The 549,538-nt window shown below is 44.3% G+C and overlaps 2 protein-coding genes, 3 long non-coding RNA genes and 1 pseudogene across 8 annotated transcripts; 3 read left to right on the top strand and 3 right to left on the bottom strand.

Moving 5' to 3' along the window:
• Nucleotides 1-16,010: 16,010 nt before the first annotated feature.
• On the bottom strand, nt 16,011-19,657 carry LOC125167490 (protoheme IX farnesyltransferase, mitochondrial-like; annotated as a pseudogene).
• A 53,938-nt stretch (nt 19,658-73,595) lies between these two features.
• Nucleotides 73,596-316,738, top strand: FAM174B (family with sequence similarity 174 member B). 3 transcript variants are annotated; one of them, XM_047863501.1, is made up of 4 exons: nt 73,596-73,960; nt 95,832-95,963; nt 133,429-133,498; nt 316,396-316,738. In XM_047863501.1, the coding sequence occupies exons 1-4, from the start codon at nt 73,596-73,598 to the stop codon at nt 316,435-316,437; spliced, it is 609 nt and encodes a 202-aa protein (XP_047719457.1). In that variant the 3' UTR covers nt 316,438-316,738. The 3 variants fall into 3 exon arrangements, with proteins under 3 accessions (XP_047719457.1, XP_047719456.1, XP_047719458.1); XM_047863500.1 differs by lacking the exon at nt 316,396-316,738 and adding an exon at nt 139,108-139,630; XM_047863502.1 differs by lacking the exons at nt 133,429-133,498; nt 316,396-316,738 and adding an exon at nt 107,111-107,652.
• On the bottom strand, nt 74,305-76,254 carry LOC125168397 (uncharacterized). The gene is made up of 3 exons (XR_007153122.1): nt 75,545-76,254; nt 75,087-75,191; nt 74,305-74,504 (listed from the first exon to the last, which is right to left on the bottom strand). It is a non-coding gene; the product is annotated as an uncharacterized LOC125168397 (long non-coding RNA).
• On the top strand, nt 145,891-148,979 carry LOC125168401 (uncharacterized). The gene is made up of 3 exons (XR_007153124.1): nt 145,891-147,164; nt 147,755-147,842; nt 148,788-148,979. It is a non-coding gene; the product is annotated as an uncharacterized LOC125168401 (long non-coding RNA).
• ST8SIA2 (ST8 alpha-N-acetyl-neuraminide alpha-2,8-sialyltransferase 2) lies at nt 256,564-319,689 on the bottom strand. Of its 2 annotated transcripts, none has more exons than XM_047863498.1 (6): nt 319,592-319,689; nt 286,820-286,882; nt 282,951-283,079; nt 278,794-279,051; nt 272,756-273,049; nt 256,564-256,973 (listed from the first exon to the last, which is right to left on the bottom strand). In XM_047863498.1, the coding sequence occupies exons 1-6, from the start codon at nt 319,687-319,689 to the stop codon at nt 256,688-256,690; spliced, it is 1,128 nt and encodes a 375-aa protein (XP_047719454.1). In that variant the 3' UTR covers nt 256,564-256,687. The 2 variants fall into 2 exon arrangements, with proteins under 2 accessions (XP_047719454.1, XP_047719455.1); XM_047863499.1 differs by lacking the exon at nt 319,592-319,689 and adding an exon at nt 287,002-287,084.
• On the top strand, nt 316,935-403,874 carry LOC125168402 (uncharacterized). Its single transcript, XR_007153125.1, has 4 exons — nt 316,935-317,046; nt 319,616-319,690; nt 376,473-376,599; nt 403,767-403,874. It is a non-coding gene; the product is annotated as an uncharacterized LOC125168402 (long non-coding RNA).
• Nucleotides 403,875-549,538: the final 145,664 nt, after the last annotated feature.

Raw genomic sequence — 549,538 nt, 5'->3', positions numbered from 1 at the left:
TCTCAGGGTTGATACGAGGGTTAAACGAGTTCATTAAGAGCACTCCATGCCTGGCACTAAGGAACTGCCTGATAAAGGTTATCGAGTGCCAGGTAATTAATGAAGATTTTAATGGGAGGGAACGTCTTGATCGGTGGGAACAACCGACGAAGTAGCAGCATGGGAAAATCAAAATTTGGCCATTGTTTTTAGCCGTGTTTACAACGGGACATCTAGCCCCGAGCAGATTTCAGGCACATTGGGGGTGCCTGGGTGGCTTAGTCGGTTGAGTGTCCGACTTCGGCTCAGGTCATGATCTCATGGTCCATGAGTTCGAGCACCATATCGGGCTGTGTGCTGACAGCTCAGAACCTGGAGCTTAATTCAGATTCTATGTCCCCTGCTCTCTCTGCCCCTCCCCCACTCATGCTCTGTCTTGCTGTGTCTCTCAAAAAGAAATAAATGTGAAAATTTTTTTTAGATTCGAGGCATGTTGAAGAATGGGGAAAGCAGGATTTTTGGAAGGCAAGCATGCTTTTTTTTTTTTTTGTAAATTATTTTATTGAGATATAGTTGACATATAACATTATGTAACTTTAAGATGTACAACATATCTATTTGGTACGTTTATATATTGCAGTAGGATTATCACCTTAATTAAGGTTAGTTAACACCTCTGACAGGTCACATAGTTACCATTTCTTTTTTGTAGTGGGAACAATTCAGATCCACTCCCTTAGCAACTTTGAAGTTTATAATGTGCTCTCTGTGATCACTGTGCTTGGAAGGCAAGCACTCTCCTTACAAAAAATGTTTGCTCCAATCCTTCCACCCAATTTTTAAACTTCACATTATGACATTTTCTAATATTCGCAAAACTTGAGAATGTTTTCACGAACCTCACGTGCTTATCATCTACATCCACTTACATTTTGTCATGCTTCGTCTTCTACCAACTTTTCTTTTTTTCTTTTCTAATCTAGTATTTTTTCTTTTTTTTAATTTTTTCCTTTTCTTTTTCTTTCTCTTTTTAATTTTTTAATTCACATCCCAAGTTAGTTAGCATATAGTGCAATAATGATTTCAGGAGTAGATTCCAGTGATTTTTTCCCTATGTATAACACCCAGTGCTCATCCCAACAAGTGTCCTCCTTAATGCCCCTTCCCCATTTAGCCCATCCCCCCACCCACAAGCCCTCCAGCAACCCTCAGTTTGTTCTCTGTATTTAAGAGTCTCTTATGTTTTGTCCCCCTCCCTGTTTTTATATTATTTTTGCTTCCCTTCCCTTACATTCACCTAGTACCAGATCTTGGTTTCTAACACCATCCTCCAAAAAAAGGAACAAGGTTGATTCTATGACAGGGGAAAGAAATACACAAGATGAGCATCTTGCAGTGCCTGAAAGTAAGAAGTGCTTCAAAAAAAAAAAAATGCAAACAAAACAAAACAGAACACAGAGAGCCTGGGCGGCTCAGTTGGTTGAGCATCCACAACTGATTTCAGCTCAGGTCGTGATCCCAGGGTCGTGGGATCAAGCCCTGAGTCGGACTCTGCACTTATGCACTTAGTGTGGAGCCTGCTTGAGATTCATTCTCTCTCTCTCTCTCTCTCTTTCCCCCTTCCTCAGGCCCTCTCCCTCACTCACACACACTCTCTCTCTAAAATAAAACAATAAAATAAAAAAAAGCCAACAATGATGGAGGCACGTCAAAGGAACCAACTGAAAGATTTCCCAGTGGCCAAAGCTGCACCAATTTGGGCAACGAATACTTTTATTTCTTCCTTTCCAATCTGCATGCTCTTTTATTTCCCTTTCTTGCCTTGCATTGGCCATCAACCCCAGCACGATGTTGAATAGCTGTGGTAAGAGCAAACATTCTTGTTTTGGTTCTGATCTTAGGGAGAAGGCACTTAATTTTCACTATTAAAAAAATTTGTTTTAAGTTTATTTACTTTGAGAGAGAGAGCGAGAGCACACGCGTGCTCAAACTGGGAAGGGGCAGAGAGAGAGGGAGAGAGAGAAAACCAAGCAGGCTCCTTGCCGTCAGTGCAAAGCCCAACCCGGGGCTTGAACCCATGAACCACGAGATCATGACCTGAGCTGAAATGAAGAGTCTGAAGCCCAACCGCCTGAGCCACCCAGGTGCCCCACTTAGTTTTCATTATTAAATATGATGTTAACTGTATCCTCGTGTTGAATGAAGATAATTGTTCACAACATTTGAGGGCCGTGAGCCCTCTTTTGGTCATTATAACCTTTTAGGATCTTGAGAGCTACTTAGGAAAAACCAGGGCATGCTCTGGCTGGTGGTCACTGTCTCAGGGCAGGTCCCCGAGAAGCAGACTCTCAGACAACAGTATACTTCAAAAAGTTTATGGTGAGTGCTCTTGGAATTAACGTGTGGGACTGGGCAGGGGGAAGAAATTGAACTGCAGTGCAGTCTTAATGAGGGTCAACAGATTTAATTAGAAGATGTGGAGCTGGGATGACCTTGTGTAATTGCCAAATTGAGGCCAAAGACAGCCACTTGATGCAAACACATATGCTTCTCCATTGAGCTCCCTTTGCTGTGCACCCTGGGTATCTTGTGACACATTGGAGCTGGGTTTGTCTGACGTCTTGGTACTTGGGTTCATGTTTTATGTCTTGTAGCAAAGATCAACTATTCAGTTGTAAGGAATCTAGATACCATTTAATGACAAAGTGAAAACCCTTTCAAGACTTTTTCATTGCATGGCTTTCTTTAATAGATGATGAGGGACAGATATCTATAATATTCTCAAGGCAGACTGGTGCAGGGCTGAACACTGCATTACACTGAAGCAGCTAAGACTTCAGATTCATAGGTCTGAGTACATTGCTCAGAACTCCCATCTGGTTCCCACTGAACTTATCCTGACATCTTTCTCAGGAGGCTGTTTTGAAGATTAAATGAATGAATTCTTAGAAAATGCTGTGTGCTGCCTAGCAGATAGGCATGCAATAAATGTTAACTATTATTATTTAAAAAAAATCTTTTTTTCAACGTTTTTACTTATTTTTGGGACAGAGAGAGACAGAGCATGAACGGGGGAGGGGCAGAGAGAGAGGGAGACACAGAATCGGAAACAGGCTCCAGGCTCTGAGCCATCAGCCCAGAGCCTGACGCGGGGCTCGAACTCCTGGACCGCGAGATTGTGACCTGGCTGAAGTCGGACGCTTAGCCGACTGTGCCACCCAGGCGCCCCAACTATTATTATTATTATTATTATTAATATTTATATCCTTAGACTATTTTTTGCAGTTTGTACACGATGAAAACATATTGATTACACTTATTTTTATTTTTATTTAATGTTTATTTTTGAGAGAGAGAGAGAGAGAGAGAGAGAGCAAGCAGGGGAGGGGCAGAGGGAAAGGGAGACAGGAGATAGAATCCCAAGCAGACTCCACACTGTCAGTGCAGTTGGTTGAACTCGTGGACCGCAAGATCGTGACCTGAGCCAAAATTAAGAGTCAGGTGCTTATCTGACTGAGCCACCCAGGTGCCCCCACGCGCTTATTTTTAAACAAAGTTAACATGGGGTGATAAGGTCTTAGCTGAAAGACAATACAGGCATTCAGGGTGCCATGAACTTCGCCCATTTAGAACGGCAAACTTAATTGGTAAATATTGAGTGTGTTCTGACTACTCTGCCAAGCAGTTCCCTTGCCACCTCTCTCTCTCTCTGGGCCTCCTTGTTATTCCCTGAGATACAGCCATATTGACAATATTGAAAGAAGGCCAGTTAACAACCCTACGATGGCCTCTAAGTGTCCAAGTGAAAGGACACTTAGGACTTCTCTCACTTTAAGTCAAAAGCTAGAAATGATTGAGCTTAGTGAGGAAGGCTTGTCAAAAGCTGAGATAAGCCAAAAGCTAGGCCTCTTGCCCCAAACAGTTAGCCAAGCTGTGATGCAAAGAAAAAGTTCTTGAAGGAAATGAAAAGTGCTTCTCCGCTGTACACACAAATGATAAAAAAGGGAAACAGGCTTATTGCTGATATGGAGGAAGTTTTAGTGGTTTGGATCAAAGATCAAACCAGCCGTAACATTCCCTTAAGCCTAAGCTTAGTCCAGAGCAAAGATCTCTTCAATTCTGTGAAGGCTGAGAGAGGCGAAGAAGCTGCAAAGACAAGTGGGAAGCTAGCCGAGGTTGGTTCAGGAGGTTTAAGGAAGGAAGCCAGCCCCACACATCCAAGTGCAAGGTGAAGCGGCAAGGGCTGACGTAGAAGCTGCAGCAAGTTCTCCGGGAGATCTGGCTGCGATCCTTAATGAAGGTGGCTCCCCGGATGACAGATTTTCAGTGTGGATGAAACAGCCTTATATCAGAAGAAGATGCCATCCAGGACTTTCATAGCTGGAGAGGAGAAGTCAGTGCCTGGCTTCAAGGCATCGAAGGACAGGCTGACATGACACTCTTGCTAGGGGCTAATGCAGCTGCTGACTTCAAGTTGAAGCCAGTGCTCAGTTACCATCCTGAAAGTCCTAGGGTCCTTGAGAATTGTGTTAACTCTACTCTGCCTGTGCTCTGTCAATGGAACAAAGTCTGGATGACAGCACATCTGTTCACAACTTGGTTTCCTAAATATTGTAAGCCCATTGTTGAGACCTACTGCTCAGAAACAAAGATTCCTTTCAAAATCATACTGTTCATTGACAATGCACTTGGTCACCCAAGAGCTCTGACACAGATGTACAATGAGATTAGTGTTTCATGTTTGCTAACACAGCATCCTTTCTACAGCCCGTGGATCGAGGAGTAATTTAGACTTTCAAGTTTTATTACTTTTAGAAAAATGTTTATTTATTTATTTTTGAGTGAGAGAGGGAGAGAGAGAGTGTGTGAGTCGGGGGGAGGGGTGGCAGAGAGAGAAGGAGACAGAGAATCCCAAGCAGGCTCTGCACTGTTAGCGCAGAGCCTGACCTGGGGCTACATCTCAAGACCCTGAGATCATGACCTGTGCTGAAATTAAGAGTCACTTAACCGACTGAGCCACCCAGGCGTCCCAATAAAGTATTTTTAAATTAAGGTATATATGTACCTAGGTGGCTCAGTTGGTTGAGCATCTGACTTTGGCTCAGGTCATGATCTCACAGTTCGTGAGTTAGAGCCCCTGCATCGGGCTCCTGCTGTCAGCCTGTAAGCACTGAGCCCACTTCAGATCCTCTCTCCCCCTCTCTCTGCCTCTCCCCTGCTTGTGCTCTCCCAATAAATAAATAAATATTTAAAAAAATTGAGGTATATATGTTAAAAAAAATAATGGTATTGCGCACTGGATAGACTGTAGTATAAACAGCTGTTCTATGCACTGGGCAACAAAGAAATTCATTTGACTTGCTTTGTTGCAGTACTGTTTTACTGTAGTGGTCTGGAACCGAACCTGCAGAATCTCTGGGGTATGCCTGTAAACAGTGACGCCTGATGACAGGTAATTTCTACCACTGGTGGATAATTGCTCCTCAGCAGCTACAAATACTTGCGATTAAGTCCCTTAAAAATAGTGTTTTCAATTTTATCTCACATTTTAAACTATGAAAATGTACAAACATATACAAAGATAAGGAGAATAATTCAGTGAACCCCATCACATTTTCCCACATAAACATCTATTTCTTTTTTCTCAAAACTATTTTTCTTAAAGTTTATTTTTTTAGTAATCTCTACACCCAACATGGGGCTTGACTCACGACCCCGAGATCAAGGGTCTCATGCTCTTCCAGTTGAGCCATCCCCTCTTTTTTCTTAAAAAATTTTTTTAAGTGTGTTTATTTTTGAGAGAGACAGAGACAGTTTGAGCGGCAGAGGGGCAGAGAGGGAGAGAATCCCAAGCAGGCTCTGCACTGTCAGCACAGAACCCAATGTGGAGCTCAAACTCACGAAACCATGAGATCATGACCTGAGCTGAAACGGAGAGAGTTGGACACTTAAATGACTGAGCCACCCAGGTGCCCCTCTTTTTTCTTTTAAAGAAAATTCCAGTAATCATATCATTTTGCACTCACATACTTTAGTATGCATCTCTAATAATATGGGCCTTATTTATATAGCCATAGTACATAATCATACATGAAAAAATTTGGTATCATCCAGTTCACAATAAAGTTTTCCTGATTATCTAAAAATTCTCATATTTTAGAGGAATTGTTTAAATCAGGAAAGAAACAAGGTCAATACATAATATTTTCTTGTTGTCCCTTAATTCTTTTAAAATCTTGACTAACCTGTACCCCTTTCCTCCAATTGTCATGTTGCAAAAACTAGATCAATTGTCCTAGAAAATATCCCATATTTTAGATTTGTTTGTATGCTTCCATGTGGCATTATTAAGTAGCTCCTATATCCCCTGTATTGCATTTTATTTTAAAATTATTTATTTTAAAGGCTTTTCTAATTAAAGTATATGATATGATAGTTGTAAAAACTTAGAAAAATGATAGAACTCCAGTTGGTAATGTGGAAAGTACAAATTTGTCATAATCCTACCCCTAGAGGTAATCACTGTTGATTGTCTGGCATATATTACATCAGAAATTTTTCTTCACCATTCAATAAGAAAGTAATTTCTTAAGTCATTTTACGATGAAGTTGGCCATCGTGTGATTCTCTATTACTACGAGGTTTTTGTGGCGATGGTTCACTGGTTCTTTGCACGGTGTCCCAGTCCCGTAAAAAATCTAGCCGTTGTTAGAAAGTATTGGGTCAGGACAGCACAGTTATTGTTTTAAGTTACTCAAACATGGGGTATTTTGTGTGTGTTGCAGGGTGAAGAATGTAGCCCTGGGGAAGGTGCAGATACAGAATGGGACCAGTTGAGTAGGGCCACAACTTACTCTAAGCTGCGAATACTATCAGATAGGACATGATCTAATGGGATCGGTGAGTTTGGTGCCCAGTGGTGGAAGGAAAGATCTTTTAGGCCAGTACCTAAATAACTAGGACAATTCCTTTAATTGTCTGTCTCAGTGGGGATTCTGAGCCTCCCATTCTGTCCTCTCATGCTAGGAATGGACTGTTAGTGGAATGCATACTATAATTTGTCCTAGTGCTTGCCAATTGCAAATGAAAAAGAAAAGAAGAATGTATCACTCTAATTTGCATGCCCTCCCTTGCCCAAATTGAAGAATTACACAAATCTTTTACTACAAATTCCCTGTTTTTGAGTTCTTAATTTTGATTTTTCTTTCAGTTGGTCTTAGTATGTCTTCAAATAATTGTTTCTAAAAGTAATGTGCAGGATGTTTTCTAATCTTTGGACATCTGAGAATAATTTTATGTAAGTTTTGCACATGAAAAATGTGTTGACTAGATTTTAAAATATGTGATTACAACAGTTCTCAAAATTTAATAGCTATTACTTTATTATCTTCTATTTTTTATTTATTTTATTAATGTTTATTTATTTTTGAGAGAGAGAGTGCAAGTGGGGAGGGTCAGAGAGACACGGAGACAGAATCTGCAGCAGGCTTCAGGCTCTGAGCAGTCAGCACAGAACCCGACGTGGGGCTTGAACCCATGAATTGCAAGATCATGACCAGAGCTGAAGTCGGACGCTCAACCCACTGAGCCACCCAGGTGCCCCACTTCATTATCTTTTAGAACTTGGTGCTGCAAGAACTTTGGGCCAGTATGGATTTTATTAATTTGTAAATGACCTAGGATTTAAGGTGGGGCTTTTTGCTTGTTTTTGTCTTTTTAATCACTTCCTAGGATAATATTTAGGGGTGTGATCTAGATACTCCCTTTTTGTCCCTCCATTCTTCATAATCTCCACCCTACTGTGGGCTGTGGGATTCTTACAGATTGAACCAATTAGCTCTGATGCCCGGTAGCTTCTGACTGATTGGGCCAATGGGAGTCACTAGAAGATTAGGAGCTGGAGGAGGTAAAATCAGGCCTTTTTTTTTTACAATTGTCTCACTCATTTCTGATACTTTACCTTCTTCTTGCTTTTTCAGGCCTAGTGCTGGTAATAATGTCTACTAAATTCTTGACTGATTCTGTGCAGACCTCCTATAATTGATTAGTCCAGGTACTTGGTGAACATGGTCAAACTTTAGTTGGTATGGTTTCTAATGAGCTGTCCTCAAGGTCACTGATTATTCCTTCTGTTACTCCACTCTACACTATGGTTTTTGTTTTGGTTTTTTCAATTTCAGATATTGTATTTTTCAGTTCTGGAATTTCTTTTTGGTCATTTTTTTGTATTTTTAAAAATTTTATTTTAATCCATTTATTCATTATGACTGTGTTGCCTTTAAGTCTCTGAACATACTTAAAATAGAGATTTTGAAGTTCTTGTCTGCTGATTCCAACTTCTGAGTCATCTTTTTTTCTCCTATGGGTCTCCTTTTCCTTTGTTTTTTTCATATCTAGTAACTTTTTAAATTATATACTGGACATTGTAGGAGATGGGTTTTAAAAGGATCTCAAATCTGTTTTCTGTCTTTGGAGAATACAGAGTTTTGTTCTAGAATGTAGTTAAATTACTTTATATCACCTGAATCATTGCTAAGGCAGATCTATTTTGGTTTTACTGTTACTTCGGAGGTGAGTACATTAGCCCTGGGGAGGTCTTTTCTCCTAAGTGTAGCTTTCACGGAGTTGTAACGGAAAGGCTGTAATGGAAAGCCCCTTTAACTTGGAAGGATTTGATCTCCTCCCTCCGTCTTCCCTGTGGTGGGCAGGTGCTCAAATCTCACTTCAGCTCTAGTCTTTCCAGCTCTTTTCCCCTTGGGCTTTCTGTAGTCTTGCCCTGCAGATGTGGACCATGGGGGTCAGCCAATGACACGCGGGAATTCTCGGTGGACATTTTGAGCTTACTTCCTCTGTGGCTTCCTCTGTTTTGTGGAATTCTGCCAATGCTCTTCTGGCATGCTTGAATTCTTTTTTCTGGGTCCACACCCCAATATGATTCCAGACTGTGCCCAGCTCTATCTGCCATATTCCTCTTTTTCATGTATCAAATCCTCTTCTGTTTCTGTCTGCCTTGGGTCGCTCTGCAGGGTCTTCATACAGCTGTCTTTTGTAAAGCTCCAGAGTTGGCAATCGTGATCGTCAGGAGGAATACTCTGATACAAGTTATTCTGCTATAACCAGGCCATTGTTATTTCTTGCCTGTGTTTTTGTGGTATGCCTCATGTACCTTGCTCTGTACGGTCTCTTCTCACCTCAGCAGCCACAGTAACGCTATCAGAACGTTGAGTCTGATGATGCTTTCTTTTCCTTACAGGCCACCACTGGCAGGTCCATCTCAGACCTGAGGCACCACTGGCAGGTGCCTCCGAATGAAAGCCCAAATCCTGGCAATCAGCAGCGTTTTCCTCCAGTGTACCCCCCACTCCTCACTGTGTCTTTTCTGTCTGCCTTGCTGTCTGATTATTTTCCATTTTAATCACTCTGTTCTTGTCCGAATTACTTTCTTTTCTTTAAAAAAATTTTTTTTAATGTTTATTTATTTTTGAGAGAGAGAGAGAGAGACAGAGCATGAGTGGAAGAGGGGCAGAGAGAGAGAGAGAGAAGGGGACAGAAAAGATCTGAAGGGGGCTCTGCGCTGACAGCAGTGAGCCCGATGCCGGGCTTGAAGTCATGAACCATGAGATCATGACCTGAGCTGAAGTCAGACGCTTAACCTCCTGAGCCACCCAGGCGCCCCCTTGCCCAAATTTCTTCTTACTCCTTGCTCTTGTCTCGGGGCCTTTCCCCTTTCTATTCTCTTTTCCTGGAATTGGCGGCTCCCACCCTGTTGAAAATTATAAATTCCTACATCCCTACCTACTCTTATAGCCTCTTTCCAGCTTCCCTGGTTTACTTTGTCTCCGTAAGGTTCACAACCACCTTGTTCACTGACAGCTTCTCCTTACAAGGATGTAAGTTCAGTGAAAGCAGGGACTTTTGTTTGTTTTGTTCCCTTGTATAGTCTCAGATCCCAGAATGGATAAACCCTGAATGAATCAGAGCCTCTTACTCTATAGAGACTCATACTGAGCCAGTTCCTTAATACCAAAAAATGTATGTCCAAGGCAGTTCCCAGCCATATTATGAAGCTAGCATATTTTATCTTGGGCCCATTTATCTTCACTCCTGCGTAGAATCTTTCCCACATAGCTCCTCCCCTGCAGTGCTCATCTTCTGGAATACAACACTGTGGTGTTTGACAAAATGTCACTGGATTAGGTGTCTGTGGAGTTTTAGAAATAACCTCAAGAAAACACAGTATCCTTTAAATTTGTTACCACTGCATAAAATATACCAGTGTTCTTGTGTTTATAGAGTTAATAGGATAGAGATAAGAAAAAGAAGGGGATGTTGGTTTAATTGTCATTTATATAATACATTTTATGAGCCTACATAAATTATGCATCATTGACCTTTAAATGAATTTAGGCTTAATGAGATTGTTTCATCATGTTTAAAGATGTAATATAATTATTTTATTATGTTTTTTTATTATTTCCTAAGCTTATTTATGCTCTTCCCCCCTCATCAGGGCCCAAATGCGTTGCCTTCTTATCTAATATTTTTAAGCTGTTTTCTGGTTTGAGGTTTGCAGAAATCTGATCTCAGTGAATTATGGCGTCGCTTAGTTGTTTAATTTTCCAGGGTGCTCTACAACAACCTTAGCTTTATCAGAGACCCGTGTTTCCAAAGAGTTAAACTTTGTGATCTGAAAATGGATTCTTTAAAAGTGTGGTTTGCAATAGGAATCTTTATCATCCTGCACACACATAGAATAATGAATCTAGAGCTTAGGCTCAGCATTTTGCCCTCTAGTGTTGGATCTTGAAAACGCAGATTAATATTGAACATGACTTTGTGTCCCATGGAGTCCTAGGGTCTCCAGAGGGTCCCGAGAAATCTGAAGGGAGGGAGGAGGAGGCTGTACAGGCTGGACTGTGGCCTCATTCCTTTCAGATGCACAAGCATCACTTGGGGCCACTGCTCTGCTCTTACTTGACAAAACAGTTGTTTTTGTGCTTCAACAATAAAAATTTAAAAACCATAGCTCTAGAGTGTAAGCATATGAAACCTAAGAAGTGATTGTAGTGCACATGTTCACTTATGTCATTAGATTTTGGAATTTGGGCTATATTTCTTCATATAAAACATCAATGCTTGAGCTAGCCCCAAATAACTATTTAACGTATGGTGCAATTTAACATCTATCTATCTATCTATCTATCTATCTATCTATCTATCTATATTTTTTAACATCTATATATTTTAATTAAAAAAAATACACAACAGAGGGGTGCCTGGTTGGCTCAGTTGGTTAAGCATCTGATTGTTGATCTCAGCCCAGGTCTTTGGGGTTGTGAGTTCGGGCCCCACATTGGGCTCCATGCTTAGCAGGGAGCCTACTTAAATAAGCAGACTTGATTATCACTGATAATCAAGGTGTCTTTGATCTTTTTGCAGGGAGGCCCTGGTGGAGGCATCCTGAAAGCAATTCTGATGTTTCTATGCTGTGGCTTGTGGTGAAATGTCCTCCTTAATCCACTGAAACAATATTTATGCTGTTTCTTTTTGTTTTCTGGGTGGGAGTCAAAGCATATGGGGATGGGAAGTGGATTTTCTTGGGCATTGGAAGGGGCCTGAAGTCCCTTTGGAAGGGAAGGGGAGATGGGACTTAGGGGATCAAGCCTTTTCCAACCTTCCCAGCTAAGGATTCAGGTATCTTTGGTAGTTTTCTCCTAAGGCTCTGCTGGTCCTCCTGGTTTCTGGGACTCTAGCCCAATTCTCATAGTTCAGAATTGGGGTTCTTGGTTGCTTCTCCATTTGGATGTGTGGAGTTTTGATAACCTCCAGTGACTCTGAGATCTTGTTTCCTGTCCCTGAACCTACTTTAACAGGAAAATAGAGACTTGGAGAGATCAGGGAAAAGAAGGCATGGTGCAGTGGAGCAGACTAGAAGGATGGGTAATTTCTGGGGGCCCCCTTTGGAGGAGGGCTGTGTGTGTCCTGGGCCTTCTGCAGGAAGGTACATATAGGAAATTGGTGTTGATTTGTTCAGTCTTGTCATACTGGCCAGGAATATGCTGGGGGTACTTCCAAGCTACTTGGGACTGGGTAAGCTGAGTTTTTAGAGGTGTCGGGGGCACCCAACAGGCTAAAACATCTTCCCAGCCCAACAGTGTAAAGGGGAGAAATTCATGAAAAATCTTATGGTATTCTTCAGTGCGCTGGAGAGACCAGAAAATGTGCCTGTGGTAGGCAGCATCCAAGATGGCTTCCAACGATTCTCTGCTTCTTAGTATTCATGCTCTTGTGTAATCCCTGTCTCTGTGGGCTCGACCTAGTGATTCTAATACATAGATTATGGCAGAAGTGAAGAGGTGCCACTTCTGAGACTGTGGCTTCCATTTTGCTTGCACTCACTCACTCTGGCTCTTCTTGCTTACTGATGAAGCCAGCTACCATTTTGTGAGCTGCTCTGTGGAGAAGCCTATATGGCAAGGAACTGAGGGTGCCTCTGGCCAATAGCCAGGGAGTGGGTTTGAAAGCAGATCCTTCTCCAGTCAGGTCTTCAGATAAGATCCCAGCCTTGGCTGATACCTTGATTACAGCCTTGTGAGAGACTCTAAGCTAGAGGAACACAGTTAAGCCATGCCCAGGTTCCTTATCCACAGGAACTGAGAGAATAAATATTTGTTGCTTTAAGCTAATAGATTTTGGGATAATTTGCTTTGCACCAATGGATAATAATATAGCACCGTTGGAGTAGGAGTGTCGGAGGCTCTTGTTTTATGTAGATGATTGTAATGAGTGGCTTCTTTCACTCCACCCTTTCTGGTGATTCCTGAGCCGAGGGTGGGAGTTGAGGGCGTGTGGAAGAGGTTAGCCAGAGTTAGGGTCATGTTGTTGAACTGTGCAGGACCCCTTCCCCCAACAAAGAGCTCCCACATCATTCCATAAGATAGTCATAATTAGCATTTGAAAACCTGTCATGCAGAGATCAGGAGAGCCTACTCAGCGCTGGTCAGAGAAGCCATGTCAACCAGTATAGGAACTGTGACCAAATCTAGTCAAGTAAGGAGACACTTGTTCTTTATCCCTTTTCCAAGTTCTCAACACTAAGTAGCCAGAGCCTAGAAGAGGGGATGGGTGAGAGTATGAAGGGGTAGGACTCTTGAGCACATCAAAATGATAGGTTTTCTGTGTACAAGGGCATAGCCCATCACCCTCCAAGAGTGACCTGGTGGTCAGCAGAGGCAGGGGAGACCTTGTGACATTCAGTAGGTGAAAAAAAGGTGGCCCCAAGGGTCATAGGTCAGCATACTTTAAAGGGGTTTTGTATAGAAGGTACCAATAACAAGCATTTGAAAGCAGTCTCTATTTTTGTCTAGTAAAGCATTACAGTTCTATCATTTTCTTGAAAATTTAACTTTCCTTCTCTAATCACAGGAAACACTATTTTATTATGGAGGAACTGCTTTCTCCATCAGAGGGTCCAAGAGATGTAAGAGTAGGATCCACAGGACCTGGGATCCTTGGAGATCCTGGGATCTTCACTGGATGCCTCAGGGGCCCATTAAGTGAAAGAGGGAAAGCATCCTTTGCCAAATTTTTTACTGTTTCCTTTGAAAAATCTTTTTGAATTATCCTCAGTACTCTCAAAAAAATATGTATTCACTGTAGGAGATTAGAAAGAAGAAAATAAAAACCATGATCCCAATGCTTAGCAGAATCATCTGTTTTGGTGTATATTTTCCCAGCCTCTTTTCTAAGGTGTTCATGTTGTGTTGTACACAGCATCTTTTGAAATTTACCATAATAATAACTTGAGCATCTTTTCATGTTTCCAAGTATATGACCATGACATTATTTTTGAGGGTTCCATATTATTCCATTTAAAAGATACAACATATTGAAGGTATCTAGTGTCCTCTTGGTGGGCATTTAGAAAGGTTCTAGTTTTGATATGCAGAGATGACTATTCTTCCTTGATGTAACCAAGTGAGGTCAAGTTGAGAAAGGGCATAGACTTAGTGTAATGAGACCAGGAGAGACATAGAATGTCCAGGGGTCTCGAGAACTCTTGATCCTTCCCCTGTGTACTTTCATGTCCACCACCAGTGAGAGTCAGACCACGTGCAGGCCATGGTTATCTTGTATGAAAGGTGAGGGTGTTGGTCCCGTGATTTCTTTGGTCATTCCATGTTTGCGAATTGTTGACCAGTTGACTATCTTCAGATTCTCATCTGGTGCACCTTAAACCCCTCCAGTGTGTTTCTTCCTCTGTGAAATGGGAATATAAATGTCCTTCTTAAGAGGTCTGGGGGATTAAATGAGATCATGTATGTTTGTCATAGACCCCAGCACTTAGTAAGCCCTCAACAAGTCTTCTGTTATTAGGTCGAACCATACGAAATTGCCAATTTCTTGTAGGTCAGACATGACTAATACTGGCAATTTCATTTTTCTTCCATAGTAAAATGTCATCTGTACTTTTCGCTTTCTTTGATATATACACATACACACACACACATTCATGCATACTGGTTTATTGAAGCAGGAAAAGAGAATGGAGGCATTTTACAAATTCGAGGGCTGCAACAAGTTGGAGATGTTCTTTGCAGACATTCCCATGCTATTCTCTCCACAGTGAAGAACATGGATGCAGCTGAGAGGTTATATTACAGGTAGCTAGAAACAGAGGTCACATGTTATCTGCAATCGCTTTGGAAAATTTTGAGAACAGGTGTATTGCCGTGACCATTTAAATGTTGCTGAAACACCCTGAAATGAATTCCTACAGGGCAGCAGTGCCCCTGGAGACTGAACAATTAAGACATCCTGTTACTCTTCAAGACCTTCAGGCAAGTGGGGTTCGACAGTGGACAAGAGGCACACGTGAAGGGTGGATGGAAGGACCCAGAGGTCACTGAGGCCATATGTGGCTACAGGGGAACTCGCACAAGTCCTGGGACCCGACACATCCCCACCAGGAATCCAACCTAAGCTTCTGGCTCTTAAAGCCATTGGACATAGGGGGAATAATTTCTAAATTGAGAGGATACCAGGAGAGAAATGGCATTTTTTCACTGAAGGGATGAGAAGATGAGCTACAGCTCACCTTTTCTCCCCTGACTTCCTTTCTCATTCAGTCTTGAGAAGCCACGCAGCAAAGGGGCCGCTGATCAGCAGCGGTGGCCAAAGGGGGACAGTAATGGGTCAGAGCCGGATGGACTGCTGGTATGAAGCCTTGCGCCACCCTTCCAGAAAGAGACACTTCAGATACCTCCAGTATTTTAAAGTGAACCATAGAGATCCTTTTGATTCCTTGGAGTTTTTGAAATGCTGATGTGTAATAGGGGGGCGGCCAGGGGCTGGCAGTCCTGTCTGAGATCCCCTAGGCAACTGTGTGGAATTCTCCCTTCGAATGTCAAGCAGCCGCACATCCTTGGTATTCTTTTATTGTCTGGGGGAATATGCGGTTGAGAATATACTGAGAAAGCTGGATAGGAGGCCCTGGCTCATTCGCAGGGAGGGCCCGCAGCGTGCATTTCCGCTGCCCTCCGGGGACCAGAGGACAAGACCTAGAGTGTCTGGCCACCAATGAGCATTCGGGCTGGCGGGTGGGGAGTGTGTGTGTGTGTGTGTGTGTGTGTGTGAGAGAGAGAGAGAGAGAGAGAGAGAGAGAGAGAGAGGGAGAGGGGGAGGGACACCATAAAGGAGGAGGTGCACTTGTACATCCATGCAAGGAAGAAGGAAAACAGTTTGGGGGAAGGGGAGTTGGGGAAAGAAATATATAAAAAACCCTTGGAGAGAAAAATATTCTGTACTAATCAACCTGAGCCAACCTGTTATTTGGGGAGCATTTTAGACGTTACCATAAAAAACAATCATCGGGTGATCACTGAGCACAAAATCATTTTGCAGTCACCCAGCAGTCTCTCTTCTAGAGCTCCAGAATTACCAAAATATTCTTGTCAACCAGCAGAGGGATAAAAAAAAAAATTGCACATCTCCCTGTATGTTTTTTTTTGTTCCCACACGCCCATGTGATTTCAACTCTGAGGCTGTCCCCTAGCACAGTTCCCACCTGGTGGCTGCTCACAGGTGAGCATGAGCAGCAGGAGCAAGGGGCAGGTGCCAGAGGCTGCAGAAGAACAGCTTCTGGGGGGCACCTGGGTGGCTCAATTGAGTGACCGACATCGGCTCAGGTCATGATCTCACAGCTCGTGAGTTCGAGCCCCGTGTCGGGCTCTGCTGACAGCTCGGAGCCTGGAGCCTGGCTCAGATTCTGTGTCTCCCTCTTTGTATGCCCCTAATCCACTCACATTCTGTCTCTGTCTCTCTCAAAGATATATAAACATTAAAAAAAAAATTTAAAAAAAAAAGGAGCTCTTGTCCACATCCATGTAGAACCAAAAGCCAAGGTAGGAAATATACAGGTTGATGGGGGGGATGGGGGTGGGCAGGGAGATGATGGGGAAGGTCCATGTGGTGACATCCAGGACGGGGGCTGCCGAGGACAGTGTGATCAAGGCCAGGCGGTGGCACAGGGCAATGCACCTTCGCAGGGCTGGGTGGGTGACTGACATCATATGGGAGCCTTGGGAGTCGTCTGTGCAGAGGCCCCAACTCAGTGTGTTGAAATGGGGAAGCAGGCAGGAGTAGAGGATTCCTCCCAGGAGAAACATTCCAACGTCAAGGCTTCAGGTGGCTGCTGGCCAGCCCATGACAGGTGGTGTGGCCCCAACAATGGCCCCGACCCACGTGTCGGCAATGCTGATCCTCTTTAATGGGGTACAGCAACAGGTACACAGGAAGATGTGGAGGACCCCCAGCACTCCCGTGAGTGGGTCCACCCCCTCAGGTAAAAAGGGCAACTTCTGGAACCGCACAGCTCGCCACGGGCTCATCCGTCCACGAACCAGAGGTCTGTTTTTTTGTCGTATTCATGTTTGAATCCAATGGCGCTCCAAAAAACTGGTCGATGGAGTTGGTGGCACTGAATACGAGGGCTGTTCCGGTAAAGTAAGTAGGAAACAGTGAAAAGGTCCTGGAGCCGGCTCAAGTCCGGCTGAGAGCTGTGAGTTTGGCATTGGGCAGTCGAGCCACAGTTCCTGGGAGATCTTCCAGATACAGCTTCGTTTCTCCCCACTGCTTTTCATCTTTGGTCTCTCCCCACATCTCCTGAGCCTGTAGTTCTGGAGGCCGGCCCTAGTCTCTAGCAGTTCTTTCTTACATTTGGCTTTCTGGGCAAAGAAAGGCTGGGACGCGGAAAAAGTCTCATTTCATAGATTTCTGCTTTGGCCTGACCCAAAGATGTTTTTTTCAAGGAATGGAGATTCCACTGATTCTGGCTTCCATTTTACTTGCTGGCTGAGGCTTCTGTCCAGTTCTGTGACATACATGGGCGTGAGGAAGGTCACCCACTGCTTACTGAGGCTCCTGAAAAGATGCAGACATGGAGGGGATTCCTGCACTGCCCTTTTTTCTAGAGACCAGACACATCCTCCGACCCAACCTGTCAGGAGGCGTGAGGAGAGAGCGTGTGGGGATGTGACTGTAGCGTGAGTCTGGCTGCTCCCTGGTGTACCCGTCTCCTCTCTTCTCTTGGCTGCTGGGCACTGAACTTTTTCTTTCAGAATTAATCTTCTGTACCCAGGAAAGGCACACGATGTAGGGGAAACAGCATGAGCCACTGTCCAAAGGCAGGCAGCATCCTGGCCTCTTTGGCAACATTTTCACAAACCATCTTTAGGGTCCGTTTTACCCGTAATCCCAGCCCCCTCTGTAGTGTTATTTTCATGTGTAGGTGGGGCTGACCCCGGTGCCTACTCATCCTCGAAGAAGCTGGCATGGTGCTTCGAAGGGGACAGTTAGAGGCGGTCACTGGGGCCACTGGCTTGTTCCTTCCTGGAACAAGCATCAGGGACCTCTAGGATCTGCGTAGCCACCCAGCTTTACCATGTACCCAAGGAGCCTCATTTCCTGGCAAAGTCAAGGGACAAGGTCACAGAGGTCATTGGGGCTTAGTGGTCAGCAGAGGGTGCATCATTAAACATTTTTTGTCTCGATGGTAGAAGTTACAAAGTTTGTGAGAAATTTTTATTGTGGGAAAAAAGATCAAATAGCACAAGGATAAAAATAAAAAGGTGGTATAAAGAGATTCTGGAGGCTTTTCTCCCCAGAAGTAATAGGGTCTTATTTTTTTGTTTTTGTTTTTAAGTAGGCTTCATACCCAGTGCAGAGCCCAATGTGTGGCTTGGACCCATGACCCTGAGATCAAGACCTGGCTGAGGTCAAGAGTCGGATGCTTAACTGACTGAGCCACCCAGGCACCCCAATAGGGTCTTAAATAAATTCCTCTTCCAGATATTACTGCTGTATAACAAACCACCCCCGAAACACACTGGCATCAATCAGCCATCTTCTTATGTTCACAGATTCTGTGGGCCAGGAGTTCCCAGACTGGGCAAGGCCATACGGACTGTCTCTGCTCCATGATGTCTGGGGCTTCAGCTAGGAAGACTCAAAAGCTGGCAATAACTTGACTGTTGGTTGGAATCATCTGGAAGGGACTTCACTCACACATCTGATTCTAGATGATGATTCTAGATGATGGATGGGACCTCTCCCTGGGGTCAGCTGGAACAAATACACATATCTCTTCTTATAGACTAGTTTGGGCTTCCTCACAACAGGGCAGCTGGATTCCAAGAATGGGTGTCCCAAGAGATACGAAGTAGAAACATGCCAGTGTCTTAAGAGCCTGGACATGGTCATAGTGTCAGTGTCATTTTTGCTGTATTCTGTTGGTCAAGAACTAACCAAACGCAGATTCGGCATTGACCCTACATCTTGATTTGATGAATGGGAAAGAATTTGGGAGCTCTGTTTTAAAACCTCCACAGTTCCCCAGATGACAGCTCAGTGATTAGGAGATGAGAACCTGGGTTCATAGTTCACTTCCATTCTTACTGGCTGTGTGATCTTAGGCAAGTTCATTGAGATAGAAACTAGTGCTCGCTAGAATCTATTTCTGTTTTCGTCTTCCTGGGAGCACCAGTAGGCTATGCCCCAGCCTCTTGAATTGAGCTGGGGCTGAGAGGCTCGTTTTAGCCACACTTTAGCCCAGTGCCGTGTGTCACACTGGGTTAAGGGGATAAAGAGCCCCTTGCTCTCTTCTTCTTACTTGCTATCTAGATGCAGGGAATCAAGTGGCAATTCATCGTAGGGGGGAGTCACAATACAGAAGGAGCCTGGGTCCCTGCATGACTGCTACAGTGAGTCCTTCGTTTCATGCCCTCTGCCAGCAGGGACGTGGGGAAGAGGTAGGCTTGGAGTGTGTTAAGTCACTGAGGTTTTGGGTTTTTTGTGATAGTGGTTGGCGTACTCTGACCGATGCATTACCCAACCTCTTTGAACCTGTTTCCTTGCCTATAAAGTGGGGTATTAACCATGGCTATCTTTGGGTGCCCTGAAAATTAAGTGAAATTATTGTACAGCGTCTGGCACATAGTAAGTGCTCAATGGATGTTAGCTACAGTTATTAAGTGAATGTGACTGCCAGTTAGAAGAGGGGCAGGTTTGTGTGTGGAAGGATTGTGGTCCAGGGGGAGTGAAACGGTAGGGTTGCCATCATCGTCATCTTCATCATCATCATCATCATCATCATCATCATCATCAAGATGGTGCCCACCATTACTGAACACCTGCTTGGGCCAGGCTCTGGCCTAGGGATGCTTCACCTGTCTTTATTTCAATTCACTGAGGCAAGATATTTTTAGTCTTGATGTTGGGATGAGGACCTGGGGGCCCAGAGCTTCTGCTAAAGCTGTCTGAAGTCACAGGCAGGCTTGAAACTCAGAGCTCTCTGACCTCAAAGCCTGACTTGTTTTACTGCAGGGATGCCACCTCATGCATTTTGGGGGAAATGTGACACGTATTTAAAGAAAAAAAAAATGAGGCCCTGCCTGGCTTCTCACTGGAGAAGTGCTGTGTTTTCCTTTTGAGATTTTTCCTCTGCTTCAAGTTGTAGGGATTTGCTTTTGGTAATTAATCTTTCAGCAGATAGCTGGACCAAAAATGTGGAAGGCCTCTGCTTCCTTCCCTTCCCCCAGGTCCTCTTGCTTTGCTGTTTTGTTTGAACTCTGTAGGCTCTATGTGTAGTGGGTCAGTGGAGACCGAGACTAGATCTCCAGAACAAAGCCCATGTCTGAGTCCTGAAAGTCTCTCTTCAGCTTGAGGCCTCCTGTGAGAAGAGTGGATGTTTTAAAGTCCTCTCAGTGACATTGATAACCCGAGGTGGGATTATAACACCAATGTGGCTGGCTGCTGGTTCTTTCTTCCTTTCCTTCCTTCTTTCCTTCTTTCTTTCTTTCTTTCTTTCTTTCTTTCTTTCTTTCTTTCTTTCTTTCTTTTTCTTTCTTTCTTTCTTTCTTTCTTTCTTTCTCTTTCTTTCTTTCTTTTTTTCCCTTCCCTTCCCTTCCCTCCCTTCCCCTCCCCTCCCCTCCCCTCCCCTCCCCTCCCCTTCCCTTCCCTTCCCAAAAGCAACTTGCAACTTGTGCAGGAGCTAGATTTACTACATTACCCAGTGATTAATGCCTCTAAATAATCGTGTGTAAATTGTTGCCTCTCTCTCCTCTTTATATCAGTTTTAGTTTTAGCAACATGACCTGCCCCAAAGACCAGTAGATCTATAGGTTTTGATTCAGTCATTGGCATTGTGGGATCTCCCTGGATGACATTTGTGCTTTCATTAAGAAGGCAGTTCTAGGTGGCTCAGTGGGTTACGCGTCTGACTCTTGATTTCAGCTCGGGTCATGATCTCATGGTTGGTGAGATAGAGCCCCACATTGGGCTCTGCGCTGTAAGCATGGAGCCTGCTTGGGATTCTCTGTGTCCTTTTTCACTCTGCCCCTCTCTTGCTCTCTCTCTCTCTCAAAATAAATAAATAAACTTAAAAAAAAAAAGAAGGCAGTTCCATTTGCCACTGTCAGGTTGTGCCCACTTTCAGTTGCTGAACTGAGACAGGCAAAGACGAGGGTTTATGACATATTTTACTTACACTGTTTCTGTTCTGGCTCAGATAAAACTTTAAACACAAGCCATACCTTTCTTCATTTTTATGTATGTACGTATGTATGTATTTATTTTTAATATACATCCAAGTTAGCATATAGTTGCAATAATGATTTCAGGAGTAGATTCCAGTGATTCATCCCCTATGTGTAACACCCAGTGCTCATCCCTACAAGTGTCTTCCTCAATGCCCCTTCCCCATTTAGCCCATCCCCCTACCCACAACCCCTCCAGCAACCCTCAGTTTGTTCTCTGTATTTAAGGGTCTCTTATGTTTTGTCCCCCTTCCTGTTTTTATATTATCTTTCTTCATTTTTATCTCACAGGTAGTTTTTCTATCAAAGGCAAAACTAAGGGCTAGATGGATAAAACCAACATCTACCCTTCAGAGTATCTTTGAAATATTTATAAATGTGTTGGTGGAAAAATTCTTGACCACTCAGTGCTAGAACAATTGGGTAAAGTTGATTTCCTTATAGAATATTATTAATATCATATTATTAGTATAGTATTATAGAATATTATAGAAATTCTTCTGCAATAAAACTTTGAAAACGGTTTTGTTCTTTAAAATGCTTTTAGAGGGGCGCCTGGGTGGCGCAGTCGGTTAAGCGTCCGACTTCAGCCAGGTCACGATCTCGCGGTCCGTGAGTTCGAGCCCCGCGTCAGGCTCTGGGCTGATGGCTCAGAGCCTGGAGCCTGTTTCCGATTCTGTGTCTCCCTCTCCCTCTGCCCCTCCCCCGTTCATGCTCTGTCTCGCTCTGTCCCAAAAATAAATAAAAAACGTTGAAAAAAAAAATGCTTTTAGAGATTAAAACAACAAAAAATCTTTGTGGCTATTTAAAAATAACACTAGATGGCGCCAGAGAGCCAGAGAGGACATGGATTTGCTTCCAGGAACAAGATAGACCTGAATGAAAGGGGCGGCCTGTGGGTGACAGAGGTTATTTCTGAGAGAAATGCTGCAAAGCAGGGGCTCTAGCAGTCACTTCTGCACATCCTTGCAGCGCGATCTGTCTTCACCAAGCCTGTGCACAACCTTTTCAGCCCAGGTACCATCTTCTGGCTGAAATGTATGCAAGAGGCAGGTTGGTCTTGAGCAGTGGAGGCAGAATAAAAGAAAAAGGCAGAAGGAGCAGAACCGTGCAGTGAGCATGTGCCCCAGCAGTGCCTCTCGAGGGTGCATGGTCACAGCCAAGGAGAGGGAGAGCTGGATCAGCCATGAGGGAAGGCGGAGACCAGAAGACCAACTACCGGCAGGTGGCTTCTGCTCTCTGGGCCCTGAGTTTTTCAAGGAAAGAATGGAGAACTTGGTGATTAAGAAATTGTGGCAAAATTTACGTAATGTAAAACTTAGCATTTTAACTTTTTTGAAAAACTTTTTCATTATGGTAAAATATGTAACATAAAATTTACCATCTTAGCTTTTTAAAAAAAATTTTTTTAAAGCTTATTCGTTTTGAGAGAGAGGCAGAGAGAGTAAGCAGGGGAGGCACAGAGAGGGAGGGAGAGAGAGAATTGCAGTATGAGCCAGGGGCTTCATCAAGAGGCAAAGTGTGTCATTCCTGAGGACAGGGAAGTATGTTTGGAGGAAATGCGATGTCTTGAACTTCATTCAATGTGCTTGCCCTTTCCAATTTGAACAGAGCAAGAAGGATTTTGCAAGAGAGTACACCAGATGCACCAAGAAGTCAGGAAGCTCGGGAGGAGAGAGAGAGGCTGGGGCAGGACACGGGTCCCCTTTCCTTCCAAGGGGCTGGTGGTGACTCTGCAGGATGACTGGGTTTTGGCTCCCCACCAGGAGTTTCTGTTTGGTATGCAGGAGTGAGGCTTGCAAATGGCAATGGTATCTGCACGGGGCAATTGCAGAGCTGCAGGAACAGGCCGGCTCACCGAGGAGGCTTCCGCTGCCGCTGGTGGAGGTGGACGCAGACTATGGGGCAGGAGTAGAGAGGTGAAGGGAAGGAAGGGCAGAGACCAGGCCTGAGCTGCTATTTCAGATGGTTCCAGAGCTGCCAGGGGTGGTGATACTGCAGAGAAATTCTTCCTGGGGGAAGAGTTGCAGACAGTAATTTCCTCAGTTACCTGCTGAGGAGTGGGGCCTGGAAGGCTCTTTCTGGCATGCAACAGAGCACGGTTTATTGAGCACTGTTTTGGTCCTAAAAGGCCCAGTAGTGAAGCACTCGGCCTAGACTCCAGTTGGGGTCATGGGGACTCAGGCAAGCCTGGTCAGGGAGTACAGCCTGGAGGAGGTGATGTGTGAGCTGGGCCTTGAGAGATGCATAGGAGTTTAGATGAACCATGGGGCAAGGGGCAGAGGTGGGGCAGAGAGCGGCTGGGGGTCTAGGTCTGGGCAGAGGAAATAGGCCTCCAGGCCAAGCTCTGATGGTGAGCAGTGGTATGGAAGGTTCTGACAACCTCACGTGGTGGGAATATTAGGTTGCCTGTGGTGGTTGTGTAGGTATAAGTTGCAGTTGAAGAAGGAAGCAGGGGCCAGATTGTGCTAGGCCTTTTATGTCTTCTAACCTGGTGAGGGAGTTTGAGTTTTATCTTGAAGACTGTGGCAGCCAGTGGAGGGTGTGAAGCAGAGGGGTGACATTGTAAGACACACCTTTTTGATAAAGGACTCTGTGGAGACTGCATGGGTGGGGGCAAGACCTGAATCGAGTGCCCATAGTGCCCTCCTCCAGACCAGGCTGACTCTATTCCAGGGTAGAAGTGTTGGTCAGAGCCTAGGTAATGGAAGCAGAAAGGAGAGAAAAGGAAAGTGCTTTTTTCCCGCTGTACAACTTTAGGGGTCACCAGTCTCACAGACCATGGTGTGAAAAATAGGCCTTAAGTTGGACAGTGTACATTCTATGTAACCCTATATGGCATCCCTGAATAAACAGATTGAAGACTAAAGAGGATCAAGAAGATAAACGATGGTGGTTCATTGAATGTGAGGGAAGGAGTAGAGAGGGTTCAGAGATGACTCCCAGGCTTCTGACTTTGCTATGGGATTAGGGGATATTGGTGTCATTCATTGAGTCAGAGGACACAGAAAGGGAGCAGATTTGGGAGACATGACTGGGAGAAACTGGGAAAGCCGTTGGAAGCAAGAGACTTTATGGGTATGGACACAAAACCCTGGAAAGCAGGGACTTTTTCCACCTTGCGGTTTCTGGCTCCTAGCTGGGCACGTGGTGACCTCTCCTGACTCCCCTGGGGGCTCATCCAGGCTCCTTATGGCAGTTAGCATTAGTGTTATGGTGGATGGCTTTGGGGTCAAGAACTAGTAGCAAAGAGAATAAATGCTGTACAAGAGCCCTCCAGGGACATCCTCCGTTGTCTCCATGGTGACCGCAAACAAACAGAGAACCCAAGAGGGTGCTGGGTCATTATGAGGTCACTCACACCACTTCCAAGACAGATGCCTAAAAGGAAAACCCCAAAAAACCTGGTGGTGGAACTGAACTGAACCACTTTCTTTTATTTATTTATTTTTAGCCGAATGCAGTCAATCTCATTTTGTGTGTAGCTAGGCATCGTGAGAAGACTCCAGGATGAGCCGCCCTTGTGAGCCTGGGGTTTGGTTTGTGCCTGGGCAGGGTCCCCTCATGAGAGACACAGTTCCCACCTCTTGTTTATTTGTTTTTATTTTATTTATTTTGAAAGAGGGAGAGAGAGAGGGAGACAGAGAATCCCAAGCAGGCTCCAAGCCGTCAGCGTAGAACCTGATGTGTGGTTTGATCTCATAAACCCTGAGATCATGGCCTGAGCCAAAATCAAGAATTGGATGCTTAACCAACTGAGCTACTCAGGTGCCCCCCCACCCCCCAACCTCTTGTTTTTATTCAGGGAATTTGCTCAACCCCACGCTTTCCCCAGGGTCACCTACTCACTGCTCTGCAGAGAACATTAAAAGCATCCATGAAAGAGACATGGCAGATTTTGTTGGCCATGAACCTCAAAGATGAATTTTCTTATCACATTTTATGAGTATGGGTTTTAAAGCCTCCATAATGCAGGGCTGCCCCTCTCCAGTACCCATGAACTTCCTCTTAAGGTGATGATTTGTGTTGTTAATTTGGCCAGAAGAAGACCTTGGACAATACTGGATCATGTAGCGTATGGAACTGATAGAGATGATTATCTTTTTTTCTTTTTTTTTCCCTATGGATAGCAAAGGGAAGATTTTGCTGTCTTCCTTGAACTTCTTAGCTCACAGATGGGATCCTTTGTGAGGAGCTTGGGTGGGGATCCCAGGCAGGCAGAAGATAATGTAGTCTCCAACAGTATCCAAAGACCCTGAGGGTTAGGAAGAACAGATTAAGGCATGGATTTGTTAATGATTATTTTTGAGAGAAGAGAGACAGAGTGTGAGCTGGGGCGGGGCAGAGAGAGAGGGAGACACAGAATCCGAAGCAGGCTCCAGGCTCTGTGTTGTCAGCACAGAGCCCGATGCAGAGCTTGAACCCACAAACCGGGAGATCATGACCTGAGCCAAAGTCAGACACTCAACTGACTAAGCCATCCAGGTGCCCCATAAGGTGTGGATTTTGAAGGGACCTCCAGGAGCAGTAGGTGGTGACATGAACAGAACCATAGATTGTTGGAGCTGGACAAAGCCTTTGGGATTGTTTGCCCCAGTTTGTTAAATTTGTGGATTGGGCACCAAAGCCTGAGGTTTTACTCAAGGTTATCTGGAGGCCTCTAACACTTAAAAATAATTCTTTAATTTACAAAGCGGAAGGTTTTTTTTTTTTTTTTGGTTAAGTGGGGCAGTTAAATGAAACACAAGCCTCCATTTGTGGTCTAATAATAACCCAAAAGTTTTCTCCTGCCCTAAATTAAGAATCCTCATTAACGAATTGGGCTTTTGTTTGCAAGAAGGCACAGAGCATGGCCTGTTTTCCCCCTGCCTAGGACAGCAGCAATTATAGCTCATAGCTTAGACAATGATTTTCTGGTGCCTTCTCTGTGCTTGTAAGAGATTAGAGTCACTAATGAGACATTAATGATCCAGCTCCCAAACTTAACTAGAGTTCACTCCTGCCTTTTCAGAAAGAGGTGACGAGATTTTCTTCCCCCTTTCCCCAACCTGTGGTGGTAAATTCAGGCAAAACCCTGGTGCAAGGAGCAGATTTGCAAAAGTGGGGCCCCCAAATGCCTGACCACTGTGGCAAAATGACTTCTCCAAGCAAGGGGCACAGGACCCTAGACAACGGGCGTGCATTTGATACATTGGAAACCTGGTTCTCCCGCCGTTGGCCTGGCCGTGTGTTTTTCTGTTGGAGAATGCATCACCTGAACACGATCTGCTCAGTCACATTTCTGTTCACCCGGCTTGGCCTCAGCCTAAGAGTACTCTTCTCCTTGTCACCATGGACATTTGTTTTGAAATGCCCTGGGACTTGCTGCCCTCCTCAAGCATGCCTTCAGGAGCTTGGTGGGCTTCTACTTGGAGAGTCGAGAAACACTGGTCCTGGGGAGGGGGTTGGTGGCTCCCAGAGGTCATCAGGGGCATGGTGCCCCAAGTGCCCACAGCAACAGCGGCTCGGGGGAGAGTGGGGTCTCACAGAGGCTCTCTCTGAGCATGTTCCACCTTAGGCCTGACAGAACATCTATGACCAACGTGTAAATGGATGCTGTTCTAAAACCTGAGAGCCACAAAATCTGGCCTGGGCGGTGGCTGTCTCACCTGCACGTCTCTGTGCTGATCGCTGCTCTCCCCTCATTTGTCCGCTTAGCCTCCCCTCAATGATAACTGTCTTAGATTGGGCTCCCTCAGAAGGAATTTGAGTCTAAATAGTTTACTTGATGGGGGGGCAGACTTGGGGGGTACGAGAGAGAAGGGGAGTGACTCCAGAGGGCAGGCTGACGAGCCGCTGTTGCTGTGGGCACTTGGGGCACCGTGCCCCTGATGACCTCTGGGAGCCACCAACCCCCTCCCCAGGGGCAGAGAAGCTGCCTTCTCTGTCACCAGCTCCTGTCCTGCATTGCTTGAGGGCTGTCCCACATTCAAGGATGGAGTGGGCCCCTCACCCTTGGCAGAGAGCCCAGATAGTCACAGGGGAGAGGCACTTGTGAGTTCCGGAATGGTGGGTGCTGGGCCCCTGTGGCTGCCCCGTGACCGTGACTGGGGTTTGAGCCTCTGCTGTGTGACAGGTGCTCCACGGGTGCACACCTGTCTGACTCTTCTCCTGGAGGAGGAAAGAAGAGAGTCAGCAGCTTGCTCAAGGTCATGCAACTCATACAGCGGCCTGTCTGGCTGCAGAGCCTGAGCTGCCTTGCCGGTGTCTCCTTTGAGGTGTCCTGTCTGGCCTCCGGCTCAGTGCAGGTGGCCTTGGGGACATCTCTCGTGAGCTGCTTCCCCGGGGGAGTCGCAGTGCTTCTCACCCTGGCTCCGAAGGGCTGTGTGTTAGACGCTCCAGCGGCACAGGGCAGGGTCCCTGCTAAGCCCACTCTTCTTGTGAGGTCCTCCAAGATGCGAGGTCGAGAAGTCTGCCCAAGCCCTCAGTGGAGCGAGCTCCAAACTCACTTGATTCTCCAGTGCTGTCGTCACTGTGTTGGGGTGTGGTGAGGTAACCACTCCATCCACTGCCAGGCGAGTGTGAATCAGGGACATCTCAGTGGTCTATTAACAATATGGTTAATATCTATCAAAATTACAGATCCACATGGCCACATCCCCAGTAATTCTACTTCTGGGAGGTTATCATGCAGCTACACCTGCAAGTGTGTGAAATGGTGTATACATTTGGTGGGTCCCAGCAGCATGGTCGGTGCTTGTAAAAGGTTGGAAATCGCCTGAATGACCATCAGTAGGGGCCTGGCTAAAGCAGGTGTGGGACATCCATGCAATGAACTCCCAGGCAGCCATGGAAAAATGAAGACTCGGGCTGTGTATTTGTTTGTTAGAGAAAAAAAACCCCAGGGGTCGAACTGTGTGTGCGCTGTGCTGTAACTTGTGTGAAGAAAGTGTGTGTATTTGATTGCTTTTGTGTGTCTCTGGCAGGAGACCCAGCATTGATTGTTTCTGGGAGGGGTCCTGGGAGGCTGGAGTCGGGTGGGAAGGAGACTCTTTCCGCCTACCCTTTAGTATCTTTCGAATGTCAAATCATGTGGATATTGGCTGCCTACTCAAAAGTAAATAGCATTTAAAAAATATTTAAAATCAGTGTGTTCTTTTTGTTATATCGCATTGAACTCTGAAATCCCCATCTCGCCATCTGTAAAATGAGAGAAGTCATATTTGTTTTAGAGAGTGCTGACTGCTCTCTATGTGTCTGTTCCCTTATAGTGCTTACCACCGCTCTTATACGTTTAGTTTTAGGAGCGTCGACTTGATCTGTCTCGCTGCTGGAGAAGAATCATAAAGGCAGAAATTGGGTATCACTTGTTTACCCTACTCTGTCTCTGGGACCTGCATTTGGTGGGGGCTAAACAAAAATATTTTTTGGAATAATAAATGAGTGAAGGCACTCTGTTCATCAGAACATGCTCTTTGTCTTTGTTACTATTATTTGTTGCATCAAGAGGCAGCTGGGCATACAGGCTCAGGTGGTCGAGGTTCAAATTCCAGCTCTACCGCTTTTTAGCTGTGTGACCATGGGCAAATCCCTTAATCTCTCTGTGCTCCAATTTCTTCATGAGCAAATTGGGAGCTGTGGAAGGACCTACCACACAGGATAGCTGTGAGGATACATGTATGCAAGCACTTCAAACAGCACCTGGCACTCTGTACATGTGAGGTATTTAAAAAAAAAATTTTTTTTAATGTTCATTTATTTTTGGGAGAGCGAGAAAGCAGAGGAGGGACAGAGAGAGAGGGAGACACAGAATCCAAAGTAGGCTCCAGGCTCTGAGCTGTCAGCATAAAGCCTGATGTGGAGCTTGAACTCACGGACCAGACAGCACAGAGCCCGACGCCGAGCTCGAACTCACGGACCGTGAGATCATGACCTGAGCTGAAATCAAGAGTCAGATACTCAACCAACCGACTGAGCCACCTGGAGGCCCTGAGGCAAAACTTCTTGTAGAATTTGGGAAGACCTTGAGATGAGTAGGAGTACTTGCTTGTTCCCCTTCTCAGTTCTTCCTTTCCAGTAAAGTGGCTCATTCTCTGAGTGGTCTCTCTTATTTTTCCAGAAAGGACCATCGGGGAACAAAGGCTCCCCAATTTAGGGGAGAGTCGGCCTCCAGGTTGTACAGGGATTATATATGTGTGTGTGTGGGGGGGCTCTTTTGTTCTTTTCTTTCCCAGCACCTGAGTCTGCACCCAGTCCTCATGAACCCCCTGGGCCCTGCACTAGCCTTCCGGGTGAGGCCACGCCCTCCGCCTGTCCCCCAGGTGCAGCTGGGTGGGGTTTGTGAAAGTCCCAGCTCTGGTTCAAGTGGTTCAGCCTCTCCCTCTGTGGGCCTGGGGGAGTTGAAGTAGGCCCAGGAGGCCTGGAGATCGGCAGGATGCCTTGGAAACTCTCTGCTTTCTGTTTGAGCCGGTGTGAAAAGTGACTCTTCTGCTGCTTACTGATTATCATTGGGAAAAACTGTGCCTTGAGGCCTTGACGGAGATGCACAAAGGATGTGGACCACTGGGGCCTGACCTGCTCGGGGCATCTCCCTGGGGAGTGGGTCTGGATCCACGGGGAGCTTGGCCAGGCCAATCCAAGTGGATTGGGAGAGTGGCTTTCAGGACACTTTTTCAGCATCTGTCTGCATCCTGATGGGCTCCTCCAGTGCTCTTACCCCTCTCATTCCTGAGTGATCACCCTCCTCTCTGAAAGGTGGGGGAAACGTAGGGGTGGCCTGTTGCGCTCGCCCTCCTGAGCACCTTTCGTTCCATGGCTTGCAGTATAGCCACTGTGCATCAGGGTGATGCTGGAAAGTTCTCTTGCCGCTGGGAGGCTGGGTGCTGGTGGGAGATGGCTCATTAGTGCCAGGCATTCTCCACGGAGTTGTCTGCCCATTTGAAGTGTCTCCCTGAGATGGTGCTGGCTACCTTGGGTTGGCTCATTGGAACTTGAACAGGTGGCCATGACAGCCAAACTTGAAAGACGGCAGGAGCAGTGCGCTCCAGTGCCTGGGCTCTGAAATTAATTTCCTTTCTTCTCAGGAATCTCTAGGCACATTTGTTTTTCATCTTGTTTCCTGACACAGGATAGCATCTTATCACAGTAAAATGAACCCTCAGTGTTCACACCCCCCTCATTGCTCGGCCATATGGAAGCAGCAGTAAACAAAATCACCACTGTGTTTCAAAAACTGAGGACAGGGACAGTAGGTTGACAATAGCCTGAAGAGGAGAGAAGAAGCCCAACCTCTCCTTATCTGCTGGGTCTTGGGGGGCAGGATGGAGGAGGAGCCAGAATGTCTAACCATGCTGTTTTCCTTTGTTTTGAAGTTCTGCATCCTGCAGGGGTCATAAAAAAGAAAGAAAAAATTTCCAGTACTTTATTTTCCAGCACTCTAAAATAGGAAACCAACCAACCAAACAAAAACCCCTCCCAGTCTCCCTTCTCTGCACCTTACCTCCGAAAAAGCAAACCGGACGTAAAGGCCACACACTGCCAGACTGTAGGCTGTCTCTGGCCTGCTGATGTGCTTTGTTTGGCCCACACAATATATATGTTATTATTATTTTTAATTCGGACCAGCATTTAAACATTGGGGGATTTCAAATAACTATGCAGAAAATCCAGAGTCCCTGACCACACTCAGTTGCAAAACCAGATGGAACCATGAAGTTGCAGGGGGCTCGTCAGGCCTCTGTTGTCTTGGCTGGTCTCTGACCCCTGTAGGCATCTAATTGTACCATTTCTGGTGTAAAACACCTGGCAACCAGCTGTTGTCAGAGTATTTTTCTGGATTAAGCTTTCTGGAGCAGTGGGAGCATGGTGCTAGTATTCTTAGTTTCTTCTCCAGATTTGTCTCACCCACTCAACTTTCTTGATTGGCTTTATTAACCCAATTTTTCTGTATTCATGTGAAGCCTGGCAGGTAAGCTTCCATTTGAGTCTCCCTGGCTTTAAGAACTTTGCTATTTGATTTTAAATTAGGAGGCTTTATAAATTTATGAATGTTCTGATTTGAATGATTTTGAGTTAGTGGGAAACTGTGAGTTTCATGTTGAGCCATGTTGACTTAGTAATTTTTTTCCAGGAATGTGTCTATTTCATCCAAATTGTATTTATTGACATAACTGTTGCCCTAACATTTCCTTGTTATCCTTTTACTGTCTGCAGGATCTGTAGTGATGTCCCCTCTCTCATTTCTGATATTAGAATTTGTGGGTTTATTTCCTTGCTTTCAGTGTTCAAACTAACCTAATGATTCTTTTTAAAAAATATTTTTAATGTTTTATTTTTGAGAGAGAGAGAGAGAGAGAGAGAGAGAGAGAGAGAGAGAGAGAGAACGAACAAGCAGGGGAGGGGCAGAGAGAGAGCGAGGCACAGAATCCAAAGCAGACTCCACACAGGGCTCGAACCCATGAATGGTGAGATCATGACCTGAGACAAAGTTGGACTCTTAACCTACTGAGCCACCCAGGTACCCCTTAATGATTCTTAATATAGCTATGCTTTGACTATGTCCATGTATTATTCTATGCCTGTCTATACTCTTAGATTCCCCAAGTTGCCTCCTTTTTTTCTGAAGGCACCAACCACCTCCTGGACCATACTGCAGCCACCACTGGGGCCAACCAGTCACCTGCCCTGAGAGAGCTGGGCCATCCTCTTCCCTGTGCTCTGCAGCTAGGCCAACCAGCCATGTGCCTGAAGTTTTCTGGTTCTTCCTGCCACTTTTGGACTTGGATAAGCAGAAGCTCCATGCAGTTATGGAGTCTGGCATCTGCAGGTTCAGGGGAGGGTCACCCTGTGGGGTAAACATTGACTAGTGGGAAACAGGAGATAGGAGTGAGCTTGCCAGGACCACAACTAGGTGGAGTTGAGTAAGACATTGAAGATGCAGAGTAAGGAATTGGCAGATATGCTTCCGTCCTTCTTTTCTCCCACGGACTGTTCTTGAGGGTCAGTTTCCCCTTGTAGCCCACCTGTGTCTTCATATGTGGAGTGAATCCACCTGCCTGGTGTCCTGTTGTGTCTCTTTGTGGCTTGTAGTGAACAGAGGCAGCACTCTGTAATGCTCCTCTTTCCTCTGACCCTTTCCCCTTTCCCTTGTTCTTAAAGTCTGTAGATAGTATCCCCCCAGTAGAGTGTAAATGTCCTAATCCTTGTCTCAGGCTCTGTTTCTTAGAGGATATGGGTTAAGATGGTATGAAAGTCTAAAGACAGGACACTAGATGAATTTGACTTTTATTTTGAATTTTCACCCTTTAATGAGTTATTGTAATAGGAAAAACATCACTTAATTCTGTTTTTTTTTTTGAGAAAAAAGAACAGACCATTCATTGATATTCATAGGCTGAATTTGTTTCTTTGATATATATGTCTCAAAAAGTTGAGCAACCATTTAAGAATCAGGAAATTTTTACATAGGAATACAGATTTTTTTTTTTTTTTTTTACTTCTTTTGGAGTAGGGGAAAATTTGCAATATAGGCCAATAATCAGCTGGTTTGGGCATAGGCACACTTTAATTTTTTTTTTTTTTTTACATTTATTTATTTTTGATAGAGTGAGACAGAGTGTGAGCAGGGGAGGGGCAGAGAGAGAGGGAGACACAGAATCCAAAGCAGGCTCCAGGCTCTGAGCTGTTAGCACAGAGCCCGACATGGGGCTCGAACCCACAGACCGTGAGATCATGACCTGAGCCGAAGTCGGACGCTTAACTGACTGAGCCACCCAGGCGCCCCTGGGCATAGGCACACTTTAGATGGCACACCAGCTGAATGTGGTCCCAGCACTCCACAGTGACAAATATACTCCTGCCCATGCTCCCCTCCCCCCATCTATGGAACGTGCCTGCCTCCTCATAGACATTTGAATTTAAAATCTCTAGGGTAAAGGGAAATTCAGCTAGAAGTCTTGTTGGGATAGGAATTCCTTCTCAGAAGACTTCTATAAACTGTGGCTAATGACTTCTAGATTGCTGAATCATCTGGCTCAGTTAGAAGTGCTCTTTGATCGACGGTGGGAGGCAGATCAAATAATAACGGAACACGTGCCAAGATGGCTCTTGCATATGCTGGGAGAGTTCTCTCTAACCAAATGACAGTGTTCTTGAGAGCTCCTGAATCATGAACGAGAGGGAACTGTCAGCTTAGCATCAGGAACACTGTGAGGAAATTTGGCAACAGAGCCTCTGAGAATTAGAGTGTGTGTGTGTGTGTGTGTGTGTGTGTGTGTGTGTGCGCGCGCGTACTATATACTAACATGTATATAATATTGTACTACATATTATATAGTATATACACACTGTATCTTACATCTAGAGTCACACATGTCTCTGTGTGTATATAAATTGCATGAATTTTGTATGCCTCTTGGAGGAACGCAGGGAGCCCCTGGTTCTCGGTGGCGGGTGCTGGTTGTAAATCGCTGGCCAACGCAGTGATGCTTGTTTTGGGATTTGTCAGTCTCCTTCGTTTCCTCCCTCTTCTTGGTTTCATCACTAGGTTCTGGCCCTCTTCCACCTCTGCCAGAGCTCTGAGGAACCGAGCTGAGTTGTAGAGAAACAGCTAGCCGGTTATTCTGACGCATCATCCTTCTCAGTGGCTGCCGCCCCCCCCTTGGAGTTGAATGGTTCTTTAATATTTTCAAAGTGTTTTCACATCTTTCATCTCGTTAGAGCCCTCTGATAGGCATGTGAGGATTTAAGATGGAAAGTGAGTCATAGTGAGGCTAAGTGGTTTGTCCTCTACTGTCAGCAAGGCAGGAGAAGAGCAGGGATTTGGCCCAGGTCTCCAGTGGTTCCCCACTTGACTCCCAGCCCGTCAACTGGCAACATTATCTGGCTTTAATGCTTCAGCCAGACTGATGGAAGCAGTGTTTTTACAAACTGTGGGATTCAACCCAGTTGTAAAATCAGTTTAATGGGTAAAACTAGTTTTTACGAATGAAATGGAATAGAATAGATATCAAAGAACATCACATATAAGGATGAGGGTTGTTTAGTAAAGCTTTAGGTGTAAGTCTGCTGCTGTTTGGATTACCTGGGCTCTGGCTGCTGTTTGGTCAAGAACAGATTCACATTCCTTTCCATGTGGATTTTTGGAGGCTGTGATGCCTGAGGTTTTTTGTTTTTTGCCTTTTTAAATTTTTTTAAATGTTTATTTTTAAGAGAGAGAGAGTGAGAGAGAGCGTGCGCAAGTGGGGGAGGGGCAGAGAGAGAGGGAGACACAGAATCCTAAGCAGGCTCCAGGTTCTGAGCTGTCAGCACAGAGCCGACATGGGGCTTGGACCTGTGAACCGTGAGATCATGATCTGAGTCAAAGTTGGATGCTTAACCAACTGAGCCACCCAAGCGCTCCTTGGGTTTTAAGGAGGTTAGAGTTTAGTGATATTGTTCGGACGTGTTTCCCTTGCACATCTGATAATTCAAGGTAGGAATGCCCCACACAGATGACAGAACTTCCAATGTACATGTGATATTGGACTAAAAAAAACCCCAAAACAACCCCAAACCCCCAACTGGAAGACTGTATATTCCTGCTTAGAAAGGCTACAACCAAAGGCACCTGGGTAGCTCAGTCAGTTAAGAATCCAACTTTGGCTTAGGTCATGATCATATGGTTTGTGAGTTGGAGCCCCATGTCGGGCTCTATGCTGACAGTTCAGAGCCTGGGGCCTGCTTTGTATTCTGTGTCATTCTCTCTCTCTCTGCCCCTCCCCTGTTCATGTTCTGTCTCTCTCAAAAATAAATAAATGTAAAAAAATAAATAAAAAATAAAAAAAAGAGAGACTAGAACTGAAAGTCATATACCACTAGCTACTGGCACTATGCTAACATACAGTTTCAAAAAAAGAGTAACTTTTTAATATTCTGCTCTGAGCATTTGACAAATAAATGCATGGACCTCAGAGCAAACAGGTGGAAGAAGAGGCTATGCCCAGCAGAAACTCGGGGGCAGGAAGTGGACGGAAGTAGATCTAATTAAGGAAGTAAATGTGACTTACAGCTGAGAAGGAGGCCAAGGTCAGTCCTGAGACGGTGTCTCATGACCAGGGGAGTCGGGAAGGAGCAGAGGAGTGTAGGACAGATCAGGACACAGTGACCACGAAGAAGAAGGGAGGTTATTGAGGAACTATTCCTAACAGGTGTTGCCCAGCGAGCTTACAGTCAGTTTCCATCGAATGTCTGGACCAATGATTACAAGTGTGAATGATTAAGTAGTCAATTTACACTGGGTCATTGAGAAAAACCAATAAAACGGAAGCCAATCAATCAAGAAAGGTGGTTAATAAATAATAAATAGACTTTTAACATGGAGTACTCTAATTGATTGCCTGTTTGCCTAACTTTTCTTGCAGATGTCCAGGGGGAGAATCACATACTCATAAATCATACTCAGTCAAAGGCAGAATGTTCTTTGAAGGCTATAGTAGCTTCCATCTGTGGTTTTTACTATGTATGCCAAGGTTTTTTCCTCTGTGGGATCATACTTCTGAAATAGCAATGGAAGTCAATGGGAAAATGTGATGATTTACAAACATTTGTTTTACATAAAAAAAAACCACTCAACTGGCAACCTAAAAAACCAGTGACAATGAAGTCAATAACAATGGAGGAATGATGATAGATTGCTTCTGTGTGTGAAGGAAAAAACAGTAGAGGAAGAGACAGAGTGACTTGGGAGCTCTAGTGAATTGGGGCTGGGGTGTGGAGACAGGAGCAGGCAGGGGAGAGACAGAGACAGACACCTGCAGGCCAGAGAAAGGGCATGACTTCCCAGCACTCTCAACCTTCTTCAGTCCTTCTGGTAACTTTTCCTCCCTCCAGCGTCGAACTCCCCTACTTGAAACTCCAGGGCTCCCCCTAAAACCTTGATTCCTCGGGGCGCCTGAGTGGCGCAGTCGGTTAAGCGTCCGACTTCAGCCAGGTCACGATCTCGCAGCCCGTGAGTTCGAGCCCCGCGTCGGGCTCTGGGCTGATGGCTCAGAGCCTGGAGCCTGTTTCCGATTCTGTGTCTCCCTCTCTCTCTGCCCCTCCCCATTCATGCTCTGTCTCTCTCTGTCCCAAAAATAAATAAACGTTGAAAAAAAAAATTAAAAAAAACAAACAAACCTTGATTCCTCTTTGTCCAACCTGACGTAATAAACCCAGATTCACATAAATAACACTAAGTATTTCTATAGACATGAAATATATTAAAACACATACATAAATATGTACATATAAGTATATAAAATACACAGATGCTCTACAGATCCCAAACCAACCCAGGTCTCTTACCGAAATGACAGTAGTGGTGTTGCTGGCCACATATTCACACGTGGCCCATGGTATCAACCTCTTCTGCTCTCAGTTGTATTTTCTTTCCCCTGTTGACCCTCTGGCTGGCTTCACTTCCTTCGGCTATGCTGAGCCCTCAAGATGATGCTGCTGGAGTTGACCAGGAGAAGGCCATGGTCATATTTGGACTGGGGAGAGGGTTGGGGGAAGGCGGGGATGGGAGTGTTGAGTTATCCTAACTGGTACAGTGATTATCCTAAGTAATGGACTTTTACTGGAGCGTCTGGGTGGCTCAGTCGGTTAAGCGTCTGACTTCGGCTCAGGTCATGATCTCACAGTTCATGGGTTCAAGCCCCGCGTCAGGCTCTGTGCTGACAGCTGGGGGCCTGGAGCCTGTTTCGGATTCTGTGTCTCCCTCTCTCTCTGCCCCTCCCCTGCTCATGCTCTGTCTCTGTCTCAAAAATAAATAAACATTAACAAAATTTAAGTATGAAATCTTTGTCCTTGAGCTGTGCTTCATCATGGCGTTCAAAGACAAGATAGCTGAGTATGGAGATGGCCAGATTCATGGTCTGTGTCATGTATCCATGCCAACTGTCCCAAATTCTCTCAGCATTCACTGTCTTCTAAAGACAGTGTCCTGACCAAGATTCCAAGCCTCTTTTAGTGAACAGTGAGCCCTTGATGCATAAAAAAATGTCCAAGTTAATTTTCTTAACATCTACCTTCAGCTTTCTCAGGTTGAAAAGCCATTCCCTGCTGTACAATTCCTTTGGCTAAATTCAAATCTTAGCTTTTATTTTGTTTGCTTCCACCCTTTTCTCATCAGTTTGGTTAGGTAACTCAATCACTTATGGCTGAAAGCCCTCATTTGCTTGCTCAGAAGGCTTGGAACGAGGAGAGAGAAGAATGAGTCCAGGAACAGTTTGTGACAGGTATTAGACCTCTGAGCTGCACGATTCCAACATTGTTCCCAACAATACAAATGTGGCTCAGTGGTCCAGATACAAGACAGTCTAATCCTAACCTGTCTATGGGGGGATTAATGACTTGGGATGTAGTCTGTGTCCAGTGGTAGAAGGCAAAGCTTCTTGCCCATGTTCCTGGATGATTCTGTCAGTTATGTGCTCTGGATAATGTGCACAGGGGCACCTGCTCAACATAGCACTGGATTCAAGAAGCAGGGAGCTGTCGAATGTAATTCATCCATTTCTCACCCCAATGTGGAGACACCTGCAGAAGACACCTTAACTCCTCTCTCATTTTCCTTTCTAATATATGAGGAATTGGCTGAGTGAGGGTAGGGCTGGCTCCTGCCCTGGAGCTCCAGAGGGCAGGAGGCCCAGTGAGTCTGGGGTTCCCAGGCTGCTACTGCAGAGGGCTGGTGCCAGAAAAGTGAGTGCCAAGGTAAGTCACTAGGGGAGGATTCTGTGTAGATAATGGCATTCGGGTATTTGCAGAATTCAGCCTTATCAATAAAGGTGGGAAGGGTAATCCAGACAGAGTTGGATGCTGAGTAGTTATATGGTTACTTGGTTGTACTATCTCACGTTCTGTATAATTTTCTATATTATATCTCTCACAAGATTATTACAGTTTTTTTTTTGAGAGAGAGAGCATGCATGAGTGGGGCGGATGGACAGAGGGAGAGAGAGAGAACCTTAAGCAGTCTCCACGCTTAATGTGGAGCCTGATATGGGGCTTGATCCCATAACCCTGGGATCATGACCTGAGCCGAAGTCAAGAGTCAGATGCTCAACTGACTGAGCCACCCGGGTACCCCTATTATAGTTTTGAAAGCAGAGGTCTCTTAGAGTGAGTGACTCTTACTGTTTTCTATGGAATATGCTAGATAAATACATGTACACTGATTGGCTAGGTTTTATTCAGAAGGCAACATGTCCTTCCCTCTGATTATAGTTGACCTTAATTTTGACCTGTTGGGGCCAACCTGCAGCCAGGAACACTGCTAATTGATTGTTTTTCACTCCAATAGCTCCTATGAGATGGACCGGGCACATTTATCTATTATAAACCAATGTAGAATTCTGCTTCTTTTCACCTTCAGCTGCTGAGCAGTTGTCAGGCGCCACTGACTCCCAAGTCAATTGCTGGGCCTCAAATTTATTGGCTGAGTCATTGGCAACCTCTGGATGATTCCCAGTGAGCCAGTCACCCAGAACATGATTTTGAATTAAAAGTTTATATATTGTTTGGAAGGAACATGGCAGTCATGGCCATAGAGGCCGGGAAGGAGAAATGGTAGAGGTTGGTTTCTGGTGGTGATTGGGGTGGGGCATGAAATAGAAATCTTTCCAGCTAGATGAAGAGCAAAGCTCAGCACATAAATATTTCACTTTGATGCTCATCTGAGATCAAGCTGCAACCTGGAGTTCTCTGGTTCCTGGGATGAGCTAGTAGGTGGTGTGCTTTTTAGTGTTGATATGTTCGATTTAGAAGATGGGGGACCCAGAACACCACTCTGAAGAGTTATGGGCCTATGGGCATATCTGAGCCCTCCTGGAATCATCCTTGCATTGAACACTATTGGCCTTCTTGTTTTAGAGTAGGGCACAAAGGGAATGGAAATTTTGGTGGTATGCAGGAATTTCACTTAGTGAAGATTAATTTCTTAAGTATTGGCCACTTTGGAAAGCCTCTCCTGAGGAGACACGAAGTTGTTAACAGAGCTTAGTATCTTAAAGTGAATTAACTTATCTGATCATTTTTATTCCTTGGCAGGGCAAGGAAATGGTGGGAGGTAGAGGGAATGAAGGGAAATTAATATTTATTATGATTTCTGATGTGCTAGGCCCTGTGCCAGCAATAATACCCATGTACCTCATTGAATCCTCACAAATATGTGAAGGACCTTTCTTTGACCTCAGAGGCAAAGGGTTGAGTTAACAACACCTCCCTGTTGGTCGGTTTAATTGTCTTTATTGTTTCAGTTATTTTTATACCCTTTAATCTTACCCTCTATGTCCATTCCCCAATCTTCCTAATGGCAACCATTCTAATATTCTTGACATACGTCATTTTATTTGTATTATTATTTTTTGGTGTGTATGTATGTATGTATGGTGTGAGGGGCAGAGAAAGAGAGGGAGAGAGAGAGAATTCCAAGCAGTCTCCATGCTGTCAGTGCAGTGTCTGATGCGGGGCTTCATTTGTGAGATCATAATCTGAGTTGAAATCAAGAGTCAGGCATTTGGCCAACTGAGCCATCCAGCTGCCTCTTGGTATTTATATTTTAATTTTACATTAATCATGCAGTATGTATCCTGTTTCATTCTTTTTCTTACCACTGTTTAAAAAACTTTTTATTATGCAAAAATTTCAAACAGTTTCAAAAATTGAAGTGTGATGAACTTCATTGTACCCATCACTCAAAGTGAAGTGTGCAATTTGTACAGAGTCAAGTTCAACTTGTAGCTACTATTGTTTCATCTGTAATTACCACCCATTCCCACTGTTCACAGATTACTTTGAAGTAAGTTCGAGTACCATACTACATACTCTTCCACCGATAAATACATTGTATGTACCTCTAAATTATAATCATTAAATTACATAATCAATATATCATATATATCATATTATCATACCTAAAAATTAGAAATAATCAACTCTTCAGTCATTGTTCAAATTTTCCCAAATGTCTCGTAAGCTTTAAAACTTGTTTGAATCAGAATTCAAAAAAGGTTTATACGTTGTGATTGGTTGATGGGTCTCTTGTCTCTTTTAACCTATGGTTCTCCCCTCTGTTCCTAAATAGTTGTTTGTTGAAGATCAGAATATTTATCTTCATGAAAGTTTCCAAAGTCTGGATTCTGCCAACTGTATCCCTGTAGTGTTGTTTCCTATGTTCCTCTGTCCTCTGTATTTCCTGTAAATTGGTAGTGAGATCTAGAAACTTGATCAGATTCAGGATATATATATATATATATATATATATATATATATACACACACATACATATCTATATCTCAAGAAATACTTCATAGGGGAAGTTATGGACTTCTATCAAGAGGCACCTAGTGTCTGGTTGTCTCTGTGATGTTAGTGGAGTTGATGATCAATGCCTAGGTCCATGATTTCATTAGGGGTTTCAAAATAATGATAATCTAATTCTATCATTCCTTCTTTATTTATTAGCTGGACTATTTCTATAAAGAGAAACTTAGTTGCCTTGAGATACAGTTTGTATAGGAAAAGCAAGACAGTGCTTGATTCTTTCTTTTTATTTATAAATTTTCAAAATAATGAGCCAGTTCCCCTAAAGATAAATCAATAAAGTTGAAAAATAGCTTTTTAATATTTATTTATTTTTGAGAGAGAGAGAACACAAGCAGGGGAGGGGCAGAGAGAGAGGGAGACACAGAATCCGAAGCAGGCTTCAGGCTCCGAGCTGTCAGCACAGAGTCCAACGTGGGGCTCGAACCCATGAACTGGGAGATTGTGACCTGAGCCAAAGTCAGTTGCTCAACCAACTGAGCCACCCAGCTGCCCCAATAAAGCTTTAAAAATAAGATTATAAACTCATATATTTAAACATATTTGAGGGGCACCTGGGTAGCTCAGTTGGTTCAATGTCCGACTCTTGATTTCGACTCAGGTTGTGATCCCAGGGTTATGGGATAGAGCCTCGCATCATGCTCTGCACTGAGTGTGGGGCCTGCTTACGATTCTCTCTCTCTGTCTCTCTCTGGCCCTCTCTCCCACTTGTGCGTGCTCTCTTTATTTCTCTCTCTCTCTTTCTCAAATAAATAAATAAACACATTTGATTATTTCAGTTGTTTGCAGTTATTTATACTGATATGTTTAAATTGCCCATCTTTGGCAAATGGGAGCCTTTGTAAGGTTTTATTTTGTTTTTTGGTTATTTTGGACACTACCTCATTAGTCTTTGATAGATAGCTTCCTTGCTTCCTGGTATGATAATATTTTCCTGGATCATAATATATTTATTGCCCCAGACTGGAGTCAGCCATTTCTTTAAGGAGCCCTGGTTCTGCTTAGTGGGAGATTGTATTCAGAGTCCAGAGCCTGGGTGCTAGGAGCACTATGTTTCTACACTTCATCCATATTGCTGTGCACATCCAGTCTGCCTTTTCTAAGTGCTGTGCCATATTCCACAGTTGCATTCTCTACATGGCACAAATCTACTTCTCCAATCTTGGATGGCTGTCCCCTTCCTGCTACCACAAAACACTGAACATCTTTGAACATGTCCCCTCATGGACCCATATGAGAATTTTTTTTTTAAGGCCAATGTTATTATGCCCATTTAATTGGAGAGATTGCCAAGCAACTGGGATTGAGAAAGAAAGTGGGGAAATAGGAAAGAGGGAGGGTGCAGAAAGGGGAGATGAGGCCTAAGGCAGAATGGAACAGCTTAGAGACCATTCACTTGTGTGTTCACTTGTGTGTCTCTTGAGTGGAGGCTTCTCATTTTCCTGTGGTCCTGGTATCGTGAGTTCTGGAGGAAGGACAGGGCAGGAGATGGTGGATCTGCATTCTCCTGGCTCCTCATGGCTGCTCTCCCACCCTTTATTCATGAGTGAAGAACTCTCAGTATTCTAAAGCTCGTGCCACTGGAATATCTCACAGCTCTATGACTTTGTTTATTGTCTACATTTTGGGGTTTCTTCTACACATCCAGTAAGGGCTTTGGTAGGTACCCCAAGTCTTCTCCATTCCACTTCTTGCCATAATCCTGGTCAGCTTCATTATCCATATGGATGATGCATTCTGCACCACAGGCTCTCAACAACTTGGTCTCCTGTGTACCAACTCCATTCCAAGGACAGAGAGAACAACAAGGTCTTGGTGACTAGAAAGAAGGCCATTATGACTACAGCATAGAATGCTGAGCCCGTAGTGCTAGATGAAGACCCGGTGCTAGGTAGGAACCCAGCATTCAACTTTGTAGGTTATATTACAGATTCTGGCCTCTGTCCCAAGAGAAATAAGCTACTGAAAGTTTTTTTTTTTAATTTTAATTTTTTAAATGTTTATGTATTTTGAGAGAGAAAATGTGAGCAGAGGGAGGAGCAGAGAGGGAGGAGAGAAAATCCCAAGCAGGTGCTGCACCATCAGCTCGGAGTCTGATGTGGGGCTCAAACCCATGAACCTGTGAGATCATGACCTGACCTGAAATCAAGATTCTGATGCTCAACCAACTGAGCCACTCAGGTGCCTCCTATAAGATTCTAATGCAGCATACAGGGTGTTCTGGGTTGGTGATGGTGATATGATCAAATTTGTACATTGAAAAGATCTCCACAGCTACTGACTACCTTACAAGTAAAACAGCCAGTTGTTTTACCCACAAATGAGTTTAGCAGAGCAATGTAGCTCAGGACAAGGAAGCTATAGCAAAAGCCGTAGGTAAGTCTGGAGATCAAAGGAAAGGAAGGTTACTTTATAGAGAAAAGGAGGAATTTGGATGGGCTATTTTGAATAAAGGTCCATTGAAGGAAGACAAGAGTTCAGGGTTGTGACTATTTCTCATTGGCTGAATTTGTTGCTAAGCACGAAGAAATTCTTCCTCCTGCTGGAGAGTGAATTTGACTTCCTTCTTGCTGGGTCTGCAGTTGAGTGGTGGGGGCATGAGAGCTCCCCCTTCTGGCCTCCTGACTCCATTTTATTTGTTTTTAAAAATTATTTTCTATTATTATTTAAAATATTTAAATTCCCGTACAGATAACATACAGTGTTATATTATTTTCAGGTGTATAATATAATGATTCAACAATTCTATACATTACTCAGGGTTCAACAAAGTAAGTGTAATCTTAATCCCCTCCACCTATTTCCCCCATCCCCCCACCCACTCCCCCTCTGGTAACCATCAGTGTGTTCTCTGTAGTTAAGAGTCTGTTTTTTTGGTTTGTCTCTTTTTTTCCCCTTGTTTGTATGGTTTCTTAAATTCCACGTATGAGTGAAATCATATGGTATTTGTATTTTTTTTTAAATTTATCTACCTATTTATTTATTTATGTTGGAAGAGAGAGAATGAGCAGGGGAGGGGCAGAGAGAGAGGGGGGACAGAGGATCTGAAGTGGGCTGTGCATTGACAGCAGAGAGCCTGATGTGGGGCTCAAACTCACAAACCTCAAGATTATGACCTGAATCAAAGTTGGGCGCTTAACCCACTGAGCTACCCAGGGCCCCTGGTATTTGTAATTCTCTGGCTTATTTTGCTTAGCATTGTGCTCACTAGATTCATTCATATTGTTTCAAATGACAAGATTTCATACCTTTTTAATGGCTGAATAATACTCCATTATGAAAATACCACATCGCCTTTATCCATTCATCTGTGGATGAACACTTAGGCTGCTTCCATAATTTGGCCATTGCAGATAATGCCGCGATAAGCATTGGGGTGCATGTTTCCTTTTGAATTAGAGTTTTTGTATTCTTTGGGTAAATACCCCCTACTGTGATTACTGGATCATATGGTATTTCTATTTTTAATTTTTTGAGGAACTCACATACTCTTTTCCACAGTGGCTGCATGGCTGCACCAGTTCGCGTTCCCACCAACAGTGCAAGAGTGTTCTTTTTTCTCCACATCTTTGCCAACACTTGTTGTTTCCTGTGTTTTTGATTTTAGCCATTCTGACAGGTATGAGGTGGTATGGTTTTGACTCGCCTTTTCTTGATGATGAGTGATGTTGAGTATCTTTTCATGTATCTGGATGTCTTCTTTGGAAAAATGTCTGTTCGTGTCTTCTGCCCATTTTTTAATTGGGTTGTTTGATTTTTTTTGGTGTTGAGCTTTATAAACCCTTGATATATTTTGGATACTTTATTGGATGTGCTCCTGACTTCATTTAAATGAAGTTTCCTTTATTTAGTTTCACACCACCATGTAGAGAATAAGACACCATGTCTGGAACAAGACAGACAGACACAGGCTGGTCAGTGAGGAGGCTATTGCCATATCCCAGTGAGAGATGAGGGTGGCTTGGGGCAGGATAGAGACAAGTTGGTGAATGTGGGGGATTTTTAGGAGATTAAGGCTCTGGGGCCTTTTACTGGTTTGAAAATGGAAAGAAAGAGTGAAGGAGCAGTCAAGGATGATACCCAGGTATTTAGTTTACCAGACTGGATAGTGGACGGGCCATTCCCTGGGCAAGACACCGTGTGGCGAGGGCCAGGCTTGAAGTCTGGTGGCATGGAGGGGAGTGCTTAGGGCCTAGGAGACCGTGGGCGCTCTCTGGGATATTTTGAGTGCAAGAAGCCTTTGGAACAAGCCATGAAAATTTGGGTGGTGACTCGATGCTCAGGTCTGGAGTCAGAGGAGAGTTCTGGGCTGCAGAGGGGAAGTTGGGCATCAGGAGGGTGCAGGTGGAAATTAAGCTGCGGGCATGGCTGAGGCCGCCTGACGAGAGAGATCGGGTGAGTCAGCAGAGGGTCTGAGCCCAGCCTGAGGACACCTGCACTTTGGGGTTGGGTTGAGGAGAAGGAATATGCTCAGGGGACAGAAGGAGCCACCAGAGACACAGGAAGAGAAGCAGAGAGCAGGGTGTCATGGACGCCACAGGAAGAACATATTTCAAGGAGGGGATCTCGCTCCACTGGGAGAGAGAGAGAGGTCAGGAAAGATGAGGAATGAAAAATGTCTGCTAAGTGTAGCCATGCGGAGTCATGAGTAAGCTGAGAAAGAACCATGTCAGTGAGGGGATGGGCCAGACCTATGTGGGAGGTGAGGAGCCCAGACACTGAGAAGATTCTGGAAAGTTGCACGGAGGGTGTGTGACTAGAGTGAGGCCACATCCTTTTGTCCTGCCTTCGCCCACCTTCCTACTCCCTGCCGTGAATCTGACCATGACTGCTGGACAGCAGCAGTGGCCCCTCAGGACCGCAGTCCCAGCACCCTCAAGCTGCCGAGCCAGTGCCAGAGGGCGCCCCCCTCTGGGTGTTTCTTTGCATGAGGAAAGTACAACCTTATGTGTTGTTCCCAGACGAAGACAATTTGTAACCCACAGAGAGTGTCACCTACATCATCTCACTTAATTTCCATGAGGCCTTTTGAGGTAGTGCTGTTATTCCTGTTTTACAGACAAGGAGATCAAAGCACAGAGAGGCTGAGGAACGAGGGTGACACGCTAAAGTGGCAGAGCTGGGATTTTGTAAAAAATTTATTTGAGAGAGAGAGGTAATCCCAAGCAGGCTGCACTGGCAGCACAGATCCTGATGTGGGGCTCGAACCCACAGACCGTGAGATCCTGACCTGAGCCAAAATCAAGAGTCAGATGCTTAACTCACGGAGCCACCCAGGAGCCCCAGAGCTGAGGTTTGAGGCAGGGTTTCTGACTCCAGACTATACTCTCAGCTACTGTGATGTGCTTTCTCAGTAGCCATTATCGGTGAGTTTGGCATTGTTATTGCTGTTAGCCATCTTCAGGGCCCCTAGGAGATGTCGTGGGGAAACCCTGTCCTCCATGTGTTTCTCCTGCACTCTCACAAAACACCGCACTCACAGCATTTCTGACACCAGATGTACGGGGTTCCCTCCACCAAGCAAGTCTCTGTGACCCCAGTGGGGTGTCTACGATGCAACTCAATCCTGACTCTGTACATCTAGAGACAGATCCCATGGGTCAAGGGCTCAGTCCTACAAGACTGCCCCCCACTTCAGATGCCAAGCGAAAGTAGTAAGTGCTGGGGTGCCCGGCTGGCTCAACTGGTTTAGCGTCTGACTCTTGGTTTTAGCTCAGGTCATGATCTCACAGTTGTGAGATTGAGCCCCAAATTGGGCTCTGCACTCAGTGTGGAGTCTGCTTAAGATTCTCTCTTTCCCTCTGCCTCTGCCCTTCTCCCTTGCTCACACTGTCACGCACACTCTCTCTCAAATAAAAAATAAATAAGAAAGTGGTATGTCCCAGGCTACCCACAACTTCTGCCTGACTTAGCTACCAGCCAGAGGCCTCCTCCCTCCTCGGATTTGATTGTTGGCGAGAGTGGCTCACAGAACTCAGGGATATGGGTACCAGTTTATTAAAGGACATGATAAAGGAAACAGATGAACAGCCAGATGAAGAGACACAAAGGGTAAGGTCTGGGAGGGTCCAGGGCACAGGAGCTCTGTCCCGGTGGATTTGGGGTGCACTGCCCACCCATGTGGATGTGTTCGCCAGTCTGGAAGCTCTCTGAACCTTGTGCTTTTGGGGTTTGACCGTGGCTTCATCACATAGGTATCATTTGACTCTCATTTTCCCTCCCTCCGCCTTCTCAAGAGAATGAAAATTGCAAGCTCTTCTAATCATGGCTGGGTCTTTCCAGTGACCAGCCTCCACCCAGGTGCCATCCAGGAGTTCACCCAAAGTTAACCTGGTTAGAACAAAAGACACTCCTCTTACCACCCAGGAAATTATAAGGGTTTTAAGACCCTGTGCCAGGAACCAGGGGCAGAGACCAGTATATGTTTTCTAGTATCTCACAGGAGAATTAATGATACAGTGATGTTAGGAACCAGGAACCAGGGGCAGAGACCAGTATATGTTTTCTAGTATCTCACAGGAGAATTAATGATACAGTGATGCTACGTCCCCTTTCAGTGAGGTAGGCATACAGTAGGTACTGAATACAAACTTTGAAATACCTACCAAGTCTTCCTCATCCGTGACATGTTTTGTGGAGATGGTGTATGGGGTGGGGATACAGATAGTTGATAGGACAGGCAATTTCTAAAACGTAAATTCTACAGTTCCACTTGAAATGCACTGTGGTAGCTCATATACAAACAATTTTCCAGCTTAGGATCACAGGGGAAAAGTGCTGAGATCAGAGAATCAGGACAGTCAATGTAGGGAAATCAAACTCCATTTCCACGGCGGTAACCACCCGTCAGCCACGGTGAGGTATGAGCACACTGGGAGGGAATTGTATTTCTTGCTGTTCAGTTCACCATGATGTCACTAAGGGGGATTGCAAAACCACCCAGTTCCAAGCAGAACAGAAAAGCTGTCCAAGTGGTGCAAATGTTGTTTAAAATCCTCGTCATCAGCCATGAGAAATTCCCTGCAGTCACATCAAAGAATAGAATAGTTTTCAGAGATGGTTTTTATTGCTAGGCTGTTACACAAACATGCTTTCACCCAAATAGAGCAAAGACTCGGCAATTTCCTGAAAATCAGAGCTTGGAAATCACGTTCCCCAGAATATTTATAATTACTTTTAGCAATCCACTTATCAGCATTTCAATATGCGTCTGAAGGGGGAAAGAGCAGCCAACCAGCACAAGCCCGTATCAACACTTAGTGGAGCTACTTATTTTTCTTAACTTAATTAAAAAATCTGACTTAATAAAGAAAGTTGCCTGATGGCTTGTACCTTTTTTAAAGATTGGATAAAACTTAGAATTTATTTATGCCTTTACATTATCGTATTTTAAGCCCTGACCTACTATATGGAAATAAAACCTGAGACGTGATAAGTAATAGGTGATCGTGTTTTCCTCACCAGAATATTTGGGTTGAATAAAAAAAATTGACACGCTGTTATTTTTTTTTCCTGTTTTAATCATCGCCCATCTGTTTAGAACGTATGAAATTCAGTTTATTCCAGAGTCTCTACCACCATCATGCTCATCATGAGAGCTTGTTTTAGAACATGTTGATAACAAGTTTGCTGACACATTAACTTTATGAAATCAGAGTGAAAAGTTGGGGTGATCTATGCATCTGGTGCTGATACTGCTAACTTGCTCTGGTTATACTTGGTTAATACTTCCAGTGGACAACTTTGCAGTTGGTAGGGGCCTGAAATCCTTTCCACCAGTCTTAAAAATAATTCATTTTATTAAAAAAAAAGTTTTAAAAGTTTATTTATTTTGAGAGAAAGAGAGAGGGAGTGAGCAGGGGAGGGGCAGAGAGAGAGAAAATCCCAAGCAGACTCCAGACTGTCAATGCAGAGCCTGACATGGGGCGGGAACCCATGAACCCCGAGATCATGATCTCAGCCGAAATCAAGAGTCGGATATTTAACCGACCGAGCCCTCCATTGTAGATTCAAATAAAAATTACCATCTCTCGGGGCGCCTCGGTGGCGCAGTCGGTTAAGCGTCCGACTTCAGCCAGGTCACGATCTCACGGTCCGTGAGTTCGAGCCCCGAGTCGGGCTCTGGGCTGATGGCTCAGAGCCTGGAGCCTGTTTCCGATTCTGTGTCTCCCTCTCTCTCTGCCCCTCCCCCATTCATGCTCTGTCTCTCTCTGTCCCAAAAATAAATAAACATTGAAAAAAAAATTAAAAAAAAATTACCATCTCTCTACTTTAGATATCCTATGTATTAAAATTTTTTAATGTTTATTTATTTTTGAGAGAGAGAGAGAGAGAAAGAGAGAGAGAGAGAGAGATGAGTGGGGGAGGGGGCTCCAGGCTCTCAGCTGTCAGCACAGAGCCCGATGCAGGGCTCAAACTCATCAACTGTGAGATCATGACCTGAGCCAAAGTCGGATGCTTAGCCAACTGAGCCACCCAGGTGCCCCTAGATATCCTATATATTTTAAATGGTACAACTCCCTATAACAGTGGGATACACAGCATACAAAGAAATGGACGATTCATATGTTTATTAGGGGCATTAGTAAAGCTACATTCTATGCTTTTAGCACCGACTGGGTGCCAGGAACTTTGGGTTTATTATCGTGATCCTCACAAGTCCATGGGGATGGTTTATTGGCTGGGGAAACGGAGGGTCAGGTAAGGAGAGGAAATTTGCCCAAGATTTCACCGCTAAAGTGGCCAGAGACATTATTGTAAGATACTCCTATGCTGCTGTTGTTTGACACAGAGAAGCTACCCATCAGGGTGAAAAGGAAATAAGAGAAGAAAGGATTGGAAAGGAAGAAATTAAACTGTTCACATATGATCTAAATATCTGCTTAAATAATCCAACAGGATCAACCAGTAGAAGTAATAAGTAGACTCAGCAAGATTTTGCTGGATATGAGATCACTTAAAAGAAATCAATGGTGGGGGGGGGGGCGGTGGCGCCTGGGTGGCTCATTTGGTTAAGCATCTGACTCTTGATTTTGGCTCAGGTCATGATCTCATGGTTTGTGAGTTCGAGCCCCGGATCAGGCTCTATGCTGACAGTGTAGAGCCTGCTTGGGATTCTCTATATCCCTTTCTCTCTCTGCCATGCTTGTATGCTCTCTCTCTCTCTCTCTCTCTCTCTCTCTCTCTCTCAAAAAGAATTCACATACGTAAAAAAACATTAGAGTGGTTAAGAGCGGCAGAGGTGTGTGTGCAAGTGTGTTTAAGTAGGAAAAGGGATCAAAAAGGAAAAAACAAAACAAGAAAGGGTTTTGCACTAATCCGTGATGATAGTACATCTTAACTGGGGAACCAGAGGGCATTTCTCTAGTTACAGGCTCAGATCTTTGAGACCAGATGGAGAAAGGCCTTGACCCAGACAAGTAGGGAACCAACTACTCTGGAAAGGAGAAGCTTAGCAATATAATATCTGAGATGAGGAAGGTCCGACAAAGCAATCAATTAATCCATTGAGGAATACTTAGAATTTAAAAGAGCCAGAGGGACTGGCCATAGGAAATGAAACCAAAGTTCCTTGACTGTTTTCTGTGTGTCAGGCACTACTAGGCATTATTTCATTTAATGCTGACACTAACCACAGAAGGTGCTAATGTTTGCTCCTATTTTATAGGTGAGAAAATTGAGTTTGGGAAAATGTCTTTTTCACTTAGGATTGGTTTTAGCGACAGGTACCAGTGGCTTGGACCCACAGGACATTTTAAATTTCATTAGCAAGATTTCTAGAAGTAGGTAGTCTCAAGATTGCTCAGAGGCCCAACAAGATCATCAAAGACACTGTCTCTGTCTTTCTGCTGCTGTCCTCAGTGTAAGGGCTCGTGTCCTAGGCTAGTCTCCCATTATACCTTCTGGTGTCCCAGTCTCACCTGAGAGCCTCTAAAGCAAGATGTCAGAGAAGGGGTCAAAAGCTTTTTTTTTTTCTCACAAGCCCCTCTGTTATCACGGAGGGAGAGAAACCTTTCTGGGAAATCCTCAATGGCCTTTCCAGAACTAGATCATGTGCTCACATTTAAACCAATTGCTGGAAAAAGAGAATACTGGCCATGATTATTTTAGGAATGGGCGTTTATCTAATGAGATACAATTTGGGGACTTGTGTTAGAGCTCTTGGGTACTAAAGAATTGCTCTTTCCATTAGGGTTGCTGAGAGGGTAGGATCTCCCAGTTTGACGCTGGGGCTTTGGCCCACCATCTTGCCACCATGATATGCAGAGAGAACCTGCCAGAGAATGCATCCAGTGTGCAGGAAAGCAGAGGTAGGAGACAGAGTGGGATCTCAATGGTGACACGTTCCCTCCCTGAGCGAGGGAACTGCTGTCACTTGCTACTGGACTTATAAAAGAAAACTGACTGTGGATATAATCCCATGCTAATGTAATCATAATTATTGCAATACAGGAGTATTGGAAATGAGTATCTGTATTAGTTAGGATTCTTCTGAGAAATTAAGATGAGACATATATCTTTCCTGTTGAATAGGGCAAGAGAGACAGATTTGTTGTAAGGAACTGGCTCATGACATTGTGGTGGCTGAAAAGTCTGACATTTGCAGGGCAAGCTGGAAGGCTGGATGTTGAGGCAAGAGTCGATGTTGCAGTCTTGAGTCCAAGGCTGGAAACTCAGGGGGAATTTTTGTGTTGCACTCTGGAGGCAGAATTCCTTTTCTTTGGGGGACCTCAGTCTGGACTTAAGGTCTTCAACTGGTTGGATGAGGCCCACACTATGAAGGTTAATGCGTCTTACTCAAAATCTACCGATTTAAATGTTGATCTCACCTAGGGGTGCCTGGGTGGCTCAGTCGGTTAAGTATCCGACTTCAGCTCAGGTCATGATCTCACAGTTCGTGGGTTTGAGCTCTATGTTGAGCTCCGTGCTGACAGCTCAGAGCCTGGAGCCTGCTTCGGATTCTGTGTCTCACTCTCTCTCTTCCCCTCCCCCACTCACACCGTCTCTCAAAAATAAACATTAAGAAAAATAATAAATGTTAATCGCATCTAATACCTTCACAGCAACATCTACACGGATGTATGGCCGAACAGCTGGACGCCATAGCCTAGTCAAGTTGATGCGTAAAAGTAACCATCATGGGCCACCTGGGTGGCTCAGTCAGTTCAGCGTCTGACTTTGGCTCAGGTCATGATCTCACGGTTAGTGAGTTCTAGCCCCGCATCAGGCTCTGTGCTGACAGCTCAGAGCCTGGAGCCTGCTTCGGATTCTGTCTCTCTCTCTCTCTCTCTCTCTCTCTCTCTGCCCCTCCCCTGCTCACGCTCTCTCTCTCTCTCAAAAATAAACGCTAACAAATCTTTTTAAAAAGTAATATAGGCTGTTATAGGCTGAGTTGTGTCCCTGCCCCTCCAGCCCCCAACTCATATGTTGAAGTCCTAACCTCCTGTACCTCATTATCTCCAACCGTACTTGGAAAGAATGTCTTTAAAGAGGTAATTTAGTTAAAATGAGGTCTTTAGGGTGGGTCCTAATTCATTATGACCGGTGTTGTTATGAGAGGATTTGGAAAAGACCTGTGCATGCACAGAGGAACAACTGAACCCCAAAGTGAATACAAAGTGAGGAGGCAGCCATCTGCCAGCGAAGGAGAGCAGCCTCAGAAGAAACCAGGCCTGCTGACACCTTGACCTTGGACTTCTGGCCTCCAGACTGTGAGACAGTACATTTCTGCTGTCGAAGCCTCCCACTCTGTGCTACTGTGATACAACAGTGAACTAATATAATATCAGACAGAACTGAGAAGAGCTGATCTTTTATGCAGGATTTCTTGGAGCAGCTAGGAGGAGGTGAGGAGAACAGAAAATGGGGTTTGATATTCCAGACCCACTGGGTCCCCTCAGGGGTCCAGGTGACAGGAACTCTCTGCCAGGGAGGAGGGCTCACATTCTGGGGGTTCTGTGAATCCTGGCTGAATGGGAAGCCCCCTCCCACACACCCACCAGGTACTGGGAACCTGGGCTTGGAAAAATCTGGCGTCTCTGGGCTTAAGGCTGGGGCAGCCTCTTGCTTTCCAGAGTGGGAACTGCCTCTCCTTGCCGGGAGCTTAGGAGCAAGGGGCTTCTTCCCAGTCCAGGGCTGACCTTACGTGGGGAGGGACCCAGTAAATATTGCTCTCCCTGCCCACATTTCCTGGGTGGGATTGGAGTCCACTAATTAGTTTCACATAGGTAAACAAGCATGGCAGACGTGTGTACGATTGATTAGTCATTTACACCTTACTGAAATAAAAATGCAAACCTAGTTTGCTTAGTTACAACTAGCTAAAAAGTGCACAGGAAAGGAGGGCCTCACCTCCAATGGCCTTGTGATGGGAGAAGTCCCTATTCCTGAGGGGAGCATGCTGTCTCTCTGTGCAGCAACAGAGCCAGCCCTGGGCCCCACCATTCCCCAGCCTCAGCCTGACCCCTCTTGCTCTGTTCCCCAAGGTTCCCCATCTCCCCTTGTGCATCCTGTGGTGAGCTATTCAGAAATCTAGAGAAGATTCAGGATGACCTTATATGGACGAAAAGAGGTTATGGGCTGAGGTTAAAAACCAAAGCCCAAAAAACATTCTCCTTCCCGGCTGGCCCAGAGCCCCCTGGGGGGATTTGTGGGAACTCTAATGGCGGCATGGAATGTTCCCTGAGCAGTCCTCGGGAAGGGGCATGTTCTGTGCCTCCTAGAGAGTTCTCATCTTGTTTAGTCTAAGAAACACCTCATGACAACAGCCTTCTTCTCTCTGTTCTGCATTAAGGAACCTGAAGCTCAGAGAGCTTGTGTTCAACGTCAGTGCCTGGATCAGAATTCTCGGTTGGGTCTGCCCCCAAACCCTTCTGGGCTTCATCCTCTACCTAGAGTTGTTGTGAGAGGATCACGGAACCACTGGAAGGTGGAGTCAGAGGATGGTAGACCTCAGGAAGGTGAGGTCTGGTGGGGATGGGTGGGGTGGGGCGGGGAGGAGAGAGGGCTCAGTAGTGATGAAGTGACTTGGCCAAGGACCCATAGCTGTTAAGTGACAAAGTAGTCTCTACCTGTGTTGACAAAGCAGACTTGGAGCCCAGGGAGTTTCCCCCACTCCAAACTGCTGTTGCTGACCTCTGTATGACCAGGGCAGGACCTGACAGTGCCCCCAGATGATTCCGATCTATCACCACAAGTTTCCAAACCAGGAAGGGAAAGATCATGGAGGACAGACAACAAAGACTGGAATGATTTTTGTCGTCTCTTAATTAGGTATAAAATAAAACTAGATAAAACTGTTCATGCTTACAGCTCTTATACACCTATAACCTCCCCCACCCCGCTCCAAAGTTATAAATTAAAAGCAAAAGAAAGTGCATAGGCACAACATCTAAATAAACGGTATTATTTTGATGGGATTTATGGTCAGGCTCTACTAAAAATAAATCACGATTGCTGGCTTAATAATGGAAAGATGTAGCCTCGGGTCTAGTTTCTGTATTTCCACTTCATATTCCCAATGCAGAGACTCTCTCTTCTCATAAGAATAAGTCACAAATGGTATCAGTCGCACCCAAGCTGTATTTGCTAGTGCTGGACAATCAGACACTGTATAACCACCAGTGAGCCAGTGAGCAATTCTCAATTGCTGATGGTAATGAGGTTTTAATGAAGTGAATCATTATTTTAATGATCTGTAGATCACTCACGTTCACTAAAAGATATGGTTAGCCTTACTAAAGTCTATTTTATTTTAGAGAGAGAGGGCATGAGCTGGGGAGAGGGGCAGAGAGAGAGCATCTTAAGCAGGCTCCCTGCTCAGCTCGGAGCCTGATGTGGGGCTCAATCCCACGACCCTGGGATCATGAACTGAGCCGAAATCAAGAGTCAGATGCTCAACCCACTGAGCCACCCAGAAGCCCTAAAATCTACTTTAATTTTTTTTTGATGTTTTTATTTATTTTTGAGACAGAGAGAGAGACAGAGCATGAGAGGGGGAGGGGCAGAGAGAGAGGGAGACACAGAATCGGAAACAGGCTCCAGGCTCCGAGCCGTCAGCCCAGAGCCCGACACGGGGCTCGAACTCACGGACCGTGAGATCGTGACCTGAGCCGAAGTCGGACGCTCAACAGACTGAGCCACCCAGGTGCCCCCCTAAAATCTACTTTAAATGGGAGGGGCGCCTGGGTGGCTCAGTCAGTTAAGCGTCTGACTTCGGCTCAGGTCACGATCTCATGGTTCATGGGGTCGAGCCCCATGTCAAGCTCTGGGCTGACAGCCCAGAGCCTGGAGCCTGCTTCAGATTCTGTTTTCTCCCTCTCTCTCTGCCCCGCCTCCACTTGTGCTCTGCCTGTCTCTCTCTTAAAAATAAACATTAATGAAAAAATTAAATGGGCTTTCTCTACCTAGGGTTTTGGAATGGGAAAAAAAGTATCCTAAATGTATCTTCAGTGCTAATTAGCCGCTGCGAACATTACGAAAAGCCACACACAAACTGGCTTTGTTTCTACAGCTGATTTGACACTAAGGCTACTTCCTGGTCACTTTGAGTCTGTTTTGCTTCTGCTGCCTGGTGCCATAGCAGGACTCAGTTTTGTGCCTTGCTCCCTCTGTTAAGACTATTCGGAATCTGTACGTGTGCACGGCCTTTATGTTACAAAGCACAAACCCGGGCACTCAGTTCCTGCAGTGGGTCTCTTCAGACAGACGGGCCGACCAGAGGATGTGCAGTGGTCACATTTTAGATTATCAGCAAGTCGAAAAAGCCAACAAAGCTTTTCTCACGCCAAACTGGTTGGTCCCTGAGAAGATGTCTGTGGAGCCCCTTTTGAGAAATGCTGGCTGGAAAAGAAAACCATCTGTACCCTTAGGGTAGACACAGATAAAGTGACCTCTTTTCATTTCTTTCTGTTCCTGAGAGATCATGAAGCTGTGAGGAGGCTGAGGGGAAGGGAGCAGCAGGGGCCAGGCCAAGGCTTTAGAACCAGGTAGGGTACCAGCCTGGGAAGGGTAACAGGAGAGGCCAACGCCTGCTCCCCTCAGGTCAGCTGGAAATTCTCCAGTTCTTGCCCTGAGGACAAGGGAGGGGGACAAAGGGAATTAAGCCCTTTTGGCTGCTGACAACAGCTACATTAGGGATAACTATTTGGAAAGACTCAGCCCAGCAATTAAGAGTTAAAGAGTGAGGAACCTGGTGCCCTAAGGCAGAACTTCTCAACCTGGCCGCCTATTAGAATCTCCAGGGGAGCCCTTTAAAGGGGCTGATGTGCAGATTCATCACTGGAGATTTGAATTAATTGGTAAGGGGTTGGGCATCAGTCTTTGTAAAAGTTCCCTAGGGGGTCCTAATGTGCAGCCAAGGTGGCTGACCACTGTTTTAAGGGCTGCTTTTTTTTTCTGTGGCATAATTACACTTAAGGCCACCTGCATTCATTTATTTAATGGCAGGAAGGGAGCAGCCTTTATTGAACGCACTGTGTTAACTCTTTAAATAATAATACATAGGACAATAGTAATAGCAGTTAGCATTTACTGAAAGCTTGTTATGTGCCGGGAGTTATTTGAACCACTTTACATCCATTTAATCTTTGCAACATCTGTATGAAATGGATATTATTATCTTCCATTGTACAAATGAGCAAACAGAGGCTCAGCGAGACCAAGAAATTTGCCTCGAATCATTTGGGGACAAACAAATAAATATATAAATGAAAGTAATAACTTGCCCAAGGTCATGCAGGAAGGGGGACAGGATTTGAGCCATGGCCAATAGCTCTTCTGCTGCCCCAATTAACTGTTATCTCAGTGAATACGTTTAGCAAATATTTATTGAATATGGACCATAAAATTATAAATGTGCCTGACACTAGTCTAGATGTTGGGGATATGAAGATAAGCAAGACAAAATTTGTGCTCTACAATCTTATCAGAAAGACAGCTAATTCCTAAACAATGTGATCGATGCTATTAGGGTGACCAAATGCCCCATTTGCGTAGGACTCTCTGGTTTTAGCACTAAAAGTCCTGCATTCTTCAAAACCCCTCAGTCCTGGGTGAGCTGGGAAGGTTGATCACCCTAGCTGCCATAGAGGGGTGTAACTGGGCTGTAGTAAGTTTGCATGGGATGGTGGGGGGTGTGTGTGTGTGTGAATGAGAGATGAGGAAAAACTTCACAGAGGAGTCTATGTCTTATTTGTAGAATGATTAGGAGGGGAGAAGGGTAGAGAACATTTCTCCTAGAACTAGAGAATAGCTCAGACAATAGCCTGGAGGGGAGGGACAGCAAGTGGTTTAGTAGAGTTTAGGGTCCATGGGGTTGAGGGTAGATGAAGCTGGGGATGGGAAAGCTGAGGCCAGGCTATGGGATTTGGTCTCTAGAGGCGGAGTTCACCTACAGGGTTTCAGCAAAGGAGTATTATGCTCGATTTTGCATTTGTGAAGATAACTCTGGTTCTGAGAGTAGGGTTGAGGACTCACGTGAGGGGAGGAGTCTGGACTCTGAGGGACCAGTTTGGGAGATGATATGACACAGGTGGGATCTGAAGACAGGAAAGAATGACAACAATCATATCTAACGCCTACTGATGCCTTCACGTGTACCTGGCACCGGGATGAGCTCTTTACATGTGTTTTCTCATTTCATCCTGACAATGAACTCTTGAGTCATCTGCTATTTTTATGCCCACATTAGAGATCAGGAAATTCAGACTCAAGGTAAGTCAATTCAGTTTAAAAAGTCACACAAAGAGTAAATGGCAGAACCAAGACTCAAACTCTTGCCTTCTGAATTTAAATAGATATGCTTAACCACGGTGTTACCTGACATAAACTCAGTCATTATGTATTTGTTCATTCAGTGGAGTGACATTTACTGAATATTCATTCTGTGCCAGGCATATTTCTGTCTGGTGGGGATATAGCTGTGAACAAAACAGTCAGTTCTGATTTGATGGCTATTGCATTTGTGTGTGTGTGTGTGTGTGTGTGTGTGGAAGAGAGATAAGCAGATAAATGTGGGTGGCTTTGGAACTTCATTTTGAGGGAGTAGAGACAGGGTTTGGCAATGTGGCAGTGAGCAGGGGGAAGAGTATGGGAGCCCCCCAGGTTGCCAGTAGAGCTAGGGCGTTCCGGAGGCAGGAGAGGTTGGGGGTGGGAAGATGAGAATCCAATTTTGCACATTTTTGAGGTTTCTGGAATCAGAAGATCTTTTATTTTTTTAAGTTTAGTTATTTTGAGAGAGAGGGAGAGAGGGAGCATGAGCGAGGGGGGAGGGGCAGAGAGAGAGGGAGAGAGAGAGAATCTCAAAAAGACTCCACGCCATCAGCTTGGAGCCCAACGTGGGACTTGAACTCATGAACTGACCTGAGATCAGGTCCTGAGATCTCACGTCTTGAGATCATGACCTGAGCCCAAATCAAGAGTCAGACCCTTAACAGACTGAGTCACCCAGGTGCCCCTGGAATCAGAAGATCTTAAGAATGGTCATGGGGCACACGGAGAGGGTGGTTTAAAGCCGGGGCCATGGTTGAGGACCCAGGGAGAGGGTGCGGAATGAGGGGAGGTCTCGGGTGGAAGCCCTGAGGACTGAGCTACAGGCAGAGGTGCCGGATGCAGAGAGGGAGACGGAAGGTCACAGAGAAGATGGGACACCCGGAGAGAAAGAGGGCCAGGCCCTCCAGGGAGCAGAGACTTCCAAGGCAGGAAGCCCCAGCATCATTAAAGGCCACCTAGAGGTTCGGGGGAGGAATAGCAAGAGATATTGAGGGACGAAGGAGACAAGCAAAGTTCAGGGATTTTTTTTTTTTTTCGAAAGCAGGGGTGTCTAGCAGAGGACTGAAGATCCTGGAGAAAGTAGAGGCGGTTGGTGGAACAAAAGTCTTCGAGGACACAGAGGAGACGGGATCCAGGGTCAAGGTGGAGGCGGGCCACAGCCCTGAGACCCCAGGGGAGCCCGGAAAGGTGGAGAAGGATGCGGAGTAGCCCTTCTTGGGAAGCAGGTGGCAAAGTCATTTTGGAGAAAGAAGGGTCCAGAGTGGAGCCAGGGAGGCATCCACAGAGGGCTGCAGGTTGGGAATTCGCAGTGTGGGGTTTGGGAGAGATGCCGCCTGGGACCGTCTCAAAACTTACCACTTCTCTGCCCCAGTCCTTCAAAGAGCTCTGTCTGGGAATCAAAACATGAACTTTTGCAAACGTGCAACTTAATTCGGGCCTCCGGCGGGAGGCTGATGATGCCAGTTGTGGGAATCACAGCAGGACAGGCCTAGAGGGGTGTCTCTGGACACAGGTGGGTGGGTTGGGGGTGGGGGGTGGCTCCCGCTTGGAAGCGCAGACCCTGAAACACAGAGACAATAGCTGATGTGTTCTCGTCAAGCAGGCTGGAGTTGGCCTCACGATGTTCGCTATTTATTTTATAAACAGCCCCCCAGAGGGTGAGCTGCCCCCCTCCTCACCCTCCACTTGGCTGGAGAAAGAAGTCTGTGGCTTGTTTAGTTCTGCCCAGCTGGTCTTCCCCTCTCAGAATCTTCATTTTGAGAAGAAAGCGAATGGATGTGACCTTGACGTGTATGAGACCAGCACGGCAGTGCAAGACGAGCCGTGGACAGACGGTGTAGCCCGGGCTCAGAGGTGGGGCCCCCCCACATCACGCCCCCAGGGCTTTGTGTCCTGTTGAAATCCCATAGAAAGTTCCTCACTGCGTGGTACCTTCTGCTGCAGCGTGATTGGCCGGGAGGGCGCCATCAGCCAATGTTATGTCATCACCGGTTGTTGGGGGGTCTCCTAGGGGACACTGGAGAAACTTTGATAGAAATATTTCTCTTTGGCAACGGCCCACCGTTTCCATGGTTTGACAATACTAACCAGATGGAGGCCAGCAAAGGAGAGGCCGGCCTCGGGCAGAGAAGGCCCGCAGACACTCGTGTCCAGCCCGGGGCAAGTTACATGACCTCATCAGGCCTCCGTTCTCTCTCTCTTTTTTTTACTGTTTATTTTTGAGAGAGAGAGAGAGACAGAGCACGAGTCGGGGAGGGGCAGAGAGAGAGGGAAACACAGAATCTGAAGCAGGCTCCAGGCTCTGAGCTGTCAGCATAGAACCTGACACAAGCCTTGAACTCACGATCTGTGACATCGTGAGCTGAGCCGAAGCCCAACGCTTAACCGACTGAACCACCCAGGCGCCCCTCTAATCTTTGAAATGGAACAATCACAAGAGCCCCACTTACCTTCCGGTGTTGTGAGAGTGAGTATTACAGAAGTTTGCACAGTTTTGAGTTCTTTGGGTGAATCATGGTAAAGTCCCTTGGAGTATATATTTTAGGAACTAACGGAATAATAAACGAAGCAGAACTTAAATGTAATAATGCTAATTTTGCACGGGTCTCATAAACTATCGTTGGCCGTTCGTAGAGGTCTAACTCATTTTAGTAAAGAGCCCTCTCACCTGATAGTAACAGCACATTTTTAAACATGCTATTAAAACATTTTTATCGCACGTCCTGGTAGCACAGACTGCTGTGTGGGGGAAAGTTGGATGTGAAATAACCTTTGCTTCATTCGTTTCCATAATACTTAATAGATCCAGGCCTATACTTTCATTTTCAAAATGTATCATTTTTATTGTTACAAGGCAATACATACCCATTTCAGAAAGATCAGAAAATGCAGACAAGAAACAAACATACTTTTTTAAAAAAATTATGTTTATTTATTTTTGAGAGAGAGAGAGAGAGAGAGAGAGAGAGAGAGAGAGAGAGAGTGTGAGTGGGGAAGGGCAGAGAGAGAGAGAGGGAGACACAGAATCCAAAGCAGGCTCTAGGCTCTGAGCTGTCAGCACAGAGCCCGACGTGGGGCGTGAACCCATGAACCGTGAGATCATGACTTGAGTCGAAGTCGGATGCTTAACTGAGCCACCCAGGCACCCCAGCACTTTAGTATTTTAGATTGTTTTCTGTTTCTTTTTAAATAAAAGATCAAAACATGCATAGTTTGTAACCTGCTTTTAATATATTTATTATTTAATGTATCCCTTAATATATCAGGAACATATTTCAGGATAAAAGATTCCTCTACGGCATCATTTCGGGCACCTGGCTGGCTTCTGTTGGCAGAGCATGTGAGTCGTGACCTTGGGGTTGTGAGTTCGAGTCCCATTGGGTATAGCAATTACTTAAAAAAATAAAATCTTTAAAATTGTTACATATTATTCTACTGTCTGGACATTATTATTTATGTTCGCAAGCTGCTATTGTTAGATATTTACGTCGTTTCTGTCTTTTTACAATCACTAACAATACTGCCGCAGATGTTTTGGTTGCTAAATACCCAAGCTCATTCTTATTTCCTTCCCACAAATTCCAAGAGGTGAAATCATGTAACATTTGAGATGTTTCACCTGTCGTCAGATTTAGAGACAATGGCTTCAGTGGGTATCCGTCAGCTCAGTTGCTTTTTTGTGGTGCTGCGTTTTAGTCCTACCTAGCTGTGTGGATTAAACTTGATCAATGGAGCATATACCATGGGATGGAGTTTAATGGTTTGTACTCCTTTGGGCAGGCTCGAGAGTATCACCTTGCTGTAAAACACAGGATGGTGATTAGTTCTTAACAAAACATTTTTAACTTATTTTTTGGAACAAGTAATAAACTCACATGGTTCAGTATTCCAAATGTGTGTAAGGGTATATCGTCACCATTTTCTCCCTCGCCCAGGGTCCCAGTGATCCAGAGTCCCTCAGCATAGGTGGGATGTCCAACTGGTTCTGCTTTGCCTGGGACTTTCTGGCTTAGCCCTGAGAGTCCCGAGTTCCAGGAAAACCCTCAGTCACCAACCAAGTTGTTGGTTACCCTGTGTCACAGGCAACCGACATTATGAGTCTTTGTGTGTTCCCCTGAAGATAATATGGCAAGAGTAATCTTAGTATATGAAAGATCATCACAGGTGGCAAAAATAAAGATCTTGTAAAAGACATGATGTCAAGGGGAAGGGAGGACCCATGGTCACACGGACGCCCAAATCTTATTGTCTGCCAGTTGTTTCTAAGCGTTTCCAACTCTGGAAATGCTGTCTCTGCAAAAGAACTCTCCCTGTCAGCCTTGGGAAAAAGGCTCACGTAAACATTAACAATCTGTGGCCCCATTTTCCATAGCTGTGGCTGACCCTGGACTCCATTATCCTTTTGTTTATGATTTATTTTTTTGTGGAGTTAAAAAAAGCATTTGTGTACCGGGGGCCTGGATTTTATAAATATGCTATTTGCCAAGTTGTCTTTTAGATTTCCCTCTGTGAATGTAACTGATTTGGGAAAGCCCGCATTCAGAGAAAGCATAACACTGCCCTTATCAAGTGTGAACTGAGAAAGACATCGGAAGGCCTTTTCCAGGCTAAAAATAGCCCCAGAACTCGGTGTATTTTAGCTTTGGGACTTTCACAAACTGTCTGGCAAACCAGCACATTATTATTTTATGAATAAGGCACCAACGTTCCTTTTAAATGTTCTGGCTTCAGGCTGTTTAACTTTTCGTGCAAAAAAAAAAGATGAATTATTTATAAAAATAGGCATGAATATCCTATGATAATATCCTCATTTCTAGCGGGGAGTAAAATGAGCTGCAGCTGGTGCTCTGTCAGCTCCCCCAGAGAGCTGAGTGGGGAGCAAGTCGAGGATGGGGACCGAGTGCCTACTTCGGAAGGGGTTGCCCAGATGCAGCATGTTCTCCGGGAGGACGATCAAGTCTCCCAACTCACTCCTGCTCTCTCTCTTACCCTCCTTCGTCTCTCCATCTTTCTTACATCTGTTCTCCCCCTTCCTTCCCTCGTCTCTTCCCTCCCTTCCTTCTGTCCAACTTCTTTCCTTTCCTTCCTCCCTCCCTCCCTCCCATCCTTCCTTCTCCCTTCCTTCCTTCCTTCCTTCCTTCCTTCCTTCCTTCCTTCCTTCCTTCCTTCCTAATTTCCTTCTTGAATCCTTCTTGACTTCCACCCTCCCTCCCTGTCACTCTGGCAAACTTCAGAAAGCAGAGTAAACTTGGTGGTGGGCAGAAACTGTTTTATGGAGCTATTTGTATATGCGTTGTTTACCTGTCTAAACCTCAGTTTCCTCATCTGTGAAAGGAGGTGATCATTGTAATTTCTCCCTGGTCCTGTGCCGAGGTTTAAATGACACAACTACATTAAGTGCCTGACCCCGAGGAAACGGTGATGACGGTGTTAGCTGTTAGCAAACCCTACCCTCCGGGGACCACACGGAATGGGGCATTCACGTGGCTGGGAAAGACAAGAGCAGGAGGTCACATTAGGAGAGGTTGGGTGAGGTGACCAACTTTTCTTGGTTTGTCCGGGACTAGCTTGACTTTAAAAGGCAAAATCCTGCCTGCTGAGTGCTCTCTGAGATGCCGGTGCCCTGGAGAGCTGGCCACCCTCCTGCGTTAGTTCGGATGCCCACTTTTATGTGCCCTCTCTTCTCAGCTGGAGAGTGCGGCAGTGCCAGAGCTGTGGCACGCATGAGGCCACCTGTCCTCCTGGTGACGAGGACACTGACTGCCCTGGCAAGTGGAGGGGAGGGGGAGAGCCACCTTGCATGTCCCTCCGTCCCTGCCGGCCACTTGGTTGTGGGGCACAGGGACAGAATGGCTGTGAAGCCAGCTCCCTGTCCCCCAGCAGGCCCTCCAGGCCTCCTAACCCACCCACGAGAAGCGGGAGGAAACCGCAAGAACTCAACGGTGATAGAAGTATGATCCCTTTTATCACATGGGTGACGAAACTGTGCATAAAAGAGCTTATTGTTGACTCTGATTTGAGCGTGACATTTACTGCTATTCCAGGCGTGTGTTTTATACCATTGGCTGAGGCCTGTGCAACAGGGTTCCAGAAGCTTCTCCCACCACACCAGCATTACTCTCCTAAATGCACTCTGATACTCACAGCACGTTGGAGGCTCACAGGACATTTCTAATTGAGTAACAGACATCTGGAGGGGGTCTCAGACTTGATTAGGAGTCGGACAGACCGGGGGTAGGGATCGGGCTCTGCCCCTTGGTACCAACTGGTGTGGCTTCAGACAGTCGTCGGGCCCCTCAGGGCTTCAGGTCCCCAGGGGGACCACAGGCCACAGAGGTTGCTGTGAGGATGGAAAGAGGGAGTGTGTGAAGTGGGTCTGGCACACAGCTAGCACTCTGTAAATGAGTTTCCTGTCCAAACTTCCCTAGCAGTGATTGTGTAGTACAGCCAAAACCTATTTATCGACTCTCCCTGACCCCTTTCTCTGAGGTCTGGAAACTTTGTTCACTAGTGATTAGATTAGTGGCCGATAGGTCTTGTCTGCGAATCGGAATGGCTTTCATTAAGGCCAAAGGCCACGTGTCACATGCTTCTTCGCTCCCTGCAGCGCCTAGCTCATAACAGGAGCACACGCAAAAAAAATCCATTGCCATGGAAAGAAGCTTCCAGATGACATGAGCTCTGCTGATGGAATAAGGAAAAGTGAAAGACTGGCCGAGACAGCGAGGACTGCTCCCCTGGGTTTCTGGCCGAGGAACGCCGGGCCTTCTTCAGTCCTTTGCTATGAGTGCCCTTCAGGAGGGTAGCTGGTTGCTGCTTCCCCAGCCTACAGGGGACCCCTCACCAGGCCAGACCTTTCTCCTACTGCCTGAGCACATGTGTCCCTCTCGAGTCCCTAAATTGAGAAGGCAGATGAGCCCCGGGTTCTTCATCTGTAAAACAGGCGTGCCGATGCTTATTTACCCCTGGGGTTGGATGGTTTGGTGCAGTCATGCATGTAAAGCTCAATGAACAGTGGCCATTATTATCTGGACCTTCTTTATCCTCATGAAGTCTTTTGTTAAAAATTATTTTCAGTGCGCCTGGGTGGCTCAGTCTGTTAAGCATCTGACGTCGGCTCAGGTTGTGATCTCGTGGTTTGTGAGTTCGAGCCCCACGTCAGGCTGTCTGCTGTCAGCATAGAGCCCGCTTCTGATCCTCCGTCCACCCCTTCCTTGTCCCTCCCCTGCTCTCGCTCTTTCTCTCTCTCAAACATAAACATAAAAAAAATTATTTTCACTAACAGGCACCTGGCTGGCTCAGTCGGTGGAGCATGTGACTCTTACTCTCAGGGTTGTAAATTCAAGGCCCGTGTTGGGTATAGAGATTACCTAAAAATAAAACCTTGAAAAAAGAGAGAGAAAAATTATTTTCACTAAAGAGTGTTGGGGGTTGAGCAGCCCTGAGGTTCCCAAGCCCACCTTTCACGTTTTCCTCATACACACACTCTGAAGTGTGATCTCAGGTCATCTGCATACACGTGTTCCCAAAGTCATATTAAAAAGAATGATTGAGGGGCGCCTGGGTGGCTCCATTGGTTAAGCCTCCGACTTCAGCTCAGGTCACGATCTCACGGTTTGTGAGTTCGAGCCCCGTGCCAGGCTCTGTGCTGACACCTGGGAGCCTGGAGCCTGCTTTGGATTCTGTGACTCTCTCTTTCTCTCTGCCCCTCCCCTGCTCATGCTCTGTCTCTCTCTGTCTCTCAAAAAATAAATAAACGTTAAAAAAAAAAAGAGTGATGTCTTGATCAGTTTTAGACAAAATCATTAAAATATATAGTGTATATTTTAAATGTAATAAATAATATATGAATACATAATTATATATTATTACACATAAAGATAACAAAATTAATATGTATTTATTTTAGAGACTAGAAAATTCTGGTAAGGAAAGGAAGAAAATACAAACGCCCATGACAACACCCTTAGGGATAGTTACTATTAATATGTTGGTTAAAAATTATATAGATATATATTTTCCTTCAAACTTTTCTCTCTGGTGGCCTGAGGACTGAGATCTGTCTTCTGAAGGTTTAGGGTACTTGCCTGAGACTCACTGCCTCTGGGCTGATAGGGAAATAGGTGAGAGCAAATAGGTGAGACACGTCCAGAAGTTGTCTTGCTCTGAGGTCAAAGGTGGCATCCATGCTGCTACCTAAGGTAACTAGTTTTGCTTCTCAGCCCCTGACCCTGGAGGTGTCCCCAGCAGGAAATCAGAAACTCCCCTCCTTGGCTATTGGTGAGCCTTGAAGGTTGAGAAAACAATGTTCAGTTACATATATTCTGCCATGTCAGCGTGCCTGGGTGGCTCAGTCAGTTAAGGGTCTGACTCTTGATTTTGTCTCAGGTGATGAATGATCTCGAGGTTCCTGAGTTTGAACCCCACGTCAGGCTCTATACTGACAGTGTGGAGCCTTGGGAGTCTCTCTCTCCCCCTCTCTCTGCCCCTTCCCTCTCTCTAAATAAAGAAATAAACTTAAAAATTTAAAAATATTTTCTGCCATGTCAATGTTCCTTCTTCACTGCTCTGGTATTAATAATGAACATTTCTAGACATTGTGCTAAGCATGTTACAAATACTTTAGTCTCTGCAGTATTCTCATGAGGTAGGCTTTCTTATTATCCCTGTATTACAGATAGCAAACAGAGACATAGCAGGTTTAAGCAAGGGCACACAGCTAGTAAACAGTATACTGGAATTAAATGACTTCTCTTGTGCTTGCTATGAATAAATAAGTAAGTAAATAAGCACAGCTTTGTATGTATATATAAAGTATGTGTATATAAATTTTTTTTAACATTTATTTTATTTATTTTTTAACATTTATTTTTTTGAGACAGAGACAGAGCATGAACAGGGGAGGGACAGAGAGAGAGGGAGACACAGAATCCGAAACAGGCTCCAGGCTCTGAGCTGTCAGCACAGAGCCCGACGCGGGGCTCGAACTCACGGACTGTGAGATCATGACCTGAGCCGAAGTCGGATGCTCAACCGACTGAGCCACCCAGGCGCCCCAAAGTATGTGTATATAAGAATCTCATCCGTGTCTGGCTGTCTGTCTGTCTGTCTCTCTATCCATCATCTGTCTACCTATCTATCCTCGTTTGATCTGAGTTATTTCTGAAGAATTTTCATCTGTTCAAAGGGAGTACTTGTCATTTTTGGCCACCTGCATCCAAATGTCCTTATTTGGGTGGCTTTCCTCCAGGGCTGTGAGTCTTGGTGGAAGGGCCACGCCTCTCCTGTGGGAGCTGAAGGAGGTGGGACGTGCCCTCTCCTGCTCCTGACAGTGACATGCGGCTTAGGTAAACCAGTCTGATGCTCCAGCCCAGGACTTTGCATTCAAGTGATGCAATTCAAGGTCACTTTTGCAGTGGCGGTAATGGCAGTGGCATCTATGGTCCAGTGACAAAGGAGACAGTAGTTGTGGTGGAACCAGCAGAACATCTGCTGGACAGAGCCATTGGTTACTAGCTTGCTAGCTGGATCCTTCCTGGGGTCTGATTTTGACCTTGGCACTAGCAGCCCAGCCAGACTCATGTCTCTGTTTTCCTGCCCGTTGGAATGAGAGTTGCAGCCTACGTGGCATCTACTTCTTCCCTTCCTCCTCTCTTAAGAACCTTCCCTCTCCTTTAGTTTTCCTCAAGGGGCTGCCCAGACCTCAGCTCCAAGGCAGGTCCAGTCAGATCAGTGCATGGCATTCCCCTGGTGGGTGCTAACTCATGACGGACTGGTCAGACCAACAGAAGGGTTTATATTCCGTGGGCAGCAGAAGGTTTTCTCTTTCTTGTTTCTTCTCTGCTGTATGTGGACAAGAAGACATGCCACTCTGATTGTCACTGTCATGATCTTGTGACCACCTTCCTAGGGTTGAAGCCAAAGCTGTGGGCAGCAGAGCAGAGGAGTGGAAGGGTCCAGGGTCCTTGATGTGATGTAGCTGCTGAGTCAACTAACCTTGGAGCAGCCCCATCTGGGACTTTCTCCATGTGAGGGAAGAGATTTCCTTTTCCTTTAAATCAGTTCAAATTGAGTTTCTTTTCTTTAATGCTTATTTATTTTTGAGAGAGAGAGAGAGAGAGAGAGAGAGAGAGAGAGAGACAGAAAGAGAGAGAGAGAGGGAGAGAGAAAGGGTATCTTTGGGGGAGGGGCAGAGAGAGGGAGACAATACGAAGCAGGCTTTAGGCTCTCTCACTCTGATGCGGGGCTCAAACTCATGAACCGGGAGATCATGACCTGAGCCAAAGTCAGACACTTAATCAACTGAGCCACCCAGGTGCCCCCAAATGGAGTTTTCGGTTTCCCATAGCAGAAAGTATCCTAACTGATTCGCTTCTTTTCTCCTCCAGACCTGATTCTCTAAGCTCAGCATTTCTCAAATAGAGTTTTAGTCTCTGAATGTTTTGGTTCCTTCTTGATTTCTAGTCTTAATAAAGATGAAGGACCTTAGAGAGTCTTTGTTCATGTAGGTTATACCTATTGATATTTACTGTATTAGAAGTTTATTGTTTAAACATTTTTAAGCACTTTGTTTTATGTTAAGTAATTTATACCCCCAGCCTGGGGCTCGAACTCATGACCCAGAGACCAAGAATTGTACGCTCCACTGAGTGAGCCAGTCACATACCACGTTAGAAATTTAAAATGGAGAAAACTTAAAAATACTTATTAATTCATTTACAAAATTTTAAAGTTTATTTATTTATTTTGAGAGAGACAGTGCAAGTGGGGGAGGGCCAGAGAGAGGGAGAGAGAAAGAATCCCATGCAGGCTCTGTCCTGTCAGCGCAGAGCCTGATCTGGGGCTTGAACCCATGAAGCCGTAAGATCATGACATGAGCCAAAACCAAGAGTTGGACAGTTAACTGACTGAGCCACCCAAGTGCCCCTATTAACTCATTTTAAAAACAAAATTACAAATACATCAATATGTTAACATTGATAACATTGTTATGGAAAAATAACTGTTTTCTCAAAAGTTTTTCTCAAAAAATAGAAGAGTGGCATTGTTTAACTTTTTGTTTTTTAATTTTTTTAATGTTTATTTTTATTATTTTTAAAAAATTTTTTTAACGTTTTATTTATTTTTGAGACAGAGAGACACAGAGCATGAATGGAGGAGGGGCAGAGGGAGAGGGAGACACAGAATCGGAAGCAGGCTCCAGGCTCTGAGCCATCAGCCCAGAGCCCGACGTGGGGCTCGAACTCACGGATCGCGAGATCGTGACCTGAGCTGAAGTCGGCTGCTTAACCAACTGAGCCACCCAGGCGCCCCTAATGTTTATTTTTAAAGGAGAGAGAGAGAGAGAGAGAGAGAGAGAGAGAGACAGAGCGTGAACAGAGGAGGGACAGAGAGAGGGAGAGAAAGAATCCAAAGCAGGCTCCAGGCTCTGAGCTGTAAGCACAGAGCCTGATGTGGGCCTTGAACTCACAAACTGTGAGATCATGACCTGAGCCGAAGTCGGACGCTTAACCCACTGAGCCACCTAGGTGCCCCAACCTTTTTATTTTTGTAGATATTTTTAATATCTGACTTAATAGAAGATAAATGGATCTTTATATTTGCTTTTGCTTTCAATCTGTTGCGAATCTGAAGAATATGAAGGAAATCCAGCCTTACCCAGATATGTGCTCAGACAAGGGAGGAGAATTTTAATAGTCTTCAAATAGTATAGACATTCTTCTTTGATAGTGCATCCGAACTTGCAACTAGTAGTTTTTTTTTTAATGTTTATTTATTTACTTAGAGAGAGAGAGAGAGAGAGAGAGAGAGAGAGAGAGAGTGTGCACATGAGTGGGGCAGGGGCAGAAAGAGGGAGAGAGAACCCAAGCAGGCTGCACGCTGTCAGCACAGAGCCTGATGCTGGGCTCGATCTCACCAACCTCGAGGTCATGACCTGAGCTAACACCAAGAGTTGGACTCTCCACCGACTGAGCCACCCAGGCTCCCCACAACTAGTCGTTCTTAAACATCAGTTACAACGTGAAATCTAAAACCATGACAGTGGACTGCTGCACTTTGTTTCCTCAAAATCTGTTTGTTTACCGTGCACTTTGAATGGATCTGTTACCCACACGTGATTCCCCCACCCCCACCCCCACCCCATGAATGATTTTGTAACATTGCACATTGGCCGTTTAGAAAAATTGGTTTGCTGATTTATGCAGAGCTTCTAAATGTTGACATATATCATTATATAACATCTAAATTCGAAAGCTAATCAGAAAAGTCTTGAAGGATTGGGAAGTGGTCTAGCTCACTGCAGAGAGCATCCTAATTGACAAGTTTTCTAAGAATTCAAATTTTCACTCGAAGGTTTGAATTTTATCATTGGCTACAATGCAGTCAGTTATTATTTGTGAAGTGACAGGCTCATCTCGTTCATTTTTGAGAAAATGCCTGCCAAAAACCAGGTTAAAAGCACTCTTTTGATTGGAAATGGTATTCCATGAAAAAAGTGGCTTGTTCAGTTTGCAACTCTAAGAATGGCACATGTGCTTTTTCTTAAGACAAACATCATGCTTCAGTGTGCAGCAGAAGTGACTTATTCATACTTTCCATTTCATCACATGTAATATTAAAATGTTCTGTTCCCAAGGGTCAAGATTGAATAATTTCATGGCTATAGCTTTTTTTCCCCCCTATCGCGCATGGTTGTGAAGAAGTCAATTACTATGGGTATAGTTTGTGTTGATACATGATAAGACACCATCAGTTGTCTTTTTTTTTAAGTTTTTTAATTTTAGTTACTTGATATGCAGTGTTCTATTAGTGTTATATGTACAATGTAGTGATTCAACAATTCCAAACATTACTCCACGCTCATCATAATCAAAGTACTCTTAATCTTCCTCACTTATTTAACTCACCCCCCCACCCACCTCCCTCTGGTAACCATCAGTTTGTTCCCTAGAGGTTTTTTTTGGTTTGTCTCTTTTTTTTCCCCTTTGTTCATTTGTTTTGTTCCTTAAATTCCACATATGAGTGAAATCATATGGTATTTGTCTTTGACTGACTTATCTCACTTAGCATTATACTCTCGAGCTCCATCCACGTCCTTGAAAATGGCAAGATTTCATTCCTTTTAATGGCTGAATAACATTTCACATCATATATATATAAAACATTCCATTATAATATTATATATATCACATCTTCTTTTATATGTATATCACATCATCTTATACATATCACATCTTCTTTGTGTGTGTGTGTATATATATATATATATATACATATACATAACATATATGTATGTAACATACACACACACACACAACTCACATCTTCTTTATCCATTCATCAATTGATGGACATTTGGGCTGCTTCCATATCTTGGCTGTTATAGATAATGCTGCTATAAACATACGGGTCCATGTATCCCTTTAGTTAGTGTTTTTGTATTCTTTGGGTTAAAAAAAATAGTGTGATTGCTGAATCGTAGGGTAATTATGTTTTTAACTTTTTGAGGAAACTCCAGACTGTTTTCCACAGTGGCTGAATTCCCACCAGCAGTGCTCAAGGGTTCCTCTCTCTCCACATCCTCACCAACGCTTGTCATTTCTTGTGTTGTTGACTGTAGCCATTCTGACCGGTGTGAAGTGATAGCTCATTGTAGTTTTGATTTGCATTTCCCTGATAAGTGAGGATGAGCATCTTTTTGTGTGTCTGTTGGCCATCTGGATGTCTTCTTTGGGGAAGTGAGACACCATCGGTTTTTATCACCATTTTTTTTGCAATATTAGTGCAAATGTTAACTCAGTGAAAAAGTCAAATAATATTTTAGTATTATTATGGCATTAATCTTCACTCCATCAGTGAAATTCCTTGAAAGGATCTCAGAGACTTGAGGGCTCCACAGACCACACTTTTGGAACTTCTGCTCTAGTTACCAGTTGATTCTAGAAGCAACCCAACATGCTTCCAATAAACTCCCCTTTTCTGAAATCAGCCAGAGTTTTCTGTTGCCGGTCATCTGTGTTCCATGTTAAAAATGTCACTGTCTATGGATGGTTTAATCTAAATGTTTAAGGAACTCTAATTTAGGGCAATTTATAAATAAGTCCTTTGTTATGATGATTTGTGCAGCAAATAGGAGGAATGAAAGATTCTAAAGTTTCACTTTACTAAAAATATCTAACATTTATACTTTTTACATCCTCGGTGGTAAGTCAATGTTAAATAATCAAAATAAGTCTACACAGGTCCAGGAATTATAGCAAAAGAAGGATAAGGTACTAATATTTTCTCCTTTCTTATGGATACTTCCAGTGACCTTACTGAGGTAAGTATTATTGTCTTTATTGTAGACATTAAAAATAACTTGGATTTGATGGTTAAACACCTTGACCGAGGCCACTCCGTGCTTAAACCTCTCATCCTGGCTGAGAGACTCCAGAGCTCAGGACCTCTCTGCTCCACTACACAGGAATTTCGGATAAGGACAAAAATATGAACCTGTGATGTCTAAGGTTTATGCCCTTGAACGCTGTGCTGTAAAGTCATGGGTGTCAGAGTAAGCTCTTCAAGGAACTTCTTTTTATAAATTCTGTCATGCTGATATGATAATGTTGGCTTTCTACCAAAGCAACATTTCTGACATGCCATAACGTGGCATTTTAGAGATGGAAGAGACCTGAATCATGTGATCTGTCCAAATTTATCACCACTGGGGCACGCCAAAATACTCAACATACATTTCAAATAGTATTTGCTGGGTGATAACCCGATTACTGTTCATCCCACTGAATCAAAATGTATCACATACAGTGGCAGGCATCTTCGTGGATGGCCTCGATAATCCCTGCTTCCTGATTTTCACACCCCTGTGTAATCTCTTCCTCCTGAGTGTGGACAAGATTGGTAACTTGCCTGTAACCAACAGAATACAGCAAAGGTGCTGGGATGTTGCTTCTATGATAAGGTTTCATAAGATAGTGACTTCTGCCTTGGTAGTAGACTCCCATTGGCTTCCAAGCTTGTACATTTTGATGAAGCAAGCTGCCATACTGGAAGGGCCCACATGGTAAGGAACTGAGGGCAGCCTCAGGCCATCGTCAGTAGGGAACTAAGGCTGTCAGTCCAACAGTCTGTGAAGAGTTGCTTCTGGCCAACAACCACTGATGGAGCTTGGAAGAAGGTCCCTCTCCACTTGAGCCTTCAGATAAGACCCCAGCACCTGCTAACCTGCATATACCCCTGAGAGATCCTAAAACAGAGGTCTCTGTTAAGCTATGCTCAGATTCCTAGCCTACACAGACTGTGAGATAATACATGTGTGCTGTTTTAAGCCTCAAAGTTTTGAGGTAATTTGTTAGGTAGCAACAGCTAACTGATACACTGTATTATCTTTCTCTGTCTCTTTCTCTAGCAGGACCAGGAGAGAGCTGTTTAAGGTCAGTGAATCCTTGTCGTGTGTCCTTACCTGTTCAACTGCCATTAGAGAGTTTACTGCCACGTTCGGTCCTCAAAGTGAAAGGTGGCAGGTCCTCAGTGTAGTTTCTAATGCTCCAGGAAAGCCCTCAGTTCCCACCTTTGGGCTTCACACTGGACCCTCCACAATGATCTTTCTCCACTTCCGCATCATGTAGCTTCCAAACCAGAGGCAGCCAATTACTTTTGGAGCCTAAAACTTTGGTCTCGGAGGAAGCCTGTCAATGCCCCCAACTACTGTTCCACAGCAAAGTTTTCAAGGCAGGAACACACTTCCCAATCCAGTGCATAAGCAGAGGTGCAAAATGTCTGAAAACTGGTAACATAAGAAACGAGACACAGAGGGAAATTGGGGAGATACTAAAATATACTGCAATGCATAGGGCATGGGGCAAACCCTTCACTCTGGAGGTCTGTTTCCTCATCGGTAAAATGGGGGTTTACCTCTACGTCCCATAGGCTTTGGTTCTTAGTCTGACAGAATCTGGGTTACTGTGAGCTGGCTCGCTGGGTCCTAAAGCAACAATTAAATGAGGATAAAGAATTACCTGCCTCCTAAAGGGGCTTTAGGATTAAATGAAATAAATAAAACGAAAACTCCGAAGCACAGAGCCGGCGCAATAGTGAGCCTGACCGTGATTGTTTCCACGCAGGGGTCCCAGGCTCCCTGGGGTGGGGTTGGCGGGGGTGATTGAAGCCGCCGGTGAGCGGGGCGCAGCCCGCACCGGGGCCCGGGTGGCCTGCTCCGCCCACGTGGGGCCGCGGCCCGTCGAATGACTCCGTGCAACGTGTTGGTGGCAGCGGCGGCGGCTGCGGCTCGGGCTCTTCCGGGCGCCGCAGCTTCCTGCCGAGCACCGCGCAGCCGCCTCCGCCGCGGAAGCCCCGGGTGCAGGCCTCGGCGCCGGTGCGGGACCGGGGCTCCGCCGCGCGCGCGCCCCGCGGGGCCCGGCGCCGCCCGACCGCACGATGCGCGCCGCGCCGCCGCCCGCGCCGCTCCTGCCGCTGCTGCTGCTGCTGCTCGCGCTCCTGGCCGCGCCCGCCGCCCGCGCCCGCAGAGCCGAGTCCGCCCCGGCGCCGCAGCCCCAAGCCGAGCGCCAGCCGCGGCCGTCGCCCGGCCCGGGGCCCGGCAACGCCACCCGGACGGGGTCTGGGGCCGCGGCGGCGGCAGCGGCGGCGGGCGGCGGCGGCGGCAGCTCCAACAGCAGCGGCGACGCCCTGGTGACCCGCATCTCCAGCCTGCTCCGCGACCTGCCCACCCTGAAGGCGGCCGTGATAGTGGCGTGCGCCTTCACCGCGCTGCTCATCGCCTGCCTGCTGCTGCGCGTCTTCAGGTGGGTCCGCACGCTCGCTGTCGTTCCCCCGCGGGCCAACCTGCCCCGCCAACCTGCTGTCACCGCGCGCCCGCCACCCCCGCGCGCACGGCTGCTCCGGGCGCGCGGCTCCGCTCGGGGCCTCGGTGCGCTCCAGCCAGCCCAGCCGAGCGTCTCCGGCCCTACCCGGCGGGCGTGTGCTCTGCCGACCGCCCCGCACCCCTCAAACGTTTTATAAATTTTCTCCCCCCTTTAACGATAGCTGTCGTGAATACTGGATTCCTTTGAACTCTCTGCTAGCTCTTAAGCTAACAGTAGCGCTACCAATTCTGGTAATTAATTCAGTATTTATTTTTACACGGAATTTATTTTTACACCCATTTCACAGATGGGGGAGAAACCTCCAGAAAAGCGGGGTGGTTTATCCAAGTAAACTCAGTGGTGGAGGTAGAATTTGAGCCCAAGTCCGTCTGCCTTCAACTTTACCCATCTTGCTGTTCTTTCCTTTTTTTGCTTCGGAGGTTCCCCAGTGCTCCACCTGCCCTTTTCCTTTTCCTTCCTTGTGCTACCAAAAAGAAAAACAACAACAACAAAAGCATCGAGGATGGAATGCGCCCAGGGCGTGTGTTGGACGTGACTTTGCACCAGGAATTGGAGCTGGGCACCAGGGTGGGTGCTTGGCGACCCTTGGTGGTCTGAGGGACTTTCTCTTGGGGGATTCAAATGGCTCTCCTGTGCTCCTGCCTGACGGGGCTGCCCCAGTGAAGACTTACTGGGGCATGAGGGTCTGGGGGAGGCTTTTGTAGGTTGCTCAAGTTCAGGGGGAAAGTGTATGGGAAATAAGGAAGGAGGACCCTGGGTCCTTGGAGCAGAGATGGAGAAGACCACAGGGAATGCAAGGGGGACATTTTCTCTGAATGCCTGGGAAATCCTGTTTTTGCAGGAAATGAAGCAAATGTGTCCTGTTGCTCAGGCGGGCCACCTGGAAATCTGGGTGTGTGTGTGTGAGTGAGTTATTCCGTGCCCACCCCACCCCCCTTCTAAGTGTACACAGTGTGCTTTGCTGTTTGATCAGCTGTTGGAGGGCTGGGGCCAGGGGCTGACTCTCCTCGGGGGAGCATTTTCAGCACAGGAGTGGAAACCAGACCTGGAAAGGCAGGGTTGGGCTGTCTGTTGAGGTTTGCTGTTGGTGCTGTGCAACTCTGCGTCCAAGTATTTCCTTGCGGGTCTGTAGGATTAAATGCCAGTGGTCCTGAGAAAATGGAGAAAGGGGAATAGTGTTCCCACATCCACCCCCACTCTGTCCCCTGCCCTGGTCCCGGCCATGTTGTGCCTCACTGTGCTGGTCCCCTTGATGTACTTTGGTCATTGAATTGCCCCTCTTCACCCCATCCTTTCCACTGCCTTCGCTCCTCTGCTCGCAAACTTCGGTGGCTCCCTGTACTGCTACCTGGGTGTGGCCTTCAGGGCTCTTACAGACTGGCCCCAGCCCACCCGGTGGCCATCAGCCAGCCCTTCTGAGCTTCTCTCCGTCCCTTGCTTATTTCCTTATGCTCCATGGTTGGCCTGTGCCTTCCCACTGCTGGGCCAGCTCCTGCGGCACACCTTCCAGGTCTGCATCAAGCTCCCATGCTCCTTCCTCTGAGTAGTTTTCTGGACATTCGAGTGAGGTCCACTTCCTTTTCTGGCTTCCCCCAGCGCTAGCCTTGCGCATCCTCCGTACAAGCCTTCTTGCGCAGGGCTGGGTGGCTGGGTTTGCTGTCAAGCTCCCATTCTGAGCAGACAGGCCTGGGAGACAGGGATGTCCAGTCCCCCCTCGTATCTCAGTGCCGGATGCTGGCCTGGCATCCAGCGGATACACCAGAGTCCTTCACTGACTCCCTGATCGTTCAGCTGGAGTGAGCTGTTGATGCCTAGACTGGCTCTGAGCACAGAGGTTTGAAACATTTTGCTCAAAATAGGCCTCTGAGCCTACAAGGCAGTGTGCTTTTTAAGAAGGCATTTGAACTATTTTGCTAGTCTGCTCCTTATTACCAAGGGGTGGGGGAGAAAGGCAGTCAGCATGTGGCCAGATGTGAGCTGCCTGTTGCTCAGGCCTCATCTGCTTGTTTGCTTCGTGTAGGAAGAAGGTTCTGATTTTATAGAAGCTGGTCATATATGACTTGCCTCTTCGTCCATGGAAGGTGTCTTTCTTGGGGTGAGTTTGCAGGTGGACCACTGGCATCCCGGTTTCTGATGCCGACAGGAGCTTAAAGCATTTTACAGCTGGGAAGGGCCTTAGTGGTACACAGTCCCCATGTGGTCCTTTGCAGATGAGAAAGTCACATTCCAGGGAGTAGAGTGAGTTGCCTAGATTCTAGATTGTGCTATAGATTCTAGATTGTTTACTAGATTCTAGAATGTTGCTATAAATCTGTGGCTGAGGCAGCACCAGCGCCCCATCTTGCTCGTGGTCTATACCGTGAGCTTTCCTCCTCTCCACAGCCCTTGGCAGGCTCGGTTCGTCGGGCCTCCCTGACCACCTGCTGTCCCGGCCGGGGGTCGTGCTTTATGTGCTCCCTCTCTCAGATCCTTAGCGTGTAGTCACTGAGTCCTGGCCATTCCACCCTTCGAGTGACCCTGAGGCTATCTCGCCTGTGCCCACATCCCTTCTTCCCCCATGGAGGCTTCTCCACCTGCCAGTACTACTCCTCCTCCTCCTCCTCCTCCTTCTTCTTCCTCTTCCTCTTCTTCTTTTTAATGTTTATTTTTGAGAGAGAGAATGAGAGAGAGAGAGACAGAGCAAGCGGGGTAAGGGCAGAGAGAGGGGGACAAAGGATCCAAAGCAGGTTCTGTGCTGACAGCAGACAGCCCGATGTGGGGATTGAACTCACCAACTGTGAGATTATGACCTGAGCTTCATGACCTGAAGTCTAACGCTTAACCGACTGAGCCACCCAGGCGCCCCTTCCTGCCAGCACTTCCGCTGGGCTTGCCTCCCTACCTTGTCTCTAAGTCACAGCAGTAACCTTCACACTGGTGCCCCTGCTGCCAGCCTTGTCCCCGCCCCGTCCATCCTCCCTCTCTGGTCTTGTCCTTCCTCTGCCCACCTGTTCCCCCGCTCCCCCCCAAACAAGCTCCTTAGGCTGCAGACTATGTTGGCTCTTCATGAACAGGGCTCTGCCTCTCTCTCGAGTCCCTGTGTCAGCTCTGCCCACCGCTCCAGCCCCGCGGGGCTCCCAGAGGTTCTCCAGAGGTGCCACGTGGCCTGGGACCTGCATGCCTTGTTCCGCTCTGACCCTCTGCCTGGAGTCCCCTCTGCCACCGAGACTACACAGCCAGCTCATGGCTCTTTGCCCTCCTCTGTTGCCTCCTCTGAGAAACCTCCTCCAAAAGGGCCCTCCAGGGCTCCCTGAGCACCTCTGGAGTTTGGAAATTCCTACATGGAGTTGAGACAGTCACTGAACGTGACCCTCTGCTTTCCAGCCTGGGGACTCCCAAGAGCAAGGCTGGCCCTTGATCGTCTGTGCCTCTCTGGCACCAGGTAGCCTCCAAGCACAAGCTGGAATCTAATGAAGATGTTGTTAGCAAATGAATGTTGAACTCCTCTAAGTATTTTATATTACTGCTGTTTCTCAAAAGGTCCTCTGTGCCCAGATGCCTGGCTCATGCCAGAAGCCTGCGAGGTAGGGATATATTTGGATGGAGACTCTCCATTTCCTTAACAACCCAGACAAGGGAGGAAGAGTATAGTCAGGGTATTGCTTACCAAGCAGCAATGCTAGCCCCTTTGTGTGTTTTCCCTGAAGGAGCCACCTGGCCAGACAGCAGGAAAAATGTGGAGCCAAGGAAACTGTTAAAATGGAAAGCACAGAGGGGCACCTGGGTGGCTCAGTCTATTAAGCATCTGACTTCGGCTCAGGTCACGATCTCGTGGTTCGTGAGTTCGAGCCCTGCCTCGGGCTCTGTGCTGACAGCTCAGAGCCCGGAGCCTGCTTTCGGTTCTGTGTCTCCCTCTCTCTCTGCCCCTCTCCTCCTTACTTATGCTGTCTCTCAAAAATGAGTAAACATTAAAAAAATTTAAAAAAAGAAAAGGAAAGCACAGAATGTATATTGTAGTGAAATATATAGATACCTTTAATGAAGCCATTCCATTCCCAGGGTACACACATTTTTCACTGTGATCCGTCTTTCTTCCAATTGTATTAATTAGAAGAAGCAGCAAAGGTCCATGGGCAGGAAGGTTCAGAGCAGTTCTGTTTGGTAGTAAAAGGATTTAAATAACCTCAGTATTTAACAACTGGGTCTTGGTTAAATAATTTATGGAACATGTGGAATACGGTACAGCTGTTAAAAATGATGGCATATTAAAAATTAAAAAAAATTTTAAAAAAAGGAAACAGGTAAAAAAAAAATGATGGCATTGATCTAATAGCTATTATCGAGTGGGACGGGTTACAAAATAGCATGGATAGTACGATGGCATTTAAATCATAAATTATATACATACAATGAGTGTGCAAAGAAATCTGTGTGTGTGCACATTTGTGGATGTGGGTGATTATTATTTTTCAGGTTATGTTTTTACATAACCTGAAAAATAAAAATTTTTACATGCTCTGAGTTTCCTTACAACAGACATATGTTCTTTTCAGCTGTCCCTTGTCTGTGCACTCAGCTCGTTGCTGTGGCTTGGGACATGTCTTCTCGAGGACCTGTGTGGGGGCATCTGGGGTGTGCACGTGGGGTTTCTGGGCCCCAGGGTGACTCATAGATGATTCTCTGGAGTATGTACCAGTTTGCCCTTCCGCCTGTAGTGCCTGAGGGTTCTGCCATCCTGTCGAGTATTAGCACCATTTGGCTTTCTCACTGTTCCAATTAGGTGGGTGTAATTGGAATCTCATTGGTTTGTTTTGCATTTTTCCATTTTCTACTGAGGTTGAACAGCTCCCTCTTCCCGGACTTATGAATCGAGCCGATCCTGCCATCTGCAGAATCATTGACACCTTGTTCATGTGTTTGAATCATTAAGCAACACTGTTTTAAGATGAGACAAAATTGGAAGGAGAGAAAGGCAGTGTGGATGCAGGGTGCCTTCACTCTGTGTGTGTGTGTGTGTGTGTGTGTGTGTGTGTGTGTGTGTGTGTCCACACGTGCAGTTCTGCCCAGCTGGTAGTGGGGCTGCCTCCCCAGGTCTCTTACTTGATCTGTTTCTGAGAGCTAGAAGAGAAGCAACAAGGAGGCTGTCTAGGAAGTAGAAAACGGCAGTTCCTCTAACTTGTGGATGTTTGGAAAGATCTGGTGGGTTGCATGGAGTCAGGGATAACACAACTTAAGCCAGCATTGTGCCCCACATGCTCTCTCAGGTCTGACATTTACCCTTTGCAATCTGGGAGGAATCCGGCTCTCCTCTCCGGTGTCTTATGACCGGGGTGGAGACGAGGCAGAGAAACTACCACCTCAGCCACGACTTTCCTGTCCTCATGGGGATCCTTTCCCCATCTTGGCGAGTCTCCGAGCTCCACTGCCCAGGCCACATTTCTCCCAGATCTCTGCTGGCTGCATTCCCAGCCATTTCTTATTTCAAAAGCTTTGCAAAATCCTCTTATGTTGGAAGGAGGGTTTTGGTGCTTCCTGGAGGACGGGGGAGGAAGATGAATCCTTGGTGGTCTGACACTGCCCGGCTGTCACATTTGCCACAGTGGCAGAGGTGCGTGCCGCCACGTCCTGAAGACGTTGGGACCCCAGAAGCTCCGTGAATTTACTAACCCAAGTAGGGGTGCCTGGGTGGCTTAGTCGGTTGAGGGTCCAGCTTCAGCTCACATCATGATCTCACAGTTCGTGGGTTCAAGCCTCGCATCAGGCTCTGTGCTGGCAGCTGGGAGCCTGGAGCCTGCTTCAGATTCTGTGTCCCGCCTACCCCCCCCACCCCTGCCGCAATCACACACTCTCTCTCTCAAAAATAAATAAACATTAAAAAATTAAAAAAAAAATCTAACCCAGGTCTTTGAAAAGGAATGAAGACTTTTCTGCTTACCCCAGATTCCCCAAATTTCCCATCGTCTGTGTATTTACATTTATAATAAGAACAAATGTTATTTAAGAGAAAACATAGCAGCTTCATACTTTTGGGATTTGGGGAAACTTAACCGTTCTGACATGTTTTTAGTTATTGCTCGTTAGCATAGGAATATTCTTTTAATAAACTGGGGCTGTAGGCAGAGCATGGTTAGAAAGTTAAGCCCCTTTTTATGACTTTGAGAGAGATCATGCAGTTTGTTTTGCATCAGGTAATTTTTGATTGTTTGACCAAAGTTTTTGAATTGGGGGGGAAAAGCTATAGAAGTGAAACATATTTATCCTAATTTAATCTTAATTTTTTACTGGATTTTCTGTTTCTGTTTCAGTTTCATTGTGATAAAATCGACATACGGCGCTGTAAGCTGAGGGTATACAGCCGAATGGTTTGGGTTACGTATATTGTGAAACAATTAGCACAATAAGTTTACTTACTCTCTATCACCTCACACAGATACCAAACAAAAAAAAAAAAGAAAAAAAAGGTTTTTGTTTTCTTCTTTATGACGAGAACTTTTGGGATCTACTCGCTTAGCCATTCTCAGAAGCACTGTACCACAGTGTGAGCCACGGTCATCATCAGGTTAACATTATACCTTCCAGAACTTGTCTTCTAACTGGAAGTTTGCATCCTTGGGCCATTTGCGTCCAATCCCCCGCTCCCCCCTTCTCCCGTTTAATTTTATATACCACAGTGAAGAAAGAGTGTTAATACAGCAAAAATTCAGATTAAATTTTTTTAAATGTTTATTTTTGAGAGAGAGAGAGAGACACACACACACACACAGATAGTGTGAGCGGGGGAGGAGCAGAGAGAGAGGGAGACACAGAATCTGAAGCAGGCTCCAGGCTCTGAGCTGTCAGCACAGAGCCTGATGCGGGGCTCGAACCCATGAACTGTGAGATCATGAGCTGAGCTGAAGTCTGGCACTTAACCATCTGAGCCACCCAGGTGCCCCTGGAGATATTTTTGATTGTCATGACTTGGGGAGAGGGATGCTAGTGTCATGTGGTATTTCGAGTCCAAGGATGTCCCAGAATCCTCCTATAGCACAGGACAGCCCCTTAACAAAGGATAGCCTGAGACTCCGGTAGTGCTGAGGTTCCCTGACAGTCTGGGCTGGGAGGCTGTTGGTCGCCTCACGTGAGCAGTTTACTGGGCCTTTCTGGGCATTCATTGGAGTACACGCCTCCAAGGCCTGTGGGGATATTTAGAGTGACATCAAGTCGACCAAGTCCGTGGCTCCCGTTTCAGTAGCGAAGTATCCTCTTGTATTTAAAAATCCGATTCTGAAAACAGATGTAATTTATATCCAACCTTTTGGTCCTGCTTCTGCCTGTAAATGAGGACACAGCCATATGGCCAAAGTAATCAGGCAGGTGCATCTGCCTCTGAGAGCCTCTTTCAGATGTAATTGGCGACTCTAACGTGCGTGAGCCTCCCTGGACACACAAGACCCTGAGTGGAGGAAGTGTCTCATGGCTGCTTATCCAATGTGTCTGTGAGGACTGGGCACCTGCCAATGATTTCTTCTCTCAAATCTGAAAGGGAGAAAAATCCCTCTTTAATTTAACCCTGAGCCCTTTGCCTTATATAACTTTACCTATAAACTTTCATGCGCACGTATGCATTGGTTGGGGGGGTGGGCTTTGCAAACTCAGGTCCCTCCTGACACATGAGGCAGGGGTGGGGTGGGTGGGGTCTCCAGTGTTAGTGTCTGTGTAGCACCCTCCTAGCTTTAAGCAGAGAACGCTTGAGGGGTTGAGCTGGTATTTTAGTTTTATGGCTGATGCTTTGGTGCTAACTATTTGCAGAGGTAATTTCCGCAACCATGCGTTTGGAATCATGTTGTCATGGTTTCACTTAAAATCCGTACTTAATCTAAGGGTGATCTGCCAGGAACCCAGACTTTATTTTCCTCAGGGTGCAGGGGACAGGAAATCCACGTTTATTGGCAGGTGTGGCGCAGGGGAGAGGCTGTGGCAACAGAGAGCTCCCTTGACCTCCCTCCCTTCATACGGATGAGAAAACTGAGGGCCACAAGAGGGGAGGGTTTACTGAGGTCATCCAGTGAGTCTGTAGGAAAAACAGAACTTAAGTGCAAGGAGTTCTGATGCCCAGCTTGCTCCTTTCTGGGCCTCCAATCTGTGGTGGGCTGGGTTTTGGTCTGGTCCCGCTGTGTCTCCCCAGCATATTCGGCCAAGGACCCAGGAGAAACCATGGTTGAATGGATGGAGCATTCTTCTTCCCAGTGTATTTACCAAGGCCCACTGTCAGCATAGGGGGGACTGTGCTGTCCAAGGAGCTTCTAGTGCAATCCAGGAGATAGGCTGATGCCCCTGGATGATTCTACTGGGTAGAGAAGAAAGAATCCAGTTCAACTGAGGAATGATATAACAAAAGCCACACTCACAAGCAAAAGCATACACTGCAGAAGGTTGGCCCCAGGGGCTTTGGCCCCAGACCGAATGGTCTGGGAAGGCAAGTGGGGAGGAAGAGGATTTTGCCATGGGGGGGGGGGTGTGTGAGAAAACAATCACTTGGAAATCATGAGGATGGCAATAATAGTAGCAACTAATATCCATGAAGCCCTCACTGTGTGCCAGGCTCTGTGCTAAACATTTTCTGTGTTTCCTCATTCCTCCGATTGGTGTGAGGCCAGAGCGCCCAGTTTCCAGATGAGTAAATCAAGGCACAGAGTGATGTAGTCTTGCTCACGGCCATGCTGCTGGTGAAGGGCTGGAATATGACTTCCGAGCCAGGGTTCTCTGCCCTTCCCTTCTGGCTGCCAGATTTTGGAAGACACCAATTCCAGCTGGAGGATTTGGGGAATTGTAGTGGATGGGAGAATCGTATGGAATGAAATAAAGTGCTGCTTTAATGCCGACCCATGCTAGGTGCTTAGTAAGTATTTGCTGAGTGACTGAGTGAATAGTGATGTGGCTACAGTGGGGACTCAGGATGGTTGTGGAGACCTGTGGAAGGGGCTGGAAGGACCAGTAGGGAGGGCTGGAGGTCTGAGCCTATGAAGAGGAAGAGGGGGAGGAGAGTGTCAGGAGGCCCTGAAGGACCTGGAGAAAGGGGTCACGGCGGGGTCAGGCAGGGGAGAAGGGGAGAAAGAAGATGATGCAGGGGCACCTGGGTGGCTCAGTCGGTTAAGCATTTGACTCTTGATTTCCGGCTCAGGTCATGGTCTCATGGTTTGTGGGTTTGAACCCTGTGTCGGGCTCTGCACTGTGTCAGTGTGGAGCCTGCTTGGAACTCTCTTTCCCTCTCTCTCTGCCCCTACCCTACTCGCACACACACACACACTTTCTCTCAAATAAATAAACTTAAAAAAAAAAAAAAAGAAGGTGCTGTATAGGTGACACTTGCTCACAGAAATTCCATCCCACACATCTGGACATCTGGGCTGAGCTTCTGTGAGAAGTGACTGCCCCTGAAGTGAGGTGAGGGTGGCAAGGAGTGACATTCCCACGCCTCCCCTACCACGTGGCAGGGACAAGTGGGTGCTGAAAGGATCACTCATGACATGTGTCCCAAAGCACAGTGACTTCACAGTTTCCAGGCTGTAGTTGGGTCCGCTGGGTCCATCAAAAGAGTCCCTCTCTGTCATCTCGCCACTGCCCTTGAAACCCATGGAGCCGCCCCTGGAGGCTGCCTGCGTCGCGTTTATGCCTCGCCTCCCTCACCTGGTACCTCGTATAAAAACAAGGTGGACCTAGGGGCACCTGGGTGGCTCAGTTGGCTAAGCAACTGACTTCAGCTCAGGTCATGATCTCACGGATCATGGGTTCGAGCCCCACGTCGGGCTCCGTACTGACAGCTCCGAGCCTGGAGCCTGCTTCATATTCCGTGTCTCCCTCTCTCTCTCTTCCTCCCCTGCTCATTCTCTGTCTCTCTCTGTCTCTCAAAAATAAATAAACATTAAAAAAAAATTAAAAAAAACAAGGCGGACCCAACCCTTTGCAAACACACCTGGCAGCTGGAGGAACAGGTCTTGCTTGGTGCGTTGGCTGTTGCCCTACCGCACGTGACTCCTCCAACTGGTTAAAGCCGGTGGTGTGCTTATTTTTTGTCTTGGAAGAATGAAAGTTGGAGACAGTCCCCAGGGAGCGACAGACAAACAAGTGTGGAGAGCAGACGGAGGCCAGAAGCTGTGGTGTTACGAAGAAAAGCCCTAAGGCTTGTGATCAAGCTCTTTGGGGTCCTGTGGCCCGTTTTGTATGATCCGTGTTTATATGAACTGTACGCACCCCCGGGGCACAACGCGCATTGTGTGCCGGATGTAGGCATTGGGCTCCGTCAGAAATGACACCACTTCCGTGAACCCCAAGGGGATGGTGCCCAAGAGGGAGGGAGGCAGCTAGGTTGTGTGAATAACAACTGAACTGCTGGGGAGCAGGTATGAGGGAGGCCTTGGTTGAACATGCTAGTCATTCCATCTTTCTGGGCTCATGACTTTTTCGTTGAGTTGTTGAATATCACTCCTGCTTGGCATCCGTGACCATGGCCAGGAGCTAGAGGTTGCAAACTGATGGTCCACAGATACGTTTTTTGTTTTGTTTTGTTTTGTTTTGTTTTGTTTTGATCTGCGCTGTGTTTTTGACAACTGAGATGGTTGAGGACACTTACAAATTGGAAGTCTTCATGTGAGAATCGAGGTCTGCTTTTCTCGACAGACGAGAATCCCTGGAAACATAGGGCCTCTGTTCCAGGTGACAGTCTCGGGTAGGCGCTGGGTCGCAGCCATCGCTCTCGGCCGGGGCTGTGAACACCTTGCGTCTCTGAGTCAAAGAGCGTTGGTCGGCGTTTGTCATCCCGTTCGTTCCGATGTTGGTGTCGCACCAGGCCTGCTTCGCTGGTTTCCTGTGCTTGCGGGGCTCTGTGGCATTTGGGTTTTTGACGCGGTGCTTTGAGTCACTGCACTTGACCGGGAGCCAGGTGCCGGAGCTGAGGAGCCCTGGCATGGTGGGGAGGGTGCAGTCCAAGGACAGAGAAAGGCATGGAGGTGCTTGCTTCTGGGTGCACCTGGAAGGCTCTCGAACACCAGTGTTCAGGAGGGCCTGACTGGAGCCATGGTAGAGCTGGGCCGCTGGAGACCTTGAAGCTCACACTGTGCTGGAGGAAAAGCTTTGTCTCATGGACCTGACCATCAGTCCCCAGGTGCCCACCCGGAGCTTAGCGCGATGAGGTTCCTGTTGGAGCTTAGCGTGTTTACCTCCTTCAGTGGCTTGTTTCAACTGCTTTAAAAGGAAGGTTTGGGGTGGCGCGCAGGGGCCGGGCCCCAGGAAGGAGGGTTGTACTTGGGAATTGTATCCTGGCCACCGGCCTTGGTGAGCAGTGGCGCTGGCCTTGCCTCCTGAGCTGGGGGCTAATCCTAGCCCTATTCTCCAGGGACAGCACTGTTGTTCCTTCCTGCAGGGAAGCTTGAAGGTGGGTTTTGGAACTGGGTTCTTTCTTCAGATTTACTTAGTTTTCTTTTTTTTTTTTAATTTTTTAAAAATGTTTTTATTTATTTTTGAGAGAGAGAGAGCACGTGAACGTGTGTGAGCAGGGGAGGGGCAGAGAGAGAGGGAGATGAAGAATCTGAAGCAGGTTCCAGGCTCTGAGCTGTCAGCACAGAACCCAACACAGGGCTTGAACCCATGAACCATGAGATCATGACCTGAGCCAAAGTTGGAGGCTTAATCACCTGAGCCACCCAGGCGCCTTACTTTTCTTTATTTTAATAAAAAAAAAATTTATTTATTTATTTATTTATTTAATTTGAGAGAGAGAGAAGGGGAGAGCGGCAGAGAGAATCTTCCTGATGCAGGACTTGATCCCATGACCCTGGAATCATGACCTGAACCGAAATCAAGAGTCAGACGCTCAACTGACTGAGCCACCCGGGCACCCCGAGGTTACTTAGTTTTCTAGGGAAGCCTCAGTAGTTATGTCTTATGCTCTGAGGTTGGAGGTGCAGGGTCAAGGTCAGAGGGAAAAATGGGAAAAGCCCCTGACCCTAGAGCAGAAGCCCCACCAGGCATTAAGGCTGTGTGGCATCTCAGCCAGCTCCCAGCACCTTCTTGGTTCTCTGTCCCCCACCCCATTTCGTTCTTATTTTCTTTATTAATTTTTTTTGTTTTTAAATATTTTATTTTTATTGAGGGAGAGAGGGCGCAGGTGGGCAAGGGTGGAGAGAGAGAGAGAGAATCCTACGATGGCGGGGGAGGGGGAGTAGAGAGAGAGGGAGAGAGAAGTGGAGTTCACCCAAAGTGGGGCTTGAGCTCACTCCATGTGGGACTTGAAACCATGAACCGTGAGATCATGACCTGAGCCAAAGTCGGATGCTCAACAGCTGAGCCACCCAGGGGCCCCTGTTAATTTTTCTAAATGTCAGAGGTGACATGCTCTTTGTGACAAGTAGTGTGGTTTCTGCAGCAAGCTGGTCCTCGAGCTACAGACCTACTTTAATGGGCTTAAAAATGAAATCAGCCAGGGTGCAGGAAAGGTTCGGTTGCTGGGTTTGGCTCCTAAAGTCCCCAGATGAGAGGAGGCAACATGAGGCCTCTGGGCGGAGCAGAGGGGCCCCTGGGCCAGCTCCAAGGGGAGAGCAGGCCTGATGCATTTAAAGTATTTTTTTAATTACTGACTTTGAATTTTACTTCCTCGTTTGTTCCTTTTAAAAATAGATCGTATGTTCACATGGTTCAAAATTCCTGAGGAGCCAAAGAATATATTGTGAATAATGTCCTTCTTACCTCTTGTCCCCTCAGCCACCACGCTTTCTTCTCTGCTTGCCATCAATTTCCTGTGTCTCTTTCCCGGGAGGTTTTAAAAGTAGAGACATGAGTGTAATGTATGTACAGACACATGTAAATAAATACATATCTTTCCCTGTTTTTTAAAAATGTTTATTTATTTTTTGAGAGAGAGAGGGTGTGTGTGTGTGGTGGGGGAGGGACAGAGAGAGAGAGAGGGAGAGAGAGAATCCCAAGCGGGCTCCGTGCTGTCAGCTCAGAGCCTGATGTGGGGCTCAAACCCACAATCTGTGAGATCAAGACCTGAGCTGAAATCAGCAGTCAGATGCTTAACTGACTCACCCACCCAGGCACCCCATGTTTACATTAAAAAAATTTTTTTTAATGTTTGTTTATTTTTGAGAGAGACAGAGAGTGTGCGAACCAGGGAGGGGCAGAGAGAGAGAGGGAGACACAGAATCTGAAGCAGGCTCCAGGCTCTTAGCTGTCAGCACAGAGCCAGACATGGGGCTTGAACTCATGAACCGCAAGATTATAACCTGAGCTGAAGTCAGACTCTTAACCAACTGAGCCATCCAGGCGCCCCTGTCTTTCCCTGTCGTTAGTAACAGCTTTATAAGATAATTCTCATATCCCACAATTCACCCATTTAAAGTGTCCAATTCATGGTTTTTAGTGCATGCACAGACTTACGCACCATTACCCCAATCAATTTAGAAGATTTTCATCACCCCAGAAAGAAACTCTGAGCCCATTAGCAGAACCCCCATCTCCCTCCCAACCCCCAGGCTTAGGTAAACCCTATTTAGGATCAGGTTCCCTTCAAACTCCTCTTTTCCAGAATTTTCCTAGCTATTCTTGTTATCCATTTTTTCTCCCTTCTCTGAGCTTTGGGACTAACTCGTCTAGATCCCCCAACAAAAATCTGTCCATATTTTATTGGATTTCGTTAAACTTGTAGATTAATATGAGAGGCATGACATTGGCGTGGACACTTTGTGGTCGGAAGCACGGCGCGCCCTCCCTTTGCTGGCACGGTCCTCCGTCCATTGTTTTTCGGTGGTGGAGGAGGCAGGGGGCGACCACAAGAATTTGCAATTGCATTCTTGCTGTCTGACAGTGTGGGGATCCCCGGTGTCCCCGGTGCGTCTCCTGCTCTCTGTTGGAGTGTGAAGAGCCTGGGTTCTGGAATGTGGTAGACGTAGCCTTGAGCCCCACTCGCGGGGCAGGTCGCCCAGTGCCTCCTGGCTTTTGTTTCCTTGACTCCACGATGGCCGGAGGCTCCACTAAGAGTACGCGGGTGATGCCTGGCACTGAGTGTTGCCCCGTTGTGGTGGCTGCTATTACTGTCACCCCAGCGGAACAGTGATGCAAGAGGGCCACATGTGGTTCGGAGTCACATGCGGATGGTGCCCCACAGCGGGGGCAGTGTCTGCGAGTGGAGATCACAGAAATCTGAGGCAGCAGGAAACCTGACCTCTGTGGGGTGTCCTGGGAAGGCCTCGTGGGGGAAACGGGCGTGCTGTGGCCCATGGAGTGGGTGAGGCGGGAGGCACCATGAGGCTCCATCACCAGAACCCCAACTGAGCCTGGCCAGCGGTACCAATGGACATGAGATTAAGATTCAGGGGCGCCTGCGTGGCTCAGTCAGTTAAGCATCTGACTTCGGCTCGGGTCATGATCTCTCCGTTCATGAGTTCGAGCCCCGCGTCGGGCTCTGTGCTGACGGCCCCGGAGCCTGGAGCCTGCTGCGGATTCTGTGTCTCCCTCTCTCTCTGCCCCTCTCCTGCTTGCACTCTGTTTCTCTCTGTCTCCCAAAAATAAACATTAAAGTTAAAATTTTTTTTTTTAAAGATTCAGGGGAGTGAGTCATCCGGAGGCACATAACAGAGGAATTGGGGAGCCGAGGTCCAAACCCCATCTCTGGATGTGCAGTCTATGGATCTGACTGCTGCACCCCCAGCTGGATTTCTCATAACAAACTAACCCTTAAGGGTTGGTTTAGTTTTGTTCCTCCTGGTGGGGAAAGGCAGGGACGGAAGGCCCCCCTCCACGTTGGCCCGCTGAGCCCCGATGCTCTGCTCCCCGGCCTCTGTGTTTGCATAAGCGGAACAGCCCCCCCTCACTGGGAAACCCGCTTCTGGGCAGCTGCTGACAGGGCCTCCGCGTAAACAAATCCTCTGGCTTTAGGATCACATTTCAGAGTAAAAGAATCTTGAACTTCTCCTCTGCCTTGTTAGAAATGTGTGTTTTGGCTCCTGTGGAAGGATCCTTTGTCTCTTAGAACTTCTCTGGTCTTGCCTCTTCCTGTGAAACACAATGTGAACATTTACTTAAAGCCACCGCTTGCCATCTCTTCGTTGAGGCCATCTGGTTCAAAGGGACCTTGTTCCACGGGCGCCTGGGTGGCTTAGTCAGTTAAGTGTCGAACCCCTGATTTCGGCTCAGGTCATGATCTCATGGTTCCAAGCCTCGGGTCGGGCTCTGCACTGACAGCACGGAGCCTGCTTGGGATTTTCTCTCCCCCCCTCTCTCTGCCCCTCCTCCAAGCACTCTGTCTCTCTCTCTCTTTGTCTCTCAAAAAATGGATAAATAAAAAAATAAAGGGACCTTATTCACTGAAGAGAAATGGTATCAACGGGGCCATGCTGTAGAGCACAGGCCAGCTATATCTTTTCCCTTCTTTGATTCTCGAATCTTCTTTAGCTGGAAGCTGTATGCCTGACAGTTTTGGCAGGCTCCTCCCCTGCCTGCCCCCCCCCCCCCCCCCCCCCCGCCCCTGTGTATGACTGTGGAAACAGGCCTGTGTATAGAATTGCTGGGTTATGAACTCAGATCTGACTCTGCACCTGGGCTCTAGAACCAGGTGTCTAGAACTTTCTTCCTCAGGTTGGTTACCGAGATGAGGGCTGTGCCCACAAGCTGACGCACTGTCCCCTGGAGAGACAGACTCAGGGGACTTCAGAGTCTTTGTGGCCATGTGGCCTTGGCTTTTTTCGCAGGCCAGTGTGCTTATAAAACATCCCTGTGGGAAGGAGTCACCAGGATGTTTGTGTTCTTGGAAAACCTGTTCCCTGGTGGCTCTAAGCAGAAATGTTTAGGATGTTGTCACTGGGGCACTTTGTATGTATGGGTTCTTTCTTTCTAGAGCAGGGATGAGTCCTGGGGTTTTGAAGGGTTAGAAGAAATGAAATTGTATGTACATGTGGAAGTTTTACCATTAGCAGGTAGGAAAATCCCAAGATGGTTTGTATTGTTACAGCGATGGTTTCATTTCATGCTGTGCCTGCCTTTGTTCCGTCAGGATCCTGTGACTGTTTGGATTCTCCATGTGGTGTGTGACAGAAACCTCATCCCAGGCTGGCTTTGGTAGCTGTCAAGGAGGGCTGGCTTTATTTTATTTATTTATTCATTTATTTTTAATTTTTTTAATGTTTATTTTTGAGAGAGAAATGGAGAGAGAGAGAGAGAGAGAGCACACGCATGCAAGTGGGGGAGGGCCAGAGAGAGAGGGAGACACAGAATCCGAAGCAGGCTCCAGGCTCTGAGCTGTCAGCACAGAGTCCGACGTGGGGCTCGAACTCATGAATGGTGAGATTGTTACTTGAGCTGAAGTTAGACGCTCAACCAACTGACCCACCCAGGCGCCCCAAGGAGGGCTGGCTTTATAGTAGATTTGGAACTTGATCTCTCTCCCTCCCAATCTGCCTTCTGCCATATGGGCTTTATTTTCCATTTCTTTTTTTTCTTTTTAAGTTTATTTGTTTATTTTGAGAGAGAGACAGAAAAAAAGCATGAATGGGGGAGGGGCAGAGAGAGAGAGAGAGAGAGAGAGAGAGAGAGAGAGAATCCCAAGCAGGCTGCACACTCTAAGTACAGATCCAGACGTGGGGCTTGACCCCTGAATTGTGAGATCATGACCTGAGCCAAACTCTGACGCTTAACCAACTGAGCTGCCCAGGCACCCCTTTACTTCCCATTTCCAGAAGGTGGCAAGATGGCTTGCTTCATTTGGGTCTCAAGACCAGTGGATGGAGCATTTACTGCCCCCGGTCCAGCCTTCCTAGCAAAAGGCCATTGGCTCTGATTGGTCCCCAGTCCCGCCCCTCTTGCCGTGGCCTGGGGATTGCAACACACTGATTGGCTCGGGCTTCAGTCCCACAGCTACTCCTGGAACTGGGGGTGTGGTAGGTGACCAGGTCCCCTCAACCGCGGGGACCAAGTGGGAAGGGGACTCACCCAGGCCCCTGAAGATAGACTCTGAAAGGAGAGAGGAAATGGAAACTGGCCTGCTTTGAACCGACTCACATCCTGAGGGTCCACGATTTAGAGCGAGTTCATTAGGAGTGTGTGCAGATCAATTTGGAGTAGGAATGTGCGAGCTCTGTTAAGTGGCAGGTCCTAGAAGGGCAGAGAGTTTCTTGGTGTTAACGTGGAGTGGGGGTGGAGTCTGGTGGGGGTGCGGAGTGGGCTTGCGTTTGAGAGTGAGCAGGAAGTATCTAGAGATAGCTGGCGCCTTGCCTCTTGGCAGGCACGGGTGGTTCAAGGTGACCGCCAGGGAGCTTTGTTCTGGGGCAGCCTTTGGCCTTGGCCGTGGGAACATCAACCTCTCTGAGCCCCCTTTTCCTCAGTTGTGAGGCAGGCGGCGGCACCTTGTAGAGTGCTTGATGAGCTGTGACACGTGATCGTATGTGTAAATGACTTAGCCCAGCAAGAGCTCACCTGTCGTGGACTGGTATTAATTAGAAAAGACACATTAGAGTGTCCACACTCAGAGAAGACAGAGCAGGACTGGGTGAAGTTATTCGGGCTGGAGAACTATCCGTTTTCTGTTTTCTCCCATTCTCCCTCCTTGAAGCAGGATGACACTGTTCTCCAGCCCCAGGACCCTTGGAGTCTGCGGGAAATGCTCACTGTTCACGTGTTTCCTTGCTTCTGACTTGGGCACTGCTAGGAAAGGAGGGGTTCGCCTCCTCTGGTGACAAATATGTGGGGAGCCTCCCATCCCACCCCACCTGAATGCGTGCATAGCTTGTGCATTGACCGTGACTGCCCCCCTCCACCAAAGGCACTTGTCCCTGGAGGCCGCTGTCCATGCGTCTGGGTCTCTTCAGCCTCTCACTGGGTCCCAGTTTCCCTGTTACCACATCCAGCCATGGAGCAGTGACATCGCTCCTTGTTTGTGATGTTTCTGTGTCTCAGAGAGCTGATCATTTGAAATGTAATTTCTTCAGCTCATTACGTCAGAACTGGCATTTAAAGCATGCATGAGGGCCCTTGTTAGTGGCCTCTTGTCCCTAGTCAGGGTCCTCCTAGTGAAACAGGACCAAGAGGGTCGATGGATGGATGGATGGATCGATCTATCTTTCTATCTTTCTAAGAGCCATGGAACATATATCAATATGTAACACATGAATTATATTATTAAAACATTAATCACTTGTATATAATCACTCAATAGATTTATATATATATATGTATATATACATGTATACATATACATATATATATATATATATATTTTTTTTAAGTAATTGGCTTACAAGATTGAGGAGGCTGACAAGTTCCAAGATTTGCAAGGAGAATGTGCAATCTAGAAACCCAAGAGCTTGCAATGGTGTAAGTTCCCATCCCAAGGATGGCAAGCCTGAAACCCAAGAAAAGCTAGCTTTTCAGCTTAATTGTCAACATAGGGAAGAAACAAACAAAAAACAATGTCCCAGCTCAAAGGCAGTCAGGCAGGGAGGTCAGTCTTTATGTTTTGGTCAGACCTTCAGCTGATTGGATGAGGAGAGCAGTCTGTTACTTAGTCTGTCAATTCAGATGTTAATCTTATCCAGAAATACCCTCACAGAAACACCCAGAAGTAATGTTTGATGAAATGCCTGAACGCCTTGTGGCAGTTGACATACAGAATTAATATATAGAATTAACCATTACACCTTTGGTGTAATCTTGGGGTTTAAAATTATTTGCTGAGGTCACATGGTTGGAATGGGTGGCATTAAACCAAGTAGGCCGTGACATTCTAGAAGCTGGTGGTGTTTTCCAGTTTCTCCCCTGGGTAACTGTTCAAGGGTCTTACTTTAAACTAGCTAAGTTAATTTTCTCATGGCGAGACTCTATAAACCATCAGGAAGAAGGGAGGTGATTTTAGGGGTGATAGGGATCCACTCCCATGAAGCAGAGCTAAAGTCAGAGCCTCCAGAACCTTCTTCCAGAGTCAGCAGTCAGTCCTGCTCCAGGGCCAATGACTAAATTAGGTTTCAAGTTCCGAGTGTACAACGAGGTTTTCAGATCAGATTTCGCATTTTCTAGGCTTCCTTGTACCCGAAAAAGAGCTGCAAACAGCACTGTGATTCCTCAGCCCGAAACCATCAGGCTGTCAGTCTCTTTGGGCAAAAACCTTTGCAAAGCCAGGCTTTGCAAAGAGCTCTGAACAGCTGTGAGTCATCTGGGTGGAGATGTGGGGCTATTTTCCTGACAAAGATGTGGTGTGAGGGTCTGCGTAGATGGGGATGTTGGCCCGTCTTCAGGGCTTGGGGATGGGTGGTTCCTTGTGCCTTTGTCCTGGGTGGCTTGTGGCATCTGGAGCTGTTTCTAATCTCCCCTGTCCAGTATCGGAGATGGAGTTGGTCAAGGATTATGAGTCAGCTAGGGCAGAAGGCAGAGACTTACTTTACTCCTTTGGGGGGAGGTGGATAGAAAAGAAGAGTCTGTTGAGGGTTGAGAATGTAGGACTAGTGGTGTTTACAAGGTTAGTGTTTATACTCTTGCATAAAGCCTCCTTCTAAAATGCCATTGTCCAGGACCACTGGGGAGGCGACTGGCTGTGCCCCTCTTACCCCCCCAAGCTTGGTACTGGTACCATGCCTCATCTCACGTTTGAAATACAAGCAATCACACCCATGCCTCTGTGTGTGTGTGTGTCTGTCCAGGTAGGGCAGATAGCTTTATGGTAGGGTGTGGTGATCACCAGACTTTTTATTTTTAATGTTTCATATCTTTTTGAGAGAAGGCAAATGGAGGGGCAGAGAGAGAGGGGGTGGGGACAGAGGATTCCAAGTGGGCTCTGTGCTGACAGGCTGACAGCAGTGAGCCCGATGTGGGACTCAAACTCATGAACCTCGAGATCATGACCTGAGCCAAAGTCGGATGCTTAACCGACTGAGCCACCCAGGTGCCCCAATCATCAGAATTTATAGCTGGTTTCTCCGTGTCTCTCGAAGTCTCTCCCTGAAAAACCACAAGGAGCAGGTACTAGAGGTTGTATAGGGTGCTTTATGCCGAAGATACAGGTACACATACAGATAAACATATACTTTTTCTACGTAAGTGACACTTTCATGTTTTTGGTAAATCATACCAGGTAAAACAAGAACAATTTGCTGTTGCTAAGAAATTATGAGAAACCTGACAGTTGGGGCGCCTGGGGGGTTCAGTCAGTTAAGCATCTGACTTCGGCTCAGGTCATGATCTCATGGTTCGTGGGTTCGAGCCTCGCATCGGGCTCTGTGCTGACCGCTGACAGCCTGGAGCCTGCTTCGGATTCTGTGTCTCCCTCTCTCTCTATTGCCCCTCCCCTGCTCGTGCTCTGTCTCTCTCAGTAATAAAGAAATAAACTTAAAAAATGATATACAGAAAAGAAACCTTAAAGTGAATTTCTTATTTCATCATTTTACAAACTGAGCAAAGAATTTCTGCATGTGGGGGACAAAGAGGTCTTGCGTGTATCCTGGATGTGGTCACCACCTGGGAAGAGCTGACAGTCTGCAGGAGGAATGTGCAGAGTGTACGATTCTTCAGTGCCCCATTTATGATTATTTGCAGGGAGGAGGTTGTCTGGCTTCTCATAGGCAGTATCAAATGTAGTCAAAACCGAGAGACACCGTAGAATACAAGGCATTTGGGAAAATAGTCAAGATAGTGGAGAAATAAATGCAAAGAGCATCAGTAGTCATGATAATAGTATTATTCCCAGTGGCATTATAAACTTTCAGCCCTGCCCTGATAAATGTAGCATCCTTCGTGCAGAGTGACTAACGCCAGAGACCGAAGGACGTGTCTTAGCACTTTCCCGGTGGCTCGCGGTGACCCTTTACCATCCCAGAGGTAAAAGCTTCGTGTTATAACTCACTGTCCCCATAAATCCTCATGCTGGAAATGATATTGACTTGTTTTTTTTTTACAAGCCCTTGTCATCTGAGAGAGGCTATAGCACTTCTGTTTGTTTATTATTTTTACTAACAGTAATTTTTGCCGAGAGCCTCCTGTGTGTAGGCTCCTTGAATTCACCATCTCATTTAATTCTCTCTTGGCTGTGAGGGGCAAATACTGTCTGTATCCTATTCTATTTAGGAGGAAACTGAGGCTTAGGGAGATTAACCGACTTGCCTGAGATCACACAGGTGGAGAGTGCCTGAGCCTTGACCCAGATCCCACCTGGTTGGCCTGTCGGTGCCACCTGTGACATCTATGCTTGGGGAGGTGGGGGGAGGGGGCAAGGGGACAGATGTGTCACACCCATGCAAACCCAGGGCTGGATCCTGTCTTCATTGAACATTTTCATCTTTGGCTCATCGCAGATTTTCTTTGCATTAATTTTGCCCTTTTAAAAATATTGCATTGGGGGGCGCCTGGGTGGCGCAGTCGGTTAAGCGTCCGACTTCAGCCAGGTCACGATCTCGTGGTCCGTGAGTTCGAGCCCCGCGTCAGGCTCTGGGCTAATGATGGCTCGGAGCCTGGAGCCTGTTTCCGATTCTGTGTCTCCCTCTCTCTGCCCCTCCCCCGTTCATGCTCTGTCTCTCTCTGTCCCAAAAATAAATAAACGTTGAAAAAAAAAATATTGCATTGGGGTACTATTTATTTGCTCACTGGGCTTTTCAGTGCTCAGGGCAGGCATGATCATCTCCACTTTGCAGGTGAGGACCAAGAGGATTGGCGAGGTCCAGAATCTGTAAGAGTTCCCATGGCCGAAAGGGAGGGAGCTGGGACGTCTGCCAGGGCTGCCCGGAGCAAGTGGGAGGGGGCAACGTCACTTACCTCTGGGCATCATAGAGTTCTCAGGAACGTGCCTCCCTTCCTCCAGGTCGGGAAAGAGGTTGAAGAAGACCCGCAAGTATGACATCATCACTACTCCAGCCGAGCGAGTGGAAATGGCCCCGCTGAACGAAGAAGATGATGAGGATGAGGACTCCACAGTATTTGACATCAAATACAGGTACGGGGGTTGGGGGGGGGCAGCAGCTTCCTCCTTGGGCCCTCGGGTGTTGGGGTGGTGGGACGGTTCACCTTGGAAAACAACGCAAGGCCAGGTGTGGCGTCCACGTGTCCTTGTTCTTTGGTTATGTGTTTGACCTTGGGGCGTTCTGCTTATGGGGGGAACCGCTTTGATCCCTTGCTAGAATGCACAGCACCCAGAAAGCTGGCAGAGAAATGGTTATTCCCACTTTCCCCAAATGCGAACGCTGGAGGAATCAGCTTTGCGTGAAGAAAAGGGGCACTGAATATCAGACGACGAGCTTGTCGCGCACTGCCTGCGGGGATCTGGTTCCGGCAGCTGCCTGTGCCACAGACTGCCCACAAATGGACACTTCTCTTTCAGCCACTCTAAAACTGATGGCTGAGAGCATGGAGTGGGGCGAGGGTTACTCCTTGGCTGGAATTTACCGATGAGAAAGGGAGCCTGTAGGAAAGTCAGAATGACTTTGTGACTTCAGGATTGTAGTTTGCGTTTTGGATTCTTTTGGAGTGTGCTCTTTGGATGTATGAGATTCTCAGTGTAAGGACGGGGGTGAGCGTAGATTAGAGATGAGGGCTCAAAGCCTCAGAGAAGAGGAAGTTGTTTGCTTAAGTTTTCAGTTATTGCCTACAAAGGGGAACTACAGGTCCAGGCTGGACCCAATCCTGAGTTTTCCCTGGACAGCTCTCCAGAGAAACAGAACTAATAGGATATGTATCTACATAAAGAAAGATTTATTATAAAGGTCCAAGTCTGAAGGTCTGAGAACCAGGAGAGCCAGGGATGTAAGTCCTATTCCAAGTGATGGAGGAGACCAGTGGCCCAGCTTGAAAACAGTCAGCAGGGAGAGTGAATTCCCTCTTACCCGCCTTTTGTTCTATTCCGGCCTCCAACTGATTGGACGAGGCCCACCCACATCAGACAAGGCAATCTACTTCATTTGGTCTACTGATAAAATTGTTAATCTCTAGAAACACCCTCACAGACACACTCAGAATGTTTGACCAAATGTCAGGGCACCTTGTGACTCTTGTCAAGTTGACATGTCAGATTAACCAGCACATGCAGCGTTTCCATTCCTGAGAAGGCCAGTCTTCCACAACCTCTCCTGACTTGTTCTTTGTCAGCACAGCTGTTCTTGGCCCTTCTTTATAAATCAGTTGTCAGGTTCAACAAAAGCATGTTTGGGATTTTGACTCCATGCATCAGTTTAGGGGGAAATCAGCCCCTTTGTGAGAATCCTTCCAATCCATGAATATGGGATGACTTTCCATTTACTTAGGTATTTAAAAAAAAATGTCTTTCAGTACTTTCAAAAATGTCTCCATAAATGTTTTATAAGTTTCTGTTACGTATATTGCCAGGTGTTTTACATATATAGGTATGTATTTTAACTTAAAAAAATGCTATTTTCTTGGGGGTGCCTGGGTGGCTCAGCCGGTTTCTTAACTTTGGCTCTGACTTTGGCTCAGGTCACGATATCATGGTTTGTGAGTTTGACCCCTGCATCGGGCTGTCTGCCGTCAGCATGGATCCTGCTTCAGATCCTGTCTCCCCCTTTCTTTCTGCCTCTCCCCCACTCATGCTCACATTTCCCACCCCCCCCCCAAATAAATAAACATTAAAAAAAATCACACCTACATTTTATTAAGAATACACAAACATTAAAGCATGGATTGATTATAGTAGATAGCAGAGCAAAACCATTAGCTATAATTTGCATGTTAGGTAAATAGTAGCCCTTTGACTAGAATGGGAACAATCAGTGATGTTCATCCATACTATCACATAATATACACGTAAGAAAGTTCGTGGTCGTACTGGTTTTATTGCTTAGCCATTTCATCTGTCTCATGTTCAATGCACAGAAATAAAACATAACATGAAGAAAACTCTGTCCTCGTTATTAGTCACAATGAAGAGGGTTTGCTGTGTCCTGCAGGCCTGGAAGCATTATACAGTAGGGAGCCCTTGTGGGCTTACGGGGCTCAATGTACTGTTTTGATGCTGAGACACTTAAATAGAATCTCATCCATACTTCATGACTGAACTAGCTGTGGAAGCCTTGCATCTCACTAAATAGGAAAAGACCCTAACAAAGAAATATATCAATCAGTCTGTCCAGATAGTCTATCTTTAGGCTTGTACTTTAGTGTAAGGTAGGAAAAGGGGCCCTTTCTTTCTTTTATTTTTTTTAACATTTTTAAAAAATGTTTATTTTGAGAGAGAGAGAAGGAGAGGGTGAGCGGGGGAGGGGCAGGGAGAGAAGGAGAGACAGAGAATCCCAAGCAGGCTCTGCATTCTTAAGCGCAGAGCCCAATGTGGGGCTCGAACCCATGAACTGTGACATCATGACCTGAGCTGAAACCAAGAGTAGGATGCTTAACCACTGAGCCACCCAGGCATCCCCAAAGGGGCCCTTTCCTGAGCACATGGACACAAGTATTATTGTGGCTTAAAGACTGCTGGATTGGTATTGTGTCTGGTATCATGAAAAGAAGTATTGAAACCACTGTCGGATTAAGAAAATTCCACGGCTCATCTTAGTACTTCAAACAATGCAGCAAGTGCCTCTTCTAGGCTGACCGTACGCGCTGAATTGACATTGGTACTTTGTTAGCAATTTCCAGGTACACCATAAGGCAGTGTTAGCCACAGCTATCCCCAGTACGTATTATCTCTTAACTGGATGCTTGCACCTTTTGACCATCTTCACCCGAGTCCCCCAACCCCAACCCTCCACCTCTGCTAACTACAAATCTGGTCTCTTTTTCTTATGAGTATGGTGTGTTTTTTTTGAAATTCTACATACGAGTAAGATCATGTTGTATTCGTCTTTCGCTGTCTGGCATATTGCACTTAGCATAATGCCCTCAAGGTCCATCCATGTTGTTGCAAATGGCAGGATTTCCTTCTTTTTTATGCTGAATAATATTCTATTACATATGTATATATACCCACTACATTTTCTTTATCTTTTCATCTGTCGACGGACACTTTGGTTGTTTCCATGTCTCAGCTGTCATAAATAATGCTGCGGTAAACATAGGAAGGCAGGTATGTCTTCGGCATAGTGATTTTGTTTCTAAAAGCAGATGATTAAATTGAACCCCCTGGTAGGTGTTAGGTAACAGATAATACATTTTTTTTTAATGTTTATTTTTGAGAGAAAGAGCACGTGTGAGCAGGGGAGAGGGGCAGAGAGAGAGACACACACAGAACTTGAAGCAGACTCCAGGCTCCAAGCTGTGTGCACAGAGCCCGACGCGAGGTTCGAACTCATGAACTATGAGATCATGACCTGAGCCGAAGTCGGATGCTCAACCGACTGAGCCACCCGGGAGCCTCACGTTTGCTTTTACGAAAGTCTGAGTATGCTCCCTGGTTTGTTTCAAGGGCAAGAACAGGTAAAAAACTGGGTCTGAGGGGTGCCTGGATGGCTCAGTCGGTTGAGCATCTGACTTCGGCTCAGGTCATGATCCCCTTGTTCCTGAGTTCAAGCCCCACGTTGGGCTCTGTGCTGACAGCTCGGAGCCTGGAGCCTGCTTCGGATTCTGGGTCTCCCTCTCTCTCTCTGCCCCTCCCCAGCTCGTGCTCTCTCTCTCTCAAAAATAAACAAACATAAATAAAATTAAAAAAAAAAAAAGAAACAGGGTCTCAGAGCATATGCTCTGGAGTAGGTCATTGGCCACTTTCATAGTGGGTGGCTCCAGCTCCACATGACACAGCAGTACTTGGGGCCCCTCAACACGTGGTGACTTTTTAAAAAGATATTTCTTTATTTATTTTGAGACAGAGAGCATGAGCAGGGGAGGGGCAGAGAGAGAGAGGGAGAGAGAGAATCCCAAGCACAGACCCCACTCGGGGCTTGGTCTCCTGAACTGTGAGATCACGACCTGAGCCAAAATCAAGAGTCAGACGCTTAATGGACTGAGCCACCCAGGCGCCTCTGCCTCTAAATCATTGTTAAATAGAAGCGATAGACATTCTGCCTTATTCTTGACCTTAAAGTGTGTGCTTTCCATGCTGGCCACTAAGAGTGGTGGTGGCCGTAGGGTTTCGTAGAATTTCTTTCCTGCAAAGGTTCCCTCTGTCCCTAGTTTGCTAATGTCAAATTTTATTTTAATGCCTTTTCTAGCTCTGTTGAGAGGGTCAGTCATACTGTTTATTAACCTTCCATCTGTTACGGTGGTGAAATTGTGTTAGGTTTTTCTGATATTAAACCAACTTTGTGTCTGTGCAACAAAAGGAGCGTGATTCTCATTGTGTTATCCTGTCATGCACGTCGCTGCCTCTACTTTGATGATAGTTATTTAGGGCTTTCTTTGGTTGTCTGAGTGACCAAGATTGCTTTGTCCTTTTCCTACTTTGTGATATCTTTGTCAGGCTTTGGTAAATGTTTTACCAGCAAGACACGTTTTCCTTATAAAGCAAGGTAGGGTAGGTTCCTTATTTGCCGTGTCTCTAGAACAGTTTGTATCAGATTAGAATTATTTGTTTCCTAAATGTTTAGTAGAACATGCTGAAACTCACCGGATCCTGATGTTTTCTGTGTGCAAAGAGTAAAAAAAAAAAAAAAAAAACAACAAAAAAAACTATTGATGTTCAGTCCTTTGAACAGTGATAGGACTACATAGTCTTTGTTTCCTCTTGGGTTAGTTTTGATATGGGTCGTATTTCTGGGATTTTTTCCACTTCATCCAAGTTTTCAAATTATTGTCCCAACGTTGCTCACAGCATTCTCTTACTATCTTTTTAATCTTTGAATCGTGTAGACATGGTCCCCTTTTCATTCTTTCTTTTTTTTGTGTTTTTCAGCCCAACATGGGGCTTGAACACATGACCCTGAGATCAAGATCTTAGCTGAGATCAAGAGTCAGACATGCAACCAACTGAGCCACCCCGGCGCCCCAGTGTTTATTCTGTAACAATCTACTTTAGCTGCCTCCCACAGGCTTTCCTCATCACCAGGCACCATCCTCCTGTCTGCTGAACTTCAAGCAGCTCCGGGTTGTGTTGTTTGTGGTTGAAATGATACCAGGACGTGAGCGAACTTGGAGCTGGGTCACCAGACACAAGACTGCTCTAGCCCTCAGGCCCAGAGATGACCGACCATTTAGGAAGACTGAGAGTGACAGCTTTCCTTATTACAGATGTCATGTATGCTATAGACATTACAGAGAAGAGAAAGGAAAAATCAAATTGCTGTAATCTCACTACTTAACGGTAACCACTAGAGTGTGTGTGAGTACATATCTGTGAATTTTCTTTTTTTGTAGAAGTAGGACCGTGTTACACGTGCTGCTTTGGAACAGTTTTCCACCTGGACGGAATGTTACAAACAACTTTATAGGTCAATAAGTTTGAAAGAACACGAATTTTAAGACCAGTTTTATGTTCGGGTTAGTGTTTTTTGAGAACTTCTCTGTCTGCCCCTGATAATCTCTTCACAGGTACTTGTCTTTCCTGTTTAGACCTAGCTCAGTGAAATATTGGGGTTCCCTCTGGGAAACAGACTGCATTTAAATCGATGCAGCTGAATTATGACCTTGGGTTATTTTATGAGTGACTGCAAAGAGGAAAATCGTGTTTTCGGTGCCCAGGGCAGTGAGGCAGTAACTTGGTCCGTACTATTACACGTGCTGTTCTTTGATGACATTTTGGGACGCAGAGCCTGGCCGCATCAGCCAGGCAGGAAATGGAGAGAAGGTGGCCAGGGCTTCCTGACTTCTGTGCGTAGCCCTCTTTTTAGGCTCCTGGGCAACTGGGATGTTCAAGTCCATGAGATAAGACCTCCAACGTTTAGGGCCAGATGGGGCGGGGGCGTGGAGGGAAACAAAGTCTGTGGAAATGTGTTCCCCGTTCTGTCCTTAAAAAGGCTAATTAGAAGAAATAAATGACAGCTAACCGGAGTACAGAGAACCCTGGGGTTTTGGAATGGTTCCATGTTTCCAAAGGCGTTTGAACCCCGGCTGTTTGTGCTTTGAGCTTGGTTGGCCTGGCGTGCGGCTGTGGCTGATGTTCTGGGTCTTCGTGCATCCCCACTTTCCTACAGGAGTCCCCTGTGACACCCGTTGGGCGTGTCCCCCGGTGGCGAGGCAGGTGCCACCCTTCCTCCCGGTTGTCTGTAGGTGGTAGTGGTGGCTGTGACACGTGGGGTGCAAAGGTGGGTGCTGGGAGCCGGGGAGACCCACTGCTCCTCCCGCCCAAGCTTGCGTGCTACGTCCCTCTGCTTCTTAGGTTTGGAAAAGATGTGGCCTGTGGGAATCCAGGCATGCATTCTACAAGTGCCCGCCTCCCACCCTCTTGTGAATAGAGCTTCCTGTGGGAATCTCATTAGAAAGCCATGAGCTTTCCTCTGGGATGCCAGGCACTGTGCCTGGCATCTTGTCTTTGGAACAAAGGGCATTAGGTGGCTGTTTGCAGCAAGAGGCCCCTGGAGGCAAGGCTGGGAGCAGGAGAAAGCAGAATGACTTACTTGTGCTAGACTGAGCCCGGGGCTCAGAGTCCTGGGCACCTTATGGAAGTTGCTAAGCACAGAGTAGTGACTTAAAAAAAATGTTTTTTTTAATGTTTACTTATTTTTGAGAGAGAGAGAGAGAGAGTTGGGGAAGGGCAGAGAGAGGGAGGGAGACAGAATCTGAAGCAGGCCCCAGGCTCCTAGCTGTCAGCACAGAGCCCGATGCGGGGCTTAAACTCATGGACCGTAAGATCATGGCCTGAGCTGAAGTCAGATGCTTAATGGACTGAACCACCCAGGTGCCCCAGAGCAGTGACTTCTTGAAGGTTGGGCTCAAATGGCCCTTCTGTTCCCTGCTTCCTCGTCTTCTGGAACGAAGGTTCTAGAGTGAGGAATGAAGCTGTTAGGAGCATCAACATGTGGGCAGCTGTGGGGGCAATGGGGTATGGTGAGCTTCTGAGGCCGGGAAGGAATCAGCGACCCACAGATTCCCCTGAGGATGCCAGAGTAACCTACCTGGACCTCAGACAACAGAAGGGGGTCACCCCCCTACCTGCTTGGACGATGCTCTGCCAGCCCTCTTCTGTACAGGCTGAGCTTCTGTCTGAAAGACGGGCATGTCAGGGGACGTTTCTGTTTCTTTGAAGAGCAGTATTGGCCATCTGGGGGCAGTCCTCCGCTAAGGTATCATGCACCGTAAAACTATTTGAATTTTAGGTCTCTGAGCAGAGAACCTATACCAACAGGAATTTGAGTGGCGATGAAAATTTACCACGAAGTGAATGTGACTTGTCTCCTGCCTACACACATGTGCACACACACACACACACACACACACACACACACACACACCAGAGCTTATAGGGCTACAGAAGAATCAAGTGAAAAGAACAAAGGAAAAAAAAAACCCACGAAACAACCCAAAACCTAGCACAAATAATCTTAGCAATGCTTTTGCAAAGCTGGCCACGTTGTTTGGTTGCTCCTTACTGTGGTTGGTGTCCTGGATGAAAGCGGGAGCACGGTTGACATGCAGTGGTGGTCCTCGCCTCACCTCCCTGAGGTGTCCCGGACTGCTGTGCGGAGAGGTCGGCTGCTAGGTGCTCACAGGTACAGAGATGCAACACCCTGTGTGTTGAGGGCTCTTCTTTTTTAAAATGTTATTTATTCTTGAGGGGGGGGGCAGTGAGAGAGGGAGACACAGAGTCCGAAGCAGGCTCCAGGCCCTGAGCTGTCAGCACGGAGCCCCATTCAGGACTCGAACCCACAAACCCTGAGATCATGACCTGAGCCGGAAATCGGATGCTTCACTGGTTGAGCCACCCAGGCGCCCCGAGGGCTTTTTTCTGCTGACAGACAAAGCACGGGACACAGACAGGTTGGGACACGCCCTTCTCCTTCTCCGGGATGGTTATAACCCAGTGTCGTTGCACAGGACGCTTGGAGGTTTGAAAGGAATAAGCATGGGGTATGGAGCCCAAATGTGTCTTCACTTCTCAGGGAGCTGCCAGGGAGGGCGGGGGGCTCAGCTCTGAGACCCTCTCGGGTTTCTCTTCTTGATGAAGCAGGAGTGTTGTTAGCAGTTTGGCTGTTCTGGGGGAGAGAAAGAGGCTGAGAGAGTCTTTCTAGAAATCTCTGCGCATCCCCCACCTCTGTGTGTCCGGCTCGCGAGCCTGCTAATTCCATTCACTGTGAGTGAGGTTGGGTGAACCTGGCCTGTGCCCCGGGAGCTTGTGCTGAGACCGGGGCAGGGGTTGGGGAGGGACAGCCAGAAACCTGGGAACCGCTGGGAGGAAAGAACGGGGTGCTGTGGACAGCCAGGAGGGTTACCTCGCCGGGGCAGGAAGCTCTTTCCAGAGGAGGTGAAGCTCATGGTGGGTTTGAAAGGAAGCACCCCAAGGCGGACTGAGGGGCGGGGAGGAGTGAGGGGGGGAGAGTCGACAGCATGTGTGATGTGTGTGGGTTTGAGCGAGTGGAGGGAGAGCCGGGGGAGCTGCAGCCGTGAGCCTGTCCCCCACCCCACGGGGCCCTCCGGGGGAGAAGCCCAAATCTGCATGGCCTTGGGGAGGCAGGGAGATAAAACAGAGAGCCCTAGTGTCCGTGTCCACGGTCCCCTGGAGCTTCCTGAGTCACAACGTCACCGGAGAGTCTGAAGCCTACCCCACGGCCCAGACTTGTGATGGGGCTCGCCTGCTTCTGGAGAGCTGGTGACCCCCCCGAGGGCGATCGCAGGCACCCAGGGTGACTGCTCCCCTCTGGAGGTGTGTGTAAACTCTTGTTTCCTTTCCCCCCGTCCCACTGTGCTGTGGAGGAGCTGAGTAGTTGTGCAGAGCGTGGTGATTCATGGGGGGCCCCCTGCGCCCGCCCCGTCCCACTCCGTCCTTCGAGCACATTTATTCTATAAGCACAGGGGTGTTCGTGGCTGCCTGGGGGCGTGGGCACAGACAGGGGCCTGGCGGACGACCCTGGGTGTGGTCTCACGTCATCCCTGAGATGTATGTCCCCGGATCAGAAGGTGAGTCTCCGGCCCGTGTGCCCTACGTGAAGTCCGTGCCTCTGTGACTCCTCATGCTCTGCTCCTCCCAGATTCAGCAGGCCAGGGCCCAAGTCTGCTCCCCTTCCTAGGCACGGCCGCTTCGGTGGAGCCATTGGGAATCCAGTCCCTTCACTCGGGTCCCTTTCTTGGTCTTTGGAAGCTTTGAAAGCTCGGTCCCCAGTCCCTTGGCCCCCCTACATTGAACCCGCAGTGGATGTAGCCTGACTCTTGTGGGAGGGGGGCAGCCCTGGTGGGAGTCTTTACATCTGAGGTCCTCAGGCTGCATCTGTAGAGTGGGGGTGAGCATCTGGGCTCCGTGGATCTCAGTTGGGGGAGATTAGCCCCCACTCCCCAGCCCAAGGGAGGAGGGCGCATGTGGATGCTGGAAAAAAGCCACCCTGCACAGATTGGACACGGCTGTGGCAACTTGTCTTTTCTGCCCACCAGTCTGCTGCGTAGGGTATCCTAGTGGCCAATATGAGTTATCTTTGTGTTTTTTCTTTTTTTAAAAGTATATTTTTTATTTGAGAGAGACAGTGGGGGTGAGGTAGAGAGAGAGAGGAGAGGGAGAATCCCAAGCAGGCTCTGTGCTGTCAGTACAGAGCCCAGTGTGGGGCTCAAAGTCGTGAACTGTGAGATCACAACCTGAGCTGAAATCAAGACTCAGATGCTTAACCGACTTAGCCACCCAGGAGCCCCTGCTTTTTTTTTTTTTTTCTTGAAAGTTTTTGTTAAATAATTTCAAGCCTAAAAGAAGTTGCAAAAACAAAAATAGCATACTCTTTTTTGAAACATTTTTTTGCTAATGTTTATTTTGGAGAGAGAGACAGAACTCAAGTGGGGGAGGGGCAGAGAGCAAGGGAGACAGAGAATCTGAAGCAGGCTCCAGGCTCTGAGCTGTCAGCACAGAGCCCAATGCAGGACTTGAAGTCTCTGTGAGATCATGACCGGAGCCGAAGTCGGATGCTCAACCGACTGAGCCACCCGGGTGCTCCCCAAAATAGTATACTCTTTACCCAAATTTTCCTGGTATAATGTTTCACCTCAGTCGCCTTATGATGGCTCTGTGTGTGTGTACATACAGATTTTTTTTTTTTTCCTGAACCATTTGAGGGCAAGTTACATATATCATGTTCCTTTCTGGCAAATACTTAAGTGTGTATTTCCTAAAAATAGGATGTTTGTTATCTTTTAGAAAATAGTTACCTGATGATGATGATAGTATTTATATTTGGGGTCATGGAACATTATGAAAAGAAATTATTTTGTAAATTCTCCTAAATCCCCACTATTTTTACATGTATGATTTTTTGATGCCCATGATCAAACATGAGCAGAGGACATTGGTGGCTCTGACCTCACAGATTTTCCCTCCTCTCTTGAGTCTCTTTGGATGATGTCTTGAGTGGATTTAGTTTCCAGGCTTTCTTTCACTCCTGGTATTGTGGTTGGTGCCGGGGGTTTAAAGATGAGTGAGCTCAGACATGGGTCTTGCCTACAAGGAGCCCCCAGCCTAAGCAAGAGCCAGACATGAATCAGATAATTGCATAAACCAGGGATTTGCAAACTATGGCCCATGGGCTAAATATGGCTGTCTGCCTGGTTTCGGTACAGCTCGTGAGCCAAGAATGATTTTTACTGGTTGAAAAAGAATTAAAAGAAGGCTACCGTTTCATGACCTGTAAAAATTTGCAAATAAAATCTCAGTGTCCACAAATAAAGTTTTATTGGAACACAGCCATGCTCAAGCATGTTCCTATTATCCACAGTGGCTTTTGTTCCACAGGGGTGGAGTTGAGTAGTTGCCACAGAGAATGTAGGGCCCACAAAGTTGAAAATGTTTACTGTCTGGATTTCGACAGAAAAATTTTGTGGAGCCCTGGAGTAAACACCAGTAGCACTGCTAGGAAGGAGAAGTACAAGGAGAAAAGCAGCTCTGTACTAGGGGGTCTGCATGGGGAGCTAGGATCCTGAGCGAGGAGCTGAAGGGACAGAAGGAGTTACCTTCCAGATAGCATGTTCAAAGGTCCTGTGGTTGGGTGAGTGTGGCCTATGGGATGGAGACTGTGAGGGTCAGAATGGATGCAGGGTTCTGCCGAGGGCATTGACTGGTTCTTCTTTTTCTTTTAGGTAAAATCTATATCCAGCATGTTAGCATCCTGTGGAACGTTGGTCAGCTGCAGCCTGGGATGTGAAGGATCTGGAAGCTGTCTTGTCTGAGATGTTGAAACCAAAACAAACACTATGAAACTCTGGCACAGTTGTGTGTGTCGCACATCAGCTCAGAATATCACTGCAGGAGAGTTGCCTCTACTACCCTCTGGATGCCCCTTTAAAATGTCACCCTGTCTTCCTCAAGAGGGTTTTTGCCTTGCTACGGGGCAAGGGATAGAAACATTTTGACTTAAAAAAAGTAACTTTAAGGCAACTGTTCACAAAAGTAAAGAGATCAGAAGTTAACAGGAACCTAAAAAAAAAAAAGCCTAGAGGATATTCAGCTTCTAATTTCTGATATTCTGCTCTCCTGGATCTACGACATTCTAGACGTCTGACCCTTCAGTGGTCTTTTGGGCTTGGCCAAGTTCTGGCCTTTGGTGACAGCTATGTGAAAGTTCAAAGTTGAAATGTTTAGAGCCAGCCAGCCCTAGCAGAAATATACTGGTGTTTGTGGCTTCTTTTCTCTCCTTTTTCAAAAAAAGGGTCCAGCAGAATTAGACATAGCTAGTTCACAAAGAATTTTGTGTATCAGGGAAAAACCTATATGTATGTGCGTGTATGTGTACATGTGTGTGCACACGCGTGTGCACATGTGAAATAACTTCTCCCTTTCTGGGAGGAAAAGACAGCACGAGGCAGCCTTTGGTTAGTAACATCCTCCGTGTGTTTCTCTGCCCTGTTCTATACTGTTGGGGCTTGGAAATGTAATTTTAGAAAATCACCGTGGTGATTCAGAGGGATGGGGATTTGGTTGCCTGAAAAAGGCACAGTGTCGGGGACCACGTTTGAAGTTGTTCTAGGCCAGGCTGGACCGGACACCCACCGGGACCCAGGAGGTGACAGCAGGAAGGCCCCTCCTGAAGGTGTGGATCAGGGGTTTTGGGGGGCTGGCTCGTTTCAGAGCTGTGTGCCCAGACATGTGCTGGCTTCCGGAAACAGGGCCTTGGGCTGACCTCTCCGGTGGATGGAGACCTTCCGTCTTGCTCTTTTCCCGAGGTTGAGATTAGCTGCTTGAGCAGTGCCTTTGGGGCTCTGGGATTCTGTTCTCTCTGGAGAGGGGTTTTGTGTTTTCTATCCCCTCTTTTCTGGCATTCTGCAGGGTTCGTGCACTTTGCCGGCTTATGGCCTGTACCACCGCTGTGGGTGAAAACTCTGTAGCCGTTTCTGACTCGCCTGTTCTCAGGTTATTCAGTTTCCGGAGAAGGGCCGTCAGTGCTGCGGTGTCCACGGGTTCCCCAGGCCCTGGCTGTCGGGACAGTGCGATGGCCTCTGCAGGAGAGAGGGGGGTGTCTGGGGAGACTGCTGGGGCAAGGGCGTGGTGCAGAGCCTGCCTGTACAACCAGCTGTGCCTCTATTCCCTCTTTCGCACATCCTTTGTTGACTTTCCTCCTGCTCTTCTCCGCCCTGTTTGTCCCTGGGGCGGGCCTGCTTTACCTCTCCCCCCACAGGGTACTCGGGGGCCAGAGCGGTGACTCAGTGGGACCGGCGCCTAGCAGCTGTGTGCCCTCTGAACCTTGGGACGGGAACCCTGTGCGGGGAAGCCGGATTCTTCCGCCTTACACAGAAACCCCGGTGCCGCCTTCCAGGTGCCTTCCACCGGGCCTGGCAGGCGTGGCCGCCAGGAATGACCTTCCAAATTCCAGAGCTTCAGCGCTGCGGGCTCTTAAATAAAAAAAAAAATTAAAAAAAAACAAACCAAAAAACGACCCTTTTGGCATGACCCATGCATGCGTCGGTTTGTTGCGTTGGATGTTTTCTAAGCCGGAGGCCAGCGAGGTGCCTTCTGGTGATCAGGGGCACGGGCACAAGGCCTGGAGGAGGGCAGAGGCGGGGGGCTAAGGGGGAGGCACCTGGTCCTGGTGGTTTAGGGAAAATCTGAGAACGGGAATGGTGCTGGGGGAGAGGTGGGCGTGTGGTGTTTGTGCATATACGTGTAGGCACATCTGGTCATTTCCTGGGAGCTGCCGCGGGGATTTTGGAGAATCTTGGGGGTGTCTCCAGGGAAGAGAGTGTCAGAACGTGCTGGCTTGTTATTGCCTCCTACCTACCTGGCTTGGAGGGGCAGGAACGGGCCAAGTCCAGGCTGGGTCCGCCCGGCCGAGTGAGCACCGGGAAGGAAAGCTGGCTATTTGCTTCCGTCCTCACGTGGTGTCCTTAGATGTTCTGGAGAAGCTGGCGGGGGGGGGCGGGGGGGGGGGGCGGGCGGTCTGCCCTGCTCTTCACGTCTCTTGCAGCTGCAGTCGTCCGGGGCGGTTCTTTCTCCCAGCAGGGCTGCAGGGAAGGTGCCGTGGCGGAGGGTCTCCTGTGGGGTAGGGTCCTGTGGGCACCCAGGGAGGGGCCGGGCTGGGCGTGCGGAGAGGAGGCGTGTTCCAGAGTCGGCAGGAGGCCCCCAGGGTTGGCCGACACCTCACCTAACCTTCTATTTTGGGGGATTCAGTTGGGGGTCAACCCCCGCAGTGCGCCCCCTTCTACACAAAGCAAACCCACCCTTCCCGGTGTGTCGTCGGTACCTACAGAAAGCATGAAGGGAAAGGAGACTCATAATTATCAACCCCTTCCCTCTACCGCCCATGTGTGCTGTCCTGAACGTAGTCATTATATGGCTGTTCTCACGTTGTGGCCGGGGCGGGGGGGGGGGTGTGTGCGAGAAAGTTTGGGGCGTTGTTGCAAAATGACGTGTTGTAAGGAATTGGCACATTGTCCCTGAAAGTCTTGTCTCCCCTCCCTGCCCTGTTCAGTGGGATTCCTGTGTTTGGATACCATTTAAGTGCGATCAGGGGGAGAGGATCCAGAAGAGCAAGGTCCGAGGGAATAGGGTGTGCCCATGCCCCAGACCTGCGGTGAGACTGTGGCAACCATGTCAGCAGAGTGGACATTGGTGGTGTCATTTCCTGAAGAGGGAAGGGGAGGGGAGGAGAGAAGGGGAGGGAAAGGAGTTGGAGAAAAGGGGAGGGCAGGGCAGGGGAGGGGACTCGGCACCGGGCAGTCCTCCCTGATAGAGCCGCCTGCAGCCACTTCCCCCCTGCACACCTCTTCCCAGGGCCCCGGAACCGTGAATTTGCAGGACCCAGTATTCCGTACATTTCTCCCCACTAACAGTTCCCTGGGTCTTCTGAGGGCTCGGGGTTAGGTCTTGTCTTAGGCAATTAGGTGGTTTCATCCTGTGAAACCACCAGGGCCAGGGGTGAGTGAGCTCTGGGGCCTGGGGAGGTGTCTGCTGCAGGCCCCCCCCCCCCACTGCAGACAAAGGGTCCCCCCCAGGAAGCCCCCCAGATGGCTCCTGCTGAGACAGGTGGGGGCCAGGGCTGACCTTGGGCCTGGTGGTAATGGCATCTTGAAACATTCTTGTGATTTTATGAGTGAATTCAAGAGCACTTGATGTGGACTCAAGGGCAGACACACACAGTAGTGAAAACAGGGTCTATTTTGCATGATTTTGGGGAACCAGACAGACTCAGGTGGTTGTGAGCCATACCCTATATTGTTACCCGAGTCTTTGGTCCACCAAGTAGCTGGCTGTGGGTCTCCTTGTAAAGTATACTCAAAATGTGCACCTGGTGAGGTGGAGGGCGCCTGGGTGGCTCGGTCGGTTAAACATCAGGCTCTTGGTTTTGGCTCAGGTCATGATCTCACAGGTTCACGGGTTCGAGCCCCATGTCTGGCTCTGCACTGACAGTGTGGAGCCTGCTTGGGACTCTCTCTCTCCTCTCTCTCTGCCCTCCCCCACTCGCGTGGTCTCCGTATCTCTCAAAATAAATAAACTTAAAAAAAAATGTGCTGAGGTGAGACACTGTTGGGTCTTTTCTGGGTGTGGTTGGTTGGCTTATCTGCAAGCTCCGTCCTCCTGGGGATGGGCTTTCCAGGAGCTTTGCACACAGGACAGGAGCACAGAGAGCTCTAGGGTGTTGGCAAAGCAGGGGGCCTGGAGTCTTGGCCGCGTTATTTAACCTCCAGCCTGTCCTGGGAGCTGGAGGCAGGTAGGCATGTGGGGGGTTCTCCTTAGAGTCTGCAGGAAGACCAGCTGAGGCGTTGAGTGTGGTGTGGCGGGGTTGGGGACTGGAAGGAGGATTGGGAGGCAGACGGACGCACCCGAGTGCGATTCCTGGCCTGGCTGCTGACCAGCTGGGGGATCCTGGCCTCACTCCTCTCAACGGCCATATGAGAGCAAAGCTCCTCTGATTGTTGTGATCAAAGGAATGATCTAGCAAAGCGCACGCTGCAGGTGCCTGGCACAGAGTCACTCAAGACAGTGTCGCTGCTGCCAGCCACGTCACCAGAGGCGTTCGAGTCCCTCCTGTGGGCCAGGTGCGTTTGCATCCACTCTCTTGTTCAGTTCTTTGGAGAGTCCTTTCTGCAGGTGTCCTTCCTGGAACCCACTTGGGGTTCTGCTGTCCTTCCCACGGACCCTGGGCTGTTCCCATCCAGAGCCACACCTCCTCCTCCCGGGATCCCCGTTGGAAAACAAGTCTCCTGTTGGCCTAGTGCCTTAAGAGCCTGGGAGTGCGGCCAACCACGTGGGGAGCCTGGGGATGGTCTTGGTCTTCTAGAGGACCAGGATCAGGAAGGTCTTGTCACTGCGGGGTCTGCTGGTTAAAGGGGACAGATCTTGGGCTGTGAGTCTCCTGGGCTCTCTAGCACTTTCCCCTGAGGGAAGGAGGCAGGGAGCTTCTCTTCAGAGGCCATTGCAGCTTACTCGCGGGATGGCCTAAGACGTCTGAGCTCTGGGTCAAGAACACTGAGAGGCACACGTCCCAGTAGGCACCCCACACTCTGGAAGGCCCCCTTCTGTCTGTGGCCTCTTCACGGGCCCATGACCTTCCCTTTTCAGATCTCACGGTTGAATTCTCTGCCTGAACGTCCCTGGCTTCCGGGCATCCTGCCTGGGCCCCTGGTGTGCCTACACCTTGGCTGAGCAGCTAGGGATGGGGGTGTGCAGGCTGCAGTGTCCACAGGTGTGCACAGGGCCCCTCACGATGCGGACCAGGCGGGGATGCAAGAGAAGGGGAACAGGCTGGGGGCCGGGACCCTCTGCTGAAATCCTGACCTGGACGCAGCAGACGCCGGCAGCGGGTGGGCCCAGTCTGGGGGACTGACACCGGCTGCGCATCGGGGAAAACCGTGTGTGTGGTCTCCATCCTTGTTGTGAGCGTTGTTGTGCAATGTGAGAACCAATGGCGGGGAGACCAGCGGACGCCCACGCGTGATGACGAGCCTGCTCTGGGTGCCCGTGCCGTTAGGATGGACCGTTTGCTAGATTGGAGTCGGGTTCACAAGGGATCTTCCCAGTCTCCTTTTTTTTTTTTTTTTTTTTTTTTGGAAATCAAAGATGTAGTAGGGTTGTGCTTTGACATTGCCACTGTTTTGAGATAGCGTTGTTTTTCTTTATAATGACTCTCTCACTATAAGATGTGAGACTGTTATTGATTCAGCGGGCCTTGACATCAGCCCTTGTTTTCTGATGCCCTCACTCTCCCTCCCAAGTCCCTCGAGGTCTTGGAGGGCAGCTGTGTACTTTTCTCTTATTTTACTTGGAATCACTATCCGTGGAAATAATTGCTGGGCACGTTATGGAATAGAAAGTGAAGAACAATGGAGTTGTATGCTATAGAAATGGGATCATCTCATTTTCATTTGAAAGCTACCCCAGGGGCACATTGCTCTGCCTCGAGAATCCCTCCACGTTCACCCCTCGATCGTGGAGAGGCTGCAAGGTCAGGCAGGCCAGCCTGGGCATGCCCAGCACCTAGCTTGGACCCTTTGGCTGAGGCAGTTCTCAGCTGCCCACACCGTGTGTGTGTGTGTGTGTGTGTGTGTGTGTGTGTGTGTGTGAGGGGTGGGGGAGGGAGGGAGGGAGAGATTTGAATGAGATAAGGTGCATGTGGTGGGTGCCTGATAAATGTGTCATTGTATCACCTGTGCAGCGGGTGTTCAGGGAGCCACAAGGCACGATGGGGGGTCTGCTGGGCCACGGAGGTGAACGGTCCAGACATGCTTCTGTCTTGGAAGGCTGGTAGAGTAGAAGGAAGCGGTTGGCACACAGAGCCCCACCTTGGCCACCCTCTGCTTTACTAAGACATCTGCAACACCAGAGCATCAGCTGCTGTTGGTCGTGCTTTAAACAGCTTCTAGACGCCGTCTTGCGAGCTCAGGCGCTGGAGCCAGACTCGAGTCCTGGTTCTAATATTTACCAGCCACGGGACCTGGGGGGCACTGCTCTGACCTCCCCACGAGCCCCTCTGCTCATCTGTAAAAGGGGCGCAGTGGCACCCGCCTCATCGGGGCGCTGCAAAGTGGGCGTGTCATCAGCACTAATGTGTTCATGTGTCTGGCACCGCTCAAGTAGCTTCTGGTATCCTTTCTGCTCTACAAGCCAGGAACCCGAAGGATGGTAGTGGACGTGCCCAGGTCCAAAGCCCCGAGTGCTGTGCACAGTGCTGCGTCGCTACCCGGTGCTGGGTCTCGGTCCCAGCCCGGGAGGCCACGTTCCAACCAGGGCCTGCTGCCTGGAGGTCCCGCTGCCGCCACACGGTTCCAGAGGCCCAGAGAGGGTGCGGGCCCCTAGGGCTCTCCTGAGGCCGCTTTCTTTCCCCCTGGGCAGGGCGTTCGTGGCCACAGGTGCTCGTGCTTGGGACAGTGGGGTCCACAGGTGTAGCGCCTGGGCAGAGGGGAGAAGGGAGGGTGGGGTGGGGACTGGAGGGTCTGCCTTTACTTGGAAAATCCAGCTCCTCCTCTGGGATGAGAGTGATTTCCTAAAAGCAGAATGAGTTCAGCCTTGGGGACGCAAAGTAGGTTGGAAGGAAGATGGGACCCGGGTAGGGTGTCTTCTTCCTTAACGTCTCCCTCTCTCCATCCTTGCCATGGGCCTTTCAGAGCAGCCGACCTCAGGGTGAGACTGGCCCATCGTCCCAAGGGATCCCACAGCCCCCAGGGGTACTACTTTCTTTCTCGAGGGGCATGCCTATTCCTCAGATGTGGGGGTCTTGCCCAGAATCCAGCTACTCCATTCCATATCTTTTCTGAGCATTTGGGAACTTGTGGATCATGTGTTCCAGTATTGGCTCTGGAACATGTGGGCACCATATAGACATCACCTAGCGCCAGTGTCTTCTCGGCTCACCTAAAATAGGACTTGGAATGTTATGAGAAAACATTTCAGAGCGACTTAAATAGAATTCTGATAAAAAGTGGATTTATTATAAAAGTGATTAAAAAAAAATTGGTGACATTTTGGAAGACAGGCAATTGAAAAGGAGGCAAAATAAGTTAGCCAGGGAATAGTAACCCTCGACATTTTGGTTGTGTTTTCCTCTGAATTTACCCGTCTCCTCCCCTCCCCCACTTCTTCCCTTCTCTCTTTCCCTTCCCTTCCTTCCCTTCCTCTACCCTCCTCTTCAGTCCTTTCTGGCTCCTCTTCTCCCCTCCCCGCCTCCTCACTCCCCTCTTCCCTTTCCCTTCCTTCCTTCCTTCCCTCCATCCATCATTTATCCACTCATCATTTGCAAACATTTATTGAATGCCCACTTATGCCAGGCTCTGTGTTAGTTGGGAGGTTCAAGAAGTTGAGTCTAGAGAAAGAACAGATGTAGGACTTCTGGGATGATGGAGAAGAAAGGGCTGTGACAGGCACTGGGGGCTGGGGTGGGGACTCAGAAGCCCTGACAAGGGAGGGACCAGCTCTGCTTGGATGATGAGTGACCTCTGGACTTGTGTGGGGGTGACCTTCACATTCTTCTTTACAACATTGTGGCATAGCACTGGGTTTTTGCACTCAGTATTATGAGCATTTTTGGTGCTGCTATTATGAGCATTTCTGGCATCCGTAAATATTTAAGACAATTATTTATTAAAAAAATGTTAATGTTTATTTTTGAGAGAGAGAGAGAGAGCATGTGCGCAAGAATGGGAGAGGGGCAGAGAGAGAGAGGGAGACATAGAATCTGAAGCAGCTCCAGGCTCCGAGCTGTCAGCACAGAGCCCGATGCAGGGCTTGAATTCACTTGACTGTGAGATCGTGACCTGAGCTGAAGTTGGACGCTCAACCGACTGAGCCACCCAGGCGCCCCTAGACTCAATACGATGAGTGTTTCCGGTGCGTCCGTAAATAGTTAAGACAATTCTTTAAATGGGAGCCTTAGAATTGGATTTTGTAGGATTGGCACCGAGTGACCCTGTCCCTAACCTCCATTGGCTGAGGAGGGGAGAGGCCCCAGCACCAGGTACAGGGAGCGAGGCCTCTGGGGTCTGCACTGGCCCCCAAGTGGAGCCCAGATAATGGCTAGTTTCCTTTCCTCCTCCTCTTTCCTCCCCTTTATGCCCCTTCCAACTATTTCAGCCTGGCCAAGAGGAGGCTGAAGCCTGTGTGAGTGTGAAACTTGGCCCACCGCTGTCCGTCCTTACCTCTGCGTGACCAGGGGGCTTCGGCTCGCTGCCGGGCCCACAGTCACCACTGGGTTGTGTGTGGTCCTGACCCTCTTCTGTCCTTCCCCTGGTGGACGGCCACTCAGTGGCCATCTGTGCCTCACTGACCGGAGCCCGTGGAGGGTCAGCTGCCGGCCAAGTGGAGCCTGCCCAGGGAGGGCTCTGTGGCGAAAGTGAGCTGAAGCCCCCCAACCCCTCAGAGCTCCGCCAGCCTGTCCCCCTATAGGTATTGCCCCATGAGGAGCGCCCGGTGGTTCTGATGTGCACGCTGGGTTCAGAACCACCAGTCTTCTTGGGCTCTGCCTGGCCCTGAAAACAGCTGTTGTGTGAGGTTGGGATTCCATCTTACCTGTTTTCCATCTAGTTGTCCCTCAGCCACTGACTTGAGACAGTCACCTCTGTGGTAGTATATACTAAGTTCTATGTCAAAGTTTTCTGTTGAAAGCTTTTGCTTAGCTTAGCTCCATGGTGTTGGTAATTGTCCTGGTACTAAGTCCTAGGTCCCACCTGAAGTCTGTGCTAGAGGGTCCCGCACTGCGGAACAGGAGGACATGGGGGGATTTGTCACTTGGGGTCATGGAGTCCAGTGTCCTCGTGCTACATACACTTGAGGAGACTTGGGGTCCTAGAGTTTATGGGAATTCCAACTCTTGCCTCCACAGGAGGGCAAGCTCCCTCTGAGGCCCGGCCACCTGCACCCAGAGCCCTAAGCAAGACTCAGCAGGAGGCCCCTCCTCTTCTTCCAGTTCTTTCTTCTACACCTGTGCCTCATTGTTTTCCCACCCTGTCCAGGCAAGGGTGCCAGGGTGTGTGTGTTGGGGGGGGGGCGGTGACAGTACACCTGACCCGTGTCCCAACTGGGAAGGGTGTGGCCACTGCACTCGGGGCAGAGAGTGGATATGGGCCCATCTATAAAGAACCTCAGATTCACAATGTGGGGCTACCAAAGGGAAGCACCATAAGGTGCTTCCTGAAAGCAGCTCGGTGACCCAAGGGACTCAGGAGTCTGAAAGCCTTGAACTTCGTCCTCAGGGGGACAGAGAAGGACTGGGGAGAGCGGTGGCCCCACCTCACTGGCTGTGCCAACCATGGCTGTGGCTGCTGGGGCTTGGCGGTATATCTCTCAGTCTGGGGGCTGTGCCGGAACGTGCCTGCCCTGGGAGGAGGCAGTGCTGGAGCTGGGTGCTCTGTGTGGGGGTGCCAGAGTCCCCAGAGCGGGGAGATGGCAGCCGGGCCCTGGACTGCCAACAGCCAGGCCAGAGGGCCCCACAGGAGGCCCACTTGGGGACCACTGTGAGGCCCACCAAGGCCAAGGCCACACAGCCTTGAAGACGCGTGAGAACTCGGAGGCCTGTGGCCTGACTCTGCATTTCCAATAAGCTCCCCGGGGAGGCCGGAGGTACCGGTCCAGGGAACCACATCCTGAAGAGCAAGGGTTTAGCTTGCTTTTTTCCTGTACCCTGCTTCATTGTCACTCCTCGACTTTCTGAGGTCACCTCTGACCTGCCCCCTCTTCCACAATGGTCCCCAGAGACAATGATGCCCTCTGTATTAGAATCTCACGGAGGTCCTAGCCAGACGGTCCCACGTGCCGACTCCAAAGACCATCCCTGATACCGAGGCCCGGCGCCCTGCAGGAGGGCCGGGAGCAGGGACTTGAATGGGGTGATGGCTTCCTTCCCATGCCCATGAGGGCCACCTTGTTTGGAGGAACGGGGTTTCCAGGATGGAAACCATCCTGGATGGCTGGTGCCAGGAAGATGGCCCTGATGTCTGAGAAGCAGCCCAGTAGGAGGGTTGGTTGCCAAAGCACATGAACATGTGGCTTTTTCTCCTGAGCAGAAAAGACTTAAGAAACAAAACAAAGCCACTATACTACAGTTTCCTTTCCTTCTCAGCAACCTACAAGTGAAAAAAAAAAAAAAAGCTCCCATTCAGAAGCGAGAAGGTCTAAGCCCTTGAGAGCCCATTGGACACTAAAGGCTGGGTTGTCACAGAGAAGATCTCACCTTGGCGTCCCAGCCGGGTCCCGGCACCCTCCCAAGTGTGACACAGGCAGGTGTCAGGCAAAACGGGCCACGGCTGGGACCTGCAGTCATCGGGTATGGCAGGGACAGATCAGTGCTTTTGGGGGGGCGGGGAATCTGTCAGCGCCGGGGGTGGGGGGAGGCTGGGCTGGGGGCAGGGGAGGATTCAAACGTAAAAAGACGTTGCCAGACGCTCGCTCGCCTGGGTGGCCGAAGAGCTCACTTTTGGGAGAGAAAGATGGCGAATGGGGCAGTTTCCCACTGTCCAGGGAAATGATGAGCATGGAGAGGAGGAATAGAGCAGAGTATTTGGAAACTAACCAGGCGGTGACACAAAGTGGCCCGGGGAAGAAATAGATGCAGAGGAAAGAGAAAGAGAAAGTGCCCGGAAAACTTCAGTCGCAGTAGATAAAAGGTTACAGGTTCGAACTTTGCAAGTGGAGGTAGAGGGTCAGGAGGCTCGTGCCAGAGGCTGGCAAACTTGTCTCTTTGGGAGATCTTCAACGTTTTCAGCGTTTTGGTGGGGGGGGGGGTGGTGGTGGTGAGAATTTCAGACGTTTGCCCCTGGGGTACTGCAGATATATATGTTCAGGGCTTCCTTTGCGCCTGAGTGTCAGAGAAAAGGCAAATGGGCAGACAGTGGGGTCAGGAGGACAGCAGGGTGGTGGGCCCCCGGCCTGACCCCCAGAAGAAGTGAGCGACGAGGAGGGGAGGGCTGCCTGTTTCACCTGCCGGTGCTGCAGGCTGGGTGTGTGAGTGTGCCCAGTGGGCATTTGGGGGCAGCGCATGTCTCTGTCCAGTGAGACGCAGATGCCTTTCCTAGGGCAGGAAGATGGCCTGAAGCCTCTGTGCACTTGAGAAGACAGAGAATGTGTTATGGAAGTCTGCATTTGAGAAAAGCAGTGTGAGTCAAGGTTTCCTTGCCTCCCTCCCTCCCTCCCTCCCTCCCGTGTGTGCTCACCTGGAGCATTTGCCAGCCGGTGCTCCCCAAGCCCCACCTGCATCTCGCCAGGGTCCCCCGGGGTTCCAGACCTCTCCCCAGCATCAAGGTCGTCCGCATCATCTTTGATTCAATGTCTGCCCTCCTCCCCTCCTCTTCCCTCCCTGCCTCCAGCCAGCTGCTCGCTGTGGGTTCTCGGGTTCTCATCACTTCCTCACCTCCCCCGCCATTGTTGGCCTTGGTGGCCCTCCTCCCCTCCAGGCCCTCCTTCCCACAGTCTGAGCTCCTGTGGAGTCTCCTAGCAGCTCTCTGAGAGACCCTGGGGCAGAGCCTGGGGGGCTGAAGCCCAAACACCACCCTTGGGGGGTGGTCTCAGGCACTCTCTGACCCAAGTGCTTCTGTGGTCAATAAAGCTTCACTGCCTCCCCATTGCCAACAGATTAAAAGTCCAAACTCTTTAACTTAGCTTAGGAGTCTCTCCGAAGGCTGCTCCGTCTTCTGCCGGGACCCCCCTTGCCCCCGCCCCCTGCCTGTCCCTGAACAGCCCTTTCGTCAGTGCCCTTGTGCAGCTGTGTCCTCAGAGGTTCCGCGCCATGTCACCTGCACGGCCCCGCCCCCCAGTCAAGGTCCAGTTCCAGCCCCACTTTTACGTGGTGCCGTGGCCTACCAACCCACGGCCCTGTCTCCCCAGAGCTTTATTCTCTGAGGTGTCCAGGCCCCGGTGAGATTTAAGGTCTAAGGAGCTCAGGCAGGCACAATCCCGCCGTCGTGGGCTTTCTTTGGAGGCCTGGGGGCCTGTGACCATGGGGTCGTCTTTGCCTCCTGATTTTTGCCTTCTGTACATCTACGCTCCCCTCGCCACATCACCCTGGGTGTCAGGTGCAATCAAAACTCTATCACATAAGAGACGTGGAGGCAGCGTTTGGGTTTTCTGGAGGACGTGGGCGTGTTCCTGAGAGGCCTTGCCTTGTGCACCGCAAACACATGCACACACTTTTACAAGGGTGCCTTGGACGTTCCTGCCTGTAAGCATTCTTTCTGTCCCCCATCCCTGCCACTGGAATGTTCCCTTGGCCCCAGGCCAGCGGCGTCCAGCCTCCTACTCTTGCCAAGGACACTCTTTTTACTTGCCCTCTTGCCTCGCCCTGCTTACTCCTCCCATCCCATCACCCCCCCACAACCCCCAACCAAAAAATCCCAAATCCCCCTGCTTGTCCCCGTGCAGTAGTGGGTTCACCCTGTTCCCTGTGCCCTCAGGCTCTGGGGCCCTCACCTTCTACCACAAGGACTGATCAAACCCTTTCCCACGTGCCCCTCCCCCCGCCCATATCATTACTTCTCTAGGGAGGTGTCACAGCTATTCCTGCCCTCCTCCCCCCTCTTCCCTCCCCAGGCACTTGTTGATGTATCTGTGACATCATCAGAGAACACTCACTGGCCCCGCCTTCCCCGTGAGGCTCCCTCCAGCTTCCAGGCGGACACAGACTGTTAATTCTCTTTGTGCTCAGTACGGGGTCTCCCACTGGGACCAGTGAGGCAGTGACCCCTTTTGATAGCGACAATGACGGTAGTATGAGGACGTTGCCGGTAAATGGATTTGGGAGTGTTTTTAAAATGGAAAAGAGTCGAGCGGCACTGTCCTAGAAGAGTCTACTCTAAAAGCGCCGGAGGACACAGGCGCCTGAAAAGTCTCGTACAAAAGGAGACAAAAGAAGAGGAAAATGAAGGGAGATAAGGAGAAGGGCTCCCAGTGTTCCTGGAGGAGGAGGAAGTCGTCACTGAAGCAAAGGCCGGGGGAAGGCCTGTAGCTGGCTGTTCAGAGTCTCCGGGCTTCACAGGAAATGCTGTGATTTCATTCATTTGCTTGGGGAAAAAATTAAAATAAAAAACCCCCCACCAAAACAACAACAACAAAAAACCAAACGGCTGAGCCCTCCTCTGTGCTAGGCAGTGTTCTGGGAACTGTGAACACCCTCGTGGACATAACAGTCTTGGCTTGGGTGTCTGTGGAATTCGTACTAAGCGAAGTCAGACGTCAAGCGGATGAAAGTCCCCCGTTGTTGGGAGAGTTCTAAGGGGTGGGAGCGGTGGTGGGCCCTCAACTGGATCCGAAGGGGCAGGAAGGGATGGGGATGGGACAAGGGAGGCCTGGGAGTGAGCCTCAGGAGAAATGGCCAAGGGGTGGGATGTGTCCTGGAGCCCATCGAAGAGGGGTACTTTCCTCTCAAAGAGGCTGAGCCCTTTTCCCAGTGTTAGACATCCTCCCCCGGCAGGGCCACCTGCTTCCCAAGAAACCCTCCTGGCTCCTTGCAAAGAACACTGGGGGAAAAGATGGTGATGGGTTTTAGTGGTTTCAGTTTTCTAAGTGTTTGCATTTCTCTTATGGAGAAGGGGCCTCCTTCATGCACACAGCTCTGAGGTCAAAGAGAACCTGCATCTGGGTCCAGCTTCATCCCAGAAAAGGGCACAGTGAGGGCTCGTGACAGCATGGGGAGCGGTCAGGTAGGTTTCTGCCCCGTGGGGCGGGCACTCCAGTGTCCTTGTGAGGTGACCTCCATGTCCTTCTCAGGGAGGTGGCCTGCCAGGAGTTCCCGCATTTCAAGGATGGCTCTTCCTGCGTATGAATGATTTGAGGCCTAGGGTGACGTTAACCTTCTTCCAGAGAAGACTTTCCCTGCTTTTCTGACAGACACTTGCTGGCAGTATGAGAGCCGGGGCCACCATCATGCAGGCTCGAGGCCTGAGTCAACCAGAGGGCACGGAGTGAAGCCACAGGCCCACGGAGGGCTGGCTCAGTTCTGGTTTTCCTTTGCTCTGGGGGTGTACGCCTTCAGGGTAGTGGTTGGCGAAGGGGAAGGGGTGCTCAGTAGGGCCCCAGACTGTGGTGGGCGCTGGGCGGTGACTTTTGCCCACGAGCCCATCGGAATCACAGCTTAGTTTCTAAGCAGATTCATCTGGATCCCAGTGCCCTCGAGGCAAGAGCAGATTTGAGAGCTGGGTTTTGCGTTCTGGGTTTTCTTCTCTGCGACTCTGCTCATCAATTCCTCACTAGCTTGTCATCTCTTTGATGCCTTTAAAAAGAGTCTTTCTCTTATAATATCCTATCTGTTTTTTAATTTAAAAAAGAATAACTTTTTTGGGGGGGGTATGTTTTCAGTGACCTGATGGGCCATTTCCAGAAACAGAAGTCTTAGTTACTTCTCTAGGCTCCTCTTTGCCGGTGGGAAGTTTCATCCAGCAGAGCTCTTTGTGGGGTGGGTGCGGGGTGGGGGGGGGGGTGTGGAGGTGGGAGGTGGGAGTCGGGCGGTGGGGAGTGGGGAAAGGCAGAGAAAGGCCGGCTGGGCTCTAGGGCAGGCAGACAAGGCAGGCGCATCCGGGCCTTTGGAGCAGGAAGAGCTCAGAGGCACAGCCTCGTCCGAAGCTCCCAGGAAGGCTTGGAGGGTCCGGCATCTGGGCCACCCGAAGGGAGCCTCCAGAACCGGCACCTTCGTTCACCAGCTGGCAAGTCTGTGTTTCTCTAAGGGGTTTGGGGCATGAGGACCACCCACAAGGAGAGAGGAGGCAGGAGTGCTGGATAAGCCTGCAGACCTTGGGAGGATCCAGAAGAGAGATCAAATTGCATGCAGATACAAAGAGCCCGCATACTTGTAGGGGACCCCTGCCGAGGCCGTTCGGTAGGATAGTCCACGTTTTTTCTGAACTTAGGCATTGGTATAGAAAAAGAGGCCTAAGTGGAAATCAAATGACATTTACATTTCTTCACATTCGCCTCGATTCTTTTTTCATCCGTGTATGTATTTTACATAGATAAAAGTACATACATACATATGTATATACAGCGCCTTCTGACAGTGGCCCGCTTCTGCCCTGCTCATGGGTGCCTGTGCCAGTGACCCCCTATTTGGCCTGGAGCCCATCGCATTTAGATCTCTCTTTTTATAAATATCTAATAAGGAAGAAGACAGAGGCCAATGGGGATGCTGGATCCAGAGGGTCTGGCTGACAGCTGGGTGCTCAGGGGCTGGACATACCCAGGGAGCCCCGGGGACAGGAGCTGAGTGTAGGTTTTTTTTTTCCTTCTGTTTGGAGTGAAATGCCATGCGCGCTGCAACAGTAAGCCATCTCTGCAAACCCCTACCCTTCGTGCAAATTTCTAAAATCCTTTGCAGGCATGGTTTAATTACATTTGGAGGCTCCTGTCATCTCTTGGTCCTGCGGCATGCTGGGGGCATAAGTGGGTTTCCTGAGGACCACACTCTCACTTAACCCTTCTCTCCAGGGCGTGTATGTAGCTTCCAAGTTCCCATCATTATTAATGCGTTCAAGAACATCCTTTTTCAGGTGTATTGCGACGCCTCCTGCCATCACTTCTAAGGGTTAATTCCTGGAAGTGGGTCACGGAGGGCAAAGATTCTTGGTATATTTGATAGTCGTTTTGCCTTTACCAGGAGTTGCTACCAGTCAGTACCTCAAGAAGCCACATACGATGATGTAAATCTTGCCCAAGTGGCCCCACCCCCCGCCCCTGTTAACGTACCTTGTCCTGATTCCACACTTCCCAGCCCTAAGGTAGACTCCAGATGCATCCTGGAGACAGCCCAGGAGGGGAGAGGAGAGGTCCAGGGTGATGGAGGAGACTCTAGACCTCAGAGGATCGGAGAGGAGGGGGCAGATACCAGGGAGGTGTGTCTGCAGGACCTGCTGGTGTCCCCTGGGACAGAAGTCTTCCTCTTTTTTTCTAATGATCACCCTTGGCCTTGGAGTTTATCAGTTTTGGATACCCAGGAAAACCAGGCTTCTGAGCTTGCAGGGGCTGGGTTGAGGGAGGTCCTCCACTTTCCTGCTGTCCTCCCGTGGTCTCTAGGGAGAAACGTGCACCTTGGTGGTGAGCCAGCTGGCCTTTCTGGCATCCAGCTTGGGCAGCCTAGCTGGCAGGGGCTCTCTTCAACTACATAATTCCACACGTCTACTTTCGGTCAGTAAGGAACCCATCTTGATTCATTCATTCATTCATTCATTCCACAAATATTTACTGAGCACCTACCATGTGCCAAGTCCAATTTTGGGCACTGGGGACACACTGATCTACAAAACACACCCAAAACCCTACACCTGTGTAGGCTTCACAATCTCAGGAATGTTTTAGAATCCCTCTCCTCCCAGTCACCCCCTGCACCCCCAGATTTATTTGTTCCTGAACCAGCACGGTCCCCGCTCTAGGACTTGTATTTGTCAGCCCAGGTGCATGGAGTTTCTTTAACTTCCATCACTAACCTTTTGGGGCTGGGTAGTTCCCTCCGTGGGGCAGAGCAGAGCTCCATGCTGGCACCAGCAGGCTTTTGCCAAAGGAGGAATTCAAGCTGGGGGGTGGGCTGCGAGGGGGCCAGATGCAGCCCGTGGCACATTGCCTGGGACTCAGAGGTCAGCTAAGGGAGTGACGGCAGAAGCTTTAAGCTTGAATGTCAGGACCCCAGGTCGTGGCATTGCTGGGGTTTTGAGGTCTATCTTCAGAAGACCGTAGCAATTGAAACAAGACTTGATCCAGTTACGGTATCTTCTGGATACTTTCATTTGCATTTTCTTTCCAGTACATGGATTAAGAAATGGGATGTATAACATATTTGCATGATTGCAATTTAGCACTTCTCAAAACACGTACGTGACCGAGCTCCCCTACGACGCGCAAGTCACCAGCAGGCTGCCACCATGAATACAGCGGTTAGTTGAGGGCCTTCCCCATTGCGAGCACATTTTGGGATATTTTACTTGGGAATTGGGGAGAGAGTATATATCAGGTTCTGCCGTGCAACATGTCAACAACGCGCTTTGCGTGTGCTTAAAAACATAAACTCTAAAAGCATCCTGGAGGGTTCAGGAAGACATCTTAGCCACTGACAGCCAGGCCTCCGTCCCCAGCCCAGGTACCGCTTTAGGTTCCTACTGGTCATGATTGGTGCTGTGCTGACAGCGGTAGTTTTCTTCCTAAGACACAATTCTCCTCTAAAGGACAATTCTAAGGGTGGAGGGAAAGCACCGTCCCTCCTTCCAGAACACCTTGGGTTTTCTCTTTTAGACACAACATTTGCATGATGTCAGTATCCTCCAGGCCTGCAGAAAGAGCTCGGTAGGTGAGAACCCGTTGGGTGGCTGTATTTGATTGCTTTTCTGGAGCCCAGTAAAGGGTACCGTTGTTTCTAGGAGGCCACTTCTTCCATTTTGTATCCAGCTCCCTTTCTAAGAGTTGGGTTTACCTGGCAGGGGGGACTCTCGGGGTATGTTTGTTGAATTGAAAAGCAATCCTCAATTAGACACCTCCTTGGAACTGGCTGCCAACTCTGTCTTCAAATTCAAATGGAGATATACAAAGCTAAAGTTGACATCTCCAAAATGTTTTAGGGCAAGTTTATGAATGTGTAACCCTTCATTTAAATTGCCACCTAATTTTCTCTTTCCCTAAGTTATCAATACCCAGAATTGTAAGTAATTGAGTTTCATTAACCATTCTTGAGTCACTTGTTTGACTGATAAAGGAAAACTCAGATCTTTGAGATTATGTTAGGGTAGGCCAAAGTGCTCTTAACAAATAGACCCAAGATACAATAGAGCTCAAGGGCAAGAGACGTTTCTTTCTTTCTCACCTAATAGTCCAGGCACATGTCCTGGATGGTTGGAGATGGGGCAGAAAGTATACTGCTCTGTGCATTCCTATAGGACCCACACGGAGAGTGGCTCTGCCATTTTCAACAAGTGGCTTCCAGGGTTGCTATTCTGGTCATCATCACTCCAGCTCATGGGATGTGGGAGCGTATAATGCTTTTCTGGGCTACCTGGAAGTCATCCACACCTTCTTTCCACACTGGAAAGAACGCAGCCCCATGGCTGTGCCTATCGACCGTGACAGGGAAATGGTGAGAGCTGGTCAACCAGACACCTGACAGTCTTGGAAATGGAGGATGGATTTGGGAGGGAGTAGAGAGATTCGCCAATCTGGGATCTGGAAGAGATCGTCGGGATCTCCTTGTCTGATGGCCAACCCAGCACAAGCATAAATCTCCCCGCTCACAGAGCTGTGCTGCCGTCATGTATCTAAGCTGACTTTCTGATCTAGGACGTTGAGGAACACTAGACATTGAGTCTACAGGAAGAAAACAGGAAGGGTCTCTCTCAGACACAGGCTTTTGTCACTTGACAAAAATATGACACGGAGGAGGGAGAAGCGACTTGCACGGGAAGCCCATCTTTTGTGGTCCTGGGGGACTGGGATGGTGCCATATAGTCTTTCCCTTTGGTGTGGCCACCCTCTCTTCCCCTCAAATTCCTTCTCCCCTCACACCACCCCCTGTCACAGCACCCCCAGTCATCCCGCCCAGCTCCCACCCCCTAGACGCCTAGCTTGGCCTCTTGCAGGCACTCATACATGGCTTGGATTGCTGTCTTCCCTGTGGCATTGTAAGCTCTGTGAGCATTTGGAATCTGTCTTGTTTCCTTGTTTCCTTGGGCTTGAGTGCAGTGTAGTGAGTATTCTGTAAACACTTGTAGACAGTGGCATTTATAAGAACTTGGGGGACGCTGCAGTGACTTGAGTCGGATGGAGATGAAAGTGACTCTTGGATGTCAGGGATGGACCACACCCCTCCTGCGGCCCAGACCCTGGTGGCTTGGAGCAGAAGAGGAGAGAACAAAAGGAAAGGCTTCTGACCTGGCTCAGCAGCAGTGAACCCAGCTCTGGCAGGGTCAGATCCTAGCGGGCAGCGCCCTGAGGCTCGGGGCCGTCTGGACCATGCCAGGGTGCTGGCGGTCTGAGGGATGCCACTGGAGACTCGACTACCATGTTCCTGGAAACACTAGGCTCAATGGTTAGGACAATAGCTTCCCAGAGCTGGGGATGCGAGGCAAGGCAAGGATACTGAGAATGGACCGCAGCCCAAAGCAGGGCTTTGTGTGGGAGGGCTTTGGGGCACTTCACCCACCTTCCCTGCTTCAGTCCCCCAGGGATCTTTCCGAAGATGCTTGTAGGGGTACAGGGAGAGGGAATCACTAATCTCTTGTATCCCTTGTGAAAAGATATCAGGTGAGCTCAATCTTGCCCTCTCCCAGCTGGAGTTTAAAGGAGTCCCAGCTGCTCCTAAACTCTGGTCATTTAGGGACGGGTGAATGGAGCCTGGGAGCCCAGGATTCCCCGAGGGATATCCCGTGGGGTAGTCTTTGTCTTTCCCCAGCAGGGAGGAGGAGGGGTGCCTGGCATCGAGAATGGGAAAAGCCTAGAAAATACAGGTGCCTATGCTTCTGCCGTGCAGATTGAGCCCTGACCTGGATATGAGACATACCTCGAAGCAGTTTCCCTCCGAGATTCCCTCTCCACTCCTACCCCTGGCATCTTTCCTACAGGCACCAGCCCATCACCCCCCCCCCCCCCCAGGGCCCCCCTTAACCTAAAAGTGCCAGGTGCTTACTATGACCTAGCACGGAGAAACAGAGAAGGAGGGGAGGCCCGTCACCAAAGCCTTCCAATTCGGATGGTTCCTCTCCAACACCTGATGGGAGGCTGTCAGGGTGCCCGGGGGCCTTAAACTGCCAGCTGCCAGCCAACAGTGAGTCATGAAATGGTTTAGTGGGTCTTGAACAACATCAAAACCGTAAGAGAAAATATCAGTGTGTACTACACGTACTGGGGTAAGTACTGTTTTGTGAAACTTACGCTTCCTCTTGGAGTGCACCCGTGGGTGTGATGGGTACCCACATCATAGGCGCTTCTTACTGTGGTCCGGGGTCACTCCTGGAGTGAATCTCAGCCGACCCCGACTAATCCTGGAGTCGTGCAGAGTGAGCCCAGAATGGCGTGTGGGGAAGGTCCCAGAGGAAGGGGGGAGCCTTTCCATCTGCTTCCTGGGCTAGCTGTGGAATGCCCCCCCGGTGCCCCCTTACCCCTCGAACATCTAAGGTCGCTGGACCCAGCCTTTCTGGGCCTGAGGGACCGCCCTGAGCCTCAGGCCCCATCACTTCTTGGAGCAAGTCTTGCCACGTGTACTTGGGCATTTGACTGAAAGGGATTCGGCAGTTAGCTGTGAAAGTATAAACGACATGTCCGGGCTTTTCTTCATCTCTAGAATCCTGTGCATTTCTGAGATGCCCAGACTGGAAGAAGAGGGGTTTGCCTGCTGCCGCTTGGAAGAAAGAGGAGGAGGGGGTTGGCCTGCCTGCCTCCTGCCCCTGCCCCCACCGCCCCAAGCCTCCCTCCTTTCTCCCTCCACAGGCAGGGGCAGATTGGAACAGGGCAGCCTTTGGGGAGCTGGAACCCTCCTCCGGGTAGGTGAGGCCCCCAGGGGCCCAGAAATATCCTACTGGGGCTGGGAACAGCGTTGGGGGTGGGAGGGGTCATCCAGGACCAGAGTTCATGGTTTCTGTCCGAGAGAGACAGCTGTGGCTAGCCGCAGATACAGGAGTAAAAAAGCAAAAAGGCGAAGTGACCAGAGACGGGTCCTCAAGGGAGGGGGATTCTAGGGGTTTCTCTAAGAGTCCAGACTGAGAGGCATGGATCTCCGCCCCCTCGCCCATGTGAGGGAGAGGCAGATGAAGCAAAAGAGAAGAAAAACAACTCCTGAGGAAGAGTCACTTCAAGGGAAGGCTGCCCTCCCTTAGGGGTGGGGACAGTTCCCCCCGGGGGCCCGTGGCTGCCTAGGCTGCATGCACTCAGGTAGATGAGCATATGACGACTAAACCTCAAACTCCTTCTAGCTGCTTCTCGCTGTGGGTGCTTTCTCTGGGTTTAATCTGGGGATTCAGAGGAATGGCAGGGAGAAGGGAATATCAGTCAGCTGGCAATGCCAAAGAAACTTCCAAGGCTTTCCACAGACTGGCTTAGCACTTGAAGACTCTTTCCTGTTCTGATTTGAGCTTCTCAATCTTTCCTATTGTTTTTCTCATTAAAAAAACCAACCCTGTTCCCACTTCCCACTGATGGTTCAGACCATGCAATTCCTGCCTGTGGCCATGGCCACTCCAGTCATCTGAATGTCTGTTGCGGCCTTTCCATCAGGCCTGGGGCCAGGGGCCCTCTTCCCCTTCCCAGCCCATCACAGTGGATCCTGTGCAATTACACTGGGCTCCTGTTCTATTGCCCCCTCTTGTTCTGGCCTGCATTTAAATCTTGTTGTTTAAAGCTCCTGACTATGAAATAATACCTACTTTCTGCAGAAAATACAAAGAACGCAGAAACGTATAAAGAGGAAAAAGTCATCCACAGCCCCTTCCTCTGACATAGCCACCCCGTACATCAGGGTGGGTTTGTTGCCCGTCTTTCTTCTATGTGTCCATCTATTTTATGTGATGGTTCTTTGAAACTCATGTCATGCTGTCAATGTAGTTTCTCACTTTAGCCCGTTAAGATTATAAAACAAATATTTTCCCATCAGGGTTCTTTCCAAACCTGATGGTTCACAACCACACAATATCCCATTCAATGAGGAAACACCGTTAATTCCATCGTTGGTAGTTTCCAAAAAGGTTGTGCTCATTGGCAGTCCCATTAGCAGAGTAGGACGGTGCCCACATCACTTCCTGTGTCACTATAGTGTCTTGAGAAGCAGGCACCCAGATGCATTTGGATGGGGGTGATGCCAGTGTGAAGGGGAAGGTGAGGAGGGGGGCAGGGCCAGCAGAAGAGCCTTCAGACGGAAATTTGGGAAGGCGAGAGAGGAAAGGGTAGTGTAGAAGTGGCTCAGACTGTGGCATGATTCTAAGAAAGCTTTGAGAGAGGTAGGGAACCCCCAAACCAAAGTTTCTTGCAAGAATGGGCTGGTCTGAGGACCCTTGTCACTCTCAAGCTGTGGTTGGGACCCTTAGGGGTCACCAGGGGGCAGGCAGCTAGAGCTGTCAGTCAATTCTGCTTCCCAGGCTTCCCAGGCATGCTCCCTGGAAGGGGACCTGAACAGCCCCACCCCCTGCCACCCCTCTTCACCTCATCAACTGTGAATATAATTAAAATACACAGTTATTAACTGCAAAAAAGATCTCATTTTGCTGATGTGCCTTTTTCTGATTAACCTTGAGATCAAACATTTATCATGAATTTAGTTACACACTTGTATTTCTTCTAAAAATTGTATGCTTGGGATTCTCTGTCTGCCCAGGATTGTCTTCCTTATTGATGTATAAAAGTATTTGCTGTATTAAACCTTTTAGCTCTTTGTTCATTTCCTTCAAATATTTTTAGCCGATTTATCATTTCCTTTTATGTTTTGTGCAGGTTGTTTTTGATATGTTTTTAGATAACTCCTTCTGTTCTGATCATCACTTTCATTTACTTCATGATCCAAAAGCTTTTGCTAGGGGCACCTGGGTGGCTCAGTCTGCTAAGCATCCCACTTCAGCTCAGGTCATGATCTCATGGTTCACGAGTTTGAGCCCCGCATCCGTCTCTGTGCTGGCAGCTCGGAGCCTAGAGCCTGCTTCACATTCTGTGTCTCCCTCTCTCTCTGCCCCTTCCATGCTTGTGCTCTGTCTCTCTCTCTCTCTCAAAAATAAATAAAACATTAAAAAAAATTTTTAAAAAGCCTTTCCTCACCTAGGCTTTAGTTAAATATACACCAATATTTCCTTTTAGATATTTTTGGATTCATTTTTTTTTACATTTAATACACTCAGATGTTTTTGAGTGTATGTTATGAGATAGGAATCAAATTTGATTCCTTCCCCTTCCCAAATGGCCATATTTTCCAATTTCCCTTTTAGATAATTCAAACATTAACCATTGCTTTCTGGTATTTCATTTCTCAGATTTAAGTTTAAAAAAAACCATATAATAGGTTTCAGGACTGTGTGGTTCCACTTCTTCAATTGATTTGAGTCTTGCAATCAGTAACACACTATTTTAATGACTGTATCAATAATAATATAGCTGGATATCTCTTAGGGAAAGTACTTCCTTGATATTCTTTAAACAACTCCTAACTATTCTCCTCTCATCATTTTTTCCCCTTCCAGATCAGCTTTAGAATCTTTCATCAAGGTAAAAAAAAAAAAAATCCCACTGGAATTCAGTTAGGCTTGCATTTCACCTAACAATTACTTTGGTGAGGATTAACAGCATTAATATATTGAATGTTTCAATCCAAGGTTACGTCTTTCCATTAACTTTTCTCTTTTATCAATCTCTGTAAAAGGTTTGTGTTTTTACTATAGGTCTTTGACATTTGTCATTAGTGTGGTTTCTGAGTTTTTTCAATACTCCCAATATACTCCTATATTTTCTGTTTGTTGTTGGAATAGAGGAAAGAAATCAATTTGGGAGATTTTGGTATATTTGGGTAGATTTAGGTATATTTTCCTTAATGTCTTATTAATATGAAGAATGTTCCAATTGATGCTCTTGTAATATCTTGATGAATAATCATATTATAGTCTACAGGACTATAGAAAGGAGTTTCCGCCTTTCTAACAGGTGTGTGGCTATTGTAGAGCATGAAGGCAAGTTGGAGTGTTGTCCTCTTGCCTTGATGTTTGAATTTCCAAGTTCTGGGGTTGAATTTAGTTTGGAATTTCAAGTAACTGTATAAAGGATGGCTGTGATTTGGGGTTGGGGGTTGTCAAAATGCCGAGTGGGTTTAAAAAACTTGAACAGTGCTGTTCTGGAGTGCCAGATGGACAGGATGGGCTCTATTTCAGGAGAGTCCCCTTACTGTGCCCAACTGATATCCCTGCTGAATGCTAGGAGTATGCTTACTCCAGGATGCTGGCTAGGTGCTTGGAGAGGCAGTGGGATTGAGATCTTCTAGGAAAGCTGAGAATCCTAACAAGGCCACGGGTTGGAAGAATGCGGGGTTGCGAACGCACACAGGAGCCAACAGGACCAAGGTTTCCCCTCAAACGAGCCAACCAGCAAAAACCAACCCCAAACAAGCCTTTTAGATGCTTTTCAAAGTTCTAATCCTTGTGCCTTTCCATCAGCTGTTCCAGAGGATGTTTCCCGACTGTTGGTTCATGAACTCTGAGAGGCGCATGAAGGAATTAAAGAAGATAAATATCCAATTTTCAAACCCTATAAGTTAAATATTTTTGAACAATTCCCCTTTAAAGCCAAGTGTGGGTGCTATGTATGTGTATTAGTCACATCTGTGGGGTAGCTTGGGGAGACTCTCTGAGCATCTTTAAAACTTACGCCATCCTTGGGCAGCCTGGCTCTCACTGCCAGCTGCCATGATGTTTTCTGACCACCAAACAGTCTCAGTTTTTTCCCTTAGTCCTTCGTTATTTGCTTTAGACCCGCTTTGGCCTCGTTAGTTAAAAATGGGGAGCAAAGGGAATCCTGGTGCTGAATTACAAGTTACTGCAGAGCACAAACATGGAAATAATTCTATAGACGTGCTGCAGGATAACCCTTTCCAGGTCCCCAAGTGGTAATCATCTCCTCAAAATCCTCAGTTTGAGCAGCATTTTGAAGGACTCTTGCACCGAGAGGCCTCCGATTCCTCAAACACCATTGTTCAAAAGGAAAATGAGTGTGCATTTCAGGGAGGCAGAAATAAAAGCCTTCGTTTGCTGCAGTGTGATGTATGTGGAAGTGTGGAATAGGTGTGATCGTTCTCTACCCTTCAGAAACAAAACATAAAAATCATGACAGCAAATTCACGTAATTAAAAAAAGTATATCTTTCTGCAGCTTTGATCTATTTTTCAGACTGCGATGGGTAGTTAAATTTCAATTTGTGTTCTATTTTTTGATTTCTCCAAACCAAACACAATAGAGGTTTAAACATACTTGTTGACTGTGCTTTTTCTTTTAGCCGGTATCATTCTGAGAACAGGTGTAACCAGATGCCCTCCTTAGCCTATAAACACATTTCTGAAATTACTCTAAAATGCTCAATTAACTTTGAGCAAAGTAGTTTCCTGTATCTGCAAGAAATGTATGTTTTCTAAAAAAAAATAAAATAAAATAAAAAAGAAATCCATGTTTTCAAAATGTCACCCCAGTAAATGATAGGGTCGACATGAGGCATGAGGATATTAGAGAGTGGGGGCAGAATTTGTAATAGCTGATTGAAAGTAGGGCCAGTTGTCTATCAAGGTATTTCTAATCTTGGCAATGAGGTCATGTTATTTGCATGAAGAAGAGCTCAGCTACAGTGGGGGACTTGTATCTGGTTCACCTAAAGTTGGGTCCAAGTTACTCACAAATACGAATGGAATTTCAGACTATATCCCATATTCTTGAACTGGAAATTCTTATCTGAGAACGACAGTTTCTATATGCCTTGTTTTGATGCTAGAATACAGACTTCCTACATGCATCAGTACAGGGATCTGAACTGGTCTCATTTAGTGTATTTCAAAGCCCCCCCCCCCTTTTTTTTTTAAATCAATGGAGCCAAAAATCCGCACGAGCTACAGCCTTATGTTGTTCCTACGAGATGTCTCCTTGGGGTGATAATCAGCAAGCTAATTTGTCTCTAGACCACTGTGCTTAAATCCTTGTTTCTTGGGTACAATAGTAGCCGAAGACAGCTATAGTTGGGTTTAATCAAGAAAGAACTGACATTGGAACTTAAAAAAAATTAAGAATTATAAAAGCATGAAAGCGACTGCTTACTGTAAAAATGTCAAATAATCTGACACTATATGTAATAAATGAGTGTTCTAATTTACCTGCTTTCTTCCTTCCTCTCCCCAGTACACCCCACCCCCCCAACCCCTCCCTGGATCTCATGGACAGATATGCTGGCCCTCCATCAAGGACGTATATTATCTGAGCTTTTTTTTTTTTTATGGCAAAGAGAAATTGATAATAATTCGTGAAGATTAGATGTGGTTTCTGACTAGGAAGATTTTTTATTTTTTTCCTGGCTGCAGGCTCGACAGTTCGTCCGAAGCCGACCCCAAAGAGTTCAGTTCGAGGAGCCATCACTTGATAGGCAGCGAGGTAAGAAACCCTCTCTTAGTTGTCTGCTGGACAGACTCGCACAGCTCTGCTACGAAGCAGCATGTGGCCAATACAGCCTTTCACATTTTGGTTTCTAATCATCCCAGTTAGATATCTTAAAAGTTTAAAGAAGGGTGATAAACGCAGCCCGATGTGATATAATCCATGGTGCTGGCCTCTGGTAGAAACGAAGTTAGATTTTATTTTTTCAGATGTATACTATAGACCACATTTAACACTACCCGTGCTATTTATGAGTCAGGGAGATTTTCTGCTTAGATTAATAATCTGTTTCTAGAGGAACAGCTCATGGGAAAATATTCTCTTTTCCATGTCTAAACAGGGAAGGCCCATTGCCTGGGCTAAAAAAGTCTTAGAATTTAGGTTTTGATAACTCTTTAGTGGAGTAAACAGAATCAAAGATCATTAGAGGAGACCATAGTCCCCAAGCAGACAGAAAGGACCACACATACAGAAAGAATGTAAATGTAGCTGCCTTAATTTTTTTTTAATTGAGAGAAGCTAATCTCTCCCCTTTGAAAAACCCACTTGAACGTCCCTCTTTGTTATGTAGAGAGAGCAGTGAGAGCAAGCAGTTGCTTTTTTATGGATTTAGACTGTTATAGAACCTTCCTTGACTTGCCCTCAGAAGTCTCCTGAATGCAGAGCTAATTAGGTGAGGAAGTAAATCTACTTGCATAGGAGCTAGGACCTTCTGGCAAAGACTCCAACCTCTAATTCCTGATATTCAAAGTCCTGAAGTCTTTTGGGATGGATAAAGGTGTGCCACACTCAGGCATAAAATACTACCTTGACTACTGGCCCAGGCTCAATGTAAGGCCACAAGGAAGAGGTCAGTTGGGGGAAGAGATGGGATTCTAGCACACTCTGTGGGGATGGAAGCAATCCTTGACCCAGTCACTCAGGCACGCTGGACATGCTTTGGAAATAGCCACCGAGTGTGTGTGTGTGTGTGTGTGTGTGTACACACCCATGCATACTCATAGGCATGCTCAAAGGTGGGGCCTAGGTTGAGTTTAACACCATGGAAGTGGGGTCACCTTCTCTTGAAGAAGTCTACAGCCTGCTCAGGGCATCGTCACTGCTGGACAAGCTCAAGTCCGGGGACCCTCCACAGGGTCAGTGTTCAATGGTGACACCATGTGGCAGTCACACCTGACAGCGAGAAGAACTGGCCAGACTCCACCTTTCTTTCCCTGAGACGTTTGAGAGTCACACAGCACTCACATAGGATCCCAAGGAGCCAGGGAAGGGCAAGCCAGAGTGGCATCTGTTGAATCCCAGAATTTCTGGACGCCAGACTTTCTGGCCTCCTCCTTTCCTGTCCAAGGAGGTGCTTTCCAAGGACTTTCTCTGGAGAAAGGGTGTTGAGCAAGAAGTGAAGACCAATATTAAGCTTTGCCCACTCTGAGAGGTAATAAACCAACCGGGGTCTAGGCAGGCTGCACACCAGATTTGGCTGAGGGTTATCTGGGGGCAAATGCCCATTTAGATCCGCCCCCGGGAGCATCGCCTTCCTGCTGTGAATTCACCTGTGATTACAAACAAAGAGATTGGTCTACTTCTCAGTGTTCAGCCACAGGTAAGTGGTACAGGCTGCAAACTGGACACTGCGATGCAACTTGAGTCTCTGGAAGGATTTCTGAGCACCCCCTACTTGGGAGGCAAAGGACCCAAGCTTCTTGGGGCAAATGACCCAAGGCAGCAGGGCCTCTCCATGGCGAAGGCACCAGGAGCAGGTACAAAGTGAGTTAAGTTTCCATGTTTAGAACCAGGCTCCAAATCAATCTGGCCTTTTTAAAACCAAAGGATAGAGATATGGAACAGAGAAGGACCAAAAATAAGCTAAAATCACAATCTAGCCACTCGGCCTTACTGCATGTGCAAGGTTGTCATGTGATTGCCATGTCTCTCCAGCCTGAGGCCTGTGGGAGCAGGTCTCTGGGAGCCCCAGTAACCATTGAGACCCTCAGGGCAGCTTCTGGCTGGCATCCACATGGGAGTTACCTGCAGGAGAGGAGCTCTTTTATCTCACCATTTGGAAGGAAGTTGGGAAAAAACCATCATCTGTTCGGAAGTCAGATTCAGCTGGGGCAAGAGGGAACTAGAAATTTCTAGAGGCCTGTTCTCTACTTTAACCTCCACTATGCTTACAGCACCCTGGGCATTTTCTCCCTGCTCTTAGAATTGTAAGTACAAACTTGGGTCATCATTTGATTAATATCTGTCTCATTGTTCTAGATCACTGTTTTCCTGGGGGAAGAGACCCTGTCTGTCTGCTAGACACTTTTTAATCTTTATGAAGTCAAGGAGGTTGAAGTGTCCACACACACTTTTGGGGACGTGACCACCTGTCAGTATCCAGGCACAGAGTAGGAGGCGGTATCTGGGGCTATCGGGGCCACTTTGTTTTGAGTTGGGATGCTGCTTAGAGTCAGGGGACATGTGCTCAATGGCAGCTTCAAAGCTACTGTAGAAAAGATCCCCCCGCCACCCCCCACTGACCCTGCTTTGGCCCCACTGACATACTTCTAAGCTAGTTTCAGGCTGTAATACTTCTAGGCCCTCCTTGTGATGATTGACTGGGGAAAAATGGACAGAAAGAAAGGTAGGGGTCTCCCAGGCCCCAGGAGAGTTTGGGCCAATGGCTTAAGTTGCCATGGCTTAAAAACGTCACCCAAACATATAAGTTGGTCATTTGTTTCAGAAGGAACCTGGCTGAAGAGAAGGGCAAAGAATAAAGGGGTAACGGGTGCTCCTTTGGGGGGGTCCTGGGATGAGGGCTGGTGACAGTTTCTGCCACCATCTCTGGTGTCCCTCATTTTCTGGTGAGAGCACCATCATCGATACTCCAAGATTTCCTGTCTCATCTGGAGTTGGGGCTCCCAGGTGACAGTGCCCATCAGGAAATGGGCGGAGACTCTAGGTTCCAGGAAGAAAGAATCAGTGTACATCAGCCAAATTTATAAAAGTTTCTTAATAGTCAAGATCCTAATCACCTGCAAACCAAAAACAAAGAAAGTGCCAAAGCATAAAGCAAAAGCTAAAAGGGTGTTGGGGCTACGGGGTTGAATTGGGAGTAACATTATTTCCCTCTCTCCCCACTGCCCGATTCGAAAGTCCATCATCCCATGCTAACCGGGGAGAAGGCAGGGCCTTGGGCTGGCTCGGACCCACCAGGAAAGGCTACATAGTTTAGATTTTCTTGCTTATTTGTTGGTCCATCTCCTCCTACTGAGCCATGGGCATCTGGAGGTGGGGTCTGCCACGTGTTCCTGGTGTCCTGTACCCACCAGATGCATTTGATCCATGCTTAGGGGTGAAAGCGCCTTCGGAGCGGGGGGTCCTTCCAGTGCTGTCACCTGGTTTCTATTCAGGCAAATGTTGAACAACAATCAGGATATAATCCCCAGGACATGGCACTGGGCCACATCGTGGGGGACTCCCGCCTGCGTCATTGACGTGCAGGAGGCAGGGAAAATTGAGTTGTGGGATGAAGAAGAGAAAGCTGATGGGTTTCAGACAATCATGGACCGCTAGTACTGGAGGGCCACTTCCAGGCCCCCAAGTTCAAAGACCTCATTTTACATCAGAAGCGACTGTGGCCTGGAGGGCCCTGTGTGTTTCCTTTGCTTAGGCCTTTCTGGGGCTGGGTCCAGGGAGCCTCCACACTGGACAAGGTGTAGCCTGCAGGGGTGGATCCCTGGGGCTGCTTGGTCACAGCCTATAGTGGCTTGCATGGCTTGGGCAGCTGCCCTGTCTTGCACAAGCCCCCTCCCCGGGTGGGGCCAAAGAGGGTTTCACAGCTGAGGGCCCAGGCACAAGGGACCTTTCGACGCAGAGTCAACAGGAGCTGCTCATTTTTGGCGGTGTGACCAAAGTACAGAGGGAAAGATACAGGAGGGCTTACTCCAGAGCACTTGACCCTCCAGAGAATGAGCCCTGGACTAGGGAACCCTGCCCCCACCCCCCAGAGGTCAGGTTGGCCTTCTCCTCTCTGATCATCTTCTGGAGCAACCCCTACCTGATCTCACCCTTGCTGCAAAGTCTGCCCCATCCCCACTCCTCCCACACGTAGGAAGTATCAGGGACCACAGACGCTATTCCAGAGGTAGAAGCTGAGGGCCTTAGGAAGCTTTGACAACATCAAAGAGGAGAGAGGAGCAGGGGCCTCCTGTACACATCGAGTGTGAATAGAAATGGCACTTCAGGGGAAATAGCCAGACGTGGGCACCAATAGAAAGTGGCCCTCACGTCTGGGCCCAGGTAGACTTGGCTGTGTGCCTTGTGAGGAGCACCAGTAGATAGATGGATCAGATGGTGGGGAAATAGGATTGGCCTCATTCTTGGTCTAACACACTTTTCTGCAGAGATCCTCATCACTCTCTGCAACCTACTCGTCAAGAAGAAAGGCCTGAATCACAAGAAGTGGGAACTGGTGGGCCACTGAGCCAACAGAAAGACAAGTGGCACCATTTGTTCCCTAAGCACAAGTCAGTTCAGGGGTCTGGGGGTCTCTAGGCAGCACACCAGCCGTCCTCTGTGAGCTGCCTTCTGCTTGAGTCACCTGGTTGGTGGAACAGCTGGTTGCAAATCTCTCTACTGAGATGCACCAGTATTGCTTAGGGCACGATGACCCAGGTCCAAGGAAAATATTCTCTGATGCCTGAAGAGATGTGGTCTAGGGGTGGGGGAAGAGTGGAGAGGGAGAAAAGACGTGTATAATCAGACTCATCCCTCTGGTGGGATTTCTATTCTGCATCCAGGATATAGTCCTTTCCTATAACCTGACTGCAAATGAACTCTTTGACTATGCTCTCAAATAATGGCCAGCCCCCCGCTGTGGAACGGCACCCAGTTCTTCCAAACCAGAAACCTCAATGTCCTCTTTGACCCCAGCAAAGTCAGTCACTACTCCCTGGTGCCTTCCCAATGTCATTTGCTGACTCGTGCGTCCCCTAAGTCTCCAGATGAGCTTCGATCCTGGCTGCCAGGCACCCGAGCCTGTGCAAACGTTCCCAACTGGTCTCCCAGACTCCGGACACAACCCTTCCAGTCCTTTCCATGCACCACTGACAAGCGATTCTCCCCTGCCACCATTTCCTCCCCGCTAGGCTCACAGAACCTTCAACAGCTTCCCATTGCCCACAGATTAAAGTCCAAACTCTCCAACTTGGTGTGAGTGACCGGACAGTCTGTGGCTCCCTGCCTCCCTCTCTTGCTTCGTCCTTCTTGTCTTCTGCAGATGCCCTCCATCCCTGTCCAAATGTTCCCTCAAATGTTCCTGAGCACTTGGTGTCCCCCCACCTGCTCCCCCTAAGTGTTAAATTTCACTCAGATTCCAGCTGAAACTGGCCTCTGCAGTCATGCAGACTTCTTTAGGAATCTTAAGAACCAATTAGTCCCCCGCCCCCCTGCCTTCAACGGTTCCCTGTATTTGTTCACCTCTTGCTAAAGACACTGTAAATTCCTTGAGGGCACGGATTGGCTTTTATGGTTCCGAGGCCTCGGCCTTGACCAACGGGCCTGAAGACTGTGCCTGCTGCCTCTCCTAGCCCGCGGGCTTACGATGTCCCCTGACCCCCCAGGACTGGGTTCCAGGAGATTGCAGCATGCCATTTGGAGAGGTGCATCTAACTGTCGACGCCGTACTGACGTCCAGGGTGGGCTGGAAGAAACTTGGACTGAGGTGAAAGAAGCAGGGAGAAAGGAAGAGAGGAAAGGAGAGTCTGGAGGTGCTCCTTGTGTTCTTGAGGGAAAAGGGGAACCTCTCTGGACCCATCAGCAAGGAATACCAACCCTGCCCCAGCCCCAGAGCGGAAATCACTGTCGCTGTGTGGAGCGTTCATCACATCCCTCCCGGACTTCCTGGGCACACACAGACGACATGGCTATAGGTCATTGGAGAAGCTGGTTGGTTGGACATAGTCTCATGGGCGCAACAGATCCATCGCTTTCAGGGGACTGGGTGTCTCAAATGGACACAGAGCGACCCTTGCCATCCAGAGAAGAATGGAGAAAAGAGTGTGGGTAAAGATGCGGGCAAGCGGCTGGGGCTCCTGCTGTGCCCACCCGGGGGGCGGGCAGTGGCAATGTGGGGAGGCCCAGAAGATGACAAATTTCTTCTGTCAAAATTAAAAGACTGTCAAGTGATTCCCAAGGTCTCACCCTCTTCAAGCTGGAACTGAACACCGTTCACAGATGTCCTCAGACCCCAGCCATTGGGGGTGTGGGTGGCAACCCACCCTTCTCTGGATTCTCAGGGTCAGGGAAGGCCTGTGACATGGAAGGGGTTTTCTGGGTGGAGAAAAGGGGTTGGGATCTGAAAGATGGGGGTCCTCTGCCCGGCGGGAGAAAGGGAGGGGGGCAAAGGCCGGTGCCCAGGATGTGGTGCCGACAGGCGTCATCCCGGCGATAGGGTGGTGCCTTTTCTTTCTCTGCCTCATGGCCACCTCTCCCTGCCCCTTCCCCTCCCACCGGGGCTCAGCAGCCATTCACCTCAACAACTCATAAACGTCATGGAGAGAGGGGTGCAGAGGTTCAGGGAAGACAGCCATGGAGAGGGATGCAGGCTGGGTCCTCCCACGCCCGGCCTGGCCTCCCTGAGACTTTGCTGGGCGTCCAGCTCCCTCCGCCTCCCTGGGGGCAGAGGGGTGGGGGATGGGGCGGCTCTCAGATCAGTTCAGATTTGGAACTTTCCTTGGTACCCCTTGAGAATAAAAAAGGCTGTCGGGGGCAAGCTGAATAAGGCACATCACCTATCTTACAATAGTGTTTTTCACACCGTGGGTCGCAAACCGTTAGTGGGTTGTGAAATCAGTTTAGTGGTTTACAGCCAGCACTTTAAAACAACAAGATTTAAAAAAAAAAGCCTCAGTGTATCGTTTACAGAAAAGGTAAGTGGGTTTTTTTGTTTTTGTTTTTTTCTGATTATAGTTACATCTTTCTGTGCCTATATCTCAATCTAGATTGTATAAAAATATCTGTACTGGGTGGGGGTGAAAAGTTAATTTTTTTCCATGGTTTTGGGGTAAAAAAAAATTGAAGAACATTGGCCTACCCTAGGATGTCACTGTTGGGCCCAGCTGACCCTGAAGTCGTGCAGGGAGGCCAAGTCTGAGGCTCAGGGCCTACTTTGGCCACATGGACTGGACACCCTGGGATTAGGTGACCACTTCATTGGGCCCCATCTCTCCGTGGAGTGAGGACATGTGGGGCAGCTGAACGAGGAAGATTGAAGACGAGAAGCCTCCTTTGGAGGCCTCTGAGTGGCTCTCTCCCCGGTATCTCACCGCTGTGTCAGTGCAGGCATCAGCAAATTAATGAGAGGAGAGAGGAGGCCCCTGCTCTTGGGCACCCGCAGGAACTTACTCCAGCTCCAGACACACCGTAAACACTTTCATCTAACGGAAGATAAGCTGTGAAATCGGATTTCTGGCCCACAAGACACTTGTGTAAAAACTGCATTCCATGCCAGGCCTGAAATGTTCCAAAGCTCAGTTCACTATCAGCATCCCAGGTGGTGCAATTAATAAAGAGCTAGCGTGGGGCCACTGGCCCAAACAAGGCAGCTCCTTAGAACCTGAACTTCCTATTTGTTCCATTCCTTGGGTAGATAACGCCTGTTAATTACTCTGGAGAAATTATTTTGGCAAGGAGAGAGGGAAGATGGCGGCATAGGAGGACGCTGGGCTCACCGCGCGTCCTGCTGATCACTTAGATTCCACCTACACCTGCCTAAATAACCCAGAAAACCGCCAGAGGATTAGCAGAACGGAGTCTCCCGAGCCAAGCGCAGACGAGAGGCCGACGGAAGAGGGTAGGAAGGGCGGCGAGGCGGTGCGCGCTCCACGGACTGGCGGGAGGGAGCCGGGGCGGAGGGGCGGCTCGCCGGCCAAGCAGAGCCCCCGAGTCTGGCTGGCAAAAGCGGAGGGGCCTGACGGACTGTGTTCCGACAGCAAGCGCGACTTAGCGTCTGGGAGGTCATAAATGAACAGCTCTGCTCGGAAAGCGGGAAGGCTGGAGGACAAAGGGAGGGAGAGCTGCTGAGCCCCCGGACGACAGAGCTCAGTTTGGTGGGGAACAAAGGCGCTCGCCAGCGCCATCTCCCCCGCCCATCCCCCAGCCGAAATCCCAAAGGGAACCAGTTCCTGCCAGGGAACTTGCTCGCTCCACGCAAACACCCAACTCTGTGCTTCTGCGGAGCCAAACCTCAGGCAGCGGATCTGACTCCCTCCCGCTGCCACAGGGCCCCTCCTGAAGTGGATCACCTAAGGAGAAGCGAGCTAAGCCTGCCCCTCCTGCCCCCGTGCACCTTGCCTACCCACCCCAGCTAATACGCCAGATCCCCAGCATCACAAGCCTGGCAGGGTGCAAGTAGCCCAGACGGGCCACACCACCCCACAGTGAATCCCGCCCCTAGGAGAGGGGAAGAGAAGGCACACACCAGGCTGACTGTGGCCCCAGCGGTGGGCTGGGGGCAGACATCAGGTCTGACTGCGGCCCCGCCCACCAACTCCAGTTATACACCACAGCACAGGGGAAGTGCCCTGCAGGTCCTCACCACGCCAGGGACTATCCAAAATGACCAAGCGGAAGAACTCCCCTCAGAAGAATCTCCAGGAAATAACAACAGCTAATGAACTGATCAAAAAAGATTTAAATAATATAACAGAAAGTGAATTTAGAATAATAGTCATAAAATTAATCGCTGGGCTTGAAAACAGTATAGAGGACAGCAGAGAATCTCTTGCTACAGAGATCAAGGGACTAAGGAACAGTCACGAGGAGCTGAAAAACGCTTTAAATGAAATGCAAAACAAAATGGAAACCACCACGGCTCGGATTGAAGAGGCAGAGAAGAGAATAGGTGAACTAGAAGATAAAGTTATGGAAAAAGAGAAAGCTGAGAAAAAGATAAAAAAATCCAGGAGTATGAGGGGAAAATTAGAGAACTAAGTGATACACTAAAAAGAAATAATATACGCATAATTGGTATCCCAGAGGAGGAAGAGAGAGGGAAAGGTGCTGAAGGGGTACTTGAAGAAATAATAGCTGAGAACTTCCCTGAACTGGGGAAGGAAAAAGGCATTGAAATCCAAGAGGCACAGAGAACTCCCTTCAGACGTAACTTGAATCGATCTTCTGCACGACATATCATAGTGAAACTGGCAAAATACAAGGATAAAGTGGAGGCCTCTGAGTGTGTCTCTAGCCGTAGCCAGATCCCTCAGCTCTCCCTTACTGTGGTTGTTCATGTTAGCTTCTGAGATGTACGGACTGGAAAAAGAGAGCCCGGAAGAACTGGGTGATGGTGAGGCAGAATGGGAAAACAGGAGTTTGTCAGCATGTGTCAGCAGCCTTCAGGGCCCTGGTGCTTATTTGAGCTTAGGGGCTGGGCAGGGACAGGCCCTTGCCTTAGCTAAAGGCATGACATCCAAGATATGGAAGAGTTGGGAGGCCCCAGGGCTGGAGACCTTTGTCCTGGCAGATCAGTCCCAAAGGGCCCCATGGGGAGACCATGAGTGAGAGCACAAGGGTCTGGGGAGGGAGCAGGTCCCACCAGACTCCTCAGTTAGAGCGCTCCCTCTGCTAGCTGTGAGCTGCATTGGAGAAAGACAAAAGTGTGTCAAACTTTGATCATTCACTACAGGAATGCTTTGCAAATTACTAAGAATTAGAGACTAGCATCCGGAACACTGAGAGGAGAAAATATTTGAATGTGTATGTGTGTGTGTGTGCATGCACACACACACACACATACACACACACACACACACACACACACACACACACACACACGTGATGCCCTGAGTGGTTGCTAGGGGTGATGGCACGGCTAGGAGGATGTCCTGTGTCGAGCATCCCTGAATCTGGGTGGTAAGAATGCTACAGAGAGAGGTGGCATGTTTTACTAAGGAAAAAATTATGTAGAATCTAGCACACTGCCCTGAATATAGATTACATGCTTAATTTCATTGGGAGGATTTTTTACCAAATTATTTGTGCTTGCTAATCACTGTGGAGATGCGGAAGAGGGTGGGTCAAAGTTGTCAGTGCCCAGGATGTGGGCAGCGTGCAAAAATAAAGGAAATTGGGATTCCGGTGTGAAATTAAAGCTTTGGCTTTCGAAGCTTAGAGTGTGCGCTGCTCTTTGCTTCCTTCAAAACCCCTTTTATTTCTCCGCTGAGAGAGAACCTTCTCTCATTTCCCCCCTCCTCCCTTGTTCCTTTGTGTGCCCCTCCTCCCTGCTGCCCAAGGCTACCCACGCCCCTGGCTCAGTGCACCACATAGAGGGTAGAAAAATGATCTGGGCTAAGAGGAGCTGTGGATTTGGGGGTTGGGTCTAGTCTATGCTACTTTCCAGGTCTGGGCTTCCAGAAGATTGCAGCTTCTGTTTGCTCCCATTTGGGAGTACCGATAAAGGATCCTACCTGCCTCGGATTCATTACTGAGCCCACGTGAGACAGCGGAGGCTGTCTGGAAGGCACTTAGCTTGTTATTGTCATCTCCACCATCCCCAGGGACACCCTGAGGTGGCAGTGGCTGTTCATTAGTGGCCATGTCCCACGACTATTTCCACAAGCACTTTGGAGAGCCCCTGTTGGCTAGCGTTGTGCCTGGGGCAGGGTGGGGAGGGGACCCACAGAGGCCGGAGGCCAGAACGTCCGCCCTCTAGAAGGTTCCTGAACTTGTCTGGGTACAAACAGAGGCACACAATGGATGTGAAGGCAATGCCAGCTTGGATGAGTTTGGGAATCCAACCGCCTGAAATGGGATTTCACTGCCATTGTTGCTTTCACATGGGATGCACGTTGCAGATTGAACTTCCGTGTGAGTGAAAACCCTTCCTGAGGCCCTTGGAAACATCTTCCAACTTCCACTGTGTGGACTTGAGTCAACGAAACTACCCTTTACAGGCAAAGGTTCCCAAGAAGACTTAGTATTAATTAGAAGGTGGTTGGAGAAAGGAAACTCACTCGGAAACCACACGGGCGACAGAGTGACCTTTTGCAAAATAAGATTTTACAACAATTTGAGACCACACACGCCTACCGTCTCTTACTCTGTTAGCAGGTAGTTAAGTACTGCAGGACTCTTAATCCAGGGTTTGTGTCAATTCTGCGCCCAGGTGTCCCAGGGCATGGCAGCGAACTCACAAGAGTGCCACAGAATATTTTTTAAATGTTCAAAGTGAACACGGGGACATTTGCCAGGTGCCGTGCTAGCAAGTAGTTTGGACCTAAGTACCTATTAATGGGGCCATCAGGTGTATCTTTTAGCCTGGGGGTACTGCAAAGCATCACTGAGACACCGAGGGCACCTTGAACCAGGAATGTTTGGCAGCCCTTTATGGGTTCAGGTGGCATCATCATGGACACCATCTGATGGACAGAGGGCAGTATGCCGGCTCACAGACATCTCTTCTGCGTATCCCCTGCTCAGGTTTGTCATTGGCCAGCAACTCTGAACGTGCCATTGCTGATTTGTGTCTGTCAAATGGTTGCATGTTCGGGACAAGCTTGATCGTGATTCATAGCACCCACCGATAGTTGGGCCCTACAGGCAGCTGGGATCCCTCTGCCTTTTGGGCTGAGAAACAGCCAGTTAGCACAGTGGCTGTGTCAAATGGACACAACAGAGGTTGGCAGAGTTTGCCTTTAAGCCATCTGATAACAGAGCCCGCTCCTCCTCCTCCCAGAGCTCGTCACATTTCTCCTTGCTGCAGGTGCCAGCTGGGATCTCTGCTCACTCCTTCCTCCCTCCCATCAGCCTTCTCCCGCAGGCCCTCAAGGGGCCTGTCCCCGCTTAGCACCCCTCCCGGGACTGTGCATTCTGCCTTTCTGGGGCTGCTCTTGACCGTTGCCTTCAACTGCCGTTGGAATCTTCTCTCGCTAAAATTCTCAGCAGTTGGTGTCCCGGTTCTGCAGCCAAGTGGGCTGGACTATCATGCCTCAAGGACGCGGTCCAGATCTTCGAGTGGGGACCCAGCAGCGAGCATGCTGGAAATGCCCAGTGAACTTGTGATAAATGATTCAATTATGAACTTAATTCCCAGCATGGGTTTTGGGCCAGTCAGGGCTGCATATGACACCCTCTTGTCACTGCCTGATGATGGTTTTCCAGGGGCTCTCTCTGCCTTAGCTGAAGAAAAACTTGATGTAGTGGACTTGCCAGGCCCAGCAGATGAGGTTTTTGGGGCCTGGGAGACTTTGGCCCCCTTGTATGGCCCCTCTCCTGTCCTCCCTGGGCTCTTGTGTGTATCTTTCCCAGCAGGCACCCGGCCAAGTGCATTCAGTTCAGCAATGGGGCAGGGCTGTATGGGGATTTATGTGCTGAATTTCATAACCTTTCTCCCTTCTCAGGGCGACAGAGGAAACCCGTATCCCCAAAGTGGAGGTGTCCCCTTCCCCTGGGAGCCCTGCCTCCTCACAGGCTGCCATGCTCTGTTGTCCCTGTGACTCACCAAGTGTGTGCAGAGGCTGGAGGGTGGGCAGGGGCTGGGAGGGGCTGGAGAAGAGGCCGGTCTTGCTTCTGACACTCGAACTCCTCAGAATTGCCACCTGCCCTGTGTGTCAGCACTGAGAGGGCATTTTAGAGATGGACAGAGGCCTGGCCTTTTCCATTTTTTGAGTACCTTGAATATTTGAAAAAAGAAGAAAAATGCCAGAATTGGTACAAAAAATTGTAGGTGGTATATTCTATTTAGATGCTTAATAAAAAAAGTGCTGCTAAACACTTATAAAAATACAATGGCTAGGAGGACCCTCATTTGGAGAGAATGATTCCATAGATCCATAGACCATAGATTCACATTCTATGATTTGAGGTCGTTTGTGGGTGAGATTCAGAACGCGTGGCTCTCCTGGTCCTCTGCTCCCCTTCACCTCCGTGTTAGATATGGGTGCCTTTGGCGGGGCGGGGTGGGGGGTCTCCTGCTGGAGGGCTCAGGGCCCCACTCTTCTATGGGACAAAAGCCTTCAGATCAACCTTGTGCCCCTGGGGAGAGGAGTGGTGCCCTCAGGGTGGCCTGGCCTGGGCAGGGAGGGTCTCCTTGCTGGGCTGGGGTGAACAGCAGGTGGAGGGACACAACCTGAGTCATCCGTGGGACACGATGCCCCCTTCTCCTGATGGCCTCCTCCTCCAGCCAGGGGCTCATCACTGGGGTATCTGGGTTACCTTGGTTACAACATAGGAAAAGGAAGTTTTGCGAATGGCTTCTCCTTGGGTGCTTTCAGACTTAAGAAATAGCTCCATCATTTGTGGCCAGCTTTCTGCTGGTTTCCTTCTGTGATGATAGCAGCCGCCAGTTCAACTCATGACATGCCTACATCAGCCAGGCATTGTGTTAAGAGCTGAAAATACAGCGGTTATTCACGCTGGCTGTCCTGGGGGCAGGGGAGCTGACCGTTGATTTGGGAGAAACGCACAAGTGTGTGAGTCACCTCCATATAATGAAGTGAGCACTCTTCTTGGATTATGACAGAACCATAGAGGAGAGCCACCCACCCAGGGCGGGGCGTTCCTGAGAAGGTTCTGGAACAGAGAGGGAGGCTGAGATGAATCCTGATGAAGAAAGGACTTAGCCAGGCTGGAGTGGGTTGTGAGAAGATCCAAGGGACGGGGGCACCCAGCTTGGGTCGAGGTATAGAGGTGTGACAGAGCAAGGGTTGAGAAAATGGGGGCCTGAGTATCCAGGAAACAAGTAGGGGTGGATGTGGAGTGGGAATGAGGGGGCAGGGGTCTTATCTCTCAGACTGGTGAGGAGCAAGAGAGCGAGGGGGTCCGGTGGGTGTTTTGGATGAAACTCTTTAGCTGCAGTATGAAGAGACAGATCTCAGTGGGGGAAGGGGGGGTAGGGCTTGACTGGAGGAGGTAGATGATTGTATGTGTAGGGGTGGCCCTGGGGAGAAGCCATCAAACTAAGAAAGGAACAGAGTTGGGTGACAAGGTGTCTTGTGGCCTCAGGGGCAATGGAAGGGAATGTAGCTGGGCCAGGCTGATGTTGGGCATCAGCACTCAAGACCCTTCCATAATAGGAGTGAGGCAGCTGGGAGGGTGAGAGGAGCAGTGGAGAGGAGAAATCCATGGGGACAGATGTGTAAGGGACAGGGGTAGGAGCCAGACAGGGGCAGGGGCTGGGAATGGGGGAGAAGAGAGCTTGCTGGAGAATCCAGAAGGCACGATTGGGTGGGCTGTCCCTCGTGTACCCACTTGGGCATTCTGTTCCACCAGCAAGTGCAGGAACTCTGGGGTCACTGACCTGAGGCTTCAGGGTTGATATCTCCCTCCAGTGCCTGCCTAACACTGTGCCTGACACACAGTAGGTACTAAATTAATGTTAAGTCCACTGAACACAAATACAGCATGGAGGCCAGTGAGAGGAGGGCTGGAAACATCCAGTGGATTTGGCAATGGAGGCGGGACATTTCTGGGGAGTATTTCTGGGGGACAGGTGGAAGCGGAAACCAGATTTCTGGGGAGTAAGGGAGGAGGCGGAGGAGGCAATTTTTGTGGGTGGAGTTGGGTGAGGGAAGGGGTGAGGAAATAGAAGACAGAGAGTCTGTCTATTCTTTCTAGAAGCTTGGCCAGGACAGGAAGGAGAGAAAGGGCAAGACTCATGGTTGAAGCACTTTTCAAACATTAACAGTAACTTTCATTGCTTCCCCCATCCCTACAAAGATTGCGCGTTCCTTACAGAAAAGCTGGGAAATGCATATAAGGAGGCAAAACAATCAAAATGAAAATCACCCGTTAATCCCATCCATTGGCAATATACGCTGTTAAACCTTGCAGTCCTTGCCTTCCAGACTTTGTTGCTGTAGTTTTTTTTTTGTTTTGTTTTGTTTTTAGTAGAAATGGGTGTCGTGCAGCACATTTCTTATTTTGCGACATACCTTTTTCACTATCTCTTGTATAACTTCCTCTGTCCGAGCTACTATTCCTCCAAAACATCCTTTAAAATTTTATCTATCTACCTAAATGGTCCAAATGGATCAAACCTCAACACTTACAAAAGAGGATTGATTCGGTGAGAGGTTGCCTGCCCCTGAGCTACCGAGTTGGCCTTGGAGGCAACTGGTATTTCCTTCTTTCGTCCAATATGGTGATTAGATACTATTCCAATGCATGTGTCTTTCAAAACTTATTTAAACAACTTCTCATCTTAGATATTTAGACGTGACTTAGTTTTATTTTGCTATTATACATCAGGCTATAGTAAGTCTTCTTCTAGCTAAATCGTTGTGCACATACCTTGTCTTCCTAGACTACATTTCCAACAGTGGGAGTTCAGGGTCAGAAGGTAGAATGACAACTACAGAAAACTTTCAATACCAGGTTTTCCCTCAAAGGAAATCAACGTCCATTGGCGTTCCCCTCCGCAGAGCATGAGAGTCTCTCTATCCCCACCTGCCCCTCCACCCGTGTTATTAAAACTCCCTTCCTCCACCTGTGCCAACTCAGTGTTTTGTTTTGTTTTGTTTTGTTTTTTTTAAAGGTGACCATGAGGGCCTCTAACCGTCACTGTGAGTTGCATTTTGGGAGAAACAAATGGCACCATGGGGGACGATAGGGGACCAGGTGTTGCAAAGGCAGTTCTGAGCCCGGAAAGGGCTGACCTGGCGGGAGGGCAGAGAAGATTGAGCTGAGGAGTGAGCTGGCTGGCTTGTCAGTGAGCACCAAGCCCGGGGACATGGCCCTTCTTCATTTCTAGAACCCCCGCCCTGGCCATGAGGAGCAGGAGGGCCTCCAGAGACCTGGAAGAATTTGTGGGTGAGGTCCAGGGACAACTGGTATATGGTCTGGGCTGGTTTTTGTTCTTCTTTCAAGAGGCAATCCTGTGGGTTCTTTGCTGACAGCATCCGGGGCGGGGTTCCAGGAACAGCACGGAGCGGGGTGCATGTTCTTGGGTGAGCAGAGTCCGCCTCTCCCTTGACTTTGCCTTGGGGTGACTGCATGTGGCCTTGTGCTCCCAGATGCAAGGCTGCATGATTCCCGATTGGGGAAGAGAGGCAAAGGGCTGTTAGAGACACGCATCCAGCTGGAGCGAGCACGGAGAAAATCTGCCTCACCCTCATTCATACATTCCCGGGCTTGCAAGGTCGGCACTGGGTGTCGGATGGGCTGTGTTCCTTTCGCATTCACCCTTCCTTAGGGACCCTCTGGAAAGTCCCTGCTTCTCCCATGCTGCCCCCAAGGGGAGCTGCTTCTCTCTGGTTGTTTTGCATACAGCAGACACCAGGCCTTTCTCCAGACTATTTAGTGTGTGTGTGTGTGTGTGTGTTTCCCCAAAAGAGAAAGAAAGAAAATCGTTTGGTTTACAGTCTGTAGTTACTTGTCTCTGGGTTAGGATCGCTGGAGGTTGCCCCCGCCTCGCGTCCAGCTTGACTTCCAAGTTTCTGAGGCCACATTTAGCCCCTACTCCCCACCCCTGAGCTCCTTCAAGGACTGTCAACTCCCTTGAAATTGACAGCCCAGAGAGTTGGAATGGGAATCCTCACTCCCTGTAAATTTGGAGTTGTATTTTGTTGCTGCAGCTTGCTCATTTCCTGGTTATTCTCATGGATAATTCCTGGATTATCCATGAATTGGATATATATGTATAGTTATATCTTCTTCTTCCCCCCCAAGGCCCTGTTTTTGTGTGTGTCAGGCATCATTTCCAGAGAGCCCACACTCCACCTAGATTCTGTATTGGTCTCTGCATGCGGGGTTTAGGGCCGCTGTTACCCAATTACCACAAACCAGGTGACTTAAAACAACAGAAATGTATTGTCTCACAGTTCTGTGAGTCAGAAGCCAGAAGTCAGGGCATCAGCAGAGTTGGCTCCTTCTGGAGGCTCTGAGGGAGAATCTGTTCCATGTCCCTCTCCTCGCTTCTGGTCGTTGCTGGCAACCCGTGGCTTTCCTTGTCTTGTAGATATATCACTCCAGCCTCTGCCTCTGTCTTCATATGGTGTTTTCCTCTCTGTATGTGTCTTTGTGTGTCCTCTCCTTATAAGGACAAAAGTCACTGGGTTTTAGGGCCCACCCCAATCCAGTAGGATCTCACCTTAACTAATTACATTTGCAAAGACCCTATTTCCAAATAAGGTCACATTCTGAGGTTCTGGGTAGACATGGATTTTCAAAGGTCACCGGTAAACCCACCACAGTCTCTCCACCTTCCGACCCTTCCTTCCACCGATCCGTCCCATGCACCTCGCCAGAGCCATTTTTCTCAAACCTCCTTAGCAGGAGCAACCAACTCTTATGCCAAAAATCTCCACTGACTTCCCGCTGCCAACAGAATAAAGTCCTATCTCTTTAGCTCAGCTTCAGAAGACTCACCATAGTGTTGCTCCAGTGATCTTTTTCACGTTCCTTTTCTCCACTCTCCTTCACACATTCTCCAGCTGCATCTGGAAGGTCTTCTGTGGTGTGGCACATGCTGTAAAGGGCTCTTGTCTTCTGCTCGGGCCTCTGTCCCTTGCCTAGATGCTGTCCTTTTCAAGCATCCATGTCATGTCATAGCATTTTTTCTCTGATGAGAACATCCCTGGCCAGTCGAGATCAAGGGCTCAGCGCTGACCACAGACCGACTTCGATGCCACCCCCTTCCTTCCCCCATCCTCAGTGATGACCGATGCTACTCTCTGCCAAGTGGAATTTTTATCCAAAGACAAGCCTGTGTCTAATACGTCTTTGGGTCTTTGGATTGGAAAATGATGCATTGAATCTTGCGACTTCTTGGCAAATGACTGTGGGTGCCGCTGCTGTGAGCATGGGAGGGGGATGATTTGAATCTGAAGCAACCAGGATGCTCATGGGTCAGTGCATGAACTCCATGCCTATAGCCCCACTAGGTCTGAAGCAGATGAAGATGCCCTGTGCAGAGATGAAATGAGGGGAAGGAGAGAATGGCTGCTGTATTGAGAGTCAAGGGCAGTGGTCTTTCAAAGGAAGACATAGGAGAAGCAGATCCCTAAGGTTGGGTACTGAGGGGCACTGGGCTCAGTGGGAAGGGTTGTAGTGATATCCAGCAGGCCCCCTCCCCATCCTCCCTGATGGACGGTTGGTGAGCAAGATGGCAGGTGGGGCAGGGCTAGGGAGGGAGGTAAAATGGAGACCTAGGGTACAATGAACAGAATGGGTTCCAACACCTTTCACTTCCAGCTTTCACAGATGCCCTGAACACTTGAAAGCAACAAGGAAGTTTTCATTCCAAAGAGTGATGCTGGTGTCTTTTTCTAGCCCCTCCCAAGTGGCACTGATTGACCATTGACAACTGGCTCTTCAAACTCTCTTCCAAAGCATTGCATCTCTGTGGAGACACATGAGGAATGTAGTTCATCTGCAAGTAGGTTTCCTCTAAACTGTCTTGCCTCCCTGTGTTCTGTCTTTTTCCTCTGCTCATACCTCAGTTGCATCAAAGCCCCATAGGCATTGTCCCTGGGGATCAAGAAGCAGTCCACCCCAAAAGGAATAGCAGAGACATAAAGAATTGGAGTGAGAGAGAGTTCTGGGCAGATGCTCAAGGTGTGGGTGGCAGGTTGAGCCCACTGATTTGTGACATTCTGCATTTCAGGTACTGGGACATTTCTAACATCAAAATCTTTGAAGCCACCAGGGCTCTTTCTTGCTGGGTCTTGGCAATACTCCTTCATGTCATAGGTTTAGAAACTCAGGCTAAAGAAAGTACCCAGGGAAAAGTGCTTGCCCCTGGAAATGTTTATGATAGCTCTGCTCCTTCCTCTATTGACTCATAACTCTGCATGCATGGTCTCACCTGGCTGGGTTCAGAAAATAGTTATCTTATTATAAAAACAGTAAACCCTTGACTCCATTAAATAATTATAGCTTCTTAGACATCCCATCTAAAAGGTTTCCCATTTTTCTTCCTGACAAATTGCCAATTTGTGCATTTCGAAGCAGATGGATCTAGTCAAATTTCCTTTGTCAGTAAGTATTCTGTGCAACAAATCTGTTTCCAGGTTCTAAAGACGACTTTGCTCAGGTTCAAGCCAACAACCTCCACCCCCCAACCAAACAAAAAGGAATGACCCCAGTTTGAGTTAGTCGTATCCCTATGCATGAAGAATATCCATGAGTTTGAAATGTTTTAAGAATCAGGAAGGGCGGGGGAGAGGAGACCAGAGGAAAAGGATGAATTGCTTATGATTCTGCTCTTAAGGAGTGATTTTATGTCACTGCTCCCTGCTACTGGAAGTTGCCATCCACCTCTGACCAAAGTACAAAGAACATTTGACACAACATAAAACATGAAAAGAACTTTCAGTGGCTTAGTGTCCTGGCTGTGACTCAAATGTGCATGCCCAGGCAGGCTCCACAGTGGATGTCCAGCTCCATTGCTCTACTCTAGGAGGCTGAAGCAGATGTGGTCCATTAATATCACTGTCTTGCCAATAGCAGTTTCCATCGATGGAAGCTGGACTGATCCAACTGTAGTCTTACTTCTGAAACATCCAAGGATTCTAGGTAGCTGCTTTTGTGTTTCTTTTTCCAACTAGATAGTGAATTCCTTGAGGGAAAGGATAATGTCCATTTGGTTTGCATCTGTAGACATCAGCTCAGTAATTGGCACATAAAGGCACTCTGATAAAAAAATTATTTTTTAATGAAATGGTTTAAAAACAGCAAGATCCTCTGTAAAAGTAGGACATTATACTCCGCTAGTTTTCTTCAGAGCATATAAATATTTGATAGGAGGTTGCACCAGGACTGGGATTCTGACTCCTAGTGGTGCCAGGATCTGGGGCTCCGGGACTCAGAGACAGAAGAGATGGAACTCTGGTTCCGTCAAGGACAAAGCTGATGGGAAACTGTGGCATGGGTGTTAGGAGGGAGGGTGAATTAGTTTCCTATAGCTGCTGTAACAAATTACACCAAAAGATGAGTGGGTTAAAACAACACCAACTTATTAGCTTAACCATTCTGGAAGTCAGAAGTTCAAAATGAGTCCCCCGGGCTAAAATCAAGGTGTTGACAAGGCTATGTTCCCTGGGGAGGCTCTAGGGGAGAATAGTTTTCTTGCATTTTCCCATTTCTAGAGGCCATCTGCATCCTTTGGCTCATGGCCTCTGCCTCCATCTTCAAAACCAGCATCTTCAAATCTCTCTCTGACTCTTACCCTGACCCTCCTGCTTCCCTCTTTGACTTATAAGGACCCTTGAGATTACATGGGGCTCAACTGGTTCCCCATCTCAAGGTTACCTGATTAGCAGCCTAAATTCCATCTGCAACTTTAATTCCCCCTTTCCATGTAACATAACCTATTCACAAATTCTGAGGAGTAGGGCATGGATGGCTTTTGAGGGGAGGCATTATTCTGTTTACCACAGAAGGGCACCTGAGTGGTCATGGAGTCCAGCATCCTCATGCTACACTTGAGGAAACTCACACTCCAAGAGTTTATTGGAATTCCAACTGTTTTCCTCCACAGGAGAGTTAAGCTCACTCTAAGGCCCGACCTTCTGCACCCAGAGCCCTAAGCAAGACTCAGCAGGAGGCCCCTGGCCTCCTCTTCCTCCAGTTCTTTCTTCTACACCTGTGCCTCACTGCTTTCCCACCCTGTCCAGGGGAGGGTGCCAGGGTGTGTGTGTGTGTGGGTCACAGTACACCTGACCCATGTCCAGACTGGATGGAGAGTGGCCATTTCATGGGGCCAGAGAATGGATTGGACCCATCCATAAGAGCCCTGTCATTTTGGCAGAAGTTGAGCTCTTAGAAGTACAGCTTCTGGAGGGAGGGGAGGATAGGTGATGGGTATTGAAGAGGGCATCTTTTGGGATGAGCACTGGGTGTTGTATGGAAACCAATTTGACAATAAATTTCATGTATTAAAAACAAAAGAAGTACAGCTTCTGGAGCCACTTGCGTGGCTCAGTGACTTAAGTGTCGGACTTCAGCTCAGGTCATGATCTCACAGCTCCTGAATTCAAGCTCCACATGGGACTCACTGCTCTCAGCTCAGAGCCCACTTCAGATCCTCTGTATCCCCTCCCCCTCGCCCCTCCCTCTCCTCTTTCTCATAAACAAATAAACATTAAGGAAAAAAAGAATGGGTGTCTGCATGGCTCAGTTGGTTAAGTGTCCGACTTTTGATTTCGGCTCAGGTCCTGATCTCACGGTTTGTGTGTTCGAACCCTGCGTTGGGCTTCTGTGCTGACAGCATGGAGCCTGCTTGTGATTCTGTCTCTCCTTCTCTCTGTCCCCCCCCCCTCTCTCTCTCAAAAATAAATAAAACGTTTTTTAAAAAAAAAGAAAAAGAGAAAAAAAAAGAAAAAAAAAGAAGTACATCTGTCAGTTGCCTAACTAGGACACTGAACTAAAGGGACTTGGGGCCTCAAGAATCTGAAAGCCTGTATTGTCCTTACTAGGAAGTCCATAAAAGGGGGAACTAGTGGGTGATCCCCAACTGGCTGGTTCACAACTGACACTGATATTGCTGCTGGGGCCGCTGCTGTGGATTTCTCAGCCTGGAGACCCTGTTGGACCATGGCCCATTCTTGGCAAAAGAAGGTTCCGGCTGCCAAGTGTCCTTTGAGTAGATGCTGGTGATTCTGGCCCCAGAGCTCAAGTTTAAGGCAGTAGGTGGTCCAGGAGGCACAAGAGCAGGTCCCCAGTCAAGGCCGGGGCCAGAGGAGAAGACACAGGAGGACTTACTGCATGAGACATTTACTAGGAAAGAGCAAACCACCATCTGGGGGAGCAGAGGACCAGGGGATGGGACAGGTCTTATTCCTAAAGTTCCCTCCTTTCATGTCACTCCATTCTGTGTAGCTGGCCAGCCCCTTTACCTTCACCACAGCCAACAAAAGCCTCTGGCCAAGGACACGAGGGCCCAGGACCTTGCTTGGAATTCCTCAGAACCCTGGGATGCAGCCAGTCTGGTAGGGGGAAGATGGGGTGTTAAGGGTGGATGGGACCACTGAGGAAGGCAGGCCAGGCCTCTGGAGGCGGTTGACATGGCTCTGTGAAGCACAAGGGGACCATGGCCCCCTCAGCGTAGGGCTATAGAGTTCCCCATCTGTCCCCTGGCAGCTGACAGGTGGAGACAAGAACCCTGACCCGAGAGGTGAGTGAAAAGAGAAGCAAGGTATCTTCACCCAGGGGAGAGCCCATGTCCTGTGGCTGAGTGCCTGGCGAGGTTGGGATCACCATGAGCAAGTTCTACTTTGATTGAGAGCCTCTAACCCAGGATTCTGGACCAAAAACTCAGCATCCTCTGAAGGAGACACAGCTGAGGATCCGAAAGGGCAGAGAGAGCTTGCGAGGAAACAGGTGCAGGTGAAACTGGGGAGAACAGGTGGAAATGGGTCAGGGATGTGGCTGAGGCTGAGGTTGGCGGTTCCAGTGATGATGGAGGTCAAGGAAGATGACGTGTCGGGGATCAGGATGTGCTTCTGAGACACAATATCGAGGCAGAATGAGGTGGGGGTATCGATCAGCCTGAGGGATATTCCTTCTGCAGATGGGCAGTGTTGATGGAGCCCTGCCTTTTCAGTGGTGCTGAAAACTGGGCAGCCCCAGGGAGGAGAGAGGCCTTATATACTTTGTCTATGCCTACAGCTGCAGACAAGAAGGCAGGGCACCCGCCTTTCCCCAGAAGAGTCAGTTGAGAAGGACATAGCCGCCGCCCCTAGGGAGGCCCCTGCTTCCTTCCCGTCAGGGCCCTCCAAAGGCTGCACAACCCAGGCCCCCAGAAGTGAGCCCCCCTAATGTGTAGTGGAAAATGAATCCTAAAGGAAGGCCAGACTGCCACCTGACGAGCACCCTAGACTGGATGTCACTTGAAGCCTCCTGGGGCTCCGGTGCCCTGTGAATCTCTTCCTCTTGGAACCTGGGCAACAGCTATCTAGTGCCTTGCTGGGCCCCGGGCTCTCCTGCCAGCAGTGCCTGAGATGGGAAGGCTGAGAGCTAAGATTCTCCTTTAGGAACTCAGTGTTCAGTTCAAAAATGTGCCATGACCCATGGTGGCCCTTTTTCTCTTGGGGCTCCAGAGAGCTTCTGAGCTGGACAGACTGGAATAAGATAACCCAGCAGAAATGGAGGGAGAAGCAAGAGGTAAGATCTCTGGCTGAAACGAGGCTGTTGGGGGGGGGGGGGCGGGCAGCCTCTAAGACACTCTTCCTGGTGGGTAAGAGCTGAAGTACTCCAGAAAGCCCACCCAAGGAAGTCCCTGACCCCTGTGCATGGGACGGCCCCTTTGGGACTGATGAGTTCATCAGGATTTGGCCAAGTTTGTGTTTCTCAGAGAGACCATGGCCAACCTCTGGTGCATAACTGTCTATGAGTGGAGACTGGATCTTGAGCAGAGAAAAACTACTGTGGGCTCTGGAGCAAGGAGAACCCCCAAAGATATGGGATGGAGTCTGGCATTTCTGGGAGCTGGAGCAGGCCTGGGTGGGAAATGCCGGTGGGTGGCATGGTGTTATGAAGTTACTTCTTCCCAGAACTTATGAGACATTGAATTCATTTCTAGAATTTCTGTCCTAAAACCATGAGTTAAATGTTCTGTGTTTTTTTGTTTTTGTCTTTTTGTTTTGTTTTGTTTTGTTTCTAACCCAGTTAAGCACAGGAGTTTGATAATGGCCATCAGGTAATGTGTTTGGAAATCTGGTCTGCAAAGACCAACATCATTATATTTTAAAGCGCTGACGTGTATCTAAATGGCTATATTTTCAGATGAACTTGAGTATGATTTGTCAAGATCTATAGTGTCGCCATGAGAACTGTAACCACATCAAACCTATGGATTCACTTGGGAAGTGAAGCCATTGTTGTTGGATCTAGCGTTTTCAATTCAGAGCAGCTTGCGTAGAAAGGCAGAAGGTAGTGGTTAAGAACACAACCTCTGAGCCTCTCTGCCTGGGTTGGGGTCTCTACTTTGCCTCTCTGGCCTTGGGCAAGAGCCTTAAGATTTCTGTCCCTCAGGTTCCTCATCTGTAAAATGGGGATTAATCCCAGGGTTATTGTGAAGATCAGTAAGTTAATAGATGTAAAATATATAGAACAGTGCTTGGCATGTACTAAGGACTCAAACGTTAGCTACTATTATTATTTCTAATTTTATTTTATTTCAGTTCTTTAAAAACTGCATTCCATTTTTGTGGATTCTGCAAAGCTTTATTTTATTTTATTTTATTTTATTTTATTAAGGAAAAATTACTCCTTCCTTTTTTTCTGACCTGACAGCATGCCCAGGAAACAAGGTGGTGTGTTTTGGGGCTGAGGATTCTGGAAAGATGTTAGGAACAATACACGGGAATGTAATTTTTCAGTATCCCTAATCTACGCTCAGCCTTAAGCCCTGTGCCCTTTACAATGGTGTGAGCTTGGTAAATGGTTGATAAATAATTTCAATACATTCACCAAAATCATTTTTGGTTGTTTCCAAGTCCAGAGTCGGGAAAATGTCATTGGAAAGTAGCTAGCACGGAAATGTGAGTTTCCCTCCCTCTACTATTCTGATATTCTCAGGAGCTGGGAAGCTGGCATAAAAAATAGTCAAGGTTTTAAAGCTGCAATGGACTATATTCAGTTTATTTCAAAATTCTTTTCACATCCTCCCTGGCAGAGAGGCCTGCCTGCTTTCCTATCAACACTGAAGAATGTATAGCAGCATCTATATATACAGCCTGAGGTGTGCTCCCAGAGCCTGATGGTTGGAGCTGCCTCCCTGGCTCTTTCTTCCAATTGATGGAGTGGTGTCTCTAAAAATGTTTTGAAAATATGAAAAGTGGCAAATTGGCCTTCATGACAAATAGAACTTAATGTAACATATTTTACACGTTAAATCTCCACGAACAAAAGTGATCTCTAATGTTTTCTTTCTCAGGGCAAATTTCTTGGCATTTACATACCTTCAGTGTTTTACTGTGATCCTGGCTGGTGGCGGGGGGAGTTATCATAATAAATAAAACAGCTTTCACCTGTATGGAGCTTATGATTTATCTGATAGCAACCCATTGTATCTCAGCCCCGAGAGAGGTGGGGTGCAGGTGATGGGGAAGAGGTCCTCATGTTGCAGCCCCCAGATGGAACCTGTTTGACTCCCTCCCCTAATCCCCCAACTCCCTGCTCCTCCAAACCCTGGGCTGTTAAGTGCTCCTTTGAAGGAGAGGGAGTCAGAGGTATAAGAAATACCAGCTTCTGAGACTTTGATAGCTGAGCCCAGTATGGTCTGGGGTGTCTCTCCCTGAGTTAATGGCATGGGGACTCCCCAACAGCAGTTGACCCAACTGATCCACTCCACTGTGGGAAAAGTAGGCTCTGCTTCTCCAGTGTCCCAAATGGGGTGTGGGGTGGCAGTGGGCACAGGGGACAACTGTTGAGGCAACTTCGACCCTTTGACACCCAGGGTTGCTTTGGACAGAAGCTGAAAGGAGGAGAATAGAAATGCACAGTGTTTGTGTTTTGCACTCCCCCCCCGCATTGAAACAGTGAAATTGGGAGGGGGAGCAAGAAGGGACAGGGGACAGGCTTGTTTATTTTAATTTAATTTTTTTAAGTTTATTTTGAGAGAGAGAGAGAGAGAGAGAGAACAATAGGGGGAGGGGCAGAGGGAGAGGGAGAGAGAGAGAATCCCAAGCAGGCTCCTCACTTTCAGCCCAAAGCCTGACTCGAGGCTTGATCTTATGAACCGTGAGATCACAACTTGAGCCAATATCAAGAGTTAGATGCGTAACCAACTGAGCCACCAAGGTGCCCCCAGGCTTGTTCATTTTAAGGAGAGTAGAGTGGAATCAGAAAAGATAGTCTCATCCAGATGGTAGTAAACACAATACTGTTTTTGAGTGCTTATTGTCTGCCTGGGACTGGCTCCCTGGTACTCATCCTGGGTGTAGATTTCTCAAGTTGCCAACCATGGCACACATGAAATACTTCCTACAACTTGATTTCTACCCAGAGTTGTCATTTCATCTGGCAGTAGAAATTTAATGATTAATTCGCCATAGTTCAGCCACTCTGGGTTTTCTGAGCATGTACCAGCTTAATTCTTTCAAAGCTCATCCATCACCCTTATGCCTCCCTCCCCTGGGATTTTCACCCAAGATCTGAGAGCCTTAATGGTCACTGGGGGTGGGGTGGTGGGGTAATGACCAAGGGGAGGGGAGTGGTGGTCTTGGGAGCCATTCCCTGTGGAGTACCTGTGGGCCTTCTCCCTGACACTTCTGGCTGTGACCCTCTTGGTCTGTCTGCCATCCCAAGCCAGCTCTAAAATGAATGCACTCGTGGTGGGGGCAGTTTTTGGTGCCTTGAGCTTTTTCTTATTCTTCAGTGCTCCTTTAAAGGTAATGTTATTTTTTTTTAATAACTAGAAGTTTGTACTTCTTAACCCTATTTTGCCCATCCCTCCCACCCCGGCAACCAGCAGTTTGTATTTAAGAGTCTATTGGTACTTTGTTTGTTTTTTATTTCATTTATTTATTTTTAAGTTTTTTAAGTTTATTTTTGAGAGAGAGAGAGAGAGAGCAAGCTGGGGAGGAACAGAGAGAGAGAGAGACTCTCAAGCAGGCTCCATGCTAACAGCCCAGAGCCCCATGCAGGGCTTGAAACTATGAACCGTGAGATCATGACCTGAAATGAAATCAGGTGTCGAAGGCTTAACCGACTGAGCCACTCAGGCTCCCTTTCCATATATAAGTGAAATCATATGGTATTTGTTTTTCTCTGACTTATTTCATTTAGCATAATACCCTCTAGCTTCATCCATGTTATTGCAAATGGCAAGATCTCATTCTTTTTTATGGCTGAGTAATATTCCATTGTATATACACCACATCTTTATCCATTCATCTGTTGGTAAACACTTGGGGTGTTTCTGTCTCTTGCTATTGTAAGTAACACTGGAATAAACATAGGGATGCACCTATCTTTTTGAATTCATGTTTTCATTTCTTTAAATAAAATTTTTTTAATGTTTATTTTTGAGAGAGAGAGCGAGACAGAGTGCAAGTGGGGGATGGCAGAGAGAGAGGAGACAGAATCTGAAGCAGGCTCCAAGCTCTGAGCTGTCAGCATAGAGCCCGATGTGGGGCTTGAACTCACAAACCATGAGATCATGACTTGAGCCAAAGTTGGATGCTTAACCAACTGAGCCACCCAGGTGCCCCTCATTTCCTTTAGATATATCCCCAAAATGGAATTGGTGGATCATATGGTAGTTTTATTTTTAATTTTTTGAAGAACCTCCATACTGTTTTCCATAATGGCTGTACCAATTTACATTCCCACAAACAGTGCATGAGCATTCCCTTTTCTTCACATCCTCATTGACACTTGTTATTTCTTGTATTTTCAATTGTAGCCATTCTGACAGGTGTGAGGTGATATTACACTGCAGTTTTGATTTGCATTTCCCTGATGATGAGTGATGTTGAGCATCTTTTCATGTGTCTGTTGGCCATCTATATGTCTTCTTTGGAAAAATGTCTACTCATGGTCCTCTGCCAATTTTTTAATCAAATTGTTGGTTTTGGTGTTGAATTTTAGAAATTCTTTATATATTGTGGATATTAACTCCTTATCAGCTGTATTGTTTGCAAATAGTTTCTCCATTCACTAGTTGTTTTTTGTTTGTTTGTTTGTTTTGTTGATGGTTTCCTTGGCTGTGCAAAAGCATTTTATTTTGGTGTATAAAAGTAAATTTAATGATTAAACTAAAAATCAATCCTCTGTAGACTTCACTAGGAATTTTAAAAACATGCCTCTAAGGATTCAGAAGTCCCACAATTTCTCTGTGTGCACCCTCTGGTTAGACCTGCCTTTCCTTAAGTAACTGTGTTCAAGTTAATAAACGATTTTCTACCCATTCTGTTGTGTTATGACTTAGTTACTAAGTTATTGTATTATTTCCCACTCTTCAAATGCATTGCTGGTGATATTATTAGTTTAGTAGGTTTCTATGGGCTGTACTTGGACACCTACCATCAACCAATTGCATTATTTCTTTGGGAAAATGTATTTTGAGTTTCTCACCCAAAGTATAGACATCTTTTTAGAACTCAAACCAGTTTTGGGGAAACTTCTTATGTACTATATTAAATTTTTGAAAAGTGTTTCTCTGGTGCACAATTTGAGAAAAATGTCATATTTTTATTATTTTGTCCTATGAGTTTAGCTTCTTCAACTATTCAAAATGGCAGGCAGGAAGTTGATACAATAGGATGGATTGTAAGAAAACAGGTTAAGAGACATGGATGTCTTTTCTCCTCCTCAGCCCAGGAAAGAGATGCTGGCATTGGGTTTCTTTATTTATCTCCTTTTCCTAAGTTTTTTCTTTAGCAGTGATGATTTGTATTGTGCGTTTTAGGAAGACCAAAGGGCTTAGGCGAAACTGAGCCCCTTAACGGTGAGTAAACGAAGTCCACTTTCAGCAAGTGAGCAAGTCAAGCTGCAGGCCTTTATGCCTCTAAGGCCCCTGGGGGGATTACTGCTGATGGCCGAGGGGTCTGGGATGGCAAGAAGGGCTCAAAGAAGGCTTGATGAAATCAGTGGAGCAACCCAATGACAGTGGGTATTTCCTTCCAAGGTGGGGAAAGAAGATGGTGTCACATTGTAAGACCAGTGCCCAACTGGTTGGGGTTTGGCCACATATTTGGAGAATTTCAGCTAGTGTGGAATTTCACTGTTTTCTCCCAACATTCCCAGATATACTGGATATACTTGATGGGTCTAAGTCACTAAGTTCTTCCTCCCTCCCCCTCATCCCAAGTTGGGGGTAGTAGACACTCTCAATGTATTGCCTGTGTGCCCTGGCATACCTTTGACTGTTTCTGTGCATCCTTCCCTTCTCTCTGGCTTTTGTGTGCTAGGAGTTTACATTCCCCTACCCAGCCCAGAGTCTGACTTGACCCCCCACATTTTTTCCCACACCAACCAAGGATTTAATAGAAATACAACCAGTATAGGAAAACAAACTACATAAACCCAAACCAGAATGCCAAGTGGTCAAAGCAAAGCAGAATTTCTGACCCTTTGACTTAGCCAGCACCCAAATAAAAACCAATAAAGATGATGAAGTTAAGAGTAAAGTACTTAATAGAGATCTTTGTCGGGAGCATTGGGAGCTGTTCTGTCTCCAAATGAGGAGACAAGGTCATGCTGTCTTAGTTACTATTGCTGTGCCCAAAATTTAGTGGCATAGAATAACAAGTTATTTATTTTGCTCATTAAGTCTGCAATTTGGGTGGGGCACAATGGGGACAACTTGTCCATTTGTCAGCTCTGATGACTCTACTGGGAGGAAGTTTCACTTCCAAGATGACTTATTCACATAGCTGGCAAGTCGGTGGTGGCTTTCAGTTCTTCTCCTCATGGATCTCTCCATGGAGCAGAGCATGCTTCCTCACAGCGTGGCATCTAGGTTCCAAAGCAAGTGCTCCAAGAGTCAAGAAGTGGAAACTGACATTTTCTTAAGATCTGAGCCTGGAAACCAGCACAGCATCACTTCTGCATTTTATTGGTCAAACAGAGAGTCCAGATTCAGGTGGAGTGGTCAGTATTAACACATTTTGCTGCCATGTTTTCAGACTTCAACAAGCATCTTCCACCAAGTCGTGATGGCTGACAACCTGAGAGTCATCTTTGTCCCTCCATTTCCCTCACCCCTTATGTTTAATGTACCACTAAGACCTGTTTTTTGCTTCTTTTTAAAAAAGTTTATTTATTTATTTGGAGAGAGAGAGCACAAGTTGGGGAGGAACACAGAGAAAGGGAGAAAGAGAATCCCAAGCAGGCTCCATGCTTTCAGCACAGAGCCTGATGTGGGGCTCAAACTCACAAACTGTGAGATCATGACCCGAGCCCAAATCAAGAGTCAGATGCTCAACTGACCGAGTCACCCAGGTGCCCTGAGACTTTTTTTTTTTTAGTTCTTTATTATGTTAAAATATACATACTATAAAAAGTATACAATCCAGTGGCATTTGCTACATTTACGATTTTTAATTGTAAGTCATTGCTGATTTCCCTCCCCTCTGCCCCCATCCCCTGGTAATGACTCATGTGCCCTCTTCTAAGGATTTGCCTATTCTGGATATTTCATATGAATGAGTTGTACAATATATGGCCTTTGTATCTGGCTTTTCCCACATAGTGTAATGTTTTTAAGGTTCATGCATGTTGTAATATGTATCAGTATTTCATTTCTTTTTATGGCCAAGTGATAGTCCATTGTATGAATACACCACATTTTGTTTATACACTTACCGGTTGATGGACATTTGAGTTGTTTCCATCTTTTGGCTATTGTAAATAATGCTGCTATAAATATTTGTATATAAGTTTTTGTCTGAACATGTGATTTTAATTCCTTTGGATATAAGTCTAGGAGTGGAATTACTGGGTCGTATGGTGATTCTATGTTTAACTTATTGAGGAAACTTCATACCGTTTTCCATATTGGCTTCACCATTTTAAATTACCACAAGCAATGTTTGAAGCTTCCAATTTCTCCACATCCTCACCAACACTTGTTATTTTCTATAGTTTGCATTTTCCTAATGACTAATGATGAGCATATTTTCATGCATTTGTTGGTCATTTGTATATCTTCTTAGAAGAAATGTCTATTCAAGTCCTTTGGCCATTTTTTAAATTGGGTTGTCTTTTTGTCATTGGCCTGTAATTGTTTGTTACGTATTCTGAACAGTAGATATTTACCAGATCTATGATTAAAAATATTTTTCTCCCAGTCTATGTGTTGTCTTTTTACTCTGTTTGTAGTGTTCTTTGGTACGTTGAAGTTTTTAATTTTGATAAAGCCTGATTGATTTTTTCTTTTGTTGCTGCTTTAGCTGTCATATCTAGAGTCAGTTGCCAAATTTAAGGTCATGAAGATTTATTACTATTTTCTTTTAAGAGTTTTGGCTCTTATATTTAGGTGTTTGGTCCTTTTTGAATTAATTTTTGTATATAGTGTGAGTTAAACATCCAGCTTCATTCTTTCATATGTGGCTATCCAGTTGTCTAGCTAGCACCATTTGTAGAAAAAATCATTTGCCCATAGATGTATGGCTTATATTCTGGGCTCTAAATTCTATTCCATTGATCTCTATGTCTACCACACTATTTTGACTATTCTTAGCATTGTACTAAATTTTGAAATTGGGATGTGTGTGTTCGCCAATTCTCTTCTTCTTTATCAAGGTTGTACTTGGGGTCCCTTGGAATTTCATATGGATTTTGGGATCAGTTTTTTCATTTCTATAAAAAGGGCCATTGAGATTTTAATAGAGATTGCATTGAATTTGTAGCTTGCTTCAGGGAGTATTGCCATGTTAACCATATTCTTTTAATCCATGAACATAGAATGTATTTCCATTTATCCAGCTCTTTAATTTCTTTGAGCAATATTTTGTAGCATTTAGTGTACAATTCTTGTACCTTCTTGGTTAAATTTAGTCCTAAGTATTTTATCCTTTTAGATGCTATAAAAATGAAATGAAAAAAAACTTTCTTATTTTCCTTTTCATATTGTTCATTGTGAGTGTATAGAAATACAATAGATTTTTGTGTGTTGATCTTGTATATTGTAACTTTGTTGAATTAATTTATTAACTCCAATAGTTTCTTTGGTGTGGATTCTTTAGGATTTTTTCTGTATGAGATTATGTCATCTGCAAATAGAGTTTACTTCTTCATTTCCAGTTTGAGTGACTTTTGATTTTGTCTCTTGCCTTATTTGCCTGCCTAGAACTTACAGTACAGTATTAAATAGAAGTGGTGAAAGTGGGCATCCTTATCTTCTTATTTCTTAAAAAATTTTTTAAATGTTTATTTATTTTTTAGAGAAAGAGAGAGACAGAGCATGAGCAGGGGAGGGGCAGAGAGAGAGAGAGAGGGAGACACAGAATCTGAAGCAGGCTCCAGGCTCCGAACTGTCAGCACAGAGCCCAATGTGGGGCTCAAACCTTTGAACCTCGAGATCATGACCTGAGCCGAAGTCGGATGCTCAACCGACTGAGCCACCAGGTGCCCCCTTATCTTCTTATTTCTAATTTAGAGAAAATCTTTTCTGTTTTTCACCATTGAGTCTATTAGCTATGGGTTTTTCATAAATACCCCTTATCATGTCGAGGAAGTGTCCTTTGTTCCTAGTTTGTTGAATGTTTTCATCATAAAAGGGTACTGAATTTTGTCAAAATTATTTTCTGTATTGGTTGATAATCATATTTTCCTTCATCATATTAATGTGGTGAATTATGTTGATTGATTTTTTATGTTGAACTGTCCTTGCATTTCTGGGGTAAACCCCACTTGGTCATTGTGGTTAACCATTGTAATGTGCTGCTAGATACAGTTTTCTAGTATTTTATTGAGGATTTTTGCATCTATATTCATAAGGGCTGTTTGTAGTTTTCTTTTGATGTCTTTATCTAGCTTTGGCCTCATGGAATAAGTTAGGAAGTATTCCTTCTTCTTAAGTTTTTGGGAAGGTTTTAAAAAAGATTAGTGTTAATTCTTTAAATGTTTGGTTGATGGGGCGCCTGGGTGGTGCAGTCGGTTAAGCGTCCAACTTCAGCCAGGTCACGATCTCGCGGTCCGTGAGTTCGAGCCCTGTGTCAGGCTCTGGGCTGATGGCTCAGAGCCTGGACCCTGTTTCCGATTCTGTGTCTCCCTCTCTCTCTGCCCCTCCCCCGTTCATGCTCTGTCTCTCTCTGTCCCAAAAATAAATAAACGTTGAAAAAAAAATCTATAAATGTTTGGTTGAATTTACCAGTGAAGCCATTTGGTCCTCAGCTTTTGTTGTTATTGGAAATTTTGATTACTGGTTCAATCTCTTTACTGGTTATAGGTCTGTTCAAATGCTCTATTAAGTCATTTTTGGTAGTTAGGTGTGTTTCTGGTAATTTGTTCAATCTCACCTAGGTCACTAATTTGTTGGCATACAATTTTTTCATGGTAATCTCTTATAATCCTGTTCCTTTGGTTTCTTTTATTTCCTTATAAATGGTCTCCTTTAGCTCTTTGAGCATATTTAAGACTTTATTTAAAGTCTTGGACTGGTAAATCCAATGTTTGGCTTTCCTTAGGGATGGTTTCTCTCAATTTATTTTTTTCTTGTGAATGAACCACATTCTCTTGGTTTTTGTTTGTTTTTGTTTTTTGTTTGTTTTCTTTACATCTCTTTGTCTCTATCTCTCTTTTATTGGAAACCGAATGTTTTGAATATTATAACGTGGTAATTCTGGAAATGAGATTCTCCCCCATCTTCAGGATCTGTTGTTGCTATTTAGTATGGGATGTTGTTGTTTGTTTAGTGACTTTTGTCTTTGATTTTTGTCAAGACCATATTTTTTGTCATGTGTGACCAGTGGAGTCTCTTTTTAGTGACTGGCTAATACTTTGACAGAGATTTCCTTAAAGGCCTCGAGCAGCAAAAAAAAAAAAAAAGGGGGGGGGCGTGCCTAGGTGGCTCGGTTGGTTAAGTGTCCCATGTCTGACTTTGGCTCAGGTCATGATCTTGCCATTTGTGAATTCGAGCCCGGCATAAAGCTCTGTGCTGACAGCGTAGAGCCTGGAGCCTGCTCCAGATTCTATGTCTCCCTTTCTGTCTGCCCCTCCCCAATTCATGCTCTCTCTCTCTCTCTTTCAAAACTAAACATTAAAAAAAAGTAAAATAAAAAGAAAACTTTCCCAGGGTTTGCTGGTTGTCTCTGTGTTGGGGCACTCTTTCCATGCTTAGTCAGACCATTTATAACTCTGCCTTAGCCATCACTTCCTGCTTGTGTGGAGCCTAAAGGTTAGCCAGAGGTGAAAGCTTACGGTTTTAGGTCTTTTCTGAGTGTGGGACACACACACACACACACATTCCCCCTGATTCTCTGGCATATGTAGAAGTCCCCCAAAGCCCTCATCTCCCCAGGTATCTCCCTCCTGAGCTTCCTCTTCCCAGTCTCCTTAGTCCATCCATTAATTACCTTGTTTGCCATCTCCTGCCCCAGGAAGCTGTGGATAGAACATTTACCTTCAAGTGCTTTTGACAAACACCACCTGGGAGGCTGCCCTAGCTCTGAGAAAGTGCTAAGACTAATTCCTCAGGGATCCACCAGCAAGGTCAAATCATACAAACACAATTCCTGGAGAATGAAACAAAGATTTCCCCCTCAGACACCAGCCAGCCACAGCACATATGTGGGACACCATCCTTCATCCCTATAGCTGCTGACGAGCTGGGGACATAGCAGGTGCATAAGTTAAAATGCCACAGCACTCTTTTGCAAAAATTTCGTAGTTGCTTTCTTTATTTAACATTCTTCTGGTTGTCGTTAAGTTTTTGATTAGTTTCCAGAGTTCTAAAAAAGTTGATTCTGATAGTTTTTGCCAGTTTTAAAATTGTTTTTTGGAATTTCTTACTTTTCCATTTTCAGTGACATCATCTTTTGATTTTAGTTCTAAAATATCTCTAAAATATAGCTTCTTTTTATCCCTCCCTACTGCCCTCACTCTGGTCCAAGACATCATCTATGTCACCTCATTGCAATGCGTTCTTAACTGGTCCCCTGACTCCCACCCTTGTTTCCCTATAAGCTAGAGTGAGGTTTTAAAACACAACTCTGCTTATATTACTCATTTGCTTATTGTAACCATTATGTTTAGAACAAAGGCCTAAACGTTCATCTCTTCTGTTCTCTGAACTTTAGCCCCACTCCCATCTCCAATGGACTTAGGGTGGAATTTTCCTTGTGCACAAAATGCTTTATCCATCATTCCACTTGTTAATGCATATTCACTTTTTAGGTCTCAGCTCAAGCATCACTTCCTAGTGGAAGGCTTCCTTGCTTGGCCCAGGCTAGGCTCCTAGCACCCTGTATTTTTCTTTTCTAGCATTTGAAGTGAACAGTTATTTATGTAATTATTTCGTTAACAGTTATCTCCTTAACTAGACTGTAAGCTCCATAAATGCTTTGTTTTGTTTACTACATATATCCAGTGTCTAGCATCATGCCTGCCATAATGGGTTTAATGGTGGTCCCCCAAAAGATATGTCCATGTTATAATCCCTCAAAACCTGTGGATGTGATCTTATTTGGAATATGGATCTTTTTTTAAATTAATTAATTGATTTATTATTTTTTTTAAAATTTACATCCAAGTTAGTTAGCATATAGTGCAACAATGATTTCAGGGGTAGCCCTTTACCCATTTATCCCATCTCCCCTCCCACAACCCCTCCAGTAACCTTCTGTTTGTTCTCCATATTTAAGAGTCTCTTATGTTTTGTCCCCCTCCCTGTTTTTATATTATTTTTGCTTCCTTTCCCTTGTGTTTATCTGTTCTGTGTCTTAAAGCCCCCATATGAGTGCAGTCAAATGATATTTATCTTTCTTTGACTAATTTCGCTTAGCATAGTACCCTCTAGTTATATCCACATAGTTGTGAATGGCAAGATTTCATTCTTTTTGATTGCTCAGTAATACTCCATTGTGTATATGTACCACATCTTCTTTATCCATTCATCCATCGATGGACATTTGGGCTCTTTCCATACTTTGGCTATTGTCGGTACTGCTGCTATAAACATTGGGGTGCATGTGCCCCTTTGAAACAGCATACCTGTATCCTTTGGATAAATACCTAGTAGTGCAATTGCTGGGTCGTAGGGTAGTTCTATTTTTAATTTCTTGAGGAACCTCCATACTGTTTTCCAGAGTGGCTGCCCCAGTTTGCATTCCCACCAGCAGTGCAAGAGAGATCCTCCTTCTCCGCATCCTTGCCAACATCTGTTGTTGCCTGAGTTGTTAATGTTAGCCATTCTGACAGGACAGGTATGAGGTGGTATCTCATTGTGGTTTTGATTTGTACTTCCCTGATGATGAGTGATGTTGAGCATTTTTTCATGTGTCAGTTGGCCATCTGGATGTCTTCTTTGGAGAACTGTCTATTCATGTCTTTTGCCCATCTCTTCACTGGATTATTTATTTATTGTGTGTTGAATTTGATAAGTACTTTATAGATTTTGGATACTGACCCTTTATCTGATATGTTGTTTGCAAATATCTTCTCCCAGTCTGTCAGTTGCCTTTTAGTTTTGCAGATTCTTTCCTTGGCTGTGCATAAGCTTTTTATTTTGATGAGGTCCCAATAGTTCATTTTTGCTTTTGTTTCCCTTGCTTCTGGGGATGTGTTGAGTAAGAAGTTGCTGTTGCCAAGATCAAAGAGGTTTTTCCCTGCTTTTTCCTCAAGAATTTTGATGGCTTCCTCTCTTACATTTATGTCTTTCATCCATTTTGAGTTTATTTTTGTGAATGGTGTAAGAAAGTGGTCAAGGTTCATTTTTCTACATGTCGCTGTCCAGTATTCCCAGCACCATTTGCTGAAGAGGCTGTCTTTATTCCATTGGATATTCTTTCCTGCTTTGTCAAAGATTAGTTGGCCATACGTTTGTGGGTCCATTTCTGGGTTCTCTATTATGTTCCACTGATCTGAGTGTCTGTTTTTGTACCAGTACCATACTGTCTTGATGATTACAGCTGTGTAATACAGCTTGAAGTTCAGGATTGTGATGCCTCCTGTCTTGGTTTTCTTTTTCAAGATTGCTTTGGCTATTTGGGGTCTTTTCTGATTCCACACAAATTTTAGGATTGTTTGTTCTAGCTCTGTGAAAAATGCTGGTGTTATTTTGATAGGGATTGCATTGAATATGTAGATTGCTTTGGGTAGTATTGACATTTTAACAATATTTGTTCTTCCTATCCAGGAGCATGGAATATTTTTTCATTTTTTTGTGTCTTCTTCAATTTCTTTCATAAGCTTTCTGTAGTTTTCAGTGTATAGATTTTTTACCTCTTTGTTTAGATTTATTCCTAGGTATTTTGTGGGTTTTGGTGCAATTGTAAATGGAATCAATTTCTTGATTTCTCTTTCTGTTGCTTCATTGGTGTAAAGGAATGCAACCGATTTCTGTGCATTGATTTTATATCTTGCAACTTTGGTAAATTCATGGATCAGTTCTAGTAGTTTTTTGGTGGAATCTTTTGGGTTTTCCATATAGAGTATTATGTCATGCGCAAAGAGTGAAAGCTTGACATCCTCCTGGCCAATTTGGATGCCTTTTATTTCTTTGTGTTGTCTGATTGCTAAGGCTAAGACTTCCAGTACTATGTTAATTAAAATGGCGAGAGTGGATATCCCTGTCTTGTTCCTGACCTTAGGGGGTAAGCTCTCAGTTTTTTTCCCCATTGAGGATAATATTAGCATTGGGTCTTTTGTTTATGGCCTTTATGATATTGAGGTATGCTCCTTCTGTCCCTACTTTCTTGAGGGTTTTTATCAAGAAAGGATGTTGTATTTTGTCAAATGCCTTCTCTGCATCCATTGAGAGGATCATATGGTTCTTGTCCTTTCTTTTATTGATGTGCTGAATAACATTGATTGTTTTGCAGATATTGAACCAGCCCTGTGTCCCAGATATAAATCCCACTTGCTCATGGTGAATAATTTTTTTAATGTATTGTTGGATCTGGTTGGCTAATATCTTGTTAAGGATTTTTGCATACATGTTTATCAGGGAAATTGGCCTATAGTTCTCCTTTTTAGTGGGGTCTTTGTCTGGTTTTCAAATCAAGGTAATGCTGGCTTCATAGAAAGAGTTTGGAATTTTTCCTTCCATTCCTAGTTTTTGGAACAGCTTCAAGAGAATAGGTGTTAACTCTTCCTTAAACGTTTGGCAGAATTCCCCTGCAAAGCCACCTGGCCCTGGACTCTTGTTTTTTGGGAGATTTTTGATTACTGATTTGATTTCTCTACTGGTTATGGGTCTGTTCAAATTTTCTATTTCTTCCAGTTTCAGTTGGTAGTTTATATGTTTCTAGGAATTTGTCCATTTCTTCCAGATTGCCCATTGTATTGGCATATTATTGTTTGTATTTCTGCTTTGTTGGTTGTGATCTCTCCTCTTTCATTCTTGGTTTATTTATTTGGGTCTTTCCTTTTTCTTTTTGATCAAACTGGCTAGTGGTTTATCAATTTTGTTAATTTTTTCAAATAACCAGCTTCTGGTTTCATTGATCTGTTCTGTTTTTTTTTGGTTTCGATGGCATTAATTTCTGCTCTAATCTTTATTATTTCCTGTCTTCTGCTGTTTTTGGGTTTTATTTGCTGTTCTTTTTTCCAGCTTTTTAAGGTGTAAGGTTAGGTTGTGTATCTGTGACCTTTCTTCCTTCTTTAGGAAGGCCTGGATTGCTATATACTTTCCTCTCATGACTGCCTGTGCTGCGTCCCAGAGGTTTTGGGTTGTGGTGTTATCACTTTCATTGGCTTCCATGTACTTTTTAATTTCCTCTTTAACTTCTTGGTTAGCCCATTCATTCTTTAGTAGGATGTTCTTTAGTCTCCAAGTATTTGTTGCCTTTCCAAATTTTTTCTTGTGGCTGATTTCGAGTTTCATAGAATTGTGGTCTGAAAATATGCACGGTATGATCTCAATCTTTTTGTACTTGTTAAGGGATGATTTGTGTCCCAGTATGTGGTCTATTCTGGAGAACATTCCATGTGCACTGGAGAAGAATGTATATTCCGCTGCTTTAGGATGAAATGTTCTGAATATATCTGTTAAGTCCATCTGGTCCAGTGTGTCATTCAAAGCCATTGTTTCCTTGTTGATTTTCTGATTAGATGATATGTCCATTGCTGTCCAAGTGGGGTGTTGAAGTCCCCTACTGTTATGGTATTATTATCAATGAGTTTCTGTATGTTTGTGATTAATTAATTTATATATTTGGGTGCTATAGCATTTGGAACATAAATGTTTACAATTGTTAGCTCTTCTTGGTGGATAGACCCCTTAATTATGATATAATGCCCTTCTTCATCTCTTGTTACAGTCTTTATTTTGAAGTCTAGATTGTCTGATATAAGTATAGCTACTCTGGCTTTCTTTTGTCAACCATTAGCATGATAGATGGTTCTCCATCCCCTTGCTTTTAATCTGAAGGTGTCTTTAGGTCTAAAGTGGGTCTCTTGTAAACAGCATATAGATGGATCTTGTTATCTTATCCATTCTGTTACCCTATGTGTTTTGATTGGAGCATTTAGTCCATTGACGTTTAGAGTGAGTCCTGAAAGATAAGAATTTATTGCCATTATGTTGCTTGTAGAGTTGAAGTTTCTGGTGGTGTTCTCTGGTTCTTTCTAGTCTTTGTTGCTTTTGGTATTTATTTATTTATTTAATCTTTTCTCCCCTCAGAGAGTCCCCCTTAAAATTTCTTGCAGGGCTGGTTTAGTGGTCACGAACTCCTTTAATTTTTGTTTGTCTGGGAAACTTTTAATCTCTCCTTCTATTTTGAATGACAGCCTTGGTGGATAAGGAATTTTTGGCTGCATATTTTTCTGATTCAGCACATTGAATATATCCTGCCACTCCTTTCTGTCCTGCCAAGTTTCTGTGGATAGGTCTGCTACAAACCTGATCTGTCTTCTCTTGTAGGTTAAGGACTTTTTTCCCTTGATGCTTTTATGATTCTTTCCTTGCCTGTGTATTTTGTGAATTTGACTATGATATGCATTGTTGATGGTCGGTTTTTGTTGAATCTAATGGGAGTCCTCTGTGCTTCCTGGATTTTCATGTCTGTGTCTTTCCCCAGGTTAAGAAAGTTTTCCACTATGATTTGCTCACATAACCCTTCTACTCCTTTTTCTCTCTCTTCCTTTTCTGTGGCCCCTATGATTCTGATGCTGTTCCTTTTTAATGAGTCACTGATTTCTCTAATTCTTAAACTGTGCCCTTTTGCTTAGTCTCCCCTTTTTTTTCCCTGCTTCACTATTTTCCATAATTTTGTCTTCTATATTGCTGATTTTCTGCTCTGCCTCATCCATCCTTGCCGCTGTGGCATCCCTTTGAGATTGCAACTCAGTTATGACATTTTTTATTTCATTCTGACTAGCTTTTACTTCTTTTATCCCCACAGAAAGGGATTCTAATCTATTTTTGACTCCAGCTAGTATTCTTATCATGATTCTAAATTCTGGTTCAGACATCTTGCTTGTATCTGTTTGTATCTGTGTTAGTTAAGTCTCTGGCTGTTGTTTCTTCCTGCTCTTTCTTTTGGGGTGAATTCCTTCGTTTCATCATTTTGAAGGGAGAAAAGGAATTAATGAGATTAAAAAATTTTTTTAAAAATTAAAGTTAAAAAATTAAAAACAACAAACACACAAAAAAATCAAATAAGTGATGCTAGATCCTAGGTATGTTTTGGCCTGGGTGTTGAAAGGGACTTGATAGATTAGAGAAAAAAAAGGGGAAAGAAAAAAAAAGGAAATTGTTTGAAAATTTGAAAAAATGAATACACTGAAATAGAATAAAATGAAATAATGGGAGTAAAATAGGATTTGAAAAATTTACACAGAAGTAAAAAATATAGTAGAAAAAAAGAAAAATACTTTTAATAAAAATTGAAAATAAAAATAAAATTTTTCTCTTTCTGTATTCAAGAAAAAGAAACGAAAAAGAGCAAAAAAAGGGAAAAAAAGAAAATTGAATAGATGGACCAGCGAACAGACTGAAATATGATTGAAATTACTTTGTTTTCTCCTAGAAGTCAAAGTATGAAGCGCTTGATAGTCTGTAAACTAAGCAGGCGCAGACTTGTGTTCTGAAGAGCGAGGCTGGCCCAGTTGGGCGGGGCTTAGTGTAACAGCTCTGTTCTCCACTAGATGGCGCTGCTTAGCCTACTGGGGAGGATTGTTTCGGCGCGCCTATGTGTGTATGCGCATGCGCGGGAGCAGTGGCAAGGGCGTCTCCCACCTACCCAGTCTCTGTTACTGGAACTCTGTTCTCTGGGATCAGCAATCGCGCAACATCCTTTGTCCCCGGCTTCCCTGCACTGCCCGCTTTTACACCCTCCGTGACCACGCCCTCAGGTTGCCAGGCGGCACCTCCTTCCTGAGTTTTACCTCCCATGCGGCTGTGTTTCGCGACCCCTCACTTCTGAGGGACAGAGGCTTTGACCCGCTCCGCCCCTCTGCGGGAGGGTCTCACGGAGCACCGGCCGGGTGCCTGCCGTCCCAGAAAAAGTTCCTGCGTTTGTGTAGCAGCAGCGTTTCAGGGACTGTGGAAAATCACAACACACACCTGGCACCGGACTTCACCCCAGCGACCTTGTTCCAGCACCAGCCAATGTGGTTGTTCTCCGGGGTCTGCTGGGACCGGGTGGCTGCACGGCCTCTACCGAATGTCCTTCCAGCAGGGGAACCGCTTCTCCCCGTGTGGCCCGAGAACCTCCCGGACCCCACTCTGCTCCTGAGGATCCGCCCTTCCCACCAGAGCTCCGCCAGGTAACGAGCTGCGGAGTTGCAGACTCCGTGCTCCCCGTTTATACAGTCTTAATGGGATTCACCCCTCTCCTTTCTCCCTTCTCCTTTTTTGGTTAAGTCTCTGCGGCTGTTTCCACTTTTCCACGTTCTCTCCAGCTGCTTTTGGGGGCGGTTGCTTTTCCCGTATTATACCCCCCGCCCCGCGCCGTCTCCGTCCTCTCTCCACAAGCAAAAACAGCTCCCTGTTTTCCGAGGCTTCTGTCTCCCCAAGTTCATCTTTCCGCGCCGCATACGGGCTGAGTTCTGTGGTTCAGGTTGTGCATACTGTTGTGTTAATCCTCAAATCAGTTTTCTAGGTGTGCAGGATGGTTTAGTGTTGATCTGTCTGTATTTCATGGACGTGAGACACAGAACTTTCACGCTGTTCCCTGGAATAAGGGTCTTTGCAGATGAAATTAAGATTTTGAGATGTGGAGATCATCCTGTATTATTTGGATAGGCTTAAATCTGATGCCAAGTGTCCTTATAAGGGATCCACAGAGGAAAAGACAAAAAGAGAAGGCAACATGACTACAGAGGTAGAGATTTGAGTGATGTGACCACAAGCCAAGTAATGCCAATAGACACCAGAAGCTGGAAGAGGCAAAGAATGGATTCTCTCCTAGAGCCTCCAGAGAGTGTGGCCCTGTTGACACCTTGATTTTGGCCTCTTGGCCTTTAGAACTGTAAGAGAATAAATTTCTCTTGTTTGAAGGCACCCAGTTTAAGCCACCTAGGTTTTATAGCTGCCACAGGAAATGAATACATCTGACATACAGCTGGTGAGCAGCAAATATTTATTGACTGAATACACAAAAGCAGGAGGTGTTTTCATCATTTTGGGGTCATTGAGCTGAAATAAATGTTTCAGTATTCTGAGCCAAATCTAGGTTCCGCAAGAGAAGGTGTTGGAATTATTCAGGGATTGTACTTGTATAGTTAGGCCAGATTAATAACAGGTTACCCCCCAAGTAGCAGGAGATTAACACAATTAACATCTACTCCGGGCTCACGTTCCATGTGCAACATAGATCTGTGGGGGTAGGGTTGAAGAGTGACACTGCTCCAGGTGGTCACTTGGGGATCTTGTAGCCACACCATCTAGAACATGTGGCTTCTTTAGTCACTACAGATGGGGGAAGAAGCACAGGGGACTTAACATCAGTTCTGTGCTTCAGTCTGGCAGTGACTCACATCAACCCAGTCATGGCCCTTTAACTGTTACTGGTCACCTGACTGTGCCTAACTGGGAGGCCAAAGCGTCTAGAGTAGCATGTGGGAATTGGATAAAGAGCAGGTGTCTCTGCTGTGATGATGTTTGCCAAGAAAGTAATACCTTGTTCTTTCACTCAACATGTATTTGTTAAGCTCCTGTGATGTGCTAGGGCATCGTACCAGGGTCTGAATGGTGCCAGCCATTGGTCATCCATTACCATGAAGATTCGGGAACAGAAAGCATGAGTCTGAACCTCAGCTCCTCCATTAAAGTAACTATTTTAACCCTGAGCAACTTTCTTAAACTCTCTGAGCCCCCTGGTATTCTTACCCGAAGTGCGCGCAGAATGGGAATCTTCTCTAAGCAGCAGAAAGATTCTCTTTTGGGGGGAACTCCCCTCCTCCATGATTCCGCATCGTATTTTGGGTGGGATCACACCCCACTGTCATCTTCAGTGTTTGACTGATCTCAGGCAATCCTTGTAATGTGTTCCTGTGGCCAGAGTGGTTGGTTCAGGGGAGCATGTGCTCTAAAGGAGGCTCAGGAGTTGTCCTTAATGGCTGGGGAAAGACGCTCTCCCTGTGGGTATGAGTGAGGAAGCCAGAAGCCCTCTTCCCTCTTTGCTGTTGGCAGTCATCCTGTAAACCTGAGCCCAGCCAGCCTTGAGATGACACTACATGGTGGATGGTAGAGATGGGGTTCTTGGGACATCCCTGAGCCCTAGGATCAGTCCTTGCCGAAGTCTGCCCCACCTCCAGAGCTTCCAGTAACATGAGCCAATAAATTCTCCTGAAAGGCTGAGCCAGTCTGGGTTGGGGTTTCTGTTCACTGTAGCTGAAGCATCCTAATGGGTCCACACCTTCCAACGCTGTTATGAGGATGTTTGAGATCTTCCTGGTTTCAGGTATAAGTGATTTTGGACTGAAGTCTGGACATTTTGGGTACTACGTTGTAAGACTCTGGATCTTATTTAAGTCTTGCATTTTAGCAGCCACCTCCGACACCCTTTTGGTGGGTGAAGGGGGCACCACTTTGTTCCTGCCAGGCCTCTGCCGATACCTCCCTGGCGGGGAGGGAAGTGGGAGGAGCATCTCCTTACTGCTGCCCATGTGGCCTCCAGTGACACCCTGGGGAGGTGATCTTGTCACCACCGAGCCGTGAGAGGTCCTGGCTCTCCACTAAACATCCTCTGATACCACCACTAGTGGTTGTCCAGGCTGCTCCCGCACAGCACCGCAGACGGGGGGCTTGAATATCAGAAATTTATTTTCTCATAGTCCTGGAGGCTAGAAGTGTGAGATCAATCAAGGTGTCACTGGGTTGGTTCCTTCTGAGGCCTCTCTCCTTGGCTTGTACATGGCCATCTCCTCCTCCGTATGTCTAGACATGGTCTTGTGTGTGTGTGTGTGTGTGTGTGTGTGTGTGTGTGTGCGCGCGTGTGTGTCTGTGTTCTAGTCTAGTCTCCTCTTCTTAAAAGGACACTAGCCATACTGGATTAGAGCCTACCCCAATGACCTCATTTCACCTTAACTGCTCTTTAAAAAACTGTCTCCAAGGGGTGCTTGGGTGGCTCAGTCGATGATACCTCTGACTTCAGCTCTGGTCATAATCTTGAGGTTCGTGGGTTCAAGCCCGTCATTGGGCTCTGCGCTGACAGCTCAAAGTCTGGAGCCTGCTTCAGATTCTGTGTCTCCCTCTTTTTCTGCCCCTCCCCCTGCTCACACTCTGTCTCTCTCTCTCTCTCTCTCTCTCTCAAAAATAAATAAAACATTAAAAAATAAACATTAAAAAATTAAAAAAAAACCTGTCTTCAAATACAGTGACATTCTGAGTCACCCTAAAGAGGATGAAGTCCTGCTCTGCATACAGTCTTTTATGGCCTCACCCTGGTTGAGAAGGGAGGTGGATGGAGCATCTTGTTACAGCCTTTTGAGGGTGGCTGTCTGGGCTCCTCATGTGGCCTTTGCTGGCATGGGTGGGGTGGGGTGGAGCCACAGGTTTTTTTTTAGGTGTGCTGTTTGGCTGGCCAAATGGGTTATTGTCTGAAAGTTTTCTGTCTTGCGAAGACATCCCTCTCTTGGTCCTTTGGCTAGAGAGAGTAGGCTTTTGTTGGAGTTCGTATTGCCTATGGTTAGCATATATATAGGGCAGGGGGAGATCAGCTACAGGATGGTTTTCCTCTACCAAAGGCCACAGCTCAGTTGGGATAGCCCCCTCCTGCAGCTACGACTCCAGCTTTCTCTAGGCTCCAGGAACAATCCCTCCCATGCCCCTTCAGGCCTGCGGTTATGATGGGTCTCCACTGTCTCTAGCTCTATGCACCACCACCCTTGTGCGTTTCTCTTACATGTACCCACACCTTTGAATGTGGCCGCCTTTCCTAAACTCTCTCCGGTTGCTCTGCTCAAGGGCTGCATCAGTATCTTGTCAGCAAACCGACCAGTCATGTGAATATATTCGTGTGATGTTGGCAAAGTGTCCTGTGGAATTTCCTGTGACTTTTCCTTAAGAGTTAGCCTCTCTCCATGGCCTCTTCTTCCACTCTCTGGCTTGGGAAGTGACACTGCCATCCATCCCGGATGATGAGGCCCAGGGCCACCGCCTAGGATGGCAGTGTTGTGAGCTGGAAGGAGCCCACACATCCTTGAGGGTTTGGTGGGAAGAGGTGCTAAACTGGTCCGGAACTGATGTCACTACTTACCGGCTGTGGGATATTGGGTCAATTGCTTAATCGTTTTGAATCTTAGTCTCCTTATCTGTGAAGTGGGTTTTAAAACGAGTTGCTCCCTGAAGGTGAAATGATTTATATACAAATGCCTAGCAAATGCATGCAAACAAAAGGGGCTCAATAAACATTGTGAATTTGCCTTTAATGAAAACTCCAAACCTTTATACTCCTGCCGAGAAGATGTACAGCCTATGTTTACTTTCTCCAAGGGAATAATAACACCTTAGATTTGCAGTTTACAAAGCACTCTGACATTCATTATCATATTTAATCCATGCAACACTTCGGTGAGGAAGGAGGCAACTCAGCATGACTGTTCTTTTTTTATATTAAAGAAGGAAGAGCCCCAGAAAAAGAACGACTGGCAGAATGATACTTACCTAACTAGTTAACTAGTGAGTGACAGAATCAGGCCCAGAATTCTGGCACCCTAGCTTCACCAGAGAGATCTAGAGATATGTCCAGTGGAACATCCCTATTGGGAAACCTTGTTATGTTTTCTATTTAAATTATTAAAAAATGTCCTGTGGTAAATATCAGGCCTCAGACAAGAGATTATATAAGAGGCAAGTTTGCAAATTGTTCCCCAAGGGAACCTGTTGCACAGTCAGTATCGGGGAGCAGCCGGGGGGGCTTCCTGGGACAGGAAAACAATGGATGAAATTCACAAGTAATTAGGAAGAACTCAGGAAAGTGCCCTCAGAGCCTGTCGTGCTCGGTATAAAGAGGTCCATGTGGCTGCAATTGATTTTTCTTTCTAGTTGGAAACTCAAGAGAAAAGAAGTGGAGAAACCAGAGTGTTGTCATTTGTAGCCAGAAAGGAGACTTTGAGTCTCTCGCTGACAGTGTGAGCCCGGTGATGCCTGTGTTTCAGACAGCAGAGAGAAGTTAGCGCCTGAGCTAAGTGGACTAACAAGCGGACCAAAGGGCCGATACCCTGGAGCTGTGAGCTGTGAGAGAGATGCTCGCCACTCAGTTCTGGATGGAAGACTATGATTGAATCATGACCAGTTTGCAGTCAGGAAGTGGAGGGAGAAAGGGGTGCCTGGGTGGCTCAGTCGGTTGAGTGTCCAACTTTGGACTTTGGCTCAGGTCATGATCTCACAGTTTGTGAGTTTGAGCCCCATGTGGGGCTCTGTGCTGACAGCATTGAGCCTGCTTGGGATCCTCTGTCTTCTCTGTCTCTACCCTTCCCCAGCTCGTTCTCTCTCTCTCTCTCTCTCAAAAATAAATAAACTTAAAAAAAAAAAAAGAATTGGAGGAAGAGGGTTTCAGATAGCACCTGGCTAACTGTCCCCAGAGTAATCTATCCTTACTAAAATATCCAGAAGCTGTGGGAAGAGAAGAGAGCTGACTGCAGTGGAGAAGGCTGGGGCTGGGATCAACCCAAAGGCTGAATTAGGGAGAGCTTGTTGCTAACTGCAAGGCAGGGGGATCCAGCTGGAAAACAGGCCCCTGGTCTCTTGCAGCTGACGGGGTGGATGGAGCCACTGCTCCAGGAGCACTGGTCTGGTTGGAGCCTCTGCCAGACCTGGCTGCCGGTTAGGTTTCTCTGCTCCACATCCTCTCCCACCCTACTCGGTGACTCATACATACTGTTTTCACACCCCTCGGACTTCTGACTCAGTCTCTCCTTCATACTCCTTTCTTGCTTGCAACACTTACCCCTATGCCCACTGCAAGCATAAACTTACTGTGTAGGTCACAGAGGAAGAAGTCACGAAATGGTAAATCCCTCAACTTCATGTATCAGACTTGCAAACCCACTTTGCCGTATTCCTGCCTGTTATGAGGGGATGTCCTGTCTCCTAATTGGAAAAGTTCTTCATATTAACAGAGGTAAATTAATCCATCTTATATAGAGTCATATAGGACTATGACTATCAATCTTACAGTCTATTCTAGGTATCCAGGCTGTCCTTTACTTTAGCTTAAGTACAGTTGGCTCTACTTCCTTCCCTGTACCGTTAGCCCATGTACCACATGGAATGTTAGCCGTTGTGCAGACTTACCTCCTCCCCTGACTGACCAAATGAAAAAGATTTCTATTATTTAGAACTACCTGGACTAAAGAACTTAAACTTGCTTGTTGTGATCCCAGGGAGTGGCTCCCTAAATCACGACATCAGCTCAATTAGAGGAAAACTTTTTGATTGTTCCAAATTCCCCAAATTCTATTCAGGATATTGATATCATTAGGGACGCATTCCACCAATACCTCCAGGCAGAGATATTATTCTTTAGGAATATTTTTTAAGGAGACATAATTTACTGAAGATATTGAGGAGTCATAAACTTGGAATGATCTAACTAATAGCTCCACAGGGTAATTAGCTATGGTCCTTGGTTGGCTTCTAAGAGCCTGATTTTTACACGGGAAAAATAACTGAGGAAATGCACAGTAGTGTCACAGTATGTGGCAAATCTTAGTGGAGCCAAGGTGTTGTCAGGACTACTACATCACTGTTACATCCCAAGAAATTTTACATCTTCTTTTCCAAGCAGAAGTACATTTTTCTCCATTGAAAATGTCTACCAGGACTACTATAATTAGTGAGGTCAGCATAATTTTATGAGTATGGCTTTGGATATTTTTGCCTATTAGGGGATTTGACCTGAAGTATTAACACTAAGGAAACAGCATGAGTAGCTATGAAAGAAGGGGTAAAGAAGAGGGCTGGACCAGTTTATATGCTCAAGTTGAGTCATGGTCATTACATAAATATAGTTGTAGCAATCCTATCCTGGATGTTCATTAATAAATATTAGTCTAAAAGCTATTTGTTGATTAGAATATTCTTGAGCAAAATTCTCTTTAGGAGGATGAAGACTGATTGCATGTATGGCTATTATTTGGGGGTTTTTAGGAGTTGGCCACACTGGTAATAACTTAGGAACACTGTATTATAGAGTTGGGGTAATTTTACCTTCATTAAGGCCTAGACAAAGGAAATCGTTATTAGTAGGAACAGCAACATTATAGGCTAAGTCCAAAGTGTATGATGTTAAATCAGTAATGAGGAAAAGTATGATCAAAAGGTAATAGAGGAGAGTAACAAAGGGAAGTGTAGCATATAGAAAAATCTTGTTCTAATCATCTTCATGATGGGCATCAACTTGTTCTGAATCCCTTGAGTTAGAAGCCAACTTCTATGGACTGCTTCCTTCTGGAAGCTTTCTTTTTGGGGGAAATCTCAATTTAAGATATTTAGTAGATATAAATTTCTGTTGTGTGTGTGTGTGTTTCGGAGTACCTTTTTTAAATTTATTTTTTAAATTTACATCCAAGTTAGTTAGCATATAGTGCAACAATGATTTCAGGGGTAGATTCCTTGATGCCCCTTACCCATTTAGCCCATCTCCCCTCCCACAACCCCTCCAGTAACCCTCTGTTTGTTCTCCATATTTAAGAGTCTCTTATGTTTTGTCCCCCTCCCTGTTTTTATATTATTTTTGCTTCTCTTCCCTTGTGTTTATCTGTTCTATGTCTTAAAGTCCTCATATGAGTGAAGTCATATGATATTTGTCTTTCTTTCACTAATTTCACTTAGCATAATACCCTCTAGTTCTATGCACGTGGTTGTGAATGGCAAGATTTCATTCTTTTTGATTGCTCAGTAATACTCCATTGTATATATATATCACATCTTCTTTATCCATTCATCCATCGATGGACATTTGGGCTCTTTCCATACTTTGGCTATTGTCGGTACTGCTGCTATAAACATTGGGGTGCATGTGCCCCTTTGAAACAGCATACCTGTATCCTTTGGATAAATACCTAGTAGTGCAATTGCTGGGTCACAGGTAGTTCTATTTTTAATTTTTTGAGGAACCTCCATACTGTTTTCCAGAGTGGCTGCCCCAGTTTGCATTGCCACCAGCAGTGCAAGAGAGATCCTCCCTCTTTGCATCCTCGCCAACATCTGTTGTTGCCTGAGTTGTTAATGTTAGCCATTCTGACAGGTGTGAGGTGGTATCTCATTGTGGTTTTGATTTGTACTTCCCTGATGATGAGTGATGTTGAGCATTTTTTCATGTGTCAGTTGGCCATCTGGATGTCTTTTTTGGAGAAGTGTCTATTCATGTCTTTTGCCCATTTCTTCACTGGATTATTATTTATTGTGTGTTGAGTTTGATAAGTACTTTATAGGTTTTGGATACTAACCCTTTATCTGATATGTCGTTTGCAAATATCTTCCCCCGTTCTGTCGGTTGCCTTTTAGTTTTGCAGATTCTTTCCTTGGCTGTGCAGAAGCTTTTTATTTTGATGAGGTCCCAGTAGTTCATTTTTGCTTTTGTTTCCCTTGCCTCTGGGGATGTGTTGAGTAAGAAGTTGCTGTGGCCAAGGTCAAAGAGGTTTTTGCTGCTTTCTCCTTAAGAATTTTGATAGCTTCCTGCTTTACGTTTAGGTCTTTCATCCATTTTGAGTTTATTTTTGTGAATGGTGTAAGAAAGTGGTCCAGGTTCATTTTTCTGCACGTCAATGTCCAGTTTTCCCATCACCACTTGCTGAATAGGCTGTCTTTATTCCATTGGATATTCTTTCCTGCTTTGTCAAAGATTAGTTGGCTATATGTTTGTGGGTCCATTTCTGGGTTCTCTATAATGTTCCACTGATCTGAGTGTCTGTTTTTGTGCCAGTAGATAGAACTTTCGGATTTTTATCAGATGGGTGATGTCATTTTGATTGAGTAACATGTATCTAAGGATAATTCCTTGTTTGACAGATGCACCAGGAGCTAAGAGCACTTTATAAGGTCTTTTTCAGTGAGATTCAAGGACATCTTTGTCTGATGTCCTTTCCAGGGCTCTAGATGACCTTGTTTTAGGTCAAAGAGGGGCTAGTTAGGTCATTGGAGGGGGAATAGCAGCCTATGTAATGATTGGACTGAGTGATTGAGGTAGTCCCTTATAATATTTAGCTTGATTAGCTTACAAAAAATTGGAATCGAGTATGGATGGAGATACTCCTAGTCACATGGATTTTCCAGTCATCCTTTTACAAGAAGATAGTGTAGGAGTTCCTGAAGAACAAGAACTCAGGACTATAATACCTAAAGGTGGTGAGGTACTTTCAGTTTTAATATTTAATTTGTTCTTTCTATTTTCCCAGAGGATTGGAGGCAATAAGGACAACAGAGATTTTGAGAAAAGAACAAAGCTTTGCATAATTTATAATTAACTATTCCAGTAAAATGTATTCCTTTATCCCTGGATGGATTAAATAGGAAGGTCCCAAGTAGGTCACACAAAGCTAATAGTATTTCGGCTATGGTGGATCCTAGGTTTGTATCAGAGGAATACTTCAAGTCACCCACAAAAGAAATATACTATTACTATTATACGTACATAACCTATAGAGGAAGGCAATTGTATAAAATTCATTTGGAGATTGTCCAAGTATCCCTTAGGATGTACTTCTGGTCCATATCCCACTTTTACAGTATTCCCGAAATCATGTTGGTTACAGATAAGGAATGAACTGGATAGTCTAGAAGAGTTTCTCAATCAGTGTTTGTTTAATATTGTAGTAGGCTCATTCCTACTGTGATGAGTTGTTTCATGGTATATTTTAGAAAGTAGCCCTTTGAGGTTGTCTGGTGTTTCCATTCAGCCATCCTGGCCTCACCAGATCTGCCTTTCATGTATCTTCCTCTCCAGTTATTCACAGCATTTGTTTTCCTAGTTGGTAGCCAAATTTTGTGCATCTATTATGGACTTCTTTCTTTCTTTCTTTCTTTCTTTCTTTCTTTCTTTCTTTTTTTTTGTATTGTGGAATTCTCGAACAACTCTATGGATATTTATTTTTTTCCTCTAAGAGATTCTTGCATAAGGATGATTATCAGGGCAGCTTGTTTAGCATGATGATGTACTAAAGCATTTCTTCTGATTTCTGTAGTATCTCATTTGCTTTTACAAGAACAGTTACCTTAGGTAGCATTAAGACATCAAGTAATTTATGTATTTGTTGTCCTTTGTTTGTGTAGGAGTGTTTGAGAAGGTTAAGACATTTACTTGCTTCCATGTCATTTCTAAGTCATGAACTACTCCAAAAGCATGTCAGCTCTCTGTGAATATATTTACCCTCATATTTTTTGCAATAAAAATGAACTTAGCTATGCCCCTGAAAGAGCTATGTATTTGATTACCTACACTGATTTGACTTTTAGTAAGGGACTGGTAATACCTTATGGTATTGAGGTGGCTGTTAAGGGACTTTTCAAGGGAATCCGTGATAGCTTTCACATAACCAGCCTGGTCTTATCTCTTCTTATTTTTATTTCTTATTGTGGTAAAACATCTGTAACATAAAATATACCACTTTAGTCATTTTTAATTGTACGGTTAAGCAGGAAGTGGCATTAAGTGGCATTACATTCACAGTGAGCACGCATCACTTTCATGCGGCTCTAGAACTTTTTCATCTTCTCCAACTGAAAACTCTGTACCCAATTAAACGCTAACTCTCAATTCCCTCCTTCCCTCAGCCCTGGAAACCACCATTCTTCTTCCTGTCTCTATGGATTTGGCTCCCCTAAGCAAGTCATATAAGTGGGATCATACAATATCTGTCCTTTGTGTCCGGCTTATTTCACTTAGCATAATGTCTTCAAAGTTCAACCACGTTGTAGCAGGTGTTAGAATTTCTTTCCATGGTAAGGCTGAATAACAGCTCATTGTATGCATATACCACACTTTGTTTATCTCTGCCAGTGGATTCCTGGGCTGATTCCACCTTTTTTCTGTTGTAAATAATGCTGCTGTGGACATGGGTGTGCACCTTTTCAAGTAAGACCAATCAACAAACAATATGTAGTTAGGATTTGGTGTGGAGATGCCCACGATATTTGTTCTGGGCATGGACAATTCTTAAGCAACAGAAACACCATTATAATATTCCCTTTCCTGGGGTAAGGATAATAAAGTTGCCGGGTGGAGTTGTCAGAATAGTGTATGGTTTTATGAGAAGGGAGAAAGTAACAATATTTTTTTATTAATAGACTAGAAGAAAAATGTTGGCATTTTCAATTAGCCATGGGGATTGTTTTACGTGTAGTCCCATCAGGTTTAAAGGCAATCCAAATACAGGATCTGAAGTACTTTGTTTAATTTAGCTGAGGGTACACAGTTGCTCTGAGGCAAGTAGGAAAATCTCTAGCTAGCAGACCAAGGGGCCAGATATAATAAGCAAAGGGTCTTTGATGTGAGGAATGTTTTTGAGTTAATACCCCTAGAGCAGGGCCTAACCTTTCAAGCACAAACAAAAGATAAGGCTTATGATAATTTGGGAGATTTAGTTTAGGAGGCTGTCAAAGGGATATTTGAAATCACTGAAGGCCTTTCTAGTTGCTTTTTTATTTTGTTCCATGGGAGGGTGTCTGGTATTTGATCCTGTCAAATCATATACAGCCAGAAAAACTTTGTGCCCGTTCTCCACAATACCCAGTTAATGCCAGATATCTTGTTGTTTCAGTAGTTGGTCTTGGGTAATTTTGCGCAATTTATAATCTCTCTTCAGATAATGCCTTTCCTGCAGTTGATAGGTCACCGTCCAGACAATGAATTATTTTTTTCAGAATTAGAAATTGTCCCTTACAGCTCTGTGTGCTGTTTTTGGTAGCTCTGTGAGTAGAAGTACAGAGTTGGTTTTAGAATCTTCAAGAATAATGGAACATAAAAAGTAGTCATCTATACATTGGATCCAAATGGACCCACAAGGAAACAGTATATCCTTAAGATCCTTTAAGACTTGAGAAAAGTAGGATGGAGCTTTGGTGAATTCCTAGGGCGTAACTATCCAGGAGAATTGTTGCTTTTCTGAAGTGAAGGCAAATACATATCAGGCTTCTTCATCACCTGGGATACTAAAGAACATTGAACAAAAATCTATTATAGTACAGAATTTGCCTTCAGGTGGGACCAAGGAAGGTGTGGTATCTGAGTAAGGCACTGCTGGGAAGCAAGCCTATTTTAACTACTCATAGACCTTAGACAAATCTATATGTTCAACTGTTAGGCTTTTAAACAGGTGAAACAGATATTACAGGGACCAGCTCAAAGAGTAATTAATTCTTTTTCAGTTGAGCTGGTTGTAATTGGCCTAAGACCTTTGCATTTAGTTTCAGTAGGTTATCGAGAAGTTTAGGTAAAGGTGTAGAAGAATAGATCTGGACTCTTGTGGCTCTGCTCCAACTAGTTTACTTGTGGTGAGGGAGCATAAGGCAGGCTGTGGGCAAAGCACCAGCGAGCACAACCCTCCCCCTCCCCCCTCCTTCCCCACCCCTGCCCCAGGTGAGATACCTGCGATATTCCTCAGGCACTCCTGGCTGCCCAAGGACAGAGGAAAGGGAAAAACAAATGGTTAATCGATAGAGATCACAGTCCTGAAGGACCTGAGTCTTCATCAGTTTGCGACTCTTTTAATGATTTTTACGCAAGAAAAAGCCAATCACCAGAAACCTATAGACTCAGTTTCCTGGAGTCCTGACATTATCTTCCCTTCCACGATGATGTGGGGAACAAAGGCAAGAAGAAAATGTAGATCAAATTACATTTCTTTATAACCTGCAGCCCAGTGACAAATACTTGAGGCAAGTACAGAGTATAACATTCCTCCAGGAACTCCCTACTGTCTTAATGTTAATGCCTTACTAGAGGGAAAAATAACTTCAGCTCAACAACAGCGAAGCCTCCAGTATCTGATGAGTCCCCTTTGGCGTAGGAAAGTCCTTTTGTCTTCCCTCTTTCCTTATTCTCCCCCGGCCCCCCCAACTCCATAGTATATAATCAGTCACCCTCACAACCCCAGTGAGCTCTTTCCGCCCACAGGTCCTGTCCCCATGCTTTAATAAAATCACCTTTTCTGCACCAAAGCTGTCTCAAGAATTCTTTCTTGCCATCGGCTCAGGACCCCCGCCACCACTGATGAAGTTTTTGAGGTGATAGTGGGGTCTGGAGCTGATGGCCAAGAAAGAATTCTTGAAGACATCTTTGGTGCAAAAAGGTGGTTTTATTAAAGCATGGGGACAGGACCCATAGGCTGGAAGAGCTGTCTTGGGACCCTGTGGAGAGACTGGTTATATACTTGGGAGGTGGGGGAGGTAAAGTCAAGGAGAAGTTTCTAGTGAGATTTTCATCTGCTAAAGAAGACTCCCAGGATACTGGAGGCCTAGCTATTGTCGGGCTAATGTTGTTTTTCCCTGTAGCAAAGCATTAGCATTAAGGCAGTAGGAAGTTCCTGGAGAAATATTTTACTCTGCTGGCCTCAAGTAGTTGCCAATGGGCTGCAGGTTATAAGAAATTTTAATTTCACCTGCCATTTCCTTCTTGCCTTTGTTCCCCACATCACTATAGAGGCGTGATGTTGGGGCTCCAGGAAACTGAGTCTATAGGTTTCTGGAGATTAGACTATTGATAACACTGCCTTTTTCTTGTAATATACTAAGATATTTGTAAGTTGATAGAGACCCATGTCCTGCAGGACTGTGATCTCTATCAGTTAACCATTTGTTTTTCCCTTTTCCTCTGTCCTTGGGCAGCCAGGAGTGCCTGAGGAATGTCACACATATCCCACCTGGGGCAGGGGTGGGGAAGGAGGGGGGAGGGGGAGGGTTATGTCCTTATGTCACCATGTAATGTATGGGAGACAAAGAAGTCTATGCAAAGAAATTGCATCGAAGCCTATACCCCTCTACACTCAGGGCTAAGCCTTTTTGGGATCTTAGCCCGCTGAGCCCATGCTGGCACGAATAAAGCTGCTTCCTGGAAAGAACAGCCTTGGTGTCCTGTCCCTCTGTGCAAGACTCCTGTTACGCGTAGAGCAGCACCCATGTCAATAATAAAGATGAATTGTTGTTTGTATATATTTATAAACCGTTACCCTTGGGAGTTTAGGTGAAGGGCAGGGAAGTAATTGGGTTCTAATCTTTCTCCCAGCTGCAGCACCACTGGGCTGACTTTGGACAGTTCTTTTCTGTTTCTTAACCAACATATGACATGTGTTTTTCCAATGGCCCTTCTGCCTGCAGTATCTACAGGTGTCCTTACTCATAGACCCTTGGGATTCTCAGAGAATAGAAAACCTCCTGCTTTTGTTTTTATTTCAGGGACCAGTTGTTTAATTGGGACGGCCAGAAGTTTGTTTTCATTCCTAGCTTGTTTATTTTCTAGGGCTTTTTGAAAATGTTAAGCCACATGTTGGAGATCTTCTAAATTGGCAATTTCCCAGTCCAATTTATTTTTCTGACTAAATTTCCTATTTCAGATGTGAACCTATTTACAAAAAGAGAGGGCAAGGCTTCTTTTGCTTCAGCTGCTAGGTATATCTCAGAATATTGTTGAAAGGATTCCTAAAGTCTAGTTTTCAAGTCTCCTATTGAGACATATTTATTTTATTTACAACTTTGAAGTTTCATCCAATCTTCTCTCAAGGGGAAGACTCCAATAAAGGCTGTATGTATTTCATTTCCTATTTTTTTGTCCTCTCAAGGCCAATATCTGAAATATCTGAATTGAGCACAGTTGGCTTATTTAAATCCCATCTTGGCCTTTCCCACCCTATTGCCTTTAATGATTTTCCCCGTGTGAGGGGCTTACAATTAAGTGAACTAGTTGGTATGGATCTGGCAGTCCAGGATAGTAAATAACTGACAAAATCCATAATTCTGCAGATTACTTTTGTCTGTGTTCCTGTGGTTTTGGAATCCTTAATTATAGCCCTTAATTCAACTTAAATTTGACTTCTAGATCAGCATGTTGGCCTGGAAATTTCGAGGGGATATTACAAACTGTGGTCCTTTTCTGAGAAAAAAAATCTGGGAAAGGACAGTTCATTTAGGAGGTCAGGAGAAGGAGCCAAAGTACAGCTGGGTGTCTGTGGCCCAAAGATCATTTGGAGTAGAGAGAAAAAGGTGCAAGGAGAGTAGGTTTCAGAAGGTTGAAATGAAAGTGATTTCGGTTTGCTGGCTTCTGCCAAAGAGTCTTTCAGAAAGGCTATCTTGAAGTCAGTGTTCCATTTGGAGGCCTTGGCCAACCACTGAATGTCTGTCTTTGCTAGTGTTCCTGTTCAATGCGTTATTTTTACCACACTGTAAGTTACGGATAGTTGAGGTGGGTAGATCATGTGGTCTTGAGGCTGCCCCTTTCCTGCTCCTTCCAGTGGTGGTGGGAAAAGGGAGTGAGCTGGATCTCAGCTGGGAATAGTGGAAGGGTGAATGTGGGCTGGAGGGAGGAGAGTAGCAAGGAAGGGGTTCTGCCCACCCTGGACAAGGTGTCTACCAAGGTGCTCAGCCAGCTGGAGGGATATAAATAGCTTGAGTAAAGTGCAAAAAGGAGAAGGAAATTTTAATGAAAGACTCAAATGTGGAAGAGTTTTATTGTCCTATTACCATCTGTGGACATACCCATGGTCAATTTTATGATCTTATATAACTCTTTAGAATTGGTGGAAAATCAACAAACTAGCTGTTCATGGGATTGCTTTGGGGGTGAGGAAGAAGGCTCAGAAAAGCAGCAGGTTCACCTGTGACAGATTTGTCAGACGTTAGGAAATGAAGTGTGAGTCAGGGGGTCCTAAATTTTGTTCAGAGAAGGTCTCTGGGGCACCTGGTGGCTCAGTCGGTTGAGCGTCTATTTTGGCTCAGGTTATGATCTCATGGTTCATGAGATTGATCCCCTAGTTGGGCTCCTTACTGTCAACAAGAAGCCTGCTTGGGATTCTCTCTCTCCTTCTCTCTCTGCCCCTCCCCTTCTCTCTCTCTAAATATATAAACTTAAAAAAAAAAACACAGAGAAGTTCTCTTAAAGGAATTAATAATTTCACACACTAAAATGGGAATGTAACAAAGCTCAAATCTGTCTATCAACCCTGGTCATTCAGTAATTGAATAAATGTACCTCTCTCTTGAGGATCTCCATGGTTAGCATTTTCTGGGAGAACAAAGGGTAGGGTAATTTTCCTAGCACAAGAAACACCTCCACCACTCAGATGCCTGCTTCTAAAGCTTCTATGAAGAAACAGCAGGAGGTCCTCACCAGTATGAAGCGTAGGCAGGTGAGGAGGTTCCCAGATAGCCCCACCCACCGACCATTCTCCACCTTGACTGTGGTCGAATAACCCGAAGAAGTCTAAAACATCCCCAGGCCCAGGCCCTAATCCAGATCAATCAAACTAGACTCTTTGGGATGGGGGCTGGACATCAGTTTTCCTTTAATTCTGATTAAGGAGCAGCGCTCAGATTCTTGCCTCTCAAAATATGGTCCTCAGACCAGCAGCATCAGCATCAGCATCACTTGGGGCAATTGTTAGAAATGCAAATTCTCAGACTTTAGTCCGGACCTGCTGAACCAGAAATCAGAAATTCTGCGGGTAGGTCCCAGAAACCTGTGGGTTTTTTAAATTTTGTTTTTTTCTTGTGGTGAAATAGACACAGTATTTATCACGTTAACCATTAGTAAGTGTACAATTCAGTGGCATTAAACACATTCACAGTGTTGTGTATCCGTCACTGTGATACGTACTCAGAAATTTTTCACTGTCCCCAGCAAGAACACTGTACCCTCCCCTGTCTTTCCCACTGTCCCCCCACAGCCTGTGGTGACCTCTATTCTACTTTTTGACTCCATAAATTGGCCTATTCTAGGTACTTTCTATAAATAGAATAATGTAATATGTGTTTCCTTCTGTTTCTGTCTTATCATGAAACCTAATATTTTCAAGGCCCATCCATGTTGTATTTTAGCTTATATCAAAATTTCATTCCTTTTTATGGCTGAGTAATTAGCAGCCCGTGTTTTAACAAACAAGTCGGGTGATTCTGATGCTCACTCAAGTTTGAGAACCACTGACTTAGAGCAATGCTCCTCAGATTTTACCGTACATCAGAATCACTTGGGGGATCTTATTAAAATGCGGGTTCTGACTCATTAACTGACTTACTAGTTGATTCATTAGTGTGCCCCAAGATTCTGCATTTCTTTTTTTAAAAAAAAATTTTTTTTTCAACATTTATTTATTTTGGGGACAGAGAGAGACAGAGCATGAACGGGGGAGGGGCAGAGAGAGAGGGAGACACAGAATCGGAAACAGGCTCCAGGCTCTGAGCCATCAGCCCAGAGCCCGACACGGGGCTCGAACTCACTGACCGCGAGATCGTGACCTGGCTGAAGTCGGACGCTTAACCGACTGCGCCACTCAGGCGCCCCAAGATTCTGCATTTCTAACAAGCTCTGAGTGCATAGGGTTGAGACTCATGCTCTGGAGTCATCACAGCTGTGCCTAGTTCACCCTGAAATGACAGGGTGCAGGTCAGTCTCATTACCAGGGTGGAGTGACAAGGAAGCTGTGTCTATTTCTGCCTCATGGGCTAGAAGACTGGACCTTGAGACCCTGTTGTTCTCTGACTTGGCCTTTCTGGGCTGGGAGACTGTCACAAGTCTTGCAGGGCACTGGATTGGGAAAGGCTGGAATCTGGAAACCTTTGGGGGAACTCAGTGTTAATTACCACACTATAAATGACAACCTGGTCAGTGTTTAGTCCCTGCCTTGAGATTCAGGCCTGGCAGTGCTGGGAAGGAGGGGGTGAGGTGAGGCTGGCTGAGTCCTGGGAGTGAGACAGGATGTCAGAGTAGGGGTTGACCAGCAGGCCTCGGGAACCAGCTGGGGCAGGCCAGTGGCATCACCTCAGGGGCCCCTGCACCAGGCAGGAGGGTCAGTACTTCTGTATTCCTTCCTGATTGATGAAATCTGACGTGGCGCAGGGGGGCAGGGATAGAGCGAAGAAGGATGGGTCTCTAGGCCCACTGTTCGCATTGAAATGGTGCGAGATTTGTATTTTCAAAGCAATAGTAATCACCTCTGAGTGAATTCAACCACAGAATATCCTCAAACAAGGACTGTTCAACCTCAGGATATTCCCACAGAGGAAACCACCATGTATCACCCACAAGCTGTTCCAGTCTGACTCCTCAGAAGATGCAAGCTGTCACCTGTGTGTGGTCTTGAACTAGGAAACAAAGATAGTTGGGAACATTCTTTTGGAAACTTATCTGTGTCATAAGTAGAGCTCCTGCTGCATGGGAGAGAGAGCAGAGAAACACACAATAAGGAAATTATAGTTCATTCGTGTGATGAAATACTTTGGAGCCATTGGAAATGAAAGGATTTTTAATGACATTGCAAATATGGCCGTGATCAAAAAGGGAAAAAGGCCCAAATAACAGATGTATGCGTATATATACACATATGTGTGTATTCTATGTAAAAACCTTAAATGATACATATATATAAAGAAAAAATGATAGGAAATACATTAAAAGTCACAATGGTTATCATTGGATGGTAGGAAGCCGTGGTTTTTAATTGTATTATTTATCATGTTTGTATTTTCTACATCATTCATCATGAGCATATGACACTAACAAAAAGATATTGAAACTATATGGTAAGGAAATGATAAAAAATCAAAAGACACAAGTTTTTATCTATTGTTTTTCTTAGTAAGTTTTTAATATATATATTTTTTTATTTGAGAGAGAGTGTTAGTGAGTGCCTGCAAGTGGGGTGGGTGGCGGAGGGGCAGAGGGAGACAGAGAGAGAGGGAGGGAGGGAGGGAGTGAAGGAGGGAGGGAGGGAGAGAGAGAGAGAGAGAGAGAGAGAGAGAGAGAGAGAGAATGAATATGAATGAGAATCCTAAACTGGCTCCTTGCTGAGCAGGGCTGGAGCTCAATCCCACAATCCTGGGATCATGACATGAGCTAAAATCAAGAGTTGGATAGTCAAACAACTGAACCACCCAGGTGCCCTGTATCTATTCTTAATTTTAGCAACAGAGTGTTTTAGTGCTTGATAAAATTTAAATATTCAGCTATCACCCAAGTCCCCCGGAGGATGCCCCCTGACTCAGAGAGAAAGCCATGATCTTTGACATCACCTCCATAGCCTGCCCTGATCTCTATTCCCAAGGCCCCTCTGACAATCTTCTCCACTCCTGGTCTTTCCCTTGCTCCCACCCTGGTCTTGTTGATTTGCATCAAACCCTGGTACTCTCCTGCCCTGGAGCCTTAGCACTGGCCCCACCCTTGGCCTGTAATACTTCCCCCAGCCATCTGCTGAACTGGGCACTTCACTTCTGTCAGGTCTTTCCTCCAAGCTACCTTCTCAGCAGAGCCTTTCCTGGAGATGCTGCTTAAGATCCCCAGACTCCTGTGACATTTTAGATCTCCCTCCTTGCTTTGGCTCTGGTAGGAGTTGTTACTATTTAACATCCCGTATCTTTTATTTCTCTATTTATGGTCTCTCCCATCCATTATAATGCAAGCCCCACTGGGTCAGACTTCTGTCAATTTTTTTCCACTCCTGTAGCTCCAGCTTCTAGAACATGCCTGGCACTGGCCCTTGAAAATCAGCTGTTGAATAAATGAATGACCAAAAAACCCCCTCTTTTTTTTCTTTAAATGTTTATTCATTTTTGAGAGAGAGAGAGAGAGAGAGAGAGAGAGAGAGAGAGAGAGAGAGAGGCAGAGAGAGGGGGAGGGGCAGAGAGATGGGGACAGAGGATCTGAAGCCTCTGTGCTGACAGCAGAGAGCCTGACATGGGGCTCGAACTCACAAACCTTGAGATCATGACCTGCGCCGAAGTCAGATGCTTAACCAACTGAGCCACCCGGGCACTCCTATTTTTGACTTATAAAATCATAAAGCTTATAAATATCTTTCATCCCTACTAACAAATTAAAACCATTCAGAACCAAGGCACTTATTGCCACTTAATGATAGCATCCCATAGTAGCTTCTGCTATTTCAGTGGTTTATAGATGTAATTTTCAGGAAATATGAATATACAAAGTGGTGCCAGGAATATCATATTATTTGGTGACTATGTGCAAAAAAAAGAGGCAGCTTAATTTTGGAATGGCATTATGACTTGGTGGTCGGAGGTGGATAATAACTTTCTAGAAACCAGTCTAGAGAAAGCTGTACATATCAGCTGATATCCATTGATTCATTTAACATGGATTCATTAAGCATCTATTATGTGATGGGACCTGGGTACACACAGTGATCAAGATATCACTCCTTCCTGGATGCAAGTTACAGTCTAATGGGGGATATAGATGACTAAATAATAATAATGAGATGAGATATCATATGGGAGCACAAAGGAGGGGCAGCTAACCCAGACTTGGGATGGGAGATTTGGGGAAAGTTTCCTGGTGGAAGTAAGCTTTGAGCAGGATAAACAGGAATATGTCTGGGAGCAGGGCTTGGGCTGAGAGTGTTCCAGGCAGGGCGTGGGGGCTAGAGGGGTCCATGTTCTTCTGGGAAGCTGGAAAGCTCACTATGGTTTGTGTGTGGCCATGATCACACTCACATCCTGAATTCAGTCACTTCATATCAGCTCCGCTGCCATCCCCTCACCCCACCATGTCTCACGTAGACCACTGCGTCGCTCCTGTACGTGGACACCCTGCTTCTCCTATGTCTCTGATACTGGGAGAGAGAAAAGCAGTCCCTGGCAGGCAAGGGCTGGCCTGGCACTCACAGCCGGCCGGTGGTCTTCTGTCCCACATAAATGCATCACAGAACCCCAACAGACAGATGAAGACAAAAACAAGCCCACTCTGTAATCATGCCTGAACAGAGATGACAACATCTACCATGTCCAGACCACAGAACTGACCGGCAAGCCTTCCGTCCTGGCTGATACGGGTTACTACCACTTCTTTGCCAATCACACTTTTAGCTTCCCTCTGTTCCTCCCACCCCCAGGACAGATTTATTCAGACATCTGGCCTCAGAATTCCCCCCGCTTCCCGACAACATCTAATCCAGGGCAAACCACACTTCCTTGAACCTTCTCCATAATCACCTAACACAAGCCCCAATCCTATCATTTCTAACACCCTTCAGCTGTGAGGCCCCCACCGTCCCCATGGTGTATGTTCTAATTCACTGCAAGGAATTGGTCAATCCAGCTTGTTTAACCACAGTTGTGTTTCTGGTGATCATGGGCTGGAGGATATTGACAATACACACATCAGGTTAAGGTACTTTCCTCTTTGCTTCCCATGACTCTCAGCATCAAAGTCAAACTCTTTTCCAACACCTCTGTTATTTGACTCCGTCTGCCTCTCTGCCCTCCTTAATTCACCCCACAAGTCCTGTTGAGGATCTGCGATGATCCAGAGACCTTTCTTGGCACAGGTACCTTTCACACTGCTGTGTGAAGAATGGGTTGGAACAAGAAGCTGGAGCAGAGTCAGGACACCCGTTTTGAGGATCTTTTAAATCAAGCGACACAACTGGAGTGGAATCAGGGAGGGAGAAAGGTGAAATGCAGTGCCCAGAATTATGCTCAATGAGATAAATCAGACAAAGGAAGAAGTGCTGTGTGATCTCCCTTGTATGTGGAATCTAAAACAGAGAATAGACTGGTAGTTAGCATGGGCTGGGGGGAGGAGGAATGGGGAGATACTGGCCAAAGGGTACATGTGTCCAGTTATGAGATTAACAAGTTTTGGGGATATAATGTACAGCATAGTGATTGTAATTAATTTAGTTAATAGTTATAATATTGATTTTTAGTTTATTGATAATGTATATAGTTAATCTATACTTTAAAAATTTTTAAAAATATTTATTTTATTTTTGAAAGAGACAGAGACAGAGAATGAGCAGGGGAGGGGCAGAGAGAGAGGGAGACAGAATCCGAAGCAGGATCCAGGCTCTGAGCTGTCAGCACAGAACCATCTTGGGGCTCAAATTCACAAACTGCAAGATCATGACCTGAGCTTTCAGGTGCTTAACTGACTGAGCCACCCAGGTGTCCCTAGTTAACCTATACCTGAAAGTTGCAAAGAGAGTAGATCTTAAAAAAGCAATGGTAATTATGTGATGTGATGGAGGTGTTAGCTAACACCACAGTGGTAATCATATTGCAGTATCTAAATGTATCAAATCAACACGTTGTACACCTTAAACTTACACAATGCTGTATGTCAATGATATCTTAATAAAGTTGGGAGAAATTTTTCAAATGTAGAAAAAAGACAGGGAATTTCAAAGAATTCTGAAAAGGATTAAATTGTACCCCTATTTTACACCAGTCACAAAAATTAAGTCAAAATGGATTAAAGACTTAAAAACAAGGCTCAAAACAGGGGCGCCTGGGTGGCTCAGTTGGTTAAGCGTCCTGACTTCGGCTCAGGTCATGATCTCATGGTCTGTGAGTTCGAGCCCTGTGTCGGCTCTGTGCTGACAGCTCAGAGCCTGGAGCCTGCTTCAGATGTCCAGAAGTCTGCCTCTCTCCTACTTGTGCTCTGTCTCTCTCTCAAAAATAAATAAAAATGTAAAAAAAAAAAAAAAAAAAAAAAAACACCAAAAAACCCCCAAGGCTCAAAACCGTAAAACTCTTGAAAGAAAACACAAGGAAAGAACACTAAAGGCACAAACAACAAAATCAAAAGTCAACAAGGACTGACTACATCAAACTAAAAACCTTCTGCACATCAAAACAAACCATCAACACAATGAAAAGGCAGCCTACCGGATGGGAGAAAATAACAACAACAACAACAACAACAAAACAACCCAAATAATCCAATTTAAAAATGCTGGGCAGAGGACCTGAATAGACATTTTTCCAAAGAAGATGTACAAATGGCCAACAGGTACACGAAAAGATCCTCAACATCACTTATCATCAGGGAAATGCAACTCAAAACCACAATGAGATGCCACCTTACATCTGTTAGACTAGCCATCATCAAGAAGAACAGAGACAGCAAGTGTTGACAAGGATGTGGAGAAAAGGGAACCCTCATGTACTGTTGGTGGGAGCGTAAACTGGTGCAGCCACTGTGGAAAACAGTATGGAAGCTCCTTAAAAAATTCAGAATAAGACTGCCATATGATCCAGCAATCCCACTTGGGGGTATATACCCAAAGGAAATGAAAACAGGATATTGAAGTGATAACTGCACTCCTGTGTTTATTGCAGCATTATTCATAATAGCAAGATACAGAAGAAACCTAAGTGCCTGACAATGGCTGAATGGATGAAGAAGATGTGAAACAGACACACACACACACACACACACACACACACACACACATGAGTGAAGGAGGAAATCCTGCCATTTGCAAAAGTAGCATTATGCTAAATGAACTAAGTGAGAAGGAGAAAGATAAATACTGTACAGTCTCACTTGTATGTGAAATCTAAAAAAGCCACACTCTTAGAAACAGAGAATGGTGGCACCAGGGGCTGGGAGAGTGGGGGAAATGGGGAGATGTTGGTCAAAGGGTACAAACTTCCAAATGTAAGATGAATAAGTTTTGGGGATCTAATGTACAGCATGGTGATTATAGCTAATAATACTATATTATATACTTGAAAGTTGTCAAGAGAGTAAATCTTAAGTGTTCTCACCACACACACACACACACACACACACACACACACACAAAGGAACAGCAATCATGTGACTTGACGGAGGTGTTAAATAATGCTATGGAGGTAATCATTTACAATATATAAATGTATCAAACCAACACTTTGTACACCTTAGACTTTTCTGTGCTTCAATTATATTTCAATAATGCTGGAAAAAAAAAACCCCGAAACATGATACTCAGGTTTCTGGCTTAGGCAGCGGGGACCAGCAAGTATCATTTTCAGCTGATATGTTAACAAGGATTCTGGAAAAGGCTGAGCATCTCATTTGTGAAAAAGGGCCCCTTCTAAGTTATCTTCAGGAAGCGGTCTCCCCAGGTCCTAGAAAGTACTGCAGAATTTCTTGGCTGCCTTTGGCCCATGGGCTGTGCCTGTCACTGCAAGAAATTGTTTGAATAATGTACCTATTTCAGGTTCTAGTTTATATGTTTAAGGGAGACATATTTCAGTGGAGTCAGTAACTTATTTCTTATGGCCTTCTGGGCTTAAATAAAATGATGATTAGAGTAATTCAGGGTCCATGAAGTAGTCCAAAACAGCCTCCATCTGCCATTGCTCTCATTGGTAACTCATTTACTTCTTATAATGGGTTTCCAGATATATGAATTAAGTTAAAATGTGCTGCTCCTGCTCAGAGGAACCAATAAATGACTTGCTTTTGTGTTACAACTCTCCGAAGTAAATTATTCAGTATTCATTGCTTGTAGGGTTTAAAGAGAAACTAAATTTATTTGGATTCCCCACCCTTCACTCTGGGACACGCTTTAACGTTCCCATCACAGGGACTTTGTGGAATTGACTAATTATGTGTTTTGCATATTTATAAACACTTTGTTATTTATTAATGGGCCATTTCGAGATAAAATTAGCACTTTATTCACACCACAGCCATTTCTCAAAGGCACCCTGACTCCAGCCTGAGGAGTTGAGATCTGAGTGCACACAATGAAAGCACGGGCGATTGTCTTCTCTGTAAATCCCAACAAGGGTGAAAGCTGCCTGTGTGCAATTTATCAGGCTGGCTCTCTAGAGCTGTGCTGTCCAATACAGTTTTGTAAAATTTAAATTAATTAAAGTTAAATAAAATAAAAAATATCCAGTCCCTTAATCACACTAGCCACATCTCAAATGCTCAAGAGCACATGGGGCCAGTGGCCACCATATTGGAGAATGCAGAGCATTTCCATCATCCCAGAAAATTCTACTGGACAATACTGCTCTGCACACTTAGTGTGCTGATGTTTTTTTTTTTTAAATTTTAAAAAATTTTTATTTTTGAGAGACAGAGAGAGAGAGCGAGAGAGCGAGCACGATCAGTAGAGGAGCAGAGAGAGAGGGAGACACAGAATCTGAAGCAGGCTTCAGGCTCCAAGGTGTTAGCACAGAGCCTGACGCGGGTCATGGGCCCATGAACTATGAGATCATGACCTGAACTGAAGCTGGACGCTTAACTGATGAATCCATCCAGGCACACTCGTGCTGAGGTTTTTGTATGGCTCCCTGGACTGATAGAATTTGGTCCTTATAAACTGATTGGCCAGCAAGACTGAGGGGTTAAGGCATGCCTGGTGATACTTCAAATCCTGAATATATCCTGAATTTGATTACTTCTTACTACCTACAATCTGGTCCCATTACTTCTGGCTCTCGCCTTTATTTCTAACTTCTTTCCCAGCTTGCATCCTGGGCTCTACAGTCTCTTGTCCACATTTAATAGAGCAGTCCTGCTCAGAAACTTCCAGTGGCTTTGTGTCTTGCTCAGAGTAAAAGCCAACATCCTTACAATGACCTCCAGTGTCCAATATGGCTGACTCCCTGCTGTCCCTCAGATACCCCATGGTTTCTACTTCTCCAGCCACACTGGGCTCTAGGTGTGCTTTCCCCTGTGCTGGCTGTTTCCTCTGCCTGAAGTACTCTCCTCTCAGATACCTGTATGAATTGTTCCTTCACGTCTTTGCTCAAAAGTCTTCCCTGGCCACCCTGTCTAAAATTTCACCGTTCTCTCCCGGCCCCCCCCCCCCACCTCAACAGCATTCCCTATACCCCTTCCCTGCTTTACTAACACTATCCATATATTTTACTAATTAGTGTTGTTTATTTTCTGATTCTTCTAGAATACAAACTCTGCCGGCAGGTTTTTGTCTGTATTGTTCACTACTATCCCCCAATGCTTAGACTGGTGACTGACGTATAGTAGGGGTCCAACTGGTATTTATGGAATGAATGAATGTACTTTGTAATCCATGTGTCCATCAAGTGAGTGAATGGAGAGGCATGGGTTTTAGAATGTATGAAGCTCTGGCTTATTCCAGATGTGAGACTTTAGGCAAGTCTCTTAATTTCCTCATCTATAAAATAGAGATCGTAATACTTTCTAGGAAGGATTGTCACTAGGATTTACAAAGGCACTCCTAGTGCATAGTCAGAGCACAATAATGTTATTCTGGGGGTGTGAAATATGGCCCACGGCTCTTCTTCATGTGCCAATATCTATGTGAAAACCATGCCAGCCTTTTCTTTCCCTGTGTATTTTAAGCTGTTGTGCTTTTATTTTAATAATTAAAACATTATATATATGAAAATCTGGATGATGATCTTCTGAGTTTGGCTGTGAGATTACATTGATGAGATTACATTGGTGAGACTACAATGTGAGATTACATTGGCTGATTATTACATTGGTTTTTAGATGTGAAAGCCAGCAATCCATGTTCATATTCTATGAATTAAAATTTCACAGAAATTCAAATAGAGAAAATCAGTCGAAGAGTAGGGTCCTATTGTGTGACATGTGGTGGCATAAGCCTGCCGAACTGAGCAAGAGCATGCACCAGAGTGGATAGGATTATATTCACATTTCAACAGGGGATTTAGTTCTGCAAAATGATATGGTGCCCATGGCCTAGCACGTTGACTTAATGTTATTTTGAATTTTATTGTTTTTATTGTTATACAAGAGCCCTGTGCTTATAGAGTTTATACTGGGTTTTATGTTTGTACATATTGAGGAGTGTTAGCAGGGTTGACGAGGAAAATAGAAACCACTCCAGATATTTGAGACAAAGACAACGTAACACAGGGAAGTGGTACTTGGGAGCGGAGGTGCAGAGACCCAAATGGATGCATATGCGCTTGAACACTGGCAACAGCAGGAAGCTCCCTCACCCTGAGGCTGGAGGGTCAAAATGTGGTGGCTTCAGAGCCCAGACTGGGGCCAACAGATAGAAGCTGAGACAACAAAGGGACCAAAGGCAGCTGGAGTTTTGCAGGAGATGCAGCTGTTTCCAGAGGAGCTGCCCAAGGTCGATAGAGACGGGAGGAAATACTATGGTTTCTCCTTTTCCCTGCCTCCATTTCTTCAGTAATGTTTCTCTTTGGCTGAAAACTGCAGAAGCCAGTTGACATAGGAAACTGGGAAATGCATCCTGTAGGGATTAACAGCTCTGCACACCCCCCCCCCCCCCGCCCCCGCCCCCAGCATGGCAGAGCAGAGCAGGGGAAGGGTAGAGAAATTATCTAAGGATAAACTCATCATGATTGTGTGGATGTGTGGTTGATTCCCTCCATGCGTAGTCTCCCCTTCCACCCTGTGTGGCAGCTAGGTTGATTACACGGGTTCGGTACACCAGCTCCAGGGGTGGGCGCTGATTGGTTTCAGTGTCTAAACCAAGAATGGTAGCCCTACCCCCCTTGCCATAGTGATTGGTTACATAAGTCCTGGCCTAAGATGAACAACTCAGGACATTCCCCAGGCCCCAGTGGTTTAAAGCTAGGCAACCCTGTCTGTCTCCTTCCTATGAACAAAATAACACATAACCCCTAAGCATTCCCAGCAGCCAGTCCCTGTGATGGGATCAGAACAAGCCTGAGGGAGAGGCCTAGTGCTGCATGCACATGCATACTCACATGCACATGCACACACAGAGCCAGAGACTTACTACATAATTCTGGAAGTCATTATACCCCAGGGGTCCTCATTCATTTGAACCAGATTAGTTCCCTTTCTTGTTCAAGCCAGTTTGAATCGGCTTTTCTGTTGCAACTAACACAATCATAAAAATAATTTAGATCAACACTGGGAGTTCAAAAAAAAATGTGTGCTAACGGGGATACATACATTGTTCAAACTTGAGAAACACTGTCACCTCCCCAGAGCCCACGCCTTCCATTTCTCAACTGAAGATGAACACTAGTCCTGCACAAAGCATGGCTCATGCTGGGTCCCAAGGTCTTTGGAGGCCAAGCTGAGAGCGTGTAATGCTTCTGCAGCAGCAATAAGACACATCCCTGGTTTTGAACCAGGAGAAGGAGCACACAGATACGTAAGTGGTGAAATGAGGAACTTCCAAATGTTGTAGGTGGAATAAACATAAAGCGTGGAGAGCCATGCTCTCCTTTTAGCAATGTGGGCGAAACTGGGGCCAAAGCAAGTAGAAAAACGTCACTGCCACCATGTTATTCTCTCTTTAGGTGGAAAAACCAAGTGCTTAGAATTTTAGTAGGCTTAAGAAATTATCTCACTTAAGAAGGGGCAATGCTTAGATGTTAAATCTCTTGAAAAGGATGTCTGGCCTGAATTTCCTAGAAAGAAAGGCTCTTTGAGCCTACTATTGTTCTACCAAGAGAGGCAATGGGTCCTGTAATTCCTGGTGAAAGCCACTGGGTTCAGCTCAAGGTGAGGGAGGGAGAGCAGATTTACACATTTTGGAAGCTTCTTCCTTCTGCTGGTTTTTAGCAGTAAAGGATTCTGAACTCCTGGAGGATTCTGAATAGGGGTCTTGGTGTTTCTGCGGACTAATCTTGAAATTGAATTGATCAACCTGAGTATTTTGTCTCCTCCTGAGTTAAGTTTTGGTCAGAGGTCAACATCATCGGGCAGGTGAGTCTAGAGTGCACTTTCCCCATCCCTCTGCTCCCCTAGTGCTGTCTACTAACGAGTGGAGAGGATGTGCATTAGCATTTACTGCTTCACACTAGCCAGGCCAGACCTCTGCAGACAGCTGCTGTTTCTCTTACCCAGAATCAAGAGTCAGGTGCTCAACCAACTGAGCCACCCAGGGTTTATTATTATTATTATTATTATTATTATTATTGTTGTTGTTGTTATTATTTTTAGAGAGAGAGAGAAAGAGCATGAGCAGGGGACAGAGGCAGAGGAAGAGAGAGAGAGAGGTAGAGAGAAAGAATCTCAAGCAGGCTCCATGATGTCAGCACAGAGCCCGACACAGGGCTCGAACTCATGAACCGTGAGATCATGTCCTGAGTTGAAATCAAGAGTCTGATGCTCAACCGACTGAGCCACGTAGGCACCCTGAAATGGAAATTTTAATATGTGTTGCTATGGGAATAAAGTGGTAGCATCTTTGGGAGGGCTATCTGGCAGAATCAGTCAAAATGTAACATGTCTCCTGTCCATGGTGAAGCATTTCTAACAGGACCCTATCCTATAGGACCCTATGCTTGTGAGCATCTACAAGCATGATTTAAGACGGGAAACCAGAAAAGGTCCTAAATTCCCTTCAGTAGGGAATGGTTGGATACGTTGTTATACGTTCCCAACCCAGTGCCATGCAATAACTAAAAAGAATGTGTTTGAGGGACACCTGGGTGGCTCAGTTGGTTGAGCATCTGACTTCGGCTCAGGTAATGATCTTACTGCTTGTGAGTTCGAGCCCCATGTCGGGCTCTGTGCTGACAGCTCAGAGCCTGCTTTGGATTCTGTGTCTCCCTCTCTCTCTGCCCCTCCCCTGCTCATGCTCTGTCTGTCTCTCTCTCTCAAAAATAAACAGTAAAAAAAAAAAAAAAAAAAAAAAAAAGAATGTGCTCAATCTCACATCCGTGCTGACATGGGGGTGTCCATGCTACATTGTTCAGTGAAAAAGATGAGTTGCAAACCAAAAAAAGATGGCCTGTCCCTGTTAAAAAATGTAGACACACATACATCTTTAGTTCTGTATGAACTCAGGAACAAAGATCTGGCTAGAGTCTATTAGTCCATTAAACTGGTAACGGTGGTTACTTGTGGAAATCAGGATTGGAGAGGTAGGATGTTGGGGACCTAACTTATCACATTAGGGGTGATTTTGAGTTTTTATGCCCTAAATAAAATAATTTAAATAAACTGACCAGCCAACTCTTTTGGGTTAGATTTCATTTTACAAAATTCTGTGAATAATTTTAGGAAAAACACCACTCAATTTTAGGACACACACACTCACATGAATTTACCAGGAAAAGGGTTTATATTTACAACATAAGGGAGAGACCCAGGTCACAGAATATTATGATCCCAATTTTGTCTAAAATAAGTCTATTATCAGTACATATGAATAGAAAAATAACTGGAAAGTTACACAAAGAAATGTTAGGAGGGTTTTTCTCGAATAGTATTGTGGATCATCTTTGTTTTTCTTTTTGTTTGTGTTTTCTAATCATCTGTAATGAAGTTGGATTAAAAGTAAAGAAAGGAAGGAGGGAGGAAGGAGGGATGAAGGAAGGAGGGAAGAAGAGAAGGAAAGAAGGAAGGAAGAAAAGAAAGCAAGGCAAGCATCCAGAACTGCCCCTGGACAGGGATGACATGTGAAGGATGCAGGTGGGCATCTGACAAATCGTGGCTGCTCTGGCCTCACTTAACCTAGTGGAGCAGAAGTGGCCAGGCTCTCCTTGTTAGGCCCTATCACCTGCACCCTCAGAGGCACGCACAAGCCCTCTTGCAGGGAAAGCCGTGGCCTTGGACATTCCTCAGGCTGCAGGCCCTATGGGCCCAACTTCCAACTCCCAGATGTACAGCGGCCTGGAGAGGAAGCCAGAGCACAGTCTGTTCGGCCCGGCTAAGCAGGTGACACTTTTATTAGCCACAAACCTTAATAAAAAAAAAAAAAAAAAAATCCCTCGATCTGGGGAAAGATTTCTATTTAGGGCTGGGAAAACTAGGCCACTTCTAAGATCAGTGACCTACATTTCCTGCTACAGAAATTTAAGATGAAATAGCAGTTGTCACTGCTGCGTGCAGGTGCCGAATCTCCATCAAAGGGCCCGGAGCAGGGGGGGAAGGGAGGAAGACCCGGGAGACAGGGAGGGAATTCTAAAGCGCCTCCGTATTTGAAATCTTTTTCAGCCGAGCTAACAATATTTAGTAACAGAAGAAAAATGAGTCTCCCAGCTGTGTGTTTGTTTTCCTGGAAGAGCACTGTTTGCTAACTGGTGGCTCTTGCAGCAGGTAAAAAATCCATTCCCACTCTGAGGCCTGTTAGAAAAATGACAGCTTCCCAGGCCCCCACCAGCCATTCACAAAGACGCGTCGTCTTGGTGTTTCATGCTGGCTTCCAGCCGTCTGCTTTCGGTTATAGACTTCTGAGAAACTGTTGGCTTGACCGCATCGATCCGGGGCTCGTTACACCAGACCCCGTGGAGCATCTAAGGTTAATAGGCTCTTGGGACCTGAGTTCCTATGAATCTTGTGGTGGGGGCGAGCGGTTGTCTAGAAGAAGAAAGATAAAAGGACAGCTGTACACAGCACTTCTTATTATCTGTAGCCGCCTCATCGAGGAGTCTGGGCCAACATTTGGATGGCAGTAACCAGATGGCTCCTGCCCAGGCCTGCGATCGTTCCATTCATTGTCAGCTCCTATCGGGGTTCTCTGTAATTGTTAAAATGTGGAGGCGAAGAGATGGCAGGATTCATATCCGCTGAAGATAGTGCTACTATCCTCCAATATGGAGCTCCTTCCTAATCCCGGTGCATGGGTCAGAATCATCGGCAAGTAGCAGAAGTAACTCACCCAGAGTGAGGACCTCACAGAGCGAAACCTCTCTCCAGACCCAACCCAGGCCGGACAAGGGGTGTGAGCGAGAAATAATCTTCTGTGGTTTTCAGTCTGTAAGCCCGTCCTGGCTGAGGTGGTGTCGTATCAGGTCATTCACGAAATCTGTTATAGTTTTGGTCGTACCCCTAAAAAACCAGAACAAAGGAAAGTCAAAACAAAACCCAAAAGATGAATGCGCATGTTACTGGAGATACAGCAGGAAGAACTGAGACACTGTCTTTCCTCTCTTGGACCTTTCATGGGAACATGGGGGATTCACACAAACCGGGCAGTGTTCCTACCCCGAGGCTGCCGTTACAAATGATGACCAAGTTAGCGGCTTAGAACAACAGGAATTGTTCTCTCTCACAGTTTGGAAGGCCAGAGACCAAGGTGTTATCCCTCCCAAGACTCTAGGGGAGAAGTGTCTCTTGCCTTTTCTAGCTTTGGAAAAGCTGATGGCATCCCTGTGTGTGTATCACCCCAGTCTCTGCCTCCATGGTCACATGGCCTCCAAATCTCCCTCCACCCTTCTCTTATAAGGACACTTGTCATTGGATTTACAGTCCACTTGGATAATCTGGAATGATCCCATCTTGAGAGTCTTTTTTTTTTTTTAATGTTTGTTTATTTTTGAGAGAGAGAGAGAGAGAGAGTCAGTGTGTGTGTGTGTGTGTGTGTGTGTGTGTGTGTGTGTGAGAGAGAGAGAGAGAGAGCAGGGGAGGGGCAGAGGGACAAGGAGACAGAGAATCCCAAGCAAGCTCCTCACTGTCAGCTCAAAGCCTGACATGGGGCTTGAACCCACGAACTGTGAGATCATGACCTGAGCTGAAATCAAGAGTTAGACGCTTAACTGACTGAGCCACCCAGAGATACCCCCCCCCCCCACCATTTTGAGAGTCTTAATCACATCTGTAAAGACCCTTTTTTCAAATAAGGTCACATTTACAGGTTCAGGGTGGACATATCTTTTGGGAGCCCATTCAACCCACCACATAAATATTTTCTCAGTGCCAGCCATTAGGTCAGGCACTTTATGTCCATGATTTACCTGACTTACCTCTCCAATAAGTCTCTGAAGCAGCTATTGTAGACCTGTTTTAAAGACAGTGGAACTGAACTGGCTCTCAGGGATTTTAAGTAACTTGTCTAAGGTCGCAGAATAGTGGGAGCCAGAAAATATACTTAGAGCATAAATCTTATTCCTACACCTGTGGCATTTTAGGTGTATCCAAATAAGTGTCATTTCCTCTAAACCACTGTTGCTTAAAAGATTTCTGGACCCCTCTGCTTCTAAACCACTCTACAATCCACACAAGAAGGCTGCCTACTTGTATTATTGTCACAGCGTGTATGTACGTGGTTGTAGGCAACTTTATTTTCATATGCCGCAGCACCCAGGTGAAACTCTGCTTGCAGCAAACAGGTCCCTGCATGTGATGAATCACAGCCTATGGATTCCTCAGAGCACTAATGGCTCCAGAGCAAAGTAACCTGGTTAAATCCAGCTGAGGGCTTGACATACACTAGAGAGGACTAGGTGGAGACGGACAATTCGAAATGTCCCCGGTCCCGGATGGGTGGTCACACCGGTGGAACCCCTCTGCCATGTCCTATGATGCCTGGAAGGCACGCAGGTGCGGCCCGTGAACCAACCGTAAGCATATGGAGTCCACGTGTGAGCACGCACACACGCAAATACATCTTTCCTTTCCCCACTGTATTCAGCCTGAGCCGTACGATATTGATTCCATCCCACCAGCTGTCTCCTCTGTCTCCTTTGCTGGCAATGCCCCCTCCCTTTTTTTTGCCAGCGGCCACATGACACCTGGGAATGCAGGGTTGCCTCATCATAGTGGGGAAACAATTGTTGAGACTCTCCGGACGGTGAAAGCAGCTGTGATGTGACCAGCTGTGTCCAGAACTCCCTACCTCTGGACTCCCTGCAAGGTAACCAACGCCTTCGTCTGAATTCTGTGCTACTTACACGCTGTCTGCTTAGAGGAGTTACAACAACACAAAAGGTACACTGTTGTACACAACAGTGTGCCCTGGGAACTTTCACAGGCTATCTTATTTAATTCGCACAACAATGCTATCAGGCAGGTATTGTTACTTTCACTTTGTAGATGAGGAAACCAAGGTACAGAGACGTTAAGTAACATACCCAAGGGCACACAGTAAGTATAATAAAGGTAGGATTTGAACTCAGAGCCATGTGCTTAACCCATATACTAGGCTAACTCTCAGTCCAGTGGGCATCAGGGAATCCTTCCTCTGTCCCCCCCACCCCCAGAAAGCCCTGTTCTATCACTTGCCTTGACAGTTCTTTCTGAAATGGAAAGGGTAAGTTTGCTGGATAAGTACCCTCAGCTCTTAGAACCTTGGGCACAAAACAGATGTTTTCTCATTGGAAGGAGGATAACACATTTGTTATTTGAGAAGAAGGAACATGCTTAGAATGTTTTGCTTCTTGGGGCGCCTGGGTGGCTCAGTCAGTTAAGCGTCTGACTTCGGCTCACGTCATCATCTCACGGTTCATGAGTTCGAGCCCCGCGTCAGGCTCTGTGCTGACAGCTCAGAGGCTGGAGCCTGCTTCTGATTCTGTGTCTCCCTTTCTCTCTGCCCCCACCTCCCCCACTCACGCTCTTTTTTTCTCTTCTTCAAAAATAAATAAACATTTAAGAAATTAAAAATTAGAATGCTTTGCTTCTTTGGCATTGCTGAGTTGAGAAGGATCCTTAGGCTCTGATCAGATAGTCTTGTCTGCAGGGGGCTCAGGCAGGATGAGACGTGGTAGGTGTGCTTTGTGTGTCATTCCTGCCCTGGTGAATCACAAGACATTCAATCCAACCGAGAAAAGGATTTATTGATAAACTGGGTAGCGGTGGAGGGAGGGTACTACTTTTAAGTTAATTTTGCCTTAGGTGTTACTCCGTGGGTAAATAAAGAGAATGTGTGTTTGGTGCATACGATACAATTGGCAAGGAGGGAGCATCTGTGTGAGCTGGTTTTCCATGTCGCTTGCTGTCCTAACTGCCATATGGCAGGGAAGTCCTGTGGCCATAGGCTAAGGGTAAGCTCTAACTTAGCCCAAAATAAGTGATGGCAGATTGATGATTAATTCATTTTGACCTAATGGGATTTTATTATTTATTGTCTAATGTTATTTCTGGATGAAGGAATTCTGTGTATAGAGGGTTAAAAGAACAATTGACAAATAGCTTAGCCAGCTAGTGGGTTTCTGTTTCCTTTCCGACTCTTGCCTGTATCATTGCTGCCAGCTCTTACCAGCACCTTCCTTGAAACTGTCCTGTTTTATGTGTCCTGGTCATTGAGAGTTATCGGCTCCTTGGTGCACCAGTAAACTGTGGCTCTAGCTGTGGTCATTTTTGTGGGAACAGCTCCTTGAGCAGCTTGTTTGGGGGAAACTCCAAGAATGTGGCCTATTTCAGTGCCCTGGAAGTATGTTTCTTGATGGGAGTGTGGGAGTTGGGGGTTGCTGTCAGTCCCCGAGGTGGTTCTCCCAAGACTCACAAAACTATGCTCTTAGAAAGGATGGGGCGCCTGGGTGGCGCAGTCGGTTAAGCGTCCGACTTCAGCCAGGTCACGATCTCGCGGCCCGTGAGTTTGAGCCCCGCGTCAGGCTCTGGGCTGATGGCTCAGAGCCTGGAGCCTGTTTCCGATTCTGTGTCTCCCTCTCTCTCTGCCCCTCCCCCGTTCATGCTCTGTCTCTCTCTGTCCCAAAAATAAATAAATGTTGAAAAAAAAAAAATTTAAAAAAAAAAAAAAGAAAGGATAAAACCAGGGAAGCCTGGATGGCTCAGTCAGTTAAGTGTGCGTCTTCGGCTCAGGTCATGACCTTGCAGTTCGTGGGTTCGAGCCCCATGTCGGGCTCTGTGCTGACAGCTAGGAGCCTGGAGCCTGCTTTGGAGTCTGTGTCTCCCTCTCTCTCTGTGCCCCTCCCTGCTTGTACTTTGTGTGTCTCTCTTTCTCTCTCAAAAATAAATAAACATTAAAAAATTAAAAAAAACAAAAGGATAAAATCACATGATCATCAATAGATGCAGAAAAAGCATTTGACGGAGTACAGCAGCCATTCATGATAAAAATGTAGGGTTAGAGGTACATACCTCAGCATAATAAAGACTTTATCAGGAAAACCCCACAGCTAACATCACACTCAATGGGGAAAAAGTGAGAGCTTTCCCCCCAAGGTCAGGAACAAGACAAGGATGTCCACTCTCACCACTTTTATTCAACGTAGTACTAGAAGTTCTAGCCACAGCAAGCAGACAACAAAAATAAATAAAAGGCATCCAAATTGGTGAGGAAGAAGTAAAACTTTCACTATTTGAAGATGACATGATGCTATATGTAGAAAATCCTAAAGATTCCACAAAAAACCTAGTAGAACTGATAAATGAATTCAGTAAAGTTGCAGGATATGAAATCAAGGTACAGAAATCTGTTGCATTTCTATATCCCAATAATGAATCAGCAGAAAGAGAAACTAAGAAGACAATCCTGTTTACAATTGCACCAAAAATAATAAGATACCTAGGAATAAACTTAACCAGAAGTGAAAGGCCTGTACTCTGAAAAGTATAAAACAGTGATAAAAGAAACTGAAGATGACACAAAGAAATTGAAAGACATCCCATGCTCATGGATTGGAAAACAAATATTGTTAAAATGTTTATTACTACCCAAATCAATCTACAGATTTAATACAATATTTATCAAAATACCAATAGCATTTCTTACAAAACTACAACAAACAATCCTAAAATTTGTGTGGAACCACAAAAGACCCCAAATAGCCAAAGCAATCTTGAAAAAGAAAAACAAAACTGGAGGTACCACAATTCTAGACTTTAGTTTATATTACAAAGGTGTAGTAATCAAAATAGTATGGTACTGGCATAAAAACAGACACATAGATCAGTAGAACAGACTAGAAAACCCAGAAATAAACCCACAATTATATGGTCAATTAATCTTTGACAAAGCAGGAAAAAATATGCAGTGGGAAAAAAGATAGTCTCTTCAATAAATGATACTGGGAAAACTGGACAGCCACACGCAAAAGAATGAAACTGGACCACTTTCCTACACCACACACAAAAATAAATTCAAAATGTATGAAAGACCTAACTGTGAGACCTGAAACTATAAAAATCCTAGAAGAGTGCACAGGGAATAACTTTTCTGAACTTGGTCGTGGCAGCATGTTTCCTGGGCAAGGGAAATAAAAGCTAGAATAGACTATTGGGACTACATCAAAATAAAAAGCTTCTGCACAGTGAAGGAAACAATCAACAAAAGCAAAAGACAATCTATTGAATGGGAGAAGATATTTGCAGGTGACATATCTGATAAAGGGTTAGTATCCAAAATATATAAAGAACTGATACAGGTGTCCCTTGGTGGCTCGGTCAGTTAAGCGTCTGACTCTAGATTTCAGCTCAGGTCATGATCTCAGGGTCATGAAATTGAGCCCTGCATTGGGATCTGCGTTGAATGTGAACCCTGCTTAAGATTCTCTTTCTCGCCCTCTGCCTCTCTCCTGTTTGGTCTTTCTCTCTAAAATTAAAAAAACACACACACAAAAAACAAAAAACCAAGAACTGATACAATGCAACACCCCAAATAATCTAATTAAAATGGTCAGAAGATATGAATAGACATTTCTCCAAAGAACATATTCAGGTGGCCAACAGACACATAAAAAGATGCTCAACGTCGCTCATCATCAGGGAAATGAAAATCAAAACTACAATGAGATATTACCTTATACCTATCAGAATGGCTAAAATCAACAACACAAGAAACAAGTGTTGGTGAGGATGTGGAGAAGAGGGGAACCTTCCTGCACTGTTGGTGGGAATACAAACTGGTGCAGCCACTCTGGAAAACAGTATAAAGATTCCTCGAAAAGTTAAAAATAGATTACCCCACAATCCAGTAATTGCACCACTGAATATTTACTCCCAAAATATAAAAACATTAATTCAAAGGAATACATGCATCCCTATGTTTATTGCAGCATTATTTACAATAGGCAAATTATGGAAGCAGCCCAACTGTCCGCTGAGAGGTGAATGGACATACACAATGGGTACTAGCCATCAAAAACAATGAAATCTTGCCTTTTAGAATGACATGGATGGAGATAGAGAGTATAATGCTAAATGAAATAAGTCAGCCAGAGAGAGACAAATACCAGATGATCTCACTCATATGTGGAAGTTAAGAAACAAAACAAATGAGCAAAGGGAAAAACAAAAGAGAGATGAACCAAGAAATAGACTCCTCACTATAGAGAACAAACTGCTGGTCACCAGAAGGGCGAGGGGCGGGATATGATGAAATAGCTGATGGGGATTAAGGAGTGCACTTGTCGTGATGAACACAGGGTGATGTGTACAATTGTTGAATCACTGTATTGTGCACCTGAAACTAATATCACACTGTATGTTACCTAACTGGAATCAAAATAAAATCTTAAAAAAAATTTTTTTTTAACTTCTATTCAGTTTTGAGAGACAGAGAGAGACAGAGAGTGAACAGGAGAGGGGTAGAGAGAGAGGAAGACACAGAATCTGAAGCAGGCTCCAGGCTCCAAGCTGTCAGCACAGAGCCCAAGGCGGGGCTCGTACTCACAAATGGTGAGATCATGACCTGAACCGAAGTTGGACACATAACCGACTGAGCCACCCAGGTGCCCCTGAAATAAAGTCTTAATAAAAAAATGCTATGCTCTTAATAAATCAGTGCTATTCCTTTTTCATTTCGTTACTGGCAGGTTCCAGGGTATTTGTCAGAGAAGTGCACAGCACCTCCCAAAGGCTTGTCTGAGTCTCTACATTTTCATAAAGCTCCAACTTGTCTGTCTATTTCCTTTCTCTGGCTCCCTTTGCCAAGGACCTTGACAAAATTGGGAGATAACTGATGTTTTTCCTCCCAGCCTTTCCTGCTGTCTCCCTTTGCTCTCTGTGGAAGCTCTCCAAAAATCTTCTGGGGGAGAGTTTCCTGATTCCGACCACCTTCAATGAGTAACGTCATCCTTTGCAATTTATATTCTGTTAAATTCTCATTTCAGTTCTCTCCAGAAATTGCTATGCTATTTTCGAGATGAGGGAAACCGAGGCTCAGAGAGGTCAGTGAATGTGGCTAGTTTTCTGCTGAGCAAGAACTTGCATTCAGTTCAGGGCTGAAGTCCTCCCTGTGGGGCGTGCTTCCACGGACTGCCTTCCACCCGCCCCGGTGACCCCCGCTTTCTCTGGCTGCCCCCTACAACATCTGCTTTCAGCAGGCTGTATTTTTCTAGCCATTATCTTTTTGTTCATGTTCATTTTCTATTCCATTATTTTCCTCGATGGCAGGGTGCTGCCTCTTTAAAATACAAATCCCATCACATCGCCCCTTAGCATAAAATTAGTCATGCTTCCGCACGGCTTTCTGGACAGAATCCAAGCATGGCCTCTCAGGCCTGATCTGGCCTTTGCTCTCCTGGCCATTTATTCCTTGCTCTACCCCTGACCCCCACCCCCACCCATTCCACTTGCCCCTGTGCTCTGCACAGGATCATTGGCAGTGCCTAGGATTCTTGAGTCTCTCTTACCATCATGGCTTTGCACCTGGTATTTTCTCCTTGCCTAGAATGAGCTAGTTTCTGCCCATCCTTGAAGATTCGTTCCTCTGGGGAGCCATTCTTACCATGGTCACCCCGCTGCCCTGGGCTATTCTGTGCAGGACCCCTTACAGCTGGACAGCTGAACCCCTGCCCACCCAGTGCCTGCGCCCTCATCTAGACCATGTTCTGAGCCTCAGGGCCCAGGAATATTCTTTGCACAGGGCTCCAGCCTGCTTCCAGGGCCTGAGAAATTGGGCTGTACACCTCAAGGTCAGAGGGACAGCCATGTTTAGGGAGAGGAGTATTATGTGAATTTATATGTATGTACTGAGCTGGGCACAAATGTTCATAGAGGCCTTTTGTGATGTCCCCGTGAAGTCAGGATAGGAACAGAAAGAGGGTAAGCTAGGGTGGGGAACACTCTTCTCCTGGGTGCTACAGATACTATGCTTAGCCAGCATCCATCCATCATCCTCCCTCCCTCCCTCCCTCCCTCCCTCCCTTCCTTCCTACCTCCCTCCCTCCCTCCCTCCTTCCCTCTCTCCTTCCCTCCCTCCCTCCCTCCTTCCATCCTTCCCTCCTCCATCTCTTTCTCCCTCCTTCCCTTGTTCATTGTGGTACAAAATACACCACACAAAATTTACCATCTTAATACTTTTCTTGTTATTAAGGCGATGCTAACGCTTGAGGTTGAGCTCTTTAATATAAGCTACTCTGGAAGAATTCTGGAGGTCAGACCAGACCTAAGCAGCTAAGGCCAGGGAGTTCGATTTGGGCCGAGAAAGAGCGAAGTCTGGATCGGAAGGCCAGCTTTGGGTGGCAGGAGGAGGAGGACTTGCTCAGAATGCAAGGTCAAAGACAGTACCTTTGAATTGTCAGCATCTTGAAAAGGGAATTTTAAGTTGGGGTCCAGAAAGGGTTGTGGCAAATCCTTGATAACGCCCTGCTACTGAGTGCTATGCCAGGAAAATCACCTCCTTAACTGCCTTGGCTTACTTTCCAGGCCTGAACTGGGTATATCTCTGGTCAATACACTTTAAGAGAGGTAGTGACAAGCTGGGGTTTTCAAGAGTAAGGTAAACAGGGGTCTGGATGTGTGCCATAGAAGGAGCTGGAGATATTTGCTCTGAGGACAAGATTCAGGGGGCCAAGGTAATTGTGCATATAGTGCAATACTATGTAAATAACTGGGGAAAGAATCCAGTCTTGCACAATTTTAATTAAACTTATTCTTAGATACTGTCTATATGTTGACATATGCTGTAAATTGCGTACTGTTCTAAATAGCTTCTTCTGAAAATTACATTTTGAACAGTTATTTTGCTGGTATATAGAAATGAAAAATATTTTTATATTTTGATTTCAAATCTGGTAACCTTAAACTATCATATTAATTCTAATTATCTATAGATGCTATGTATTCTACATACCTAATAGTATATTCTGCAAACAATGATAGCTTTGTTTCTTCCTTTCCAATCCTTATTTATTTTCTTGGAGAAAGAAAATTCCTTTTATTATTCTGGGGTTTTTTTTTTGTTTTGTCTTTTTGAGGCCTCAAGAGCAGAGGGTCAAGTTATTTATGCTTCTTAGTTCATGGTGAATGGTGAATTATCATAATTGATTCACGCAAAGCACCTCTCTTGCATTATTTATTTATTCCCCATTTCTGATACTCCCACTGCCCTCCCCATACTCCGGGGACAATGGCTTCAGCATGTTTAATCTACATGTTTTCCTTTGTATGTATTTTGGAAGATGTTATTGTTTGGTGGGAGTATACTTTTAGTTTACACAAATATGTTGTATTATATAGGTCATTAGGTTTCTTTCTTTTTATATTAAACGTTATATGAAGACTTAATCCATAGTTTCTAACTGCTTCATGGTAAATCTATCGTATTTTGCTTCTTCAGTTTCTCAGTAACGCATGCCCAGAAAACCTCTTTGCCACACAAATAGAGCTACAGCAAACATCTCTGTAAATATCTCCTCATAGACCTGTGTAAGAGCATATTTGGAATCCATAGGTGGGAGTGGGATCATGGGCTCTTAATTTTTTTTAAGTTTATATACTTATTTTTTAAAGTTTATTTATTTTGAGAGAGAGAGAGAGAGAAAGAGAGAGAGCAAGCTCATGGGGGATGAGCAGAGAGCAAGAGAGACAGAATGAAGAAGGCTCCAGGCTCTGAGCGGTCAGCACAGAGCCGCAGGCGGGGCTTGAACCCATGAACTGTGAGATCATGACTTGAGCTGAAGTTGACCACGCTACCGACTGAGCCACTCAGGTGTCCCAGTTTATTTATTTATTTTGAGAGAGAGAAAGTGCAAGTGTGGGAGGGGCAGAGAGATGGAGAAAGAGAGAAAATTCCAAGCCGGCTTTGCACACTGTTAGTGTAGAGCCCGACGTGGGGCTTGAACTCATGAACTGTGAGATCATGACCTGGGCCGAAGTTGGATGCCCAACTGACTGAAGCACCCAGGTGCCCTGCATATTCCTAATTTGATGAAGTCGTCTGCATGGGGCTTCAGAACCCCTCTTGCCAGTGGTGTATGGTGTTTCTGTGTCCTCATCTCCTCCAACACATGGCATGGGCCATCTTCCTAATTTTGCCAAGCTAATACATGAAAATGGATATTTCATTGTTATTTTCATTTTCATTTCTTATCCTAATAAGTTTGAGCATCTCTTCATATACTTTTTGGTTTTGGGGTTTCTTTTTAGTAAAATGTTTGTTTATATTTTCCTCATTTTTCTATTGGGTTTCTGTTCTTTCCTGTTGATTTACACACATTCCTTGTATATTCTAGATATTATTCTCTTGTTGATTTTAGACATTGAAAAATTGTTGATTTTATCAACATGTTTGCCTTATGATTTATACTTTTGAAAATTTGTCTATAGGGTCCTTCCTTGCCCCCAAACCACAAGAATGTTATTGTGCATTTTCTTTGATCAATTTTATGTTCATACTACGTTTCATATTCAGGTCTTTGATCCATCAGAAGTCCTCTAGTAGTAGGTTTAAAATCAGATTTAATGATCCATTCTTTTCGAACTGATTCATGGTGACACCTTCGTCACATATTCAATTCCAATGCATGCACATGTGTGTGTACATAGGCATTTATATGTGTGTGTGTATGCATGTGGATGTATACATAAGGTTAGCCCAAATCTGTAGGTTTGAACTGAGCTCTTCATTCTCTTCTATTGGTTTACTTAACTATTTTTTCTCTACTACCAAAATGTTTTTTTGTTAATATGTGAGTATGTCTTTGTAGACTGTCTTATGTAAGCAAAGACCCTTTATTAACTGTACTTTTTTTTAGGTTTATTTATTTATTTTGAGAGAGAGAGTGAGTGGGGAGGGGCAGAAAGAGAGGGAGAGAATCCCAAGCACAGAGCCTGACACGGGGCTCAAACTCATGAGCCATAAGATCATGACCTGAGCTGAAATCAAGAGTTGGATGCTTAACCGACTGAGCCACCCAGGTGTCCCTTAACTAACTGTACTTTTAAAAAATGATTTACCTACTCACAAATCTTTATTTTTATATGTATGTTTTAAAGTAAATTTATTGAGTTCCTTAAAAAATCGAAACAGAATTTTGATTGCATAGGATTTATACATTACTGAGGGCAGACTGTAATTTTATAATATTAAGTAATATCATTCAAGAAAATGAAATGCAATATCTCTGCATTTAATTAATTTTGAATATTCTTTACTGAATTTTAAAGTTTCACCATAGATGTCTTGTGTGTTCTTGGTGAACCTTTTTCTTAGAAACTTTCTAGTTGTACTGATTTGGGAAATTATGTCTTCTTATTTTGAAGTATATTTTCTTTATGGTTAGAAGGGTCATGTAGAGAAAGTCTCAAGCTGATGAGTCTTATAGGTTATGTCTCTCTTCTGGGCTCTAATTAGATGCATGTCTCTATATTTCTTATTTTTTTCTTTCATACTTACCATCTGTTTTTCCATGTGTTGCCTTTTAGATAATTTATTCAGCTGTAACTTCCAGTTAATTAATTCTCTCTTCAGCAGTGTCTAAAGTGCTCCACCTCTGTAGTGTGTTTTTAGAAAAGAAAAATTTCCCCATGTTATCTTTTTTTTTTTTTGAGAGAGAGAGAGAAAGAGAGAGAGAGAGAGAGAGGGGGGCAGGCAGAGAGGGAGAATCTCAAGCAGGCTCCATGCCCAGTGCCAAGCCCAGTGCAGGGCTTGATCTCACAACTGTGAGATCATGACCTAAGCCAGAATCAAGAGTCAGATGCTTAAACTACTGAGCCACCCAGGTGCCCCCATGTTATCTTGTTTTTTAAAGTCAGGTTTATTGAGATATAATTTATAGCCAGTAAAATTCACCATTTTTAGTAGTTTGATATCAGTTTTGACAAAATTATACAATAGTGGAATCATCACCACAATCAGTGCATAGAGCACTTCCATCCCCTCAAAAAGTTTCCTCAAGATCTTTCATATTCATTTCTGTCTGTCCTCTCCCAGGTCCTGGAAACCACTGGTTTATTTTCTTTTTTTATAGTTTTGCCTTTTCCAGAATGCCATCTAAATGGAATCATATACCATATAGCCTTTCATGTTTGGCTTCTTTTACTCACTTAGCATGCTTTTGAGATTAATCCATGCATCAATAGTTCATTCTGTTTTATTCCTGAATAGTATCCCTTTGCATGGATGTACCATGATTTATTGATCCATTTTTTTCAATTGATAGAATTTGGGTGGTTTCAATTTTTTGGCTATTATGAATAAAAATGCTATGAACGCTTGCTTGTAGGTCTGTGTGTGGACGTTTGTTTCACTTATTATGGATAGTACCTAGGAGTAGGATTTCTGGATTGTAGAGTAAATGTATGTTTGGCTTTAAAAAACAGCTGAACATTTCCCAAAGCTTCCATACCATTTTGCATTCCTGCTGGCAATGTATGAGCATTTCAATTCCTCCACATCCATGTCAACGCTTGATATTGCCAGTCTTTTTTTTTTTTTAATTTTTTTTTTCAATGTTTATTTATTTATTTTTTTGGGGACAGAGAGAGACAGAGCACGAATTGGGGAGGGGCAGAGAGAGAGGGAGACACAGAATCGGAAACAGGCTCCAGGCTCTGAGCCATCAGCCCAGAGCCTGACGTGGGGCTCGAACTCAAGGACCGTGAGATCGTGACCTGGCTGAAGTCGGACGCTCAACCGACTGTGCCACCCAGGCGCCCCTTGCCAGTCTTTTTTAAGTTTAGCTGTTGTAGCAGGTGTGTGGTGTTTATGTAATATATTTGCAATTTCAGTTACTATATATATTTTTTTATTTTTTTTCAACGTTTATTTTATTTTTGGGACAGAGAGAGACAGAGCATGAACGGGGGAGGGGCAGAGAGAGAGGGAGACACAGAATCGGAAACAGGCTCCAGGCTCTGAGCCATCAGCCCAGAGCCCGACGCGGGGCTCGAACTCACGGACCGCGAGATCGTGACCTGGCTGAAGTCGGACGCTTAACCGACTGCGCCACCCAGGGGCCCCTTTTATTTCTAGAGGTTTTATTCATTTTTCTTCAAATCTGGTTAGTCATTTTTAGATATGCTTGTTTATTACCTGACTCTCCTTTACTTTTTTTTATGTTTATTTTTGATAGAGAGAGAGAGAGAGAGACAGAGAGCACGAGCGAGCACAAGTGGGGGATGGGAAGAGAGAGGGAGACACAGAGTCCGAAGCAGGCTCCAGGCTTTGAGCTGTCAGCACAGAACCCTACACGGGGCTTGGACTCAGGAATGGTGAGATCATGACCTGAGCTGAAGTCAGATGCTTAACCAACTGAGTCACCCAGGCATCCCTCTTCTTTACTTTTCAAAAACATATTAAACTTACTTTATATTCGGCGTCCAATATTAGCTACCATATTTTCAGGTCTCATTCTGCTGTTTTTTCAGCTGACTCTTATTCATGATTTCTCGCTATAGATTGTGAATTCATATGATTTGGACCTTTATCTGAGGAAATGCTCTGAGAGCTGGGTTGAAGATGACGTTTCTCAGATAGGGAAGGCATCCCTTGCTGTCAAGTGCCTGGGGAATCACCAATCTGGGACTGTTTGAACTGCATTCTCTCCTTGCGGTTCTTAAAATCAAGCAGGTGTTTTAATTCAGTCTGTGAACATGCACGAGTCAGATTTGGGATTACAGAATCTCAGGGGAGATGTTTTTTCTTCTCTACTCACCACAGAGATTTGAGAGAGGTCATTTTCCTTGCCGCTCTTGACGGGTGGGTTTCTTTCTAAATCATTCTCACACTAAGGGATGGCTTTTGGGGTCCCAGCTTTTTGTGGAGGGTGTCAAATTTCACGCTCGCTCTACGTTGAGGGAGCTCTGAGCTTTGCTCTGCCATCAGGAAAGATGGGAAAGGAACGGAATTGGGCAGGCAACCAACCCTGTGTACTGTAAACACTATCCTACATGAAAATCACATTAAACACATCCCGAAGTGAGAAAAAGCAAGGGCCAAGGAGTAGGAACCAAATCCTTACAGGCTTACCTGAAGGCGCGGTGTGAGTTGCCTCTAACACCTCACTCCTCTCCTTTTGCATAAAGACTCACACATCATTTTCTCCTTCTCGAGATGAGTTCTTCATAGCTTGCCAATAGAGGTCAACCAGCAGAGCATTTAATCCCCCTCATTTTTTTTTTCTTTAAATATGACTAATGTATGGTGGAATAATAAGGTAGAAATTAACACACTCTAAGTCAGATGTGAGAAAACATGTGGCACCATCAGTTACTGCCGATTCTAGAGGAGATTGAGGACGCTTGCGCTGTAACAGTGCTCTGTAAGTAGGTTTGTATTGCTTTCTTTCTTGCTGCCTGATAAACTTGTTAGGATAAATTACTAGAAACAGAATTGCAGGCTCAAATGTATGCTGATTTTAAATTTGGAGAGGTATTACCTAATTTTTCCTCAGTTACTGTCTTACCAGCAGAGTATGGGCATTCCTTTTCCTCCATATGCTAGTCACACACCAAATAAAATTCAAAAAAATTTTACACAGTCTTGTAGTCTTGTAACAATTGTCATAAGTTAGTTCTAACTCTCATCTATAAATATCCAATCAAATTCGTGTTCAGCCTCTACTGGGCCAGTTTTTTCTTCTTTCAAGTGCTTTTCTCTATTCTCCATCTTTTCAAGTTGGCATCTGGGTGTAGGCATAGGTGTATGTGATTTCATGCTAGTATGCAGGCGACTGGTTCATGGAGGGTGCTTTTGTCATCATCTGGATTCTCGATGGTCCTACCAGGTTCTTGTGGGCCTTGCAGATATTCTCTTCACTTTCCATCTGTCCATGGCTTGGGCCATCTATCTCCTTATCAATTTCTGCCTTCAGTGGCACCTTGCCCCTCGCCACTGCAGTCTCATGGCAGGCCCGCTGGCTTACAGTGTTCTACTTCCTCCTGCTTTCCTCAGTGGTAAGCCAGGGTGAAAGTTCTGGCTGCTCTCTCACTGGGGAAAGACACTAATGTGTCCATCTTACACTCTTGGAGGCAAGGCAGCCCAGTACATAGTGGGTGTAAAAAAGACGTCAATTTTCCTTCCCTTCTTTTTCTTCAGTAGGCAATCACACGTCTGGCTCCGATAGTGGGTTAAAGGAAGGGAAATGGGTCCACTGCTCAGAGATAACCACTTCTCCCTTTCTGATATTTATCCACCTCCAGACATTTTTCTGTGACTACATATCTACTTTAGGGTGTGGGTAGAGGGAACCTCCTTTCTCTGCTGTTTGTGGTTCCACATGGTAACACTTGCACTAGAGGAACACTCTAGCCTTTCTCTAATGCTTCACTTAGTCCTCTGAAGAGGAGGGGCTTGGAGATGCTGGGCCTGTAAAAGTCAGTACCTCCACTTGCCTGAGACATGCAGAGAGTCCCCATTCTGCCTTGGGGCTCCCTACTGTGAGTCTTACAGGGACAGGATCTGGTCCTGCTGAGGGAGCCTGCTTTTGCCCAATGTTGCCAGTGATCCAGTAGGCAAGGCAGTCAGTGGTGGGGCTCTGTACTGGGAAGCCATAGTCAGTATTTCTCTCTCTCTCTCTCTCTTTCCCTTAATCCCCTATGGATGCATTAAATTGTTTCCATATTTTACTATTAAAACACAGGCTTTGTAAACATTCTTGTACATATTTCTTTCCTACTTGTCTGATGAACTCGTTAGGATAAATTACTCAAAGCAGAATTGTAGGGTCAAATGTATGGTAATTTTAAATTTGGAGGGGTGTTACCTAATTTTTCTAATTACTTAATTCTTTCGTCAGCAGTGTGGAGTTCCTTTTCCTCTGTACCCTCGCCAACACTGGCTGTGATTAATTAAAAAAAAAAAATCTTTGCTCATCTGCTAGCTGAAATATTGTTTTAATTTCCATTCGTTTTATTACTAGTGAGCTTGAACATCTTTTCCAATTTGTTTTTCTTCTTTAATTTGCTTGTGTGTGTTCTCTACAAATTTTTCCATTAGGGTGGTTTTTCTCCCCCTACTTTGATTTGGAAGAGTTATTTCTGTGTTAGGGATCTCCATCCTTTGTTGATGGCAGATTAGAGTGGTGGCTGAGAGCTTGGGTTTTCAAGATCAAACTAAGATATTTAAATTCTGCTGTCACTTCTTCATCTGTAAATTAGTCCATATTGGACAGGTAGAAAATATTAGTCTTTTCCTCTCAACTACACCCCTCCAGGGACAACTGGGAGAGATGGCATTGGTAGCAGCCAAGAGGGTTGGGTCTGTACATAATAGTGACAAATCCAGAGAAGGCAGGAAGCATAAAGAGAAGAATCAGTGGAGGAAAATGGAAAGAGAGACGATTGAGGGGAGCAGCTCCACTCTGGGGTGTGGGGAAGATAGATGGGCCAAACAGTTTTTTAAAGAACGTTTTTCTGCGTGTTGTAACCTTTCCTTTGTAGACTCTGGTTCCTCCCCCTCCCTGAGCTTTTTATTCAATAAAATTCTTTTCTTGAGCTTTGATACAGAGCTGTATTTCTTTAGTACTTAGCTCTATGTGACACTGGATTTAAGGAGAGCCAGAAGACTCATTTGACCAGGTTATTAACTGAGATGGGGCAAGTGAGGTGCATTTTGCAAACATTTTCCTTTATCTGTTCTTAAGTCTTTGTATTGCGTATGACATTTTGCCACGAAGGAAAAAATTGTTTTCATTTTAAATATTTTAAAATACTATCTCCTAAACTTGTGTCAGTGATGATGTATTTGTCTGCAGGTGACAGAAGACACAATGCAGAGGGGCTTAAACTGTAATCAGAGGTATTGGTTAATGTAAAGGTAGGTCTAGCAATGGGGTGGGCTTCACATCAAGGACTCAGATCTTTCCACCTTTCAGAGTATTGACAACATCTTAAGGCTGATTTCTCTTGTTATTCTAGGACACCTAGAACTCTCCTCTTGTTTTGTGTTCAGGGCAGGAAAAAAGGAGAGAAAGTCTGACTTGCCCTGTGGCTCTATTTTAAAGAAGTTTTATTCCAAAAAACTTTTATCAAACATCTCACTGTATCTCAGAAGGCATAGGTGACCTATCCCAGAAGCCATCATTGGCAAAAAGGAGGGGTATTATACTCTTGGCTTACATCAGGGGTTCTCAAAGTGTGGTCTCTAGAACAGCAACGTCAACCTTCCTTTGAAATAAAAGTTCTCAGGGCCTCACTGCAGGTCTACAGAATCAGAAATTCTCTGATTTAATAAGCCCTCCAGCTGGTTCACATGCCCCCTCAAGCCTGAAACCCACTGGCTCAGGGCCCACCACTGGAGCTGAGTGGGTATGTCCCTTGAATCACATAGAGTAGTTAAGGGAGGGATGGACTCCTGAATAAAGCTGAGATTCTGGGAGGCAGGAAGAGAGAAATGAAAGCTGGAGAGGTACCAGCAAAGGTCACTACATGGGACAAATGGCCCATAATTCAAACCCAGATGACCTTTTAAATGCAACTTGTTAAATACAAAAATTAAACAGCACCTGGGTGGCTCAGTCACTTAAGTGTCTGACTCTTGATTTCGGCTCAGGTCATGATCTCGCAGTTGTGAGATTGAGCCCTGCTTCGTGCTCCACACTGAGCACGGAGCCTGCTTGGGGTTCTCACTCTTCTTCTCTCTTTGCCCCTCCCCCGCTTATTCCCTCTCTCTCAAAAAAAATTAAAAAATTAATACATGCACTTAGTAACATTTTCTAGTTGTGGAAAGGTATAGGTGGGCATACTATACTCATGATTCTTTACTTGCTTTTTTCATTCAGAATGCCAGGGAGATTGCTTTATGTCCATAGCCACGAATCTCAGTCTCTCTAAAAGCTGTATATCATTCCATTTCATGAATGTTCCATAATGTATTCCATCAGTCTCCTCTACCTTGAAGTTTTTTCTAATGTTTTGCTAATATAAACAAGGCCGCAGTGAACATCTACGTCCACACATCTTTGTTTGAGACCAGATATGTACAAGTGGAATTTCCAGCTCAAAGGGAGAGCCATTTAGAATTTTGATAGTTATTTGCAAATTATTCCCCATTGGAATGATACTAATTTGCACTGCCACCGAGAATGTATGAGACCCATTCTCCGCCAGCTCAAGGTAGTACCACACATCTAGATTTTTGCTTATTGGAGAAGCAAAAAATTATTATTTTAATGTACATCTTTTTGTCACCATTTAAATTGGCATATACTTATATATAAGGAAGGTTGGGTTAATTTTCCATATTTTCTTATGCTTAAAATGTAGTTTATCACCTTTCTCGAGGGGCCAGCCACACAGACATTCATATTTATATGGTTTCTGCAAGTTTCTGGCTTCAGTGTCATGCAAAGCAGGGTCTTCTGAACTCCACGATTTTGAAGTGACTTTCTAATAGAAAAAAGATTAAATAAAGCATTTTGGGAGTGATAAAGAAGGTCAGTGCTGTTCCATTTGCAAAACTCTGGCTTGTGGAGAACTTTTCAGGCATACATGTCTTAGGCGCAAGCAGGATTCTTTACTATCCAAATGCCTGGGTAAAAAAGCTTGTCAAACCTTCCACTGAGCAGGGACAGGCTGTGGCAAGTCTGAGCTTTCGGTGGAGACCTGAGTTCTCTGTCTGTAGGATGAGGTGTTTACAGTGTTGGCTCTGGTGGGATCCCCCCCAGGACACCCCCCCCCCCCCCCCCCCCCCCCGCTGTTGTTTGCTTCCCATTCCTGGTGCCTCGCTGGTCCTCTGCAGGTAGCTTTCAAATACCAGCTCCTCTGGGTCTTGTTAAAATACTTTATCAATGCCCATCTTTCTCTGCAGGGGTGACCTTTAACTCAGCTTTGCTGTCACTACCTGACTTGGATAACCTCCAAAGGAAGGTTGCCATGGCGATCCTGCATTCAGCTCAACCAAATCTGGCTTCTGTATCTTATTAAATGTTCCCTAAAAAGGAAATCACACAGAGACACGGGCGATGAGGGTCATTCCCATGTAGCCATGATGTGCTCTCGCCTTGTCTCGCTCCCTGATTACCAGCCTCTCCTCCTCTGCCATGAATCTGGTCCCTGCCCTGCTTCTCCTTGCCCTAATCCCAGCTGTTGTGGTAAATGCTTACATTTTAGGGGGCGAAGGGGTGGGGGATAGTTAGGCAAATGTCAGTTTGCCTTTTAGAAGCCATTTTTTTGCAGCTCAATTCGAACATCACTGGCAAATGTCAGAAGTGGATGTATAATGAGGCCGTGTTAGAGACACTAATTGGACGGATCTCCTTTTTCCTCCTTTTTTTTTTTATTGTGGTGTTTTTCTTCTTTTCCTGGGGACTCTGTTTTCACTGTGACTCTCATTAAATCGGAGGAGAGAATCTCCTTTAAACTACAAGCTCGGTGCTTCTTGTAAAGGGAGAGGAGCTGGAATGCACAATGACTGCTGGGGACTTTCAAGAGGTTGCTTTGTATTCACCCCATGGTTAAAAGAAGAGGGGAGAAGGCAAAAAATATGTGATGCTCACAGAGTCTTCAGGAGGATAGATCAGGCTCTCAATCTTTTGCCAGCAGTCAGTCTGGCGAAAGGGATGATTGGGCATCGGGGAAGATAAAGGTCGCTCCTGGAAAGGGCATGTGCTGCCATCAGTCATTGGGTCCCCCTGCCTTTAGAAGCAGAGGCCCCACATCTGCTCGGAGAGGAGGGGAGGCCTGACCCTCTGGCCAGTGCAGAGACGAGGGGCTGGCGATGTGGGCAAACTCTGCTGGTCCTTACCTCCTCGCAGAGTGTCTTCCCCACCCTGACCCCCGTGTTAGTCTGCTATAGGCCTGCCATAATGAAATGCCACAGACTGGGCAGCTTAAACATTTATTTCCTCACATTTCTGGAAGTGGGAAGTCTGAGATCAAGATGATGGTACAGTTGTTTCCTTCTGAGGCCTCTCTCCTTGGCTTGCAAATGGTTGTCTTCTTCTTGAGTCCTCACATGGTCTCCCGAGTGAATATCTATGTCCTAATCACTCCATCTTATAAGGACACCAGTCAGATTAGATTGGGGCCCACCCATGTGACCCCATTTTACCTCTTCGAAGACCCTATCTGTCTCCAAATACAGTTGCATTCTGACGTGCTCGGGGTTAAGACTTCCCCATAAGAACTTTGGGAGGACTCAGTTCAGTCCCAAATAGTCACCTGCTCCTGACCAGTTGTCTTTACTGGGCTACCCTTACCCCATGCTGTGTTTGTTGAGGAGAATCGCCAGGATTCTGTTCTAGAAGCATGTCTCAAAAGCAAACCGGAAAACTGGTACAATGTCTGGAACCTCATTTTTACTAGATGTTGTTTGCCATTATGATGAAATGCTAACAAAATTTGATGTTTAAATAATATAATGATCTGCGGTTAAAAATATAACAAAGCATAGGGGCACCTGGGTGGCTCAGTCGGTTAAGGGTCCGACTTCGGCTCGGGTCGTGATCTCACAGTCTGTGGGTTCAAGCCCCGTGTCGGGCTCTGTGCTGTCAGCTCAGAGCCTGGAACCTGCTTCAGGTTCTGTGTCTCCCTCTCTCTCTGCCCCTCTTCTGTGGTCTGTCTCTCTCTCTCTCTCTCTCTCTCTCTCAAAAATAAAATAAACATTAAAAAAATATAACAAAGCATAATGTTCCAATAAATAGGAGTTGTAGGTGAGGTCACTCATTACACTCTCTTTGGGCTCTCGGATCTCTCCTGTTGTACTCCACAGAGCCCTAATTAGTACGTTGTGTACAGCATGATTATTGTTCATTCGTTTCTGGTGTTGGAAGCTCCATCCGGGCAAGAACTGTGACTGTTTTCTTCACTCTGTATCCTAACCACTTTACACGGCATGTACTTGAAAATAAATGGTTACGGGCACCTGGGTGGCTCAGTTGTTTGAGCGTCCGACTTCGGCTCAGGTCATGATCTCACAGTTTGTGAGTTCAAGCCCCATATCAGGCTCACTGCTGTCAAGCCTGTCAGCACAGAGCCTACTTTGGATGCTCCGTCCCCTTACTCTGCCCACCGCCCCCTTCCCCCCACCTGCTTGCACTCTCCCCAAAATAAGTAAATATTAAAAATGCTAAAAAAATATGGTGAGTCTGGAATATTACTCAACCATCAAAAAGGATGAAATCTTGCTATTTGCAATGACATGGATGGAGCTAGAGTGTATTATGCTAAGCAAAATAAGTCAGAGGAAGACAACTACCATATGATTTCACTTATATGTGGAATTTAAGAAACAGATGAACATATAGGAAGGGGGGAAGAGAGAGAGGGGAACAAACTCAGGGTTGATGGAGGGAGGTGGGTGGAGACTGGGCTAGATGGGTATTAGGGAGGGCACTTGTTGTATGAGCACTGGGTAAGTGATGAATCACCGAATTCTAGTCCTGAAATATTGCACTGTATGTTAAATAACTAAAATTTAAATAAAAACTTGAAACAAATAAACAAACTAAACGGTGAATAAGTAAGTTTATATGCATTCTTATTCCTCCCTCTGTTACAAAACAAATGGCCACAACTCAAGTGCTTTTCTGGTAAGTCAGTGTCCAGCACCCCCACCCCCACCCCATCTGAGAAATCTACCCACAAGCGCTGAAAGGGGGACCCTCCACCAGAGAGGGCTCCCCACCTCCTCCAGCTGCCTTGGCCCAGAGTTAACCACTGACTCTTCCCTTTGTCTTCTAAGAGATAAACACGAACATGGATCTGTTTTAAAAGCTTCACTTGAAGCTTGAAGGATTTGTATTAAAGAAAATAAAACCTTAGAAGTGGTCCTGGGGTTTCACTTCCTCAAAGTTTGTTACCTCCAGGTGTCAGACCTGCCTCTGGCTCCCTCCCATCTCCAGAGCAATCTATCTGCTGAGCCTCAGGCCTGTCCCCAGCTTGTGAGGCTTCTCCTTGCACAGCTGAGTCAATCTGGTGTTACCCACTTACCCCCCTACCTCGTTCTGGAGCCTCCCCACCCCTGTGCCTGGGAAGGTCAGAGCTGGCATCAAAACTGTCTTCGGAGAGGTATCCCTCACCTTCTGTGAAGATTTCCTGTTAGGTTATCACACCTGGCGACCCACATCCCAATCATAGCATTGGCTTCTGCATTGTTAAGCACTCCCCATTTCAGGACACTTACATGGGGACTTGGGTCTGTACCCTGGAAAATAGCCACTGTGGTGACTTTTCCCAACACCAGGCAGGTCCTGCCCCAAAGAAAAACCACAACTTCTGCCCAAAGCCACTAGAAATTAATGCTCCAGGTTTTGGCTTCTAGCTATCTGAGCCTCAGAGATATTGGGGTTCAGTGTCTGGGGATCTGGTTTTGCAGGTCTCTTTACCCATAAATTAGGGCCAAGGTGGCACTCTAAGACATTAAGGGATAGTGGGTTGGCCCAGAAAGGCTCAGCTTATAGCAAGGGGCAGTGGAGATGCCCAGGGGGGGTATGCCTGGCACAGAAACCGCCTGGTCTCTGGCCCCTAATGCTTATCTGGGGGACTCAGAATGTGTCCCCGTGCAGAGTGAAGCCTGAGTGGAGTGGAGAAAAAGAGAGGGTCCCAGAGCCAGTCTTAGGTGGTCATTACCCTTCCCACCCCTTCTCTTAACTCTGCAGATACAGGACAAAATCGGGGCTCACTGGGTCAGTTCATAGAGACAGGTCTTCCCTGGGGTAGAGGTAGCCGGGGCTTATGCCCCTCCTCAGAGGAGGTGAGGAGGGGGTCTTGGAGAACCCCTCCCCGGCTCTGCCTGCCCAGGAAGAGGAGTAAGGAGATGGGCTGGAGGTGAAGCTGGTGATCATGACATTGGAATTGGCTGAACTCTCTTTGTCATTTGTTTTCACTGTGTTCCTGACCCTGTGCCGAAGGATTGCACACAAATGTTCTCATCCCATTCTTACAGGTGCCTTTGAGTTAACAGATAGAGAAATGGGAGACTCCAGGAGACCCAGATCACACTGCTAGCTTGAGGCATGGCCAGACTTTAAACCTTGATTCCCTGATTCCCAAACTGGCCCTGTCCAGGGCTCTGGCCCACAGGTTCTCACTACTCTCTCCTTTAGTGGGTAGAGACAGAACTCTCCTGAGCCAGTTTTGAGAAGCTCATACCTGAGAGGTGGAGACTGACAAATAAAAACGTCTTCAGTGCAACAGGAACCGCAGTCTCAATTCCCTGGGTTGTAGGAAGGACCCCAGGAGTCTTGGGGTGCCCATCCTGAGCACATGGTGTGCGTTGTGTCAGATGAAGGAACACGCCGGCTGCAAACATTCCAAGTTCCTTAGGAGCTGGCCACGTAAGTGGCCGGGAGCTCTGGGGGAAGGCCAGCACCATCTACACGGGGACATTCCTTCCATTCTAGTTTACAACCTGCCTCATCAGGAGGGGGTCCTGGGTCGTCCCCACCACGACCACAGGCATCCTTGTTTCCCATCCTCTCAGGCTTGGTTCACCTTCAAAAGAGGGTGGAAAACAGATCCCAGCCCGGGGCTGCTGCTGTGCGGCCACCTGGAAGGTGACAACATATTTAAAAAAAAATTTTTTTTTAATGTTTATTTTTGAGAGAGGGAGAGAAACAGAGCACAAGCAGAGGAGGGGCAGAGTGAGAGGGGGACACAGAATCCAAAGCAGGCTCTAGGCTCCGCGCTGTCAGCACAGAGCCCGACTCGGGGCTCAAACTCACGGACCGTGAGATTTTGTTGTGTTCTTGTCATTTAACAATCCCTGTCTTTGTCATCCCTGCCCCACCTCGCTTACCTTGCAAACCGTGGTACCAAGTCACCTCAAAGTAGACAACATCAGTGGGCGCCCACAGGCAACTGCGTTCCAGGGGAGGCAAGAGCCCCAGGCAGCGAGCGTGTTCATGGGCACACCAAGGGTAGAGCCTGGAGGCTGGGTGACTGCCCCCAGCACCCCCTGGCCCCATGAAGAGCGAAATCATTTCCAGACCTTCCAACAGGCATAGAAGCAGTGCAGAGCTGGCCCCAAGGGCATTGAGGAGAGAGAGGGTCAAAGGGAATGTGGGCAGACATCTGGTAGTTGACAGCAAGGACCAGATGGTGACACCGCAGAGATCCTCAGGATTTGGGGGCCATCACAGGGAGATGAGGACATTCTGAACTAAGTCAGATTTTCTCCCAGCCTTATGGAGCGATGGCTCCAAACAGAACGAAACCCGAGTTACGAGTTACGGAAAGACAAGCAGGTCTCCTTATTTGCACACCGAGTGGGGGACTACAGTTCATGTCTGCCACCCATGTTGCCAGACTTAAAGGCCCTCTCTTCAGGGGGCAGGACTCTGGCCTTTTCTACAGACTGGATGTTGGAGAAGGAAGCAGGGGCTGGTCCTGAATTAGGGGAGGGGGATACAGGCCTGTATAGGAAGAGGGTGAGTGCGGATGGGGAGGGGGCGCTTGGTGGGCGGATGCAATTTTGTGTCTTTGTCCCAGGGGAGGTGGGGAGGGGGCAGAGGCCAGCGTCTCAGCATAACGTGAATTATCCAGACATGGCCACCACAAGGAGCTTTCTTTTGGAGGCAGGAGAAAGCTGGGAGCCTGTGCGTCAGGCCGCCTTCCTGGGCCTCCAGCTCTGCTCAGCATCCCCTACTTCTCGTGCGGCTTCTTTGCATTTACCGGCCCTGTGGTGGCATTTCCTGGATCAGCTGCTGACAAATAGCTTCTCAATGAATGCTCTGATGGGTGTGTTCTGTGATAGGGAAACCTGAAATAAATTGTGCTAAGCCTTACATTGGGTGTCAAAATGAGGAACGAGGAGGAAGCAGAAAAGAAAAAAAAAAACCTCCATGATTTTCCAGTAAAAGAAATCTACGTTTCATTTTCTCAGAATCCATTCTTTTAGAATGGATACCGGGGAGCTAAAACTGTCTTCTTTTAATTTCCTTATATCTTTCACTTGGATCTTGAAAACACCAGAAGACACATCACAGACAGATGCAGCGGCTTCTTCTGTGACCTCCTTCCTATCAGGCACCGAGCAAGGCACGGTCACCTTGCACATGATGCTTGGTCTGCTACCCGAGCCAGGGCTGCTCCAGACAGAGGGCTCAGTAACACTCTCTCTTGGAAATGATGCAGGTGGGGACTCCCTTGAACTCCACCTTCTGTGATCATGTAGGATGATACGGTTCCCTTAATGCACGCAATTATGAAAATGGCTCTTGTTAACGACGTGCCTGGCTGCTTTCCACAACAATTCTGCTTCCTTGCAAAAAGCCAAGAGATGTGTCCATGGCTGGTCTGTCAGGACTCTTACAGGTAGAAGGTGAAAAATGGGTCTACAACTACAGATTTCCAGCAGATTTCCAGATTTCCTTCTTTCACAGAAGGAAGCCATAAGCCCCCCACTCGCTTTTCAAATGGAGGGGTTCTCTTTGCCGATTTCATCTGGAGGGGAAAAGGTCTCTGTTGCTGAAATAGGTTTGAAAACCATGTGACTAGGAAGCCCCGAATGGACAAAAGCCTTCACTCCATAGGGAAAGATTGAGTGTGGGGTTTTGGTTAACTTCAGCCTCAATCAGAAGTGTCTTTAAAAAAATTTTTTTTAATGTTTTATTTATTTTTAAAAAAAAATTTTTTTTTCAAAGTTTATTTATTTTTGGGACAGAGAGAGACAGAGCATGAACGGGGGAGGGGCAGAGAGAGAGGGAGACACAGAATCGGAAACAGGCTCCAGGCTCTGAGCCATCAGCCCAGAGCCCGACGCGGGGCTCGAACTCACAGACCGCGAGACCGTGACCTGGCTGAAGTCGGACGCTTAACCGACTGCGCCACCCAGGCGCCCCTGTTTTATTTATTTTTGAGAGAGAGAGAGAGGGAGAGAGAGAGGCAGACTGCAAGTGGGGCAGGGGCAGGGAGAGAGGGAGACACAGAATCCGAAACAGGCTCCAGGCTCTGAGCTGTCAGCACAGAGCCCAATGTGGGACTCGAATTTGTGGACTGCAAGATCATGACCTGAGCTGAAGCTGGACGCTTAGCCCACTGAGCCACCTGGGCACCCTGTTTTTTTTTAAACGTTTATTTTTGAGAGAACCTGCACCTGTGCCTGCATAGTCAGGAGAGGGCCAGAGAGACAGGGGGAGAGACAGGGAGAGGGGTAGAGAGAGAGGGAGACAGAGAGTCCCAGATGGGCTCTGTGCTGACAGCAGAGAGCCCAATTTGGGGCTTGAACTTTCAAACCCTTGAACCCTGAGACTGTGATATGAGCCAAAGTTGGATGCTTAACTGACTGAGTCACCCAGATGCCCCTTGATCAGAAGTGTTTTTTTTTAAAGGTAATTTTTTTAAATGTATATTTATTTTTGAGAGAGAGACACACACACAGCATGAGCAGAGGAGTGCAGAGAGAGAGGGAGACACAGAATCCGAAGCAGGCTCCAGGCTCCAGGTCTGACAGCACAGAGCCGGAAGCGGGGCTTGAACTCATGAACCATGAGATCACAACCTGAGCTGAAGTCAGGTGCTTAACTGACTGAGCCACCCTTATATAAGGTGCCCCAGAAATGTCTCGATCGGAGTCATATTACAGTGTTGAGGAAGCCAGTCCCGTCCAGGTGGGAATGACGCCATCGATGTTTTGTGTAGGCTTCTGCCCTGTACTGCTTTGACCAAGGACCATGACTAGGGAGCAGTTGATTTTCTTGTTAGCCCTGGTTTGAGTGAACTGGCACTTTAGGCATGCCGGGCTGTCCCATCACAAGATGCAGCAGCCCACGTGGGTGCTCACAGAGGATGCCACCCCACCTTTTCCTGTTTGATCCCAGCATAGGCTTGGGGCAGGAACACTGGTGTTCTTGGCCTACCGTTCACTAACTCTGTGACGTTGGCAGCTACACTTTCTTCATCTGAAAAGTGGGGAGGACAGAACTTAGGAAGTTCTTCTAAAATGGAATCAGATCATTCACATGTAACACATAGCATGCTGTCTGGCACAGATCAGAATCTCACTGAATTATCATCATCATCATCACCATCATCTCAGGAGTGGATGGCCTGTGGGTCAGTGACTGAGCATCACAGGGGCTGCAGGTGAGCCCTCTGGGACGTGAAATGTGTGACATGGAAGCACAGCGCAATTGTTCAAGGAAGAACTCCAAATTCTCTCTTGCTACATTTAGGAAGGGCAAGTCTGCCCACTGGTCCCTTGAGGATAAGCAGCCCATGGAGTTTTGCTGGAGGGGCATGAACAAGAAGACCCCATGATGCATTTTTGTTTACATTGAAGTAAAATTGGTATATAACATTATATAAATTTCAGGTGTACGACATTATAATTTGACATCAGTAATACTACAAAGTGGTCACCATTAAAAGTCTAGTTACTGTCCATCTGCTATGGACACTCACCCCCTATTTCACTCCCACCCTCCCACCCCAGTCCCCTCTAGTAACCACCAATCTGTTCTCTGTCTCTATGAGTTTGAGTTATTTTGTTTGTTCATTTGTTTTGTTTTTTAGATTCCACATTTGAGTGATACCATACGATATTTGTCTTTCTCTATCAGACTTGTTTCACTCAGAGTAATGCCCTCTAGGTCCATCCATATTGTTGCAAATGGCAAGATCTCATTCTTTTTTTTATGGCTGATTAGTATTCCATTGTATATATGAAATGTGTATATACCACATCTTCTTTATCCGTGCATCCATTGATGGACATTGGGATTGTTACCATTTTCCTGGATATTGTAAATAATGCTACCATGAGTGGTGGTGCCTATATATTTTTGAATGAGTGTTTTTGTATTCTTTGGAGAAATACCCAGAAATGGAACAGCTGGATCATATTGTAGTTGTATTCTTAATTTTTTGAGGAATCTCCGTACTGTTTTTCATAGTGTCTGTACCAGTTTATATTCCCACCAGCACGTATGAGGGTTTCCTGTTCTCCACATCTTCTCCAACACTTGTTATTTCTTCTGTTGTTGACAGTAGCCATTGTAACCAGTGTAAGGTAATAACTCATTATGGTTTTGATATACATTTCTGTAATAATTAATGATGTTAAATGTCTTTTCTTGTGGCTGTTGTATGTCTTCTTTGGAAAAATGCTTATTTAGGTTCTCTGCCCTTTTTTAAATTGGGTTGATTGTTGTTGTTGTTGAGTTGTATGCGTTCTTTATGTATTTTGGATACATAATCCTTTGTCATATATATGACTTGCAAAAATTTTCTCCCATTCAGTAGATTGCCTTTTCATTTTGATGTTTTTTTGTTTTCTCACGGTGCAGCTTTTTAATTGATGGAATCCCGTTCACTTATTCTTGCTTTTGTTTTCCTTCTCTTTGGAGTCACATCTATAAAAATACCACTAAGACCAATGTTAAGGAGCTTATTACCTATATTTTCTTCTAGGAATTTTATGGTTTTAGATTTTACGTTCAAGTCTTTAATACATTTTTGAGTTTATTTTTGTGTATTGCATGCAATAATGATATAGTTTCATTCTTGTGTGTATGGGTGCCCAGTTTTCCAAACATCATTTATTGAAAGACTGTCCATTCTCCATTGTATATTCTTGGCTCCTTGTCATAAATTAATTGCTCATATATGTGTGGGTTTAATTCTGGGCTCTCAATTCTGTTGCATTGTTCTGTGTGTCTGTTTTGATTATTGTAGCACTGTTTTTTTTAAAAAGTGCTTATTTATTTACTTTGAAAGTGAAAGGGAGAGAGAACACGTGTGTGTGTGACTATGGGCAGGGTGGAGAGACAGGGAGAGAGAATCCCAAGCAGGCTCTGAGCTGTCAGCACGGACAGTCTCATGAATTGTGAGATCATGACCTGAGCCGAGGTCAAGAGTCAGATACTTCACCAACTGAGCCCAGGTGCCCCATTGATTATTATAGCTTTATAACATAGTTTGAAATCAGGGTGCATGATACCTCCAGCTCTTTTCTTCTTTCTTAAGTTTGCCCTGCCTATTCGGGATCTTTTATGGTTCCATGCAAATTTTAGAATTATTTGTTCTAGTTCTGTGAAAAATGCCATTGGGATTTTGATAGGTATTGCACTGAATCTATAGACTTTTTTGGGGTAGTATGAACATTATAACAATATTCTTCTAATATGTGAGCATGAACTATCTTTTCATTTATTTGTGTCTTCTTCAATTTCTTTATCAGTGTTTTATAGTTTTCAGTGTAGAGGTCTTTCACTCTCTTAGTTAAATTTGTTCCTAGGTATTTTAGTCTTTTTGATGCAGTTGCAAATGGGATCGTTTTCTTAATTTCTCTTTCTGATAATTTGCTATTAGTGTACAGAAACTCAACAGATTTCTGTATGTTGATTTTGTTGTTTTTTAATAAAACATTTTTAAATTTTATTTTAGAGAGAGGGAGAGAGAGTGTGAGCAGGGCAGAGGGGCAGAGGGAAAGAGAGATAATCTTATTAAGCAGGCTCATGCTCAGCATGGAGCCCATGTGGGGCTCGATCCCATGATCCTGGGATCATGACCTGAGCCAAAATTGAGTCGCATGCTCGGCTGACTGAGCCAGATGCCCCCAGATGGGTCTTGTTCTTGCTTTTTTTTTTTTTTTTTTTTAAATCCATTCAGCCACTCTGTGTCTTTTGATTGGAGAGTTTAGTGTGTTTACATCTGAAGTGATTATTGATAAGTATGTGCTTATTGTCATTTTGTTAATCATTTTCTGCTGTTTTTGTAGTTCTTTTCTCTTCCTTTCTTTTTCTCTTTCTTTTCCCCCCGTGGTTTGATGGCTTTCTTTAGTGTTATGAAAGTGTTAGACCACTTTCTCATTTTCTTTTGTGTATTTAGTATAAATTTTTGCTTTGTGGTTACTGGGAGGTTCACATATAATTTCCTAAGTAAATAAAGGTCTGTTTTGATTTGATAGCAACTTAAATTTGATTGCATTATAAACTTGACATTGCCTCCCATTTTATATTTTTGATGTCACATTTCCAATCTTTTAATTTGTGCATCACTTTGCTAATTATTATAGCTTTAGTTAATTTGACTATTTTTGTCTTTTAACCTTCATAGTTGCTTTATGAGTAATTGATCATACTACCTTTACTATATATTTCCCTTTCCCTTTTCTGCTAAGATTTTTGCTTTCTTGTATTTTCTTTTTTTTTTTTTTTTTAATTTTTTTTTTTCAACGTTTATTTATTTTTGGGACAGAGAGAGACAGAGCATGAACGGGGGAGGGGCAGAGAGAGAGGGAGACACAGAATCGGAAACAGGCTCCAGGCTCTGAGCCATCAGCCCAGAGCCTGATGCGGGGCTCGAACTCACGGGCCGCGAGATCGTGACCTGGCTGAAGTCGGACGCTTAACCGACTGCGCCACCCAGGCGCCCCTCTTGTATTTTCTTATTATAAATTAGTGCCATTTTCTTTGGTCCCTTTACATTTCTTGTAAGGCTGGCTTAACGGTAATGAACTCCTTTAGCTTTTGCTTATTTGGAAAACTCTTAATAATCTCTTTTAATTCCTGAATGATAACCTTCCTGGGTAAAGAATTCTTACTTGGAAGTTTTATCCTTTTAGTACTCTGAATATGTCATGACAGTCTTTTCTGGTTTACAAAGTTTCTGCTTAAAAGTCTGTTGATAGCCTTATGTGATTTCCCTTGTATGTGGTAAGTTTTTCTTTCTTTCTGCTTTTAAGATTCTCTCTTTAACTTTTACCTTTTTAATTATAAGGTGTCTTGGTGTGGCTCTTTTTAGATTCATCTTATTTGGAACTCTCTGGGATTCCTAGACCTGGGGTGTCTCCTTCTTTAGGTAAGTTTTGGGCCATTTTTCTCAAATAAGTTTTCTGGCCCTTTCCCTCTCTCTTCTCCTTTTGGGACCCCTATAATACAAATATTATTTCATTTAGTACTGTCTCAAAAGTCCCTTGAATTATATTCATTTTTTAAATTTTTTTTTTTTTTTTCCTGCTCGGTCTGGATAAGTTCTATTTCTTTGTCTTCCAGTTTGTTGATCTTATCTTTGGCCTCATCCAGTCTGTTGAAACCTTCTATTGTATTTGTTAGTTCAGTTATTGTATTTTCAGTTCTGTAACTTCTGTTTGGAACTTACTTATATTTTCTAGCTCTTTATTGATGGTCTACTTGGCTCATCCATTCTTTTCTCAAGTTCAGTGAGCATCTTTATAATCATTACTTTGACTCTTCCTCAGGTAGATTGCTTAGTCCATTTCATTAATTTCTTTTTCCATTGTTTTGTCTTGGTCTTTCATTTGGAACATATTCCTCTGTCTGTTCATTTTGCCTGGCTTTCTGAGTTTGCTTCTATGTGTTAGGCAAATCAACTACCTTTCCCAGTCTTGAAGGAGTGGTTTTGTGTAGGAGATGTCACATGGAGCCCAGAAACATAATCACCTCTGATGATTAGAGCTAGTCACTTAAAGGGTATCCCCTATGTGGGATGCACATGCCTGTCTGCTGTGGTGGGGCCACATCTGTGGCACAGAGGCAAGTAAGACTGGCACCTGCTTGGCTGTAGTGTGTAGTTGTGCTGTGGTGTAGGGACAGGAAGGGCTAGTAATTGGCCCATCTGTGACTTGCTGTTGCACTGGGCAGTGTTTTCAGCTGGGTAAGCCCACCACCTCTAGCATGTTGGGGAAATAGTTTCAAAATGGCATGTGCCAGTGCCATCATTGGCAAAATAGAATGAAGTTGCAAATATAGTGCCTTCCAGCGTCTCTGTCCCCAGAGGAAGTCCTAATAGTTTCCTGCCTCTTTGGCAGGTGATTTAAGGTTAATAAGTGGGTCTTTTTCACATATGGTATAGGTGCTTTTCAAATTGATGTTTTGTGCTGAGTCCTAGGGTGAGTTCCTGTGCATGAGCCCTTTAAGACTGGGTTGTTTGTTCCCTACAGTTCTATGATTTCCCTGGACATAATCCCCAGTGTTTTTCAAAGCCTGCCATTTAGGGGGCTTGTTCCTCTTGTGCAGGATCTAAGGGTTGAGATGCCTGATGTGGAACATAAACCTGTTACTCCTCAGGATAAAGTTCTATATTTTTGAGATCCCTCCCAATTGTGGATTGAAATGCCTGGGATGGTCCCCCCCCCTTTTTTTTTGTGACATAGTGTCTCTATCTCTCCTACCTGTCTTGATGCTATCCTTTTTGTCCTTTGTTGTGGATCCTCTGTTTACTCAGTTTTCTGGTCTTTTTCAGAGGAAAGTATTCCATATGTAGCTGTACATTTATTGTGTCTGTGAGAAGGAGTGTGCTCAGGATCTTCCTACACTGCCATCTTGCATTCAACTCCCCATTAGGCAGTTTTTAAAAGAACATCTATTTGAATTCTCTCTCCCAACCTCATCTTAGGGAGTTGAAACAGGATCAGCTGTGCCTAGTGTTGTGAACTTCATGAAATCTGGCCTGTTATAGAAGCCAAAATGCTTAGTGCATTTCCTGGGGGGAAACAACACAAAATAACAGAGAGTGGCTTGAGAGAAGGAAAAAAGGCATTTATTCCTTCAAGGAGAATGTCAAACATTCAGTCCAAACACCCCCGTAACTAATTCATTACTTTACACCAAGCAGACATCTTTTAAATTAGGCGGAATACAAATGAGTCTTGTTTTGTGCCATTAATTTCAGTGGTTTTACACAATATTTGAATCACTGGTTTTTCTTCTCCTTTGGAGGCAGACCAAGTCAGGCTGAATCTACTCGCATTAAAAGCCATTCATGGGACCCAGCCAGCCCCATCTTGCAGATGGAACGCCATATGTTTTGGCTTGCCCCCACATATGGAACAGTGATATTCAATCCAAGAATAGAATGCACTATTTCTCTACGTCTGCATTGTCGGTCACCTCTAACCCATAAGCACTTTCTTTTCTGGACAGAGGTAGGCAAGTTTATCTGGAAAAGATTCAGAAAGATGCTGAAAGTCTGAAGAGATGGCTTTTGTTTTCTCTGGCTCCTTCTAGACTCAAGACCTCAAATGCAATCAGTCCTAAGAGTTTAGTGCATCCATAATATGGCACTTGGAAGTATTCCATTTTTACTTTTCCAAGAATGTTAGGCCTTTTAACTTGAAAGCATAACATTTGACTTTTTGTTAAAGTCTGAAGACTATAAATAACGAGTTAGCTTGTTCTAGTCCTTTCAAACACATTTGAACTTAGTTTGATGCTTCTTGGGGTGATCTCAGAATGGAAAAGCAGAAGTACTGTGGCTCAGGAGAGACTGGTAAATATGGCATCTAGATCATATCTACAACTAAAATAAGCCTTGAGTGTTTGGAGAAACTTGACAGGAGAGACAGAGTAAAGGTAGTAAGAAGGAAGGGCTCATTTTCCTGTTTACCCACGTTGCTGCTGACTAGCTGTGTGACTTTGAGCGAGTGCTGGGATTACGTTCCTCACCTATAAAATACGGGAATTAGGTACAATTGGCAATAGCAAATGGATTTCATCTCTCATGTTATCTTGCACTGGTGGGTACTGGCTGAGGCTTAGTGTGCATGGTGGTGAGGTGAATTAGATGTTCGCTGTGAGCCTGGGGCCTGGAGGTGAGCATGGCCACCACTTACTTGGTTTAGAACTGAATGTCTCCAAGGTCCTTTCTAGCAATAACCTTTTGTAACTATGATTCAGTTTGTTCAACAATTGACCTTGAGGATCCTGGGCACCATTTGGAAACCTCTTAGTGACTGAAGAAGGCTGCTCGGACTTCTTCAAAGCATTCTTGAACATGAGGAATGCCTGTACACAAACCCCTATGTCCATCTGCCCATTGCTGTGAGGTTTTCCTGCCCAGACAGGGAATAGTTCCAACAACAGACCGTTTGATGTCATGGAAACACAGATGCAGCTACTCTGGAATTCTGATTTTAGTGAGATTGTAAACCAGAAGCAAGGGTTAGATAATGGAATCTCATCTTGTTTCAGATCCCCGAGGTGTGGCCCGTCTCTTCTGGTAGCTCTTTGGGTTCCAGTCAGCTATAATCATGGCCTTTGAGTTACCAAATGTCTATTTTCTGGGTCCTTGGAGATTGAGAAATCTAGGCCCTGAGATTGCCTGACCCTGTAGAACAGGCTTTCAAGCAAGCTGCCTGAACCATTACCTGTAACGGTACATTAAAATGTGACTTTCTGGGGCACGTGGGTGGCTCAGTTAAGTGTCCGACCTCAGCTCAGGTCATGATCTCACGGTTCGTGAGTTCGAGCCCCGTGACAGCTCAAAGCCCGGAGCCTGCTTCGGATTCTGTGTCTCCCTCTCTCTCTCTGCCTCTCCCCCACTCGCACTCTGTCTCTCTCTCTCAAAAATAAATAAATATTGAGAAAAATAAAAAAAATAAATAAAATGTGACTTTCTGTTTCTCTTTTCGCTGAGATGCCACAGGCCAGGAACATGACTCTCGCATTCCAAAGCCAGGAGCTACACATCCACTCAGGACTTGCAGAAGGGCTGACCTAAATCCAATGTCCTGATCCTTAGCCCATTGCCCATCTCAAGGCCATATAATTGTGGAAAATGGCAATTGGAAAGAGGATATTTGGGGGTAGAGTTGGTAGGTGATATGACCCGCCCAATACCCCAATCCACACACCACAGGGGAGAGGAGGCAAAAGAAGTAAGAAAAGCCTCTGGAGGACCACCACGAATGCTGCTCTTCCTTAGAATTGGGTGACACGGTGGACTGTGACCTGATGCATGTTGGAGTTATTGATTAAGGATTAAAGATGAAGTTATAGATTGTGGCACCAGAGCTGGGAGGATGGAGGCTGCTGGCAGGCAATGTTGTGAATTTTCTGTGAGTCCAATGGGTGTGAGGAAGAGATTTGGTCTGGAAACTTTGCCCAGGAGGTACAATTGGAAGGATGACGGACCCGATGCCTGGTGATCCTTGAATGCTCATGTGTTAGCACTGTGAATGAAAATAGCATTTGAAAACTCGTGTGTCAGTGTATGTGTATATGTGTGTGTATTTGTGTTAGTCATGAGAGACTACACTTATGCTTTTCTTTTTTTAATTTGAAGATCTAATTGGCTTTGTTAAGTAATTTATGAATTGGGTAGTATACCATTCAGAAGGTAGAGGGGAGCTCCCATAGACTTATGTTTGGAAACAATCTCCAGTTCTCAGCCACTTAACAGAACATACTTAGTGAAGGTTACTTTAGAACTCTGCTCTGCACTCAGTGTCCCTGCTTGAGGGAGTTTCCATCATTCTATTGTTGTTTCATCTGGGTCATGTTGTCTATTTGGGCATAGTACAGGAATAGCCAACCAGATGGCTGTGTGTGTGTGTGTGTGTGTGTGTGTGTGTGTGTGTATGTTTGTGCTGGTTCTTATATGTCTTACTCCAGAAGTACTATGCCACTTCTGCCTAAAGTCAATTGGCCATATCTAGTTAGAATTAGGTTCTGCCTCACTGCAAGTGGGCTGGAAAATGTGGGAGAGCAGATGGAATGCTTGTTGACCAGCACTGCCTTTGCCACAAGCTTTTTAACTGTGGGCTCTTGTACAGTGATCTGGCTGGACCCCAGTGTTAATATCTTTCTGTATTTTTCTCTTGAGATAGTCAGATGCCAAAAGAAGTTCTTCTAATCTCTTACCTATAGAGTGACTCCCCATATCCAATGCTCTGGAAGGAGGAAGAAGGCTAAAATGGGGTTTGTGGAGGGGAAATCTCTACATTTAATATGCCCGGAATCACTCAGTCCCTCTGTCCTGTACCTTTGCCTGGTATCCCCAGTTCTTTGGTTTTATCCTCTCCAGTGCTAGATGTGTGAGGAGCTGTCATCTAGTTTCCCAGAGGGCAGAGGGAATCAGAGGGTTTAATCACTACTGTAATGTGTCTTAACCATTTTTCCTGTTTTTAGCCTCATCTTCACCCCACATTCACAGGCACCTGGTGCCACCTTTCCTATGCCAGCTTACAACGTAGTCAGGTCAGTCTGTATTAATCCCTCTGCTTTTCATCTTCCAAATTTCTCTTGTTTTCTTTCCCATGATTTATGTGCCAGAAGATTTGCATCCTTTTTTAAAGAAAAATTTTTAGTGTTTATTTTTCAGAGAGAGAGAGAGAGAGAGACAGAGACAGAGACAGAGAGACAGAGCACGAGTGGGGGAGAGGCAGAGAGAGAGGGAGACACACAATCTGAAGCAGGCTCCAGGCTTCAAGCTGTCAGCACAGAGCCCGACGCGGGGCTCGAAGTCACGAACCATGAGATCATGACCTGAGCTGGAGTCAGACATTCAACCGACTGAGCCACCCAGGCGCCCGGATTTGTATCCTTTTTAAAAATCATTTTAATAGGACTTCTAAAGTCAATAGAGGTAAATGGATACTTTCAATCCCCATCTTTATGCAGAAGACCTGTTCTCACAATTTTTAGAAATCTCCCTTTCTTGTTAAATGACAATTCCTGGAATCTTACATACATCTTATCATTTAAAATTGTTTTTTTTTTTCAACGTTTATTTATTTTTGGGACAGAGAGAGACAGAGCATGAACGGGGGAGGGGCAGAGAGAGAGGGAGACACAGAATCGGAAACAGGCTCCAGGCTCTGAGCCATCAGCCCAGAGCCTGACGCGGGGCTCGAACTCATGGACTGCGAGATCGTGACCTGGCTGAAGTCGGACGCTTAACCGACTGCGCCACCCAGGCGCCCCAACATTTAAAATTGTTTTTATTGGAACTTGGGACAGCCCTGTCCTACTCCCATTCAGGAAGCAAAACAGGGCACTTTATTCACCCTGCCTTCCTTCTCTGTAGTAAGAGTGGTAAGTAGGTATCTTAGCTTTGGAGTATTTTTGTAGATGACAAACCATAGTTAATTCAAAGGAGCTTGGTAGAGTAGGACCACTGAATGTGGAGAGAGAGTTTTCTTTTTCATTACCTGGAACACAAATTCATCCACCACATATGCCCTCAAGCCCTAAAACTGTTGTGCTATGACTCTGGTACCATAAACCTTCAGGGTAGCATATTGTGGCTTTCTCATGGGCTTTTTCAACTTGGAAGAAGCGTAGTGTCTCTTAATGTTTTAAGAGTTTATTTAATGGTTTATGGAAAGCTTGATGAGAGCCCACTTTGTTCTCTTTATAGGGAGTTATAAAAGACCTTATTTCCAGAAACACATCGTAATTTATCTTTTTTTTCTCTTGTAGAATATGGCAGAATGAAAGGAGATTTCAAGGGGAGGGGTGGTGTCTGTGGGATACAGAGACACTATATTGAAGGTACAGCCTGAAATAGACTCTCCAGTAGAAATGGGTCATTGTTTGTGCTTTTCAAAGGGAGGATAAACACATGCTTTGTGCTTGGAGTTTGTTTAGAATATGGTTGAGACTCAGCTAATCAACTCTGCTTTTAAACCTACTCTGGGTACATATGAGTCATCCTGAGCCCATCCCCTATCTACAGATTTACATGTGAATATTTGATATTATCCGGTCCCCTGATGTACAGCTAAGGCCCTTCTGAGTTAAGCTCTGGTGGCAGCTGCCCTGTGTTCAGCATAGGAAACATGAGCTGGAATTATAGAGCCATCTAGGCCAGCTTCCTGTCACTGGCACATGGAGGAGGAAAAATTGGGTTTGAATCTAGTCTATGACTTAGTGCTTCCCTGGGAAGCCTCTTTATAATTCCATAATGGAAGTCCCATTGTCCTTAAAATTCTCTCTCATGATTGGCAAAGATAATGCCTGAGTCAAAAGTAGGCAGGGCTACCTTCTGTGCCCCAGCTCTTGAGAAAGGCTAGACCCCACATTGTGCATGCTGTTTTTAAATAGGCTGAGTTCAAAGTCACCATCTGTTATAGGCAGAAGTGTAGCTCGTGTCTCCCTTTGGAAATGCAAGCAGGGATGAGCTCTTTTGGCATCTGCGTTGTTGGGTGTGAGGTTGTAAGCACCAGCAAAGCGCCACCACTTAGCCATGTGTCTCTACGTCTTGACTCACCTTGCTCCTCCTCCTTTTCATCAGTCTTAGTGATTGTCATGTCAGCTTAGTACCTTAAATATTTTGGGAAAAGGTGCCACTTTGTAGAATGGGCTTCTCTTCCATCCTCCACCACCACCTCCAGATATAATTCAGGGTAGGTCATCTTGTTAATTTCTCCTTTCTTTTTAACCAAGCAGGCAAATTTTGAGGCACCCCGCTATTTACCATGCCCCATTTATTCCTGCCATCCACCTCTTCCTCTTGTAGGTGGGGGCTCAGATTTAGGACCTTGTCACATATCCTTTATGCTCTCAGGCAGGGATAGGATAGCATGTCTCCTGGAGATTCTGGTTAGCTTGGTGGGATCCCGACTGATGACATCATTAGGTGCTGAGGCTGCTCCTCAGATCCAGGACAGGTCTATTTTTCCTCCAGGGCTGAAGAAAAAAGTGCAGGAGCCTGCTCACCCAGCTCAGTGATACTACTTTCATCCTTAGCTCCTCCTTTCTATCTGCTTGACTCCCATTGGTGAGAAGCTGGAGGCCCCTATGTTCCTTGAGAAAGAGCAGGAGGAAGCAGATCAGTGCCTCAGTGGTCTGCGTAGTTTACAGCACTCTTGGGAAACTGTAGCACTTTGGGTGGGCACCTGCTTGCCTTCTCTCCCTCTGGAATGGCAGAGACCATTATCCACAGATCAAGGGTCTCATGAATCCAGGTAACCTCACCTGGGGCAGCATTTCAATGTAGCGGGGAGGCCAGTGGCAAGGTTTATTCCCTTGGTGGCTTTCGTAAATTGGTGGGGATTGGCAGGAATGTGGCAGTCCGCTGCCCGAACCTTCCCCTGCTCCTCGCTGCTGCCAAGGAGGGTGGAACCATCCAGAGGGCCAATCAAGAAAGTCAACATCCAACTACCAAAATCCTACTCATTCCTCAAGCCTCAGCTCATCTATCCTCCCCTCTGTGAAGCCTGCCCTGAATCTCTCCAGTTGCTTGGACTGGCGTTCCCTTATATTTCATTCTGCCATTGGTTGTGCAGAACTGTCCTTCCCATCAGACCTGAGCTTCTGGGGGCAGGTTCTGTGTCTCCCACAGTGCCCAGAGAAAGCTAGTTCATTGCTGGCTCTCAGTGTGTCTGATAATGAATGAACAACTACAAGCAGACACAGGCACCACTTGGGGCCCTCTCCTTGCCCTGCTCCTACTGGTGAGCTCACTGGTGGGGGCCGTGTGCTGTGTATGTGGACTACACCCCCCAACTCCCAGAGCCGGAGGCTCACCAAGCTTCCAGGGTGTGAGGAGGTAGGATCCAGAGGGTCCCAGCCCCCACTGGGGTCCTGTGTCTGTAGAGGAAAGGAGTGTTGTCTTCACAGGCACGAAGACTCAGTCCCTAGGGCGTGTTTTAGAGTTCCACTGCCCCTCCGTAGTGAAGGTCATCAAAGAGAACGGACAAACAGGAGAGGAAGGAGCTGACATGTGCGGGCTGGAAAACTGGCAACAAGGGGAACAGTCACTTACTGTAAGAATTCAAGCACTCCTCACTTGAGAGCTGCCCCTCCAAGGGCCCTTCTCTTTGGTGTGCCTTCCTGCCAGCCAGGTTCCTCCCTCCTTTCTTTCTGCTCTCCCTGGGCAATCTGCTCCTTCCCCTCACATGTACCCTTACAGGGCGGTGCTGTGTGTCTGCCCTCCCTCTGGCATGCCCAACACTGGACTGTGAGCCCCTCAGGAGTGAGCACGGGCTCTTCTTGTGCCCTGACACCCAGAGGAACTCCCCAGTGTTTCTTGAGTGGGTGAAAAGATGAATGAGTGAGTGATGCATGCATGCATGCATGCATGAATGAATGAGCAGACTCCACCTGCTGCATAGATTAGGGAGGGAGAGATTCATAGAAGGAATTCTCCCTCTGAGTTAGATCCCAGCGCTGCCATACTAGCCATCTGACAGGCATGGGCCTTGGCTTTCTCATCCATAAAATGGGGATAGTACTATTGACCCCAGAGGGCAAAGTGCCCGATGCGGCAATGAGCACACGGTAGATACTCAACAAATGGCAGGTCCTAAGACTACATGACTCGGGGTGTCGCAGGGACACAAAGCCACTTAGAGAAAGCCCTCTTCTGGTGTGCAGTGGGGAGGGAATTTAGGGATTCTGACTGGCATTCAAAACCCATGGTAATCTGCTGCACTACTATGATCCCAGCTGTGGCTGTCAGGTAGAGGAAGGCAGAGGAATGGACCTCTTTTGTTCAGGTATGGAAACCAAGGCTGGGGAGCCCATCTGTTGAGGAGCTGGAGAGAAGTGGTTTCAGGAAACTGGGAAGCATCGTTCATCCATTCATGCCAGGCCCTGCCACTTACTTCTGCAACAGCTAAGCAGACAGGCCGAGCCAGGTGGGGACCAAGCAGAACTCATCACAGGCTAGGCTTCACCCGAGTGGCCTGAGTGCCCTGGAGAAGGCCTCGCTGGCTTTGCGAGGTGGGGCGGGGGAGGGCTCAAGGTGCCTGGTCAGACTTAGTCACAAGGGCATCTAAGCCAAGCAAATTTTCATTTTCCCAGCTTGCTGATGGGGAAACACAGACAGGAGATGAAGTTGCTGGACCCAGCAGCTCAGACAGGATGCTGTGGAGGAAAGGTTGGGGCTGGGTCATCTGGGGTGCCCCAGTTCCCCAGTGCTGCAAAGCAGGTCTGGAGGTCCCTTGTGTGCTGTAACTCAGCCTCGTGTGAATGGTTGTTTTGAGGCAGGCTGTTAGAGCAAGGGTCTTGGCAGGACAGCTGGTGACATCTGGCAGAGTTCACAGGAAAGCTCCATGACCTTTTCCATGCTCTGTCTCTTCTGTTCCTGCTCTTTACCCTCTCACCTCTGTCCACTGTCCCTTTCCAGGCTAGCCTCTGACAGAGGGTGCTTCCACATTTTCCTAGAAGCCTGTGGCTTGGCTGTCCCCCCATGTCATCCCCGGACACGGGCCAAGTGGCTCGGCGTGTGCACAGGGAAATGTCCAGTCCCCGCTTCCTCGCCAAGTTCAAAAAGCAACAGCTGCATCCACAGGGCCCTGTGCAGACAGAGCCTGTCACTGTCACTGTGCTAATGAGCGTTTCCACTCAGTGGGCTGGTGGTGACAGCTGGGGGTCAGCGGGGGCTGGTGGCTGCGACTGGTGTGGGAACAGCACCTGTGGGAAAAGGCTGGTCATCCAGCAGTGAGGCTAATGCAGCCCCCCAGGCCACTGAGATATGCTGACCAAGGTGATGGTGAGGGGCTTCCCGCACCACTTTGGAATCTGTGGACTTCAGTTCAAATCCCAACTCAGTCACTTCCTGGAATTTTGACCCCTGGCAAATTAATAAACCCTTTGCCTCAGTGTCCTCATCTGTGAGGTGGGAATGATGATAATGTCCACCTGCAAGGAGCACTGTGAGGAGTTAGTCCACGTAAAGCATTCAGTTAGTGGTCAGTGAACCTTGCCTGCCTTTTCTGGTCCTCTGCCAGCCCTCTGTTCCTGGCCCATCTCCCACCCTCCACTTGTGCCTCACATATACTCGTGAAGGCAATCATTTCTTACCACCGGTCCTGGCTGATTGCCCTAAGATGCCTCTCCTGCTTCTTGGGTCTCTTGATGCTTCTGCAGTTGAATTCACCACTCACACTCACATGAGCTGCACAGAACATCTGCTCTGGGTCAAGGGTGTGTCCACGGGAAACAAGATGGGGGAAAGCCAGCCACCTCTGCAGGCCTGGCTGCCACAAAAACACCAAGGAGAGGAGGCTGTGGTGTCCTGCCCTGTGGTCCAGATGCTCCAACCGCTCTCTTGCCTGGAGGGTCTGGGAGCAGGGGATGATGTGGGAAATGGTGAGGGGCCCTGGCCAGTCAGAGTGGACTCTGGTCATGGTGCTGGAGCATGGCACACTCGGGAGGGCTCAGCATGGTAGCTCGTAACCAACTGGCAAGGAGGTAGTTTTTCTTTTCTTAATTTTTTAAATGCTTATTTTTGAGAGAGAGAGAGACAGAGCACAACTAGGGGAGGGACAGAGAGAGAGGGAGACACAGAATCCGAAGCAGGCTCCAGGCTCCGAGCTGACAGCACAGAGCCCGACGTGAGGCTTGAACCCATGAACCGTGAGATCATGACCTGAGCTGAAGTCGGATGCTTAATCAACTGAGCCACCCAGGTGCCCCTTTAATTTTTTTTTTTAATGTTTAAGAAAGTACTTTTAACAGTAGACATTGTTGTGCAAGTGTGTTCTGGGTCTATAGCAGCTGTACCCATGGGAAGAGCCAATGCAAGCAGTAGGCCGGGAGGGGTCTGGGTGCTCCTGAGCCCCTTCCTGTATGCGGGCTCAGCTTGTGTCTAGAGAGTAGGGGGTTCAAGGGGCCTGTGCTAAGTGTTGGCTTTGGCATCAAACCATCTGCTCATGAGCTTTGGCATCTTGCACAAGTTTTTAGCCTCTGAGACCTTGGTGATCTAATCTATAAAATGGGGGCATGAAGCTCACACGGCTGTTGTAAAGATAAGTGTTACAGAAAGCACAGGGCCCAGCATGCAGGGCCCACAAGGAGAAATGGGTGCAATCTCTGTTCCTCTTCAGGAGGCCCTGGTGTTCTTCCCATTAAGATAGGAGTCCTTCCCACTCTGGGGGTCAGCGGGGTGCAAATCTTCCTTAAAGCACTCACTCCCTGCAGCCCGGGCCCGTCTGTTCATTCAGGCCACAAGACTTTGTTAAGTGCCTTCTCTGTGCCAGGCATAGTTCCAGTGCTGGGGATGCTTCAGTGAACATGCCAGGCAGGCCCCGGGCCTCACAGAGCTTTACATTTGGGAAGGGGAGGCAGGTGAGGCCAGGCCTTTCCTCCTGCTGCAAGCACCCAGAGATCTCAAACCCTGGAGGTGTTTCAGCAGCAGCAGCATCGACAGAACCCAGCAGATGCAACGGAACCAAGCTTGACATCGAGGAAGGAAAACTCCAGAAGCCAGAAACAAAAGAACGACCTCCAACCAGCGGCCTGAGGGAAGTTGCCATGAACTGGTACAGGGATTCCTGAGCTGGGTCTGGGTCAGCCCTTCCCGTGGGGTTGGACCTCAGTGCTCCCTGGGGGCCTTCCAGAGACGCCAAGGTCTCATCTCAGAACCAACTGTATCAGCATCCTGCTGGGTGCAGGGCTGAGGTACCAGCCATTTGAAAGCGCCCCCAGCTTCTGCAGTGGGATGGGGCTGGGGTTCTCAAGCCTGCTCAGACCAGAAACGAGCTGGGATTCCGGGTAGGGCAGGAGTCGTGAAGTTCTCTGAGTAGGTGAAAAGGGCACCGGAAAAACCCCACTCCTAACTTGGCTAACAAGGTAAAATGCTGGCCACCTGCCCAGCTGCTACCCAGCCACCTACGCGGCTGCAGGGGACAAAGTGTCGCTCCTGAGAGTGCAAAGCTGGTTTGTGCCTCCTAAGAGTGCCAGAGAACTGGTCACATTGCCAGCCTGTTGCCTGCACCCGGGGCAGACACATTAACAACAATGATGAAGGGTGGACATTTCTCCCTCCCGGGGCATAAGACATTGCTGTCAGAAACGAGTTCCCACTGAACATTCTAGAAAGGCAGGCAGGCAACAAACAAGGGAGCAAATGCCATTGTTTCTTAATCCTGGCTGTGCACCAGAAGGAGCTTTTAAAAAATACTGACGTCCCCGATGAGTTTCCGGAGAAACTGATGAAACTTATCCAGAGTGTGGCCTGGGCACTGGGACCTTTTATGACGTTTCTTGGAGCTGAGAACTACAAGATAAATGAGACAATTCAGAGAGTTTATAGAGGCTACCTAGCAGGATAATGCGATAGGTAATAGAGAGTAATTAGCTGTGGGAGACCAGGGATGGACTGCCCAGGAGGTGAAGTTCAATTTGCAACTTGAAACGTGAGGAGGTGGCAGCTTGCAAGGGGCAGGGGAAGCTGTGATCCAGGTAGAGGGAACTGTAAGTGCAAAGTCCCTGAGGCTGGAATGAGGCCGGTAAGTTTTAGGAGAAGCCGAAAAAGCTGTGTGCCTGGAATGGCATGAGCCAAAGGGGACGGGGTTTCAAGCCCCAGTAAGCCGTGGAATTTTGCAGTCTCGGAAATGTCAGCATTTTTTTTTTTCCAAGAGCTAAGGAAAGCCACTAACATGTTTGAGCAGGGCAATGACATGGGGAGATTCCTACAAACTCATAGCTGCACCCATTTCATTTGCTTTATGGCACCGAACCTCCCCACTCCCCTCACCCAGCTTCTCTCTCCACCCCGTTCTTTTTTTTTGAAAGTTTATTTCTTTATCTTTGAGAGAGGGAGAGAGGGAGAGAGAGAGAGAGAGAGAGAGAGAGAGAGAGAGAGAGGGAGGAAGAGAGGGAGAGAGACACAGAGAGAGAATCCCAAGCAGGCTCAGCACTGTCAGTGCGGGGGGCTCAAACTCATGAACCGTGAGGTCACGACCTGAGCCAAAAACAAGAGTCAGACGCTCAACCGTCTGAGCCCCCCCAGGCGCCCCTCTACCCGGTTCTTTATATGCATTTTAACAATGACTTGGTGAAAGAGGTGGGTAGGCATCTTCTCCAGTTTACAGAAGAGATGGCGCCCAAGTTGACTGGCTTCATCTTGACTGTGTCTTGCTGCTCTGAGTGCAGGCTTCTGCGATCATCGGGTGCGGGTCCCAGAGCTCTTGCGGGGAGATGGGTTGCTCCTGAGCTCACGCAGCAGCCACAGTTGTTACTACAGTGAGTTACATTCTTGTCAACCCCAGGCCCTTGCAAGGGGAATGCACAATGCTGGCTTTCCTTGAGCAAAGCAGCTTGCCCCAGAGTGGTCTCCTTTGCAACGTCTACCTTCCATGAAGGGCTAATTATTCTCATTGCCAGTCGTCCCTTCACAGACTCTCTCTGGCACTCCCCTGTGACCACCTCGTTTTAGAACATGAAGGTGCTTTGAACCAAATCGAAGGGGTGTTTTGTGGAGCCAACCCCGACTTGACTCACCTCCATGTTTGGCCACGGAGTCTGCCCTGCCAGGGTCCACGCGGCCACTGAGCAGCTTCCCCACTGCTTGGCTGTGGGCTCTCATTTTATATTAATTCCCCAAGTTCTGGCTGCTCACAGCTGGTGCTGGGTCAGTTTTGGAGAAACCTCTTTAATATTAGAACATCATGGCTGGAGCATTTGGGTCTTTCCTGACATAGCCCTTGGATCCCCTGGGAGACCCATTTCTCACCCCAGGTTCTCAGGAGGGGAGGGATGGCTGAGGAAATGGAGAGGAAAACTAAGAACAGCCACAGGGGACCCTTAGTGTCCTCATTGGGTGATTCTGTTGGGTTCTGGATATACACAATGGGGGTGATTCTGGAAACTGGATGATTTGGGGATAGATGGCTCAATGCGTAGTATGTAGAATACGGCCCCACCACCAGGACCACTAATGGTGAAACTCCTGCCCTTACCATGAAGCCCAAGGGCGGTAATTGCTTCTGGATAGACCTCCTGCTGCTGCCTGCCTGTTGCTGTGGATAACCGGCCGCTGGAGCAGAATCCCTTGGGATTTTGCTTCCCAGAGAAATGGCATAGGGTGCTCCCCACCCTCCTCCCTTTGTGCCATCCCCCACATTGCCCCAGTCAGGGCTCAGATACCCGAGAAGAGCTGCAACCCGGCTCCCCAGGCTCACCCTGCTCTTGGTGGATGCCAGAGGGAAGAGCCCTGCTTAGGGGAAGCAGAAGGAGGCGGATGGAGATGGGAAGAGATGATTCCATCCAGCAGTGCTGGTGAGAGACAGGCGGGCTAGGGCAGGCTGTCAGTGTCATTGGGGATGCTATTAAGGGCATTCATGAGGCAGCACACACGTCTGGAGTCCCATCTGACTGGCATCAACAAATGTCCCTGTTCCGTTCATTCTGGAAGGGGGGCTTTAATTAGGCATGAAGAGATTTATCAAACGGCGGCCCCTTGGAGCTGTTGGTCTCTTTGCCATCTGGACGGATGGCTTCGTACCCTGTGACAACAACAGCGGGAATGATTTATGAGGTCCTGCAGGGACCTGGTAAAACCTGAATGGCTTTTGTCCTCCCCCAAAAGGAGGGAGGCTTTGCCTTTGTGGGTGCAAAATCTGGGGTTCATGTTGAGGTTCATGTTCATGTCTGACTCTGTGAAGGCAATGCCCAGACCTCTGGCAGCCGGGACTGTGCTTTAGGTCAGTTTCCTGTTTGCAGTGACCCAGCCACAAGGATTAACAGAAGATTCCATAAGGGGGTAAGACCTGAGTGCAAATTCTGCCAGTGAGCTATGGGGCTTCATGCAGTTTTTTGCCTCAGTTTTATGACCCATCCAATAGGAATAATGATTTCTGCATCTGCCCAGTTCATATGATTTTTTTTGGAGGTTCTTATGACATTACAGATGCAAAATGACTTCATTAAGTATACAGCCCTCCACAGGCATTCAGGATTTAATCCAACAAACATTTATTGAGCAACTGCTGTGTGCTATGCACCTCTCCTGGTGCTGTGATGGACACAGATGAGTAAAACACAGTCCCTGCCCTTGGCGAGCTTACAATCTAAGAACGGTCATAGGACAAGTGCACAATAACTATAATACAAGGCAGAGTATGGTAAGTGCCATGAGAAAGGTACAAATAAAGTGCTATGGTGGTCCAGCGGAGGGAGAGATCCCAGTGGTTGGTAGATCAGGGAGGGCTTCATGGAAGATGTAGTTTCTGAATGGGCCTTGAAGGGAACAGAAGAAGAACAGCAAGACCAAAGGCACAGAGACAGGAAACCCGGGCACCCCTTCCAGAAGTAGCAACAATTCTAGATGGACCAGTGCAAGGTGTAAAGAAGGAATGGGGTGTTACTGGGTGGTCTATAGTGTCAGGGTGAAGACTTGTACTTTATTTTGTGGGTCAGGGGAATGTTTAAAGTTTTGTGAATGGCTGGAGATAAAAATTGCCATGCAGGTGCAGGACGCCGGGGGTGTGCCAACGTGCCCAGAGTGAGGGCAAGGGAGCATGCTGCTGCAATTGTGTGAGCCATGGGGAGGCACGGACAGAGCTGGTGGGGAGGGGTGACAAGGGGACCCCTGGAGAAGAGTCGAAGATGACTTTTGGGTCTCAGACTTGGGTGGTTGAGAAGGTCGTGGGGCTTTTCTCGTGAAGAGAGAGGATTGTGGCAGAAGGGGGGGCAGACGTGATAAACTTGCCTTTGGGTGCATGAGGTCTATGGCGCCACCAAGGGGTAGTGTGGGGATGCCACGGAAGGCGCCCATGTACAGAGTGTCCATGTGGTGGGGCAAGGTAGAGAGAAGGAAATGATGGTCTGACCCTCCTCGGGTCCTTTTTGGATCCAGGTAAGGGTGGCAATAAATAAATCATAAATACATAAATAAATAAATAAATACATAAATACATGATGAGGCATTGGGAAGGGAGGAGAGCATGGCATCCTGGGCACCAAGGGGACAGGGGTCTCCAGGAAGGGTCACTGTGGAACCAAGCCATGTGGGGAGCTTGGGGATGACAAGGGGTCTTTTGGTGTGGCCACGTGGAGGGTGCTGAGTTGCAGGTCCCTGGAGCATGGAGGCCAGGTTGGGGGGACCTCAGCACAAGCACCAGAGACTGCTTCCCAAGGCTGGTAGTGATGGGAAGGGAGGGAAGAGGCTGCAGAAGCCGGGATGGGTGGTGTGTGCTACTGGAAGTGAGGACAGAGGTGGCAGAGGAGTGGCTGGGGAAAATGTCACTGGTCAGAGGACAGATGTTACTTCCTCCCAGAGGAAGGAGGGGAGCAGGGAGGAAAGAGAGCAGGAGATCTGGAGGAGAGATGGTGTTTTAGATGGCTCCATCAGCCAAGGAGGTGGCTGCTGGAGGGCGGTGGTCATCTGGGGACTTGAGGGGCATGGGGGTCTCGGGGGCTCCAGGGTGGGTGATGGCAGAGTACTGGGGACTAACGGTCAACAGGAGGTGACTGGAAGGGTCTCCTGCTCCGAGGATGGCCATGCCCACTGTCGTCACAAGGTGGTGGACCAGGTGGTAGGGACAGGATGCAGGCTGGGACTCGGGGCCACCCAGGCTAGCTGGCCTGTGCCAGAGGCTACGGTGTCGCCTCAGTCAAACTGAACTTCTCTGAGTGGGCAGAGGGGGCAGGCTGCCTCCTGACTGTGCGCCCAGCTGGAGGAGCAGGAGCCAGTGGGGGAGCCCAGGCCCCTGGAGCTTCTGCCATCAGTGGCCAGAGCATTCTGGTGGCACAGGACCTGTGAGCTGGGGAACAGAAGGGTGTGGATGGTCCTGGCTCCCCAGCCCTTCTCTGGGGAGAAGCTGAGGACAGGTTCTCAGGGCTCCTTCTACTTCAACAGCCGCCACTGTCAGTTTAAAGGAGCCACGACAATGGGACAATATGGGACAATGGGGGACAATGCTCAATATGGGACAGAAGGAAAATCGTCTCTTCCACGGAGCTCTGGCCAGTACACAGAGTGCGGGGCCAACCCCAGGACCTGGCATCCCAGCTTCCCTAGGACTCACCACTGGAACGTTCTGGAGTCCAAAGCCTTAGTTAATCCACCGAGACCCAGGCAATTCTACCTGTTCCCCAGGGCATTGCCAGCTTCAGACATTAAATGTCTTCCAGGGCCTTTGAGATCCTCAAGATGAAAGGCTCTGGAGAAGTGTAAAATATGATACTAATTACTTCCATTTCTTGTGAGGGAGTCCAACCACTCAGTTCCCACAGAGGCTGTTAGGGCTGTTGCTTTTTAAAATATTCATTTTATAATGCAAATCCCAAATCTCAGACTTCAAGCATCAACGGCAAGAACAACAAGGGAAGAAACACAGAGATGCAGGGTGGCAATCGTAGTCGCGGTTTGGAGCTGGGGTATCCACGTGTAGGGGTTGATGGTTCTGCGTACCCTCCCACAGCCTCTTCTTCCCCTCAGTCATGAATTTAGAGCCAACGTCCTGTTCTGAATTGCCGCTGATTAATTATGTCCGGTCTCATGCGCTTGGGAGCAGATCTGGGTTGCTTTTCTTAACTCCCTTCACCTTCAAGATAATGGTTTTTTACTTATCTTTCAAATATGTTTGAAAACACTGTTATTTATCAGGTGAGGGAATACATCTAACTAATCAGGCCGGCTGATGCTTGTCTATATGTGACCTCTGATTCTAGCCCCTAAGTGATTGGCATGGAGCCCAGATTTCCCCAGGGAGATTGTGTCCAGTATTTGGATACTGCATTTGGCTTTGGGTTAAAAAAAAAAAAAAAGTCTTAACTATTAATCTTAATAGGGGGCAAGAAGGATCTTCGTGAAATTCTAAAATCATTGCCTCCGTGGGGGAGGGTGGGCCGGTGGGGGTCGAGGTGGAATTGGAACCGCTCCCTGCAGACTTGAAAGCCTCAGTGTTGGAGCTCAGTGCCGGCTAATGTGACCATCAGGATAGGAAGATGATAAGGAAGTGACATTGACACAGGCAGTCTGGCTGCACAGGCCCCCCCGAGTGCATGATGCAGAAAGCAAACAGAGCAGTTACAGAGAAATGAAGCTGGGTGCTTAACATTTTTTCAGGTCTCATGCTCTGGGGCTCTGTGAGGCACCCAGAAAGGCAATCATGTATATTTTAAAAAGGGTGACATTTATCTTGATGGTGCCCTTTCAAGCTTTTGCCATGGCTTCCCCGGTGGCAGAAGGGGACAGTCCGGTCCCTCCAGTGACATTCTAACAGAGCAGGAAGGGGGCTAACCCAGAGGGTGGAATCCCAGGGCCCCTTGCTCCTTGGTGGACTCTACTTGCCTTAAAGAACACCCACCAAACCACCACATTCTGGACACGCTTCTGCCTTACTGTGGGGCGGAGTGCTCCCCTGAGCAGGAGGTCTCAAATTTTGAAAAACGCAAGGCTCTTTAGTGTCATCTGCCTGCTCTGTCCAGGTCCTTGGTGGTTCTTGCAAAGCCAGAATATGCACTGACCATAGTTTCTTCTCTAGCCTTCCCTCCACAGCTGTGGAAGCCTGGCTGGGACAGGTGGGTCCACCGGGGATCATCCCTGGGAGAGTTAAACTCCAAGTTTGTGGAACAAGGCCCACGGCTCTGAAGCGGCTTCTGCTTCCCAGTGTCCCCATACTCCTCTGCCAGGCTGGACCCCTCAATCTCCTTCTCCTCTGTGAACAGCACCATTTTAGACTTGGGTCAAGATGTCCCTTCTGGGTCTTGGCTCACCCAGGATCCACATATCTCAGAGGCTTGGGGCAGCTGCCAACAGGTGGCTCTCCATCCATCCATGAGCCCAAAGATCTCTCCAATCCAGGAAGCAGTTTGTCATCCAAAGTCATGGGACTGGCTTCTTTTTCATGTCAAGTCCTTCTGCCCTTAAAGATGGACTGAGTCTCCATCTGGTTTGGGTGGGTTCTCCACACCTTCTTCCTGTGGCTTATCTGCCTAATGCTAGATGAACACCACACAGTTATAAATACTCAGGTCAATATATATATGCAGGTATAGATATATATATTCTGGTCACTGTTTTACACTTGAACAAAGAAAACCACTAGCCTGCTTGTTGTATAATTTGTACCACCCCGACTCCCATCTGCCTGTGGTGTAGCTGGCAGGAAATGTGAGCCACTGAGTCCCACGAGGTGCCCAGCTTACGTGGCCCCGTCACACTGGCCAACAGTCAGTTTCAAAGCCCCCTGCTCATGCAGGCTCTTGAGGGCCTTGAACTCCAAAGGCATGGTGTGGGGGCTGGCCTGGGAGGTGTAGCCATACTTGAGGCTGTCGTAATAGTGGTACTTGACGGGGTTCTGGTTCTGATCTAGTGGAAAGGGCCAGAAGCCATAGAGGTAGATCTGGTTGCAGAAACGTGTGGCCAGGGTGTACATCAAGAGACCGGTGGTGGGTCTTTTGATGTGGACTTTGTTGGTCAGCCAGTATCTGAAAAAAAAAAAAAGAAAAAGTGAGAAGAGAAACAAAAAAGAAATGTGAGCTTGTGAATCACTTTTCCAGGAAGGGAACAATTTCTTTCTTTATTTTTTTAAGGTTTGAAATGTTAGATTTCCTTCCTTCCTTTCTTTCTTTCTTTCTTTCTTTCTTTCTTTCTTCCTTCCTTCCTTCCTTCCTTCCTTCCCTCCTTCCTTCCCTTCCTGCCTTCCTTTCTTTCCCTTCCTTCCTTCCTTCCTTCCTTCCTTCCTTCCTTCCTTCCTTCCTTCCTTCTCAAGTTAGTTAACATTCAGTGTAGTCTTAGCTTCAGGAGTAGATCCCAGCGATTCATCTCTTACATATGACACCCAATGCTCATCCCAACAAGTGTCCTCCTCAATGCTCATCACCTATTTTCCCCACCCCCACCAACCCTCAGTTTGTTCTCTGTATTTAAGAATCTCTTGTGGTTTGCCTCCCTCTCCGTTTTTACCTTATTTTTCCTTCCCTTCCCATATGATCACCTGTTAAGTTTCTCAAATTCCACATATGATTGAAATCATGTGATACCTGTCTTTTTTTGACTGACTTATTTCGTTTAGCATAATACCCTCCAGTTCCATCCACATTGTTGCAAATGGCAAGATTTCATTCTTTTTCATCACTGAGTAGTATTCCATTGTATATATACACCACATCTTTATCTATCCATCAGTCAATGGACATTTGGATAGTTCCATAATTTGGCTATTGTTGAAAACACTGCTATAAACATTGGGGTGCATGTGCCCCTTAGAATCAGCATTTTTGTATCCTTTGGATAAATTCCTAGTAGGCAATTGCTGGGTAATAGGACAGTTTTGTTTTTAATTTTTTGAGGAACCTCCACATTGTTTTCCAGAGTGGATGCACCAGTTTGCATTCCCACCAATAGTACAAAAGGGTTCTAGGAAGGGGACAATTAAAAACTTTTTTTTTAATCTTATTTTTGAGAGAGAGACAGAGTATGAGCAGGGGAGGAGCATAGAGAGACACACAGAAACCGAAGCAGGCTCCAGGCCCTGAGCTGTCAGCACAGAGCCCTATGCAGGGCTCAAACTCACAGACCCGAGATCATGATCTGAGCCGAAGTCGGACACTTAACCGACTGAGCCACCCAGGCGCCCCTCCACTGTGGTTCTTCTGCTTGGTTTTCAAACTCACTGGGGTGTGTGGTATAACCTCTTTCTTTCTTGTAAAAGTTTCTCTTTACCCTAGGCTGAATCCCTTTACATGCAGTACATATGCTTCGGTGGAAAGACAGAATTCCTTATCACCGACTCCGCACGACCATGTGTCCATGCCAGACGCTGACTGTATTTTTCTGACCTCACACTCTTGGGGCCTCACCCCATGTGCTCCACCTGCCATTGTGAGACACATGCACTCCCCAGCCACAGTGTGGCTCCTGATGACACCTGAGCACAGTGATACGTGTGACTGTATAGTCACACACACCAACTGAATTCACGCCAGAAGTAAAAGTATGCCAGGCAGGACATTTACATGTTGCTGGAAGTTGAAACTGCTTCATTAGTCACAGTGGTTTTTAGCTAAAAGCTGGGTGAGCAGGGGGAAGATTTTCTTGAAGCTCAGGTATGGCCTGTCTTTTGCAAGTGGTTCTTTCTGCAGTCCCCAAAGGGAAACCCCAAGACATTCCAGAAAGTTAACCTTAAAATCCTTTTTTTTTGTGGGGGGGGGGGGAGGAGGTATTAGCCGTTGGCTCAGACAAGCTTACAGATTCCTAATAACCCATATAATTTCAGTATATCAGGAATATTTGCTATAATGAAACCTATTTCCAGGACACCCCCCACCTCCCTTGGTCCATCCTGTCAGGGTGGGTGATTTGAATCTCCCCTTAGAGTTTGCTGGTGGAGGCTGTGGTCCCAGGTGGCCAGAATCAGAGCAAACATGATTCTCTGGAGCACCGTGTGCTCCGGGGGGAGGCGGGTACAGGCAACTGCTGTTTTCTCATGAGCCTGTCACTTGAAGACCACTGTGCTTGGGTCTCTTGTTTCATCCCGTCTGGGCCAAGCAACTTCCCTGTGGCTGAATTTTTCAACCCAGAATCAGAAGAAGGGGACACAGGCAGAGAGCAAGAAAATGGCTCCACTAACCACAAACACAACTGGGAAAAAATAGGGGGAAAACCTGTGTGGACATCGCGCAGACCTTCATCATTTCTTCCCTGCACGGCTGAGAAGCTTACTCCCCGCTGATACATGGAGGTCACGGAGCCGGCTCAGGGCGGGCGCTTGGTGCTGAGGTCGAGGCTCACCAGAGAAGGTGTCCTTCCTTGTATGTTCAACGGGGCTGAGCTGAGCTTGGCAGGGCCCCGGGGGAGCGGGGGCAAAAGCAGGGAGAGTACAAGGAGGAGAAGAATCCCAGCAGAGTAGCAGCTGATGTTTGGATCGCCCCACACATCTTTAACAAAGTGCTCATTCACCTTGGCTTAACTACCTCTGGTAACAGGGAGCTCTCCCACTCCTGGGCTAGCCTGTTGCATTTTCGGTTCTAACTCGATGGTTTTGACCTCGGCTGTCCACTGAATGGCCTGGAGCTTTAAGAGCACTGAACCTGAATGCAACCTCTAGGTGCAGACTGGACACTGGGAGTTTTAAAACCTTCTCCAGTAGTTCAAATGTGCAGCCAAGGCTACAAAGCCCTGCTCTCCCTGGTAGGTGGTTCTGCTACGAGGAAGGTATATTTAGAGAAAAGATGGGCAACGAGTGAGTCTGAAAGGAATAGTCGTAGAGTTTTAAAGACGATTGAGCCCAGAGAACTCATCTAGCCCGGCAGCCTGGCAGGGGATGTGACAGAGTGAGCTGGGAGCTGGGATGAGTGTAGAGAAAACCAGTGCCCACCCTCAGGCTTGCCAGTGATGGGACTGTGGCATCTAATAGGGCACTCAGTTTTACCATTGTCCAGTATGGTGGTGCCGAATTTTCCGATTTTTTTTCCCAAGAGTATCAGAGATCTGGATTTTTATGCAATTTCTCGAAGCTTTTAAATGTTGGCAACTAATTAAAAAAACCAAACAAACAGGGGCTCCTGGGTGGTTCAGTTAAGCATTCAACTTCGGTTCAGGTCATGATCTCACAGTCCGTGGGTTCGAGCCTCGTGTCTGTCTAAGCACTGATTGCTCAGAGCCTGGAACCTGGTTCAGGTTCTGCGTCTCCTCTCTCTGCCCCTCCCCTGCTCACATCCACTCTTTCTCTCTCTCAAAAAAAAATAAAATAAATTAAAAACATCATGTGAGGCCCTATTGGGTGAGTCAACAGACTGTATCTGTGGGTAATCGATGGGTCTCCTAGATTGAACTTGACCTCTTCCTTCAGGTTCCAGGGGAAAATGCAGCAGTCCTAGATGTGCCTGAGAAAAGGTTAGATAGAGCTTAGATAAAACGCTGCCTCCCCACTCCTGGTTTTTGGGCCTCTTCCGCCCTAGGGTGATTCTGAGAGGGTCGAGGCCAGGACCGAGCTGGCCACAGAGGCTGTTGACCCTACCCAGGGGCGTGTGAGCCATCGCAGTGTCCCTGCACGAGAGCATAGCTCCATTTGCTCCCTGAGCAAATTGAAGCCCTAACACCGGCCACATGCCAGATTAAGGGATTTGTGGTTTGTTTATTTTCTGATTGTAAGACCTTTCGCCTGAGAAGGCTTTTGGATATGAATTTCTTTTCAGGACATCAGTGCTGTGCTCAGAGACGGGGAGGGAAGAGTTTGATCAGGAGGAGGTCTGAGGTACACAGACACATGCTCTGCCCTCCCTTGCAGATGTGACTTTCATCCCCACGTCTCCTTGGTGAACACTGTCTTTCCCCTCCCCTCGCCGCCCCCCTCCCCCAAACTAACCACATGAATCACATCTTCCTGGAAATGTTCTTTTTGTTCCATTCCTTCCCAGTTCCTACTGAGGTAATCGCTTCCACCTATTATGAACGTTGCTCCTGCTTCTCCTGTGGTGCTTATCAATCTGGCCTGATAATTCGCTAGTGTATGGGTTGGTCTCCCCCCCTAAACAGTGCTGGAATTTCCTCGAGAGCAGGGGCCGTGCCTTATACTCCTGGTAGGAGCTTCAGAGGCACCTGGCTCATTGCACGGGGCAGCCAGGGCACTGTGGTGAGGACAGCAGCACTCAACAAACACTCCATGTGCCCTCCTGCATCTCCCAGTATCCCTTGCAATTGGACAGGAGTCATGTGACCAGCTTTTGCCAATAGGCTGTGACAAGAAATGTGTCCCTTGGGGGCCAATGTTTCTTTTTTTTTTTTAATTTTTAAAAAATATTTATTTATTTTTGAGAGAGAGAAGCAGAGTGGGAGCAGTGGAGGGACAGACAGAGAGGGAGACACAGAATCTGAAGCAGGCTCCAGGCTCTGAGCTGTCAGCACAGAGTCCAAAGTGGAACTCGAACTCACAAACTGCAAGATCATGACCTGAGCTGATGTCAGACACTCAACCGACTAAGCCACCCAGGTGCCCCAGGGCCAATGTTTCTTAAGAGCTGGCTCTCCCTTCTTCTCTTCTGCCTTGGAGAACCTCAAAGCCTCTCATAAAGACGGTGTCAGCCTAAGAAGGAAGAATCCTAGATCCCTGAATCACTGGCTGGAAGAGGCTGGGAGCCGACCTGCACCACACCTTGCACGAATGAGCAATGAGCTTCAGTTGTGCTAAACCATGGAGGGTCTGGGGGTTGTTACTGTAGCACAGCCTAGAACCACTATTATCCTGGCTTCCATTGTGCTCAGCAAACGTTTGACTCAAATGGAACTGGAAAATACAAAGAAGTCAAAAAGCAGAAAGGGGGAAGCCCAGCAGCACACACGGCCTTGTACCTGTGTCTGGCGGGGCTGGGGCCGGAGATGCCTGCCCTCTCGGATCTGCTGCCAGCCTTTCCACCGAGAGTCAATCACTGGGGAAGGTGTTAACAGCAAAGGAGGCTCCAGATTGAATCGAGAGCTCAGGGGCACGGAGGGACCCACTTAATTCCCATCCTGCAGCCATGGGTAAACAAGAACACTCCTGAGCGATGTCTGACAGGGACACGGGGGTGCCGTTTAATGAGCAGCTTGTAATAGAAGCTGGCTGAGTCATGTGGGAACAAATCACCCTTGATTTCCTTTCTATCTCCTCAGCCGCTCTGGCCAATTTAGAGACTGTGTGTGTGGCCGACTTGTACACTATTTCCTTCCTTAGGATAACAGCTGGGTGTTAAAACACAAACTAATTAATTTTGCCTTCCCAAATGAGGTTAGCTGGGTGCATCCGGGATGTTGTATTGACAATGCACCTTTAATATCCCAGTCTTGAGATTTTAATTAGAAGGCAAAGTAATCTCAAAGAAGGCAGTAATTATTTTTCAAATTGGTTACCCCAATTGCCAAGACGATTAAGCGCCGTATTTTATGAGCATGGACAGCAATAGATGAGGATTGCCAAAATCATCTCCAAAGCACATTTGTCCTTCTTCCTGGCTCCCTGGGCTCAGGATGTGGCAAACGCAATGGTTGTCACTGTTGGAAAAAGACACCAAAAGGGCTTTCTCTAAGACACTAAAAGCACTTTGTGGGACATAGCTCATGTTGTCCTTAAGGAGCAGGAATGCCTTACAGGTAGTTACCATGGGACACTTGGTGTCACTTTGTGCAAGGTCAGCAGCAAAATAGGGGACAAGACCCTCAGACTCCTGGTCTCCCATTATGCACATCAACAGCCTGGGCCCTGATCTGAGGGCCCACAGCTGTTTTTTCTGACCACAGCCCTCTCGTAGGGCTCTGGTATCCTGGGGAACATCTCAGGATGAGGCTGCCCAGGTTTGTGATGATGGAGAGCTGGGGATTTTGTCTCAAAATCTGGAAGGGGGGCAGTGCAGAGCTAAGTCCCGTGGATGGTTGAGGCCCATTCCTGGTCCTCAGGCCTCCGTGCTTACCCAAGCCAATGCTCTTCAGTCAAGTCAGCAAGGTTAACCTCAAGTATGACCATGCCACCAAAAACTCTCCAGTGACTCTCGGAGTCCCCGGGAGAATGTCCAGTGGCCTCAGCCAGGCTTGTGAAGCCCTCGTGAGCTGGGCCTGAAATCCTTCCTACCGCCTGGCATACACAGCCACATGGCTACGAGGTACTTCTTGGTTTCTAGCAGGACATCACCACCTCCCAGTTCTCCTGGCTGGCAATTCCTTCGTATGGCCTCAGCTTCGATGTCACTTCCCGGACCTCCCCAGATGGGTCTGTGCCTGTGTGCTGTTCTTTCCCTAGCAGAGCACTTATCACCCTATGCTATAATTATTCATTTACCTGTCTTTCTCCTCCCCTACAATTAAAAATTCTGTGAGCAAGTGGACTGACTTCCTGCTTCTTTGTGACCCCAGATCCTAGCATAGCTCATGCACAAAGTGGGTGAATCACAAATCTTTATTCAATGAAGCAATGAGTGGAAACGAGCAAGCAGAGGCCAGTGATTCCCTGTGGGGGCACTGGTCAGAGAAGTGAAGCAGGCTGGCCTTACCATAGACCCTTCTAGGCAGCCACCAGGTCTGCACATGAGAGAGGCACGCTAACGGTATGGTGCCAAAAAACATGAGGAAAAATCACGATGCTGATCCCTTCAGGGCTTCCTCCTGCTACAGGGAGGGCCCCTTGGGGAGTCAAGAGACTGTCGCTCATGCACAGGGATCACCCTTTGGCCCAGCAGGGACAGAAAGACCACCTCTTGGGGGCTGAAAACTTGTGGCTGGATCCTGGAGGTTAAACTGACACCACTCCGGACAGGAAAAAAAAATAATAATTAACCTCATTCATAACTAAAGGAATCCAGTTTCACACAACAGTCAGATGCCATTTTCCGCTGGATTGGAAACATAACAAATGTTGATAATATACCACGTTGGCAAGGTTATGGAAAAACAGGAATTTTCAATAATCATAGGTGGGAGTGTAAATTGGTACCTACCTCTAGTGAGGGCAATTTGGTAACCTCTATACAAACTAACAATACCCACATTCATCTCTTTTTAGCGATGGCACATCTAACGAGCAGGCCTATACATGCATGTATGTGTGCAGGTGTCAGTATAAGATGATCACTGTAGCAGTGATTCTACTGGGACAAGATTGGAAAAACCCACGATGACCACCAATGGCTTCTGCTCACAGAAATTATTGCCCAGACACTGTAAAGGAGAGCTAGGTGCTGTGTACTGATGTGGAATGATTTCCAGACTATATCAAGTTACGGTGCTTAAAACACTCTCCCTTATGTTTAAAAGTGGCTATTTCTGGAGGAGTATACACAGAAAACCAGTTTAACAGGCTGCCTCTGTGGAGGAAGGCTTGCTTGCTTTTCACTTTAAATCCTTTTAGACTGTTTGGATTTTTCTTTTTACTATGTGCATTTGCTATTTAAAAAATAGAGAGACAGTCTATGAAAAATGACTTAATACCGCAGACCTCTCTCCTTTCCTCCATGTAACGCCGTCATGGAATATACACTCCACGTCCCTGGAGGAGACTGGAACCCGGCTCCTGGACTGGCCCTAGGGACACGTTCTTGGGACTGAGACGGGCATGTGTGGGAAGGGCCACCTCCCAACTGCGCTGGTCTTGCCTCTTATTCTCTGCACCAGGCTTGCTCTCTCACCCATCCAACCTCAGGCTTCTCCAGGCTGCCAGGCAGCAGTGCCCGCTCTGAAGATCTGCTCCAGCCCTGGCTGGGATGCCCGCTGGATCACTGCCATCCTATGGCCTACGTTCAGCACTTTTGGTGCCCAATTAAGCATCAATTCACAGGCTTCCTCTGCACCAGGCCCACGGTTGGGCAGCTAAACGGGCCAGGCAGCAGGCTGCTTTCCTGCCCGAGGGCCACCCTCTCAGTGGGTCACAGCCTTCCGAATTGTTGTCATTGAATCTGAGCCATTCACTACCAGCTGTGGACCAGAGTGTTCCCCATCCTGCAGCCACGTTCAGCTGCCTGGGTGTCCTTCCGCTGGGTTGCTCATCTCCCTTGTCAGCAGCCAGCCGGGGCACTGTGCCACCCTGCAGTGTGGCAGAGCCAGAAGCCCTCTGGAAGAGCTGTTCAGTCAGGGGCAGGGCCAGTATGAAGAGTCAAGGGCAGGCTTTCTTAGCACCAGGCTGCCCCCTCCCTGCAAAGCCCCTGCCCAAGGACTACCTCAGATGGGCAAGCATCTGCAGAGTAGCCAGTGGTTAGAGACTCTTCTGGCACAGGTGCAATGAATCAAAGACTGAGTGGAAAAAGTGACCGTCTAGCCCAACTGTTGTGGGCTGAAATATGTTCCCTCAAAATTCGTCTGTGGAAGTCAACCTCAGAATGTGACGTCATCTGGAGATAAGGGTCTTTACAGAGGTAATGAAGTTAAAATGAGGTAATTAGGGTGGCCCTTATTCCAATGCAATGGATGTCATAATACGCAGGGGGGATTTGGAGATACACAGGCACACAGGGAGAACAATGGAGCTGGTCCTCCACAAGAGAGAGGCCTGGGACAGATTCTTCCCTCAGAGCTCTTGGAAGGACTTCCAGTTTCCATATCTGTGAGACAATAATTTCCTGTTGTCAATTTAGGTCACTCGGCCTGTGGTCCTTTGTTATAGCAGTCCTCACAAACTAATACACTAACTCTGCCTGATGCAGGTTTCCCAAGTCCTGGCCCACCAAGAGGCATTCACTGCTGCCTGAACAAGAGGCAACCAAGCTCATTTCAGATGACCTTTATTTGTTGGAATGTTCTTCCCAGTGTCCAGATGAAACCTGACTCCCTGTATATCTCTTCTCAACCCTAGTTCTACACCTGGAGCCTCACAGGCCAAATCCTTGAGCCCCTCAAGGGCAAAATCCTTGCTTCATTGACTTTTGTGTTCCCCCAGGACAGGCCTGGAGCCTTCTGGGAGCCTATAAATACTTATTAATCGGAGAAAGATTGTTCTCATGCTCTTTGGAGACTTCTGTGTCTAAAGCTTTCAACTTTCGAACTTCTCTGCCACTGTGGTCCTTCTCATGCCTGGGCCTGGGACCGAAAACATCTTCAAGTGGGATTTGACCAAGGTCATTGATGATCTCCCAGACTCTCGAAATGTTATACATTTTGTATAAGATCTAAGATTTTAGACTATACAGTTGTTTAGAACTTGAGTACAGAATCTTGCATTTATCCATATTAAATTCCTCCCTCTTAGACTGACTAATTGTTTCAGCCCATCAAAAGAAGTGTGGATTCAACTCTGAGCCCCAAATATTAGGAATGTCCCAAAAGTCACATCTTCTGTGCATTGGCTAAGGAGACAACTGATGCCTTCCTCTAAGCCATTGGTAAAAATGGGGATAGTTGGCAGGATGGGAGGCTGGTGGAATGTTCTTAGAGATCCCCATGAAATCAACCTTTAATTAATTAGTGTCTTTTGGGTGTCAGTGGTCAACAGACAGTGGTCAGCCTATCTGTCAAGGACATGAGAGGAGGGATGGCAGTGGAAGAGTAGAGACAACTGAAGCCTATACACATGGGTTCTAGTCCCGCCGCTCTTCATCTGAGTGACCTGGGGCGATCCACTTAGCATTTCTGAGCCTGTTTCCTTGTGAGGAAAATGGGGATGAAAATGGCATCTATCTTACAAGGCTTCTCTGAGAAGAGAGTTAACATTTGCTCCCTTTTACTCCTTGAACCATCCATCAGATCACAGTTCTTTCTCCATGCTGCTCAAGAAATACTTTGTCAAAGTTTTGATCCTGGATCTACCTGTCTACCATCCTCCTTGGAAAAGCAGACCAGGACATTGTGCCCTGGCGTTGTCCAGTGAGCACAACTGCTCTCGGTGTTTACTTCTTCAGGTGTTCATGAGCCATTGATTGCACTGCTGACCTTTTTAAAATTCTGGCTTAGGGTTGACAACAAGCCCAGTGGAGTCCATATTTCACCCATGTTTAGAAAATTGGGGCAAGGATGGGCTGTTCCAGACTGTCCTTTTCCAATTTTTGTATGATTTGGAGAAGATCACAGCCAGCTTCTCAGTGGTCTTAGTGTACGATTTCTCCCGGGATGTTAATTGGTCTCGGTTTTGTTGAGAGTAGAGGTTCTCAAACTTACGCCATGCATCGGAATCACCTACTGGGTTTGTTAAAATGCAGATTTCTTGGCCCCAGTCCTACAGTTTCTGATTCAGTAAGCCCGGTTGGGCCCGAGAATTTGCATTTCTAACAGGTACCCAGGTGATGCTGATATTGCTGGTCTGGGGACCATGTTGAGAACCATTGGTTTCGAGCAGTTGGGTGGCATTGTAAGTAATGATACCAAAGGCTTTGTTACACTATCCACAGCTCTTCTTTGCTGAGAAGACAGATGTAGAAGAGAAATCAAGAGTCCAGTTTCCCTCTGTCTTTTGTAGCCTCTGCACCACCTGCCCTTATCTTTTTGGTTTTCCTTACTTGAAACATAAGATGCCCTTTCTGTTGTTCTTATTATTTTCTTAAGCTCAAACTCAGGCTTTGGCCTTCCTGACATTATTCTTCTAGGGCCTCTGTCATTATTCCCTGGTTATTGTAACGGGGCAAATGGATCGCGGGCGGGCGGGGGCGGGGGGCGGTGATCCGGAGCAAGGGAGGAGTCCTGAATCTGTCTCTTGCCAGCCATGGGACCTTATACAAGTTGCTTACCACCCGAGGCTCAATTTTCTTATCTTTAAAATGGGATATTTGGGATATTTGTAGTAGCTCTCTCATTACGTGACACAATGCTTAGCACGGTGTCTGGCACAGAAGTGTTAGGGATGGTTACTTGTGGCCCTTGTCTCTTTTCCTACATGTCCTTCTTAAATCTGAGGTCACTGGGGACCTGTTGACCAGTTGCCAGATGCTGAGTATCAGCACTGTGCAGCAGGAAGTGGCATCACCCTGGCCTCAAGGCACTTACACCTGAAACAATTAGCGACCAGAAGTAGGTTAATAATCACAAATGTGTACTAGGAGATTGTTGAACCAGGGAAACTGAAACCATGGTCATTTGGTCTCTTGACATGGCTCTACCATGTGCTAGGTGTTAGTGCTGGATGGACTTAATACAAGCAGCATTGGCTCTAGAAGTGATTTATATACATGATTTCATGTGGTCCTCACAATAAGCTTATTGGCGGTTACTAGAGCATCCCACAATTTTTTCCCCATGAGTGGATGGACTGCGGACACTAAACCAGCCCTGGGAGCACAGTGACTCGCATGTGGACATATCTGGGCATTGCAAGCCACCCAACAGCCAAATGAATGAGGGAGGGCAAAGACCAAGGTGAGGTCAAGGGGCAAACGACACTGAGAGCCTCAACAGAGGGTTCCACAAGACTGTGTCAAGCCTCAGGTGCCAGCGGGTGTTTGGTGGGACCCTGAGGTATTCTCACCTTTTGGTGCATTGTGCCTGGTGGGAAAGCTGCCCCATACTCAGAACTGCCCTGTGCACTGAGCTCATATATGCTGCTGCCCACTGTGGTCTCCTAACACCGCTTCCCCAGTGCGGCAGTGCCCGGCCCACTGAGCTCACTGGACCCCCGATCCAGACCGGGCTGGGTGTAAATTTGCTGCATCTCATGCACTGGCTAGAGTGGGGTGATGTGCTTGAGTGCCTGGCTGTGCCTCTCACTGGCTGGGTGGTCTCCCACAAATCACCCAACCCATCTAGACATTGACTTCCTCATTTGAAGAACGAAGACGCTAGGATGACTCAAAGTTCATTCCCACTTGACACTCCCACCAGCAGGGCACAAGGATTCCGATTTCTTCACATCCTCACTGACACTTGCTATTTCCCACTTTTTTGATAGCCATCATCCTAGTGGGTGTAGAGTGGTACCTCACTGTGGTTTCGTGTTTTCCCGATGACTAGTGATGTTGAGCATCTTTTCATGTGCTTTTTGGCCATCTGGACATCTGCTCTGTAGAAATGTCTATCCAAATCATTTTTAAATTGGGCTGTTTGATTTATTTATGTTGCTGAATTGTAGGAGTTCCATGTGTACTCCGGATACTAATCCCTTATCAGATATGTGATTTTCTCCCATTTATTTTCCCATTTATGTGATTTTCTCCCAAATATTTTCTCCCATTCTGTGGGTGGATTTTTTTTCACTCTTTTAATATATTGGCTTTTTGGTGCAGAAGAAGTATTAATTTTGATGAAGTCCCTTTTATCTGTTTTTTCTTTTGTTGCCTGTGTTTTTGGTGTCATTCTTAAGAAGCCGTGGCTTAACCTAAGGTCATAAGGATTTTCCCCTACGTTTTCCTCTAATAGCCACTTTCTTATAATTGTACACTTAAAAGCGGCTAACATGGGCTACTATATAAAAAAACAAACAAACATAACAAGTGTTATCAGGGATGTGGGAAAATTCAATGACAAATGTCAGTGAAAATGTGGAGAAACCGAGACCCTTGGGCACTGCTGGTGGATTGTAAAATGGTGCAGCTACTATGGAGAACAGTGTGGAGGTTCTTTAAAAAATTAAAAACAGAACTACCATACGATCCAGCAATTCTACTTGGGTATGTAGCCGAAAGAATCAAAAGCAGGGTCTTGGGGCGCCTGAGTGGCTCAGTTGGTTCAGCAACTGACTTTGGCTCAGGTCACAATCTCCCAGTTTGTGGGATCAAGCTCTGAGCTGGGTTGTGTGCTGACAGCATAGAGCCTGCTTCAGATTCTCTGCCTCCCTCACTCTCTGCCCCTCCCCTGCTCTCTCTCTCTCTTTCAAGAGTAAACAAAACAAACATAAAAAAAAAAAGAAAGCAGGGTCTTGAAGAGAGAGCACACCTATGTTCATAATAGCACTACTCACAATTGTCAAGAGGTGAAAGAAAATTGAATGTCCTTTGATGGGTGAATGGACAAACAGAATATTACTCAGTCTTCAAAAGGAAGCACATTCTGACATATGCTACAGTATGGATGAACCTTGAGGACATTATGTTAAGTGAAAATGAGTCAGTCACAGCAAGGCAACTGCTGTGCGAATCTACTTGTAGGAAGTATATAAAGTAGCCAAATTCATGGCAAGTGAAGTAGAAAGTGGTACCAGGGGCTGGAGGGATTGGAGAAAAGGGGACTTGTTGTTTCATAGGTACAGAGTTTCAGATTTGCAAGATGAAAAACTTCTGGAGATCTGTTTCCCAACAGTGTCCATATACTTAATGCTACTGAGCTGCCCGGTTAAAACTGGTTAAAGTAGTAAATATTATGTTGTATATATTTTATCACAATGAAAATGTTTATCCCCTCCCACCTCATAAACAGAATTTAATTATAGATTTTTAAATAAGGAACAAGATTATCCTGTGAACTAGTTTATACTGGAACTTTGAGGTGAAGAACTCCCGACAGGTGACTCTGACTTCACCCATCACTGTACTACAGGATCCTTTATCAAAATTGAGCCTAATATGGCTCCTTCCTGTGGTTTCACCTTCTGGTCCTACTTCTACTTCTTCCTTTTAAATATGGTCTTTTTTTTTTTTTTTTTTAAGTTTGCTTATTTGAGAGAGAGAGAGAGAGAGAGAATGAGCAGGGAGGGGCAGAGACAGAGGGGGACAGAGGATCTGAAGCAGCTCTGCACTGACATCACAGAGCCCGATGCAGGGCTCAAACTCAGGAACTGTGAGATCATGACCTGAGCCAAAGTTGAATGCTTAACCGACTGAGCCACCCAGGCGCCCCCTAACTTCTACCTCTTAAGTCTATAGGTCAAGTCTAATCCCTTGGTGGGTGGTTGGTGGCAGCTGGTGTGGTGGCAGGAGCTATGGTTGACTGACTGTGTGTCTCCTTCGTCAGCACAGGACACACACTCAGATGTAGGATATGTTCCCCAGCGAAGGGACAGAAAAAACAGGGCTCAGGCAGACAATGGGCCTCTTCAACCGCATGAGTAGCAGAGCCGGGATTTGAAGCCAGGGCTCCCTAACTCCAAAGCCCACAATTTTCATGCTAGACGGGTCTGCCTCTGGGCCAGGTTCCTCTTCAGCCATCTTTTCTGTGATCCCTTGGTCTTTTCTCCTGTGGCTTTTTTCCACGTGCCCCCCGCCCCCACCAGCCCACTCCTCCTCTTGAAGCAAACCCCAGGTAAATTCCCACCAAGTAAGTCCAAGGCAAGCCCTCCCTCTCACTACAGATGCTGCCCACCTTTCCTGTAACGCCCTCCTGGACCCCAGACCCCACAGAGGGAGAGGCTCACTGGCAGAAATCCATTCCAAGGCCCCTGAAGCCCTCTCCGCCCCCCGCCCCCCACCTCTTTTCCTTGCTAAAAGCAGAAGGCTGCCCTGTTCTCTCTCCTGCAGGATTTCCTCCCGGGAGTTACTGCAAGAGAAAATGTTGCCATCCCAGGATTAACAGCCTGTTTGTTTAAAGGGCCTATTACTGGTGCTTAATGCTATTTTGACAGATGAAAGTGAGTCAATTATAGCTGGAAATAGCTCTGGCTGTGTACGTCTCTTCCAGGTAGTGGCCCTTTCCCTGTCTAAGGGACTGTTTCCCTTTACCAAGGGGCAGTTCTTCTTCTTTTCTTATCCCGTCTGACCTCCAAACCAGGCAAAGAATTTCTTCCTTCCAGGAAGAGGCAACATTTAAGGCCTGGAACCTAAATCCAAGAGATGGGGGTTTCTGGGGGCAAGACCCACGCTGTGACAGGGGTGAAGTGGATGCTGAAGGAAGGCCTGACAGGTGAACCTCCAGGATAAGGGATGTGGCCCCAGTGAGCCCTGTGTCCATCAGGAGTCACTCTGCTCCATCAGCCACGAGCATGGCTGCCTCTTACTGAATGTCTCTTTAGGCCTTTTTGGGGGGCAATGGGTTTCTGTGTTGACACCCACCCTAAAGAGACCAGAGCTGCTCACAGGCTTGGGTGCCTCAGGGGTTACCTTGGTGAGGACAGCAAGAGTCCTTTGATTGGCTACAGAGTTTCCCAGGGTCACACTGAGTTATGCTCAGGCCCCAGTAAAGAGCATTTCAGTTTCACAGGGGGTCTGTACAAGGGGCTCGCTTATGCCCAGAGCAGGACAGTGAACTCCCTGCCATGTGACTGGATGGGCATCTGGTTGTAGGGCCTGACCCAAGCTGCAAGGTCAGGAGTGTGCAGGGGCATGTTTGTAACAGGCATCTCAAGCTTAATATGCCCCAAATCCTTCTTCCTCAATACCCCCAGGCATGCATGGGGTTCTCCCCAGCTCTCCACTCACAGAAAATGGTGCCACTGTCCATCCACCTGCTCAAGCTCTAATCCTAACTGCCATCCTGGATGTTTCTCTTTCTCACACCCTGGAAGTCCTAAGCAGAACCCACCAGAAAATCCTGCTGCCTCTCCTCCAAAGTATTCAGCAAATCTGAGCCAACTGTTGCCTATCTGCCACCACTGTCCCAGTCAAAGCCACAGTCAGCCCCAACCCAAACTATTGCAAGAGCTTCCAACACATGTTCCTCCTTCCATCCTTGCCCTTCATGGTTTGTCACTCGCGCAGCAGCAAGGGGAGGACCGTTCTCAACACAGCTCTCCAGGCCGGCACTACCGATTGGTCAAAACTGGCATGCCAGATGGAACCCACCTGCCAGCGCCCCTCCTTCCTCCAGGTGGGAAGGCTCAGAAAGGCCGGGGACGTGCTGAGGTCATACAACCAGTGAGGGGGGTAAGCTGGAATGGAAATGCATCTGGGAAAGGAGTATTGCCCACCAAGCACCTGTCATACTCGGTGACGGCCCCCACCCCCAGGGAGAGGCCGCTCACCCGCGGACGGCGTGCAGCAGGCGCAGAGAGGGGTATGCAGTTCGCACGTTGACGCGGTGCTTCAGGATGAGCTCGTTGACCCACTCAACGCGCTCCTTGCCGCCCCTGGCCATGAAGGCGGGAATCCACAGGATGCTGCCATTGAGACTGTGCAGTCGCTGCAGCAACTTCTCCCGCCAAGTGGCGTTGACCAAGTCCTCAAAGGCCCGTTGGATGACGGAGGGGTTCATGGTCACCAGGTCTGTCTTGAGCCCCACATCCCGGGCATATTCCTGCACGGGGGCCAGGTTGCACCTGCCAGGGAGAAAAAGCATCATGGTCCTTTGGGGCAAGATGAGACGCTGTTGCTTGTATTTCATTTTGTCCAACCTTTGCCTCCCCTCACCTCTTCCTCATCCCCAAAGACCCAGGGGATCTTCCAGCACCCACCCGCCCCTCCTGTCACCCGTGCTCCTTCTTCCCTGCCACACGTATTTGCTAGGCTCTTACCACACACATACAACTTTGCTGGTCCCTGGGGCTGTACAGTGCCTGCCTTCTGGAGTTGAGGATGTAGCAGAGGAAGGAGGCAAGCAAGCCACCCTCAGCTCACAAGATGACCATGCTGTTGCAGGTGTGACCTGGCCACGTTAGGTAACAGTGAGGGCTCTGAAGGCACACTCCTACTTCTTACCTGTGTGATTCTGGGCAACCTGCTCAACCTCTCTGTGCTTCCTAAGAGCTTTCCCTACAGCTAAGGAATATGCCCAACGGTTTCTTTAGCTATGATAGAGATTGCAACAGCACCCCATTCCAGGGATTAAAGGAGTCATTGCATATTGAGTACTTAGGACCCTGTTGGACCACACCAAGATCTCAGTAAATGCAAACTATTGGCCTATTAATATTCCCATATTAGCATGGGAAGGAGGAATGTTTGGTCGTGTTCCCAGAGGTGGTAACCACTGAGAGAAATCTAGAAGGATGGGTGAGCATTAGTCCATTTGTGGATGAGGCAGTTAGAAGAGTGTTTTTCCAGCTTTCCCGAGCAGAGGAATCACTTCAGGCAGTAGTTAAAAATACAGATTCACTGTGTTTCTCACCTGGGCATCCAGGTTCAGCAGGTGAGCCTAGGAATTGATACTTATTTTTACAAGCTCTTCAGGTAATTCTTATAACCAGGCAGTTTGGGCAACATCAGGTTCTGGCATTGCAGGCACAAGAAATGTATGTAAGGGCATAGAGGTGTGGAGCAGTGTGGGTATTAAGGGGAAGGCAAGCGATTTGCCTTCTGGGACATATTGTGTGGAAGAGATGAATCTAGAGAGGTCAGCAGGGCCTATATGTCAGGGATTTGGCTCCAAGGGCAATAGGGAGTCACTGAAGATTCCCGAGCAGGAGAGTAACAGATTTGCATTTTAGGCAATAGCTAGACAACAATAAGATGAAGTTGTACAGGTATTTAGAGTTGATGGAATTGTATCTAGGAGGACAAACTAAAAGGCCATTGCAATCTCTTGCTGAACAAGCCTGGGACTCTGGGTGGGTGGCCTCTGATATCTCACCAGAGGCCTGCTTTGTGGGGAACTCTCCCACCTTCACGGGTCCAGCTTGCATGTGCACACTGGGGCTTCTTGCCTGTGATGCAAGCTGATCAGACTAGAGTGGCCAAGGGCACTGCTGGGGAGGCCTTGCTGCTGTCTGCCTGGAAGATTTGTTGGTGGAGGAGCCCTTTGACCAGTGGAGTTAAGTCTGAGAAATTAGAGTAAGTATTTATAGAACAGAGGCTGGAGACATGAAGACCAGGGTCACAGGTCATTGCCAAATGATGAGATCCAGAGAGATACCACTTTCCCTCCTTTCAAGCCAGGACTTTCTTCCTTCAACGATTGGGGAGAAAAAGTAGGATCATCAGAAAGAAAACTAACATCCTGGGGCTCCGGGTGTTTGCCAGCCCCTAGTCCTTTAACACAGGTCTGCTCATCTTATTCTGGCTCAGTATTAATCACCCTCACTTTACAAGGCCCAGAATGTGCCAGAGTCCCAGAGCTAGTAAGGGAATCTCCAGGATTCAGTCTCTGGTGTGTTGGGCTCAAAAGCCTGTTTGCTGCTCAGACTAGACCCCCTAAAATGCCCGCTCTCCCCATTCCCACCCTGGCCTTGCTATTGCTGACTGTGGTTACACATTGCAAGGGGGCAGAACTGACTTGAGACACCTTCAGGGGCCCCTGCTGCAGACCTTAGAGGAACAGAGCATCTCATCATGTCCACCAGTTAGACAGTTACCCCTATTGTCCTATAGCCCAGCTGAACCAGGCTTCTAAGGGCTTCCTGAAGGCCTGGGGCCTCTTCCAGGCCAACCACCAGGTCCTGAGAGCAGGGTCCTCAGTGCAGTTCAGGTGTACTGAGTCTGTCGTGGGCCAGTGAGGGCTGTGGGAGAGGCAAAGGAGGAACTGATGTGGAGCCTGACCCCAGGAGGCTTCTGGGGTGGTTAGGGGAGAGGAACCACGGAAGTCCTTACCCAGCTACAATACTGGTCACTTGGGATATCGTCCAAGTAAGGTGCGATAGACTCTGGGGAGCCCTGGGGCTTCAACCTCCCTGGGGCAGGCTCCCAACCTCATTCAACATGGGACCCGGCTAATGGAAGGTATTCCAGAGAGGGGAAGGCTGCAAAGGCCAGGATTTTCCCATGACCATGTCTCAGGGCCACTTCTTGAGTGAGGATGATGGAGACATTAGAGTAAGTCTGCTCAGCTCTATCTTATCCCACAGCAGGCCCGGCCTCCCAAAGCAAATTCTGGGTGGGCTGTGGGTGGGCTGGACAAGAGTCCATCCATTCCAGAAACAGGCATGTCCACAGGCACAGGGTGAGGCCCACAGCCTGAGCCTGGCCCGAGTGTGCCATGGACCTCTGGTTCTCTCAGCCTCAATTTCCTCCCTGCAAAAGCCAGCGCAAGATAGAACATTCCTGACAGGGTTGTTGCAAGAATAAAATAAGTTAATAAACATGAAGTGCATAGATTTGCACCTGGTGTATGCTAAGTAACTAATGAGCATGATGATAATGATGGGGATTTATCTGTGAAAGGGCGTTTGTTCATAAGACTCTCCCTATTGAAAGTGTGTGTGTGTGTGTGTGTGTGTGTGTGTGTGTGTCCATGCGCACACATGTGAATGTGAGCAAACAGTGAAGTTTTGATCCCTAAACATCTGGGAATATACTCTGTACATATATGACCCTGAGTTAGGTAGTCTCTTCAACCTGCCATTGCAGGCTCACGGGGACCCTGTGGGGACCAGCCCTCCTGTCTGGCCCCATTTCCCAGCCACACCCGAGACAACGTAGGCTCACTCAGGCACCAGCTTCCATGATCCATGAGTCTAGCTTCTTGCTTCCATGGCTTTCCTCACATTACGTCCTCATGCTCACCATTTTCATGTGCTAAACTCAGCCACCTTCTTCCAGAAGCCTGCCCTCAGGTCCCCCAGGAGGCTGCGTATTTTGCAACCTCATTGCATTTTGCATGGGGGTGTCTTCCCATGGTTCGGTGTTGAGTTTTCTGAGAGGGGGCAAGGTCTTGTTGTCTCCCATGCAGAAGAGGGGCCCAAATGACACAGAGCAAGGCAAAGTGATTGAAGACTTCAATTGATGGAGACAAAGAACATCCCATCAGAACCCTCCGGGCATCTGTTCTCTCAGCGAAGCTGCTCCGAACCTGAGCCCGAGCCCCTCGTCTATGCCAGGCACAGGCTTGGGCTGGCATTCAGGGATGGACACAAGCAGTCCGCTTTAGGGGAGCTCATGGTCAGTGTGAGGCAGGTGGGGTGGAGACACAGGGTCCACGGAGAGCTCTCATTTGCAGAGGCAAATGGTACAGGAGAGATGGTGTGGAATTGTGGGGTGACCTCCCTGCACCCCAAGGGAAAGGCAGTGGGGAGATGAACACTTGTGCTTTGTTGTGGGACACATGGCCCAGGCACACTCACAAAAGCCAACTCAGGCAGTGGCCATAGCATCACACCCCGTTTACTCTTTATGGGGCCTTTGGCCTGTGGGATCCCCCCGGGGGAGGACACGGATGATCCTCCAGATGGGAAGAGCCCAGAGGAATGGCCCCACTGGGGCGGAGGAGCCAGTGCTGCCACTCGGCACCAGCAGGGGTCTGTACCCGGAACAGCTTTGTGATCTTGTCCTAAAAGACCACTCAAGTCCACCCCCCAAACACACAGGTGTGTGAGAGCCACGTGCAGAGTGTAAAGCTCGAAGGACAACTGTGCGTTGTTCTGAGGCGCTCTCTCCTTGGTGCTTCAGCTCCCTCTTTTCTAAGCACGTGTGGACAGGTGTGGACAGGACCCCCGGGAGAGGCAAAGCATGGCTTTCCAAGTACAGCCCGCACAGCAGCAGGAAGGGCATTAGATATGCATGGTCTTAGGCCCCGCCCCAGACTGGATGACTCTGCCCTTGGAATAAGCTCAGGCGGCTCCTGTGAAGGTCAAAGTTTGCTGGGTCTGGCCCAGAGCACAGCCGGTATTCCTAACAGAAGGACCTCAAAGACAACCAGTCCAACCCGCTCCATTTACAGAGGGTGAAACAGAGGTCCAGAAAGGGCAGTGACACACTCCCGAGTCGTGTGACAAAAATGAGCCACAGAGCCAAGATGGGACTCTGACGCCACACTGCTCATCTTGCTGTGTCAGTGCCCACAAGGGAAAGTTCTGGCTGGAATCAGCCGTTGCCTTTGGAAATTGCTAGGGCAGGGCTAGTTCAGAGAGAGAAACCTCGTCATCAAAACTAGTGACAAAGGCATGGCTTATATGTGTGACACCAAATCAGAAAGGCCTCCCTCCATGCTGCCTGTCACCCCTGCTTTTACCCTCCGCCTGCACCTTTAACACCTCTGTCCCCTTTGCTCCCCCCGACCCTCCTTCCGCTTCTGTCAGACATTTGCTCCGCTTTCTGCCTGCCTTCTTCTCCCCCTCTGTCCCTGAGTCTTTAGACCAGAAGGACTGAGCCACTGGCTATGCCAGGCACAGACAAAGCCTGGGACACTAACACAAGTTCGGCTGCTAGGTTGCGGTGGCTCTTCCATGAGAGTGGACGCAGGAGTAAACACACCTTCTAAAATCCCATGTCCCGAGGCCCAGGGAATTCTGTGATAAAGGCCATTTCCCAAAGCCTCAGGACAAGGCTCTCTTTGCATCAGGACAGCCCCGAAGGAAACGTGAGATGCCGTACGCACTTCTGCCAGGGCTGGGGCACTGTTTGGGGACGAAACTCGAGGCTCTGTGTGCCCTACTTCTGACCAGAGGACAGCAAGGCCTTGTTTCCAAGTCTGTCTGGGTTGGGGGTCAGGTATCAGGGCCACTGGCAACTGTGTCCAAATGTGTCCCCGGAGACTGAACAATGAGAGCTGATATTTCAGCAGAATGATGGTCAAGTTGAAGCCCAAGTTTCTCTGTCGCCCCTTCACTTTCCAGATTTTGACTGCTGAATAATAGTTACGAGCAGAGCACCACCTTCACGAATACTTAAAAGAGATTTGCAAACGTGAACCAACTAACTGGTCAGCCCGGGCTTTATCTAAGGCTCAGCAAACTTTTTCTGTAAGGACCTGATATAAAGGCTTCTGGTATATGCTCTCTCTGTTGCAACTCTTCAACCCTGCCCAACTAATCTAACTTTGCAGAGAGAAAGCAGCCATTGAGGATATGAAAATGAATGGGCATGACTGTGTTCCAGTAAAACCTTATTGACAAAAGCAGGCTGTGGGCCATAGTCTGCCTACCTCTGTGTCCGATTAGAGATTCTCAACCTTGGCTGTTCACCAGAAGCATTCTGGGCCACATGCCCCTGACCCTTCAGGTTGATTTAATCGGACTGGGGTGCAGTCTGGACACCAGGACTTTTAAAGGCACCTGAAGAAATTCTAATGCACAAGGTTGAGAATGGGGACAAACCCAAGCAGTGTCTCTGGTTGCAGTGACACTGGGACAAGTGGTCAGGCTCAACTTCAACCTGCCTGTCGCTCTGGGCCCAGAGCCCCTGCAGCCATTACCTTATGACAAAGCTGTGCGTGTCAATCTCCTGCCCGCAGCCGCTGTTCAGCAAGACCCCCGAGTTGCCCACGATGGCACAAGTCTGGAAGTGCTTGTTCTTCAGCGGAGACGTTCTGGGGAGCAGATCGTAGAGGTTCTGGGACACGTTCATTGTGCTGTCACGGTCGAAGATGTAATGAATAATGTCTCCGGGCTTCAGGGTCCCCTTGAGGACAGAAATGTCCTTTTCAGCGTCCAAGAACTTCAAGATCTGCTTCCTACAAACACCAAATACACATGAAGAAAAGTTCTTCCTGTTCTGTTGCTAGTTGCCCTCTGCCCTGCAACCCGGCTTTCCCAGTCCTGTGTCACCCTGTGGCCTGCTGCAGCCAGCCCCCGGGTGAAGCTGAGTTCGGAGGCCCTCTGAGAATGGGTTCCAGGTGGGGAGTATCAGAAATGACCCAGAGGCAACAACGGGCGTGGCCAGTCTGGTTGCTGTGGTTACGCCCTCTTCCTGTGAGAGGTGATAACTGCCCAGAGAAATGACTCCATTAGGACACACTGTGAGCTCATCACAGAAGGCCCTGGAAGGAAGGGTGACCTACTGCTCTGGTTTGCCCAGGACCTGCGTTTATCACTGAAAATCCCACATGGCAGGGAACCCGTGTCTCGGATAAACCCAGACAGCGGTCAGCATACATCACACTCTCCTCTCAGTAGGATTCGGGGCCATCATCTGACAGGAGGTCCTGAACCAGGATGGCACCCGTCCCTCACTCCTCAGTGGTCTGTTTTCTTCTCTGCGCGAAGGGTTTCCTATGGGGTGAGTGGGAATGGATACTGTGAGGTGCGTCAGCTGCTCTCCCTTTGAGAGACTGAGCATGCCGCCTGATGTCCCTGAGTCGGTCCATTCCACGCAGTGTGCTGCCTGAACCCACTGCTGTCTAGTTTGGAGTTTGTAAATATTGATACCTGTCTTGCCCCTCCGAGCAAGTTCCTTTGTGCTGTTTCAGAACAAAGGTGAGCAAATGACAGCTCTCTAGGCTCTAGGATGAAAGTTCTAGAATCATCTGGCAAAGTACACAGTTGGAATGGGGGATGGTCAGAAAAAGGATAGATGTCCTCTTAGAATCACCTGGGGAGATTTACTGAAACCACTCAGGCCAAGGTAGGGGATCCTAGGTGGGGGGGGGGGGGGGAGGGGGAGCTGCAGTGACATGAAGAACTGTCTAAATCTCCCAAAAGATCTTTAGAAATGATTCAAGTCGGGGTACCTGCGTGGTTGGTTAAGTGTCTGGCTTCAGCTCAGGTCATGATCTCGTGGTTTGTGAGTTTGAGCCCTGCGTTGGGCTGACAGCTCAGAGCCTAGAGCCTGCTTCAGATTCTTTGTCTCCCTCTCTCTGCCCCTCCCCTGCTTGTGCGCGTGCGCTCTCTCTCTCTCTCTCTCTCTCTCTCAAAAATAAATAAACATTAAAAAAAAAAATGATTCAAGTAATAGAAAGAAACTTGGTACCCACACTAGCCTAAATGCACTTCATTTCCTACAGGAAACCCCTATCTAGAATAGATACAATGATGGCAGTCTTCTTTTCCACAGAACACTGGAGGGATAGAGCCTTCCTGCACTTGGCAAAGGTGAGAATTTGCAAGATGGTTGCCCCATTGTGCAGATGGTAACACTGATGCCTGAGAGCCTGTGAGATGTGAGATATTTACAACCTGCAGTGCATCCCAGTAGGGTGCCCACTCAGTCACTCAGGGGACTATAAAGAATTCAGAAGTTCTGGGATCCCACCTGAGAAATCCCAACTCCAAGAGTGGCCCAGGTCCCAGCATGCTTCCCAAAGCTCAGCAGGTGACTCCAGCATGTGCCCAGGGTTGGGAACCTCTGGAATAGCCAAGGAGTAACTAGAATGCTTGGCAGGGCACCACCTCTCTGCTAGTCTTTCCTGATTAATGACCGGGAACTCTTGCCATCATGCAGGGGAGACACCCTTTGCTGAATAATTTGTATCTCTTGATAGGAAACAGAGGCATTAATTTTATTTACCACCCTGCCCTTTACCAAGGATTATACAATTTGGCAAACTGACACAGTATGGAAATTGCTACAGCCTCTGCAGTCACTTACCCCACAGTATTTAAAACTAAGGAGAGCCCCCCAGAAAGTCCATAAATAAACACCTCTGTGAGTGAATTAATTTATAACTAATTACGAGAAATTACTATCAATTATTAAACATCATTCCAAATCACTCCCAGCATCTTTTATTAAGAATAATTTTGGTGATTAATTGAAGGAAGTTAAAGGAAATTCTTTTCCCCCTTGGTGAAGGCACATTGCTCCTGCCAGGGTGGCTGTGTGTAGGCTCCCATGGTCTGGTCTTCTCTGAAAGCGAGGCGTGTGTGTGTGTGTGTGTGTGTGTGTGTGTGTGTGTGTGTGTGTGTATAGTGTCCATTTCTCTACGCAGTGGCCGAGAAAGGGCCAGGGAAAGGATTTCACTCATAGGTGGTGCAGTGGGTGAACAGTGCCCACCCGCTAAATATATGTCTGGTCCCTAACCCTCAGAACCTGTGATGTGGCTTTATTTGTAAAGAGCATCTTTGCAGATAATGAAATTAAGGATCTTGAGATGGTCCTGGATTACCTGGCCCTAAATCCAGTGATAAGTGTCTGTACGAGAGGCAGGCTAGGGAAATACACAGACACAGAGAAGAAGACCATGTGACATGGAGGCAGGGATTGGAGTGATGAGGCCACAGGGTGAGAAAGGGCTGGAACCTTCACCTGCCCCACCCTCCCAGCATCTGGAAGGGACAAAGAAGGATCTCCCCAGGGCCTGCAGAGGGAGCATTTGGAACTCTAGCCCCAGAGCTCGGAGAGAATATATTCCCATTGTTTGAAGCCCCCAAGTGGGTGGGAACTGGTTACTGTCACAGCTGTTCTCACTGACTGATCCAAGGGCAAGTGAGGAAGGCCTGCAGCTGGTCCACCCAGGGGGCCCCAGGAGGGGCACTGGTGAGGGTGGCAGATTGGGGGCAGCAGAAGTCCGTTCCTTCAGATGGCTTCTCAGCTGCCATCTGGGTCTCAGGCCTCTCCAGCCCCGACACCCTCTCATGTCCCCACACAAAACCTTGAGAGCTACGGGGTGGGGGCATTTCCATTTTGACAATGAGCCTACCTGGAAGGGGCCCCCCTCTCTGCTCTGTGTGGTGACACTTTGGGTAGCTGGGCCCCCTGTTCTCCCTCCCCATGGCGGAAGGCCTGGGAAGGTTGGCCACCAGAGTTGAGGCTTTCCCTGTCTGGTCCAGGCGACTGTGCCCACCTCACCACCCGTATCCCCTACCTCCTACTTAGAGCTCCAGAGGCACTGAGCGCGAATAGCGGAAGTCAGCCTGTGTGCAAGCGGGACGCAGCTTGGCATGCCTGGCAAACCCCTAATTACCGCTCAAAACACTTTGCTCCTTTCTCTGCTATCCCTCTCAGCTCCCTTACAAAATGAAGTGTGCTCTCTTCTCAGCACGATCTCTGTATTTCCACCTATTGATGAGAAGCAACACCATCTGTGTACGTCACGTGGCCCCGTCCTGTCTGACATTTGTGTCTCCCTGCTAGCATGTCTGATTCACGTTAGCACCCTGGGCCCCCAGCACGATGCTGGGGTTATACTGACCACCCTCTGCTGGGTCAGTCATGGCTACGTCAGAGTCACGCGGTCCAAGTGCTGGACAAGAGCTGCTCTCTCTGGCTAAGCAGCCTTCTCCCTTGGCAAACAGGTGTTGCGTCACTCTGGGTCATGCACAGAAAGGGGGCCACGGGTGCCAGACTGGCCCAAGCAGGAGACATATCCTGCCAGAGAAGGACTCCTGCCTGTGGTCTCTAGCCCCCAGGCTCCTGCTGCTGCTGGCCCAAGAGCCTCACTCCTTCCAGACCCAGGACCCTAGCTGGGTGCTTCTGCCCCCTCTCAGGCCCTGGTCGCTGCAAACACGTGCTGGCCGGCTCGGCTTGTCTCGGGTTTTTATTTCCAATTGATCGCTTACAGATGACACCTGCCTCGGCGGGAGGTAAACATTTTATTTCTATCCTGACTTCTTTAGATGATGGAGAGTGGCAATTTGCTGGCTTGTGCTGAAGAAGGCCAGGTCTGTCTCTTGTCCTATTGGTAATTACCACTACCTGATCCTTAGAGACAGCGTCTGGTTGTGCCTCCACTTGGCCGAGGCGGGCTGGATGTTGTGCTTAATGCTTTCATTACTTCTGTCAACAACAGCTGGCGACGAGGAACCATTTATTACAACTTCAGCTCTGGATGGGGGGGGGAGAAAAAGGAAGAGGGTAGACATGATGTGTTAGCATGCCGATGACAAGTCTAATAGTTTTGTTTTTGCACGGGCTTGGATGTAAACTTCGGGAGAGCAAAATTGAGGTTATTACCTGAGAAGAGAAGGAAGTCTATTTATCCTCTGGAATGCCCGAGCTCTCTCCCTTAGGTATAAGCTCCTTACGCTTTGGAGACAGGGAGGGGGTATTAAAACTATCTTCCTCCCCACCCTCCTCCCCACCGTCTCCTCCCAGGGAGATCTAGCTGTCACTGTCAGAACGGTAATACGTCTTCTCTCGAGTTACTTTTGTGAAACTCCGCAGTTGCATTAGCAGCTGGGTGTTATACGATGGTCTGCAAACTTAATAAAGAGAAAACAAAAGCTCATGCCAGGGGAATGAGATGCAGCCTGCGGCTTCCCTCACCTCCTCCTTATCACTGCCTCGTTTGTACTCTCCGATGCCACCTCACACATCCGCCTTGTTCCAGAGTTATCGGTGTTGGGTCTGTCTCTCCCACTAGGCTGTGAGCAGGGGAGCTCCCTCATTCATTTCTTTATTCCCCAATGGTCTAACATAGCAGGTGCTCAATAAATAACCATTTGTTGAATTTGAGTTTGAATTTCACTCTGGGGGGAGCCTGGATGTGTGAAGGAGCTGGTTGGCCCTGCCTGCCTCGGGGCAAATCACAATTCTGGCTGCGCACGGTCTTTCCGCCTGACGCTGGAACGCCAGGCATTTCGGACCCACTTGAATTCTGAGGGTTGCAATCTATGCTAGTAGGTTTCTAAGAAACTAGGTTACAATTACATCTCTAAAGGCAGTGTGGTAGCCAGCCTGCCTCTGTCGGATATGTACAAATGCAGAATTTCCTTTGCTGTGGATTCTCCCACTTAAATGGATTCTCCCACTTAGAATAAGTGGGTTTGTGATGCCAAATTTTGGAGCTCTAAAAAATTCAAACCAGGGGTGCCTGGGTGGCTCAGTCGGTTAGGCGTCCGACTCTTGATTTTAGTTCACGTCATGATCTCACGGTTGTGGGATTGAGCCTCATGTTGGGCTCCATGCTGACAGCCCAGACTCTGCCTGGGATTCTCTCTCTTCCTCTCTATCTGCCCCTCACCTGCTCTCTCTCTCTCTCTCTCTCCTTCCCTCCTTCTCTTTCTGCCCTGCCTCACTTGCACTTGTGCTCGTGCACGCTGTCTCTCAAAATAAATAAATTAAAAAAAAATTCAAACCAAACATCTATGTCCTCAGCGTCTATCTCAGAGCACTTAAGTTAAAAAAAGCTGCAGGCCTTTTAAGGAGGTATACAGTCAATGCTCTATTTTTCTTTTTGTAGGTAGAGAAGTTGGGGGTGCAAATTTTCTCTGCACGTTCTCCCCACACACCTCCATTTCTCTATATTCCTGACTCCTCTGGATGATACAGCTGGCCCTGGATTCAAACATATGTAACTTTTGCAGAGGACTAGAAAAGGAAACCAAAGACCCGACCCTTGGAAATTTTGCTGTTTTCATGAAAGGGAGCAGAAGGCGTAGTGAAAAGATTTCACAGGCTGTGTGACTGTGGGTAAACCACTTTACCTCTCTGAGCTTCAGTTTGCCCACTTATAGAAAGAAGGTGTGGAAGAGGAAGATATCCACTTCTAAGGTTCTGGAATTCAGTGAGGACCGTGGTGTCACCTGCACTTGTCACTGACTGCACTCTCATGAGGTTCCAGCAGGAGCTGCTTGTGGCTGTCAACCTTTGCTACAGCCTACTTCTGCACAGGGCACAGGCAGGAGCAGTGACACTTGGGACCACAGCTTCAGCTGTCACACCCGAAGAGCCCAAGCTTTACTGCAGCTTATATCAGATGGTATCTATGATAGAAACACTTGACTACTTGTGATGGGGAGTTGTCTTCTTAAGAGGCTAGCTGATGTTCTCGTCAGTAACAGGTGACTAGAACCTGGCATCTGTGGCCTAAAGTGGACTCAGTCTAAGGTGAAGCTCCTCAGAAGCTGGGGCACATTGGGTGACCCCAGGCTATCTCAGGCAAGAGGGATCTGCAGAGGGATCTGTCATGGCTGCTTGCCCTGGGGATTTGCTTGGAACACTCCAGAAGGAGTTTCCAGGCTTCTCTGGGACACAGTGTGGTGGAGGCAATAAAGGGAAGGAGATAAACACTGGCGTGGCTGGGGGTAATGTTCTGTTTCTGTCTCCACTTCCAAGTGAAACTTCAGAGGGGACATCATCTACCACCACCGGCCATGGTCTTCCTGGACTAAACCTGGCTCTGTGGCTATTGAGCTGGGGAACTTGGTCAAGTCACCTCGGGTCTCTCGCCTCTGCCTTCTTCTCTATAACATCGAGGGGATGGATTAGGTGACCCCAGGAGCCACTTCAGCTCACTGGTTTACATGCCGTATGTTGCACCAACACACCTGGATTGGTGGGTTGTTCTAATTGAGTGAGGAAACTGAGGCTCAGACGGGAGAGATCATTTGCCCACAGCCCCAGCTAACAAGCATGGGGACTGAATCCAGGTCTGCTTGGCTCCCAAGACTTTTCTTCCCGCTTCTCACGCTATTTCAAGAAAGGTTCTTCCACCCTGAAGTTACCATGGGGCACGGGGTTCCCCCTCGGGGGGCAAGATCTTTTTTCTCCAATAGGGGACATCTTTCCACAGTAGAAGAGAGAGGAACTTAGGGTCGCATGGCCTCCTTTTTTATTTCTGCGTTTTACCAGGCACAGTATAAGCTTCATCTGTAGCTCCCAGGTGGTTAAGGGGTCATTAGATATCCAGAAGCAATGACATCAGGGAGAGAGGGTCAGTTTCCTGAATCATGTGGGGTCGGGGAGGGACACAACTGATAGGTCTAATAGGGTCAGGAGACCTAAAAAAATTTACGGAAGAGCAAATAACAGACCCTGCTCTAAATAATTTAGGTCTCTCATTCCAAGACTGACCACCAGGAAGTAAAGCAAGACCTTCATTTTCAGTAGTGGTTGTCTATGTTAAGTAACTTGGCATTCCTTTCTCCCTTCTACCGTTCCTTTAGCTGGAGCTCCTAAGACTGTAAGTCAGAGCTATGGAGCAGTTGTCATTAATGGAGAATGAGGACTCAGAGGCATGGTCCAACCATAGCCAGTGGCAAGTGTGAGTCTGTTGGCTTACAAAACATGTGCTCACGCCTCCATACCCAGCTGCCCCTGGCCAGGGATCATCACAGGAGAAAATGCTTTTTTGAGAGTTTAGATTGTGCATTCAATAATCAAGGTTAACATTACTGAGTGGGCTCCCGAAAAATTTTAAGAGATCTTTGTGAAGCTCCCGAATGTTTTATTTTCTGTCTTAATCTCTTGGACAAGCCACCTACCACAATGAAATGGAGTGAAAGTCCGGATTCTCTTCAGAGCCTCCACCGTTCAGCAAAAATGCCAAGTTTCTGAATAAGCACATTGACGGCTCAAGTGCTCCAAAGAGTGTGGGCTCTTTTCCAGAAAGCAGCGCTTACCCATCTCGGTTTTCCACCTCTGAAGCCTCTAGACCTTGGGCCATTTCATGGGCTCTTCTATCGACAGCTCCTCCCCAAAAGTGATTAGGGAAATGCAAAGCCAAAGTGAAACAAAACAGATCTATTCGCTAAGGAAGAAGGGCACCATCCAGCAAAGAGGAGAAGCAGATTAATAGCTGCCTTACAGCAAAAACAAATGAACACAAAATCTAATTTACAAACCTATTAGATTTGCTATGTAAGCTGTTCACAGCTGATCTGATTGTACCTCTGCCTCCAGAATCCCTGCAAGACAAAGGAAATGCATTATTTATAAACCCAGCTCTTCTTTGTAAAGCCCTCTTCAATCACCAGGAGATCCTGCAGCCCGCCTGGAGAACTACAGAGGGAGAAGGAGATCTTACTTTGGCTTCTCCAGAATGGGTAACATCCTGGCCCAGCTACAAACCCAAGCATTTTTCAGGGAATGAGGCCTCCCAGATCCTCCCTGCCTCCCACTTGAACACTGTTTGAATCCGCACAAAGATTTCCACTTGAGACTCTCATTTGACTCTTGAGACAAACTCCTCTGAGATTAATCTCCAGTAGTTAATCCCACAGGACAGGTACACCTCAGCATGTGCTCTAACATGACTCGTCATGACTCAGCACGTGCTCTAGTATGACTCAGTATCTGTTCTAGCACGACTCATCCTGACTCAGCATCTTTCTAGCATGACTCATCATGACTCAGCATGTGCTCTAGTATGACTCAGCATGGCTTGGCATTCACGCTAGCATGATTCAGCCTCTGCCCCTAGTCTTCTCTTGCTCTCACTCACATGTGTTAGGATGTTGTCCATCACATTCTTTCCAAAACTGAGACACCAGAAGTTCAACAGAGGCAGCAGTGATCGACTCAGTCATTGCCTCCAACCGAATGTAATAATGATTTGCTTTTTGCTGGCAGAAAAAATACTAAGTGGTGTCACTTTGTGGGGGGAGCAGGAGCTGGGGGGAATAATGGAGTCCTTTGCTTCTTCTGGCATATCAAGTTTTGGAATAGAAGCTTTCTAAGGCCCTTTCTAGCCCCATGATCCCTTCAGTTCTGGAAAATTCCATTCTCAGGGGACTCTCAGGCCATGAAGTTTCACCCCGCTTTGCGATCATAAAGGGCCAGGGAACAGATGAATCCATCCATCCCCGGTACCTAGTCCACTTTGCGCTCTGTGTGTGTTTTTAAAAAGTTGTGAGATGAGTTATTTTTATTAAATTAAACAATTTTTCCCCACTGATCTATATAGGCTATGTGGTTTGAAGAGCTATTTCTTCATACTTTTCTCATTTTTTTAAAATTCCATCTAGCTTTTTGGTCAGGGTGTTGGTACAATCCAAAGAAATGATTAAATTACTAGCAAAGCTCTGTGTTTCGAGGGATCCTATGATTTAATGAGAACTCTTCAGGGGATGTTAATGCCTATCTCTATGCTGGCTTTACATCTGAATTTTTCTGTCTACTTTCTTTAGGGTTAGCATATCTGTAGGTATAAGTCTGTGTGTGTGTGTGTGTGTGTGTGTGTGTGTCTGTGTGTGTGTCTGTGTGTCTGTGAAAACATACCTGGCTTTTCCTGATGGACTGAAATGTCTTTTTAGCATTACTTGGTAATGGCAATGTCCTCCTACTTCTCAGCCAGCCAGACAAGAGGAAGTGTGCTATGTCCTACCCAGAGCCTCCTCCCAGCTCTTCCCTCGGGTCTCAGATTTCATTCATCACTTCCTGTCTGGTTCTTGATTACATGGAATATCATTTGTTCTTCACATTTTAAATCAATGTCTCATATTTCCTTTTTATTCCTCCTGGTTTCTCCCTGGGATGACAGATCTTTGGTCCTTGTAACTCAGGGCTCTGGCCCTGTAACTATAGCTACTCAGGTCAAACCCCAAGGGCTTTCCTGGGTGTACTGCTGTCCACATGTCACTGACCTTTCACACCCCCACCCTGACCCCCGTCCTCAAAATCAGTACTCCTTGTGGGGAGAGGAGACCTGCATGGCCAGATATTAAGTCAAATGCAGTAATTCAAACTGTGGTAATAGCTCGACTAGTGAAATGTTAATGGAACAAAAAAGATCATCCAAAAAGGCTACATATAAGAATTGATTTACGACTTTAAAAAATCATGATCAATGAGAAATTCAATAAATGGTTCAGAGTAGTTGGTTAACAACCAGGAGGTGAGGTGGAGGGAAGTCAGTTGAGTGTTGCTCTATTCTACACCGTGAAATAAATTTCAGGTGATTTAACTAGTGTTTCCTAAACTTCAGCCATTCTCATACCCCTATCACCAGTTTGCTGGATTTTGTTTATCACTCACACCATTATGTACTTAAGTTTTAAAATGGACTCATCTTTAAAAACTCCTTATCCTAAGCAATGCCATCTGTGAAAATACAGGTTTGATATGATGGTTATATATCTATTTGACAACACAAAATCATTAACACAAAAGTATTTGTCAACGGAATTCCTAGAAGCATCTTACATTATCCCCAAGAATACTTATAGCACCCTCTGGGAAAGACTGAATTGAATAGTTACATATTTAAGGAGGGTATCCCATAAGAAATTGGTAAGAAAAAGGAAGAGGATATTTATCATATACTTGTTGAGGTATGAAGAGTGTATATGAAGGACTTTTTACATTCAGAAGGGTAAGAAGAAATCATGAGAGGAAATACAAGACAGATTTGACTTCATAAAAATGTAAAACTCTGCTTGTACAAAAAACAGTCCTCAACAAACTCCATGCACAGTGTCTTTCATGAAATGGAAGCAGGCACCAGGTGAGAGAGCACTGTCTGTATGAACCCTCTGGTTTAATGTGACCCGAGTTTAGAGAGGACCATATGCCAGACAACAGCTGCCCCTGGTCTTTCTCTTCACCTGCCTCCAGGCCAGGTGCTGAGTGGCACCCAGATTTGCCAACGTGGCACCACACCTCCATGCACTCTTTCTACCAAGTCTTCCTCTACCTCAGGTCTTCCTAGCTTTAGCACTGTTGACATTTGGTTGGGGTATTTCTTTGTTGGCGGGTTCTGGGGTAGGGTGTTTAGCAGCATCCTGGCCTCCATCACTTTCGGCAAGTAGCAGGCCTCCCGCCCTACCCCTTAAGCTGTGACAACCCCAAATGTCTCTGGACATCACCAAATGTCCCCTGGGGCCGTGGGGCCAAATTGTCTCCATTTCAGGATCTCTGCTCTAACTCCTGTTTTCTGCCTGGTGCCCCTGGGAAGATGAATCCCCCACCAGCCAGCCCATCCACATCACCTTCCCATGCTAACCCCCAAGCCAATGCCTGCGCCTTCCTTCTGAACCATCTCCATTTTCATTTCTCCACCATCTTTTCCTTCTCCCAGAGCATTCAATTCTCTTATAGCATTTGTCACCTTAGTTCCGTATTTAATTATATCATGGACTCACAGATGGGAGGCTTTAAAAAAAAAATCTCATTTGTATCATCTAAACTCCTCTTCTTAGAGTTGAAATCAGGGACTAGAGATTTGGTCCTGGTTGCAGCTTTCTTGGCTGCTCACCACACTAGAATGTAAGCCCCTGGAGGGCATGCATTAACCACATCTTTTATTTTCTGTATTCTGATGCTTTGATGTCTGAGGTCTTGTGGATTCTGGAGGGACTGCCCCTCCCAGGGTTAGCCAATTCCTAGGGACAGTAAACAACTCACCTGGGAGTGCAAACCAACCAATCTGGAGCCCACACCCCTGCCACCTCCCTTACTGGAGTCTCATACTCTGGGCTACTATTCCCCTGCCCTAATTACCCCAGAGCTAGGTGTCAGATTCTAAGGACAGTCCTTATGTCCCAGAGCTTGCTGAAATTATTCAAATTAGCCAACCCTCAGCCTGCTTGCCCTGCCTCACTCTTCCTTCTGGTGAGAATGACAGTAAAGGCTCTTGTCCACAGTTTTCCCCATCTTCCTGCCTCCTGAGTGACCTGGCACTCATCCATGTGGCCCTGCATGGTGCACCATGTCCTCTCCTCTTGGGGTCTAGGAGTATAACCAGTATCTTTTTAATGGCAGTTGTCCCCTGATCTGTTGGCCTGACCATATCTAAATAATAATAAAACCTATATTAAAACGGGGGGATCCTGCCTTGTTCACCTTCACAGCCTTACCCAACTGGGGCTCAGTGAATCAAATCTGACTTCAAGATTTAGTGGGACTTTTCTTTCAAAGTCTTGTCTTCAGTGTGCACACTGTGTTCCTGCATATTATTTCCATCTGTACCAGACATAGTTTTGCCTCTCACATGTCCATAGAATGGGGCGGACAGACATTCAAAGAAACAGACTGCAGATTTTTGGCTCAACAAGAATCACATGAATTAAGAAGGGATTTTTTTTTTCCTCATTAGGTTTTGCCTTCAATGTTATTAAAATAAGCTTACATTCCTTATGCTAGGGGAATGCTGATATCTGCTTGGGTGAGTGACATAAGAAGGTGATCAAGTGGGAAAGGTTTGCTAAAGATAATTCACAGTGTGCTTAAGTCATAGAAACAAAGGCGCTTAGATCATGCAAAGGAGAAAATATATGGGAAAGCACTCCGCACACATAAAGAACCCTATAAAACAAGGTATAATACTAGTAATAACCACTGTTCATTTGACCCTGCTAAATATTCTCAGCCACAGCGACAATAGAGATTGACTGCTTTAAAGCTCTACATTTTAGCACAGTGATCTCCCTTCCACCACTGACCTAATACTTGCTCTGAGTACAGTGTATGTGGTCAACTAAGACAATACATCAAAATGGCATATTAAAAAAATACATCATGCACAGTTAGCTCTGTTTTTAGTGAAAAGCAATTAGCAAACCTGAAAACTGCATTTCTGTGTTGCCTCTTCACCCAAGCCCAGTTGTTTCTGGGTAAGGTAACACCCAGCATGTTGGGGTCTTGTAGCTGTGTGAGAATCTCCTGTGTTCTCTGTTTTTCACTGGAGAGTCAGGCTCAGTAAACAAACTGTCAGCTTTAATTAAGAGTCTAGACCCAACTTAAGCAATTGACTAGTCTTGAGAATAAAAGATTAAACTAAAGCATAATTCATGAATTTGCAGATGGTTCTTCCTTCAGAGTTTTGGGAGGATATTAAATGTGTTGTTGTTGTTGTTTTTTAATTTTTCCTTAAAACCACTTGGGGTTCCTACTTGTTGACATCCAAGGGACACACTATAAGTATATGGCTCCACAGACACATGGTTGGGAGGACAGTCATGAAAGGGATGAATCATTTGGGATCAATCACAGGGACCGAGCTAGGGCTTCCCTACAGAGTTCAAGAGCAGGTTTCTTAAAAAAAATATTTTTATTGTGCTAAAATGTGCTCCCATAAAACTCCCATTTTAACCCTTTTAAAGTGTACAATTCAGTGGCCTTAGTATATTCACAAAATCCTGTAGCCATCAGCACTATTTTTCTCCTCACACAGAAACAGGTTTTTGTTTGTTTTTTTATCACCTCAAACAGAAACTCTGTACCCATTAAACAATATCTCCCCAATCCCTCCTCCTCCCAGCCCTTGGCAACCTCTATTCTACTTCCTTTTTTTTCCCCAAACATTCTTTTAATGTTTATTTATTTTTGAGAGAGAGAGAGAGAGAGAGAGAGAGAGAGAGAGAGAGAAACAGAGTGCAAGCAGGGGAGGAACAGAGACAGAGGTGGACACAGAATCCGAAGCAGGCTTCAGGCTCTGAACTGTCAGCACAGAGCCCGACATGGGGCTCGAACTCACAAACTGTGAGATCATGACCTGAGCTGAAGTTAGTCGCTTAACCGACTGAGCCACCCAGGCGCCCCTCTACTTCCTATCTTTGTGAATTTGTCCATTCTAGATATTTTATTTAAAAAAAAATTTTTTTTTCAACGTTTTTTATTTATTTTTGGGACAGAGAGAGACAGAGCATGAACGGGGGAGGGGCAGAGAGAGAGGGAGACACAGAATCGGAAACAGGCTCCAGGCTCTGAGCCATCAGCCCAGAGCCCGACGCGGGGCTCGAACTCACGGACCGCGAGATCGTGACCTGGCTGAAGTCGGACGCTTAACCGACTGCGCCACCCAGGCGCCCCCATTCTAGATATTTTATATGCATGGAATCATATAATATTTGTCCTTTGTATCTGGCTTCTTTCAATTAGTATAATGTTTTCAGATTCCTCCATGTAGTTGCATGTATCAGAAGCCTGGCTTTTGATGTGGCAGTTGTAAGGAGGCAGAATGTTATCGAGACCAGAGAAGAAAAGACTCCTCCAAAGCGTTCATGTCTTGATCCTTGAGCACCTGTGATTAGAACAGGAGCAGAGGTTCTACAGGTTGACCAGTGTTTGAATGGCTCGGGGGCTCTCTTGCCCAGGAGCTTCCTGAGTTTGTTGCCAGAAAATTAAGCTTTGCTGTCCATCTCCTCCTCCATGGAGCTCGTTGTACTTGACCAAGTGCTCAGATGGGCAAGGGACCCGGCCTTGTTGATCCAGTGCAGATCATCACTATGAGTCTGGCAATAAAAGTATCTTCAGTTGCCCTAGCACAGTGGGAAACATGGCACCCCATCCTTTGGGCTAAGCCAATTTGCATTCCTGAAGATTCTCTGTCACTGGTCTCTGATTCACTCTAAGCAGAAGGTAGTTGCAGGCCTTCTTGTCCATAGGCTTAGTAATCCGTTTTGGGTTGGTTGCTGTGAGACCATCCCCTACAACCTGTATACTACCTGCAAGCTTTCTGGTCATCTTGGTCTAAGGCATCTTCAGTAGACACCACTGGGTAGTCCTTGATGAAGTGCTTGCACCCAGTCACCAGCTAGTCAGGAGTGAGGCAATGGCTGGGGTCATCAAGAAACCTGAAGTTCAAGGTCATACTTTCCAAACTCTAAGAACTAGAGGCTATTGCATTCACATCATTCACTACCATGTAAATGTAGCCCCCTTTTTCTTTCTTTCTTTCTTTCTTTCTTTCTTTCTTTCTTTCTTTCTTTCTTTCTCTTTCTCCCTCTCTCTCCCTTCTCTCCCTCTCTCTCTCTCTCTCTCTCTCTCTCCCTCCCTCTCTCCCCCTCTCTCTCCCCTCCCCCCCTCCCCTCCCCTCCCCTCCCCTTCTCTTCCCTCCCCTCCCCTTCCCTTCCCTTCCCTTTCTTTCCCTTCATAATGTGGGGCCTGAATTCACAACCCTGAGATCAAGAGTCAGATGCTTAACTGCTTGGACCACCCAGGTGCCCCAATGGAGCCAGCCTTTCTAGTCACATTTCATTGCAGCTCCAAGGTTCTATATTCTCCAGGATATGAGTCAGCGAACTTTTCCTTTGAAGGGTCAGACAGCAAATATTTTAGGCTTTGTGGTCCAAGAGGGAAAATTGAAGAACTTAAACAAGAGAAAAAAACAAATGTCCACATATTTCTCATTGATGAAATAGAAAAAGTAATTGAGTACTTTTTTTTTTTTTTTTTGGTATAGGTCTGTCAATGAGAAGAATATAGTTCTTTTTGGGGGAGATTAGAATTTGCCTAATTGAGGTTCAGAGTTAATAGTCTTCCTGTATCATTCCTCCACAAAACCTTCCGTTCCCTTGCTTCTCCACCACACTGTTATCTTCCCTCCCATGAACCCACTGGAACATGAGACTCGAATCTCTCAGACGTCTACTCTACCTACCCTTACTCTGTATGGGGATGCGGGTTGAGAACACAGGCTCTGGGATGACTCCCTGGGTCTGACTTCTAGCTGGACTAATGGTTAGTGATGCGACCTTTGACTATTATTTAACCTATCTAGAAGCTTCCGTTGGGTTCCCTGTCTACAAAATGAGTAACACTACCTACTTCATGGGGTTTCTGTAAAGATTGCATGTGCTAATGAATGCAAGGCTTTAGAACACTGCAGGACATATTATAAAGCACTCGATATTAGTGTTAGACTTCCTTTGATTTTTTTTACCCTGGCTTTTAAAAAATGTCCAAATATTCTTGGCTTGAGGGCCACGTGATAACAGGTAGTTGGCTGGATTATGGCCTGTGAGCCACACTTTGCTGACCTCTGCTATAGGAAGTCAAGAGCAAAATGCCCCTCATCCTGCACATGGGAGGTGTCTTTGCCATATTTGTTTTTGATGATGCCCTTCTGATTGGGCACAGCTCCAACCAGGAGGACTATGTCCTCCTGCACTGCCAGCTCTTCCCCACCGTGACAACTACCGTGGATCACATAGAAAGCAGGAACTGACCAGTCACTTCTGGATTGCCAGCCAGGACTGCGTGTCACTGTAAAGGTCACAGCAGCTCTGACTTTATAGGCAGCAGGGGACGCTTTGGGTATGGTATTTCCATCAAATTTAGACTTATTTTCCATGCCACCCATGTCTGTCACCAGTTTGTCCCTTCCCTCTGGTTCCATGAACTCAGCTTCTTGCTCATCAGGTAAGCCTAAAGTTTTACTGATGTGCCCAACAGTCTCTGAGACACCTTTTCCTGTACAGCAAGTCTTACTGTACAGAAGCTCTTGAACCTCACAGATACTGAAACACCCTGGGCACAGAGCTCTGAAGACACCTGTGTGGGGGTCCACCTTGATCGTGGTGTTGCCATGGCGATTGAGATATCTGCTGTAGATGCCAGGGAGGAGGGTTATGTCAGCAAGCTCGCAGGTGTCGCCCTTACACCCCTGTGGGTGTCTCTCTTATGCCCCTGTACTCTTCCTGTTGGCTACTCAGCTCCCTTCTCTGCTGTCCTCCCTTTACATATTAGCTTATTATTAAATTATTAAATTTTATCCATTTGCTTTGATTTCGGCAAACTTTTGCTTGTTACTCAGCGTCTGTCGGTGTACAAAAAGCAACCAGCTCACGGCTCTTCCCTTTGCTCAACTTCAGAAAACATCTGTGTGAACTTAGGGCTTTGATTATGTGCCAGCCAATTTCCCTCATCTTTATATAAAGGTGCGGTGAGGCATCTGCACATCAAAATTCAAGTAAACAAGTCACTCGGACGCCAAACATTTTGTACCATGTTTATTCCTGATCCTTTCTCATCGTCAGACTGTCCCTTGTAATGGGGTGGGGGAGAGGGGGGCCATATGACTTATCATCCAAACCAGATCCCTTTCAGAGTACACTGAGGCACCGATTACCAATCCATGTGGGACTCATCGATGGTCCAATCCACACCCATGCTATAAAGGCGATGGACTTTATAATAGAAAGACTTCTAAGAGAATGCTTCATTCCAAAATCCTGAGCACTCAAAAACCCAGAAACCAAAGCAGCTGTAAGTCAGAGAGGAGACATATTTATTGTGTTGCTTGAGCTGGAAATAGTAAAGCTGTTGGCAGAGAAGACTTCTGTAAGTTGTTCATGGCTATGGAGGCTTTTCTGAGTCCCCCGGACTCCTGTCCCCATTCTGAAGACCCCACTTTACAGCGAGCCAGTGCACTTGTCCTACTCAGTGTCCTGGTTGTATCTGCACCCAAGTGTTCCCTACCACTTGCAGTGTCGCCTAGCATGTGGCTTTGCCAGAACGCGGCCAAGCATAGGACAAGGTCCTGCTCATCTCCATATTGCGAGGGGTGGGTGTGTTTCTCCTGCACATCAAACGTGCTCTGGAGAGTGCTGCTGAATGAATAGATGAGACAGAAAAGCTAAAAGTGTCCCTCTGCTGTAGAGAAGAGGATTCAGCCTCCCAGAAGCATGGCTTGGGGAAGAAGAAGGGAAATCCCAGCGTCACCTCCAATACTACTGCCCACCTACCCGTGTTCTCCCAGGGGTGCTACAGTCCCAGGGCCTTTGCACTGGCTGTGCCCTCTCCCTAGAACACTCTTTTTACAGATATCTCCATGGCTCTCTCCCTGCTAGTTCAAACCTTGGCTCATATGTCACCTTCTCAGAGAGACCTCTCCATCCATCCCATAAAATAGCATCTGCTCTGCTCTTCCCACCCCCCTCTCCCATTTTGGCCCTTCTCACTCCTATCTCCTTTTGTCTTCTTATCACCATGTTTGTGTATTAAGCGCCCTGTCTGCTTCTGCCCCTGGAATGTAAGCTTTGTGATGGAAGTGTTGTGTCTGTCTCGTTGACTGCTGCGCCCCCAGTGTTGGGCACAGCGCCAGGACGTCATCAGGGCCCAATGAATATTTGTAAATAGAAGGAGCCTGCCCCCTCCCTTCCTTTGTTAAAACAGAGAAGCTGGCTGATCTCTTATCCAAACCCAGTGCTTCCACCTGGGCTCTGAATTGCATTGCTTCCTGCCTTTTGAGACTCTTGTTCTACTATTTCTTTTCCCTTCCTTATAGTCAACAGCCTCCTTTCAGCTCTGTAATACTTCTGATATTTATCTTATCCATTCTATATAAGACGACACCCAGGCACAGAGAAGTTGAAATACTTTTTTTAGGGTAGCACAGGGACAAAGTAGGGACACCAGGATTTGATCCCAGTAGACTGGCTCAGGAGCCCAGCTCCTGAGTTACTGGCTCATACCCACTAGCATTTAGATACTTATATTTGCTTTTCTGAAATGAACACTCCAACCTTAATTTGACATTTCCCCTCACTTCTTTCTCTGTGTCTTGCCAGCACTTTGCAAACTTCTTAATGCACTGTCTATACTAACCATCTGTGTTCCTCATTCCATCCCCTCCTGGCATCATTCCCATCTGGTCTACGTCCTCATCACACCATCAGAAGAGCTCTTGTGTGAGTATCTTGCAATGGACGTTACTCATTCCCCGTCTTATTTGAACCCCGTCATTGTGTGATGCCAGTGGCCGCGTCCTCCTTCCTGGAGAGGTAAAGAGGTAAAGTCAGGGCTTCCTGGGTCTGGCCATGGGACAGACCTTCTCCCTCTGGAGGAAATATGCTACTAGATAATGACATGATGAATGATCCCCAATGAAGAGATGGGTTAGAGTCCTCAGGGCATCGTTAAGATTCCTTCTGGCTGAGAAAATCCATTATTATATTAAATCATCTCCTCTGAACACTTTAAGGTTACACTTTACAGTGACATAAAATCCCTCCTTGATTCTCACTGTTCCCCTGACAGGACGCCCCCAATTAAAAGTCTTGATTTTTCTCTATATTCAAACTCAGCAAGGTTTGGTCCAGCAGTATTTTCTATGGTTTTTCTCACAAAATATGAGTTATGTAAAATTTTCAAACACACAGTATAGCAGAATATGTGGGTTTTTTTTTCCCAAATGAAAAAGTCTCTTTTCCCACCAAAATTTACTTCCTAAGAGTGATGCTTTCTCCAATCCAGGTGACAATCCCTGTCCCAGGTGGACACGTTAATAAAACATATTCCTGGGGCGCCTAGGTGGCTCAGTTGGTTAAGTGTCTGACTCTTGGTTTGGGCTCAGGTCCTGATCTCATGGTTCATGGGTTTGCGCCCTGTGGTGGACTCAGCGCTGACAGGGTAGATCCTGCTTGGGATTCTCTCTCCCTGTCTCTTTCTGCCCCTCTCCTGCTCACGCTGTCTCTCTCAAAATAAATAAATAAACTTAAAAAAAAAAAACATATTCCTGGGACGGGGATGTAGATTCCAAGAGATCAGTGCAAAATATTAGTAACCTCATCTGCCTGAGCCCACCATGTGCCAGGCTGGGTGCAAGAGACATATTAATTTCCATGTTTTGGTTTTAAAAATAAGATCCACTGGGCCCCAAAAGATTTGGCCCAGTGGAAACACTGACAGAGCAGGCATTGGGATCTCCTGTGACCACAGAAGCCAGTCCCTGACCCCCACCCTCCACCAGCTGCAAGTAAGGATTTAATATATTGTCACGGGGGCTCCAGGGGGTTAAGGGGAAGCAAAGGTTAGCTCAACAAGTAGTCTTGAGGCAGCTGGTGGGCTAACTGGGGAAATACGCAAGTTGGATTCTTTACCCACACCGCCCCAGTAAAGACAAAACATGATCCAGCCGTTGGAAGCTACAGTTAGGAATGGTTTTATATGAAAATTCATTCGATCCTACTGTCTGAGTCCGTTTGGGCTGCTGGAACAACACCAGAGACTGGGTGGCTTATAAACAGAAATTTATTGCTCACTGTCCTGGAGGTTGGAAGATTGAGATCAGGGAGCCAGCACAGTTAGGTGAGGCCCCCTCTTTGTTCTAGCCTCGCGTGGTGGGGAAAGCGAGGGTGCTCCATGGGGTTTACAGGGAGGGCACTCATCCCATCCTGGGGGCCCCACCCTTGTGACCTGATCCCCTCCCACAGGCGCCACTTCCTAACAGCATCACATTGAGGGTTAGGATTGTGACCTGTGAATTTGGGGGAGGACACACGCACTCAGACGGTAGTGCCTCCTCCCCTGGCCAGTTACTTAGCATCCATCATCGGCAGTCCCTGGGCCACCTGCTGCAGACGCAGTGTTAAACTTGGCCGTCATGTTTCCCTTTCGCATTGTGTTGGAAATATACTCCTGCAAAACCTGAGGCAAGAGGTTGGCAGCTCTGAAGACTTCTCATTTCATTCATGTGGCCTGCTGTGGATAAATCCGTGCTCTTTAAAGAGAAGCAGAATGCCCGTCCACCGTGCCGTGCTTTGCTCTTGAACCCACCTCGCCAGCACTTGAAAGGCCTCTACCTTAAGCCGGCCTTTCTTCCCCGTCTTTTGTTCACTTCTTGATAGAGCCACATTCAGAAACAGCATCCCCATTAATGCCAGCTGTGGCCTTTTCCCGAGGAAACCCCCCCCGAGGGCACCAGTGTTACAGAGGACTTTGAAGTCATGTTTTTCTCTGGGTGTCAGATGTGTCCCCACCCTGCCTGCCCAGCGGTCAACAGCAGGGAGTGTTTGTGTCATACAGAAGGAGGACAGCCACAGGGCACCTGGGTGGCTCAGTTGGTTAAGCGTCCAACTCTTGGTTTTGGCTCGGGTCGTGATCTCGTGGCTTCATGAGTTCGAGCCCTGTGTCGGGCTGTGCACTGACAGCATGGAGCCTGCTTGGGATTCTCTCTCCCCCTGTCTCTATGCCCCTCCTCCACTTGCACGCTCTGTCTCTCTCAAAATAAATAAATAAAATTAAAAAAAAAAAAAAAGAAGGAGGCCAGCCAGGACCGTCAGTTAGGGGACTAGGGGTTCTGGCTCCTGATGGTTCTACCTTCGCAGCTCTAGACCTCCGTAGGTCTTGATGCCCTTCTTGATAAAGTGGGGTCTTTTTGTGGGACTGCAGTGACATGTACTGGACACACAGGAGAAGCAGCCATGCCTCACGTTGGCTGGAGTTGGGGCGGGGGATATGCCACAGTCCTCTCCACTCCCCATTGTATTACACTGAGCTGCCTCACTTACGTATGTGTCCCACCTGACTCTGAAGTTTGAGATCCCTGGACCGACTCTTTGTTACTCAGGTAGCAACGTGCACGTCATCTTCTCCATTAACTCCCCTGATGCAGAAGCCCATCTTATGCCAGGCAGAGTAACCCTGCTGGACCTGATGATGTGCAGGGAGTGGCTGGGAGGTACTAATTTCTTGCTCCTCAGGGACAACTGACAAGATGCTTATTGACCAAGTCAACCATAGACAGAAGAGGAACACCCAGGACCCTAGCCCTTTGCCCCCTGCAATGTGTAGAAGACGAAGCTGCTGGAAAGGAATATCTGGGAGCCTTGTTCTTCCTACAATACAGTGCAAGGCTGCTCCCTGAGGCTCACTGATTGAATCGCCAACTGATAGAACAGTAAGAGGAAGCCAGCCCACGCTCCGGAAGGATACTTAACCCCACTGTCTTCAGGGGACAGTCGTGGCCTCCATCGCCAACCCCGCCCTGTGTTCTGCAGGAGTCTGGGGCTCTGGGGAGGGATTGTGGTGGGGTTCTGCTCCTTTGGTCCTCTCTGTGAGCCCACTCTTTTTTTTTTTTTTAACGTTTATTTATTTTTGAGACAGAGAGAGACAGAGCATGAATGGGGGAGGGTCAGAGAGAGGGAGACACAGAATCTGAAACAGGCTCCAGGCTCTGAGCTGTCAGCACAGAGCCCCACGCGGGGCTTGAACTCACAAACCACGAGATCATGACCTGAGCCGAAGTCGGATGCTTAACCAACTGAGCCACCCAGGCGCCCCTGTGAGCCCACTCTTGATTGCCTTAGAGGAAAGCCCAGAGATGGTGCTCAGGGTGGAAAACACAACCTCCAGCCATGCTGAGTTAGGGCATGGAAAAATGAGTCCACTCAACAAAGATCACTGAAGCTTGTAGCAGGTGGGGGTGGGGGAGGGATAGGCGTAGGGAGGATGGTGGCAACAGAGGGTGTGTCAGGTCGATCTAGAAACAGGTGTCTGCATGGGGGCTTAAGAAGAACTTTGTGTGGGTGGACAGAGCCCAGAGGAGGGACCACGCAGAGTTACTACTGCTGGGCACCTAGCATGCAGCACTCACCGGCCACGCCCTCGCTGAGGATTTTCTCCTTCCATCTCTATCACAACCCTGTGAGCTGGACATTTTTAGTATTCCCGTTCAGTTAGAGACGGTAAGCAGTGAATCCAAGGATTTATGGCAAGGAGGGGCTGGAGGCAGGATCTGAACCCGGCTTTGTCTGACAGATTGTCTCCAAATCAGGAACGTGGTGTAAAGGGCTGGGGTGAGGGGGCAGGTAAAGCCTGGCAGAGCCTGAGTGGAGTCCAAACTGGGGCTTAGTGTGACTGGAACAAACCCAGAAGAGAATCCAGAGAGCAGGGCCAGGCAGTCGTTGTACCTGGGACACCACACCTGACTCCAGACAGATGCCCCAAAAATGTCACCGGGCAGAGTGGAGAGGAGGAAGCATGAAGCCAAGTCCTATAACGGGTGTGCGCGCAGGGGTCTGGGACTGTCCATCCGACTGGATTCCTACCCTTTCATTCTAGAAGGCTTTGGCCCTCATGCATGGAATGTTTCTAGCAGCTTTTCAGGGAGTTCAGGCTGCGCCTGGTGTCTGTTGTGAATATGCACAAATGAGAGGTGCATCGCTGCACTAGAAACTAGCCCCTCCTTTGCTTTTCCTCTTGCCCAGAGCCTCAGTCCAGACTCCCAGAGGGGGAGATTGGGGCCTGGGAGCATGACAGTCACAGGCCTGTCTGCCTCCAGCGTCTGGGCTGGTGGCTGTGCATGGCGCTCTGGGAACAGTGGTTCAAGGTACAATCTTGGGCTTTGTACTGGGGCTGCTTGAGAGCACTACCCTCTCCCCACTTCTCCTGCCACCAAATTCCCATGGAATATGCCAGGGAAGAAGCTAGGGTGAAGTGGAGGGGGAGGGGCTAGTCTGCCCCTCCCTGGAGTTGAGAATAATCCACAGGCAAAGAGAATTCCTCTCCATGTGACCAGAGTGGACTGACAAGTGGATGGGGAATGTAACCCTTTTCATGCTCTGGTAAAACACCCCGGCAAGTGAAGGGTTTTGTATGGCATGTTTGGAATGGGGAGGAGTGGGGACAGGGCACCTACCACCGCCTGGCATTTTTTTTTTTTTTTTTTTGACAGAAAGGCGTCTTTGATCCAATGCTGTCAAAAAATGAATAGCAAAAGAACACAGGCTTTAGGGTGATTCCCTAGCTCCGCCTTCACAAGCAGAGTATTTAAAACTGAGCCTCCTCACTCCTTCAAGGGAGTAAACTCTGAAGAGTCACTGAGATGGTGCATACATACAAACAGCTTGGCAGATGCTTTGTTTTATTTTATTATTCTCGTTAAAACTTTTCAGAGAGGAGAGGTTGGTCACGGCTGAATTCCTCTGCCTTCCTGTCATTTTGTGCCAATGAGCACGCACTTACTGAGCACCTACTATGTGACAGGCTCCTGAGCTGGGCCCTGGGGGCACAGTGGGGATAGACAGGGAGCTCCCCGTTTGAAGGTGCTTAGCATCTCCATTTGGAGACGGGAATTGCACACATACACACCCAAGGAAAGCAAATGCCCCAGCAAAGGAAGAGTGGCCCTGAGAACAAAACAGGGGGAGTGGTGAGCCTGTGGACTGGGGTGCGACTCGGCAGTGGTCGGGGAAGAGCTATTGAAGGAGCCGCATTTTGTCAGAATCCTAGAATCTGATGAGGAGCCAGCCTTGCCAAGGACTGTGGGAAGAGCCCCAGGCAGAGGGGTCAGCTGAGGCCAGAGCATGCAGGCAAGAAGCTCCTGATGGGTCAGTGGCTCCCGAATCTTCCCTCCTTTAATTTTTTTTAAATATTTATTTTTGAGAGAGAGAGAGAGAGAGAGAGAGAGAGAGAGAGAGAGAGAGAGGCAGAGTGTGAGTGGGGGAGGGGCAGAGAGAGAGGGAGACACAGACTCTGAAGCAGGCTCCAGGCTCTGAGCCATCAGCACAGAGCCCGACGTGGGGCTCGAACTCGCGAACCGTGAAATCATGACCTGAGCCGAAGTCGGACGCTTAACCGACTGAGCCGCCCAGGCGCCCCTTCTCTCCTTTAAAATTCATGTTTCTGGACCCTCCCCACTGCAGAATATGGTCTCTGAACCTTCATTCCCACCCACCCCCTCCTCCTCCCCACCTCTGATACTGGGCCTGTTTTCACCTCAACATTGTGGCTTTATCGTAGAACCTCCCGTTCCTCCTTCCGCTCCTGGTTTCTCTGCCTTATTTTTACAAATGCATTCTTCCCTTTGTAAAATAGTGTCCTCCTGCCTGGTCTCCCCGCCCCTGACCTGCTTCTCCTTCCTTCTCAAACCTCTGGCGCGGCCAGACTGTGATCACTGCTCCTTTGATCAGGGACCTCGTTTTGTTTTGTTTTGAATATAATTTATTGTCAAATTGGCTGACATACAGTGCGTACAGTGTGCTGTTGGTTTTGGGGGTAGATTTCCGTGATTCGAACTCTCCTTCCAACTCATCATTGTCTCACAGGTCACCAGGAGCCTGACGACAGCCGAGACACTCATTCCTGTGGTCCTCCTGCCAGGAGCACTCACCTCTCTTGCTCACTGCCTTTCCTTTGGTTCCTGTCATCTTTCTGGCCATCCTTCTCCATGGCCTTTGCTGTCTTGGCCTCTCCTTCCCACCCTCTAAATGAGGGCAATGGCCAAGGCTTAATCCTAGGGTCTCTGCTACTTTAGGGATTTCATCTCCACTCGTGGCTTTCAGTCAATGTCTCCCTACAAATGGCTTCCAATTTCCATCTCCATCTTCCATGACCTCCCTCCTGAATATAATTCTCTCATGGATTGGTCCCCTGTTGCTCACCATCTCGGTGACCACAGACAGTCTCTCACCATCTCAGAGCCTTTGTGGCCATACTTGAAACATAAAGGAGAATGGACCACCTGGCCTTTTGTCCCTGTGCTCCAGTAATTGGTGATTCAGTTATTTTTAAATGTCTTCATTCCCACATAGATAAACTCCATCTTGTTAAAACCATGATGTTTAAGACCAAGCCATTGTCCCGGCCACCACTGATGGTCCCCAAAGTGCTGTCACTTCTTCTCTGTACCAAGATGCCCTAACTCTGTCTTCCTTTCCATTGACATGACCACACCCCACACCCTCCAAGCTGCTCCTGTAGATGACCTGACTGGTCTCCCCAGCCTGTCCCCTTCTGAGCAACTCACATATTCTCTGCACACTCCTGTTCAAAACCTTTCAGGGGTCCCCACTGTCCATAGCATCTTGTCTTCAGTTTTGTGGATCCCTTTGAGAATCCTTTAAAATACATGTATCCTTTGCCCAGAAAAAAGCCTACAATTTCAGGAGGTTCACAGATCTCCTGAGACCCATCACGGACTATTTAGAGGTCTTTGGACCCCAGCTTAAGCTGAAGTGACTCCCCAAAGAACCAAGTGTGAGTTCCTCAGCACAGACAGCTTGGCTCTGAGCCCTCTGACATGGCATATTTCCCTCCACCTCCAGGCACCCAGAGCCTTCACTCCAGCCAAGCCCCTTGCTGTCACTCATACCTTCTTTGCCTTGGGCCATTTTCCCCATCTGGATCACCACCTTCATTTTTTTTTTTTTTTCAGCTAAGTCCTTGGACCCTTCCAGTAAGTCCCACCCTGATCCTGTCTCCTCTAGAAAATGTCTACCTTGTCCCCAGCCCTTGGTGGGGACTCCCTCTTTGGAACTCCTATAGTACGAATCATCAGTACCGTTAGCATAATAATGCCACTTTCATTTTTATTACAAGGCAGGGCTCACGGCTGAGGACAGGCTCTGCCGTTGCACACCCGAGAGGTTGGTTGGTGACGATGAATCTTCCTGAAAACCAAAGGAAGAAGGCTTTCCAAATCCGCCAACCTAGCTATGTTCGATAATAGCTTTTTCGTATTTTATTACACACACTCAGGCGCTTTTCTGAAACATGGAATATTGAGCATAATTTATCTGGAACGCCAATCCTGCCGTAATAGAATGAGTCTCCAAGTGGTGCTGGAAGGTGGGAAACAACAATGCTACTGCACCTCTCTTGCAAGTTTATCAAGGCGCTTCGTTGACATGTGAAAGTGTCTACTGTAATGCCTGGCATGTGGCAGGTGCTCCGTGTGTTAGCTTGCCCGCTCTGACAGTGGCCTTTTTATTCTATTTAATGTAGAGCAGATGGTGGGTGAAAATAGACCAGCACCTACTACTGCCCCGCTCTAAAATTTCAGGGCAAGGAATTCAGAGGCATAGCAAAAGGATTTGCTATTTCCAGGGAGTCTGGACTCCATCCAGCAGGGAAGCTCATCCAGGGAGGCACCCAGTTGTGATGTGTGAGTTCACCGAATGTTCATTGTACAGATGGGGAAACTGAGGCCCAGAAAGCTTAGGGCCTGCCGTTAAGGTAACGGTCCGGTGGTGGCGAATCCACAACCAAAGCCCTGTCTCCAAATTGTTGCTCACTCCAGACACGCCTGTCATCAACCCCTAAGGATTCTCTGCCCCGTCACACCACAAACGCCTTGAGTCCTTTCTCTGTACTGGGTTCAGCTTTGCACGGTGCCAGCATCCAACAGAGGGCTTGTGAGCACCTGTATACACTGAGTCGGATGCATTTTACTCACACAGCTTTGTGATGACTGCACGGAGCTCATGGTCACTGTCACAGAAAAGTAGGCACCAAGGAGCCTCCCGGGGCTTTTCTCCAGGGGCACCGTGAACGCCTAGTAAGGCTGCTGTTTCTGCCCCGGCCCCGCATCGGGAGCAGATGGACTTTTCCAGCAGACTGGCCCGTGGCGCATAGCATGCCCTGGTTACACTGAAATGTTGCATGTGAGAAACTGACACTCGAGCCTGTACCGTGTGCCCTGCACTTGAGACACACTGGTGAACGGGACAGAAACGGATCCTTCCCTCACGGAGATCATCTTGTGGCAGATGAAAACAGTAAGAACAAAAGTAAACAGACCACTGCCTCGTCCAGGCTGAACGACCCTCTCTGTGGCTAATCTCCGCCTGTTTCCAAGACAGAAAATAAAAACAACGCTACACAATGGGACTCTGATGAAGACTAAGAAATCCAAAAGTCAACACGTTTTACTTTATTTTCTCTCAATTGATCTCAACTCCCAAATGTTCCAGCTTCAAAAGGTAAGATTAGGTACCATTAAGCCAGTCAGACCAGCATTGATTTAAAAACCCTCCTTGATGCTACAGGATGGAAGAGGTTGCAGACCCTTATTAATCTCCTTCTTTATCAGCTTAATCTCAGCCTGCCAGGAGCCAGCCTGTCTGATTCCCGATTCTGGCCACATCCCTCCAGTCCTCTGGCTTCTGTGTACCAGGCCACGGAGCCGGTATAGAACCGTGAATTACCCTGCAAGGAATACTTTAGCAGGGGGCTGGTCTTTCTTCATGGAATCAGGAAGAAGGAAAGTGGGGCTTCATCTATAAATAAGATAGAACTCTAAGGATTTCACAGAAGACAGTTCTATGGCAGGGGCTCATATAACTCAATACATTTCTCACCTCTGGCCATGGAGAGAAACATATACATGATCTCAGGATGTCGATGTCAGGGGCCTTTCTGAACCCCAAGGAGCTAATTCCCTCCTTTCCGTCTTTTTTTCTCCAACCCAGCACTTACTCTCTGCCAGGCACCCTGCAGGGAGCTGGAAGTACCATGGAGCCCGGGTCTGAAATGGTCCCAGCCTTCCTCGGGCTACTGTCTAGCAGGCAAGAAAGATACCATGCAAGACACACAAGACCCATAAAGCCCAAGGGATTGTGCAAAAAAGCAGGAGAGCATGCCCTCAGACGGCAAGATAGGGGTCTAACCTAGTGGCATTGCTGGGGGTGGGGAGGTCTCTCGAGTCGAAATTGTCCTTGTCTTTTGAGTCATTCACAAGATTGTTTCATCGGACCATTCCTTATCCGCACGCTGGGCAGTTTCCCAGGCACAGTGAGAAAATTTATCTGTCACTAGGTACTTTTCTGGGAAGATTAAACTCACTTCTTCTCTATAGGAATTTTGCAAGGAGTTGTCGAAGGTTTGCTACCAAAGGGGCAGATAGTGACCAGGGGGAAGAAGAAAGGCTAGCACGTGGTTGCTGCATAGACGTCAATTGTTTCCTGGATCCACCTTCACGTGTTCTGCCAGCTCCACATTATTGACTTAATACTTTACTTTGCAATGACTCGCTTAAAAATGTAAATGAATTTATCACAAAAGGAATCTTTATATCACTGCCATAAATAGAATACCAATATCCCTTCCCCCGAGTAGAAAGTAACGGCAAAAATAAACGCAGTTAAATTCTCTGCTACCGACCTGCCCAGAGGCTGTCTTTACCTGAAGGAGCAGGTTGGTTCTAAAAGGCTCCATTATACTTGTCTTAGATCGCCCCCAGAGGCCTCCTCCCTCAAATCTTCTGCCTTCCAGAACAGAGCACAGTTTGGAATGAGACTGTAGGCTGGGCAGGTCACCAAAAACACTCGGGAACCCCAAGAACTCTAGGGGAGTGTTACTGTATGTGCCAACTGTAAAGGGAGTGCCATTTGCTGTGTGAATGACCACCTCTCAGTCAAGCTCATGAGGGGGCCTAATGATCCAGTCGAGGAGTTCTCTGCTGTCCAGCTTCTCCAGAAATTTCAATCACGTGCTCTAGGCCTGGGTCAAAGTTGTTTCTGGTACAGACCGGCCGCAGCCTCCTTAAAAACTGATTTAGTAAGTCAGTTAAATACTTGATTAGGATTTCTCCTTGCCTTGCCTCATCTGGGAGATGGTCAAAGAGAGAGAAGCAGGTTAATCTCTAGGGCTAAATTGCCAGCACCTGGGAAATGGCCAGCTTGACCTAGAGAAAATTCAGTTCTTTTTTTTGTGTTCAGTAAGTAGTTACTTTATCTCAGTCTCAGTTTACCTCTCCATAAAGTGGGTTTTGCAGGGGCTTTATAATCAATGTGTGAAACAATGTATGAAAGGCTCCTGGTGCATACATAGGCATCCAGCAAGTGGCTATAATTATGATTAATGTCTTTTGACATCCATTTGAACATAACTCTAGGCCAACTTTGTGATGGGTAACAGGGATCCTCAGACAGGTTTCCCCTTGTCTCATGGGCCTACATCACTGCCTTGGGCTGGGACTCTGCAGAAACCAACTATTCCCACCAATGGAGGGAGTGTATACACAAGTTACCTGGGGTCTTGTTACAATGCAGATTCCATTTCATTAAGTCTGGGTCTGGGGTGAGGCCTGAGATTTTTCATTTTCACCAAAACTCCAGAGGATGCCATGTGGCTGGTCTGAGGACTGCCCTTTGAGTGACAAGCCTCTAGCCCAGTGGTTCTCAAAGGATGGTGCCTGGAAGGACCAAGGGTCCTTGGGACTTGTTCGAGATTTGGATTCTCAGACCCCACTCGGGACCTGCTGAATCAGAACCTCCGGGGTGGGGCTAGCAATGTGTGTGTGTTCTTACACCCTCATGTGATGCTGAGCCACAGCTCTGGCACTTCCCGTCCCTGAAATCCACCCACAGCACTTGCTCATTCCTCTTGTGCTATGGGAACCATGTGGCCTGAGCCTAAAAGGGAAGAGACAGCTGTATCTCAGCCCTTCCTAGGCCAGAAAGAGCCAAATCTCTGGGCATTAGCATGTGGGGGCTCTTTTCTGTTTTCAGATTCACTGTTGACCCCCAAACACTAGATCAGGCGACCCCAATGCAGGTGGTAAGGGAAGGGGCAGTAGGGACCTAGTTCTGCTAGGGAGGATGAGTTGGCTGTCCACCGCCCTACTGTCTTCCCCCACCATTTGGTGCCTTACATGTGGCTTGGGCTTTTACGAGACCTCATGGGCTCCTCCACTGAACGGAGACAGGCAGGCAGACCAACAAGTATTTACAGAACGTCACACACACACACAAATTATGCGTTTGCACTTTCCACAATCCTAAATCCCAGGTGTTGGGTATTTGCTCACCTGCAGCAAGTGTGTCCAAATATAACAAACACCGGTTTGTATTTCTGTAAATCTACGTCTACATCCCTTCTTCTTTTTCACCCTCTACTTCCTCCGCACCACGCTTTTAGTCACTATATTATTTTTTGAACTAAAGCACGTTCCCATTGATGTTGCTCGGTTAATATCGTAACTACCCTCTTAAAATAAATCAATGGGTGTTGAGCACCTGCCAGACACTCTTTCGGCGGCTCGCATCTGTATGTGTGTTTTTAATTGTGGTAAAGTGCGCATAACATAAAATTCACCATCTTAACCATTTTTAACTGCACAGTTCAGTAGCGCTAAGTACCTTCTCGTGGTTGTAAAACCAGTCTCCAGAGTTGTCCTCGTCTTGCAAAACTGAAACTCTGTACCCATTAAATAGGAGCTCCCTCCTCCCCCAGCCCCAGGCCACCACCTTGCTACTTCCTGTCTGGATGTATTTGACGACTCTAAGCCCCTCCTGTAAGTGGAATCATACACTATTTGTCTTTTTGTGACTGGCTTATTTCACTGAGCATCATGTCCTCAAAGCTCATCCACGTTGTTTTCTTCCTTTTTAAGGTTGAGTAATATCCCATTGTACGTATACGCCACATTTTACTTATCCTATCATCCACCCATGGACATCTTTTGGCTACCGTAAATAATACTGCTGTGAACATAGGAATATAAATACCTGTCCAGGCCCCTGCTTTCAATTCTTTGGGGTAGACGCCCAGACGTGGAATTGCCGGATCGTACGATAATTCTATTTTTAATTTTTTGAGGAACCACCGTCCTGATTTCCATAACGGCTGCACTATTTTTCATTCCCATAGTCCGTGTTTTAGTTAATCCTCAGAACACGGTGAGTTGGATATTATTGACCCCATTATTTAGATTAGGAAAGTGGAGCTCAGAGAGGTGAGGGCACCCGCCTGCGGTCACACAGGCAATAAGTATTTCTCAAGAGACCAGAGCCTCAGTGTTCCCACAGTAACCCTCAGGTTGGCAGCTGAGAGAAATTTACAGGGAAGACCTAAATGAGTTATTCTGACACTGCTAGAGGTCGGAGCTTTGGTGGGCAGCACCAGGCAGGCTGGAGAAGGGGCCATGGCGCTTTGGCTGGTTCCACCCCCAAGGCTGGACCACGCGGGCCCATGCAAGGCCGTTTGTCAGCATGCCGTCCTCATGCACAGCAGCACAAGAGGCATCCTGCCCAGGGCCGGGATAGAGGCACCATTGCAGGTTTCTCTCTTGCCCTTCTCTTTGCTTCTCCTTGGAACTAAATCTACCCATCAGGGTATAGTCAGACATCACCCAGGGTCCTCTTAGCACCAATTCCCAAATTTTGGGAACTGCAGAGGTTCAATAGGAGAGGATTTGCTTCTCACAGGAGAACGGCAAATGAAAGCCACTGGCCTGATGAATTTACCAACTCATTTTCTCTGGATGTCTTCTGCCTCCTCCCTTCATTATTTAAGCCACGGTGGCATTTACCGAGAGAGAAGGTGTGAATTAATCCTGGGTATCGCTCCTCCGAGTGCAGCCAATGTTCTTGTTCTTGAAATCGGAGATGGGTAACTAGCGACACACACCCACGCCTCACCGGGCAGAGTCTGAGCGCGGCTGCCCCTTCCCCCAGCATCTGCCGAAACGGTGCGCCCAAGGGCAAAGGCCATCGCTGCGTTTCGGAGGCTCACCTGCCCTGCCGTGAGTCTAGTGTGCAGTGTCAGATGTCCCCAGTCCCCTGTACAAACTGTGTGCCACAGAGTGTACGGAGGAGGCCTCGGGAGCTGGAAGACCAGGACCAGCTGCCTTGTAGTTGCCGTGCACAAAAGCGGCTACAGCCTGCGTGGGCCGTGGAATCAGGCAAACTGGCCTGGAACCCCAGCTCCTCAGTTTCCCCACCTGCGTGACCTTAGTAAATCCTGGAACCTCTCCGGGCCTCCACTTCCTCCTCTGCAAATGGGCAAAGAGGGTGGTTGTGAGGCTTCAGTGGGTGACCCATGGGGCTCTTGGCAGAACGGGGGGCCCAGAGGCAGTCCCCCGGCCACGGGGCTCCTTGGGTGGGTACCTCCTCCCGGCAGAAGCCTGTCCCCTTCCCTGGCAGCTTCCTTACTTTCTCGCCAGCCCCCCCCCCCCCCCGCCCCCCGCCCGGCCTGAGGAAGCAGAAAGCCCCAGCCCTTCTGTCTTTCCCCAGAAGAAAATTGCTCCAGGCCTTAATCATTTGTGTTGTTTCTCTCTTCCTTCAGTGTGTATCTGTCTGTCTGGTAATGAGACAGGCAAACAAATGCCGTGCTCCAGAGCCGATGTGATGAGACTCGGCGGGGCAAGCAGGTGGCTGGGGGAGGCAGAAAGACGGAAGGCAGAGCGGGAGCACCGTTGTGCCACAGGGTGATTCGACGCGGCAGTGGTCCTTAGGCTGCAGGATGCTGTCCCGGTCTCGGCACTGGCCCGCCGCCCCGCGGGTCTCTTTTGGCACTGGTGCTTCCCACCGACCTTTGTGTTTCCCAGCTTTAGCCTTTGGAGCAGGAGCATGCCTGCTTCCCTACTGGATGCTATTTAGCACATCGTTTCTGGATAGTCCTCCTTGCTTCCCGGAGCCTGGGTTCAAATCCCAGCTCTGCACAGCTTACTGGCTGTGTGACTTTGGCCAAGTTGTTTAACTGCTCTGTGCCTCAGTTTCCTCATCTGTGGATGAGGCAGTAACACAGCCCTCACAGGACTTCTGGGAAGGCTACAGGGGTGAAGAAGGCTCACAGGTCTAGAGTATCATTCAGCGCAGAGCAGACACCCGCAGGTGATGCGTTATTCTCTGTTGGCTTCAGCCTCTGAGCAGAAAAGATGTGTGAGTAGTGAAGCCATGCTTCCAGAAGCAACCACCTCCCTTTACCTTTCAAGGCAAACTCAGACCCCAGTATGTTTGATTTCAGGGACAGGTAATGTTTCCCCCAGATTGGGACTTGGGGAGTCATAGGGTTATCAACCTCTTTGGCTAAGGAAGACCATCACAATCACTATCTACTGACACCCTCTTTCAGGGAGGAATACCCCAAAGAAAAAAGAACGTCATCTCTGAACAAAGAAGAGTCATTGTCAGCAATGGTGATGAGCAACTTGAAAAGAACATAACTGTCATGGATGCATTGTGCTTTTTCTCTTTTTTCTTTCTCTTCTCCCTTTCAGATCACCGCCCGTCTGCAGATCAGCCTTCAGGACCACTGATCTAAGGATCATTTCGACCCCCTAGTCATTGACTAAGAGGCTAGAGGGGAAGGAAAAACTTTAAGCCTCAAAAAGGGGCTACAGGCAGGGCTGAGGGCCTCCATGTTCCTCCAATAAGAACACAAAAGTGTTCGGGGAAAGTCTGGGTCAAAGCAAGAGCCTCCTTGTTTGCAGAGCAAAGCAATTTAGGACCTCACACCCACACCCACCCCGCAAGGCGGACGCTGGATTTCCAAGAGCAGCGAATCAGGATTCCAAGTGGACAAGTGTCCGGAAGGGCCGCTCCTGCTGGCATGTCACCAGGATACATGTCTCGTCACAGCCACTGCTCTCTCCCCAGATGGAGCAGTTCCCCTTGCCACTGTGAAGTCTGTGACAGCTGAAGCCGAGAAAACGCGGGGACAAACAGGTCCCGTCAGGACACCGGGCAGCTTCCTAGCCTAGTGACGAATTGCAGGCGACTGGGGAGAATTTAAAACCAACCCAGCTGCCACCCAGGAGAGTGAGTAATCTCAACACTTAAGGAGAAGCCCCAGACCGGCAGTCATTCAGACACAGGAGACAGTTTTCCTGGACCCAGATGGCACCCAAGTGTCTCACCCTGGGGCTTCTCTTGGACAAATGGACCTACCCCATCCCCTGGTAGGAGATGGCCACCTGATGTGTCCACCCCTCCTGCGCCCCCCTCCCCCCACCATGGCATTTATGTTCATTCTGTCTTTCTATCTGTCTCCAGAACTTCCTCCAGAATCTCTGGAGCTTCTCTAGGGTCCACACAGCTGCCACAAGTCTTGACCCATCCATCACGATTCCCTGGTTTGCTCAGTGTTTGAAAATCAGAACACCAGTTAAAAATGCTTAATAACAAAAGTCTTGGAGATCACACACATTGACCTGACCTCACGTCTCTTACCCTCCCAATGTTTCAAACATGCAACTTCCAGCATCCTCTCTGGGGATCAGCCCTTGGAAGGAAATAGTTGGCTCTAAGTGAAGTCTGCTCTTAGCACCCGTACGGAAGCATTAAGGTGATACAGGCGCACAAGGGCTGGCACTTTGTCTCCGGGCAAAAGGACGACGTCTGGGGACACTGGCACTCTGGGCAGTGGCAGGGCTGGAAGGGGCTCAGTGGAGGATAAAGAGCTAAACAGAGGCTTGCAGGTGGGTCTCTACAGCTATGGTTTTTATCTGAACTGGCAGTTCTGAACATACCACTAGGTCTCCTTCTTTTATAAACTAGAAAGGCTTTTCCATTGGCCCGCCTCCAACATTCTAAGATGACGAACAATGCCCTTAACAGGGCTGTGCTCTCCATGTTGGATGCATATGGCGGAAAAAGCAGGGCCTTCTGACTAAGTGGAGGGTGTTTACTTGTTATTAGACTAGTATAGACCTTTGGGGGCAGAAAGACTGAAAGCTTATTTTCGCCATGTCCTAGGCCTGAACTTGCTCATCCAAAAAAATATATTATGGGCTTTATGCACTAGACCATATGCTTATCACCAGGGGCCTGGGGGCAGGGAGAACTAAAACAGAATCGAGTCTCTCTTCATTGGCGTGGATACTGGCGTGACAGCATGCTAAGGGAACACACAGGAGGGGCAGCTACCACGGACTGTCCAAGGAGGGTCTGGGGTCTGGAAATGCTTTACAAAGGAACTGATACCAGACCTCAGCCTTGAAAGTGGAGGCAGGGGAAGGAAGGATAGGGTGGGGTGGGACTCAGGAGGGATAGGATGTGCAAAAAGGCTTTTCTAGAAAGGAGAAAGAACATGTGCAAAAGCATGGAGGCATGGCTCATCCTGGGAAATTGTAAGCAAAACAGAATGGCTGGAACCCAGGGAGGCTGAAACAGGAGGCAGGGGCCAGATTATGTATTACCTTGTACACCATGCTAAAAGCCATGAGAGCCCTTCTGGAATTCCACTCTCTCTGAGAAGCATTTATAATTGGCAACTCACAACATCCCCAATTTGTAAAACCTAAATAATTTTTAAAAACCTAGCAACCCTGCTTTATAAGGGGAAAGAGGCCCTGAGTGGTGAATTGGTTTCTAAGACGGATCTGTATTTACAATTTAAATTTGATGCTAGGAACAGTTGGCAAGAGGACTTGGAGCAAGTGACTTAAAAACCAGAGCTTTCTCTCTTATTTTACCCTCCAGTCATATTTCTACGCGAGGTGAGGGAAGTACACCATGACTGGGGAAAAGAATGAGCTTCTTCCAAAAAAAAAAAAGAATGAAAAAAAAAGATTGTATCGTCTTGAGCAAATATGTATGCTGCTTACAAAGTGCCTGCACTTCAAATGTTCAAAGAGGAGAGCTTGTTTTCTTTCACATCAGCCTGGACTCATCCACCACCAAAAGGTGCACCTCACTTCACTCTTGGCTGACGGCCACAGTGGCTGCCTGCTCCCAGATCTGGTCACAGCCAAGGACCAGAGGTAGAACCCCACCCCTGCCCCCCAACTTGCCTTTACTTTCCCCAGACATGGTCTGATGTCTCCCTGAGGTGCACTGGGACCCCTGGCCAGGGTGTTGGATGTCTCTTCCAATAGACCCGTTGTTAAATACCTTTACTATCACCCCTGCTCCAGGCCCCTGGATGCCCAGTCATATGGCACATAGATGCCAGCATTCTCTTTCAATTGACATCTGAATCAGATTTGCAGAGGGATGAGAGTTTTTCCCTCCGGAAGCTTTAGCCAAGGCCCCAGCTGTGAGTCTAGGATGCCCATGCCTATGGCATGGGAGCTTGTCTGGCAAGCCAGGGGGATGGCGCCATTACTGAACTTGACTGGACCAATGGGGCATTTTGGGGAGACAGGCGCTCAGTGCTTCCACAGTCTTCTTTATTCACCTTCCCTCTTTATAAGGTTCTGAGGCCAGACCGGTCTCTCAGGAAATCTCTGGGCCTGTGGAAGATCCCTGGGGAATGGGTTAAGTTCTGGGACCCACTCCCTACTATTGGCACAGGGGGAAAGAACCCACAGGGCAGGGCAGTCTAGCAAGGTGGTCAAGAGCACAGGCTGTGGGGTGTCTGGGTGGCTCAGTCGGTTAAGCATCCGACTCTTGATTTTGGCTCAGGTCCTGATCTCATAGTTTCTGAGGTTGAGCCCCACGTGGGGCTCTGTGCTGACAGTGTGGACCCTGCTTGGGATTCTCTCTCTCTCTCTCTCTCTCTCTCTCTCTCTCTCTCTCTCTCTCCTTCTTTCTCTGCCCTTCCCCCACTCGCTCTCTCTCAAAAATAAATAAAAATTAAAAAAAAAAAAGGGCACAGGCTTTGGCTTCTCACAGAACTAGGGTCACTTGCTTGATCACCAAACCTCTCTGAGCCTCAGTTTCCTCATTGATAATTTGGAGACAGCCACAAGTACCTAGCTTAAGGAGGTTCAGTAAGGATTGAGTGAAGTGGTACTTTAAAGCAATTAGCCCATGTTTGACACAACAGAACTCAACAAATAGTAGCTCTTGTTGCCAGTGGGAGGTGACCATTGGGTGGCCATGAGGATAACATGTATTAACATCTATGAAGCACTTGGAATGGCCTTTGGCTCCTAGCAAGCACTCAGTAAATCAATAAATGCTAATGATCGTCATCACCTTCATCTTCACCATTATCACGATGACTATTATTATTGCCAGTTACCTCCTTTGAAACCAGAGACTCTTTTATGTTCATGGAGATCCTCTGGGGAGGAGGGGATTGGGTTGCAAATATGGAGATCTGTGCGGGCCTGGCCTCTCTTTACCAGGTCAGGGTGTGATGTTGGATAGGTGAAGTTGCTTCTCAGGGTCAGATTTACCCTAACTGTAAAAAGGGAGGAGGTTTCCTAGGGGGAAACTCACACTTCCTTTCCATCCTAAGGCTGTGTGGGTGTCTGCTTTGCCCAAGGATGCCATGCATGGCCATCACTGGGCCAGTGCAATAGATGTGTATTGAATGCTCTGTGTGCTGGGTTCTGGGGACACCATGGTGGGCAAGACAGCCGTGCCTCACGCTCCTCTCTTGTGGGTTACATGTAAGACTAAAGCTCAGGGGACAATCAGAAAAACATTGTAGCTTACGACTGGGTCTAAAAATTGGGGCATGGCATGAATCCATGGGGGCTGTTTTATCAAAGCCCCATCCAACGTTGGATGTAGAATTTGAATTTGCTCTTTGTTTGAGTGCTTTGCAGAGAATTCATCTTTCTACATTTCCTTTTCTCTTCCAGCCCCAGGGAGGCATTTTCACAAGTGCGCAAGTTAGAAGTTGAAAACCATCACCGAGGAAAAGAAACGAGTCTCTCAGAAAAAGCTTCGGGAAGAAAATCCTGCCCCTCATAACCCATCATACGATTACTTGGGCAGGACAGGACCTCTGAGACTACCATACCAGAAGCTTCATTTTACAAGAAAGGGGATGGAGAACTTAAGAAAAGTGTATCTCAGTTTTTTCGACCTGATATGCATATACAATTCTCTTTCCTTGTTCACTTCTCATTCCTTAATCCTTTGAATATTTACTCCAGAAAGACAAGTCTTCCTTCCTTTTTTTCTTCCTTTTTTTCTCCTCCCCCCCTCCCTCCCTCCCTCCCTCCCTTCCTTCCTTTTTTCCCCTTCCTTCCTTCACTCTTTCCTTCCCTTCCTCCTTCCCTCCCTCTCTTCCTTCCTTCCTTCCCTCTTTCCTTCCTTCCCTCCCTTCCTCCTTCCCTTCCCTTCCCTTCCCTTCCCTTCCCTTCCCTTCCCTTCCCTTCCCTTCCCCTTCCCCTTCTCTACCTCCCCTTCCTTCCTTCTTTCCTTCCTACCAAAATCATAAGGTCCCCACTCTTCACTGCCTTCCAGAAACAGCCATCCTTTTACAGAACCATCGTCTTCTCCAGCAGGTAATTTTCCATCTCCCCTAGCATAGGGGAGGTCAAGTTGGGGAAGGGTGGGCATGCCTGGTATAATAGCACCATGGTCTTCAGTGTGATTCCAGGTCCCCCAGGAAGGACTATGATAAGGAAGACAGAACCCTACTCCTGGCGCCCCTTACTGGCCACTGTGCCAGGGCTCTTAAACCACTGAGCCCCTACTGGTTACTCGAAGATGGGCTGGTTCCAAGGGTTATATACACGACTGAGCTTGAAACCTGGCTTTGAAGCAGATATCAGACCTGTTGGGATTCTAGTCTTCTGCCCCATGTCCTTCTTCCTCCAGTCACGGCGAATCCTAGATACGGCTCCACTCCACTTAAACACTTGTGGGGCAGCCTGGGGGAGGGATTGAAGTGGGAGGATATTCTCAAGCTTGGCTCACAAGTGGTCTAGCCAGGGGTCTAGCCAGGGGTCACCCTGAGGACAGGGGCACCAAGAAGGAAGGATAATGCCACAGAAGATAACACATTTGACCTGTCTGACAGTTTTCTCCAGGGTCAGCCTAAACAGGGAACCTCCCAATGAAACAGGTCTCCAGGGGCACACGCATAGCAGAAAAGCCCTGGGTTTTAAATATATATGCAAATGTCCTTCTTAGCTCAGGCCTTCTGGCTTATTCCTGGATACACTGTTGGAGTAACCTGATGTGGGGTGTGGGGGCTCTATAAGGCATTTGGCAGGAAAGTGCAGCATTATGCGCAAAGTGATTTCCTGACTGTGTTTTAAAAATTAAAAGTCCCTGGCATGTAGAAGCTATTCAGTAAAAGTTTGGGGAATGGATAAGCCAGGGATGCCTGAATGAGTGGAGCACTCCTTAGGTTTTTATAGTAGAACAATGGGCAGCTGCTGATCCGTCCCTCTCACCTGGCAAGGCCAGCAAGTGGTTTGGGCCTCGCAAGCCCACACCTGGGAGGAGAGGGGGAGAACTGGGAGGAAGGCCCTCCCCACCGGGTCATCCATCACCCCAAGACTTGGCTTGCCTGATTTCCTTTCCGACCCTGGTTTTTGAGGCGAACAGCTCCGGAAAGTAGCGTGTTCCTCTCTCCGCTTGGGAGCACGTCATGTATTAACTGAACAGTATTTGTGAAAGTTTGCGGAGCTCTTGGGGAAACCGAGGACGAAGAGGAGGCAGACAGAGGGGTTCTTGAAGTGCTGTGGAGTTCACAGAAGGAATTCTTGGGTTCCTGAGATGGGAAGGCGCAGGGAGAAAAGGAGAGAGCAGGAGGTGGGCGCCTCCCCCGGGGCTGGGGTCTGGGTCCTTAGGGCTTTGGGATCCTGGCATTCCCCTTTTGAGGGACGTGTCGGCATAGCGGGCCCTAAACTCGCTGTGATAATGAAGGCAACAAATGGGACAAAGGAGGGGGCGCGCGCGGCGCAGACTCGAGTAGGGCTCCGGCTCGGCCGTAGCCCCAAGGAAGAGGGGACCTTTTGCCCACTCGGCGACCTCACCTTTTCCCTGCCCTGGGCCAGGAAGCTCTCCACAGGGCCCCTCAGAACCCTAGCTGCCTCCCCACCTGCCCGCCGCGGGTTGGACGCTCTTTGTGGCGCTGAAGCAGAGAGACCGCGAGGAGCGTGCGGGAGGTGGCCGGGCGGGGCGCGAGTCTCAGCCTCCCGGACCCACGGCGGGTGCGTCCCGAGCCGCAAGTGCGCACTCCTGGAAGTCCCGCGCCAAGGGCAGGGGCTCGCGGTCCCTCCCCACCTCTGGAGAGATCCCAGAAAAGCCGGGGCGAGACAGCGCGCCTGGGGGCCCTCGAAGACCCCCCGGCGACGGTACAGACTTTCTCGAAAGGTCTCGGTCTCGGTATCGGCGCTGGGAGCGCACGGGAACCCGGGGGCGTAGGGGGCGCCGCGGGGTTGGCTGAGCGTCCAAAGCCAGGCGACAGCGAGAGTCTCAGCGTAGCCCCAAGCGCTCCGCCTCTAGCGGTACCAGCCGGCGCCCCAACGCCGGGCTCCCGGGCCGGCGGGAGGATCGTGTGCCAGTCCGTGGGTACTGGGGACACTCCCCTTCCCGGGAGCCAGTGCAGAGCCCCCGCCCTCCGCTCCGACCCGGGGATCCCCTCCCCCAGCGCAGAGATCCCCGCGCGCCCCCTGCCCACTTTGCCAAGGCGAGAAAGCGGCCGAGCTGGAGACAAAGAAACTCCTGCCTCCTCCACTCTCGGCCCCTCCGCCCACCCCAGACACTCCCCGGCGCCCTCCCTCGACCCGGCGACAGCGCCCGCGGACAAGCTAGGGAAGGGGGGTAGGGTGGGCGAGTCTGCTCCCTGACGCGGGCCAGCTGGAGGCTGCCCGTGCTCCCCGCTTGGGGACACCCCACGGCAGCCGCGCCCCCCATCCTCCGCTCCCCAAACCGTCCCGGTCCCCCGGCACCGCCTCCCCGGGCCGAAACCTCCCCCCACTACTCCAGCTGAGCGTTAGGGGGGCGCGGCGCACACAAAGCGGGTGTGGGGGGCGGAGTACCGGGGTGGGAGAGATCCCGCCAGGGCTCCGCACGGGCCTGGGCGCAGCTATTTACCCGATTTCTTCTTCGATCTCCGAGATGTCCGCGAAGATGAGGAAGACCACGAGCAGCGTGAGCGCAGCCAGCATCCAGCTCCGGAACTGCAGCTGCATGGTGGGTTCGCGCCCGCCGGGACCCGCGCGGGCCGGCGCGAGGAGCGGGGGCTGGAGGGCGCAGCGGCGGGCGCCGGAGCCTCCGCGCGCGGCGCGCAGCGGGGCAGACACCCTGCGCTCCGGGCGAGTGCGGGCCAGCGGCGGCGGCGGCGACAGCGGCAGACAGGGGTTGCTCAGGCGCGGCGAGCCCGCTCGCTCCCTCTCCGCTCCTGCCCGCCCCTCCTCTCCCCTCCCGTCTCCTCCCTCCCCTTCCCCTCCCCTCCCTCCTCCGCCCCGCGCGGGGCTCTGAGTGCAGTTTGACAGCTTTGCTCCGCGCCTCAGCTCGCCTCCTCCCACCCTAGTCAACTCCAATGTCCAGCCATCCGCCTTTGCTTCTCCCGCCTGGTTCCTCTCTCAGCTCCCGAGGGCGCTGGGATGTGGCCAGAACCTGCCACTCCCCGCCTAGGGAGGCTGGGCTCGGGGCACCGCGGGCGTCCGGGTACCGCGCTGAGCCCAGGGAAGAGCGCGCACCGCCCGGCGTCCCCAGACGGCTGGCAGACGCCCTCCCGCGCTCGCTCTTTGTCCAGCGCCCTCGCTTCCTTGCAAAGTTTTGGCGACACAAAGACCTACACCTGGGGACTGCCCCCAGCGCTCGGCGAGGAGGCGGTTTCAACCAGGCAGATGTTTCAGCAGTTGACGAATTAGGAGGGGTGGTGGGGGAAGGGGAGGAGAGAAAAGATACCTAAGATAGGCCAACTTCGGAGGAGATGCAGATTGCAATTTGAGGGCCAGGTGCTCAGCCCGTGAGAAACCACCCCCTCAGGACGGTCATCTTGGTCACCACTGATACAGCCGAGAGTGGATCCGGAGAGGCTCCCCGAGTTGCCTGAGGTCACACAGCCTTGGCTAGAACTCTGGGCTCTTGCCGGAGTGGCGGCTCTACCCACAATGGCAGACTCAGCGCCCACCCTGCCTTGGCCCTCGCCCTTCTAACTCTGGGCTGGGCTTCCTCTCCCCAGAAGAGGGGTCCCTAGAGAGAGGGGCTTCCTCTCCCTACCCTCTCCTTGCAAAATCAACACCCCCCACCCCCGCCACCCAGTCCTACCTTGATCTAAAGGCCTCCTAGAAAATATGGCTCCCACAAAGGGGTAATGCCCTCCATGCCGAATATTTTTCGCTTCCCCAGCCTTAGACAGTTTAACTCAAATTACATTTTGCACCAACCATTAGCCTGGGAAGGGCCCCATTAAGTTTTACTGGAATTAGATAATTACCTAATTTTTTTTTCTTGCACTAATTGTAACAATCCTGAAATCAGGAAATGTAACTTCCCAGAAGTGATGGTCGGGTTTATGAAAGGGTCTTTGAGGTCTGAGTTTGGGGAAAAGGGTCCTGTTCAAGAAGCTGTGTGGAATATCTTAACTGCCTGGAAAGGACTGAAGAGTAAAGGGGGGGGGTGTGCAGATTGGCTATTTCTTCAGGGCCACCAATTCAGAGCCCGTTCTCAGAGGGTTTGGGGAGGGGCTGGCAGTGGCTAAGTCCTTTCAGGGTCACCTTGGGGAGGTAAGAGGGCCTTTAAAGCACTGCTTTTGGCCAGAATCCTGCCTCTTTGTGTTAGGAAGGAGGGACAGGACCAAGGCTTCCAAGCTAGGAGGCTACTGGACAGCTGTTGTTGATCCTGGAAGTGGAGATAAGTTCAGTTCTGCAGGAGGGGTTCCATCAGCCTGCCTGGAGAGCAGGAAAGGGAAGCAGCCCTTAGAAAGGGGGAGAGCTTTGGTTGTGGGGAGCAGACGTCTTGTCCCCATTGGAGGGGTGTACCAATGCCCGCGACAGCATTTAATTTCTTTCCCAGCCTCTTGCACCTCCATTCCTACAGTGAGCTTCTCCAGAATACCCCATATTTTTCTTGGAGTGTGATGTTGAGGTACAATGTTGGATGTTCATCTCCCAGTCCATTAGAGGTGGTAACATGCATCAAAAGAGGGCTTACCATCTGTGTGTGTGGCTGGCCACATGGTCTAACCATCGTGTCTCCACATCTTCTGATCGCCTTGATCTTTCCCTCTGTCTTGCTGGATGGGTGGTTAAGGAGTTGTTGAATCGCATTTGTTGTTGTTTTATTTTTCTGAGATGAATGGTTGTGATATCTGAACAGGGAGAGGTAAGAAAGAACAGGTTGTACCTGCTACGCTACTCAATATTTCAATCACTTATTCATTCACTTCATTACTCAGCAATGTTTATTGAGCACCTACCCTGTGCTAGCCACTCTGTGCTTCAGGCTAGAGCTATGAAGAGGAGAGAGAGAGGGAGAAGGAGAGAGGGAGGGAGGGAAGGAGGGAGGAAGAGAGAGCAAGAGCGAGAGCGAGAGCGAGAGCGAGAGAGAGAGAGAGAGAGAGAGACATTTCCTGCCCTCTAGTGGCTCATGGTTTAGGAGGAAGACAGATGTAATTATGGTATGGGATGTGAGTGAGCTACACTATAGCTATGGTCTCCTGCATAGCTTATAACTAATTAATAAGATCACACAAGAAAGCAAGAAGAAACTGGCTGGCCTCTCTCTTCTCTGCTCCCTGCTTCTCTACCAGCTACACTCTTACTATGCTGAACAGCATGGAGAGATTATTGTGATCCTAAATTCATCCAAATCAGGGCCTTCCTTCTTTGGACTCACTTGAGACAAGTCATTAGGACCGGACAGGAAACGTGGACACTGTTGGACAGTTCCATCCCTTATAGAGAAATGCTCGTAACCAGACCCACAGAGCAACATCTTCAACTACACCTGCTGTGAAAAAACTGGCTATCCTTGTTATTGAGGCTGTCCTTGTACTGAGAGTTACTGGGACGGGATTTTATTTGGAGGGTGATAGGGAACCCTCATGACAGTTGACCGCAATGCTGTCTGGAGGCAGTTTGAATCTGCATGGCCCCATGCACACTCACTGCCTCACAGCTGTCTCTGAACACTGAGTTTGTTCCTGGAGTCTGGAAAGAGGGAACATGACTGCATTGGCAGTAAGTGTCATCGCTGCGGATGCTGAGTTAACTGCCACACGCATACATACTTGGCTCAGCCATCCTGACCTTCTTGGTCTTTCCAAGAAACTGGGAAAACCCACAGTGATCACATCTTTAGGTTAAGTTAGTATTTGGGTTAAAACACAGGTGTTAGATGGGAGTGACAGCAAATTAAAAGTCTTTACCACACATTAACATTTTAACTCACATTAATGGTAGTATATGCATTATCTGGGCAACTGATAAGGCCCTAGGAAGTTCATATTAATGAGGGATAGAGTAACAGGAGGTTCTGCAGAGCCCCCAAGGCACCTAGTGGATTCACACGTAGCAGTTAGGCGGCCCTTCCTTGTCTCTGACTCTGGCTAAGGGCGTGCTTCTCTTTCCAGCTGCTGACCTCAACAGTGGGGACCCCCATCCAGAGCTGAAGTTCATGAAAACCCCAAAACCGTATGTGTCACTGACACATCAGCAAACTCTCTATACCGCTCACCCCAGATATGGTGAGTTTCCATCTGAACCACTTCCTGGGGGCAAAAAAGACACGTCTTGGCAATCGTTTTGCACAGGAACCATCATCTTCATTTTACACGTGAGGAAACTGAGGCTCAAAGGAGGCTCGATGGCCCAAGATAGCTCAGTTGGCAGAGAGGGAATCGCAATGCAGTTGGCCTCCTCTGGGCTTCATTGACTTCTGGGATTGTGGGAATGCCAAGGTCCTCTCAGCACTTTGGGCAGTTCTAAATGGATGTATAAGTAGGCAGCATCTTTGATTCTAATGGAATCCCCTTCGGCCTGGGTATATCAGGATTCAGGGAACAAATTTATCTTCACTCACAGTGCACCCTCCATCACTGGTGAGACTGTAATCATAAATCTCAATTTTTATCTCTCCACACAGAAGAAACCAGTCCTTTTAATCTAACCTTTAAAAAATTTTTTATTTATTTTGAGAGAGAAGTGGGGGGAGAGAGGGAGGGAGAAAGAATCCCAAGCAGGCTCCACGTTGTCAGCACAGAGCCTGATGCGGGGCTCGATCTCACGAACTCTGAGATCATGTTCTGAGCTGAAACCAAGAGTTGGATGCTTCACTGACTGAGCCACCCAGGTGCCCCTTAATCCAATCTCAAAAAACAAAACAAAACAAAACAAAAACGCACCCCAAACCCCTCAATAATAAATAATAATTTTCTTATCCAGAATTCTGACCCAGTCCTGAACACCCTTGAACTCATTCAGAAAGCAGTTTAGAACGCTTAAGGAAAAATTAGAGTGGTAATAGCCTTGTGTTTTCACATCTCTGAAGGAGGAGCTATGAATAGCCTAGTAGAGGGGAGGGGGCTGTTTAGGAGGGGGTAAAGAGTTTAGAATATCATAGTTGGAACAGACTAATAGGCTATTGTATTTCTGCACCTCCCATAAGGAGAGAACCTGCCTTCCCTTTTGAAATTTACACCAAATTTGAATGTTCTCACAAATGCAACATTTCCCCCTTCAAAATCAGAACCCGTTGATAACAATATGGGAAAATAAATGGGCACATTTGCATTCCATTTGTAGCTTTTGTAAATAGCAAAATTGTATATTAGCTAAAGAAAGAAAAGAAACATACCCAGGCAAGTGCTGTAAATGTTTCTGGGATTATCTGCTAGAGACCTTGGGAGGGACTTGGAATGGGCTCCACAGGGGAGCTGGAGGTAATAGCTGAAGGTGGGGGGTGGGGGAGGGCGGTGGTTCAGTACTTTGCTGGGAGTTTTCCAAAGTCTTCAGTCAGGATTAAAGGTGGTTTTGAACCAAAACATGAAGTCAAGGACCAGATGGCAGAGATAAATGAAAAGGAATGTGCTCTCATGATTCTCAACAGGGCTTGAGCAAAATTACAACTGGGGTGTCTGAATCAGCTCGCCCAACTTTGCCCAAACGCCAGCATGACTCCCTCTCCATGAGCATCCAAGGAAGCTGGCCCTTGTCAGCCATCCCTGGCTCTCCCTCTTGTATCACTTTTCCTAGCCTCTGTTTGGATCACAGACCTCTCCATTGTCAGAGCTGGAAAGTTGGGTAGAGAGCATGCCCCCTGTCCATTCACTCACTCAACAAATATTGCTGCATCACCTATGGTGTGCCTGGAATTATGCTAGAAGCCCGCGCGGCAGTGGTGAACTGCAGGCACAGTTTCTGCCCTTGTGGAGCTCGGGGTCCCATGGGATTTTACAGATAGAGACTGCTGGGACCCAGAGATCAAGGGACAACCCACAGGCCCATTGCTAGTTTTAGAGTTTTAGAGCTGAGAACAGGATCCTCTCTGTCTTGTCCCCTAGCTAAACTCCATGCCAGGTGTCCCACACATACACAATTTCATCTCGCTTTTCATGACATTTCGAGGAGATTGTAAGCTCCCCAGGGGTAGAGAGCTTTATTCCTCTTCTGGTCCCACATTATCTAGTGCTGTAGAAACCCAATGAACACCGGTTCCCCCCATGGCCAGTTTCAAGCCACCAACATCATGTCATTGAAGGCAATGTTGGGAAGGGTGTGCAGTGGCACACCATGGTATAGTATGTCCATCACATACGTATGATAAATGAAATCATTTCAAGGGCATAGGTAGTAGTAAAAGGTAGAAAATAAAATTAGGAACTGATGAGTTCTGAGTACGTATGTGCTCATGTATGTGAGTACGTACGTTTGTGTTTAATAAGTTTATTTAGTGGGAGTTTACATGGCTCTGTTTAGCAATCAGCATGGGTCACTGTCAGCACAATACTGGTGACCAGTGGCAACAATGAACTTGGTGAGCATGCTTGGTGAAATACCATTTTTTTATTAAAAAAAATTTTTTTTACATTTTTATTTATTTTTGAGAGACAGAGAGAGACAGAGCACAAGTGGGGGAGGGGCAGAGAGAGAACGAGACACAGAATCCAAAGCAGGCTCCAGGCTCTGAGCTGTCAGCACAGAGCCCGACGTGGGGCTTGAACTCACAAACTGTGAGATCATGACCTGAGCTAAAGTCGGACGCTCAACCGACTGAGCCACCCAGGTGCCCTGGTGAAATATCATTTAAAGAAAAATTTTTAAAGTGTTTATTTTATTTTTGAGAGAGAGAGAGAGAATGAGAGAGAGTAATTGGGGGGGGGGGCAGAGAGAGGGAGACACAGAATCCTAAGCAGGCTCCAGGCTCTGAGCTGTCAGCACAGAGCCCAACGTGGGGCTTGAACTCACAGACCAGGAGATCATGACCTGAGCCAAAGTCAGACACTTAACTGACTGAGCTACCCAGGCGCCCCGGTGAAGTAACATCTCTACAGCAAATTCCAGATGGGATAGTCTTCAAAGCGGTGGCAGCATTCAGTGGAATATCGACCTGCTAGGATCTTGGCATAAAGCAGTGGCCAAAGGAGAGTGCTCTGGGACCCAAATGCATTTCTTGCAAAATGTCCCTTTGGGCGTCGTCTTCTACCTCTCCCTGCCTCAGAGTCTTTGTGGTTGCACATCCTCTCTCCCCAGTTCCCCCAGTCTGGTTGGACAAAGCAGACTGGGAAACTGCAGGGAGATCTAGAGACAGTGGTTTTTTTGGGCTGCATGAGTGTATTTGGATTAGGTTAAGCGGCAAGCAACAGTGAACCCTAAATGCCAATGGTTTATTCGAAACAAGTTTATTTCTCTGTCCTGTGCAAATGCCCAAGGAGGCAGGCAGGGCTGGCTTTTGGCCAGGGTGCTCCTGACGTCCTTAGGATTCAGGTCCTTCCAGCTTTCCCTTTGATGAGGCTCTTCCTCATGGCTCATCGCATCCAGATTCCAAGCAGTAGAATGGAGGAAGAGATAAAAAAGCAAGGAAACTTCCTGAAACCTACCACACGGTGCTTCTGCTTAGTCCCCTTCAGCCAGAAGAATGCTGTCACACGGCCTCACCCAGCTGCAGGGCAAGCATGAAGCAGACCTTGATTCTGGCTCTCTGGGCGCTCAGCTCAATAGTCCATTATGGAACAAGGGCAGCGCAGATGTGAGGGGTAAGTGCCAGGATCTGCCGCAAAGGCAACGAAGAGACCACTCACCGCAGGGTTTTTCTCTCCCGTCTTCAGCTCTGCACACCAGTCCTCATTAGCCCTGCCTTCAGATAATTGTGCGGACTGACCAGAAATGCCCGAGTCCGTGGCAACAGAGCTGTTTCTGAAGCTGAATTCCACGTTGTTGATGTCTTCCTGTTTCTCCGCTCCCTAGTTTGCCACATTTATCTCTTTGTTATCGCCCTAGGGAGGCAGCACAGTGATCTGAATTAAGCAGATCTTTCTATTCGAATGCTTTGACATCTACGGCTTCCCTGACCCTGGAAAGTACCCTCCGAGGACTAGTCAATTCCTAGAGATAGTAAGGGTTCTGCCTGGGAGTATGCCTTTCGTATGCAAACCAGCCAATCCAGAGCCCAGAGCCCATCTACCTCCTCTGTGGACTCTCATTCTCTGGGCCACGATTTCTGTGCCCTCATCACCCCAAGGCCTCATACCAGACAGCCAGAAACAGCCCCTGTGCCCCAGAGTCCCCTGAAATTACACAAACAAGTGAATCCTAAGCCTGACCCACCTGGTCCTTCCCGTGAAAACCACAATAAAGGCTCTTGCCCACGTTTTCTTCCCACTCCTTTGCCTCCTGAAGGACGCTGTGGCCCTGTGTGGCACGGCCTGTGCTCTCCTCGCGGGAGCTGTAACAAAGCATCTTTTCGATGGTCACGGTCTCCTGATCACTGGCTTCACCACAGCTGAATTATAATAACACCTACATTTAAAGACATGGTTTGGGGTAGAGCTTCTCAAACTATTAGTGGAACAGGACCGGGTTTTTATTCGCTTTTAAGTGTCATTGATTGCAAAGCACCCACTAGTGGGCATTTCACACCGACCGCTGCTCACCATGCCTGTCACCCCTAAACCCTCTTCATCGAGGGGAGTCCCTGATCACACACACAGATGCTGCAAAACATGGAACTGCTGTGAATGTTTCTAAACGTTTGTCTTCGGCTTCTGTGCTTGTCTCAGCATGGACCAGGAAGGTACAGTTCACACACCAGCGCTGGCCCCTGTGCCACACCTTGAAAGGTCCTGACGGGAGCTGATTTTGAGATCACACCGATTCCTGTTTGGAACTTCGCTTTTCCCGTGATATTGATCTAAGTTCCTGTCTTCTTGATATTAAATGGGGGAGATAATAACACTTACTTAGCTCATGAGTTTTGGTAAGAAGGTAACGCAAGTACTTAGGAGGATGCCTGCATAAAGTAAGTGTTCGTTACAGCCGGGCTTTTGTTTATTATTTAGGATAATGCAAAAAGAGAAAAGATACACAGTATGTAAAATGCAAGGCGTGGTTATCTCCGGGTGGTGAAATTTGGGTTGCTTTTTATTTTCTCCACACTTTTTTCCACTTTATACGTTTTCTACAATGACCATAAATTACTCTGTGATCAGGAAAAAAAAAAAGTCATTACAATTTGTTGCGCCTATTTTCCCTGCCTTGAATTTTTTTCTGCCAGAATTTAATATTCTTTCTTAATAACCCAATAGAAACACACATATTTAGTAAAGAAAATTGGTTTTGCAATTTCTTTCTTTGATGTTTTGTGAGCAGCTGCCTAATATTCATACTGCCGTTTCTGGTGAAGGAAAACACAATCCATAAAACTTTGCCCACCGGCATTGGGAGCCCTGGAGATGCTTTCCTCTCGTTCTCACCTGATGGCACCCGCTCAGCATGGAACCCGGACTTCTCTGTGGCTCTGTGTCACAGCGAAGTCCCAGCTTCTGGACCAAAGGGGTGACTGGTGTGCAGGGAGAGAAGGAAGTAGCCTCCCACCCACACGATGCTTCAAATCACCCAGCTCCTGGGGCTGAAGGGACTGACTCTCCTCTCCATTCTCACCATGGCTCACACTCTGCCACTGAAGGTTTTGTGCAGGTGACTGTACTGAAGATGTATTAAAATGAGGGGCAGAGGGGGAAAGACAAACACGAGGGACATAATCAAGACATCTTTCCTTTTCAAATCCTCACACATAAAGTCCTTGCATCTCATTGTACACACCTCTCTTTGAGAAGAATGACCCTTACTTTGAATGCAGCTATGTGACCACTTCCTATTTTGGAATATCTAACCCCTCCCCACTTTTTTTTTTTTTTTTTGGTGGGAAGAAATTTATTGAGATGAAAAAAGAAGGCGATAATTTAAGATCCCCCAGACTTTTTTTTTAATCTGAACAGTAAAATCCAAATTGTCTCAAACTCTTCCAAATTCTAAAGGCATTATTACTACGTAACATTTATTATCGTTAACATTTTTGGGGGAAAGATTATCTTTACGGCTTAGTAGTGTTGCATGTTTCGTTTTGTTTTGTTTTGTTTTGTTCTTGTTGTTGTTACAAATATCCTTCAGAGTGCTTTGGGATCCCGTGTATAACTAAAGCTTAAGAGCAGATGTTCACCAACAGGGAGATGATTTTGATAATTTTAAATGATTATGGAGATTTGTAGCTGTGATCTGCCTTTATAGCCACATATTATTGGTAATAGCTAGCATTTATTTGCTTCCAAGCCCGCTGGTCAGTAACAGAACCCCAGTCATAGCCTTGATCCAATGGAAGAAATATGGTCCATTTTGCAGGTTTCTGGAAATTCACTGACATGACAAGTAAGTTCTGGGTCATTCTTTCTTCTGAAAACAGGTTCGTAAATTTTCCTGAGTGGCCCTGGGAGCAGCCATGGCCTCCAGCCACCTGACATCACCAGAGGTAAATTGGGCACATAACAGCAGTCCCTGTGAGCATTTAAGTTACTCACATACTGAGTCAGAAAAATGCTATGTGATTTTCCCAGTACAGCAGAACATACGTCCAAGAGAGATTAGGAAGGCCAGCTTGATCTTTCAGTTTTATTCCAAAAGGAAAATGCCAGGGTCTCAGATCCAGAAAGGCCCCAGAGAGGCTTATTATACTTCTCTAAATGCCCATAAGATCCTTGGCCAAACTCTCTAAATTTTACCAGAGGGACACACTGGCTCACGTCCATGGATTCAGCTGTTTGTGTGGATTGTGGTTCTTGAGTGCTCGGGGGCGGTCAAAACGGACGACGAACCACTGACAGCTGGATTCAGAACGCTTTCTTTACAATATCCTTCCTTTTGCCTTGTTCACTGTGTGAATAATCCCTAGTGTGGACCATTTAAGATGAGTCTTGTAGTACTTATTTGGCACTTAATTTTGTACTTAAAAGGTATAAAGGGCTTCATCTGGCTTTTTCTTTTACTTTTTTTAAAGTTTATTTCTGTATTTTGAAAGTGAGAGAGAGTGGGGCAGGGGCAGAGAGAGAGAGAGAGAGAGAGAGAGAGAGAGAGAATCCTAAGCAGGCTCCGTGCTGCCAGTGCAGAGCCCAATGTGGGGCTCAAACCCACTAAGCCATGAGATTATGACCTGAGCCAAAACCAAGAGTCAGACGCTCAACCGACTGAGCCACCCAGGCATCCCCATCTGGCTTTTTCTAAGGAGCTCCCACAGTTCTAGTATTGCCACCCTACCTTTCCACCTGAATTGCCAACTTCTTGGTTCTCTTTTATTTTCTGTAGTGAGGCTCATTTCAAAAGAAAACTTTCTCTTATGGTTCTAGGCCCAGCAAAGGGGGGACACATCTTCCCCTCCTCTTTCTTCCTGTTTGCGTGCCCCAGGGGCAGGCGTCATCCTTGCAGGATGAGTGTCCTCATAGCTTAGATGGAGCCTGGCCCTGGAAGAGGTGTGTGCACAAAGGAAGAAAATAACAGCAGCACTATATTCATTTCAAGATCCATTAGGGGCATGCATTGGGCGAGGAAACCAATGGGAAAGAGGAAGCTGATGGAAAAGAACTTCCTTTTCTCTGTTTCTAGAATGTAATTGACCACAAATAATGATGTGGTGGAAATCACTAAGCAGCATCCACTTTAAAAGGTAGAGAAATGTAAAAATCATATCCAACAAACATTTTCGTTGTCATTTCCAAAGCGTAGCTAAAAAAAAAAAAGATAATTGCTTAAAAAGATAACTGCCACTTTGTTCCTTTTTTCTTCTCACAGCAGAGTACCTGCTGGGATCCAGGACTGTAGCACGCAGCTAGCCATCGTGAGAGCCAGACGCTTTGTGCAAAGCAGGAATTAAGTATCAATAATATTGATGATTCATCATAATTTGCTAGATAGTAGAAAACCATTTTACAGTTTTGCTTTCAGAAGCCAGTAAAGAGAAGGCTTCCGTTGGGAGTGGTTAACCACTCGAAAGTGATCCTTGTCCACTGACAAAACACGATGTAAAAGGTATTTTGAGAGAAGACGTGGAGAAAAGAATAGTTTTGATATTTGTAAAATAGTCTCTGCAGAATCAATCCTTCCTGTGCTGTCATACAGGTTGGGGATTTATGGGCCGTTCCGCAAAAGGAGGAATTTATCTCTCTTTATCCCTCATTTGATTTCTTTCATGCGATCAATCCAGGATGTTCTCATCCTCACTCATTTGGTTGACTTTTCTGGGCTTTTGCAATCGCTGAGAGGGGCCACCAGGTGGCGCCGTGCTAGACAAGGGTCTCCAAAAATGAAATGGAGTTACAGGGCTGAGGCTGTGCGGGGTGGATCCTGGGCCAGGGAGGTTCAAAAAGAGAGATTGAGGGAATGTGAACAGAGAGAGCATAGGAGCACCCGAGGGACAAGAATCTTGCATTTTGCTTATTGACCTGTGTTTGACTCACGGAAGCCAGTTTCCATCAGCCAGTTTTCAAGCTTGTAACTGGGATTGAGATGAGAAGTAGACATAGCATCTCCAGCAATCAGTATTCAAGACAAGCAAAACAGGAGATGACCATGGATCACCTAAAACTGGTTGGAAGATCCAAGTTATCTCTGCAGCGGGGTCCTTTTATTAATGCCCCTTCCAACCTTGGTGGAGGAAGTAAGTTTGAGCAGTTCTTCAGATAATCCATAATGGAAATCAATAATAGATGGACACTTTGCACTATCGGTGAAAATCAATGCAGTGTCCCTGATTTGGGCACAACAGTAGATGTGCATTTCCAGCTATTCAAATTGAAGAGTTAGAAGATATGAAATGTTTCCACTTTCCCAGTTATCCCGACATATAATTAGACCAAGAATCAGCCTTTCTCTTGGTGCCTTTCCCCCCTCCCCCAAGGAAGGTACATAAAACTGCAAATCTGCTCGCTTCCTAGGGAACGGAGGACGGGGTTGATATTAATACGGCATCCATGTCCTTACAGCTCATGCACTGGCCATGAGGCACTATTTGGTATCATCCCTTTATGTGCCCACCACTGTGCCCAGTGCTATGGTATTAAGAAATAGAAATCAGAACTCTTCCCCCAGAGTCTTTGGAAAAGATCCCTGATTCAATTATGGGGTGACGCTTGTCACATGTTGCACAGATATAGCTGTACCCAACCCCTCATTAACTTAATGGATTCCTATAGTCAGTCCCCCAGGGATGTAGAATTGAAGCTACTGCAATTCATGGTGAGTGCAGAGTATTTAGAAGTGTGTCTCTCACTCCTCCCAGGTTCTGAAAGCAGGAGAGCTCTGGTCCTGTGGCAGATAAGGAGGAAGTGAGCACTGTTCCCACAAGCTGTCACTGTTTGTTCATTCATTTATGCTTTTTATGACACCTCGTTTTGCTTCCCAAGAAGAGAAGGCTTATTGATTTTTTCATTTTGTCCATCTTGGAGTTCCTGCTGGCCCATTTTGTATGGCTTTTTTTTTTTTTTTTTTTTTTGTAGTAAGGATGTGTTGCCTTTGGGTCACCTGTCTGAGGCAGTTGGCTTTGCTTAGGCAATGCTTTTTTTTTTTTTTTTTCTTTCCTTTTTTCCATGTTCAGAGGCAATAACTGTTCTCCACTGTCTTTCTCTGAAGTGTGAATCATGGGTCATAAACTCATAGCCCAAGTTTAATCCAAGCCTCCCAAATATTTTCTTGGACTAGCCAAGTGTTTGAAAATGTTTTTGAGACTGAAAAGCTCGAGGGGACCACAGGCTTCCCAGCTCTCAATAGGCTCCACCACTCCCTGTGGTTTTACATCTAGTCTGATTCACACGCTGTGATCTCTGCCTGGCCCCAGGGCCATCTGGGAACTGGATCAACATGAAACCTGCATCATTAGGAAAAAGAACCTAGAAAGTGTGTACCTCACTAAGGATGGGTTAGCACCTTCTCACATAATAGGTATTAAATGGGGGAGAATCCCCTATACTGTTCAGAGAGGGAAAATTGGAACAGCACCTCTGGAGGCCAATTTGGCGATATATGGAAGCCCTGTTATACGAGGCACTTATACGAGAATTGATGATCAGTGAGAATACAAGTGTGCAGACCCACCAGGAAGGAGGTCTGCACCTCCTGCACAGTCTGCATGCCCTGGAAGCCGTTAGCAGTATGATTTACAGAGAGGAGTGGAGGCGTCTCGTTAACCAAACAAGTCCATTAATTGGGTTGAAAACATCCCATAACATAACAGAAGTGTTTAAAGAGAGAATTCCTTCAACCTAACAATCCCACCCATCTCTAGAAATTTTTTTCCTTAGGAAGTACATAATTGAACGTGGACACGTCTAGACACATGATGTTTATGACAATGTCATTTATAGAAATGAAATATTGAGAATAACCTAATGGCTGGCAATAGGCCTTCATGAACAAATCATGTGACAGCTATCCAGTGGAATACGATGTTGTCACTAGCAATCATAAATAGGTGATATTTATATCATCATAAATAGGTGATATATCGAAGTTGTTTTTCATTTTAGTAAGTTGAAGATTATAGAACAATATGACCCCAGTTTTGCAACTATTAACATGCACATAGATGCATGGTGTGGTGAGCATCCTTCAAAATGGCGCCCAGGGATGTCTGCCTCCTGGTGTTGCAGCCTTGTATAACCCTCTTCCTGTGAGAAGCTTGTTTCTAACCAATAGAATACAGCAACACTGAGGGGATGTCAGTTCCGTGATTAGGCTACAAAAGAGTGTGACTTTTGTCTTGCATTTGGGCTGTCTATGCTGCCTTTTTGGCTTGTTCACATTGGTGAAGACAGCCACTATGTCAGAAAGGCCCACCTGGCAGGGAACAGGGCGGCGGGGGAGGGGGGGTGGGGTGAGGGTGGAGGTGGTGGCTTCTAGCCAGCAGCCAGTGGGGAACTGAGGCCTTCAGCCAGTAGCCCATAGGGAACTGAATCTTGCAAATAACCATTGAGTGAGCTTCCCCTATTGAGCCTCCAGATGAGACCCTACTCTGGACAACATTTTGATTGCAGATTTTGGGAGACTCTTAAAAAGAGGATCCAACTTAGCTGTGTCTAGATTCCTGATTCACAGAAACTGAAATAATAAATGTGTGTTGTTTTGAGCTGCTAAGCTTGTGGTAATTTGTTACGTAGCAATAGATAACTAACACCCCAGGTGAGAGATCTAGAGGTATATATAGGAAAATAGTAGACGTCAATGTGTCTGGATGGCATAAATCCAGCATTCTTAAAACGTTTGGGGGCTACACATCACTTAGATGCAGCACTGACAGGCTTTTATATTTTATTCTGATGAAAAGATTGAGATTTTGACATTGTCATTGAGTAAACAGAAGGGTGACTTAACAGTTTACAATTTATTTGGCTGATTTCATATACTTATGACAGAGCTATCATGTCTCTGAGACACACTCTATATTTATGGTGGAAATTGTGATTTGGGGTGACTTTAATTCACATTTCCCCCCTTCTCTTCATTGTAGGTTGGGTTCTCTGAAACAGAGTTTGGTTTGCAAGACGTTCATCAGGGTTCAACACCTGTGAAAGGAAGGGAAGGGAACAGGATTGGGCAGAAAAGAGAACTGAATCACAGTGTCCACTAATACAGCTTCATCTCATTGGGGCTGGGAGGACTCTGGAGCAAATATTGTCCATCAGACGTGTCTGGAATGGGACTGAAATGGCAGAGCCTCTATAGCCCAGCTTTCTGGGCCACTGGATGCAAGCTGCCCCCAAGAGGGGAGCAACCTCTGCTTGGGGGCTGTCTGTCCCTGACACAGAGCAGGAAGGAGCTGACACTGGAGCTGCTAACTGCATCTTCTGGACACCATATCTTTCCTTGAATAGGGCTTGGGGCAGTTCATTTCTCTGTGAACCACAGTAAAAAAGAGGTAAAGGGAGCAAGGCTGGGTTGGGAGTTGGGAGTGGGGGAGTGGTGCTATGTGGACCTAACAAAAGCTTCACCAACTACATGGGGAACTCTTGACTATGTTTGGCCAACCAGAGATTTTTCCCCATTGAGTGGAAAATGACAGATATTATACTCCTCACAATAGGTCATTGGTTGTATTACCCTAGGAAAGACATGCCCTTGGGTGAGGTCACTCTCTGCAGCTGAGAAAACCTGGAGGAGTTGACAGCCGGAAGTTGTCCTCTGAGAGCAATCTTCACAGCTGCAGGAACAAGCCTTCTCTTCCATAGGGATCTTAGTGGATGTCTCTGTGTCCACAGTCCACTATTTGCACCACCAGACTCACTTCTTCACGTACATTCTCAAGCAGCTCTGCCGAGATCCCAGAGTGCTGCTCCCCTCCTGTGGAAAATTTAGGAGAAAAAGATTAGAAGGGCCTATGACAGCTGGTCTTGGGGCCCCACCTGGAACTCATTGTTCTCTAGATTTCCCCCACCATCAGTTAGTACCTCTGCTGGTCTCAGTGGCTTACCTGATAAAGTGGTCCAGAGGTCTGAGTCCCTTGTCGCCGTTCCTTCTTAGGCCAGGGTTGTGCACCATCCCCTCACCTTCACATTTGGAAGGGAAGACCAGCTGACAGGCACTGAGTAGATAACCTGGAGCTCTACCTCTCCTCACATTCAGGGACAGTTTTCTCTGTCAAAATGGGGATTCCTTGCTTTTTTTCTTTGTCTCTGGACTGAAGGAGTTTGAAGTGCCCATGTGGCAATCATAACTTACAATTCAATAGCATTCTTGCTCTGCCTCTGGCAAAAGTGTGCCCCTTTTGGCAAAAAGGACCTCTAACTCTGAAGAGCACAGTTACAGAGATGGGAAGCACAAAGTTCTCCAGCAGGTCACTGAGAGGGATGTTAAGTAAGATCATTCCTCTTTCCACCTCTTGGTTCCCAGGCCCATGCATTCTTCTCATTGGGCACACAATGCCATATAAAGGTCTTTAATTTAATGTGTATACTGCATCCTGGAGAATGGTACCCCATCCTCATGAAGTATTGTGTTTAAGCGGTGTTTCAACTGAATATTCAACAAGCCATTCCGTTGCTCTATAAGGCTGGCAGCTTCTGGGTGGTGCATTATGTAATATGACCAGTGGATTCCATATGAGCCAACTTCCACACCTCCTTTGCTGCAAAGTGTGCCTCTTATGATGCAATGTTATGTAAGATCCCTCGTTGGTGGATCAAACATTTTAAGCCCTTGGAGAGTGGTGCTAGCTGAGGCCATGTGGACAAGAAAGGCAAAACTATACTTGGAATATACGTCTATTCCTCTTAAAAAGGATCTCTAGCTCTTCCAGAATGGAAGAATTTAAGTGGCCAGCTGTATATTCTTTAAACTATATTGCCATATTAGGCACTCAGGGTTTTCTCGGTGGCTGGCAAATGGACCCTCGGTAGCAGCAGTAGTTTACCAACCTTGGTAAGTGGGATCCCATGCTGTTGGGACCATGCATAGCATTCACCCCTCCCTCTGTGGCCACTCTATTCATGTGCCTATTGTATGAGCACTGGGGTGGCCAGTAATTCAGGGTGGATGATTCAAATGGCTGAGTCATTTTGTCTTGTTGGTTGTTTTGTGCCTCATTCATGGTGGGTGCTCATTGGTAGATGTTAACATTTGATGTAAAGATCTTCACACCTTGTGTCCACTGCCATATGCCCATCCACATGCCACTACCCAAATCTCTTTGTTCTCAATCTCCAAATCTTTGTGTCCAGGCTCTGGACCACTCAGCCAGACTAATCACACTAACTATGAGCCATATATATTCTCACCTTTGGCCACTTATCCTTCTGTACAAAGAGGACACTGAAGCATGCTGCTGGAAATGCTACTTGTCGGAAGACTTTTCCTCACCGCTGTCTTTCAAGACTCCCTGGAGTGAGGCTCTAGTGCAACCATCATCCAGTTTTTGCTCACATCTATGTACCAAGCTGTCTTAGTCAGCTCAGACTACTATAACAAAATATCAGAAACTGTGTGGCTTAAACAATAGACATTTATTTTCTCACAGGTTCAGTTCTTGGTGAGGGCTCTTAACGTGGCTTTCAGACAGCTGCCTTTGCTCTGTATCCTCATGTGGTAGAGAGAGGAGTTTTGGTGCTTCCTCCTTTTTTATAAGGGCACTTATCCCATCACAAGGGACACACCCTCATGACCTCATCTAAACCTAATTACTTCCCAATGACCCCACCTTGAATACCATCACATTGAGGGTAAGTCTTCAGTGTATGAATTCTGAGGGTATGTAAGCATGCAGTCCATGGTACTGATCCATCTATAAACCAAGGTTTGTTGTTTTCTTCCTTTAACCAGTTATACGTGGTTCCAATACAGCTGCAGACATGAGCTAAGGGAGGAGTCATAGACACCTGGGCAATCTGTTCCTGCAGCTTCCTTGTGCCCTCTGGGCACACTTCTTTTCCGTTTTATGATAGGCTGCTGCTGGGCCAGCCCAACCTTAGGACGTGGTGGGTCTGAGAGACTTAGATCATGATGGAAAGTTCTGGATCCACTCAAAGTATGCAGTGTTTCAATTTACCCAGTCTGTAGGCTGGAACAGTAATGTCAGGTGTGGCATATGATACCTCCAGAACTCGATGAAGCCTACCAGGCACTATGTTTCCTTCCTTCTTCATGGCTGGAGATATAAATGTAATGCTTTATCTTTTACTTGGAAGGATGGAAAGAGATGTCTTGGCATGCCCCCGACCACTGTAACCCTAAACATTGTATTGATGTAGCAGGCCCTGCACAGGCACAGTTTACCTTCCACCATCAGGACCGTGTGTCATACCAAAGCATCCAGTGTGCTAGCCAACTCTTTCTTATCTGGCCCAATTATCATAATGTAATCAATGTAGAAGATGTGAGGCTTTGTGGGATGTCCAAATCATCCCTATCTCTTTTATCAGGAGGGTTCCTATATCTCTGGGACAAAATGATGAATATATAGTGTTGCCCATTCCGTGTGAATGAATACTGTTTCAGATCCTCTTTTCATACCATGTACCTGAGCCCATGTTAATTTGCCCTAACAACATCAATGTATTTGACATGACAGCTGCTATTAGGGGTACTATTGTTGAGTTTGTGGCACTTTATTGTCATTTTTCAGGATCCATTTGGTTTCTGCCAGGAGCCATATTGATGAATTCATTTGAGGTATGATGTGGATTTCATACCCTGCAATCTTTAGATTTTAGCAAACCTTTAAAGTACAAGATAATAAATATTTTAGGCTTTGTGGCCACACAATTTCTGTTATAACTGTTTGACACTACTACTGTAGTGCAAAAACAGCCATAGACAATATATGAGCAAATGAACATGGCTGTGTTCCAATAAAACTTTATTTAGAGAAAGAGGTGGTAGAATGGGCTTGGCCTATGGACTTTAATTTGCCAACCCCAGCTTTAGGTCTTTAAGAGTGTCACTAATTTCTACCATCCTAAAGAAATTTTACTATCTTGTTTTGGAGGAGGGTGTGTTAAACCAAGCAGTCAAGCAGTTCCTAAAATTTGGTTTCTACATTTCCATAAATTTGGTAAGAGAAAAATGAGGAAAAATGAATTTAGACAATTCATTAGTCATGGCACAATGTATTTGCATGGATTCCCATTGCCCCCCCCCCCCCGCCCCCAAATACCATGGGGTGTTGTGGAATGGATAGATGCCGCACACACAGGTCTGTGTCACAGCCAAGAAACATTAAGCTTAGGAAATGCTAAATCTTATAAGGGTTGCTGGCAAACATGCCCATCCTCTTCTCCAGATTAGGCTCATTACTCTGGAAGGTAAGAAAATCCTCTCCTGGGAGGAGGGAGATTTTATCATCCTGGAATGTGTCCTGCAGTTTCTATCTTTAGGGAAACACTCTTTCTAGCTTCTAAGGCTATCTGTTATAGAAACATTCCTGCATGGCCTTTGGCTTGAAAGATGAACAGAAATGTCAGAATTATGGGAATTACCTCCAAATGTGAATACCATTCCAGAAGCTTCCACTTGGTCTTCCCTATTGTGATAGTTCTCATCTCACAGATCAAGAACCCAATATGGGGGTTGCATCAACTCCCATGTATGTTAACCATAAATATGCATTTGGGGCCCTGAAGTGACTAGTAGGTGGGCCTATGGACCCAGAGGATCTACTGTAAGCCATGACTTGGCCAGGCTTCCACTTATTACCTGGACCCCATCTGATCCCTTCCCTAACAGAGCAGGAGAGGATAGTGATGCTTTAGGTTTGTAAGTATCTGTGTTAATTCAGACCTGTGTCCAACAGTCCTCCAAACGTTTGAGTATTCCCTTCTCTAGGTGTACACCTATGCAAATTAATGGCTGTAGGTCCCTTAGGAAGTGGATATGTCATGTAAAGCCAGGAGACTCAACAAATTATCTAAGGAAGTCTCAAAGATACCATTTTCTAAGACCAGTGGTTCAGGAGCACCAGAATCACCAAAAAGTTCACTGGTTTTTACTCCTCTATAAGCCAGAGCTGGTGATAGGAGAAGCTGTTACTGAGCTGGGCACATGGAGAGCAATAGTGATGAGAGGGCACTGGAACAATGAAGGCCATGTGGGCACATTTATCATGATGAGGACCAGGGCAGGAGTGGAATCCAAGAGGCTTGACCCACAGAAAATTCAGAATGTTCTGGAGACAAGTAATAGAACACAGTGGCAGTAGAGATGAAATATATGGCATCCAACAAGGGTACTTACTGCTCAGCTGTGAAACCAGAAGAAATCAAGGATGGATGAGAAGACGACTGGGGGCAATCACCTCCATAAAATATTACATCTCCTTTCCCATATTCTTGGATTCAGCCAACTTTTGATTGAAGAGGTACCTGAGTCCCAGGAGGAAGGACCCTACACTATGACATGCATACACATTAATGACTCCCACAGTCCTGCCCAATCCAATCTTACATCTGGATCCCTTGATCAAGCACCCATGGATATTTCCCCAGCTTCTGCAGGTGCATGCTGGCTGGGGCTCACAGTCTCCTTGATCAGCAAATAATTTTAAAACCTTTGTGGAACCCACTGCTGGCTTCCAGCCTCTCTTGAGTTGACTAAATCAAGTACATTTTGCATCCATACAGAATGAATTCAGATTTAACAGCGCATCTGATGGCCCAGACCCTGGGAGGTAATGCCATCTGATGTCTTTAGGAAGACAGTGAGTGACAGGCAGATCATGACCCCATTTGAGTGTGGCATTGACTTGTCCATTTTGTGCTCATTTTTGGAGTAATCTTTTTTGGCAGGCTCAGATTCATGTGGCCATCATAGTCAATCCATTTGCACAAATTCTGGCTTATTAACCTGAAACAATCAAGGGGAGGGAGTGTGGATCTTTTTTTTTTTCTCCCTGTTATATCTTTGAATGTTTCCCTTCTGTGAAAGTACTTATGGGAGGAAATTAGTAGAAGACCTTTGCTTTTGAAGGTACAAAGACCTGCCTGGGGCCTCATCCCTGCTTCTCCTAATAAGAACTCTTTTCTGATAAGAAAAGTCCCTTCCTGACAAGAGGCTTTGGAGGATAACTAGAGAATTTAGTTTATTTCTTATAACTGTAGGCAAAAAAACCCAGAGGAAGAAAACATACTGAAAGATTGTGGAGGGTTTGTGCATGGAAGACAGCACAGGATTTGGTGATTGGTCGGCTTCAGGGGTAAATGGGTTTAAATGCCACCTATTTGTATGAGACTTTGGTCATTCTTGGTTATTCTTGATTCTTCTCTTTCCTTCAAGGGTATATCCAGGATCTACCTAGGCTATTTAGGTAAAGAAGAAGAATTTCAGAGAGTTTACATGACTTGGCCAAAATCTCATGCTAATAGGTGACATTTAAACCTATTTACCTCTAAAGCTGACTAGCAAATCCTAGGCTGTTTTCCTTTCCCATGATAGACCTGCCATAATTTTGAAATTGGGAAAACAAGTTTGTATCTGCATCTCTTTCTCCATGAAGACTGAGGAGGGATCTCTAGCTAAGAGAAGTTTAAGGTAAGAAGTGAGGCACCCGTATGATGGGGTCATCTAGAGAAACAGGAAGTCATGAGACTAGGAAAGAGTGGTAGAATCCCTGAGCAGGGTCAGGGAGGCTGAGATTTGAAGCTAAAATTAAAAGGAGTCCAATCTGCACAGGCATGGGATTTTTTCCAGCCATGTTCACATGGGCCATTGTAGCTCTGAGAAGTCCCAGGAGCAGAGTTGCTGAATCAGGGATCATATTCACTTTACATTTTGGTGGCCATTGCCAAAGAGCTATGCAAATATCCTCTTCCATCAAAATGTTTCTCCACACCTGCTAAAATAACATTATATCAAACTTGTTGATCTTTGCCATCTGCTAGGTGGAAAGAAATTGGTATTTTGTTGTTTTATTAAATGAAAATCATTTCATTATATGTGTGAGTGAACATCTTATGTTTCTTCTGTGAACTGCTATTCATGATGGACACTAGTTATGAATTTTAGGATAGTTGGATTGAAAGGAAGATACATTGTCTAAGCAGCTTATCAAAAATATAAAATATTAAGGAGTAGGTCCTAATACCTTAGGGTCAAGTCTTCTTCTGCGTTGGCAAGAAACATTTTGGCTGAGGCCACAACTCTTCTCAAAACAACCTCATGCCACCCAGGTCTAAGTACCAGCCAACCAGAGACTGGTACCCGGATTCCCAACTCCCACTGCTATAATTCCATCTCTAACCACAGGCAAAATTTTGCCCATGACACAGTCCTAGGGAAACACTGAAAATGAAGAAAAAGCAATGAATAAAAGGAAAGGATAAAATAAATCCTCTTCCTTATAGGTTCAGTGGGAACTATGAGTCAGAATTATGCATTCAGCAGCACAGAAATGGTGCTAATGAATGCAAAACTTATGAATCATGCACTTTTTAACCTGCTGTACAACTCCTTAAGAGAAAATAAGACTCCTAAATCTAGTAAGTTTGTCTATACCGAGACCCATGGTACATACACACACTGTACCCTTCCAAAATTTTTAACCTGGAGTGTGAAAAGAAATAAATCTTTTGGATTCCTTTTCCTTTTTGTGTGTGTGTGTGTGGGGGGGGGTAGGGTTAAACACAAGTGGGAGGAGGCTGAGAATCTAAGTCCATGCTTGGAGTGGGAGGCATGCTACGGACATCGAAGAGAGAACATAGGGCATTGGGATAAGATGGTTGTACAGAGAAAGACACCCGTGCTGAGGGTGTGGATGTGTCACCAGAAGTCCAGGCTTGCCTGAGCTATGACAGTGTCTTCATATGAGTGTACATTTTGCATTTAGGACCCCTGGAAGTGAGGGTGGGATGACTACTCAGTAGGTGTGGTGGACTTATGCCAGATGAGTGATTTTTAAGTGATGTTCTCTGAAGTCCTTGGTGCTACTGTTGATTCCAGAGAGAAGTGAGACTCAAATGTGAGGGCTGCCTTAACAGAATCAGCTCTTCCCTTATTATCTGTGTAGATGGTGCTTCTGTCTATGAAGAAAAGTGTTCTGCATCAATAACATATGTGGGATGCTTCCCATGTGCCACGGACTATGTTGCGGTTTTCATGTACTTTAGCTCATTTAACTTGGGGAATTGTCCAGGTCTCCCAGTTTTGCAGGTGACAAAATTGAGACTCAGAAAGTCTCATGGCCTTCCTAAGACCCCCTAGCTAGTAAGTGGTGTGCTTGAGTGTTATTGACTGAATGTTTTTACCTCCCCCAAATTCATATGTTGAAATCCCAACCCCCAATAAAATAGTATTTGGCAATGAGGCTTTTGGGAGATAATTAGGTTTAGAGGAAGTCATGAGGGTGGGGACCTTCATGATGGGCTTAGTACTTCTATAAGAAAGGACATCACAGAGTTTGCTCTTTCTCTTCTCCATATAAGGACACAATGAGAAGGTGGCCATCTGCAAATGAGGGAAAAGAGTTTTGATCAGAACATAATCATGCTGCACCTTGATCTGTGCCTTCCAGCCTTCAGTGCCATGAGAAAATAAATGTCTATTGTTGAAGCCACCAAGTTTATGCCATATTTTTTATGGAAGCCTGAGTTGACTGTGACACTGGATTTCAACCTATGTCTGTTTGACCGGAGCACCCATATTCATTCCAGTGTACCCTGCCATCTCTCCAGGATGATCTATGATTCCACTAGGCCATTATTCTGCTAACATATCATGCAATAGTGGTAAAATAACTCATGACAAAGCACATGCAAACTGCCCTGAGATATCTCTAATATTCTTGGGATAGTTTTTGGTCTTTAAACTTGTCATAAGGATGGTGTTCAAAAAGAGACTTCTAATTTCCTTCCTTTGAAAGAAAGTAATCCACAATCAATAATTCTGCCATCCGTAGAAGTCCACCTATCATATGTGGTCCTGGGTTCCATAAAACTCTGTTTCATAGAATCTATTTAAAAATCCTAAGCAATAAAATTTCCCCTTGAAGACGAGTCCTTCTTTCACTATTTCCCAATTTTTGCCTTTGAAAAGTAGACTTCGTTGAAAGTGCACACAAAGGTTGTTCATGGTTGAGCATCTAAAGGCTGAGCCATATTGAGAGCTTCTCAGGTAACTCATCAGATCCAAAGTACATAAGACAGAAGGAAATCATGCCTGATATTTTGCCCTGTAAGTGAAAGGGCGCTGAGCACCAAGTTTATTCTCTACTTTCCCTCTGGAATGATCTTGGTTTGGGACACTTGCCTGCTAATAGCCTCAACTTGGGACACTAACTCAGGTTGGTCAGACCACATGGGTCTTTGGCCCTTGCCAGTGAGACCCTGCCTTAATTTTGATGTCATCCATGATACTGTCCAGCCACTCCCCCCGCCCCCCACCTTTCTCACTCCATGTCCAACTTCTTGCTTGAAAAACTACTTTCATTCTCTAGCCTCCTCTTGCCTTCCGAAGAACCAAATGAGATTACAGATCAGACATCTCCAGAGCTCTCCTCCCACCTCATCACAGATAAACAAGGTGTCAGCAACTTCCCATTTGAATAACCACATTAAAAAAAAATTACCACATATTTGGAAACTATTTTAAATGTTATTTAAGGGGCGCCTGGGTGGCTCGGTCGGCTAAGTGTCCGACTTCGGCTCAGGTCATGATCTCACGGTCTGTGAGTTTGAGCCCTGCATCAGGCTCTGTGCTAACAGCTCAGAGCCTGGAGCCTGTTTCAGATTCTGTGTCTCCCTCTCTCTCTGCCCCTCCCCTGTTCATGTTCTGTCTCTCTCTGTCTCAAAAATAAATAAACGTTAAAAAAAAATAAAAAAAATGTTACTTAAAAGTCTGTTACTTGGCGTAACCACTGTATCATTTTGGCTTAGATTAATACTTTTTCCTATGTACATTAAAAAATGTAAATATTAAAAAAGCATACATACATGTTTGCATCCTAATTTTTGGAAACATTACAACATGGTATTTCCCAAGTTATTATGGAAACGTCCTAATACATTTTTAAATTTCTGCATAGCTAGTGAAATAAGGAGGCTACTTGGTCTGGACAGAAGACAAAAGGCTCTAGTGTCAGACAGACTTGCCTTCAAATATCTGCTTCCACTTACCAGTTGATGTGAGTTATTTGCTCTCTCTTTTCCTTGGTTTCCTCATTTCTAAAGTGAAGTAATATCATCTAACTTTTATAGAGGTATGAGGATTCAATGAGGAAAAACACCTTAAGGATTGGCATTTTATACTTGGTTGCCATTTTCATTATGATTAAAGAGTGGATGCATGATTCTGAGCTATTCTCCAATTCATGGGCATACCATACCTCTCCTCTTTAAATTTGTTCTTAGCAGGTCCCATGTTTCTCCATGAAACTTTGCTACAGGTTTAAAGAGCTAACAGAATTCTGTTTTCTGCCTACACTATTGCATCTCTGGGCAGTTTGTTCTGTTGTTAAACAAGTAATGATGTGAGCAAAGGTTCAAGCTCTTGGGACTCAAGGATGAGTTGGCCTCCTAAAATGCTCCAGGAGAGCATGGTGTTGAAAGCATTGCCCCTGGACTCCATTCTGTGATTGGAGAACAAAAGACACCAATTCAGTTTACCTAAAATTACTCCAACAGAAAATACTTATAGAATGCTTTATATGGACCAGACTTTCCTGTAAGTGGGGAATAAGACTAACCCTCTGATCTCTATGGAGAAGGAAAAGACAGACAATAAATTTCAGTCAAGTTTAGCATATAGTAAGTGATAAAAAGTGAAAAGAAATTAGGGTGGGCCATCTTATAAAGGTGGTTTATGAAAGCTTCTCTAAAGATATAACATTGGAAAGTAGCCTGAAGGAAATGAAAAAGCCAGCCATGTGAATATTTAGTATAGTAGGATAGACAAACCTCCTTCTGCCCAAGGCTGAGGCATTTCCTAAGAGGTGGGAACTTCAGTGCTAAAAGCAGGATAGTTTTAGGCAAAACAGGATGGTTGGTTACTCTAGTAACAGTGTCCCAGTCAGAGGAAACAGTGGGTGAGAAAGTCCAGTGAGAGGCGAAGAATGTGGTGTATTTCAGGGATGTCCAGGAGGCTGATATAATGAGCACGTGGTAAAGCATGGGGACAAGCACAGAGTGAGAGGAAGGGCCAGGTTACACAGGGCCTCATTGGTTAGGGTAAAGGCAGTTGGATGAATGATCCCCATGTTCTCTGAAGGCCATTCTCATGCCTGCATAAACCCATACTCAAGGTCAGGGTAGGAAAGGAAAGGCCATCTGCAGACACCTTTTTCCAGATGAGGAAACTGGGACCAAGATGAGAGAAAGCAACTTATCCAGTGAAACTCAGGGAGTCAGAGGCAGATCTGGGAATAGACCCCAAAGTGAGGGCAACTGGCTAAGGAATTGGTCTTGACAGGGTTGCTGCATCTGACTTGGGTGGGTGGGTGTTGTCCCTTTCCGCTGGTCTCACTTGGGATGAATTAATAGGAATTTTGTCTCAAGACAATGGAAGAGGCCATCTAATTTATTCCTCTCAGTCAAGGCCATGGCAGGAGCACTGTGGGATATTGTGGGGGGACCTAGTATTGAAGGGGTGCACATATAATGTAGAGTGCATTTGGAGATGTGTGGGATGAGATGGTGATGTGAATTGAAAGCATAGCATGTAGATGACAGTTGGTAGAACAGACAGTATAAAGCTCAGATTAGGAGCTGGGGTTGGCAGTGTAGAACATTGAGTCCAAATATATGAAGGGCTGACATGGACAAATAATGTACTTTGTTTGATTTTTATTATTTTGTCTATCATTAATAATTCTATTGTCATGGTGCTACTCTCATGTTTTATTCCAATTATATTGCCCTGTAATTCCTTCATGCAGGGTTAACTGCCTATCTGTGGGGTAGCTTGGGACCTGAATCATCCTTTAGGAGGAAGAATCCAACCCCAGCTGCATATTTTAGGGGGCTTTTTCATTGCCCATTCCCCAACCCAGAAATTATTATTTAATTGCTCTGAGATGGAGCCATGTGATAGTTTGGACCACTGAGCAGAATATTTTTTCCCATCTTGTTGATATCAGGCTTGGCCATAGGACTTGCTTTGGCCAATGGGATGTTACTGGACATGACATGAGCAGAAGCTTTAAATGTGCTTAGTTTGGCTTGTCTCTTGCATTCCAATGATCCATCATGAAAACATATCCTAAGTAGCCACTGATCTAAGGAGAATGAAATATACTTAGTGCTGACCTCAATGAAACCTGCAGTTTTTAGTATTTGCCCAGCTGAGTCCAGCTTAGGTCAGTCAACTCTAGTCCACCCACAGACCTGTAAGTGAGAAATAAATGCTTGTGGCTTTATGCTGTTGAGTTTTGAGATGTTTGTTACACAGCATCATTATAGCAATGTCTTACTAATACAAGGCTTCAGTCCTCAGAGATTATGATTCAGTTGGCTGGAGTTGAGGCCCAGGCATTAGTATTTTTAAAATGCTGTCCAGGTGATGCAACCAAGGTTGATGACTGCCCATTTGGAATTTCTTTTCTGTTCAGGAATCAGGTGATAATATCGTTTCTTGAACTGGTATCTCTTTAAATCTGGCTCTAGAACCACATACACTAGAATCTCTGAGGTAGCAGGCCAGCTCTCACATTAAGAATGCAGATTCCTGGGCCCCTTCCTAGGCTTACTGAATCAGACTCTCTGCAGTAGGCCCAGGACTTTGCATTTTTAACACACTCCCCCTTGGGCACTTTTCAAACACAATGATGTTCAAGAAAGGTTGATTTAGGGATTCTTTCCCATTTCTCACCACCCTGCAATAATAACAGAGTTGATGATAATTGAAACTTTCTTGTTAAAATTTTAAACCATTTGTGCTTGTCTCTATGAACATCTGACTTGAGTCTTTCAAGTCTTTATATTGGAGGTCTGTGGGAAGGGAAACAGTCTCTGATCTCATTTTGATGTAATGGAGGAGGTTGGACTACATTATTTCTTGGGGCTCTGACACTCTGTGGTTTTATACCATTACATTTGTCATCACAATCTGTGTAGCAATGGCATGAAATGGACCAACGCTTAGCTACCAGAGGCAGAATGGTGCCAAAGAGGTATAAATAGGAAATCACAGACCTGCCATGGGTCTTGCCTCAGACATTAAGCTAAGCTGACCTACTGGGGCTTCAGACACCTTAGCCTCCAAGGCTGAGCTGTGGGCCCCACCAGGCCATGGCCCTTGCAGAGGCCACTGTGGGCTCTTGTGGCTCTTGTATGGTTGGCTTTTTTTTTTTTTTTTTTTTTTTTTTTTACACTGTGCTTCCTTTCTGCCCTGCTTTGAACTCTTCACTTTGTAGCGTGGACTCCAATCCTATTGCTGGTCCTTTGGACTTGAGGTTGAGCCTTGCTCTCCTCTGCATGTGAAGCTGAGATTTTTCTTACAGACTCTGATTTGGCTCAAACCTTCAGTCCAGTGGTCTTCAGTCTAACCTAGGGAACTTCAAACAACCTGGATTCAGGCTTCCTCTTTCCCAATCATTCAGTCAGGATCTCTTAGGAGGATAGAGATGTTAGAATTTTCAAATGCCCTCCCCCACCCCACCCCACCCCCCCCCGCCCCCAGAAGACTGAACTGGGCAGCTAGGCTAGAGAGAACCATTCTCTGGCAGAAACCACACCTCTCTGTGGCCCTCACCTTTACCTCCATTCCCAAAGCTTTGGTTAAACCTCTGTTACCAGGGTGTTGCTTCCACCAGGAAAGTTTTAACATAGTAACCACGTTGCCATGCAATAAAAGAGCTTTCTTTAATGTTTATTCATTTTTTGAGGCAGGGGGTGGGGAAGGGACAGAGAGAGAGAGAGAGAGAGAGAGAGCGGGCTCCAGGCTCTGAGCTGCCAGCACAAAGCCCAAGGTGGGGCTCGAACCATGAACCATGAGATCATGACCTGAGCCAAAGTTGGTTGCTTAACCTACTGAGCCACCCAGGTGTCCCTAGAAGAGCTCTTTTAATCTCACTCCCAAACTAGTAGTTAACTTCCTCACCCTCAGGGAGTAGAGTTTGAAATATGCCATGATCATCAGGTTGCAGTCTGAGCACAGAGGCAGCTGGCCAAAGAAAACAGAGCGCTCAAATGAGAGAGACACAGACAGAAAGCTGTGGGGCCATGCAAAATAGGAAGCAAAGCCATTCCCTGTAATGAGTAACCAGCGGCAGGCACTTTGCAGAGCAATACAGTTGATAAATACTCTGTACTTAAAGTGAACTTTGAACAAATGCATAAGCAGAGATTGAGTGTTTTCTGCAAAGAGAAGCAAGCAAGGGCTTCACACAACGAAGCCATGTCCCAGCACAGACTGAAGGGGAATAAGAATGGAGTTGGAGCCTCAGCGAAAGCAAAGTAGCCAAACATAGGCAATAAAATAAATTTCAAAAACCCAGATGAATCAGAGGGCAGGCGAGCTTCTCATGATACTAAAGAGAGGTTGCCCTTGTTTTGTAGTGAAAAGAAATTGAGATTCATATCAGAATATCCCTGTGTGTTATGTATAGTTTGCTGTATGCACCATGGCTTAAACTGACTGTGTAATAAGTGGATTATCATTTTTCATTCCATTGGGTGGCTCATTGTTTTCAATTAATTCTTCTGTTGTCTTCACAAAGGCCAGAACTAAGGAATCCATCAGGCCCTTTTGCAGAAACATACCTGGACTCTGGGGTTTGGAGGCCCTGTCGGGGGCAGACGGGATGCGTATCTCCCCTTAGAGAATGGGTCTTCAGCATTGGAATGTCTCTCTAGAATGCTGTTTAGTTATGTCCACACCAGCAGTCCCTAGAAGAGAGAATAAACACTGTCTATGAGAAAGGAAGAATGGAAAAACCCTGAGGATAATGCAGTTGGGACATTCTTCAGCCAAACAGGGAACCAGAAAGATCGGCAACAGGTACTAATTGTCAAACTGGAGAGGTTGAGGGAGTCAAGTGGAACATTTCAGAGCAGCCATGCCTGCTTTTCATTAAGATGGAAAACCAGATAGGTCCTTTCCTCATGCAATGCCAGCTGATCTCAATAAGGCAGCCCAAACTCACTGCCCATCAGTTCTGACAGGAACTAGCTGGTGAGAATAAGATCTGCCTCTCTCCTTTGTCCGGACCGGATATTGATTTGAGATTCTGGCAGGAAAAAAAAGCAGGATTTGCTTTTTTCCCGTGATTTAAACAGGCGTAATTTAGAAAGAAACATCCGGGCTGAAGGTAGAGTGCTGTGAACAGAGTTCTCTTCCTGGCCCTCTGGGGAGGCCCCTTTCAGCTCCTCCACTGCTGCTGATCCTCTTTGGAAGAGTTTCTGGAAACTCTGTAGAGGAGATGTTTAAACGACATTGCCATTGAAAACAGATTAAGAGCGAATGATTACTTGGGAGCTGAGCTGAAACCGAGCCCTGCCCTGGCAATATGCTCGTGATAACAGCATGCAGCTACATGGAAGGTCTCCTTGGATTTTCACGGAAAAGGGCAGATTAAAAGCAAACAAAGGGATAAGAAGACCAAACCTTAAATAGCTAGACAGCAGCCGGGTGGTAGGAACAGCCCTTGCCAGGTCCTGTCTCTTGGGGCCTTTGAGGCCAAATCCCATTTCACACCAGATTTAATGGAGAATTCTTCTGAAAGTCAAAATCTGCCCACTGCCTTTGAACATCTTCCTTTAAAAGGATGTTAATGAGCTTGACTTCTTCTGGACCAGGAGACCCCATTGCTTCCCCTGCAGAGTTGATACCTACCTAAACCTAACAACTATCTGAATTCATTCATTTGGAGATACAACTTCTTCACTAATTTTCTTTTTTTTTTTAATTCCTTTATCTGAGAAGAAAAGAATATTTAGACATTTAATTGGCATGTAACGAGATAACTATAACAAGTTAATTAGTTCTCAATTAAGTTGCATTTACCATACTTCCTGAATGTGTTCTTAGCAATTAGGGGCATCTAATGAACTTGCAGTAGCTGCCTGCTTCCCACAGCATACAGAGTGCTGAGAACATTTCTCCTCAGGTCTGAGGCAGCACAGCATTGTCTTCTTGAAAGCCAGAGTCCATGTACATATCCAACCTGTCTTAGGATCCATTGAATGTCACAGCTGGTCAATCAGCCAGACAATAAGCTGGACAAGTTCTATGAAGAGTGGAATGGTAATTGGAATCCAAGTGACATGAGTTTAGGTCTTGACTAATGCTTTCCAGTAATGCGACATTGGGCAAGTATCCCCCAAATTCCCGAGCCTCAGTTTCCCCATTGCTAAGCTGGGCATAAAAAATAGGGAACTGACTAAGGTTGCTGGGTAGATTGGTGAGAAAATGTAGGGAAAGCCTTGTAGGTCCTGTGTATAGTCGATGTTGATATTAGTTTGTAGATGTTTCTCTGTAGGCGCTGTGACTTTGAAGGTTTTGGGCAAAGAGGTTACTTGGCTAAGCACTTTGGGGGTTGTCATTTTCAGTCATTGCAGGAACCCCAAGTCAAACTTCACTATGCTGTTTGTGGAGAAAGCTCCCTGAAAGCATTACCAAAATATTATAGGACAGCCAGGGAATGTAGGTGGATAAGGTTAATTATTCATTTTATCCTGGTGAAGATAGCATTGTTCAGTAAGCTTGAGATAAGAAAAATGATTACATTTATCAGTCAAGCACAGGGGGTCAGTGAGGATGAAACCAGTCCCCTCTGGGGAGCAAATGAGATGATGGAGGGGTGAAGAAGGGGGTAAGGCTGTCAGGAAATCCTTTGTCCTGCAGCAGTGAGAGGGGCTCTAGAGTTTTGTCTCTCCCTCTCTATTCCTTCCTAGCTACAGGTTCACCTCTCCTTCAGCACCAGCTATGATTAAAAAGCCATGTTGAGGAATCATCAGAAGGAGGGAAAAAAATTTACAAACTAATTTGCATTTTAATGAATTTTTAATTGAACCAAAATCTGTTGTTTCTGTTTAAAGATGCAGTGCTGACTTTGTGGTCTCTGCTGCTGAGGGCCAAGTGGGAACTTAATGTGATAAAAACAATGATAATGCTAAGCTTAATTAGGTTTGAAAACTTGTCGGGAAAGGCTGCAAGGAATCCGGGAATGTCAAGCAATTTGCTAGGAGCAAGCTAAGAAGCTGAATTGGATGGGTAGATGCCTTCTTTCTAAAACCACCAAGAATGCAGCCCATATCAGTCAGCTGATTTGGCCCTACCCAAGCTGGACCAGGACATCCTCAAACTGTCCTCTCCTGTCTTCATGCTTTTGGGTTTCTAGGCATGGTGCTAGAGGCCAGCCAGTGGGAGGTGGATGGTAGATTTCTACAATGGCTTTGGTTTTTGTTATCACCAACAGCTTCTCCTTCTCTTTGTGTCACTTAGCAAGATCTTATTTTGGGTCACACTAAGACATATAGATGGTGGTCACAGATGATCTGTGTATCCTTTGGGAGAAGGCATTGAAAGGAACTTTGAAAAAAACCTGTCAATGTCTGGGATTTTACCCTACTTACAAGGTATCATGTCACTGTTCTATGGATGCTGGCAAAAGACATGAGACTCCTGGGTCAGAGACAAAGGACTTTATTACTTATGGCAAAGTCTGTGTCAGAGCTTCGTATTTGTATCAGTTCACTGTGACCTTGGTCCCATGGGGTTTGGGGGAAAATACCAGAGGTACATCTAGATGAATGCCTCATAGGCGGTGGATCATGTTGCAGGAGAGGAACACTGAGCTTGGAGGAGTCATTGCTTTTATAGAGAAGAGAAGAAAGCCTCCTTTGGGGAATGAGATGCTGCCTCTTCCCTCAAGGTTACTTGCTGCAGATAATAACCCTGAGAAGCAGCCCAGGTAAATAGCTGTCAGAGCCTGGCATTCCTCACACACCTAGGAAGAACATGTAGGGATGCTCAGGTCCATTGTGGTTTCCTTTCCCAACAACAGTGCTTATGTACTACTTTCAGTGTCAAGGCCATTGTCTCACTGGACTCAAATGCAGTGTGTACAGTAGGCACATTGAGAAGGGGTTTGGAAAGGAAAGAAGTATATGTTGAAATTATTACCTAGGTAGTCCTTGTGTTTGAGTATTTGTGCAGTGGAGGAAATTCTGGAATATTAACTGATGAGTCCCTGCTTCCACTTTGAATTTCCCCATTTGCTCCTTAAGGTCATTTTGCTATGCTTCCACTTTTTCTCACATGCTCTTTTCCCCCTCAACCCCAGCAGTCAGATGTGAGTGCATTTCCCTACAAGATGATGACTACAGTACAGCCAGAGGAAAATATATCACATGGTTGGTTTTTAAAGATTAAGGAACCACTGCCCAAGAGTGTGGTAAAAAAATTTTGGAAGATTATTTTTCAAGCAGCTCTTTCTCTTCTGTAAACACAGACTAGATAACAATTCCACAGGCTTAGGGGAGGACAGAACAGTCAGAGAGGAAGTGAGAGGTGTATGCCCTTGTGAGCTGTTCTCTCAGGCTGAGTAAGGGGATGCCTGCTTGATAGAACCCTTAGATGAGTTTAGGAACTAACTACAAGATGAGAAAAATGTCCTGGAAAATGTGGTAGAGAGAATCTGAGAAATACACAATGTCTTATGATGTACAACAATAGTTGTATTTTCCCCATGCCCTAAAATCAGCTTCTGCACGACCCCTGCTCATCAGGGTTGACACAGATTTTAGTCTATCTTGTGAATTCCAGTTTGTCCATTCTCTCCCTCATTTTACCTCCATCTTCCCATCCCAATTGCCTGCCCTGAAGACTTAAAGTGCAGCATCAGATAAGAAGACAAACAGCCTTACAGGGTCTTCTTACAATTGTATAAGACCAAGTCCCTGCTGAGCAGACCTATCCATCCATCTACCCACCTACCCACTCATCCATCTATCCATCCATCCACCCGTCCATCCATCCGTCCACCCATCCATCCATCCATCCATCCACCCATCCACCCACCCACCCACCCAAGTGGTTATGCTTCTCTGTGATTTCTAAAGGTCACTTTCATTACACATACAGTTGACCCTTGAACAATGAAGGAATTAAGGGTGCTGACCTTCCACAAAGTTGAAAATTTGTATAATTTTTGACTCCCCCCAAATGTAATTATGAATAGCCTACTGTTGACTAGAAGCCTTACCAATAACATAAACAGTTGATTAACACATATTTTGTATGTTATATGTTACATCTATTACATACAGTATTCTTAGAGTCAAGTAAGGTAGAGAGGAAAAAATGTTATTAAGAAAATCGTAAGGAAGAAAAAATACATTTATAGCACTGTACTATATTGATTGAAAAAAATCTGTGTATAAGTGGACCCATGAAGTTCAAGGATCAACTGTTGAAGAAAACATCTGGAAGGTGGTGGTCCTGTGAGCATGGGGAAGGAAAGCATTCAAGAGAATCTTCTCTGTACATCTGTCAATCACTGAGTTCTTACCTACCCCAAATCCTTTGGATGCCTACATCCTCTCACCTTGTACAAGCTAAGATGGAAGAGGGAAACCACGACATTTTTACTGTTGTATAGACCAGGGGGCAGGTTCATGTCTGGGACTCCTCCCTGTCAGGGGCAGGAACTTGTCTCAGGCAGGGAAAGCTGAGCAGCCCTTCTCAGCTGACAACTCTTCAAATGCATCTCTTACAATAATGAATCCAATCAAAGAATATGATTCACACCAAACAAACCTAATTATTTTCAGCATCTGTCTGTAAAGTGAAAGAACAGATATTTGCCATTTTTCAGTGGCCTCCTGGGAATTTTCAAAGACAGGTATGCAAAATATCCTTAACATTTTATTTATTTTTTTCCCAAATTAGTATCCAGTGTAGGGAAGACAAAATATAAAGGGTTTCCAGAGGAGAATTGGACACTTAATTAAGATAGGATCATTGGGTGCCTGAAAAATAATAATTGGCTACCTATTTCTCAAGGTGGCTATTAAATATTTTTCTAAATAATAGACTTATAAAGCATTTTAGCTGTTTTACATGTGATGAACATTTTGTTTTTAATAATCAAAGACATAATAAAGTAAACATAAAGCACAGAGAGAAGCATAAAAATTATTCTGATAAGACAATCTTTCCTATCTAAGCAGATTACATAGATGGTAAAGAATATTCTTTTATATTGTGGATAATGACATTGGTCAGTAAACTGAGGAAGTTAACCCTTCAAAATGAGAGAAGTTTGCCAAAATGTTAACATTTTCATGGCTTCTCTTCAGATTCAGGTATTATATAAACCAAGGCAAATAGAATTCGCTTTCCAGGTTTTGTCCTTCACTTACCCCATTTCATATTCTGGAATAGACTTGCTTGAAAAACAAAAGAACACAGGCACTATGGCTTCTAATATAGTCTCAACTGTCCGTATTAATTATGACTTGTAACTAAAGTAACTAACTTCCATTTTACAGAGAAAATTGGGGGGTAGATAATTGAGAACTGTCTGTCATATATGAGAATTTAGCAGACTAACAAAGCTTGTGATACACACAATATAATTTTATTTAGCCACAGACATCACTTTTACACATTACGGTGAATATATTAACATGACCCAAAGAGATAGCTGTATAGCATATAAAAATAAGTAAAAGTACACAAACCATAAGTTATACTTTGTAATTAATGTTTCAGTATTCTATTTTAGAAAATAATCTAAGGATGATCCCTTAATTAACTCAGTTTGATATACTTTTTAAAGTTTTAATTCACCTAAAGATGTTGGAAATTATGTCTAAACTAGTTCAATATAAAATATAATTACTGTTGATACGAAAACTTCATAGGTAATGACTCAATTTAGTTGAACACAAATTTACATTATTTAAATAATCTTAAACATCATTGGGTGTAATGTTAGCTTATTTGTTTAGCAAACCTGTGTAAATCTAGGATACTTAAGATTTTTTTCCTTGCAAAAACAAACCCAAGTAAAATAAAATGTACTACTCATTATACTTAACACTGGTAAATGAAAGAAAAGAGATAGCTGTTTTTTCTTGAAGTAATGTGATTTGCCAAAATATACCATAATTATGTGAGCTTAGATCCTTAGAATGTTTTTGAGCAACAATTTGTGTAAGAATGACTTTGTCATGTCTAGCCTATTAAAGTATCAGATATTCAGTGTTTTAATTTTGTGGGATTTTTAGGAATATTCCAGTTATGTGATTATTTATGTTTATAAACAAGTCAAAAAGAATGCTCCTTTAATTTAGGAAACACAGTTTAATTTGTCAGTGTTCCCAAAAGTAGGAAATCATTTCACATTCTTATAGTGAGATGTCAAGGACTTTCTCAGTTATAGTCATAGGGAGTTTGTAGTTTCAGTTCTACAACTTTAGCCAGAAGTTAAAAATAAATATGAAACACAAGACTTTGCTAGCCTAGACTTTGAAGAGTTGCTCTCCTTCCTTGTGGACATGAAGTTCTTAATTGACCAGAACTTAAAATTAGTCAAAGAGATGAACAAATCAGATAATCTCTCATCTCTTCATTCATTAGGGACTAGATTTCCACCATTCCTCTCCAGAGATTACCACATGGTTGAACCATAAAGCCAAAATCCTCACCATTATTGCTACTCCAGGGGATTAATTTATTGGCTCCAAGTGTACCAGAGACCCAGACAAAGGCACCAAATCAGTATGGCGGAGAAACCTTCTCTTTTTGCCTTCCCTCTTGACTTCCCAGCATGTTCAGGGAAAGCTTTCTGCTACTGTGACCCGCATCACACAGGCAGATCTGGGCTAAGCTGGTGGTCCAGCATGGTCCTTTGTGATGGAAGGCAGCACAGTTGATCTGATGCTCTCAGTGTGATGCTTCTAGAGTGACATAGCAAATGCCACACTGGGAGTTAATTAACACATATCAGACTTGAAGCATTAGAAAGAGAGCCCATGGTTTTCCCATGATGTTAGAGTTGGTAGGGAACTTTGTTATCTTTGTGTCCAATATCCTCATTTGCCAAGGGGGAAACTGAGTCCCTTAGAGGGCAAGACTCTATTGCTCAGGCTCCCACACTAAGTTATGGGTATAGCCAGGACCATAAAATGTAGGTTTTCACTACAGGTGATGTTCATTATAAGTTATGTCTTACAGCAGTGTCATTTTTCTGGTGCTGAAAACTCCTAAAAGTTTTCATATGTATTCAGCATCCTGATCAGTTATTTCACTGCTTGTGTTATGATCAGAGCTCTTTGATCCTGTAGAAGTTTTAGAAGAAAGCCAGGTACTGTATGCTCAGAAATGGTCTTTTTAAAAAAAAAAAAAATCAAAGCAAGGTTGATTAGAGACTAGGTAAGCAGATATGTCCCTCATTTTTGACTTAAAAGAGACTATCGATATATCAAAGCTGCTTAACCAGTCAGTTCACTATTCCTTGTGTCCCTAACATGTGCTGGTTTATGTACATAATTGCATGATAGGGGTAAGGTGGATGGTGAGGGAAGGGAGCATGAATTAACACTAGCACTAGACACTTCACATGCTGTCTCCCTAAGTCCTTGTAGGAATTCTATCAGAATCCTCATTCTGGTTTGTAGGTGGGGGGACACACATATCCAATGTCACAGGGCCAGCTTTCTGGGGAAGTGGGGTTCAAGGTGTCTGGCTACAAAGCTTGAGCCCATATCACTGCATCATAAGGCAGGCATGGACCTAAAAGCCACACTGGTTGGGAGGATTAAGTGCCCTCTTAGATATAGAAGCTAGGTGTGGAAGGAATGAAAAGGTCCTCTATGGATTCTCACAGCAGGGAAGCTGAATGTATGATTGTCATTTGCCTGTGCTTTGAGTAATGGGAAGGAGTTTTGATTTGTAGAGATGGGGAAGAGAGAGATGCCTTCCATGTGGAAAGTACTTAGAAATTTGGACACCATAGGACAAGTTCTGGAAAAAGGTAAATAAATTGGTTGGAGTGAGTTACAGCAGGTTGGCAAAGGGACTTTGGACAGTTTTCCATTCATTGGGTTCTTTTCTACAGACCAGATATTCTACTCTGGGCTTTACATTAATTATCTCATTGCAGTACTTTGCATAACCCTTCCAGGTAGGTGTAGTCATTGCCATTTATAGATAAGGATCCTGTGGCACAGAATGAGAGAGTGACTAAGGCCAAGGTCACATGCAGTTAAATGTCAGTATTGCTATTTGAACTGGGATCTGTCCGATTCTTGACCCTGGACTCTTAGCACTATTGGAAAAGAATATTAGGTCAAAATTCTTGAAGGTTGTGAACATCAAGTTAAAGGGTCTGGATAGTATATTTTACATAGAACTTTTCCAAAGCTTGTTCTACAAGATGTCATCTAAGATTTTAGCAGATGTTTCAAGAGGGCTAAGTACATTTCTGTAGCCCAACTTATTGAGAAGATCCAGAAAACACAGGAAAACAAGTCTGTGTACTCCTTTTAATAGGCCACTGTCTTTTGTGAAACACAGAGAGGTCTGGTTTGCTGTACCTCCCCAAACTTATTCAGCCACATTTCCATGTTCAGAATATCATCTGTCTGTGGAAAGACTACAGTAGGCAGCAGCATGATACAAATATAGATCTGTATTTATGAAGGCATTTTAGGAAGTGAACAAGGCTGGACACAATGGTCCAGCTTGGAGACAGGGAGACCAGTAAGAAAGTAGTTAATTCTAGTGAGGGAAAATGAATGTCATTCTTCCGTGTGATAATCAAAAGACTGGACTGCAGTTACCTGGATTACCAGAATGTCTTCAAAATCCTTATCCAATTAAAATGCCATCCTGTCTGAGAGGGCACTATGAAAACCATGAAGAGCTACACGTACACACTCACATATACATGAGCGAAGGCTGGACATTACAGATGCTATGTGAGCATATAGATGGGCTCCAGGCTATAGTTCCTCACGTGTGATACTGTGTTGATACTGTATCAACCCTCTGTGTTGATGCTGGTTGAAAACATGCACAGTCCATGGACATGGGCAGCTACTGCATTAATCTGGCCACCAACCTCATGGTGGACATTTACCTGCCTCATCGCTCATGGCTCCCTTCCATGCTGAGGCCAAGCCTGCTCATCCAGGGATGCCATTGATGGACAAAGCATATCCTTGGCACCCATACTGGATGAATTCTGGGAATTTCACTGAGTGAATTCTCCACCCACACTGGAAACATTCAAGGCAGTGAGAGGCCATTGGTTATCACTAGTCTTGCCAGCTCATACCTTCTTTCCTTGTTTCCCTTGGCAGCTGTAGGTGTGCATGTTTTGTTCTTTGAATCTCATTACTCTTTGTTCCCATCATCACAGACCTTGCTGTCCTCTCTGGGTTAAGGGCGAGTTCTATTAAAAACACGTTCAATTTGGAACATGTGAATATTTGGATAATTACTTAAAAAAATTTTTTTAAACATTTTTATTTGTTATTGAGAGACAGAGCATGAGCATGGGAGGGACAGAGAAAGGAGGAGACACAGAACTGGAAGCAGGCTCCAGGCTCTGAGCTGTCAGCACAGAGCCTGACGTGGGGCTCGAACCCACCAACTGTGAGATCATGACCTGAGCTGAAGTCAGATGCTTAATCAACTGAGCACCCCTTGGATCATTACTTTTGTGATCTCCTTGTAAAGTGTCTGTTAAAACAAACCACAGCAGAGTATCAGGGAGATACCTGGGTGCGCAGTGGAGGGGGACAGACTAACTGCCTTAGAAGCAGATAGTATTGATGGGATTTCTGACTTCATGTCTTGATACCTATGTGACTTTGGACAAGTTACCAGTGCTTTCTAAACTTAGGTTTCCAAACATGAAAAAAAAAATGGGAATACTGTCATTCTTTCTATAATGGGTGTAAGGGTTCAAAGAAGACAAAGCTCTCAGTAAATGTTAGTGCCCAACATCTGTCCATAGGGAGGACTTGGTGGGAGTACACTGGCTTCTGCTGTTGGCACATACCTTTCCTCTTTCGCTTTGCTTTTGTCTATCAGCTAGTGCCCATTCAGGTCCAGCAGTTCTGGTGGCCAGGCAATTGCTCCAATTTTAGCCACATCTGATTCGTATCTCCACTTCAGGGACTTCAATGTAAATGGCTCTACTGTTGCCTCTTAAAAGAATGTGTCAGTTCTATCAACTTTGGGAATTGCTGGGTTCCAAACTCTCCCTCAAGGGAGCCATTTAGCAACATAACTTAGATTATAGTGGAGTTAATGTTTAGTGAACACCTGCTACGTGGTAGGCAGTATGCTCTGTGCTTTCACACAAGCTTTCTCACTGATGTTACAGAAAATGACTATTATTTTATGGAACTGTCAGTAGCTCAAGGTAGCGTTTATACATGCATGTCCAATCCTGGTAGAGCAAAGCTTTTCTTTCCCCCTCCTAGGGGTGATATTCAATATATTTATCAATGAGTATGGCTTGGATACCAACCAAACAGAATAAAGAGAGTGCTTTGGGGGCACTCTCAGTTTACCAGCTGGAATAGAAATATCTTAACAATTCAATTTTCAATATTTTGATAATTGGTATGACTAACCTAGATGAATTGCAAGCCAGTCCTCTTTCCCAGCGGTTCAGACCCTGGTGAGATGGTAAAACAGCCCTTTCCATTCTCCAATTGCTGTTAGGGGAAAATGCTGAAGATGCTGCCTTTGGGGCACCAGAAATAGAATGAAAACTAGGTCCACATCTTCTGAGATTTGGACATGGACAGAATCTGGGTGGGCTAGTCGAGACAGGGTAGTATAGTGGTGATGACAGCAGCTCTGGATCAGATGAAGCCTCCCTCCATCACTTACTAGCTGTATGATATTGGGCATATTATTAGGCTTGCTGAGCCTCAGTTTCCCCATTTGTGGAATGGTGATAACAGTACTACCTCAAGGGCTTTTCATGCAGCTTTATGAAACAATATGTATAAGTAACTTTACACTGTTATTAGTTATTGGTGTAAGTGGAACAAAACTTTCAAAATACCCCTCAAAGTTATCTCTCTTCTCAGTAATCCAGTTTTGTTTTTCCTTTGACATGTCTGCCCTTATTGCTTGAGGAAGGAAAGAACAAAGACACAAAGGAGGGAAGATTCATCAGAGAGATGCCTTGTATCAGACAGGAAGGGGAAGAAGAAGGCCCCTCCATTGCGGGGGAGGCAGAGAAATGCAAATCATGCAAAGGGCAAGAGGTCAGACAAGTGTCTTTGCTCCTCCCCCAACTCCTCTGGGAGCCTAAGGAGGATTTATAGAAACAACCAAATCATTTGGGTGAGTCCCAGAATAAGAGAGCTTACTCTTTGTTTCCCAGAGTGTCCCCTGGGAAAACTACAGGTGTCTCTAAGAAGGTCCACTCCTAGGCTGACACTGGTAGAAACGGTGTAGCACCAGTGGTGTGGGATTTTTGCTCCTGAGATAGTGCCCAGTTCTGTGCTCACCTGTGGCATCTCGGGCCCCAGAAGTTTCTTCATTACCCAGTGCGGGATGTGGGGGGACACAAAGTACTGAGAGATCCTGGTGTCCAGAATGTTTCTAGGAAGTAGCCCAGCATCTGAGGGCCTCCTGAGTGAAGGCAGGGGACTTCAGACCACCTTGGACCTCAGCAACATACCCAAGATACTTCTCAGGGAGCATTGGCACAGAAGACCCAGTGAGGAGGTGAAAGGAGGGTTTGCCTAGCAGAGGGTATGGGAACCTAGAGGACAGTGGGTGACCAGAAGCCCTGTTCCTCCCTGCTGTGAGGCTATGTCCTCCCCACTTCACACAAGCCTGGGAAGGAGAAGGGAATGAGGAACCCCCTTGAAAGAAAATAAAGGGCTAGATAAGGAGTGAGGAATGAGATTGGAAAAAGAACAGAGAAATTGTTGCCTTGATGATAATACATTTTCCTCCTCCCTGCTCCCCACCCCTGCTGTTTTCAAAATGTGGGCTCAGATGAGGCCAGTTCCAGATGCTGACTTCATGCTATGTAGTCTGGATACAGCACACCAGCTACTGTTAATGATAGTGACAATAATAAAGCAAGCTTGACTTCATTGACCTCCCACACCATGTCAGGCAATGGTCACGTACAAGGGGAGAACAGCACAGTATCACAGGGTCTTTGTACTTCCCACCAAAGAGGGGTTTCTCTAGCACCACACTGCATCCCTCTGAGCTCAGTGACCACAGTCCAGCTCCTCTGGTCTTTTGGCTTCCAGTCTTTACTCCATGCTTTTGCCTGGACCTGTTTGAATGGCCGTGACAAGACACTTCCTCTGAGTGTATCTCCACTCTGCTTCCATTAGAACCACAGCCCCATCTTGGTTCACATTTGTCACTAGTTACAGTCATTCTCATTCCCTGACACCTGACCTATGTTCCTTGTCTCTTGTCCCTCACGGCCTCCCATCTGCACTATCCAGCTTCCAGTCCAGGACCCATCCATGGTGCCACTCTCTTGCCAGTATCCCCAACTCAAGCCCTTCCACCTCACCCTTCTGACAAAAACCCAACTCTGTGCCACTTCCATTCTTAGCCCTTTCTGCTGAGCATTGTGGAAGAAAAATATAATCACACAAGTCTGCAAACTGGAACCATGATGAATTCCCAACATTTAGCCCTGCACGGAGCTACAGCATGGGCCAGAGCTAGTGCTACTCTTTCTAGAGGCTCTCTATCCCATTCTGCACAGTGGCCTTTACTGAGCACTCCCACCCCCACCCTGTCTTATCAGGTAATCTTATGCACTACCCCCAGAGAAAATTAATACCACAAGCAAACATCCTCAAGATGTCCTCAGGCTTCTGCAAAGCTGCAGAAGGATTAATACTTGAACACACCCTTTCTCCTTTTCCTTTGCATCCAAGGCCACCCCACCTCCTGTACTTTGTACTTCATTCCCTCCTGCCTCCTTGACAGCCTGGCTTTATCCCCCTTTGCCTTGTATTATCAACTTCTCCTTCAATCCCACCTCCTTTCCCTCCATGTTAAAAGATTCTGAAGTAATTCCCACCCTAAAAAATAAAAATGAATGGAAAACAATCTCCCTTAGGCCTACATTTCCCCTCAGCTATGGATCCCATTCTTCCTTTCCCAGGTCTTGTCAATATTCTGGAAATAGTGCATTTTTACTCTTTGCTTCTACCTCATTTTCATCCACTCCTGGGTCCCTGCACCCCACCATAATCCCACCATCCCACTGAAAATGCTCTTGTCAAAGTCAACAAAGACCAACTGGTCACTATAATCAATGAGCACTTTTCAGACTTTATCTTACTTGACCTTTTAGTAGTATTACTCCCTTTACAAAACATATTGACTCCTTTAGGTGCCATCTCATCACATTTTCCTGCATCTCCACATACCTTGCTGCCTACTTCTACTCAATCTCTTTTTTGGGGGAGGGGCTTCTTTGTCTCTGAAGGCAGTCCTTTAACCTAGTGGTTCTCAAAACTGTTTCCATGCATTCAGATCACCTGGAGAGTTTGTTAAAACACAGATTCCTGGGCCCTACCCCTATAAGTTCTGATTCAGAAGGTCTGGAGTGGGTCCGGAGAATTTGCATCTCTATGAAGTTCCCAGGTGATGCTGATGTTGCTGGTCCAGGGACCACACTTAGAAAACCATTGCGGTAGGTGCCTGCGGTGTTTGTCTTAAGCTTTCTTCTCTTCTTCACACCAATGGTTCTTGACTTGGGTTGTACGTTAATATTGCTCAGGAAACTTTAAAGAAAAGAACAGGGAGGCTGTGTTAGTTAGAAGGAAGGAAGGAAGCTCAGGTATTGGCATTTAAAAAAGTTGACCAGGTGATTCCAATGTGCTGCTAGGGGTGAGGACCACATGCCCCAGGTGATGCCCCCTATAGTAAGGCTCCTCTTACCCTCCACATGTTAATGACTTGTGGATTTCAGACTTTAGATGTTAGTCATGAGCATCAACCTGGATTTCCAACCACCCACTGGACACCTACTCTCAGATGCCTCACAGAACCCTCATATTCAACATGGCCACTTGAACCCATTGTTTCCTACCTGCTCCTCTTTTGAGTTTGCCATTTCCATGGAGGGCTCTCGCACCCCCCGCTCCAGTTGCCGAAGCTAGAAAACTTGTGGTTAGATTGTACTCTTCATCTCTCTGCTAATTTCCTATGACTGCTGAAACATATTTCCACAATGTGGTGGCTTAAACAATAGAAAATTTTTCTCTCACAATTTGGAGGCCAGAAGTCCAACATCTGGTATCACTCAGCTGAAACCAAGGTGTCCTGGGGTCATGTTCCCTTGGAGGCTCTAGGGGAGAACAATTTCTTGTCTCTTCCAGCTTCTGGCCAGCATTCCTTAGTTTGTGACCACATCACTCTGAATTCTGCTCCATGGTCACACTGCCTTTTTCTCTGTGTCAAATTTCCCTCTGCCTCTTGCTTATAAAGACACTCATGAATGCATTTAGAACTCACTGGATAATCTAGGATAATCCCATTTCAAGATCCTTAACTCAATCACATCTGCAAAGGCTTTGCTATAGAAGGTATCATTTACATGTTCCAGGGATTAGGACCTGGTATCATTGTGGGTCATTATCCACTACCAGTTCCCTCACCCCCATGCCTCCATCATTGATTCATATCCAAATCCTGCCCATTCTTCCTAGGTATCTAAACATTTGTACTTCCCTCTATCTACATTGTTATGTTGAAATCCAGGTTCCATCATCTCTTGTCTGAATTATACATCAGTCTCTTAATTGATATGCTGTCTGCCATCATGCTACCCTCCAGTCCTTTTCAGTAAAGCAGAATAATTTGCTCCCAATAGTGATAATATTCCTCTGCTTTATTTCCTGTAATGGCTTCTCATGATTTCCAGTAATATCCTTTCTCCTGATCCTGGCTTTGGGACTCCACTCTGGCCCATACCTACTTCCCTTCTCTCACTACTCATCTGTGTGTCTTTGATCTTAGAGCCCTATATCATCTTTCCTCTGCCCAGAACAGCCTTCACACTGCACAACCCCATACTGCATCCCTGGGGCAGGTTTCCATGGCTACTCATCTTTCCTCAATCATAGACCTGGCAAAGATCAATTGTAACTAGTTTAATTTTGTTTCCCAACTAGACTGTAAGCTTTGGGATGGGGGGGACAGGCTTATGTTGGTATTGTTTTCCTCTTTCTCAGTGTTTAGTACAGTGCTCACCTCAAAGTAGGCATCAAGCAATATTTATTGGGTTGAATTCCCATGGCCTGTTCCCCAGCCCATTGTCCCTAGGGTCTTAAGGACACCATTTGGACTAGACATCACTAGTACACAGTGAAAAACCAGTGCCTATTCCCAGAAGCCCCAGGTGCATGTTTTTTCACACCACCGGTGGGGCTCACCTGTGTATTCCCTCCATCACATAGTTTCCGGAGAAATCAAATTGGCATGATGCTGGTTTCCTCTGATTGGCTGGAAAATGATCCCACATCTATTCTAAGCCCTGCATCTGGTTCCCACGCTCCACATTCAAAGCTCTTTAGTGGGACCAGACCCTACACATCCATAACCATTAACCTAGACAACCTTGTACCTATAGGATTAAGACTTTATGCCTCTGGTATCTCCCTGCCTGCTGCCTTTCCAGACACTAACTACTGCATGCAGGGATGAGTCAGGGGCATGGGGCAGACGGTCTTTGATAACAAATGAATCTAGTTACAGGTAATTAGAGGACCATCAGGCCATCTCACTGATGCAGCATAAGGCAATCATGCAGATAAAAAGCTCTAGGCGAAATAAAGTCCCAGATGCTTTCACCTCTTGCTCAGCTGAACTTCTTTATTCCCATCCATTGTCTCCTTGCAGATCTTTCAACTTAAACTCTTGTTCTTGGCTCCTTGCCCTCTGCACAGATCTCAGAGTTTAGGATTTACCCTCTGCCTCTAGCTAGCCTGGATATAGTATCAAGCATGCAGCGCTTAGTGCTTCATCATCCTACCAGCCTGCCCTTTGCTAGCCCTGCAAAATGGGGATGGGGAAAGGCTGTGTGTGTGTGTGTGTGTGTGTGTGTGTGTGTGTGGTGTGACAGAGCAGTTTAATGATTTTTCTCTTTGCTTGTTGGTCTGCAAGCCTTCTCTCTCATTTGTCCACTCCTGCCTCCAGGACTGTCAGCATAAAGACCTTTCTTATCTCTTTACTTCCTTGGCTCATTGCCCTACGTGTTCCTCCACCCACACTGCGTTTCAGGACTCTGTGCTTGTCATGTGCTGTTCCTGTTCCTGGCACGCTATTCCCATTTTCTCTGCCTTGCAAATTCTTACCCATCCATTGGGACCAGCTCCAATGCCCCTTCCTTTCTGAATCTTCCCCACCACCACAAGGCAGAGTTAGACATTCCCTCCTTTGTGCACTCACAACACCCTGTACTGATCTCTATTAGAGCGTTTGCCATATTGCACGGTTGTACTCTGTTTACAGGTCTCTCTCTCTCCCCGACTAAGATGTGATCTTGTTCACTAGGTCTCATTCATCTCTAGATTGACTATGCCCCACCTATAATTGGTTCTCTGCATTTGTTACAGTAACGTGTGGACTGAGAGAAGTCCCCATCCAGGAAGACTTGCTCAGCCTCAGGCAAGTGGGGTAAGTGGCCCTTGGAGAATCAGTGGCAGAGGCTTCCCTCCCCACTCATCCTCTGGCTGCTCCCACTTCTTTTGTGATTTAATTGGGATTTGGCACTTCAGCCTCTTGGCTGGCCCCTTTAGAAAGAGAGTCATCAGTGGTGAAAGCTCTCCACATCAACTCACACCTACAGGGCTTGCTGAAATGACACCCCTGCCCCTCCTGGCCTCTCCAGCACCTGAGCAAGCTGCCTGGGGACCCCACTATGGTTGGATTGGCAGGCAAAGTGGTTTAGAGGAGTCCCTGCACCTGGAAGGGTATTATCTCAGCAACATTGGAGCTTAGAAAATTAATGAAAAGGGAGGGAAGTCATTGGGATTTTAGACTTGCAATCAGGGGCTCTGCGACCCCCAAAGCTGGCAGTACTAAGGGAGCTAATGTGCCGACCACGAGAGCTCAGCTGGTCTCCATTTGCTGATCTCTGCGTCGCAGGGGGAGCTGGGCACTCTTTCCTCGTGCCAGACAATGAGATGCTGGCAGAGAGGCAGTAGTCACGTTGCTGCAAATGCCAAGCCAGGGCAGCTCTGCCAAGATTTGGAGGCACAGATGATTCCCCGGCAGCCCAAGAGGTTTAACCCATGCGGCTGTCCTCACTGTTTCAAAAGGAAATCTGGAAGGAAACAGATACTTGTTGGGCACCGATCATGTGTCCTACACTTTATATGGTTTACTCCAATCTGCCCGACAAATCTGGGGTTTCTGCCTACCATCCCATCAACAGAGGAGAAACCCAGGGCCTCTGAGGTTAAGTCCCTTCTCACAGAAGGACCACCTCTTAAGTCCTAGAGGCTGTGTCCCACACAAGGGCACTTGACCACACAGACAAATGGGGACTGAAATGTAGCCACACTGGGGTTGTCAAGCTGTGCCCAGAGGGTGCCTTTACTAATTTGCAAACGTCTCCCAGAGAGTGGCCATCATCCTGCTTCACAGGTAGAACTCAGTTTAAAGTAGGGTTGGCCCAAATCCTCAATTGACTATCCTGCATTCCTGTCTATTTTAGTCTTAACTGCAATCCCTAAGGAGCTCAAAACTCAGGTGTGGGCAAAACAAAGTATGGGGAGACTCAGTGCTGGAAGGAATGGGGATCCAGTGACCTCGTTTCTTCCTACCATCTTATCACTTGTAATCATGACCCTCATTTATTCGTGGGTTCCCCCCTGCTGCCTCTCATTTCTTAAAAAAATTTTTTTTACATTTATTTATTTTTGAGAAACAGAGTGAGACAAAGCATGAGTGGGGGAAGGGCAGAGAGAGAAGGAGACACAGAATCTGAAGCAGGCTCCAGGCTCTGAGTAAGTGGTCACCACAGAGCGTGATGTGAGGCTCAAACCCGCAAACTGTGAGATCATGACCTGAGCCGAAGTCGGACACTCAACTGACTGAGCCACACAGTGTCCCTGCCTCTCATTTCTTAGTATAAGCTGCTTTGGGCTGCAATTGAGTAGGGTAAGGAGACATGGACACATAGTTTTGCTTTTTTTTTTTTTTTAAATCAATAAACACCAACATGCCTTTAGTATCAGACTTCTGGGCATAGGGCAGCTAGCTTGATTGTTTTGCTCACAGCAGATAAAGATGGGGCTTGGAGGTCAGCATCTTCATGGAATTGCTCTATATAATATAGTCAAGTCAGACCAAACACATCCCAAGTGCTGGTCTTGTTCCTGCCTTCTCACCACCTCAGCCTCTGCCGCGGTCTCCATCCTCTCCAGACCATTCTACAGACCTCTTGCAGATGAACCTTCACGAAACAGTTGTTTTTCTTACCAACTCAAAAGCTTTACTGGGTTCCATGTTGCTTAGAAGATAAAGTTCTAACTTCATCCAAAAGTGCTTCTCAAAGTGTGGTCCCAGACCAACAACATCAATATCAGCTGAAAACTTGTTAGAAATGCAAATATTTAGGGCTCCACCCCAGACCTATGGAATCAGAAACCCTGGGCATGGGGTCCGGCAGTCTGTGGAACAAAAACCCTCCAGGTACCTCTCATTCTTACTAAAGTTTGGGAGCCTTTGGCCTGTCCTAAATCCTGACTTACCATCTCTTTGTCACTTTCCACTCCAACCAAATTGATTCTCTCCCTGATCCTGGTCACGGGCTGTTTATTTTCCTCTTTATCTCTGCTTCTATGGTGCCCACTGGCAACAGTAGTAGCTGGTTGTCGTTCTAACCCCCATCCTCCCCTTCTTTGATAGCAATCCATCTGTATTACAGAGACAGTGTTGTGCCTAGATGACCACTTTTCCATTGCAACTAGGTGTGCTTACAGAGTTAAATTCTAGCTAATCATTTTAAGTGGAGTATCCTGAGAAGGAAGGACAGACAGCTGGAGTAAGCCCCTTTTTGTCTCTCCATTTTTTCCTCTTCCTCCTGACTGCTTCCTGGAATATGGACATAATGGCTGGAGCTCTAGCAGCCTTCAAGGACCTTTGGGATAACCTTGACAGGGAGGCTATACACAGCCAAGCAGAAAAATAGAAAAAGCAAGGGTCCCATGGAGCTACTATGGCAAGTCTTTGAATCTGATCTCTGAACTTTACAGGAGAGAGAAAATCCCTGTGTGTAGAAGCCATGGAAATTAGGTTTCTGTTAATAGCAACCAAAAGCAATTTCTAACTCAAAATGCCTTCCAAATTTCTCTTTATTTATACATATCCAACCTGTTCTTTAATGCCTGATTTGTTCACATGTTACCCATTTAACAAACACTGCGGCATCTATTCTGTGCTAGGCTCCAGGTAGGTCCTGGAGATGCAAAGGCAAATGAACATAGCATCATCACATGCTGGCATGATTGTGCATTTGTCTCTCTTGCCCACTATTTCATGAGCCTGTATGCCCTTTAAGTCCAGAGCCTCTGACTTATTCATCTTTGGATATTCAGCCCTTAATGTGGAACATAATGCTTGAGAGGAGTCTAGTAAAGGTTTATGATCTGCCACAGACATCCCTAGAAGGTTCATCTGAGTTCTTTCATCCACATTGATCAAAAGGGAAGTGATGTTTACTAAGCACTTACTACATGTCAGTTACCATGTTAGACATTTTTTTCCCACTCAGGATTTTACTCTTTCCTACAGGTCACCCAGTGATATTTAGGTTGTCTTCATTGTACATTTGAGGAAACTGAGCCTTGTTCAGATAAAAATGACTTGCTGCTTTCTAACAACACAGCTGGTAGCTGATAGAAGTTGGAACCTATTGGGATGTTTTTGGTTGTAAGAAACAGAAAATCCTGTTTAAACTGGCTTAAATGATAAAGGGAATTGACTTACTTCCAAAACCTAAGCCTTCAGGGGTGGGCTGGCTCTATGCAACAGTAGTCCTAGATGGTTCCTTCCTCCACAATTCACAAAATTTCTGAAGTTCACTCTGATTGAACTAACTTTGCTTCCTTTCCCACTCTTGAATCATTGCAGGGTTGATGGTGATGGGGTCTTAGGCTTGAACTAACCTTTATGGCTTCCAGGTGAGCATACAAACACAGGCTTCTAGGTGATAGTCCCCCCCCCTTTTTTTTGTCCACTCCATGCTCCATCCCATACTGCAAAAGGCTTACATGCATGTAGACAACCCTGCTCTTATCTTCCAACTCCACATGTGATCTAAGTGTGTGCCCACTTAGGGTATCATCTACCTTTGGAAGGAAGAACTGGGAAAGAGGCCAGTGCAGGCCCAGAGAGTGGAATCTGGGTGTGGACAGTGAGGGTGTGATCAGTGAGGGAATGTGCAGACTTCTTGTGGATCTGTTTCCTCACTCAGACTCTCACCCCATAGTGAAATGTGTACTTGAAACAGGTGTCAGAGCTAGACACTCTGAAGTGTAGGGTACAAGACAGGGGACCTGATTGTAGTTCTGGATTTTGTGATCAGCCTCAGGTAATGGGGTCCATCTACAGAGCTGGAGGTGTTATGGAACCAGGCTGGAACGCTGGCGGAAAAACCAAGGGGCACTCGGAGATCTTGGTGGATCGGGGATTTGTTTAACACCAGTGGTCTCAGAGGAGACTGTCTCTCCAAAGGTCTGAGCGCTGAATGCAAGTGGGGTGGGTAATTGACAGTCAGCTTCCATATCTGTGGGGGTTTTCGCGCGCACAGCAAACAAAGGAAGAAGGACCCAGAGGAGGGGTCTCTAAGCTAGAGACCAGAGTCTGTTTTAGCCCCATAGGCCATCTTTGACATACTTTATTCACTTCTCCAACATTCCCCCCATTGATGCCTTTAAAAAAAAACAAAACTTTTAGTAGTCATCACCTTTCAGTTTTACAGGGTGGTACTCTCAGAAGGCTAAGATATGTGCTGTAGTTTGGCGAGCAACAGTGTTTTCAATAAAACGTACCATGGCATTCAGTATACAGGGGCTGATGGATACAAGTAAAATTATGGAGAGGAAGGGCCCTGCCAGGGTGGAAGCCAGGATGCCCAATCCGTAAGATCCCATCCTTTCCATTGATTGATACTTTCCTGTTGTCTACGTTGAATTCTTTCCTTGAGTTCCTTAACTTTAGTTGTAACTATTCCTGTCTGGTTTACATAATAGCAACATTCCTCCCCCAGAAAGATGCAAGTCCCTCCTTTTTCTGAAGTGAGAAGGTCAAGAGCTCGCCTATTTTGGAGGGTCACTGCCGCTAGAGAGTTCATTTGGTTTTGTAAGGTTACCAGAGAATCTGCCACCCGTTCCATGTCTTCACTTAGCTCTTAAGATAGTCGATGGTATAGTCCTGTGGATGAACCTATGCCTCCATTCCAGTTCCTATTCCTGTAGCAATTCCTGTGCCTATCAGAACGGGTAGCAGGAGCTGATCTTCAGTGTATACGGATATCTCTGGGGTTAGGAAGATGGAATAACATATCTGAGTCCAGTTGGCCTCTAAGCATCAGTAGGCCAAATTGGAACACAGAACACCCCAGGGGCTGAACATAGGGTTGTATTCCTCTTTAAGGTTATATTTCTTCCACATAGAGAGGTACCGTTCATACCTTCAGGGACTATACAGATTAGATTGTCAGCATTTGTGAGAAGGACCCCAGTGGCCAGGGGTCCAATTAAGACAGAGGTGTTGGTTTTGAGATTTTTCAGGAACTTCCCAGGTCAAAGGGATAGGAGTGGCTAAGTAAGCCCTCCAGCTGAGGGGCAAGCACAACCAGCAGGTTTGGGTGCAATTATCTATTTTATGGAGGACTTGTTGAGTAGTGTTGGCCCAGTGCTGGAGTGGGGAATTGGTAAGCATCTGATTGAGGGCTGAAGGTTCAAACCTTGGTAGGCTGCCAGGGGAGTGGTCGCCTTTATGGCTTGTATTACCCTATCCTGGGTATACTTTATAACCTTTTGAAGGGCCCTGTCTTGCACCCCTCCCCCGTCCGAGATCCCCCATTGAGGAAGGTAAGCATAGCAAGCTCGTTTCCCTCTCTGGAGGCCCTTGTTGTGACATGGGTTTCTGACATTTTGGGTTATCTCTATGGTCCAATACTTAGTCCTTAGGGCACTGGGTGACTGACAGAGAGTGGGTGTTTTTCCCTTGTAGCAATCTTTGTGGAGGGAGGTGAAGACACTGAATGCCCTTGACCCTCTTATTGTCATATAACAGTCCTGGGGGCAAAGTGGGTAAGTGGCAGTTGTGAGGGTGAGAGAGGTTATCATAATATACAGGCAATACTTAATAATCCTCCCATCCAGAGGAGGTATGTGAGACCCAGCATGCATCTTTTGCCCCATGTCCAGCTTGTTGGTGCAGTCTCTATCAGTCCAACAGTAAGAAGTAAGATCAGGGCTATGACACCAATAAGGGGCAAGGGCTGGCAGAGTTGCATCCAGACCCCTGGGCTAGGTTCATGAGTTGATTCCTCAAGCTTCTGCCGTGAGCAGGCCAGCTAGCTTCTGGGGTGTGGCTGGAGCAGGGCTGGAGGTCTCAGGGGCCAGTTTCCCTTTTGAGGGTCAGTTTAAGTGGTTTGATTGATTTGGATCACTTTGCCAGGTTTTGGGTTCTTCTGAGTTGGCCTTCTTCACTCTGAAATGATGGAGCGATGGGGTGATACCTGAAACTTTAAGGGCTGTAGGAGTTGTTAAAATAGAAGTATGAGTCCCAGTCTACCGTGATCAAAGAGGTTCCCTCTTCCAATTTTTGACCCACACAGAGTCTCCTGGATGAAAGAGGTGAATGGTGGTCCCTAAGGAAATTGGGGCCCTCTCTATGGTGTATCTCTGTAGCTTATTTAGGACTGCCCCCAAGGTCTGGAGCTGTTCTCTTATTCCCTTGTTTCCAATCTGGTGTAGGTATCCTGGGAGTTTTCCTAAACATGGTGGGGGGGGGGTCGCCCATATAATAACTCAAAAGGGGAGAATCCCAGTGCCCCAGGCATGCATTGGGCATGCAGGAGGGCCAGTGGTAGTAAATATGGCCATGGGAGATTAGTCTCTTGGTGGAACTTAGCCAGGGTTTCCTTGAGGGTGTGATTCATCCGCTCTACTTTCCCTGAGCTCTGGGGTCGGTAAGCAGTGTGCAGTTTCCAGGTAATGTTGAGGGACTTTGTTAGGGTTTGTATACTGTCTGCCACAAATGCAGGTCCATTTTCACTGTGTATGGTTAAGGGTAGACCAAACTGAGGCACAATCTCCCATAGAAGAGCTCTGGTCACCTCGTGACTTTGTTCTATTCTGGTTGGGAATGTTTCGACCCATCCTGAATATGTGCAGATTATTATAAGAAGGTACCTGAACACTTTGTTTGGTTGTATGTCAGTAAAGTCCACTTCTAAGTCTTCAAAAGGGGCAGCCCCCATCATTTGCATGCCAGGTGGGGGCCGAGGGACAGACCAAGCATTGTTTTTGGCACACGTTACACATTGCTCACTGACAGCTTGGCATAATTCCGGCAGCTAGCTGATATAGTTCTTTTTGAGGAGGGCCTCCAGTGCAGTTTTCCCTAGGTGCGTGAGTTGGTGATACTCCTTCACTAGGTGTTTTCCCATAGACGATGGCACAAGGATGTGTCCATTTGGCATGACCCACCATCCCTCTTTGCTTAGTGTGCCCCCTTCTGTGGAGGCCCAACTTCTTTCTTCATTTGTGTACAGGGGTGGGGAGGCTTCCCTCTGGGGCACAAGAGTCATAGTGTAGGTAGGAGCTTCGCGTGGGTCACCACAGGTGGCCACTCTGGCTGTTTTGTCAGCCAGGCGATTTCCTTGAGTTATGGGGTCATCTCCTTTCTGATGTCCCTTACAGTGTAGGATAGCTACCTTGTCTGGCAGCCATAAGGCCTCAAGAAGATTTAATATTTCTTCCTTGTTTTTGATAGTTTTCCCTGCAGCAGTAAGGAGGCCTCTTTCTTTATAGATGGCCCCGTGTACATGCACAGTAGCGAAGGCATACTGGGAAGCAATGTAGATGTTAACTTGTTTACCTTTGCTAAGGATGAGGGCTTGGGTTAAGGCATACAGTTCAGCTCATTGTGCCGACCATCCTTCCAGCAAGGTTTTGGCTTCCAGAACTTCGGTGGTTGTCGTTACCGCATATCTTGCTCTTTGGCTGCCTTCTTGTAATAGCTGCTCCCATCGCTGAACAGGGTGATCTCCAGGTTTGTTATTGCCTGGTCTTGTAGTCTGGGCGGCTGGCGTAGACTTCATCCACTACTTCAGAACAGTCATGGTCGGGTTCTCCCTCCGTGGAAAGGAAGGTGGCCGGGTTTAGTGTTCTTACTGTTTCGAGAGTGACCCTTGGGTTTTCATAGAGAAGGCCTTGGTATTGTGTCAGCTAAGAATTGAAGCGGAAACTATATCCTTGGGTGCTCATGAGGGACATGACTGCGTGTCAGACTTTAACATTAAGTGTTTGTCCCAGTGTGAGTTTGTCTGCATCCTTGATAAGCAGGACTGTGGCTGCCAGCCCTCTGAGGCACGGTGGCCATCCTGTAACCACAGGATCAGGTTTTTTTTTTTTGACAGGTAGGCCACTGGCTGTTGCCAAGGCCTCATACTCTGAGCACTCCAAGGGCTATTTTTGGTGGTGGTGGTGGGGGGGGGGGGCGGATTAGGTCAGTACTTTATTTTTAATTTAATTTTTTATTTTTTAAAATTTACATCCAAATTAATTAGCATATAGTGCAACAATTTCAGGAGTAGATTTTTTAGTGCCCCTTACCCATTTAGCCCATCCCTCCTCCCACAACCCCTCCAGTAACCCTCAGTTTGTTCTCCATATTTATGAGTCTCTTCTGTTTTGTCACCCTTCCTGTTTTTATATTATTTTTGTTTCCCTGCCCTTATGTTCATTTGTTTTGTCTCTTAAAGTCCTCATATGAGTGAAGTCATATGATTTTTGTCTTTCTCTGACTGACTAATTTCACTTAACATAATACCCTCCAGTTCCATCCACCTAGTTGCAAATGGCAAGATTTCATTCTTTTTGAGTGCCGAATAATACTTCATTGTATATATATATATACCACATCTTCTTTATGCATTCATCCATTGATGGACATTCGGGCTCTTTCCATACTTTGGCTACTGTTGATAGTGCTGCTATACACATTGGGGTGCATGTGTCCCTTCAAAAGAGCACACCTGTATCCATGGGTAAATGCCTAGTAGTGCGATTGCTGGGTCCAAGGGCTATTTTGTCCTTTTCATGTATGAAGAGTTTAAAGGGCCTTGCTATGTCAGGCAAACCCAGGGCTGGGGCTTGTCCCAGAGCCACCTTTATTTCTGTGAAAGTGGCCCTTGCCTCCTCAGTCCATGCGAGGGGCTCCCGGTCTGGCTCTCCCAACAGGTCATAGAGGGGCCTCACTATGGCTGAGAATCTGGGAACCCAAATGTGACAGAACCCTGCGGCCCCTGAAAATTCACGCAAGCCTCATTTTGTTTGGCGCTGTGGCAGTGTGGTGATAACTTTCTTCCTTTCCGGTCCTAGTTCTCTTTTTCCTTTTGTGAGGATGAAGCCTAAGTATTGGAACCGCTGCTGACAAATCTGTGCCTTTTTCCAAGAGGCCTGGTACCCTGAGTAGGATAGGAGATGCAGGAGGGCCTTGGTACCTTTCATATAGTATTCTTGGGTGTCGCTGGCAAGGAAGAGGTCGTCTACATATTGGAGGCAGACACACCTTGTGGTTTCCCTTGGAAAGTCGGCGAGGTCTGCAGCTAGTGCTTCCCCAAAAAGAGTGGGCGAGTCCTTGAAACCTTGGGAAAGTGGTGTCCAGGTCAGCTGCATCTGGCTGTAACGGGCTCAGCCCATTCAAAGGCAAACAATGGTTGACTTTAAGGAGCCAGGCAGAGGCAGATGAAAGCATCCTTTAGGTCGAGGCATGTAAACCATCTGGCTGACCCCGGAATTTGGCTGAGGAGAGTATATGGGTTCAGAACCACTGGGTGTAAGGAAACAGTCACTTTGTTAATGGCCCTCAATTCCTCTACTGGTCGGTATCCTCCTCCTGGCTTCTTGACTGGCAAGAGCGGGGTATTCCAAGCTGATTGGCATTCAATTAGAATACCTGCTTCTCTATGCTTGGTCAGGTGCTCTTGTATATCCATCCTAGCCTCGAGTGGAAGGGGGTACTGCCTTTGTCTCTGAGGTTGGGCTCCAGGGATCAGGTCAACAATGAAGGGGGCCCGATTCTAAGTTAGTCCAGGTGGGTTATCTTCAGCCCATACTGAGGGGAATGTAAGCCTGAATTCTGAGGGGCTATAGGGTAAGGGCTGGGCACAGAATAGTCTCCATTCTTCTTCCCTTGGCAGGGTAATTGCCAAGACCAGGATTTCCTTCTGCCTTGTATTTAATTGGAGGCTAGTGTCTCCAGTAGGTTCAAAAGTTATCTGGGCCCTAAGTTTGGAGAGCAGATCCCAGCCCAGGAGAGTAATTGAGCAGTCAGGTAAGTAGAGGAACTCATGCCGGACCTTGTGACCCCCAAGTTCACATTGTCAAGCTTGACAGAAGGGCTGCTGCATCGCCCATGTCCCAGTAACCCCAAGTATGTTTGCCATCTTTTGGCTTAAGGGCATCACCGGGGAAGTAACAATGGAATATTCAGCCCCAGTGTCAACCATGAAATTTATTGTGTGGCCCCCTACCTTCATTTCGATTGTGGGCTCAAGGGGGCCAAGAGAGAAAGAGCCTGGTCCCCCTCAGTCTGATTCTACCCCAGCCAGACCAACGAGGTTCTTGCCTCAAGGTTTCTCCCAATATCGGCTGGGTTTTGAGAGCCCCTTCCGATTCAGACATTCATTCGTCCAGTGTCCCTTCTCTTTGCAGTATGCATATTGGTCCCTTGCTAAGGGGGTATGGGCTTCCCCCCTTTTGGTGGTTGGGGTCTTCCCATCTTTGCAACATCTGTTTCTTTTAGTGCTGCTGTGAGAAGGGTGGCCTTCTTTTTTAGTCTTCTCTCTTCTTCTCTTTCAGCTGTGACTTCTCTGTTCATGAAAACTTTGCTGGCGACCTCTATCAGCTGAGTGATATTCATCCTGGCAAAGACCTCCAACTTCTGGAGTTTTCTTCTGATATCTGGGAAGCCTGTGCCACAAAAGAGGTATTTACCATCTGTTGACTTTTTGGTGTCTCGGGATCAAATGGGGTGTATACACGGTATGCTTCACATAATCTTTCATAGTAGTCTCTGGGAGACTCCCCAGGGTGCTGGGGAGTGATGTGAATGATGATATTTTAGTCATGTTCGTGGGCTTTTGGGCTCCAGCTCAGACTCCCTGAAGGAAGACTTCCTGGTATCGTCGGATGTGGGCCTGTCCTTCTGTGGTGAAATCCCATGGTGCGCATTCTTCAGGTGCAGGAGCTTGAGCCCAGACAGCAGGGTCATTGATCCCCGGAGGTGCGTGAAATTCTAGGTACCGTCATGTTTCTCTCATTATTCTTCTTTCTTCTGTATTAAACAGAGTACGGAGTAACTGTTGACAGTCTTCCCAAGTCGGTCAGTGGGTCTGGAAGAGGGCTCCATCAAGTTGACCGTTGCTTGTGGCTTTTCAGAGTATGATGGAATGTTGTGTTTCCAATTGAGGAGGTCTGTTGTAGAGAAAGGTTGATAATACATCATGGAACAGCTGGGCTGGACTGTTCCATCCTCATTCTGTCTTTCAGGCTCTCTTGTCTCCCTTACAGGCATTTGGAGAGTGTTAGGTCTGGGTCTGGGGCACCCTCTGGCTGCTGCCCCCTGTGGGGGAGGATTCTCCAGGTCCAAGAGGGGTGGGGAGATGAGTGGTGCCAACTGTGGCAGTGGTGGTGGTGGCGACTGCAGTGGCAGTGGTGGCACTGACTGTGGCCGTAGTGGAGAGACAGATGGGGGTGGAGTTTCAAGCTCAGGAGATGGGGGGAGGGAATTGATGAGTCATAAGGAGGTAGAAAGACAGTATCTTCCTCCATGTCTCATTTAAATATTAGAGGAGTGGTGGGTCCATTCTTTGGCTCCCTGGGTGAGTGTCTGGATGAAGTAGCTAAAACCTTTGCCTGGCTCTGCTTGCTAACGATGAATCGCACCCAAGGCAGGGGATTTCGGGCAATTTCAAGCCAGGATTCAATGTATGGAAGTTGATCAGTGTGGCCTGGGTTCCCAGGGACTATTAGCAAACCCGCTGCACTATTTGAGCACGTAATGTCCCTTCTGGGGGCCACCCTATATTGAATATGGGCCATTATATTTCACAAAAGATCCTTAACTTCTTGGGTGTCATTTTCACCCTGTAATCACCTGAAAATCCCTTTTTAAGATTTTTGAGCATGACCTCTAAAATTGTAGGCTTACTCTGTTTTGATCCCATTATTAATTTCTTTCTCATGTTTGGTGTCACAAAGACAGACAAAGGGAGGGTCTCCTCAGATGACAGGACCAATCAGATACTCCTCTGGCTGCATTCCCAAGGGAAACTTTAGGTGAGGTTTGGCTGTAGCAGACTCAGCTTTGTGACTTGCGATTGGAATCTGATCTGATACCACCCTAGACCTTATACTCTCACCAGTACACAGGAGAGCCCATTCAGACTCCATAGACTTTTGGGGACCTTAAGGGTGCCTGTCCGTGGAGCCACAGACTTGAACTCAACTGGCAAGCCTGGCTGAGCCGCACATTCACACACACACCCACAACAGAGTTTATTATATTCCCTCCCGCAAAATTTTCTACCCGTGAGACCTATTAAGGCCTCTGGGAATTGATCAGGTCCCCCTTCTACCCTTTTGGGTGGGCCTGACTTCTTTGGGGCCCCAGCATTACCGGTTCTGATGTGGGGTCCAGATCCTCACCTACCACGTCTCTGAGTTCTCTGAATCCGGCAGGAACAACGGAGTGGGGCCGGCCCAAGGCAACTGAGAAGGAGACTGCCGAAATTCAGGCAGGGTGCACGCCTTCTCCCTTGTGATCCCTCACTCTGTCACCACCTTGCCATTCTCCCAGACCGGTGGCAACAATGGGCCAGTGCAGTTGGGTTTCCTGGTCAGGGAACCAAGTATGTTGAGGAACCAGGCTGGAATGCTGGCAGAAAAACCAAGCGGCACTTGGAGATCTTGGTGGATCAGAGATTTATTTAACACTGGTGGTCTCAGAGGAGACTGTTTCTCCAAAGTTCTGAGTGCTGAATGCAAGTGGGGAGGGTCAGCTTCCATATCTATGGGGGTTTTCACGCGTGCAGCAAACAAAGGAAGAAGAACCTGGAGGAGGGGGTCTCTAAGCTAGAGACCAGAGTCTGTTTTAGCCCCATAGGCCATATTTGGCATACTTTATTCACTTCTCCAACAGAAGTAGCATCACACCCTCTCAAAACCCAGGCATGAGTAAAATAGAGTATGAAGAGTGGGTTCTGAAGGGGTGACCAATATCCCTACAGTGGCCCGTGGCTGACCACCTACAATGCCCATGCTTTTCCTGCTAAACTATGCTGCCCATCAGCCCAGAAGAGCTGCAGGCAGCGTCTTGTTCATTACTGAATTTCTGTTACCAATTGCAGAGCCTGGCCCCAAGTAGGTGCTCAGTATATATTTATGAAATGCCAAATGAATGAATGAAAAAGGCTACTTCTCATCCTCATCACTCATGACTTTTATCATGTGTATCTTGCACACAGTATAAATTTTCTTGCTTTTGGCCACTTCAAGTAAACTCTCTAGCTGCCGCAAGTAAAGCCCTTGAAATTCCTTCCTAAGCTGAGGGCTGGAGGTGGGCCTGGCTAGGTTGCCTCACTCAGAAGAGGAGGCATCAATCGAGGCTTGACCCACAGTTTAAGGTGGGAGCTTAGTGTCTCCCATACATGCTATCTTCAGATGCTGAGTGTATGAATTTAGGGTGTGCATTGCAGTCTGTTTTCTAGGCTTCCAAGATGCTGACATCAGAATTTCATCACATCAGAAATATAATTTGGCCAGGCATCATGAAGCATTTTGGTTTTGTCTAATTCACGTTATTAATGGCCATCTATGGAAATAACTACATATACTTTGCTGCTCAAAATAGCCAGCCCTGTCTTTGCTCCCATCTCTACAATCAACAAGGGTCAGCCCTGTGCTCCTTGCATACACCAGCTCCTGGCAGTGCCTACTCTGAAAGGGAATTTTCCTGTCCCTGTGATGAGAACAAAATGCATTTTACCTCCTGCCTTTGAGAGATAACACCATATTTTCTGAAACATGAGTTTTGACCTGTGATAATGGCCATTCTCAGATGATGTCCTATCCCTGGACAGCTGGGTCCAGAGCTCCACTGAAACAATTGTGCAAAATACACCAAATGTGAGGCTGCTCTGCAGATGGACTCAATCTGATTATTTTAATTCTTTCAGCAAGTGATTTGAATCAGCACATGCCTAACCCTAAAGGGCGTGATGTAATCCCTGTATCCCAAAGCTCTCATGTAGGTTCCAGGGGGGACCCATGTTTCACTTGACTTGTTCGTGACTTGAATCTCCTTCCTGCTCATTCCACCCACCAATTCCTCCTGAATCATAAGACTGTTATAAACTCTGAGGTATTGGTCAGAGGACTGTAAGTACAAGAGCTGCATTCCAAATAATTCCTCTGTGTGACTGGCCCAAAGAAAGTCCTAATTAAAGGCTAGTAAGTCTCATGTGACCATAAATCCATATCTACAATATTGCCTCTTATCTCTGCAGCACTGGCACAATGGCGGGTGCTATCAGGCTTGTAATTAGTAAGGAATGATTGATTGATTGATTGATTGAATGGAATTCACTAACCTTGGATCCAGTAGGAGGAACCTAACTTTCTCTAGGGCTGATTTCTTTGCTATACTGTAGCCTACCCAGTAATTGCTACTGTCCCTCATGGTTCAAGGGTGTCTCAGCCTCAGAGAATTGTCAGTCCCGACATGTTCAATATTGTCTGATTCAAGGGATTTACCTGTTGCAGGCCCTGGTACAGAAATAAGCACTGTGAGCTGTGCTGGCATGCCTGATGTGCAGTTATATGTAGTGCTGCTATTTGTTCTGGTTCTCATCATTGCTGTAGTTGCCAGACCTGGTTGGGAAAAGAGGTATAAAAGTGAGTGTCCGGAAAGTCAAGGCCTAATTTAAGCACTGTGCTTTGAACAAATGTTCTTTAGTTTATTATTGAGGCCCTGTTCACAAAATGCTATTTACAGTTTTCAGTTTCAAAAATGAGGGGGGAAAATCACATCTTGATTGCCATGTCTTACCACTGAGGAGTATAACTCACACAAATTATAGACGACTTTTAATGAACTTCTGACTGATGGCTAAGACATGGTTAATGGTATTTTGAGAGTGACAGGATATGAAGAAGGAGCCAAGGAAAATATTGGAGAGATATTATTCTTGAGTGTAGATGCCCTCTGAACAGATGTTATTGGTAGGATGATTAATGGTTGCTCAAATAAGTGTGTGTCCTAATCCCTGGAGTCCATGAATGTTGCTTTCCACAGCAAAGGGGACTTTGTAGCTGTGATCAAGTTAAAGATCTTGAATTGGGGAGATTATCCTGAATTATCTGGGTGGCCCTGATGCAATCATAGTGGTACTTATCAGAGGGCTGAAGGAAGAGCCAGTCAAAAGAGAAAGTGACATCATGATGGAAGCAGAGACTGGAGTGGTGTGCTTTGAAGAATAGCAAGGCACCACAAGCCAGGGAATCTAGGAGACAACTAAATACTAAAAAGAACAAGGAAACATATTCTCTTTTCAGGAACTCCACGAGCACCCAGCCCTGTAGATACCTGGATTTTAGTCCAGTAAAACTTTCAGATTTTTGACCTCCAGGACTATAAAAGAATACAATTGTGTTATTTTAAGTCATAGAGTCTGTGTTAATTTGTTATAGCAGCAATAGTCAACTAATACAAATATCAACCATCAACCCTGCATTTGCTAATCATCTTATAATAAGTAATTTCTTGTGGGTCCTCCTGCCAATGGAGGATATACCAGTGAGGAAGTTTCATTTGGTATCAAAGTGACTCGGTGTAGGCCATGTTAATGATCTATCATGAATATTGAGGGGATTCATGAGGGGGGAAATTCCATGTTACTAGTTTGCAGAGCCATTTTGCATTCCAGGAACATGAGGAAGTAAATCTCAGATTTGGCAGGGTGATAGCCAAGGGTAGCTTCCACTTCCAAAAAAAGGGTGAGGGAATAGAAATGTGCTCTATGGAAAATGATCTTCCCAAGTTGGACCTTTATTAATTGTTCACCATAGTCCTTTCAATATATCATTCTAAGTTTCCATAACTCACTTTTCCTAGAGTGGTTAACAGCATGGACTATTAGGTTGGAGATACCTGAATTCAAATCTTAGATCCATAGCTCTCCAGATTTGCAACGTGGGGCTAATTAAATAACGTCTTTAGGAAATATTCTCATTTGGAAAATAAGGGCAATGAAACTGACTTTATAAAGTTATTTTGCAGATTAAATAAAATATTATATGTAAATAGGTTAGCCTGTGGCTTGGCAAATAACAATCATTCAATAAATGGGCACTAATACCATTCACTTTCCATAGAAAAGCCATGACAATCATCTACATGAATGCCACAAGGGCCAATAGAAATCCATCTTGGGAAGCATTTGTCATCTTTTCATCAGTGTAATAGGTACTCAAGAGAAATAGAGCCAATAGAACTATATCTATCTATATCTATATCATCTATATCTAATCTTATCCGTCTGTCTATCTATCTATCTATCATCTATCTGAAATAAGGAATTGGTTCCCATGATTATGGAGGTTGAGAAGTTCCAAATCTGCAGTCAATAAGCTAAAGACCCAGGAGAGCTGATGCATATTTCCAGCCTGAGTCTGAAAGCCTGAGAACCAAAAATGATGGTGTAAATTCTAGTCTAAGAGCCAGCAGGCTCAATAACCAGGCAGAGCTAATTTTTCAGTTTGGGTCCAAGGACAGGAAAAGACTTGTGCCTCAGCTCGATCTGACAGGCAAGAGGAGCTCCCTCTTGCTCAGTCTTTTTGCTCTATTTGTCTTCAGTTGATTAGATGAGTCCACCCATATTGGGGACTGCAGTCTGCTTTATTCAGTCTACCATTCAAATGTTAATTTCCTTTGGAAACACCCTCACAGACACACTTAAAATAATGTTTGACCAAATGTCTGGTTGACACATAAAATGAACACATAATCAGCCAACAAATAAAAGTCAATGGGAAAATTCTTGGTACCGCTTCACAGCTTGGGTTAGACAATAGAAGTGTCTGGTATATCCTGCTCTCTTCCTTGACTCCTCAGTAGTGGGAGCACATGTTGAGTGAGTGAAGCCTGTCTTAGTCTGGACCACACAGTGAGTACAATGAGCAGAATTCTCTGTTGACCTGCTATGGACATAGAGTAACATAGTAAGTATGAGAGAGTCCTCAAAGCTTTCCAGAGCACCAGCCTGACATTTAACAGCATAAATTACTCCTTCAGTTGGACCGCTCCAAAGGACAACTCCCCAGTAGTGGGAACACATGTTGAGTGAGTGAAGCCTCTCTTAGTCTGGACCACACAGTGAGTACAATGAGCAGAATTCTCTGTTGACCTGCTGTGGACATAGAGTAACGTAGTAAGCAAGAGAGAGTCCTCAAAGCTTTCCAGGGCACCAGCCTGACATTTAACAGCATAAATTACTCCTTCAGTTGGACCACTCCAAAGGCCATCCTAAATTTAACATGTTCACGTGTCCAAAACCAAATTCTTACTTCTGTCTCTCCTCAAACCTGCTCCTATCTAGTCTTGTCCATCTCAGTATGTGGCATCATCATACTTGCAATTGGTAAAGACAAAACCTAAGATCCTTCCTGGATTTTTTCCTGTAGTCCCCACATCTTTTCATCCATAAATTTGTTCTATTTCCACAACGTATCCTGATGTTACTCACTTCACTCTGCCACCAATAGTATGACCCTAATATAGGCTGGGACCAATGCAATTGCCTCTTAACTCACTCTTTGCTTTTATACCTGTTGTTTTATAACCCATCCTCTGCATAGCAGCCAGAGTGAAATTTTTTTAAATATGAAATTTATTGTCAAATTGGTTTCCATACAACACCCAGTGCTCATCCCAACAGGTGCCCTCCTCAATGCCCATCACCCACTGTCCCCTCCCTCCCACCCCCCATCAGCCCTCATTTTATTCTCAGTTTTTAAGAGTCTCTTATGGTTTGTCTCTCTCCCTCTCTAACTTTTTTTCCCCCTTCCCCTCCCCCATAGTCTTCTGTTAAGTTTCTCGTGATCCACATAAGAGTGAAAACATATGGTATCTGTCTTTCTCTGTATGACTTATTTCACTTAGCACCACACTCTCCAGTTCCATCCACGTTGCTGCAAAAGGCATATTTCATTCTTTCTCATTGCCATGTAGTATTCAATTGTATATATAAACCACAACTTCTTTATCCATTCATCAGTTGATGGACATTTAGGCTCTTTCCATAATTTGGCTATTGTTGAAAGTGCTGCTATCAACATTGGGGTACAAGTGCCCCTATGCATCAGCATTCCCATATCCTTTGGGTAAATTCCTAGCAGTGCTATTGCTGGGTCATAGGGTAGATCTATTTTTAATTTTTTGAGGAACCTCCACACGGTTTTCCAGAGCGGCTGCACCAGTTTGCATTCCCACCAACAGTGCAAGAGGGTTCCTATTTTTCCACATCCTCTCCAGCATCTATAGTCTCCTGATTTGTTCATTTTAGCCATTCTGACAGGCATGAGGTTATATCTCAGTGCGGCTTTGATTTTTATTTTCCTGGTGAGGAGTGATGTTGAGCATCTTTTCATGTGTCTGTTGGCCATCTGGATGTCTTCTTTAGAGAAGTGTCTATTCATGTCTTCTGCCCATTTCTTCACTGGATTATTTGTTTTTTGGGTGTGGAGTTTGGTGAGTTCTTTATACATTTTGGATACTAGCCCTTTGTCTAATATGTCATTTGCAAATATCTTTTCACATTCCATCGGTTGCCTTTTAGTTTTGTTGATTGTTTCCTTTGCAGTGCAGAAGCTTTTTATCTTCATGAAGTCCCAATAGTTCATTTTTGCTTTTAATTCCCTTGCCTTTGGAGATGTGTCAAGTAAGAAATTGCTGTGGCTGAGGTCAGAGAGGTTTTTTCCTGCTTTCTCCTCTACGGTTTTGATGGTTTCCTGTCTCACATTCAGGTCCTTCATCCATTTTGAGTTTATTTTTGTGAATGGTGTAAGAAAGTGGTCTAGTTTCATTCTTCTGCATGTTGCTGTCCAGTGCTCCCAGCACCATTTGTTAAAGAGACTGTCTTTTTTCCATTGGATATTCTTTCCTGCTTTGTCAAAATTAGTTGGCCATACTTCTGTGGGTCCAATTCTAAATTCTCTATTCTATTCCATCAGTCTATGTGTCTGTTTTTGTGCCAATACCATGCTGTCTTGATGATTACAGCTTTGTAGTAGAGGCTGAAGTCTGGGATTGTGATGCCTCCTGCTTTGGTCTTCTTCTTCAAAATTACTTTGGCTATTCGGGGTCTTTTGTAGTTCCATACAAATTTTAGGATTGCTTGTTCTAGCTTCGAGAAGAATGCTGGTGCAATTTTGATTGGGATTGCATTGAATGTGTAGATAGCTTTGGGTAGTATTGACATTTTAACAATATTTATCTTCCGATCCATGAGCATGGAATGTTTTTCCATTTCTTTATATCTTCTTCAATTTCCTTCACAAGCTTTCGATAGTTTTCAGCTTACAGATCTTTTACATCTTTGGTTAGGTTTATTCCTAGGTATTTTATGATTCTTGGTGTAATTGTGAATGGGATCAGTTTCTTTATTTGTCTTTCTGTTGCTTCATTATTAGTGTATAAGAATACAACTGATTTCTGTACATTAATTTTGTATTCTGCGACTTTGGTGAATTCATGTATCAGTTCTAGCAGACTTTTGGTGGAGTCTATCGGGTTTTCCATGTATAATATCATGTCATCTGCAAAAAGCAAAAGCTTGACTTCATCTTTGCCAATTTTGATGCCTTTGATTTCCTTTTGTTGTATGATTGCTGGTGCTAGAACTTCCAACACTATGTTAAACAACAGTGGTGAGAGTTGACATCCTGTCATGTTCCTGATCTCAGGGGGAAAGCTCTCAGTTTTTCCCCATTGAGGATGATGTTAGCTGTGGGCTTTTCATAAATGGCTTTTATGATGTTTAAGTATGTTCCTTCTATCCTGAATTTCTCAAGGTTTTTATTAAGAAAGGATGCTGAATTTTGTCAAATGCTTTTTCTGCATCGATTGACAGGATCATATGGTTCTTATCTTTTCTTTTATTAATGTGATGTATCACATTGATTGCTTTGTGAATATTGAACCAGCCCTGCAGCCAGGAATGAATCCCACTTGATCATGGTGAATAATTCTTTATATATGCTGTTGAATTCTATTTGCTAATATCTTGTTGAGAATTTTTACATCCATATTCATCGGGGATATTGGCCTGTAGTTCTCTTTTTTTGCTGGGTCTCTGTCTGGTTTGGGAATGAAAGTAATGCTGGCTTCATAGAATGAGTCTGGAAGTTTTCCTTCCCTTTCTATTTTTTGGAACAGCTTGAGAAGGATAGGTATTATCTCTGCTTTAAATGTCTGGTAGAATTCCCCAGGGAAGCCATCTGGCCCTGGACTCTTACTTGTTGGGAGATTTTTGATAACTGATTCAATTTCTTCGCTGGTTATGGGTCTGTTCAAATTTTGTATTTCTTCCTCTTTGAGTTTTAGAAGTGTGTGTGTACTTAGGAATTTGTCCATTTCTTCCAAGTTTTCCAGTTTGTTGGCATATAATTTTTCATAGTATTCCCTGATAATTGTTTGTATCTCTGAGGGATTGATTGTATTAATTCCATTTTCATTCATGATTTTATCTATTTGGGTCAGCTCACTTTTCTTTTTGAGAAGCCTGGCTAGAGGTTTATCAATTTTGTTTATTTTTTTCAAAAAAATCAACTCTTGGTTTCATTGATCTGCTCTACAGATTTTTAAGATTCTATATTATTTATTTCTGCTCTGATCTTTATTATTTCTCTTTTTCTGATGGGTTTGGAGTGTCTTTGCTGTTATGCTTTTAGTTCCTTTAGGTGTGCTGTTAGATTTTGTATTTGGGATTTTTCTTGTTTTTTTTTGAGATAGGCTTGGATTGCAATGTATTTTCCTCTCAGGACTGCCTTCGCTGCATCCCAAAGCATTTGGATTGTTGTATTTTCATGTTCATTTGTTTCCGTATATTTTCTAGTTTCTTCTCTAATTGCCTGGTTGACCCATTCATTCTTTAGTAGGGTATTCTTTAACCTCCATGCTTTTGGAGGTTTTCCATATTTTTTTCCTGTGGTTGATTTCAAGTTTCAGAGCACTGTGGACCCAGTATGTGATCTATCTTGGAGAATGTTCCATGTGCACTTGAGAAGAAAGTATATTCTGTTGCTTTGGGATGTAGAGTTCTAAATATATCTGTCAAGTCTATCTGATCCAATGTGTCATTCAAGGCCTTTGTTTCTTTATTGATCCTGTGTCTAGATGATCTATCCATTGTTGTAAGTGGGGTATTAAAGTCCCCTGCAATTACCACATTCTTATCAATAAGGTTGTTTATGTTTCTGATTAATTGTTTTATATATTTGGGGGCTTCTGTATTCGGTGCACAGATATTTATAATTGTTAGCTCTTCTTGATGGCTAGACCCTGTAATTATTATATAATGCCCTTCTTCGTCTCTTGTTGCAGCCTTTAATTTAAAGTCTAGTTTGTCTGATATAAGTATGGCTACTCCAGCTTTCTTTTGGCTTCCAGTAGCATGATAGATAGTTCTCCATCCCCTCACTTTCAATCTGAAGGTGTCCTCAGGTCTAAAATGAGTCTCTTGTAGACAGCAAATAGATGTTTTTTTTTTTTTTTTATCCATTCTGATACCCTATGTCTTTTGGCTGGAGCATCTAGTCCATTTACATTCAGTGCTATTTTTGAAAGATATGGGTTTAGAGTCATTGTGACGTCTGTAGGTTTCATGCTTGTAGTGATGTCTCTGGTACTTTGTGGTCCTTTCAACATTTCACTCACAGAATCCCCCTAAGGATCTCTTGTAGGGCTGGTTTCGTGGTGATGAATTCCTTCAGTTTTTGTTTGTTTGGGAAAACCTTTATTTCTCCTTCTTAATTTTTTTTCAACGTTTATTTATTTTTGGGACAGAGAGAGACAGAGCATGAACGGGGGAGGGGCAGAGAGAGAGGGAGACACAGAATCGGAAACAGGCTCCAGGCTCTGAGCCATCAGCCCAGAGCCCGATGTGGGGCTCGAGCTCCCGGACTGCGAGATCGTGACCTGGCTGAAGTCGGACGCTTAACCGACTGTGCCACCCAGGCGCCCCTATCTCTTCTATTCTGAATGACAGACTTGCTGGATAAAGGCTTCTTGGCTGCATATTTTTTCTGTTCACCACATTGAAGATTTCCTGCCATTCATTTCTGCCCTGCCAAGTTTCAGTAGATAGGTCTGCTACTACCCTTATGTGTCTACCTTTGTAAGTTATGGCCTGTTTATCCCTAGCTGCTCAGAATTCTCTCTTTATCCTTGTATTTTTCCAGTTTCACTATGATATGTCGTGCAGAGGATTGATTCAAGTTATGTCTGCTGTGCCTCTTGGATTTCAATGCCTGTTTCCTCCCCCAGATCAGGGAAGTTCTCAGCTATGATTTGTTCAAGTACACCTTCAGCCCCTTTCTTTCTCTCTCTCTCCTTTCCCTGGAATTCCTATTATACGGATATTGTTTTGTTTGATTGCATCACTTAGTTCTCTAATTCTCCCCTTATACTCCTGGATTTTTTAATCTCTCTTTTTCTCAGCTTCTTCTTTTTCCATAATTTTATCTTCTAATTTACCTATTCTCTCCTCTGCCTCTTCAATCCGTGCTATGGTTGCCTCCATTTTATTTTGCACCTCATTTATAGCATTTTTTAGTTCCTCACAACTATTTTTTAGTCCCTTGATCTCTGTAGCAATAGATTCTCTGCTGTCCTCTATGCTTTTTTCAAGCCCAGAGATTAATTTTATGACTATTATCCTAAATTCTTGTTCTGTTATATTGTTTAAATCAGTTTTGATCAATTCGTTAGCTGTCGTTACTTCCTGGAGTTTCTTTTGAGGAGAATTCTTATGTTTTGTCACTTTGGTCCCTGTGGCAGCTCCAACCTGCCAGGCACTTCCCCTGTGCTGTCCAGAGTAACTTGTATTGGTGGGCAGGGTCGCAGTCAGACCTAATTTCTGCCCCTAGCCCACTCTGGGGCCACAGTCAGACTGGTGTGTACCTTATCTTACCCTCTCCCAGGGGAAGGACTCACTGTGGAGTGGTGTGGCCCCTGTCTGGGATGCTTGTACACTTCCAGGCTTGTGGTTCTGCTTTGATGGGATCTGGCGTGTTAGCTGGGGTGAATCTGCAAGGTGCACAGGGGAGGGAGGAGCAGGTTTAGGTTGCTTTGCTGTGGGTGGTCCCCTGCCGGAGGGGCCCTGTAGCACCAAGAGGGAGGCAGGCCTGTCGGAGGCATGGATCCACAGAAGCACAGTGTTGGGCATTTGCCTGGTGCAAGCAAGTTCGGTGACAGGAACTCATTCCCTTTGGAATTTCTGCTGGGGGATGGGAGAGGAAGATGGTGCTTGCCAGTGCCTTTGTTCCCCCGCCGAGCTGAGCTCTGTCTTCTGGGGCTCAACAACCCTCCCTCCGGCATCCTCTTGCCCTCCCCACTCTCCAAGAGCAGAGCTGTTGGCTTTTAACTTTCCAGATGTTAAGTCCCACTGGCTGTCAGAACTCATGTAGTCTGGCCCCTCTGCTTTTGCAAGCCAGACTTCGGGGGCTCTGCCTTGTTTTGCAAGGTGCCCCTCTACCACCCCAGCTCCCTCCCCTCAGTTCATGTAGCATGCACCGCCTCTCTGCCCTTCCTACCCTCTCCCGTGGGCCTCTTGTCTACGCTTGGCCCTGGAGAGTCCATTCTGCTAGTCTTCTGGCATTTTTCTGGGTTATTTAGGCAGATGTGGGTGGAATCTAAGTCATCAGCAGGACGAGGTGAGCCCAGCATCCTCCTATGCCACCATCTTCTATTTTATCAACCCAGAATGAACATTTATAAACATAAAGTATATCTTGGCATTCTCCTGCTTAAAACCAAATCATTAATTTACTAAAAACATTTTATTGAACACTTGTTAAGTTCAAGGCACTCTCTGTGTACATTGGGCATTAAAGTTCCCTACCACATGGTAAATAGACAAGCTCATGAACAACTGCTCTGTGTTACATAAGGATAGAAGGGCACAGGTACAGGTGGTGGTGGGTTTAATGATGGTAAGGTGAAGACTTTCTCTTGGAAAGCTATGATCCTTAGAGAAATAGAAAGAAAGGTAATTAGCTGGAAGTGAGGCAGAGGGAAAAGGTGTGGGTGGTTTAAGGTGAGAAGAAAAGGTATGGAATGGCTGTCTTGAGGAAAGAGATGATGAGTTGACTAAGGAGCTCAGGAAGGGAAGCCAGCAGTGCTCATGGTCCTTTTAAGGTAATGAGCATAACTTTAATATCAACCATGTCTGCCTGAGTGTTTCTCTTCAGCTACATCCAGCTCTCCCAAGACAAACATGATGTTTTTAAGCAGGATTGGAATTGTTAGGCAAGTGCAATAGCATAAAGAAGGGAAGAGGGTTGAGGATGTATAAAAGAAAGAATTACTAGTGATAGGTCATGGATGTAAGCTGAGAAAGGAGAGTGAGAACTTGGAATAGTGGCTAGCAAGAGAGTGGAACACTCAATGAGTTGGAAGCTCTTGTGGAATCAAAGAAGTGTTAGAATTAGAGTATTAGGAGTAATGGCAGGAGTGGTAGTGGTGGGTAATTGCCCACAAAGTACAATCCATATCATGATGTGTCTCCCAACTTCCTCTCCAAACTCGACCTCCTCCCACACTGTACTTTAGTCCTTAGCTCAGCCACACTGGACTCTTCCTTCAACCTGCCTGACCCTCCTCCCTCCATTGTTTTATTCTTTTTTGCCCTTCCTGTTAAATCTGCCTGGAAAACTCTTCCCCACCGAAGAGCTTTGTGGCTGGCTCCGTCATATCATTTACACCTTCCCTGACCTCCTACCTAAAAGACCCACTGCATCCCTCATTGAGGTTACTCTTTTTTTAAATTTTTTTTCAACGTTTTTATTTATTTCTGGGACAGAGAGAGACAGAGCATGAACGGGGAAGGGGCAGAGAGAGAGGGAGACACAGAATCGGAAACAGGCTCCAGGCTCCGAGCCATCAGCCCAGAGCCTGACGTGGGGCTTGAACTCCCGGACCGCGAGATCATGACCTGGCTGAAGTCGGACGCTTAACCGACTGCGCCACCCAGGCGCCCCTGAGGTTACTCTTGATCATATCATCCACATAGTACTCACCTAAACCTGAAATGATTCTTCTGTCTACTTGTTTATTGTCAGTCTGCTTCTCCATCTGGAAGGCAAGCTGCATGAAGGCAGGGACCTTGTGTGTCTTGTACTCTGTTGACTTTCCAGCATCCAGAACAGTGCCAGAACAGGGGAGGAGCCCAAGAAAGGATGGATAACTAGACAAAGGCATGAATAAATAGATTTTTTAAACAAACTTCCCCTTTGTCACCTTAAAAAATTATTGATCTACAGACATTTTTTTTCCCCCAACTAAGTCTGGTATTTTTGTTGAAATCTCTTGGAAACTTTCCAGTAGAGGGAGCTGTTCTCAACTGGGGGGGCAGTTTTGTCCTCCAGAGACATTTGGCACTGTATCCTGATGTTTTGGTTGTTTGATGTACTATTGGCATTTAGTGGTTAAAGATCATGAATACTGTGAAATATTCAACACTGCTTAAGGACAGCCCTTGACAATAAGAAATTATCTGGCTCCAAATGGTAATGCTATCAAAGTTGAGAGCACTGCAGGAGGCTTAAAGTAATCACTCCTTGAGAACTGTGGGCTAGACCCAGCCCTGTGCAAAGCATGAATGCATCTCCAAGGCACCCTGGAAAAGTGGAGCTTTTCCATAAGGTTGGAACTCCTGCATACGCCCTGACTGTACAGTGCATGTCTCTAGAAAGATACAGTGAAGGAGCCACTGTACTGGCAACAGCCAAGATAAAAAATCCACAAAACATACCCACTTCTTTTTGGAAAGGACACAACCCAGAGGGTAGACCTGCATTTGTAACTGGTTGTTATCTGCCAACTGGGGCCCTGGAAGCCTTGAAGTGGACAAACATACAATTATGTGGAAGTAAAAGCGCCCATTGGGCCTTAATGGTCCCAGTACTGAGGGTTTCTCAACTCCCAAAGCCATTCCTATTCATCAGGAGAGACCCCATTTGCAAAACATTTATTCAAGGCTTAATTATTAATAAATCTCTGCATGGAGCCACTCCATTGAAAGGCTGCACAATAGCTTGGCCTGGTAATCAATGCCCCATTCATGCACTAATCAGTGGAGACAAATGGATGTAAGAGGTGTGGGGAGCAGGACCACGAACCAGAAGAGAGACTCTGTTTCCCCTTCCCTTTGGGGCTCTTCTCTAATTAGGGCCCTGTTCACATGCTAATCAGTCCTGGGATCCCTGAAATTTAGAGAGGGCACTCCCATATTGGATTTGTGCTCTTACATAGGCAGATGCACTAGTTAATGCGGATTTCCTCTAGCCTGAAATATCAGCCCTGCATTAGGCCAGTTGGTGTCCCGAGCTCTATTTTTAAATAGGCTTGGGATTATCCCTGAGCTGCCTTCCACCCACACATGGCTACCATTATGTGTCAGGCCCCGGGGCTGGGCACCCAACATTCATTATTCTATTTAATCATTATTACAAATGTGGGACATAGTTTTATCTTATTATCTTGATGATAGAGATGAGAAAACTGAGGTTCCTGAAGTCCCCCAAATCATAAAACTAGTAAGCAGAAGGGTAGATCTCCACCTCACTAATAAATTAAACATTTATTTTATGCACACATGTGCCAGGTATCAGAAATACAGCTTAATAGGAAGGATGGATACAAAAATGGTTAACTGGCATACCCCACATGGGGGCTCCATTCCAAAACCTAGGGTCTTTCTACTCCCCTGCACTGAGTTATCTTTTATGGGTAATCCACGTGAGGAATAGTGGTGTGACTTGAACCAGGATATAATGATGAGAAGCCATCAGATTCTTGTAAGGAAAAATGAATTCCTGTATTATTATAAGTTACTCTAAATAAAGACAATAGGATAAAAGAGACTTACAGTCCCATTTCATTTATTAATGTAGATATAAACAGTATTATATAAAATATTAGCTAATTGAAACTAATAGTGTATTAAAAATAATATATAAGGAACCCCTTGTGGTTAAATAAGAAAGCTAGCAACACTAACAGAAAAATAATCAAAACCGTGAACATCTAATTTATGGATGAGAAGACCAAATGTATCTGAGAAGATGGTTAAATAATTAATAAGGCAAATTATAAAATAAGATATTACTTTATATCTAGTAGACTGGTGAAATGAGAAAGCTTGATAATGCCAAGTGTTGGTGGGGATTTTGGAATGGATGCCGTCAGGCACTGCTGTCAAGAGAGCATATGGTATACATGTGCCACAGAGCATAACTGGTACTTTTCTCTTAATTGAGTATGAGTAGGTGGATGTACACAGAATGACTCAGCAATTCTACCTCTGTCTATGTAGTCCAAAGAAATTCTGACACAGCTCCCCGAGGGGCAGGTACAAGACTCTTCACTACAGTATTGACTGTGGTGCTGGAGACCACCTGGGTGTTCATGCATCATCTGGAGATTGGATAGGTTAATTTAGAGGGTGCACATTGTAGAGCAGGGGGTAGCAGTCTAGAGACAACAGATTAGCTGTAGTCATAGCAACGAGGATGAACTTTCAAAAAAATTGTAATTAGTGAGAAAGGTAGGAAGCAGGATGAAATATATAACTCAATAACATTTGTGAGGAAGTTCAAATACATGCATATAAAACAACAACACCATTGTGCAAGAACACACATAAACAGAAGGACAAAAATGCACATGGATGTTTTCCAACGTGGGAAGAGGACCAGAGGTATATAGTGAGGGCTGCAGCAGGAAATAGATGGCACACCCAAATTAAGATAATTCAAGATATGCTTGTTCCCAAAGGTATGGGAGGGTGTAGGGAAACCACAAGAGGTAATATAGAAACACAGAGTTAGTGGGTCAACCCAGAGTCAACATGTTACTTCAACCCAGCCTGGAGGGGCCAGCAGAGGGAGCAGCAACTGAGACTTGGAGGAGAGAAACTTGTAAAGGGAGGCTTGCCAGGAGAGCAGCAGTGGACTTCAGCAGCTGAGGGACCCAGACCCAGAGGGAGGTAGGCAGGGATGCATTACCTCATGCCCCTCCCTCCCTGGTGCTCCAGTTGGAGCTCCCCATTGGCCTGTTCAACAAAAAGCCAAAAGGCACTGGAGGCTCTAAGGAGAAATGGAACTATTAACAAAACAAACAAATAAACATAAACTCAGCAGGGCTTGCAAGAAAAAAAACCAAGCAAGTAAAGACAATTTGCTACCCAGGAGGAATCTGGGACCGGTTGTAAGGGAAATGAGAAAATTTTTTCACACATTATTATTATTTTTTTGAGTCAAGAATAATCATTTTATTTCATTCAGTGTCATCTATGTAAGAAAAAACGATAAAAATGCTAGCACACATTTTTTTCCCACACATTCTTGATACCCTACCTTGTGTGTGTTCAACACAAATAGATTTAGTTTGTATGTTCACATTTATGATACTTACTATAAAGTTGGGAAGTTAGCACACAAATTAAAGCATGAGTGGTCCCAATAATAGCAAAATTTTGGAAACATAACCTTCGAACATGCAAGTTTTTATTAGACCTTTTGAGAAACAGATAACTGTATAGAATTTCTGAATCAAATTTTTTTTTCTTTTTTTTTTCTGAATCAAATTTTGATGGAATCGTTGCAGACCTGAAGCACCCCCATGGGACCCGAGTGTTTTAGGACCACAGTTTAAAAATTACTGTCTTGAACAAATTCATAGAAGTCTGTGATTATCTAACCCAGGTCATCAATCTCCATAATGTGTCCTCTCTTCCACTTCCTGCCTTTGATTAATCCAAATTTTTCCTAGTTTCTTTTATTACAGAGTATTAATGTTTAAAATACCATGGTCTATAAGGATACAATTAAGTGACCTCTGGAAAATTCCATTCCTTCTTCCATTTGAAAATGAATCTTCCAAGAATGACTTGACCACAGTGTGAGCAGATGATATGCCTCCCCTCCCCCTGCTTTGTATCATAGGTGGAAGTTAGCCACGTCTCTTATATGCAGCCCAGAAATTTGGTAGGTGAACCACAGTGAAATCTAGTCTTTAAGATAAGGAGTGACTTTCTATGGGGCCTGAAGCAGTGGTGAGCAGCCCTGAGATAAAATGGGTGTTCCCACAGAAACTGGAAGGAGGGGCTCAGTGTTCAGTAAAATCAATAACTTAAAAAGCCTAGCTTTGTTCAAGGCTAGAATTTGGTAGCAGATCAATAAATGTTTCACACAAACAAATACATTGACTGAATGTTCCATGGAGAGGAAAAGACTGCCCTTAGGAGTGGAAGCCATAGTACACAGTCCTCAGGAGGAGGCATGAGGCTTTGTAAAGAGGCATCAAGTAGACCAGAAGCCAAGGGCTAGGTTCTTTGGAGGCAAATATGAATAGGCTTTAAATACAGAGGTGCTATGGACAGGAGAGCAGCTGCATGGAAATGCTAGGACTTCTGAGGCCACAAGTACAAGCCTGGGGCCCCAATAAGAATAGAAATCAGGCTTGGGAGAGATCTACTTCCCACCAAATTGAGTGAGCACCACCACCTCTGCTGGCTATTGGAATAGCAGAGAAATCTGGGCTTAGGAAAGATTTTCCTTGCCCACAATTCTATCCAGCTCACTTGATTGATCCATGGTTTCCATGACATTCTTTTGTTTTTTCTCTCTTTAAAAATGTTTTTAATTTATTTATTTTGAGAGAGAGTGTGTGAGTAGGGGAGGGGCAGAGAGAGAGGGAGAGAGAGAATCCCAAGCAGGCTCTGTGCTGTCAGTACAGAGTCTGTGTGGGCCTTGATCTCACACCGTGAGATCATGACCTGAGCCAAAATCAAGAGTTGGACACTCAGCATCAAGGTACCCTCTAGTTTTTTCTTTATAAATCTTAAAGTTTGCATGTCTTTCCACAGCAAGATGGGTATTGATGGGGAGATAGAAACTCTCAGGGGTTCTGCAGGTATGATGATGGAGGGCCCAATAGCACAGAACCCAGAAAGATCTGGGAATCTGGGGACATGACTGTGGAGGCTGGTAGGTTCCCAAGGTAAAGTAGGGCTCTGAGGGGGGACATCCAAGTCCAGCCCAGCTGGTCCTTCTGGGGCTTTGCTCACTCACCAATCATGAGTTACTTAAACTGACAGGTAAGTGTACATATTGCATTTAATTGAGCTCTGCCTGTGAAATATACTAGTGTGTCAGTGGTCTTCACCTTGTCACAGAGGTGGGGTATCTGGAAGTGACAGCATACCTTGAGAGAATCATGGAGTATTCAATTATTCAGGGTACATCTCCTATGGGGAAAGACCGTGTCTGTATTGTGCTGTTAATCTTAGCACAGTGCCTGGCATGCTAAATAGATATCTAAATAATGCTAATATTTAGTACATGCTAAATAAATATCTGTGGAAGGAAGGAAGGACAGAAGGTAAGGAAAGGTGATAACTTTATCAGAAGAAATATTCTCTGGATGTTATTTTCTGATCATATTTTAGAGATTTTCCTTTCTTAGTCTGCCCTTATGTTTAATCATTTTATTGATTTATGAATACTTGCTAGCAAAAGAAGTAAGTGTAGGGAGACAAGTTTTAAGAAAAACTTTGAAGGAAAAATTTAAACCAGAGAAAATTCCAAGTTCCCCTGCAAATTAGAAGGTTAACTTTTATCACTTCAGTTTTAGCTGTGCTTCATTTTGTTTTAGGTCAAACCTGAGTGTTCTGTAGGCAAAGTTGGAGAACTGTTCTTGGTGGATAACCTGACAACTGACTGAAACCACTGCTCAAGTTAAGCCTACTAATATTCCTAATATTACACTGCATGTTAACTAATTGGAATTTAAATAAAAATTTAAGAATCTACATTCATTCGGCACCTATGTTGTATAAGGGAGTGTTGGGAGGAGGTCATCAGGAGGACCTGACCACTGGTTGACCCATGACATGGACCCAGGCAATTGGAGGCTCCCCAAGCCCTCTCTTGTTTTGGAATGTCTGCCTTGCCTGCTTTCCCCACAGTGGGAGCCATTTTCAAGGATGTAGCCTTGAGACCATCTGGATGGTATGCGAGACTGAAACCAATCAAGGCCCTTATATGGACTTTTAAGATTCTGGTGGGTGGGTGTGGAGAACTTGTCTTGTGGCTCCCCAAGACCAGCCTTGTATGTAAGTTCCCTTGTTTATTGAAATTGCCACCTGGCAGTTTGGAGTGAGCTTCCTCTTTGCTCTCTCCTTGCCCTGTGTGTAGGGAGTCCAGTTTAAAAACCAACAGGAGTTGCACTGTTAGAGGTGTGGGGTTAGTACTTTCTTTCCAGTAGTTAAGTCTGGCAGTGGAAAGCAGCCTAGGATTTTTCCTGAGTAACACAGCATCTGCCCATCTTTCCACTTTTCCTTCCTTCCATCCATTTATCCATCCATCCACTTATTTAGTCATTCAACAAAAATTTAGTTTGTTACAAGCATCAAGCTAGCCTCCCAGGATACAAATAATAATTAACCTGAAAGAAGTAGGTAAAAGTTTGAGGTGATCCCAGAACAGGTGTTTTAACCTTAACAGCACACTGGTCTCACCTAGAGGAGCTTTGAAAGTGCTGATGTCCAGATCCCACTCTCAGAGGCTCTGATTTAGTTGCTTTGGGGTGAAGCCTGGGCATCAGGTTTTTTGAATGACCTCCATTTGAGTCTAACATTCAGCCAAGGTCAAGAATCACTGCTTTAGAAGGATGAGTTTGAGTTTGCTGGACAGATTAGGGGAGAGAAGATAGTCCAGGAATGAACATATATAGAGGCACCAAACATACAATAGAGCCAGTTGCCTTCAAGGAATAACAAAGATTAGACATAGCTAGAGAATAAAGGATTAGCTGATTAGCTGGGGTCCCAGGAGAGATGGGCTGAGATGCTGTAACAGATGAGAACAAGGTGCAGCAGGAGAGAGAGTGTGGGTGCTTAATCCTCCAGGCTCGGAGGGTTTGGAAGGACTGCTTAGAGAAGGTTGGAGTTAAGTCCTTCCTTGAAGGACAGCTAGGATTTGACAGGTGGAGAAGGAGTGAAGTTTCTTCAGGTAGAAGGGACTGAATAAATGGGATAAAACTGTGAAATGTCTAGTAGAACTGGAGCCTGCAGTTCCCAGGTCGGTAGTGATGGAATGACACAGTTAAAGACAGAAAAAAGATTAAGGTCAGATCTCAGGCTGGGGGGTTTGGATTTTACCCTTAAGGCAGTAGAGAGCCATGGAAGGTTACTCTTTGAGGAGGGGAATGTCAAGATGAAGTCTGAGATATGGAACTCTGCAGGCAGCAGGGGAGGAGGGCTGGCAGGTGGGAGAGCCTGAAATGAGGCTAATGGATAATTTCTAGGCAGTAGACTTTGCACGCCTCTAGCACGGTTAATGGGTGCATTATTTTAGTCTAAATGAGTAAGAGACATTTTCTTACCCTTTAAAACTCAGAAGCTGATTTAAGTGAGGAGTCACTGCAAAGATCAATTTTGAAATTGTTGGTAGTGGAAAGCAGCTTGTGAGGGTGGAGATGAGGGTGACTGGGTAGAAACAGAATGGGGTTTTTATGAAAAATCCTGCTGCCTAAAGCTACAAAGCAATTAGCAGAGCATGAGTGGTGTAGCTTCCATGCTACCTGTGCCAGGAAGTCAGGGGCTCTGGAACTCATCTGGGCCTACCCCTCAGGCCTTGTCAGGAGCCCCAAACAGCTACCTGATCCCCCTACACACCTCAGAGCAGAAAAAAAAAGCAGGGAACTTCTGCCTTCTGCTTTACAGACTGAAAATTTTAAAGAAAGAACAGAGGGGAAAGGGCTCAGCCCTATCTCTTGGTCTGTGGGCACTGAGGCCCTGTACCTGCAGATTAGGCCCTGCTCTTTCCTGAGCCCTTATGAGCAGGACAGCGGCCCTTTGGAAATGTACACCCACAGTGGTGGGGACAGTGTCTGGAATTTAAGTGCACGGCTGACATTTAACCATAAGGCAATGCTACAGATATGCTAGTTGCTAAAATACTGAAATGCTTCCTTGGGAATTGGAAACTTTCTGCCACTGCCTAAATGGCTTTGCATTGCCTGGCTGTCCCACCCCCTTCCCTGGGATTCCTTTGGACACCGAGACCTCTTCACAGTCCATCAACTAAAGGTTAGTGTTCCTGGCACAGCAGGGTCTCTAGACTCCTAGTTTGGCAAGTTACCTCACTGGTTGACAGATGTCTTGAGCATCACTCTGTGTGTGAGTCTAGGCATCGCTTCTGATAGCCTTGTTTTTGCCCCCTGGTCCCCAGTGGATAGGAACTATCTTTGAAACCTGGGCCTGATCCATGTGCAGCCCTCCCCTGACTGATGGATTGCTGTTTGTTTCCTAGCCTCCCCATCTCCCAACCCTGATGAAGGATTTTGGTTCAAAGATCCCTCTGTCTCTTTCCTCTCTGGCTCACCTCACCTGTCAGACTCAAATTCTGCCCCTGCCCATCTTGTTGGCTGTGGCAGATATGGCTGAGCATTGACCTAGCACCTATTCTTCCTTTCCTACTTATTAGCAGGGCCATGCTTTTGTTCATGACAGTTATATACCCAGCTAAACTACTTGCTTTCCCAGAGTCCCTGCAGGAGAGGTGGTCAAGGGTTTATGTAGCAAACACTTACGTTGCACTTATGATGGACCAGGCATGATTATAAGCACTTTGCAATGTAGGTCCCATAATATTTATATAAGGTAGGTACTATTATTTAGGCACTATTATTCCTATTTTGCTCATGAGGAAGCTGAGATACAGAGAAGTTAAGTAAATAACCCAAGAACACAGCTATTAAATGGTGGAGCCTGGATTCAAACCCAGTTAGTTTATAGAGTCAGTGCTCATAACTGTTATGGTTGGCTGATTCTAGCCAATATAAATTGGATTTCACAGAAAGTTTGTGCTTTTCTGACATAGCTGTCAGCTCCTTCCTTCTTCTTTGTTTCTTCTGGCCAGTAATGCTGATGGGAGGTGTGAGGTGGAGCCATCATCTCGCAGTCATGAGGTGACAAGCATGAGGAATAAAAGCTACACTTTACAAATGACGGAGCCTGGGACAGCAATGATACCATGGGCTGCTTTAGCACTGTTGGACAGCCTCCCCTGGGCTCCTGCTTATGGTGGAAAATAACCTTTTGGTTAAGCCACTGTGGTGGGGTTCCTTTAGCTGAATGAGCAACCTTAACCCTCAGTCTCTGGCAAGGAGGATTGTATAGGGGCTCGCGCATAACAGAAGCTTTTTCAGGACACACCTTGCTTCTAGTGGTCGGGAAGTGACCCCTTAAGAGATATAGTTGCAACACTGCTTGTTTATGCAGTGAGCTGAGAGGTTTGGAGCCTCATCTCAGCCTTTCCCAAGCTCTCTCCACACGGGCTGCCAGGGAGGGTAATGGTGATGCTTGATTAAGCCTCTTTGACATGCCAGGAAGATTCTGGCTCTACTCTCTCTGCATCCCTGGCTCTGAGGAGAAGAGGAGCATTGTGTGGTATGGAGAGACTCATTTAAGCAAGATCTAGATGACCAGAGAAGATTCAGGAAGATCAACCTAGAAGAGTTTGGCCAGGAAAATAGCATGGCTTCAAACTTTGTCTCTCAATTACCTAGCACGATGCCAGTATAGTGTCTGCTCAGTATGTCTTATTCATTCATTAGTTTCCATTCCATGGTGGAGGAGGGAGCAGAGCATTCATACATGGGCTTACTAAACAAAACAATAGTGCTACAAGAAAAACATAAAACTCCTCCCACGCCTGATTCTACATCTCTCTCTGTTGCCAAATTTTTGTTTATCTCTTCAGAAATGACCCATGAATGTGTGTTTAATCAGCTAGACTAGAAGAGACCACACTAGCTAATAACCAACATAATAGTGGCTCAAAATTAAAAACACACAAGGTTTATTTCCCAGTCATGCCACATATCCATGATGGGTTGGTAGGAGGCTCTGATCCCAAAAGTCACCACACCAGGGGGAAAGAGAGAACTAGACGGTTTTGCATCAGCAATTAAATGCTCTAGCCTGCAAATGACATACGTGAGTTTTGTTCAAAACTCATTGGCCAGACTGAGTCATGCAGCCCCTCCCAAGTGCAACAGAGCCAAGATTCCCAGCCAGCCGTGTGCTCATTAAAGGGAGAACCAGGGGCATCTGGTGAACAGCAAGATGGAGTACCACATGCACTGATTTGCACTTAGTTTTTGAGTCATCTTATATTTTGGAAATATGTACAGTGTTTAGAACAGTGTCTGTCTTATAACCAAATGTTTTCTATTATTATTTTGACTTGTGTTATTTCATATATAATAACATATATTGTAGTATTTTTACTGATAGAAGCTTCTCATTTAACAGCTGTCCCTTGAATGAGAGAACAGAAGTTAAGCTCTGTTCATTGTGTCTCTGGTGCAGTGGGGAATAAAGAGGAAGGGAAGGTACAGCTTAGGAACTCAGTAGCTACAGTGGACAGACAGCACTACAGAGGAAGTCTGGGTCAGTTCAGGGCAGAAAGATGTGGGTATCGGACTTCCTGGCAAAGTTCCTGCACTGTGCTGGGCCTCAGGACCTGACGCCAGCTCTGCATTTGATGGCCTTCTGGGTCCACATAATGAGGTATACTACTGGGCTGACTTGTGCTGTTTGCCTGGGAAAGGACAGAAGTTGGCGTGCCACCAAAACCCTGGCTGCCTCTTGGATCAAGTTCCTCCATCCGTGTAGGACAACCACACAGAGCCCTTTAAAGGCACTTGTGATGATTTAATTAAATCTGACAGATTAAAAAAACCCACTAACTGGAGACCTCACCCTTATTTCCCATCTATTTTTTTCCTGTTTCTGAAGATTAACAGCAAGCTTAACTCCTTCCTTCACCCCAGAACTGTATTCATAATGAGTATCCCAAGAGAACATCCCTTTCTCTCTCTTTGAATGAAGCTACTTCATCTGCTTTGCTGAAAGAAGGGTGGTATATGCAAGCAGCACCCTGCCATCATCTGGTAGAGAGCTTAGAATATCTCCCAACATCAGCATGAACCTCTGGAGCTAAGGGGCATCAGGTTGGCATTCAAAGGCAAAGACCCTTCCATTGCAGCCCAGAATGTCCTTGTCATCAGAATATGACTAACTCTGGGGGGATTCACAAAGCTTCTTGAATAGAGATGCCTGAAGCTACCAGGTGGCATTGGCTGCTATTGATGCCATTGATGGTAGCAATGGCTTTGGGACAAAATTGCCTAATAGGTAGTGGGCCACATATGGAAAAAATGACATAAAAACCATATTATGTCTCTACTGGATTTAGCCTGCTTCCCCCCCCCCCCCCCACCCCACCAGAGACCAGATGGTTAATAAAAGGCTCATCTGAATCAGGAAAGGGGTGAGAAGGAAATTAATAACTTAATATAGAATCAAGCAACTTAATTTAGAACTATTTCTCCTGATCCCAGGTTAATTCTGGATGATGAGCCTCACACTACCTATGACATCACTGAGGTCTAGTTTTCTCAGGGGAGTTAGCACCATCATGTGGCTCATAAGCAGCAGACTCTAGGCCTGAACCAGGGCCTTCTGACTACTTGTCCAGCGTTTTCACCGCTCTCCTGTATGGTCTCTCTGTCCCTGCTTCCCCAAGGCCTCCTCCACACCTGGAGTATTTGTATGCTGCCCCATATCTCAGCTGTGTTGTGTTGGGGGGCCTCTCTGCCCTGTAGGAGCTCTTTTGATTCAGATTCAGTCCTCCATCCCTCATCACTTCTCAGTCCAGGACCCATTGTCACAAGACCATTTTCTCTAAATCCAAAGGGAAAATCAAGATTTTATGTTTAATTGTTTTTGAGAGAGAGAAAAAGGGGGGGAGGGGCAGAGAGAAAGGGAGACACAGAATCCGAAGCAGGGTCCAGGCTCCTAGCTGTCAGCACAGAGCCTGACGCAGAACTTGAACTCACAAGCCGTGAGATCATGACCTGAGCCCAAGTTGGATGCTTAACCTTAGCCTGAGTCACCCATGCGCCCCCCAGACAATCAAGATCTTAAAGCCCTGTGAGTAGTGATTACCATGGAGCAGTGAGAAGGGCACTGTGCCTCTTTGTGTTTGTGTGTGTGTGTGGGGGGGTGGGGTGGGGGTGGTATTAGAATTCCCAGGGCATAGGGTAGAGCCATATAGATTGTAGTCAAAACACTTCTTGTTTTGTCCTTTTTCCCCCCCTCATGATATCCTATTTACTTTGAAATTCCAAACAACTCTAAAGAATGCCATGATATTTTTAGGTTTGTCAAAAGAGGGTTTACATCTGGAAATAGTGAAAAATGTGGATGTAATGATCATTGGGTTTACATGGCTCTTGTTGGTGTCTGTATTTTGAAGAAGAACTCTTGGAGATAGGGAGTCAAACCCCTCAAAATAAACCTCTAAAATTGAATTTGGGGCTCTACTGTGGACAGTATTTTTGTTAGAATGGCTCTTTTCCCCTTTCACCTACATCATTGGGTGGGCACCAAGGTCTTTGGATAGAGGTATGCTAAATACAGCTTTCTCACCAACAGTCTGTAGAGCCTTTAGAAGGAGAGCCAGTTCTGCAAATTGGCATGCCTTTCATATTTATCTTCACTCTTTTTAAAAATTAAATATTTATTTATTTATTTTGAGGGAGAGACAGACAGTGAGCTTGCATGGGGGAGGAGCAGAGAGCGAGGGAGAGAGAATCCCAAGCAGGCTCCACACAGTGTGGAGCCCATTGTGAGGCTCAATATCACAAACCATGAGTTCATGACCTGAGCCAAAATCAAGATTCAAAAGCTTAACTGACTGAGTCACCCAGGTGCCCCCTTTATCTATATTCTTTCTTAATAGGGATTTTTGGAGCCACAAGATCTCAATAGTGGTAGAAAGCTGAAAAAAGAAACAGTGAAAATCAATAAAGACTCAGAAAACGTTTTGAAGTAAACATATATGTGTGAAGATAATGAGAAATATGTGCTTCCATCCATGCCTGTTTCCAGAGGACCCTCTCTCCATTCTTGCTTCTGGACAGAAGACCTCTATTCCACCAAGGAAGGGACACTTCATAAGCTGGAAAACAAAGAACACCAAATTCCTGGCTTTTAAATGAAGCAAACGAATGGAAAACTGCTTTTCATGGCTAAGGGAAGAAGATTCGGTAGGATAGCTACCAAAGGTAGTATTTTCCCCACCTGAAAAAGAGTTTAAAATATCTTTGGTTTACAGAAGAAAGAGTTGGAAATGAAATGAGAGAGAAAGTGACAGGTGATACCATCTGGAAAGGGGCTGTGTTTGTGAGTTAAATTGTGTCTCCCAGAAAGATATGTTGAAGTTCCTAGCCCTCCTGTACTTGTGAATATGACCTAATTTGGAAATAAGGTCTTTACAGATGAAAACGAATTAAGATGAAGTCATAGTAGATTCAGTGACTGGTGTTCCTATAAGAAGAGGAGATTTAGACACAAAGACAGACAGACACAGGGGAGAAGATCACATGTAGGCAAAGGCAGAGATTGGAGTAACTCATCTGCTGGTCCAACAACACCAACGATTCCTGGAAAATACCAGAAGCTAGAAGAGACAACGAAGGACCCTTCTCTAACATCTTCAGAGAGAGCATGGCCCTGCTGCTATCTTGCTGACACCTTGATTTCAGACATCTGGGGCCTCCATAACTGAGTATGTTTATGCTGTGAGCCACCCAGTTTATAGTAATTTGTTACAGCAGCTACAGGAAACTATTATAGGTGGTACTCTGAAACTACATGATTCCCAGAGGAATTTAGGGATCCAGAAGTAAAGAGAAGCCAATGAGGCAGCATCCTTGTACCACTATAGAATGAGAGCAGTAAAGACACGGGGGCTATCAAGGTCAGGAAGAGCCCGAAAGTTCTCAGTGGGACAGAAGAAGGAATATGAATTTTCCTTTGTCCTTGAGAAGGGCATTAGCCAAGAGAACAGGTGCTGGCAGGTTCATGGTCATGATGGAGTTTACATCAGCTGACATTGGCTAGTACCCTCTAGCCAGGGATCAGAGAGGAATACAGACACATCAGCAGATTCCTATATGGGCAGACACCACCCATAAGGATTTGAGGGCACTCATACATGACATCCCTGTTTGTCACCTAAGTTCAGAAATAGTTGACACACATGTAAGTCATGCAGTTATAAATCCAAGTATCATCTTTATAAGTGAGAAAGGCAAGGTAGGAGGCTGTTGCTGGTTGGAGTGGAATACCAGTGTTCATGGACTGGTTCATTCACAGAAGGCACAGGCTACCCCAGCCCTTCCCTGGGAGGGGCAGAGTGAAATGGATGCTCTCTGCATATGAATCCCCAAAAGAGGGAGCAATGGAGAAGGGCAGGCCTAGCTCCTTCTCTTAGATACCTCATGGAGGAGAAAGGAAATGATCCTGGAGTATTACCTACAAACATCTCCCCACCTAGAAATGAGGACAGGGAAACATGAAGTCTTTCCTTTTATCCAGGACCAATGCTGTGATGCTGCATGAGGCCTCTGCACTATGATGTCGCTCCTGGGAAAAGAAAGAGGGTGAGGAAAACTTGAACTGTTTGAGTTTAAACCTAGAATGCTAAGGTTACCCGGAATTGACCAAGATGATATTTTCTGCCTTCAAACAGAACAAGGCTTCAAATAGAATTTGAGTTGTAGCAAAATAAGGTCATGTTGCTTGCAAACCCAAGTTTTATGAACTGGATTCATACCCACTGCCCAAGCAAATAGACAGCTATGCTGGGGAAATGGGGAAGGCAGATAAATCACAAACCATGACCTTCTAGGTTTGGTAAACATGGGGCTTCAGGCATTCTGTGCTTTCCAGGACTCTTGGTGCCCAGAGATTTCCTTTCCCTGAGTGCTACAGTGGAAATCCTACATGAATGGTGTCTGTCCTCCTGTTCTTAGGCATCCTAGAGGAAGTTTTCAGGTTGTCATAAATCATGCCAGTAGCGGCTGGAGGAGCAGGAATCCCCAATTGCACCACCTTTACCTTATACATAAAGCCAAAGGGTATGTCTAGGAGTTGGCACCTGCCTAAGGCTATAGGGTTGGCTAGGGGCCAGGTTGGAGTTTGGACTCAGGTCTGCACACTCAGGCCCCAAGATGCCTTGGTAGGCTGTCAGCTTCCTGAGAGAACTGTTGTTTTGTAGTTCTCCTTTCGAAATTTCCTTGGGGTGCCTGGGTGGTTCAATCGGTTGAGCTTCTGACTCTTGATTTCTGCTCAGGTCATGATCCAAGAGTTGTGGGATTTAGCCCTGTGTTGGGCTCTATGCTGAGCATAGGGTCTGATTGGAATTCTCTCTCTCTCTCTCTCTCTCTCTCTCTCTCTCTCTTTCTCTCTCCTTCTCCCTCTTCCCCTCACCCCACTTGTATGTGCTCTTCTGTCTCTCTCTAAAACAAAACAAAACAAAACAAAACAAAACAAAACAACAAAAAAACTCTCTTCTGTCTCTCTCTAAAACAAAACAAGACAAAACAAAACAACAAAAAAACCTCCCCATACACACCTTCCCATGGCAATTCCAGCTAGGTGGAGGCAACCTAGTTGGAAATAGCACTGATGTACCCATGGGTATCTTTTTCAGTAAAAGGTGACAAGCAGAATCTTTCAGTAGGGCCTTGGCATAAAGCCATAGAGATTTGTGTCCGTTCTATTTCTACTGAGTTCCATTGTGAACTCTGATTCTTCCATTATGTAGTCTTTCTTTTTGGTGCTAAGCAGTTCATTCCTGCTCCACATGGACACATAGACTGTTAGGACATGTCTGATATAGGTATTGCCATGTGGCACCCATGAGCTGGTGCCATTTTGCACATTCATCCATGCCCATCCTCCAATCCTCTACCTTGTGGGTGTAATGTTGTTGTTGACTCAGAAAGGGAAACACTCTTTTTAGGTTCCCACACCAGCTGGTGGATATGGTGTAAGAATAAGGCAAGGGTCCACTTCATTTACACAAGTGACAACTTTTTCATCTGGGAAGGACACAAAATAGTCCATTAATAATAGAGTATGTCATCTTTCTTGACCTTTAGAATAAACTCTGGCTTTCATATGGCATTTATTCATCTTTTATCAGGAGACTTGGTTAAATATGAAATTTGTTTATGCTTCCAATACTTTTTTTTTCTGCAAGAGAACAAATCTATACCTTTACTTATTTACTTTTCAGTAATTTCAAATACTGAGGCGTACAGTATCACACAGATTCTGTGGTCAGTGGCTTTAGTGGAAAGGTTGCTTTGGAATTTGGTAGAAACCATGCCACCGTTTCCATGAGCACAAGTTACTTTTCCCCAGATTACTCTAGTTTTGTTCAGTTTGCCACCAGAAGTGTTGGTCTTTGCTTTGTACACACAAGCACATACCTTGCCTAGATAGAATTCAGTTACATCTTGAGCATAAACACCTTCAATTTTAAGAAGAGTTGCATGCTCCCTTTGGTTCCAGAGACCTCACGTATAGCCCCAAAGAATGGCCTTGAACCACAGCCTTCTAGACATACTTGTCATTTTAGGAGTCCTGTTCCCAGCAGGCCTCTGCAGGTTCCAAGATGGCCTGCTTCTGATACATTTTATCTAGCATTTATGGAGCACTTGCTTTGTGCTAGGTACTTACAGAGCAAGGAGCTGAATGAGTTTTGGTGTCACCTCCAGGAAACTGCAAGAGAAGCCCTCTGCTTGAATGCTTATGATGTGCCTTCTCTGTATATACTGTTCCTCACCTCTGCTTTTGCCAAACAGAAGGTAAGGGCCATGGGAGGTACCAGAGAGGAAAAACAGCACTGACTTTTTCATTCTGGAATTATTAGGAGCCTGAGTAGCTATATCTATCATTGGCCCCCAAAGGGGGAAAGAAAGATTCATGTTACAATCTCTAAGGACATCCTTATTTCCATAGATGGCTTTTCCCAGCCCAAGCTGAGGGATCAGACTCTGAAAACAAGATAAAGGAATCCTAGTCGATGGATTTGATAGTTAATGCTGAACCCTTGTGCCTGGAAACATTCCTGTTGGCTTTGGTTGATAACATTTATCCAAGGAAATAAGGAGTAACTAACATTTCAAAATTTTCTCTAGATTTTTTATGCAAGGCACTTTTATTATTACCTAGATAAAATCATAATATATATTCAGAATGCCATAGTTTTTATTACTTACCTAGATGCATTTGTGAGCACTTTCCACATTTACTGGTCCTCATAACTCCTTTTTAGAAGTTGATTGTCAGATTAGTAGGTTGTCTCCAATTTTTCATGAGAATAAATAAAAGGATTAAAGACAGCTTTGTGCATAAAAATTCTCCTCTGGATTTTTCTTTTATATTTGTACGTGTAGTTTTTTTTTTTTTTGTACTTGTAGATTTTTGATGTAAAGGAGTATTACGTTTTAGGTTGTCATATCTACCAATATATTATGTTTTTAAATGTTTGTTTGTTTGTTTACTTAGAGAGAAAACGCCAGCAGACAAGGGGCAAAGAGAGAGGGAGAGAGAGAATCCAAAGCAGACTCTGTGCCATCAGCGCAGAGCCCGATGCGAGGCTTGATCTCACAAACTGTGAGATGATGACCTGAGCTGAAAACAAGAGTCAGATGCTTAGCCAACTGAGCCATCCAGGCACCCCTCTACCAATCTATTCTTTTATCACTTCTACTTTTGGTGTCCATCAGTACTACTCCAAGGGGGGTAAAGCTACCTAGGTCACAGACAAAAAGATGTAAACTACTTCATTTTAATTTCCCATTGGTTGCTAACACCATCTATAAGTATGTTTTATGTCAGAAGTTCCTGTGTGGTTCTGGAATGTTGTTTCTTATCTTGACTCTCTGATTTTTTTTTTGAATTATGCCCTTTTTCATCAGGGAATGAGTTATTGATTTTCACTCAACCTACTTGTGCATGGGGCACCGGTGGAGAGCCCAACCATTTTTGGACCATCTCTCTGTTAGTTTTCCATCACTCTTTCTCATCTTCTTCTGCACTTCTCATGGCACCTTCTTGTTGCCTTTGCCAGATTCCTTCAGTTACCTTGCTTGATACATTTGCTCTCCAAGGTACTCTTTCTAGCAAGAGATTTTAAGAGGCATGAAGCCAGGCAGCTGTTTTGTTCTAACACATGTTCTAACATGTGTTGGGGTATTATTGTAGGGATCATACAGATTCTAGGCCATTTGCTGAGATCTCATTCTCTCAACCCACAAGCAAAAATAGACTTCCCTAGATAATATAACCACAATAACATATTTCCTATGGGAAGCATTTCTTAAAGTTGTATCTCCAAGTGCTAGGGCATGTCCAGTGTGGCCACTGTCCTGCTTATGATTCTCTGGACTACCTTTGGCTGAGGAATAAAATCTAAACCCTTCCCTTTGACATAAAACGCTCTCCAGCCTGGGCCCAGGCTACTTATCTAGGACCCATCTCATTTTCCTCTTCTCATGTTCTACACCCTGGAAGCTCCAGCATGTGATCTATTTTCACATAAGACCTTCCCTTCCCCACCCATGTGAACCTGTGCCCCTGCTATTCTCTCTGCCTGGGTTACTCTTCCCCTACACCCCTATCCATAGAAATTTTACTCACTTCTGTGATGGCAAATATCATGGTGTACTTGGTCATTTAGATATTTTTTCCTTTACTAGATCATGATACTCACAAGGGTATAGACCCTGCCTTCCATGACCTACAGCATCAACACTAGTCTGAGGCTTGCCCCACTGTGGGTGATCAACAAATGTTTGTTGAGTGAATAAAACCATAATAATAAAAAGAAAAGAGGGAGGCTCTGTAGAGAATAAACACACAATTTATATGGTAGAAAAAAGAATGATCTTATAGGAGGTACATATAAGTTTACTATGAGTTATCGAGCATTTTTGGGCATATTTTGCATGTACCACTAGAATCATCATTTGCTATGACACTTACAGTGCCTTGAAATGGAATTAGAAAGACAAGAGGGCAAGCAGCTAGCTGATTCTTTCAAATTCTTTTTCCATCACCAGTGCTTAACATGACAGCTTATTTAACCAGGCTCCAGAGAAGGGCTATCACTGGAATTTAAGTAATTCCCATATTACTTAATATATGGTACTATAACATGTGGTTATCATACCTTGAGAAACTCAATTTGGTAACCAAGACTCTGCAAGAATCTCTCAAATAGCTATGTATATTTGCATAGTGCCTATATACACACAATTTTTGTAATCAAAACAACTCTGGGAGGTTGGAAGTGTGTGTTTTGTTATCATTTTGGGTCTGTTTTATGAATGAGAAAGCATACTTGGTGGGATTAAGCAATTTGCTGAAAGACATACAGCTAAGAGGGATAAAGTCAAGACCCGAACTTGAATCTCTCTGACTCAGATCTACCTACTATCTAACCATGATTAAGAGATGGTAAAGAGAAATAGGAATCTTCATCCAAATGAGTGGCTTCATATTAATTTTAAAATGTGCCAGATTCTTGATGGACAGACATTTGTAATCACGTCTAAGTCCACTTCAGCACTTTTCTTCCTCTTGTAGTGAGCAAAGGATTTTCATGCCATACATCATTGACTGTTGGTTGCAGTTACTTGATTCCACCAAAGCAATGCAAGCCATTAACAAGACCAAAGATTATTTTAAGATGCAGGGAGAAAATTATATCGTTATGAATTTTACATCTTTTGGTTTATGAACACAAGTTAAATTCTGAAAAAGAAACAAACCAAAAAAATAACAATGGGCATGTAATGGATTGAGTAGTATCCCCTAAAAAGACATGTAGAAGTCTTAACTCCTAGTAACTATGAATGTGATCTTACTTAGAAATATGATCCTTATGGATGTAATTAAGTTAAAGATCTCAGGATGAGATCACCCTGAATTTAGGGTGTGTCCTAAATCCAATGACTAGTGTCCTTATAGAGAGACATAGGGGGGAAAGCCAGAGGCAGAGATTAGAGACATAGGGGGGAAAGCCAGAGGCAGAGATTAGAATCAATGCTGCTACAGACCAAGTCACATCTGAAGCTACCAGAGCTGGAAGAGGCAATAAATGATCCTCTTTTAGAACCTTCAGACAGTGCAGGGCCCTGCCAACATCTTGATTTCAGACTTCTGCTCTTCAGAACTATGAGATAATACATTTCTGTTGTTTTAAGCCACCAAGTTAGTGGTGATTCACTATGGAAGCTCTAGGAAACTAATCCAGATTTTTCTACCAGGAAATAGGGAATTGCTATAGCAAATATCTACCAATATGGAAGTGCTTTAAAAGTGGACAGTGGGGAGAGCCTGGTAGAATTTTGGGAAGCATGGTAGAAAAGACTCAGTTTGCATGTCCCTTTGGGTTTGAATCTGAGAGCTGATAAGCACCTTAAGAGTTCCCACCAGTGCTCTCACTGGGTGAAGATGTTTCCTACCCTGGTGAATCTGCCCTGCTCATGGAAGGCCAGCCTACAGCCCTGTGCCTTGTTTTCAGTTCCCTTCTGATCATGAGAACCCCTGTTGAGCCTGTTGAGCTCCCATTCTCCTCCCTGGTTCCTGCCAGGAAGCCAAATGCAGAGGTGCCCTGTTGTGGTGACACCTGCAGAAGTTGACACGTCAGGCCAGATGTAGAATGGAAATCAGGGTGACTGGGTGGGGGCTCTGCTTCTCAGGTGAAGAATGTCTGGAAAGACTTGGCTCACCAGCATGTGCATGGATATGTATCCCCTCTGAGTAGAAGGCAGCTAGAGAGGACCAGACTGCTGGCTTTGGATCCAGACACAAGAGTGAATCCTGACTATACTGCTTAGTGACTCCGTGACCATGGGAAAGTCATTGTATCTCCCTGACCATCCTTGTCACCATCTGCAAATGAGGATGATCACGCTCACCTTACACAGTATTGTGAGGATTAAATGAGACACCAAAGGTAATAACACGGTAATGAGCCTAACCCAGTGGCTGCCATCTAATGGGCTCTCAGTGAATGGTTAGCCCCCCTTCTTCTCTTTGAATGGTGACTTGAACTTAGTTCCAGTTGACAGACATTAACTGAGTTCCTACTCTGTGTTGTGCACATGCCATTGTTGAGAACACAAAGATGAATCCAACGAAAAAGTCCTTGTTCTCAAGAAGGTCAAAATGTAGGAAAGGAAATAGACATGTAAATATAATTGTTCTAGCCAGAGAAAGCAAGACTAGTTTTACAGGACAAAGTTTACAGTACACGGCATTACAGTACACATAGTACATAACACAGAGTTGCCCAGGAAGGGATAGTTCTCTCCCTCTCTCTGGGGCTGAATAACCAGGAGTTGCCATTTGAGAAAGAAAAGTTTTCCAGGCTTTCTTAGTCTGCTCAGGGTGTTATAATGAAATATAGACTATATGGTGTAAGCAAAGAAAATATTTATTTCTCACAGCTCTGGAGTTCAAGATCAAGGTGCTGACAGATTCTGTTCCTGGTGAGAACCCTCTTCCTAGTTTGCATAAGGCCACCTTCTTGCTGTGTCCTTACATGTGAGAGAGAGAGAGAGAGAGAGAGAGATAGAGAAGAAAGAAGAGAGAAAAAGTGGACACTTTGGTGCCTTTTCTTATAAGGGCAGTAATCCCATCGGGGGGTTCCATTCTCATGACCTCATCCAGCCATAGTTACCTCTGAAAGTTTGCACCTCAAAATACCATACATTGGGAAGTAGTGCTTCAACATAGAATTCTGGGGGGACATAAACAATGGACACAAGTCCATAACACAGATGGACAAAAAGAAGAGGACATTCAGGCACAGACCTGAAGTCCTGAGTTGGTGTATTGAGGGATCTGTAAGTAGCCCTGGATGACTGAAGGGTACACTTTTGTAAAACAAGGGAGATGGTGCTAAAAAGGTAACAGACCCAAAATAAAAAGACTCAACACAACATGCTGAGGTGTTCTAAAATTCCATAGGAAGGTCCTGGAGAGCCATTGAAGACTTATAAACAAACATGCTGCATTCAGATATGCTTTTAAGATACCTGGAGCTGTGGAGAGGAGAATGAATTAGAGTAGAGTGGGGTGGAAGAAGGGAATGAATCCTCTGTGTCCATGGCTCAGGAAAGAGCTAGTAAAGGCCTGGGCCAACGTAGATGGTCTCTCTTATATGTCCCTAATACAGTATTTTCTCCAATCTACCTTCAATGGACCTGAAGACCTTCCAGTTAGAGTCACTAGAGAATTAGGCTGTAATTGCTTAAGAGGAAAACAACGCTGGTAACAACTTGTTTACTTGGTTAATCCAATACTGCTGCTCAAAGCCACTTGGTACAAATCACTCAACTTCCCCAAGGCTTGGCTCTGCCATCTAGAAAGTGGGGTGATACCTACTATTCAAAGATTAAATTGGATAACATACAAACACACCCAGAAAAGAACAGTGGCACCAGTAAATGATCTATACAAGTAACTATGAATACCAGAAAGGCCAAAGGGAAGGAGACAAATGCCTCCATATTGTGTCCAGATCCTCTTGTTCTCCAATCAGGTTGACAACCAGGATAAGAATTGGCTCCAGCTTTGATGTAAAATAATTTATTGATGGAAAAATCTGTCCTGGTTGACAAATGCAAGGCCTTTGGAAATTGAGGTCTTTTCTGTTCGTCTGCTAAGGCCAAGTGTAAGCCTTGGCAGCTCCTAGTTGGAGTGGGTAATGGTAGATGCTCTCTGAAGCCATTGCTAACAGCATTGGTGAGAGAGATCTTTTGTTTGTTTAATACAAGCTTTATTTGGCTTAAAGATAGAAAACAATATACTTTTCTTTGCAATTTGATGATGCAAGTTGTTAATGGCTATCTAAAATAGTGTACAGTAATTCCTTTCATATAAGTACTTCATCACATTATCCTTTTAGATGTATAAATAAGGAATGAAGCTAATCATTTATAAAGTTTAGCAATGAAGAAAATTGTCTCAAAATAATTTCCTTAAGTGTGTTGCTAGGTGTAAAATTCATAATTGCCAAAATACATTAAAAGTATGAACCCAAGTCATCAAATAACAATAAGAGCAGATTTGTAATAAAAAAAAAGGTGCTATAAAAAGTGATGCATAAAAATCCTGCACTTGTACATACTTTCCAAAAGGCCTCCTAAAGTCTCCAGAGGCTTGGTGTGGATTTGATGGTGGGTGGCTGTGTGAGCCCTCTAAATGAATTAGGGTGACACCAGAGCTGTGGGTGTCAGTTTAATCACTGTTTTTATTATAACAACTCTAATGGAAAATTCAAAGACTAAAATACATCACTTCTAATCCCATAACTCTATGAAATTGATTTTATTTAATAAGTAGCTTTTTTGACCCTTTTCACTTGCATACACACACACACACACACACACACATACAGATACACACATATCTGCATATCTATATACATACATTTTTACTTTTAGTTGACCTACAAACTATGTATATTTTAATTTTGTTTTCAACGTTTTTAATTTATTTTTGGGACAGAGAGAGACAGAGCATGAACAGGGGAGGGGCAGAGAGAGAGGGAGACACAGAATCGGAAACAGGCTCCAGGCTCCGAGCCATCAGCCCAGAGCCTGACGCGGGGCTCGAACTCTCGGACCTCGAGATCGTGACCTGGCTGAAGTCGGACGCTTAACCGACTGCTCCACCCAGGCGCCCCTGTATATTTTAGTTTTGAATATTATCAGTAGAAAACAGACAGACCTCTATCCACATTGCATGCACTTCATGACTGTCATTTTATATGCACAAGCCACTCCTTCAACATGGTATAACACACTTTGCTTGACTCTTTTTTCTCATTGAGGGCTTTCGGTCATTTTCAAATTTCTTTTCGTCCTAAGAAAAACTGTAGTAAATGTGTATGTGTATATAGCATTTTAAGGAACTATTGCCTTAGGGGAAATTCTCAAGAGTGAAGCTTTTGGTGAGCAGTACATGTGTAAAACTGTTGGCTCTAGAGTCAGGCAGATGTAGATTCAAATCTTGGTTCTACTGTTTACTAGGAGTGTCACTTTAGCTGTGCTACTTAAGCTCTGTACTGTTGCCTAACAAACAAGTGCAAAATATCAGTAGACACAGCAGTAAGACACATCTGAAGGCTGGCTGGGGTTCAGCCCATTGAGACGGAGCTCAGGTCAGTGACTCTGTTTCTTACTGCACATACGCACACACACACACATGCACCAAATCCACAGGCATTTCAAAAGTTTTTGGTCACATCACATCTGGTAATATTGCATTGGCCAAAGCTAGACATATGGCCAAACAAAGTGAAGGAAAGGATGAGAAAATATGTTCTGCCTCTTTAGTAGGAAGAACTTCAAAGTCACAGGTCAAAGGGAATGGATAGAGAGAGGAGTAAAGAATTATGGAACATTAATATGATCTAAGAGTGGGTGATAATACATACCTTAAGTTGTTGTAAGGACAAAATGATATAAAAATTTCAGTGCTCAGTAAGTGTTACCTTCAGGAGAGCAGGGTTCATTTCTGCTTTTATTTCTCCATCTTATGACTAAGTTTCCTACATTTCTTTGCATATACTAAGTGTTCAATAAATTTTGTTTTTGTTGCATGACATTGACTATTATTATTTGTCCCAGTGATAAAGAACCCTAACTGTACCCTTAATCCCTACCATGGATGATCACCACCCCAATCTTTCTGTGTTCCTCTAGCACTTTGGCCAAATCTCTACTGGCATTCGTCACATTCTATCATATTTCATCATTTCTGCCTTTACCTTTTCTACTAAATAATGAACTGCAGGAGAGCAGGGGCTACAATTTACTTATCTCTGTTGCCCCAATGCCTAGGAGAATACCACACTCATAAGTGTTGGAATGAAGAAATAATTTAGCACTCTCAATAGTTTATGTCTTCCTTTTCTTTCCTTATCTTGTCATGTTTTCCTCTGCCTTATTAAACATATAGAACATACTTATAAAAGCCGTTTTAATGTTCTTGTCTCCTACTTCCATCATCTCTGTGATTTCTGGGTCTATTTATAATGATTGATTTTTCTTGTGGTTACAGATTATATTTTCTTGCTCATTGCTTGTCTGGCAATTTTTGATTAGATGCTGGATATTGTATATTTTTATGCTGTTGTTTGCTGATTTTTGTTGTTTTCTTTTATGTAGTATTGGATTTTATTCTGTCATGCAGTTAAATTGCTTGGACTGTCATTGATCCTTTTGAGGTTTGCTTTTAATTTATTTTAGGGCTTGTCAAAGCATCCTTTACTTGAGGGTTAATTTGATCCCACTACTAAGTTAATATGCTTTTGAGAATTTTACCAATTATTACATAACTCTGGCTGGTAGAAACTAAAACTATACCCAGCCCCTTGTGAGTCCTAGAATTTATTCTATGTACTCTTTTCTGGTATTTCTTTTCCATATCTCCTCAAGCATGTGTGGACCAGTACTCAGCCAAAGACTCAAGACCTTCTTTGCTTCATCCTTGTGTCCCTGCAAATTTTAGTTGCCCTGCCCCCACTAAGTACTCAACTCAACTCAAGGAGACTACGTGGCTCTCTCTGGGTTCCAATTCCCTGTGCTGAAGTCTGGAAAATGCCTCCAGGCAGTGAGATAGAGTAATTGTAGGGTTCTCCTCACTTGTTTCTTTCTCTTGGTGGTTACAGTCCTTAGTTACCTATTTTCCAGTGTCTGATAAATGTTATTTTAGATATATTTGCATGGTTTCCTAGTTGGCAAGGGGGTAGATCCATTCCTGGTTATTCCATATTGGCTGAAATTGAGTATAGCTTCTGTTGTTGCTCTGTGCATGGGTATTTCTACCTTGTAAGATAAGTGTCTTCTCACTGGTTTTAGGTCCTTAAAAGCATTAGTTTTGTATCGTTATTAGTGATACACTATCACCATTAGTTTTGTATCACTCTGAAACTCTAGGCCAAAGTTTCTCAAATTTGACACTATTGATATTTTGGACTGGGAAATTCTTTATTGTGGAGGGTTGTCCTGTGCTGTGTAGAGTGTTCCACAGCATTCATAGCCTCTATGCACTAGATCTCAATAGCACACTCTACACCCCAGATATGACAATCAAAATGTCTCCAAACATTGTCATTGTCTCCTAGTGGCCCAGGAGATATTTGATAACTATTGCTATAGGCTGTCCAGTTGATAGAAAAGCCCTCATTCACACCCTCTATGCAATGGAGAATTTTCTATTCTCTGGATCATGAAGAGACATGCTCTTCCAGCTAAGGGTTTACCTCACTGGGCAGAGGTGTTTCTCGACAACATATTCAGTGATTTTACTATGACTTTAAATGCCTTTTGTTCTGATGACTCTGACAGAGAACATAGAAGAAACATGCTGAACCTGAAGAGTGAGGTTATTATTTGTCCATCAGATTAAACTGGAGATAAGGTAATTGAAAAGGCTCATTTTCACAGGAGGGATGTGTTCTCATGGGAGTTTCATAGTGGAAGCATCAATACGTATCAAGGAAATGGCATTCTCAGTGATTTTTGTATGTTTGGAACAACAACAACAACAACAACAACAACAACCAATTATTGAGTACTGACCCCTGTAATTTGCATCTAAAAAATATGGTGTTAATGCTAAGAAAAACAGATTTATCTCAGTATTTTGGAGGCCAGTCATCTTTTAGAATGAATCAGCCGATATAACTGTTGCTGTAAACGTGAGGACAGATAGGAATATTGCTACCAGTTAATAAAACTAGAGAAAAATCAAAAGGCTATTGACTATTAAATAGAAATGGATATCTTTCTGCCTCAAGCCTCTTCTATGTCTCTAATCTATTGAATAATTAACTTTTATTTGCATTTGAAAAATTACACAATTATTTTTTTCACTGAAGAAACATTAGACAGTTTAAATGAACAAAAAGTAAGATATCTTAAAACAACCACTACAGATAACTGTCTTATCACCATAGTGTGCATCCTTACAGAGAGCTTTTTATCTGTCTTCATCTCTAGACCTGTGTCTGTATTCACTGTCTTCTCTTAAAATAAATTGAGATGCTGACTATATATAAGGTCTTGTAATCTGTTTTTTACACATGACTATATCATAAACATCTTTCAACATTATAAACATAGAGCTATATAATTTTTTAAAATGGTACATAGTATTCCATTGAATGAATGCAACATATGTCAATTTCCTATTACTAGACCCTTATGCATGTTATGAATTTTATCTCTATAAGCCAGACAATGATGGACATTTATTTGTATACATTCCCACGTACTTTTCTAACTATTTCCTTGGAACACTGAAGTCTGGCCTCTCTGTTTATTCTCAGAGTAAAGTATGTTTATAAGGTACACTTCTTTTAAAATACATTTGGAGTTAGTGTCATGGTGAGACTCTGACTTAGGATCAGAAAGGAAGTTTGTGAAAGTGGGCCAAGGGTTGGGAAGTGATGAGGGGATACTCCCTTAGCTCAGAGTGTCAATAATAATAGATAGTTTCTTTAATAATTCTTTGCTCCAAATGGAGTCTTCAGTTTTGTTCTTGGTTTGTTAGTGATACAAGTAAAATAAGAATTTTTTAAGAGACAGAAAAGCAGCTAACAGTCTCCAATTATATTGGTCTTCAATTGTTACATAATAAATTGCCACAAACTTAGCTTAAAACAACATAAACATTATGTCATAGTTTCTGTGGGTCAAGAATCTGGGCACAGCTTAGATGGAATCTCTGGCTCAGTGTCTCAGGAGGCCACTATTAAGGTGTTGACTGTGCTAATTCATTCTCATTTGGAGTTTGGGGTCTTTTTCAAGTTCATTCAGGTTGTTGGTTGAAGTCAGTTCCTTGTAGTTATAGTATTAAAGTCCCCATTTTCCGGCTAACTGTCAGCTAGGGACTTGTCTCAGCTCCTAGAGGCCACTCACAGTTCCTTGCCACATGGTCCCCACAGGCAGTTCATAGCATGGATTTCTTCTTTCTCCCAAGCTAGCAGGACCTCTCTAACTCCCTTTATCTCCAACCTTCAGATTCCTTTTAAGAGCTCACCTGAACAGATCAGGTTAGGTCCACCCAGAATAATCTTCCTTTTGATTAATTCAACTGATTAAGGGTCTTTATTATATCTGAAAAAACTCCCTCTTGCATATAATAGAACATAACCATAGGAGTGATACCCCATTACGTTTACAGGTCCTGCCTCATGGACAGGAGATTATGCAGGGCATGTACTCCAGGAGGTGGCAATCTTGGGGGTTTTCTTAGAATTCTGTCTACCATGTCCATAGTACTAATCTCCTAAGAAAACTCTTGATATGTTGTTCTGTTCTAGATTACTGTCACTCCTATGTTTAATACGTCTTTAAAAAAATTATAATTATAGTGTTCAGTCACCATCAGGTCTTTTTTTCTCTTCACAATGTGCCAATGTGTCAGTGTAAAATTTTAATGAATCATTTGAACATGTTGGCTTATATCTGTTATAGACTGAATGTTGGCGCCCCGCCCCCCTGCCTAAAATTCATATGTTGAAGTCCTACCCCCCAATGTGATGGTGTTTGGAGATGGGTCCTTTGGGAAGTAATTAGTTTGAGATAAACTTATGAAGGTGGAGTCCCCATGATGGGATTAGTGCCCTTAGAAGAAGAAGAAGAGAGACCAGAGCTCACTCACTCTCTCTCTCTATCATGTGAAGACACAGCAGGAAGGTGGCCATTTGCAAACTAGGAAGAGGGTCCTCATCAGGAATGGAATCTGACAGCACCTTGATCTTGGACTTTCCACATGTGGAACTCTGAGAATTAATACTTGTTGTTTAAGCCACCAAGTCTGTGGTATTTTGCTAGAGCAGCCCAAGCTAAGACAACATCACAAATAACATTTTTCTCCCATGATATTTTCTAATTTACTTATTGGCATTGCTTTGATTTCAAGAGTTTTTCACTTGATTCCCTTGTCATCCATTCCTCATCATGGATGTCATGGAACATATGGGTAGTGGATTTCTATTATTTTTTCTATTTTTTTTATAAAGGAGAGCTGAAGCTCTAGAACAGATGAAAAATGGCTTCTCTAAGACAGACTTTCCTTCACCAATGAAATATTTATGATGACACGTTGCCTAGCAATGGTCACCAGCTCAGCCTGCATAGGAAAGAGAGACACTCAAGGGGGTGTTTCCCCAGGAGATGCAACAAAGAGAAAAACCAGCCTAAGGAACACAGCTTCTACTTCTTTGATGAAATCCCTACTAGTTTCAGGCAAAGAAAATGTTTATAGATGAAATGAATGTGTTGGCTGGAATAATTTAACACTTATGTTTGAATAGAGACAAAAGCTGGTAGATAGGGAGCACTTATCTGTCATGTAGCAAAACGTTTTATTTTCTGTCACTGCCCACTGACATGTATCCTGACAACATTGTTCTTGTCCCTGTCATCTTGCCCAGTTCTGGCTGTCAAACTGCTGGGCTCATTAAGGTAAACCAGGCCTCCTTCTATGAGGTCCCTGAATTCAGGACCAGTTCCTTTCAGAGGTGTTGACTTCCAAGGGTAGAGCGTTTCACAAAGAAGGGTACTAAGATAGAGTCTTGTTTAAAATGTGTTGTGTTAGAATATGATTCTTTTAAGGGAGGGGGTGTTCCAAGACTAGAGACTTCCTCAGAAGTCATCTTTCTCTTTCTAGGTGTCACCATCAAACCACAGAATGCCAGAACTAGAAGAAACTGTTGAAATAACTGTCAGAGCCCAAATTCTCTTTTTCCTTCCTTTCTGTCTCTCTCAACTCCCCTCTCCTTCCTCATTATATTTTCCAGGGGTACTTTACCCTCTTCCCACAAACCTGATATTTTGAAAGTAGAATCATCACATCAGGTAAATGTAATTTCAGGCAAAAGCAAAGAAACAACTTTTTTTTAATTAAAAAATTTTTTTGATATTTATTTATTTGTGAGAGAGAGACAGAGTGCAAGCAGGGGAGGGGCAGAGAGAGAGGGAGACACAGAATCGAAGAAGGTTCAGGCGCTGAGCTGTCAACACAGAGCCCAACACGGGACTCGAACTCATGGTCTGCGAGATCATGATCTGAGCCAAAGTAGGACACTTAACCGACTGAGCCACCCATTCCCCAAAACTTAACATCTTCATTAACATATGTAGCCTTAACATGGATAAGTGTGCAATTTCTACTGGATATTTTGTAGTACTGAAAGTAGCTCAACGACCTCATAATTTCCTTTGTCGATGCCGAGGGGCAAAGCATCCCAAGTTGGATATCATGAAACGGATCTATCCTTCTCATTTTCCAGATGAGGAAAGTTTCTAGAACCCCTCAAATTAATATGAATTACCTAGGAGGGCTCATGAGTAATAAGCACAAAGAATGGGTCAACAATCTCAGAGTGTGATCAGAAACTATGATGGCACATTGGAATCATCTGAGGAGCTTTAAAAAAATACCAACACCCGGACTCAGAGATTTTGATTGGTCTGATGTGGGGCCAGGGCATCTGATTCTCATGCACAATTGAGGTTAAAGAGATCGCACATGTTTTCAATCATTGGGAGTAATCAGTTACAGCGATCTATTGAAGAGTGCTAGTCTCCCCACCTCACCCCCATTCACTTTGCTAACCGAAGAAGGACCTTAATTCAAAAATGAAGAGAGAGAGAGATCAGCTGGGCTTTCAAAGGGAAGGAATCCTACTGGCTTATAAAAGCCATGTTGAAGACTTTTGCTGAGATCTTGTAAACAGGATGTAGTTGTGGATGGAAGGGTGCCGGAGGCTAAGAGGGATGGAGCAAGGATGATAAATTCACCTTGGAAAAGGGGTAAGCATCTCTAGAGGTCAACTTTCTTGTCTGTCAACGGAGCCCTAGGAAATGAGGGTCTTTCTAGATAAGAAGTATGTAATATAATAAGAAATGGGGGAGACTGTGGCAGACTGGAGACAGAAGACTCCTGAAGGAGGGCAGCCCATTTTGTCATTGCAAGAATAGGAGCCCAGTGCTGGAAGACTGCCTAATTTTTCAAGGTAAGCCCCAAATCCGGACTTCTATGTGAAATCCCCTGAATTTTACATTGTGGCAACACTTTCAAATGCTCTAAGTCTACTTTGGGGATGGTATTAGTTGGTAGTGCTAAGCCTACAAAGGATGGCAGTTTGTATTGACCCACATTATTTCTAAGTCCCATCTCTAACTTGCTAAAAATGCTTAGTTGGGGTGGGTCTATATGAGAGTCACATCAACCAATGAAAATGCTACAGAGCCCACTTGGGTAGTCACTGTTCTTTTACAGTTGAAAAGTTCATTTTTTGTCCTGGTCCTTGTCAGCCCCAGCTACTGCAGCCTGCTTGCTGGTAAGTGCCAACAAACGGGGAGACCAGGCACTGCTTGATCTCCTCCAGGCCTTCACATCTTTCTACTCTGAAGTGAGGATGAGCACTGAGAACCATGAGCAAAGGCTCTGGATGAGCCTGAGTGGCATGCTTTCTGCAGGCTGGGAGAGCTGCTCTGGGGGGTGAGGGAGCACCCAACAATCAATGCAGGGTCCTCTCCCCAGAGTTGAGGTCAGAAGATTATTTCAATAAGTTAAACTGCTTGTCATTGAACCTAAGTACAAAACTAGATTCCCCTTTGCCCCTTCCCAGCTGGATTAGGCTTCTAAAAATACCTCCAGCAGCAGCATACTCTGTCTGACAGTTCTTGACAAGCTACAGTCATCAAAGTCGGTTCCTGCTGCTCAACCAAGAGGCATCTGTCCCTGGTCAAAGTTTCATTTTCTTGAAATCTGTCACCTTCCCCAGGTCAACAGAGAACTGATGGGTATTTTGTTCAGTGTAAGAGCAAATGCTCAGTCATTCAGTCTGACACAACAGCTATATCTACCAGAGAAGTTTCTTGTATTTATGATCTGGGATTTAGTAGGGAAAGGCCTCCCTTCCCTACTAAACATTTTAGTTCTTTTTATTTTCCAGTCTTCATTATTTATTTATTTTGACAGAGACAGAGATGGTGCGAGTGGGGGTGAGGGAAGGGAGAGAGGATCCCAAGCTGGCTCCATGCTGCCAGCACAGAGCCCGAGGTGAGGCTCAAACTCACGAAACCATGAGATCCTGACCTGAGCCGAAACCAAAAGTTGGATGCTTAACTGACTGAGTCACCCAGGTGCCCCCATATTTCAGTTCTTAAGCAGGTCTGTGGAGAACATTGTTTGCCAGTTGTTGGGGCAGCCTGAAGGCACGTTCCCCAAAAGCTGTGGGGAGTGTCTAGTTGTACAACACTTCTGGGAAACATTTGAGTAGAAGGACCCAGATTCCTTAGGAGGTTTTGTATTGTGTAATATTCAGTGACAAAGTATATAAAATACTATCTATCTAATTTCTCTATTAAAATTTCAGTGGGTTTCTTTCCATTCCTAAAAACTGACAGTCTCTGGGTGCTATTGTGACTATCAATGATGCTTTATGGTTCTCTGTATTTTCCCAAACAACTCACAAGCAACCTGCACTATATTAACACAATTTAAGAATCTTCAATAGTATATTAAGTAGAATTTTTAGTTTTGTGTGAATGTTTGGGTGAAATGTTTGTGGAGTTTAAAAATTATTTCAAACACTGTTTTATTCTTAGCAGGATAATATAGTTAGTAACTTCTGACAGTGATGGATATTTTGTTCTTTAAATTACATAAAATTGCTTTAAATCATGGGGATAAGTTCTACAAACAACTGAACAAATCTTTCTAAATATTTATACTCATTTGATCTGGTAGTTGCACTTCTGAGAAACTTTCTTAAATAATGTTAAGTATAAGAAATATTTATGCATGAAGATATTCATCCGTGTTATTAAAAATGGAAACAACTTTTAAATCCTTTCAGACATTTCAAAGTATGTCTAAAGTAAAAAATCATTAAAGATACCACACGAATTTTAGTAAAGTGGAAAATGTTTTAATGTTAAAAGCAAAAACCTGGAAAACACTGCATCTATAGTATAATCACATATGAAGATTATAAATAGTATTTATTACCTTGAATTATGCGAATGTAATACTGAATTGGGAACCCTTACCAAAGTACTGGGCACATCATAGCGCTGAATAAATGTTAGTCCTTGATTTTTCTATACAGGTGTGAATGTGTATACTAAAGGGACCAAAGGCAGGGTTAGCCAATAATTTTATTTTGGTGGTGTTATGGTTGGTTTGCAGGAGGAGTTGCTATTTTTCTGAGTTTTCCAAACATGATAATGAACCAATATTCCTTTAAATATGAGGAGATAAAATTATGTAAACCAAAGGAAAATAAAGGTCCTTCCATGTTTGAATTCCCCACCAAATCAACTTAGTAAAGGGGGAGGGAGAGAGAGGATCTGTGACACTTGTATGCCCAGCTGATCCAGCTACTGGTTTGATATGGTGGTAGCAATAGCCACAAGGCAATGCTTAGAAATCAAGCAAAGATGAAACACATGTGGAAAGACTTAACCTCATATGAAGCCAAGGAAGAAACCATCTTCAACACAGCTGAAAGATTGGAGGAGCCCTCCATGGGCTTGCCTCCACTTTCAGAAGTGGCTGGGTGCAGAGTAGGGATCTGCCTAGACAGATCATTATAAACTTCTCCAGTTCCAAGGGTGCCTGATGTATTTTTATCTCTGACAATCAATCAGCCAAAAGCCATCAAGTGTCGATTCCGTGTCCTGTAAAATTTACCCTAATCCAACACCTAGCAAATGGCCTCTGATAGCTCTGCTGGGTGCCATGCAGGGATAAGTGGGGAGAAGAGGTGGTCCTGGTGAGTGGGGGCTTAATACTTATTCAGGAAGATGGATTTTGAGAAGAAACGTCAATTTAGTGTTCTGGGGGGTGGGGAGGTTCTTCCTGCTGTGGCTTTTATTCTTCTAGCCCCTTCCATTTCCTGCAATGTTTCTATCCCCAGGTGTATATGTACATAAACTACTGGACTGGGAGGCTAGTGCTTGGCAAAAAGCTTTCTGTTTCATCATTTTGATGGACATGTACCATTATGTGATCTATTCCCACTGGGTGATAGAAGGCGTCAAGGGTGAGTCTACTTTAAAACCATTCCTGGAACAGGTTTTGAGCCCAGAAAATATTCATGCTGGGAGCTGTTTGCTATGTGATGGCCAAAGATGGGGGTCTTCTCACAACATATCCTTTTCTGCACTGGATGTAAAGACCGGTATTTGGGTGTGGAGGGGCAGGGGGCAAGAGGTATCTGCCATCCATCCAGGTACTGGTGTGCCTTCCTACAAGGATTTGTACTCTCCAGGCATTGAGGGATGGCGTTTTTTTTTTTCTTTTCCACTGGAGATGCTGGAAGGGTGTCCTGGTGTGCCTTCCTTTCTGTATAGCTTTAGGTGGGGTCCTTTGAACAAAGGCAGAGTCAGTTTCTCACTTGCCCATCTTTATTTCCACTTGGATTCAGGACTGAGGAGCTAATTTCCTGCCTTGTTGCACGCAGAACCCGGAGGCAGTTTAACCTTTGATGACTGAGTTAAACTCTCAAATAGGCTGAATAATCATTAGGATTTAAATTAAGGATTAAACACTCCACAAGGCTCCCAGTGTGAGTGCATTCTGAGTACAGGCTGCTTCTGTGGCTGTCAGTGTGGAGGTGAAGAATATGATTTCAGAGTCTCTGGAGACTCAGCTTGGTCTGGCAAACACAGATTACATCCCTGAGCTTGTTTAAATTCCTTACTCTTATAAAATCCAGTTGCTTCTATAGTAGCTATGTGCCAGTTAGCTCAAAGAAGTCTTGGCAGATATTTGAAAAATCAGATCTCTACCTTGAACACCTCCAAGATTGGACTACTGTTACTCTACTTGTCATGCTATGGTTCTGGTTTTATCTTTGCTACCAACTTGGCTGTTTGATGTTGGGTCACTCAGCTTTCTTGGTCTTGTAAGATGAGACAGTTGGAGGAATGGTCTAGTGTAAACTTTGACTATTTTAGGCAGGGACTTTAGAGTTGCCACTTTCTTCTTGGGTCTGTTTTCATGAAATTGTAACCTCCAACTCCCCCATCTATCTACTATGTAAGATAAACAGATAAAATGACAGAAAACAAACTTTTTGAACTTCTGCCATATGGGCAAAACACTTTAGAAACTTGAAAATATGCCACAGTCTCTGAATAGCAACTGTATTCTTAAGGACACTGGCTGTATAGTAAATAACTTTGGGGGTGGAGGGAGAAGATGCTTGGAGTTTAAGAAGTTTGGTTAACAGTGCATACTTTATTATCCTTTAAAAATTTTTTTTTAATGTATGTTTATTTTTGGAAGGGAGGGAGAGAGGGAGGGAAACGAAAGAATCACTATCAGGCTCTGTACTGTCAGTGCAGAGCCCGATGCCAGCCTTGAATTCAGGAACAATGAGATCATGACCTGAGCTGAAATCAAGTCAGGCACTTAACCAACTAAGCCACCCAGGCACCCCACTTTATCATCCTCTTAGTGAGCAGTGAACACTAGATGTATGGTGTGAAACCTTCTGCTTAACTTAACCAGCATTTTCACCAGAATTTTCCAAACTATTCTATCATGGTGATCACTTTTATCTGCTTGGCTCATGATTACCTTTTCCATAGCAGAGACTGTTTCGTGGCCATTTTGGATAATGTGACTCATTAAATAAGAGATAGGTTCCTCACCCACACTGGGCCAATGAGCTCCAGTGGTCGACCCTTCACCTGCAATGTGCACTGAAGTAGCAAAGCACAGTAGTCTGTAGAAGCAGCACAGAGTAGATGAACAAAGAGGATTGGAGGTGAGAGTATCTACTTGACTTCCCTGATCTGGTTCATTCTTTGGGTCCAGCTGAGTGTAGGTTCCTGGGATACTTCTGTATCCTTGTAATAGGTTCTGCTTTTCTGCTCAAGTCACTGTGAGTGGCTTCTGCAACTTAAAGTAAACTAGATCTCCCCCCCCCCGACTTTTTTTTTAAAAGGAATGCCTAATAGCATTTCCTTGAATGTGCAGAATAATTTGCAATAATTTCTTCCACAGTATCTTGGGAGCTGGTGATAGACTGAGCCAGGGAGTGTTCCAGAAGATCAGCATTAGGGCAGAACATAGCATTTAGCTTGTTGGGGTGTTAATAAGTGGGTAGGGTGCTTTAGGTATAAGTACTCTCTCTCAGGACAAGTGGTTCAACAGAAGTCTTAAAAAGGCAGAATTGTCTCAAAAACAAGAGAGTGGCTATTTTGACCTGCAAGTTACTCTTTTGAAGGATACCAGGGGCTCAGAAGTATATTAATCATGTTTTTAAATTTTATGATGACTTAATATCTTTGGCAGCAGTATGGGTGAGGGGCATACACTTTCTTGCTGTATGGGTGAAAACTGCCCCTCACAGAACTAGCCAATTCCTAGAGATAGTATATAAATTGCCTTTGAACATGCCTTATATACGTAAACTGTTCTATCTTGAGTCCATATATGAAACTACTCCTTTCTCTCAAAAATGAAGCCAATATTTTTCTGCCCTAAATTACCCACAGCCAGGTATCAGATCGCTAGTGGATGTCTTATGCCTCAAAGCCCACTGGAATTACTCAAACGAGCCAGTCCTAATAAGTTTACCCTGCTCTATCATGTTGTTCCCATGGAAACCCCAATAAAATCTGTTCTGTGCTTTCCCATGGCTCCAGCTTTTCCTCCTAACCAACACCAGTGCTTTCCCATGTGGTAATGCAGGCCATGCTTCTCCTTTCTAGGGGAACTTAGTTTTCAATGGTACTGACCTCTTCATGCCATCCCCTTGATAAATTAAGACCCAGACACAAATTAAAAAGCATCAGAAGGATCTAACCTATGAGCTATTTCTTTTTTTTTCCTATAAAAAGCTTGAAGGCTAGGAAAGTATATTCTTTAAAACCAAAGAAATCAAAGCTCATAAAAGTTAAGTAATTTGCCCCAAGATCAGATAGGAAGCACCCATGGAGATAGATTCAAAAACTGTCACCTAGTGCTGAAGTACAGTCTTAACCATAAGAGTAATAGAGGGTGCCTGATTCACACTGTGCTCGGGGCTGAGCATATAGGGTGAATGTGGCAGATAGGCTGTCTGTCCTTATGGGGTTTATTTTAGTGAACTAGATAAAATTAGTCTACAAATAAATGTGTATTTTGAAACCAAGAAAGTGCTAAAAGTACAAGGTTGTGGAAGGTGGTGAGGTTGGAGGAAGGTGGTGAATTTTAGTTACTGGATAGAACTTAATAGGGTTGATTTAAACAGTAAAAATCTATTTAATGTTAACAGAATTTATTTTACCCAAAATATCCAAACATGTAATCAATATAAATATAAGATGCTAAGAAAACAGGAATGTGAATAAGTCTTTGAAATCAAGAGTACATTTTACATCTATAGCACACCTCAATTTGAACTAGCCACACTTCAAGTGCTCAATAGCCACATTTGACTTGTGGCTACCCTATTGAACATAGTGATAGACTATCTAGGTATAAAATTCTTAGGTTGATACATTCCCTTGGCCTGTTGGAAATGTAATTCTGGTACCCATTGATGTTAATGTGAAATGTTATCAGTCTAATTACTATCCCTTTGTAGGCCACTTGTCTTTTTTTTTTTAATGCAGGTGTAATTAACATTGTTAGTTTCAGGTGTACAATAAATGATTCAACAATTCTATACATTACTCATTACAAATAATTGTTCTTTTAATCCCTTTCACATCTCCTCCATCCCCCACCCAATTCCCCTCTTGCAACCACCAGTTTATTCTCCATGTTTAAGATGTCTCCATGTTTGTTTGTCTCTTTTGTTCATTTGTTTTCTTAAATTCCCCATATGAGTAACAGCAGATGGTACTTGTCCTTCTCTGACTTATTTCACTTAGCATTATACCCTCTAGATCTATCCATGTTAGTGTAAATGGTAAGATTTCATTCTTTTTTTATGGCTGAGTTATATTCCGTAAGCCAAATCTTCTTTATCCGTTTATCCATCAGTGGGCATCTGGTTGCTTGTATATTCTGGCTATCGTAAATAATGCTGCAATAAATCATAGAGGTGCATACATCCTTTCAAATTAGTGTTTTTGTTTTCTTTGGGCAAATATCCAGTAGTGGAATTACTGGATCATACAGTAATTCTGTTAACATCTTGAGGAGCCTCTCTACTGTTTTCCACAGTGGCTTTACCAGTTTGCATTCCCATCAACAGTGCTTGAGGGTTCCTTTTTCTCAGCCTTCTTTGTGTTGTGATTTTAGCTATTCTGACAAGTGTGAGGTGATAGCTCATTCTGGTTTTGACTTGCATTTTTGAGTGATGTTGAGCATCCTTTCACGTGTCTGTAGGCCCTTTGTATGTCTTATTTAGAAAAATGCCTATTCAGTTCCTCTGCCTATTTTTAATTGGATTATCTTTTGATGTTGACTTTACAACTTCTTCATATATTTTGGATATTAACTCCTTATTGGATATATCATTTACAAATATCTTTTATTCAGTTGGTTGATTTTTTTTTTGTTTTTATTGAGGATTTCCTTTGCTGTGAAAAAGCTATTTTAGTATAGTCCCAATAGTTTAATATTGGTTTGCTTTCCTTTGCCAGAGAAGACCTATCTTTAAAAAAGTGGTTATAGATGATGTAAAGGAAATTACTCCCTATGTTTTTTTTTCTAGTACTTTTATGGTTTCAGATCTAGGTTTTTAATCCTAGATTTAGGTTTTTAATCTATTTTGAGTTTTTTTATGTATGGTAGAAGAAAGTGGTCCCGTTTCATTCTTGTTCATGTAGCTGTCCAGTTTTCACAACACGATTTGTTGAAGACTTTTTCCCCATGGTATATTCTTACCTCTCTTGCTATAGATTTTTTTTATCATAAAAGCATGAATTTATTTCTTGACTCTGTTTCACTGATCTGTGTCTATTTTTGTGTGCCCACACCACAACATTTTGATTCCTACAGTTTTGTAGTGGATCTTGAAATCTAAGATTGTGTTACCTTCAATTTTGTCATTTTTCAGGATTGCTTTGGCGATCTGAGTCTTCTGTGGTTCCATTAAAAACTTCGAGATTATTTATTTTAATTCTGTGCAAATGCTGTTGGTATTTTGATAGTGATTCCATTAAATCTGTAGATTGCTTTGGGTAATATGGACACTTTAAGACTATTCTTCCCATCCATGAGTATGAAATATCTTTCCATTTGTTTCCTCTTCAACTTCTTTCATCAGTGTTTTATACTTTTTAGAGTGCAGGCCTTTCACTTCTTTGGTTAAGTTTATTCCTAGGTGTTTCATTCGTTTTGGTGTGATTGTAAATGACATTGTTTTAATTTATTCTACTTCATTATTAGTATATAGAAATGCAATAGACTTCTGTATATTAATTGTCTATCCTGTGACTTTACTGAGTTGATTTCAGTTCTAGTAGTTTGTTGGAGTATTTAGGGTTTTTTAGGTATAGTATGATGCCACCTGCATATAGTGACAGTTTTACTTTTCCTCACCAATTTGGATACCTTTTATTTTTCATCTGCTTGCTGTGGCTAGGACTTCCAGTACCATTTTTAATAAAATAGTGAGAATGGGCATTGTTATTTCCAACCTTAGGAGGAAAGCTCTCCATTTTTCCCCAGTGAATATGCTGTTAGCTGTGGATTTGTCATATGATCTTTATTGTATGGAGATGTTCCCTCTAAACCTACTTTGTTGATCTGTTAGTATGATGTATCATGTTACGATGTATCATTCTAATTGTTTTTGCAAGTATGTATCATGTTAATATGATATATCATGTTTTTTTGTTAATATGATGTATCATGTTGATTGTTTTGCAAATGTTGAAATTGCCTTCCATCCCTGGAATAATCTTAATTGATTGTGGCAAGTAATTTTTCTAATGTCTTGTTGAACTTGGTTTACTAATATTTTGTTGAAGATTTTTCCGTCTATGTTCATCAGATATTGGCCTGTAGCTTTCTTTTTTGTAGTGTATTTATCTTTTTTTTTGTATTAGGGTAATGCTGGCATCAAAGAACGAATTTGGAAGCTTTCCTTTTTCTATTTTCTTTTTCTTTCTTTCTTTTCTTTCTTTATTTTTCTTTCTTACTCTTTTTCTTACTCTTTCTTAATTTCTCTTTCTTACTTTCTTTCTTACTTTCTTTCTTACTTTCTCTTTCTTACTTTCTCTTTCTTACTTTCTCTTTCTTACTTTCTCTTTCTTACTTTCTCTTTCTTACTTTCTCTTTCTTACTTTCTCTTTCTTACTTTCTCTTTCTTACACTTTCTCTTTCTTACACTTTCTCTTTCTTACTCTTTGTCTTTCTTACTCTTTGTCTTTCTTACTCTTTGTCTTTCTTACTCTTTGTCTTTCTTACTCTTTGTCTTTCTTACTCTTTCTTTCTTTCTTACTCTTTCTTACTCTTTCTTACTCTTTCTTACTCTTTCTTACTCTTTCTTACTCTTTCTTACTCTTTCTTACTCTTTCTTACTCTTTCTCTCTCTCTTTCTCTCTCTCTTTCTCTCTCTCTTTCTCTCTCTCTTTCTCTCTCTCTTTCTCTCTCTCTTTCTCTCTCTCTTTCTCTCTCTCTCTTTCTCTCTCTCTCTTTCTCTCTCTCTCTTTCTCTCTCTCTCTTTCTCTCTCTCTCTTTCTCTCCCTCTCTTTCTCTCCCTCTCTTTCTCTCCCTCTCTTTCTCTCCCTCTCTTTCTCTCCCTCTCTTTCTCTCCCTCTCTTTCTCTCCCTCTCTTTCTCTCCCTCTCTTTCTCTCCCTCTCTTTCTCTCCCTCTCTTTCTCTCCCTCTCTTTCTCTCCCTCTCTTTCTCTCCCTCTCTTTCTCTCCCTCTCTTTCTCTCCCTCTCTTTCTCTCTGTGCTGCCTGAGAGTGCAAAGTGCCCTGTTAACCAGAACCTGGAACTTGAGGGATGTTTCCCATTTGTGTTACGTGTGCCCTATGGTTATGACTGAGCTGTGTTTGCCAGTAAGTCACCTGCAATGGCCCACTTTGGCTGTTATGGGCAGGATTTTGTCCCTCAGCTGGTAAGGGTTCAGTCTGGGGCGTCCTTGGGCTTGTAGTTGGGTCAGACCAGGTGCCTGCCCTCAGCCCATTTTCTGAGGTTGTGGTCACATGGAACTGCAGGGTGCTCTCCTTGCATTGTCTCCTGAGAGGCTTTCATTTGTGGGTGAGGCTTGCAGTCAGACCAGATGTCTGCCCCCAGTCCATCTGTTGGGGTTGCAGAGACCAAAAACTATGGGGCTCTCTCCTTGTGCTGCTCCCAGTGAGGTTTTTGTTGGTGGGTGGACCTGGCATTCAGGTGGGTTGTCTGCCTCCAGCCCCCTGCTGGGTCTGCAATGTGTGTAGTTCTCTTCCCTTCTCCCCAGGGCAGGGAGTGGCTTTGAGGTGGTGCTGGTCACTCTCTGGCTGCTTGAAGAACAACATGCATCACTATCCACTTTGGAGGAACTCCTGAGTAGGATGGGGTGGATCCTCTTTGATAAGGCCTTCTCTTTGATTAACTGTGGAGAGGGGAGTCTATTCTGCCTGTATTCAGGGTGTTTTCTGAGTTAGTTGCATTGATGTGGTTATTATTTAGGTGTATCCTTGGAATGCAGTGAGCTTAGGCTTCTCCTACTCTGCCATCTTCCCAGGCTCCCCCCTTAGGTTGCTTTTAAGATATTTTTGTCTTCAGTATTTTGTCCTCTCACTATAATGTTGCTGGGACTTCTTTGTATTCTGCTGATGATGATTGAGTATGCTGTTCCAAGTGAGAAACCATGTTGTCTTAAGCTTGAAAAGTTAACTATTTTTGTTGAATAATGCTTCGTCCCTTTTTTTTACTTTGATATGTTTGTTTTAATATCATTGCCAATGTATCAATATTGATCATGCTAGATAACTATAATACAATGTTGTCTATTACGTTGTACATTGTACATTAGGTTGTACGTTAGGTCTCTATGGCTTATTTGCTACTCATTACAAGTTTGTGCTCTTAAACACCATCAATCTTACCCCCTCATCCCCTTGTAACCACTGTTTTACTATTTTTTTTTTTTTACAAGTTTGACTTTTTTCGATTCTACGTAGAAGTGATATCCTACAGTATTTTCCCTGACTTATTCTGTTAAGTATAATGGGCTCAAGATCCATCCATGACACAAATGAAAATATATCTTTTCTTCTCGTAACTGAATAATACTCTATTGTATATATGCACCGCATCTTTTTTATCCATCCATTGATGGGTATTTGGGTTGTTTGCATATTTTGGCTATCATGAATAATGTTAGCAATAAACATGGGGTGCATATATCTCCTCTAAATCCTGTTTTTGTTTTCATGTCCTTGGTTCTATATCCAGAAGTGGATTTTCTGGTGTGTATGGTGGTTCTATTTTAGTGTTTTGAAGAACCTCTGTACTATCTTCTACAGCTGTTGGACTGATCTATATAGTCACCAACAATGCATAAGGGTTCTCTCTTTCCCCATATCTTACACCTCTTTGGTCTCTTTTTGGACATAGCCATTCTAACAGTTGTGAGGCAATATCTTATTTTAGCTTTTGTGTTTCCCTGATAATTAGCGATGTTCAGCATCTTTTTACGTGCCTGTTGGAGATTTTGATGTCCTTTTTGGAGAAATGTCTATTTAGTTCTTCCCATTTTTTAATCATTTTTATTGAGTTGACTGTTCTCTGTATTTTGGGTATTGACGCCTTAGCTAATATACGGTTTCCAAAAATATTGTTCCATTCTGTAGACTGTCTTTTCATTTCTTGTTTCTTTGTGCAGAAGCTTTGGAATTTGATGTAGTCCCAGTTTTTCTTTGTGCTCTTGACGTCATGCCCCTTTCCCCAAATTATTGCCAAGACCAATATCAAAGCTTCCTCTGTACAGCTTTTTCTAGGAGTTTTATGGTACTGGGTCTTATAGTTAAGTTTTTTATTTTTATTTTTTTAATTGTTGTGAGTGGTATGACATAGGGGTCCAATTTTATTGTTCTGCTTGTGTCTTTCCCATTTCCCTACCATCATTTGTTGAAGAGACCATCCTTCCCCCGTTAGATATTCTTGGCTCCTCTACTGAATATTAGTTTACCATATTTGTCAGGGTTCATTCTGGTCTATGTGTCTCTTTGTGCCAGTACCATATTTTTATTACTATAGAATTATGGTATAGTTTAAAATCCATAAGCCTGATGCCTTCAGCTTTATCTTTCTCAGGATTGCTTTAGCTATCTGGGGTCTCTTGTGGTTGTGTACAAACTTAGGCATCTTTACAGAATTAGAAGAATTCTTTGGTATTTTGATAGAGATTGCATTGACTCTACAGATGGCTTTCAGTAGTCCAGCCATTTTAACAATACAAATTCCTCCAATCCCTGAGCAGAAAATGTCTTTACATTCATGTCTTTGATTTCTTTTTTTTTTCTGAAATTTATTGACAAATTGGTTTCCATACAACACCCAGTGCTCATCCCAAAAGGTGCCCTCCTCAATACCCATCACCCACCCTCTCCTCCCTCCCACCCCCCATCAACCCTCAGTTTGTTCTCAGTTTTTAACAGTCTCTTATGCTTTGGCTCTCTCCCATTCTAACCTCTTTTTTTTTTTTTTTTTCCTTCCCCTCCCCCATGGGTTCCTGTTAAGTTTCTCAGGATCCACATAAGAGTGAAACCATATGGTATCTGTCTTTCTCTGTATGGCTTATTTCACTTAGCATCACACTCTCCAGTTCCATCCACGTTGCTACAAAAGGCCATATTTCATTTTTTCTCATTGCCACGTAATATTCCATTGTGTATATAAACCACAATTTCTTTATCCATTCATCAGTTGATGGGCATTTAGGCTCTTTCCATAATTTGGCTATTGTTGAGAGTGCTGCTATGAACATTGGGGTACAAGTGGCCCTATGCATCAGTGCTCCTGTATCCCTTGGATAAATTCCTAGCAGTGCTATTGCTGGGTCATAGGGTAGGTCTATTTTTAATTTTCTGAGGAACCTCCACACTGCTTTCCAGAGCGGCTGCACCACTTTGCATTCCCACCAACAGTGCAAGAGGGTTCCCGTTTCTCCACATCCTCTCCAGCATCTATAGTCTCCTGATTTGTTCATTTTGGCCACTCTGACTGGCGTGAGGTGATACCTGAGTGTGGTTTTGATTTGTATTTCCCTGATAAGGAGCGACGCTGAACATCTTTTCATGTGCCTGTTGGCCATCCGGATGTCTTCTTTAGAGAAGTGTCTATTCATGTTTTCTGCCCATTTCTTCACTGGGTTATTTGTTTTTTGGGTGTGGAGTTTGGTGAGCTCTTTATAGATTTTGGATACTAGCCCTTTGTCCGATATGTCATTTGCGAATATCTTTTCCCATTCCGTTGGTTGCCTTTTAGTTTTGTTGGTTGTTTCCTTTGCTGTGCAGAAGCTTTTTATCTTCATAAGGTCCCAGTAATTCACTTTTGCTTTTAATTCCCTTGCCTTTGGGGATGTGTCGAGTAAGAGATTGCTACGGCTGAGGTCAGAGAGGTCTTTTCCTGCTTTCTCCTCTAAGGTTTTGATGGTTTCCTGTCTCACATTTAGGTCCTTTATCCATTTTGAGTTTATTTTTGTGAATGGTGTGAGAAAGTGGTCTAGTTTCAACCTTCTGCATGTTGCTGTCCAGTTCTCCCAGCACCATTTGTTAAAGAGGCTGTCTTTTTTCCATTGGATGTTCTTTCCTGCTTTGTCAAAGATGAGTTGGCCATATGTTTGTGGGTCTAGTTCTGGGGTTTCTATTCTATTCCATTGGTCTATGTGTCTGTTTTGGTGCCAATACCATGCTGTCTTGATGATGACAGCTTTGTAGTAGAGGCTAAAGTCTGGGATTGTGATGCCTCCTGCTTTGGTCGTCTTCTTCAAAATTCCTTTGGCTATTCGGGGCCTTTTGTGGTTCCATATGAATTTTAGGATTGCTTGTTCTAGTTTCGAGAAGAATGCTGGTGCAATTTTGATTGGGATTGCATTGAATGTGTAGATAGCTTTGGGTAGGATTGACATTTTGACAATATTTATTTTTCCAATCCATGAGCAGGGAATGTCTTTCCATTTCTTTAAATCTTCTTCAATTTCCTTCATAAGCTTTCTATAGTTTTCAGCATACAGATCCTTTACATCTTTGGTTAGATTTATTCCTAGGTATTCTATGCTTCTTGGTGCAATTGTGAATGGGATCAGTTTCTTTATTTGTCTTTCTGTTGCTTCATTGTTAGTGTATAAGAATGCAACTGATTTCTGTACATTGATTTTGTATCCTGCAACTTTGCTGAATTCCTGTATCAGTTCTAGCAGACTTTTGGTGGAGTCTATCGGATTTTCCATGTATAATATCATGTCATCTGCAAAAAGCGAAAGCTTGACTTCATCTTTGCCAATTTTGATGCCTTTGATTTCCTTTTGTTGTCTGATTGCTGATGCTAGAACTTCCAGCACTATGTTAAACAGCAGCGGTGAGAGTGGGCATCCCTGTCGTGTTCCTGATCTCAGGGAAAAAGCTCTCAGTTTTTCCCCGTTGAGGATGATGTTAGCTGTGGGCTTTTCATAAATGGCTTTTATGATCTTTAAGTATGTTCCTTCTATCCCGACTTTCTCAAGGGTTTTTATTAAGAAAGGGTGCTGGATTTTGTCGAAGGCCTTTTCTGCATCGATTGACAGGATCATATGGTTCTTCTCTCTTTTTTTGTTAATGTGATGTATCACGTTGATTGCTTTGTGAATATTGAACCAGCCCTGCATCCCAGGAATGAATCCCACTTGATCATGGTGAATAATTCTTTTTATATGCCGTTGAATTCGATTTGCTAGTATCTTATTGAGAATTTTTGCATCCATATTCATCAGGGATATTGGCCTGTAGTTTTCTTTTTTTACTGGGTCTCTGTCTGGTTTAGGAATCAAAGTAATACTGGCTTCATAGAATGAGTCTGGAAGTTTTCCTTCCCTTTCTATTTCTTGGAATAGCTTGAGAAGGATAGGTATTATCTCTGCTTTAAACGTCTGGTAGAACTCCCCTGGGAAGCCATCTGGTCCTGGACTCTTATTTGTTGGGAGATTTTTGATAACCGATTCAATTTCTTCGCTGGTTATGGGTCTGTTCAAGCTTTCTATTTCCTCCTGATTGAGTTTTGGAAGAGTGTGGGTGTTCAGGAATTTGTCCATCTCTTCCAGGTTGTCCAATTTGTTGGCATATAATTTTTCATAGTATTCCCTGATAATTGTTTGTATCTCTGAGGGATTGGTTGTAATAATTCCATTTTCATTCATGATTTTATCTATTTGGGTCATCTCCCTTTTCTTTTTGAGAAGCCTGGCTAGAGGTTTGTCAATTTTGTTTATTTTTTCAAAAAACCAACTCTTGGTTTCGTTGATCTGCTCTACAGTTTTTTTAGTTTCTATATTGTTTATTTCTGCTCTGATCTTTATTATTTCTCTTTTTCTGATGGGTTTGGAGTGTCTTTGCTGTTCTGCTTCTAGTTCCTTTAGGTGTGCTGTTAGATTTTGTATTTGGGATTTTTCTTGTTTCTTGAGATAGGCCTGGATTGCAATGTATTTTCCTCTCAGGACTGCCTTTGCTACGTCCCAAAGCGTTTGGATTGTTGTATTTTCATTTTCGTTTGTTTCCATATATTTTTTAATTTCTTCTCTAATTGTCTGGTTGACCCACTCATTCGTTAGTAGGGTGTTCTTTAACCTCCATGCTTTTGGAGGTTTTCCAGACTTTTTTCTGTGGTTGATTTCAAGCTTCATAGCATTGTGGTCTGAAAGTAAGCATGGTATAATTTCAATTCTTGTAAACTTATGAAGGGCTGTTTTGTGACCCAGTATATGATCTATCTTGGAGAATGTTCCATGTGCACTCGAGAAGAAAGTATATTCTGTTGCTTTGGGATGCAGAGTTCTAAATATATCTGTCAAGTCCATCTGATCCAATGTCTCATTCAGGGCCCTTGTTTCTTTATTGACCATGTGTCTAGATGATCTATCCATTTCTGTAAGTGGTGTATTAAAGTCCCCTGCAATTACCACATTCTTATCAATAAGGTTGCTTATGTTTAGGAGTAATTGTTTTATATATTTGGGGGCTCCCGTATTCGGTGCATAGACATTTATAATTGTTAGCTCTTCCTGATGGATAGACCCTGTAACTATTATATAATGTCCTTCTTCATCTCTTGTTACAGCCTTTAATTTAAAGTCTAGTTAGTCTGATATAAGTATGGCTACTCCAGCTTTCTTTTGGCTTCCAGTCGCATGATAAATAGTTCTCCATCCCCTCACTCTCAATCTAAAGGTGTCCTCAGGTCTAAAATGAGTCTCTTGTAGACAGCAAATAGATGGGTCTTGTTTTTTTATCCATTCTGATACCCTATGTCTTTTGGTTGGCGCATTTAATCCATTTACATTCAGTGTTATTATAGAAAGATATGGGTTTAGAGTCATTGTGATGTCTGTATGTTTTATGCTTATAGTGATGTCTCTGGGACTTTGTCTCACAGGGTCCCCCTTAGGATCTCTTGTAGGGCTGGTTTAGTGGTGACAAATTCCTTCAGTTTTTGTTTGTTTGGGAAGACCTTTATCTCTCCTTCTATTCTAAATGACAGACTTGCTGGATAAAGGATTCTTGGCTGCATATTTTTTCTGTCTAGCACCCTGAAAATCTCGTGCCAATTCTTTCTGGCCTGCCAAGTTTCAAAAGAGAGGTCAGTCACGAGTCTTATAGGTCTCCCTTTATATGTGAGGGCACGTTTACCCCTTGCTGCTTTCAGAATTTTCTCTTTATCCTTGTATTTTGCCAGTTTCACTATGATATGTCGTGCAGAAGATCGATTCAAGTTACATCTGAAGGGAGTTCTCTGTGCCTCTTGGATTTCAATGCCTTTTTCCTTCCCCAGTTCAGGGAAGTTCTCAGCTATTATTTCTTCAAGTACCCCTTCAGCACCTTTCCCTCTCTCTTCCTCCTCTGGGATACCAATTACGCGTATATTATTTCTTTTTAGTGTATCACTTAGTTCTCTAATTTTCCCCTCATACTCCTGGATTTTTTTTATCTCTCTTTTTCTCAGCTTCCTCTTTTTCCATAACTTTATCTTCTAGTTCACCTATTCTCTCCTCTGCCTCTTCAAGCCGAGCTGTGGTGGTTTCCATTTTGTTATGCATTTCGTTTAAAGCGTTTTTCAGCTCCTCGTGACTGTTCCTTAGTCCCTTGATCTCTGTAGCAAGAGATTCTCTGCTGTCCTGTATACTGTTTTCAAGCCCAGCGATTAATTTTATGACTATTATTCTAAATTCACTTTCTGTTATATTATTTAAATCCTTTTTGATCAGCTCATTAGCTGTTATTTCCTGGAGATTCTTCTGAGGGGAGTTCTTCCGCTTGGTCATTTTGGATAGTCCCTGGCATGGTGAGGCCCTGCAGGGCACTTCCCCTGTGCTGTGGTGTATAACTGGAGTTGGTGGGCGGGGCCGCAGTCAGACCTGATGTCTGCCCCCAGCCCACCGCTGGGGCCACAGTCAGACTGGTGTGTGCCTTCTCTTCCCCTCTCCTAGGGGCGGGTTCACTGTGGGGTGGTGTGGCTCGTCTGGGCTACTTGCACCCTGCCAGGCTTGTGATGCTGGGGATCTGGCGTATTAGCTGGGGTGGGTAGGCAAGGTGCTCGGGGGCAGGAGGGGCAGGCTTAGATCGCTTCTCCTTAGGTGATCCACTTCAGGAGGGGCCCTGTGGCAGCGGGAGGGAGTCAGATCCGCTGCCGGAGGTTTGGCTCCGCCGAAGCGCAGAGTTGGGTGTTTGCGCGGAGCGAGCAAGTTCCCTGGCAGGAACCAGTTCCCTTTGGGATTTCGGCTGGGGGATGGGCGGGGGAGATGGCGCTGGCGAGCGCCTTTGTTCCCCACCAAACTGAGCTCTGTCGTCCGGGGGCTCAGCAGCTCTCCCTCCCTTTGTCCTCCAGCCTTCCCGCTTTCCAAGCAGAGCTGTTCACTTATGACCTCCCAGACGCTAAGTCGCGCTTGTTGTGGGAACACAGTCTGTCAGGCCCCTCCGCTTTTGCAAGCCAGACTCGGGGGCTCTGCTTGGCCGGCGAGCCGCCCCTCCCCCCCGGCTCCCTCCCGCCAGTCCGTGGAGCACGCACCTCCTCGCCGCCCTTCCTACCCTCTTCCGTGGGCCTCTCGTCTGCGTTTGGCTCCGGTGACTCCGTTCTGCTAATCCTCTGGCGGTTTTCTGGGTTATTTAGGCAGGTGTAGATGGAATCTAAGTGATCAGCAGGACGTGCGGTGAGCCCAGCGTCCTCCTAAGCCGCCATCTTGCCGCAACTCCCCCATGTCTTTGATTTCTTAAAGCAAAGTTTTATAGTTTTCATTGGACAGATCTTTCTTGTATACTTTATTAATTAAATTTTTCAGATGCCCCGTTAGTGTAAAGAAATGTAATTGATTTCTATGTTATTGTATTCTTATATTCCAATAATTTTTTGACTGATTCTTTCGGATTTTCTAAATTTTGGTCTTATCAGCAAATAACAACTTCACTTCTTCCTTCAGGATTTTGGATGCTTTTTCTTTGTCTTGCCTCATTTCTCTTACTAGGACTTCCAGTAGTATATTGAGTAGGAGTAGTAAGAGTCTGGACTTCTTTGCCTTACTCCCTATATTAGGAGAAATGCTTTCCATTTCTTTCCATTAAGTATAAAGTTGTGCGAGTTGGTCATATATGGCTTTTATTATGTTGAGGTATGTTCCTTCTATACCCAGTTAAGGGATTTTATTATAAAATGGTATTTGTCAAATGTTTTTGTGTTTGAGATGATCATGTGGTTTTTATCTTCCATTTTATTGATATGATTTATTTATTTATTTTTTTGTATGTTGAACCACCCTTGTATCTTAGGGATCAATTCTAGTTGGTCATGGTGGATAATCCTTTTAATATGTGGTTCAGTTGGGTTGGCTAATATTAAAATTTTTTGCCATCTATATTCATCAGGGATATTGGTCTATAGTTTTCATGTGGTATCCTTACCTGGTTTTGGTATTGAAATAATGATGGAATGTTCTGTGTAGGTCTGTTAAGTTCATTTGCTGTGCATGTGATTCAATTCCATTGTTTCCTTATTTTCTGTTTGGATGATCTATCCATTGCTGACAATGGGGTTTTGAAATCTCCCATAATTGTATTGTTGTCCATTTCTTCCTTAAGGTCTGTTAATAATTGGTTAATATGTGTTGGTATTTGGGTTTTTGGAGCATATATATTTTACAACATTTTTTTTCTTTTTAAAGGAATGATCTTCTATTGAAGTATAATCAACATACAATGTTTCAGGTGTACAACAATTGGACAATTCTCGGCATAATACGATAAGTGTAGTTACCCTCTGTAGCCATACAATGTTATTACAATACTATTGACTATATTCCCTAGAAATGTACTTTTTATCTCCATGACTTACTTTATGACTGGAAGTTTGAAGCTGTCAATCCCCTTCACCAATTTTGCCCATCACCATTCCCCCACCCCTCTGACAACCACCAGCTTGTCTCTGTATATAAGACTGTTTTGTTTTTAGAAGTCCACATATAAGTAAAATCCTATGGTATTTCTTTTTCTATAGGAATTAGTTCGCTTAGCATAATATCCTCTGGGTCCATCCGTGTTTTTGCAAATGACAAGATCTCATTAATTGACTAAGTAACATTTCATTATATTGTATATATGATCCACCTATATTTCCATATTTCACCTTTATTCATCTATTGATGGGCACATGGGTGGCTTCCACATCTTGGCTATGGTAGATAATGCTGCAATAAATATGAGTAAATATGTCCTTTCAAATTAGTGTTGTTGTTTTTTTTAATTGGGAGATTCAATTTTGGGGACACTCCAGGGGAAACATTAATAGGCATACACACATTATAATCATTAGCTCACAGTATTTTACAACTACAATTTTAATATAAATATTATAAAGAACAGCAGTATTACTTAAATTCTATGATTCTACCCCCCCAACCTGTTTTTCAATGTTTAGGTTGTCCTAGAATGGGAATTGGGCACTTTAAGAGTTGATGTAGAACTATGTTATCACTTTTTTTTTCAGTTACAAGTGTTTATTTCTATCATGCATTATTTAAAATTTTTAATTCCAGTGCAATTAACATACAAGGTTATATTAGTTTCAGGTGTACAACATAGTGATTGAAAAATTTCATACATCACCTGGTGCTCATCATGACAAATTAATCCCCATTACCCTCCTTAATCCCGATCACCTATTTGACCCATTTCCCCCCCACACCTGCTCTGGTAATCATCAGTTTGTTCTCTACAGTTAAGAGTCTATAATGGGGTGCCTGGGTGGCTCACTCGGTTGGGCGGCCGACTTCAGGTTAGGTCATGATCTCGCGGTCCGTGAGGTCGAGCCCCGCGTCGGGCTCGGTGCTGACAGCTCAGAGCCTGGAGCCTGTTTCGGATTCTGTGTCTCCCTTTCTCTGACCCTCCTTCGTTCATTCTGTCTCTCTCTGTCTCAAAAAAAAAAAAGAAAGAGTCTATTTCTTGGTTTGTCCCTCACTCCTCTGCCTTTCCTCATTTTTAAAAAACGTTTATTTTAGTGATCATGAGCAGGGAGGGACAGAGAGAGAGGGAGACACAGATTATGAAGCAGGTTCCAGGCTCTGAGCTTGTCAGCACAGAGCCTGACATGGGCTCAAGCTCAAGAGCCATGAGATCATGACCTGAGTTGAAGTTGGATGCATAACTGAATGAGCCACCCAGGTGCCCCACATCTGTTTCTTACATTTCACGGATTAAGTGGCATCATATGGTATTTGTCTTTCTCTGACTCATTTTGCTTAGCATTATACTAACTCCATCCATATTGTTGCAAATGGCCAGATTTCATGTTTTATAGCTGAATAATCTATTACGTGTGTGTATGTATATGTATATGTGTGTGTGTGTGTGTGTGTGTGTGTGTGTAGATATATACACACTACATCTTTATCCATTCATCTCTTTGGACGTTTGAGCTGCTTCCATAATTTGGCTATTGTAAATAAAGCTGTTATAAACATAGACGTGCACATATCCCTTATGAATGTTTTTGTATTTTGGGGGTAAGTACCCAGTACTGTAATTAGTGGATCATAGGGTAGATTTATTTTTAACCTTTTGAGGAAACTCCAAACTGTTTTCTGCAGCGGCTGCACCAGTTTGCGTTCCTACCAACAGCTCAAGAGGATTTCTTTTTCTCTGCATCATCACCAACACTTGTTTCTTGTGTTTTTGACTTTGACCATTCTGACAGTTGTGAGGTGATATTTTATAGTTTTGATTTGTATTTCCCTAATGAGTGATGTACATCTCTTCATGTATCTGTTGTCTATATGGATGTCTTCTTTGGGTAAATCTCATATAATTTCATTTTTTAAATTGGATTGTTTTTTGGGTGTTGAGTTGTTGTATAAGTTGTCTATATATTTTGAATACTAACCCTTTATTGGAAAAGTCATTCAGAAATACCAATTCAGTAGGTTGCCTTTTAGTTTTATTGTTTCCTTTTGCTGTGCAGAAGCTTTTCATTTTGATGTAGCCCCAAGGGTTTATTTTTTGCTCTTATTTCCTTGCCTCAGGAGGCCTATAGAAAATTGTTCCTGTGGATGATGTCAGAGACATTACTGCCTGTGTTCCTTTCCAGGGCTTTTATGTTTTCAGGTCTCACATGGAGGTGTTTAATCCATTTTGAGTTTATTTTTGTGTATGGTTTAAGAAAGTAGTCCAGTTTCATTATTTTCATGTGGGTGTCCAGTTTTCCTAACATTTGTTGAAGAGACCACCTTTTTACTATTACATGTTTTTGCCTCCTTTGTCGATGATTGGCCATATAATTGTGGGTTTATTTCTGGGATCTTGACTATGTTCTATTGATCTATGTCTATTTTTGTGCCAGTGCCATATGTTTTTGATTACTACAGATTTGTAGTAGATCTTGATATTTGGGATTGTGGTACTTCCAGTTTTGTTCTTTTCAAGGTTGCTTTGGCTGTTTGGGGTCTTCTGTGGTTCTATACAAATTTTTGGATTTTAGTTCTGTGGAATATGCTATTGCTATTTTGATAGGGATTGCATTAAATCTGTGGATTGCATTGAATAATATGGACATTTTAACAATATTCTTCTAATCCATGAGCATGAAATGTTTTTACATTTGTGTCCTCTTTAGTTTCTTTCATTGAGGTTTTCTAGTTTTCAGAGCACAGGTCTTTCACCTCCTTGGTAAGCTTATTCCTGGGTATTATTTTTGGTGCAAGTATAAATGGAATTGTTAATTTCTTTTTATGCTACTTTATTAGCGTATAGAAATACAACAGATTTCTTTGTACTAATTTTGTTTTAATATCCTGTGACCTCCCTGAACTCATTTATCAGTTCTAATAGTGTTTGGTTGTTGTTGTTTTTAATTAGAGTCTTTAGGGTTTTCTATGTATAGTATCAAGTCATTGGCAAATAGTGGAAGTTTTACTTTATCAATTTGGATGCCTCTTATTTCTTGTCAGCTTGCTATGGCTAGGACTTTCAGTACTATGTTGAATAAAAGTGTCAAGAGTGTGGACATCCTTGTCTTTTACCTGACCTTAGGGGGAAGCTCTCAATTTTTCACCTTTTAGCATGATGTCCATTGTGGGTTTTCATATATGGCCTTTAGTATGTTGAGGTATGTTTGCTCTAACCCTACTTTGTTGAAGGTTTTTAATCATGAATGGATGTTGTACTTTGGTAAATGCTTTTTCTGCATCTATTGAAGTGATCATATGGTTTTTATCATTTATCTTGATATGGTGTATCATGTTGATTTGTGAATATTGAACCACCCTTGCATCCTGAAAATAAATTACATTTAATTGTGGTGTAGGATTTTTTAAAAACGAGTTGTTGTATTTGGTTTGCTAGTATTTTTTTTTTTTTCAGGATTTTTGCTTCTATGTTCATCAGAAATACTGTCCTGCAGTTTTTGTTTTTGTTTTTGTTTTTGTTTTTGGTGGTGTCTTTATCTGGCTTTGGTATCAGGGTGATGATGGCCTTATACGATGAATTTGGAATTTTTCCTTCATCTTCTAGGTTGAGGAATATTTTAATAACAGATATTTAATATTTACTTCTCTCCAAATGTTTGGTAGAACTTACCTGTGAAGACTTCTGGTCCTGGACTTTGGTTTGCTCAAGTTTTTGATTACTGATTCAATTTCATTGCTGGTAATTGGTCTATTCAAATTTTCTTTCTTGCTGTTCTGTTTTGGGAAGTTAGGTTTCTAGGAATGTATCCATTTCTTCTGGGTGGGTTCAATTTGTTGGAATATAATCTCTAACATTACAATCTTTTGTATTTATATAATATCAGTGTTCCTCCTCTTTCACTTCTGATTTTGAGTTCTCTCCCTCCCTTTAGGATGTAGATAAAAGTTTAGCAATTTTGTTGATCTTCTCTAAGAACCAGCTCTTGGTTTCGTTGTTCTATTTTTAGTTTCTATTTCACTTTTGCTTTAATCTTCATCATTTCTTTCTTTCTTTTTCTTTCTTTCTTTCTTTCTTTTTTTTTTTTTTTTTTACTGGTTTTTGGGGTTTATTTTGTTCCTTTTTGTAGATCCTTTAGGTATAAGGTTAGATTATTTGGGATTTTTCCACTGAGGTAGGCCTGTATCACTTTAAACTTCCCTCTTAGAACAGCTTTTGCTGACTCCCAAGTTTTTTGGACTGTTGTATTTTCATTTTCACTTAATCTACTTTTTTTATTTCCTCTGATTTCTTGGTTGATTCATTCATTGTTTAGCAGCATGTTTAACTTTCATGTGTTTTGGTTCTTTCCTGATTTTTTTTTTCTTGTGGCTGATTGCTAGTTTCATAATGTTGTAGTGAGAAAAGATGCATAGTATGACTTAAGTTGAATTTGTTGAGACTTATTTTGTGGCCTAATATGTGACCTATTCTGGAGAATGTTCCATGTGCTCTTGAAATTGTGTGTTCTGCTGTTCTAGGATAGAAAGTTATGAATGTATCTGCTAGATCCATTTGGTCCAATGCGTTATTCAAAGCCACTGTTTTCTTGTTGATTTTCTGTTAAGATGATCTATATATTAGTGTACTGTAGGTGTTAAAGACCCTTACTATTATTGCATTACTATTGATTATTTCATTTATGTTTATTAGTGGATTTATATATTTTAGTGCATGATGCATAAATGTTTACAATTATTATATATTGGATTTTTCCCTTTATGATCCTACAAGTGTCCTTCTTTGTCTCTTATTAGTCTTTGTTTTAAAGTCTATTTTGTTGGATACAAGTATTGCTACACTGGCTTCCTGTTTGCTTTTAATTGCATGATAGATACATTCAGATTGAAAATGAAGGGATGGAAGAATGTCTTTTGGTCTGAAATGTGTCTTGTAGGCAGTAATAGATGGGTCTTGGTTTTTTGTTTTTGTTTTTTTCCATTCTGTCACCCTATATCTTTTGATGGGAGCATCTAGTCCATTTAAATTCAAAGTGATTATTGATAAGGTTTTTTTTTTTTGCCATTTTTGTACTTACTTTAGGGTTGTTTTGGTAGTTCTTCTTTGGTCCTTCTTTTTCTCATGGTTTGGTGGCTTTCTTTAGTGAGGTACTTGGATTATTTTCTCTCTATTTTTGCATATCTATTACTGGGTTTTGATGTATGTTTGCCATTAGGTTTGTAGATCACATTTCCTGCATCTAGCAATCTATATTAAACTGATGTTTGCTCATTTCAGCCCATTCTTTTACTCCTTTTCCCCCACATTTTAGGTATATGGTGTCATACTTTACATCCTCTTATCTTGTGAGTCCATTGACTGAATTTTATAGATATACTTTAATACTTTTGTGCTTCTTACTTTATTTCTTCCCATTAAAATTGTCTCCTTTAACATTTCTTGTGGGGGCTTGTTTAGTGGTCATGAGTTCCATTACATTGGGGAAACTCTTTTTTTAACTTTTAAAAATTTATCTATTGTGAGATAGAGAACACAAGTGGGGGAGGGGCAGACAGAGGGAAGAGAAATCCCAATCAGGCTTGAGACTGTCAGCACAGAGTCTGATGTGGGCCTTGAACTGCCAAACCATGAGATCATGGCCTGAGCTGAAATTGAGTCAGATTGTTAACTGACTGAGCCATTCAAATGACCACTCTCTTCTTTTCTGAGCGATAGGCTTGGTGAATAGAATATTCTTGGCTGCGGTTTTGTTTTTTGTTTTTTCCCCTTTCAGCATTTTGTATATATCCTGCCCCTCCCTCTGGCCTGCAAAGTTTCTGCTGAAAAATCTGCTGATAGCTTCATGGGTTTCCCCTGTATGTAACTATTTCCTTTTCTCTTGCTGCTTTTAAAATTCTCTTTATCACTACTTTTGCCACTTTAATTATTTGTCTTGGTGTGGACCTCCTTGGGTTGATTTTTTTTTTTTTTCCCCCCTTGGGGCGGGGGGATGGTTCTCAGTGTCTCCTAGATCTGGATTTCTGTTTCCTTCCCCAGATTTAGAAACTTTTCACCTATTTTTTTAAAATAAATGTTTTGCCTCCTGTTTTCTCCACTGGGATCCCTATACTATGAATGTTATTCTCAATGATGTTACTGACTTCCTTTAACATATTCTCATTTTTTAAAATTGCAGCCTAGCTTGGTTACTATTACTGACTTCCAGCTCATTGATCTGTTCCACTTCCTCTATAGTCTACTGTTGATTCTCTCTAGTGTACTTTTAATTTCAGCTATTGAGTTCTTAATCTGATTGGTTCTTTTTATATATTTTTCATCTCTTTGTTGATGGTCTCATGGAAATTTTCTCTTTTCTCAAGCCCAATAAGTACATTTTAAACTATTCCTTTGAATTCTGTATCAGGCATATTGTTAATCTGTTTTATTTGGCTATCTTGTTATGCTTCTGGCCTGTTATCTGGGACATAATCCTCTGTCTCTGGATTTTTATCTAAGTCTCTGTTTCTATGTATTAGGAAAGTCAGATAGTCTCCCATGTGTGTTGTGTGGATGAGTAACTTTTTGCCTTCAGTCTAATCATCTGCAATGGTTCTCTTTGTCTTTTGTGGTTCTGGTTTGATCCCTGTGTTAGTGGGCCAGTCTAGGGCCACCTTGGGCTTGAGTCGGGCCAGGTGTTTTCCAGAGACATGATAGCAGTAAATTATAGGGATCTTTCCTTGTATTACCTCCTAAGAATCTTTCATTGGTGGGTAGGGCCTGCTCCCAACCTATTGCTGTGGCCGAAGTCTGCCTGGTGTATGTGGTTATCCTCCATTCTCCCTGGGGGAGGAGTCACTTTGGAGTGGTGCTGAATTTGGTCAGGACTGCTTGCACATTGCCAGGCTTGTGGCACTTATTTGGATGAGATCTGGCCAATGGTGTATTGAAGGGAGCAGATCCACTGGAAAAAGTGTAGGTGGTGTGCATGATGCCAGCAAAGTCCATACTGGCTGACTGTAGGAGGGGACCTTCAGGTGCCTGAGGAAAACTCCTGAGGTGGGGAGGATCTGCAGAAGTGGGTGGAGATGAGGTGCACTGCTAGAAATCTTAGTGGAATGTGTTGGCACTGTGCTGGTTCCTGCAGGTGTCTGTGTGTCTAGGCTGTGGGCAGTGGAGGAAATGGCACCTGCCAACTCTTTAGTTCTTGGAGAAGTCTCTTAATGTTCCCTGCCCTTCTAACATTTGCTTTGTGGTTAGTAAACATACCTCCCTCCCATATACTCCACATGTTTTTAAAACTATTGCTTCTCTGCTGTATGTTGGTGGGACTCTTTCTGTGTGTGTGTGCTGTCTCTTTAAAGGTGGGGATTCAGTTTCCTATTACCTCCTGGCTCTCCCAGAGCTGTATCTGCTCATTTTTAGAGTTCCAGATGTTAAGCCTCACTGACTATAAGAACTCCTGAAATTTGGCCCCTTTGATTTTCAAAGCCAACTGTAATGGGGATTTGTCTTCCCTATGTGGGCTCCCTATGTCTTGGGATGTTTGTTGTAAAGGTCTGTTTTTTTTCTCTCTTCTCCATGCCAGCTGCTTACTTCCCTCCCTCTTGACAGTCTTACAGGTCCATTTAGCCCCTGACTGCGTCTCTGTCCTTGCTAGATGTAGCCTCTTCTATACATTTAGCTGCAGAGAGTCTGCCTTGCCAGTTTTGGGGTCATTTTCTGGGTTATTTGCATTGATATTGGTGTTATCTAGTTGTATCTGTGGGGCGAGATGAGCTTAGGGTCCTTCTATTCCACCATCTTGGAAGTCTCCCTCTTTTTTTTTTTTTTTTTAAAGCATTTAATTATTCTATATCTTTTCATTGGAGCATCTAGTTGATTTACATTAAAAGTAATTGTGTTCTTACTTTATTCATTGTTTTCTGATTCTATAGTTCTTTGTTTCTCTCTTGCTGCCTTCCCTTGTGGCTAGGATTTCTTTAAAGCTATGCTTAGATTTCTTTTTATTTTTGGTGTATTATAGGTTTTTGATTTGTGGTTAACATTGAGTTCATATATAACTTGTAAAGTCTATATTAAGTTGATGGCACTTAAGTTATAGCACCTTCTAAAAGCATTAAATTTTTACTCCCACCTTCACATTTTATGTATATGATGTCCTATTTTACATCTTATTTTGTGTGTCCTTGAACTAATTTTCATAGGTAAAATTGATCTTACTACCTTGTTTTGACTTCCATACTGGCTTTGTTAAGTGACTAACCCACTAATTTTACTATATGTCTACTCTTTCATAATTTTCTTTTAGCTATGGCTTTTTCTTTCTACTTAAAGAATTCCTCTTAACACTTCTTGCAAGGCTGGCTTAATGTTGATAAGCTCCTTCTAGCTTTTGGGGAAACTATTTCTCTTTCTATTCTGAATGATAACCTTTCTGGGTAGAGAGTACTCTAGTTTCTAAGTTTTTCAGCCCTTTGAATATATCATGCCATTCCCTTGTGGTCTGCAAAATTTCTGACAAATCAGCTGATAGCCTTATGGGGTTTCCTTTGTATTTAACTGTCTTCTTTTGCTGCTCTTAACATTGTCTTTATCATTACTTAATTATTACGTATATTGGTGTAAACCTCCTTGGGTTCATCTTTTTATTGGTTTGCTGTCCTTCCTGGACCTTAATGTCTGTTTCCTTCCTCAAATTAGGGAAGTTTTCAGCTATTTCTTCAACTTTTCTGCTCACTATTCCTTCCTCCTTCTAGGATCCTTATAATGAAAATGTTACTATGTTTGTCATTGAGTTCTCTGAAACTATTCTTAAGTCTTTTTTCTCTGCTATTCAACTTGGTTACTTTCCATACTCTGTATTCTAGATCGCTGATCTGTTTTTCTGCATCCTCTAATCTGTTGATTCCCTCTACTGTATTTCAGTTATTGAATTCTTCAGCTCCAACAGATATTTTCTATCTCTGTTGAAGGTATGAGTTCATCCATTCACTTTTCAAGTCCAGTGAGTATCTTTATGACTATTACTGAGTTCTTTCAGGCATATTACTTACCTGCTGTCCCTTTCGTTCTTTCATTTGGGACATAATCCTCTACCTCCTCATTTGTTTCTATGTGTTAAGGAGGCCAGCTATATCACCTGATTTGAAAGTAGAGGCATTGTGTAGAAGAGGTCCTATACTACCCTTTAGCACAATCCCTCCTGGCCATCAGAACCAGGCACTCCAGAGATGTCCCCTGTGCTGGTTTCATGCATCCCACTGTTGTGACTGAGCCACTTCTACCTTAACCCAGCTGGCTGCAGAGACCCACTTTGCCTGATGTGGGCACATTGCACAAGGCCTGGTCCCGATGTTGTTAAGACGTTTGTCTGTGGTTGTTGTAGGCTTATTGTCAAGTGGGCTTGGCAGGCAGGCTAGCTGTCTACAGTTAGCTTCTCTGTCACAGTTATGAGCCTACCAAACAACAGGGCTTGTTCCCTGTGAAGCCAGCTAACAGTCTGGGCTGCTTGTACTGGGTCACTGGTGTGTGGAGTTATCTCCCCCTCTCCCTAAGGCAGAAGGTACTTGGAGGGGTACTAGTCCTGGGTATGGTGGGGCAAGGCCACTTTGGAGGGGTGTCTGCTAAGGCAAGTTGGTTGGATAGGCAGGTCTGCAGGGGAACACTGGGCATGGCATGCAGTTCAAACAATGTAGATAGACAGGGCTAGCACTGGCTCCTACAAGCATCTGGCTATCTAGCTTGGGGAAGAGAAGAGAAATGGTGTTGGTTGATACTCTCATTCCCAGAGAAATCTTTTGAAGATCCCTGTCTCTCTAGCATATGTTCTAAGATAAGTCAATATTTTTTTCACCTAAATCCCAGACACTTCTCACATTGCTTCTTCTGTGCAGTGTCGGGCCAAGTTACATTTTCTAACTCTTTAAGGGCAGAGACTTCATTTCCTGTTGCCCTGACTTTCCCAGTGTTAGGCCCACTGATTTTCAAAGTACCAGAGTAAGCCTCTACTGATTTTCAAATCTCCCAAAGTTAAGCCTTACTGATTTTTTTTTTAAAGACAGATATTCTAGGGATTAATCTTCCCAGTGTAGGTCCTCAGTGCTAGGGGTGCCTGATATAGGGTGTGACCCTCTCACTTCTCTATGCTTGTGATGTCCTTCCCATTTATGCTTGGTCTCCCCAGGGGTTTGGTGTCTCTGCCCCTCCTACCCATTTGATGTGGCCTCTTGTCTACTATTAACTTTGAAAGGTCCATTCTGCCAGTCTTTAGGTCATTTTCAGAGTTATTTGGCTAGATGTATCGGTTAACTCAGTGTGTCTGTGGGAAGAGGTGAGCCCAGGATCCTCCTGTGCCATCTTGAGGCTCCCTTTTATATCTTCTTGATGTATTGGCCCCTATATCATTATATAATGACCTTTTTTGTCTTGTTATCCTTTTTGGCTTGGTCTGTTTTGTCTGACATAAGTATTTCTATATGTGCCTTCTTTTCATTTCCACTTACTTGGAATCTTTTTTTCATTCTGAGCCTATTTTATCTTTAGAGATAAAATGAATCTCTTGTAGGAGGTGTGTTGTTGGGTCTTGTTGTTGTTGTTGTTTTTATTGTCTTTAATCCATCCTGTTACTCTGTGCCCTTTTCTAAATTATTTTGAGGGGGGATGGGGGGGAGAGAGAATGAGCAGGAGAGGTACAGAGAATCTCAAGCAGGATCTGCACTGTCAGCACAGAGCCCCACATGGGATTGAACTCCCAAACCATGAGATCATGACCTGAGCCGAAATCCGGAGTTGGATGTTTAACCAACTGAGCCACCCACCCAGGAGCCCCACCTTGTGCCTCTTGATTGACGAGTTCATTCCATTTACATTCAGGGTGATTATTGATAAGTAAGGATTTGCTACTACCATGTCATGTCTGTTTCCTGGTTATTTTGTCTTCATTTTTTTCTTGTCTACCTTTGTAAGTTAGTAGTTTTACATGGTGATTTGCTCACTCACCTTTTAAAATCTTTCAGGTCTCTGTTCTAAAAGAGCTTTGTGGTTACCATGAGGTTTATGCAAAACATCTCCCAGATAAATTACTCTAAGTAGGAAAACTATTTTATTTTGATTCACATAAAGGTTCCATCCTTCTAATATTCCCCTTTCATATATTTGTCACAAATTTACATTGCAACATTGTTACCAACTTGTAGTGGATTTGGTTATTTTCAATAATCTCTTGATCATTGTATTAAAGAGTTTAATATGCTATTTAAAAATATTACAGTATTAGATACATTATTTTTTTAACACTTTTTTAACGTTTATTCATTTTTGAGACAGAGAGAGACCGAGCATGAATGGGGAAAGGTCAGAGAGAGAGGGAGACACAGAATCTGAAACAGGCTCCAGGCTCTGAGCTGTCAGCACAGAGCCTGACACGGGGCTCGAACTCACGGACTGTGAGATCATGACCAGAGCCGAAGTCGAACGCTCAATCGACTGAGCCACCCAGGCGCCCCTAGATACATTATTTTTTAAGTGCAGATGGAAAATTTTCCAGGGAAGATTACATGTTAGGCCATGAAAACATCTTCAATAAGTTTAAGATTGAAATAATGTTAACCACAATAATGTTTTTTATGATTACAATAGTATGAACCTAGAAATCAGTTAAAGGGAAAAGATCTGGAAAAAAAACCCAAACACGTGGAGACTAAATAATTTAGCAAACAGTCCAGGGAGTCAATGAAGAAATAAGAGGACATCAAAAATACCTAGAGAGAAATGAAAACGGAAATGCAGTGGTTCAAAAATCTATGGGACACAGCAAAAGGCAGTTCTAAGAGAAGTTTATAACAATACAGGTCTACCTCAAGAAACCAGAAAAATCTCAAATAACCTTCTACATGAAAAACAGAAAAAGAGCCCCAAAATCCCAAAGGTAGAAGAAAGGAAATAGTAAATACCAGAGTGGAAACAAATGAAATGGACTTAAGCAGTAGAAAAGATCAGTGGAAGCAGGAGCTAGTTCCTTGAAAAGATAAATTGATAAGCCTCTACTTAGGTTCATTAAGAGAAAAAGAGGACTCAAAAAATCAGAAATGAAAGACAATAAGTTACAGCCAACACCTACGAAACACAAAGGATAAGCGTTTACTATGAACAACTATACATCCACAAATTTTCCATACTACAATCTAGAAGAAATGGATAAATTCCTGGAAACATTATAATCTTCCAAGACTGAATCAGGAAGAAATGGAAAATCTAAACATATCAATTACTAGTAATGAAATTGAATCAGGAAAAAACAAAGCAAGCCTCCCAAGTCCAAAACTAGATATATTCACAGGTGAAATTTAGCAAATACTTAAAGAAAAATTAGTACCTATTCCTCTCAAGCTATTCTGGAACACAGCAGAGGAAGGAGTACTTCAAAATTCATTGCAGCATTGGGCTGATCCCAAAACCAGACAAAAACCTCATGAAAAAAGAAAATTAGCAATATGCCTGATGAACATAGATGCAAAACTCCTGAAAAAAATTAGCAAATCAAATTCAGCAATACACAAAGTACCATATACCACAATCAAGTGGGGTTTATTCCAGGGATCCAAGAATAGTTCAATACCCATAAACACAATATACCACGTTAACAAAATGAAGGATACAAATCCTGTCATTTTAATAGGTTTGGATAAAATCTCAAATTCAAATGCTTTATCGGAAATGGATTATGAAAGTAGATATACAGGAACCTACTTCAACACAATAAAGGCCATATATGACAAACCCACAGATTCCCTCCAAATGGTAAAACACTGAAAGCTTTTTCTCAAAGATCAGGAACAAGACAAAGATGTCCCCTCTTGCTACTTGTATTAAACATAGTATACTGCAAGTCTTAGCTGCAACAGATAAGGGGAAAAAAGGCATTTAAATCGGTAAGGGGGAAATAAATCTGTCACTATTTGAAGATGATGTGATACTATATATAGAAAACTCCAACTCCACCAAAAAACTTAGTACTGATAAATGAACTTAGCAAAGTTGTAGAATAAAAAATCAATATGCTGAAATCTGTTGCATACACTAATAATGAAGTAGCAGAAAGAAAGAAAACCATCCCATTTACAATTGCACAAAAAAAGAATAAAATACCTAGAGATGAGTTTAAGGAGGTAAAACAAGTACTCCAAAAATTACAAGACATTGAGAGAAATTAAAGACTACATAAATGGAAAGATGTACATGCTTGTGAGTTGGAAAAATTAATATTTCAAAGTGTCCATACTACCCAAAGCAATCTACAGATTCAATGAGATCCATATCAACATATCAATATTCACAGAACTAGAACAAATAATCTTAATTTGTATAGAACCACAGAAGACCTGAAATAGCCAACCTTGAGAAAGAAAAAGAAAACTTGAGGTATCATACTTGCAGATTTTAAGATCTACAAAGCTGTAGTAATCAAAACAGTATGGTACTGGCACAAAAACAAATGCCTTCAATGGTTCAGAATAGAAAAAAATCATGGTCAATTGCCAATAAACAAGGCAAGAATATTAGTAGGGAGAAGACCATCTCCTCAATAAATAGTGTGAGGGAAAACTGGATGGCCATTTGCAGAAGAATGAAACTGGGCCTCTTTCTTACACTATACACAAAAATAAAGCAAAAATGGATTAAAGAACTAAATGTGAGACCTGAAACCATAAAACTAAAAGAAAACATAGGCTGTAATCTGCACATCACCCTTAGTAACATATGTATGGATATGTCTTCTCAGGCAAGTGGAACAAAAGCAAAAAAAGAAACTACTGGGACTGTAGCAAAATAAAAATCTTTTGCATTGCAAAGGAAACCACATAAACAAAAAGGCAATCCAATGTCTGGGAGAAGATACTTGATATATCCAATAAAACGTTAATATCCAAATTAAATAGAACTCCTTTAACTCAACACTGAAAAACTGAATAAAAATGGGCAATCTGAATAGACATTTTTTTTCCAAAGATCACTTACAAAAGGCCAACATACCTGTAAAAATATGCTCAATATCACTAATCATTGGGGAAATGCAAATCAAAACCACAATGAGATATCACCTCCTACCAGTCAGAATTGCTAGGATCAAAAAGGCAAGAAATAACAAGTGTTGCTGAGAATATAGAGAAAAACCCTCATGCACTGTTGGTGGGAATGTAAATTGGTACAGCCACTACAGAAAACTGTATGAAGGTGTCTCAAAAAAAAAAAATAGGAGTAACATATGACTCATAATTCCATTTCTGGGTATTTACCCAAAGAAAGCAAAGCCCCTAATTCTAAAAGATCTATGCCCTCCTGTTTTTATTGCATAGTTTACAATTGCCGAGATATGAAAGTAACCTGAGCATCCACTGATGGATGAATGGCTGAAGATAATGGTTATATATACACAATGGAATATTACTCATCCATACAAAAGAATGAAATCTTGCCATTTGTGACAACATGGATGGAGCTATAGGATATTATGTCACGTTAAATAAATCAGAGAAGGACAAATACCATATATTCTCACCTACATGTGGAAGCTACAAAAAAATCCCTAAACCCTCAGAATTCTAAATACAGAGAATGAAATGGTGATTGAGGGGGGTTGGTGGGGAAGGGGATAGACAAAATAGATGAAATACATGAAATGGTATACATTTATGATTATAAAATAAGTCAGAGGACTTAGTTTACAGAGAGTATAGTCAATATTGTAATAACATGTGACTACACTTATGGTGAGCATTTCAAAATGTATAGAACTAGTCCCTATGTTGTACACCTGAAACTAATGTTAACTATATTTTAATTAATAACAAAAGTAAAAAATTGCAGTATTTTATTTTAATAAGATTTTTGTGTTCTTTCACCTTTTCATTTCTGTTTGAAGGGCTCCTCTTAAATTTTTTTTTAAATGGCTAGTGTAGTGGTGGTGAACTTCCTCAGATTTTGTTTGGAAATGCCTTCACTTCTCCTTCATATCTGAAGGATAACCTTATTAAATAGAGTATTCTTGGCTAGCAGTTTTTATCTTTTAACATTTTGAATATGTCCTTCCACCTTCCATGGTCTATAGAGTTTCTGTTGAGAAATCTGTTGATAGACTCATCAGAGGTAGCTTTGTAAGTTTGTATTATCTGTTCTTCCCTCTGGCTGCCTTTGAAATTCTTTTATCATAGCCTTTTGACAACTTTAATATGTCTTGGAGAAGGTCTTTTTTGCATTGAGATAATTAGGTGTTCTATTAGCTTCATGGACTTGTACACCCATCCAGTTCCTTCTCCAAATTGGGGAAGTCCTCAACTATTAATTTTTAAATAACTTTTTCTTTGCTCCTTTCTCCATTTCTTATCTTTCTGGAATACTCATTATTATTATACTGGCTTTTCTAATGGATTCAGGAGTTCTTGGAGGATTTCATCACTTTTTAAAAACCTCAGTTCTCTCTCCTCTTCCACCTAAATCATTTACATGTTTGTACCCACAAACTTGCTAATTCTCTCTTCAATAGGATCTGCTGTATTCCCAATACATTCTAATACATTGTTCATCTCATTTGAATTCTTCGTCTCCAGAATTATTTATTTTTAGAATTTCAATCTCTTGGGTAAACTACTCCTTCTGTTTGTTAATTTTATTCCTGAGATCATTGCATTACCTTCTGAGTTTTCTGGCTTGTCGAATTTCTTCATAATGGTTATTTCACATTCTTTATTGGTAATATCACAATATTCCAGGTCTTTGGGTGCAGTTGCTAGAAAATTGTCATTTTCTTTTTGAGCTACCATATTACTGTTTTTATTGTGTTTAATGAGACACGCTTCTGACACTGCAAAAATGTCAGAGATAGCAAAAATTTTGAAGTAGCAAAAATCTTTCCTATTTAGACAAGGTTTTGTTTACTTCCATTATAACCATTCAACAGGTTGGTAGTGGAGGCCTTTCTTTTGTTTTCCAGAAAGTGTCAGAAAGAAGCCTAAGCAGGCTGATGCAGGGTTTGAACTCATGACCCATGAGATCACAACCTGAGCTGAAAAAGAGGTTACTTAACTGACTGTGCCAGCCAGGTGTCCCCTAAGTTTTTAATTCCTAAAAGCCACACTCAATTCCTTTAAAAATAGGTCTTTAAAAAATTATGACTTTGTTTTTTCATTAGTTGGCCTATTACTTCTTCGATCTCCTTAATTCTGTGGCTTACTTCATATTCCTTTCAAACCATCATACCAGCTCCAATTCTCCATTGACATATTTGCAGACCTACCCTCATCGTGTTTCATTTTCTCATGGGATTTATAAATTGATTGTAAATTCTCCCCACTAGAGATGCTTCATCTATAGTGAGCCATGGATGTGTCCCCATAGTGGGATTTTTGTGTTTGTTTTAGCAAGGGTTGTAAGAGTTTTGCTGGTTCAGGACTAGTCATGTATTGATTTCTTGTCCTGTGGTTTCTTCCAGTGGGTGGTATAATTTTTGGCCACATGTTCCTAGTTTCTCTATTTCTGTTTGAGTTTATTCATTTTTGTTTCCTTATTCCTGTCCCCAGGAGAACAAGTTTCCTTTTTTCCCCATCCCCCTGGGCAAAGTTTTGTCTTCATTTTGAAGATGCTGTAGATCTTTGTGGTTACAGGCTTTCTATGGGGCTTCTATCCATCTCCCCAACTTCTAGGTGTGATGCCTCATGTGAGGCAACTCTAACCTCTAGAACTTAGGTTTGGGTTCAACCCATGGAAGCTTTAGGTGATAAACTCCCCCTTACTGTGGTTTCTTACCTGGGAGTTGCCTTTTTATTTCTGGAGTTCTCAGGTCTTCCCTTCATAATTTTTTTTTTCGAGTTGAACTTTATAATTTTTCTGATAATCCTTTCCCGCCATTTGTCATGGAAAGGAGAGCCCCTATGCCTTTTAATCTACCACTTTCCCAGAAGCCTCTGTGCATTGCTTTTGTAACTTAAATAAAATGTAAGGAAGTCTTCCAATTTTTCCACATACAACATATTCCCTGTGGTAGTTTACACAGTCATTTCAATAAGTGATGTTGAGACAAAAAGTTTTTAAAACCATGTTATGTTATGATGGGTCTGAAAAGAAAAACATTTGTAGGTCTTCTTTGCTAGGGTAGAGAGTAAAAAGTGGCTGTTACAGAGGTTTGGAATCAGTCTGAGTCTCAATTGTGGGTACTGTGTAGCTATAGGACCATGGGCTTTGGAATACAAGCTTTATGAGAATAGGTCCTTGCTGTATTTCTCTCCACTAAGACGCTATTCCCAGAACAAAGTAATCCAACAATAATACTCATTGTTTGGATGAATAAGCAAATAGCTTCAATTTTCTGAGCCTTTGTACCTTCATCTGTAAAATAAGAATACTGCTAACATTGTTAGGTTCTTGTACCACTTCAAGGTAGTGTATCAAGTGCCAGGCACACTGTGTCCTAAAAATAATGTATATGGTTCTAAAACTGGAAGGACTATGGTTTGATTCAGAGTGATCAAGGTAGATCATGAGAGATTTTATAAATACTCTTCTGTGACTCCTTATATACTTTGTGAATTTCCTGATCATTCAGATGGTTTTGTTCACCTCCACCTATCTTCTACTTTACCTACATCTTTTGTCTCAGAAAGCTGTCAGGATGGAATATAGTTCTCATGGCCCTGTGCCCAGGGCTCTTATCTCTCTGTCCTTAATGTTATGCCCCTTCATATACTCTCTCTCAAAATTAGTGCTTATTGTTCTTGTCATCCTTTTAGCTTATAAGGCAGCACCTAGCTTGCTGTCTGCTGTCATCCTTAGCTTTCTCTCGGCATCCTTTTTATGCTTTCTAAAGGTCAATTTGGAATAAAATCTTGCCCTACTTCCTGCCCCTCCTTCCTTTTCCTGTAACTACATTGTCTCTGCAACTTGAGGCCATTGCTGGTATAATTTTTATCCTTCACTGGCTTCCAAATGACTGGATAGCTCTGTTACTTACCTTGCCTTTTTTAAAAAATAATTTTAGATCTACATGTGATTTAAAAGTCTTGGTTTGAGGGGAGGTTGTTTGATTTAACCCTTCTATTTATTTTTTTTTAATTTTTTTTTCAACGTTTATTTATTTTTGGGACAGAGAGAGACAGAGCATGAACGGGGGAGGGGCAGAGAGAGAGGGAGACACAGAATCAGAAACAGGCTCCAGGCTCTGAGCCATCAGCCCAGAGCCCGACGCGGGGCTCGAACTCACTGACCGCGAGATCGTGACCTGGCTGAAGTTGGACGCTTAACCGACTGCGCCACCCAGGCGCCCCTGATTTAACCCTTTTAAATCTACATGCTGACTTTAAACTTAGGAACTATTGAAGTACTCTTCCACTGACTTTTCTACCATGAGTTCACACCTGTGTCAGGTTTGGTGTGGGCACAAATAAATGTTTCGGTATTTGAAAAGAATATAGTTTTGTTGGGGAACACATCACAGGTGGCATAATAGGATAGTATCAAATGTATAATCAAATGGGAAATTATGACTCAGACCACAAGTGCCCCCCTGAACTCAGAGGTGAGACGAAGTTTCATGGGGTAGAATCTTCTTCAACTGGGCCTTAGAGGGAAGATTTGATCAGGCAGGGGGGAACTATAGATGTGGGGCACAGGTAATGTTGAAGCATGGTGTTCATAAGGGACAGAGAGGACATTCCTATTACAAATCAGTTTATGCTGAATGGTTGAAATGGACAGATTGTAAGAGGCCTTAATAAGATGAGAAGCACTCACAGAAGAAAAAACATATAAAGAACTTATAGAAGAAATATTTATATGCCAGTTTAGATCATCTTTGGCCTTCCTGGTCTCACACCATCCATTCCATGTGAACTTCACACCTACACCAGCTGTTCTGGTCTGGCCAGTGTCCATTGTAGAGTATTCTCTCTCTCCATCCAAGCTTGCTCAGCATCCACACCTTAAGTGGAAGCCTTGAGCAACAAAATCTCTGAAAGGTTTTTATACCTCTCCTTTAGCTTGTTTTATCTACATTTTCTTATTCCACAGAAAGTATGACTGTGTCTGATAGTGCGTCCTAGTGTCTGGTGCGTCCCTTGAACCATTGTGATGCTGTGATGGGGGCGTTGGTCATTTGGACTGGAGAACAACCTTTGCCGTTGTGCAGAAACTGTGGGGTCTATGGTGTTCCCCCTGCCAATTAAGCTCAGACATGCCCTGGCACTGCAGCAGCTCAAAGATTTGCTGACCACTGTCACATGAGCCGTACTTGAGCCCTAGCAGTGACCAAGCACAAGCCAGCCATTGATTAGGAGTGGAACAGTGAAAAAAGCTGAGCTTCTAGTTAGGTACCAGCTGATTATAAGAAATGTACTTATCAGTTCCTTAGATTATTTCTTTTACCCTCCTTCCTTACTCTCTTCCTTGATCCTTCACTGCCTCCCCCCACCCAATTCCTTCTCATTCTCAGATGGGTTAAATTCTATTACCTGCTGTTAAGAACAGGTAAGGAGTGGTGAAGGGCACCTGGGATGGCTCAGCCAGTTGAGTGTCTCTTGATTTTTGGCTCAGGTTATGATCCCAGGATGGTGAGATTGAGCCCTGCCATGAGGCTCCATGCAGAGTGGAGCCTGCTTGGGACTCTGACTCCCTCTCGGTTTCTCCCCCCACCCCCTGTGGTCTCTTCCCCCCCCATCTCTGTCCCCTTCTCTCTCTGTGTCCCCTTCTCTCTCTGTGTCCCCTTCTCTCTCTGTGTCCCCTTCTCTCTCTGTGTCCCCTTCTCTCTCTGTGTTCCCTTCTCTCTCTGTGTCCCCTTCTCTCTCTCTCTCTCTGTCCCCTTCTCTCTCTCTCTCTCTGTCCCCTTCTGTCTCTCTCTCTCTCTGTCCCCTTCTGTCTCTCTCTCTCTCTGTCCCCTTCTGTCTCTCTCTCTCTCTGTCCCCTTCTGTCTCTCTCTCCCCTTCTCTCTCTCTCTCTCTCTCTCTCCCCGCTCTCTCTGTCCCCTTGTCTCTCTGTCTCTCTCTCTCTCTGTCTCTCTCTCTCTCTGTCTCTCTCTCTCTCTGTCTCTCTCTCTCTCTGTCCCCTTCTCTCTCTCTATCCCTCCTCTCCCCACCCCTGAGCTGGGTCGCTCAGTTGGTTAAGCTTCAGACTCTTGGTTTCAGCTCAGGTCATGATCTCACGTTTTGTGAGTCCAGTTCCCACGTTGGTCTCTGTGCGCACAGCGCTGAGCCTGCTTAGGATTCTCTATCTCCCTGCCCCTCCCCCGCTTGTGGGTTTGCTCACTTGCTCTTTCTCTCAAAATGAATTTTTTTTTGTAATGTTTCTTTAAGTGCGGTTCATGGGCAAATGTCAATTTGGGTAAGAGCAGGATAAGATGAATCAGTAATATTGGACCTTTGGAATGAATCTGACTTACTGGATTTTGCTGAACTGCTAGGACACCTGCAGTAGGAAAGCCATGCTTCCCCCACACCAAGACTCCATGGGGTGTGAAGTAGTTCAGAGAACTTTTCATAAAGTCCTTTGGTTTTCTTTCATTATGTCCTAGGAGAACTGATGTTGGCAGCAGGGGATGGTACTCTGGGAGAGAGTTACTCTCTCTTGTTTGAGCTGGAGAAGCTAGGAAACAGCCTGCCTTATGTTTAATTTGAGTGGTCTTCATGGTATAACACAAATGTACACTCACATACACACACACCCTCATCTTGCCCTGCTAACCAGGAAAATTGCCTGATACTCTGTCTAAAGGGATACTGGAAAGGTGACTCAGTAAAAAATAATTCAATTAATGAATTACCAACAATAGCAGCACTAACAATAAATGGATATGTGGCTTCACCAGACCTTTCTGACTTTTATATTATATTTGCCATCATAACTCCTTTGTTTTTCTCTGCCTACCATGACACCATAATTGATATAGTTAATGGCTGACATTAGACTTGTACTGTGGTCTAAATCTAGACCCCGGCTTATTTCTTTACCCCTTCCTTCACTGCTAGTGATTACAAGTAGAACAACAGTCGCATCTCCTGCAAAAGCTGACCAATGAATACGTGCTGGGGGCAAGGGTGGAGACTCCCCACACCTCCAAGTTACGCAGAAGTTGTGAACGGGCTCCACACGATGAAGATGCCTAGATTGGAGGCAACTCCCCATTGGAGAACCACCTGAGTTTTCAGTCATGGATACACTCTGGGGCTAGATGCCTGCCCACAGACGGTGCAGTGGTAGTACAGAAATGGGGGTGGCTGGCTGGCCTGGAAATGCTACCCATGTTAGTGCACCTTGGATCTTAGCTGCTTGGAACAAGTGCCAAAACTGTCGTTATCCTTTTATCCTTCTGGTGCAACAGATGGTTGTTATTGTTAGCTTTAAGCAAATGCTTAAGAGGAGGATAAGCCCACAAGGTCTGGAGAGAAGGGAAAAAGTAGAATACTAAGATCTGAACTTAATTTCTTAGAAACTGAGCAGGGTTAGGAATGATGGCTTATTCTTTTCATTGTTGTTTTTGTTTCATGTTGTTTCCATTCTAAATAGAGACAATTCTAGGGATGATTAATGGGTTATTTGAGCAACACCCTTTTCTGTTTTTGGCTTCCTGAGTATAGAGCCTCCCTGATCACAAACCTTTGATGTAGGAATGGATTTACAGTGTTTCTTTTTCAAATAAGTCTAAGCCTGGTAAGAGAAAGAAAAGATCTTTGTTGGGTAGTGTAGGGTTGATCTGAGGAAAAATCTGTTTTTGTTAGAGGAAAGAAATGTATCAGGTTAAAGGAGAATGTAAGATTAGCTAGTTAGAGGATCTGCGGAGGTTTGGCCATGCAGTTCTGTGTGCTTTATTTACTTAGAGTGTGCATTGGTCTCAGTACTAACACTGTTCCAGGTGCTTGGGGTCCATCTGAGCAAAAACTTAAAGGAGGAGAGGGTATTATCCAGGGAGAAATCTGGAAAAGGCTATTCCAGGCAGAAGGAATAGCCAGTGACAGGCATCAAGGCTAGAGTGTGCCTCCCATGTTCCAGGGACCCCTAGGAGGCCAGTGTGGCTGGAGTTGGTACACAAGGAGTGAGTGGGGTACAGAGGCAATAAAGGGTTCCAAGCCTCACAAAGCCTTATAGGTCAATGAATGTCTTCAGCTTTTACCCTGAGAGAAGTGGGGAGCCATGCAGGGTTCTGGGCAGAGGAGTGATGTCATCTGACTTATATTTTAAAGGGATTAGTTTGCCTGCTCTGTTACACAAATAGACTGTTGTGGGACAAAGACAGAAGGAGGGAACCAGTTAGAAAGCTGTTGTAGTAATTGGAGCCAGCATGGCAGCAAGGAGACAGCAGAAAGAGACCAGATCAGAGGCATCTCCTGAAGGCAGAACTAGCTTGATTTCTTGATGGATTGGGTATGAGGAAAAGAGGGAATTGGATGACTGTATTCTCTTTGGCCCAAGCATCTGGAATATGGAGCTGGCATCACCAAGATAGGGGAAACTGAGGTAAAACTTAGCTTACCCACAACATGTCCAAAACAAAGGCTTTCTGGGGAAGACCAAGTATATCTATTACATATGCAAGTGATGGTCAGATAGGAGTTGGATATACAAGTCTGGAGTTTGGGAAAGCAGCTCCACTGCAGATGTAAGTTTGAGAGCCATAAACAAATGGATAGTATTATATCCTTGGAAACCAGATTGGCTGGAGGAGATAGAAGGTCCAAGGACTGAGCTTTGGGGCAGCCTAACATTGAGACACTGGAAGAAGAGATGAGAAAGTGCTGCTAGGGAAATAAGAAGGAAGAAAACCATGAGCATGGTGTCCTGGAAACCATATGAAGGGAAGGAGTCACTGGCTGTCCTGAATGCTGCTGATGCAAACTGAGGACTGTGAAATCCGAGACAGCAAACATAGGCACCTTTGTTGGTTGAAGAGTTTTGTGTAAAGGAGAGCAAGGAAACGGGCTGGAAGCTTATAACAGAGGAAGAAGTTAGGTTAAGGAAAGGATATTTTTCAGAAGAGGGGGAAAAAATGCAGGGTTGAATCTTCAATAAAGAAGAAGACAGTTGGCGCACAAGAGACCAGAAAGAATTGCTGGAATGCTAGGAGTGTCCTACTGGGTGGAATACAGATGAAATGCTGAGTGATTTAGCAGCCATCATGGGCCATGAGGTGGCATGCAAGGAAAGCAGAACAACAAAATGGAAAGAGCCTGGATTCCTAATCATTATGGAGCTGCCAAGCAAGCTCTGCATTGCCAAATTCTGGACCAACCTTTCTATAGCCAAGAGCAATAGACCTATTTTCTTCTAAAATAGGTCTTTCTTCATGTTTATTTTATTTTTACATTTTGAGAGAGAGTGAGCAGGGGAGGGGTAGAGAGAGAGGGAGACAGAGAATCCCAAGCAGGCTCTGCACTGTCAGTTCCGAGACCAATGTGAGACTCAAACTCATGAACCATGAGATCATGACCTGAGCTGAAATCAAGAGTTGGACACTTAAGGGGCACTTGGGTGGCTCAGTCAGTTTTCTAAAATCTTCTTAAGAAAAACCTCAAATATAAACCTAAAAATCTCACAGTAAATACCCACCATCTAATTTCTATAATTTTTTTTCTATACTTGTTCTATATATCGATCTCTCTGCCCATCCATTGATCCATTGGGGGGGGGGGGTGTGGGGCATACAAGAGTGAATTTAGGCATCTGTACATTCCACCTTCAGTCACTTAAGTATGTACACCCACTACCTAGAGTTTAATACCTGCTTACATTTCTGACATTTTTGTTTAATGGTAAAATTTACATTAAATGTTTAAATCTTACTGTAACATTTAAAAATTTTTAATTCCAGTATAGTAAACATAGTGTTATATTAGTTTCAGTTGTACAAAATAGTGATTCAACAATTTAATATATCACATGCTTCTCATCACAGCAAATGTACTTCTTAATCCCCATCACGTATTTTACCCATCCCCTCACCTCTTCCCCTCCAGTAACTATCCACTTTTTCTTAGTAGTTAAGAGTCTGTTTCTTGGCTTTTTTCTTTGCTTCTTTTTTTTGTTTGTTTGTTTCTTAAATTTCTAACTTAGCATAATCTCTACCTCCATCCATGTTGTTGCAAATGGCAAGATTTCATTCTTCTTAATGGCTGAATATTTCATTGTGTATATATATACACACACACATACATATTTGTGTGTATATATATACACAGTGTATACATTATATATATACACACACATTGTGTATATATATATACACATTGTGTATGTGTGTGTGTGTGTGTGTGTGTGTGTATACTCCATCTTACTGTAACATTTGATGACTGTTTTTTTTTTTTTGAGGTATAATTAACACGTTATAGATTAGTTTCAGTATATATTAGTTTCAGGTATTCCAAAACAAGTCCTTTATATACAATCATGAAATTATCACAATAAGTCTAGTTATACCCACTACCACACATAGTTACAAAAATTGTTTGCTTGCAATAACTAAGATATACTCTTAGTAACTTTCAGATATGAAATAGTTACATCGTCATCATATTGTACATTATAGTCATAGACTTAATTCATAACTTGAGGTTTTTAACCTTTTGACTTATTTGGCATACCTCCTACCCACCCCCATCCCTCACCCCTGGCAACCACTAATATGTTCTCTATATCTAGGGTGAGATCATAAGGTATTTGTCTTTCTCTTTCTAACTTCACATAGCATAATGCCCTCTAGGTCCATCTATGTTGTTGAAGATGGCAGGATTTCCTTTTTATGGCGGAATAATATTCCACTGTATATATTAATCACATTTTCATGATTTGTTGATCCATCATTGGACCTTTGGTTTGTTTCTGTATTTTGGCTATTTTAAATAATGCTGTTCATGGAGGTACATATATCTTGTGGAGTTACTGTTCAGTTTCTTTAGATAAATACGCAGAAATGGGACTGCTAGATCATAGGATAGTTCTATTTTTAATTTTTTGAGAACATCCTTACTGTTTTCCATAGTGGCTACACAGTTTGCATTCCCACCAACAGTGCATAAGATTTCTCTTTCTCCACACCCTCACCAACACTTGTTTTTTCTTTTCTTGATAATAGCCATTCTGACAGGTGTGGAGTGATATCTCATGATTTTTTACTTTCATTTCCCTGAGGAGTGATGTTAAGCAGCTTGTCATGTACTTATTGTCTATTGGTAGGTCTTCTTCAGAAAAACATCTATTCAGATTCTCTGCCCAGTTTTAATTAAGTTATTTATTAATGTTTGTTTTTGAGAGAGTGAGTGGGAGAGGGGGAGATAGAGACAGACAGAGGATCCAAAGCAGGCTCCACACTGACAGCAGAGAGCCTGATGCGGGGTTTGAACTCATGAATGTGAGATCATGTCCTGAGCCAAAGTCTGATGCTTAATCGACTGAGCTACCCAGATGCCTCCACATCCTCTGCCCATTAAAAAAAAAAATTTTTTTTAAATGTCTGTTTATTTTTGAAGGGGGAGGGGCAGAGAGAGAGGGGGAGACACAGAATCAGAAGCAGGCTCCAGGCTCTGAGCTGTCAGCACAAAGCCCAACTTGGGGCTCAAACCCACGAACCATGAGATCATGACCTGAACCAAAATCAGACGCCCAACTGACTGAGCCACCCAGGTGCCCCTACTCTGCCTTTTAAAATTAAAAAAAAAAATCTTTTACTGTTGAGTTGCAGGAGTTCCTTATATATTTTGGATATTACTCTTATCGGAGATATGATTTTGAAAATTTTCTTTCCTTAAGTAGTTTGCCTTTTCATTTTGTTAACGGTTTTCTTTGCTGTTCAAAAGCTTCTTAGTTTGTAATCCCACTTTTCTTTCTTTCTTTTCTTTCTTTCTTTCTTTCTTTCTTTCTTTTTTTTTTTTTTTTTTTGCCTTGTTGCCTTTATTTTTGGTGTCAGATTCAGAAACTCCTCACGAAGACCAGTGTCAAGCTTATTGCCTATGTTTTCTTAATTTTATGGTTTCAGGTCTCACATTTAGGTCTTTCACTATTTTAAGTTAACTTTTGAGTATGGTGTTAAGGTGGTGGCCAGTTTCATTCTTTTGCATGTGGGTCCAGTTTTACCAACACCATTTATTGAAGAGACTGTCATTTCCTAATTGCACATCCTCACCTCCTTTGTAATACAGTTTTAAATCAGGATATGGGTGCCTTCAGCATTGTTTTTCTTAAGATTGCTTTGGCTGTTTAGGGTATTTTGTGGCTTCATACAAATTTAGGTGTACTTGTAGTTCTGTGGGAAAAAAAATGCCATTAGAATTCTGAGGATTGCATGGAATCTGTGGATTGTGTTAATCGTATGGACATTGTAACTGTATTCTTCCAGTCCATAAGAATGGCGTGTCTTTTCATTTATTTGTGTCAACTTCCTTTTTTTTTTTTTCATTGACGATTTATAGTTTTCAGTGTAGAGGGCTTTCATTCCTAGATACTTAATTCTTTCTGGTTAAATTCATTCCTAGATACTTAATTCTTTTTTTCAAAAAAATTTTTTTTTTCAACGTTTGTTTATTTTTGGGACAGAGACAGAGCATGAACGGGGGAGGGGCAGAGAGAGAGGCAGATACAGAATCGGAGACAGGCTCCAGGCTCTGAGCCAGCAGCCCAGAGCCTGACGCGGGGCTCGAACTCACGGACCTCGAGATCGTGACCTGGCTGAAGTCGGACGCTTAACCGACTGCGCCACCCAGGCGCCCCGATACTTAATTCTTTATGATGTAGTTGGAAATGAGAGAGTTTTCTTATTTTCTCTTTCTCCTAATTTGTTGTTGGTGTATAGAAATGTAAAAATTTTTTGCATACCTGTGTGTGTTCTGCAATTTAATTCATTTTTTAGTTCTAACAGGGTGTGCGTGTGCACGCGTGCGCGTAGTTTTGAGACCACATCTATGAATAGTGACAGTTTTACTTTTCCAACTTGGAATATCTTTTTTTTTTTTTTTCTTGCCCAATTGCTCTGACTAGGACTTGTTTTTATTAAAAAAAAATTTTTTTTAATGTTTATTTTTGAGACAGAGAGAGACAGAGCATGAATGAGGGAGGGTCAGAGAGAGAGAGAGAGAGAGAGAGAGAGAGAGGGAGACAGAGAATCTGAAAGAGGCTCCAGGCTCTGAGCTGTCAGCACAGAGCCCAATTCTGGGCACGAGATCATGACCTGAGTCTAAGTGGAACCTTTAACCGACTGAGCCACCCAGGCGCCCCTTCTCTGACTAGGACTTGTAATATTACATGTTGAATAAAAGTAACGAATGTGCACAACCTTGTCCTATTCCTGATCTTAGAGGAAAAGATTTCCGCTCTTCACCGAGTATGAGGTTAGCTGTGGGCTTGTTATATAAGTCCTTTATAATGTTGAGTTACATTTCTTCTATACCCACTTTTTTGAGAGAACAAAAAGCCATATTGGACAATATCATTACCCCAGAAATCTTCTTCATGCCCATTCCCAATAAACCCTTGCCTACACTTCCTTCCACAGAGGCAACTACTTTTGTTTTGATCGTATATTTTCCCTATTCTAAAACTTCAGATAAATGAAATCCTGTGTATATACCCTTTTGTGTACGGCTATTTTTCAGGCAGAAAAGTGTTTTTGCACTTAGCCATGCTCTTGATTTTTAAAAAAAATTTTTTTTAATGTTTATTTATTTTTGAGACACAGAGAGACAGAGCATGAACGGGGGAGGGGCAGAGAGAGAGGGAGACACAGAATCGGAAGCAGGCTCCAGGCTCTGAGCCATCAGCCCAGAGCCTGACGCGGGGCTCGAGCTCACGGGCTGTGAGATCGTGACCTGAGCCGAAGTCGGACGCTTAGCCAACTGAGCCACCCAGGCGCCCCATGCTGTTGATTTTTCAACAGTTAATTCCTTTTATTGGCAAGCAATATTCTATTATATGAATATACTGAAGATTATTCTCCTGTTGGACACCTCGTCTATCTGCATTTTTTACCTATTATAAACAAAAATGTGATTCTTATACAATTTATAGGCATGTATTTTCCTGTATGGAATTGCTGGGTCATAGAATAAGTATATTCTGGGAGATATATTCCAGACGGGTGGCACTATTTTACATTTGTACCAAAAACATATGCAGGTTCCAGTTGCTCCACATCTTTATCCATTGGTGCTGCTGTTTTATTTTATATTTACTTATTTTTTAAATGTAGCCACACCAGGTTGTGTATAGTGGTATTTCGTTGTGGCTCTAATTTGCATTTCCCTCATAACTAATAATGTTGATCTTTTTAAGTGCCTTTTGGCTATACATGTATCTTCCTTTGTAAACTATCTGTTTATACCTTTCTCCACTTATTTACTTAGCATTTTGGTTTTTGAGTTTTTATGGAGTCGCATTCATGAGATAGTCATTTTGCAAATATCGTTTCCCTATCTATAATTTGTTCATAATTAATGATGTCTTATAATCAAAAGTTTTTTATTTATGAAATTTTTCTCATTTGTGATCACTTCTGTCTTAAAACTTTTGCCTACCCATAGGTTGCAAAGATGGCATGTGGGTTTTTTTTCCAGGAAGTTTTATAATTTTGCAATTAGGATTACAATCCATCTTGAATTAGTGTTTGTGTATGATATGAGGTAAGAGGCCAAGATTCATTGTTTTCCATATGGATATTCTTCCAGTCCCATTAGTTGAAAATTGTATATTTCTTCATTCTTAAAATTCTCATCAATGTTTCATAATTTTCAATATAGAGGTCTTGTATGTCTTTTATTTATAAACTAAATATTAAGGGTTTTGTCTTCTGATGCTATTATAAATTGTTTTTATTCTATTCAATTGTTTGCACATTAGTGTATAAAATTTTATTTTTGCCTACTTTATATGATCCGGACTTGGTAAACTTGCTTGTTCTAGTTGTTTATAGATTTTTAAAGGACTTTTCTATGCAAATAATGTCATCTCCATATAAAAACTTTAAATTTTTTAGACTTCTGTTATTGCTGCAAGTAACAGAAAGCAACATTGTATTGAACCCTATTTAATCACAGAAGTAGCACTAGTGGAATTTGATAAAGAACTAATGCCAAACACAGCGAAGCTCATAACAATATTTATAGTTTCCAAAAAAGCTTCAATAGGGGATTAGTTCAGTAAATACATGGTACATAAATTTGTAATAAAATATGGAGCCATTAAACTTGTTTTTGGATAATATTTAAAGGTATGGAGAAATAATGGTATATTATGCAGGGGATAAACCAGGATACAAAATAATCAGACTAATGTATTCAAAAACGATTTCAAATTCTTGGTGTCATAACACACAGTTTGACTCATGTGGATTAATAGTCACGTAGGAATCCAAGACTGATTACGCCCCACCATATTTCTAAAAATTGAAGTAGAGTTAGCATACATTATTTTATTAGTTTCAGGTATACAACATAATGATTGGACACTTATGTATGTTATGAAATGATCACAATAAGTCTAGATATGCCTGTTACCACAATATTGACTATATTTCCTATGCTATATTTTCCATCCCTGTGACTTAGTTATTATGTAAGTAGAAGTTTGTACCACGTAATTCCCTTCACCTATTTTGCTCAACCCAACCTCCCTTGCCCCAAAATGGCCAGTTTATTTTCTGTATTGGAGTCCATTTCTGGTTTGTTTTGTTTTTTAGATTCCACATATAAGTAAAATTATATGGTATTTACCTTTCTCTGACTTAATTAGCATAATATTCTCTGGGTCCATCCATATTATCACAAATGGCAAGATCTCATTATTTTATGTCCAACTAATACTCCACTGTGTGTATGTGTGTACCATATATTCCTTAACCATTTATCTATTGATAGACATTTGGGTTGCTCCATATCTTGACTGTTGTAAATAATGCTGCAATGAACATAGGTGTACATATGTCTTTTCAGATTACTATTTTTGTTCAGATAAATACCCAGAAGTAGAATTTCTAGACTACATGGTAGTTATATCCTTAATGTTTTGGGAGACCTCCATACTGTTTTCCATATTGGCTGCACAAATTTACATTCTCCCAGAGCCTGAGGGTTCCCTTTTCTCCATATCCTCACCAACACTTGTTGTTTTTTTCTTTTCTTTTTAACTTCAAATTAGTTAACATACAGTTTAGTCTTGGCTTCAGGAGTAGAACTCAGTGATTCATCTTACATATGACACCCACTGCTCATCCTAACAAGTGCCCTCCTTAATGTTCATCACCATTTAACCCATCACCCCACCTACCTGCCCTCCAGCACCCTTCAGTTCTTCTCTGTATTTAAAAGTCTTTTATCATTTGCCTCCCTCTCTGTTTTTCTTATTCTAGTTATTGTCTTTTTGACATGAGCCATTTTGACAGGTGTCAGGTGATGTCTTACTGTGGTTTTGATTTGCATTTCCTTGATCATTGTGATTAGTGATATTAAACATTCACGTTCATCAAGGAAATTGGTCTATAGCTTTCCTTTTCAGTGGCATCTTTGGTTTTGGAATCAAGGTAATGCTGGCTTCATAGAGTTTGGAAGTTTTCCTTCCATTCCTATTTTTTTGGAACAGCTTCAAAAGAAAAGGAGTTAATTCTCTAAATGTTTGGCATAATTCCCCTGGAAAGTCATCCAGTGCTGGACTCTGGTTTTCTGGGAGGTTTTTCATAAGTAAATCAATTTCTTTATTGGTTATAGGTCTGTTCAAATTTTCCATTTAGTCCTGTTTGTTTTGGGAGTTTATACGTTTCTAGGAATCTGTTGATTTCTTCCAGGTTGCCCAATTTATTGGTATATAATTGCTCATAATATTCTCTTATTGTTTTTCTGCAGTCTTGGTTGTGATCTCTCCTCTTCCATTCTTGATTTTATTTATTTGGGTCCTTTTTCTTTTTGATCAAACTGGCTAGGGGTTTATCAATTTTGCTAATTCTTTCAAAGAACCAGCTCCTGCTTTCATTGATCTGTTCTACCATTTCTTTTTCTTTTTCCTTGCTTTTTTTTTTATTTTGATAACATTGATTTCTGCTCTAATCTTTATTATTTCCCATCTTCTGTTTTTAGGTTTTATTTACTGTTCTTGTCCAGCTTTTAAACTGTAAAGTTAGGTTGTGTATCTGAGACCTTTCTTCCTTTTTTTTTTTTTTAAATGTTGATTTATTTTTGACAGAGAGACAGAGCATGAGTGGTGGAGGGGCAGAGAGAGAGAGGGAGACACAGAATCCGAAACAGGCTCCAGGCTCTGAGCTGTCAGCACAGAGCCCAACGCGGGGCTTGAACTCAGGGACAGAGAGATCATTACTTGAGCTGAAGTCAGACGCTCAACCGACTGAGCCACCCAGGTGTCCCCTTTCTTCTTTAGAAAGGCCTGGATTGCTATATACTTCCTTCTTATGACTGCTTTTGTTGCATCCCAGAGGTTTTGGACTGTGGTGTTATTTTCATTGGCTTCCATGTACTTAATTTCCTCTTTAATTTCTTGGTTAACCCATTCATTCTTTAGTAGGATGTTCTTTAATCCCCAAGTATTTGTTGTCGTTCCAATTTTTTTCTTGTGATCTAGTTTCATAGCACTGTAGTCTGAAAATATGTACAGTATGATCTCGATCTTCTTGAACTTGTTGAGGGTTGATTTGTGTCCCAAGTATGTGATCTATTCTGGAGAATGTTCTCTGTGCACTCGAGAAGAATAATGTATTCTGTTTTAGGATGAAATAGTCTAAATATATGTTAAGTCCACCCAGTCCAGTGTGTCATTCAAAGCCATTGCTTTTTTGTTGACTTTTCTGTTTAGATGATTTGTCCACAGCTGTAAGTGGGTGCTGAAGTCCCCTACTATTGCATTATTATCAATGAGTTTCTTTATGTTTGATTTATAGATTTGGGTTGCCTCATGTTGGGAGCATAAATGTTTACAATTGTTGGATCTTCTTTGTGGATAGACCCCTTAATTATGATATAATGCCCTTCTTCATCTATTGTTACAGTATTTAAAGTCTAGATTTTCTGATAGAAGTATGGCTACTCTGGCTTTCTTTTGATGACCGTTAGCATGATAGATGGTTCTCCATCCCCTTACTTTCAAGCTGAAGGTGTCTTTAGGTCTAAAGTGGGTCTCTGGTAAATAGCATATAGATGGATCTTGTTTTCTTATCCATTCTGTTACCCTATGTCTTTTTTTTAATGTTTATTTATTTTTGAGACAGAGAGAGACAAAGCATGAATGGGGGAGGGTCAGAGAGAGGGAGACACAGAATCCGAAACAGGCTCCAGGCTCTGAGCTGTCAGCACAGAGCCTGACACGGGCCTGAACCCATGGACCGCAAGATCATGACCTGAGCCAAAGTCGGCTGCTTAACCGACTGAGCCACCCAGGCGCCCCGTGATTGGAGCATTTAGTCCATTGACGTTTAAAGTGAAATATATGGATTTATTTCCATTATGATGCTTGTAGAGTTGGAGTTTCTGGTGGTGTTCTCTGGTCCTTTCTAGTCTTTGTTGCTTTTGGTCTCTCTTGTTTCATCTTTTCTCCTCTCAGAAAGTCCCTCTTAAAATTTCTTCCAGGGCTGGTTTAATGGTCACAAACTCCTTTAATTTTTGTTTGGGGAAACTCTTTATCGTCTATTTTGAATGACAGCCTTGCTGGATAAAGAAATCTTGACTACACGTTTTTCTGATTGAGCATGTTGAATATATCCTGCTACTCCTTTCTAGCCTGCCAAGTTTCTGTGGATAGGTTTGCTGTGAACCTGATCTGTCTTTCCATATAGGTTAAAGACTTTTTTTCCCTTGCTGTTTTCAAAATTCTTTGTGTATTTTGTGAATTTGACTATTATATGCCTTGTTGATGGTTGGCTTTCATTGAATCTAATGGGAGTTCTCTGTGCTTTTTAGATCTTGATGTCTGTGTGTTTCCTCAGATTAGGAAAGTTTTACTCTATGATTTTCTCGCATAAACCTTTCTTATGGGACTCCTATGGTTCAGATGTTGTTCCTTTTTATTGAGTCACTGAGTTTTCTAATTCTTATATTGTGCTCTTTTGCCTTAGTTTCCCTCTTTTTCTGCTTCATTATTCTCCACAATTTTGTCTTCTGTATCTCCAATTCACTGCTGTGTTTCATCCATCCTTGCCACTGTGGCATTGATTTGAGATTGCATCTCAGTTGTAGCGTTTTTAATTTCATCCTGACTAGATTTTACTTTCATCTCCGTAGAGAGGTATTCTATGCTTTTTTTCGACCCCAGCTAGTATTCTTATTATCCTGATTCTAAATTCTAGTTCAGACATCTTCATTATATGTGTGTTAAGTCCCTGGCTGTCATTTCTTCCTGTTCTTTTGGGGTGAATTCCTTCATTTTGTTATTTTGGAGGAAGAAAAACAATAAAGCAAAAAATTAAAATTAAAATGATTAAAAACAACACAAAAATCAAAGGAAGCTAGATCTGAGGTATTGGTTAGTCTGGTTGTTGAAAGAAGCTTGATTGAATAAAGAAAAAAATGGAAAGATAAAAGAAAAAAGTAAGAAAATGCTTAAAAATTCAAAATTGTATACAATAAAATAGAACAAAATTAATTGAAGGTAAAATAGTCAATTTAGAAAAAATAAAAATAAGAGTAAAATAAATTATACAAACAGAATTTGTTTCTCATTTATATATAAGAAAAAAAAATTGACCAGTGAGTAGAATGAAATCTGAATGAAATTACATCCAATTTCCCCCAGAAGTCAAACTATAAAGCACTTTATAGTCTGTACACTAAGCGGAGAGACTGGTGGGGTCCTCTGGGGCTTGGATGGCACAGTTGGATGGTGCTGGTGTAACAGCTCTATTCTCTACTAGGTGGAGCATGTGCTTGTGGGTGAGAGGTGAAAATGGCCTCACCCAGTTTCCCAGTCTCTGGCTCTGGAACTCTGTGATCTACCCTACTGGCAATCAAGCACCCCTCCTTTGTCTCTGTCTTCCCTCCACTCCCGGCTTCTACACTGTCTGCATTCAAGCCATCAGCCTGCCAGGTGGTATCTTCTTCCCAAATTTTATCTCAGATGGGGCTTTGTTTTCAAACCCTCCACTTCTGAGGGCCCTGCGGCTTGGATCTGCTCTGACCCTCTGGAGGAGGGTCTCACTGAGCAATGGCTGGGTGCTGGCTTGCCCCCTGGAATGTTCCTGTGACGGCACTGCTGCAGAGGCTCAGAGGTTGTGTCTGGGTGCTGGCTTTCCTCAGAATAAGTTCCTGTGATCCTGTAGCAGCAGCAGTTCAGGGATTATGGTAAATCACAGCACCCAACCAGTGCCAGGTTTCATGACACTGTGGTGTTTTTGTTCTGATAAAAGCAATTGTGTTCTCTGGGGTCTGCTGGGAACTTTTCCTATGGGGAGGCCATAAGGCCTCTACCAGATGACCTCCTAGTGAAGTAGCAGGGGAACTGTTTCTCCCTGTTTGGCCCATGATCCCCTTGGACCTCGCTGCAAGCTCCTGAGGATTTGCTCATCCCACCAGAGCGCTACCAAGTATTGGGCTGTGGAATTTCCGATGCTGCTCTGACCTGTTTATAGAGTCCTAATAGTACTGAAAACCTCTCTCCTTTCTCCCTTCTTCATTCAGTCACTTGTGGGTGTTTCCATTCTTTCTTTCAAGCTACTTTGTTGGGGGTGGTGAGTGCTTTTCCTGTACTCTCCCTCCTTTCTCTGTCCTCTCAGCAAATACTGCTCCCTACCCTCCACGGCTTCTCTCTCCCCCAGTTCATCTCTTCATGCTGCATACATGCTGAGTTGTGTGGCTCAAGTTACACAGATTATTGTGTTAATCCTCGGATCAATTTTCTAGCGATGAGAGAAGCAGAGAATTTCCACGCTGCTCCACCATCTTGGCCCCTTCTCCTCAAGTGATTCTAATATGAACCCAAACCACCTATCTCAATTTTCTTTGTAAAGTGAACAAACAAAAACCAGCAGTTTGAAGAGGTGAATCAAGCTTGAGTGGCCAGAAAATGAGAAAGAATGCAAAAGCATTAAATTTATATTTGTCATGAGATTGGACAGGATATCACCTAAGAGGACTGCTATGGGGAAGGATAATCCTAAAAATGAAAGAGATCTTGGAAATCATAATTTCTGCAAGACAAAATAGAATAAACATCACAATGGATACTTAAGAAAACCATATTATAAATCAGGCCAACAAACATCATCCTCGCAGAACACAAAACCAAAAGTCAGAGGTGGGAATTAAAAGTGAAAATAGGAAGAAACCTCAAGAATAGAGCTAGGGAATCAATATCTGTAGAACAGAAGTATTAGGAGAAGAAACTAAAGAAGATTAATAGGCATTAAAAGAAATGATCTCAACTGAATAGACTGGGATTGTATTACTACATGAAACCTCAGGTGTTCTAAATTGAGATTACAAGGGGTGAAACATGGGGGACCAAGGACTGTACATAATATATAGCAGCTATTCCAGCTCCTGCTTCTGTAACTGGCCAAGAGTCCTAAGTTAACAACCATAACTTTCTTTTTCACCACCCCTTCCGTGTTCCCCTTACCTCTCGCTAGGGTGGGTGGGATTTCATTGTATCGAAATTATGCCCACTGTCATTTTCACAAGATCAAGTTCTTTGTGTATTGCTGCAACTTCGCACCAATACAGTGAATCCCTGCCTCCCAGAGATAGTCCCACTCACTCCTATTGCATAGAAGCAACCCAATTTCCCCTGGGTAATTTGATCAATCACTCCAGTCAGTAGAATGACTCCTTCTCTACTTACTAGTTTGGTGGTATGAGGAATTAAAAATGGCCAGAGTTAGTTTAGTGTCAGGTGTTATTTCATTGAAATAGGTTGGTGATCCCTGGTGGAAGCTTTTTTATGTGGGGCACTAGCAATGCCAATTCACTCAAACCCAAGGTCCTAGCAGAGGAAAGCAGTTTCTTCATTGAATCGTTAGATAAAACAGGGAGAGCAACAAGTTCACTTTCACATTTTACTTCCCAGACCCATGCATTCTGGCAATTAGAGTGGCCCCACATATTGACTGCTGATTTAAGGAATATACTACACATCTTATAAGGCAGCTCCCAACATTGCTGAATGTGGTTTCCCCACTGGCTCTGCAACTAAAGCCTTTACCATTTTATCAAGCCTGCTGCCTCTGGGTAATGGGACACATTTGTAATTTCCTGGGTTTGAACCCATCGATGTATTCTTTTACCATAAAATAATTGCTTTTTTGGAGAGGTTATTTGGGATACTGTGGTAGTTGATAAGGTATCAATCATGGTCCTAGCCAAAGTACTACAGACGAGAAAGCAAATCCATTGATAGAATGTACAGAACCTTTATCCTGGTGAGGTCAAATTGCTTTCCTTTTCGTAATGTAAGGACCAATGTAATCAACTCATCCCAGGTGGCTCTCTGTTATACCCAGGGCTTAGGGCCATATTGAGCACAGCTTGTTAGTGGCAGGTAGGGCACTCAATAGTAGCAGGAACTAAATGAGTCTCATGAAGGGAAGTCCTTGATTTTGAGTCCATCCTCCAACCCTGCCTCCATGGCTACTTTGAACATGATCCCATTGAGCAAGCACTGGGGTTGCTGGGGAAAGAGGATGACTGATATCCATACTTTAAGTGATTATTAAGAGCCTGCTCTGTACTGGGTACCTTCTGGCGGGCATTTTTGTAAGAGATTGTATCTTCTCTGTGCCCATTCTGAGAAATCTGTCCACACATCTCTAGTCTACAGTTTCTTATCACCAGTTTTCCAATCTTGATAGTCCCATGTTCCCAGTGAGCGACCCAGGTTTAACTACCACTAAGGACTTCATCTGGAGCCTCACTTTTGTCTTTTCTACACAAATTAGGCAGTCATATATACTATCCAAAGTCGGTCCTTCATGACTCTTTCAAAGCCACCCTCCAGTTGAGCTGTATATCCTGCAGACCCATCCTTAAACTTTGCTCCTATCTTTTCTCTTCTGCTAATTAGTGATCAGGAATTCCCAATAAGGCAATCAGCATGGGTAAAAGAAAAAGGGAAGTATTAGGAAGAGGTGCCTTGGGACTAGTGAGCTACATACTCATGACATTTTCTTGGGCCTTCTGTACCTACTTGAGCCCAGGCTCATATTAGATCATTTACATTTAATAATGGATGCTGTGTCTAACTCTATCATTTGGTGAATCATGCACCATCCAGTTCACGATGGGCAGGTTTCCTTGTGTACAGTTACTATGCGATCACCAAGGCAATGGCCTACCATGATGTTATGTAGAATATCAAAGTCCTGAAGGTCCCTGAAGATTAGAGTATTACATAAAGAATTAACATGATCTTGAGATAAGACATGTGAAGGCAAACCATTCTAATTATCAATGGAAATTGGAGAAATGGCATTTTCCAGGCTGCTGCAAACCCATGGCCAGAGACTGTGGTATTTCTCAGTAATTTACCACATTTGTAACCAAAGGTAAAATTTGTGATCAGTTTTCAAAACATTTTTTTAATGTTTATTTTTGAGAGGGAGACTGAGTATGAGTGGGGAGGGGCATAGAGAGAGGGAGACACAGAATCTGAAGCAGGCTCCAGGCTTTGAGCTGTTAGCACAGAGCCCAATGTGGGGCTCAAACCCATGAACCATGAGATTATGACCTGATCCGAAGTTGGATCCTTAATGAACTGAGACACTAAGGTGCCCCAGTTTGTGATCATTTTTTAAAATGTTTATTTTTGAGAGAGACAACATGAGCAGGGGAGAGTGGGGAGAGAGCAGGAGACAGAGAATCTGAAGGAGCCTCAGGCTCAGAGCTTGATGTGGGGCTTGAACTCAGTGAGATCATGACCTTAGCTGAAGTCAGACACTTAACTGACTGAGCTACCGAGGCACCCCAATGTGATCATTTTTAAGTTTGTGATAAGGTACAACAACTATTCTCCACATCTATTTGGGTTCTGTACAGCCTAGTTACATAGGGCTGTAGTAAGAACTACCACCCCTGTGTCATAAGTCTTTGGTGGTGGCCTTCTACATGCTGAAACTGGACAAGTAAATCATGATGGGTTCCTCTAGACTGAGAGGTGAATCAATCCCCAAATCCCTCTATCTTCCATAAGTTACTACTCAAACTGTAGAGCATGGTGGCAATTCACTCTCCAGGGCTTGATATCCAAAGGTAGAATTTTATAATTTTTGAAATACCTGAATATTCTTTCCCTAAGGTACATCTATCCTCTAAATACATGTAGGCCCCTCTAGGGAAGGTCTGGAGGTATATTTGCAGTATATACCTGTGGCTGCATTGCGGAGTCCTTCCTCAAAGCATGCAGCCTACTGTGTCTGTGAACCAGCTTATGACTTACAAATGGACAAAAGGCCATAGAAAGTCATGATAGTGACTTACATTAGGATTTTGCCAACGAAAGCCAGAATATCAAGTACACCTGAGCTCAGCCCATCTATTTTATTTCTAGGGGCCCCATAATCAAATCAGTTAATGTCACAGGTTTCATGGGTCAAAATACTTCCATTTTCATAAAAGACATCTCCGCTAATTTTAGAAATTGTGTCCACAATGTCTCTGATGGTTAAGTGTTGCCACCCAGACCCTGGTACCAATTACCATGTCAGTCCAAGCCTATCAAGCAACAGGTGGAACACTCAGAAGGGTGAGCAGAGGTGTTTGAGGTTGGAACTCCGCAGAGGTGTGGGTTGGGTTAAGGGATTCCAACAAGGCACAGCACCCCCCCCCCCCAGGAACTTGCAAGAATGGAGAGCTGCTATTTGCATATTCCTTGCCCCTCAAAGTCTGAAGGGTGAGGGTCTTTGGTAGACAAATGCAGCTACTGACAAGGTACTAGGGAGGATGCCAGGGGAGTATATGTGCTGAGCTGCTTCCTTCTCCCTCTACCAGCACCTCTTGGGGTTTTCTAAAGGTCTCTCTCATTGGCTGAACCCAACCAATAGCCAGAGGGCAAGGGAGACCCCTTCCACACTGAGCAGGCTGGAAAAGGTGAAGAGAGGATTCAAGGGTCCAGTGGAGGAGAGGCTGAGCCTGCAGGCAGAAAATGAATTGGATGAAACCAATCAAACTTTCAATAACAAAACTAACTGTAAATAGAAACTTGAGCGTACTCACTTGAGTTGCATATAGCTAATAGGTAGAATTTTTGCTTTTGTTTTCTATTTTGAGAAACATTAGAATTCTCACATGGAAGTATCAATTTGTTTAAATTCTTAAAAACACATATGCCCATTTGTGGGTCAAGTTGTCTTCAATAGTTTATTCTAAAGTAATAATCCCATAAAATTGATAGTACATTTACATTCTCAATTAAAAAGTGCAGGAAGGCAGGGGTGCTTGGCTGGCTGAGTGGGTTAAGCATCTGACTTCAGCTTATGTCATAATCTTGTGGTCTGTGAGTTCAAGCCCTGTGTTGGGCTCTGTGCTGTCAGCTCAGAGCCAGGAGCCTGCTTCAGATTCTGTGTCATCTCCTCTCTCTGTTCCTCTCCTGCTCTCACTCCGTCTCTCTGTTCCTCAAAAATAAACATTAAAAAAAATGCTAGAAAGCATTCAGTAATTGGAGGCTGATTAAAGTATGGCCTAGCCATACAATGGAATACTATAGAAAAGAAAAATATCTTATTTTTTGTTTTTTCAGGTTTAAATTCCATTAGCCCTTTCCTGCACCCAATTATGGGTCAGGTACTCAATAACTTTCTCAAAGTTCCATTTATTATTTATTTTGTTTGGTTTAACATCAGTCATTTGCTTTTCAATTAAAACACTTTAATGAAAGGACTTCTCTTTGGAAAACAGAATGTACAGCATGGGAACTAGAATTAATATTGTATTATAAGTTTGAAAGTTGCTAAGAGTAGATCTTAAAAGTTCCTATCACAAGAAAAATTGTGACTGATGACGGATGCTAACTAGACTTACTATGATCATTTTGTAATATATACAAGTATTGCATCATTATTTTGTACTCCTGAAACCATATCTCAAAAAAGTTCCAGGAGCATAAGAGGAGAGCGTTTTCTTTTGTCTGAGGTTGTAAGGAAGGCTTCATGGAGGAAGGAGGTACCTGTTCTGAGTCTCGATAATGAAGTAGGATTTGATAGGTAGACACATGTGGAGGGCATCCAGAAAACAGAAGTAGGGAAGAGAACCGTGTTGTAGAACAGAGAGTGCTATGGTTTGGTAGTAGTGTTCTTCAGTTTAATTACCTATGTATAACACTTTATTGACTCACCTGAGACCTTAACTATCTTTGTTTCTATCAAAAGGAAGTATTCTTTTTTATATAATTCACTTTCAAGTTAACACCTCTTCAGAAATCAGGGCTTAAGAAAAACATCTGAGTCGTTTGTGAGCACAGCTTAAATCTGCTAATATTGATTTTCTTCAGCATCCTACTTCTTGTTAGGTTTCATCGGCTGATTTTTAAAAGTGGGTGCCTCCTTATTGGTTATGTTGGAGATTTGGTCACAGAGTTTCTCCCTGGAATCATCCCTGTGGGGCCAATGGTTCCTTAGCAGCAGTGTGTCATTTTATATGGTGTTGATCACATGTGTTTAACAAGGCATTCAGTTGGAAATCTATCTCATAATTTTAATTGTCAATCACCACTCCTGGTGGAGGGCCTTCCTTTTACCATATGGAATACAGGCATGAAAAGGAATGACGGGGGAAGATATGACAGTCAAGACTGTTTGGGTCTGTGGGAGGGGGAGATACTCGAATGTTACTTAAATGTGTGAATATGACTGCTATTGGCCACAGGCTAGTTAAGATGCAAAAGCAGTGAACACGGAGACATGTAAACATGGTGGAATGAAAAGTTCTTTGAGAAAAACAATATTTGGAACAGGACTTGTTCATGGAGGCATGCATGGGGTACTTTGCTCCCTTCTCAGCAGCAGGGGGTGTGGAGAGCATGCAGAAGATGCAGAAAAGAAGCAGGTGCTGCTTTGCCATAGCTGTTACCCTGATTCTGCCAAGCAGAGGCCAGGAGTTCGGCTGCCTTTTGTAATTAGTCATCCCCAGGCCTGCTCTGTTGCAGGTGTGCTGCAGTTCTGAGTCCTGGATCTTAATTGTGTCTTTGGCCACATTGCCTGGGATGGGTCAATGGCATGGGTCCTCATGCCTGGGGAGTGTGGCAGCAGTTTTCTGGAATGCAATGAGGAGAGAGGGGGCCAGGTGTGTAGCAACCAAGGATGGAAATAGGACAATTGCTCTTTGAATGTACGTGGTGGGAGGTCTGGCCTGGCACTCCATCACAGGACACCAAAAATGCAAATTTATACAATGGCCATAAGTATTTATTTGAGACCACATTCACCCACCACATCCAGTCCTGCTACAGTGTCCTCAGATGCCCCCACTGGAGCAGGATGGAGAGGCATGAAAGGCTGGCCCTGTAGTCCTGCCGTCACTTGATCCCAATGGGCCTTTCCAACTGACCTTCTTTGGTTCTAACATTTGATGTATCTCTTGAGCAATCCAACACAACTGCTTTCTCTTTTCCATTTCCTTCCTCCCTATATTGGCTCACTCTGTTCCCTTTACCCTGAAATCCAAACCCTATCCCTCCCTCAAAAGCCCCTTCCTCCATGAAGCCTTCTATAACTTTCCCACCTGGGAGGGAGGGGGGATCTTCAAGTTGTTACATTTCTTGGCTCTTTATGTACATGTATTTCAAGTCACCAGTCACGTCATTTGTGTGGATTTCTCTCACCATCGGACTGACAGCTCTCCGAAGGAAAAGTATTTGCATGGTTTGCAAGCCTTTGCACAAGGCCTAACAAAAAAATGCCTGTTGGGGCGCCTGGGTGGCGCAGTCGGTTAAGCGTCCGACTTCAGCCAGGTCACGATCTCGCCGTCCGTGAGTTCGAGCTCTGCGTCAGGCTCTGGGCTGATGGCTCAGAGCCTGGAGCCTGTTTCCGATTCTGTGTCTCCCTCTCTCTCTGCCCCTCCCCCGTTCATGCTCTGTCTCTCTCTGTCCCACAAATAAATGTTGAAAAAAAAATTTTTTTTTTTTAAAAAATGCCTCTTAATTGTTAAGGTACAATTATCTGTTTCCCCCCTAAAATATTCACATCTGTTATTCTCTTTAGGGCTTCTCTTGTGGATTGGAGCTAATTTCCAAAGCAGACATTAATTGGCCATATTTTTGTGAATTTTAGAGCTCAGTGGTGAAGGGGGTTGAGAAGAAGAATGCATTTACTAAGCATCTAATCTGAGGTAGAGTCTAGTATTATCTCATTGTCACAATCCCTCTCCAAGAAAGGACTAAGCAATCCTTCCACTTGGGGATATTCAAATTACACACAGTTGCTACACTAACTCTCTTAGCTGCCTTCTACGCATCCAGTTTTTGTGTTACCTGGTGAGCGAACATTTGTAGCTCTCATGTGAGGGCAGGCAACCAGCCAAAGCTCCCTGACCAGATAGTAGACAGGTATAAGGGTCTGGGGGTTGCCTCCTTTCCCTTGGGTTCCACCCTACTTCACACTTGGTCTCTGCAGGGCACAGACCTTCTAGAATAGGAGACAGTTCCAGGCACCCCTTAGATACCAGTTGCTCTAAGAAAAAAGGAACCCAAGAGAAAAGGGAAGATTCCAAAAAAGATTCCAAGGAGCAGAATGGCAAGGAGTCAAGCCCAAGACAACGAGCCAACAGGCTGGACCATTTCAAGCTCCTTGTATTTACAAACAAGGCTCCATACCAGTTATATTGACCCAGATGTGTCCTGGGATTTGACCAACATCCTCTCCCTTCCTCCCCCACTCCTAGGAGTAGCAGGTGGAGGAGGCAAGCAGCTTTGAAACATGCTACCATGACAACATGGCTTAGAAAGCTTTTATGACCCCTGCCCCCCTCTGTTTACTTCCTGAGCTGTCTTTTATCACTTTGCTCTTGAACTCGGCTTTGCTGTCATGCTGTTCTACTTAAAAGTCTCATGAACAGATCACATTCTTGTCCTTCTAGGCCTTTGACCCTGCTGTTCTTTCTAGAAAGTTCTTCCCCCTACCACTCCCCAACTTGCCCTCCCTTTGCCAGGTTAACTGCTACCCATGCTTCCCTTCTCAGCTTAGACATCATTTCCTCCAGGAATTCTTCTGTCCCCCAGCCCTCTGTTCTTATTCCTTATGTTGACCTCATAGAGGTCTTTGTCACCTGTCGAACCTCCCTCTTTCCTGTTGTCTCTAATCTAGACTTTGGCCTCTTTGAGGATGGCTACTGTGTCTTATACAGCACTTTATCTACAGCATCTCGCATGCTGTTTGCACACAGAAGTCACTTAAGGAGAATTTGAGAGCATGAAAGAAAGAATTAATGAATTCCTTGTCCTCATGCATACTTTCAATAAATTATTTGCCATGTGGCATTGTGAGCCATTAGAGAAAGTTATGTAAAGACTGGCCAGAAGACACCTTAACATCTCTGTGGAGCTCATAACATGAGAAAGAATTCAAGTTTCCCAAGATTACTGGCAAAATTCCTAGACCTTTAGGACTTATGGTGAAAGAACCTTTTGTATTTGAGAAAAGCCCTACAAAGAGTCATCAGATGGGGTCTTGACTGCTAAATACAGGAGGGCCTACTTTGGCATGGTTGATTAAAAGTAGTCTTTTTGGGGGCACCTGTGTGGTTCAGTCAGTTAAGCATCTGACTTCGGCTCAGGTCATGATCTCATGGCTTGTGGGTTCGAGCCCCGTGTCGGGCTCTGTGCTGACAGCTTAGAGACTGGAGCCTGTTTCAGATTCTGTGTCTCCTCTCTCGGCCCCTGGCCTTCTCATGCTCTGTCTTTCTCTCTGTGTCTCAAACATTAAAAAATTTAAAATAAGTAAATAAAAGCAATCTTTTCTATTTTCTGCACTTTTCCTGAGCCCCAGATATGTAGTCACTTATCACATGAAGTTGGTATGTTGCATAGCTGATGGGCACAAAGCCATGTTGGCTAATGGCCATGGGAGTGGGGCTGCTAGGGACCTAGGCTGGCCTCTGAGTCAGGTGACAGGATTCTGGCTGACGGGCTTGTGACCACTCCTGACGCTCTTAAAAGTAAGGCATGCTCCTCCACTGGGCTTCCATCCAAGTGCGAAGAACAATGAGCTTCCTGTTCATGCTGACCCCATGTGGGAGCACAGGCTCAGGCATGGGGATGACCGAGAGAGGCCAGGATGTGGTCTCCAAGCTCTTCAGTGAGAGATGCCAAGGAGCAAGCTGTTGTTGACATTTTATTTTAAATAAACTGCAAATCTACTCCCAGGAACATTTACGTCCCCATTACATTTTACATTTGTTTCATTCTAAATCACACTGAAAAAATTCGGCAACCAGATAAACACCACCCCCCTTCTCAACTGCCCTAAGTCTCAATAAAAGCAATCACTATTAATGCACTGAATTCTTTATTTTTTTTAACACGTAGGTGTTTTAGCATGACTGTAATTAGAGTAAAATATCTTTTCTTTTTTTTACTCTTGCCAACATTATGCCTTTTAAATTGTTAATTTTAATTTTTAAAAGGCTCATTTTTCATTATGAATTTTGTGCATACTTATGAAACAACAAATTTTGAAGTGTGCTATACTGCAAATACAGCCAATGCCTACGTTTTGCAGTGTTTTCTTTCAGGTGCTTCTTGGGCACAGAATTTTAAAAAATATATATCTATAGTTAAGCCCTAGATACAATGTAGTATTTAATTTAAAAATTTTGCCATAATATCATAATTATAATTTGGTTTCATGGACCTAATTATTAGTGGCTGTATAGTATTCTATTGACTAAATGCTGAGCATTTATAACTATGTGCATCGCCCTTATTTTCTCAGAATGGATTCTATAAGATTTTAAAATGATCATTTGCACTTACTTGATCCCCCAATTCGGAGACATCAGCTCACTTTTTAGGAGATGGGGTAGCTTCCCTTTGAAGTATAAAAACCTTTATTGAACATCCACTGTCTTGCTTGAATCAAAGGGGTGTTAGGGCTTTCTTATACCTGCAGGGAAGTTTGCATTGAAGTGCTAGGGGCCTTGGGCCTGGACATGCCAGACCCTGTGCAATCTGTGCTCAAAGGAGACAGCTGCCTCTCTGCAAAGTCTAGCACCTAGCTCACAGCTCCCCTGCCAATGAAGGGCAATGATGGTGAATCTTGGTATTGTTTCCGGCACCACGAAAACTTACTATTCCAAAATTTGCTACCTTGAGGTTGATGAAGCTGAGATGCATTTTCAAAATATTTTTTAAAACCTTTTAGGAACAAAGGTGGGACATAACAAAACAAATGGTGAGTACTATGGCCACAACCACCTTGCTAAATCTGTGAGGACACCCAAACTTCAGCATGCTCACCCATTTACTCATTTATGCCTACTGTTTTAATCACTGCCTCCCCTGTTCTTATTAGTCTCCTCTCTTTTTCACTCCAAATCAACCTGTCTATCTCTAAAGGCCAGTAGCCTCTTGTGTAATGGGAAAGGTCAGGAGCTCTAAGGAGCTGCTGCTTCTGGGACTCTGCAACCTAGGAAGGAAGAAGTGGTTTGATAGGGGACAATCTTTCACTGTCAGTTACACTTGGCAAACAGAAAATACTCCAAATTCCATAAAAGAATGTCTACTGTGTATTTCCTTCTAGATTTTGTAACCCCTAGATTATAACTAAAAATCATATAGTGTTTGTCTTGTTTTTCCTTATTCTGTCATAGTTAATCCTTTGTTTTCCACACAAGTCTGTAGACCAATGATGCTCAAAATGTGATCCCTGGACCAGCAGCATCAGTATCATCTGGGAACTTGTTAGAAATGCAAAGTATGGGACTTACCATACCTACTGAATCAGAAGCTCTGGGGGTGAGGCTGATCCATCCATGGTTGAACAAGCTCTCCAGGTGATCTTGATGCACCAAGTTTGAAAACCAACCCTGTAGGCTATTAAGCACCTCCAGTGTGCCAGCCATTCTTTCAATCTTGCTACCCAGCATGTGGTCCCTGGATGAAGAGCTGGGGAGCTTGTTAGGAATGCAGAACCTCAGCCCACATCCAGACCTGAATCATAATCTGCATTTTAAGACTGATTCAAATTACCTGAGTCTGGTTAAAATGCAGAATTCGATTAGGTTTGGAGTGAGGTCTGAGAGTACATTTCTAATGAGCTTTTGGTGATTGTAGATGCTGCTGGTTTATGGACCACACCTTGAATGACAAGGATCCATTGGGCATTTCAAAATACTTATTAAAAATGTGAGCTTTAACAAAACACCAGTTGATTTACCTAAGTATCTTATAGGTTATGCACTAACAACTCCCTTTTATAGATGAGAAAAAATGAGGCCAAGAGAGGTAAACAACTTACTTGAGGTTGCACAACTTATTCCTGCAAAAGCCAGGAAAACAGACATGAATCTCTTTGTCTTTTACTATATGGTTTTGACTGTTGAATAAATCTAAAACACATTCAAGATAATGAAGCAAGCCAACATCCAATCTTCTGGGGCCATTATCTTCTATTCTGTTAACATAGTATTCGTATCTCTAGATGATTATTTGACTGTATTAATCTTCACATTGACCATATATTTAAATTATAGCAGTACAGGAGGTCATCAATGTTTACAGATAGGTTTATAACAAATCACACATTTCATGTATTGTTTGTACCAGAGACTGAGATGATCTAGCTCTATCTTTTGAGCTTTGTTAATATTTTACCACACAATTACCACTTTCTTCTCAAATATGTGAATTTAAAACTATTAGCTGTCCTACAAAGTATAACTTATCTTGACTGTGAAAATTTCCAGAAGATGACATTTCCAGCCTTACCCAGTGCTGCCAATTCCTGCTGTTCTATCCCTCAAGGGGTAACAAACACTGTTCATGTACCTGGCATCTTTGGATCAGAATCAGCTGCTCTGTTTCAGAGTCCTGGAAGAAAGACATACTATTTTCTAAAGTGGGTGAGGGGAGGAAAAGGGAAAGGAATGTGGTTTGAGCTGCCTCTTAGTGTCTCATTTTGGAGTTATCTTAATATGCATGTATTTTAAAACTCCTCTTTTATTGTGAACCTGGTTTTGTGTGGAGCCCAGAGTAATATATCCTGAATCTTTTGGGAGATGAGCTCAAGGCATAGGCACTGTCTTCAAAGACTCACACCATTCCTGCTTTCTGTCCAGCTCTCTCAGCGGACACTCATTTTCTGAAAGGAATAGGTCTCATTTTGTACCTGTTACTGATGTGTCAGTCAGCTGCATGCGGAGTCTGAAGCTATTACCAACCGAGGAGAAAAGAAAAAAAAAAGCCCCATTGCACTTTTAAATTACATTTCATGTTAAACGATCTCATTACTTCCAAAGTAAGATGAAATACAATATAATTTTAGCATATGTCTTGGCAACCTCTTTTCAATAGGGTGTGTTGGTGCTTGGGAGATGATGGATAAGTGGGGAGGAAGAAAGACCCAGCTTGCTCCATGCCACCAGGATCTCAGTCAATATTCAGTGATAAACATAAATAGATCACCTTGCCACCCCTGAGGTAGGTTGGTGCATTTATCCAGACTGATACATGAGGAGTTTCACAATATGAGCAATTTCAAGATCAAGCTGAAGAGATGCATAAGAGGATTCTGTCTGGCATTCTCAGCATCAATAACCTGCTGCTTTTCTGGTAGAAAATCTGGTACATTCCTTCTTTGGAGCTCATTGCTCAGCAAAGGCAAATCCATCCTCTACTGGACATCACACTCTTGAGTTACACACCACATGGCTGTGTAAATTTCTGTAGTCTGTACTTTGAAAACAGGGTCCTTCAGACTTGTGGCCACAGCTCCAGTGGTTATTCCTGTAAAAGGGAATGTGTATTTCCCCATAGCTGGTAATGACCTCTCTCCTAGCATTATACCACCCAATTATCAATTCAACTTCTAGTATGCTGAGCAAGGCATAAATTTATGATCTGACTTTGTACTTTGGGCACTTGGCTGGTTATTCACACCGATTCTAATCAAATAAGGAAACCACACTCTAGAGACCTGTTTCAGGGAGGCTGGAAAAGTGTCCTGTTGCTTTAGCCTTTTCCCTTGATTATGTTCTTTGACTCCAACTGGATTATGAGTCACTAGGGCAAGATCATATCTTCAGTCTTTTTGGTTTTTTGCACCCCCACCTCATAGACGCACATGCAGTGCCTTTTTCATAGTAAATGCTCAAGAGTAATTATTTAAATCTTCATAGAGAGCTCTGGTCATGTCAACCTTTACTCATCAACCCTCAGTGGTGTCTCATATTCTAAAGAATAAAGAGAATTCTTTCACATGCCATCCTAACCTCATGCTATTCTCTCAATCCAATTTTTCTCACCTGCCTTTTTTCTTCTGTGAATGAGTCAACCCCAAAGACTCAGTGTTCCAGAAGTCATCTAGTGTTCCCTCATGATGCTATTTCCTTCTGCAGGGAATGTTCATTGTCTTATCCATCAAAATTCCACCCACTTTTTGAAGTCCTGTTCTATTGCTGCCTTTTGCTCAAAGCCTTACCTTAACCTCTAGCTGGATTCCCATTCCCCTTATTTGTTTCCCCTGGTGGACCCTGTTTGTTTCGTGATTGCTAACACATATGCTTACAGGGGTCTTTCCAACACAGCATTCAGTCTGTGCTGTTGGAAAGCTGCCAGAGAACCATTTGATCCACTCTGAGGATGCCAGGGGCAAATTTGTAAAAGGAAGGCAGGCAAACTGAAGAGGGTCTACTTTCTGCAGTGGCAGTAGTGGAGTGGGGGAATTGGGTGAGTGTTGAGAGTTTATGCAAGAAAAAGAAGGCAGTGGAAGCAATCTGGAGCATCATGGAAAGATGGGCTTTATCTGAAGTGAGAGGACTCCTTCACACCAGCTGTGTGAGAGGCTCCTAGAAGTTGCAGGGCAAAGATAAGTAACAATAGGTGTTTGTTTTTTTCATTTTTATGAAGTTCATCATGCAAAATTTAAACTGTAATATATTTAAAACTTTGAAGCATAAGCATGAAATACTCAAGTTCACTTCCCAAATTAAGATAGCAAGCATTACAAAAACCATTCAAACCGTCTAATGTTCTTCTCCAGTCCCATCTCCCCATCTGCCCCACTAACAGGAGTAACCACTCTTCTGAAATCTTTATCATTCCATTGCTTTCATTATAGTTGTTTCACATATGCATGCATGTTTAAAAGTATCTTTATTTCATTTTTCCTTGTTTTTTACTTTGTATAAAATTGCGATACTGTTTGTATTCCTTGATTTTTCACTTAAATTTTATTTCAAAGATTCATCCGTGCTCACGAGTATAGTTATAATTAATTTGTATCTCTGCATGGATTTCTTTTCTGTAACTGACTATACCACACTTAATTGCCTATTTTATTGATGGCTACTTGGATTGTTTCTACCTTTTTACCATGAACAATATGCCTCCTAATATTCTTGCACATATCTATCTGAGCATAAGCATAAGTGTCCTTACAATACCTGAATTTGATTTTGGTATATGATGTGAAATAAGTTGAATTTCTTTTTTCCAAATTGGTAGTAAATCCTAGCACTACTTATTAAATAATTCATCCATTCCCCAGATATGTCAAATTTTATATACACTTGGTCCATTTCATAGTTTTTTTAAAATTTATTTTCCCATTTATCACAACTAGACTGTCTTAATCACTTTTACTTATGACAAGCCCTGACATATAGTAGGAAAGTCTTACCTATTTTATGATTCTTCAAGAGTATTCTTGTTACTCCTGGTCTTTTTCTTTTCCATATTCATTTAAAATTTTGTGTGTGAAAAGAATGATGGAAGAAAGAGGACTAGACTTATTCTCCTACTTAATACTAGAAAATGTATCATACTAAAAATGTAATGATGATTTTCAGATAGTGGACAGAAGAGAACATGTTACAGTGATCCCTGAGAGCAAGGGGGGAAAAAAGACAAGGCGAACCCTTTAAGTGGCATACTTGACTGCCTAAAGTTTTCAGATGACAGTGCAAGGAGGGGAAAGACAAATGGAGTCTAGCATTTTGGCTAAGTTCCTAGTTTAGAAAAGTCAAGGAAGCTAGAATTTATGGAGCAAAATCCTGGAGATCAGGCAACTGAAAAGAGAAGAGTCCTAAAGCTCTTCTGATAGGTCCTCTTAAGCCATTTCCTAAATATGGATCTGCAAACCACACAAACTACTGAGGCTGGGGAAATAACCACTAAAAGGAATAGGAAGGTCAATTTCCATAGTTTGCACAGGACCAAAAATAGTTTTCATTTCTATCAGCTAAATTGTAAAGACTTCTTAACAGACATGGCAAATACTAGCATCATACAAAGGATAGTGCCTCAGTAGTGAAGTCAAATTAGCTCTAGACTAAAGGCTGTTCTGGATCTTCTATAACAAAGCTTAAAAACCAAAATAGATAACATTAATTACAAATAACTTTACTGCATCCCAAATAAAGCCCAACAATATTTAGCAGCAAAAAACCTAATATACCTAGGAATAAACCTAACCAAACAGGTAAAAGATCTGTATGCTAAAAACTATAGAAAGCTTATGAAAGAAATTGGAGACACAAAGAATTGGGAAAACATTGCATGCTCATGGATTGGAAGAACAAATATTGTTAAAATGTTGATACTACCCAAAGAAATCTACATACAAATGCAATTCCTATCAGAATAACACCAGCATTCTTCACAGAGCTAGAAAAAAACAATCCTAAAATTTGTATGGACCCAGAAAAGACCCCAAATAGCCAAAGTAATGTTGAAAGAGAAAACCAAAGCTGGAGGCATCACAATCCTGGACTTTAACCTATATTACAAAGCTATAATCATCAAGGTAGTATGGTATTGGCACAAAAACAGACACAAGATCAATGGATTAGAGAACCCAGAAATGGACCCACAAATATATGGCCAACTAATCTTCAACAAGCAGGAAAGAATAGCCAATGGAAAAAATACAGTCTCTTCAGCAAATGGTACTGGGAGTACTATACAGCAACATGCAGAAAAATGAAACTGGACCGCTTTGTTATCATACACAAAAATAAATTCAAAACAGATGAAAGGCCTTTTGTGAGACAGAAAACGATCAAAATCCTACAGGAGAAAACAGGCAGCAACCTTTTTGACTTCTGCTGCAGCAACTTCTTGACATGTCTCTGAAGACAAGGGAAATAAAAGCAAAAATGAACTATTGGGACCTCAAGATAAAAATCTCCTGCAAAGCAAAGGAAACAACAAACAAAAGTAAAATAAAACTGAAGGAATGGGAGAAGATATTTGCAAATGACTGTCAGATAAAATGTTAGTATCCAAAGTCTATAAAGAATTTATCAAACTCAACACCTAAAGAACAAATAATCCAGTGAAAAAATGGGCAAAATACATAAATAGACACTTTTCTGAAGAAGGCCTCCAGATGGCTAACAGACACACGAAAAGATGCTCAACATCACTCATCATCAGGGAAATACAAATCAAAACTACAATGAGATACCACCTCCCACCTGTCAGAATGGCTATAATTAACTCCGGAAACCACAGATGTTGGCAAGGATGTGGAGAAAGGGGAACCCTTTTGCACTGTTGGTGAGAATGAAAACTGGTGCAGTCACTCTGGAAAACAGTATGGTGATTCCTCAAATTACAAATGGAACTACCATATGACCCAGCAATTGTACTACTAGGTATTTATTCAAAGGAGACAAAAATGTTGATTTGAAGGGGCACATGCACCCCAATGTTTATATAAGTACTATCAACAATAGCCAAATTATGTAAAGAGCCCAAATGTCCATTGACTGATGAATGGATAAAGAAGATGTGGTACATATATACAATGGAATACTACTTGGCCATCGAAAAGAAGGAAATCTTGCCATTTGCAACAACATGGTTGGAACTGGAGGATATTATGCTAAGCAAAATAAGTCAGAGAAAGATAACATGATTCCACTCATATGTGGAGTTTGAGAAACTCAATAGATGAACATAGGGTAAGGAAAGGAAAAATAAGATAAAAACAGTGAGACAAACCATAAGAGATTCCACAATACAGTGAACAAACTGGGGTGGTGGTGAAGGGGGAGTGGGTTAAGTGGGTGATGGGGATTGAGAAAGGCACTTTTAAGGATGAGTACTGGGTGTCATATGTAAGAGATGAATCATTGGGTTCTACTCCTGAAGCCATGACTACCCTGTATGTTAACTAACTTAAATACATATTAAAAGAAAAAAAAGTGGAAAGAATCCACATATTAACAAGAGATATAAAAAAGACCCAAATTGAATTTCTAAATATTAAGAAATGCAATAACTGAAATAAAAAATTTCCTGGATGGGATTAACAGCACCTTAGATAATGGACATCAAAATATTAATGAACTTGAAAACTTAGCAATAGAAACTACCCAAAATGAAAGAGAAAAAAGACAAAAGAATAATGAAGCATTAGTGAGCTGTGGGACAATATCAAATGACCTAAATGTGTATAATTTGAATGTCATAAAAATGAGTAAGAAAAGTACTTGAAACAATGTCAGATTTTCCCCCAAAATTGGTGAAAACTAAAAACAGACCAGAGAAACTAGAAAAAAAGACCATCCAGAGTAAATATGAAGAAAACACCATAGAACATCATAATCAAATGACTGTTGTAAAGTAAAAATATTAAAAGCAGTCAAGGAAGAAAGACATATTACACATAGATGACCACAAATAAGAATAAGGACAAACATCATTGGAAACAATGAAAGCTAGAATACAGAGGAGTGACATTTTAAAATATTGAAAGAAAAACTCAACCTAGAATTCTGTAGCTTGAAAAAGTCATTCAAAATGAAGGAAAAGTAAAGACCTTTTCAGACCTAAAAAGCTACACTACAAGAATTCATTACCAATAGACTGGAGCTACAAAAAAAAGTCAAATGAAACCCTCCAGGCTTAGGAAAATGATACCATATGGATATTTGAGTTTATTCAAATGAAGAAAACTAGAGATGGTAAATATGTAGAAAAATAAACTTTTTTCCCAATTTTTAAAATTTAAAAAAATGACTCTTTAAAGCAAGAATTATATTCACATATATGAATATAATTAAATGTAAAAATATATATATTACAGGGTCCAAAACATTTATAAAATTAAAATGTATGACAGTAATAGCACAAAGACCAAGAGGGAAAGTGGAAGAATATTTTTATAATGTTTCATACTACACATGAAGGGATATAATATTTGTAAGATAACTCATAAATTAAAGAATGTATATTATAAGCTCTATATAACCACTAAAATTGTAACTAATGAGTTGATTATGGAAATAAAAAGTAATATAAAATGCTCACTTAAAAGGAGAGAAGAAGAAAGAACATATGGGGCAAATAAAAAACAACTATGAAGATGGTGGATTTAAACCAAACAATACTGATAATCTTATTAAATATAAATGATCTAAACACCCAAATTAAAGGTAGAGAATGTCTATATGAATGTAAAAACACAACTGTGTACTATTTGCAACACACCTATTTAGTTAGACAGGAAAATTAAAAATAGATCTACCTTATGACCCAGCAATAGCACTGCTAGGAATTTACCCAAGGGATACAGGAGTGCTGATGCATAGGGGCACTTGTACCCCAATGTTTATAGCAGCACTTTCAACAATAGCCAAATTATGGAAAGAGCCTAAATGTACATCAACTGACGAATGGATAAAGAAATTGTGGTTTATATACACAATGGAATACTACATGGCAATGAGAAAGAATGAAATCTGGCCTTTTGTAGCAACGTGGATGGAACTGGAGAGTGTTATGCTAAGTGAAATAAGACATACATAGAAAGACAGATACCATATGTTTTCACTCTTATGTGGATCCTGAGAAACTTAACAGAGGACAATGGGGGAGGGGAAGAAAAAAAAAGTTAGAGAGGGAGAGAGCCAAACCATAAGAGACTCTTGAAAACTGAGAATAAACTGAGGGTTGATGGGTGGGAGGGAGGGAAGGGTGGGCGAAAGGCATTGAGGAGGGCACCTGTTGGGATGAGCACTGGGTGTTGTATGGAAACCAATTTGACAATAAATTTCATATTAAAAAAAAATAGACAGGAGATGTTAAAGCAAAGTATCAGGAAATAAATACTATGCTAACACTAATCCAAAGAAATCTATAGAGGCTATATTAATATCAAAGTAGATTTCAAAGCAAGAAATATTATCAGGGATCACTTCATAATGATAAAGAGATAAATTCATGAAGACAACATAACAATCCTAAATGTGTATGTATCTAATATCAGATTCAAATTGCATAAAGCAAACACTGAAGAACTGAAAGGAGAAATAGAAATGCATAATTGTAGGGGCACCTGGGTGGTTCAGTTAGTTAACATCTGACTCTTGATTTTGGCTCTGGTCATGATCTCAGTGTAATGGGATCGAGCCCTGAGTCAGGCTCTGAGTTGAGCATGGAGTCTGCTTAAGATTCTCACTCTCCCTCTGCCCTTTCCCCAGCTTGAATGCATGCTCTCTCTCTAAACTAAAAAATAATAAAAACAAAAAAAATTAAATGTGTAATTTTAAATGGAAATTTAAGTACTCTTCTTTCAATAGTTTAATGGAACTAGTAGAGAGAGAATCAGTTATTAACAAAATCCTAAAAGATGTAGCTAATCAAATTCAAGAAGAAACAAATAACATGACTTCTCTTAAATTTATTAAAGATGTTGAATTTATATTTAGAATCTTCTCACAAATAAGTCACTGAGTCCATAGGGATTTAGTAATAATTTCTATTGAACATTTAGAAAATAGTAATACCAAACTTCTCAATGGGGCACCTGGATTGGTTAACTGTCCAACTTTTGATTTTGGCTCAGGTCACGATCTCACAGTTTGTGAGATTGAGCCCCACGTAGGGCTCTGCACTGATAGTGTGGGGCCTACTTGGGATTCTGGCTCACTTGCTTGCTCTCTGCCCCTCCCCCATTTGCACACTCACTCTCCTCTCAAAAAACATTTAAAAAAAAATGCTTTAAAACTTCTCCAGAAAATGGAAAATTTCTTTTTTTTTTTAACTTTGGAAAATCTAAACCATTATACCTTCAAATATTTCCTTTTCTTCATTATTTACTTTGAATTCTAGCTAGATGTTTGTGGGATTTTTCTGTATTTCAGGCCATGTAATCTATTTTCCAACACTTAATCTAAGTGCTGACATGTTTAAGGGTGAAATTTCATATTTGCAGTTTACTATCAGATGGTTCAGGAGTAATATATGTGTATAAATCTACATATACACATACCATTTTTAAATATGTGTATAAATTTACATCTATACATACATTTTTTTAGTTTGTGTTATTCTTTAATATAAAAAAGTCTAGGGGCACCTGGGTGGCTCAGTCAGTTAAGCATCCAACTCTTGATCTCGGCGCAAGTCATGATCTCACAGTTGTGAGACTGAGCTCTGGGTCAAGCTCTGTGCTGGGTGCGGATACTGCTTGAGATTCTCTCCCTCCCTCTCTGCCCCTACCTTCAACTCACTCTCTCTCTCTCGCTCTCTCTCTCTCTCAAAAAAAAAATCTATATATTTTATTTTTATTCTTTTCACTCTCATATTTTAAACATCTTTTTATTTTTAATTTTATTTTTTTTAAGTTTAGTTGTGAGAGAGTGTGCAAGCGAGCACATGTTGGGGAGGGGCAGAGAGAGGGGTGGGATTCTCAGCTCTAACAGTGTGGAGACTGATGTGGGGCTCAAACTTATGAGCTGGGAGATCATGACCTGAGCCAAAATCAAGAGGTGTGTGCTTAACTTACTGAGCCACCCTGGCACCCCAAAGATTTTATTTTTAAGTAATCTCTATACCCAGCATGGGACTTGAACTCACACCCCCAAGACTGAGTCACATGCTTTACTGACTGAGCCAGCTAGGCACCCCAAACATTTTAATAATAAAAAGTTAGAAATAAAAAGAATGAGGCTAAAATAAGAACGTTTTTTAGATTAAAAAAAGAGCTTGTTGGCTAGAATTCTTTTGTACAGAATACTTAAAGAAGATGGGAGAATAAATGGAGACAAAAGAAAATAGTTAACATGTGGATATTTAAACACTGAATGGAGTTAAAATGCTACCAAAAATGAAGACAATTTCTTGATTCTCTTTTAATCCTTCAACACATTTAACATACCAACTTATATCTGATAATTCTGATGTGTAGTCTTTATATATACAGCCTGTGGTTGTGGCTTTTTCTTTGCACTTCCTCTTACTTATGATGGCTTTTTTTTTTTTATGGTTTGTGATATGTTTGTTTCGGATCTTCTACTTCTCAGATCACTTCCTACACTTTCTCTCCTAGGTCTCATTTCTCTAGAGAGGATTTGTTTGTTTCCACCAGAGACCTGGGGTCAGTAAGACGCAGGTCCCTGTTAAGTAGATTTCTCCTTGAGACGTTTTGGGCCATGAGTGTGTGTTGTATGACTTCTGTGTGTGGGCTAGTTTATGACTGTAGAAGATCAGAAGAGAGTGTTTTTTAAACCCATTACTTTATTTTTATTTATTTTTTAAACATTTTTTAATGTTTATTCATTTTTGAGAGAGAGGGACAGAACGTGAGTGGGGGAGGGGCAGAGAGAGAGGGAGATACAGACTCGGAAGCAGACTCCAGGCTCTGAACTGTCAGACCAGAGCCCAACGCGGGGCTTGAACTCACAAGCGGTGAGATCACAACCTGAGCCGAAGTTGGATGCTTAACCGACTGAGCCACCCAGTCGTCCCTTTTTATTTATTTTTTTAAGTTTATTTATTTTGAGAGAGAAAGAGAGAGCACATAAGCACGAGCTCGAGAGGGAGTGCATAGAGCAGGGGAGGGAGAGAGAACCCCAAGCAGGCTCTGCATTGTCAATACAGAGCCCAACCTGGAGCTCAAACTCATGAACTATGAGACTACCTGAGCTGAAATCAAGAGTTGGATGTTCAACCTACTAAGCCACCCAAGCACGCCCCCCCCCCATTATTTTATTTTTAAGCATAAACTGAGAACCTAGACTTAGTAAGGTAGTTATTCATAGAGGCCTCTGTGGCAATGATTGTGACTCGCTTCTCTCCTTAGCCTCTGACTATCTCAAGGGATTTCTTTTTCTTAATGTATTGTCCATTCACATAAAAGTGTGTGTGTGTGTGTGTGTGTGTGTGTGTGTGTGTGTGTGTGTGTGTGTGATGTAGAACCATTACCTAATTTGCAATCAGAATTTCAGAATCTCTAGTCTGTCAGTGTCAGAGATAATAGTATTCTAAGAGTCTGAGTTGTTTTATGCTACATCCTTGGATGTGTATAATGTTCTTATAGGGCAGATGATAGGGATTCTTTTGTGAGCCTATTTCTTTTAATGCAGTGCAGCTCTAGGTGGAGACTTGTGTATCATTACATATAGCTTCTAGCCCTTACATGGTGTCTTGTGTTCTGACCATTGTTGTACCTGTCTTATCCCCCAACTAGGAAGGCAGCTCCTGGGGACTCAGAATGCATCTTTCTTACTCATGATTACACTTCTAGTGGCATGCTAGTACACTGGCTTCCTGAAACTAAAAAACCCTCTTTTGTAGTGTTTGCCAATTTCTGCACTGTAAATACCCCAACTTTGGCCAGTTCCCAGTTATCAATGGCCTAACAACCGGGTCAAAAATTTTCTGAAATTTTAAGTATCCTCTTTTGCCAGCTGACAGGGCTGGATCCAGCTTACCACTGCCACAGCTCCTCACATGACAAGTAACAGAGAGGATGTTCAATAAATACTTGAATTAAAGTACAAAATTATTTTTCATACCTTGTGCAGTATTAAGAATAGTCAGCAATTCCTCCCACTTTTCAGATTTTTTCAAAGTGGCTACTCAAGTAAAATCACCTCAAAATTGCCTCACCATATGTCCTGTCCTTCCATTATCCTTCCAGTTAAAGGCAATGAAATAACTAAGTGCCTTTGTTCTTTAATGTCATCTTTCAATTTCCTATAAGACTGCAAAAAAAAAAAAAAAAAAAAAGACGACAATGGGTGATAGCTCCAAAACTCTATAGAAACCAAAGTTTTTCATAAGTTTCAATGTCTTGGGTGCCTCTTTAGATAATACAAAAAAATGATGAGTTGGCTCTAATGTCCAACACAAATTCTGTTTTTCAAAACTGAGTGAAAAGAAAAAAGCCTAGATCAGAGAAAGTTCTTCACGGAGTGAGTTAATTGGTTTTATGCATATGTACAGTATTCCTAGTTGATTTAATTGGCCCAGATAAATCGACTACTGGGTAAAGATATCCAATAAAGTCTTAAAAGTATATAAGTTTGGAGAAGTTAGAGCTGCTTCCAGCTTTAGTGATAAAAATGGGCTTCATAAAACATAATCTTCAAGTTGGGTCTCAAAATACGTGCAAGATTAGGCCATGTCAGGTTGGGGAATGTTTCAGGAATAGAGGAAACGTCTAAACCCATACCAATTCCTTGTCATTTCCCTGAGTTTATGTGCATCCCCAAAGGACTGTAAATGCTATGAGAATGTGTAGATTTACGTCCATGAAAATGTCTTAGCTGTTGAAGGATAGATAGCTTCCTTTGAAGAATATGGTCTGTATTAAACTACTAAAGTCTCCATTTTTATCTTTTGCTCAACTAATTTACCTTTTAGTTTAAAGGGGACAAGGAAGGGGTGCCTGGATGGCTCAGTAGAGCATGTGACTCTTGATCTTGGGGCCATGAGTTCAAGCCCCTCATTGGGCACAGAACTTACTTAAAAAAAAATTTTTTTAAAAGGGATAGAGAACTATGGAAAGAAATTCCACCATAGAATTTTCATAGCACATTTAACTTTTGAGGAAAAAATATAAAATAACTTTTCCTTGAAGTTAAATACTTTTAAGTCTCAGAGAGTCTGGGGATGTGATTTAAAAAAAAAATGTTTGAGACAGAGAAAGTGGGCACACACACATGCAGAGAAGGGGCAGAAAGAGGGAGAGAGAGAAAATGGGATATAATTTGATAAGATTGATTCAAAAGTTTGCTTAGAACCTTATGGAGTTTATTACATGTTTTGTTGGGAGAGGGCATGGTTGAAAGTTGAACATACATCTGGGTTTTTGAGTTTTTCAAGTTGGCTAAGTGTCAGCATCAAACATTTTGGAAGTTTGTTATAAACAGGTAATGGTTGAGCAATCTCATTTTCTTTTTTTTATATGAAATTTATTGTCAAATTGGTTTCCATACAACACCCAGTGCTCACCCCGACAGGTGCCCTCCTCAATGCCCATCATCCACTTTCCCCTCCCTCCCACCTCCCATCAACTCTCAGTTTATTCTCAGTTTTTAAGAGTCTCTTATGATTGCATTTTCTAAAGCCAGAAACTTGGGGTGCCATTCCCCCTCACCACCTGCCACAAATCACCAGTATTATTCATCATACCTCATATTACCCTAATCCATCCACTCCAGAGTCCATCCCTTTTACTACTGCATGGAGACCACTACCTAGTTTCATGCAGAAAACTGCCAGTGCATCTGTTCTAGCTTTGTTTTCCCTCTCTTACCACTTATGATTACTTTCTGCTGCCTCTAATAGAAAATGCATATCACAACAACTTAAAATAAATCTGTGATTTTTTTCCCCTCAAATAAAAGAGGTCTGGAGTTAAGCAGACTTTTAGGGCTGGTATGGCAGCTCCATGAACAACAGGACAGATTCAGTTTCTGTTTTGAGATTCTCAGCATATGGCTTCCATCCTCAGGACGGCCTCGTGATAGCTAGATGAACGCTGGTGCTACACCCATTGCATCCACAGTGCAGGTAGCAGCAAGAAGGAAGATAGCAAGGGCAAAACAATTTGTCATCTAATCAGTCTCCTTTTAAAGAGCTTTTCCAGAAACCCTAACTTTTATTTATAGCTCATGGAGCGCCCCTATTTGCAAAGGCCAGGATATGTCATTTTTAAGTAGAAATATTGCTTTTACCTATAAAGATTATGTTATGAGAGAAGAGGAAAATAGAGACTGGGGAGGCAACAGCCATCATTGCTACATGTGTCAGTCTTTGCCACCCTAACTAAAATGCAAATTGGTCATATCAGTCATCCAAACAAAATCCTTCTATTATTCCCTTTTATTTCTCAAGGCCCTACATGATCAGCCTCTTCCGTTTTATCTCTTGCCATTCCCCAGCTCGTACTTTGTGGATCCATGGACTCAAACCCCTTCCCCTGCCAAAATTCTAGGATTTGGCCCAATTTCCTCCTTACTTTCCCCAAGCCCCTTTGCCCGTTGACTTCCTACTTCTCTTTCAGATTGTCTCGGCTTTGTCAGAAGTCTTCTGTAACCATTTGCTGGTGGGTTAATTGTTCCATTTCTGTGTTCAAATGGCATCTTTTCCATACCCCCATTCATGCATTTGGCATATTGTATTTTGCATATCTTTTACTTGTCTCTCTCCCCAAATAGATGGTAGGTCCATGGAGTAAAATTGTTTCAGTGATCTTTGCATTTCATACAACTAGCACAGTGATAGCATATCAAAGCACTTAATTCATCTTGATTGAACAAACAAATAAATCAATTGGGAGTAATGGGATCTTTGTCTTAATGACATCAGTGATTACCAGTTACCCGTCCAGGAGTGGCAGCTGAGGGGAATGTAAGGGGGAGGTATGGCAGAAAAATAAAAGGAATCAAGGGGACAGTGAAATGACCCATCAGAATTGACTGCTTTAAGCTTCAGATTGCATAGTTTACACATGAAGTTGTTAAAAACAAAAACAAAAAACTTTGAAGTGGAGTTTTTTGTTTTTGTTTTTGTTTTTTGTAAGGCGATCAAAAGATAAAATGTATTATCAGGGGTTAATCAAGTAGATTTTGACATCAGTGGAGACTGCTGAAGGCTGTCTGGGAGTCCTTGACCTGAACCAGATGTGTGAGCTAGTCTCTTGATCTGAATGTATATGTAATATATGCATATTATAATTTTATTAATGATATTAAACCATTGAGATTTCTTCTGGAGCATCTCATAGAAGCAATGTCATTTTTTCTATCCATTATGACAAATTATGCTATCATAGAACATGGTTTTTGCTCAGGATTAAGGGGTTGGTGGAAAGTGGGTTTTTTTCTGTTACCCTCTGAGATCAGAGGGTATGTCTGCACCAAGGATAAGAACAATGAATGTGGGGCATCCCCCTGTGGACTGTAGAGGCATCACACCCTGTAGGACCTCTTGTTAATAAGGGAAGGATTATAGAATTTTCCCCTAGAACCATTTAATATTTAAGTTTTAGGCATGTCTCCTGAAGAAGATAAAGGGAAAAGAAACAGCTCCAACCACTGAAAGGATAGAAGCAGAGCCATGTGGAATTTATAAAACCTAATATGACAGAAAGGCAGTGGAGCAGCTGGACACCCCTTGCTTGAGAGCTAAGCCCTGTGTCTGGCATAAAGTAAAGATGATTCAAAAAATACTTATTGAATGGAGGAATGAGTGGTTTCATAGTACTGATTAGGTGTTTTAATGAATGAATCATATTATCTTTCCCCTGCTGAAGAGATCCCCAAACTATGAAATGTGGGTGTTCTGTGCCTTCTAACAAGACCCAAATGTGCCTGATTTTACCCCGTGTCTTTAGCCTCTTAGAAAGATATGGTTGAATACTAATTTTATTAGAGGCCTTAATTTTAGGCTTAGTTTTTCATTCCTCTGTGTCATGTTGGTGTATGAAAGGTTAAATTGGGCATAACATGCCTTAATCGTACTTCTACATTTCCAGTGGAGAAATAAATCATTTTATCATAAGTGGGAGGTTCATGGCCAAAGAAGAGTAAGAACCAGAAAATAGACCAGAGTCTAATGAATATATTCACCATTTTGTTTAGAAATGTGTACATTTAACTTCCAGTTGCCTGCATTAATAAAGGGAGGGGCTCTCTACAATATAACCAGTTCATAGTATAAGGGAAGATTTTCAAATAAAAACCCATGAAGTCTGTCATTCACAATTTGGAATTTCTGATCATCCAACTAGAGTCTAAAACTTCAGTGGCTATGAAAAATTTAAATATGCTATTTCAGAAAATCTTCCATGTTTATTAGAACTGCTCTCATTGAATATCCCCTGTGAACTCCTTTGTAGTTGTTGGTAGAAGTTATTAAACTCAGGGGCACCTGGGTGGCTCAGTCGGTTAAGTGTCTGACTTCGGCTCAGGTCATGATCTCACGGTCCGTGAGTTCGAGCCCCGCGTCGGGCTCTGTGCTGACAGCTCAGAGCCTGGAGCCTGTTTCGGATTCTGTGTCTCCCTCTCTCTCTGCCCCTCCCCTGTTCATGCTCTGTCTCTCTCTGTCTCAAAAATAAATAAACGTTAAAAAATAATAAAAAAAGAAGTTATTAAACTCAGGAAGCATAAAGCTACATTTCTTGAAACATGGTCGATAATTCGGAGGAAACGTCTTTATAGTTACTATGAATTCCTAAGGCCTTCTTTAGTCTTAGAAAGCATGATAAGATTTTTTTTTTTAATTTTTTTTTCCAACGTTTATTTATTTTTGGGACAGAGAGAGACAGAGCATGAATGGGGGAGGGGCAGAGAGAGAGGGAGACACAGAATTGGAAACAGGCTCAAGGCTCTGAGCCATCAGCCCAGAGCCTGACGCGGGGCTCGAACTCACGGACCACGAGATCGTGACCTGGCTGAAGTCGGACGCTTAACCGACTGCGCCACCCAGGCGCCCCATGATAAGATTTTTAGAGGCCCATATTTATCATCCTGAATTTTCTTGGGCTTGTGCTAAAGATTAAAATTATTTTACCTTCTTGGAGTGTCCTAGGTGACCTGGACAACGGGCCCATATAACCTCTTCACTGGTAATTGTGCCAGTCCTATTTTTCATTGTTCATGGGGTCTGTGTAAATATGAAGGGTAATGCCAAGTCACAGCATTACTCACAGGAAAATCTATCATTTTAGCTGGCCAGTCTGCCTAATTAAGGAAAGAAGACTTGGTCCTTATGAGAAAGTGAAATCATATTAAGAGCCCTTCAAGAGTTCAGAGGATCCCTGTTTGATGTAGCTGAAGTAGGGTGAGTTCAAAGCAGCTTTGTTCTCCTCAGCGTGGTTTAGCTGTAGACCGCCCAGAGCATCAACCTAAATAGCTTCCTGTTCCCTAAATCCAACTGCCCACATAACTCACTGCTTGAAAAGGCCTCAGAGGCAGGATGTGGCACTGTTAGCCAAGGTTAAAAAGCTGTTAGTGATGGTACAAAGTGAAGACCAGGACTCCAGAATTCTAGAATGCTTCTTTCCATAAATTTGCTACCAGTTCTTTACTCCACAGAAGTATTTGGAGTCACACAGGTCTGGCTTTGAACTGGGTAAATTGCTTTATCACTTGAAGCCAAGGTTTCAAACTGGGGTCAGTTTTCCTCCCCAGGGGACATTTGGCAATGTCTGAAGACCCTACCAGCATCTAGTGCTCTGGATGCAGCTAAATCTCCTACAATGCATAGAACAGTCCTCCTAAAAAAGAATTATCTAGCCTCACATGTCAATAGTGCTGAGTTTCAGACTGCTCTAAGCTTTAGCTTCTTCCTCAGCAATAGGGAAACAACAATATTCCCTTCATAGGGTTGTTGAAATAATTAAGAGATCATGAAAAACAATTTAATAACTGGAACACAATGAATGCTCAATGGGAAGGTACCATGAAATGTAAATTTGGTGGGGTATAAACAACGCACTGTCATTAACATCTTTTTGGACCACTGCTTGGCTTCCTGTAGCCTGGTCATGTCTGGTTCACATCCAATCCATAAAGCTTTATGCCTATTGTTTTTTGTTTGTTCTGAGTGAGAGAGAGGGAGCAGAGCAGAGGGGCAGAGGGGGAGAGAGAGAGACTGAGAATCTTAGGCAGGTTCCATGCTCAACGTGGAGCCTAACATGGGGCTCAGTCCCACAATCCTGGGATCATGACCTGAGCTGAAGTCAAGAGTTGGATGCTCAACCAACTGAGCCACCTAGGTGACCCTATGCCTGTTCTTATATGTGATATCTCCCTGTGCTTTAGGATATTAATTTTAAAGTCAATTCTTTGGTAGGTAGAAGAATTTATCAGGTAACTGCTTTCAGCACGAGTGTGTGTATAAATGTGTTAGGTCTCTGCTTCTGTAGGAGTCATTTTCTACTCTTCCTGTGTGCACACATCAACCCCCAAACCTAGAAACAAGGCTTTTATGTCATTTTCTTGTGTTTAGAATTAAGAGAAATCTGATGCCAATATCATTCTTTTCCTTTTTAAGTAATCTAGATTTTTCTACCTGGATTTGTAAGACATTTATTTACTTTGTGCTTGAAATAAAATGATTATTATAATTCCCAGAGCGTGTTTACCTGTTTTTCATTAATATTTTGGGAAACTTGATCATACCTTAAAAGTTAAGATGTTATTTGGACATATAATTTTTTTAGATAATAGTTTTGAGGAGATATAAACCACATTCCATATAATTGACTTATTAAAATGCTTCATTCAGTTTTTTATAGTATATTTTCTGAGTAGTGCAACCATCTTCACAATCCATTTTAAAATAATTGCATCTCCTCTCTGCAAAACCCCAATGCTAATTGGCAGTCACCCTTCATTTCCCGTCTTCCCCACTCCAGCCCTAGACAACCACTAATGTACTTTCTCACTCTAGATTTGTCTATTCTCAATATTTCATATAAATGGAATCCTACAATATGTGGTCTTTTGTTACTGGCTTTTTTTTTTTTTGCTTAGCATAATGGTCCATCCATGTTATAGCATGTATCAACACTTTCTTTTTACAGCCAAATATTCCATTGCATAGATATACCAGCTTTGGTTTATTCATTAATCAGTTGATGGGCATTGGATTTTTTTTCACTTTTTGGCTATTTTAAATAACATTTGCTGTAATAATTCGTGTACAAGTTTTTATATAAACCTGTTTTCACTTCTCTTGGATATATAGGAATGATTCTGAGGAATAGAACTCTAAGTCATAACTCTGTGTTTATTTAAACATTTAAGGCACTATCATTTTTCCAAACTGGCTACACCATTTTACATTCAAATCAGTAGTCTATGTGGGCTCATTTCCTGATATCTTCATAACCTGTTATCTTCATCAACTGTTTCTTTTGTTATTTTGGCCTTCAAAGTGCGAATAAAGAGGCAAGGGATTTTTTTAAAGATTTTTTTTCTGGCTTTATTGAGATATAATTGAAATATAACATTGTGTAAATTTAAGGTGTACAACATGATGATTTGATATATGTTGTGAAATGATAACCACAATAAGGTTAGTTAACACTTTCCTCACTTCACAGTTACTGTTTGGGTGTGGTGGGAACTTTTAAGATCTACTTTCTCAGCATCGTGTATACAATACAGTATTGTTAACTATAGTCATCATTCTGTACATTAGATTCCTAGAACTATTAATCTTATGACTGGAAGTTTGTGCTCTTTGACCATTTCCTCCACCCCCTGGAAACCACCATTGTACCTTCCAGTTTTAAAAGTTTGGACTTCTTATATCTCACAGATAAGTAAGATCATACAGTATTTATCTTTGATTTTACTTGAAAGAATACCCTCAAGGTCCATCCATGTTTGTGCAAATGGCAGGATTTCCTTCTTTTTGTGGATGAATAATATTCTAGTGTGTGTGTGTGTGTGTATAAATGTGATATGTGGGTATATCTATATCATTATTTCCATGTCTTGGCTATTGTAAGTAATGCTACAATAGGCATGGAAGTGTAGATATCACTTCAATATCCTCTTTTCATTTCCTTCAGATATATACACTCAGAAGTAGGATTACTGGCTCGTAAGGTAGTTCTTTCTAATTTTTTGAGGACCCTCCATAATGTTTTCCATAGTGGCTGTGCCAATTTACATTCCCACCAACAGTGCATGCGGGTTCCATTTTCTACACGTCTTCACCAAAAGACCATCTGGTCTTTTTAATAACATTCATTCTAACAGGTGTGAGATATCTCATTGGGGTTTTGATTTACATTTCCCTGATGATGAGTGATGTTGAGCACTTTTTCATGTGCATGTTGGTCATTTGTACATGTTCTTTGGAAAAATATCTATTCCTATCTTTGGCTCGTTTTTTTTTAATTGGATTATTTTTTCCCTATTGAGTTGTATGAATTTCTTATATATTTTAGAGACTAATTTTTTTATCAAATACATGATTCACAAATATTTTCTCCCATTCTATAGGTTGCCTTTTAAATTTGTTGATTGTTTCCTTTGGTGTGCAGAAGCTTTTTACTTAAATGTAATTCTACTTGTTTGTTTTTGCTTTGTTGCTTGTGCTTTTGGTACAACATCCAGAAAATCAGTGCCAAGACTAATGGAGATTTTTCAACCACGTTTTGATCTGGATTTTTATGGTTCATGTCTCTCATTTAAGTCTTTAATCCATTTTGAGTTAATTTTTGTGAGTAGTATTAGATAGAGTTTCATTCTTTTTGTATGTGGATATCCAGATTTGCCATCACCATTTATTGAAGACACTGTCTTTCCCCATTGAGTAGTCTTGGCTCCCTTGTTCAGTATTACTTGACCATCTATGTGTCAGTTTATTTCTGGGCTCTTGATTGGTTTTTATGTCTATGTTTATGGCAGTAGCATACTGTTTTGATTGCCTCAGATTTATAGGGTAGTTTTCAAATCAGGAAACATGATGCCTCCAACTTTGTTTTTCTTTCTGAAGATTGCTTTGGCTATTTGGGGTCTTATGTGGTTCCATACAAATTTTAGGAATTTTGTTTCTATATTTGTAAAATTGTCATTAGAATCGTGATAGGGATTGCATTGAATCTAAAGATGGCGTTGGGTGGTATGGGCATTTTAACAATATTAACTATTGCAATCCATGAACATGAGCTATCTTTCCATTTATTTACATCTTTAATTAGAGGAAGAGAGAGAGAGAGAGAGAGAGAGAGAGAGAGAGAGAGGGAGGATTCAAGGAGGCTCCATGCTATCAGCGCAGAGGCCCATTCAGGGCTCAAACTCAGGAGCTATAAGATCATGACCTGAGCCAAAGTCAGACACTGAACTGAGCCACCCAGATCCTTCTGTTTATTTCTTTTTCAAATATTTCATTATTCATACAAATGAGAGTGACTTTTGTGCGTTGATTTTATATCCCGCAACCTTACTGAATTTGATTCTTAATTCTAATGGTGGAGCCTTTAGGGTTTTCTCTATAGAAAATCATGTAATCTGCAAACAGGGACAATTTTAATTCTTTCCCTCTGATCTGAATGCCTTTTCTTTTTCTTGCCTGATTTCTCTGGCTATAACTTCCAGTATTATGTTGAATAGAAGTGGTAAAAGTGGGCATCCTTGTCATGTTCCTGATCTTAGAGGAAAAGCTTTCAAACTTTTACCATGGAGTATGGTGTTAGGTGTGGGCTTGTCATATATGGCCTTTATTATGTTGAAGTAAATTTCTTCTATGCCCAATTTGTTGAGAGTTTTTATCATTAAAAGATGTTGAATTTTGTCAATTTTTTTCTGTGCTGAGATGATCATGTGATTTTTATCTTTTATTCCATTAATGTGGTGTATCACATTTATTGATTTGTATATGTTTAACCACCCTTGTATACTAAGGATGAATCCCACTTGACCATGGAGTATGATCTTTTTAATGTGCTATTGAATTCAGTTTATTCAGAATTTTTGCATCTATTTCATCAGGGATATTGGCCTATAGTTTTCTCGTAGTGTCCTTATCTGACTTTGGTCTCAGGATAAGGCTGGCCTGGTAAAATTAGTTTGACACTGTTCCCTCCTCTTGTATCTTTTTTGGGATAGTTTGAGAAGGAATGGTATTCATTCTTCTTTAAATGTTTGGTAGATTTTACCAGTGAAAACATCTGGTCTTGGGACTTTCTTTGTTAGGAAGTTTATGTTACTCAATCTCCTTGCTGGTCTTTTCAGATTTCTAGTTCTTCATGATTCAGTCTTTGTAAGTGGTATGTTTTAAGAATTTGTGAATTTCTTCTAGATTGTCTAATTTATTAGTATATAAATGCTTGTAGTTGTCTCTTATGATCCTTTGTATTTCTGTGATATCAGTTGTAGTATCTACTTTCATTCATTTTTAGTTTTCTCTTATTTCCTTGGTTAGTCTAGTTAAGGTTCATCAATTTGGTTCATTTTTTTTGAAGAACCAACTCTTTTTTTTTTTTTTTTTTTTTTTAAATTTTTTTTTCAACGTTTATTTATTTTTGGGACAGAGAGAGACAGAGCATGAACGGGGGAGGGGCAGAGAGAGAGGGAGACGCAGAATCGGAAACAGGCTCCAGGCTCTGAGCCATCAGCCCAGAGCCTGACGCGGGGCTCGAACTCACGGACTGCGAGATCGTGACCTGGCTGAAGTCGGACGCTTAACCGACTGCGCCACCCAGGCGCCCCAAGAACCAACTCTTAATTATGTGAATCTTTTCTGTTATTTCCCTATTCTCTATTTCATCTATTTATATTCTAATTTTGTTATTTCATTTTTTTCTTCAAACTTTGGGCTTCATTTGTTCTTTTTCTAGTTCCTTGGTGTGTAATGTTAGGTGGTTTGTGTAATACTATGATTTTATAATAAATACATATTTGGTCTTTATTTCCATTTCTGGCACAAAACTCCTAAAACTTTCAGTATTCCCTGTGATGAGAAAGACAGAGGTCTTTTGCTATGTTAATGAACTGACTTTTGGAAAGCACCTAAGAATGGGGGCTGGTTGTAAGTGGAGCTAACCATGTGACTAATGGTTTGGAATTTTCAGTCCTATCCTCCAAAATCTGGGTAAGGCAGAGTGGAGATTGAATTCAATTGCCAATAATTTAATTAATCATGCCCATGTAATGAAACCTCCATAAAACCCCAAAAAGGTGGGGTTCAGATGTATTCTGGGTTGATGAACATGTAGACATTTGAGGATAGTGGCACAATCCGAGAACATGGAATCTCTGTGTCCCTTCCTACATACATTGCCATATGCATTTCTTCCATCTGGCTGTTCCTAAATTATATCCTTTTATAATTAACTTGTATTCTAATAAGTAAAGTTTCTCTGAATTCTGTGAGCTTCTCTAGAAAATTAATTGAAACCCAAGGGGCAGATCATTGGAACCTTTGATCTGTAGCTGGTCTGAACTTGCAACTGGTATCTGAAGTAGAAGGGGACTGTCTTAATGGATTGAGCCCTTAACTTGTGAGATCGATGCTATCTATACGTAAATAATTTCAGAATTGAATTAAATTGTAGAACACCCAGTTGGTGTTAGAGGATTGCTTAGTGTGGGGGAAAAACCCACACATAAGAATTGAGTGCAGAATCATAATTTGAGATTTTTTTTCTTAATACATGTATTTACAGATAAAAACTTTCCTCATAGAACTGCTTTTGCTGCATCCCATAAGTTTTGGTATTTTGTGTTTTCATTTTCTTTTGTCTTAAGATATGTTTTTATTTCCTTTTTCTTTGATCCATGATGTTCAATTTTCATCCATTAGTAAATTTTCCAGCTTTTCTCCTGTTACTGATTTCTAGTTTCCAGATTTCTGATTTCTAGTTACTATTTCTAGGTGGTTGGAAAGATATTTGATATTAGGTATTTTTTGTTTTATTTTGTGGAGGCTTGTTCTGTGGCCTAACATATAATCTGTCCTAGAAAATGTTCCTTGTGCACTTGAGAATAATGTGTATTCTGCCATTGGAAGAAGTGTTCTGTATATGTTTGTTGTTTGTTAGTTCCATTTGGTTCTTTGTTCAAAATCCACCTTTATAAAAAAAATTTTTTTTTAATTTTTTTAAAAGCTGATTCTCTTCTGGATGGAGCGGGTATTAAAGAATCCAACCACTATTGCATTGTTTATTTCTTTTTAATTTAGTATTTGTTTTATGTATTTAGGTTATCCAATGTTGAGTGCATAAATATTTACCATGGTTATATCATCTTGATTAGTTGACCCTTTTATAATCTTCTTTGTGTCTTATAACCATTTTTAGCTTAAACATAAAACTTTTGTTTGATATAAATATAGCTACCCCTGATTGCTTTTGTTTACCATTTGCTTGGATATCTTTTTCCATCTTTTTACTCTCAGCCTATGTATGTTTCCTTAAAGCTACAGTGAGTCTCTGGTAGGCAGCATATCATTGGATATTGGGTTTTTTAAAAATCCGTTCAGACATTCTGTCTTTTCATTGAAGAATTTAATCCATTTGCTTGCTTGCTTTCACTTTTCCTTCCTTCCTTTCTTCCTTCCTTCCTTCCTCTTTTTCTGTCTTTCTGTCTTTCTTTCTTTCTTCTTTTTCTTCCTTTTCTTTCCTTCTTTCTTCACATGAGAGGAGGGGAAGAACCATAGAGGTGGGGAGAGAGAGAGAATCTGAAGCAGACTCCACCCTCAGCACAGAGCTGGATGCAGGGCTTAATCCCACGACCCCAGCTGGGATCATGACCTGAGCCAAAGACAAAAGTCAGACGCTAAACCTACTGAGCCAACAAGGCACCACTCCATTTGCATTTAAAGTAATTATTTAAAAAACAATAATAAAGTTATTATTGATAGGCCAGGGCTTACTATTGACATTTTGTTAACTATTTCTGACTGTTTTGTAGATCCTTTGTTCCTTGCTTCCTTTCTTGCTGTCTTTGTGATTTGATGACTTCCCATGGCAGTATGCTTGACTCTTTTATCATAATCTTATTTTGTACCTACTGCAGGTTTTTGCTTTGTGGTTACCATGTGGCTTACCTAAAATATCTTAGTTATAACATCCTATTTGAAACTTCTATTAACTTTGATATCATACAGGAACTTTATACTTCTCTGCCCCTTGCCCTTTGGTCATTGACATTACAATTTACATATTTTTTAATATTGTGTATCAAGTAATAAATTAATACAGCTATAGTTATTTTTATGTTTTCTAGCTTTAAAACTACAGTTGTGTTTTTATATTGTACACCTGAAACTAATATTACTCTGTATGTAAACTAGAATGTAAATAAAAACTTGAAAAGTCAACTACTGAGGGTTTCATACTACATCTAAAAATTTTCTTCACTTTTGCTATATTCTGTGTGCTGGAATTGGGTCAGAGGTTCTTCTAGCAATTTAGGTAAGGTGCTAGGAACAGGGAATTACACATAGGACTCTCAGGGTGGGGATCATGGAGTCTATCTTAGAATCTTGTATACCATCCATGGACTAACTCAGCAACAGCCTTTTACCCCAAATAGTATTTGTCATTTCTGGTTCTTTGTTTCATTTCTTGAATTGCATGTGACAATGTAAAAGAAAAGGAAAAGCAAATTGTAAACTTGTGCATGTATGAAAACTTTCAAGTATATGAAAGGAAGACTCAGAATCAAAAAATTGAGAAAATAAGTTTACTTGGAGAGAAGTTATAACAAAATTTGATTTCAGAAGAACTGGCCCATCAAATAAAACCCAATGTGAATTCAAAGGAAACAATGTAAAATTATTAAGGTCACCAAATTAGCATTAGTCTACAAGCTTTTTGTGTGGGTTTTTATGTTTGTTTGTTTTTTTAATTTTTATCAATGTGTAAGAAATTTAAGACAGCACAAATGTATTCTATATGACTTGCATGAAATCACCATTAACTAAATGATACCTGTTGATTCATTAGAGATCTAATCAGGGAAAATAGAAATTCTTAGTTTATCCGTGTCTTAGGAAGATTACTTGTGCCATTAAATCCCTTTACTAAACCTCTTTTTAAAAAACTAGAATTGTAAGGAATTTGTATGCCATCATCACAAAATTAGAAAATTTGATTTTCACTAGATCTTTACCTTTATTGGTGAGATTCACACATTCATATGTGTTAATTAACATTTTTTTCATTTCAGCATATGGAATGCCCTGTAGCATTTCTTGTAAGGCAAGTCTAATGGTGATGAACTCCCTCTGTTTTTGTTTCAGGAAGTCTTTTATTTCTCCTTTATTTCTGAAGGACAATTTTGCTGGGTAGAGTATTCTTGGTTGACAGGATTTCTTTCCAAATGTTTAAATATATCCTCCTCCTGACCTACAAAGTTTCTATTGAGAAGCTACTAATAGTCTTATGGGGACTCCCTTATATGTGATGAGTGGCTTTTCTTTTGCTGCTTTCAAAATTTTTTGTCTATGAGTTTTGAAAATGTAATTGTAATGAGTCTCAGAGTAGCCGTTTTTAGGTTGAATCTATTTGGGTTCATTTGAACTTTATGAATCTTGATGTTCATTTCTCTCAAGTTAGGGAAGTTTTTATTTATTATGGTTTTTAAGTAGTCTTTCTGTCCATTTTTCTCCTTCTAGATTTCCATTATGCCTATATTGTTATCTCGATGCTGTTCTAGAAGTCCCTTAGGCTTTATTCACTCTTTTAAATTCTTTTTTCTTTATGCTTGTCTGACTGGATAATTTTAAATGACCTGTCATCAAGTTCTCTAAATCTTTATTCTGCTTGGTCCAGTCTTCAGTGAGGCTTTCTGCTGAATTCGTCAGTCATTTTGTTCTTCAGTGCTAGGATTTCTGTTTGACAGTTTCTATTTGTTGAACTTCTCATTTTGTTCATGCATTGTTTTACTAATTTCATTTAGATTTCTGCATGCTCTTGTAGTTCACTGAACTTTAAGAGGATTATTCTGAATTCTTTGTTAGCTTGTAGATCTCCATTTTTTTAAAAGAGTTGGTTATTATAGCTTTATTAGTTTTCTTTGGGGTATTATGTCTTCCTGGTTCTTCATGATCCTTTGCAATGCTTTGCATTGGTATCTGCACATTTGAGCAAGCAGTTTTCTCTGGCATATTTATAGGTTTGTTTCAGCACAGAAAGAATTACATTAGTCAGCTCAGCTTGGGATACCAGATAGGTCAGCTGGTAGCATCCATGGGAAAGGAGGGCTTGATATTGGGGTCTTTTTTGGGCAAATTAACCGCTCATACTCTGAGGTCAGGGTGCTGCTGGCTGGGTTCCATGATTGGGTAGTACTGCTCACTGGGCTCCATGTTCAAGGGGAACTGCTAGAGGGGGGCTTCTTCATTTGGCAGTACTGATGGATGTGTTCTGTGGTTGGGTGAGGTCACTAACTGGGCTCTGCAATACCCTCTGATCAGTTTTGGTCTCAGGGTGTGTTCTATGGCAAGGTAATGCTTACTGATTGCATCCCACGGTTTGGCAGGGCTGCAGATGACTACTCATTGAGTGGGCCTTCAGGCTATGCTTCCTAACTAGATGGTGCCATTCTGCTTTGTAATCAGGTAGGCCATTGACTGTGCTCTACTTTTGGATGAGGTTGCTGGTTGGGCTTTCTCATGTAGCTGGTAACCATACTTGAGTGGGACTGGGGAGTCTGCTCAATGGTCATATGGAGTAGCTGTCTAGGCTCTCTGATCAGGTGGGGCCTCAGGCTATACTTTAAAGTTGTATGAGGTCACTGGCTGGGCTCTCTGAGTAGGCAAGGCCATGACTATGTTCAGTAATTAAGCAAGGATGTGTATACTGTGCTCTGTGGCTGGGCGGTACCATAGGCTTTGCTCTGAGAGGCTCAGGGCCAATGGTCAGGTTCCCTGGTTATTTGGCTATGCTCAATATTATTTAGCAGGGATGCTGGTTTTGCTCTATGTCTGAGCTGGCCATAGGATGTGCTCCATGGCCACTGCACATCTGTGGCTGCCATGCATCTATGGCCATGATTCCTGGGGCAGAGGTGGTGATGGTACTGGAGGCTACTGAAGTTTGGTGTGACAGCGAATAAAATGGACTCTCTAGTTAGTACATTTCATTGGCTGGCAATCTAAATCAGGCAGAACTTCCAGTTGAGCTCAACCTGGCCACCAGTCTGATTCTACAAATGGCCAGAGCTGCCACCTGGGATTTCTTCTTAGGTAGCACCACTAGCAAGATTGTGGCCTTCCAACATCTGAGCACTGGCTGCTATAAGCCCGACTCCCCTTTTATGTCTGATTTCTAGTGGCTGACCTCCACAGTTTTCCTAGTAAGCTTTGTGAGATGGGACCTGAGTGAGCCTCCCAGGAAGCACTCCCAAATTCCAGGGAAGCTGGATGTCACCTTGGGTTGTTTTTTTCACACTTGATAAACTTTAGGCCCAGGGAAGCTCTTTATGCACAACACTATGCTTGCTTGGGGCAGTGGCAATGTGGTCAAAGTTACATTGCCCCCTTTATCCTTCTAATGCAGTCCTTCTCAGTCTCTTTTGTCCAGAGGAGTGCTTCAACCTTACCTAGGTTCTTATCTAGGTTCTGAGATTTTCATGATGGCGCCCTGTCTATGGATAGCTGTTGTTAGGCTTTCTTGTGTGTGGGGGCTGAAATTGGGTGGATATATGTTGCCATTGTGATGTCACCCCTGGGAATTTTTAAAATTAAATCTCTTATTATAATTTCTCTCTTTGCTCTAAAAGATGTGGTATATATAAACAATGGAATATTAGTCATAAGAAGAATAAAATCTTGCCATTGCCAGTGACATGGAAGGAGCTAGAGAGTATTTTTTTAAATTTTGAGTCATAGTCTTTTATCTGTTTACTACTCATCTTAATTTCTCAATCCTTTACCTCTAAATCTTGTTATAAATTCTCAACTGACCAATATCACTTGACTTTTTTGTAATATCTATTCTTTTAACAAAAATACTTATTTTGAGAGAGAGAGTAGGGGAGGGGAAGAGAGAAAGGAAGACAGGGAATCCCAAGCAGGCTCCATCCTATCAGCACAGAACCTGATGTGGGGGCTCAAACTCACAAACTGAGATCACGACCTGAGCCAAAACCAAGAGTCAGAGGTTTGATCAACTGAGCCACCCAGGTGCCCTGTATTTAATTCTTTTTTCTTACTATATCCATTAATCTATTTCCATTCATACCCCAAGGCACTTGATTCTTCAGTTTTTCATTGGAAAGCAATCTATTAGGTATAACCCTATAAAACTGCCAGTTTTGTTGTTCAAAAGTGACCTAGTATAAGCAATTTTATACAGTTCAACCTTGTGTCTTGATTTCAAATTTCTCTCTTTCCAGAGATGTAATGTTCTCTTGAATTATTTTGAAAGAATTGTATAGATATTTTTATAATTTTTTTATATGTTTCCTAGAGGAAACTTTTCATAGTGTAATGTTTATCTAATTCCTCAGGAAATCCTTCTGAAATACTGGGTCTATTGGGATCTTTTGATTTTTTTTCTTTGCTCATTCTTTAAAATGTAGGTCTTTTTAGTGTTAAAATTTATGATGGATTTTCCTCAGATTTTAAGGACTCCTGTTCAGATTTCTTAGTCTCTGGAAAAGAAAAACGGGCAAACCTTCAATTTCTTCTGTTTCTTTGTTTGTTTTGTTTTTAGTATATCAGAGGTTTTAGAGGGGAAGGATGAAATGACAAGGTATGTTTATAGCATTGCTGAGAACATCCCCTCCCCCCATAATCTTGTGTCTTAGTGGATGTTAGACCCTATAAGGCTCATAAGTTCTTTATAAGGTTGAGTTTAACTCTTGATGTCTGATCCCTATACCTCCCTCTCCTTTGCAGCCTTGGGAATGGAGAGGTGGCTACATCTGGCCAGAGCTGTACTTTCAAAGGGAGTTATGAAGGAATCCTGAAGAAACGCCCATTAAACCTAAGGGACATGGCTATCTCCTCTTTGTGTTTATTTTGGCCCTTTCCTGGTAGGACATGTGGACTCTCAAAATCTTCTGGGGAGAGTCTCAGGTCTTTCAAAATTTTGTAGTAGAGAGTCAATGAGACAGCGGGATTTCTTCGGTTAATTCTCATTCACCCACTCATATTTTTAGATACATTATTGTGCTGAGGTCTTTCCAAATAAGAATTTGAAGGGAAGGAAAAAGGTATAATGGGGACCAAGATGCCCATACTACCCCCATCAAGTTGGCTTGAGCACCAAGTTGCATTTCTGTCTGTCCATTGTCAGCCCTCCCTTACACTGATCCCTGAGCAGAGGGAGTGAGGCGGAGAGAGTGGGAACTAAGGCAAGTGTCTGCTTTATGTTCAAGTTCTCAGTTCTTCCAAGATACCCCAGTTTGCCCCAATCATCCAGGCTTTGCTGATAAGATTTAGGCATATCCACACCTGGCCAGAACTTTAGTAGGAAGATAAGTAATGGATATGATAGGAGAATGTTCACTTAGTTGGTGCCCCCCTATTTTCTTTAACTGTCTATGTCAAGCAAATCTTGAGTGCAGATGCTGTGGCCAGAGCCACATGAAATCCTTTGTGAATTCTCCCAACTGCCCATAGCCTGGCCTGCTATTGCCTCCAGCGCTAAAGCTATAGATATTTTTTTCTTTTTTTCCTCCAGGAGCTCTGGTGGAAACACTTCTTTGAAGGCAGAGGCAACCCCTCCCAACTGAGTTTGGTTGTGGAATCATGGTATGAACACTATAATCTGCCTTTCTTTTCCTAAAATCTCATTTGTTTTGTCTCTGGATAAATTTAAGTGGCAACCTGACTTGCCACAGTGTGTCCAGATATTTGCTCAAATATTCTGGATGTTTCTGGGAGGGTGTTCTGGATGAGGTTAATATAAATGGGTAGACTGAATAAAGGGGATTGCTCTTGTTAACATGGGTGGGCATTATTCAATCTGTTGAATAGAACAAAAAGGCTGACCCTCCCCAGAGTAAGAGAGAATCTCTCCTTTTTGATGCCTTCAGACTTGAACATTATCATTTTTCTGCCTTAAGACTCAAGCTGTGACTTTGGCTCTTCCTGAGTCTCAACCTGCCAGACCCCACACTGGAACTATACCATTGGCTCCCCTGAATCTCCAGCTTGCTGACTTACCATACTGTTCTGGACCTTGTCAGTCTCCATAATCCAGTCAATTCCTTATAATAAATCTATCTATCAAGAGTGCTATGTATATCCCATTGGTTTTGTTTCTCTGTAGAACCCTGCTACAAGCTTCATATCATTCAGAAGTCCCTCAAGATTTTGTGCCCTCTGTTTTCCCTTCTTTTTCCATGCTTCTATAGATGTTTTATGATTTTTTTCTTTTTGGTCATTCTAATGAGTTCCTAGGAAGGAGGGGAGATATATATGTGAGTCAAATCTCCATTTTGAAACCCAAAGTCTACCAAAGCAGTGAAGACATCCTCTTTTCTCTTTCTGTTTCTTCTTTTTTTCCATGCCACCACACCTCTCCCAACCCCCTCATCTTTTTCTCCTATATCATGACACATTTTCTCTCCCTTCTCTCTCCTCACAGTCTGGGCCTCTTAAAAAATGCCTCCATTTCTGTGCTTTTGGGTAGTTAAATGCCAGCCATGTGTCTCCTCAAAGCCTGTCATTTTCCTTTTTATTCCACTCACTGACCCTGTAAATGACATTTGATGCACAAAAGCTGGAACAGTCATTAGCTTAAAATGATTTTTTTAGGAGAAAATCTTTCACAGCTCTGAATCATGTCTAAAAAAATTTTTTTAAAGGCACCCTGCAGTAAACCCTCTTAATGTCCATTCCTGGCCCTGCTGGGGTCTGATTGCATAGGAAGAGAGAGAAACATTAGATAAAGTGACCGTGTGCATGGTTAGGTGAATGACCAAAAGTACCTGCAACCCTAAGGGAAGGCTCCTAGGAGTAACTATTTCTTTTTCATTCCTGTAAAAAAAATCTTAATCCTCCCTCTGAAATTTAAAATCCAAATGATTATATCTTTCCTCTTTGTTCAGTTTAAGTAGAATCCTTGGAGGAATCCAACATAAGGGAACGTCTGTTTGAAATCACATGTCTTTTGAAGTGAGCTGGATTATATCTTATAGTTATTGCTAAATGAATACAGTAGGAAAGATCCCTCCCAGGCTGGAGCAAACAGGTAATATCAATATGATGTGATGACAGTATTCTGTGTTAGTTCCTATCTAGGTTACTTCAACTTGCACATTCTGCCAGGACATAATAGCATCTGCAAGTTAAATTACAGACTCCCCCATGGAACAGGGACATCCATTCCTCTCTATCCATATTCAGGTTGTACCAGCAGGCCCCATTCCATTTCCAAGTTAGTCCTTGCACCTGTCTCCCACTCTGTTAGAACCCCAGAGGACCTTCAGAGCTCATGAAGTCCTGGAGTATTGCTTGGGAGAGGGCTTACCTGACACTAAACTGTTGTCAAGTTACATGTTAACCCATACACCAGTGACCCAAGGTGTACATAATGAAAAGCTTTATTGATAAGAACTTAAAAGCAGGATGGTACAGGGCACACAGTATCCCCTCAGTGCCAATATTACTCTTTAGGAAGATGTGCTGAGGCAGAAGAACTGGATATGCACTCCAACTGAAGAAATTCCTCCCTGCCACCACTTTACATATCTACAGGCTAGATTGAAATACAGTAGGGAATATTTAGTTTTCTATGAAAGTAAATGTATTCCTGGCCCCCATAGCTGCCTTATTGATTAGATGCTCAGTGAGGGAGTTTGAATACTAAGGTTGCTATAGAACTTGTTGTCCTTTCACGGTCTGATTGAGACCAGATGAACCAATTCAACCATTGGAACCATGCAACTCCCTATCCACTGGAAGGGGCTATCCCATCCCATGGCCATTGGAGACCAAAAGTTTGTCTTTCTTCAGTCTGTCTTCTGACCTTTGGTACTCATTAACTACACCCTTCTCCTTCAGGAAAAATAATAAGACCTTAAATGGAGACTTTAACGCTTACTGACAACATTAGCAGAGTTACTGTATGATGAGAGAGGTCTCAAAACATTCTATGAAGCACATCAAAGGTATCTGAAGAGCTCTTCTAGGCCAACCCAGGCTAAGCCAAGAGGAAGAAAACCCGAAGGTACAGACTGAGAAATATCCAGCTACACAGTCTGATCCTGAAATAGTGCTTGGATTACTCACTGAGCCTGAGTTTGAGGGTCAGAGGTTTTCTACCACTTATACTTCTATTAGGGTTATCTGGTTAACTTACATGATCTGGGAAAGGGATCCAAAGATGCCTGTTCAGGATTGATATTCTAATTGCTCTGGGAAAGATGCTTGAGAGTACATGGTAGGTTGTAGATTATGTCTTGGTCTTAGAATTGCTAATCCAAGTCTGGAAGACTTAACCTAAAATGGTAAAAAATATCCCTAGATGCCAGGAGGGGATGCCCCAATGCTGGTCCCAAAGACAATAATGACAGGTATTCTGGAGAGTTCTAAGTCACTGTGAAGAACATAAAGATATTTCTGGAGTGAGAGAGTTACTAAATCTAGAGGAAAGTAGAGGACAGCTGGATATCTACATAGAAAAAAGATGTCCTAAGATGGAGCACACCAAGGGAACCACCTACAGATTCAAGGTAACATTCTGTAACCACTTGAAAATGGCAGTTTTCCATGGGGGGGGGGGGAATGACTTCTTTGCTTTTAGGGAATAGTTATAGGGTGGATTAGGCCTGGTTGTGGTGCTGGGGTGGAGAACCACAGCACCAGGTCCCTTAGGGATAGTTTCCAAGACTGCTGAGCAGTGAGTTGGTGGGATGAGAGTATCACTGCACACTGAAAGATGAAGATTGTTGAAAGATGAAGATTGTTGAACTTTATGAGCATGGCTAACTGGAAGAACACCAAAGAGGGCAGAGCAAACAGGGGCTCTGGAATCTGCCAGTCATTAGTGATTTCCTCAGCATTTTCTGTGCACAAGATGCCAATAAAGTCACAAGAACTCAGAGTGAGAATGACAAATTCAGCACCATAGTAAGTTTTCACTGTGAACTACTTTTTACAGTTAATATAAGACTATTCAGGGATCTCTGTCTTTATAGGCAGTATACCATTTGTCTTTTCCCTTTCTGCCTCTGTATACCTTTTTGACTTTCTGCCAGTCTCCTTACATATCTTCCATTATTTGCAGGTGGGAACTTGTTCAATTTGTGTTTTCTTAAGTCTCTTTTCATGATCCATCGTCGTATATCTTTGTGTATGGCCTTGAATACCTTTTGATATATACACCCTTGTGTAGTCCCCTCCTACATGGAGTCTTTGCTTCTTTAACAACAACAAAAAAAATACAGTAGAAGTGATAGTATGTAATTCGGGGCTAGGTTATAAAGTCATTGTGGCCTCCACCTTATTCTTTATTAGATTGCTTGCTCTGGGGGAAGCCAGAATGTTAAATAATTCCTGTGGAGAAGTTCCCAAAAAGAAGGACTGGGGATTCTAAACAGTATCCAATACCAATTTGCTAGCCATATGAGTAAGATACCTGGGAAGAGCATTCTCCAGCCTAGTTAAAGCCTTCAGATGACTACATCGCTGGCCAATATCTGACAGCAAGCCTACAAGAGGTCTTGAACCTGGGTCATCCATCTGCCCCTGAATTCCTGACCTCCTAAAAAATGAGAAATAATAGTAATTATTGTTTTAAGCCACTAAGTTTTGGAATTATACAACAGTTAACAAGAGCATTGGGGGAAGGTCAAAGAGCCAAAATGAATCACTCTGAGGTGGCAGGACTGAAACCTAATTGAGGAGCTGTTAATATGTGCTTGGCTAGATTTTAGAATTGCTATAGAACAGTGGTTCCTGTGCACCTCCAATTTTACCCCGTTGGTAGAAAAATACCTATCCTATGCCTCTACTACCATCAAATATTGGGTCAATTGAGGTAAAAAACTGATCTCTTTAATTCATAAGTGTTCAACTCAAGACAAGTTTCATTTGACCAGCTATTCTCAAGGATCCATACCTGAAGTATTTCACCCACACCTAGAGCCAATTAGAACAAATGATAATGCTGGGCCTGGTTCTATAATAAATTAAAGTTGTGGGGGATCTTGGGTGGGTCTGAGTGTATTTTGCATGTGGGAATAATGTAAATAATTTGTGCCAGTGGACAGATGGTAGTGGTTTTAAAACATCCATAAATTGACTCTTACAAAAACTGGAGTCTAATTCCCAACCCTTTGAATATAAATTAGCTTTAGGTTCTTTCTTTTAATTAATAAAATTCAGGGGAAATGACGTTATATGACTTAGAAAGCTAGGTTAGAAAAGATGAGAGTTCCCATCTGGCTCTCAGTCTATACTGTTGCCCTTGGAGCCCTTGAAATCCAGTCACCATATTGTGAGGAAGCCCAGACCACACAGAAAAACCACATAAGGGTTTTCAATCTAATAGCCCTAGCTGAGTTTTGAACAACATCTTCCCAACATATGAGTGAGGGAAGCTTTCAGAAGGTTCCAGATCTAGCCTTTAGCTCTTCAGTTCATGCCAGGTGGGGAAGACTGAACTATCCCCAGCAAACCCTGCTCAAATAGATTTATGAACAAAATATATCTTGTCATTATTTTCTGTACTGGAGTATAATTAACTAACGTTACATTGGTTTCAGGTGTACAACGTAGTGATTCAACAACTCTATGCATTGTGCTGTGCTCACCACATGTGTACATAACCTGTCACCATACAATGTTATCACAATACCATTGACTATATTTCCTTTGTGGTACCTTTCATCCCCATGACTGACTTACTTCATAACTAGAAGCCTGAACCCTCTCATACCTCTTCACCCATTTTGCCCATCTCCCACACACACCCATATTCTGGCAACCACCAGTTTGTTCTCTGTATTTTATGGGTCTGTTTCTGTTTTTTCTTTATTTCTTTGTATTGGTTTTTATTTTTTTAATTTTTTAGTGTTTATTTTTGAGAGAGAGAGAGAGAGAGTGTGTGTGTGTGTGTGTGTGTGTGTGTGAGAGAGAGAGAGAGAGAGAGAGAGAGAGAGAGCGAGCGAGCCCAAGTGATCGGGGGAGGGGCAGAGAGAGACATAGAATCTGAAGCCGACTCAGCTCTGAGCTGTCAGCACAGAGCCCGATGCTGGACTCAAACTCACAAACTGAGATCATGACCTGAGCCAAAGTTGGAGGCTCAACCGAATGAGCTACCCAGGCGCCCCTGTATTGGTTTTTAAATTCTACACATAAGTGAAATCATATGGTATTTGTCTTCTCTGACTTTTGTCACTTAGCATAATACTCTCTAGGTCCATCCATATTGTCACAAATGGCAAGATCGCAGGCTGAGTAATATTCAATTGTATGTATGTATGTGTGTGTGTGTGTATTACATTTTCTTTATCCATTCATCTACTGACAAACACTTAGGTTGCTTCCATATTTTGGCTATTGTAAATAATGCTGCAGTAGACATAGGGGTACATATATCTTACTGAATTAGGTTTTGTTTGTTTGTTTGTTTTCTTTAAATAAATATCCAGTAGTGGAATTACTGGATCATAAGGTGTTTCTATTTTTGACTTTTTTGAGGAACTTCCATACTGTTTTCTACAGTAGTTGTACCAATTTACATTCCCACCAACAGTGAATTGAGGGCTTTCCTCCATGTCCTCATGAACACTTGCTATTTCTTGTCTTTTTAATTCTAGCCATTCTTGTATGTGTAAGATGATATCTTATTGTGGTTTTGATTTGCATTTCCCTGATGATTAGTGATGTTGAGCATCTTTTCATGTGTCTGTTAACCATCTGAATCTCTTTGGAAAAATGTCTATTCAGGTTTCCTGCCCATTTTTAAATTGATTATTTGTGGGTTTGTTTGGATGTGTGGGGTTTTGTTTTTTGTTTTTGTTTTGTTTTGTTTTGGTGTTCTACCTGTTTCTTATAGATTTTGGATATTAACTCTTGATTGGATATATCATTTACAAACCTATTGTCTTATTCAGTAGCTCATGTTTTCATATTGTTTATGGCTTTGCTTGCTGTGCATATGCTTTGTTGTTTTGGTGTAGTTTTGGTAGGATTTTTGTTTTGTTTTGTTTTCCTTTTGTTTCCCTTCCCTGGAGAGACATATCTAGAAAAAAAAATGTCGTTAGGGCTGATGTCAAAGAGATTCCTGCTTATATTTTCTACTGGTTTTATGGTTTTAGGTCTCACATTTAGGTCTTTAATCCATTTTGAGTTTATCTGTGTATAATGTAAGAAAGTTGTCTAAGTTTCATCATTTTGCATGGAGAGGTCTAGTTTTCCCAGTACCACTTATTGAAGAGACTGTATTTTCCCCCATTGCATATTTTTTTGTTGTAGGTTAATTGACCATATAAGCATGGGTGTGTTTCTGTGCTGTCTATTCTATTGATGTATGTGTCTATTTTTTGTGCAAACACTGTATGTTTTGATTTTACTATAGCTTTGTGGCATAGTGTGAAATTAGGGGGCGTGATATCTCCAGCTTTGTCCTTTTTCTCAAGATTGCTTTGGCTATTTGTCTTTTGTTTTTCCATAAAAATTTTAGAATTATTCTAGTTCTATGAAAAATGCTATTGGAACTTTCATAGAGATTGCACTGAATCTGTAGATTGCTTTGGGTAGTATGGACATTTTCATGCTATTAATTCTCCTAATCCATGAGCATGTATGTCTTTCCATTTGTTTGGTCATCTTTAGTTTCTTTCATCAATGTTTTATAGTTTTCAGAGTATAGGTCTTCACCTCCTTGGTTAACGTTATAGCTAGGTATTTTATTATTTTTTGGTGCAATTGTAAATAGAATTGTTTTCTTAATTTCTCTTACTGCTACTTTTTTAGCATATAGAAATGCAACAGATTAATTTATATTAAACTTATATCCTGTAACTTTACTGAATTCATTTATTATTTCTAATAGGTTTTTGGTTTTGGTTTTGTTTTTTTTTGGTGGCGTCTTTAGGGTTTTCTGTCTATAGTATCCTATCATCTACATGTAGTGAGAGTTTTACTTCTTCCTTACCAATTTGGATGCCTTTTATTTCTTGTCTGATTACTATGGCTAGGACTTCCAGATACAGGGAGTATGAGTGAACATCCTTGTCTTGTTCCTGATCTTAAAAGAAAAGTTCTTTGATTTTCAATATTGAGTATGATAGCTGTGGGTTCCTCATATGACTTTTATAATGTTAAGGTACGTTCTCTCTAAACCCACTTTGTTGAGAGTTTTTTTCATGAACCAATGTTGAATTTATTCAACTGCTTTTTCTGCATCTGGTGGTGATATCATTTTTCTCATTTATTCTGTTAATGTGACATATCACATGGGTTGATTTGGAAATATTGAACTCCCTTTATATCCCCCAAATAAATCTCATTTGATCATGGTGAATTTATTTATTTATTTATTTATTTATTTATTTATTTATTTATTTTTATTTATTTTTTTATGGTGAATTTTTTAAAATGTATTGTTGGATGTGGTTTGCTGATACTTTGTTGAGGATTTTGCATCTATGTTCATCAAGGATATTGGAAAGTAGCTTTCTTTTTTTGTGAGTCTTTGTCTGGTTTGGGTACTGGGGTAATGCTGGCCTAATAAGATGTGTTTGGAGACTATGTTTTGGAATAGTCTGAGGATAGGTTTTAACCCTTACTTAAATATTGGGTAGCATTCACCTATGAATTCATCTGGTTCTGGACTTTTGTTGTAAGTTTTTTGATTACTGATTCAGTCTTATTACTAGTAATCAATCTGTTCAGACTTTCTATTTTTTTTTAGCTTTTTTAAAACACTTGTTATTTATTTTAATTTTTTAAAATGTTTGTTAATTTTTGAGAGAGAGAGAGAGAGACAGAGCACGAGCAGGGGAGGGGCAGAGAGAGAAGGATACACAGAATCTGAAGCAGGCTCCAGGCTCTGAGCTGTCAGCACAGAGCCTGATGTGGGGCTTGAACTCATTCATATACTGTGAGATCATGACCTGAGCCAAAGTCGGACACTTAACCGACTGAGCCACCCAAGCGCCCCTTAACATTTATTTCTTTTTGAGAGATGGAACATGAGTGGGAGAGGGACAGAGATAGAGGAAAACCCAGAATCCAAAGCAGGCTCCAGGCTCTGAGCTGTCAGCACAGCTCACGAACCATGAGATCATGACCTGTGCTGAAGTCAGAAGCTTACCTGACTGAGCCACTCAGGTGCCCCTTCTATTTCTTCTTGATTCAGTTTAGAAGATGGTATGTTTCTAGGAATTTATTTATTTTTTATTTTTCATAGTAGCCTTTTATAATCCTTGTGTTTTTGTGGTGTCAATGGTTACTTCTCTTTCATTTCTGATGTACTTTTGGGATCATCTCTGTTTTTTGCTTGATGAGTCTGGCCAAAGGTTTATCATTTTTGCTTATCTTTTCAAAGAACCAGCTCTTTTCTGTTCTCTTTTTTTTTTTTAGTATCTATTTTATTTATTTCTACTCTGATCTTTATTATTTTCTTACTCTGACTTTGGGCTTTGTTCTTTTCTAGTTCCTATAGGTTTGAGGTTAGATTGTTTAAGATTTTTCTTGTTTCTAGTGGTAGACCTGTATCAGTATAAATTTTCCTCTGATAACTGCTTTTGCTGCATCCCAAAGATTTTAAACCATTATGTTTTCATTTTTGTCTCCATGAATTTTTTATTACATCTTTGATTGCCTCATTGACCCATTGGTTATTTAGTAGAATGTTGTTTAGCTTTTAGGTTGTTTGTGTTTTTCCCAGGTTTTTTTCCCTTATAATTGATTTCTTGTTTCATATCACTGTGGTCACAAAAGATTCTTGTTATTATTTCAATATTATTAAACTTGACACGTGTTGTGGCATACATGTGATCTATACTGAAGAACATTACATATGTATTTGAAAAAAATGCATATTCTATTGTTTTTAGATGGGATGCTTTGTATATACCTGTAAGGTCCATTTGGTCTAATGTGTCCTTCAAAAACACTATTTTCTTGCTGATTTTCTGCCTATATGATCTATCCATTGATGTCAGTGGGGTGTTAGAGTCCCCTACTATTATTGTATTACTATCAATTTTCCCCTTTATGTCTGTTAATATTTTCCTTAGGTATTTAGGTGTTCCCTTGTTGAGTGTATAGATATTTACAATGGTTATATCCTCCTTGTTGGGTTGATCCCTTTATCATTATGTAATGCTCTTTGTCTGTTGTTGCAGTCTCTGTTTTAAAGTCTATTTATGTGTCTTAAGTATTGCTGGCCCATCTTTTCTTCCCCCCACTTCCACTTGCATGGGATATCTTTTTACATTTTTTCACTTTCAATCTGTATGAGTCTTTAGGTATGAAATGAGTCATATGCATGGGCCTAGAGTTTGTTTTGCTCTGTTTTGCCATTCATTCCTGTTGTGTTTTCTAATTGGAGCATTTAGTTGATTGATATTAATCATTGATAGATATATACTTACTGACATTTTGTTAATTGTTTTCTGGTTGTTTTTGTAGTTTTCTGTTCCTATCTTCTCTTGTTTTCCTTCCTTGTGATTGATGACATTCTTTAGTGTTATGCTTGGCTTTTTAAATTTTTTTTTCTGTATTATATGTTTTTGGTTTGTAGATACCATGAGGTTCATATATACTATTCTAAGCATATAGCAGTTTGTGTTAAGTTGATGGTAACTTAAGTTTGTACACATTTATTTTTACTCTCCCCTTCATGTTTTACATATGTTGTCATATTTTACTTGCTTTTATTTTGTGACTTCCCTTAATTTTTTTATATATAATTGATTTTACTACTTTTGTCTTTTAATCTTCATATTCACTTTATAAGTGATTGCTGTATTACATTTTTTTACTACATATTATTCTTACAATGACATTTTTCCTTTCATAATTTTCTTCTAGTTACGGACTTTTCCACTTAAACCTCTTTAACATTTATTGTGAGACTAGTTTAATTATGATGAACTCTCAACTTTGTTTGGGAAACTCTTTATCTTTTCTTCAATTCTGAATGAGCTTTCCAGATAGAGTATACTTGGTTATAGATTGTTTCCTTTCAGAATTTTGAATATGTCATGCTACTCCCTTCTTGCCTGCAAAGTTTCTACTGAAAAAAAAAATCACCTAATAGCCTTATAGGGTTTCCTTTGTATATAACTACTTGCCTCTTTGCTGCTGTTTTTAAGATTCTCTCTTTAATCTTTGACATTGTAACTATTGTGTGTTGTGGTGTGAACTTCCTTGGGTTTGTCTTGTTTGGAACTCTGTGCTTTCTGAACCTAGAAGTCTGTTTGATTTTCTAGGTTAAGGAAGGTTTCGGCTATTATTTCTTCAAATAACTTTTATGCCCCTTTTTTTACTCTCTTTTCTCCTTATGAGACCCCTATAATATGAATGTTTTACACGATATTGTCCAAGAGATCCCATAACCTAGTCTCATTTTGTAAATTCTTTTTTCTTTTTGCTCTTCAGTTTGTGTGCTATTACCCTGTCTTCTGGATCACTGGTCTATTCTACATTTTCTAATCTGATAACTTCTAGTTTTTCAGTTATTATAATCTTCAACTCTGTTTAGTTCTTTGTTATATTTTCTACCTCTTTGTTGGAAGTTCTCATTGAGTTTATTCATTCTTCTCTCCAGTTTAGTGACTAACTTTGTGATCATTACTTTGAACTCTTTGTCAGGTAGATTGCCTATCTCCCTTTAATTTTATTCTTTTTCTGAGGTCTTACCTTGTTCTTTCATTTGGAGCATATTCCTATGTCTCACTTTGTTTGACTTTCTGTGTTTGTTTGTATGAATCAGGAGGTAGAGCTATTTCTCCTAAACTGGAAGGAGTGGTGTTGTGTATGGTTATTCCATGTGTCGACTATGTGAGTCTGGTGACTTTGGCTGTAGCTGTGACTGGCACGGACTGGAGGTCCTGGGGCACTCTGTAGTGGGTCTGCCCTCCTGGGATGGTTGGAACTGAAATGGGCATGGGCCACGGTGATCCCAGGGCTTTCCACACAGGGGGCTCCCTAGCAGCACAGCTGAAGCTGAAGTGGGTCCAAGCTGGGGGATCCTGGGGTGCTCCATGAAGGGGCTGCCTGGCAAGTAAACTAGAGTCAAAGTGGTGTGGGACTAAAGGTTTCTGGGCTGCTTCACACCCGTCTCATTTTGGCAAAGTGTCTGGAGCTATAGTGAATGCTGTTGACAGGAGGTGTCCTCCAGTGTGCAATGCTGGGGCCACCTTGGTGGGATGGCTTGAGCTGGAGTGGTTAGGGCCTGGGGCTCACTGAGATAGTAGGCTAATAAGGACATATGAACTCTGCTTCAGTCTATGCTATCAAGGAGAGAATGCAAATGGTGGTGCTTGCCAACCCCACTTACTAAGAGTTCCACCGTTCTGCCATTTGATTGAGTTCTAGGGGGTAGATCTAGTTGTTCTTTTAAACTGTGGCTTTTTTTTCTGTGCCCCTGGGCATCCAGGGCTACGTTGGGTATAGGGGCCCAGGGATCACTGAGGAGGCAGGTTGACTGTGATACCCAGGACCTGATCCCATCTGTACTATCAAGGTGAAGAGGTAATGTAAACTGTGGTAATCACCATCCCCTCCAACCAAGAGAGAGTTCAAGCAGCTCCTCTGCCATTTGTCAGAGTTCTAGAACGGGATCCTTTCAATTCTAGTTGCTTTTTTAAACCATGGCTTCCCCATCAGTCCCCATGTCCCAGGGCAGGCAAATCTGCTCATGGTCCCTCAGTACTATTGCTTCCTACTTCAGTTCATAGTGTTGGGTGTAGGGGTTCCCTTTATTACCATTTCTCTGTCTCTCTTACCATTCTCTATGTGGTCTATTTTTATGCAGAAGGTGTTCAGCCATCCCGTAGTTCTTCTTCAGGAGGAACTGCTTTATAAATAGGTATAAAGTTGGTGTGTCCATGGAAGACAGTTCAGGGTCTTCCTATATCACCATCTCGGACCCTCTCCCTTGTTTTCCTTGTTTTTAAAACAGTTCAGTTTAGTAGTCATTTGTTACAGCCTGTAACTGGGAAATGTCTTCTCTTTTATTTCTTGTTTCTCCCATTTTTTCCATCCTGGGTAGAAACCTAAGACACATTCTGGGGCCCTTTTCATTACTTTCTCCTTATTGCTTCATTATTTCTTAAGGTAGAGTAATATAAGTTTCTGCCAGTGAAAAGAGCAAATGCAAGGACATTGTCCATTTGAAAAGGACATGCTCATATTAAATCATCTTACATTTTCTGTATCAAGGATATATTGTGAAGAATTCTCACTTGATGCCCCAGTTCTCATATAACTATGTTAACACAACAATTTTAAAATGGCAACTACCTCAGTGAGATAATCCATTTTATATTTATAATATCAGGAATATCTCCCAATGGGGTTATGTATTCCCAAATCCAACAAATTCTTGATTAAGAATTGGACAGCAGTAGCCTTCCTTAGCATTATCGACAAACCCAAACAATTTTGTATCCAGGGTCATATGTTATTTTTCCTGTTGCTTACCCTGCAGCTTCATGAAATAAAACTAACGTAGTAATCCATTCTTCATGCAAATGGACATCCTAAGCCTTTAAGGTCCCCTCTTCATGCTGATGATAGCACTCCTGGAGGGAGCTAGCTCTCATATTAATTTGGTGCCTCCTTCAGTCTCCTGAAGTAGTATAGTAATGTGGTATATGATAATTAGTTTCTAACTGCCTCCATAGCTACAATAACAGCCATTCTATTTTCCCTTAGTGAGTAACTCTTCCTGTTTCTGAAGTAGCTAAGTGACTCTCCTGTTGGAAACGCTGGAGGTGGTGGATGGGATTTGTGCTCATGACCTCTCTAGGGTGAGTAACTAGTTCCAGTAGCTTCCCTGGATGCAGTGGCAGGCCCTTCCTGTTTTTCTTTACTTGAGGGCTCAAAAATATCTCCAAGTGCAGAGGAGGCAAGACATCAGTTTATGAACCACAGTACCTCCCTTCATAGCCCTCTCAAAATACTTCCATCCTTTGCCACAACCCTTGGAAAACATCCAGTCACCAACCATCCAACCTCAGCCAAGTGACCTTGACACTGCTCCAGTGGGGGCTGTCTCTCCTCCCACTTTACATGTAACACTTTTTCTTGGTTAAAACACACATTACCAGGTCAACTGGCACTGTCAGGGATCCACAGTGGATGCCAAATATTAGGACACACAGTGACCCACAGCATAATGCATTTGTGGTGTAAACAGTGATAGTATTTTTTGTGAACAAATTTGTAAATATATGGAAGAAGCAGAGTACACAGTAGAGAAAGTTTGCCTGCATTTCTGCATTGCCTTATTTATTGACTTGGCTGAAAGAGGTAAGGGAGATCCAGTTTTCTATATAATAAAGGGGCTTACCATTAGGAGCCTGGAACTTAGCTATGGAGTATCCATACCAATGCTACTAATTGCACCTGGAGGCCTTGCTGAAGAAAGGGAAAAAAGAGGGAGATCTGCTTGGATATTGGGGACAAGGCTATTTTCTACTATTTAGGTGATGGGACTCTTGAAGTTCTGGTACTGCCTTTGTTGGGACTGAAAGAACAGGGGGAAAACACTTGCTGGAAGCACATGCACAGTGAGGATTTTGTTTATAGGGTGTAGGTTGCCCTACCAAGCCAATACAGGACATCTTCTAGCATCTAAGAGCTTCTAGGAATCATTTTATCCCTGTCCTGTCCAAATTAACCATCTGATCATGCATGTTGTCTATCTTTTCCAATTGGCTGTTAAAGTATTAATTATGGGGTGCCTGGGTGGCTCAGTCAGTTAAGCATCCAACTATGGTTCAGGTCATGATCTCACAATTTGTGGGTTTAAGCCCCATGTCAGACTCTGTGCTGACAGCTCAGAGCCTGGAGCTTGCTTCAGATTCTGTGTCTCCCTCTCTCTCTGCCCCTTCCCTGCTCACTCTCTCTCTCTCTTTGAAAAATAAACATTAAAACATTTTTTAAAAACATTAATTATGGTTAAGTTCTCTGTTTAATATTTCCAGAAGTTGTGTAATATCTGAGTCTACTGTTGATTGACTTGTCTTCTGATAATGTGTTTTTCTTTTTAAATGCCATGTAATTTTTTGTTGAAAATCAGATATCTTGTATAGGAAAGTAGAGACTGAGGTAAACAGTTCTTATGCCTGGAGCACACCTTTGTTTCTACTGGGCATTTAGTTCTGCACTGAGCCAATCAAATCAGGAACTAAACTAACCAGACCCCACCTGTAGGTCTGTCTCCAGTACATATTCCCACCTTTCCCATTGGTGGAGGTTTTGTTCTGTTTTCTTTACCGCAGTGTAAAAACCAGTGCCCTAAGTACAACGGAGTTTGTTGTTCTCCAGTGGTTTAAGCCTTTTGTTTGACAAGGAAAATAGAAGAGAAGGATCCAAATGGAAGTTTCATATTCTTTTCCTCAGTAAATACCGTTCCCATAAGGGATGCTTTATTAAAATTCTTTCCCTGCCTCTCATCTTTTTTTGTGAGTACCAAGTGAGGTATGTGGTAATAGGCTGCTAGTGGGTGCAAATTCCCTTTATGTCCATGCTCCATGGGGTTTTGTCTTTACCCACATTTGGTCTTTAGTAATTGACTTAAAAAATATATCCTCTGAATTCTTCTTACTGGCATCTGGCAAGGTCTATCCCAGTTAGAATGTTTTCATGCCACATATCCTTTTGAAGATACTTATTTCTTAGATTTTGTTGCCCTGAAACTTCAGCTTTTGATGGGTTCAGGTTGAGTTGTAAATTTGGCTGTCATCTTGCATTTTGTTGTTCTTGTTTTGAGGGTTAAAATGATGTTCTCTCTCCATTTTTCTACATTCTAAGAGGAAACCAGAAGTTTTTCCCACTCATTTTAAATCAACAGAACTACAGACCTCCTCCTCAGTAAGACCCCGAAGAGTCACTTCATGAATTAAACCTTTAATGTTATACCCTGCCTCATATTATTAATTACATACAGACACAATATTTTCAGTTAAGGTCAAAATTATTTCAGTTAAGGTCAAAAGTATTTAAAATCTATCCTTGATTTTACCGATAGACTTATTTAAAATCTATCTTGATCCTGTGTAAATAGTTGAATCACTTATCTGTCATTATTTCTTTAAGGTGAATTTACTTAAAGTGTATCCAATATAACACTATTTTTAGCTTGTATTTTTCCTGTCCAGTTAATTGTTTGTTCTTCTTTTTTTCCCCAGTTAATTGCTTAAAAAAACTGTCCTAAATCTCCCATTTTCCTAATCTATATTTTATGGCATTCCTATATAACAGTATGATTGGTAAAATTAGGTAACTTTTTTTTTTAAATGTTTATTTATTTTGAGAGAGAGTGAGTAAGCAGGAAAGGGGCAGAGAGAGAGAGAGAGAGACAGAGACAGAGAATCTGAAGCAGGCTCCAGGCTCTCAGCTGTCAGCACAGAGCTCGACGTGGGGCTCAAACCCATGAACCATGAGACCATGACCTGAGCCAAAGTCAGAGACTTAACTGACTGAGCCACCCAGGTGCCCCAAATTTAGGTAACTTGACATGTATAAAAGCTTAGTATCTGAGGCACCAAGGAGTCTAGAATGATTGAAAACTTTGACTTAATTACCTCATTTTGGCAATAAAATGAGATGATACCCTTTCTGCCCATTCTATTCATTTTGGAGTGTGAGTTATATGGTGATAGAGATATTTAGAAGAAGATTTCAGATCAGATATTTTAATATCATGTTATATAATAATTTGTGAAATTTTCTGAGTCTGGTTTGGATGGAACACATTTTTTTTTTGTGATGTTGATGGCCATTGTGTGATCAATAAAAATCTAAGATTCTACAACAGAAATTATCTTTGTCACTAAGAGATCATGGCTACCTAGGGAGTGAAGATTCTTGTATCCTAAATCCTGAGGAAAACTACATCCTTGACGTTTCCCCTTTAGACAGTTATGTCTGAAACGGTGTGGGTCTGCAGCTGAATTAGACATGAAAAACAGATCTTATAATTCACTATAAAGGAAAACATTTTAAAATGATGTAATTTTATAAAGTTTATATATAAATTCCAGTTAACTTACAGAGTAATACTAGTTTCAAATGTACAATTCAGTGATTAAACACTTACATATAGCACCTGATGCTCATCATGGCAAAACAATGTAATTTTTTCTGATTATAAAAGTAGTATAATTATTTTTCAAATGTGAAAAAGCTAGAAGATTTAAGAAACAGTTTAATATTTTAAAAATGAAATGACAGAGTCTAGTCTGGTAGTCTTAATGATTGTTTGTGTAAGTATGTGTGTGTGTATATATATATATATATATATATACACACATATATATATCCATTGATATATAAATAATCCTAAAACTTTTAAAATCATACATATATACATGCTTATGTATATATTACCAGTATGTGTGTGTGTGTGTGTGTGTATATATATATATATATATATATATAGTATTATAGTAGTGTGTGTGTATATATATATATACATAAAATTTTCTATCCTGATTTTTTCACTTCATCAAAAGTATTCTCCCATGTCATCAAAAACACTTCATAAATATTTTTAATACTGAAAAATATTCTGTTTTATAGTTGTACCATAATTGAATATAAGCCTTTTGTGTATTAAAGTTGTTTCTAGTGTTTCTGTATTGAAGATACTGCCATGCTGAATTTCTTTATATATAAATCTTTGTCTTCACTTTTGATTACTTCCTTAGGATCCATTCATAGAGGTAAAATTACTGATTCAAAGAGGATGAAATTTTTTATAGCTTATGACAGATATTTACAAATCATGTTCTGGAGAGCTTTAACAAATTACATTGCCACCAGTAGTTTATGAGAATATATGTCTTAGTGAATCCTCACAAATATTGAGTACTGTTATTTTAAAAATCTGTGTCAGTGGTGAATCATGAATACTAGGATCTTCCTGATATTTTGCTTCTCATTTCTTACTACTGGAACTGAAAATTTCCTCACTTGTTTATGTGCCATTTGCATTTCACTTTTTATGAAGTGACTGACAATATATTTTCTCTTTTCCACTTTTTTCATAATTTTTGTTTTTTCAGTGTGACTGTACCATTTTGCATTTCCAACAGCAATGTATGAGAGCTCCAAATGTCTTACGCTTTTTCACCACCACACTTATATTTTTTAGTTAAAAAAATATTTTAGATATTCTAGGGGTGCCTGGCATGCTTAGTTGGTGGAGCATGAGTCTCTGGATCTCAGGGTTGTAAGTTCAAGCCCCATGTTGGGTATAAAGACTACTTAAAAAAGTAAAATCTTAAAAAAAAATTCTAAAAAATTATTTTAGATAATCTAAAAGATGTATAGTGGTATCTTGTTTTAATTTGCATTTTCCTAATGACTAAGTATTCTGAATATTTTTTATTAGGTTGGTTGGTTGCTTGTTATTAGCTTTTGAGAGTTTGATACTTACTCTAGATAAAATTCCTTCTTTAATACATGACATGCAAATATTTTCTCCCAGTTTGTCGCTTGTGTTTTCATTCTCTCAAAACAGTATGTTTTGCAGAGCAGAGGTTTTTAGTGTTGGAGTAATGTTACTTATTGTATTTTTAATGAAATATAAGAACTCTTTGATATAACATCTCATTTGTCTAAAAGGTTTTTAGTTGTATATTTAAGTCTCTAATCCATTTTGAGTCCAATTTTTATATGTTGTGAAACATAGTTTGAAATAGTTTTTCCCTCCACATATGGACATACACTTGTTCCAGAAACATTGAAAAACATTATCCTTTCTCCATTGATCTGCTATGTGTTTGTCAAAAATCAATTGACCATTTTTGTGTGGGTTTATGTCTGGATTTTAAAATTCTGGGTGTTTTTGTTTTTGTTTTGATCTATGCATCTACCTTTTAACTGGTACTACACTGTCTTGATTGTTGTAGCCTTAAAGTAGACTCAAAACTAGGGGACATGAGCATTCTTTGTTTTTCATTTTCAAAATTATTTTGACTATTCTAGTTCTTTTGCTTTTCGTATAAGTAATATCCTTATTTGGAAATGTATAAAAAATAAATTATTCTTGGATTTTGAAAGGGGTACTTTTTAAAAAAGTTTTTTAAAATTTATTTTGAGAGAGAGAGACAGAGAGACAGACAGCAGGGGAGGGGCAGAGAGAGAGGGAGAGAGAGAGAGAGAGAGAATCCCAACCCGGCTTCATGCTGTCAGCACAGAGCACAATGTGGGGCTCAAACCCACAAATGATGAGATCATGACCTGAGACAAAACCAAGAATTTGATGCTTAAATGACTGAGCCACCCAGGTGCCCCTGTAAGTAGTATATTTTAAAATTTCCTGTTGTTCATTGCTAATATTTAGAAATAGGATTGATTTCTTTTTTTTGATTTTGTATTCTGAGACCCTGCTAAACTTGTTAGTTCTATGTTTGTTTCTAGAGTCTTTAAAAATTTCTGTGTTATCTGTGAATAGAAAGTTTTATTTCTTCCTTTGCAATATACCTTCAATTTCTTTTTCTTGCTTTATTACACTGACAGTAAACTTCAGTATGTTTCATAGGAATGCTAAGAGTGAAACTAATTCTTTGTTCCAGATCTTAAGGGGAACACATTAATCATCCCATAGTAAGTATATTTTATCCAGCTAAAGAAATTCCTTCTGTGACCATATTGTTAGGAAATCTTGCCCAGCGCTATGATTTCAAATCAGTATAACTGGAGATGACACCTTTGTGTCACTATGAAAAGACAGACTCCTCTTGAATAACTATTGAAAAGTTAACAAGAATTTCTATACAAGGTCATTAAATTTTTATGCATGAAGGTTTGAAATGAAACACAAATTGTAAAAGAAATTCCTTATTTTTGGTACCTCAAGAATTAATTGCATTTTCATGTGTACACAACAAAGATGTCACCTTTAAAAGATAATAAAACTCAATGTCAAGTAGTATATTCCATTGTATATATAAACCACATCTTCTTTGTCCATTCATCAGTTGATCCATTTGTAGCAATGTAGATGGAACTGAAGAGTGTTATGCTAAGTGAAATAAATCAGGCAAAGAAAGACAGATGCCATATGTTTTCCCTCGTGTGGATCCTGAGAAACTTAACAGAAGACCACGGGCAAGGGGAAGGGGGTAAAAATGCTACAGAGAGGGAAAGAGGCAAACCATAAGAGACTCTTAAATACTGAGAACAAATTGAGGGTTGATGGGGGGTGGGGAGAGAGGGAAAAGTGGGTAACGGGCATTGAGGGCACCTGTTGGGATGAGCACTGGGTGTTGTATGGAAACCAATTTGACAATCATAAAAGATAATAAAACTAGTACTTCAATCAGTTCAAAGTTTCTATGTATCTATATGGACTTCACATATAGAACAAAAAGATGTATTTTTTTTTTTTTTTTAGTTTATTCACTTATTGTGAGAGAGAGCTGGGGAGGGGCAGAGAGAGAGGGATAAAGAGAATTCCAAGCAGGCTCTGTGCTCTGAGTGCAGAGCCTGATGCGGGGCTCTATCCCACAAACCATGAGACCATGACCTGAGACAAAATCAAGAGCCAGAATCTCAACCAACTGAGCCACCTGGGCATCCCATAGAACACCAAGATGTATTAAAAGAATTGCATAGCTTTCTACAGTATTAGTTACTCTAAATTTTCTTTAAAATTCAGTCTCTTTGTTCATTAAAAATAAATCTTTTACTTACAAAATAATTTCCCTTCTATTCCCAGTTTCCAGTGAGGTTTTAAAATTTTAATTCCAGTATAATTAACATACAGTGTTATATTAGTTTCAGGTATATAATACAATGATTCAGCAGTTCCATATATTACTCTAATGCTCATTAAGATAAGTGTACTCTTAACCCCTTTCACCTATGTCACCCATCCCTCCACCCATCTCCCCTCTGGTAACCATCTGTTCTCTATAGTTCAGAGGTTCAGAGGTTTTGTTTTGTTTGATTTGGTTTGGTTTGTCTCTTTCCCCTTCTGTTCATTTGTTCATTAAATTCCACATATGAATGAGATTGTATAATATTTGTCTTTCTCTGAGTGGCTTATTTTGCTTATCATTATACTCTCTAGATCCATCCATGTCGTTGCAAATTTCATTATTTTTTATGGCTAAATAATATTCCATTGTGTGTATATACCACATCTTCTTTTCCATTCACTTATCAATGGTACTTGGGCTGCTTCTATTGTAAATAATTGCTGCAGTAAACATAAGGGGGCATATATTACTTCCAATTAGTGTTTTAGTATTCATTGAATAAATAGTCATGTCATTACTGGATTGTAAGGTAGTGCTATTTTTAACTTTATGAGGAAAGTCCATGCTGTTTTCTACAGTGGCTGTACCAATTTGCATTTCCCCCAACAGTGCAGAATGTTTCCTTGTTCTCTACATCCTTGCCAACATTTGTTGTTTCTTCTGTTTTTTTTTAAAGCTATCCTGACAAGTGTGAGGTGATTTCATTGTAGTTTTGTTTGCATTTCTCTGGTGATGAGTGATACACATTCTTTTATGTGTCTGGTGGCCATCTGTATGTCTTATTTGGAGAAATGTCTATTTGTCTTCTGCCCATATTTAATGGGATTATTGTCTTTTCGAGTGTTAAGTTATGTAACTTCTTTATATATTTTAGATACTAACCCTTTATTGGATATGTCATTTGCAAATATCTTCTCCCATTCAGCAGGCTCTCTTTTAGTTTTGTTGGTTGTTTCTTTTACTATGCAGAAGCCTTTTATTTTGATGTAGTCCCAATAGTTTTTGCTTTTGTTTCTCTTGCCTTAGGAGACGTATCTAGAAAGTTGTTGCTATAGTGTATGTCAGAGAAAATATTGCCTGTTCTCTCTTCTACAGTTCTTAGGGTTTGAGGTCTTACATTTAGCTCCTTAATCCATTTTGAGTTTATATTTGTGTATTATGTAAGAAATACATTTTTCATGTAGCTGTCTAGTTTTTTCAACACGATTTGTTGAAGAGACATTTTGCCTTTGAATATTTTTGCCTCTTTTGTCAAAGATTAATTGACCATATCAGTGTGGGTTTATTTCTGGGTTTTCTATTCTGTTGTATTGATCTATGTGTCTGTTTTTGTGCCAGTATCATACTGTTTTTATTAGTATAGTTTCATAATATAAATTGAAGTCTAGAATTGTGACATCTCCAGTTTTGTTTTTCTTTTTCAAGCTTTCTTTGGCTATTTGTGGTCTTGTATGGTTCCACACAAATTTTAGGATTGTTTGTTCTAGTTCTGTGAAAAATGCTGTTGGTATTTTGAGAGGGATTGCATTAAATCTGAGCATTGCTTTGGGTAGTATGGACATTAGAAGAATGTATATTCTTCTAATCCATGAGCAGGAGGCGTCTTTCCATTTCTTTGTGTCATCTTCAATTCCTTTCATCAGTGTTTTATAGTTTTCAGACTACAGGCCTTTGACTTCTTTGGTTAATTTATTCTTAGTTATTTTACTATTTTGGGGTATAATTGTAAGTGGGATTGTTTTTAAAATTTCTTTTCCTACTGCTTTATTATTGTATAGAAATACAATGGATTTTGGTACATTGATTTTGTATCCTATGATCTTACTGAATTCATTTAATAGTTCTAGTAGTTTTGGGGGGGTGTCTTTAGGGTTTTCTATATATAATATATCATCTGCAAACAGGGAAAGTTTTACTTCTTCCTTACCAATTTGGATGCCTTTTATTTCTTTCTCTTGTCTGATTACTGTGGCTAGGACTTCCAGTATTATGTTGAATAAAAGTGGTGAAAGTAGACATCCTTATCTTGTTCCTGACCTCAGGGGAAAATCTCTATTGTTCACCATTGAGTATGATGTTAACTGTGAGTTTTCCTTATAAAACTTGTATTATGTTGATGTATATTTCCTCTAAACCTACATTGTTGAGGGATTTTATCATGAACAGATGTTGTACTTTGTCAATACCTTTTCTGCATCTATTGAAATGATCATATGGCATTTATCCTTTCTCTTATTGATATGATATATCATATTGATTTGCAAATATTGAACTGCACGGTATCCTGGGATGGGAATATTAAATCCCACTTGATTGTGCTAAATGATTTTTTTAATGTACTGTTAAAAAAGTTAAAAAGTTAAAGACTCAGATTGCTAATATTTTGTTGAATTTTTGCATCTATTTTCATCAGAGATATTGGCTTATAGTTCTTTACTTTTGTGGTGACTTTATCTGGTGTTGGTATCAGGATAATGCTGGTCTCATAGAATGAATTTGGAAGATATTTATTTATTTATTTATTTATTTATTTATTTATTTATTTATGGAAAAGTTGAGAATTGGTATTAACTCTTTTTTTAAAAAAATTGGGGGGAATTCACCTGTGAAGCCATCTGATCCTGGACTATTTTTTGTTGGAAGTTTGATTACTGATTGCATTTCATTGCTGGTAATCAATCTGTTCAAACTTTCTATTTCTTCCTGCTTCAAGTTTTGGGAGGTTATATGCTTCTAGAAATTTATCTGTTACTTCTCAGTTGTCCAATTTGTTGGCACATAATTTTTCATAATATTCTCTTACAATCCTTTTTATTTCTGTGCTGTTTGTTTAGCTCTCTTTCATTTGTGATTGTGAGTCTTCTTTTTGTTTCTTGATGAATCTGACTAGAGGTTTGTCAATTTTGTTGATCTTTTCAAAAACCAGCTCCTAGTGTCATTGATCTGTTCCATTTTTTTTTAATTTCTATATCACTTATTTCTGCTCTAATCTTTAGTATTTCCTTCCTTCTGTTGGATTTTGGTTTTATTCATTTCTTTTCTAGCTCCTTTAGGTGTAAAGTTAGGTTGTTTATTTCATATTTTTCTTGCTTCTTGAGGTACACTTGTATTGCTAGAAACTTCCCTCTTACAAAAGCTGTGCTGCATCCCAAAGATTTTGGACCATTGCTTTTTCATTTTCATCTGTCTATGTAAATTTTTATTTCTTCTTTGGTTTCTTGGGTGACCCATTCATTGTGTAGTAGCATGTTATTTAACCTCCATGTATTTGTGCTCTTTCCAGATTTTTTCTTGTTTGATTTTTTAGTGTCATAGCATTATGGCCAGAAAATATGCATAGTATGGCTTCCATCTTCTTTAATTTGTTGAGGCTTGCTTTTTGGCCTCATATGTGATCTATTCTGGAGAATGTTCCCTGTGCACTTGAAAAGTATGTGCTTTCTTCTGTTTTTGGATGGAATGTTCTGAATATATCTGTTAAATCCATCTGGTCTGTCAAAGCCATGTTTCCTTGTTTATTTTCTGTTTGGATGATCTGTCCATTGATGTAAGTGGGGTGTTAAAGTACCCTACTATTACTGTATTATTATTGATTAGTTCCTTTATGTTTGTTACTGCTTTACGTATCTGAGTGCTTTCATGTTGGGTGCAAAAATATTTATAGTTGTTATATTTTCTTGTTGGATTTCCCCTTTATTATTATATAGTGTCCTTCTCTGTCTCTTGTTACAATCTTTGTTTTAAAGTCTTTTTTGTCCAACTTTAGAATTGCTACCCTGCAGGGCGCCTAGGTGGCTCAGTTGGTTGGGCATCTGACTTCAGCTCAGGTCATGATCTTGAGTTGTGAGGTCGAGCCCTGAATCGGGTTCTGTGCTGACAGCTCAGAGCCTGGAGCCTGCTTTAGATGCTGTGTCTCCCACTTTCTCTGCGCTTGCCCCACTCATACTCAGTCTCTCTCTGTCTCTCAAAAATGAATAAACATTAAAAAAATAAAAAAAATTGCTATCCTGACTTTCTTTGGACATATATTTGCATGATAAATATTTCTCCATCCCCTCACTTTCAATCTACAGGTGTCTTTAGATCTGAAATGAGTGCCGGGTAGGCAGAATATAGATGGGTCTAATTTTTTTTAATCCATTATGCCACCCTGTGTCTTTAGATTGGAGCTTTTAGTCCATTTACATTGTACATAATTATTGATAGGTATGTACTTACTGCAATTTTGTTACTTTGTGTTTGTTTTTGTTTTTCTCTGTTCCTTTCTTCTCTTGCTGTCTTCTATCATGGTTTGCTGGCTTTCTTTAGTTATATACTTGGACTTCATTCTTATTTTTTGCATATTGATGAATGGTTTTTGATTTGTGGTTACCATTACATTTGTAGATAACATATTTTGCATAAAGTAGTTTATCTTAAGTTGATGGTCACTTAAGTTTGAACCAATTCTTTACTCCTCTACATTCCCCTTTTTAGGTATGTGGTGTCATATTTTACATCCTTTTATTTTGTGAGTACCTTGACTGATTTTTACAGATATACTTATTTTTACTGATTTTGTGCTTCCTACTTTTGTTATTCTTACCTATGGTCCTTTATTTCCACTCAGAGTCCCCTTTAACATTTCTTATAGGGCTGGTCATGAACTCCTTTGAATTGTGTCTGTCTACAAAATGCTTTATTTCTCCTTCTATTCTGAATGATAACCTTGGTGAAAAGAGTGTTCTTGGCTGCCTACTTTTTTTTACCGGCATTTTGAATATATCATGCCACTCTCTTTTAGCCTGCAAAGTTTCTGCTAACAAATCCATTCATAGCCTTATGTATGCAGTTTCCCTTACATGTAACTGTCTTCTTTTCTCTTGCTGCTTTTAAAATTCTTTATCATGGCTTTTTGCCATCTTAATTACCATGTGTCTCGGTGTGGACTTCCTTGGGTTAATTTTGTTGAGGGATTTCTGTGCCTCCTAGATCTCCATATCTGTTTCTTACCCAGATTAGGAATTTTTTAGCTATTATTTCTTCAAATAAATCTTTTGCCCCTTTCCTCTCTCTTCTCTTCTGGGATCCCTATAACGCAAATGTTCTTACACTTGATGGAGTCACTAAGTTCTCTAAGTCTATTCTTATTTTGCAAATTTTTGTTTTCCTCTCATGTGCTCGTTGATTACTTTACATTAGACCTCCAGGTCACTAATTCATTTTTCTGCTTCATGTGGTATGCTATTAATTCCATCTAGTGCGCTTTTAATTGCATTTACTGTGTGCTTCATCCCTGATTGGTTCTTTTTTTTATCCTTTTGTTAAGAGTCTCACTGATGTCCTCTGCTCTTTTTCTCAAGTCCAGTAAGTATCTTTATGATCATTACTTTAAATTCTCTATCAGGCATATTACTTCTATCGATTTCACTTAGGTCTCTTTCTGTGGTTTTATCGTGTTGCTTCATTTGGGATATATTGCTCTGTCTCCTCATTTTGTATAACTGTCTGTTTCTGCATGTCTGAAATATCAGCACCTCCTGCCTTGAAAGTAATGGCCTTAATAAGAAGAGATCCTGGGTTGCCTGACTGGCTCAGTCAGTACAGCATGCAACTCTTGATCTTAGGGTTGTGAGTTTGAACCCCACATTGGGTGTAGAGATTACTTAATAAAATCTTTGAGGTGCCTGGGTAGTTCAGTCAGTTAAGCTTCCTACTCTTGATTTTGGCTCAGGTCATGATCTCATGGTTATGAGATCCAGCCCAGCCTCAGGATCCGTGCTTTAACCCCCATGAGAGCACCCCTCTCTCTCTCTCAAAAGAAACTCTTTAAAAAAATAAAATCTTTTTATTTTTTTTTATTTCAAAAAAAAATTTTTTTTCAACATTTTTTTATTTATTTTTGGGACAGAGAGAGACAGAGCATGAATGGGGGAGGGGCAGAGAGAGAGGGAGACACAGAATCGGAAACAGGCTCCGAGCCATCAGCCCAGAGCCTGACGCGGGGCTCGAACTCACGGACCGCGAGATCATGACCTGGCTGAAGTCGGATGCTTAACCGACTGCGCCACCCAGGCGCCCCAAAAAATAAAATCTTTTAAAAGAAGACAACGAAGAAGAGGAGGAGGAGGTCCTGTACTGCAATACAGTGTCCCCTGTTCACCAAAACCTGGCACTTCAGAGATGTCTCCTATATATGTTGCATGTGCCCTGCTGGTGTGTCCTGACCATATTTTCCTTCAGTCAAGTTGTCTGCAGTCATCTCACTTTGACTGTTGTGGACCGTATTTGATCCCCAGCCTTATGGGGCATGCACTTTTAACAAGGTGGGCACTGGTGTTCTTGGGAAATGAGGCCTGCCCCTGCCACTTGGATGAGACTGGGGTGGATCTGCAAATTGTACATGGGTGGGGCATGCAATTTTAACAAAATGTGCATCAGTTTCCTGTGGGGCCCAATGCTGCTGCTGCCACTGTTGCTGGCACCACCAGTGCCAGACAGGGGCCCTGCAAAGTGCACAGGTTCAGAAACACACTGCTGGTAAGTTTTGTGCCTGATCTTCTGAGGGAGTGACCTTTACTTAGCCTTGGGACTGAGGCAAGTGTAATTGGAAAGGTCTGATCCACCAAAGAGTTGGGGGTGGGGGTCTGTGTAAGCAAGTTAGATAGTGAGTGCCAGTGTTGTGCTGGTTCTTACAGGTTGCTGTGTGTTTATCCTGGCAAATGGGGGAGGGAAATGGTACCTGGCAGCTCATTTGTTCCTGGAAAAGCCCTTCTCCACACTCTGAGAGTAGTAAATAACTCCCCTCCTGTATGCCCCAGGCATTTTTCAAACTGCTGTTTCTATGCTTTATCTCCTTGGGGCTGTTTGTTGTCTCTGTAAGGTTAGGGGCTCAGTTTCGTGTTGCCCTCCAGGCTCTTCTGGAGATGAACCCTTGGATTTTTAAAGTTCCAGGCTTTAAGTCCTGCTGGTTGTAAAACACATGAAATGTAGTCCCTATCTCTTTCAAAGCCAAATGTTATGGGGATTTGTCTCCCTTGTGTAGGCTCCTCAGTGTGATAGTCTGTTTCTCTCCCCTCTCCATGCCCAGGGCTCCCTCTGCCCCATGGATTGCCCCAGTCAGTTTTTTGCTCCCCACCACATCTCTGCCGTTCCTACCTCTTTGATGTGGTTGCTTCTCTACGATTAATTGCAAAGTTTGTTCTGCCAGTCTTTGGGTCATTTTCTGGGTTATTTACACTGATGTGAGTGTTATCTAGTTGTATCTGTGGGATGAGGTGAGCTTAGGGTCCTTGTATAATACCATCTCCCCAGCTTCTCTCAAGTTTTTTCCTTGGTAATCAAGAATAGGTTTGGGGGCGCCTGGGTGGCTCAGTCGGTTGGGCGTCCGACTTCAGCTCAGGTCATGATCTCGCAGTCCCTGAGTTCAGGCCCCGCCTGGGGCTCTGTGCTGACAGCTCAGAGCCTAGAGCCTGTTTTCGATTCTGTGTCTCCCTCTCTCTCTGCCCCTCCCCTGCTCACGCTGTCTCTCTGTCTCTGAAAAATGAATAAACCTTAAAAAAAATTTTTAAAAAGAATAGGTTTTGAATTTTGTCTAATTTGTTTACTTCATCTATTTTTATGATCATATGGTTTCTTCTTTAACCTATTAATATTATGGTATGTATTGATTGATTTTAAAATGTTGAATCAATCTCATTCCCAAAATAAGCTACACTTGACCACCAAATATTATCCTTTTTATATATTGCTGGATTTGATTTACTAATATTTCATTGAGGATTCTTGTGCTTATGTTCTTGAGAGATAATGATATGATGTTGTTGTTTTTTTCCTTGCACTTTCTCAATCTATTTTCATATTGGGGTAATGTTTCTTTCATAAAACACATTGAGAAGTAGTCTCTAATTTTCTGTTTTCTGTTGAGACTATGTAGTATTGATGTTTTTTCCTTAAGTGTTTGATAAAAATAGTAAAATAATCTGAGCCTGAGTGTACTTTATTGGAAAAATTTTAATTAAAAATTTATTGTTTATAGTAGGTATAGTACTTTTATTTCTTCTGGAATGTTTTGGTAGTTTGTCTTTAAATAGATTGGTCATTTTCATCTAAATTTCATACTGATGAGTGTAGGGTTGTTCACAGTATTCCTTTATTATCTCTTTAACATCTGTAGTAATGTCCTCTCTCTCATTCCTGATATTGGAAACTTGTTTTTTCTTTCTTGTTCAGTGCAGTTAGAGGTTGATTTTATTGATCAACTAATCACCTTTTGTTGTGTTTATTTTATATATTTTCTATTAACAATTTTATTGATTTATGGTCTTTATTGTAGACCTTTATATAACATAAGCATTTTTATTGGTATATAGAAATGCAATCCATTTCTGTATGTTGATTTTATTTTATTTTATTTATTTTTTAATTTTTTTAATGTTTATTCATTTTAGAGACAGAGAGAGACAGAGCATGAATGGGGGAAGGTCAGAGAGAGAGAGGGAGACACAGAATCTGAAACAGGCTCCAGGCTCTGAGCTGTCAGCACAGAGCCCGATGCGGGGCTCGAACTCACGGACCGCGAGATCATGACCTGAGCTGAAGTCGGTCGCCCAACCGACTGAGCCACCCAGGTGCCCCTGTATGTTGATTTTATATCCTGCAACTTTGCTGAATTCATGTAACAGTTCTAATCGTTTTTTGGTGGAGTATTTCTATTTCTATATACCAATAAAGAAACAGCAGAAAGAGAAATTAAGGAATCGATTCCATTTACAATTGCACCAAAAACTATAAGATACCTAGGAATAAACCTTACCAGAGAGGTAAAAGATCACACACTGAAAACTATAGAAAGCTTATGAAAGATGGGGTGTCCGGATGGCTCAGTTGGTTAAGAATCAATTTTAGCTCAGATCATGATCTCACAGCTTGTGAGTTCAAGCCCCACATTGGGTTCTGTGCTGACAGCTCAGAGCCTGGAGCCTGCTTCAGATTCTGCCTCCCTCTTTCCCTGCCTCTCTCCCACTCATGCTCTCTCTCTCTCTGTTTCTCTCTCAAATATAAATAAACACTAAACAAATAAAAAGTTTAGAAAGCTTATGAAAGAAATTGAAGAAGACACCAAAAATGGAAAAACATTTCATACTCATGGATTGGAAGAACAAATATTGTTAAAATGTCAATACTACCCAAAGCAATCTACACATTCAATGAAATCCCTATCAAAAAAACACTAGCTTTCTTCACAGAGTTAGAACAAACCATTCTAAAATTTGTGTAGAACCAGAAAAGTCCCCAAATAGCCAAAGTAATGTTGAAAAAGAAAAACCAAAACCGGAGGCATCACAATTCTGGAATTCAAGCTGTATCACAAAGCTGTAATCAGCAAGGCAGTATGGTACTGGCACAAAAACAGATACATAGATCAATGGAACAGAGTAGGGAACCCAGAAATGGGCTCACAAATGTATGGCCAACTAACCTTCAACAAAGCAGAAAAGAACATCCAATTGGAAAAAGACAGTCTCTTCAGAAAATGGTATTGGGACACCTGGACAGCGACATGCAGAAGAATGAAGCTGGACTACTTTCTTAAACTATACACAAAGATAGATTCAAAACGGATGAAAGACCTAAGTGTGAGACAGGAAACCATAAAAGTCCTACAGAATAAAACAGGCAGCAACCTCTTTGACCTCGGCCACAGCAACTTCTTACTAGACATGTCTCTGGAGGCAAGGGAAACAAAAGCAAAAATGAACTATTAGGACCTCGTCAAGATAAAAAGCTTCTGCACAGTGAGGGAAACAAAAAAGGCAACTGAAGGAACAGGAGAAGATATTTGCAAATGACCTATCAGATAAAGGGTTAATGTCCAAAATCTATAAAAGACTTATCAAACTCAACACCCAAAAAGTAAGTAACCCAGTGAAGAAATAGGCAGAAGCCCTGAATAGACACTTTTCCAAAGAAGACATCCAGATGGCTAACAGACCCATGAAAAGTTGCTCACATCACGCATCATCAGAGACATACAAATCAAAACCACCTCACACCTGTCAGAATGGCTAAAATGAACAACTCAGAAAACAACAGATGTTGGCGAAGATGTGGAGAAGGGGAGCCCTTTTTGCACTGTTGGGAATGCAAATGGTGCAGCCACTTTGTAAAACAGTATGGAGTTTACTTAAAAATGAAACTACCCTACAACCCAGCAATTGAACTACTAGGTATTTATCCAAAGGATGCGAAAATGCTCTTTTGAAGGGTCATATGCATCCCAATGTTTATAGCAATACTATCAACAATAGCCAAATTATGGAAAAAGCCCAAATGTGCATTGACTGATGAATGGATAAAGAGGATTTGGTGTGTGTATACACACACATAATGGATTACTCAGTGATCAAAAAGAATGAAATCATGCCTTTGGCAACACATGGATGGAACCAGAGTGTATTATGCTAAGTGAAATAAGTCAGAGAAAGACAAATATATGATTTCATTCATGTGGAATTTAAGAAACAAAACAGATGAATATAGAAGGAAAGGAAAAATAAGATAAAAACAGAGAGGGAGGGAAGCCTGGGTGGCTCAGTTGGCTAAGTGTCCTACCTTGGCTCAGGTCATGATCCTGACCTTGCGGTTCATGGGTTCAAGCTCTGTGTCATACTCTGTGCTGATAGCTCAGAGCCTGGAGCCTGCTTTGGATTCTGTCTCCCTCTCTCTCTCCTTCTTCACTTTCTCTCTCTCTCCCTCAAAAATATATAAACATCAAAAAATTTAAAAAGGGAGGCAAACCATAAAAGACTCTTAAATACATAGAACAATCTGAAAGTTGCTGGAGGGAAGGTAGGTGAACTGATGGGCTAAATGGGTGATGGCCATTAAGGAGGAGGGCACTTGTTGGTATGAGCACTGGGTGTTATATAAGTCACGAGTCACTGGGTTCTTCTCCTGAAACCAATACTACATTGTATGTTAACTAACTTGAATTTAAATAAATTAATTTTAAAAAGCAGATATTTTACTATAATTTTTTGTAAGCATTGATTTAGCTGCATTCTACAAATTTTGATGTTGTACTTTTCATTTTCCTTAAGCCCAAAATATTTTATAATTTTTTGAGACTCCCTCTTTTATCCATGGACTAGTTAGAAACATGTATTATCTCTAAGTATTTATAAATTTTCCATATATATTTCTGCTATCAAATTCTAACTTAATTTTGTTTTGATCAGAGAATATGCTCTGTATGATTTCAGTTCCTTGAAATGTTTTAAGGATATGGTCGATCTTAATAAAAGTTCCACGTGCACATAAAACATATGTATATTACTGTAGTTGGCTGGGTTGTTCTATCCGTATCTGTCAGGTCAAGATATTTTATAGTGTTATTTATGTCTTCTATATCATTGTTAATTTTCTATCTAC

This window comes from Prionailurus viverrinus, chromosome B3, assembly GCF_022837055.1.
Source record: "Prionailurus viverrinus isolate Anna chromosome B3, UM_Priviv_1.0, whole genome shotgun sequence".
Taxonomy (NCBI): Eukaryota; Metazoa; Chordata; class Mammalia; order Carnivora; family Felidae; genus Prionailurus; species Prionailurus viverrinus.
This window is presented reverse-complemented; position numbering and strand designations above follow the sequence as displayed.

Bases quoted from the DNA above. Each gene is read 5' to 3' on its own strand.
- FAM174B (XM_047863500.1), top strand. From the start codon at position 73,596: ATGCGCGCCGCGCCGCCGCCCGCGCCGCTCCTGCCGCTGCTGCTGCTG. The intron at 95,964-133,428 runs GTACGGGGGTTG...TCCTGGCTGCAG, and splicing joins GTATTTGACATCAAATACAG to GCTCGACAGTTCGTCCGAAG. The intron at 133,499-139,107 runs GTAAGAAACCCT...CTGACCCCCCAG, and splicing joins ATCACTTGATAGGCAGCGAG to GACTGGGTTCCAGGAGATTG.
- ST8SIA2 (XM_047863498.1), bottom strand. From the start codon at position 319,689: ATGCAGCTGCAGTTCCGGAGCTGGATGCTGGCTGCGCTCACGCTGCTC. The intron at 286,883-319,591 runs GTAAATAGCTGC...TTTGTCTTGCAG, and splicing joins GAGATCGAAGAAGAAATCGG to GGATTCTGGAGGCAGAGGTA. The intron at 283,080-286,819 runs GTTTGTAAATTA...CCCCCCATCCAG, and splicing joins TTACATAGCAAATCTAATAG to AGCTGAAGTTGTAATAAATG.